Source organism: Bos indicus x Bos taurus, chromosome 15, assembly GCF_003369695.1.
Source record: "Bos indicus x Bos taurus breed Angus x Brahman F1 hybrid chromosome 15, Bos_hybrid_MaternalHap_v2.0, whole genome shotgun sequence".
Taxonomy (NCBI): domain Eukaryota; kingdom Metazoa; phylum Chordata; class Mammalia; order Artiodactyla; family Bovidae; genus Bos; species Bos indicus x Bos taurus.
Genome location: NC_040090.1, coordinates 44,138,858 through 44,715,573, shown reverse-complemented (window position 1 = coordinate 44,715,573; position 576,716 = coordinate 44,138,858). Strand labels below are relative to the sequence as shown.

The 576,716-nt window shown below is 43.0% G+C and overlaps 2 protein-coding genes across 13 annotated transcripts; both read right to left on the bottom strand.

Moving 5' to 3' along the window:
• Positions 1-94,841: 94,841 nt before the first annotated feature.
• RASSF10 (Ras association domain family member 10) lies at positions 94,842-98,992 on the bottom strand. The gene has a single exon (XM_027563319.1). It carries the CDS (start codon positions 97,287-97,289, stop codon positions 95,754-95,756), a length of 1,536 nt encoding a protein of 511 aa, XP_027419120.1. The 5' UTR covers positions 97,290-98,992; the 3' UTR covers positions 94,842-95,753.
• A 57,519-nt stretch (positions 98,993-156,511) lies between these two features.
• TEAD1 (TEA domain transcription factor 1) lies at positions 156,512-430,902 on the bottom strand. Of its 12 annotated transcripts, XM_027563316.1 has the most exons (16): positions 429,608-429,690; positions 371,617-371,721; positions 352,183-352,262; positions 342,873-343,128; positions 235,976-236,040; positions 233,551-233,613; positions 233,399-233,461; positions 220,530-220,541; positions 219,619-219,753; positions 218,596-218,642; positions 217,643-217,704; positions 216,533-216,657; positions 198,294-198,467; positions 178,250-178,390; positions 170,379-170,531; positions 156,512-164,549 (listed from the first exon to the last, which is right to left on the bottom strand). In XM_027563316.1, exons 4-16 carry the CDS (start codon positions 343,027-343,029, stop codon positions 164,436-164,438), a joined length of 1,311 nt encoding a protein of 436 aa, XP_027419117.1. In that variant the 5' UTR covers positions 343,030-343,128; positions 352,183-352,262; positions 371,617-371,721; positions 429,608-429,690; the 3' UTR covers positions 156,512-164,435. The 12 variants fall into 12 exon arrangements, with proteins under 12 accessions (XP_027419117.1, XP_027419115.1, XP_027419118.1 ...); XM_027563314.1 differs by lacking the exons at positions 352,183-352,262; positions 371,617-371,721 and adding an exon at positions 430,351-430,437 and having other exon boundaries at positions 429,608-429,751; XM_027563317.1 differs by lacking the exons at positions 352,183-352,262; positions 429,608-429,690 and adding an exon at positions 430,351-430,425.
• Between the last annotated feature and the right edge of the window lie 145,814 nt (positions 430,903-576,716).

Below are 576,716 nucleotides of genomic sequence, written 5' to 3'. Positions count from 1 at the left end.
CTGGGGGTTGCAGGGGGCATGTAAGAAAGCCCAAATCAGGGGTGGCCTTTCCTGGGGCTCAGAACTTGATGTGCAAATCCAGCAGGCCCTGGGAATCCCTGAGGCAGCGGGAACTCTCTCCACCCATCCTTCCCAAGAGGGAGTGGGGTTGAGCCCCAAGGCCAGAAGCACACTCCCTCGCCCCAACTCTTCAGTCATTTCACTCTGACAAACCTCCCTTGCCCTAATTCCCTCCCCACCCTCTCCCACTCTGTCATCCTAGCACATTTCCACTCTGACCTACACATTCAATTACCCTCCTTTGAAGAGCTCTCACAACACTTGTAAATAATTGTAACCTAAAGTGGTCTATTTTTCCATAGGGACACATGCAAAGTGCTATCCTAGCAGTCTGGGGAGGAAGGGAGTTAGAGGGGGAGGTGCTGTGTGCAAGGAATCCCAGGGGCTCTTGATGGTGGGGGTGGGGTGGGGGGGTATTGCACAGCTGTAGTAGTGGGAGGGATTCTAGAGGAGCATGAGCTGTCCACAAACATCCACTCTCCTTCCAGGCACATGGCACAGCTGCATGTCTCTGCTGTTGCTTTAGAACCAGGCAGGGAGAGAGAGAAAGTTGGACGGTGGCAGGGACAGTGGGGTGGGGAGGACATGTGAGAAGAAGGAAATATTTAGAAGTTTTTTTCTCAATCTTCTTTACAGGTTGTGAAGGAAGAAAATGTGAGGAGTATGGTTCTGGTGATGTGAGTTGGTAGCCTAAGGTGTGTGTATTTATATGTATATTTGTGTGTGAGAGAGAGACACACACAAAGGAGCCAGAGAGTCTTTAAAAGTGGGTCAAGCCAGAACCAGGCTGAATAGCCAGCAGCCATGAGTCTCTTTGTGCTGATCTACGTCAGGCATCTGTCTTACCCAGATCACTGAGGGCACCAGGGCAAGGCCTGGATCCGGGCATTGTGACTCAAACTGCATATGTTCTTTAACTACATCTACTTGATGAAAGGGCTTCCCCAGTGGCTCAGTGGTAAAGAATCCACCTGCCAACACAGGAGCCTCAGGAGACGTGGGTTTGATCCCTGGGTCAGAAAGATCCCTTGGAGGAGGAAATGGCAACCCACTCCAGTATTCTTGCTGAGATAATCCCATGGACAGAGGAGCCTGGTGGTCTACAGTCCATGGAGTCTCAAAGAGTCAGACAGGACTGAGCATGCATGCACACACTTGATGAAAAGTCTAAGCCAAAATAGGAAGGATTTACAAGATCCCCACTCTCCCACAATAGAGGCCTTTTGCTAAGATTAGGGCTTATTGAGTTTTGAAGTGAATGCAGTTAAGACTCCCAAAATTCATAGAATATATTATGCCTTCCTCTAAGCACTTTGGATCCCATCAATTCCACTGAACATCTCTGAGGTTAGAAAGTGACTCTCAGAAAGAAGAAGAGATAACCTCCTCCCCACCCCCACCCCCCCAAAAAAAACTATGCTATAATCAGTGCCCAATAAAAATCCTAAGAAATAACCCTAGGAACAGATCTGGTATCAAGAACAGATCTCAAGTAGAGCCACTGGCCCAATACCTTGCTTACCTGCATGTGTTCTGACCTGAATAGCACCGTCTATAATTAACTATGCTGACTGTACTGGCATTAGCAAATCAGCTAATCAAGTCAGGGTGATTAGTTGTAAAACAAAACAGAACAAAAAAAATCCCGGGCTTGCAAATTCTTTAGCTCCTTGTTGTAATTTTCACTCCCACAGTTGGTTGGCCTGCATTTTACCTTGCCCAACCTAGACAGGAAAGCACGGATATCAAACCAGTCAATCCTAAAGGAAATCAACTCTGAATATTCATTGGAAGGACTGATGCTGAAGCTGAAGCTCCAATACTTTGGAGACCTGGTGCGGAGAGCTGACTCACTGGAAAAGACCCTGATGCTGGGAAAGATTGAAGGCAGGAGGAGAAGGGGATGACAGAGGATGAAATGGTTGGATGACATCACTGACTCAATGGACATGAGTTTGAGTAAACTCTGGGAGATGGTAAAGGACAGGGAAGCCTTGTGTGCTGCAGTTCATGGGGTCGCAAAGAGTGGGACATGACTTAGTGGCTGAACAACAACAAACCTAGACAGGAGCCTTGTGTGGATAATCTGGACACCAAGAGGAAGAAAAGGAAAGGGTGGGAAGAACAGATGTGATGAGATGTTATGTTTCCAAACAAATAATCCAGTGCTGCATAGGTTGCAAGGAAACCAAGATTCTGCATTTAGCATAATCAAAGAAGGGAAAGAAAGAATCTCAAAAGATCTGCCTCTGAGACACCTGGAGGGACTTGTGATTTTCTCTGATATTCTACACTGAACTTGAAGCGTTCTCAGTCCTTGACAATGGTGGGTGTGGGTGGGGAGGGAAACAGAGTAGACCCAGTGTGAGCAGAGAATGTAAGGTAAAGAGGACAACCAAAAAACCTTCCTTCTTACCTTTCCTCTGAAGCAGCCTGGAGGAAAGCAGGTGGGCAGTGCAGGCATGTCCCACATGGTGCTGTATGGAAAGTAATTTTAAAAGTTAGGAGCTGGGCTGCCAGCTCTGGGCATTGAAGGTTGTCTGGAGCCATTGGAGAAAGGGTTAGGGGCTCTGATCTGTATAGCATTAGTCAGTCATATCTGACTCTTTGTGACTCCATGGCTGTAGACTGCCAGGCTCCTCTGTCCATGAAGTTCTCCAGGCAAGAATTCTGGAATGAGTAGCCATTCCTTTCTCCAGGGAATCTTTTAGGCCCTGGTATCTAATGTGAGTCTCATACATTCCAGGCAAATTCTTTACTGTCTGAGCCACCAGGAAAGCCATCTTGAGCTCCGGCATCAAAAAGGAAATGAAAGTGAAAGTCACTCAGTTGTGTCCAACTCTTTGCGACCCCATGGACTGTACAGTCCATGGAATTCTCTAGGCCAGAATACTGGAGTGGGTAGCCTTTCCCTTATCCAGGGATCTTCCCAGCCCAGGGATTGAACATAAGTCTCCTACATTGTGGATGGATTCTTTACCAGCTGAGCCACAAGGGAAGCCCAAGAATACTGGACTGTGTACCTATCCCGTCTTCAGAGGATCTTCCTGACCCAGGAATTAAACCAGGATCTCCTGAGTTGCAGGCAGATTCTTTACCAGCTGAGCTACCAGGGAACCCAGCATGGGACAAAAACCACACTGCCTCAAAGCACTTCTCTCTCCTTTGACTGCCACATTGTAGTCATCCACAAGACTTAGCTTCACCTGGTTCCCTCCCAAAGCCCTGGATTAATTACACTGCCTGGTGCTTTGTGTGTGCATGCTCAGTCACTCAGTCTTGTCTGACTCTTTGCGAACCCATAAACTGTGGCCCCAAATCTTGGGTTCCAAAATCACTGCAGATAGTGACTGCAGTCATGAGATTAAAAGATGTTTGCTCCTTGGAAGAAAAGCTATGACAAATTTAGTGTATTAAAAAGGAGAGACATCACTTTGCCGACAAAGGTCTGTAGAGTCAAAACTATGGTTTTTCCAATAGTCATGTATGGATGTGAGAGTTGGACCTAAAGAAGGCTGAGAGCTGAAGAACTGATGCTTTCAAGCTCTGGTGTTAGAGAAAACTCTTGAGAGTCCCTTGGACAGCAAGGAGATCAAACCAATCAATCCTAAAGGAAATCAACCCTGAATATTCACTGAAAGGACTGATGCTGCAGCTCCAATACTTTGGCCACCTGATGTGAAGAGCCAACTCATTGGAAAAGACCCTGATGCTGGGAAAGACTGAAGGCAGGAGAAGTGGGTGATGAAGGATGAGATGGTTTTATGGCATCATCAATTCAACGCACATGGTAGTGGTGATTTAGTTGCTAAGTTGTGTCTGACTCTTGCGATCCCATGGACTGTAGCTTGCCAGACTCCTCTGTCCATGGGATTCTCCAGGCAAGAATACTGGAGTGGGTTGCCATTTCCTTCTCCAGAGGATCTTCCTGACCCAGGAATCAAACCCAGGTCTCCTGCATTGCAGGCAGATTCTCTATCGACTGAGCTATGAGGGAAGTCAACACACATGAGTTTGAGCAAACTCTGGGAGATAGTAAAGGACAGGGAAGCTTGGCGTGCTGTGGTCCATGGGGTTGAAACTGAGCAACAGCAACAAAACTGTGGCCCTCCAGGCTCCTCTGTCCATGGGACTCTTCAAGCAATATCTGAAGTGGGCTACCATTGCCTCCTCCAGGGCATCTTCCCAACTGAGAGATCAAATCCCATGTCTCCTGCATTGGCAGCCAGATTCTTTACCCCTGAGCCACCTGGGAAGTCTACTTGGTATTAATACGTCACCCCCACTCTAAATCCCAGACCCCACATGTACTCACCACCCTCTTTAAGGACTGGGTCCTGATATCCTATCTCCCCTAGGGTTCAGTCACTACCTGGATCCCCACTGTTCTTTATCTTCCATGTCCTGGGTGCTGACCATTCCTGGAATGCTGTATCTGAGCACAGAATCTCACCTCTAGGAAGAGAATGGATCCTTCAGGCTCAAGTTTATCCAGACCATGGTTCCTCTGCTTTGCCCATTCTAGAACCAGAAACGTGCTTCTAAAACTCAGATGGGGCGTCCCAGTTTTAGCAGTCATATTTAACAATATAGGCCTTTGAAAACAAGACTTGAAACATCACGTAGATAACATTGCGGTTTCTGAGAATGATGAGGCCTCTGTTCTCTTAGAGAATTACACCCAAGAAACACAAAGGACATAGAGTGGCCAGGGACCTCGTTTCATCCGGAGTTGATAGACATTTGAACTCTGGCCTCATCTTGGGACATCTTCCCAGTGAATTCTGATGTGATGGGGCGAGGGGGCCTCACTCCCAGGTTTTAACTCTATCTCCTTCTGGACCTGTCTGGGCCTCAGGGTCTGAATATTATATTTTGAGAGTATATTCATCCATCTATTCATTGATTCAGTCTTTCAGTATATATACGTGACTTAACTAAGTACGAGACCCTACCCTGGGCTTATAGCTTCAGGAGAATAATAACATACTGTGGTTATGAGTGTAGACTTTCGCCTTGGTTCAAGTTCTGGAATTTATACTCCTGAGTTGTATCATTTTGGCCTAATTATTAGCTTTCTGAACCTCAGTATCCTCATGAGTAAAAAGGAAAAATTATAGTATCTAATTCATGGAATTTTATTATGCTTGATATATAGCAACTACTTGATATCTGTCAGTTATTTTATTTTATGCTAATCCTACTTGGGTTACCAGCCACTTCCCACCATGAAATAAAGAAATTTCTGTCATTCTCAGGCAATAAAACAGTACGAATTAAAAATCTTTGTCTTTGCTGTGTCAACCTAGATAGCCTGGGCTGTGTTTAGGTTGTTTACCGTCTTACTTTCTAATCTGCCGGGAGCAGAGGAGCTTTATCATTTAGGTAGGAATGAGGTAGAATTTCAGAGAACCTTCTTTGGGGATCTTAGAGGGCAAAAGCCTGCTCGTTGTCTCAGGCCCACCCTCCTCAGCTTCTCAAGCTGGGCAGCCACATGCTGCCCCCAGGTCCTGAGCTTGTCCAAAGTAAAGCAGGACATTCATCAGTGGCATCAGGCCCTCCAACTTATAGGGTTTCAGAGACAGTTGCTAAGTCAGTTTTGGATCCGAGTCTGCCAAGTGGTGGCAACTCTCGTGCCCCCTGTTTCAGGTCTCCTTCTGTGTCAGGAACTTCTAGACTACAGAGCGTTCTGGGCATCTGTGTATCCTCCACACCCTAACAGAGCACACCCTCCATGCCTCTTCCTCTGTGTGGGCATACTCCCAAGCCCGAGCCTCTGCCTGCATTTCCTCGCCTTAATTCCCATGTAGGGCCACACCTCCTCCCTGGGCCAGGGGCCTTGCTCTGCATCTCAGCCTGTGGCCAAGGCCCCAGTTCCTGACCCAGACTCTGAATGCTCCTCCTCCAGGCTGAAATCTTTCTCCCATCTCCCTGCTGACTGCTCCATTTGCATCCCCCTGGCTCTTGTGGTTAGATGCGACCCAGCTCACTGCTCAGTGAGCAGTTTGGAAACCATCTGTTTGCCACCATATTGCTTCTGTTATCCTTGGGGCTGATGACATCACCTGGGCTTGAATTCCTGAGTCTTTCCATCAGGACAGCTTATCCAACACCCAGACCACTCAGTGAGGACACATGGGCTTTGGAGAATCCAGTGCCTGCGATGATAGGATCTTGGGAAAGCTGAAATTTCTATGCCCCAGTTTCCTCAAGTGTAAAATGGGAAAATAAGGCCTCTCTCATAGGCCCATTATGAGGGTTCAATGAGATAATACATATGGAGCACCTAGCACAATGGCTGACACATAGTAAGCATCACAAAAGACAACCATCCCTGAAAGCTTAAAAATGGGATAAAAAGACAGTTGCTTGGCTCAGGGTAAAGTTTTAGGTTCACATATTTCTCACTGAAGCTGAGACCCCAATACTTTGGCCACCTGATGCGAAGAGCTGACCCATTTGAAAAGACCCTGATGCTAGGAAAAAGACTGAAGGCGAGAGGAGAAGGGGACGACAGAGGATGAGATGGCTGGATGGCATCATCAACACAATGGACATGAGTTTGAGTAAACTCCGGGAGTTGGTGATGGATAGGGAGGCCTGGCGTGCTGCAGTCCATGGGGTCACAAAGAGTCAGACATGACTGAGCGACTGAACTGACTGATTTCTCATCGATGCTCTCTTCTTCACACAGTTCTTCTGCCCCCAACTAGTATTCAGGACCCATGGGAGCATCTGAAGGAGTCTGAGGTGGGTAGAATCTGTGCTCCCAGGTGCTAGGCAGAGTGGTTTGGGGGTTCAGCCACCTCTTGGTCACCAAAGGTGCAGATGCTGCCAGGACTCCAGCCTCAAAGCTCTGGGCATGAGTACAACCCAGGGAAGAGGAGGAAGATAATGGGCCAGAGTTGGGGTAGCTAGGTAATGAGGACTCAGGAAATGGGAATGGGATCACTCAGCAATGGGCCTCCTTGCAAGTAGGGCAGAAGCAAATCTAAAGGCTCTTCTGTGCTAGGACCACCTGGCCATGATAGCACCCTAAAGACAGGCTGTTCCTCCATCTTATCTGTTCCACACTTTGAAGACTCGTGGGCAACACTGGGCTGTGAAGGCACTGCTCCACATTGGTTCTATCTGCTCAGCATGCAGCTTCCAGATTCCGTTTTATCAGCCCTCCAAGGCTCACAGGCTCTAATTATGCTTCCTGCCAGAAACGCATTTTGCAGATCAGGTGGTGATAAGAGCAATTAGGCTTGGCCTGTGGGTCAAAGCTGCCTCTGATCCCAGTCTCTCAAAGCACGGCATGGCCCCTTATCCCGAGAAAGAAAAGTAGAAGGGATTTATCAAGTCATTAAGCCAAGGGCCAAGAAGGACCCACAGCAGGTTCCTAGAATTTCTTTCCTCTGTTCTCAAGGTCAACTTGACTATTGCCTTAGTGAGAGAAAGGAGAGAACCCTGCCTAGATCAGGGCTTGGCAGATTCAAGTTCAAAGGTTGGCTCAGCCTCAAACTCCTCATATGATACTAAATCAAACTAAAAATGCAGATGCTCAACACTACCATCAGCAACGACATCCCACAACTGTAGGATTATGCCATCACACGGGGCTGTTAGTACCTGCTCCACACATGTCGTCCCTATGGTGCTCTGGGTCAGTGGACCAAAGCTGTTAGAGAACATACGAAGTCTGAATACCAAGTCACGGACTCTCCACTCAGAGCCTTTGAAACCATGTCAGCCTGGACACAGAATGATTGTCAGCGTGATGTGATCAGCTATGTGAGGGTACAGTCAGCTGTGAAGGTGCTATATGAAACCAGGTGGTCTGTTAGTACTCTGATGCTGCTTCCCAATCTCACTCACTTGAGAACCAGAAAGGGACTTCCGTGGGTCTCACCGGTTTCCCAATCAGGAAAGTCCTCTCCAGTGGAATGTAAACTCCACAAGGGAAGCAGATTTGGTCTGTTGTGTTCACTGCTGTATGCACAGCACAGGGTACATAGTAGATAGTCAATTAATATCTGAAAATGAATGAATGAATGAACTTCATGTGGCCAAGCCCACCAGCATCGGCCTGGAGCCAAGCTCTCCACAGAAATTTGCCTCCGCTGTCTACAATAACTGGGCACACTCAGCCTCGGGGCACACTCGGCCTCTGCTGAATATCCTCCTCAATCTTCTAGACCTTAACTAAACACAAGAATCACCAGAGGAGCTTCTGGAATAACACTAGCGTCTAGAGCCCACCTCTAGACTTATTGGGGATAAGACCTTGGCATTGGTATATTTTTAAATTATCAATGAAAAATTAATAATTTCTCATGTGAGAACCATTGCTCTAGACAGAAGAAAGGATAGTTCCCCAAGGACAAAATGGGAATGGGGTAGGGAGACCAGACGAGGTCAGGATTCAGGGGGATCAAGTTCATCTGCATTCCTGCAGAGACAGATTCTTTGAATTTGATTAATCAAGGAGTCAGAATAAAGATATGGGCTTTTTCTTCCCCAGGAGGAACCTAAGTCAACCAAAGCTGCTGCTGAAGGCTCCCTTTGCCTTTCCTCCCATAGACACTAAAAGGACACAATTTGCCCCCACATCTACCCAGCAGCTCTTTCAGGACTGCTCTGAACATACTTTGCTCACTTGAGACCCCCAAACAGGGACTGTAACATTGACTGGGCTTACCTGGCTGAGGTCCTCCTCCTTAATGATACCTAGAGGGATTTTTTTTTACCGAGGACTAGAAATTAAAGATAGCAAAACTATTTTGTGCTAACAAATAAACCCACACTAATGAGCTATGCACAGTGTTTATAAACACACACACACACACACCACACATATATGTGTGTGCACACACCAATCATAAAGTGTAACTTTATCTTTGGTATAGATCTGGTGCTAACTTCTGTAAACCAGTTTATTGAATGGGATGAATTCAATGGTTGTACAAACAGAAAACAGGTTAGTTTTTCTCTTATCCTTTAACCACACTGCCTTCCTTTCATGGTTTTCTGGTCACTTTTGCCTTTTAAAGAGTTCAGTCTAATTTAAAACTTGAATCATTCAAAGGTTATAACTGACAAGGAGTTAATATCCAAAATATATAAGCAGCTCATACAACTCAACACCACGAACACAAACAACTCAATATAAAAAATGAGCAGAAAACCTGAATATATATTTTTCCAAAGAAGACATACAGATGATCAACAGGCAGATGAAAGATGCTCAAAATCATATCATCAGAGAAATGCAAATTAAAACCATGATGAGATATTACCTCATACCTCACACCTCAATTATCTTCCCACTTTTCTTCCCAGAATCATTCTTTCTAGAATGAAAAGTGAAAGTGAAAGTCACTCAGTCATGTCCGACTCTTTGCAACCTCTGGACTATACAGTCCATGGAATTCTCCAGGCCAGACTATGGGAGTGGGTAGCCTTTCCCTTCTCCAGGGGATTGTCCCAACCCAAGGATAGAACCCAGGTCTCCCTCATTGCTGGTGGATTCTTTATCGGTTTAGCCACAAGGGAAGCCCAAGAATACTGGATTAGGTAGCCTAATCCCTTATCCAGTGGATCTTCCCAACCCAGGAATTGAACCGGGTCTCCTGCATTACAGAGGGATGCTTTACCAATTGAGCTATCAGGGAGTCTATTATCAAAAAGACCACAAATAACAAATGTTGGCAAGGATGTGGAGAAAAGGAAACCCTTGTGCATTGTTGTCGGGAACGTAAACTGGTGTAGCCACTAGGGAAGCAGTGTGGTGGCTTCTCAAAGAAACCTAGAAGTATCATATGACCCGGAAATTCCACTCCTGGGTATGTGAAAACAAAACAATTATTTGAAAGGATTTATCCAGTGTCCACAGCAGCATTATTTACAATTGCCAAGATATGGAGGCAGCCTAAGTGTCTATCAACAAAATGAATGGATACAGAAGACGTAGTGCTATATATATATGTGTGTGTGTGTGTGAAATACTACTCAGTCGTAAAAAAGAGTGACTACTTGAAATTTGCAGCAAAATGGATGGACTTGGAGGGTATTATGCTCAGTGAAATAAGTCAGACAAAGACAAATACTGTGTGATATCACTGCTGCTGCTGCTGCTGCTGCAGCCCACCAGGCTCCCCCACCCCTGGGATTCTCCAGGCAAGAACACTGGAGTGGGTTGCCGTTTCCTTCTCCAAAGCATGAAAGTGAAAAATGAAAGTGAAGTCGCTCAGTTGTGTTTGACTCCTAGCGACTCCATGGACTGCAGCCTACCAGGCTCCTCCGTCCATGGGATTTGCCAGGCAAGAGTACTGGAGTGGATATCACTTACACGTGGAACATAAAAAATAAACTAGTAAACATCAGAGAAAAGAAACAGACTTACAGGAATAGAGAACAAGCTGGTGATTACCAGTGGGGAGAGGGTGTGGGGAGGAGCAAGATAGAGGCAGGAGGTTAAGAGGTACAAACTGCTATGTAAAAAATGAATAAGCTACAAAGATATACAGCACAGGGAATATAGGCAATTTTTCATAATAACTATAAATGGAATGCAACCTTTGAAAACTGTGAATCACTATGTTGTATATTTGAAACATATACTATTGTATGTCAACTATACCTCAATTTTTATAATTAAATAAGTTAGGGTGAATGAGATTCTTCCAGAAAATAGCAGGAATTGAGGGGTGAAGTCTTATTCTGAATAAAGAGGAAGTGAAGACTGGGAAACAAATACAATGGATAAAGAAAGAATTTAAAAGAAAAAAACCAAAATAATTAATTGGTAAAATAATAAAAAAAAAAGCTTGAAACACACCTAGTTGCAGGTGTCTCACGCCTACTGTCCTTCCTCTAAGCTCAGGTTGGACCTGTGGCTTGCAGATCGTCAGTGGGAAGTAGAGGAATGCTGTATTCCTTCCCTCGTTCTTCACTTCCTCCCCACTTCCTGATGCAGATTCCTCCGGGGCTGGGCAGGGGAAAAATGTCTATAGTCTTACCTGTCCTCAGGTGCCAGAGGACTGACACCTTCTGGCAACTGTACGTGTTGAAAGACTAGCTCCACTACAGGTTCGCCAACTAGAGAGATGCCCTCTCTGGTCAACATTTTGCAATACTCTTAGCAACTTCCCCCAACAACCCACTCGGCAGCCTTCAGTCACCTCTTAACTGCTAGATCATCCTCCCTGACAGAGTTCCAGTTGATCTCAAGCTTAATTATCTTCCCTAGTGCATGTTTCGGAAAAGGCAATGGTGCCCCACTCCAGTACTCTTGCCTGGAAAATCCCATGGATGGAGGAGCCTGGAAGGCTGCAGTCCATGGGGTCTCGAAGAGTCGGACACGACTGAGCGACTTCACTTTCACTTTTCACTTTCATGCATTGGAGGAGGAAATGGCAACTCACTCCAGTGTTCTTGCCTGGAGAATCCCAGGGACGGCGGAGCCTGATGGGCTGCCGTCTATGGAATCACAGAGTCGGACATAACTGAAGTGACTTAGCAGCAGCAGCAGCAGCAGTGCATGTTTATTGGGAGAAGGAAATGGCAACCCACTCCAGTGTTCTTGCCTGGAGAATCCCAGGGACAGAGGAGTCTGGTGGGCTGCAGCATGATTTTCTTTTGGGCTAAACATGCACTGCTGCTGCTAAGTCGCTTCAGTTGTGTCCGACTCTGTGCAACCCCTGAGACGGACACGACTGAAGCGACTTAGCAGCAGCAGCAGCAGCAGTAGCAGCAGTGCATGTTTAGCCCAAAAGAAAATCATGCTTTCTTTTCACACTAAACCTTTTTCCTGCTCACTCTTGTTATCCTGCCTTAGTTGGTGACTTCAGCCACTCCTTTGCCTTCCAAATTTAGAGGCAGGTAAAGTGGGAAAGGGTGCCATTGTCACTTTGTGAACAATGACACTTTGTGAACAAATGTCACTTTCTCCCCATGACTCTCCAGATAGACCCATAGTTTCTGCAGCTCATCAGGACTGTGAGATACCAGCCCTCTTTTTTGCAATCTCGTCAGTTTCTCTTCACTTAGTTTGGGAGAGATGGGAAAGGGAAGAGAAACATCACAGCTCTCCCAGCTTAACTGATGACTCCTTACCTCAGTGACTCTCCTAGAGAGCCCCTTGCCAAATCTCTGCTTTTCCATATAATCCCAGTTGGGTTAATGGTGGCTGGACCTACTTTTGTTAACCCTTGAGAAGTCCTGAATGGATATGTTTAGCACCTCTCTAGAGTATTGGGTACTTCTCACTGTGCCAAAATTTTGAATCGATAGTAAGAGTTCAATTTCATATCATTTTATGTTAACATCCAATTCCCAGAATCCTCAGATAAGGAAAAACTGGTGGTAGCAACAATGCTGACCCACCAAGACCCTTCTTTGTGATGATATGCTATTGATACATCAAGGACACACAGTGATCTGAGTCCCTGGAAGCCACTGCTAGTCTGAGTCACACTGGGCACTCTGAGTTGAAATGCTGTTGCCCAGACTGCTCAGCCCCAAGGGGTGTTGTGCTTTCATTACAGTAACAATTTCTATTAATCACTTATTGTCTCACCATGGATATGTTGGAGGTACATGTGTGTACTAAGTCACTAAATCGTGTCTGACTCTTTGTGACCCCATAGATTGTAGCCCACCAGGCTCCTCTGCCCATTGGGATTTCCCAGGCAAGAATACTGGAGTGGGTAGCCATTTCCTTCTCCATGGGATATTCCCAACCCAGGAACTGAACTTGCACTTCCTGCATTATAGGCAGATTCTTTACCACTGAGCCACCAGGGAAGCCCCATATTGGAGATGTCTCTCTCTTTAAAATAGATCTTTATAGATCTTCTTGGATTTAGCCAGAAAAAGAAAGATAAATGTCCTGAGCTGAATGCTGCCTAGAATCTTTTCAGGATCTACTCAGAAATCTCTCCACGTTTGTTTCTTGGGTCATATTCCCAAATGTTTATCAGCTGCGTCTCCTGTGTGACCCACTCCAGGTCTCTTGGGAGTTCTGCTGATCTGTATTTCATGTTTACTTTATTGTGGGTTACATACTTTTTGCTTTTCTCTGTCCTCCCTATTCTCTTCTTCTAGTCTCTTTTTAAACGCTTTCTTTGTTTTTCCTGCTTGTACCTCAGTTATGCCGGAGACACCCAAGATCAAAGACGTTTCTGAGTCCTGACTAAAAGTTCACAACAGTTGCATCCGTGGCTGCAGTGCAAAATGCTGTGGTCTCAGTCCTTCTAACTGGGCTGGGGACACTATGGTCAGCTTTGGGCCATTTACATGCTGTAGTCATGTTGGCAGAGGCTGTTGATGTCCCACCTATATGCCTCTACCCTTCTTTCTCTGTGCAGCCAGCTGACTTCCAACTGTGACACCTTGCCCCGGAGGCTTTCTCCAGCTGCTGAGCATACCTGGAGCAGGTCAGGTGCGAGGAATGAATACCCTACCCTCTCTTTCCCTCAGGAGCATCACCCAACCAATGACTGCAAGGGGCCAGTGACTAAAGAACTCATTTCCCTTGCTCCTCTGGCAGGATAACTGCCAAGTGCATAATCTACACTGGCTCCCAGGGTCGCTTCCCCTGAAGGGAGGGAGCTCCAGTTGCCACACTTTCATTGGCTGCCTTCCCTTCCCTGTTCAAGTTTCTTAGCTTCAGTATGCTGGCTTAGGGTATGCTTCTAAGGAAAGCCCAACTTAGAATGATCCTGAGACAGAATCAAAAATTCAGTTGAACAGATTGGCAGGACCAATGGACTCAGACTCAGGACTAAGCAGGTCTTCCCAGGGACATGCCTCATCTGCGTTGCATCTTTCAAGGTAAGTCTGCATAGAGACAGGACATCCTTAAGAGGGCACACCTAGAAGCAGACATCCAGGAAAGGATGAGGATTTTATTCCTTCCCTTCTTCCTTCCTTCTTTCACCTCCTTCTCTTCTTTCTCTACAGCCTCCCACCTTTAGAGTATGAGCCCAGGCTCTGTAATTCAGCCATTCCTCCCTCCTTTCAGAGCACCCAGCCTCAAGCTGACCTGCGTATGGGTCCCAGTCTCCCTCCTCTGTCCTGTGAGTGGCTTGGGGATCATCCAGCCTGCTACCTTCCATAAGCACGCCCAAAAGTGCCAACCATTGTCTCAGGTCTTTTGGAAGGAAGTCAGCAAAATGATTCACTGATGAAAGAATCTGGACTTATGAAATAAATTGAAAGTCAAATCGAGGCTTTTTTTTTTTCCTACTAGATGATGGGAAACATCTTATCACTCTGTCAGCTGTGTCATGAAAATGACTAACTTTATTTAGTATCAGTAAAGGTGATTTCAGGACTTCAGACAGAAGGCAGTAAAAAGACGTACTACCTGTGGGAGGTGGGAGGGAGGTTCAGAGGGAGAGGACTTCTGTCCTCTCCATAGGCATCTACGGCTGGTTCACATCAATGTATGCAGAAACCAACATGATATTGTAAAGCAACTATCTTCCAATTAAAAATAAATAAAATTTTAAAATAGTCACTCTATAGCAGTGATCAGCTGGGAGAGGGTGGCGCTCATTTCTTCCTCCGAGGGTTTGGAATCCCTTGGAGCTGCTCTTTGACTGGATACTTGAGTCCATGTGAAACCACATGTGAGTTGGAACTCACATCTTGTGAGTTCCAAGATGCCCTCTGACAGGGGTGTAAGTAGCCTGAAGGGGCTATTGAAAGCCACTGTTACTGACAGTATCCCCACAACAGCACAGCCCTGAACAAGTCCCCCTGGAGCAGGTGGTGTCTGGTACCCACCCCCAGTGTGTGTGCAGAAGGGCTCTGGCCCCATCTGTTACACACGGGTGGGTCAAGCATCATTGTCCTCATAGCACAGGAGCTGGAGGGATGCTTTACCTGCATGTTTTGCAGACACACTCAAATTTTCTGTGTCAGGCAGAGTGATTTATGTGCATGTCTTCATTGATGGCATTTAATTTTTAGCACCTTGCTAGGCATGCTGGGTGATCTCAATCATGAGATCACGAGTGCCTGTCTCACTTGGAGCAAAAGTGGGAAAACACCCTCTCTCTCCTGTGCCGTCCAGAAGTCCTCTTCTGACCCTGGCATCTTCCCACAGAGATGAGGAGCCTGTCTTTCTCGTCTTGAGAGCACTGGTTTGCCCATAAAAGTTTCATCAAGGATGATATTTTTAGAGTACCTCCTTTTTGGAGAGTTTTTCTTGTTTAGAAAGAAAGGAAAAACATTTTAGCTCTCCTACTTTTTTAAAGGAACAACAAGCAGCATAAACCTGATTCAATAAGTAAACCTAGTAATAAAAGTGTCTTAGATTTCCAGTTGTACATAGTTGAGGAAGGGGTAGAGGAAAACGAGAAGAAAGGAATGGAGCCAGGAGGACACAGGATGGGCCCTGGCAACAGAAAGGGATCCATGGGAAACTGGAGAGAGAGATGGAGACAGAGAGATGGACAGGGGGAAAAAGAGGGAGAGGCAGTGGGCAGGGAAAGAGCAGGGACAGACGATGGCATGTTGGGGGACAGGAGAGAAAGACAGCAAAGAGAGGGCAGAAAGGCAGAAACGGGCAGAGGGCATGACCTGCTCCCAAGGCTTCCTGGTTCTCCTTTCCCTCTTCACCAGTTTCTCCAACAAGGGTCTAGTCCAGACTCCCACTTTCTCATTACCCAATTGAAAACCCCCTCAGGCCTCCATTTGGGCGCCCACTCCCACTCACCCTGCTCCTGCAAGGCTTCCACAGGCCAGATTAACGCTGCTCTCCTTCAGTCAATGCCGGATTGACACTGCACCCCTCCCTGACTGCTGTACCTCTATGGCTTCCAAGACTAAGGAGGCTGGGTCTATGGCATACAAAGGTTCATACCAGTCTGTTGTTTATTTTAGTCTTTTAAATATTTATGTATGTTTTGGCCGCACCGGGTCTTAGCTGTGGCACACAGGAGCTTTTAGTTGCAGCACACGAACGCTTAGTTGCAGCGTGTGGAACCTAGCTCCCTAACTAGGGATCGGACCTGGGCCTCCTGAAGTGGGAGCACAGAGTCTTACCACTGTATCACCAAGGAAGTCTCCCCTCTCCCACCCCAGTTCTGTTGTTTATTAGCTGTTACACATAGGGCACGTCCTTGACCCACTTTGAGTTTTCACATCTGTGAACTGGCTGTAATAACAGTACTTGGCTCACTTCCACCATCGGATTCTGCAGTGTTTTTTGGATATATATGTAGGTTGTGCACATGTGTGTTTATATACGATAAGAGGTAAGGAACATAAAGACTCACTGTGATCTATAACGCAAGTAAGCGTGCTTCGGTTTTTTTCTCCTGCTGTCACTTTCGTCTCTCCTCCCTGCTTGCTCTTCTGTGTCTCATCCACTTTATCCCCTTTAAGCAGACATTCCCCAAGGCTTGTCTTTTGTTTCTTTCAGTTCCTAACCTCTCCTTTACTTCTTTTTCTGTAAACTACAGAAAGGACATCTCCAGCCCCCTGCTTTCTCTGCAGCCACTATCCAGGTTTTGCAGCCTGTGTGTCTCAGCGGCATTTTAGATCAGCATGCCCCACGTGGCATGGGTAGAATGTCTGCTTGCCCCAGGCTGCCACTTCCTTCTAGAGGAGTGGGGAAAGACAGACTGTGGACAGATAGGCTCAGTGTCAAGTCCTGGCAATGCTGTGGATGTGTTGCCTTGCAGTCATCTTCTGGGTTCAGTTTGCTCACCTCCAACATGGGAGTAATAAAACCCAGCTGAGAAGTAGGATGAGGCCTCATAGTGATGAAATATTGAGTGACAGCACAGGAGGGCAGGTCGGGGGCTAGATATTCTACAGACATTTCTCAGGCACAAGTGAGTGAGGGGCCACAGGAGGACAATGTTCCCCTGGGCAGGTGGCAGGTTTGATTCCAGCAAGTTGGCAAAATAAGGTAGAGATTAAGAGCACAGAGTTAAGAACCAAATCTTGGCTTTCCTGCTTACTAGCTGTGTTGCTTTGGGAAAGTTACTTAACTTCTCTGTGCCTCAGCTTTCTGTAAATGGGTTGTCATGAGGTTAAATCATCAAAAAAAAACATATAAATTAACGTGGGCTCCTTATAATGTGCCTGGCATGAAGAAAGCATAAGTATTTTATTTAACAGCTGTTATGTTAGCCATCAGTGGCATTATTAATCGATGGCTACATGTTTGTTTCTTCCTTGGGAGGCTTTGTGGGCCCCACGGCAGCTAGAAACCAAGGGGCCTGAGGACGAGTCCCGTATGCCTCCCGCTGAGCCTTGCTTCATCTTTCTGCAGACCACAATCCTCTATCTCTGAAGTGAAACCAGGTGGGCATTCTCACTCCCCATCCCATCCTCTGCCGTGGGGCCCTGGGACAAACTACTGCACGTGTACCCAGATCTATGACGCCATCCGGCAAGGCGGACGTGTTTGTACGGGCAAGGGGATGACGGCAGGAGGGAGGCATGGAGGAAAAATGCCTCCAGGGCCATTTCGCCTACCCTGTGACTCAGGTGTGTGGCATCACGGGTCACTCCTGGCCCTGTGGCCAGCCAGGTGGAGCCGGGGCCTGGCAAGCAAAAGAGAAGTAGGTTTGAGGAGACAAGGATGGGCCTGTGGGTGGCTCACACCCTGTGGAGGGGCTGATCAGGTCCTAAGGGCAGTGAGGAGACACATGAGCAGAGTTTTATTTCAGAAAGTTCTCTGTGGCTCCGGCTGGGAAACAGGGCTGAGCTGGGAAGTGAGGTGAGCAGGTACAGACCCTCGATCTCAGTGGTGGCAGTGGGGAAGGAGCAGAGGGAACATACAAGTTCAGCTTTAAAGGAGGAATTGGTTGGACTTGGTGACCAATAAGTGCCAAGCTGTGGGGAGAAATGTGGGGCTTCTCAGGTGGCATGAGGTCTCCAGAACAATAGATGTGAGGGCACTTTGTCGATGGTGCCAAGTTCTATACTTTTCAAGGATGTTTCACTCTGGGGAGACTCCACAAGGAAAAGGGCAGAATTGTAGTGCCTGCCACCTCCTTTACACAGAGTGGCTGCCTGCTGGGAGAGAATGCCACATCTGAACCGGGGAGGCAGCTTCTGGCAAAGAAGACCTTGTACTTTCTGGTCTCAACCATGTTTGCTCAATAAACAGGGAAAAGCTGCACTTCCCTCCTGAGCAGGTGAAGTGGAGGGACAACTTCCAGGCCAGGCCAGCCAGGACACCACCCTCTCTACCACTCACATGCTTGCCCAGAGCTCTGGGGTGGCATGAAGTCTTAAACTGCAGTTTTTCCAGTGGTCATGTATGGATGCAAGAGTCGGACCACAAAGAAAGCTGAACACCGAAGAACTGATGCTTTTGAACTGTGGTGTTGGATAAGACTCTTGAGAGTCCCCTGGACTGCAAGGAAATCAAACTAATCATTCCTAAAGGAGATCAACACTGAATATTCACTGGAAGCACTGATGCTGAAGCTGAAGCTCCAATACTTTGGCCACCGGATGCAAGAACTGACTCATTAGAAAAGACCCTGATACTGGGAAAGATTGAAGACAGGGGGAGAAGGGGGTGACAGAGGATGAGATGGTTGGATGGCATCACTGACTCAATGGACATGTGTTTGAGCAAGCTCCAGGAGATGGTGAAGGACAGGAAAATCTGGTGTGCTGCAGTCCATGGGGTTGCAAAGAGTTGGGCACAACGGAGAGACTGAACAACAATGACTATTACTATTATTACTTATTATTTATGCTTACTATCTTACACATCCCCCTCTGGCTCTTTTCTCTTTTTGTTTTTAACATTTCCAACACTTCCCAGTCCTCCTTCTCCCTCAAAGACTTGTCCGAGGTACAGTTAAATCTTCCCTGATATATCTCAGAGAACTTAGCGGAGTCAGAATCAGGAAAGAAAAAGGACCTTCTGGTCACTGAGGCCTGCTCAGCACCAGCCACATAATTACACTGCTTGGCAGAGTCCTTGCAGCCCTAAAAGGAGGTATCACTACCCTCACTTTACAAAAAGTGTAAAATGAAATAGAGACAGGTCAAGTGGCATGATTGATGATCACATAGAAATAACCAGGGAGGCCAGGATTAAATAGGGGGCTATCTGATTCCAAAATCTGGGCCCTTCTAACTAACAATCACATAAAACTTCCCATCCCTTGTGGGGAGGAGCAGCCATCCTTTTGGTGAATCACCCACAGAAGGAAAGTAAGTCATTCACTTTTGTGTGAACTTCCAGATGGAACTACCAAAGGAACAAAGAGTGTTTTCGACCTAAATAGCCCAGACTTGCTGTGTGTGGGAAACAGGGTCACTTTGTGTGCATCCCATCCCTTCCTAGAGTGGCCTGGACACAGAGACAGTTGTGAAATGGAAGGTTATAAAAAGAGCCAGGCTGAGGATGTGTGCAGGCAGACACTTATCTTCACTACACCCGGAGCCCTAGCCCAGCGTTTACCATGACCAGGCTGCCAAGGAGGAGAATTCCAAGTCATAAACCCTCGTAAGGGCACAGAGCGCCTGCTCCACCCTGACAAATGGGAAACACAAATCTCATCCGCTCACTTCCATCCCTTCTAGGTCCAGCCCCGGGAGGAAGTGTCAGCAGAAATCACAGCCAGCCCTTGAGCGTGCACTTTGTCTCTTTCCTATTCATGATCTCATTCTACCACATGTGAAGGTGGAGTCGAGTCCTGGGATCAAATTCAAGCTCTTCCATTTACTGACTGTCGGTTTTGGGTAAGTTACCTCCCTCGCTACAGCCTTCTGAGACTTTCAGTGGGTAGACGAGATATTCCTGCTTGTTTCCTATGAAGGGATCAAGTCAGTGTGACTTCTGGTGACCAGGCTGCTAGCCAGCACTCTGCATCATTATATTTCAGATGGACCTTCTGACTTGCCCCCCTTGATCTCCAGGAGAAGCTAGAGCCACACTCTGTATTACCTGCTGGCAGAGTCTGAAGAGAAGCAGTTTGCTACTTGTTCATTCATTCATTCACCCTGCTAGGCACTAGGGGTCCCACTGTAACAAGACAGATCAAGGCTCCTGCCCTCTCAGGCTTAGTGGAATGACATGAGATTTGGGTAGGTCGACCGGGGCTCTGCTCCCAGCCCCAGCATTTACTGTCTGGATGATCTCACCCATTCCTAAACTCCCTGAACTCAGTTCCCTTGGGTGTCAGGTGTGTGCAATGACGCCACCCTCACACAATTCAATGAGTGGAAGGATTTACTCAAATAAATGTGAGTGCTTTAACTATAAAGATCATATCGACTTCAGCTATTACTGTTAATAGTAACTATTGTTATTATTACTGCTATACTTTTCCATTCAGGAAGTTTTCTCTGCCTGACCTGTGCACGGTGCCAGACTCTGAGTAAAATTTTCTTTGCACAGCCGGATTGGACAACATTGATTGACTCTGTATCATGAGCCTACTATTTTTGAGAGATAAATTCACATTCTACACAATCCACCCATTTAAAGTACACAATTCAATGTTTTGGTTTGTTTTCTCTTTTTATTATTTTAACATGGTTGTAGGACCATCATTAAATCAACATTTTCCTTGCCCCTAAAAGAAACTTTATGCCCCTTAGCAGTCACTCTCATTCCCTCCTAAGGAGGGAACCAGTAGTCTTTTTGTCTCTATAGATTGGCCTGTTCTAGATCTGACACAGAAATGGAATTGTACAGTATGTGGTCCTTCTTTCACCTAGCATAATGCTCTCAGGGTTCATCCGTGTTGTAATACGTATCAGTATTTCACTTTTTTTATTGCTGAATAACATTCTATTTAATAGGTAAAACACATTTAATTGATCCTATCATTAGTAAGAGACAGTGGGTTATTTCCCCTTTTGGGCTATTATGAAAAATGCTATGAATATTCATGTATAAGTTTCCATATAGACATATGTTTTAATTTCTCTTGTGTATATATGTTAGACTTGAATTGCTGGTTGTATGGTAGCTCTAAGTTTAACATTTTGAGGAATGGCCAGACTGTTTTCCAAAGAATCTACACCATTTTACATCCCCTCCAATACTATGCTAATGTTCCAATTTCTCCACACTCTCATCAACACTTATTATTATGTCTTTTTGATTACAGTCATCCTAGTAGATGTGAAACGATATCTCATTGTGGTTTCGATTTGCATTTTTCAGAATACACAGAAGAACTGTACAAAAAAGATCTTCATGACCCAGATAATCATGATGGTGTGATCACTGACCTAGAGCCAGACATCCTGGAATGTGAAGTCAAGTGGGCCTTAGAAAGCATCACTACAAACAAAGCTAGTGGAGGTGATGGAATTCCAGTTGAGCTATTCCAAATCCTGAAAGATGATGCTGTGAAAGTGCTGCACTCAATATGCCAGCAAATTTGGAAAACTCAGCAGTGGCCACAGGACTGGAAAAGGTCAGTTTTCATTCTGATCCCAAAGAAAGGCAATGCCAAAGAATGCTCAAACTACTGCACAATTGCACTCATCTCACACACTAGTAAAGTAATGCTCAAAATTCTCCAAGGCAGGCTTAAGCAATATGTGAACCGTGAACTTCCTGATGTTCAAGCTGGTTTTAGAAAAGGCAGAGGAACCAGAGATCAAATTGCCAACATCTGCTGGATCATGGAAAAAGCAAGAGAGTTCCAGAAAAACATCTATTTCTGCTTTATTGACTATGCCAAAGCCTTTGACTGTGTGGATCACAATAAACTGTGGAAAATTCTGAAAGAGATGGGAATACCAGACCACCTGACCTGCCTCTTGAGAAACCTGTATGCAGGTCAGGAAGCAACAGTTAGAACTGGACATGGAACAACAGACTGGTTCCAAATAGGAAAAGGAGTACATCAAGGCTGTATATTGTCACCCTGCTTATTTAATTTATATGCAGAGTACATCATGAGAAACGCTGGACTGGAAGAAACACAAGCTGGAATCAAGATTGCCGGGAGAAATATCAATAACCTCAGATATGCAGATGACACCACCCTTATGGCAGAAAGTGAAGAGGAACTCAAAAGCCTCTTGATGAAAGTGGAAGAGGAGAGTGAAAAAGTTGGCTTAAAGCTCAACATTCAGAAAATGAAGATCATGGTATCCGGTCCCATCACTTCATGGGAAATAGATGGGGAAACAGTGGAAACAGTGTCAGACTTTATTTTTTTGGGCTCCAAAATCACTGCAGATGGTGACTGCAGCCATAAAATTAAAAGACGCTTACTCCTTAGAAGAAAAGTTATGACCAACCTAGACAGCATATTGAAAAGCTATCTAGAGACATTACTTGGCCAACAAAGGTCCATGTAGTCAAGGCTATGGTTTTTCCAGTGGTCATGTATGGATGTGAGAGTTGGACTGTGAAGAAGGCTGAGCACCGAAGAATTGATGCTTTTGAACTGTGGTGTTGGAGAAGACTCTTGAGAGTCCCTTGGACTGCAAGGAGATCCAACCAGTCCATTCTGAGGGAGATCAGCCCTGGGATTTCTTTGGAAGGAATGATGCTAAAGCTGAAATTCCAGTACTTTGGCCACCTCATGTAAAGAGTTGACTCATTGGAAAAGACTCTGATGCTGGGAGGGATTGGGGGCAGGAGGAGAAGGGAACGCCAGAGGATGAGATGGCTGGATGGCATCACTGACTCGATGGATGTGAGTCTGAGTGAACTCTGGGAGTTGGTGATGGACAGGGAGGCCTGGTGTGCTGCAATTCATGGGGTTGCAAAGAGTCGGACACGACTGAGCAACTGAACTGACTGAACTGAATGACTGGTGGCTTCCCTGATGGCTTAGACAATAAAAAATCTGCCTGTAATGCAGGAGATGCGGGTTCAGTCCCTGGGTTGGGAAGATCCCCTGGAGAAGGAAGTGGCATCCCACTCCAGTATTCTTGCCTGTAGAGTCCCATGGACAAGGGAGCCTGGAGGGTTACAGTCCATGGGGTGGCAAAGAGTCAGATAGGACTTAGCAACCAAACAACAACGAACAAGGACATTGTAAAGCTTTTCGTGTGCTTATGGGCCCTCCATATATCTTTTCAAAACTACTTTTATGTATTTCTTTCGGCTGTGCTGGGTCTTTGTTGCTGCACATGTTTTTATCTAGTTGCAGTGCCCAGGCTTCTCTTGGGCAGAGCGCGGGCCCCAGTGCGTGCGGGCCTCAGCAGCTGTGGCACGTGGGCTCAGCAGTTGCAGCTCCCAGGCTCTAGAGCACAGGCAGCAGTTGTGGAGCTTGGGGGTTTGTTGCTCCACAGCATGTAGGAGCTTCCTGGACCAGGAATTGAATGCATGTTTCCTGCATTGGCAGGTGGATTCTTCACCACTGAGCCACCAGGGAAGCTCCATTTGCATGTCTTATTTGGAGAAATGTCGGTTCAAATTCTTTGCTCATTTTAAATTTGTATCATCTATATTTTTATTATATAGAAATATATAGAAATAGAATATATAAATAGAAATATAATTCATATTATATTATGAATTGAAAGAGTTATTTACATATTTTGCATACAGGCCACTTATCAAATATTTACCAATAATTGTCCCCATTCTTGAGTTGCCTTTTCACTCTCTTGATGATATTATTTGCAGCACAAAAGTTTTACATTTTGATGAAGTCAATTTATTTTCCTTTTGTCTATTATGCTTTTGGTGTCATAGAAGGTCTACTTTTCAAGTGGATTCTGCCTTTTAAAACATGTGTCTATTATTTAAATAAAACTTTGATAGTAAATATCCAGCACTAATTCTAAATTAGGAAAAAGCAATAGATCATCACTATGACCTTGAAAAACTTACAGTAATTGAATAAACCTGACTAAAACCTTCTTGTTATAGAAGAAATGGGGAAAGAATGGAGTTTTCAAACTGGCAGGATGGCATATGAGGTGTGCTTACCATCGTCAATGCAAAACACTTGTGGAGGTAGGGTTGGGTGGGGCTTGCTATAAGAGAGAAAAGTATGAAAAAAATGTACCAGGACTGAGATATCAAGGAAGGAAGCAGCCTGTTACATCTCCTACATCTGCATCCGAGGGCCAAGCAAGGCCAAGACTGGATTTAAAGGCCACCTTTATCACCCTTCCCTCCCCACTTACCAACTGGGAGAGCCTGTGCGGATGATGGAGCTCTTCAGGAGGTTGGACAGGACACCAAGGTCTTTGAGCATGCCATTTCCTCTGTCTGGAATGTCCTCCACCCCTAGTCCATCCCCCAGTCAACTCCCAAACCTATTTTAATTCATATTTCATTTGTTACTTCCTAGGAAAAATCTTCCCTGACCTCCACACACCAACATTTCCAAGAAAATCAGTTACCTCTGAATAACTTTTCATAGGTACTGTCCTTTCCCTTCATGATGTTTTTCACAATTTCTGATTATATATTTAACTATTTCATAATGCCAAAGAATGCTCAAACTACCGCACAATTGCACTCATCTCACATGCTAGTAAAGTAATGCTCAAAATTCTCCAAGGCAGGCCTCAGCAATACGTGAACCGTGAACTTCCTGATGCTCAAGCTGGTTTTAGAAAAGGCAGAGGAACCAGAGATCAAATTGCCAACATCCGCTGGATCATGGAAAAAGCAAGAGAGTTCCAGAAAAGCATCTATTTCTGCTTTATTGACTATGCCAAAGCCTTTGACTGTGTGGATCACAATAAACTGTGGAAAATTCTGAAAGAGATGGGAATACCAGACCACCTGACCTGCCTCTTGAGAAACCTGTATGCAGGTCAGGAAGCAACAGTTAGAACTGGACATGGAACAACAGACTGGTTCCAAATAGGAAAAGGAGTACATCAAGGCTGTATATTGTCACCCTGCTTATTTAATTTATATGCAGAGTACATCATGAGAAACGCTGGGCTGGAGGAAGCACAAGCTGGAATCAAGATTGCCGGGAGAAATATCAATAACCTCAGATATGCAGATGACACCACCCTTATGGCAGAAAGTGAAGAGGAACTCAAAAGCCTCCTGATGAAAGTGAAAGTGGAGAGTGAAAAAGTTGGCTTAAAGCTTAACATTCAGAAAACGAAGATCATGGCATCTGGTCCCATCACTTCATGGGAAATAGATGGGGAAACAGTGGAAACAGTGTCAGACTTTATTTTTCTGGGTTCCAAAATCACTGCAGATGGTGACTGCAGCCATGAAATTAAAAGACGCTTACTCCTTGGAAGGAAAGTTATGTCCAACCTAGATAGCACATTCAAAAACAGAGACATTACTTTGCCAACAAAGGTCTGTCTAGTCAAGGCTATGGTTTTTCCAGTGGTCATGTATGGATGTGAGAGCTGGACTGTGAAGAAGGCTGAGAAAGGAACACTTGTCTGAGAAAGGAACTTTGCTTTCTGGAAATCCGCAGCCAAATCAGCCCAAATCCAATCCTGACAAACACGCCTCCTAAGACTGCAACACTTGCCTTTATCGTCTATTTAGTTACATCTTATTTTAGAAAATGTGAGTGTTTTTTTAGCTCAAACATTCCATTTACCTCCACAAACAACTTCTGCGCAGGCACTATGAGTCAGATGTGGTATTGGATACCAGAACACCTGGGTAAACATGCTGTGGTCCCTCTTTTCAAGTAGCTCACAATCTAAGAGTGAGACAAATTGTCAACACATAATTATGACGCAGATGTGAGTGCCTTGATGGAGTCTTAAAGACAGAACTGAAAAGAAAGTGATTCCTTTTGTCAGAGAAGTGGGCTGGGGAGGCCTCCTGGAAGAGGTGATTCTTGAGTCTTAAAGTAGGAATCAGAATAATCAAGGGGTCACAATGAGATCAAGAAACGGAGATGCTTCAGGTAGATCCGAGTTGTGTTGAAATGGTCAGAGCAATATTCAAGCTGGAAATATCCTAAACTCGAGATAAAATGCTCTTGAGAATGAATTCACCATTTGTTCACAACCCACATCTGACAGGGGTCTCTAGGACCTGCTGATTCCATCTCCTGAGCATGTCTTTAATTCTTCTCTCCTGCCCTATTGGCTTTGCTCCAAGCCAGCCCCTCACAAACTTCCCCAGTTCTACCACACAGTCTCCTAACTGGTCTCCCTGTCTGAAGCCTCTAACACATCCTCCATCCAGCACATCTCACATCAGGAAGAAGTGGATTCAGAGATGCTAGCAGTGGACTTGATCTCTCTCTGTCTTGACTCTGTTTCCCTTTGTGTTAGTTTCACTCTCAACCTAGCCATCTCCCTCTGTAGCCCACAGCCATAGGTCAGTAGGCTTCCTGCTTCAAAAAAGAGGATTTCCTCCTAACAGTGTCAATAACAGTCTAACAGTGTATGTTCATTTCTGAATCAATCTCTTAGAATCAAATAATGAAATACAGCCTGCCCTCCATATCTGCAGGCTCAACATTCATAGATTCAATCACGGATCAGAAATATTTGGAAAAAAAAAATTACAGAAAGTTCCAGAAAGGAAAATTTGAGTTTGCCACACACCAGCCACAGTTTAAAATAGCATTTACATTGTATTTGGGGCTTCCCTGGTGGCTCAGATGGTAAAGAATCTGCCTGCAATACGGGAGACCTGGGTTCAATCCCTGGGTTAGGGAGATCCTCTGGAGAAGGGAATGGCTACCCACTCTAGTATACTGGCCTGAATAATCCTGTGGACAGAGGAGCCTGGCAGCCTACAGTTCATGCGGTCACAAAGAGTCGGGCACAACTGAGCGACTAACGCTTTCACTTTATATTGTATTTACAACTATTTACATAGCATCTATATTGTATTAGGTGTGACAAATAATCTAGAGATGATTTAAAGTATACCGGAGGATATACTTGCAGGTTTGCAGGTTATATGCAAACACTTTGCCGTTTTAAATAAGGGACTTGAACATCTGTGGATTTTGGTATCCGCAGGGTTGGGGGACCAATGCCCCTTGGTGCTGAGGGACAATTTACACTTATCGGCCAGGCCTGAATCATAGGTCCACTCGGGGACTGGAAGGAACCGTATGAACTGGCAGTGGTGGTGGTGGGGGGGGGGGTGTTTCCTCTAAGCAAAACAGAGATATTATGACCAGCTGAAGGGCGAGTGAGGGTTGAAGGGGGAAAAGGAATAGTTGTTCACTGCAGTGATTGTCTGAAACACAAATCTGATCACCCTGCTCCACTGTCTTCAGGATATGGTGAGCAAGGCCTTCAAGATGCGGCCCCAGCCCCCATCTCGGCAGGGAGTCCTTGTCACTGCCCCCACACCCTCATGCTTCCTGCTTTCCACCAAAGCTCCCCGCTGCATGGAGCAGCATGGCCCACTCCGCCTGCCCTCCACGCGGCTGCGTCTCCTTCCTCCAGTGTAACACTGCTCTGCACCTGTTCACCTGCCCCTCCTCATCCCCACCCTGCTGCTTAGTGAATGTTTGTTAAACTGAGTAATGAATTAACCTGCCAGGCAAAGGAGGCTTTGAAGAAAGTTCCCAAGCCTGATTCCTCTGGATATAATTTTATTTATTTATTTTAAATATAAATGTATTTATTTTAATTGGAGGCTAATTACTTTACAATATTGTAGTGGTTTTGCCACACATTGACACAAATCCGCCATGGGTGTACATGTGTGGATATAATTTTAGAATAAACTGACTTAGGGTACTTGCACTGGAGAGAAAAAAAAAAAACAAGCTCTACTTAAGTTTTTCCCTGATTCACTGAAGAGCAAATACGTTTCACTTTTCTTTTCATGAGTGTTCATCCTGCACTCATGCGTCAAGACCCTGCATGATCTCAAGGACTCCCGCCTCGGCCAGCAGGCAGTGCCCAGGCCCAGCCATCCCCCGGCTCCAGGGTTCTGCTCCTGGTCTTGGATATCACTGTGAGGCTTCAAGCACGTGCAATGGGCCCTGCAGGGACGGGAGCTGCTCTCCACTGCTGCCAGGGTGGCCTGGGTGCCACCGTTTTGCCCACCCAGACTCGTCTGTAGCTCTCCCCCAGGTCTAAGGCTGCGTGCCACCAGGGACCGCCCTTTCCCCAGGGGCCCCGCCCCCTCAGGTGTGATCAGGGCAGAGGAGGTGAGGAGGCTGTGCCTCTGACCCCGTCGTTGTGCAAGTAGCTATTACTGTCTATTTTACCAAGACAGAAACTGAGTCTCAAAGTGACAAATAACTTGCCCTGTGTGCTTTTGTCTACACAGCTAGCTAGACATGTAATGTCTCATTCTCATAACTGCTCATTAACTAGATTTTAGAGAAACATAGGAGTGAGCAGTTATGTCTTGTGGGCTTGTGGATCTCTGCTTGGAGACAGTGCAGGCCACCTGCGACCACCACCCCACCCCTAGGACTCCATTGACCTTTCTGTCTCACTCTCAGTTAGCCATTCATTTACTTATGAATACCTATCTTCTAGGTACTGCTCTAAGCTCTGGGACACAGCAATAAAAAAGACAGGCATCAGACTTTACCTTCCAGTAGGTATGACAAAAAGTACATCAATACGTTATATAATTTCAGATACTTAATGAATGTTATGCAAAAAAATCAAGTGTAATTGATATTCTAGATCTTAAATTGGTTGGTGGGCTCATAAGTATTTATTACATTATCATGCTTCATAGTTTTATTCTTTTCATATTTTCTTTGTATATTCTCCAAATTCAGTATTATGAATAATAATGTTGTGCTTATGAAAGGATTAGGGTAAGGGGATGGAGAGAGATTGGGACGGGGAGTGAGGGGTGTCTCAGGGGAAGTCATCAGACGAGATTTCTCCGCAGATGAAGCTATGACAAACCTGCACAATGTATTAAAAAGCAAAGACATCACTTTGCCGACAAAGTCAAAGCCATGGTTTTTCCAGTAGTCATGTACAGATGTGAGAGTTGAACCATGAAAAAGGCTGAGCGCTGAAGAATTGATCCTTTGGAATTGTGATGCTGGAGAAGATTCTTGAGAGTCCCTTGGACTGAAAGGAGATCAAACCAGTCAATCCTAAAGGAAATCAACCCTGAATATTCACTGGAAGGACTGATGCTGAAGCTGAAGCTCCAATACTTTGGCCACCTGATGCAAACAGCTGGCTCTTCAGAAAAGACCCCCATGCTGGGAAATACTGAGGGCAGGAGAAGAAGGGGTGACAGAGAGTGTGATGGTTGGACGGCATCACCGACTCAATGGATGTGAGCTTGAGCAAACTCAGGGAGACAGTGAAGGACAGGAAAGTCTGGCATGCTGCAGTCTGTGGGGTCACAAAGAGTCAGATACAACTGAGCTATTGAACAACAATAGAAGGATGAGAGAGAGCACGCAGTGCAAAGTCTGAGCCAGGAGTGATCCCCAAGGCAGGACAGGGAGGGTGGAGGCCCCGCTGGGAATGACTCGGGGCCTCCAGAAGCAGCAGAGATTGGAATGAATGGAGCCCTGTGACTGAGAGGGAGAAAGGGAAGGAGGAGGTGGGCTGAATAGGCAGGGTGTACCCCGAGCAGAGATCTTGGGCACAAGGATCCTAGGCTCATGGCATGCGGATATTATTCCAAGTGTAATGGGAGGTGGGTTTTGTTTTTAAAAGGTTAGTCTTTCGGGAGCACCACAGGAAACAGCTGCCTCTCTCATTTCTCACCTTGCCTCCCCTCTGTCCTCACACAGTCAGGATCTATGTGGACAAGCCAGAGGCCCTTGTCCCTCTTTCCATCTTTCCAGACTCATCAACTCTGAGAATGTGGGCTTTGTTTTTATAGGGCAAGGAGGCAGAACCAGTAAAGGTTTAACTTTATGCTGCTTTTACAGGTGACAGTTAAATCCATGTTGCCAGTAAGTTTTGGGTTCAAATATGTCTGTGAAATGTTGTTCTAGTTACTTGATTTATATTGACCATTAATGTTTTCACCAAACCATATCCTCCCTTAATTACGCTAATAACTTCACTCCTGTCATCTTTGTTCAGCCCCTCAACAATCCTCCAGAGATGCCTGCCTGGACTCCAGTCTTTAAGTGAGAAAACAGAATGGGGAAGAGGGGTTAGTGAAAAGAGCCTGGTCTAGAGACCTGGCTTTAACACCCGCCATGTCTCTTTTCAGCTGAGTGACTTTGGACAAACCATTCAACTTCTCTGAATCCATCCTCTCATCTGTAAAACCAGAATAAATCCTTTCCCAGAAATAAAGTATGGAAAAAAGCACCAAGGACAGTGACTGGCATGTAAGAAGAGACCTGTAACAATGACTTCAGTCTGACTTTAATTAAATTCTTAAATAAAAATTCTAAATCTATTAAATAAATTTGACCATCGCCGGTGCTGCTTCACTGACCACTCAGCAGCTTTCTTACTATTTTTTTTAATGGCTACACATACTCCTTGTAGACTATTTGTAAAATACTAAATAAATAGTATAAAGTAGGAAATAGAAATCATAATCCCATCACTCAGAGATAATTATGCTTAAAATACCCATGTGAGTCACTTTTCATCAGTTTCCTAAGTGACTAGAATATTCTTGAAAACATGAGTAGTAAACAAGTAGACAAATCTCTGCTCTGTAGAGATGGACTGTAGGGTGAGGAGGGGAAGTGACAGGAGTAGGTCTGAGGCTGCTTCAGGGCAGCTGGGCCAGGGTGGGTGGGAGTCATGGAAAGCATCCAGGTTCAGAATGTATTGGGAAGGAAGAGGAGGCAGGGCTTGGAGATACATTCAGTGTGAGTGATCAGAGAGAGAGAGATCACAGATAATGCCTAGTGTGCAGACTGAGCAACCGGCTGAAGAGGGTTGCCGTTTACTGAGATGCAAGAACTGAAGGAGAGGCAGATCTGGGAGAGCATCCCTGGCCACAGGGACATTCTAGATTCTTGGTCTCATAGAAGACTTTCATCGGGGGATGAGAGATGGTGGGGCAGAGCTGACAAAGATAGCTGACACATGATCCCTGAGATGTTGTAGGATGTTTTCCCAACAGCACCTCATGAGCAATTAATTCAGAGGCAACCCCACGGACTCGAGTGCCAGATTTTGGTCCAGAACTAGGCCTCTCACCTTGTTAAAAAAGATTCATTTGTTTATTTTTGGCTGTGCTGGGTCTTCATCGCTGTGTGTGGTCTCTTCTCTAGTTGCGGGGAGCAGGCTTCTCACTGCGGTGCTGTCTCTAATCGCTGAACCAGGGCTCTAGTCTCACAGGCTTCAGTAGTCGCGGCATGTGGGCTCATTAGTGTCAGCTCATAGGCTCCAAGCACTGGCTTGGTAGTCATGGTGCATGGGCGTAGTTGCTCTGAAGCATGTGGAATCTTCCTGGACCAAGGATCGAACTGCATTGGCAGGTGGATTCTTAACCACTGGACCACCAGGGAAGCCCCTCCCATCTTTTTTGAAGGAGGAAATTGTAGACACAACTTTCAGCAGTTAAATGCTGACACGGTGTGCATTCCTCATTCCACAATTAATTTCTGACTGCTTTCTATATGCCCAACACTGTTCTAAATACTGGGCATACAGCATACATCCTGGGGCCCTTATGGAGCTTATATTTTAGTGGATAAGATCATAAATAGTAACAGTATGTTCAATAGTTGTAAGTACCATGGATAAAAATAGAGGAAAAGGTTGAGGGTTGTAGAGAGGTGGCTTTGCAACTTAAATTATCTTGGTGAGAAAGGCCTCTCTGGTTAGGTGACACCTGAGCACACGGGGATGAGTCTGGGAAATGGGGAATAACCAGGGAGACTTGGCCCTCTTGTGGTGACTGATCCCTCATAGCTCAGTTGGTAAAGAATCTGCCTGCAATGCAGGAGACCCGGGTTCAATTCCTGGGTTGGGAATATCCCCTGGAGAAGGAAATGGCAACCCACTCCAGTATTCTTGCCTGGAGAATCCCATGGATGGAGGAGCCTGGCAGGCTATAGTCCATGGGGTCGCAAAGAGTCGGACACGACTTAGTGACTAAATCACCACCACAGTGAAATAGGTTCTGGTGGTCTAAAGGCAGAGAACGGCAGTAAAGCTGGAATGCCAAGGGTAAACAAGGTCTATTAACTAGAGTTCTCAAGGGAAACAGAACCAATAGGAAATATATATTATGTACATTTACACCCACAAAGAGATTTACTATAAGATATTGGCTCATGCGATTATAAAGGCTAAGAGATCCCAGGATCTGCTGTCTGCAAGCAGGAAACCCAAGAAAGTTGTACTGTACTTCGAAGGCCTGAAGGACAGAGACCCAGTAGAGCGGATTCCAATCCAAGTGTGAAGGCCTGAAAAGTAGAAAGATCTCCGTTCCAGCTCATGCATTCAAGCAGAGAGCAAAGTCAACTTTCCTCTGCCTTTTTGTTCTTTTCAGACCCTCAGCATACGGAATGATGCCCACTCACATTGGGGAGGGCCATCTACTTTACTCAGTATACAGATTACAACCGTTCCAGAAACACCCTCACAACCACAGCCAGAAATAATGTTTAACCAACTATCTGGGCATCTCATGATCCAGTCCACTTGACGTATAAAATTAGCTATCACACAGAAATAGGAAGGAGCATGGGTTAGGAGCACCCAGGGCTTGTGATTGCTGTCTGGACTCCTGATGATGGAGGTAGGGAGGCTGGAGGAGGGCATCTCACAGGGAACAAGGATTGCTATAGGCCAATCCTCTGATTTCTGCTGATGGTGGCCTGTGAGGCCAGGGGAAGGCATTCTTACTTTGCAGAGGACTGTGGAGAGAACTCAAGCTGGGAATCCAGGAAAGGGGCCTAAGGTCAAGGGCAAGAAGGTCAAGGCCCTCAGGGAAACAGGCAGTGTTACTTCTCCAGCAGGCCAAAGATGATGGGGAGCTTGGGGGCAGGCAGGAGCCCTCTGCCCAGACTATAAACATTGGCCAGTTGTGCAGTTTCATACTATAGGCTATTGTACACTATACCATAAGTAGGTGGCATTGCTATGTCATCTGTGCTGTGGCCCAAGAGGCTGCCTGGACTCTCACAGTCTGAATGAAACCTCTAACCATTTGTAAAGTATAACTGAAGAGATATAAATAAAGTTTAGCCAAGTTATTTATATTCATAGTATTCTCGGAGCATAATAGAAGGTACTTATCCTTCATGTCAGAAGCGTGGCCAAGAAGAGCTACCCAACGTCTGAGGCCAAGGGCGGCGGCCTAGAGGAGCAACCCCACGTCCAAGAAGCGGTGGCTGCACGGGCACAGGAGGGCCTAGAGGAGCTACTCCACGTTCAAGGTCAGGAGGGGCTGCCATGAGGAGATACCCCTCGTCCAAGGTAAGGAGCAGCAGCTGCACTTTGCTGGAGCAGCCATGAAGAGATACCCCCACGTCCAAGGTAAGAGAAACCCAAGTAAGACAGTAGGTGTTGCCAGAGAGCATCAGAGGGCAGACACACTGAAACCATAATCACAGAAAACTAATCAATCTAATCACACTAGGACCACAGCCTTGTCTAACTCAATGAAACTAAGCCATGCCCATGGGGCCACCCAAGATGGGTGGGTCATGGTGGAGAGCTCTGACAGAATGTGGTCCACTGGAGAAGGGAATGGCAAACCACTTCTGTATTCTTGCCTTGAGAACCCCATGAACAGCATGAAAAGGCAAAATGATAGGATACTGAAAGAGGAACTCCCCGGGTCAGTAGATGCCCAATGTGCTACTGGAGATCAGTGGAGAAATAACTCCAGAAAGAAGGAAGGGATGGAGCCAAAGCAAAAACAATACCCAGCTGTGGATGTGACTGGTGATAGAAGCAAGGTCCGATGCTATAAAGAGCAATATTGCATAGGAACCTGGAATGTCAGGTCCATGAATCAAGGCAAATTGGAAGTGATCAAATAGGAGATGGCAAGAGTGAACGTTGACATTCTAGGAATCAGCGAACTGAAATGGACTGGAATGCATGAATTTAACTCAGATGACCATTATATCTACTGCGGCAGGCAGGAATCCCTTGGAAGAAATGGAGTAGCCATCATGGTCAACAAAAGAGTCCAAAATGCAGTACTTGGATGCAATCTCAGAAAAGACAGAATGATCTCTGTTCATTTCCAAGGCAAACCATTCAATATCACAGTAATCCAAGTCTATGCCCCAACCAGTAATGCTGAAGAAGCTGAAGTTGAATGGTTCTATGAAGACCTACAAGACCTTTGAGAAATAACACCCAAAAAAGATGTCCTTTTCATTATAGGGGACTGGAATGCAAAAGCAGGAAGTCAGGAAACACCTGGAGTAACAGGCAAATTTGGCCTTGGAATACGGAATGAAGCAGGGCAAAGGCTAATAGCGTTTTGCCAAGAGAATGCACTGGTCATAGCAAACACCCTCTTCCAACAACACAAGAGAAGACTCTATACATGGACATCACCAGATGGTCAACACTGAAATCAGACTGATTATATTCTTTGCAGCCAAAGATAGAGAAGCTCTATACAGTCAACAAAAACAAGACTGGGAGCTGACTGTGGCTCAGATCATGAACTCCTTATTGCCAAATTCAGACTTATTGAAGAAAGGAGGGAAAACCACTAGACCATTCAGGTATGACCTAAATCAAATCCTTTATGATTATATAGTGGAAGTGAGAAATAGATTTAAGGGACTAGATCTGATAGATAGAGTGCCTGATGAACTACGGACAGAGGTTCATGACATTGTACAGAAGACAGGGATCAAGACCATCCCCATGGAAAAGAAATGCAAAAAAGCAAAATGGCCTTCTGGGAAGGCCTTACAAATAGCTGTGAAAAGAAGAGAAGCGAAAAGCAAAGGAGAAAAGGAAAGATATAAGCATTTGAATGCAGAGTTCCAAAGCATAGCAAGCCTCTGTGGGAGAGGGAGAGGGTGGGAAGATTTGGGAGAATGACATTGAAACATGTAAAATATCATGTAAGAAACGAGTTGCCAGTCCAGGTTCGATGCACGATACTGGATGCTTGGGGCTAGTGCACTGGGACAACCCAGAGGGATGGTATGGGGAGGGAGGAGGGAGGAGGGTTCAGAATGGGGAACACATGTATACCTGTGGCAGATTCATTTTGATATTTGGCAAAACTAATACAATTATGTAAAGTTTAAAAATAAAATTAAATTAAAAAAAAAAGAAGAGATAAGAAAGCCTTCCTCAGCGATCAATGCAAAGAAATAGAAGAAAAGAACAGAATGGGAAAGACTAGAGATCTCTTCAAGGAAATTAAAGATACCAAGGGAACATCTCATGCAAAGATGGGCTCGATAAAGGACAGAAATGGTATGGACCTAACAGAAGCAGAAGATATTAAGAAGAGGTGGCAAGAATACACAGAAGAATTGTACAAAAAGATCTTCATGACCAAGATAATTACGATGGTGTGATCACTACCTAGAGCCAGACATCCTGGAATGTGAAGTCAAGTGGGCCTTAAAGCATCACTACGAACAAAGCTAGTGGAGGTGATGGTTGAGCTATTTCAAATCCTGAAAGATGATGCTGTGAAAGTGCTGCCCTCAACATACCAGCAAATTTGGAAAACTCAGCAGTGGCCACAGGACTGGAAAAGGTCAGTTTTCATTCCAATCCCAAAGAAAGGCAATGCCAAAGAATGCTCAAACTACCCCACAATTGCACTCATCTCACACGCTAGTAACTTCCCTGGTGGCTCAGATGGTAAAGCGTCTGTCTACAATGCGGGAGACCCAGGTTCAAGCCCTGGGCTGGGAAGATTCCCCGGAGAAGGAAATGGCAATCCACTCCAGTACTACTGCCTGGAAAATCCCATGGACAGAGGAGCCTGGTACGCTACAGTTTATGGGGTCGCAAAGAGTCAGACACGACGGAGCAACTTCACTTCACTTCACACTCTAGTAAAGTAATGCTCAAAATTCTCCAAGCCAGGCTTCAGCAATACGTGAACTGTGAACTTCCAGATGTTCAAGCTAGTTTTAGAAAAGGCAGAGGAACCAGAGATCAAATTGCCAACCTCCGCTGGATCATGGAAAAAGCAAGAGAGTTCCAGAAAAACATCTATTTCTGCTTTATTGAGTATGCCAAAGCCTTTGACTGTGTGGATCACAATAAACTGTGGAAAATTCTGAAAGAGAAGAGAATATCAGACCACCTGACCTGCCTCTTGAGAAACCTATATGCAGGTCAGGAAGCAACAGTTAGAACTGGACATGGGACAACAGACTGGTTCCAAATAGGAAAAGGAGTAAGTCAAGGCTGTATATTGTCAGCCTGCTTATTTAACTTATATGCAGAGTACATCATGAGAAACGCTGGGCTGGAGGAAGCACAAGCTGGAATCAAGATTGCCGGGAGAAATATCAATAACCTCAGATATGCAGATGACATCACCCCTATGGCAGAAAGTGAAGAGGAACTAAAAAGCCTCTTGATGAAAGTGGAAGAGGAGAGTGAAAAAGTTGGCTTAAAGCTCAACATTCAGAAAACGAAGATCATGGCATCTGATCCCATCACTTCATGGGAAATAGATGGGGAAACAGTGAAACAGCGTCAGACTTTATTTTTTGGGGGCTCCAAAATCACTGCAGATGGCGACTGCAGCCATGAAATTAAAAGACGCTTACTCCTTGGAAGGAAAGTCATAACCAACCTAGATAGTATATTGAAAAGCAGAGACATTATTTTGCCAACAAAGGTCTGTCTAGTCAAGGCTATGGTTTTTTCAGTGGTCATGTATGGATGTGAGAGTTGGACTGTGAAGAAAGCTGAGTGCTGAAGAATTGATGCTTTTGAACTGTGGTGTTGGAGAAGACTCTTGAGAGTCCCTTGGACTGCAAGGAGATCCAACCAGTCCATCCTAAAGGAGATCAGTCCTGGGTGTTCATTGGAAGGACTGATGCTGAAGCTGAAACTCCAATACTTTGGCCACCTCATGCAAAGAGTTGACTCATTGGAAAAGACTCTGATGCTGGGAGGGATTGGGGGCAGGAGGAGAAGGGGACAACAGAGGATGAGATGGCTGGATGGCATCACTGACTCGTTGGACGTGAGTCTGAGTTAACTCTGGGAGTTGGTGATGGACAGGGAGGCCTAGCCTGCTGTGATTCATGGGGTCGCAAAGAGTCGGACACGACTGAGCGACTGAACTGAACTGAACTGAACACTTGTTTTATCTGTGTATTTAGAGTTTTCTTAGGAATTGGATACATTCCAATTCCCTTCCTTTTTTTCTTTTGCTTCAAGAATGAGAGTCTTATGTATCAAAGGCCTCTTGAGGTTGTTCTGTGTCACTGATGCTCTTTCTTACTTTGCTTTTCCCCCTGTGTTTTATTTTGGATAGACTCAACTGCTGTGTCTTCACAGTTAACTAAACTTTTCTCCTGAGATTTCTAATCTGCTATTAATCTCAGGTAGTGCATTTTTCATCTCACTCTGTAGTTTTCATCTTTAAAAATTTTATTTGAGTCTTTTTAAAGTCTGTTTCTACTTATTTTTCAAACATATGGAATGCAGTTATAATAACTCAATTTCTTTTTCTGCTATTTTGTGTCACTTGTTGGCTTTGACTGATTACTTTTTCCTCATATTTGGGTCAAGTTCTCCTGGTTGTTTATATTCCTAGAAACTTGTATTGGATGCCAGACACTGTAAATTTATCTTGTTGAGCATAAAATTTTTTATATTCCTATAAACATATTTTTGAGCTTTGTTCTAAGAAACAGTTAACTTATTTGAAAACAGTTATCATTTCAGTCCTTGCTTTTATGATTCATTAGATAGGCTCAGAGCAAGACTCAGTCTGAAAGTGCAAGTGAAAGTCACTGAGTTGTGTCCAGCTCTTTGCCACCCTGTGGACTATACAGTCCATGAAATTCTCCAGGCCAGAATACTGGAGTGCATAGCCTTTCCCTTCTCCAGGGGATCTTCCCAACCCAGGGATCAAACCCAGGTCTCTGGCAATACAGAAAGATTCTCTACCAACTGAGCCATTAAGAAGCCCAAGAACACTGGAGTGGGTAGCCTCCAGCGTAGCCTATTCCTTCTCCAGCGGAACTTCCCAACCCAGGAATCAAACTGTGGTCTGCTGCATTGTAAGTTAATTCTTTACCAGCTGAGCTACAAGGGAAGCCCAAGACTCAGTCTAGGAATAAATATTCTCCACTACTGAGGAAAGAACTTCTAGCATGTTCCCCTCACTGCCTCATGGATTACGTGCTTTTCCTGTGTGGCTAATGGAAACATGACTGTTTCTGGCCCTATGTGTGCATATTCCTTTAATCTTTTTTTGATGATTCTTTCTCCAAACTTTGACAGTTTTCTCACATGTATGTGCTGATCATATCCAGATAAAAACTTAAGAGAGACTCTATGCAGACCTCTCTCCATGCGGCTCTCTCCTCTTTGGAACTTTTCCCTGTACTGCATATCATAGCTGCTTTAGTCTCCCTTCTCTCTTAGCTTCATCTTCTCAGTTCAAGTGCCGGGCTTTCCAGGTGGCGCTGGTGGTAAAGAACCCTTCTGCAATGCAGGAAACACAAGAGATGAGGGATCTTCCTCTGAGTCTGGAAGATCTTCTGGAGGAGGGCATGCCAACCTGCTCCAATATTTTTGCCTGGAGAATTCTATGGACAGAGGAGCCTGGTGGGCTACAGCCCATGGGTTGTAAAGAATCAGACAGGACTTAGCACACACATATACATACCCCTCCCTGAGCTATGGAAATGGTCTCAAGGTAGCAAGCTTGGGCAGTTACAGGGCTCACCAAGTTTGTTTCTCATATCATAGGGATCACTGTCTTTCATTACCTGCTATCAGTATTCTGAAACTTTTATATATTTTTGCCATTCTTAGTTGTTTCAGGAAGGAGGGTATATCCAATCCCTATTATTCCATTTTGATCAAAAGTGAAGTCAACTTTGATTTTTCTTCCTTCTTCTACAATGAGATTTGTGTAGGAAGATTCCTTAGAAATTACCCATAAGTTGTCAAAGGTATCAAGTTACTCTCCATAGACCCAACTTAACAAGCATGACAATTTTTAAAAAATAAATAATTGAATAAGAAACACCTCTTGACTCTCCTAGAAGCTTAAGGCATTTTTTAAATGTTCACCACTTGGCCACTGACCTTCAGAAATTGAATGTAATGGAGCCATGGTTATATTAATAAATTGCTCTAGCAAGACTTATAACTCTGTCATCCCAACTGTTGAAAAAATTGAAGTAGCACCTCTCTACAGCCTGCGGGCTGAGAGCAGGGTAGGGTGGGGCCTGAAAGGGGCGCACAACCCAGTGAATTCATCTGTAAATTGGAGATTTCAAAAGACAGACTGATAAATGGAGAGTCATAAATTTATGATGTTTATCTTCAGAGATTTAGAGCAGTGGCTTAAAGGCGCTAATACAGATGTAATCTTAGTTTCAAACAGTTCAAGGTAGCAGCTGCATTTGTGAATCTGAGATTAAAGTCTTCCTGGGGCCCCTGACAGAGCCATCAGTGTTCTTGCCCGCAGGCAGCTGCAGGGCTAGTGGTTCGGGTGGTTTTCTGAGCTGCAGGTGGTAACATGGAACCTGTGTGGGTGTTAGGCTTTTAGGGAAGACAGCCTTGGGGTGAAATCCTAGCACTGTCATTTACTCTATTCCATGAGCTGGGGCAAATCACTAGTTCTCTCTGAGCTCTGTTCCCCCAGGTTATATTTTTCTGTGACTATGGCAATCGCTACATCACATGTAATAGAGTAATATCAGTTCTCTCAAATGTCCCATTTTTAAAATCCCATTCAAATCCTCTACCTTCTGTTAGTAATCCTCTCTGACACTAGCTTCCAGCACTCTTATTTGCAAGAGAAGGCAAAAGCTCAGGCATCTTATCTGAATTTGTGTGTTCCCAAATCGTTGAAATCTTATATTTACAGATTTGAATTGGGTTAGTTCTAGTGATGGTTACTCTCATTTGCACAAATCTTCCTAGTTTCATTTTGGGTGATATCCTCTTTCCAAAGACTGACTGGACAGATCTTTACTATACGGCTTATTACATTACTTTTGGAATTATTTGCTATTTCTACTGACTGCCCCACAAGAAGATGAAACCCTTAAAAGCTAAGATCTTAAGTATTATTCACCTTGGTGTTACCAACACCTGCAATATCAAAGACAAACATAGCAGGCTTTTCTAGAATAATCAATAAATGGACCAACCGAAGACAAAATGTGCGTGATATCTGGGAAAGATACACCTGAAATGGACCCAAGGTTGAAGACTAGCAAGTTAAATGCCTTATTGGGAATAATAATTTAAGTGAAGCCAGTCAGAACCCAAATATTATGCGGGACATTTTTTCTGGAAACCTTTCTGAAAAAAGCAGTTTGATAGAAAGAAGTGTAGACCCCACTATCAAGTGGGCTTAATTTCAAATACCAGCTCTTCTATTTGTTCTTACCTGGAGAATCCCAGGGACGGGGGAGCCTGGTGGGCTGCCGTCTATGGGGTCGCACAGAGTCGGACACGACTGAAGCTACTCAGCAGCAGCAGAAGCAGCAGCTCTTCTATAGTTAAAATATGTGACCTGGGGTAAATTATTAAATCCATCTGAGCTTTAGTTATATTTAAAATGTAAAAAGGGAGGAAAAAAAAAATGTAGTAATCATTACTGTTTTTCATTGAATGTTTCTGGTGTTTCTTCTTTAGATGATTGATAAGGACTGTATTCTGGGCATGGTCATATAATTGACTTCATCCAGACACATGGAAGTGTTTAAGCTACTGTAAGATTTGCCACTGTTTCTTCCTCTTATCCTAAACACAGGGAATGTTCCAGAGGTGAAATCTTCACCACCTGGGTCTCCGAGTAGGTATGAAGTGCAACAGAGTCCCCACAGACCTAAAGAAATAAACTTTTGTTGTTTAAAGCAACTAAGACTTAGAGCTTGTTTGTTACTACAGTATAAATAAGGTCACTGTTACTGATACAAGTTGATAGGCTGTGTCAAACTGATAGGTTGTTGAAATAATTGAGAGGTTTTTTAAATGTCTGTGTCAGTTTTTAAGTCTCTGTGGGCCTGATGTTGCTGAGTCAGTAAAAGATGTAAAAAGTGTCAAATTATTGGGTTGGTCAAAAAGTTTGTTCACGTTTTTCATAACATCTTATGGAAAAACCCAAATGAACTTTTGGGCAATGGCACCCCATTCCAGTACTCTTGCCTGGAGAGTCCCATGGACGGAGGAGCCTGGTGGGCTGCAGTCCATGGGGTCGCTGAGGGTTGGACATGACTGAGCGACTTCACTTTCACTTTTCACTTTCATGCATTGGAGAAGGCAATGGCAACCCACTCCAGTGTTCTTGCCTGGAGAATCCCAGGGACGGGGGGAGCCTGGTGGGCTGCCGTCCATTGGGTCGCATGGAGTCGGACACTACTGAGGTGACTTGGCAGCAGCAGCAAAGACCAATAAATCAACCCAGATTTATTGGTCAAATGACTGAAAAGATGGATGATTGGGCTTTATAGAAAGACAGATCTGGATTCAAATCTCAGCTCTCTCTCTTACTATATGACCTTATACAAGTTACTTATCATGTCTGTGGTTTATTTTCTATATCATAGCATAGTTTTGTGTTCAGCTGTGTTATAAAGCTTCATGGTGGCACTCAACAAAGAGTAGAACACTTTTCTGTTGCAAAATAGCTTTCACAACGATCAGAGTTAATACTCTCCACAAAGTGGAGGCATATTCTTGGCATGAAAGGAGTTTTCTAGTATATCAATATCATAGAAAATGTGCTGATGAACATCATTATGCCTAGAGAGTCTTCCTTTTGTTGGATGTTTTCAAAGTTTGGATTCACTGAGTCAGAGAATATATCCATGGAAAAGTCATCATCTTTGAGGGGTGCTAGTTCCAGGATGCAGTCCCAGCTAGTGCAAAATGGAGCATAATTCTTACTTTTGTTAATATTTACTTATTTGGCTGTGCTGGGTCTTGGTTGCAGCATGTGGGATCTTTATTTACAGCATGTGCAATCTAGTTCCCTGACCAGGGAGAAAACCCGGGTTCCCTGCATTGGGAGCATGGAGTCTTAGCTACTAGACCACCAGGGAAGTCCCAAGATGGGAGAATAATTATAAAAGCCCAAATTCAGCTGATGAACTTAGATTGGATTAAAGAATCTGCTTGGGCTTGTGGGCTGATTCTGTTTAACTAAGTTGTTTTCTGGTGAAAACTCTTTGCTTGTTTTAAATTCATCTTCAGTCTTCCATCCCACCATTCTGTCTCATCTTCCAAACCCATCAGAATCACCTCTGGAGTTCAGTCCCCTTATTAGTGAATGATATGATCTGAGGTTGGTACAGCTGGCTGGGGTGTTGGATAATCACTTCCTGTGCAGTGTGTGGATCCATCCTCACTCCTCAGATGCCCTGAGCAACTTTTTATATCTTTCTGCACTGAAGTTTTCAATGTATTTATCATGTGAGCTGTAAATACTGATTCAACTTACAGCAAAAGAAGGTAAAATCCACAGTACTATAAGAGATGGCATTTCTAAGAATGAGATATGAACACTCAGGACTCTTCCTAGAACCAAATTGTGTGTGTGAGTGCACACACACACACACACACACACACACATGCATACACATGCATACGTATATATATATTTCTTTCTCAGGGTTTTCACGCCCCAGTGTATCCAGATCATTCAACGTTTCATGTCCAAAAGCAGACTCATGGACTTCCCTGGTGGTACAGTGGATAAGAATCCACCTAGGATCCAGAGGACATACGTTCCATCCCTGGTACAGGAAAATCCCACATGCAACAGGGCAGCTAAGTCCATGCACCAGAACTACTGAGCCTGTGCACTAGAGCACTTAAGCCACAACTACCAAGCCTGTGAGCCGCGACTTCAAAAGCCTGTCCTCCGCAACAAGAGAAGCCACCGCAATGGGAAGCCTGCGCACCGCAACGAAGAACAGCCCCCACTTACTGCAACTAGACCAAGCCCGTGCACAGCAATGAAGACCCACGACAACAAAAAATTAACTAACTAAATAAATTACAAAACTAACTCAGGATCTTCTGCTTTCTCATAGTTGGCCTTTTCCAAAGTTCTTTAACCTGGTGAATGGTACCAGCCATTCATCCAGTTGGGCAACAGCAGAAACCCAGGAACTACTCTCAATTCTTCCTTTTACCTCAACACATCCACCCCGTCCACATATGATCCTTCCAGTCCTGTAGCATTTCAACTACTACACCATCCCTGAGCCAGGCCACTTGATCTCTACTGCCCACCACACTGTTTGAAGCACCATCATCTTTCCCCTGGCAACTAGTTAACCTCTTGTGGTAGAAAAGGGAATATGCAGCGCAGATCCCCCTTCAAAGGAAGACTTACTGCCCAGCTATGGGGAGTGTAGACAGCAGATAGGCTTAAATCCTGCAGAGTCTGCTGCAGCCACCTCACCTGGGGTCATGCCCTTCCCAGGGCACCCCAGACAGGTGACAGGGAAGTACATACACTTGGTCATTTCAGTTTTATGCAGATCAACTTTGATGAACAGTACTCTGGAGCTTCCTAGCAGGCCTACTGAACCTTTGTCACTGTCTCTGTGAGTCCTTCTAGAGGACTCCACTCGCACAGTCCCCTCTCCACTCTTTCTGCTCACTGCAGTCATGGTTAACTTCTTTGAGTGTAGGTTGAGTATCACTCACACACTTACACTCCTCCATACTGCCCCACTGACTGAAGGCCAAAGCTCCAAATCCTGAACCCTGATGTTTGATCCTTCCACCCTTCCCTACTCATCTCACACTCCTCCCTTGTCCTCCCTTTGCCACACTGGCTCTATTATTAATAGTCGCCCGGGGCTGCTCTAACAAAGAACCGCAGACTGGGTGGCTTAAACAATAGAAACGCATTGTCTCACACACAGCTCTGGAGGTTGCTGCTGCTGCTGCTAAGTCGCTTCAGTCGTGTCCGACTCTGTGCGACCCCATAGATGGCAGCTCACCAGACCCCACGGTCCCTGGGATTCTCCAGGCAAGAACACTAGAGTGGGTTGCCATTTCCTTTGCTCTGGAGGTTAGAAGTCCACAACAAGATGTCATACAGCCATGCTTCCTCCGAAAGCTGGGAGGGAATCTTGCCTTCTTTCTTCCTAGCTTTTGGTGGTTTGCTGGCAATCTTTGGCATTCTTCAATCTGTAGATGCAGCCCTCCAACCCTCCATCAATGTGTGGTATTTTCATTGTGTTCTCTGTCTTCACATGACTGTCTTCTTATAAGGACACAAGTCATGTTGGATCACAGGCCTATTGTATCCCAGTTTGACCTCTTACTAACTGAACCTTCAACAAACCTATTTCTAAATAAAGTAATATTCTAGGGTACTAGGGATTGGAACTACAATATATCTTTTTCTTTTTTCTCCAAACATATCTTTTTGTTCAGCAGGACACAAGTCAACCCATACATTGGCATGTGTTCAATCCCTGAAACAAGCCACACTTATTGTGCTTCAGGTCTTTTGTATAGACTTTCCACAGCTTCATACGTTCCACAGCTTCCCACTTTCCTATCCAAGCCACTCATCCTCTCAGACTCAGTTAAAAATTCATTCTCCTGAGGCAGACATTTTTATCTCACCCTTCCCCTGAGCTATAAACAGGTCAGCTCTTTTTCACTCACAGACCTGTGTTTTCTTTCACAGCACGTACCGCCACTTGTAATTGTATATTTGTTTGAGCAAATATTTTCACAATGACTGTCTCCTCCACTGGCCCAGAAGCTCTGTGAGAGCAGATTGTGTGTCTTGCGTACTGCGTATATCTCCAGTCCTGAGCATGGTGTCTGGCAAATTAACAGGTACCTGCCTGCCTGCCAAGTCGCTTTAGTCATGACCGACTCTTTGTGACCCCATGAACTATAGCCCACCAGGCTCCTCCATCCATGGGATTCTCCAGTAAGGATACTTGAGTTGCCTTGCCCTCCTCCAGGGTATTTTCCCAACCCAGGGATCAAACCCTCTGCCTCCTGCATTGCAAGCAGATTCTTTACTGTTAAATCACTGGGGAAGCCCTCAAAAGGCACACAATACATATATATTAAATCAGTGATCTCAGAAAACTTTTATGGAGCTCTTAGGTTTTAACTTTCCTTAGAATTTTGAAGTCTTAGGTGCCCCTGTTTCCAGGAGATATGTATTACACTAGCCCAGTCAAGACTACAGCTTGCTGAACAAGTGGGGAAGAGGAAGAGAGTCAGTCCCAGATAAAGGTGCTTGAAGTTGACCCCCAGCTACTCCCATGAAAGAGAGCAGACAGAGCCCTCTTTCAGGGGCCAGTAGAAAATCACCACTCAATTAGAGACCTCTATTCTTCTGCTGAATTGTGAGCTTTCCTGAAATCAGGACCTTCTAGAAACTTAGGCTCCTCATTGGGTTTATGGGATTATGCCAGAAGGCTTGATGAATAACAAGAGGCAAGATGCAATTTCTTAAATATTCTACCTAAAAAAAAAAGAGGATGCCTCGTTCATTCAGGTGACATTCTAGAAAGCAGAGCAGTGGATACAGTCCAAATACATAAAAATAACTATTTGGAGAAGGTTGTGGTTGGGGGAGGTGGAGAGGAAAGTTCCAGTTAAGATATGATTGAAGAGGACTTCCCTGGTGGTCCAATGGTTAAGAATCTGCTTCCAGTGCAGGGGACGTGGGTTTGATCCCTGCTGGGAACTAAGATCCCACATGTCTCAGGGCAACTAAGCCCACTTGCAGCAACAAGAGAAGCCCCCCGCACCGCAACAAAGACCCCCTCCCCCTAAAAAAGATACTATTGAAATACATCTATTAAATGAAGGGTGACTGCTGGTTAGCTGGTTATTTCTTGAGTTGAGAGAAGTGAGTAGTTCTTATTTGATGAAATTTCATTTCAGTTCTTCATGTGCTGCTCTTCCTTTTTTCCCTTCAAGATGCCTTTTGGGTGAGGCACATTTCCCTCCTATTTTTTTTCACTCAGGGGCTCTTAGGTCCCTCTGTCATCAGCTATAGCCATTGCCATCCCATCCTCGGCTGGGACTGGGATTTATCAGGCTGATGGGGACAAAGTGTGTCTCAGTTGGAAGTATTCTCATTCCTCAGTGCTGTGGTGGGCCAGAGTGGAAGGACCTTTCCAGAGAAGCAAGTTAAAAGGAGTAGTTAATATTTTGGATTCTGTTCTTTTTTTTTTAACCTTCCCAAGTACGTAAACTTTATCATAGAAGGACTCAGGAAGATTAGATTCTGTGACAGAAAGAGTGTACTAAGAATTAGCAAGCTATTAATTAGCTATGGCAATCATACTTCAGGCAGCAGGGTAGTAGGTTGCCCCCAAGGCTACTATCTTGAGAGCTGCTTTTCTAAATTCTTTAGTCTCCTCTTTTGTTATCGCGGTCTAAGCCTGAAAGACCTGGCTCAGACAGTGCTTCTGTGGTGTGGGAGGTACCTAGGGTATCTAGGGTATCTAGCCAGGTACATTCCAAGTGAGCAGAAATGGAGCAAAAGACGAGCTCTCCACTTTCTAGCCCAGAAAGTAGCAGGAGACAGAAGGAGCACCCAGAGGCCAGAGAACAAAGCTGTGGGTCTTGCTGGCCACCTCCCAGCAGACCCAGGAGAGGGTGTGTTAGTTAAGTCTGGGGGAGCCAAGAAGCCTGGAGGTTCTGTTCTGCAGCCCAGTGAAGACTGGGAGGAGGCTGGTCCTCAGGCCGTCCACCCTGAACTGGGAACCAACTCCTCACCCTGGGGCTCAGCACAGTCAGGCAGAGGCAGGCCCATGGTGTAAGTTTCCTAGGTCATCTTCGGTCCAGTGGTGGAGACAGGCTTCAGAAATACCCAAGAGCCCAGAGGAATTTGCCAGAAGCATCCCCAAGGTTAGACTGAGGGATCTAAGTACCCAGGACAGTCAAAGCCAGGCAGATTCTTGGCCCAAGACCACCAAGGTCAGAGTGAATCAGCCAGAGGGAGCTAGAAGGCCCTGAACAAGCTGGGCAAGGCCAGATCACAAGTCGCCCTTCTGCAGAGACCAGAGGAAGCCAGGAGCATTGGCACAAAGACCCTGAATCCTCCCCATAGCCACAGTCGTGGGGTTGCATAAGCCACCACCACCCCTCACACACAGGTCTGGACACATCGTTGGGAACTCAAAAGAGACCAAGGAAGAATTTTATCTGTGAGACTGAGCGATTTTTTTTTCATCCAAGAGAGGTTAATTTAAAACTTTATTATTGGGTTTAATATCAAGTTAGGCTTTAATTTGAACACTTACGTTTTCCTTGCTAACCAGTTGGCTGTGGGCTTGGAGGAAGTCTGCATTAGATACTGGAAAAACAAAGTATGTTTTTCTCTGTGCATCCAAGCTACAGTATGAAGTTAATATTCTGCTTCTGACACATAAGAAAAAAGAAACCATGAAATCACTTGTCAAAAATCTCCGCAATGTTTACAAAACCAAGCATTCAGTTGCTGAAGTGTTGGATGGGCCACATTCCTGAAGCCCCCATAAACAAGGCTGACTGCAACTTTGACAACTGTAGAAAAGACAAGAGAAAGTTCAAGGGGTGAACCAGGATGGTGGACTCCTCCCACAGTTATCCTGTTCTCCACATTATCGAGAGGTGCCAACACTCAGGGCTTCCCAGGTGGCGCTAGTGGTAAAGAATCTGCCTGCCAATGCAGGAGACATAAGAGATGTGGGTTCGATCCCTGGGCCGGGAAGATCCCCTGGAGGAGAGCATGGCGACTCACTCCAGTACTCTTGCCTGGAGAATCCCAAGGACAGAGGAGCCTATCGGGCTACAGTCCACAGGGCCGCAAAGAGTCAGACACGACTGAAGTGACTGAGCAGGCACACACGCCCACGCTCCACCCCCAGTCAAACCAGTGCTCCAAGGAAAGGCTAGTCTGCCTGTGGTGGGAAGCAGGTGACTTCTGAGAACATGAAACCTGCCCTTTCACTTCCCCTCCTTGGCAATACCTGTAGGGGTTATGTCAGCAAAGCAATTTAAAATGACCAAGCCCACAATATGGGATGAACAACACATACCATACAAACGGCTGGCTTACGCATAAATATAGTTAAGTAGTGATGAAATAAAAATTCCTCCTCTAAGGCAAGTCAAGGAAAATTTAAACATAAATTTTTTTCTCTGCCCTTTGGCCTCCTCTCACCCCTCTGGCATGCATTGTCTATCTGCACTGTGCCTCGACCAAACTATTGGCTGAAATACCCTCTCAGTCGTAAGAAGCAACATTCTCCTAACATCAACAAGACAACTTAAAAGATAATATTCCCTCTTAATCCTGTAAGGGGCCATGATGACCCATGATCCACTACGTAAGTGTAGATCTGGATTGCGTAAACTGTCAATAACACATCATTTAATATACAGCCCTCTACGTCAAACACAAAACTGTGTTTTGACCTCTAATGGGCAAAATGCTCCTCGGAGCTTTCTGAGACACTGCTCCTGAAGTTATAATACTCAGTTTGGCTGGAATAAAATTTTCCATTTCTTTCTAAGATCAACTGATCAATTTTTCATTGACAGTAGCAAAAAAATAACATGATTAAAACATTTGTTCACTACCGGGTCTTCCCCACTAGGACAAGCCACAGGGACTGTGGGCGTCTCTTTCTTATTTTTTTCTAACTTTCTTTCTTCAGCTATCCTTGTGATTCTTTCACAGGTCTCCTTGTGTATGCTGTGCTGGGCCACATTCCACCTCAATCCCAGCCCATCCTTTCAGGGCTAAAATAATAATAATTGGTGAGCTCTGGGGCATTCTACCTGCAAAGTATTCATCTTCCATTTTTGTTGTTCAGTTGCTAGGTCATATCTGACTCTTTGTGACCCCATGAACTGCAGCATGCCACACTTCCCTGTCCTTCACTATCTCCTGGGGTTTGCTCAGACTCATGTCCATTGAGTTGGTGATGCCATCCAACCATCTCCTCCTCTGTTTCCCTCTTCTCCCACCTTCAATCTTTCTCAGCATCAAGGTCTTTTCCAATGAGTTGGCTCTTCGCATCAGGTAACCAACGTATCCTAGGTTCAGCTTCAGCATCAGTCCTTCCAATGAATATTCAGGGTTGATTTCCTTTAGGATTGATTGGTTTGATCTCCTTGCAGTCCAAGGAACTCTGAAAAGTCTTCTCCAGCACCACAATTTCAAAGCATCGATTCTTTAGTGTGCAGCCTTTTATATGGTTCAACTCTCTTATCTGTACATAACTCTAGCTATTCCTGTTTTTGTTTCTATTTGCATAACAAACTCACGTGTAAATCATGGTTCTCCCCCAGTGAAGGCCCACTTAGTAAAGTACGTATCACCAAAGGTCAGTGAATGTCCACTTGTCAACACTGCTGAGCACAGCTCTCTTTTTAGCTCCTGATGGGAAAGGACAACTCCCAGGCTAGGTGCCTCTGCTTCCACATCCCATTATTCATAAGTTTTTACTCTGAATACTGTCTATGCCCCACTACTGAGTGTCCTGCTGGCTGCAGCATGGGAACTCAAAATCATCCATGTACTTTTTTTCTGCTTAGTTCTGTGTCTCTGCAAAGGTAGATGGAATCCATTCTTACACCTGCACACTTATCCACGTGCTTATTGTTAGCAATTCTGAGCACTTGATACTATCATTAGAAAACTCTACAAGAGTATAATCCAATTCTATGGAAAATTCCTTAAGCACAGGGATGTTGGCTTATACAGCTGTCCACCTGTAACTGTGGGGATTGGTTTCAGGACCCCCTGAAGATGCCAAAATCCAAGGATGCTCAAGTTGGTTATATAAAATGGCTTAGTACAGTGGCCCTCTGTATATGAAGATTCCATACACATGGAGAAGGAAGACCAACTGTACTTCCTTCATTTCCCTCAGTTCAGTTCAGTTCAGTTGCTCAGTCGTGTCCGACTCTTTGCGACCCCATGAATCACAGCACGCCAGGCCTCCCTGTCCATCACCAACTCCCAGAGTTCACCCAAACCCATGTCCATCAAGTTGGTGATGCCATCCAGCCATCTCATCCTCTGTCGCCCCCTTTTCCTCCTGCCCCTAATCCCTCCCAGCATCAGAGTCTTTTCCTATTTCCTTCAGGGACAGGCAAAAAAAGTTACCATTTTGATTTCAGATCACTTCACATCCAATTAAAATTTGATATCTAACTAGTGTTTACAGTAGACCTGAGTCCTTCTTACATATTCTCTTATTTAGTCTTCACAACAATTATGGACTATTGGATGGTCTCAATTTTATGGAAGAGGAAACACTGACTCAGAAAAGTCAGTTGACTTGCCCAATCACTCAGCTAGAAGGTGGTGATCCTGGAATTAGAATACACACTCCTCCTGCTTCACAGTACCGTGCAGTGCTATTTTCTACACTGCAGCTGTTTCTCCGGTGGTAGTCCTTGCCCTGAAGAAGAAAGTCTGTCTAAGGTCAGCAGATTTGCCCCATCAGGACAAAGTCCTTGGTGTGCACAGGCAGCATCCAGCTTCATAAAGCAGGGCCTGGAGTCCCCTCCTGTGACAGGCACCAGTCTAGCAGGTTCCCAGGTCTCTGTGTTAGCAAGCTGGCCACAAAATAGCTTCTGATGCATGTAGAAGGGCAGTGTGGGCCCATCTCACTACTTCTGCCAGGAGTGGGTTACGGGAGAGAAGACTGTCTTGGCTGGGTCCTCTTATTCACAAGGCCCAGGCTAGTGGCTTCAGCATTAGCTCTCTCCACTGAGAGGACAATATGGGGGCTTCCCTGGTGACTCAATGATAAAGAATCTACTTGTCAATGTAGGAGACATGGGTTCAGTCCCTAGGCCAGGAAGATTCCACGTGCCATGGAGCAACTAAGCCCATGATGCTGTGCTCTAGAGCCCGGGAGCCACAACCGCTAAAGCCGGCGCTCCCTGAAGCCTATGCTCCACAACAAGAGAACCCCCTGTGGTGAGAAGCCCCCGCACCAGAGCTAGAGAGCAGCCCTTACTCACCACAACTAGAGAAAAGCCTGCACAGCCACAAAGACCCAGCACGGCCAAAAAGAAACACTTTCTTAAAACACTTCAACAACAAAAAGAGGGCAATATGGGAACCCAGTTCTTCCAACACAAGGAGGGGGTGACAAGCAACACTTCCACACCCTGCCTGTCCTTAACCATGGTCTTGCAGAGCCCCAGGTACCTGCCCTTGAGCAAGCAATGGGGCCATCTATGTTATCCATCCAGGCATAGCAGGAATTGCCAGAACTAGAAACAGCTGGGACCCAGGTAGGTCTATCCTCTCCCCATTGGTGTAAAAGCTCCATGAGAGCTGGGATTTCAAATGCCTGATTTCCTGCTGTCCTCGGTGTCTTGAACTGTGCCTGGCATATAGTAGGCACCCAGTAGATACTGTTGAACGAATGACTGGATGGATGAGCAAAGGTACCAAGAGGCATGCTGTGTCTTGTGTGCACAGAATCCCGTCTGCAAGGGAAACGCAGACACAGGCCTCCCCTTAGACCCTGCCAGCCCCACTCCCTTCTTCAACACACACCGTTTCCTGGAAAAAACATCTCTGAATGATCTCTAAGCATTGCCCTTATGCTGTCACCCTCTTTTTCCAAAGGCAAGAAAAACTCGTCTATCAAGTTTCCCTTAGACGGAGCAGAAACAACTGTCACCAGCTTCAGAACCGTGGTTCTCGCAGGAGCACCTGCGCCCTTTCAGCTTAACACCTCTCCCTTGAGGCAGAGGAGAGACGGAAGCCATGCCACAGTCCGAGCATGGGTCTCCCAGCCTCCAGCTGCCCGAGACAGGCCCCACCACGAGGCCAGGCCCCAGTGGTCATCTGAGAGAGGTCATAACCTCCTGTGCACTCCGGAGACTCTCATCTAGGCGGCCTCCTGGTTCTTTGTCTGAGGAAGTCTGTAATATGTGTGACCAAGAGTCTAACAGGGTATTTGACTAGAGGAAACTTTCTTGACTTTGCTAAGCCTCAGTTTTCTCATTTATAAAGTAAGAATAACAATAGTATCTGCCTCGTAAAATCATGATGCAAACTAAATAAAAGAAAATACACAAAGTGTTTGGCACATAATTAGAGCTCAATAAATGATAAGCATTATTTTTCCTGTTAGATATGGTTTGTTCCTGTGCTTTTGTTGTGAAAACAAACAAATGAACATGGTTCACAACCTGAAATAAGTAGAAAAAGTTCACTTATCATTATTAATTCATTCAACCAAGACTGCATCAGGCGCCATGCCAGGTCCTGCGCAGGATAGGGAAGGTCTTTAAGCTCTTTAAGTTCTCTGTGTGCTGTCATTCAGAGTCTGACTCTGTAACCCCATGGACTGTGGCCTGCCAAGCTCCTGTCCGTGGGATTTCCCAGGCAAGATTCCTGGAGTGGGTTGCCATTTCCTTCTCCAGGGGGTTTTCCTGACCCAAGGGTTGAACCTGGGTTTCCTGCATTACAAGCAGATTCTTTACCGTCTGAGCCACCAGGAAACCTTCACGTAGGTGGATCCCTGAAATGAATCACATATACTCTCTGTTTGCCTGTCTCTCTTTTAGTCTCCCAAACTCAGCCAAATGGAACCTCCTTTGGGAACACTTTCCTTGAATGGATACATCCCATGCTGGATTCCTTGGGAAGCAAATTCTGAGATTAGCATGTAGGAAATCCTGTGGAATGAAGGAAAAGAAAGAAGGGACATGATAAGCAGCAGTGCAATTCCAACAGGGGACCTCTGCACCCCACAGACCTGTCAGGTAGCAATGAGTGAGCCAGGCCTTCATATCCCCAAGTTGCATCAGTCACTGGATTCAGGCTGCCTCTGGAAGGTATGACCTTGGGTGAGGCTGTTTTCTTCATTTCAGACAATCCCCAGAAAGGGCTTTCAGCAGATGGGGATCTGGAAGCCCTCCCTGAAGCTGGGGAATGAGCCCTTCATTCCCGAAAGTGGATTTGAGCAGTGCAACGTAGCATCCACAATATACTCCAGCCTAGATGTTATGGGTTAAAAGAGATGTTGATTTCCAATGGCTTGATTCCTATCTCTCAACTGGTATATTACATGAATAGAAAAAAAGAAAGGATTTTACCAGGCCCTTGAATTCCCAACTGCATTAAAATCTGTGTTATCCTCAGGACTTCCCTGGTGGGCCAATGGCTAAGACTCCATGCTCCCAATGCAGGGGACCTGGGTTCTATTCCTGGTCAGGGAACCAGATTCCCACATGCGGCAACTAAGAGTTCCCATGATGCAACTAAAGAGCACACACGTCACAGTGAAGATTGAAGACCCCACATGCTAAGACACAGCACGGCCAAATAACTAAGTATTTTATTTAAATAATTATTTAAATACACACTGTGTGCGTGTGTACTCAGTTGCTCAATCATGTTCGACTCTTTGTGACCCCACAGACCGTAGCCTGCCAGGTTCCACTGTCCATGGGATTCTCCAGGCAAGAACACTGGAGTGGGTTGCCATTTCCTCCTCCAGGGGATCTTCCCAACCCAGGGATCAAACCAGTGTTTCCTGCAACTCCTGCATTGGCAGGTGGATTCTTTTACTACTAAGCCTCCTGGGAAGCCCCCTCCATTGAGGCTGCTGCTGCTGCGGCTGCTGCTAAGTTGCTTCAGTCGTGTCCGACTCTGTATGACCCCATAGACGGCAGCCCACTAGGCTCCCCCGTCCCTGGGATTCTCCAGGCAAGAACACTGGAGTGGGTTGCCATTGCCTTCTCCATTGTGTGAAAGTGAAAAGTGAAAGTGAAGTCGCTCAGTTGTGTCCGACTCTTCGTGACCCCATGGACTGCAGCCTACCAGGCTCCTCCGTCCATGGGATTTGCCAGGCAAGAGTGCTGGAGTGGGGTGCCATTGCCTTCTCCGCCACTGAGGCTAGACGTCAACAAATGTCAAGGGCTTATAATAAAAGAAGTAAATCAAGACTGGGGAGGCTGGAGGGTAGACAAGGGTTGAGTTTATCTCTGGACTGGCATCGGCATAATTTAAGACCATTTTTGATGCTTCCATGGCTTTTTTGAAGAGAGAAGAGGTCAGGCAGATTTCAGTCTCACGAGAAAGAGCATGTTTCCCTGGGCTGTCAGGTAGGTCTGCTGCCGTTATCAGTTTGGCACAGACTGTCTTAGGAAAATGTAGCCAGTGGTTCTCTGTCTGTCGGCATGCTCCGACAAGGCCTAACTCTAGACACACTGAGAATAAATGTCTATCTGAGTGAAGTCTGGGATCATGCAGCGGATTTGCAAACATGTTTTCAATTAAAGTCTGTTCTCAGGAAACTGCAGCTGCCTTTCCACCCTAGAAAGAAAATCTCCAAAAGTCCAACTCCAAACTGAGAACTGAACTTGCATTTCAGGCTTGTAACAGACTTTTATCAAGGGTTTCTGAGTGCCCAAGATATGTTTCAGATTTCTTATTATTACCCTAATTAATTATTATTACTAAAACTTTTATGAATCTTGAGAATTATGAACACATCCTAAACTCATTGTAGTAGGTTTGTTTACTGTGAGGGCACACAGGTGAAGCAATTCTGAAGCTGTTGTATATATTTTATAGGATTGAGAAGTAAAGGAATATACTAATGTTGACATCCGGGGTGTCCACTATGGAAGAAGGGACATACAAGTATGAATGGATAAACATGTGTATGCTAATTAACTAGATGGTGGGACTCCTTTCAAATTATCATAATGTGCATGTTAAACATCTTACAATTTTATCTGTCAATTATACCTCAATAAAATGAAAGAAAAAATATGGATTTGGAAAAGGCAAGAAAATATTCCATGAGGAAGGAAATGGAGGTATAAGTGTAAAATCATGATTTCTAAAACAAGTATATGTGTGTGGATACACATTTTGTGTGCACATATGTATCGGAGAAGGCAATGGCAAGCCACTCCAGTACTGTTGCCTAGAAAATCCCATGGATGGAGGAGCCTGGTAGGCTGCAGTCCATGGGGTCGCTATGAGTCGGACACGACTGAGCGACTTCACTTTCACTTTTCACTTTCACACAATGGAGAAGGCAATGGCAACCCACTCCAGTGTTCTTGCCTGGAGAATCCCAGGGACGGCAGAGCCTGGTGGGCTGCCGTCTATGGGGTCGCACAGAGTCGGACACGGCTGAAGCGACTTAGCAGCAGCAGCATGTATGAATATATATTTATATTTACATACATGTATATATTCCCTAAGCTTGCCTGCCAAAAGGGTCAAGAAGCAAACCCTCCTTTCCCCTCATAGCAAGGAGCACACCTATTTGCCCCAATCTTGTTCTCTAACACCATCCCTCACTAGTAGGAAACAGGCTTCTCAGAGAAATGACCAATTTCAGAGTTGAGGTGAGGTAGGGAGAAAATAAGGCTAGAATATCCCATTATGCCAAGAATGCTCATGAGGGAGAAAGAGAGAGAGAAACTGGGGCATGCCACAAGGGCACAGGAACCAGATTAGAGGGACTACCACTGGCCAAGTCAGTTAAGTCCACTAATGCATCATAAAGCGTGTGGAAAAAACAAGACTGTGTTTGTCCTTACCAATAATGAATAAGATAGATAGATGAATGAATGAATGCATGGAGAACTCTTGCTTACAGTAAAATGTAGAAAGCCACCTGGTGAATGTGGAGGTAGTCCTGTGGTTGGAAAATGCTCGTTTTGCAACCATCATGATCAAGATAGGATGAAATAAGAACCATAAATGAAAATAAAGCCTAGGAGGATATTTTGACTAAAGAGTAAAATATTTGAACCATCTCTCAGGTATCTCTCCCACAGACTGTTTATTAGGAAGGGGAAAAAAGTAACTAAAGAGTGGAGAAATCAAACACCTTGATTGGGTGATCAAAATTAACATCACCAAGAGGGACAGATGGACATCATGAGCCTCCAGATGTGAAACCCTGAGGACATGATATGATACTGCAGTGTTCTGGCCAAGAATGCATGACCTGAATTTAATCATGAAGAAATCAGATAAACCTAAAATGAAGACCATCCTATAACCCGAAGGGGAGAGAGGTTGAATTCTTCAAAAATGTCAATGCCATGAAAGACAAAGAACTGTTGTGAAGGAAGAAGACCAGAGACTAAAGACAGGACAGTAGCAAGTGTTAGGGAGGATGTGCAGAAACTGGAACCCTCATACACGGTTAGTGGGACAGAAACCGGTATGGCTACTTTGGAAAACAGTCTGGAAGTTCCTCAAATTTTAAACATTGAGTTACCATGTGACTTACTCAGCAATTCCATTCCTACATAGATACCCAAAAGAACTGAGAACATATATCCACAGAAAAAGACTTGTACATGAATATTCATAGCAGCATTACTCGTGATAGCCAAAAAAAAGGCAAATGAGCAGGAACCGATGAATAGATAAAGTAAATGTGATGTATTCATACAATGGGTTATTTATTATTTGGCAATGGAAAAGAATAAAGTGCTGATAGATGCTGCAACATGGATGAACCTTGCAAACATGCTGAGTGAAAGAAGCCAGATACAAAGGACCACATGTTGTTTCATTCCATTTATATGACGTGTCCAGAACAGGAAGATCTCTGTGGGCAGAAAGCAGATAAGTGATTGCCTAGATCTAGGGAAGGATGGCACAGAATGCTAATGGGTGAAGGCTTTGTTGGGGGTGACAAGAATGTCTAAACTTTGGTTATGGTGATGGCTGCACAATTCTGTGAAGAGACTGAAAACCACTGAACTGCATGCTTTAAAATGGGTGAATTTTATGGTGTGTGAATTCTTTCAATAAAGGTGGTTTTAAAAGTCTAATGTTCTTTAAAATACCTGGGTAGCAACAATATTTAGCATATGATCTATCTCTATAGACAGCAATTTAAAAAAATAAAACATGCACACACAAGGATGGTTTGGGAAGCCTGGAGGACACTGGTGACCCGGGCACTGGGCAAGAGCAACTTTAGTGAAGAGGTAAAGATAGGAAGCCAACTAGACTGGGTCAGAGGAATGGAAGGTGAGGAAGCAGACAGAGTGGGTTTATATTGCAGACAGCTCTTTCAAGAAGCCTCCATGTAAAGGTCAGTAGAGAGATGGAGGGAGAGATAGACGGGCATGTGAGGGCTGGAGGAGGCTTTACTCATATCAGAGAGCTGCAGTGTTGAATGCTGTCCAGTGGGAAAGGAGATGAAGGAGTTGAAAGAAGATAATCCACAAGGCAAAGTCCAAGAGAAGTCATGGGATCCAGAATCCACATGATACCCAGAAGCACACTTTCTCCATCAAACAGGAGGGATAAGAACAGGTGAGGGGCTGGTATAGACAGGGCTAGAATTTAGCTTCAGTAAGATGAAAAAGTTCCTGACAGTTGACTTCTACCTGTGAAAAGGGACAAAGGATTGGAGGTTTGAAATTTCACATCCCAAGTTGATTACCTACTAGCTGTGAGATCTTGGCAACTGTGAGCTTCTCTGAGCTGGTTTCTTCCAGTCCCCGGTTCAATCCCTGGGCTGGGAAGATCCCCCCTGAAGAAGGGAATGACAACCCACTCCAGTATTCTTGCCTGGAGAATCCTATGGACAGAGGAGCCTGGCAGGCTACAATCCATGGGGTCACAAAGAGTCGGACATGACTGAGTGACTAACACTTTCACTTACTTTCAAAGGGGATTATACCTTGCAATGTGCTTGTGAGGATAAAATGAGATAACACAGGTAAAATGCAAAGCAGAATGACTATCATACAACAAATGTTGGGCTCTCTAACAAATTTTTAGTTCATTTCTATAAACTTGCTCAATCTGTTATCATCCCCAAATACATGCAAAAATAAGAACTTCTTAAAGACAATAACCTGGGACTTCCCTGGAAGGCCAGTGGTTAAGAATCTGCCTGTCAATCAAGTGACAAAGGTTCTATCCCTGGTCTGGGAAGATCCCACATGCTGCGGGGCAACTAAGCCCATGCACCACAGCTACTGAGCCTGTGCTCCAGAGCCTGGGAACCCCAACTACTGAGCCCACGTGCCACAAGCACTGGAGCCCACGCACCCTAGAGCTGTGCTCCACAATAAGAGAAGCCACCACAATGAGAAGCCCATGCACTGCAACTAGAGAGCAGCCCTTGCTTGCTGCAACTAGAGAAAGCTCGTGTGCAGCCAAATAAAAGGGCTTTCCTTGTGGCTCAGCTGGTAAAGAATCCGCCTGCAATGCAGGAGACCTGGGTTCGATCCCTGGGTTGGGGAGATCCCCTGGAGAAGGGAAAGACTATCCACTCCACTATTCTGGCCTGGAGAATTCCATGAACTGTATAGTCCATGGGGTCGCAAAGAGTCAGACACAACTGAGAGAGTTAATAATAACCTTATTTGATTAATCATACTCCCATAACCTGTAACAATACTTGGCACATAATCAGTTCAGTTCAGTCGCTCAGTCATGTCTGACTCTTTGCGACCCCATGAACAGCAGCACGCCAGGTCTCCCTGTCCATCACCAACTCCTGGAGTCCACCCAAACCCATGTCCATTGAGTCAGTGATGCCATCCAACCATCTCATCCTCTGTCGTCCCCTTCTCCTCCTGCCCTCAATCGTTCCCAGCATCAGGGTCTTTTCCAATGAGTCAACTCTTCGTGTGAGGTGGCCAAAGTATTGGAGTTTCAGCTTCAGCATCAGTCCTTCCAATGAACACCCAGGACTGATCTCCTTTAGGATGGACAGGTTGGATCTCCTTGCAGTCCAAGGGACTGTCAAGAGTCTTCTCCACTACCACAGTTCAAAAGCATCAATTCTTACATAATAGATGTTTGATAAATATTTGCTTCCTAAATTCAGATTCAGTTCCTCTTCTCTGAGTAGATGTCAAGTGTCCAGCCCCATGCTAGGAATTTTCACCCATATCATCTCATCAACTCCTCCCAGCTACACTGGAAATGGGGTGCTGTCATCTTCCCTTTACCAGCAAAGGATCTGAGCCTGGGAGATGTTAAGTCAACCAGACAAAGGTGGAACTCCCAGCCAGCTCTTTATTCCAACATCAGAATCTTTCCACTGTCTCCCGGGCACCTGACTTTGTTTTCGTCTTTTGCTTTGCTTTGTTTTGTTGTTTCTCCTCTCTTAGGCTGGCTGATAGGCGTGTCTCCAAGACGTTGCCTAGAAGAACCTGTGCAAGCCTCACAAGGGCCAGAAGTTAGGCATTCTGCTCACCCATCCTAACTGCCCCCACCCCACCAAAACGGCCCTCCCTTCTTTCTCCTGCCCTTCCCTGACCTGATGAAGATGACTGAAACCACAATTAGAAGGTTTAAAGGCTTCATTTTAGTTATTTCCAGACCCAATATATAAAGAAGAGAATAAAGGGTGATCTTAACGACTAGTAAATTATCACTGAGCAAGTGAAAACCTCACCTTGTAGCTTTGACATAACAGAAAGGCTTTGGAATGCTGAAATGCCTGAACTTATTGCAGGTGTGAAAAGGAAAAAAAAAGAAAAGGAAAGAGAGGAAAACAGAATCTTTTCCAGGATATGTTCTGTCTTTCTAAAAATTTCTTAACATTTTAATGAAAAGTGTTGAACATACAATTATAGTCCTATAATTGTATAATCACCTAGTAGAGAAATTAGTATAATGAACGCATGTACCCAGCAATTAGCAAGATTTTGCTGCACTGGCTTCATCTCTCTCTCTCTTTTTTAAACTTGATTTCTGACTTCCTGTCATTTCACATTTCACTCCCTACTTCAGGATGCGTTTTTTTTTAATGGGATTTAAAAAAAAAAAAGAAAGAAAAAAATCACAGGACTATTTGTATACCTACCAAGCTGACAACGATCTAGTATCACCTGATCCCAAGTCTGCTTTCAAATTTCTCTGATTCTTTAACTTTTTTCTTTCTCTCCTTCTTTCCTTCCTCTCTCCTTCCTTCTTTCTTGCCTTCATTTGGTGCATTCGAATCACAATGCCAGACCCACTCACTGCATTTGGCTGTTCTGTCTCTTAAAACTTTTTAAGAGAGATAGTTTCTCTTTCCTAAGTCCTTTCCTTGCTTTTGATGCTAACGCATTGGGAGGAACTAGATCTATTGTTCTGAGAACAATTTCTCAGAACAATAAACAAATTTGAGAAAATAAATTCTATATTAGTTTATTTCCTTCTGATAAAATGTAACTTGCTCTCTCCCTCATAATTCCTGTACACTGGAAGCTGGCTTTTCTTGGGCCGGCTTTGGGCGTTTTGGCCCTGACTCGCTGAGGCGATGCTGCATGCTCCACACTGGGCCACACCAGGAGGCGACAGCTCTGTTTGTCCTGCTCCTGGAGATGCTGAAGTTGGTCAGCGGCTTCCGGTGGTTGTCCTGCCCTCTTCTGGGGTAGAGCAATCACGAAATGAGCTATCAAAAGTGAGAGTGACCATTAATTCATTCAGGAGTCGTTACCTGAGTTCCTACCGTGTGCCAGCCACTCCTTTAAGGAGATGGAGAAATAAATAAAAGAACACTTTTCCCGGCCTTGAGAGAACACACTGCGATAAAGGAAGCGCTGTGAACTGCCCTGGCCCCATTACTGGCTGCCTCTGCTCTAGGTTCACAGAGTTCTATACACACAAGATGCAGCCCCTGGGAAAAGGAGTACCATTTTCTCCTAAGACATCACTTGTAGCCTTCCCAGACTCCTGGCCGTCATGAGCTTTCCTGCGGGAAACTAAGGGAATAAGGATATTTTCTCTAATAACCACAAGGTGCCTAGGCTGAGTCTTCCTTGATACCTGAAAAGTTTGACTTCATAATTCAGTGAGCAATTGGTCTTTTTGCTGTTTGTGCCAAATTTTAAAAAGTAGAAACTCTCACCTCCAGAGAAATGAAGAGGTCTTGAGAGTTGCTTTGAAACATTTATGTCTTAAGGACCATGCGGCTGCTTGTGAATGGGGAGACTGAAGTCTGTACTTGGCAAAATTAGAATTTTACAGTTGTGTCAACTCAGCTTTTATGTGGTGTCCAAATGCCTTGTCCTTCAAAACCCTGGACAAGACTTCTCTGCTGGAATTCTATTTTGTATTCCACTCTTTTGTGGTGGGGGACAAACAAGGAATATTGCTCACTATACCTCAGAGGTTGTCAAGTGTATTCTGAGGTCCTGTATTCTTTAAAAGAGGCTCTGCCAAGTTACCTGGTATCAGGTACCCCTCTTGGAGGTGAAGAGAGTGGAAGCAGCTGAGGACACTCCACTCTGGGCCACTTCTTCCTCTGAGTGTTTTTATTATGGATCATACACCTTTATTATTTTTATTATGGATCATACACCTCAGCACGCTGTGGAAAATTCTGAAAGAGATGGGAATACCAGACCACCTGACCTGCCTCTTGAGAAACGTATATGCAGGTCAAGAAGCAACAGTTAGAACCAGACATGGAACAGACTGGTTCCAAATAGGAAAAGGAGTACGTCAAGGTTGTATATTGTCACCCTGCGTATTTAACTTATACGCAGAGCACATCATGAGAAATACTAGGCTGGAAGAAGCACAAGCTGGAATCAAGATTGCCGGGAGAAATATCAATAACCTCAGATATGCAGATGATACCACCCTTATGGCAGAAAGTGAAGAGGAACTAAAAAGCCTCTTGATGAGAGTGAAAGAGGAGAGTGAAAAAGTTGGCTTAAAGCTCAGCATTCAGAAAATGAAGATCATGGCATCTGGTCCCATCACTTCATGGCAAATAGATGGGGAAACAGTGTCAGACTTTGTTTTTTGGGCTCCAAAATCACTGCAGATGGTGATTGCAGCCATGAAATTAAAAGACGCTTACTCCTTGGAAGAAAAGTTATGACCAACCTAAATAGCATATTGAAAAGCAGAGATACTACTTTGCCAACAAAGGTCCATCTAGTCTAGGCTATGGTTTTTCCAGTGGTCATGTATGGATGTGAGAGTTGGACTGTGAAGAAAGCTGAGTGCCGAAGAATTGATGCTTTTGAACTGTGGTGTTGGAGAAGACTCTTGAGAGTCCCTTGGACTGCAAGGAGATCCAACCAGTCCATTCTAAAGGAGATCAGTTCTGGATGTTCTTTGGAAGTATTGATGCTAAAGCTTAAACTCCAATACTTTGGCCACCTCATGTGAAGAGTTGACTCATTGGAAAAGACCCTGATGCTGGGAGGGATTAGGGGCAGGAGGAGAAGGGGATGACAGAGGATGAGATGGCTGGATGGCATCACTGACTCGATGGATGTGAGTCTGAGTGAACTCCGGGAGTTGGTGATGGACAGGAGGCCTGGCGTACTGTGATTCATGGGGTCGCAAAGAGTCGGACACGACTGAGCAACTGAACTGAACTGAACACCTTTAAAGGGCTTCCCTGGTGGCTCATACGGTAAAGAATCTGCCTGCAATGCAGGAGACCAGAGTTCAATCCCTGGGTCAGGGAGATCTCCTGGAGAAGGGAATGGCTACCCACTCCAGTATTCTTGCCTGGAGAATTCCATGGACAGAGGAGCCTGGCAGACTACAGTCCATGGGGTCCAAAGAGTTGGACAGGACTAAGCAGCTAACACTTTCACTACACCTTAAAAAAGCAATGAAAGCAGTTTATTGCAAAAAATTCCCTCTGTTTGCATTTCTAACAGTATTTCCTAGCCAGCTCTGGAGGTGGAACAAATTCTTTCCTCCACCTGCCCCTCCTTTCCCCTCTCTCCTTCCTGAGTGCTGGGCCAAGCCTGGAGACTGAAATTACAAGTGACACATCCATGCTGCCTGTTGACAGAGGAGGCTGTGGCCTCCACCCAACGCCTCAGGAACCTCCTCCACACAGAGTTCACCCTGTCCTCAGCAGGGGTCAGAACCTTCCATCCAGGTTGGATTGATCAGAGTTCCCTTGACCCAGTTGCCTCGGCAACAGCCCTCAGTCTGAAGAGAACAAGGGTGGGAACTGCCACCCTCCTCACCCACTCTGCAGCCCAATCAGCCTCCAAGAACAGGTCGCTCCGACACCAGCTGTGTCGTCCCCAGTCACCTCGTTTCACACAATCTTCTTTCTTCTGTTTTGTTGCTAATTTTACAGAACTTGAACTCACATACCAAATAATTCCTTAGGAGACCACTGAATGTATGTTTGGGGACTTATGAGAAAACTTTGAAGAATACAATTGCCAGGGGGCAGAGTTAAGGTGCCTGAAGGGCTACAGTCCCCAGGGTCGCAAAGAGTTGGACACGAGTGAGCACACAACACAGGGCTAAGGGGAGAGAGGGGTGGTTGGGCATATGCTTGTCTATGTAAAGTCTGTCACACACAAATATGCCGTATGTACTCGCAGGGATCTTGAAGCAACAGACAGTTGCAGAGTCATAGAGGCTTTCCCTACCAGCTGGCCTCGCGTTTAATATCTTCTATAGGAAGACATTTTGATTTATTTGCAGATCCTTACATCTGGGTTATAAATTAATACTTTATTTAAACAAATTTACAAGCTCTAAGAGTCAGACATTCTTCTCCCACTGAATCATATGAGTGTCCTTTCCATTAGAAAGAGGGAATAAAAGAAGGTGGAGACCTATAAAATCTAAAGCATTATGGAAGACCTTCTATATGCTCAGTCCTTTGCTAGAAAAGCAGGACGGTCTAGCTCTTCCTCATGTGCCTGAATTCGGGTCTTAAGCTGACCACTTGTCTGTCTTCTGCAGGTGAAGCCTTGGAGACCACCTCGTCATACATAAATTAGGAAAGAACCAGCACTCATCAAGGTGTTGAGAGACCTTTTTTTTATTTCAAGCATGTGTACAATAATCGGCTCCTAGTGGCACTCATTACTGGTTAGTCCTCTTTCTTATCATGTTGAAAATATGGAAGATTTTTCAGAATTCATTAAATCCATACAACCCACTTTGGAACATGAGCTTTGAAGTCCAACTCCCTGAGTTTAAATCCTGCTTCCCTGTCTTAAAAGCCCTATGACCTTGATCATTTTCACTAACTGTGCTGTGCCCCAGTGCCCTTATCTGGTAAGTGGGGATAGTGGCAATACTTATCTCATTGGGTTGTTGTCAGACTTCCTGGCACACATAAAGGTGCTCAATAAATATTAGCTCCATTCCAGGAGCTGAGAAGTGTGAAAGTTGGAGCAAAATTACACTTTCTATTTAACTTTGTTCTACTTTGTCATTATAAAGAACTTTCTCAGTTGAAAAAAAAAAATGCTGTCACTTTTCTCTAAGAGCAAAACTTGCCCATTAAAGAGCTACTTGAATTGAAATGTATTATCAAGAGACCTTACTTTTGTGGATTGTGGAAAGTTCTGTATAGCGCACAACTTGTGAAATGAAATGGGTTATGGTTGTGTAAACTCTTCCCACTCTAAGAAGCTTAGTGCCACTAGGGGTTCTCCAGCAACAATGCACGCTTTTGTTGGGGTTTGACATTAGAAGTGTTTGATTGTTCAGTACCTCTTGTTTGAAGAGTTGCTTTACTACAACTTAATGGCAAATTCCATTCTGGATTTCCTGCCAACAAATCTATAAAGCTTTGTTTGAGACTGAAAGCATTCAGAACTTCTTCTTAAAAAAACAAAACAAAAAAAAAGCTGGGAGGTGCTGGGTGTATATTTAAAAGAAAAAAAAAAAGGAGGAGAAGAGAAATTCTGTGGGTGTAGGATGAGTGTTTGCTGTAAGAACTGGCTGGTCGGCTCCAGAGTGGAGCAATTAAGAAAGGTTTGAGAGGGCCAAGATGAAGAGTGAGGCAAGGCGAGCAAGCAGCTCCATCATCGCCCCTCCCAGAAGAAACAGCCCTGCTCCGCCCGGCGCATTCAACAGCTGGTTCCTGTTCTGAACGGAGGTGATGACAAAGTAGCGTGGGGGCATTCTAACCAGGATGTGACATTACATAACTGCTGTTCTGCACGGCCTGCTGCAGGTGTCATGGGTTAATATCCAAGACTGGCGTTCCAGTGTTAGGCTCAGGAAATAAATGCGTGGTGGTTTTCTTGCCAATGTTCACAAATGGCATCTGGTCAAAGAGCCTTTCAGGCCTATGTTCCCAAGGCTGTATCCGTGTAAACCACCCCGTATTCATGTTGGAATAATGCAGATTAAAAATACATTGAAAGTGCCCACCAAAAGAGAACTTCTTAAAATGTGGATAAATATCATACATATAATGATAAGTGAAAAGAATGGTTGCCAAAAGGTATGTAGCTGTATGAAGCAATTTATGGGACTTTCAAGATGAGGCTGAATAGCCCTCTATATCCACAGGTTCTGCATCGTTGGTTTCAAGCAACTGTGAGTAGAAAACATTCAGAAAAAAACTTCCAGAAAATCCCTGAAAGCAAAACTCGCATTTGCCCACTCTCTGGCAACTATTTACACAACATTATATTGTATTTACAATGTTTACATTGTATTTATGACTATTTACATAGCATTTATTTTGTATTAGGTATTATAAGCAATCTAGAGATGATTTAAAGTATATGGGAGGATGTGAGTAAATTATATGCACAAACCACACCATTTTATATAAATAACTTGAGCATTCATAGATTTTGGCACCCAAGATGGTCTTAGAATCAGTTCATGGATACCTAGGGATGACTGTATTATTTACAGAAGCATTTACAAAGTACAAAAGCATGACCAGAAACCCCAAATACCCACTTCAGGATAGTTGGTCAGCTCTGCAGAAGGATAAAGAGATGAAGGAAGGGAGGAGATAAAGAGGAACAAGCCCTACCTGTATTTGAAGTGTATTTCCCTCTTTAAATCCAAAATGAAGAGATCTGAGACTAATAAGTCAAAATGTTAGCATTTATTAAACCTAGGTGACAGGTGTGTGGATATCTGTTATATGTTCTCTACTTTAATGTTTTCAAATATTTCATAATTTAAATTTTTATTAGAAAAATAATTGTTGATCTATATCATGAAATAGCAACCCATGTTTGATCCCTGGGTGGGGAAGATCCCCTGGAGAAGGAAATGGCAACCCACTCCAGTACTGTTGCCTGGAAAATCCCATGGACAGAGGAGCCTGGTGGGCTATAGTCCATGGGATCACAAAGAGTCAGACACAACTGAGTGCATATATATGATGGAATACCATGCAGCATTAAAAAGAATAAGGCAAGTGTATAGGTTATCAGACAAATATCTGCAAGAAATATTTTAGATCAAAAAAGCAGGCTGCTTACATTGCCCAGGCCAGAGTAGAAGCTAGATCCAGGTGGAATGGGGGTGGTACAGACAGATAGGGGAGAGCCTCTGGGCCACATCTTTCTCCTCTTCTCTCCCTATCCTCTGGGTCACATATGCCAGCCAACTGAGGTGGGGGCTGCCACCATGCCCCTGACCTCCTGGGCCAACTTCTACACAGGGGTCAAGCTGTTTGTGACTGGGGGTGTGTAGCTGGGGCACGGGTGCAAGGCCTGTCAGGATGCCCTGTGGAGGCCCCCATCATCCCTACTTCATTTCCCATATTTCCCCTTGGGCATCCCTGACTAGGACTCTCCCACCCCAAACTCAGTCTCCTGAATTTCAGCTCCTAACCCCATAGACTTGAAGCCTACTCACGAATGTGCCAAACCTCCCCACATGTTACCAAGGAAGTAATTTCCAGCCAGAAAGAGGAGGCATCATCACAAAAGCAAGAACAAATACAAAACCAAGACAAAGTAGGTTGCTGTGTAGTATGAAACTATAATCTATTTTTGCATAATAAAATATACATATGTATACACAAACACACACACATCTAAAGTTTTCTGCTGGACTCTACTCATATTCAATGCCTAAAATCTCCATTGGATGTCATTCAAGCAACCACAAAAAACCTACTGGGTCCAAGACTTACTGGATCTTCATCTTTCTCTCCATACATTCTCATCTTCTATTATTCCCCATCTCAGCACGTGAAACCATCATCCACTCTGGTGAAAATCCCAGGAGTCAATGACAAGTTCCCCCTTTCCCTCAGGGTCTGCTGGTCCTATCTGTCTGCTCTCTAATCCATCTTCTCACTTTCCTTGTCATCCTCCCCCCTCACTCCTGCTGTAAGTCCATTATCAATCACTGGAGGCCTGCAAGGGGTTCCCAACCAGCTCTCCTGACAGCAGCTGTTGATCCCTACGACCCATTCTCCACATAGCCAGAGTGGTCCAGTAAAGACCTAGTGAAAGTAAAAGTTGCTCAGTTGTGTCTGACTCTTTTCAACCCCATGGACCATACAGTCCATGGAATTCTCCAGGCCAGAATACTGAAGTAGGTAGCCTTTCCCTTCTCCAGGGGATCTTCCCAACCCAGGGATTGAACCCAGGTCTCCCACAATGCAGGCAGATTCTTTACCAGCTGAGCCACAAGGGAAGCCCAAGAATACTGAAGTGGGTAGCCTATCCCTTCTCCAGTGGATCTTCCCAACCCAGGAATCGAACTGGGGTCTCTTGCATTGCAGGCAGATTCTTTACCAACTGAGCTATCAGGAAAGCCCTGTAAAGACCTAAGTCATTCCTTAACTAATTAATACCCATTAATACTCCCGCTGTTCTCAACTCCCTGATCATGGGTCTGGATCTGCCACTTTCCCCTGCCTCTTTAGGCACCATGTCCCCCTCTCTCCCCTGCACTCCAGGCATCCTGGAGGACTTTCATTTCCTGGGGATCATCATTCTCCCTCTAGGATCAGTGCACAGGCTGCTCCTCTTGCTTCAAATGCTTGATCCTCTTTTCCTTTGTAATCAGATGTAACCCATGTTGCTGCTGCTGCTAAGTCACTTCAGTCGTGTCCGACTCTGCTCGACCCCATAGACGGCAGCCCACCAGGCTCCCCCATCCCTGGGATTCTCCAGGCAAGAACACTGGAGTGGGTTGCTATTTCCTTCTCCAATGCATGAAAGGGAAAAGTGAAAGTGAAGTCGTTCAGTCATGTCCGACTCTTCTCGACCCCATGGACTGCAGCCTACGAGGCTCCTCCGCCCATGGGATTTTCCAGGCAAGAGTACTGGAGTGGGGTGCCATTGCCTTCTCCAGATGTAACCCATAAGTTTAGTTAAAATGCCCACACTGAGGGAAAATCGAATAAATGTATTTATTTGTTAACTCAACAGTGGCCACTAGACTGCACAAGGTCAGTTTTCATTTCAATCCCAAAGAAGGGCAATGCCAAAGAATGTTCAAACTGCCATACAGTTGCATTCATTTTACTTGATAGCAAGGTTATGCTCAAAATTCTTTAAGCTAGGCTTCAGCAGTACCTGAGCTGAGAACTTCCAGGAGTACGAGAAGGGTTTCAAAGAAGCAGAGGAACCAGAGATCAAATTGCCAACATCTGCTGGATCATAGCAAAGGCAAGGGAATTCCAAAAAATCATCTACTTCTGCTTCATTGACTATGCTAAAGTCTTTGACTGTGTGGATCACAACAAACTGTGGAAAATTCTTAAAGAGATGGGAGTACCAGGCCACCTGACCTGTCTCCTAAGAAATGTGAGTGCAGGTCAAGGAGCAACAGTTAGAACCAGATGAGGAAAACTGACTGGTTCAAAATTGGGAAAGGAGTACAACAAGGCTGTATATTGTCACTCTGCTCATTTAACTTCCGTGCAGAGTACATCATGAGAAACGCTGGGCTGGAGGAAGCACAAGCTGGAATCAAGATTGATGGAAGAAATACTGACAGCCTCAGATAGGCAAATAATATCACTCTGATGGCAGAAAGTGAAGAGGATCTAAAGGGTTCTTGATGAAGGTGAAAGAGAAGAGTGGAAAAGCTGGCTTAAAACTCAACATTCAAAAAACTAAGATCATGGCATCCGGTCCCATCACTTCATTGCAAATAGAAGGGAGAAAAGTGGAAGTAGTGACAGATCTTATGTTCTTGGGCTCTAATATCACTTCAGACAGTGACTGCAGCCATGAAATTAAAAGACGCTTGCTCCTTGGAAAGAAAGCTATAACAAATCTAGACAGCATATTTAAAAGCAGAGACATTACTTTGCAAACAAAGGTCCACACAGTCAAAGCTATGGTTTTTCCAGTAATGTATGGATGTGAGAGTTGGACCATAAAGAAGGCTGAGCGACAAAGAATTGATGCTTTTGAATTGTCTAAAACAATTGAAGAAGACGCTGAAATTGGAGAAGACTTTTCAGAATCCCTTGGACTGCAAAGAGATCAAACCAGCCAATTTTCCCAAAGGAAATCAATCCTGAATATTCACTGGAAGGGCTGTTGCTGAAGCTGAAGCTCCAATACTTTGGCCACTTGATGTGAAGAGCTGACTGATTGGAAAAGACCCTGATGCTGGGAAAGACTGAAGCAAAATGACAAGGGGGCAACAGAGGATGAGATGGTTGGATGGCATCACTGACTCAATGGACGTGAATTTCAGCAAAATCTGGGAGACAGTGAAGGACAGGAAAGCCTGGCATGCTGTGTTCCACGGGGTCACAAAGAGTCAGACACGACTGAACAACAGTTTCTTGAGTAGCTTATTTATTTAATCCAGCGAATATCTATTGAATGTCAACTGTGTCTCCAGATCAGTTCTAGATGTTATGGTTCCCTTGTTTGGCTTCCACATCTCAAGCCCAGTTGCTTTAAGGTTTACATTAGAGGTTTCATTTTGATTTCAGTCCTTTGTACAGGAACATCCAAGGCTAAGCCCAGTTCTGCTATGTGATGGCTGAGACTCAGTGGAAATGCAAACACATTTTCATTTCTCATAAGACCGAAAAACTTTTTACTATAATAAACCATCACCTTCAGGAGACAAGGCTAAACAGCCATCACTGCAATCATTTTTCTCTTACTTATAGACAATTACAAGTCCAGAAAACAAGTAATTTTCACTGTGTTCCCACTGATCACTTGTTCTGAGATTTCTGCTTCCAGCCTGTCCACTGTTCCCAATGGTGGTGGCTCAACACCAACTTTGGTAGAGAATCTGCCTGCAATGCATGATACCTGGGTTCAATCCCTGGGTCAGGAAGATCTCCTGGAGAAGGGAATGGCTACCCATTCCAGTATTCTTGCTTGGAGAATCTCATGGACAGTAGAGCTGGCAGGCTACAGTCCATGGGGTTGCAAAGAGTCAGACATGACTGAGCTACGAACACTTTCACTGAGAAATTTCAGAGTTGGACCCCAGGGTGAGCAGCTTCTGGGACATACAGACAAGTACTCTGTGCACTGTGTGCCCTGCCCATCAGTTTTCTCATCTCCTTGGGCACAGTTCAGATCTCATTTCAAAAGCCTCCAGGCAAAAGTCTGTGAGGAAAACATCTGTTCGTAAAACCAGAATTATCTAGGTTGATTATCAATATTCATTCGACCCAGTTTCTGTTTTTCCTTTTTAATCTCCCTAAAAGACCTAGCTGGGAGGGATTGGGGGCAGGAAGAAAAGGGAACGCCAGAGGATGAGATGGCTGGATGGCATCACCGACTCGATGGACGTGAGTCTGAGTGAACTCCGGGAGTTGGTGATGGACAGGGAGGCCTGGCGTGCTGCAATTCATGGGGTTGCAAAGAGTCGGACACGACTGAGCGACTGAACTGAACTGAAAAGACCTAGACATTACTTTGCCAACAAAGGTCCATCTAGTCAAGGCTATGGTTTTTCCAGTAGTCATGTATGAATGTGAGAGTTGGACTATAAAGAAAGCTGAGTGCTGAAGAATTGATGCTTTTGAACTGTGGTGTTGGAGAAGACTCTTGAGAGTCCCTTGGACAGCAAGGAGATCCAACCAGTTCATCCTAAAGGAAGTCAGTCCTGAATGTTCATTGGAAGGACTGATGCTGAAGCTGAAACTTCAATACTTTGACCACCTGATGCGAAGAACTGACTCATTTGAAAAAACCCTGATGCTGGGAAAGATTGAAGATGGGAGGAGAAGGGGATGACAGAAGATGAGATGGTTGAATGGCATCACCAACTCAATGGACATGAGTTTGAGTAAACTCCGGGAGTTGGTGATAGACAGGGAGGCCTGGTGTGCCACAGTCCATAAGGTTGCAAAGAGTCAGACATGACTGAGTGATTGAACTGAATTGAAAAGACCTGAGTATATAAGAAAATACTCAGTGAACATCTGACTAATTGTGGAGATGAGTGGAGGTAGTTAGTTTAGCATAGTGTTTAAAGCAATGGCTTCAGAGTCAGAGAAAGCTTGCTCAACATGCTCTTTCCTTCATGATCGGCCCTTTGTTTCCAGACAAACTCCTACTCATCCATCAACACCCACCTTAAATAATTCCTTCTGCAAAATTTTTCCCAGTGCAATCAATGTAAATAGATATTCCTTTTTTCCTGGGTTCCCAGAACATGTCTATTATGTTTAGTTTAGCACTTATTATGTTATCTTGAAATTATCTGTAAAATTTATATCTCTTTCCACTGAATAACTGGGCTTCCCTGATGGCTCAGCAGTAAAGAATCTGCCTAAGACCCAGGAGACTTGGGCATGATTCCTGGGTCAGGAAGATCTCTTAGAGGAGAAAATAGCAACCCACTCCAATATTCTTGCCTGGGAAATCCCACAGACAGAGGAGCCTGGCAGTCCATGGGGTTGCAAAAGAGTCAGCCAAGACATAATGGCTAAACAACAACACAACTGAAAAACTAGGTTCTACAAAGCCAGAAGCACACCTTATTCTATTTAGTATGGGGTCTGTCATATATCATAGTGATCAAATATGAGCATTAAATAATCAGTCAGACCTGGGTTCAAATCCTGACTTTACCTCTTACCAGTTATTTAACCATGAGAAGTTAGTTAATCTTCATAAACTTGTTTCCTTATCTAAAAGACATTTTCCTTTAAGAGTTGTTGAAAAATTAAATTAGAAAATTAAATTGGGTATTAAATTAGGTATTGTTGAAAAAATTAATTAAATATTTGACCTGGTAACTGGTTTGTACTGAAGGATTTTTTAAAACTCTCATTTTTATTACTAACTGCAAAACCTTGACTGTGTGGATCACAATAAACTGTGGAAAATTCTGAAAGAGATGGGAATACCAGACCACCTGACCTGCCTCTTGAGAAACCTATATGCAGGTCAGGAAGCAACAGTTAGAACTGGACATGGAACAATAGACTGGTTCCAAATAGGGAAAGGAGTACGTCAAGGCTGTATATTGTCACCCTGCTTATTTAACTTATAAGCAGAGTATATCATGAGAAACGCTTGGACTGGAGGAACCACAAGCTGGAATCAAGATTGCCAGGAGAAATCTCAATAACCTCAGATATGCAGATGACACCACCCTTATGGCAGAAAGTGAAGAGGAACTAAAAAGCCTCTTGATGAAAGTGAAAGAGGAGAGTGAAAAAGTTGGCTTAAAGCTCAACATTCAGAAAACTAAGATCATGGCATCTGGTCCCATCACTTCATGGGAAATAGATGGGGAAACAGTGGAAACAGTGTCAGACTTTATTTTGGGGGGCTCTAAAATCACTGCAGATGGTGATTGCAGCCATGAAATTAAAAGACACTTACTCCTTGGAAGAAAAGTTATGACTTTTATAATATAAATATAATATAAAGCATATTGAAAAGCTATCTAGAGACATTACTTGGCCAACGAAGGTCCGTCTAGTCAAGGCTATGGTTTTTCCAGTGGTCATGTATGGATGTGAGAGTTGGACTGTGAAGAAGGCTGAGTGCCAAAGAATTGATGCTTTTGAACTGTGGTGTTGGATAAGACTCTTCAGAGTCCCTTGGACTGCAAGGAGATCCAACCAGTCCATTCTGAGGGAGATCAGCCCTGGGATTTCTTTGGAAGGAATGATGCTAAAGCTGAAACTCCAGTACTTTGGCTACCTCATGAGAAGAGTTGACTCACTGGAAAAGACTCTGATGCTGGGAGGGATTGGGGGCAGGAAGAGAAGGGGACAACAGAGGATGAGATGGCTGGATGGCATCACTGACTCGATGGACGTGAGTCTGAGTGAACTCTGGGAGTTGGTGATGGACAGGGAGGCCTGGCATGCTGCGATTTATGGGGTCGCAAAGAGTCGGACACGACTGAGCAACTGAACTGAGCTGAACTGAACTGCACAAATGTTTGTTAGTCAAATTAATAAATGCATGGATCTAAACCTCTGATGATAACCCCTTCATGTCAGCTGAAGAAGATACTGTGAGTGAAGTATAGGAAGAAATGTCATTAATATAGTGTTTACTTTTCTCATAAAATATATGGGTGTTTTAAAAGGTCACTCATTAAGAATACCTGTTAGGAAAAAATAGCCTAATTGTTTTAAACTACTTCTTGAGTTAGGTAAAAATCAAACTCAATTTAAATGCTGAAGGTCTTATAATGTTCATTTCAATCTGCCTGTTCAGGCAAGCGATGTTCTCTGGGAGCCTGCAAGAGACAGCTTAATTAGTGGTCGTTAGCAGAGATGCAACTGATTACACACCACTTAAAAGCATTTCAGGTCAATTTTTTTTTTCACTTTGTAATCTTCTACCTTTATCCTTCCCTGGCAATTTTTCTGCTTACCCCTGATTAAAGTTTAAGAGATAGACACATTTTCATAAAATTTTGCAGCCTGTTATTTTGCCTCAGGCTCTTCATCTTTTCTTAATTATGATCATAGTAGCACGAATCCCCAGAGTGCCTACTATGTGCTAGCCAGTCAGTGTGCTGTCAGATATATCATATATCTCCTTTTCCCAGAGCTTATCACCATGTAACATACCAGATAATTTGCTTCTTCTTTATTTCATTGTTAATCATCTTTTTCCTTCCATCCCACCCTTCACTTCTAGGAAAGTAAGAGCCCAAAGTCAGGGATCTTCATTTTGTTTCCTGATATATACCAAAAGATTAGAACAATGCCTGGCACATAGTAGATACTCTATAAATATTTGTTGAATGAATGCATCTTCACAGAACCCTGAGGGAGCTAGTCTGACCATTATTTTAAGGTTGGGAAACTGAGGCCCAGAGATTTAAAATAAAAAGCCTGGCATCACAGAGCCAGTAAGCAGCAGCAGAGGCCCTTGGACTCAGACTGATCGGACTCTAAATTCTCTACTTTCTCCACAAGGGAATGCCATGTTTCAATCAAGTTCTCTTCTGGACACATACTTCCCCTGTACCCGGACTGACTTCAGACGGGATTTAAACTGGAGGATGGCAATGTCAGGGTACACATGATTGTGTTGCCAAGGCTAGAAAAGGAGACACGTCAGACTGCTGGCCGCCAGTGGGTAGCTGAGAGCCAGGTCGCCTGACCATAACACCCTCTGGCTCTGTACTCAAAGAGAACTTTCTGGTCTTCTCAAATTCTATTTTTCCTGCATGCCAGAAGTTAATATAATCACCCCCACCTCTTAAAGATCTCCCTAACTTTCTGTGAAGATTCATGGTGGTTGGGCAGAGACTTCAGGTCTTTGGAGAAAGGTGTTCTCTAAATGCCAGGTGTTACCATTAAGATCACTTACTGCTATTCATACCTTTTGATATTTGGAACTGGACACCTTGATTCCTGAACCTCTTTAGTCAAAACTCAAACCTATTTAATCCCCAGCTCCCTTCCTTTTTATACTGTGAGTTGTGAAAATGTTGGCTGAGTTCCATATTCCCATCCTGGATGTGGATTTTGGTGAGTGAGTCAAACTGAGAAATCATGACCTGTTGTGAGAGGTTTGGTACCCTCTCCTCATCACATATACTTCCTTGGTGTGCACATATGGTCAGTCATGTCTGACTCTGTGGCCCCATGGCCTGTAGCCCACCAGGTTCCTCTGTCCACGCAAGACAGAATTTCCAGGCGAGAATACTGGAGTGGGTTGCCATTTCCTCTTCCAGAGGATCTTCCCAACCCAGGGATCAAACCTGCATCTCCTGTGTCTCCTGCATTACAGGCAGATTCTTTAACACTGATCTTCTGATTCCATAGCTTCAGCTGCTGTTTACTGATTGATTTCCCAATCAGCATCACCCTCCCACTTTGCTTTCCAAACTCCAAACTCTTTTTTTTTCTTTTTTCTGGACACACCACATGGTAGAATCTTAGTTCCCCAACCAGGAGGGATCCATCCGACCAGCACCTCCTGCATTGGAAGGCAGAGTTTCAACCACTGAACCACCAGAGAAGTCCCCAAACTCATTTGTTCAGAACTGCCTTCTGTGTAGCTCCACCTGGATGTGTGAAAAGCATCTCATATCCAGCATGTGCAAAACCCAGTTTCTCATCTTATCCCCAACTCTTAAAGACCCCTCTCAATTTTTTCTCTAAATGAATGGTACCTGTCATTTTTCACTCCTCAACCCTCATTTCTTCACCACCCACATCCAGGCATTAAGCTTTTTCTGTTCCAAATGAGAAATCCCTTACATTTGTTTACTACTCTTGGTGTCTGCCCAGTTCTGACCTCAAGCAACTTCCTCACTGGTCTTTCTGGACAGTCTCTTCCTTTTACATGTGGCTACCACAGATATCTGCTGACATGACAAATCTGATGATGTTACATACTCCAACTCTAGGGTCTTCAGAACTGGCCCAAGTCCATCATGCTAACATCACATGCCCTGTCATGTGCTAATACCTTGTCTTCATCACCGTCTTCCATCTCTACCCTATCTTTAAACTCTTCACCTTCCCCTACATGCAATGGTCTTCATTTCTTCATGCCTTCACACACTCTGTTCCCTTTGTCTGGAATACCTTTCCTTTTCTTAGTCACCCAACACATTCACATACATCTTTTGGATCCCATCTTCTCTGCTTTTGCAAATCCCCCGCAGGTGGAATAACATCCTTCTCTGTGGTTCTATAGCCATTTATAAATGCCATCTTTTATTAGCCAGGGTTCTCCACAAAAATAGAACCAGTAGGATATATATGTAGGAAGTGGTTTATTATAAGGAATTGGCTCATGTAATTATGGATGCTAAGAAGTCTCCCAATCTGCTGTCTGTACCTTGGAGACTCAGAAAAGCCAATGGTTGATTCAGTCTGAATCTACAAGCCCAAGAGCCAGGAGCACTGAGGGTGGGACAAGACTGATGTCCCAGCTCAGCAAGAAGAGATGGATTCTTCTTTCCTCCAACTTTTTGTTCTATTCTGGCCTTCAACAGGTTGGATGATGCACACTGGGGAGGGAAAACTGCTTTACTGAGTCCACCAGTTCAAAGGTTAATTTCATCCAGAAACGCTTTCACAGACACATGCAGAAATAATCTTTAGCCAAATATACGGGCACCTGTGATCCAGTCAAGTTGACAAAAAAATTAAACATTACATCTCTCAAAAACAATTTTTACTAATAGCACCCTAAACACATATTTTGTGATGGGGACTTTTCTGACACTCATTTAATACCTGCAGTAACCCAGAGAGTAGTTGTAATCTTTACGTGTGTGCTAAGTCACTTCAATTGTGTCCAGCTCTTTGCAACCCTATGGACCACAGCCCGCCAGGCTCTTCTGTCCCTGGTATTCTCCAGGAAGGAATACTGGAGTGGGTTGCTATGCCCTTCTCCAGGGGATCTTCCTGACCCAGGGATCGAACCCACATATTTTGCAGCTCCTGGTTTGCAGGTAGATTCTTTACTGCTGAGCTACTGGGGAAGCCCCATATCTTCATTTTATTCTCATGAGACTAAGACCGAAGTTAAGTCACTTGCCTGAGGTCACCCAGCTGGGAAATGGAATTGCCGATTCAGCTGGAGAGAGTCTACACACAGTCCATGCACTTGAACACTACCCGTTTCGTTTCTCACTGTGAGATTTGTGTATCTGTCGAGACTGTAAGTCTGTTGGTTTCACCTTCAACTATTATGCCACCCTCCCACTTTCTCTTGACTTTGTTGATTCACTAGTTCTCTGGATCTACAAGTCTATTTCTGTTTTGTTTGTATGTTTGTTTTTAATTTGTTTTTCAGGTTCCATATATCAATTCAGTTCAGTTCAGTCGCTCAGTCGTGTCTGACTCTTTGCGACTCTATGGACGGCAGCACACCAGGCCCCCATGTCCATCACCAACTCCCGGAGATTACTCAAACTCATTTCCATTGAGTCAGTGATGCCATCCAACCATCTCATCCTCTGTTGTCCCCTTCTCCTCCCACCTTCAATCTTTTCCAGTATCAAGGTCTTTTCAAATGAGTGAGTTCTTTGCATCAGGTGGCCAAAGTATTGGAGTTTCAGCTTCAGTATCAGTCCTTCCAATGAATATTTAGGACTGATTTCCTTTAGGATGGACTCGTTGGATGTCCTTGCTGTCCAAAGGACTCTCAAGAGTCTTCTCCAACACCACAGTTCAAAAGCATCAGTTCTTCGGCACTCAGCTTTCTTTATAGCCCAACTCTCACATGCATACATGACTACTGGAAAAACCATAGTTTTGACTATACAGAGTTTGTTGGCAAAATGATGTCTCTGCTTTTTAGTATGCTGTATAGATCTGTCATAGCTTTCCTTCCAAGGAGTAAGTGTCTTTTAATTTCATGGCTATAGTCACAGTCCACAGTGATTTTGGAGCCCAAGAAAATAAATTTGTCACTGCTTCCACTTTTTTCCCATCTATTTGCCATGAAGTTATAGGACTGGATGTCATGACAGTTTTTTGAATGTTGAGTTTTAAACTAGCCTTTTCTCTCTCCTCTTTCACCTTCATCAAGAGGCTAATTAGTTCCTCTTCAATTTCTGCCATTAGAGTGGCATCATTGCATATCTGAGGTTGTTGATATTTCTCTCAGCAATCTTGATTCCATCCTGTGATTCATCCAGCTCGGCATTTCACATGATATACTCCGTGTGTAAGTTAAACAGGCAGGGTGACAATATACAGCCTTGTTGTACTCCTTTCCCAATTTTGAACCGGTCCATTGTTTCATGTCTAGTGCTAACTGTTGCTTCTTGACTTGCATACAGGTTTCTCAGAAGACAGGTAAGGTGGTCTGATATTCCTATGTCTTTAAGAATTTTCCACAGTTTCCACAGTGACTGTGATCCACACAGTCAAAGGCTTTAGCATAGTCAATGAAGCAGAAGTAGATGATTTTTTGGAATTCCCTTGCCTTTGCTATGATCCAGTGGATGTTGGCAATTTGATCTCTGGTTCCTCTGCCTTTTCTAAATCCAGCTATACATCTGGAAGTTCTAGGTTCACATACTGCTGAAGCCTAGCTTGAAGTATATTGAACATTACTTTGCCAGCATGTGAAATGAGGGCAATTGTAGGGTAGTTTAAACATTCTTTGGCATTGCCCTTCTTTGAGATTGCAATGAGAAGTCACCTTTCTCAATCCTGTGGTCACTATTGAGAGAATATCACCCCTCAAAGAAACTCTCGGTTATTTCCATTCTGCTTACTGCAAATGACTCTTGGTGAAAAACCGTGTTGTATCTAGATGCAGACAGGGCTGTGCTCACGGATGCCAAGAAATCAAGATATAAAACATGTATTGCAATAAAATCTGACCACAACTTCCAAATGAATCAGGAGCACAGCTTCACAGGCAGGCCAATGCATCTCACATATTAAGTATCCTTTGTTGTTTATAGCTATAGAAGCTGCTGAGGTTGGGAGTAAGGGGAAGAAACCTGCCCAGCCTTTCCTGTTGATGAAATTCCAGTGGAGTCTGGTTCTCAGGTTTGGTGATTATTGAGCCAAGTCTGGGAGATCTGACACTGAGCCAGGCTCTACTTTGCTGGCAGACCTGGAAAGCTTGGATGGGGTGGCTCAGAGGAGGGACCAAAAGACAGTGTGACTTGCTTAGAGCCTCCTACACAGTAGATGTTCAATATATATTGGCTCCCCAAATAGCCGAGGCATTCAAGAAAGAATTTACAGAAGTATGACATTTGAATTAAGTTATAAGGGTGCTTGCAAGAGTGGGAGGAAGGACAGACATTTGATATAGGAAGGATAGTGGTGTGCAAAAGGAGAGAGGTATGAACAGGTAACCTCAAGTTGTTCAGTGAGGCTAGGGGAGGGGGGAAGTGGGAGATGAGGCTATTAAGATGTTTAGACTTTCTTCAGTGGATAACAGGAAGCTTCTGATGAATGCAGAGCACATGAGCGACATAATCAAAGTCATGGGCTCATTCACCCCTCTCTTTCCTAGTCACTATTCCAACATAAGCTTCCCCCACAGTCAGTGTGGCTTCCACTGATATACCTCTCTGTTCCTTCACCCTCAGAAGGAACCTGAGGTTCCTTCTCTCGTCACCCTCCCTCTCTCCATCCCCATTCTTGATATCATCACAGAAACCTTCAACATCCACGTGGATGTGTCTCCCAACACCCGTGGCCTCTCAGCTCTGATGACCTTCAATGTCAGCCATTGTCTTTAGCCATCCACGCCCAGAGTCTCATCACAGACCTTCTCCCCCTTGAGGATCTCAAAGCCCAGTTGCTCTCTCCCTCTGTCATCCATTGAGCAGGCAGAAGAATCAATCATGTCATTCCCCTGCTTGAAGCTTTGCAGTGATTCTCAGGGCATTACAAATAAAACTCCAAACTCCTGCCTGTGGCCTTCTGGACCCTATATGTTCTGGCCCTTGCCAGCTTCTCCAGTCTCATCGTGGGTCACTCTCCCCCTCACCTTCCATTCTACCTTTGCTCTTCATCCTTTAACCGCTACAGTCACATCCCCACTCTCCTCACACCAGACTTCTCAAACGAATTCTCATTACTTGCTCTCCCCATCTTTCCACTTCCCACTCACTTCTCAAGCCACTAAATGTGGTTTCAGCACCCCTGGTCTTCTGACATTCCCTTCTCCAAGGCTACGGTTACAAACGGCCAAATAGAATGAGTACTGGTAGCCACCCTTGTTTTGAAACTCACTTTCCCTAAACTAGATTTCCACAATGTTGCTTTTTCTTTTGCCTGCTTCTGTTTTTTTCTTAGTCTTTGTGAATTCTTCTTCTTTTTTTTTTCTTTTTACTACTTAAACCTCCATGTTATCTAGAGCTCTAACTTCAGTATCTCATATTCCCACTCTACATTCTTTGAGCATCTGATTCCCTGTGCATGGCTTCCCTCCCCCTATCAGATGCACCCACAGGCACCTCAACACAACAGATTCCAAGCTGAGCTCACCATCTCCCACTCCCACTTCATGCCAAGAGCCAGTCCACACCATTCAAGAAAAGCACTCACCCATATCTTCCCATTTGCCCAACCTGAAAATCTGGGAATCATTCCAGGTTGCTCATTCTCCCTCATCCTCCACCAGTGATTAACCTCCACATGTGAGTGAGGCAGGGCTTCCCTGATGGCTCAGACGGTAAAGAATCTGCCTGCAGTAAGAGAGGCCTGGGTTCGATCCCTGGGTCGGGAAGATCACCTGGAGGAGGGCATGACAACCCACTCCAGTATTCTTGTCTGAAGAATCCCATGAACAGAGGAGCCTGGTGGGCTGCAGTCCATGGGGTCACAGAGTCAGACATGACTGAGCGACTAAGCACAGCACAGTGAGTGAGGCAAGTTTCTAAAGGTCTCCATCCCTGCTTAAGCCCATCCTCTAGTTCAGGCCCTCCTCATCTCTCTTCCAAACTTTTGGACCACCTGATTACTGTGTTCCCTGTCTTTGTTTTTTTATCTCTTGTCCTCATTGTGAAGTGAAGTGAAGTGAAAGTCGCTCAGTTATGTCTGACTCTTTGTGACTCCATGGACTATAGTCTATGGAATTCTCCAGGCCAGAATACTGGAGTGGGTTGCCTTTCCCTTCTCCAGGGGATCTTCCCAACCCAGGGATCAAACCAGGGTCTCCTGAGTTGCAGGCGGATTCTTTACCAGCTGAGCTATCAGAGAAGCCCATTGTCCTCATTGGATCGTGTCTTACACAATTTTGCATCCTCTGGGGCTGCCACAGTGGCTGGCATGTGGTGTGTACTTACAGTGGGTGTCAGTGACTATACAAATGAACATGTGAATACAGAACTAAAAGAAGGAATAAATGGGCCAAGGCACTTGGCATTGCCTAGTCCAAAACAATAAGTCTACAAAATTAAAATTCATGTCACTTGCACAATGACTTTGTGAGGTACTTACTCTTCTTCTTAACTTTTCTAGGTTAATAATTTAACCTAAACCGTAGAATTAGTAAGTCAGAGAATCAGCAAGTGGAAGAGCCTGGATTTTAACCTATGGCTCCAAATCTTAAACTCTTCACCATGTCTTAGAGTTTTTCTCAGCAGTTGCAGCATTATTTATTTATTTATGGCCATACTGTGTGGCTTGTGGGATTTAGTTCCCCGACCAGGGATTGAACCTGGGGCCTTGGCTGTGAGAGCACAGAGTCCCAACCACTGGACCACCAGGGAATTCCTAGCAGTTGCATTATTTTTAGGTCCCACCAACCATCTGGGATTAACCAGATTATTTTACTTTGCAGCATTGTTTCTAAACAATACAGTTTTGCCCTCAGAAGAGGAAATGTATCCATTTCCTTAAAGCACAGAGGTTTGTCTTCATTGTTGCTCCAAACAATGTGTGATCATGTGCAACTGCAGGTCGACCTTTCAGTCCTGATGTGTATGTTCAACAAATGGCCCTGGATACCAAAAATAGGAAGAATTGTATGCTACTCTGTGGCTTGAAACTTTCACTTCCTTGGTGATTTTGTCAGCCAATCATCTCCTAGAAAAGCTGACAGAGAAAGAACCTCACCCAAACAGAGTTTGATTTCCTGCACCGTCTTCTCTCAAACCACCTCCTCCTCCCATATTCCCTACCTCTGTGACTAGCCACCCGTTTCCCAGACCAGAAACCTGGTTATCATCCCTGAGTCTTCCTTTTGCACATCCAATCCAGCACCTAGCCAATCTGTTCCACCTCCTCAGTGTCCCCGGGGTCTGCTCTCTCTTCATTCCATGACTACTGCCTTCTTTCAGGCCTCCACCTGAATCTCTGTTGCGTTAGGAATCAGTCTCCTGTCACATCTCTCCATTTTCTGGTTTTGCACACACGAACTGTCATCCACATTGTAGCAAAGGTTATGACTCAAGCAGACACATCTGCTCATGGCAGATTTCTGCCTTTGAACCTCTAATGTCTTCCCTTCTGTCTCAAGATTAAGTCTACAGTCTTCATCATGGCACACAGGACCTATCACAGTCAAGCCCCTACCCAGCTCACCAGCCTCCTCTCTCCCCACTTTCCACCTCTCAACTCTGGCTTTGTGCTGTCTTCTTCTGCACTTTGCATTAACTGGTCCCTCCCTGTCCCCCTCCAACTTGGTCAACTCCAACCAGTCCTTCAAATCTCAGTCTGGGCGTCATCTGCTCCCAGTGTCTCTGACTTCCACAATCTGGGTTAGATGCCTCCTTAATTTTCCCACGGGAGCTGTATAGCATATTGTGATTGTCTACTTGTTTGTCTGTCCTTTATCCCCACACCTCTTACTTAGTGAGATCTGTGAGAGTCAGGAGTGTATCCTGTTTACCTCTTTGTCTCTAGTTTCTGAGCCCGTGGGTGCTCATGAGTTTAAGTCAATGAATCCTTATCCTCACCTCCCCTTCCTTGCCACTATAGTGGGGGAGACACCGGTAGAACAGCCAGTGTAAATGGAGCTGTGTGTAAGGCACCCCGGGAGCAAGGAGAAGGGAGCCATGGCAGCTTCAGATGTCTCAATGAACAGTATGGCAGAAATACGCCTGGGATTTAACTTTTGGAAAAACAGCAAATGGAAAGAGCACCCCAACTTACAATCCTGAAGAGCAACTTAAGAATAATTAATAAAATTAATAACTCTAGGCCAGTGGTTCCATATGAGGACGTGTTCTAATATCAAAAAGTTTAGATATATCTGAGTAATAGTAGTTGACACAGAAAATCTTAAGATTCCTCTAACTTCAGGAAGGATTTTATGTATTCATCATAATGCCATCTACAAAGATTCACAAATTAGCAGTACATGAATGTGAAAGATGGTTTATTATGCCTTCTGACTGCCTGCTGTAGGTATGGGTTGTGTGGATCCCCTGTAAAAACTCCACAGGGCCCCAAGCAAACAGGGGTTTAGACTCACTTATGCTACAGTAGCCCTTCATGCTTCTCAGCTACCCTTTCCTCCTGGATCTGGACTGACTCAGAAAATGCACTCACGTAGAAGACAGTCATGGCTGGAAAATGAGTAACTGGTTAATACCTTCATAACTAAGTAATTAATTCAGGCATTAAGAGATTAGTTCAAAACTTGAACACAGAATGATCAGATTAAATACTTTCCTTTAAGCAATTGATCAAAGCCTCATTCTACTTAAAAGCCTGCTTTGCTGCCAGTGGCATGATGAGAAGATCATCTGTCCCAGAGACAGAGGTCACTTTGTTATCCCCGAAGGTCTACAGATTGGTTGGTTCAGGGTCAGGCTGAACCTACTCCAGTGATTCAGTGCAACCTTCACTCTCACGGTTTTAGATCCTATTTTCAACAGCTATGTTTACCCAAGATATAAGAAAACAGTCTCCCACAGTACATTGCTCATACCTTAATTATGACTTTATTCTTTTTTTTAGTTATTTAAGTTATATATACTTGCTTAAAAAGTCAAATGATACACAAATTTATAAAATAAAAAATAGCAGTTTCTCATGTCACTCCCTGATCCTATTTCCCAAAGATAACCAGAGAAAATAGCATAACAAAGTTTATTATTCTGTTTTATTAAAAAGAAAAAAAAATTCATATGTATTTTCTATATTTATCTTCTGCAATTTTTTTCACTTTCTACTATTACAATCCTCAAACCAATACATAAACCCAGAGAACAGTATAATGTATCCCTGTATACCTATCACCTATCTTCAACAAAAATCATCAACTTGCCAATTTTATTTATCTCTCCTGACCATCCAACTTTTCCATGCAATATTCTCGCAAATCTCAGACATTATCTTATTTCACCATAGTATTTTATTTTGTTTTGCTAACAGGTAAAACCTTTTAAAAACAGTCATTTTGCCATTATTATATCTAAAAATAGCAATCAACCTTTAATAAATAGTCTGCTTCTATTTTTCCTGATTGTCCCTAAAATTTTTTTAACCCTTGGTTTGTTCAAGTTACTATCCCAAATAAAGTCCATAACTTGTTGGAATATCTCTTAGTATCTTTCAGTTACAATGGTTTATTTCCATTCCCTCTTTTAGGTTATTTATACATGGATTTTTGCCCTATAGAATTGCCCAGTCTAGATTTGACTATTACATGCTCAAAATATTATTCCACATATTCTTCTCTTCTCCCTGTTTCCTATAAACTCCACAATAGAACTAGACTCTTGATTAGATTCAGACTGAATTATTTGGGGTGGAATATTTAAAACATGGGGCTAAGTGCTTTCTAGTTTATCATAGTAGGAGGTACATCATGACTGGACGTCCCTCGGATGTCAGTGTTGTCAACTGATCCATCTACTATAAAGTTTCCCATTAACTTGACACCTGCTCATTTTAATATCATCAATGATCACTATCTAGATGCATTAATTTGTTATGGGTTGCATATGGGTAATTTTCTAATTTATCATTTCTTCTGGATTTGCTAGATGAAATTCTTTTGTAAAGAAAAACCTTCCCTAATCAACTGATGACTTAGAAACACAGCATGTACAAGAAAGACAGAAAAAAATGTTCTCTTTATCACTAACTTCCAGAGTAACAACTTGGTATCCTAGCCACCTCATATTAATCAAAGTTGATCAATAGGTTAACTTTTTTGTAATATCATCGTGAACTCCTAGTCTTTCATATTTTTGTTTCAATTCATGGTATGTTTCAATTTACTATAACTGTTGTTCTCACTGAAATTTGTTTTTTCCTGTCTTTAACTTTGAAGCCCCTCCAGGTTACCCCTGAGTTTATATATAGCATAAAATTCTCTACAGTTTCCTTGCTTTCTGGAATGCAGGATATAGCAAACCTATCTTATCTATTTCTCATCATGAATTTGGAATCAACCATTACTTCAAGGAGTCTTTTTAATAGAAAAAAATGGTATTTAGATATCAAATATAGGTGCTAGCGATCCTCCTGGGCAGAAACTGATTCCAGACCTTTTCTGTAGACAAAGCTAAGAAATGTCTAATTTTTAGAGTTGTGAACTAAGTTTATACTATTGCCATTTCCTTGCTTTTTTATTTGACAATATAATATACATGATTGTTTTCATGTCAGCAATGCAGATCTAATTATTTTAGTAGCTGTGTAATATCAATTTAATAATATGACTATAACATGGTTTACATAACCAGTTTTCTCTTTAGGAAAAATATTAGTTCAAAAGGCTTAATAAATTTAAAATCCCAATGCCAGTGTCTTAAAGGGCATGTTAAATTACTTAATGCTACCTATTTTACTGATTTTTGCTGTTGCAGGCTTAACCCCTAGGCCTGGTATACAGCATGAACTCAACATTTGCGTGTTGACTTGGATTGAGCAAGCCAAGGCTCAAAGAAGGTGTGAAAAAGAAGAAGTCCAGGCTAAGGCCTCTGTAACAACTCCAGAGTACCTTGGGGAAAGCGCTATGCCTCTGGTCCAAAGAGGACAGCAGACTCATCTCACAGATTAAGCCCATCTCACACCTAAGCCCAACCCACAGATTAAAGCCAAGTTCAGTGGAGCCTTGCCAGGATCAACCAACCCTCAAATGACTCACAGGTGCATAAGTGGGAACAAATGAATATTATTTTAAGCCACAGTGAATTTGGGAGTAACTTGTTATACTTTATTATTATCATATTCTTGGACAGAATGACTTAATAAAGATCAATTCTGCTCAAGAATATATATATATATTTACTGTGATCCCAATAAAATATACTGAGAAAGTTTATTAGCTACATAAGATTTTCTATAACTGAAATTATAGATGATATCAAAATGAAGAGGGTGAGAGACCAGAGAAGTGAGACTAGTATGTTAAGATTCTTATCTTGCTTGGGGGCAAACACAGCACTTACAAATTTATATAGAGGTCAGAAAAAATAAGCAGAAGTATGCTTGGAAAATAGAAGAGCAAAATTAAATGTATAACTTTGAAATCAGTCAAAGAAAAATCTATCCATCCAATGAAAGAAAAAAAAAAACAAAAACAGAGAAAAAAAAATCTTGTAAGTGACTTAAGTGGGAATGACACAGAAAGAACCTCCAAAAAGCTACTTGTCAATAAAAGCAATAAGAATACTGTCAAAAAAAAATCATCAAAAACCTAATTGTAAGAGCTAAAACTATAAAACTCTTAGAAGAAAATGGAGGGAAAGCTTCTGGACATAGGATTTGTAAGGATTTCTTGGATAGAACACCAAAAGAACATAACAAAGGAAAAAATAAGTAAGTTGGAGTCCATAAAAAAAAACAACTTTTTTTTAAACTTATGCATCAGACACATCAACAAAGGCAATAAATGGAATGGGAGAAAATATTTATAAATCATAGATCTGGGAAGGGACTGCTATTCAGAATATATGAAGAACTCCTACAACTCAACAATAAGAGTGACAACAACAAAAACAATCTAATTCAAAGTGGACAAATGACTTGAAAAGATATTTCTCCAAAGAAGATAACAGAGGTTATCAAGGGCTGAGGAGAGGAAAGAGGATGTGGCACACATATACAATGGAATATCACTCAGCCATTAAAAATGATGAAATAATGCCATTTGCAGCAACATGGATAGACCTAGAGATTATCATACTAAGAAGCCAAAGACAAATATCACAAGATATTGCTAATATGTGGGCTCTTTAGAAATGTTACAAATGAATTTATTTACAAAGCAGAAATAGACTCACAGACTTAGAAAGCAAACTTATCATTATCAGGGGGAAAGAGGAGGAATAGACTGGGGGTTTGAGATTGACGTGTACACACTGCTATATTTAAATAGATAACCAACAAGGACCTACTGTATAGAACACAGAATTCTGCTTAATAACCTAAATGATAAAAAGAATTTGAAAAATAATAGATATATGTATGTGCATAACTGAAAACTTCCAAATGTACAGGGCAAGGGAACCAGAGATTGAATTGCCAACATTCATTGGATCATAGAAAAAGCAAAGAAATTCCAGGGAAGCATCTACTTCTGCTTCATTGACTACACTAAAGCCTTCGACTGTGTGGATCACAACAAACTGTGGAAAATTCTTAAAGAGATGGGAACACCAGACCACCTTACCTGCCTCCTGAGAAACCTGCATGCAGGTCAACAAGCAACAGTTAGAAATGGACATGGAACAATGGACTGGTTCAAAATTGTGAAAGGGATACATTCAAGGCTGTATATTGTTACCCTGCTTATTTAACTTATATGCAGAGTACATCATGAGAAATGCTGGCTGGATGAATCACAAGCTGAAATCAAGATTGTCAGGAGAAATATCAACAAGCTCAGATATGCAGATGACACCACCCTAATGGCAGAAAGCAAAGAGGAACTAAAGAGCCTTTTGATGAGGGTGAAAGAAGAGAGTTTAAAAGTTGGCTTAAAATTACATTCAAAAGACTAAGATCATGGCATCTGGTCCCATCACTTCATGGCAAATAGATGGGGAAACAATGGAAACAGTGACAAATTTTATTTTCTTGGGCTCCAAAATCACTGTGAACTGTGACTACAGCCATAAAATTAAAAGATGCTTGCTCCTTGGAAGGAAAGCTATGACAACAGCATATTAAAAAGCAGACATCACTTTGCCGACAACGATCTGTATAGTCGAAGTTACAGTTTTTCCAGTAGTCATATATGGATATGAGAGTTAGACCATAAAGAAGGCTGAGCACCAAAGAATTGATGCTTTCAAACTGTGGTGCAGGAGAGGACTCTTGAGAGTCCCTTGGACAACATATTAAAAAGCAGAGACATAACTTTGCCAGCAAAGGTCCGTCTAGTCAAGGCTATGGTTTTTCCAGTAGTCATGTGTAGATGTGAGAGTTGGACTGTAAAGAAAGCTGAGTGCCAAAGAATTGATGCTTTTGAACTGTGGTGTTGGAGAAGACTCTTGAGAGTCCCTTGGACTGCAAGGAGATCCAACCAGTCCATTCTAAAGGAGATCAGTCCTGGGTGTTCACTGGAAGGACTGATGTTGAAGCTGAAACTCCAATACTTTGGCCACCTGATGTGAAGAGCAGACTCATTTGAAAAACCCTGATGCTAGGAAAGATTGAAGACAGGAAGAGAAGGGGATGACAGAAGATGAGATGGTTGGATAGCCTCACTGACTCACTGTACATGAGTTTGGGTAGACTCTGGTAGTTGGTGATGGTGTAGTTGGAAGCCTGGTGTGCTGTAGTCCATGGGGTTGCAAAGAGTCGGACATGACTGAGCAAAACTAAACAACTGGATGGCAAGGAAGTCAATCAATCCTAAAAGAAATCAACTCTGAATATTCATTGGAAGGACTGATGCTGAAGCTGAAGTTCCAATACTTTGGCCATCTGATTGGGAAGAGTCTATTGGAAAAGACCCTGATATTGGGAAAGACTGAGAGCAGGAGGAGAAGGGGATGACAGAGGATGAGGTGGTTGGATGGCATCACTGACTCAATGGACGTGAGTGTGAGCAAACTGTGAGAGACAGTGAAGGACAAGGAAGCCTGGCATGCTGCAGTCAATGGGCTCACCAAGTCGGACACAACTTAGTGACTAAACAACAACAATAACTGAATCACTTTGAAATTAACACACTGTTAACACATTGTTGATCAACTATACTTCAATATAAAGTTTAAATTTTTTTAATTAAAAAGATATAGCATTTCCCATTAAAAGGAATCAGAGCTTCTTATGGTGATGGTTGATTTCAGGTCTGAGTCAGAAAACATATAGTCTGAGCTTGGAACATCTTGACACAACGAAGAGCAAAGGAAGCTATCAAAGATTATGAAAAATGTGTGAAAAGGATTCAGAACTAACCAAAGAAGCTCCCACTCAGCCAATAATAGTACCAAAAACATAGTAGACTGAAACACATTAAGTATTTTAAGTTCAAAATTTAATAATGATTCCCAAAAGGACGAACAAAGAATAAAAATCTCATTAGCCACCTTTGGAGAATGCTAGGGGAAAATCACATTATTTTGAATACCATAAATAAAAATAAAATGTAGAAATGTTGTTTTTATCCTATATTTCAGGATAATCAACATTTAAACTGTTCTTCAGGGTGACATTTGACAAAGGGAGAATCTTTCTTTAGAAGTATTCCAGTTAATGAGTGAGACAGGAACCAGGGAGGGAGAGGATAAAAAAAGTGAGGTAAAGGAAAAGACAGAGAGAATGAAGGAGGGTGGGTGGAGAATGTGAGGCTAATATTAATAGAAGAAAATATAGTGTCATACTTTTACGCAATTTCTTAACCAAGAACTCTAAACCACAAACCATAAGGGAAAGATGGGGGTGCTAGATTTGACTATATTAAAATCAAATCATTTTTTCAACAACAAATACCAGAGATACAGCTAAAGATGAAGGACAAATTAGAGTAAGATATTTACACTTGTTCTAAGATTAATAAGAAAGTAACATTCAGAAGAAGTAAGGAACTCTTGCAAATCTGCCAGAAAGAGGACCTAAAGGAAAAATGGTTGATAACAACAGGCAATGAACAGAAGAACCCAAAGGATAATGAGCATACGAAGGCCAATTTCACCTAGAATTCAAATAGAAATGTCAAGTAAAGCAAACTTGTAAACAGTAGAAAGTTGGATAATATTAAGTGCTGGTAAGGCTATGTGGGAAATGGGAATCTTCACTGCTGATGAAAGCCTGACCTGGTGGAGCCTTTTGGAAGAGCAATCAAGCCATTTAGCACTAAAACAGCCAGGTTTTAAACCTCCAATTCTCACATATGGCCATTGATCTCTGTCTGCAACATTGCAGACATTACTGCAACATTGTTTGAGGACTTGGTTACAATGTAGATGTCTCTCACTAATGGTAGTTGCTCAGTTCTGTCCAACTTTTGGTGACCCCATGGACTACAGCTCATCAGGCTCCTCTGTCCATGGAATTCTCCAGGCCAGAATACTGGTGTGGGTTGCCATTTCCTTTTCCAGGGGATCTTCCCCACCCACAGATCGAACCCAGGTCTCCTGCATTGCAGGCAGATTCTTTACCTTCTGAGACACCAGGGAAGCCCACTAAGGAAATGTATAAATTAAAAGTAACAGTATACTATACAGGTCAGAAATAATGAACCAGATTTACAAACTGCAGTGTGGAGTGCTCACACAAACACAATATCAAGTAAAAAAGAGAGAAATGTAATGAGCTTTGTAGCTCAACAAAGGTTAGGTATATTAAACATAAGCCCACAGACTGTTTCTTTCTACTTTCCAAGGATACATAAACGCACATAAGCAAACAGATTGTGCCAGTACATTGCTCAACTTCAGGGTTACTAGTCACACAGTTTCTTATGTGAATGGTGCCCTCTGCTGCACAATTCCAGAATACAGCAGGAATGCTGCCCCCTGGAGGTGTGCAACATGACAGCCCTGAATGTGTTAAAACGGCTTTGGAAGATTATAGACTAAATATGCTAAAATAGGTGTCTATGGTGAGGAGAAAGGAAATGGAAGTAGGATTGGGGGAGGAAACATGAAGTAAAAATTACAAGAGGGACCTTGTACAAACTGAGGATGGCAGTGTGACTTTAATGAAGAAATACAATCTACTCAACTCTGTGGTCTTAAGGTGGGAAAGGATGACTCTGAAGACAGGTCTTATGTTGGCTAACCAACAACCTTATAAATTGTGCTAAGAAATGTGGGTTTTATCCTGAAAGCAAGAGGGAATCCTGGAGATGTTTGAAACAGGAAAATTTTGCATGGGACTGGATGAAAGGGGCAGAGACTGGGGCAGTAGTCCTTCACAGCAATCCACTCTAGGTGTCCACATGTGCAGTGGAGTCAGCATGGACACAGAAATGCCCTAAATCAGGTGTGCTTGCCCAACACCACAGGCACAGGGATCTTTGGAAGACCTGACTCTGCTTCCCTTCACCCTTCTCCGATCCTCATGTACCAGGGGCTCACTCGGGAACAAGGCCTGGGTAAAAGCTGGGGACAGCTCCAGCGCAGTCATGGTTGGTACCGCCTTCCAGATGTGACTGTGAACAGGGCACAGCTGTCTGCGCTGATGGCCAAGGATTCCAGGTTGCTGACTATGCACCTTGTCCTTGGGACACTCAGTCAAAGCCTCCGTGGTGACACAGAGGGTGCAGATTTTATGTGAGAATACTGGCGAAGTCTTCAACTCTCAGAGAGAGGCCCAGAAATTTACATAGGAATTTCTCCTCCTTCATCTTGTCCTAAATATCACACTTACTGGCCCTATGGTTTTGAGAAAAATCATTCCATCTCCCTGGTGGAAACACCTGGACAAAACTTGATAGTCTCTGAGTACCACTTTCTCCAGTGCCAACACTCTGTGGGCCGTGAGCAATCTTTTTTCTGAGTGTGCAGAGCTTCTCTTGGGTAAATGTACCTGGAGTGATGCAGCAAAATGGGCATAGATTTTAGTCAAGCTTAGGTTAGATTCTTGCATCTAGTACTCACCACATGGGTGGCCTTAGCTTCTTTATCTATAAAAACTGGAGGTTAAAAAGGTCTATCACAAACGACGAATGCAGGAAAAAATGCCTGGGAGCTCAGCATGAGGACCTGGCATTTGGAAAGCACTCAAGAATAGACAGTCCCTCCTCATTCCCCTTCATTTCTTTTTAGGAGAACGCATTTCACAAACACTTTCACACTGAAAGTCTCACAAATTGTCATGATCAAATTTTCCCTTTTCAAGAATTTAAGGGTGAATTCAAGTATAGTATCAAATATAGAAAGAAATGCCTAGAAAAATCTAAACTGTTAATAGAGGCTGTTAGTAAATAAGTGGGCTTATGTATTTATTTTGGTTTAATTTTTGATAGGATGGATAGGGAGAAGCATGAAATCAAGTATGTTCTATGGTATCACCTATGAGGATAATCTTTTCTACTAGACTCAAGATGGAAAAAAGACAGTGAATATTTTCTTTCTATAAATCTGATTCCATTCATTAATCCCCTTAAGTTGCTCTTATAGAGTTTTTGGCCCTCCTGCTCAGATGGGTCCCCTAGACAAGATTGCTACTAATAAGCAAGAGTTCAGGGAAATTAAGGAAGAAGGAAGAATAGAAAGCACCTTGTCCTCTTAACACTTCTGGTCGGATGACCTGCCCTTCAGGCTGTATGGATATTTTAAGTCAGTGGTTGCCAGTCCTGGATTCCAGAGGCCACAATGAATTAACTAATTAATTTTGGTTAAAATACTTTCTTAACAAAATATAATACCTAGTGAGAGTCAAGGTGTGGTGAAATATGTACTGTTATGCAAGGCAGATTGTAATTAGACCAAATCTTTTGAAAGGCAATTTGGCAACCGAGTATCAAGACTTTAAGTGTTTGTACTCTTTGACCTGAGAATTCTCTTTTTGGGAACCTATCTTATTGGTGGAGAGCAGTATCTAATTAGGAGAACAGATACGTACACAAAGAAGCTATCACAGTGCTGTTTTATAATAGAAAAGATATTGGGAACAACCTAATAACATGAGAACAATTACAGCAATGGGCTGCATCCAGTGCGGGGGTGGAGCCGTATACAGGGAGTCTGTCGAAATCTGAGCCTAAAAGCGTTCGGACAATCTCATTAAAATTATATTTAAAAAAAAAAGAAGCAAAATATGAAATCTTCACAATTCAGAAGGTCTGGAAGGAAATATACCAAATGTTGATAATGATAACTTTAGGTGATGTGGTTTTGAGTGACTTCCTTCTTATTTGTCATTTTTAGGACCACCATAAAGACTATAGAATATAAATTTTTTAATTAGCAAATCATCATCACCATTATCGTGTTTTATGAGAAAGTAAACAGATAGAGATGCCAGATAAAATCTTTTTGGTTTGGGAGATGGCTGAGAATGGGATCACTAAGATCAAAGATACAATAAATCCTATCAATTCCAAAAAAAGATGGAGTTGGTTGGTAAGGAGTCGGCTCCATTTCATCCTCTCCTCCATAAGCTTGCTGATTCCTCCCCAGGAATTCTGCTAGACTTGGAGCACAGGAGAGGAGGTGGTTTTCCCAGCACACTTAAATCCTGGTGCTGGTGCATTCACTGTCAGGCATTCATTCTCATTTCTTAGTGGCATGCTGATTGTTTTAAAAGTGAATGAAATGTTAAGACTATCTAGCATTTGCTAGGCACTTTCTAAACACAGGCACTGTTTTGGTACTTTTTATCCCCATATTTCACCTTCCTCAGACTTGCAAGAGTTCTCAGTAAAAGGAACCATTGTTTCTTTTTTCACCCTGTTCTCCTTTCTCCTACCCACACAGAAAGTGCCTTTGGGGGATGTAATAATTGATTTGGATGAAAGAAAAAATGGGCAGACTGGGTCACCCTTTGTTATGAACAAAACTTCCTTCACTGCCTGAAGAGATAGCTGGAGAAGCATCTTAGGGTGGCCAGCATGGGAAGGTTCTAGAAAGAGGGCACCAGAAAGCCCTGCAGGCCTCCTCCCTGTGATGTGGCTTATTTGCTTTATGGGCTTCAGGCATATTTGCTGACATCAGCAGCCCGTCAAAGTTTAAAATAATAATAGTGAAAAGGAAAACAGCCCCTTTCTGCCAGGCAGTCCTGCTCTGCCAACTTCTGTGTTCTCTTTTGAGTTAATAAAAGTTCAAGAACCACCTCCCCTGCCACCCTGGGGGCGGGGAAAAAAATCACAATAATTTTAAAACCACCAGGTCAGGCTATTGCCAGCATAAACCATTCAGACAAGTAGCGTTTGTCACACTCTAATGAGGATTTTACCTCTGCCTCCAAAAGAAAGCTATTATTAGGCTTTGTGTTTATGGGATCAGATGATTGTCTGGGGACAGTGGGTTTCTTTTGGTCCCTTCCTCATTTTAATCACGCTCAAGACCAAAGCCATAGGTGTTTTCTGCATCAGATGAAATGAAAAAACCATAATTATGCCAGCTAATGTCTTTGGAAAACATCAATTAAGAAAACGGCCTTTTAATTCCCATTTTGCTTGAAAATCTGAAAATATCTACACATGTTGTAATAGCATGGTGGTGGTGGAGGGTGCAGGGAAGCCTGTCTCTTAAAAAGCAGACAGCTCAAATGGTTTGAGGAGGTCAGGTGAGCAGATCGCTCTGGGCAACAAGTAGAGAATCTCTCCAAGGAAAGCAAGTTCTCTACAAAGTCAGGCCTCTTAAGTTATCTTCCCATGTAGTACTGAAACTGGAGCCAGCCCCTACACAGTGAGGCTGATGCCAGGCTGGCACCGCACACACACCCCATTGTTAATACCTCCTCAGCAGAGATTAGATCCCGCATTCCTCAGAAGCTCTGAGCTCCGGAGGGAACACCACCAGCAGGCTCCTTCCACCCCGGCAACAACTAGCTACAACTGATAAGTTTTCATTGAAATAACTGGAACAATTACACTGAGTCCCCACAGGGCTCCGTCACTAGCTATTAAGAGAGAAGCACTGCGCTTGCTTGCTGTGGTGTCTGCAAAGGTGTGAGCCAGACAAGAGCAATTCAAGTCTTTAGCTCCATTTTATATGCTTTTATCTATGGCTACGTGCCGTTGTGCACCAAATTTTTCACCTAAGATGTACTATTAGATTGTTTTACGTTATGTTTTCTTTTCAGGTCTTATCTAGTAAACTTGATATTTACACTATCTCAATTTAGGTTTGGACAAGTAACTAATTAATCTCTGACCAAAGATAGACTTGGGTTTGTTTGGTAAAATCTGTTGAGGTCATGGCTGGTTTTAATCATGTAGCTTAGTTAAAAAGTTGAACGCTAACAAAGATCTTTGCTTTCAAGGCTTACCTTTCAATCAGAGTGCTCATTAAACAGCAAATGTAGTTGTACTTGAATTCTGCAACTTCCCTTTTATTTTTTCTGGAATAACAGTGTCTGAAGGATTAAGTGGCAATAAGAATAAAAGGACAACACACATCACCTTTGCAGGAGCAAATCGTAAAAGGCCTAGATTAAATTTTAACCAGAGGTTATGTCCACCCTGATTCTATATCTCAAAGGGTTAGGTTTGGCTTTGAGAATAATAAAAGGTGAGTTTGAAAAAAAAGGACCCTATTTTAACATATACTGTATCTGCTAGGAGGAGACAGAGTTAGTCTTTGAAAGAAAATAAAAGGCAAGGAGTTTAGCAGATGGGTAATTCCCAAATATGCAGAAATGTAAACAGCCAGGATTTGGGTGCCTATGGGTTTTTATCGAAGATGTAAGGCTGAGGCCAACACCAGTGCGTCCTCTTTGGCTAGTTTTAACACGTTCACAGTCACAATTAACATTCAAGGAATTTCCTTTTCACCCAAGTGTTTCTTTAAAAAGTATTTTATACCACAAACTAAAGTTCTAGCTGCCATCAGTCCTTCCCATACAAAAAATTGATGGAATCGCCATAATACTTTTTTTTTCTTTTTTTGAAAATGGGCTCGGACCACGTCAATTTCCTGGGGCGTTTGTTATCCAATATAAGGGGGTTTTCGCCTCCTCCCTCCTTCCTTCCCCTGAGAGAGCTTGTAATGCAGACCCAGCTTCCTTGTCCAGCAACACCTCCACTTTCACTCCGCGGCCTGAGCAGCGCCGCTGCAGGCCCGGCGTCCCCCACCCTCCCCCTGCCCAGTCAGAGGGCTGCTGGCCGGCAAAAGCTCGGGGCCCACTCCCCTCCGAGTTTCAAGTCCCTGAGCCGGCCACGCCGGAGTTCTTCAAGGAAGGGAGAGCCGGCGGTCTCCCCCTCCCACCCTGCTCCTCCTACACAAGGGATTCGCACACGGGCACCGAGTCCGAGTCCTGGCTGTGCATGGAGCTCAGCCCGGTGTCCGAGTCCTCGTCGTTACCAGGACAGCTCTTGGCCAGTCCGCGGGCCTGGTCCACCCACACCTCGGCGCAGGCCTGCGGCCCGGGGTCCCGCGAGGGCCCACTGGACACCGGAGTCCCATCGGGCGCTACCGTCAGCTCCAAAGTGTGCAAAGTCTGGAGAAGGCCCTGGAGCTCGCGCTCCTTGCTGTCCCACTGCTGCTGGCTGTAATCCAAGTCCGACTTGACGGCCTCCAGGTCCGTGTTGAGCCGGAGCCCGATGTAGAGGCTGGTGCTGAGCTGCGTCCGGACCCGCTCGCGCTCCAGCAGCAGCTCACCGTCGAGGCCGCCCTCGGCGTCCGGGGGCTCCTCCCGGGTTGCGAGCTCCTCCTGGCGCCTCCTCATCCACCTCTGGTTCAGCTCCTCCTGGATTTCGGCCGAGAGGCGCTCGAGCAACTCCTCCTGCTGGGCCCGCTGCTCCTGCAACTGCAGTAGGTCGTCGCAGCGCCGGGCCAGCTCCTCCAGCGCAACCGCCTTCGCCTCGCCGTCCAGGGGCGGCGTCGTTGTCGTCGCTGCCGCCGGCTCGGGATCCGGCTCCGGCTCCGGCTCCTCTCCTGGGCCGGTACCGTCGAGTTCGATCCCGGCACCCACCAAGTAGGTGTCCTGCACGTAGTTCACTCCGTGCCGCCGCATGCGGTCCAGATGCACCTTGGCTTCGTAGCGGTCGATCTCTCGGTCCAGCTCCCGAAGCCGCTGCACCTGCTGACGGATGGTGTGGTCCTGGGAGAGCACCAAGTGCACCAGCGTCTCCATACGCTCCACCGAGGCGCTCTCGGTGGCCCGCGGCGACGACGACGAACAGGATGAGGCTGCGGACGACGAAGTGGACGAACAGGGCGACGACGGCTGCTGCTGGCGCCGCCGGTTGAGCTTGGCCAGCTTGCGGAAGGCCTTGCGCACCACCCGTCTCTGCTTCTCCTGGGTCATGGCTAGGCTGGGCCGCGCTGGGACCCCCCGCGCGGAGCAGGGGCGCTCGCGACTGAGCACGACGCGCGCCTCGGCACTGCGGGGACCCGCGTTGGGCAGCGACGCCTCGCTGCGCACTAGCACGAAGCGTACGTTCTCTTGCTCTTCGCCCCAGGCGGCCCAGAGGCGCAAGATGCGCGTCTTGTTGGGCAAGATGCGCTCAAAGCCCCGCCACTTCTCCACAATGCAATAGCACTGCGGGGGCCCGCACAGCATGCCCTGGGGCAGCGCCTCATCGTCGTCGTCCTCGTCGTCCTCGTCCAGGGGTTCCGGCAGCTCTCCTGGGCCTGGCGGGTCGCCGGCCGCCCCCCGCCGCCGGCTCCGCCGCTGCCGCCGTCGCCTCCGGCAGCCATCCTCCAAGAGTACCCGCACTACGTCCGAACAAGTGGTGCGGCGGGAAAGGCCGGACACCAGTTTCTCCTCCTGGCAGATCCACACTGATATCTTCTTCTCCGAAGGATCCATGGCGCAACCTGGACGCAGGTAGTGCGGGGTTTGGGGGGGGGGGGGGGCGGGGGGCCGAGTCCCACTAGGGTGGCAGGGGCAGCAGGCAGCCCAGCAGCTCTGGAAGGATTGGCGCTCGGGACCCTCGCTCTCTTCAGCACCGGCCCTTCTCCCCGCTGCGCACGGAAGGCAAGCTGAGGCGGTGCTCCGCCGGGACGGTGCGCTCCAAGAGCCGCTCGCCCGGGCTCGGGCTCCCGCGGCTCGGCTCTGCCCAAGGTTCCCCGGGCCTCCGGGTTTTGCTCCTCCCCACGTGGCTCCTCCCCCTCCCGCTCCCAGAGCCGGGAGCTGCTGCCCGAACTCGGGAGGCGCCGAGCCCAGGCCCGCCCCTCTCTGGCGCTGCGGGCGTGGGGACTCTGCAGCGCGTCGCTGTGAGAAGGGGGCTCCGGGACCCCTCCTCCGCAGGGCCTGGAGCCTGTGCCTAGGCGCGGATTAGTTCTGCGTCTCTCTGGGCCCACTGGCTCCTCTCCTTGAGTCTAGAGCTAGCTTGGACTGACTTTCGCATTTTTCTCGGAGCCCCAGGGGCGTTTCCTGGACTTTCAGAGCAGCGCCATCTGACAAGTGCCCCGGCGCAGAGAAACCGAGACGCTGGGCATCTCTAACGAAGATTAACCTGCCCTCTAGCTGGGATCTGTAACTGCAGCCTACAACGCGGAAGGCCTTCAGTCTTCTTAGTCTGGAGGCAGTGTGCTCCAGAAGCAAGTGTAGATTAGATTAGTAAAGTCTCGACTTGCGGGGTACTTCCTGGCATCGTCGTGTCTTTGACTCCTCACGTAGCCTCGGCGTCGCATAGCCTTCTTGGTAGGGAGACCCCTGATTCTAGAGGGAGTTCCAGGCCCAAGCTCTTTTGCAAATCACAGCTCTTTTCCCAGATCCCACCTTCATAAAGAGAAACCTGGTCGTTACCGCGACAGTTTCTGGCATTACCCGGTACCCAGATGTGGTCAAGTGGAGATAAGAGCCAACTTGCACAGCTCAAGAAATCCAAGACCAAAATGCAAATAAGCTTTTTTTTCATCCTCAAATGCTGATGAGGATGGTTCATTGTGTGCAAGTCTTGCTCCCAGCTTGTCCTTGGAGCACAGGCTTGATAAGATCACTTCTTTGCTTCACGACCTTGAATGGCTCCTCACTGCCTCTTGAATAAAATATTTTATTTATTCATTCATTCATGCACTTGATAAATATTTGAGTACCCACTGTGCTCCAGTATTCAACACAGGTGCTAAACGTGTCCAACACAGGACCTTCTGTGCTCTGATAACAGGGAGCATGAGGTGCCAGAGGAATACTAGAATAGTATCCTACTCAATCTGCAAGAGTTGAGGAAGGATTTCTGAGGAAGTATCATCTTGGCAAGACTGAACGCACCATTTGAGTCAGCCAAAGGAAAAATAAATAGATGGGACAATTCCATGTGTCGGTATTTGGACTGATCCTAAGGGCAATGAGAAGTCATGGAGTGTGGATTCTGAGGTCAGACTGCCTGCGGAAAAATCTCAGCCTGTCACTTACTACCTCTTCGACCTTAGAAAAAGTATTTCATCTCTCTGCTCTTCACCTGTGAAATGGCGATAAGACAAATACCTGCCTGATGCAAACTATTTTATATAGGATGGATAAACAACAAGGTCCTACTGTATAGCACAGGGAACTGTATTTAATATCTTGTCATAAAACATAATGGAAAAGAATGTGTATATATATATATAACTGAGTATATATGTAACTGTGTATATATGTAACTGTGTGTATATATATATATATAAAAGAACAGAATCACTTTGCTGTACAGCAGAAATTAACACAACATTGTAAATCAACTATACTTCAATTAAATGTTTAAAAAACCTACCTAATAACTCTAAAAGGACTGCTATGAGGATTAGATGCTTGGACCTGTTAAGTCTACAATAGAAATTTTATTGGAGGATTAGAACTCACATGGTGTATTAGTCTTCTATTGTTGTTAACAAATTACCACAAATTTAGTGGCTTAAATAACACCCTTTTTATTAGTTCTGCAGATCAGAAGACCAGCATGGCATGTCTGGGTCTTCTGGCTCATGGTCTCCCAAGGTTTAGAGGCAAGGTTTTTGCTGGGTTGAGCGTTCATATGGAGGTTCTGGGAAAGAATCCATTTCCAAGCTCACTCAGGTTGTTGGAAGAATTTGGTTCCTTGCAGTTGTAGAAATGAGGTCCTTGGTTCCTTGCTTGCTATTGGCTGGGGTTACTCTCAACTCCTGGAAGCCTCCCTCAGGTCTTTTCCATATCACACCCCCCTTCATCTACAAGCCATCAACAGCATGTCAAATCCTTTGATTCCTCCTTGGCTTGAAGTCTCTGTGACTCCCCCCCCCCCCCCCTTTTTTTGTGTGTGTGTGACTTCCCCTTCTGTTACATGCTGGAGAAAACTCTGCTTTTAAAGGGCTCGTTTCATTAGGCAGAGTCCCCTGGGATAATTTCTCAGTCTTAAAGGCTGATTAGTAGCCTCAACTAACTGCAAAATCCCTTTTGCTGTGTAAGATAATCGCCAGAGTAACACGAGGGGGTGGAGATCATGGGGCCACCTTAGATTTCTGCCTACGAGAGACCCTAATGTGAGCATTCTCCATTTTGAAAAATCACTCTTTGCATTGAGGATGATGGGTGGGGGTCAGGGTGAGATGCCAAGTGGCCCTTTAGAAGACTGTCATATTCATTCAAGGAGGAGATGGTGGCCTGCCCTGAGAACAGTGGCAGTGAGAGGACTGGACAAAATTGAGCTGTCAAGGGAGGCTGGAGATGCAGGACTTGGTAGTGGATTCAAAGGGCATTTTCATCTCCCTAGCATGGTATTGGGGTCTCTTATAATCTGGTCCAGCCCACTCCCTAGCTCCTCCCTCACATGCTTGGCTATCCCTGCCTCCTTCCCCTGTCCCTCATGATTGCTAGAGCTTTGTTATCAGCTGCAGTCCCTTTGTTATCAGCTGCAACCCCTCCTAGATTTTAAGCTCCACAAAGGGAGGGATCATATCTTCTTTGCTCACTTTTGAATCCTCTGCATTTAGCACATTCTAGGTTTACTAGGTATCTATTGAATTTAAAAAATGGATGAATGAATGAATCCTACATTCTTGCAAGTCAACACCTCATTCATTCAGAGAAGCATCTGCATCCTGATGCATTCATGCTTTTGTACATGCTTTCTCTGCTAATTAGGACCACTCTTAAACAACTGAAAAGTCCTACTCATTCTTCAGAAGTTCAACTCAAACAACATGAGGTGTAGGAATTCTTTCTTTCCTCCTCCAAGTTGAACGGGCTCCTTGTTTCTCTTTGCCTCTCTTGGTGCACAGGTTACTTTGCAATGTGATGCATTTTTTTTTCCTCATGTCTGTTTGTCCCTCAAGACTTAAGAGCTCTTTGAAAGGGTGAATTGACTATCTTATTTATATTTTGGTCCTTAGTGCTTGTTGCCTGGCACATGGTAGGCCCTTAATCTTACTTAATACTGTAAGGAACACTAAGATAAATAATAGCTACGATATTGTGCTGTCCTCAGTCAGTTCAGTTCAGTCACTCAGTCATGTCCGACTCTTTGCGACCGCATGGACAGCAGCATGCCAGGCTTCCCTGTCCATTACCAACTCCCGGAGCCTACTCAAACTCATGTCTATTGAGTTGGTGATGCCATCCAACCACCTCATCCTCTGTCATCCCCTTCTCCTCCTGCCTTCAATCTTTCCCAGCATCAGGTCTTTTCCAATGAGTCTATTCTTCTCATCAGGTGCCCAACGAACTGGAGTTTCAGCTTCAGCATCAGTCCTTCCAATGAACACTCAGGACTGACTTTCTTTAGAATGGACTGGTTGGATCTCCTTGCAGTCCAAGGGACTCTCAAGAGTCTTCTCCAACACCACAGTTCAAAAGCATCAATTCTTTGGCACTCAGCTTTCTTTATAGTCCAACTCTCACATCCATATTTGACTACTAGAAAAACCATAGCTTTGACCAGACGGACCTGTGTTGGCAGAGTAATGTCTATGGTCTTTAATATGCTATCCAGATTGGACATAGCTTTTCTTCCAAGGAGCAAGCATTTTTTAACTTCATGGCTGAAGTCCCCATCCAAAGTGATTTTGGAGCCCCCCAAAATAAAGTATCTCACTATTTCCATCATTTCCCCATCTATTTGCCATGAAGTGATGGGACTGGATGCCATGATCTTAGTTTTTTGAATGTGCTGTCCTCAAGGTTATTATAATTTCTTTTTCAGTTCAGTTCAGTCACTCAGTTGTGTCCAACTCTTTGCAACCCCACGAATCGCAGCACGCCAGACCTCCCTGTCCATCAATAACTCGAGGAGTTCACTCAGACTCACGTCCATCGAGTCAGTGATGCCATTCAGCCATCTCATCCTCTTGTCGTCCCCTTCTCCTCCTGCCCCCAGTCCCTCCCAGCATCAGGGTCTTTTCCAATGAGTCAACTCTTCACATGAGGTGGCCAAAGTATTGGAGTTTAAGCTTTAGCATCAGTCCTTCCAAAGAAATCCCAGGGCTGATCTCCTTCAGAATGGACTGGTTGGATCTCCTTGCAGTCCAAGGGACTCTCAGGAGTCTTCTCCAACACCACAGTTCAAAAGCATCAATTCTTCGGCGCTCAGCTTTCTTCACAGTCCAACTCTCATATCCATACATGACCACTGGAAAAACCATAGCCTTGACTAGACAGAGCTTTGTTGGCAAAGTAATGTCTCTGCTTTTCAATATGCTATCTAGGTTGGTCATAACTTTTCTTCCAAGGAGTAAGCGTCTTTTAATTTCATGGCTGCAGTCACCATCTGCAGTGATTTTGGAGCCCAAAAAAATAAAGTCTGACACTGTTTCCCCATCTATTTCCCATGAAGTGATGGGACCAGATGCCATGATCTTCATTTTCTGAATGTTGAGCTTTAAGCCAACTTTTTCACTCTCCTCTTTCACCTTCATCAAGAGGCTTTTTAGTTCCTCTTCACTTTCTGCCATAAGGGTGGTATCATCTGCATATCTGAGGTTATTGATATTTCTCCCGGCAATCTTGATTCCAGCTTGTGCTTCTTCCAGCCCAGTGTTTCTCATGATGTACTCTGCATATAAGTTAAATAAGCAGGGTGACAATATATAGCCTTGATGTACTCCTTTTCCTATTTGGAACCAGTCTGTTGTTCCATGTCCAGTTCTAACTGTTGCTTCCTGACCTGCATACAGATTTCTCAAGAGGCAGGTCAGGTGGTCTGGTATTCCAATCTCTTTCAGAATTTTCCACAGTTGATTGTGATCCACACAGTCAAAGGCTTTGGGATAGTCAATAAAGCAGAAATAGATGTTTTTCTGGAACTCTCTTGCTTTTTCCATGATCCAATGGATGTTGGCAATTTGGTCTCTGGTTCCTCTGCCTTTTCTAAAACCAGCTTGAACATCTGGAAGTTCACGGTTCACATATTGCTGAGGCCTGGCTTGGAGAATTTTGAGCATTACTTTACTAGCGTGTGAGATGAGTGCAATTGTGCGGTAGTTTGAGCATTCTTTAGCATTACCTTTCTTTGGGATTGGAATGAAAACTGACCTTTTCCAGTCCTGTGTCTTTTTAGTAACAGATAATTACATGAAATCCCTGTCATAGGAATGTTATATATGACATTCCTGCAGGAGTAATTAAAGGGTAGAGTGATCAAGGGGTCCTGGGAAGGTTGAAGAAGCAGGGCTTTAATAAGTGAAGAAAAGGAGTTGATGGGAGAAGTTACATGAATTAAAGTGTTGAGGTGGCTGTACAAATGGCTGTGTATCAGTGTTTTAGAGTACAGGTTCTGGGGTTGTCATGCCTAGATATGAATAGTAGCTATAAGCTTTATAAGCTTTAATTTCATCATCTGGGACAAAAGGAATAATAGAACCTCCTTATAGAATTGTCATGAACATGAAATTATGTACAACACATAAAAAATTTAGTATGGTATCTGGCATACAATAAATGCTCAATAAAACATAGCTAGTTTTATCCACACATTTTGAGTACCCATCCAACCTGTGTCGGGGGCTGCGTGCTAAGGGTACAGCCATGAATTAGACAAGCATTGTCCCTGCCCTTACAGAGATCACAATCAAGACTAGTTTAGTATTTTTTTGATTAGAAATATATTTGTTAGATTAGGTGAGGCTGTAGTAATAATAGAGTTAAGCATGTATAATGGCTCAAATGTAACAAAGGTTTATTTTTCTCTGACACAATAGTCAAAAGCAGATATCCTGGTTGGTAGGTCGCTTTATTCCAAACACTGATACAGGGATCCTGGTTCTTTCCATCTCTTGACTCCGAAGTCCTCTAGGCTTCATCATCTAAGTCCAGCCAGAGGAAAAGCAGAGGAGGAAGGGGCATAGCCTTTTCTTCAAGGCCTTGGCCAAGAAACAAAGCACACTGCTTCCCCTCACATCCCACTGACCAGAACCCAGCCACATGGCCACTTGCAATGGGAGGGAGGCTGGGAATGTAGTGAGTGTCTCAAAAGAAGAAGTGGGTTTTTATGAATAGCTAACTACCTGCCAGAAGATTTTTTATAAGAAATTGGAGATGATGCAGAGGGATAAGTTTGAAAGTCTGTCTGTTGCAACAGGAAGTCCACAGGCCAATTCTGGCCATCTTAGATGGAGCAAACCCTTTCCAAGTGGCCATGATCCCAACACCCTCTGTGTCTCTTATATGACCCAGTTCACCTACCTCCACAACTTGCCTGCCCACCGTAACCATTTGAGTTTGTGACTCCTGCTTCTGCACCTCCTCCTAGGATTATCTCACCAACCACCAGGGAGTTAATACTAGCAGTATACCATGGCTCCCAAATCTAGGCATCTCTTTCAGATCTCCTTGTCTCCAAATATGCACAGGCAACTGCTTGCTGGGTAGCTCCACTTAGATGGCCTCCAAACACCCTAGACATTTGTCAAAAAGATAAATTGCACTTAGCATCTTTTTTCCCAAACCCTTTCTCCCTGCTGAACCTCTATTTCAGAGAATGGCCCCACCATTTTGGGGCTTCCCAGGTGGCGCTAGTGGTAAAGAATCTGCCTGCCAAAGCAGGAGACACAAGAGATGCAGTTCGGTCCCTGTCTCGGGAAAATGCCCTGGAATACAGAAGTGGCAACCTACTCCAATATTCCTGCCTGAAAAATTCCATGGCCAAGAGGAGCATAGGCACCTACAGTCCATGGTGTTGCAAAGAGTTGGACACGACAGAGCGACTGAGCACACACACCCCACCATTTACCAGATGAGATGAAACCTGAGGCCCACCCTGCATCATCACTACCTACCTTGTTTCACACAATATAATGAGTTATCCGAGAGCAGAACTGTTTTGCTTTCTGCTTTCTCTCCAGTGCCGAGCACACAGCAGGCGTTCAGTGTTGCAGAATGAATGCATGAACAAATGAATGAATAGCTTTCAGTTCAGTTCAGTTCAGTCGCTCAGTCGTGTCTGACACTTTGCGACCCTATGAATCACAGCACGCCAGGCCTCCCTGTCCATCACCAACTCCCGAAGTTCACTCAGACTCACGTCCATTGAGTCAGTGATGCCATCCAGCCATCTCATCCTCTGTCATCCCCTTCTCCTCTTGCCCCCAATCCCTCCCAGCATCAGAGTCTTTTCCAGTGAGTCAACTCTTCGCATGAGGTGGCCAAAGTACTGGAGTTTCAGCTTTAGCATCATTCCTTCCAATGAATAGCTTTAAGCCCTTATTATTTCCTACCTGGATCCTGCACTTTGCCCTGTGCTAGTTGCCTTGTCTCTGTCTTCTTGCCTTTCTCCCATACTCCTGCTGACAAATGTTTGATGGCTCCTCATTACCTTCAGGATCCAATCTAGCCCCATGAGCAGAACCTGTATACCCTCAGGATCTGATGTCTGCTTCACTCTCAGCCTGTACACTCCAGCCACTCCCTTCTTCACTCTCTTCCTTCTGACCCCCTGGCTAATTCCTACCTACCCTCCAAGTTTCAACTTCACTGTCACCTCTTCCTAAAAGTCTTCACTCACAACAACATCTGCTCCAGGAAAAAATCTAAACAGGTCTGTGCTTTAGGAAGATTAATCGTTTTCAGTATGTAGGATCAACTGAAGTTATGATACACTTTTGTTAAGAAGTGTGAAGGGGAGGTACTTAAAAATTCAGACTGCTGTCACTTAAACCGAGAAAATGCCTCCCAGTACATCATGGCCATTTTCAGTCTTAATCCTCAGGGCTGCACTGTCTAATAAAAAGCCACTACACATATGCTCCTACTGAGCACTCGAAATATGGTTAGCTGAACTGAGCTGTGCTGTGAGTATAAAATGTACACTAGATGCCAAAGACTCAGCATACAAAAAATTTAATAACTCAGTAATATATTGATTACATGTTGAGATGATACTATTTTGGAAATACTTGAATTTATTTTACCTACTTCTTTCTTTTTCATGGATGAAACAACACATTTATTTTGATGGATTTTGTTTTTCAGGCAACATAAGAATGATATGTAAGTGATGTTTAGTTACCAAAAAAAAGTATAGGAAAACAAAATGTAGATACTTCTACCACATTTACCTGTTTCTTTTTAATTCTTTTTTATTGTGGCTACCAGCAATTTTAAAATGTCCATACAGATCATAGTATATAATATCCATTAGACTGTGCTGCCTGGGGAAAGGCCCAGAAAATTGAAGCAAATTCTTTGAATCTCTCCAAGTGTGGAGTTATCCTGAATATCCTAAACAATTGCATTTTTGCCTAGGTTACAGCATGAGAAAGCCATTGCATACCTTTTCTGGATTTGTAGTTTGAATGTTTCTTTTTGTTTCATGATGTCTCTTAGAAGTTTCTTATTACAACCTACGCTACACCCATTAGGCTGTCTAAGAAGCACATTCTCTGAGTCCAGTACTACAGCGGATCCAACTGAAAGTCAAAGTGGTTACTTCCCAGACAGGACTTCAGCATTCTTGCTTATTTACCAGCCCAGACCCTTGATGGAGATTCAGGCAGTGTCCTGGGCCAGAAAACACACAGGTTTCACAATAGGGGAAAATATACAAAATTATACTTATGACCTGGATGCAGGGAAGGCATTCATAAACAGTACATAAAAAATCAAAATTCACAAAAGAAAAGATCAATAAACACGACCACAAAAAAAAATGTAAAGGGTTGTGAAGATTAAGGATGCTATTGGCTAAGGGGGAATCTAGTTGAGTACCTGGATTAAAGAATGTGCTTCACAATGGAGTTTTGCTTTCTCTTCTCGTGCTGGCAGAGCCCTTTGCTAAAATGTCCTTATGCTGAATCTCAAGGATGGTGTGCCATTTAACACTGTGGTTTTTTAGTCCCTTACCTTTCTAACACCTAGGAGAGGGAGCACATAGCTTCCTTAGCCTTGAGAAAACTGAGGCCACGGGGAAGGGATTGACCACTTTCCCAGTTCACAGAACTCTGTGGGAATTGGCGTTTTGTCTGGAGTTTCTACCCGTCTAACCTATCAGTCACGGTTCATGGCAGCTGTGGAACACCCCAAACAGGAACTTCCGCCCTTAATTATATAGAGGCTTGCAGAAGTGTGACTGGACTTACTGCCTGAATCAGTTCCACTTAATGATTAACTGTAGAAAATAATCCGGAAAATTATGTTTACAAAAACATTTGGTTGCTCTCAAATGCACTAGAGGGAATCTGGGAACTGCCATGCTCATCCAAGGAACCCATTCCTGGTCAAACCAAACACCTGGCTGGGGACATCCTCTGGGATGTTGCTTCTTAATTTGGGTCAATGGTCCACCTGCCCAGAACTGCCTGTGGTGTTTATTAAAATGCAGATTCCTGGCTTCACTCTAGACATAGTGAACCAAAGTCTCTGGAGGTAAGCCCTCAAATTTGCATTTAAAGCAGTCTCTTCTGATTCTTACTCACACTAAAGGTTGACCCCAACTTTTCTAGAAAAAAGAACCAGAGACAAGAATGCTCTTAGCGAGAATGCTCTTTGGCCATCTTGGCCCCGTAGATGGTAATCATATATAAATGACAAATATACACAATAGAGTGCTGACAATAAATGACAAGTGAGAAAGAGATGCCCCTGAGAAGAAGGAGAGGGTAAGAGAGAGGACAGAATGCGGGGGGGGGAGCTGCTCAGTTTTTACCCTCTGGAATCTTTACTTTTTGGTGGGAGCCTAGATTACAAGATGATAACATAGAAATGTTTAGGTAAGGGAGTCTAAGGTAGCAATGAGTGTAGTCACCTGAAAGACATCCTGGAAGATATTTAGCATTCCTAGTCTTTGTTCCAATGAAACCAACCTAGTTCCTGATTCACAAATCATCCTGCAAATGTACAGCATGGACAGTCAAAGAGAAATCTCTCCAGCAAAAAGGCATCATCTAGTCAATGGTCTATGACATCACCATTGAAGACTAAGTCAAAGAGGGTTTTGTGTGATTAATTTTCATTATCTGTTGTTACCCAGTTAATGAAAGGTGATACTATTAACCAGTGTGTGAACGAGACAGTGTCTTCATTGCCACATCTGAAACATTTCCCAGCTTTTTCAGGGTAGAATAGAGCTGACCCAAAGTGTGGCCTTTCTTCAGTATAGAGAGATATAAACCCTTTCTCTCCAACTGCCCAACACCAAATTATTGTGTGTCAGCTGCTCACCACCCAGGACACAATATAAGGCCTGTACTTGAGTTACTGCTATTTTATGTGAGCAAAATGCTAGCTTTCTTTTCTCAGGAAAGTGGATTGATTTGAGAGAAGTTTCAATACCACATTTCTTGGTCTGAAAGCATGATTGTTTAATAGCTGGTTGTGAACTGCATGGAACTTGGCAACTCCCTTTAAGAAATAGTTAGAAGATGTTAAATTTGATTAAATGGAACCTTTGATACAAATAACTTTGAGACAATGAAATGTCTTCACAAGGAGATGTTCTTTTTCCCCCACTGAGGAAGAAATGGAGACATGTTTCTATTGTCAGTGCGTCCTGTCCATCTGATTATAAAGGAAGGCTGTGGGCTAGATAAGCAAAAATGGGTTACATCTGGGAAGCCAGCAGTGTCTGCCTGCTAGCTGAAGAAGTTCCCCTTTGTTTCACTCTTGAAGCACTGCGTTGTTTTCTTGGACTGTTGCTCTGAATTAAACCTGAGTTCAACTATGGATCCCTTACACTTGATTTTGTGATTGCAAGACCTACACAAATGCAAACCTAGAATATAATTGAACTCTTAAGAGCTAAAATCTCCACGAATAAGAAAGAAGCTACTTGATCCTACAAAAGATTGTCTGGTTGCTTTCTCTTTTGTATCCACTGTTAAACTAAAAAAATAAATCACTAAATTATCAGTCTGTCTTCACTACTTGGGAGTACACATTGAAGAATTTTACAAAACAAAATTGTGTCATAAAAAGTATTTCATTCATGTGATTCAGCCATCCCATTTCTCCATGTGTATATACCCAAAATAATTGAAAGTGGAGTCATGAATAGATACTTGCACACCCACGTTCAAAGCAGCATTTTTTAAATAGCCAGCCAAAGGTGGAAGTAACCCAAATGTCTATTGGTGGATAGTTGGATATATAAAATGTGGTATCAATACATACAATTCAGACTTAAAAAGGAAGAAAATTCTGACACATGCTACAACACAGATGAGTGTTGAGGACATTATGCTAAGTGAAATAAGCCAGTCATAAAAAAAATAATAATACTGTGTGATTCCACTTATAAGGTACCTAGAATAGTCAAATTCATAAATACAGAAAGTAAAATGGTGCTTACCAGGGCCTGGCGTAGCGGGGAATGGAGAGTTACTGTTTTATGGATATGAAGTTTCTGTTTTTCAAGAAGAGTTCTGGATATGGAGGTGGTAATAATAGAACAGCAGTGTGAATGAACTTAATGTCACTGAACTGTGTACTTAAAAATAGTTGCAAATTTTATGTTATGTACATTTCACCACCATTTAAAATCATAATACTTAAAAAAAATATTTTAGAATTTTTATGCCAAAACTCTTGTCAAAGGAAGCTTCAACTTTTCAAAATGGAAAATACTTTTCACATGACTTTCAAAGTAAATACAATATCTTGCTAATGCTCTGCACCTTTCAGGAAACTAATAAATTTCTGACCACTGTTCATTTGAAGGAAAAACTTATGTCTTCCTTCTGCTTTTATATCCTTTCTCCCTGGCTCCATGTATTTGTCAGCTTTGTCAGGGATCTATGCTGATTTGTGGATTTATTGCTCCAGTCTTTACGAGAAACTTAGGTAAATAGTTGCAAGCTTTGGTGAGCTTGAAAAATGATAGCTGGGTACAAGTCTTTTATGTTGAGAAAACTGTGACTACAAAGTATATTCTTAATAAAATTAATGTTCTCTAGTTCACTGAGCCATGCACAGAATAAACAGCACAATTTCTGCCCGGAGACAGTTGATATGAACACATGCTGTCCTAGGAGATATTTGCTTATTAAGCAATGGCAAAGAATAGAGCTAGAGGGACCCAAAGACATTGTTTTTGTGCCTGTTTCCTGGAGCTACAGGTTTCTAAGCAGGTCTCCTAGGAGCAACAGAAGACGGGGCTCTAAGCACCCCATTCCTATATCAGCTGGTGAAGCTTAATTTGTGTATATTTTATACACTGGGGCTCCATTCCACACAAAAGTTTGAAATTCACTGGCCATGAAAATGTGTTGCCTGACTCTACATCTTTCCTTCTCTCCTTTTCACTTCCCAATCGCCCAAATTCCATATGGGAATCAATGCAGCTATAGGGAGGCTGACTCTAATCTCAGCGATGGGAATGGACCTAGCACCACATGACCTCAATCCCACCAATCATCACATTTCATCCCGTCAGTGGTTGGTTCAGGGACAGGCACATGACCTCAGAGGGTGTGGTTAGAGTAAATCTCAGAACTTCTGCTGATAACACTGGCACAAAGATGTTTTCTTTGTGCTATTCATGAATGGGGGCATATAGAAACAGGAAACAGCTAGAAGCCCTTTTGCAACCAAATGATCTGCTGAGGTCTGCCTAAGATGAAGCCACACCAAGGAAGCAGTAACAAGAAATGGTGAGGGGAAATCTGGTTCCTGGTTGAGTTGTTTGAGCTAACCTTCAAGCTTTTCAAATCTTTTTGGGCTTTTCAATTACATAAACCAGTAAATTCCCTTTATAAGTTAAGTCAATATGAGCCAGTTTTTCTGTTACTTAGAAACAAAAATATCTGAACTGTTATACCATTGATCCCTTAATTTTACAGATAAGGACACTAGGACCCATGGATACTATGTGGATAGTTAAGAGGCATAGCCTTCCAGTTCCAGGTCATTTTCTTTTTAGTGTCCTAATCATTTAGAGCATGTTTGTGGTGTGTTCGACAACAATGAATAAAATGTTAATTCTCTTTATGACTAAGCATTCATTGGATGTGCTCTAAAGGACTAAGACCAATTTTCCTCATGTCTGACTTCTGGCAATCAATCACATTGCTTTATGGCCACTCTGTGTATTATGCACCCTGATGACTCATTAAAAAGAAGGATTAAATAGTTGGAAGAAGGTGTGGGGACCTCACAGAAGAATTTAATTGGTACCTAGTTTACCAGCAACTTAGGATGTTACTTTGTCATTTTCTGCTAAATTTGTCATTCACTTTCATTTCTTGATAATCACCCCTTATTACCAGTTCTTATCTTTCCAAAGCACAGCCCCACTGTCCTGTCTTCCTACCTTTTGAGGCTTCTTCTACAGCTAGAATTTCCAGATTCTATAGACTCTTCTATATGGGCTTCCCTGGTGGCTCAGCTGGTAAAGAATCTGCCTGCTATGTGGGAGACCTGAGTCCGATCCCTGGATTGGGAAGATACCCTGGAGAAGGGAATGGCTACCCACTCCAGTATTCTGGCCTGGAGAATCCCATGGACTGTATAGTTCATGGAGTGGCAAAGAATCAGACATGACTGAGTGACTTTCACTTTCATAGGCTCTTCCTATGAACTCTAAAAAATCCTATCATTTTTATCTACACATACCATCTCCCTCACCCAGACACTGGTTTTATTTTGGGGGAAGGACTTTGTTATCTACCCCAACCCTAAAATTACTTAATAGTCAGTGAGTCTTCAAAGAAATGTCCTAAAGTGGGGAGAAAAGAGAAAGGAATCCACGTTTTATGGGCTAGGAGGGGTACTTGATGTCTTACAGATATTCTCACAGTCACCTGACAGGAAGTAGGTAGTAGGGTCCTAGTCTAAAAAAATAAAGAAACCGGGTTGGGTGAGTTATAGGGTCGACACTCAGACGGGTGGGTGCAGTTCCAAAGACATTTCCTTCCACTGCCATGCTGGGCAGTAGACTTTTTTGCCAGCTCCAAATAATAGTGACCACCTGGATCCAGGGATGGGAAAACTGAGGCCTCATCCAGGCCTAGAGGGAAAGATAGTGGAGATGTCTGTCAAGCTTGCCAAAGGGGAGAGTAGCTGCCCACATGACACATATTTCACTTCTCTGCATCCTGATGACCCGGCCAGTTCCAGAGGTTTCCCAGGAAGAAGGTCAGGTGCGTTGAAGAGTCTAGATATAAGGCTTGTAAACTCAAATGTGTTAGCAGGGATGGTTTTGTGTAAAGGTGAGGATGCATTTGTAGTGTGCTTGTGAGAAAACTAGAAGTCAGAGGGCGAATTGCTGTCTACTGGAGGTGAGTCATGAACCAAAAGGCAGGTGAGAAGTTCAGGCCCTGGAAAGACCAGTGCACTTTTGCATGGGATGCACTGGGGCCACACAGCAGCCTCCTTTTTCAGACTCATATTGACGCACAAGTACATGAATGTTACCCTCTGGAGTGACTCACTAAGAGGAGCCAGTTCACCTGCCACCACACAGACTGACTCACAGGGTCTTTCAGTCAAAGCATACAGTGTGGCACAAGAACCCCGAGTGAGAAATGGCCAGTCTTCTTTCCCTGAAGAAATAGGGACGTCAGGAAGAGGAAGAGGATAGGAAGCTAGCAGTCAGGGAAGCCACGTCCTAGCTGCTGCTTTGAAGACATGTTCACCGTGCCTGTCCCTTAGCTGGGTGGTGGATGACCTGCAAGTGACATGCCCAGTGGTTGCGTAGATGATGGTCTTCTTGTGGGGTTATTCAAGATACACAAAAGCAAAGAGGCTGGATCTGGTCCCAGAAGACATTCCATAAAGAGTCAATGAACGAATGGGCAATGGAATGGAAACTAATGCAAATCATGGATTCAGAAGACCTGAGCCATATTCATCTTATTTCCTCATCTGAAGAATATCTATGATTTTCAGTTGTCTGGGGAGGGATCTTTGATTGCAGAAGGCAAGGAGGGAAATTTTGAGTTCAGTAAGAAGTGGGGGTATGTGGGGCTGAAAGCAGCCCGTGTCAGAATGATGGGCCAGGAGACAAAGTGTATCTGCCCAAGGGATGGACACTGCAAGTGACCTGGGAGGCTGAGCAGGTTAAATTCTTCCATTGGGATAGACTGTGGGTTTATCTGAGCAGGAGGTTAGCTGTGGGTTAACTGCAAAGGAGGCCATTCTCCAGAATGAATAACAGTGGATTTAAAGACAGACTTTGAAGTAGACAAATTAAAGACACCAGATCTTTGTGGTGAGTTTAGTATGATGTCTAGATTCCAGGGCTCTGCTTCTCAATTCTGGCTAAACCCAGAATTACCTGGGAGCTTTTCAAACTTATCAGTGCATGGACCCTTCTCCCAGAGATTCAGATTCAACTGGTCTGAAATGAGGCCATGAATCAATTATTTTTTAAAAAATGTATTGATGTATAGTTGATTTACAGTGTTGTGTTAATTTCTGCTGTATAGCAAAGTGACTCAGGTACACATACAGGTTTTTTTTTTTTTTTTCCCATTCTGGTTTATTACAGGATGTTGAATACAGTTCCCTGTGCTATATAATAGGACCTTGTTGTTTCTCCATCTTATATATAGTAGGATGCTCACTCCAAATTTCCAATCCTTCCCTCCCTTCACCTCCTCCCCCTTGGCAACACAAGTCTGTTCTCTAATCTGTGAGTCTGTTTCTGCTTCAAAGATATGTTCATTTATGTCATATTGATATTTTACATTCTTCATAAAGTGATATAATATGGTATTTGTCTTTCTCTTTCTAACTGACTTAGTCTGATAATCTCTAGGTCTATCCATGTTGCTGCAAATTATTTCATTCTTTTTAATGGCTCAGTAATATTCCATTGTGTAGATGTACCACATCTTCTTTATGCATTTATCTGTCGATGGGCATTTAGGTTCTTTCCATATTTTGACTACTGTAAATAGTGCTGCTCTGAGCGTAGGAGTGCATGTATTTTTTCAAATTATAGTTTCAGCTCAGTATATGCCCAGAAGTAGAATTGCTGGATCATATGGTAATTCTGTTTTTAGTTTTTTGAGGAATCTCCTTACTGTCTTCCATAGTGGCTGCATCAACTTATAATCCCACTAACAATGTAGGAGGGTTCCCTTTCCTCCATACCCTCTCCATCATTTCTTATCTGTAGACTTTTTAATGATACCCATTCTGACTAGTGTGAGGTGGTGCCTCATTTTAGTTTTGATTTGCATTTCTCTAATAATTAGCTATGATAAGCATCTTTTCATGTTCCTATTGGCCATCTGTATATCTTCTTTGGAGAAATGTCTATTTAGGTCTTCTGCCCATTTTGCAACTGGGGTTTTTTTTTTGTTGGTGCTGTTATTGAGTTGTGTGAGCCTGTCTGTATATTTTGGAAATTAAGCCCTTGTTGGTTGCATCATTGCAAATATTTTCTCCTAGTCCCTAGGTTATATTTTCATTCTATTTATGGGCTTCCCTGGTGGCTCAGATGGTAGAGCATCTGCCTGCAATGCGGAAGACCTGGGTTCGATCCCTGGGTTGGTCGGGAAGATCCCCTGGAGAAGGAAATGGCAACCCACTCCAGTACTCTTGCCTGGAAAATTCCATGGATGGAGGAGGCTGGTAGGCTACAGTCCATGGGGTTGCAAAGAGTCGGACACGACTGAGTAACTTCACTTTGCTATACAAAAGCTTTTAAATTTGATTAGGTCCCATTTGTTTGTTTTTGCCTTGGGTGACTGACCTAAGAAATGCATACAATTTTTGTCAGAGAATATTTTGCCTATGTTCACTTCTGGGAGTTTTATGATGTCACATCTTATACTTAAGTCTTCAAGCCATTTTGAGTTTATTTTTTGTGTATGATGTGAGGGTGTGTTCTAACTTCATTGATTTACATGTGACTGTCCGACTTTCCCAGCACCACTTTCTGAAAAGACTATCTTTTCTCCATTGTATGTTCTTGCCTCCTTCATCAAAGATTAATTGTCCATAGGTGTGTGGGTTTATTTCTGGGCTCTCTGTTTTGAGGAATATATAGATATAGATATATTTTTTTGGCTGCACAACAGTTTGTGGGATCTTAGTTCCCTGACAAGGGATCAAAGCCACAGCCTCAGTAGTGAAAATGAGAAGTCCTAACCTCTGGGCCACCAGAGAATTCCCAGGAATCAGTATTTTTAAAAAGATTCCAGGTGGCTCTTAGGTGCCACTAAGGTTAAGAATCTGCACTCTAGATATAACTCAAAGTAAGCAAGTTTTCAGGAGTCCACGCCTGAACTATGAAATTTTGAACGAACTCAAAAGAGACATTTGGGGATTATTGATCCACACAGTATATATCCTTGGTTTCTTACCAGTCCCTAGTCTCAAAATCTGGCAGATGCCAGGGTGACCTCCATCCATGAGAGAGTCCCTAGAGGGGCCAACGGGAGATACACTCATGGAACCATCCTGTAAGGTATGGTAAGTAAAGGTATGGTGTGGTAAAGTAAAATCTCAGGACTTGAGTGGCCTGACACTGTAGCAGGAAGAAAGCACACTGGAGGGTGCGGCACAGTGGAACAAGCAGGAGGCCAGGAATCAGAAGTCTTGTCTTTCACTCTCAACTCTGCAACTCCGCCATCCGGTAATCCTGGGCAAGTCAGTTCACCTCTCTGGGTCTGAGCTCTGTTACCTGTCAACTTCAGTCTTAAAGTTTCCTTCCCTATGGCTCTCTGACCATAACTCTTTTCCTAAGGCCAGGCCAATTTGAGGTCTCTAGGCCACTTGAGTTTCTGGGGAGAAAGGGTAATGGGAGGAGAAAGTGTAATAAGGAAAAAAGTAGAAAAGGTGGACAGAGGTTACTTGAGCTTTTAAGAGACACTGACAAGGTTCTACACCAAAAGACATTCTAAAATTTATTTGGTTCTAGATACAGAATTCATCACCAGTCACATCCACAACTGGGTGTTGTTTTTGCTTTGGCTCCATCTCTTCATTCTTTCTGGAATTATTTCTCCTCTGATTTCCATTAGCATATTGGGCACCTACCGACCTGGGGAGTTCATCTTTAAGTGTCCTATCTTATTGCCTTTCCAGACTGTTCATGGGGTTCTCAAGGCAAGAATACTGAAGTAGTCTGCCATTCCCTTCTCCAGTGGACCACACTGTGTCAGAACTCTCCACCATGACCATCTTGGGTGGCCCTACACAGCGTGGCTCATAGTTCACTGAGTTAGACAAGGCTGTGATCCATGTGATCAGATTGGTTAGTTTTCTGTGATTTTGGTTTTCATTCTGTCTGCCCTCTGATGGAGAAGGATAGGAGGCTTATGGAAGCTTCCTGATGGGAAAGATTGACTGAGGCGGAAACGTTCTGATGTAAAGTCCGATGCTGTAAAGAGCAATATTGCATAGGAACCTGGAATGTTAGGTCCATGAATCAAGGCAAATTGGAAGTGGTCAAACAGGAGATGGCAAGAGTGAATATTGACATTTTAGGAATCAGCAAACTAAAATGGACTGGAATGGGTGAATTTAACTCAGATGACCATTATATCTACTACTGTGGGCAAGAATCCCTTAGAAGAAATGGAGTAGCCATCTTAGTCAACAAAAGAATCTGAAATGCAGTACTTGGATGCAATCTCAAAAATGACAGAATGATCTCTGTTCGTTTCCAAGGCAAACCATTCAATATCACAGTAATCCAAGTCTATGCCCCAACTGGTAATGCTGAAGAAGCTGAAGTTGAATGGTTCTATGAAGATCTACAAGACCTTCGAGAACTAACACCCAAAAGAGATGTCCTTTACATTATAGGGGACTGGAATGCAAAAGTAGCAAGTCAAGAAATACCTGGAGTAACAGACAAATTTGGCCTTGGAGTACATAATGAAGCAGGGCAAAGACTAATAGAGTTTTGCCAAGAGAACGCAATGGTCATAGCAAACACCCTCTTACAACAACACAAGAGAAGATGCTACACATGGACATGACCAGATGGTCAACACTGAAATCAAATTGATTATATTCTTTGTAGCCAAAGATGGAAAAGCTCTATACAGTCAGCAAAAACAAGACCGGGAACTGACCGTGGCTCAGATCATGCACTCCTTATTGCCAGTTCAGACTTAAATTGAAGAAAGTAGGGAAAACCACTAGACCATTCTGGTATGATCTAAATTTGATCCCTTACGATTATACAGTGGAAGTGACGAATAAATTCAAGGGATTAGATCTGATAAACAGAGTGCCTGAAGAACTATGGACAGAGGTTTGTGACATTGTACAGGAAGCAGTGATCAAGACCATCCGCAAGAAAAAGAAATGCAAAAAGGCAAAATGGTTGTGGAAGGAGGCCTTACAAATAGCTGTGAAAAGAAGAGAAGTGAAAGGCAAAGGAGAAAAGGAAAGATATACCCATTTGAATGCAGGGTTCCAAAGAATAGCAAGGAGAGATAAGAAAGCCTTCCCCAGTGATCAGTGCAAAGAAATAGAGGAAAACAATAGAATGCGAAAGACTAGAGATCTCTTCAAGAAAATTAGACATACCAAGGGAACATTTCATGCAAAGATAGACACAATAAAGGACAGAAATGGTATGGACCTAACAGAAGCAGAAGATATTAAGAAGAGGTGGCAAGAATACACAGAAGAACTGTACAAAAAAGATCTTCATGACCCAGATAATTATGACAGGTCACCTAGAGCCAGACATCCTGGAAATTCAAGGTCAAGTGTGTCTTAGGAAGCATCACTATGAACAAAGCTAGTGGAGGTGATGGAATTCCAGTTAAGCTATTTCAAATCCTGAAAGATGATGCTGTGAAAGTGCTGCACTCAATATGCCAGCAAATTTGGAAAACTCAGCAGTGGCCACAGGACTGGAAAAGGTCAGTTTTCATTCCAATCCCAAAGAAAGGCAATGCCAAAGAATGCTCAAACTACCACACAATTGCACTCATCTCACACTCTAACAAAGTAATGCTCAAAATTCTCCAAGCCAGGCTTCAACAGTACGTGAACTGTGAACTTCCAGATACTCAAGCTGGATTTAAGAGGAATCAGAGGGCAAACTGCCAACATCCACTGGATCATTGAAAAAGTGAGAGAGTTCCAGAAAAACATCTATTTCTGCTTTATTGTTTATGCCAAAGCCTTTGACTATGTGGATCACAATAAACTGTGAAAAATTCCTAAAGAGATGGGAATACCAGACTACCTGACCTGCCTCCTGAGAAATCTGTATGCAGGTCAAGAAGCAACAGTTAGAACTAGACATGGAACAACAGACTGATTCAAAATTGGTAAAGGAGTACATCAAGGCTGTATATTGTCACCCTGCGTATTTAACTTATATGCAGACTACATCATGAGAAATGCTGGACTGGATGAAGCACAAACTGGAATCAAGATTGCCGGGAGAAATATCAATAACCTCAGATATGCAGATGACTTCACCCTTACGGCAGAAAGTGAAGAAGAACTAAAGAGCCTCTTGATGAAAGTGAAAAAGGAGAGTGAAAAAGTTGGTTTAAACTCAACATTCAGAAAACCAAGATCATGGCATCTGGTCCTACCACTTCATGGCAAATAGATGCAGAAACAATGGAAACCAGTGAGACTATTTTGGGGGGCTCCAAAATCACTGCAGATGGTGACTGCAGCCATGAAATTAAAAGAAGCTTGCTCCTTGGAAGAAAAGGTATGACCAACCTAGACAGCATATTAAAAAGCAGAGACATTACTTTGCCAACAAAGGTCTGTCTAGTCAAAGCTATCGTTTTTCCAGTGGTCATATATGGATGTGGGAGTTGGACTATAAGGAAAGCTTAGCACCAAAGAATTGATGCTTTTGAACTGTGGTGTTGGAGAAGACTCTTGAGAGTCCCTTGGACAGCAAGGAGATCAAACTAGTTAATCCTAAAGGAAATCAGTCCTGAGTGTTCATTGGAAGGACTGATTTTGAAGCTGAAACTCCAATACTTTGGCTACCTGATGAGAAGAACTGACTCATTTGAAAAGACACTGATGCTGGGAATGATTAAAGGCAGGAGGAGAAGGGGTCAACAGAAGATGAGATGGTTGGATGGCATCACTGACTCGATGGACAAGAGTTTGAGTAAGCTCCGGGAGTTTGTGATGGACAGGGAGGCCTAACGTACTACAGTCCATGGGGTCACAAAGAGTCGGAGATGACTGAGTGACAGAACTGAACTGGACTGAGATACAGAATTCACTTAAATTGAAGGAGAAAAGGTGAGACTGAATGTGCACTTCTCTGCTTGGAGAAAGACCTAACGTGATGATGGTGATAATAATAGTAATAATTGGACATTCTGTAACACTTGACAGTTTATAAAGTGCTTTCACATGTTAATAATTACAACTGTGCCTTACTTTACAGTAAAAAAAAAAAAAAAAAGCTTTTTCATGTTCTCCCACCTGTATGGGTTGGTATTGACTGGAAATGTAAATAGGTTGTTAGTGGAAGTAAGAGGGATGGAGGTTCAGCACCAGCATCTGGACAGTGAACAGCTCAAAAGATGACCTGGCACACCTGCCTCAACACCCCTGTGTTCAACCTGGTGGTCACCTAATTGTGATCACGTGCAAAACTGGAGCGGTGCAGCCCTGCTTACTTTCCTGGGAAGTATGTCTTTCCTACGTCATCACTGAATCCTTACTTTTGTTTTACTTCTCCTTCCATTTACATTCCAGTAACAAGCAGTCAGGAGAAGGCAATGGCAACCCACTCCAGTACTCTTGCCTGGAAAATCCCATGGACGGAGGAGCCTGGTGGGCTACAGTCCATGGGGTTTTGAAGAGTCGGACACGACTGATCGACTTCACTCTCACTTTTCACTTTCATTTCACTTGGAGAAGGCAATGGCAACCCACTCCAGTGTTCTTGCCTGGAGAATCCCAGGGACGGGGGAGCCTGGTGGGCTGCCGTCTCTGGGGTCGCACAGAGTCGGACACGACTGAAGCGACTTAGCAGCAGCAGCAGCAACAAGCAGTCATTTTGTCTTTTCTCTCTAGAGAGAATCCTAGCCTGCGAGACAGAAAATCTGGGTCCTGGTCCCAACTCTGCCATTTAATTATTTTGTTTCATCTGATCCTCACTTTCTTCCCCGAGAGCAGAGTTGAACCAGCTCTTTTCTACCCCACTAGGTCTACTTTGGGCTTCCCCAGTAGCTCAGACGGTAAGGAGTCTGCCTGCAATGCAGGAGACCTGGGTTCAATCCCTAGGTCAAGAAGATCCCCTGGAGAAGGAAATGGCAACCCCCTACACTATTCTTGCCTGGAGAATCCCATGGGCAGAGGAGCCTGGCGGGCTACAGTCCATGGGGTCACAAAGAGTCGGCCGTGACTGAGCGACGAACAGTTTCACTTTCAGGTGTACATCAGGCTTCCCGGGTGGTGCCTGACAATGCAGGAGATGCAACAGATGCAGGTTCGAGCCCTGGGTCAGGAAGATCCCCTGGAGGAGGGCATGGCAACCCACCCTAGTGTTCTTTGCCTGAAGAAGGCTCAAATAAAGTAATATACGTCACAACGTTTTGAAATTTTGAAAAGCACAATCCAGATAGACCTGAAAGAATGTGCACTATTGTTATCCAGGGGCTTCGCAGGACCAGGGATTTGTTCCCATTGCCTCCAGAACATGCCAGTGCTGTGCTGGCCTCCTGACATCCTACGGCCCTCCTCCCATCACACAGTCCTTGACAGGGCCCATTGACAGGGCCCCAGAGCTACGCCAACCTCCTGAGCATCCCCAGATAGCATCCCTGGTTTTTACAGTGCTCTTATGGGCTTCACTGCTCCAACCTTCCATCTCCTGCCCACATCTGCCCCAAGTCTTACCTGAGTTAGGTATTTCCTTGCTGCTGCTGCTGCTAAGTCGCCTCAGTCATGTCCGACTCTGTGCGACCCCATAGTCAGCAGCCCACCAGGCTCCTTCGTCCATGGGATTTTCCAAGCAAGAGTACTAGAGTGGGGTGCTATTGCCTTCTCCAAGGTATTTCCTTAGGGAATACTAAATATTTCTGCTGTCAGTCTGTAATCATAATCAGGAAGATAAATCAGCAGCCCCAATAAAGGAGGTTCATATGTTACAAAGCCCAATATTAAATATATTCTTGGAATGGCAACTAAGGTTAATACCTTCACTCCCCTCTTAGTCCCTCCCTTGAAAAGTCCCTCCACTTTCTCTTTTCAACCATCTTATCCTTTTAAATTTTTATTGATACCCCAAAAATGTGTTTATTTATTTTAACTCAAGAGTCCTGACATGTTAATGAGGAAATTTGTGGTTAATTGTAGCCAGGGACTAATATTTAACAACAACACATTTTATAAGTTCTTGGAAGATGAAATAGATTCTCAATTTTTTTTTAACAGTGTGTCCATAAATTAATCTACCACCAATTTCAGCCATACATGTAGAGCCTGTAACATTATGGTATTTACATAACTACATTTTTCTGAGAAAAGGAAAGTTTACTACATCAAACTCTGTTATATTCTTTTTTTTTAATTAATTTTTCAAGTGAGCATTCATGGACTAAATCTTTGTTGGTTATGATACACACACAGTGAAAGAGAGCAAGAATTGATTATTTGATTCTCTATTTTAAGTATTAAAATCTAGTTCATAAATAAAATATGTTTTTGCCTAATTTTGGTAAAAGTTAAATCCCTTTTAATAGAATTACCTTTAAAATGACCAACAGACAAATTTTATTGAAAAATTTTTTAAAGGAAATTTAGAGCTAATGATTATTGGACACTTGTTAACTGTCAAGCACAGGGCTAGGCACTTTGCCTCCATCATATAATTGAATTCATGCAATCCTGTGAAGTAGACATTTTTAAATTTGGTTGTTCAAACATCAGGATATATTTTCTAATCATAATAGAAACCATTTCTTAGAGTTTACTATGTGCTAGATACTGTGCCAGACACATATATTTGCACTTCATCTCCACTATAGCCCTGAAAAGGAGGCTTTATTTTCCCACTTTGCAGTTGAAGACCCTAGGGTTGAGACTGGTTAAGTGAGTTGCCAAGGTCATAGAACTAGTAATTAACAAATCTAAACTTCAGCTTTAGTCTTCTGATCACAACACCAGGATCCACCAAGCTCCCTTCAGGTTATCCATTCATTCATAAGTCTGGGTCCAACAGCTAAAATAATTCATTTCAATTTGCTCAGATTTTAGAGTCCTTGATCAAGGGACTATTTACAATGCAGGGTTAAGGGAACAAAAGAGGGATGGTTAAGTACCAAAAGATGACTGTATCAAGTCCAGTAGAAAAACAGAAACGAAAACCATGAGGGTGTGAACAGGAAGAATTCAGTATAATGGATTGATTAACCAGTCATGGAAGACTAAAAGGGCAAAAGAGAACATTTCTAAACACTTAGATCAAACCACTAAGGGAAGGCCTCTTTGCCTCTGGGCAGTAGCAGCTACTATAATCCTGCAATAAGAGGCTGAAAAGTTAACAGTTGGTCAGTGAGTCACTATATGGATTCCACTCCAGGTTCAGGCTTTAGTAAGCAGTCGAAGGTCAATTTAAGTTCAGGCTATGCTTTTAGACAGCCCAGTGGGTACCACAAAAACCCAGCATAGGCTATACTGCCATTTGTCCCAGCAATTCTGTTCCTGGGCATTTATCTGAAAAAACAAAACCAATAGTTTGAAAGGACCCATGCACCCCAACGTTCTTAGCAGCCTTATTTACAATTGTCAAGGTATGGGAGCAACCTAAGTATCCATCAACAGATGAATGGATAAAGAGGATGTAGTATATACATACAATGGAATACTACGCAGCCGTTAAAAAGAATAAAATTTTGCCATCTGTGACAACATGGATAGACTTGGAAGGCATTATGTTCAGTGAAATAAGTCAGGAGAGAAGACAAATCCTGTATGATATTACTTATATGTGGAATCTAAAAAATACAACAAACTAGTGAACATATAAAAGAAACAGAGAAAAAAACTTCTGGCTACCAGTAGGGAGAGGAAAGGAGGAGGGGAAGGTAGGGGTGGGGATTAAGAGGTGCAAACTATTATGTATAAAATAAGCTATAAGGATATACTGTACAACATGGGGAATATGGCAAATATTTTATAACAACTATAAATGGAATGCAGCCTTGAAAATTATGAATCACTATATTGTAAACCTGAAACTTATATAATATTGTATATCAAATATACCTCAATATAAACAAACAAACACTAAACCTGCCATCCACTAACTCCTGCCGCTTTGGTACCCACAGAAACAGGGCTACTGGAGCATGATCTTATAGAAACCAGTCAGGATCTATTCCAGTTTCCCTGACCTAGGAAGTGAGTCTCTTTCAAATGCCAGAGAGGAATGGTTCCTAGACAAGAGCAGTTTTATGAGAGAGGGGGAAAAGGCCAGCAGAGTATGCAGGGACCTCCCAGACCCAAGTCATAGAGGCACAAAACCTTTCCCCAGGGACTTGAGTCCAACAGGCCAAGCTGATAGATTCATCTGAGACTTAGAGCTCAGGACTAGGAAGAGCTTAAAAGTTTATGCCACCCTACACAGACACGGGACTATTTGGAAAGAAAGATGTATACTAACAGCAGAGAATAAACAGGTGAAGTATGGCTTAAATCTACTGAGACTCCTAGAAGCAGTGTAGCTGCCCCCCCAAAAATGTCAATGATTCATTGTTGGGGTCACCAAAAGAGGGATGCAGAGGTAATAGAGGGGAACAACACGGTAGACACAGCTGCTGAATGGGTGGCCCTAAGAGGCCAAACCCACCCAATTGTTTCCCACTCTACACAAAGGAAGACTTAGACAGCCTGAAAATGGGGCTTCAACAAAGCTCTAGGAGGCCATGTGTTTCTAGTTAGTGAACACAGGCAATACTTTCTCCAAAGTGCAGCTTGTCAAGCCACCAGGGAGGCTCATCAGGGAACTCACTACAGAAGGGAAGCTCTGTATAGTTGGTTGGTTGAGGTCATGGTAACTTCTGGCACGAAAATATAATCAGTCGGATAGTTGAGACCTGCCCCATCTGCACAATGAACAACCTCAACGTCAGGCTCCTGAGAGGCCCCCAGATAAGCCCCATCCAGGACATATCCTGAAGATAAGCTGATTGATTTCACTGTCACGCCAAGAGCATTAAACAACTTCAGGTGTCTCTTGGTATTAGAGGATACATCTTCCCGGTGGGTAGAGCATTCCCCGGAGCAGGCAATGGCACCCCACTCCAGTACTCTTGCCTGGAAAATCCCATGGACAGAGGAGCCTGGTAGGCTGCAGTCCATGGGATTGCTAAGAGTCGGACGCAACTGAGCGACTTCACTTTCACTTTTCACTTTCATGCATTGGAGAAGGCAATGGCAACCTACTCCAGTGTTCTTGCCTGGAGAATCCCAGGGACGGGGGAGCCTGGTGGGCTGCCGTCTATGGGGTCGCAGAGTCGGACACGACTGAAGTGACTTAGCAGCAGTAGCGGCAGAGCATTCCCCACTAGAACTGAAACAGCAGCCACAGTGGCTAAAGTATTACTAAGAGAAATAATCCCCAGGTTTGGGCTCCCAGGGCCCCTATAAAGTGATAATAGCCCAGCATTTGTGTCTCAAGTGACAAAAGGGATAACAAGTACCCGCTACATAAAATGAAACTTGCACACAGCCTGGACACCCCAATTGTTTGGGAAAAGGAAAGCGACCTATTTAGAACTTAAAACAACCTTAGCAAACTTGTACACTAGGAGACTCAAAAAACACTGGATTAAGTTACTCCCAATTGCCCTGCTCCACATGTAGTTAGCCTCAAGGGATAACTCAAAGTGCATTTGAACCCATGTATGGGAGACTCGGGCTTCCCAGGTGGCTCTAGTAGTAAAGAATCCACCTGCCATTGCAGTAGAGATAAGAGACACAGGTTCAATCCCTGAGTCGTGAAGATCCCCTGGAGGAAGGCATGACAACCCACTCCAGTATTCTTGCCTGGAGAATCCCATGGACAGAGGAGTCTGGTGGGCTATAGTCCATGGAGTCGTCAAGAGTCAAACACAAGCCACTTAGCATGCACACATGGTAGACTCATTCCCCAGCCCCAAAGTAGGGATACCTTAGCCCCTTGAAACAGAACAACTCAAGTATACCCTCCAGCTAGGAGAAACCGTGAGTCCTCACATACGTGGTGACCAGGTGCTGCCTGGACCATGGACCTGGCCCTCCCCCAGTTCTAGCTAGGAGATCAGATGAACCTAAACACCTGGAAAACTGGCAGCCTGCAAGGTCAGCTCACTCCTAAGAGGACCAGTCTCCACTGGGTGATCCTAACCAGCTATCCTGCCCTGAAACTGCAGGATCACTCCATGGGAACATCACAAGGAGGCCCCTGAGCCCCAACCTGGGCAATAGACTCCCTGACTCCTTGAGTGAACCTCCCTCTGACCCAAAGTGTCTCTTCAAAAAATCATGAAAAGGGTTGCCAGGGATATTTAGCCATGGCAGTGAACCTTGACATCAGGGCACAATTACGCCTACAGACAAAGACCAAGATACCTTCATTTGTAGGAAAAATGGAATGCGTGACCATTATTCTCCTGCTAACATCTGGGCCATGCATCCTAAACTGTCCGGAATCCTCCATCTCCAAGAAGTTAAAACTCCCAATGGCGGTCGCTCAGGGATTCGAACAGTTATCCTGTGACAACCAAGTACATGTAAAGGCAGCAGGGGAAGCTCTGCTCCTCCACTCAGGGTTATGTCGACGCCCCAAACCAGCTAAGCAGTTATAGAAGATGGACCTGCACCCCTAGTGCCCCTCAAGAGTGATGATCGGGAAGAAAAACCGAGGGGGGATTTGCGGGGGCAAAGTCCATTAGCAATTCCCAGCAAATTAACATAGAATATTGGTAATAAAATAAAGTCTAACCTTTTCTCCTTCGTGCTTCATCTGGTTTCACCTGCTTGTAGGGGGCTGCGTGCAGAGGCCTTGCACTGGGCATTTCAGATGTGGAGTGTGCGGACAGCTCAGCTTGGGACCGGGTGCAGAAGCGCTGCACTCGACGCTCAGTTCAAGACGGCGGTGGTGGGGGTGGGGGCGTGCGCAGAGACGCGGAGCCTGGATGGGCAATCTGGAGCCTGAGCAGCACAGCTGCGGCTGCCTCCTTGCGATCCACTTTCTTCCTTCCCCTCCCCGCTGACTTGAACCCTATAAAGCAGTCCCACTCATGGCCTGCCTGGATGAATGGGTACTCTACAGCAATAGTCCCCAACCTTTTTGGCACAGACACGGGTGGAAGACAATTTTTCCGCAGATTGGAGGGGGAGAGGGTGGTTTCAGAAAGATTCAGGTTCATTATATTTCTTGTGCATTTTATTTCTAATCTAATGCCACTACAGATCTGGCAGGAGATACAGGTCCATGGCTCGGAGGTTGGGGACCCCAGCCTCCTCCATTTTTTTTTATCAACAAACAGGTTCCTTTGCTTCTGAACTGAAGTTGGTCTGGTTCTACTGGCACGAGCAACAGAGGGCAGAAGATCCCTTGCTGGGGACCAACTTGAGAGAGGGTCGGTGACAATGCTGTGCTTAGAGCTAGGGAAACACAAGGAGGAGATGGGGATTATTCTCTAGGAAAAACTCCATAGAACTGGACTCAGATCTGTGAGGTAGATGCTACCTACCTGCTGGCCCTGTTCTTCTGGCCCCTAAAAGCTCCAGAGTTGAGAGCATGGACATCACAGAGCTAATTCCCACACCTGTGAGAAGAGGTGCCTTAGCAGGTACTGGTTAGGTGAGAGGGCACAGTGAGGCTGACGGTGGGGGTGTGAACAAAAACCTGAAACCTGGAACCAAGGGCCACTGCCGGGTGACAAACTACTGCTCAGAGCATTCTGACAGGAGCAGGAAGCCAACACTGGGAGATGTGAGACCTTTCTTCCCCTTACTGCCTCCCAGCTCCGTTCAGTGCCCCTTGTTAACTGAACCTAACAGTGAGCCACTGGCAAGCGAGTGAAGAAATGACAGGGTCCTAGCCCCAGGATGAAACTGGCGAGCCTAGAAGGATGGGTTTGGAGCAGAGAAATCAGAGCCGAATAATGAGCACAGCCTGCCATTGGCAGCTCATCATTCATGCACACTCTTCCACACATAAACTGCTATACAGCAATAGAGTTGCATGCTTCTGCCTAACAGAATGCAACTATCCTTTGTACAAATGAAGCACCCTTACTTCTCCCAGAGAAGAGAGGCACAAAATCTCAAAATTAAATGTGTCCATTTCAGGATCTTCACTGGTGGTTCAGAAGGCAGAAAGCGTCTGCTTGCAATGCAGAAGACCCGGGTTCGATCCCTGAATCGGGAAGATCCCCTGGAGAAGGAAATGGCAACCCACTCCAGTACTCTTGCCTGGAAAATTCCATGGACTGAGGAGCCTGGTGGGCTACAGTCCATGGGGTCGCAAAAAGTCAGACATGACTGAGCGACTTCACTTTCACTTTTTCATTTCAGTTCTGTATAACAGTCACAGTATCTGTCTCTGGTTGATGTGCGGAGCAGTCCTAACTGAATGCTTTGTAACCAAAGAGTAATTTTAAAATTTGCCACCATCACTAGTACTTATATAAATTACAAGGGAAAGGAAGGAAGACAAGACATAAGTGTTTATTAAATATATGTGTGTTCAGTCATGTCTGATTCTTTGTGACCCTATAGACTGTAGCTCACCAGGCTCCTCTGTCCATGAGACTCTCCATGCAAGAATACTAGCATGGGTTACCATGCCCTTCTCTAGAGGATCTTCCTGACTCAGGGATCGAACCCATGTCTCCTGAGTTTCCTGCATTGCAGGCAGATTCTTTACCCACTGAGCCACCTGGGAAGACCATTTATTAAGTATAAATGTGTTCAAACAAAGTCACTTATATGTGGAATCTAAAATTTAACACAAATGAACCTATCTATGCAGAAGGAACAGACTCAGAGACATAGAAAACAGATTTGTGGTTGCTGAGGGGGATATATTGGGAGGTTGGGGTTAGCAGATGCAAAACCAATTTATATAGAATGGATAAACAGCAAGGTCCTAATGTGTAGCACAGGGAACTATATTCAACATCCTGTGATAAACCGTAATGGAAAAGTATATTAAAAAGAATGCATACATGTATATAACTGTAATCGCTTTGCTGTACGGCAGAAATTAACACTACAATGTAAATGTATACTTCAATTTTTAAAAAGTACATCTTTGCAAACATGTAAAGAAAAAAAAACCCATGCAGAGTGGTGACAGTCCTTGTTTCTGTAGCTGATCACCGGGCAGGGTTGAAATTTATAACTTCCTTCCCCTGTTACTCATTCTGTGCTTCCTTCCTTTGCTCTCAGCCAGCACATCAGCATGTGTGTTTTCTTTACCTGCTATAATGACCTCAGCTTTCATTTCTACAGGGTCTGAATCTTCAGTGGTTCTGACCATCTTTCCATTAAGTATTACTATTGGACATGGAAGTACTAAGAGGTGCCCTAAGCATCCCCTAGGTTCCAGACATGGTCCTCTGTGTCCACATTGTGCGGCAGGCATCCAGCTTCTCCTTGGTAATCAGAACCTGCCTCCCCAACACAGAGTCAGTCGGTTCAGTCGCTCAGTTGTGTCTGACTCTTTGTGACCCCATGGACTGCAGCACACCAGGTTTTCCTGTCCATCACCAACTCCCAGAGCCTACTCAAACTCATGTCCATTGGGTTGGTGATGCCATCCAACCATTTCATCTTCTGTCCTCCCCTTCTCCTCCTGCCTTCAATCATTCCCAGCATCAGGGTCTTTTCAAATGAGTCAGTTCTTTGCATCAGGTGCTCAAAGTATTGGAATTTCAGCTTAAACATCAGACCTTCCAATGAATATTCAGGATTGATTTCCTTTAGGATGGACTGGTTGGATCTCCTTGCTGTCCAAGGGACTCTCAAGAGTTTTCTCCAACACCACAGTTCAAAAGGATCAGTTCTTTGGCACTCAGCTTTCTTTCGAGTCCAACTCTCACATCCACACGTGACTACTGGAAAAACCATAGCTTTGACTAGATGGACCTTTGTTGGCAAAGTAATGTCTCTGCTTTTTAATATGCTATCTAGTTTGGTCATAACTTTTCTTCCAAGGAGCAAGCATCTTTTAATTTCAGCGTGGAGAATAATTCTCTTTTTACCTTTTAGTTTTGTGACCCAATGAGCTCATGATGGTTCACTTCAATGGAATGTGCTGTGTCCTCTCGTGGAATCATTCTTCCCACTTGGGTACTCAGAGCCCCCAAAACATCCGAACAAAGTTCTTTGAATAAGTGCTTCCAACCCTTGATACCTGGACCTGATATTTTACCTATGTGTGAAAACAGAAATATGTATTGGTTGTTGATTCAAACAAAGTATATCCTGCATCCTGTTAAAAAAAAAAAAAAACCTCCAAACTTTCATGGTGTTATCTCCTGCTTGGTGCCACAGATAGGTCTGCAGTAGGCTATTCCACTCTACCATCTACCTGGCCTGCTGCTTCTTACGAGGTAGGAATGGTATAGACAGATCCCATGGACAAGGACCTCTTGCCTCACTTCTTTTGTGGTAAAATGTGTTCCTTGATAAGAAGAAATGCTGTGGGGGAACGATGATGGTGCATAATGTATTTTACCAGTTCATGGACTCAAAATGATTTAGTATCAGCCAAACTGTGCAACAGCTTCAAGGCAATACCACCCCTGGACCTGAAAGGGAATGGGGCAGAAATTGTACCTCTGAGCCCAGTGAGAGCTAGAGATTTGGAGGAGGCACTTCCCTCCCATCCAGCCAGAAGCAGCTGTGGCCATAGAGGGACACAGCTATCACCGGAGGCATGGCGCTGAAGCAGAGAGGAATCTGCAAAGAGGTGCTCCTGGCTCACCTCCTGCTGCCCTTTGATCTCTAGCCAATGTCTCCCTTTGTCTGAACTGCCCATGTCTTCCTTTGAATCCAAAGGGAACCAGAGACTTCCCTGGTGGTCCAGTGGTTAATGATCTGCCTGCCAGTACAGGGGACATGGGTTTGATCCTTGGTCTGGGAAGACGCCACATGCAACTCAGCCCATGCGTCGCAACTACTGGGCTCGCTCGCCCTAGAGCCCCTGTTCCACCACAAGAGAAGGCACCACAACGAGTAGCTCCGCACCGCAACTAGAGAGTAGTCCCCACTCACCACGACTAGAGAAGCCCGCACAGCAGTGAAGATCCAGTTCGGTCAAAAAGAAGAAAAGTGGGGGCGCAGAAAGCCAAAGTGCTGCTGTGATGCTTCCCATAGGGGATAGGCTCCCCCAGCCCAGAGCGGGCTTGCAGTGAGGAGGGGTGGTAGGGAGGGAGTAATCAATCCACAGAAAGAATACTTCAGGTAGAAGAAATCTGGAAGGAATCTCTTGTAACCTTGAAGTCCTAGGTGGGAAACTGAAAGGTTTAGGATCCCAATTCTCATGCTCATTGCTTCTTTGGGTCGTAGTAGATTGGCAGAGGGTGACATGAATGTAAAGTCTGGCACAAAGATAGAGCTTAAAAATTGGTGGTTATTAATAATAAAACTACAAGGAAGGAAGAGGGAGAAAGTTTATCCAAAGAAGGTAGAATAATGATGACATGAAATAATGCTGAGGTTCTAAAGGCCAGGTTCTCCCTGTCTTCTTTGTCTTGGAATCTGGGCGCCAAGCCTGGGCCTGGCAATGAACAATCACTCAAGGCTGATAAATGAATCAAAGTGACATGGAAACAATTCTAATGAAAGAGAGGCTCAGAGGTCTGGAGCAGGTGGCAACACACAAGACGGAGTTAACAAACCAGCCAAACTTGAAGTTCGTTTTTTTAAATTAATTAATTAATTTTTGGCTGTGTCAGATCTTAGTTGCAGTATGCAGGATCTTCATTTTGCTGCACGGGCTCCGTGGTGTGTGGGATCTAGGGCTCATGGGCTCAGTAGTTGCGGCTCATGTGCTTAGCTGCCCTGCAGCATGTGGAATATTAATTCACCAACCAGGGATCAAACCCACATGCCCTACATTGGAAGCAGATTCTTAACCACTGGACCACCACCAGGGAGGTCCCCAAACTTGAAGTTTTAACCTAAGGATGCACACTTTATCTCACTCACATCTTTGGAATATGGGGGGACTAGAATTACAGCTTAATAGGGTTAGAGAAGACTGAGACTGTTCAAAGCAAAACAGTGGAGGAAGGGGATGGACAGAGAAATCTAAATATACCTCTATCTGTGAGTGAGTACCCAGATGAGGAAGCCAGGCAAAAGCGTGAAAAGGCTGTGTGGGAGCACCCTTGGGGCCACTGGCTTGAGGAGGCTATGAACTGAGATCACTTTAATAATAATTAACATTTATTAAATGCTTATTGCAAGCCAGGTACTTTTTGTAAATCATCATTTTTGAGGGCCCAACATCAATCTCATAAGGTTAGTACTATCATATGTATTTTGCAGAATTGGAAATCAAGACTCAGAGAGGTTAAGTAACTTATGTATGGTAACACAGCTAACATGGGAGAGACAGGATCTGAACCTGAGTCTTATGAATTTGAATTTATGCGCTCAGTTACTTCTTGTGGTAGCCGGCTTCCAAGATGGCCCTTCACTGATCTTGGCCTGTTGGTATTCATACCCTGTGTGGGCCACTTCCCCACTGTTGGTGTGACCAGTAGAATACAGCAGAAGTGGTCCTATGGCACCTCCAAATCTAGGTTATGAAAGACATTGTCTTTCATAATGTCCGATCCTGTCCCTTGGATCATTTTCTCTGGGGAGGTTGCTGCCATGTGGTGAGAAAAGGCAGGCCCGGTTGGTGAGGAACTGAGGCTTCCAGCCAACAGCCAGCAAGGATCTAAGGCCTCCTGCTAAGCCACATGAGTGGGCTTGAATGTGGATCTTTCAGCTCAGTCAAGCTTTCAGACGACTGCAGTCCCTGCTGGCATTCTGCTTGTAACCTCATGAGATAGTGTAAGTCAAAACTATCCAGCAAAACCACTCCCAAATTCTGACCCACAGAAACTGTGAGCTAATACATGTTTTCAGCCACAATGTTTTCAGGTAATTTGTTTTGCAGAAATATATAAGCAATATAATATTGCAGCAACAACGCAAGCAAGGAATCCTAATGTCTTTCTCAAATTTGTAATGTTTCTCATCTGAGTCTTGATAAATGAGTAAGATCTCACTTGGAAAGCAGGCAAAAAACATAGCATGTGCAAAAATCAGTACAATGCAGCACTTGAGAACTTTTAAACAGTATGGTTTTGTTATGAAAAGAATATGTTTAGGAACAGAAAGAAGTGGTGGGTAGCCTGTCAGGGGTAGATTATGAGGCTGTTGTTTATATCACTGTAAGATGCTTGCATTCTATCCTGTAGGTAATAAGGAACTCCTGTAACAATAATGGACCAAGGCAGTGCGGAGGAGAGATTTTTAAAATAATGTAAGGAAAACAAATACTGAATATTTATTGGCAGGACTGATGCTGAGGTTGAAGCTCCAATACTTTGACCACCTGATGCGAAGAAGTGACTCATTTGAAAAGACCCTGATGCTGGGAAAGATTGAGGGCAGGAGGAGAAGGAGACAACAGAGGATGAGATGGTTCAATGGCATCACTGATTCAATGGACATGAGTTTGAGCAACCTCCAGGAGTTGGTGATGGACAGAGAAGCCTGGCGTGCTGCAATCCATGGGGCTGCAGAGTAGGAATGACTACTGAACTGAACTGAAGGAAAACAAATGGCCCAATTTTTAAAATAGTAAAAGATTTGAAGATACTTTACTAAAGAGAATATAGGTACGGTATGGCAAGCAAATATGCTCATTTCATGTCTGACTATTTGTAATCCCTGTAGCCTGCCAGGCTCCTCTGTCCATGGGATTCTCCATGCAAGAACACTGGAGTGGGTAGCCATTCCCTTCTCCAGGGGATCTTCTCGATCCAGGGATCAAAGTGCGTTGCAAGTGGATTCTTTACCATCTGAGCCACCAGGGAAGTCCCTATCATTCCAGTATACATCTGTATAATCAATATGGGGTTTTCTGTATATGCCCATGTAAGTTTGAATTGGAATGGTTTCTGACAGCATTCATTTATCACTGTAGGTCAACAATTATGAATGCAAAGGATTTTTTTTTATCAAATCACATCCAACAGTTTATGCATCTTCTATAGTTCTTGAATTTTGACTACTCTCAAATAGAAAAATTTCTTTATCACATACCACAAACCCCTTTCATGATGCTACATTTGAGAAAAAGTAGAAACACTTGAAACTTGATGCTCAGTCCACATTTCTCCTCCAAGTTAAAAAAAATATTGATGTGAGACCACAGGGCTGAACACGAGTCTTACTGGGCTAGTCCTAGTGGGAGATAGTGAGAGCTGAACTGGACAGAAATGTGGCTGTGGACAATACATAAAATAGAATTGGCAAAAAAAAAAAAAAAAGCCCTGTGGGTTCAGCAGAGGGTGTGTGTATGAGAGAGAGAGAGAGATGGAGACAGACAGATAGACAGACAGACAGAGACAGAGAGACAGATTGGAAGGAGAGAGAGAAATTGTCCTGGGACAAGGGACACTGATTTTTTGGTTCTTTTATTCTTAAGAAAGATACCAGACAAGACCTGGAATCAACACATAGAAAAAATGTAAAAGAAAAAACTTTAAGAAAAAAATGGGATTTTTTCCCCCCTCTATTCTGCACAGAGGAAAGTTTAAGCTCTCCTCACCGAGTTTTTTCTTCCAGGGTGTTGAGATCTGTGGGCCCAGTACAGAAAGCTCCTGGTTTAATTGAGGCTTCTGCTCCCCCAGGGCTAAGGCTCCCAGGAGGATAAGGAATTTCAGGAAAGCTCTAAATGTGAGGTAGCCTCTCTACAGAAACCATCCTCCAAAGGAGGGGTAGCAGGAGGCTCCCCTCAGGGCTCTTTGAGCAGCTCCAGTGTCTGAGGTCTATGGGTGGGCTGAGCAGTCTCTCATCAGGGACTCCGAGGAGAGTGATCCCCTGTCCATCACCTGCAGAACTTTGTTCCCGCACTTCAGAGCCTCCTCCTGTTATTTGAAGGATTTTCTGCCTTCTCAAGTTCCTTTGTCAACAGCTCCAGGAAGGAGCCCCGGATGCTGGGGCAGAAATGAATGCAAGCTCACACTCTACTTGTGACTGCTTAATCATTGCCTTGATCACCACTCCTGCACTGCCTTTGTTTGGAACAGTAACATGTGGGAAAACTTCCCTTTCTAGGTTGAAATTAACAGCAAGGCAGAGAGAGGCCATTGGTGAGCAGAACCTCAAAACTCACATGGAGAAAGAACTCTCCTCGAGCGTGTGTGAGTGAACCATAGAGGAATCAGATAAAGTGATAGCAATTATCATCCTGCGGTCAAGACACTTCTATAATATTTGACAGCTCCCTATATACCCTGCCCTCTCTTGGACTCAAGAGACAGACTACCAAGACAGGCAGCTCAAAAGAAACTGAAGCTTAAAAAAAAAAAAATACTTTGTGTTCAACAGAGGTGATAGTGCAGAGGTAAGACATGGGAGGGAGGCAGGGGTACTTTCTTTTACTTCTTCCCCTTTTGCTTTTTAAGTAGCATTTATCACTCTCTGCTTTTATCTTGTCCGTGTATTTGAATTTACTATTATCTGTCTCCTCTTCTAACTTGAAAACTCCATGGGAGCCTGGCTATTTTCAGTCTCTTTATCGTTGCATCTCCAGGCCCTTGAACAGAAAGAAGTAGGCTTTAAATAAATATTTGCTGAATAATAAATGAAGATGTCCCCAATGGTGGGCTCTCAGGAAGGTGGGCTTGTGATGGTTTTCAGCCCCAGCCTGACCACATGGCTGGAATGTATTCATGTCACTTGTCATCCCAGTTAGAGGCTCACTCGGGGAAACAAGCATCACCTAGAGGTGCAGCCATCTCTGGGGGGTAGGAGGGGAGGGGTGGTTAATGGCGGTTCTTATCTTCCCCTGTGCCCAGTGTGGGTGCTTTCCCAAGGATAGGGACCTCAGATCCCTGGCACTGAAAAGATGGGTCTGAAGGGCAGGAGGGCATTTGGGAGTAGCATAGCCTTGATGAATCCATGCAGCCCTACGTTTAGGACGGTGAGGAAAGCTCCAGAAGCTAGAGAGGGAGGAGGACAAGTGTCTGGACTGCTGTACTTACAAAGTTTCCAGATAGCTGGGCTTGTACCTCTGAAAGAAAATCAATTTTTTTCCTCCTTCATCTCCAAGAGATTCTGAAACACAGGAGGAAACGATCTCACAGGAAACAGCAGAAATAAACAAAGAAACCACCCCAGGTTCCCCAGAGCCTGGAACGTGGGTCAGACCTGGCTGCTTTATCCATTCACTTATACATTCATTTAACCAGTGTTTATTCAGCACAAATTTGAGCTAGAAATCATGCCATTGTGTCCTCAGGAGTTTCTGACCTATAGACTCCAGAAACTTTTGTGATCTATTAAGTAAAACAATGTTTTCTAAGGAAATGATGTTCTGATAGCTGAATATCATATTCAAATTACTGTATGGAATATAAGCCATTTTAATTATTTATTTTTAAATTTTTGTTTCTTTTTTAACATTTTGGTTGTACTGGGTCTGCGTTGCTGTGTGCGGGCTTTCTCTAGCTGTGGCAAGTGTGAGCTACTCTTCCCTGGGGCTGCTGGTTGCAGTGGCTTCTCTTGTTGCAAAGCAGGGGCTCTAGGGGCTCAGGCTTCAGCAGCTGCAGCACGTGGGCTCAGCAGTTGTGGCGCACAGGTTTAGTTACTCTGCAGCATGTGGAAACGTCCCGGCCCAGGGGGGATGTCCCCAAACCATTTTTAAATTGAGATTTGTCTGCATTGCCTTACACCATTCATGAATTCTTCCCAGGCTGATGGTATGCTCCTTGAAGACAGGCCTGGGTCTAACCATTGCGGTAAATATTGCTCACCTGGGCTTAATTCTGCTGCTTTGGCTGTTGCTTTGTTGTTTGCTTATTTCTACGATTTCTTGTGAGATTGTTTCCTTGTACGTTTTATAATCTTGAATTGTAGGCTAATATTTGAGGGTGTTTAACAGTGGGATTTCTGTGTAGTGTGGGTTGTAACTCTGTCTACAAAGCGGTTTTTGCATTTGCTTCTGCCAGCCTTGTCACCAGCTCAGGGTGTTTTTCATGTGAGGGACTCCTCTGCCCCTCAGCTAGTGTAAATTTGAACTTGTGAAATTTGAATAACCCCTGTGGGTAGAACCTTTTAGTTATAGTTGGCTTCTCAGAAGGGAATTTTTTTTTCTTACCCAGAGCCTTTTACTGGTGAGCAGACTTTTCCAGAAGATGCCTGTAAAAGTTATTTGCTTTAGGCAAGGGTCTCAGTTTAAGGCCTTGTTCTTGTCCCCAAATGGGCAGTAAAACTTAAGCTGGACAACTCTGCCTCCAAGGACAGCCAGAGCATCAGATATTACCTGAGACTGTTTTTCAGCTTCCACTCCATTTCTAGACCCTGAGCATTTCCTTCCTTTATCTTTTCCTTTTGCAAAAGCATATTGCAGAAACAGGTGTCTATATTGATCCTATGACTGTCCTCTAATGGTACATAATTCACAACAGACATGTTTCAAAAACCAATCAATAGATTTTTCAAAATGTGCTATTGTAAGTCTCCATGTAGGACACAACCAGGGAGAAATACTGTGAACCACTGACGCTCAGGCAATCTCACATGTGTTGTCTTATTCAAGTCTCATAACAATCTTGTGAGATCATTATGATCCCCATTTTACACATGAGGAAGCTGTGGCTCCAGATGAAGTGGCTTGCTCAAAATCACATCTCTAGTCAATAAGAGGACTGGCATTACACTCATGTCTGTCTGACTCCAAAACCTGTGTTCTCCCACTCTGCCATGCTGAGGGTCATCACAGAGCCAGAGAGAAGACATAACCAGCAAAAGGCTCAATACACTACAAAAGTAGAAAAATAAAATGATAAAAACTACACTGCAAGAGATATTACTAGGCTGCAAGGACATGAATGTGCTGGTGAATAAACCAGGGGGCTATGGCTTTAGTGAACTTTAGGGGCATAGTGAACTGGGAGGAGAGACTTGACGTGGGCCTTGATGATACTAACTCAGTGGAGAAGGAGAGAAGCACGTTCCTGACAAAGGTGGGAGCTTAAGAGTCACGACAGTGAGAAAGCATGTGCCTGCTGGGATCTCCATGAGTAGACGGGACGTGGTTATATAGAAGTATGGCTGGGAGATAAAATGGGAGAAATCTGAGGCAAGTATGGAAGAACTTGACTGCCAATGGATGAGGACTATATGGAGTAGGTAATAAAGAGCCTTTGAAGGCTTTTTTTTTTAGCTGGGAAAGATGTAGCCAGGACAGTGATTCGAGAATATGTAAATGAAAGTTATATACGAGATTGGCGGGGAGAGAATGAAGCAAAGGGGAGAAACTAGTGAGCCTGGGTTAAGGTGGGAGCAATGAAAAGGAAATGGAAAGGATAGATAGACATTTCTCCTGAAATATCCTGAGAATGTCAGGGGAAATCTCCTACTCTCCTACTTTACTTAGTATGTATTCAGTGAGCAGTAGTTTTATTATTAGTTCAATGCCTTCATTTTACAGATAAGGCATCTGAGATCCAGAAAGTGTTTGGATGGCCAAAAAGTTTGTTCAGGTTTCTCATAAGGTGCTACGGAAAAACCCAAACGAATGTTTTGGCCAACCCAATAGTTTCCCCAAGTTTGCAGTTAGTGGCGGAGCCAACAGCCTCCTGGATTCATATTCCTTAGCTCTTTCCACATAACCAAAGAAATCACCTACAATTCTCAGGTAAAGTGGTCATAGGGGTGTTCAAGCTTTGACTATAGATTGGCTGAGTTGATGAGAAACCTGGATATAAGGAATCAATAGCGGCTCTGAAATCTCCCTATAGCCTCCTGACGTGATCAACATCGGCCTTCTTGTCTAGTTTCTTGGGATGCTCAGCAAAGGCAATCCTCATTCAATGCTCCATATTTCTCTCATAGCATTTTCATATTCTACCAGAATTTCAAATTTTGGGGTACCAATCCTTGTCATTCTTTTCATACCCAAGGCACGGGACAAAGTTATGCTGTCTATTTGTTTTGCTTATTATTAGTTGTCCTATAATAGGCTTCCCAGATGGCCCAGTGGTAAAGATTCCTCCTATAAGTCCAGGTGGCTGATTCTATTAGTTAATACTCTAGGTGATAATATAGATTTCCCTCCAAAAAATAAACAAAACCAAAATATCTTTCTGAGTATATTAAGATAAAGTTTTGTAACTTTGGACCACACCCTCTCTCCCCTACTTTCAATAGATGAATAGCCTGTCCTTGTCAGGATGAATGGAGAACGTTTACCTTTGTCAACATTTATTGGTGCAGTACTATATGCTGCCGTTTCTTTAATAAGACAGTAAATCTTTAGCAGAGTTTATAGGCTGTCTTTCATCCAAAGACCTCAAAGTAACTTTGCTAACACTGTGTCATTATTAATCATCCAACTTGCCCAAGGAGGCAAGCGATGATTGTTTCAGAGGAGAAACTGAGGTTTTAAGGAGGTTCTATGACTTCTTGGGGTCATGAACAGGTTCAGAAAGAGTTGGGCACACTGCCCACATTCCTATCTTCAGGCCAGGACCCAGCCCTCCTCCAGCTCTCTCTAAACATTTCCTTTTGATAGAAAATGCAATTGGCTACCTTGATCTATTAAGCAGAAATGAACTCTAGACCCTCCTTCAACAGCTTGAGGAAACTAAAGTTTATTTTTGAAGTGACTTCAAGTCATAAAAAGTTTGATTCACTATATTAAATAGTAATATTAAATAGATAAACAGCTTTGTAGTCATAATGATAGCTTGGGCTTAAATGGTGCCTGTTCACATTGCACCATTTGAAAAGCCCTGCAATTCACAGGCTTCTGAAGACTGTCATTTTGGTTGCCCCGTCTTTTTGACTTCAAGTATCCTTTTCTTTCTCACAAGTCTTTCCTCCACCTGCCACGTTCCTTCATACACACCCTTTCCTTTTATTGAGTCATATCTTCCTATGCATCAGGCAATCTCAAGATAAGAGAATTGCCTTGCTTTAGCTAGATATGAAGAAAGACTTCAGGTTCTCTGGAATAGGCTGTGACTTCCCACTCCATGGGATTCTTCATGAGGCTTTCATAGGGATGAGTATAGATCCAATCTTGCTTGGAGATAAAGGATGGAACTTACAAAGAATGTTTAGAATCATCAAACATTCAAATTGTCCTCTAAATGTCCCAATCCCCCTTATGTTGAGATTAGGGTTTTGTAACTAGTCAGATCAATGGAAGGAAAGACAATTGAGAATGGAATTCTTCCACCTCTCAAACTGCTGAGTGACTTTGGAGGCCATGCCCTCCAGGTGGTACCCTACAAGGCAGAGGATGGCTGCCCAACGACTTCAGACTTTATGTGAGCAAGAGACAAACTTTTGTCAGGTTAAACCACTGAGATTTCAATCAGTTGTCAATTATCCTGACCAGTACCTGGAGTAGAATATCACCATAATAAAGACATTTAAGGTGTGCGGCATTAGCAGTCAAGCTGGAGGGATGGCAATCCATGATATGCGCAAGTGGCAAAAAGTTGAGTAAAGCTGGGCCAACAATAACTTGGAAAGCAGACTGTGAGCTGACTGAATTTGTAAGTCAAAGGCAGAAGTCCACAAACTTTTCTGCAAAGAGCTAGATAATAATCTTTTCCATTTTACGGACCATATAGTTTCTTTTGCAGCTACTCAGTCTACCGCTGTAGCACGAAAACCACCACCATAGACAATATGTAAATGAATGAAGCATAGTTATGCTCCAATAAAACTTGCCATGGGCTGCATTTGACAAGACACTTCAATAAAGAGATGAGTTCCAGGAAAAGGGAACCCGCCTACTCTGTTGGTGGAAATTTAAGTTGGTGCAGCCACTATGGAAAACAGTATGGAGTTTCCTCAGAAAACTAAAAATAGAATTACCGTATAATCCAGCAATCCCACTCCTGGGCATATACCCAGACAAAGCTATAATGCAAACAGATACATGCCCCCTGTGTTCACAGCAACACTATTCACAACAGCCAAGACATGGAAACAACGTGAATGTCCATCAACAGATGAATGGATACGGATGTGGTACATACACACACACGCACACACACACACACACACACACACACTGGAATACTGGCAGCATAAAAAGAACAAAAGAATGCCATTTGCACCAACATGGGTATAACTAGAGATTATCATACTAAGCGAAGTCAGAAAAAGACAAATACCAAATGACATCACTTAGATGTGGAATCTAAGATATGGCACAAATGAACATATCCACAAATAGGCTCACAGACACTGAGCTCAAGCTTGTGTTTGCAATGGGGAGGCTAGGGCGCGGGGTGGACTGGAAATTTGAGACTGGTAGATGCAAACTCTTCCGTGTAGAATGGATAAACAAAAAGGTCCTACTGTATAGCACAGAGAACTATATCCAGTCTCGTAGGATAAACTATAATAGAAAAGAATATTTAAAGAAGAATGTAATATGTGTAAACAGAGTCACTTTGCAGTACAGCAGAGATTGGTGCAACATTTAAATCAACTATACTTCAATTTTTTAAAAAGTGAGAGTGAGAAAAGTTCCAGAGCTATTGGCTGATTTGCAGACAGGAATTAAAGGGAGAAGTTAGAGATTTGGGTTCCCACTTCCATAAACTATAAGTGGGCTAAGACTGCTGTGAAACTGCCAAAGCCCGTTCAGATGTGGAGGAGGGGGATAAATGCATGAGGAGTGACCTCCTAGAGAACAGAGCAGGAATGGGGGTGGGAGGTTAACATTTGAATAAAGGCATTAACAAAGTGAAAGACAAGTCAATTAGATCATAGGAGAACAGAATTACAAGCAAGTGCAAAGGCCCTGAGGCAGGAGTATGCCTCATATTTTCAGGAAACCTCAAGCATGGCTTAGGAAATAACATTGAACTATTAAAGATAAAGGGACACCAGGCATAAAGAAGGGTATGATACATGCAAGTAACCCTCAAATGGTTCAGAAAAAAATACATACAAAGGACATATGTGTATACACATATACAGAGGTTGTGTACGTACATGAGTGCATTGGTATATATATATATATATATAGATGTATGCTGCTGCTGCTGCTAAGTCGCTTCAGTCGTGTCCGACTCTGTGCGACCCCATAGACGGCAGCCCACCAGGCTCCCCCGTCCCTGGAATTCTCCAGGCAAGAACACTGGAGTGGGTTGCCATTTCCTTCTCAAATGCATGAAAGTGAAAAGGGAAAGTCAAGTCGCTCAATCGTGTCCGACTCCTAGCGACCCCATGGACTGCAGCCCACCAGGCCCCTCTATCCATGGGATTTTCCAGGCAAGAGTATTGGAGTGGGGTGCCATTGCCTTCTCCGATATAGATGTATATGTGTGTGTATATATATGTGTGTGTGTGTGTATATATGTGTGTGTGTATATATATATGTGTGTGTGTATATATATCATATGTGTGTGTATATAATCATATACGAACAAATATGGCAAAATATTAACAATCAGTGACTCTGGATAAACAGTATACAAGGGTTATATGTATCATTCTTGAAATATCTCTGTGAAATTTGAAATTACTTCCAAAAAAAGTTTTATAAAACATTTGACATCCAAAGTCAAGTTTACTTGAAAAAGAAGGTTAAGCTAGTTAAGCTTTCAAAGGAAGAAGTGGAACTATTTCTACCCCCAAAGGATATCATAACTTTCATAGGAAAGGAAGGAGGATTCTGAGGAGGGCAGCACGTAACACTTGCCTGCGTCTGAGACTGGCGATCACGAGTCCTGGAGCAAGCACAGAGTGGTCAGCAGGTACTCCCTAAATCTTTCTACCACATAGATATCCTCCTTATCTCCTCCTCTGCTTGAGCACTTAGCTTCTTTTCCAAACAGAAGTTGATTAGCATTCTTTTCCCTTCCCACTGGGCTACAGAGTCTCAGAATCATCTCAACCACTTGATATCACTACTTCTCAAACTTGGCTGCTTGGTAGAATTGCCTGAAAAACTTGAAAAGTGACTGGTGTTTGGGTCCTATCTTCAGAGATTTTGATGCATTGGGTATTGTGCATCTGTGTGTGTGTTGAGGGGGAAGGGTGGAATGAGCATTAGGATTTTTTAAAAAAAAAACACTACATTGATTCTCCCGTGCAACCAATTTGGAGAACCCACTGATGTACACCGAGTTGCCTCTTGCTCTGAGCTGAGCTCAGAGCTCGGTGGGGTCTCAGGTATTTTCAGTGAGCTCTCTGGCCTCCTTCTTTGGCTGCAGCGAACACCTCTTCTCTGTGGATGGCTTTGCAATCCTCATCTGGGAAGCAGGACTTCAGGATGCTTGGAAGCATCCATCTTGGAGGGCCTTCTGCTGCTGCTGCTAAGTCGCTTCAGTCATGTCCAATTCTGTGTGACCTCAGAGACGGCAGCCCACCAGGCTCCGCTGCCCCTGGGATTCTCCAGGCAAGAACACTGGAGTGGGTTGCCATTTCCTTCCCCAATGCATGAAAGTGAAAAATGAAAGTGAAGTCACTCAGTCGTGTCCGACTCTTCTCGACCCCATGGACTGCAGCCTACCAGGCTCCTCCGTCCGTGGGATTTTCCAGGCAAGAGTACTGGAATGGGTTGCCATTGCCTTCTCCGTTGGAGGGCCTTGGGCATCACCAAAGACATCCGTTAGTTCCAGAGTTTTTGAGCCAAGCTCAGCATTAGCAGGGTGGATGGGGCTTTGAGGTCATTACCAGGAGAAGGCTGCCTTCTGCAAGAGTGATCAATGGGGAGAGCCCCGAGGGTGCTTTCAGAAGCTTTTCTTTCAATTCACACCCCTGTTCTACCCTGAAAGCCTCTAACAGCCCAGAAAATCCAGGGGCAGCACGTAACACTCGCCTGTGTCTGAGACTGGCGATCACAAGTCTTGGAGCAAGCACAGAGTGGTCAGCAGATGGTCCCTAAATCTTTCTACCACATGGATATCCTCCTTGTCTCCTCTCCTCTTGAAGGCACCCACCTTCTACATTCTTTTTTTTTTTTTTTAAGTCATTTTCAGGACTTCCCTAGTGGTCCAGTGGTTAAAACGTTGCCTTCCAGTTAAGGGGGGGCAGGTTCAAACCCTGGTGGGGGAGCTGAGATCCTACCTGCCTTGCAGCCAAAAACCAACCAAAGAAATGTAACAAAACTGAAGCAGAACTGTAACAAATTCAATAAAAATGGTCCACATTAAAAAAAAAAATTAAAAAAATCATTTTCAACAGCCTTGGAATGCCAGTTCCAAACAGCCTCTGGCATCGTGGTAGGCATCTCATAGGCACTTTTCATCTCTAATCACCCCTGCTCACCTATTAAAAGATACACTTTCAAAGCGATAGGAGTAAGTTACTCATTCAAATGCTGTTAACAAATAACAGGATTTAAGAGTGTAATAGGTAGTTACTCAGCTTTGAAAATTTGCCCTGAAGAGTTAAAATTTCTGCCTCATTGACAAGGGTGGGGGGCGGGAAGGTCCTCGTGGGAGGAATTTTCAGCCCCTGGAATTTTCTGTCTGATCTCTCTCCCCTGCATCTGAGCTGGAACGCGAGATCCAGCAGGAGATTGCAGGAGAGGGAGGGCTGGGGACAGTTTTGGTACCTGCAGGTGTTCATCGGCTGCACCAGCCAGGGCTACTCCCCCACCCCACGCCAACAGACACCCGCCAGGACTTGCCAGAGCCCATGTCAGGGGAGCCGGCTTGTAAATTACTCTCTGGCTCATCCTTCCAGGTTGGACAGGATCACAGGCAGGCGGAATGTAGAGGTGCTGCAGCCCAGGCTTCAGGTGGAGGGCTTCTTGGAAGAAATCCATCCAGGAAAGACTGACAGTGCAGTGAGACACGCCCCAGCCTCCCAGCCAACTCAGCAGAGCTTCCTCCTCATCACCACCACCTCCAAAGCAGCCGGGAGCCAAAAGCTGGGGTACTGCACCCCCTCCCACCTCTGTTGTAAAGATTGCTTTTTCTTTTAATAAATATTTCCTGAAGTCCTGCACGGTGAGAATGTGACACTGAGTCCTTCCCTGTGAGACATCCTGCCGTGGGGACAATGCCTCCAGGGAGACTGCAGAGTCTGGTTCCTCGAGTTAAGTGCCCGGTAAGTGCCAATTCTCTCCTGGGGTTTAAGAAAATCTTCAGGCCCCCAGGGTCATATTAAGAGGTAAAGTGTGAGGCCTAAAGTGAAGTCAATAATAATTAGGCAGCAAGAACGGTAAGGGGGTCAAGACTCCACCTTAAGGGACTTCATCTGAGTCGGTTAATCACTGAGAATTCCCAGGTTTGGCTAGTCTGTGTACAGGTTCAAGTTTAAAAGAGTACTCGTGGTACAGAAATTCAGAAAATATTTCTTGTACACATTGAAACTGAAGTGAAAGTGAAAGTCGCTCAGTCGTATCAGACTCTTTGTGACCCCATGGACTTAGTCCATGGAATTCTCTAGGCCAGAGTACTGGAGTGGGTAGCCTTTCCCTTCTCCAGGGGATCTTCCCAGCCCAGGAATCGAACCCAGGTCTTCCACGTTGCACTTTACCAGCTGAGCCACAAGGGAAGCCCCCGATGCTATATCGGGGGCTATAAGCTATTGCTGTATTTAAAAAAGAAAACCAACAAGAACTTAAAGAGTCGGACAGGACTGAGCAAATAAACCACAACACAATTTCTCTGGGTTTCCCTGGTGGCTCAGACAATAAAGAATCTGCCTGCAATGTGCGAAACCTGGGTTTGATCCCTGGGTGGGGAAGATCCCCTGGAGAAGGGAATGGCTACCCACTCCAGCATTCTAGCCTGGAGAATTCCATGGACAGAGGAGCCTGGCGGGCTACAGTCCACGGGGTCACAGGGTTGGGCATGACTGAGTGACTAAGCACAGAGCAACAAGGACTTACTGTATAGCCCAGGAAACTCGGCTCAATAGTCTAGAATAACCTAAATGTGAAAAGAATTTGAAAGAGAATAGAAATAAATACATAGAAATATTTCTCAAAGGAAGAAACAATGATTAAATTAGAGGTGGGCGAGAGGGGTGTTAAGACCAAGGCAAGAGTTCCCACTTGAGGTGGCTCCTGAGCGTGGAGGCACAGAGCTGAGAGGCCAAGGCGGGTACAAAAGCCACTCAAACCCCGTAGGAGCTTCAAAGAGGGTGGGGAGGGGAAAGAGGCTGAAGGAGAAAGAGCAGGAAGGGAAGAGTCAAAGGTCAAGTTCTCAAGTTCTCCTTTTCTGTGGTGAGAATAGCCGTCTCTCCGCAGGGGAAATTCAGTTTGCCTTCAAGTCCCCCTTCTCATCAGGGATTTGGCCTCATCCAGCTCCCCAGTCTGCCCCAGGCCACCCACCGACAGACTGGGCCTCTTAGATTATAGCTTGAGAGTACATGAATTCAGGACCCAACCCAGTACTTTAGGTATCTCACCTCAGAATCTAGAAATCCAGGCCTTAGCTCCCTGTGATCTTAACTCGCCTTTCTCTGCATAAATCACTTTTCAGAGTTCTTGTCTTGGATCTAATTGACACTGATCTACATTTTTGTGATAACAGTTTAATTACATTTGCATGTATCTATGGATTTTCACATCCAGCCAAAAAGGATTGGAGGCAGCCTCTAAAGTTTTCACTCCTTTGATGAATCTGGCTTTTCACCCCGCTTCACAAACAGCTATACGCACAGCTACAAAAGAGACGAATTTTCTAGTTTAACTGTAGAACAACATGCAAAGCACCTTTGAAATCTGGCTCCGAGGTTTAAAATATGTGCATCTACTTAGTATCCCATGACGTTGCAGACAATATAGGGCAGCCTGGTCACCGAGGACTGGTACTGTGGGTGACCTCGGTCTGCTGCCTGTCAGAGCTGTTGAAATCCTGGGCTTTCTCAAAAGTACGCCCACCTCCCGCCCCCCAGCACGAGGCTGATTCTTGTGCAGGAGTTTGGATTCAGGGTTTGGGACACCCGGGAACAGGACCTCCTTGATCTGGTTTCTTTTGTGGTTGTTGTTCCGTCGCTCAGTCACGTCCAGCTCTTTGCGACCCCATAGGCTGCAGCATGCCAGGCTTCCCTGTCCTTCACTGTCTCCTGGAGTTTGCTCAAACTCATGTTCTTTGAGTCGGTGATGCCATCCAACCATCTCATCCTCTGTTACCCACTTCTCATTTTTCCTTCAATCTTTCCCAGTATCAGGGTCTTTTCCAATGAGTCAGTTCTTTGCATCAGTGGCCAAAGTATTGTGGCTTCAGCTTTAGCATCAGTCCTTCCAATGAACATTCAGGGTGGATTTCCTTTAGGATTGACTGGCTTGACCTCCTTTCCTTGCAGTCCAAGGGACTCTCAAGAATCTTCTCCAGCATCATGCAGAGGAAAAAAACAGACAAAGTTTGTGCTGGAGAGAGGTATTTTGTCCACCCCATTGGGTACTGGAGGAGGAGGGATTCTCTTCTCTTCCAGAAGTCTCCGCAGTGCCCTGGATCTCACCAGCTCAGGACTTTCCCAGCCACACTGATGCCCTGTTTTGAAGAAGGTCCATCCATCCAAGTTGGACCTGTAATTCTTTGCTAAAAAGCCTCCTGGCTGCCACCAAGCTCATCAGGGGAGGGCCCAGCATTGTCCTTAGCAGGCTTGCTGTGCGGGGTCGCACCCTGGGGGGCTCCTATGCTGTGGGAACCCAGCAGAAACCCCTTTGCACATTTACAGAGGTTGCTGTTGGGGTAGGATGACAACAGGATTTGCTTTTCTGGGAAATTCAAGGAAGTCCCTGGGCATCTTCCCCCTGGGGTAAGAAGCACAACCTTCTCTTTATGCCAGAGACTCAGGGCCAGATCCGCTCTCCCAGCCTTAAAGAGACCAAAAGGGGGGCATTTTCCCTCATTTTTTTGTTTGTTTATAAATTTTAAATATATTCCCTCTCTTCCAAAAGCATCTGAGTGGACTTAGGGAAAGCATGACACAGAAGTTATTTAAACAGCAAATGCAGCAGCCTCTTTTGCCAGAGCAGAATCAGATCAGATCAGATCAGTGGCTCAGTCATATCCGACTCTTTGCAACCCCATGAATCGCAGCACGCCAGGCCTCCCTGTCCATCACCAACTCCCGGAGTTCACTCAGACTCACGTCCATCAAGTCAGTGATGCCATCCAGCCATCTCATCCTCTGTCGTCCCCTTCTCCTCCTGCCCCCAATCCCTCCCAGCATCAGAGTCTTTTCCAATGAGTCAGCTCTTCGCATGAGGTGGCCAAAGTACTGGAGTTTCAGCTTTAGCATCATTCCTTCCAAAGAAATCCCAGGGCTGATCTCCTTCAGAATGGACTGGTTGGATCTCCTTGTAGTCCAAGGGACTCTCAAGAGTCTTCTCCAACACCACAGTTCAAAAGCATCAATTCTTCTGCACTCAGCCTTCTTCACAGTCCAACTCTCACATCCATACATGACCACTGGAAAAACCATAGCCTTGACTAGACGAACCTTTGTTGGCAAAGTAATGTCTCTGCTTTTGAATATGCTATCTAGGTTGCAGAATACTTGCTTTCAAATAAATTTTCAAAAGATCCATCATCAGTCTGATAAATCAGTTGGAATCCCGATTCTAGCGCCCTCAGCCTAGCCGCTGCAGAGTACTCCTCTCTTACACTATTACTACCGTTATCCATTCAGTCCTGCATTATCCAGCTACCAAGGCAAAGCTAAGCTGCACACCAGCTAATGAATATCATTCCTCAGAAGGGCAAGGCAGCACAGCGATGGTTTTTTGTTTTGTTGTTTTATTGTGACTGCCCATCAATAAAGTATGCTCCGCCTCTCACATCTGTCATGCTCTTCTCATTCAGGATGGCTGTCTGCTCCTGCTGTGTATTTGAGTTCACAATCCCTGGATCAGGACATGTCCATTGATGATGACAAATTTTAGCTCTGTCTTATTTTGACACCTGTGTGTTTTGGGACTTGCCACGAGGCTGCAAAGTCCTCTTCGTACTGCTACTACTAAGTCGCTTCAGTCGTGTCTGACTCTTTGTGACCCTGTGGACTGTAGCCCGCCAGGCTCCTCTATCCATGGGATTCTCCAGGCAAGAATACTGGAGTGGGTAGCCATGCCCTCCCCCAGGGGTTCTTCCCAACCTAGGGATCAAACACACGTCTCTTATGTCTCCCGCATTGTCAGGTGGGTTCTTTACCACTAGCGTCACCTGGGAAGCCCGGTAATTTACATAAATCAGAAGCTGACCGGGAATGAGGAGTGTTCCCTAAAGCTAGTTTTCACTGGGCTGAATCAATGCTGACCTTCTCCTGAGAACAATAGGAGAGAGCAGAGTGAGCTGTTGGATTATTGCTTAAAAAAAAAGAAACAGAAAGAAATTTTGAAAGTTCTTTCTTTGCTTGATGGGAGATGCAATCCAGGTCCCAGGCCTTGGGTGGATGAGCCATTTCCTGTGTGCAGCCTTCCCCGTGCCTGGGAGAGGGCTGGGGCATAGCCTGGGGGAACTTGTTTCCATCTGACAAAGCAAAGGCAAGAAAAAAAATGCTATTTTCCTTTTTCACTTTTGTAGGGGTATAATAAACCTGTGAAAAGAGGGTGCCTTTTTGAATCCAAGTAGAACAGGGTTCAAATCCAAATTTTCTTACTTCGTAGCTGTGTGACCTGTGGAGAAATTATATCAAGTTACATTTTGAGGCTCGTTTCCTAGGAGAAAATGTAAATGACTCAGGTTGGTGCTCGGTGATGACCTAGAGGGGTGGGATAGGGTGAGGTGGGTGGGAGGAAGGTGCAAGAGGGAGGGGATCTATGTATACAAATAGCTGATTCACTTCAACGTTCAGCAGAAACCAACACTGTAAAGCAATTATACTCCAACAATAAATAAATAAATAAATGCCATGAAAATAGAGCTCTGGACAGCGTGCTCTAAGGGTTAAAGGTCATCTCTGGAAGACCCTGTGCCAGACCCCAAGGCAGGCTCATCCCAGCAGGTCTCACCATTGGCAGGAGCAGCAAGGCATAGGGCATTGCTCATCTGGCTGCTGGGCTTATACTTTCAAGGTAAAAGGAACTGCTCTCAGTACAGACAGGCTTTACGGGAGTAGCAGAACGCCAGGCGCCACCTCGCCTAAGGTGGGGCTCAAGAGTTGATGATTTTCAAAGATAAAAACAAGCAGACAGACAACCGACAGCACCCACAGCCTCGCAGCCCATAAACGTTCAGAAAAGTTGGCTTCAAACCCTAGTCCTCCTGGGTGAGAAACTGTTAAGTGGTAGTTTGCTGCCCTCTGCTGTTCCCCTCGAAAACTCCAGCATGCGTCTGGCTGTGCTGCTGGACTCTGAATCCCAAGGAGTTTGGATGGCCAGGGCTTACCTACCCTTCCGAAAAGTGTACCCCAAGAGGGAGGGCAGGTAGCATCAGGACAGGCTACAAAGTCTGAGGGGTCCAGGGTAAAATGCAAATCACTCTGTTAGAAGATGAATTTCAAGACGGGGACAACAGAGTATTAAACCAGGCAATGGGCACTTGGAGGAGGGGGCCCTGTGAACTCCATGTGTGACACACACACAGAGCTGGCATGCCTCATGATTACCTGCTCTTGATATTGAACTTCTGGATCCATGTCATAGTCTTCATAGGTCCCCAAGGAGCTGAAATTTAGTAGAACATGTTAGGGGAGAGAAGGTGGGGAAAAGGCCTCCTCTAGTAAGCCAGACTCAGGGTGGAGGGGTGGTGGTGCTAAGTTTCTTTTGGCCAGAATGTAGCTGTCGCATAAATCTAATCTGGTTACTGCTGTAGTTTGAGGCAGTGTATATTGGGTTGGTCAAAAAAATTGGTTTGAGTTTTACCATACGATGTTATGGAAAGGTCCAAATGAATTTTTTGGCCAGGTAAAGAATCTGCCCACAATGTAGGAGATCTGGGTTTGATCCCTGGGTTTGGGAGATCCCCTGGAGAAGGAAAGGGCAACCCACTCCAATATTCTTGCCTGGAAAATTCCATGGACAGAGGAGCCTGGTTGGCTGCAGTCCATATGGTTGCAGAGTTGGACATGATTAAGTGATTATCACTTTCACTTTCCATAGATCTATCTATCTATCTATATATATATACACACACACACACCACAATTGTCCTGGCCTTGGGGACCAATTCAGACTCAGGAATTAGACTGATGAAGATTCAAAATCAAACTTACAGAACAGGCTACATGGAAAGATTACCCTGGTGGCTCAGTGTTAATCTGCCTGCAATGCAAGAGACACGGGTTCGATCCTTGGGTCAGTAAGATCCCCTGGAGAAGGAAATGGCAACCCACTCCAGTATTTTTGTCTGGGAAATCTTATGGATAGAGGGGCCTGGAGGGCTACAGTCCATGGGGTCACAAAGAGTCAGACACGACTGAGAGACTGAGCACGTATATGGGAGGATAGAGCTTACCAATAACTAAAGAGTGTGCTAAAATTCACACTCCAATTCCACCAGGAGATGCGCCCAAACGGGAACGTGGACCAAACGCTGTCATCCACTAACCAGGTGATTCAGTGTATGTAACTTCCACGGGCAGAGGTCAGGGGTAGGGAGAGATGCCAGGAGTGATGAGAAGAAACTCTCTCCATGGAAACCAGAGCAGTGGGGAGAATGCGTTCCCCCACCTGTGTTCATCTGGGACTAACTAGGAAAACAGAAACCAGGCATTTACAACAAAGGGAATCTGATGCAGGAAGCTGGTGGCGGGGCTGCTGAAAAGCTAAACTCCACGATGAGCAGGAACAGAACGCCACTCTCACTTCCAGGATGAAAGCACTAGAGAGATGATAGTCCAAACCCCCAGATCACTAGTGGAAGCTGGAACACTCGGGGGTCCTCGAGCAGGAGTTGGAGCTGTGAAGAAATTGCACCTGCTGCCGGAGGTGCCACCTGAGATGGAAAAAGAGAGAGCAGTGCGCCGGCCTCTCCCTGCTTCCCCGCCTGCCTGGACCTTCCAATGGCCACACTCCACTGAGAGCAGCTGGCAGAGGAGCCTGGGGAAGACAATCAGCAGGCTGCATTTTAAAGGAGGTAAAAGGCAAGGAGTGGCTCTGAACACAGACAGGCCTAGGCGCAGAGGCTCTTTAATGGTTACAGACTCAGATGATTGGTGCCACCTATTGGATACAATGTAAATTCAGCACCAGGACAAGAAAGGTCTTTGCCAAGCTAGACCACTTCCGAACCAGGTTTCCTGCTACTCCCTTGTCTGGTCAGGCACTTACTTCCTTATTCTAGGCTTTCAGTCTTGCTTCCTCTTCCCATAACATCCTTTGCCCATACCATCCCCTTTTCACTTCTCATTGATCTGCTTCCTACTCTTCACTCCATGCTTCTCCTTTTTCTTTCCCTTCTTTCCTATTTCCTTCCTTTCTCTTCCCATCCAGGTCCCTCTCTCCATCTTTCTTTCCTATTAATGAGCAGACTGAAGTCCAGGACTTTATGTAGATTAGTTATTATTTCCTAATATCTTAAAAATCAATTCTTAAAAGATATTGTAACCACTACCCCCCTCCCATCTCCATACCTAGGGAGCCCCAGACTTAAGATTTTAACTGATTAAAATCAGCCCAAATTTTCTTTACTGAGCCACTAGATGTCATATTGATTTCATAGCAGAGTTGGGAAGCCCTCGTAGGAGCTCAAACCTGCAAAGAAAGAAGCATCTTCATACTTTACTTGCATCTAAAATATCACAGCCAGACTTCTGCTTACAGTCATGACTGAGTAAAATTTTACCGGATGGGGACTTCCCCGGTGGTCCAGTGGTTAAAACTCTGCGCTTCCAATGCAGGGGGTGTGGGTTCGATACTTTGTCGCGGAACTAAGATCCCACATGCCCCAGGGCACAGCCAAAAAAAAAAAATCGAAAAACAATTTTACTGGATGGACATACATAAAATGGAAGCACTGGAGAGTACCTAGAAGCAGGTGGATTTGGGTGGGAAGTCCATGTATAGAGACAGAAGTGATGGGAAGTGAGCGCCCATCTGCTGTTTTGGGCCCAGGGAGTGCTGTGCAGGCCAGTGGCGGTGCTGATGGAAAAGCTGCCATCTTTCTGGCCCATAAAAAACAAGATCGAGTGCAGGGCAACTACAGCTGCTGAAGGGAAGAAGGATTCCTGGAAGGGAAAGGCCAGAGGCCAGAGAGGAGACCCCCAAATTCTACCTGGTTGTTAATAGTTGTTAAGGCTACTCTATTTAGGTTTTCTACTTCCTTGTGAGCTATAGTTTTCTAAGAATTATCTTTTCTATCTACACTTACAAATTCATTGGCATAAAGTTTATAACTGTATATTTTAATTTTATTATACTTTTATTAATATCTGTAAGATCTGTGTTAATATTCCTATTTTCATTCCTGTGACTCCTTTGTGTAGTTGGTTGGTTTGGTTCTCTCTTTCTCCCTCACTTGTCAGTCTTGCTAGGGCTTATAGATTTTATTTGTATTTTTGAAAAACCAATTTTTGACTTGTTGATCTCCTCTATCGTGTTCACTTCCTACTAATATCCCATTACTTTGCCCTTTAATAGTTCCTTCATTCTATTTGTGTGTGTGCATGCTTATTTTGATCTTCTTTTAACTTCATGAACTGAATAGTTTGTTAATTTTTGGTCTTTCTTTTTATCTCATATGGACTATTCTCCACATGTTAGTCTAGTAAACACTGCTTTGGCTGCATTCCACATATTTTAGTAAGTCGTATTTCTTTAACATACAGTTTTCAATATTTAATTTCTGTGATCTTTCTCATGGGTTAATTAGAAATGTTTACTAATTCCCAAATATATGAGAGCTTTTCTAAAAATTCTTTTTAAATTGACTCTACCTTAATTACTTTGAGGTCAGAGAATATTGTGTGGTATTATAACAATACTTTGGAATATACTGACTGCTAAATTGGCAAGTACATGGTTTTCAAACCATTCCATGTGGCTGAAAAAATATGCATGACAATTTTGGGAGACAGAGTACACATATTATCAATACTTTCCTTTTTTTTAATGTATTTCCTGGAATTTGCCTGCTTGTTCCACCAACTACTTAAACAGATGCATAATTTTGCATTTTTCCTTGCAGTTCTCCACTCCCTGAGAATTAAGGAAGTTTTATTAAGAGCATGTGTGTGCACGCTCAGTTGCTCAGTCGTGTCCGACTCTGTCACCCTATGGACTGTAGCCTGCTAGGCTCCTCTGTCCTTAGATTTTCCTGACAAGAATGCTGGGCTGGATTGCCATTTCCTCCTCCAGGGGATCTTCCCAACCCAGGGATCGACCCACGTCTCCTGTGTTTTCTACATTGGCAGGCAGATTCGTTTACCACTGAGCCAGAAGGCAAGCCCTATTAACAGCATACCAATTTACAAGTATTTCATCTTCCTGGTGAATTTAGCCTTTCATCACATGAAATAACATCTTTATTAAGATTCTCAAATAAACTGTTTGCCCTCCAGTCTTTTTTTCAGGTTCTGCTTCCAGGGAAACCTAAACTAAGACAGTTGGTCCACTGAAATGATGTAACAGCAGAGTTACTGTCAGCTGGCATGGGCTTCCCTGGTGGCTCAGTCAGTAAAGAATCCACCTGCATTGTGGGAGTGGTGGTTTCATCAAGTCGTGTCCAACTCTTGCAGCCCCATGGACTGTAGCTCGCTAGACTCCTCTGTCTATGGGATTCTCCAGTCAAGAATACTGGAGTGGGTTGGCATTTCCTTCTACAGAGGATTTTCCTGACCCAGGAATCAAACCCAGGTTTCCTGCATTGCAGGCAGATTCTTTACCAACTGAGCTATGAGGGAAGCCCCCTAATACTGACTGAGGATTTCGGGAGACTTGGGTTCAATCCCTGGGTTGGGAAGGTCCCCTGGAGGAAGGCATGGCAACCCACTCCAGTCATCTTGCCTGGAGAATCCCATGAACAGAGGAGCCTGGCAAGCTACAGTCCATGGGGTCACAAAGAGTCAGACATGACTGAATGACTAAGCACCTGTCATAAACTGGCATTGGTTCCACAAGGAAGGGGATGCCCTACCTTACACCATCTCTAGCATGCTAGAGCGATGGGTGGCGTTAATTATGATTGGTTGGTGGTATTAATAGGTTGGTTGTTGCTAAGTGCAATTGGTGCAAAGAGGAAGAAAATGCCAGGCTCAACTCAGGTCATGGCATAGAAGATCTCCCTGGCAGCGTTGAAAGAGATCCTTAGGTCAGGCAGTTGAAGGACAGACGGTGCTAGAAATCAAGCCAGAAATTACAAATAAAGCTGAATTTACAGCTCTCACAAGTTTCCTGAGGCCCTAATAGATAAGGAGTGGGGCACTGAAACACGGAATGGGAACATCTGGGTGGAACCCTGAGAGTGCTGAACCTCAGATTTCTCGAAACCTTCCAGGCTAGCAGTCCAATCCCTCTGCCTGGAGACCATGGTAAGGCCTCATTTGAAACAGATGCCTCACAAGATGAAGTGTTTGCCTCCCCCCAGTCCTCTCCGTCTCATCTCATTGCTTCCAGCAATTGCTTCTTGCAGCCTGACTCTTTGCTAGTTACAACCACCTAGATAAAACTGGCATATGCGGCTTTAAATAGAAGTTCAAAGGCAACTAAAAAACTCTAAGGCTTCACAAGCTTACCCAACACTTGTGCCTTTTGAGTTGGAATCTTTATCAGTTGCTCACTGATCACTTAACAACAGCAGCTAATTTAGCCGTCAATAGGCAGTAGCCATGCTGATGAGAGTCCTCAGTCGGCTGTAAGGCAGAAGAAATGATCAGGGTTCCTAGGGACATTTCTTGACTCTCAATCTTACAAGAAGGCTTATTTAATCTCCCCCATGTGTCTTCAATCTCTCTCCTCACTGATGTTAGTTTCCCTAGCATGCCACTCTCTCCGCTGAACTCAAGTTAACTAGAACTGCAGGCAGTAACAAGGATGTTTTTGATGTGCAAAAGCATCTTGTTTTACAGAAAGTGCAGGGCCAAAGTACCACACAGCCAGCACCAGAGCCAGGACTACAAGGGAGGAGGCTTTTCCACTTCTAAATTCTTGCCACTTACTAGCTTTTATGATCTTAACAAGGATTAGCTTCTCTGGGCTCCCATTTCCTTATTGGAAAATTGGAAATGATTCTTTTACTCAAGAGGATGTGGGTTAAAGGATGTCGTGAGTGTGAAGGGAACTGGCATATAACAGGGCCTCAGCAAAACACCCCAGTTTGCTTTCCTCTGCCTTGGATAGCTCGCTGGACAACCTCCTTCTCTCGAACAGCAGCTTCCTAAACACATGCCTCTTTCAAAGAAAATGGAACCCAATATTTTTCTGTTTCCACTTGCACAGTGCCTTGGGATTTGAGGCAGGTTGCATCTCAGATTTCAAAGAAATGGGGAGAAGCAAGACCACCTGAGGTCTAGTTCAAACTGAAGGATCCCAGGGTACATTGGGTCCTGCTATCAGAAGCCCACGGTTATTGTCGTTTAAGGAAGTCCCCCAACCCCCAGATTTCTGCCCCTGAGCCTCGAGTGGCTTCCACAGAGTCTCAGTGAGTCAAAAGGCAGGGGCCAAGAGTCAAAGCCAGGGTGCTCTATTGAAGGCTTCACCACTCACCAGTCACAACCCTGGACCACCTGCCCCTTCCTGAGCAAGGCTTGGCTGGGGGTGTGTGTGTGTGTGTGTGTGTGTGTGCATGCATGTATGTGTGAGATAACATCACTGTCATCAGGACAGCTGTGAGAGTCACACGCTGTACCAGCACACTGGCCCAGTGCCCAGCATGCATTAAACTTAGTGAATCCAAGGCTTTGTTGTGTGTGTGTGTGTGTGTGTGTGTGTGTGCGTGTGTGCTGCACACACCTGAGGACGGGGCAAGGGTTACAGCTCAGCATGCACCGTGTGGGCACCCACCGCCCTTTAGTTACCTCTTTCTCACATCCACTGTTCTACCCCCGGCTCCTGGCATGCACTGAGCACGGCGGGCTAACAATTTTACTAACACACTACTAAAGAGAGTAATAACCTACAGGGGAAAAGAATATGAAAAAATACATATGTATGTATGTATAACTGAATCACTTTGCTCCACCCTTGAAACTAAAACAATGTAAATCAATTACATCAATTTAAAAAGGGAAACAAAGGAAGAAACCCTCATAGACATTAACACTCATGCTGCAGTTACTATACTGAGCTGAGTGGACACCATTAAAAGATCACTACTTTAACCTCCTTTACTCTGTCCTTCGGAGAAGGCAATGGCACCCCACTCCAGTACTCTTGCCTGGAAAATCCCATGGATGGAGGAGCCTGGTAGGCTGCAGACCATGGGGTCGAGAAGAGTCGGGCACAACTGAGCGACTTCACTTTCACTTTTCCCTTTCATGCATTGGAGAAGGAAATGGCAAGCCACTCCAGTGTTCTTGCCTGGAGAATCCCAGGGACGGGGGAGCCTGGTGGGCCGCCGTCTATGGGTTTGCACAGAGTCGGACACGACTGAAGCGACTTAGCAGCAGCAGCAGCACTCTGTCCTTCATAAATTCACACATAACACACAAAACACCTTTTCATTTTCAACAACATACATTTCTGCAGATAAAAAAGGTGACCCACACTTTCATTTTCTTTATTTTTCATTGATACCGTATGAATACAAAGTTTCTATAAAGCTACAAAATGTCTACCACTTTATCAAGAAGGCATCAAAATGTGTCACTTTGCAAAGACATGAAAACACCTGCAGGAACTGACACAAAAATAGCATTTTTAGAGTGATGAAATAATTGCACTTAACTGTCATGGATATTACAGTTATCACACATATGTACCGCGAAAGCTAGAATACATTTTTTTTTTTTTTACAAAGCACTTTATAAAAAAATTCTCTGCACACAAACCCTATAATTTTCATATAACTATCATACTAAAGATAAATTCACTTTAAAGCCAACACTTAGAACATTTTTAAACAAAAAGGTACCAGTACCTAAACACAGACATTAACAAATACAAGAATACTGTACTGCCAAGAGGTTTAACCAAATGCCTTTTGAAAGCTTCTGCAAATAGGTTAAGAAAACATATGTGAGAATTTGCACCCCCCACCCCCCATCTCTCCAATCTCTCCAAGAGGAAGCTTACTGCCCAAAGGCAGACTCCTCAGCCCGCTCCCAACAGCAGTACAATATTGAAGGAACCACTGAGCAGATGAAACGCTTACATCACAAGCCCATTTTATACACGTGACACGAAGACACAGACTGTGAGAATCCCATTAAGTCACTGAGAATGTGAACAAACACACGTGGCAAAAACCAATTTACATAAAATGTAAGCATATTCATACGAATTAAAGGCTATTCAGGTTTCTTTTTTAAATGTTACAAAACTTTTTTTTGTCATTTTTAGGCACGTAGTTTTTGTTTTTACTTGTTTTTTTCTTCCTTATCTGCAGTCATGAGCCTACTGAGAAAGGCCTACGGAAGGGACTCTTTCAAGGAGGTAACAGGGAGATTTTTTTTAAGAAGTGCAGTTCATATCTAATTTACACAGTGAAACTAATCACAGAAAAGGACTGAGGCAAAAAGGAAAAGAGAAAGAAGAAAGAAAGGGAGGGAGGGAGAGAGAAAACCAGAGACTGGTTTCCAATTGATTTATACCTAGATTCTGTCAGCCTCTCTTAAGAAAAAGGGGAATGAGAAATTTTCACAATGGAAGTCAGACGAAAGAGAGCCAGCCTGAGAGAGGTGGAATCTTTTGGAATCTGACCCCACTTAATGATGAACAGAGAGGGAAAATGAATGCCATTTCAAATATTAAAATGATGGAGTGGGGCATATGACAGACTCAATGCAAATTCACAGAGAATAAAACAAGTTAACATCTTAGGAAGTAGGACAATAAATACAAATATTTCATCTTATTTAATGGTGCATGACTTCAGTGAAACTATCCTTTGCAATGCAATACATTTTAAACACAAACCTTCATTCTTAACAATATAAGCAATGAGTTAATGAGAGAAAACTATTGCCAAAGAAAGCACAGGAACAGTTGAAGAGGGAAACAGGAAAACAAATATTTGATTAATTTCTTCCAAGTTGTGGTGTAGTCTTGACATGACAGGGAGGGGCTGAATTCAAGCAGCTAACTATAACTTATGTTGAGCAATTTTCCTTTTCATTTGACTTTTTTTTTTTCATTGTATAAACTTCTATGAGCACTCACAACTTGGTGTGGATAGAAATCACTCCTGAAGTTTCAGAGAGCCCAAAGAGGGTATTCTTAAAGACACCAGGTAGAAACAGATGGATTATACACATTCAGAGGCTAACTTTCAACGATTCTAATGTCATTGTAAAGTCTATATTGGTAAAGAACAATCTTTTTTTTTTGTCCTGGCTTTTATTTGGCTGGTGTTTTTGCCTTCTCGTCCTTTTCACTCCTCTTCCTCCCCTCTATCAGTTTTCCCAATTTACGCAAAGTTTTGATAAAAGCCAACAGGGACTCTAAAAGAGTTGCCCTTTAGAGGGCTGGAACATTCTTTGAAAATTCCGAATTGTGAGTGGTACTCTTTGGGAGTTTCTCATAGCACATTCAGACAACACTCAGAGTCAACATTTTCGCCCTAAGAAGAACACGTCAATTGTGATGACCCTAAACCATTTTTTGTTCTGCACTGTCATCTCAGTTTGAGGCTTCCAACTTTCAAAACGGTATCACTGCGTAAACCGGAGAAGTGCGCGCTGGCATCTGAGTGGAAAGGCAGGCTCTACAGACTGAGCACAAGCGTACGGAGAAGGTCACATCTGTCCACTGGCTGACAGCCTGCGGGTTGTGTGCAAGTCCCCTCGGGCGGACGCAGGGCTGGGTGATGGGTAGAGATGGCGTACTGGGTCATGGCACACAAACATACCAGTTTCTGGGGATCCTCCTGCTGCTGTGGGCTCCAGGGCTGGGAGTGGTGGGGGGGGGGTCCCCTACGGCGTATGATGCACAGCAGGCGGGGTCCATGTCGTGCTCTTGTGAACAGAGGCCTGTCGTTGGTTATTCATCCCGGTAAACCAAAGGCATTACGGTGATCTCAGAATATTTTTGGTCTCTCTACAAATTATCATGATTATGGCAGCACTTTTCTAAGCTGGAATCTCAAACCAAAGGCACTTTCATGCTAGAGTGCAGAAGGTTCACAAATAGCTAAGTTTTTGGTCGTGGATTTAAAAGGCAACATTTAAAGTATACAATTTGCTTTTCATAGTAAACTATGAAGTTGCAAGACCTTCCATTTTGGTATAGACATTGGACGGTGTGGTCAATGAACTGACTTCTGTTCATTTCGGATTTCAGACCAAGAAGTCAGTTTTCTATAGATATGGAGAAAAATGGGCTTACGAAAAACAAAATGGAAAACAACGCTTGCTTGTTCTGTTTTAAATACTGAGCCGATTAGTAAAGGGACATAGAGAACCGGTGTGAGAAAAGGCTGGCGGCACGACTAAGTATCACTAAGGCACTGCTTACTGAACGCTTTGGCAGCTCTGAATTGAAAACTTCCTACAAAAGTAACAATAGTAAGAGAAATGCTTCCAGCTTACAAAAGGGCTCACAGTTCCGAGGCAGCCTTCTGCACTGCAAACCCTACATGCAACATCGCGAAGATTTAAGGCTTTTCAGAAATGACATGTGCAGGGTTTCGCCACAGAAACATCAACAGAAGGAAAGAAGCAATGCAGACGTATCCTCTTAATGTCACAGGTGTGAACACCAACACACAAAATGGGTTCTAGCCTTCGTTAGCACAGGCGTAGTGTACCAGAGCATACACAAAAATCATACAAGTGATCGGTACCTGGTTTGAAAAGTTGACTGTCATCTTGTGTGATTTAAATAATTTATGTTTGTACAAAAACAAACTGCAAAAGCCGCTAGAGTGTTGAGACCTAAAGAGAAGACTTGGGTCTGTAACATCAAGTTCTGGGCATGGGGGCTGGTTTTTTTTTTTTTGGCTGGTCTGAGAGTGGGACTTTGCTGCTGGGATGTTTTGTGAAGAAAAATTTGATTCAGAGCCTGTGGCAGGTGAACTGTCCTCGGGGTAAGGAAAAGGCTCATCAGCTTTCCTGTCTGCTGGTGGGTGCCTCCCCAATAGGACCCTCAAGGAAGAAGCAGCATCAACCCTGGGGGATGCTCTTGCTCTGGCAGAAGAAGGGTCTTCCTCTCCCTCTCTTCCTCACTGAGCACCAAAGAGGAACAACCCCCACCAAAAGGCCAAGGATCTAGTGGCAACTAAAGCCTTCCTAGTCAGCTGTCACTGACCAGCACGTGACTCTGGGCAAGTCATGTCTCCTCCGGGTCTCAACTCTCTCATTTACAAACTGGAGGAGGTCACAGGCATACCTCGTTTTCTCACGTTTCACAAATATTGCAGTTTTTACAAATTGAGGGTTTGTATCAAATGAGTCTACTGGCATCATTTTTCCAACAGCATTTGCTCACTTTGTGTCTCTGTGTCCTGTTTTGATAATTTTCACAATATTCTAACTTTTTCCTTATTTTCATATTTTTAATGTGGTGATCTGTGATCTTTAAGTTACTATTGTAATTGTTTTGGCATTTTCCAGCAATATGTTAATTAAAGTATGTGCACTGATTTTTTTTTAGCCATAATACTATTGCACATTTAATAGACTACAATATAGTGTAAACCTAACTTTCACATGCATGGTGTGACTTGTTTCACTGTGATATTTGCTTTTTCGTGGTTCTCTGGAACCAAGCCTGTGCTGCCTCCGAGGTATGCCTGTAGACTGTGCTCTCCCATAGCTTAGTAAAGAAAAACTCTAGTAGTCCTCTTACAAAATGAATCCTTCTCTCCTCCATCCTTAAAGATGAAGTGTTCCAGAAGTCTCTATAAATTCTACAAAAAACATTGAGTCTAACGCTAAAAGTAGAAGGCCAGAAGAAATTCACTAAAATGATCAAAGGTCTGATTATGAGAACAATAACCTTATGAGAAATAATGAAAATAGGTGGCATTTTCTAACCAGATGAAATAAGGAATCAAGAGCAAATTAGAAATGCTCTTTAAGCAGTATGAGTTGATCATAGGGATGTTGGTAACCAGTTGTCCCCAATTTCCCCAGGGAGGAAGGAAAGAATACTTGTAGCTGAGAGACTCTGTTGTGAAGTAGAAGCTCTGAAACAGGAAGAAACATGGACAAAATGTCATTTGAGTAATATTCCTACCTGTCTCTTGATGGCCTGAAACAAGGCTCCCAGGAGAGAAGCTTTCTCAGGATAAAATGGAAGGAAAAAGATGTCAAATATGGCATTTGTGACCTTTGGATGTAGGGCAGTGCTTTTCAAGCAGGGGCAATTCTGTGGCCCATGGGACATTTGGCACTGTCTGGAGACACTTGGGATTGTGACAAGTGGGGAAAGAGTGTGTCTAGTGGGCAGAGGCCAGGGATGCTGCGAAACCTCCTACAAGGCACAGGACAGCCCTGCACCACAAAGAAGTATCTGGTCCAAATGTCAACAGGGTCTAGAAAGGGTTGAGAAACCCTGGTCTAGGGTAGCTTAGACATTCTGGGATTCTAGGACATGTTTTGAAAAAACCTCGACTTTACTTAGGTCTCTTGCTAAGATGGGAAATGAATGCCAAGAGACCAAAGATCAGTTCTTTAGTTTCTCCCCACTCAGGCTGTGGAAAGTGGCCTCCAAACTCTCCAGTGAAAGCACAAGATGTCCCTGAATCAATCCTGGTAGTGGAGGGTCAACCAGGAGATGGAGCACCCAGAAGACAGCCGTGAGGACAGAGTTTTGGAAAGGCTTCTTTACGGTTCAGAAAGCTTGACGAATGAATAAGACTCTGCCATGAATGGTCAAAGACCAAAAATCAGACTTGGATTAGATGTTGTCACACAAATCTAATTCCAGGGTCTAATTTAGAAGAGACAGAGAAATGGACCAGTGGTTAAGACAGGAAAACTACCTGCCCTGAAGAAACCTTTAGAACAAGACAAGAAGCAAACTTGTTTTAAGAGCAAAAAGTAACCCTCAAGGTCATCCGTGGAGACCCCAAACTCAACTACAAAGGCATTTGGAGGAAGAGGACAAGTATCAGAGGGCCCAGCCTGACTCTGTGAGGCCAGGGTATGACCTACTCTTTAGTTAACAGAACTAGTCTCTAGCTGGTGTTTCAGGGTCTCAGTCTATTTGTGCTTTGAAAAAAGTAAATCCTAAGAGCCCTCCTGGCAGCACGGAAGACTTCCATTCCTGGGAGAGAATGTGAACCAAATACCTCTCCCCCTGAAGTTCTGGGGATGGCCTGGCTTTTAGCCACATAAGATCACTTGCACCCCTAGGTCCTGAGAAGACTGGGGGTAATTTTCAGTAAGATGCAGGAGATGGGAGCAAAAGAAGCACCTGGAAGAGGGGTGACCAAGAGAAGTCATAAGTATGATGACCAAGGGAGAAGCTTAATACTTGGGCCGAAGACCAGATGGAAGGGTGGGCCGCTGGGTCAACTCTTCAAAGGTCCCCTCAGAATCAGGGAACAAACTGTAGTCTGTTTATGGAGGGAAGATGCACACCATCCTGCTGGCTTACGTAAGGGATGTGCATTCCAAAAGGGGAAAGTTCTGCACTTTTTCCTCTGGTCTTCCCAGGGACCAGGGTCATGGGTTTGGGTGCGGTCAGGCTTGGTTCAGCATTCTGTTTCCACAAGCCAGCCACACCCTCATGCTCCTGACCTCAGATACTAGCCAATACATAAGCAGGGTCACAGTTGGTTGAGGGGAAAGGGAAGAGGGTGTGTAGGTTACTTGAATGTGACAGTACAAAGTCTTTTTTTATTTTTCTGGCTTGATGTAAAAGTCTTGACATGCTTTAAAACTTGCAAGACATTTCATGTTCTGTAGTGTTAACATTCCTGACGATTATCAACAAGTCAATTTCCTCCAGGAAAGTGGGGAGTATGCCCTGTCCCCTTCCCAATGTATGGAAGTAACAAGACATGTGACCACACCAAACCATCTCTGCCTGGACAATGCTTTGGAATACATGGGTTGGAAAGTTGAATCTCTCTCGGGAAGGAAACCTCCCAAATGAACCTGTTTGGAAAGGGCAGAGATAGATAGCCGAGCCTCTTCAGCCTCAGTCAACTAAGTATTGTGACTTATTGAGAGATGTCAAGAAAATGGGTGTCCTTAGAGAATACACCAAGATCTACGGACACAGATTGAGAAATACATATATCAGCACCTAGCAAACTGAGTGACACTGAACAGATGTTCAATAAATAAGTGTTGAATAACTATATATGTATATGTGTGTATGTACACACAAACACACACACACACACATAGTTACAACAGGTTAATATGCATATTGGATCACCAGAAATAACTTATCCACAGGCTGGTGAGTATGCTTGTGATGTTCTGGGGAGCAGAAATCCTAAAACTGATGAGCCTTTGCAAGTTTGGTTTGATGAAATTTCTCCCAGCCACAGGGTTTTCCATAATTTGCAGCTCACAGTGCAGTATTCATGCCAATTTTGAATTTTTGTTATTAAATTTCAGTGGTTCAAATATTTACTCATCTTAATAAAAAAATTTGGTTGTCCATATAAAATATAACTGCACACACAAGACTATAAACATTGTAAGCTTAGATTTTCAGTATTTATCTACTTATTGCAAAAAGAGCCATCTTTTTTTTTCATTAAATAATCATCACATTAGTACAATACAATTTTATATTTTTTAAATATACTATATATGTTAAGGATAAGGGGTGAAGTTTTCTTCCTCTGTAATACCTGTTTCAAGAGTTTAATGGATTAGGAGATTAGTTTTAACCTTGAGGAAAAAAGTACAAATTTGTCTCATTAGGATATTTCTACCAAGTATTTCTTAAGGCTATATTTTAACATTTGGTTTCAAAAGGAAAGAAGAGTTTCATTTAAAAAATAATTTAGTGAATTACATTCTTTCATAACTTCCACCCTAATTAGTTACAAAGATAAGTCTAAAGATTCTTAGTTTTGTGTACTAATTTACATTTATATTTAAAGATTAATTTTACTTGTATCTTAAAACAAGAATTTTATGTTGGAAAAAAAAACACACTAAATACATTTGTATAAACGCTGTAAATGTCCAATGGCAAATGCTCTGTCTCAATTTTTTTTCCTACCACAATGAGAAACAGGTCTCTGCAGACAGAGACTTGGGTTCTTAAGGTTCACCTTTCCGAGGAATCGTGGGCTGTGGATCTGAATAACACACAGAAACAACTCAATTTCTCTTTTTACAACTGTACCAGAACTTCACAGCTACAATGAGTATGAACACATGAAAAAATGACTTCAAACAGGATTTAGAAAAATCGGGGTGACCTCAGGGCCAGGGCAGCACCCCTGCATGGTGAGGTTTACAGTCAGTCGTTCGATCATGGAGAGAGTGTGTGTGTGTGTGCACATACGTGTGTGTGTATATACAGATATCTATATATATAAATAACCACGCTTAGTCCTTTACAAGCCTGTAAATATGATGCTGTGCTCCATGTTCACTATTTGAAACTTCAAATACACAGGCCATGCACAGGAGAGTTTCTTGTGTATCCCTGTTTGTTACCACCTGTTAAAAAAAAAGTGTAAATGGAAAAGATTGTGAAAAAGAAAGTACATGTATATATGTATGTATGTATAACTGAATCACTTTGCTGTATAGCAGAAATTAACACATTATAAATCCCCTACACTTCAATAAAATTTTTACAAGTTTTATATATATACACACACACATATATATCTGTATCAAACACCACATGAATAAAAATATTCCACCTGTACCATGATGAAATGGTTTACTCGGAGACGGATACAGAGTCTAAAGTTCAAAAAGTCGGCTAATTAGAGATCTATTCAGCCTCACTCTGCCCCCTCCTGCACAAACTCAGGATACTAAGGGTCCAACTTAAATCCTATCTAAGTTTAGTTACCATATGTAAGAAAGACCTTAAAGATGCGGTCTCATTCATAATCTGAGCCTAAGAAGACACCACAAGAATTAGTGTGAGTTTTTTTTGAGCGGGGAAGGCTGTGACTTTTTTTTTTAACAACATAGAGAATTTTCTATAATTCTGTCCCATAGGACAGTCATTTATCCTGGGAACTGTTTCCTATCTTATCCCTGAACTTTACTAAATTTTGTTGCACAATAGTCAATGGGAGACATAGCTCTGTGAGTGACTTAACTCACCACTACTTTAACATGTAGTGCCTGGACTCAGTGAAGCAAGTGCTGAGTAAAAGAACAGTCATGCAGTTCAAACCTATGCAGTTCAAGGGTCTACTGTATTTGCTGAATGGATGGAAATTCACAGAATAACAGCCACCATCTGTTGACTGTTAGCTATGCATCTCCTCAGTATTGAACACTCTGCAGGAAGAATCTCATGTAATATTCCAACTCCAGCAGCAGGTATCATTTCATTCCCGTTTGACAATGGAGGATGCTTGGGGTTAATTTGTTTAAGGTTGTACTAAAGTCAACGAGGTGCTTCCCTCCTAGCTCAGCTGGTAAAGAATCTGCCTGCAATACAGAAGACTCCAGTTCGATTCCTGGGTCGGGAAGATCCGCTGGAGAAGGGATAGGCTACCCACTCCAGTATTCTTGAGCTTCCCCTGTAGCTCAGCTGGTAAAGAATCCGCCTGCAATATGAGACCTGAGTTTGATCTCTGGGTTGGGAAGATCCCCTGGAGAAGGGAAAGGCTACCCACTCCAGTATTCTGGCCTGGAGAATTCCACGGACTGTATAGTCCATGGGATAGCAAGGGTGAGACACAACTGAGTGACCTTCACTTTCACTTTCAATGTCAACAAAAAACCCACATCTTCTGACTCTGAAGACCTTTTTCTTACCTGTTATGCCATGCTGCTCTAAATAAATGAATGCATACAATGATGAATCATCTATTTTTTTCTGGGTAATAAAGTTTTTCCAATACTAACATCCACCTGCTTTTCTAGTCTCACTCCCTGCCACTTCCCTTACAGATCAAATACTCCAAGTGTGCAAGTCTTTCATGACTGAAATCTCTCTCCCTCATCCCCACATCCAAACAAATGTCATGTTCTGCTGCTTTTACCTCCTCAAGAGTTCTTAATCTATCTTTTCTTCCCCACTGCCACAACCCAAGGTACCAGCAAACCTGATCTGGACTCCCCTACCAGGAGTCACCCTTGCTGGGCACCAGTTCCATCTGCACACAGCAGCCACTGTGACCTTGAAAGAGAGAGAAATCTGACACCACCACCCTCCTGCTTAAAACCTGAATGGACTCTTTTGAAATTCAGGATGAAGAGAAAGCCTGTTCTCATCCTACAAGGATGAGCATGAGAGAGACAGGGCCCAGTCCGGCTGGTCCTACCTGCCCAGCACCCTGCTTGCAGCCCTCCTCTTTCTCCCTATGCCAGGCACACTGCTGTTTCCAGTCCTCCCAGTGCTGCATTTCCTCCTACACGCAGTATTCTCTCCCCTCTCTGCCTATTTAGCCACCTGGCAGACACCTTTCCGTTGTTTGTTGCTCAGAGAAGCCCTCCCTGACCTCTCATTACACACCTCTTGGCACCATGCACCGACCTTTATCAACCATCTGCCACAGCTGAGTCATGCATCTGGTGACTCCCTGTGCTTGACAAACGCCCACCTCTCTCACCAGACCCCACGGTGCCTGCCCCGACTGTCCAGTATGCCGCAGCTCTGCGCCTGACACGTCAGTATGCACCCGTCGAATGACCCTTTTCTTGGTAAAGCTGAAAAATGCATCTGCTTAGCCATCAAGGCAACTTAAACATCATCTTTTAACATCCCTGAGGATTCCCTACCTCACTCAAACTACAGGTGCCTGCTCAGGCAGTTCAATTACTCTTTTTCACAAGTGTACCACAGCCCTGATGGCCTTGCAAGGTCATCATCTATTTATCTGCCTCGTTCCCTCATCAGGCTCACGTTTCCTGTGTTTTATTTGCGCTGCATTGCAGCAGCTAGCAAACCTCACCACAGTTTAGCTGAACAAATGAAAACACTCTCAGTAACCAATGAAGTGGAGAGGGCAGACTTGAGCACTTTGTAAATGGAGGAAAAATGAGGTCTGGAGATTTTAAGTCACTTAACCAAGGTCATAGGTAGAACTGGGTCCTAAACCCAAGTCTTCTCATTCCATGACCACGACATACCCTGGAAAGTATCTTTTCTATCAATTCAAATCTTAATTTATGTCTATCACTGGCTCTTTGACCTCAGGGAGGCTTAACATTCCTCTATCCATAAAATGGGAATACAAATGACCTCACAGTTCCGCAGTGAGAATTTCATAACCTACAGAAGATTCAGCATTGTGCCTGGAACCTCTGTGATCTAGCTGACCTTCTTAAAAACTTTCTATGAAAGAATATATCCTATATCCTATTTATGCTTCTTGCTTGAGATGAAGGAGGAAAGAAAAAAATGTTTCTAGCAAGCTGTATGTCAAAGTACGACCTTGAAAGATGACTGGAATCCTTGGCCCACAATTCAGTTAATGTCTTCCTTGGCCTGACTGCCATTATTAGGGCCCTGAACCTACAGGGTCACCTCAATTCCAGAGTCATCCTGATGAAACCAGAGACTACCCTACAGGCCAGTAAGTGCCTGGAACTGGTCCTGGTGACATACAGGTTCTGTATTCAATGATCTAGTAAAACACGTCAACTATGTCCAGCAGCTGTCACCCTGGCCCTGTCCGTAACCCCATCCTCTCCAAGGAATCACTGAAAAGCACCATCTCTGCTGGTTATCAGTGAGATGACTTCATTACCCAGGAGTGTTGGCTTAATGTCATTTTTCTACAGAAAAATATCATTCCTAGCACATATTTATTAAGAGCTACTAATTCTTTATAACAAAGGGATTTATGTAGTTGATATGTTTTAAAATTAATTTTACCTGGTAAGTTATTTGAATGGAAGCCGTGTTTTCAAAGAGGCATTACCAATATAATAGTTAATGGGTTCCGTGGGTAATAGATACTCACAACTGTCCCAGGTCATATATTCTTTGGTTGTATTTGAGGTCGGGTTTTAGGGACTGAGGATGTATTCCTTAATGTGCTGAAATAGTTTCACTGATTTGTAAGAAACATCTAAGACTCCTTCCAGGAGAGGGAGGGTAGCCATCCATTCAGAGAGTTTTGCTTAACTTCTGAGGTTATTTAACCTCCACATAAGGATGCCACACTCACCTTCTGCTCATCTGAGCACTAAGGTGATTCGTATGTCCTTAAGTAGCAACAAAAAGCATCTACAGCCAAGTACCTGCCAGCATCCTAAACCTTGAACTGCTCAATTTTCACCAAAGATCATTAAAGCAAAGGATAATAATGAAGAGTTAGTGAAGGATATATTTTTTAAACTTTCTCCCAGATGACTAGCTTCCACGTTTCAGAGGGACATGGACACAGGAGAATCCACTGAGATTCTCTCCTTGGAATAAATGAAAACAATATACAAAACCATCTGTCTGCCTATGTCTGCCCATAATCACGTGTCTGTGAACTGAGGCCCCCTGTGGCTCACTCACCAATCCCTTAGAGCAATGCCTGGCTGCACGCCAGAACTACCTGGGGAGCAGTAAAAATAAACAAAACCCTGTTGCTCGGTTCCATCCTTCAGAATTTTTTAAAGAACATTTACTTATTTGGCTGCACTGGGGTCTTAGCTGCAGCATGTGGGATCTAGTTCCCTGACCAGGGATTGAACCTCGGCCCCCTGCATTGGGAGCCTGGAGCCTTAGACAATGGATCACCAGGGAAGTCCCCTGAATTTTTAAAAGTGTCCTGGATGAATCCAATACACAGAAGGTTTTAACACTCTTAATTTTTATTTATGTATTTATTTTTACAGTGGTATACAGGAACTGGTTCCTACTAGCTTTGAATGTAATTGTTATATATTGAGGAATTTCACGAGCTAGATGACCACTGTAGCTTCAAAGTGCCCAGGGAAGGTATATTTACATCATAAAAAATGGGCAAAAACCATAAATCAGGGTTTTGGGAGAAACTAGGGGACAGCCTATTATTTTCTTTCTTTTTTACCAGTACATTACAGGGCTTCCCTGGTGGCTCAGATGGGAAAGAATCTGTGTGCAATGCATGAGACCTGGGTTTGATCCCTGGATCGGGAAAATGCCCTGGAGAAGGGAATGGCTACCCACTTCAGTGTTCTGGCCTGGAGAATTTCATGGACAGAGGAGCCTGGCAGGCTGTGGTCGATGGAATCATAAAGAGCTGGACACAACTGAGTGACTAACATACACGCTGATTGAAAACAATGTCCCACTGGATCCAAAGTCCAGGTACAAAATTCCTGCTCTTCAAGTATTCTAATTCTAAAGTCTGGTAACAAAGAATAACAAAGCAGGCCTTCAGAGGGCTGAATATTTTACTACAATACTGTCCTGCTGCCCCTTTTAGCAAAATTGCTTCCACTGAATTTTGTTTTGGCATTTTGCCTTTGGTTTAACCAAGGAATGTTATTTTTTGAAAAACGAGCCTTATGAAATCCATTACTACATATTTTATGGGTGTATTTTGAGAAGAACATTGTACTTATTAACCTTCCTAAGTCACCAAATGAAGTCTCCACGAGAAATTGTTTTAAAGTTAAATATTTGGGGAAGAAAAAAACACACACACACAGAGCATTGCCCAAGGGAACTGGACAATTTTCCCACCATGGACCTTGAGCACTACTGGTTTTTCCTTGCTCTTTAGCTGCCTGTTAAGTTTTGACCATACTTTTCAGCCCATAAATATTCTCCCCCTCTCCTGCTCCTGGTTATGCCATTATATTCTAGTTAATATTTCTCCTGGTAAGAGAGTTTACATTTTGCTATATTAATATATGCTACTTATAATAAGGCCTTGTAAACCCTTCCTGAAATGAGTGTAGGTATGCCTTAAGTACAAACCTGCTGACTCAGCTTTTGCCTCATTTATGGTTTGTATACTATGGGGCAGCTGAGACTTCAGTTTAGCTGCTGCTGGGATAACCTGGGGAACTTTAGAAAAATATGTGCCAGTGTCCTATCCTCAGAGCTCCTAAGTTTACTGATCTAGGGTGTAGTCCTGCTATCAGGATTTTTAAGACATTCTTCAGGTTTCTCTAATCTGCAACCAGAATTGAGAATCTAGTTTCATTACCCCTATCTGCCTTCCCCAAATTCCAGTTCTGCCAAGCATAGAAAGCCCAGCCAGATGAGAGCCCTTCTCTTTCACAAACCTGAGCCAAACCAAGTTTGCCTTACGGATGCATGAATTCAGCTGCTGACTGACCACCTGGGACCCAGACCCACCCAGGCCCCTCTTCCCTGGCAGCTTCATGGCTGAGTCTGACAAAACAGGAAAGAGACAAAACAGTTACCAATAAAATTGTGAAGTTTTCCAAAACACTGTTCATCATATATTTCTCTGGTAAGTGTTTGAGCTTGTGGATGAAGTTGATCATATATTCACACATTGGGGAGCGGTTTATTCGGTAGACAAATCGGCCATTCTCAAACCTTGCGTATTCCGTCTGTGAGGGAAAAAGGGTTTATACTTTTGACTTGAACATACATGAAAAAGATGATTGTCTATAAAAGCATTTCACTTTTTCAACATGAATCAGCTGTTATATGTTGCACTACTTGTGTACTTTACTTAAAGAAAACCCTAACTCCAATTTTAACACCATACTCAGGATCCATTATTTTTCTGGAATTTTTTTTTAAATTGTAAAAATACTTTAATGAAAAGTTGTATAGATGTTTTTTCAGCAAAGGTCGGGAAAAAAAATGTAATTGCCTGCTGAGTGATTCCCTACCTAGAAATTTGTGAGAGCTAGTCACAATTCTTCAAAGAGCCCACAGAAAATCTTTCTTTACTGTGATAAGGCCTCATAGGCCAAAAACCAATGCAGCTCATTTCTCTACTTTAGGAAAAACTGCTTCACACTGATCAAAAGCCCCTGGCTGCGTTATGTCTTTAATTTTTAAAGATGTTTTATACATATATATATGAGAAGGAAATGGCAACCCACTTCAGTATTCTTGCCTGGAAAATTCCATGGACAGAGAAGCCTGGCGGGCTATAGTCCATGCGGTTGCAAAGAGTCAGACATGACTGGGTGACTGACAAAACACTTAAATACATATCTGAAGATCCCACTGAAACACTCAGAGAGAAGAAAGACACTCTTAGATACTTTGGATCAAAGAGGAATTTAAAAAGAAATTACAAGCTATCTAAAGAGTAATGAAAAAGAAAATATTTACATCAAATTTTGGGGACTCAATGAAGCTGTACTTGGAGGAAAGCAGCTTCATGTCTTCGTTATTAAAGATGAAAAGTTACAGAACTCAGTACACATCTTAAAAAATAAACCCTACAAAATAAACCAAAATCTGGGAAAATCAGGAACTAAAAATTAATAAAGATAAAAGCTCAAATGAATGCAAAGGAAATAAAGGTCAATTACTGTAGAAATAACTAAAAACTATGTAGAAATCAACCACTGAAAACAGTCCAAAGAACGAATGGTTTTACAGCTAAATTTTATGTAACCTTTAAAGAATTTTCATCTTGTGACATTTTCAGTGTTATTCAAACTATTCTATACCACAGAAAAAGGTCGGTATTCCAACTATTTTTGTAAAACTGATGTATGTTCAATACTGACATATGATGAAGAGCTTATAAAAAAAGAAAAGTACAGGCTACTATCACTTATGCAATGCAAACATGTGATGTAAAACAGCAAACAGTGCATTAAGGGAACCAAAGTAGAGCTTTCTTTGGGAATGCTGTGGTGGTTCATACACGGGATGTATGTTAACTTGTGATGTCAAAAAACTGGAGGAAATACAGAGTAAGAGTTGGTGAAAAGGCATTTGATAAAATATTGCAGCTAGTACTAATAGAACAAATTAAATAGGAAGAGAAAGAATTTAACATAAAATAAAGACCATTTATAAAAACCAATAATAAATCCAATGTTAAAACATCAAATTGGTTTCTACGACATCAGTAACCATATAAGGATACTCACCATCACTATTTCTTTTATTTCTTTTTACAACTGTGTTGGAAGTTTTAGCAAATGAAAAGAAGGTGAGAAAATAATAACAGTAATAATAATAAAAGTGGCAAGAACATTGGAAAAGAAGAGATAAAATAAAGTCTTCCTTTTTTGCTGCTAAGATAATATATCATAGGAAACCCAAGAATCTGGAGGGAAAAAACCACTAGAAATAAATGAATATGGCAAGATGGCCAAATAGAATATAGATATGCAAAAAGTAGGAGGTTTCTTCTAGTAATTAAAATCTAGAAGTTGAAAATTGTATTAACAAATTTATATAATATTTAGAGATATATTTAACAAGAAAGAGATGAATCTATATATGAAAAGCGTAAAATCTTACTAAAATAGATAAAATGAGATGAAAATGCAAATAGATTCTTGATTAGAAAGATTTAATATCAAACTGCCCCTAAATAATATCTAAATCTAATGCAATTACAATTGTTGCTGTTGTTATTGTCGTGTTAGTCATGCCTGACTCTTTGCGACCCTGTGGACTGTAGTCCTCCAGGCTCCTCTGTCCATGGGACTCTCCAGGCAAGAGTACTGGAGTGGGTTGCTATTCCCTTCTCCAGGGGATCTTTCAGACCCAGGGATCGAACCAGGGTCTCCTGCATTGCAGGCAGATTCTTTACAGTCTGGGCCACCAGGGAAGCCAGCAATTACAATTAGGTTGCTCAAATAAGACTTCTGTTTTTCTTTACATTTTTAAAATGATCTCATAACTTTGGAAGAATAAATGCTGGTAACCTGCCTAGAAAATATGTGAAAAGAAAGCGTAGGGAGACTGATTCACCCTAGTAGATATCAGAAAATGCTTCTGTTGTTTAGTCACTAAGTCATGTCCGACTTTTTGCGACCCCATGGACTGCAGCACGCCAGGCTTCCCTGTCCTTCACTATCTCCTGGAATTTGCTCAAACTCATGTCCACTGAGTTGGTGATACCATCCAACCATCTCATCCTTTGTTGCTCCCTTCTCTTCCTGCCCTCCATCTTCCCTGGTATCAGGGTCTTTTAAAATGAATTGAGTCTTTGCAACAGGTAGCCAAAGTGTTGGAGCTTCAGCTTCAGCATCAGTCCTTCTGATGAATATTCAGGATTAATTTCCTGTAGGATTGACTGGTTTGATTTCCTTGGAATCCAAGGGATTCTCAAGAGTCTTCAGCACCACAGTTTGGAAGCATCAATTCTTTGGCACTCAGCCTTCCTTGTGGTCCAACTCTCACATCCATACATGACCACTGGAAAAACCACAGCTTTGACTAGACGGACTTTTCTTAGCAAAGTCATGTTTCTGCTTTTTAACATGCTCTCTAGGTTTCTCATAGCTTTCCTTCCAAGAAGCAGGTGTCTTTTAATTTCATGGCTGCAGTTACCTTCCACAAGTGATTCTGGAGCCCAAGAAAATATAATCTGTCACTGTTTCCACTTTTTCCCCTTCTATTTGTCATGAAGTGATGGGGACTGGATGGCATGATCTTAGTTTTGTGAATGTTGAATTTTAAGCCAGCTTTTCATTCTCCTCTTTTACTCTCATCAAGAGGCTCTTTAGTACCTCTTTGCTTTCTGCCATTAGAGTGGTAACCTCTGCATATCTGAGGTTGTTACTTCTCCTGGCAATCTTGATTCCAGCTTGTGAGTTATCCTGCCCAGCATTCCTCATGATGTACTCCATATATAAGTTAAATAAGCAGGGTGACAATAAACAGCTTTGACATACTCCGTCCCAACTCTCTGAATCAGTCCTTTGTTTCATGTCTGGTTCTAATTGTTGCCTCTTGTCCTGCATACAGGTTTCTCAAGGGACAGGTAAGGTGGTCTGCTATCACCATCTCTTTAAGAATTTTCCACAGTTTGTTATGATCACACAGTCTAAGGCTTTAGCGTGGTCAATGAAGCAGAGGTAAATGTTTTTTTAGAATTACCTTGCTTTTTCTATGATTCAATGAATGCTGTCAATTTGATCTCTGGTTTCTCTGCCTTTTCTAAATCCAGCTTGTGCCTCTGGAAGTTCTCGGTTTACATACTGTTAAAGCTGAGCTTAAAGGATTTTGAGAATTACTTTGATAGCATGTGAAATTAGTGCAATTGTACATTAATTTGAACGTTCTTTGGCCTTGCCTTTCTTTGGGACTGGAATGAAAACCGACTTTTCCAGTCCTGTGGCCACTACTGAGTCTTCCAAATTTGTTGGCATATTGAGGGCAACAATTTAAAAGCATCATCTTTTAGGATTTGAAATACTTCAGCTGGAATTCCATCACTTCCACTGCTTTGTTTGTAGTAATGCTTCCTAAGGCCAACTTGACTTCACATTCCAGGATGTCTGGCTCTAGGTGAGTGACCATACCATCATGGTTGTCTGGGTCATTAAGATCTTTTTTGTATAGTTCTTCTGTGTATTTTCACCACCTCTTCTTAATCTCTTCTGATTCTGTTAGGTCCATACCATTTCTGTCTTTTATTATGCCCATCTTCACATGAAATGTTCCCTTGGTATCTCCAGTTTTCTTGAGATCTCTAGTCTTTCCCATTATATTGTTTTCCTCTATTTCTTTGCACTGTTCAGTTAAGAGGGCTTCCTTAATCTCTCCCTGCTAGTCTCTGGAACTTTGCATTCAGTTGGGTATATCTTTTCCTTTCCCCTTTGACTTTTGCTTCTCTTCTTTTCTCAGCTATTTGTAAGGCCTGATAACCACTTTGTCTTCCTGCACTTCTTTCTCTTGAGGATGGTTTTGGTCACCTCCTCCTGTTACAAACTTCCCTCCATAGTTCTCCAGTCACTCAGTCTACCAGATCTAATCCCTTGAATCTGTTAGTCACACTGTATAATCATAAGAGATCTGACGTAGGTCATACCTGAAAGGTCTAGTGGTTTCCCCTATTTTCTTCAATTTAAGCCTGAATTTTGCAATAAGAAGCTGATGATCTGCACCACAGTCAGCTCCAGGTCTTGTTTTTGTTGAACGTACAGAGCTTTTTCATCTTCAGTTGCAAAGAACATAATCAATCTGTTTGCGGTATTCAGCATCTGGTGACGTCCATGTATAGAGTCATCTCTTGTGTTATTGGAAGAGGGTGTTTGCTGTGACCAGTGTGTTCTCTTAGCAATACACTATTAGCCTTTACCCTGTTTCATTTTATATTCCAAGGCCCAACTTGTCTGTTACTCCAGGTATCTCTTGACTTCCTGCTTTTGCATTCCAACCCCCTATTATGAAAAGGACATCTTTTTTGGGTGTTAGTTCTAGAAGGTCTTGTAGGTCTTCATAGAACCAATCAACTTCAGCTTTTTTGGCATTAATGTTTGGGATTACTGTGATGCTGAATGGTTTGCCTTGGAAACAAACCAAGATCATTCTGTCGTTTTCGAGATTGCACCCAAGTACTGCATTTTGGACTCTTGTTGACTATGAGGGCTATTTCATTTCTTCTAAGGGATTCTTGCCCACAGTAGTAGGTATAATGATCATTTGAATTAAATTCACCCATTCCCATCCATTTTAGTTCACTGATTCCTAAAATGTTGATGTTCACTCTTGCCATTTCCTGCTTAACCATGTCCTATTTACCTTGATTCATGGACCTAACATTCCAGGTTCCTACGGAATATTGTTCATTATAGTATCTGACTTTACTTTCATCACCAGACACATCCACAACAGAGCGTCATTTCCACTTTGGCCTAGACTCTTTATTCTTTCTGGAGCTATATCTCTGCTCTTTCCCAGTAGTATATTGGACACTTACTGACCTGCGGGGCTCATCTTTCAGTGTCATATCTTTTTGCCTTTTCATACTGTTCATGGGATTCCCGAGGCAAGAATACTGAAGTTGTTTGCCATTCCCTTCTTCAGTGGACAACATTTTGTCAGAACATGCTACAAAGCTACTGTAATCAAATCAACACAATACTGGGACATGTAGAGATAAATAGAGGGTGGAAAAGAACAGACTCCAGGAACAGCCCCCCAGGTATATGCTTTCTCCATGAAAATTCCTGGAATTTCATCATTCAAAGGCAACCAGCAACAGGTAAGCCCTGACAACTTGGCCATTTGGTAGCAAAGCCTAACACTAACCTTCCGTGTTCCCAACCACCGACAGGTACCTTTGCTTCTTCCTTCCCGGGGGAGATAGAGGTCACGTACCTCCAGGTCTCTCAGTCATGTCTCATTACACAGCCACCTTCTCACCTACCCTCTCCTTAGGGTGAGGAGCCTAAGGCTGGCTGCTGCTCATTCTTTATTCTGTGCTCTTTCTATTTCCTCTCTGCAACTAGCTCTCCATTCCCATAGCTCTGATTATCTTTAATGCTTAGGATTCCCAAATGATATTTTCAGTCTTTACTTGTCTCCAAAATCCTAGTCTGGCATCTATAATCATCCCTATTTCCAGTTGGACATCTTACATACTTATCTCTGCTGGAGACTGCACTGTCCTTCGAAGCATAAAATGTGTTATCTTCAACTCTTCCTCCTCTTTGATCTTTAATATTCAGTCAGTTTCTAAGTTCTATTCCAAATGTCTTCTCAGATCCCCTCTGCCACTCTTTAATAACACTCATAACACCTAAGTTTATGGCAACCATCTAGTCAACTCACTCACATCTTCCTCTACCAGCATTGTTCTTGTTCAGTCCTAAGTTGCGCCCAACTCTTTGGGACCCCATAGTCAGGCTTCCCTGTCCTTCACTATCTCCCAGAGTTTGTTCAGAGTCATGTCCATTGAGTCCGTGATGCTATCTAACCATCTCATCCTCTGTCGCCCTCTTCTTTTGTCTTCAGTCTTTCCCAGTATCATGGTCTTTTCCAATGAGTCAGCACTTCACATCAGGTAGCCAAAGTACTGGAGCTTACACTTCAGCATCAGTCCTTCCAATGAATATTCAGAGTTGATTTCCTTTAGGATTGACTGGTTTGATCTCCTTGATGTCTAAGGGACTCTCAAGAGTCTTTTCTAGCACCACCGTTTGAAAGCATCAGTTCTTTGGTGCTCAGCCTTCTTTATGGTCCAACTCTCATGTCCATACATGACTACCAGCATAACCCTCCTAACACCATTCTTAGGATGCCCATCTTGTGCTCAGGAAGCTATGAGGGCCTACAGCATCCCCAATCCTCCTGTTCATCCCAAAGTCTTGAAAAACATCTCCTCGTTCCCTCTCTCCACCCAATACATCCCTTCTCTCATGTCTCATGAGAGAAAGGATTTATTTCTGTGGTACAAAAGTCAGGGTGGGCTCCTGGACCTGAGAGGTCCTAGACACCTGTGAATAAAAGCCACTGTGAGCATGGATGAATTGGGTGGTGGGTAGAAGACACTGGAAAACACAACTCTGAATGAAATATCACCTGCAAACATTATTCACAAACAGCAACCCACCCCAGTAAAATGATCATCCATGTTTAGAAAGGGAGGGAAGTGTGAACTATAAAAGCCATAAATAAGTTTTTGGTCCCAGTATGTACTGAAATAGATTTAAAACAATTATGATGAAGGGAGTGGAAATGGCAAAAGCCAAGACCAAACTCAAGGTGGCAGGGATTTATAAGTGAATGTGAAGTGGCTCAGTCATGTCAGACTCTCTGTGACCCCACGGACTGTAGCCTACCAGGCTCCTCCATCCATGGGATTTTCCAGGCAAGAGTACTGGAGGGGTTGCCATTGCCTTCTCCAAGGGATCTTCCTGACCCAGGGATTGCATCCAGGTCTCCTGCATTGCAGGCAAACGCTTTACCATCTGAGCCACCAGGGAAGCCACGTGGGTTTTAGAAGGCAGCTGCCAATTAGTTGAAGACCACCTTGGTTATTATCAAGATGCCTGGAAGTGCACTTGAACTTGGGGGTGGGAGGGTAGCATGGTAGATAGATCAATCCTGGGTAGCAGGATCTATCTCTAACAGATTCCACTCAGCCCCCCTCCCTCCTCAAGGCCTCCTGTTGGACTGACCCACTGGCAAGAGCAGGGCTGACTTCAGATGGCCAGGGAGGGTGGCATGGATTACTCCTGGCCTTCTTCCTTTCAGTTGCTTTCAAATCATTTTGCCTTCTTAAGTAATGGAGGGCGGGGAGTGGGAGAAGGCAGAGAAGGAGAAGACGCTTAGATTTAAAGGAAGGTGACAGGCCACCCCAAATGAAGGTTCCAGCACACAGAGGCCAACTTACCTCTACTTTTTCTACTACTTGCTTCCCAAAGGAGCAAACTTTGGTGGAGCAGGTGACTGTCATATTTTCAGAACTCTCATACTGACTGGTTACGCCATAAAAAGCCCCGGCATCGTCTTGAATATTGCAGTTTAAATCAGCCTGTAGGAAATGAAATGGAGGCGAGGGTTACTCTCTATCACAGGAGTCATGGCAACAAGCAGTAACTATCAGGCGAAGACTTCCACCATGCTGGATGGAGGGCAGTGGAGGGCCAGGGTGGCTCAGAAAGGTGGTGAGTTCATGCTCAGCTAGAAACAAGTTCTATGGCCCATTGATTGTGTTTTGAAGAGAATGCTCGCTTGGGTAGTCTTCCCTTGAAATAATGACAAGCTGCATGTATCGATTTCATTTTTACTTTCTTGCATTCAGTATTTAATCTATTTATTGGTTCATTTTTGTCTGCACTGGGTCTTCGTTGTGGTGGTTCTCTTGGTGTGTGATGCGTGGGCTTAGCTGCCCCGTGGCATGTGGAATCTTCATGGGCCAGGAAGGAACCATTTCTCCTGCATTGGCAGGTTGATTCCTAACCACTGGACCACCAGGGAAGTCCTCATTTAGTATAGAATACTATATATCCTTGTAATAAAAGACTCATGAGGTCTCTGAAATATGTACAGAAAGCAGTATGTGAACTGGATTCATATTCACTGATCTGTGGATATATTTAAAAGGAGAATCTGTAGCTGACTGGCCATTTGTTATATATGTAAAAAGAGAAACTTCATTACTAATTATGTACCCAGAGGGGAAATAGTTCCTATTAAAGACTGACTTAGAAAGATGTAAAACAGTTAATACAAGGCCCCACTCATTTAACATATTCTTATGACTATTTGCTATGTGAGATTCATGGTAGATATAAGACTACAAGCCAACATGAGAGAAATGTACAGAAAATAGAAAATAGCTCTAATTTAGATAAAGTCAGAGAAGGTAATAGCACCCCATTCCAGTACTCTTGCCTGGAAAATCCCATGGATGGAGGAGCCTGGTAGGCTGCAGTCCATGGGGTCGCGAAGAGTCGGACACAACTGAGCGACTTCACTTTCACTTTTCCCTTTCACGCATTGGAGAAGGAAATAGCAACCCACTCCAGTGTTCTTGCCTGGAGAATCCCAGGGATGGGGGAGCCTGGTGGGCTGCTGTCTATGGGGTCGCACAGAGTCGGACACGACTGAAGAGACTTAGCAGCAGCAGCGGCAGATAGAAAGTAAGTACCATGTCAAAGGCACTCAGCATACAGAGGCCAACTTACCTCTACTTTTTCTACTACTTGCTTCCCAAAGGAGCAAACTTTGCTCCTTTTTCGGACCATGGAAACATTATTTTCAATTAAAGGTATTTACTTTCAGGATGGTTAAGATTTGAACATGCAGGGATGGGCTAAGGGAGTATTGCACATGGAGCAGCCTGGAGTGCTTAATTTTAGCCACACTGCAAGGACGAAGGAGATGGGGAGGAAGGAGTGTGGAAATGCAGCAAGGTCCTGGGTTGGGGAGGGCTTAATGAGGGGGGTGAATTGTATGCTGTAGGAACTGGGGACCCCTTGAAAGTGTCACCACCAGGCCATGAGGTGATCAGAGATGTGCTTTAAGAAAAGGTGTCTCAGCGTGGTATAAAGTCCACTGCAGAGGGAGGCTGGGAGGCTGCTGCAGTGGCTCCACCACTAAGGGCAGACCCCCTTCCCTCGAGCATCCACTGACCCTTTCCTGCACTCTGGGCATGGGTGTGGAGCTGGGGATCAATGAGTGAGCAGGAGACAGTCCCTGTGGTCGTGCAGCTGACAATTTAGGAGGGAGGACATTGCAACAGAAATAAGCGCTCCTGGGATGGGGACAGAGACATGAGAACAAACAGTAGGGAGGGAGCCCTTGCGGGCAGGGAAGCTTCAGATGATGATGCAGCTCAGATCCAGAGAGAAGAGCTGGCGTGGGCAGGCAGAGCATGATGTGAGAGAGTGTGCAAAAGGGCAAATGGCCAGAAACAGCTGGAACACAGACAGCAAGGAGAGAACGGGCCTGGAGAGGCAGGGGTAGGAGGGGGCTGGGGTCTTACACAGGATAGGGGCAGTGATAGTTTAGGATCAGATCTGCAACCCAGAAAGTCACCCCTGATCACAACTTGGAGACACTAGAAGAGAGTGAATGCAGAGATGCAGCAGGAAGCAGGGTCAAATGAAGCACCTGGGCTGCAGAGAGAAACAGCAGTGAGTCTGACATAAAATGAGACTGTATTTTGTGAGGTCCGGCACATTTCGACTCACTGATTGTTAATACCTTCACAGGCACTAACTACCATAAAGACCTGAGTCATCCTACATGTATTTTTAATAAAGATCTGCATTTCAACTTCCTTCTTAAATTGAGTATCAGGAAAATGTCCATTTCCTCAGGCAAAACTTGGGATATTCTGGCTTCAAATAAAACGGACCATATGCTTTATATTCCCTTTTCTTAGGTGCCAAGAGATTCAAAGCTACATTAAATGCTCTACTATAGTAATTAACTTATCCTAGGTACTTCTAACAACCAGTGTCCAACTCCTGTGACTGGATTTCTGCTTTTACTTGCACTGATACTTGTCCAGTTTTATGTTATCCATACATTTATGTGCCCTCACATTTTGTTTTTTGAAATTTTGTGGGGCATAAAGTGCAAATAATTAAAAATGCCTAGGTGTGCCTTTTTTTCACATGCAAAGGTGAGAAATGGAGCTTGTGGCTCAATGAAACAGCGGTCCAGTGGGAAACCAGAGGTCTCATCCTGAGAACTGTATCTGAGCTTCCCAAAGCTGGAGAGGGCCCTGGGACTACCAGGGCTCCAGCCTTCAGGGGTGAAAGGTACCAACGTATCCCAAGAGCTCTGACACTGGGCTGTCATCCAGCCTTCCCAGGCAGGTGTTCCCTGCTGTGAACTAACAGAACTTCGAGCTGGTCCTGCCATCCCCTGAGAATACACACAGCTGGGAGAAACAGCTCAGGTGTTTTGTGGTAGTGGGATGACCAGTGATGTTCTTTGTGGGACTGGTGCTCTTACTATTATGATGTAGCTTGTACGAACAAGTTTTAGCTTAAAAAAAAAAAAAGCACACACAGCAACAATAACAAAGATAAAAATATATACGTGGCAAGTAAATTAAAAAAAAATCAAACTATAAAAAGGAGGTACATTTTATTTCTACCCTGTGCTTACCACTCTCCTTAGGTGACCAGTTATCAGTTTTTCAAGTATCCTCTTAGAGATATTTAGCATTTACATATTTAAGCATACACATTCCCTCTTTTCTGCACAAACCATAGCATTCTTCTGAGCCTGGCTTTAAATCAATTGATCAATCAATAACTACTTTTTAGAACTCATATAGTACTGATATAGGGCTTCCCTGGTAGATCAGTGGTGAAGAATCCACCTGCAATGCAGGAGACATGGGTTTGATCCCTGGGTTGGGAAGATCCCCTGAAGTAGGAAATGGCAACCCAGTCCAGTATTCTTGCCTGGAGAATTCCATGGACAGAGGAGCCTGGCAGGCTATACAGTCCCCAGAGTCCCAGAGCATGAGTGAGCACACGCATAGACATACATACACTGATACAGAGCATCAGTTTTTTAAAGAAAAGCCCTTTGGAAAATTGAACAGCCACACTTTTGGTGGCTGCATACCACTCCATCATACAGATGCAATATAATTTAACATATCCTCTATTGATGGACATTTCAGATGCTTCCCAACAACAGCGCAGTAACAGGCAGAGCAGGAAAGGTACATTAGAAATTATTTTGACTTTTTTTTCAAAATTTAATCTTTCTTCCACTTCTTACTTATTTTTGGCTGTGCTGGCCTTTGTTGCTGCATGGGCTTTTCTCAGCAAGCAGAGGCTACTCCCCAATTTTAGTTTGTGGGCTTCTCATTGTGGTGGCTTCTCTTGTTTCAGAACATAGGCTCTAGGGTGCTTGGGCTTCAGAAGTTGCAGCTCCCAAGCTCTAGACCACAGGCTCAATAGTTGTGGCACAGAGGCTCAGCTGCTCTCCAGCACGTGGGGTCTTCCCAAACCAGGGATCAAACCCGTGTCGCCTGCACTGGCAGGCAGATTCTTTACCACTGAGCCACCAGGGAAGCCCCTACTTTGACTTTTGTTTTCATTTAATTTTTAAAAATTCCCAGCTTTGAAAATGAGAAATTAATTGACCATAAATACATTGTTAAATAATATTGCAATTTAAATTCATTATTCTGATGTAATCAAGTTGTTATGAAGGACTGATTAATAATCAAAAGCAGTCTGGTGTTTGTGGCGTAATGGGTGGAGTGTGGGAAGGAGCTGGGGAAATTAGCAGTTGGCGGGGGAGTCAACAGGAGAGCGCAAGGAGCTATCAACCTCAACTTGCGTCAGTGCTTTAAGCAGGAGGGAGGTTTCTTAAGAAGGGCACCTCAACTCCCTAGGTACACTGTTTTCTTTCTTTGTTTTGTCCAGTGCTCCATTTTTCACTTTATTCACTTCAGTGGCATTATCTTTCTCTACAATTTTTAAGCGTTACTTTCCATTCAGTTGTTACAAAACCTTGGCTATATGCCCTGTGTTGTACATGCATCCCTGAGCCTAACTCACAGCCAGCAGTCTGCACCTCCATTCCTCCACCTCTACACTGCCTCTCCCCCCAACTGGCTACCACTAGTTTGTTCTGTGAGTTTTCTTCTTTTTTGTTATACTCACTAGTTTGTCCTATTTTTTAGATTTCACATATAATTGATATCATACAGTATTTATCTTTTTCTGTCCTACTTATTTCACTTGCTATAATGCAGTGGCCTTTACTTTCAACAAGCCAAAGATTTACAACATAAACAAACTAGGACTCTTAAGATCTAAAGCAAGCACAGAAATAAACATGCAAAATAATTCAACCATACAGACAATTTCAAAATGTTACCCAAGTTTAGAATGGCATTCGCCGTAAATTGATATTAGCAAAACTGCTGAAAATTTTCAGCTTTTTGGTTTCCATCTCTCCAAGTTCCCACACTTCAGTAAGGCTGGTGCTGTAGCCTCAACACACACGGCATATCTGACAACTAAGAGCGGGGGGTTTCCAAGGCCTGTTTCCTTTATTTAGCAAAATTTCACAATTATTTGAGTAATAATCAGCACTGTTCCACTGTTTTTAACTTTAAACACAAAACCTCTGTGGTAACAGAGAATGACAGAATTGAAGTAACTCTAGTTCTACTTTTTCGCCTTCATAGTTACTGCACTCATTTCCAAATCATGGAAGCAGCAGCGCTGTGTGGACTGCAGCTCCAATGGTTCCAAACTGTCAGAACTTACTCTAGAAGTGAATATAAGAGTGAGTCTGTAATAGCATGTGCTATGAAAGAATAAGTAATAAAATGCATAAGCAACCCAAGTGTGTTAGTTTGAAGCATAAATATATATAGGTGTGTGTGTATATATACATACATGAAATAAAAACTCAAGACTAATTTTACCAATTGTTTAAGACTTAAACTAACAAAGGCTTTTTTTAATTAGGAACACTTCATTGATGGCGTTTTTTAGAACCATCGGCACAGGGTGATAATGAAAATGACAGCTGTTTTTAGATGGTTCTGCCATCTAGACTTCAGTACAACAAAACTCCTTAATGCCTACATCGGGGGCAGATAATTCCCATCCTCTCACCTTTGGTTCACCACTGTACCTTAGAATTCTCAAATTTAATTTAATTAGCTTTAATTGGGAATGGATAACCTGCAGGTATAATGACAGAAAGTATCAAAAATGAAAGTATTCAAGAATCCACATTATGAAACTCTGCCGTCAGAAACAATCTCGACAAACTACGATTTTCAAGTTGCCAGGATTAACTTTTTTACATGATATTAAAGTAGAACATACATTCAGAAGTGTACCAATCACAAGTTTACAGGTTGATTAATTTTTATAAAGTGAACACACCCATGTAACCAAGCGCCCAGGTAAGGACATGGAAAAGAAGTCCCCTCATCCACCCTCCATCCCAGTGAACATCAAACACTGCTCCCTTCAGTGTACCTCAAACCCCCTGTGTCACAAGAGTAATGCTGATCCTTTAGTCTTGTCTAGTTTTTGAATGTTACATGAACGGAGTCACATGCTGTTGATTCCTCTGTGTTTAGCTTTATTTGTGCAGCATTGCAGGGTGAGTGTCATCTATGCTGTGGTGTGTGGTTCATCCATCACTAGAGTACTCTGCTAAATGGAAAATACCACCTTCTATCCCTTCTACGGATGGACGTTTACAATGCTTCCAAACTGAACCTATTATGAAGAGCGCTACTCTGAATACTTGGGGATACACTTTTCATGAACACATGCACGCACTCCTGTTAGGTGTTCCTAGGAGTAGAATCGCTGGTTATGAGACATACGTGCATTTTCAACTTTCATTTAGGTAAGAGGAACAGATGGTTTTTGAATTATCTTGTTTTTTTAAAAAACAGCTTGAGAAAACTCCACATATAATTATTAGCATATATTTAACAGGTTGCATTTTTAAAGACTTCTCAACTAACACTAAATAAGCAATCTGTTATTACCACTGCTTCTCAATTACTTTTGAACATGGAAAATAATTACACAGTCATCCAACCATATCACAGCTGTTCTTTGGGAATTTTCTAGGAGGTATTGATGGGAAAGATAATTATCTTTAGCTGATAATATTACAATTATCCCAGAAAGAAATGTGGTCACTGAACTCCTGCAGAGCAAAGGTAATATCAAAGAAAGAATGCTAGCATTAAATCAACAACGGGGGGGGGTGAACTCTGTAATGAGTCTAGGATTCGTGCTGAGTTCATTATCCACCCTCTCCACTCCTTTTTTCCAACTGAAAACTCAAGATAAACCTATTCCACATAGTTCTGAAGGCAAGAAAATGAGAGAAGAAAAAAAAAAAAAAGTGTGCTGTTTCCAGACATACAAACTATTTTTGTCAAATCAGCTCTTATCTGAAATCAGGATATTTTCTAAGAGCAAATAAATACAAAAGTCCAAGAAACAACTAAAACCAGCAAACTTACCTTCCCAGCAAATTCCAAATTCAAACCAGATCCTGTTCTTAGGAGATGAGACAGCTGTTGGGGCACAGGGCAGACTGTCCCAAAATGTGCCCCAATGGCATTTTGATTATTTTGGATTAAAGTTACTTAAGAAACAACCAATGAAGAGGGACACGTGGACCCTCCCCTCTGTCTCCCCCAAAGCAGGAAATAAGTCTCTCAGTAAAAGGTGCCCTACTTGCATCTGGAGGTGGAAGGAGACCCTTACCACCAGAGATGGATAATTTAGGGTGGAGAAGTCTGTACACACATCTTGTTACTTTAAAAATGTACTTCCCCAAGCCCAAACTCTGTTTAGATTTTCTCTAAACCTATGTTTCTTTGTCCTGTCAATTCCTCATAAATTTATCATTTATCTAAAAAGTATGACAGATGCCTGCTTTGGCCACTTCTTAGATCCGGTTTCTATGTAAACCTCAATGCCATGAATTAAAAATTTGTTTCTCTTTTCCTTCCTGTTAATTTGTCTTGCGTCGATTTTATTTTCAGTCCAGTCATAAGAAGGGTAGCAGGGGAAGTTTCCTCCTGCCTAACTGGTCATGGACCATGTTCTACAAAAAAACAAAATAAACCTTGCAAATGTGGCTGGAGCGGGCAAGTCCATGCAAACAGGCCCCTCTAAGGAATCTCTGCCCATTTTTCCCTAGAACAAAAACCCTCCATATGAACTGGGATCAGAGACCAGCTCTTTCTCCTACCACCCAATGCAGGAATCCTTCCTACAGAACCTTGATTTACACTGTCTTCTGGCTAAATACCTTTAGATATGGGAAAATCATTAGTTAATAAAATACTTACCATGTTCTGGGCAGACTTAAGTGTTAGAGAGTTGTATTAGTCTTCTATTGCTGCTTTAACAAACACTCCCAAATTTAGTGACTTAAAAACAACATCACTTTATGATTCTCTACTTCTGTAGGTGGGATATCCAACACGTCCCTCGCTCGGCTGAGATCAAGGTTTTGGAGCTGTCCCTTTCTGGTGGCTCTACTCTGGGGAAAGGTGAGTCTTTGCCTCCTTCAGTTTCCACAGTCCTTGTTTCTCAGTCTCTTCCCTCCCACTTCAGAGACCAGCAACACCAGGCTGAGTCCTCACGTGGCCAGCTGTCAGCTCTCTAGACCTTGTCTTTTGCCTCCCTCTGCTACTCTTCAGGAAACTTGTGATTTCATTGGGCCCACTCACATAACCCAAGATACTCCCCTGCCTACTCTTAGCAACGCCCACCTCGCTTTCCATGTATTGGAATATGTCCCCTAGCACCATGAGAAGAACTTGGACACAACACTGCCTACCATTCCCGTTAAGTTGCCACCGGCTTCTCAGCAGCTTCCACCTAGAGCTCCGCTCTCTGGAAGCACACAGGCCTAAGAACAGTGCTGACAGACAACCCTGCAATTCTCTTTTATTTCTCCCCTAATCTCACCTTCCACACCCACTTCTCACCCATAAAGTTGTTCAGGTTCTATCAGCTTCCTAGGATCCAAGTTCCAGGCTTATTTTTAGTAAACTCCATGTGATTTCCCTTCCACCTGGTCCAAAGACGAGAATTCTGACTCTGCATCTGTCATCTTATCGCAGACACCTGACGGGCAGTGGTCATCATTCCTTTGCATCTCATTGTTCTCATATCTAAACTCAGAGAAGACCTGCTTCCAAAGGCCACCATGGTGCTGAGAAGAGAGAACGCACACGAGACTCATGTGTATGCTGAAACATGCCACATAAACGGCCGTGCCTATCAACCCATGGACTTCAACACTGACCAGCAGAGATGAAGCAGAGCCTCAAGCCACATCTCCAGAGTGGGACCTGAAGTAGACGGTGGCTCATAATCAACAAACAAGGTAAAAGCTTTCCCCCCAGAGTTAGTCTGAGTCCCTATCCATGCTTATCAAGTGAGCAGCACAAACACAGCAATGACTTTTTTCAAACAGAAAAAGTAGTAGTTTTTTCGATTTGTGAGTTTATAACAAGCCTTAGGTTTTAGGCATAACTGCTCAAACAGGTACAAAATTACCATCTTTCCCACAAAGATATGATTAGAGATGTCATAAAATTCTGTCTGGAAGCAAAAAAACAAAACAAACAAAAAAACAAGGCAATAATTAATCAACCATCTGAGGAATGAATTGGGGATCTATTTGTGGACAAGTCCTGGAAAACAGCAATGCCAAGCAGAGAAAGCAGACTGCACTAGACAGCCAGGAAGCGAAAAAGTGAAACGTCACATTTCCCCAAATCCTTCCCTAAATAATCCTCTCTCACGCTTGTTACTTCTGCAGCCGAAACACGTAAGTTATCAGACAAGTCTGCGGCTTGGTTTCTCCTCCATTACCTCTCATTCAGCAAGCGTATCTGTTCACATCTGTGTTCCACTGTTTCATGTTTTTGAAATTGAAAAACAAAAAAAGCAATATTCTTCAAAGAATGATTCTTCCCATTTCATGGGTGAGAAAAATGAGATCTAACCCAGTTCTGCTGGATCCATACCGCAGGGAGGGCTGGACCAGGCGGTTAACTCTGCAAAACCGCAGGCCCCTGGAAAGCTAGTTTCAGATGCCTGAAGGACAGGAAGTGAGTATTAGGGTTGCAAGTGCAGAATGGAAGGGCGCAGCATTCGGCTGAGGACAACTCGTTTGTCACTAGACTCTGAAAGAAAAGGCCTGCAGGAAAAAAAAGGAAACAGATCAGCCTGAAGGCAGGGGCGCAGGTTGGGGTAGTGGGTCAGGAAAAGAGCAGGCTGCAGACGGCTCCCTTCCCACCCGTCTCTCCCTTCCCCCTGGAGGGCCTGGAAGGGCTGGGCAGAATTACTTGGTTGCAAAAAAATGAAGACATCAAGAGGACTGTCCCTGACAAGAGACAGTATAATAGGCACTGATGGATGCGAGGAGACGCTGGCATTTTCAAACCACCACTTTGAACCTCTCCTCTTCATCCTCTTCGAGCAATGATCAAAGGACCAAGATTTCAAATTGTGAAGCAATTTTTTCCAATGGCAGCATCTGGCTCCTTGGCAGGAGGCACTGGGAGCCGGGCCCTGTCGTGGGCGTCCATCCAGGCCTGCCACATGGTGAGGGCTCGGCTGCGCCGGGCACCACGTGGGCTTTGCAGCTGCTCCCCAAGGCGCCAAAGGACAATCGCTCTGCCCTTCGCCATGAGCCATCAGGCAGAAATACTCCCAAAGCAGCCTGGGCAGGGGGGTCTTGAGGTTGACGACTGCTCCCCAACCCTCTTGCCTGACTCATTTGTAAGCATCTGCTCCCTGGCCACGACCCCTGAAGCCACCCCAAGTGGCTTCGGAGCTTGGGGTGCGGGAAGCTGGGATAAACAAGGGACGACCCCCCAGCAAGACTGGACTTGAGTTTGAGGGGAGTGAGAAAGCTGCCCAAAGGGAAGGGCGTCTTTGAGAGTATTCACTTTGCCTGGTGCCCTTGCCCGAGACACAGGACGGCAGCTGTAGCTCTCCGGCCACAGCTGTTTTAAATAAGAATAATAGGCATAAACTCAGCCCCTGCTCTCCAAGTTACTTCCCACTGATTATGGCATATATTTACATTTACAAAACAGAAGATTTTAAAAGACAACTGCCAAGAGCCCCTTCATAGTGCAGATTGGCACCCCGATTCGAATTTCATCAACATTTAGTACTTCAAAGAACCTTAAAAGCTTGCTCTAATTACAATAGGTACTGTCTGAAAGACTGGCTGTTTGCATTGCAAATTCCTACGAATACTGGCATTCATTAAAAAAAAAAAAATTTAATTAACATCACCCATATAACTTCAGGTAACCACCACTGGTGACTTCACACAGTGGCTGGGATGAAAGAGCCAAGGTCTCAACCCCTAGGACAAAGCAGTGGCACAGGCCAGTTGCCTCCAATGGAGGCAGTTAATGAGTCCTGGGCGCCCAGCTGAGCTGGCCCTCCACCCAGCACATTCATCAGGTGTGCGAACACTGACCAGAGACCACCCTTTCCAGAGCACAAAACAGGGCCTTTTTCTGGTCTGGAGTTTTTGTGCATGAAAAGTCTTACACAGAACAATGACAACAAATCAATCAACTAATTAACAAGTGCAGAACTGCCAAATAAAATATAGGCTGCCTAGTTAAATCTGATTTTTAGATAAACAACATACTTTTTCATAGGGATAGGGACATATCACTATGTCCCAAAGATGACATGGGACAGACACTGAAGAAGTATACACTGTTCACTGGAAATTCAAATCGAACTGGGTGGCTGGTATTTTAACTTGCTAAATCTGGTAACTCTTCCGACAATTCACCTTTACCAAAGAGAATAAGAAAAATCGGGACTTCTGCTCAAGTTTTCATTGCTGTAAGGAGACATATCCAAAATATTTTTTGAGTGGGAAAAAAAAATGAAGCTGCTGAATAACACATGGAGCATAGCACTTTTTTTAGTAAAAAACAAATGGAGTATGTACAATGTTTGTGGATGCATGTAAGAAATTGAGAAAGACACAGGGCTTGTGGGAAGATCTCACTCTTCCTTCTAAAGTCTTTGGAACTGCTTGGAAAATTTAACAAGCTTCTCTTGCTTTTGTCATGTAGACATTAAATTAGAATGAGGGTGGATGGGAAGGTAAGGTGTACCCTGAATCTCTACTCTCACAGGGAGAGGGAGTTTCACATATCGCCAAGGGTCTATGAAGGTCCAAACGACTAAGATCCTTGAAGGGTTTATGACTATAACCAGATAATCAACTTATTCCCTGGAAAACTGGGTCTAGAAATAAGCAGACACATACCCTGAGAGTGCCACTGCGGTTCTTTTCTTCTTAGGCTTTTCCCGGGGACGGCTGTAGCAGTGAAGTCAGCTGTGCCTGCGTGAATGGGGTGGATGCCGGGCGGTGCAGGTGGACCACATGTGTGTGCTTCCCCCAGGCTTCTGGTTAGCAGCAGCTCTGCGGGGCACAGTGGCTTTGTATCTCAGCCTGTAACTGCGGCAGGGAGCAGAGTCAAACAGCCCCATGCAGCAAAGAATGGATGGATCCCTGACCTTGGCTTTGTTAGCAACCACTGAGCCAAATGGTCCAGGATGGGAAGCAGGAGAGGAAGAGCTGTCAGATGGATTCTTCCACGAGGTTAAAGGAACTCCCAATTTAGATTCCACCTAGATATCCTGAAGAGTTCCAGGTTAAAAAAAAGAAGTGTCCGTGGTGGGACTGAGGTGAAGGGCCTGCGGGAAAAGCACCGTCGGCTGCTGCTCCCACTTTACAGGCTGTCCTGGTCTGCCTTCTGTTCTCAGGGGATTCAGACTCTTTTAAATAAAGTGACTGTCAGGCAGAGTATCGTTTCCACTCTCAACCTGCACCATTGTCCTGGTTCTGTAAGGCCCGGCGGCCACTGGGACCCTCAGACAACTCTCATTAGGATTTCTGGTCTCTGCACAACCCATGCCCCGACCCAAACTCCTTCCCACTCTCCCTCCACTGATTAAATTTTCAAGAATCAGCTCAAATGCCACATTTCCTGAAGCCTTCCAAAAAGTTCTCAAGCAAAAAGAATTCCTCCTCTACCTATGTATTCACATTTCCACTACAGCCCCTACCCTACAGCGCTGTCATTTATCTGCTGTGTGTCTGCCATCCCACACCAGACCCTAAAGTCTGCCTCTTACTCATGTCTGCTCCCTCAGCTTTCTAGGAGCAAAGTAGAGATCAGTGAGTATTTGCCGAATGACTCACTGGTGATGTGTATATTCAACGCTAAAGCAAATGATTAAACTGTTTCTATAAGAACCCAAATTCCTGAGAGAGCCTGGAAAGATTTTGTGCGAATCCCTTAAGGTCCCCCTCCACCGGCTTTCAGTAAATTCCTTGAGAAAGATTAGTCAACAAACTGTCTAGGCTGACAATTAGAGCTGGCCCAGTGGCAGTTACAGGACCCCATGTACAGCAGTTCCTCTAGGGGTACGGGATGAAATCACTCATCTAACAAATTAAAGAAAATAAACTATTGAGAATCTGCTACATACATTGCACTGCTGCATAAACAAATGTTACCGGATAGGATCCCTGCTCCCTGGGGAAGGCTGACAAAGAAGTTTAGGTCATGGGGCTGGGAAAACAGGAAGGAAGCAATAAAAGACTGCAGTCAATGCAGCAAGTGCTAACAAGCTCCAGATACCGTTCTCATGAAATCAAACCAAAATGGGTTGGATGTGCAAAGTTACTAACTACCATTCCCCCTCATCCCTCTACGTGAAATATCAGAACCTGCTAGCCAGAGATGATTTTTCAAAAAAAAAAAAACCAGACCCTGGTGAAGACAATAAGAGAGTCACAGTCTACCAAAGATAATCTATTACGTATTAGTCCCAGAAGTACCTCTGAATATGGTGGTTTCTTGTTAATCTTCCTTCCACTACATCATTCCAGCATTTCCTATTGTTCATGTAATTTCAGAGTTTAACACCATTGTGAGATGAGATAGAAGTAGAACGAAATGAAAATCTTGAACTGAAAGACCCTTTTCTTACTGATAACAGTTTAAAACATGTGGGAAGCATATTATTCCATTTTGCTAACATCCTTTTCCATGAATAGCAACAGAGACATTTGGTCACAAATGATAGACTCGAGTCTACAATTCTAGCCTAAATCACGCACAATCCAATTAGAAACAGGCTGGAACTCCAGAGGGGGTCCATTTGGCCAATTTACATGTGCACCCGATTTCTTATCCCTAAATAAAGTCCAGTTGTTTTATTTATAGTGCCTGTCATTTTGTCCAGCAAATGTGATTTTGTTCCTACCAAGATAAAAGCATCTTCTAAAGGCTGCCTTTTTTCCAGATAACTCCTTTCCATTTCTGTTTTATAATATCTTCTCACATCTACTCTGGCTAGTAAAACTAGTCTTGCTTTTTCTTCCTCCAGAAAAGTAGGTTAAGAAAGTTGAATGACTATGAGTATACTGTTAATTGTTTATACCGGATGATAATTCCAAAAATTAAAAAAAATAAAACATAAATAGCCATAGAGTAACTTGGAATATATCCTGATTTCTAACATGCCACTAATTGATTTGAGAGGAAAAAAAAGAAGCATTGTAATTAAATGTATATTAAGAATTTGTTTCTTTACTAACAGGATACAGATCCATACAATCTCATTTTTCATACTATTTTCTTCTTTATTATTCCAAATAAAGTTTGAGAGTAAGTTTTCATTATTCTAATGATTCTTCTGAATAGTTTTTGACTGTAAGGTTTATAAGTAACATGTTAGTAATGTGTGGCTTTCTTAACCAATGTCACCAAGCTTGACACTTTTGAGCACTGTTAAGACAGAGTAGAACCTTGAGGCCCCTCCAAAAATATTACTTTCACTGCATTTTTTATTCCCTTAAGTAAACTACTACTACTTAAGTAAACTATTCTACTTAAGAAGGCTGAGCATTGAAGAACTGATGCTTTTGAACTGAGGTGTTGGAGAAGACTCTTGAGGGTCCCTTGGACTGCAAGGAGATTAAACCAGTTAATCCTAAAGGAAATCAATCCTGAATATTCATTGGGAGGACTGATGCTAAAGCTGAAGCTCCAATAGTTTGGCCACCTGATGTGAAAAGCTGACTCACTGGAAGAGATCCTGATGCTGGGAAAGACTGGAGGCAAGGGGAGAAGGACATGACAGAGGATGAGATGGTTGGATGGCATCACTGACTCAATGGACACAGGTTTGAGCCAACTCTGGGAGACAGTGAAGGACAGGGAGGCCTGGAGTGCTGCAGTCCATGGGGTCACAAGAGTTGGACACAACTGAGCGACTGAACAACAGCAGCAACAAAACTACTACATGGGGCTGGAATCAAACTTCTTTCGAAAGTGAGCTGAGAGTTATACTTGGGTTTCTGTCTTTTAGGATGTATGACTGAATCACACCCACCTCTTCCAGCTTTCGGGACTCTTTAATCAATTCCAAAGCAGCTGACATTTTATCTTAAATTAGCTGCATTGTCTGCCATTATCACTGGCAACCCATCTGCATGGATCTCAATTCTGAAACAAAGCACAGCTCTGTCCACTTGTGGGTGGACATCCTTTCTTAGAGCCCACAAAGCATCTGATCGTTATTTTAAAAGGAAAATAAGAAGTATGGTTTTCTGCCAGTGCAAAATGTTGGCCTCACTAACCACAAATCTGGTTCCATACTCCTCCTCAATCATAACAACAATTTCAATGCTGCATCAAACTATATTTTTTCTGAGACACTTTAATTGGGGATTCAAATTTAAGCTAAGAGTTTTTAGTTTAGTGTTAGTTGCTCAGTTGTGTCCAACTCTTTTCAATCCCATGGACTGTAGCCTGCCAGACTCATCTGTCCACGGGATTTCCCAGGCAAGAATACTGGAGTGGGTTGTTATTTCTTCTCCAGGGGATCTTAGTATAGTAGTATATACTACTAGTGCAAGTAATTCAACTAAGGTGACAAGGAGGTGGTGAGATGCTTTCTCACAAATCTGTGAGAAATTATTAATGACAACATATCCTCTTTACTGGGTGTATCATAATTTAACCTTATTAGACATCGATAATAAGCCTTTCAGTGTGTGTGTGTGTGTGTGTAGGTATATGTGAGTTTGTGTGTAAGAAACCAAGTTGCTTTTTGAAAGTAGTCAAGCAGTTAGTGAATATACCAGGCATAAGCACACACTTGGGTATTATTTAATTCCTGGGAGGTACATGTGATAATTCCCACTTTACACATAAAGAAACTGAGTCATGGATAGGCAGAGTGACTTCTATATCATGACACAGCTCATCAGTGCTGGATCTGCTGGACTCTGGAATCTGTGTCCTTTCCACTGTGTCTGTGCGTGGAAGCCAAGGGCACCTGAAGCGAAGCAGCATCATTGCTTTGTGAAGATCTGTCATTATGCGGCACTCAGGTGTCCGTTTACCTGGGCACCAACAGTCGTCTGCTGTTTCCAAGAAGTTCAGGTCGGACGCTACTGTGGCTCTGTTCATGTATATTCTGGAGCCTGAGTCCTGGGAAGACCAGTCAGTTTTCTGCTCTGAAGCCAGTGGAAGGACCACTGCACGGCAAAGAGTTGGGCCACAGCTTGGGCATCAAGTGCAGATAATCAGGTGGACTCAGTGTTTCACCCACAGCAAACTCCTGAGCTGCTCCAGCCTGACTGAGCCCAGGCTGGACATGGAGCGATTAAACATATGAACAAACTAAGTCATCCTGCTGGTGATAACCTGGAGACGCAGGTACTTTGAGAAAGAGGAAATAGGGAGAAGAAAGGAGATGTGTGGGTAGGACCTCTGTTGAGATGTACTGAATTTACATGAAAATGAAAATCGGTGAAGCAAACTGCTAATATGAAAGACATTTTAAAGGGAAGGTTAAGCCTGCTTAAGAGACACCCAATGGAAACGCTGACTAACATTCAAGCACAGAGAGTCAAAGTGTAATTCACACTTTCTAAGTCTTTAGAGGAAGCCAATGAGATTTCAAATTGCAGCAGAGTGTAGACCTAATTCAAACTGCCTTTTCTCACTTATTCTAACATAGTTAGGACTGAATTTCTTCATAAAGGTTAAGTACTGCTAACAATTATACTGAAGGAGTTATGTCTTTCATCATACTCATAGGAGAGCTCAGTTGTAATTCTAATTCTGCAAATCTTAATTTAATAAACTGATATCTAATCTCATAGAAATTGTTTCTAAATCTGCACATCTCATACCTGCCACTACACTCTAAACATTTGCAAACCTAGACCTCGTTATTTGGGAATTAGTGACTGAAGGACCCCGTCACTGAAAGCATTTATTAAAATCATCCTCTGTGTAAAATGGAAAATTTTACAAGCAAAAATAAAAACTTTCTAATATCAATAGTTTCCATTCCTCTTTACAGTCAAACAACAAGCAAGTTATAAGAAGTCTTATTAACACTAAAAACCAACATTAATTTGACAGCACTGAAAATGGTTTATTTTTATCTTATCCTATATTTTCTGATTAATTTTAATTCATTTGGGTATAACAGCCTCTTTTATATCTTTCACCATAGTGGCTCTCAAACTCATCTCAGGGACCCCTTTTCCACTCTTAAGATTTATTGAGGGTCTCAAAGAGCTCTTGTTTTTGTAGGTTATAGCTATCGATATTTTCTATATCAGAAATGTAAACTGAGAAAGCTTTAAAATATTTAATACCTGCTTTAAAAATAATATAAGGTTATTTTATATTAACACACATCTTTTTTAAATTGGACATACCTATATTTTAAAAAACAAAAATTAGTGAGAAAGGTAGTAGTGATTTGCATTTTGCAATACTTAATGTATGGCTTAATGGAAAATACCTAGATTCTCATATCTGCTTCTAAATTCAATTTGTCATGATTTGCAGTTCAACTTTTGGTTGAAATACATGAAAAAAATCCAGCCTCACATAAACACATGGCTGGGAAAGGTAAGAATATTTTAATAGGCTCTTCAGATAACTGGCCATTTTTCTTTGACATTAAATCAAAACTTCACAAGCAGTGGTTTCTAAAGGTTAGAAACCTGCAGCGTGGAGTCTGAATCCCTCAATGAACTCTTCATACTGTTACATTAAAAACCCATTAGTTTATCTTGCACAGTATGAAAAAAAAAATCACATTTTTTAATATGACTATGGATCCCATCAGAAAAGTTGTAAATGTTGGGAAGCCGTCAAGTTCACCAGAGTGAATACAAATTTTCCAAAATTCTTATTTTTATTTGAAAGTTCAAATTTTATCTTTGACAACAAATATCAGTTGTTTTCCTTGATGGAGCAGGCAGGTTCGTTGCATGCATTTTAGTGTGTACTCCGTCTAAGATGTAAAACTTTCATAAATGACACTCTTGGTTTGACTAATTCTTTTTTCTTAAACTGTGCATGCAACCCAGTCTGATCCCAGGCTTCAGCAGTTTTACTGTATAACACTGGAACCATCAGTATGAATATCAGCAGAATTCAAAAAGAAAATAACATATCAATGTCATAATAAAAGTAGTTTTGATCTTGTCGGCCCATTGATAGGCTACTGAGGAACCTCCTACGGGTCTGCAGGCCACACGTTGAAAACTGTAGTGTTACCATATAACTGGCCCCCAACCACCATTTAAGCCATTGGGTGGCAGTCACTAATTTAGGAAAAGGAAGTGACTGTTACTGCTTTTGCAGGGTGTCCATATGTATTACCAATCCTGAGAACATTAATTTACGTAGAAGGCTACTTCCACAATCCAAATTCAATACGGAAGCATGACAAATGAAATCCAGTTACCACGCAAGGATTACAAAAACAAAACAAATTAAATTAAATATGTAAATTTCCTCCCAAGGAATTTCAAACATGAATTTTTCCTTAGTCTGTTTGTTCTGACATTTGTGGAGTTTTGTTTTTTTTTTGGTGCCAGGCACTTGCTTAGCTTTGGAGATACGAAGAATGGCAGACAGACCCCGTGAGCAGGGTCCTGGGGGCACAAAGAAGCCAGTAAACAGAGCACAGGCACTTTTCAAATGGATCTGATTTCAAGCTCCAAGTCCCCACCTGTCCTTTGTAATCTCTGCATCTCTATTTTCTTAGCTGGATACGAGGCAAATTCCACTTAACCCTGGGAGGACTGGAGGAAAAGCACGTGATTCGTGAACCCAGCGCACAGCCCACAGCAGGCATTCAATCAGTGTAGCCACACAATGAGTTAAGGAGCCTGGAGTCCAGAAAGGAGTGGGACACACATCCCAGTTAATTGTGACACAGCCTGGGAACTGAGGCACTACACAACGCGATGGGACTAAAAGAAAAATTAGTAGATTATTTATGTAAGGAAGGTGTGATAATCAAGAAGCCACCATCTCAAAAGGGGGGAAAGAAGGAAAACTATACAAAGTCCATCCAGACACACGAAGGCCGGCTGAGGATGGACAGGAAGGAAACACCTGGAACCAGCTCCTGCAGGGCCTTTTAGGCCACGCTGAGAAGCGCGAACATGTGAAGCCATTTTCTTTTTATTTTCGTCGAGACTGAGGAGTTGTAAATGCTCAAGGCCAGCAAGTTCTCTGGTCTAAGTCCCCAGGACACACCCCTGACCCCACAGCAGTCCTCTGGCTCAAGCTTGACCACTGGAGAAGAGACAGCAGAGATCTCCTCGGAGCCTAGGGGACAGTCCCAGCAGTTGGAGGAACATGCCTTTGGTGTCTGAATGCACAAATGAGGCACGCAATAGGCAGAGCCATTTCATATTCTCTCCGACCCTTAAAGTCTTGCAGCGTGTCTTTATCTTCGCCCAAGTCCCTTCTCTGCCTCGGGTCCTAGGCTCCCGTGGAATTTATAGGTCGCTTTGCTTACTGGGCTTCTCTGGTGGCTCAAACAATAAAGAGGCTGGCTGTAATGCGGGAAACCCAGGTTTGATCCCCGGTTCGGGAAGATTCCCCTGGAGAAGGAAATGGCAACCACTCCAGTATTCTTGGCCAGGAAATCTCATGGATGGAGGAGCCTGGCAGACTACAGTTCACGGGGTGGCAAAGAGTTTGACACAACTGAGCGACTTCACTTTGCTTACCGGAGTGAGAACCAACGGAGAGTCTAGTGCCCTGCGTCTGCCACTGTGAGCCCAGCCATCTGCGAGGTTTCTTTCATTGCACAACTGAGTTCTCAAGCCCAAGGGGCCACCTGTCTGTCTCGGCAGGGACGGCAATGTCGCCTGGGTCCTCCTGCGGCTGTGCCATGTGGCTTGCGTGAGGACGCCCACAGAGCTAGTGTGTGATCCCCTGGCGACCGTGCAGATCAGTCAATGGGAACCCCAACCACTGCAGCTCTGCCCTTGGGTGTAGGACGCGACCATTCAGACAAAAATGACTGAAGTAACGGCAAGGTCTTACTCACCCAGAATTTTACGAGGAAGAAGGCATTTTGAGGGCCCTTTCCAAACAGTTCCTTTAAGCCACCTTTCTTTTCAGGAAATTTGTCATAAATCTGACGAATGTCCACTGATTCGAGCAATGGGTCACTGTAAGAATGGTTGGCGTGCCCGATGTGCACGAAGAGGTGTTTGTTGTACTGCAAGAAACCAACAGAAACATTCCCATTACAAACCCTTTGGTCAACCTGGGACACAACCATCTCGAGCTGCATAAGGAGTGGTGGTCTCGAAATCCTGGAGTTCCGCCTTGAACAGCCTCAGGTCTGTGCCTTTGAAAAGATGATGATATTAAGAAAAGTCATTACAGCTCAGGGTTAAAACGATCATTGTCTATTATTGACAAGGGCATATATTCTTCCCAAATGCCTAAAAAAGTGTTTTTGTAGATACAGTAGGAAATGACTTGTGACCCAATTACCAAACCTAGAAACAATTCCATTACCCAGTTTGACCTGATCAACTGAAGATGACAGTGACTGTTACTTACAGTGAAAACCCAATAAGAAGTATGGGTGGTGCAGCTGATGCCATCGCCCAGAAAGCACTCGTCACTCCAGTGACACTTAGCAACAGCAAGAATGCAGTACTCGGAGCAACAGTACCCACTTACTTCTTCCAGCAGGAATAAGAGAGCTGAGTATCTTTCTCATGCGTCCCCTTAGTGACCAATCTAGCACTTCTGTATAAGGGCTGGTCAGTATGTGCATGTCAGTGCAAAGCTACAGTCATGGGTATAGATCATGGAGAGGACTCATGGTGCAAGGCTATACGGGATCAATAAAAAAAGAACACCAGTTGCTCATCCACAAAAAGTGAAAGAAACAACTCAAAACCTCTCAGGTCATTTAACTAATAAATGAAAACCTTTTCTTCTCCTTGCTTTGGCATGCTGCTGCTACCCGTATAAGACAGGGTAAACTGGACCACAAACAACTGGCTCTCAACCAGGCTTCAGCAGAATCACCAAGGAACATTTAAAAATCATCAAAGCCAGGGTTCCACCCAGGATAAACTGGCATCTCTGAGACTGAGGCCAGGCATCATTTATTCTTAATACTCCCTTGATGAATTTCAATATGCAGCCAAGTTGGAAAACTACTGGCCTAGACCCTATACTCCAGATCCCCCATGCCTGCCTCTTCTACTGAATAGGCAGCCTAATCTGACACCAAAACATCTGGCGTGCAGAGGTTCCTGGGAGCTCAGAACATAATGGGGTTCATAAGAGAAACCCATGTCACCATTCTCCCAACAGTATGCATTCACTTTTCGAGTTTACATTGGCATTTCTCCAACTAGAGTCCTTCCGAGTACTAACCCCATCAGTTCACCAGTACAGTTCAGTCGCTCAGTTGTGTCCAACTCTTTGCAACCCCATGGTCTGCAGCATGCCAGACTTCCCTGTAAATCACCATCTTTGGGAGCTTGCTGAAGCTCAAGTCCATCGAGTCAGTGATGCCATCCAACCATCTCATCCTCTGTCATTCCCTTCTCCTTTTGCCTTCAATCTTTCCCAGCATCAGGATCTTTTCTAAAGAGTCAGTTCTTTTTTTTTTTTTTTAAAGAGTCAGTTCTTCAAATCAAGTGGCCAAAGTATTGGAGCTTCAGCATCAGTCCTTCCAATGAATATTCAGGATTCATTTGCTTTAGGATGGACTGGTTAGATCTCTTTGCAGTCCAAGGGACTCTCAAGAGTCTTCTCCAACACCACAGTTCAAAAGCATCAATTCTTCGGCACTCAGTTTTCTTTATAGTCCAACTCTCACATCCATACATGACTACTGGAAAAACCATAGCTTTGACTATACAGACCTTTTTCGGCAAAGTAATGTCTCTACTTTATAATATGCTGTCTAGGTTGGTCATAGCTTTTCTTCCAAGGAGCAAGCATCTTTTAATTTCATGGCTGCAGTCACCATCTACAGTGATTTTGGAGCCCAAGAAAATAAAGTCTGTCACTGTTTCCATTGTTTCTCCATCTATTTGCCATGAAGTGATGGAACCAGATGCCACGATCTTAGTTTTCTGAATGTTGAGTTTTAAGCCAGCCTTTTTCACTCTCCTCTTTCACTTTCATCAAGAGGCTCTTTAGTTCCTTTTCACTTTCTGCTATAAGAGTGGTGTCATCTGCGTATATGAAGTTATTGATATTTCTCCCGGCAATCTTGATTCCAGCTTGTGCTTCATCTAGCCCGGCAGTTTGCATGATGTACTCTGCATATAAGTTAAATAAGCAGGGTGACAATATACAGCCTTGACGTACTCCTTTCACGATTTGGAACCAGTTTGGTGTTCCATGTCCAGTTCTAACTGTTGCTTCTTGACCTGCATAACAGATTTCTCAGAAGGCAGGTCAGGTGGTCTGGTATTCCCATCTCTTTAAGAATTTTCCACAGTTTGTTGTGATCTACACAGTCAAAGGCTTTGGCGTAATCAATAAAGCAGAAGTAAATGTTTTTCTGGAATTCTCTTGCTTTTTTAATGATCCAACGGATGTTGGCAATTTGATCTCTGGTCCCTCTGCCTTTTCTAAATCCAGCTTGAACATCTGGAAGTTCACAGTTCATGTACTGTTGAAAGCAGCAGAAAGCAATATAGAGAAAGGAAGTTTCCCCAGCCAGGTCTTGGTTTTGTGGGAAAGGAGGATGTGGAAACCATTATTGCCTCTGTAGCCAGATACCCTCCCCGCCACCCCATCTTTCCACTGGAAGGCAGGCAACATTGTCACAGAACATGACTGTTGACTTATCCTGGGGCCATAAGGAGGTCATTTCTCTAGGAGTTTTGTGATGGGTTGGCCCACAAAATCAAAATACCCTCTTAACTCAAAATGATTACATAAATCATTCAGGTGAATGCATTCTTTTAAAATAATGAAATCATTGTAGGCTATGACTTTTCCTCTGTGAACATTTTTAGCTAAATAGATAGCAACTTTTCAATTGTGATTTTCCAAATAATTTGATGGTGTGGGTGTTGATTTTCTGTAAGGTTTACGAAAGCTGTTTCAGGGGAATTTCAAATATTTTCCAGCCGTTGAGATTTTGTTTGTTCCTATAAGATCCTAATGATGACCTTTGCCAATGTCCTTCAAAGGACAGGGCATGAACTGGTGGTATTTTTTGACCTACCAGCTTGGAAAATTTTTAGCATTACTTTGCTAGTGTGTGAGATGAGTGATGGTAGGTCAAAATATTTTGACCTACTGGCTTGGAGAATTCTTAGCATTACTTTGCTAGTGTGTGAGATGAGTACAATCGTGCGGTAGTTTGAACATTCTTTGGCATTGCCCTTCTTTGGGATTGGAATGAAAACCAACCTTTTCCAGTCCTGTGGCCACAACTGAGTTTTCCAAATTTGCTGGCACAGGGTGCAGCACTTTCACAGCATCATCTTTTAGGATTTGAAATAGCTCAACTGGAATTCCATCACCGCCACTAGCTTTGTTCGTAGTGATACTCCTTTCCTAAGGCCCACTTGACTTTGCATTCCAGGATGTCTGGCTCTAGGTGAGTGATCACACCATTGTGTTTATCTGGGTCACGAAGAGCTCTTTTGCATGGTTCTTCTGTGTATTCTTGCCATCTCTTTTTAATATCTTCTGCTTCTGTTTGGTCCATACCATTTCTGTCCTTTATTATGCCTATCTTTGCATGAAATGTTCCCTTGGTATCTCTAATTTTCTTGAAGAGATCTCTAGTCTTTCCCATTTTATTGTTTTCTTCTATTTCTTTGCAGTGATCACTGAGGAAGGCTTTCTTATTCCCATAGGGAATATTCTTATATTCTCATAGGGAATGAGAAGTCCCAAATAAAAGAAGGCTGCTCCAAGCTTCTTTTGTACAAAAGAAGTGTACACGCTGTACAAGCAGTCTGTGTGCTGGCTAAGAGACAAGTTTGGGCTCAGTCTGCTCTAGCCCAAAAGACTGTGTTATTACCAATCAGCCGTGACATTGGGTAAGTCTCCCAGCCTCTACATGGGGACAGTGATGGCGTCTCCTCCCAAGGGTGCTGCATATTAAGGCTTACTGGAGCACCTCCATTCAACAAAGAGCAGACACTCAGTAAATGTTAGCTACTATTATTTCTCATAAAATCTCTGCTTTGAGGTTCACAGTGAATGTAACAGGTTAAAAGCACTATGGTAGAGAAACACTGTTCAACTTTCTACAGCCTGAAGTTTTCCAAACTTGTTTGGTCACAAAACCCTATAAATGTATCCTGCAGAAGTGCTGGTTTATACCCATGACCTGCCACCCACACTGTGGATCCGTGGCCATAATACCGAAGAGCGGGAGGGCCAATACCCCATCTGATGCCAGCTGTCCCCAACCACTGCATGTACAGGAAGTGCGGCCAGGACCTAGCATCTTCTGATCAACATCAGAGCGTCACCTTTACCAAGGCTTCCTAACTCCTAAAAGGTGTCAGGTGACACGAGAAAGAAGAACTTAGAACTCTGACAAGGACCCCGCCTCTATCCCAGCTGGATTTCAGGATGCACTGAGTCCTGGACACAGACATGCAAGAACAGAGTACGCTTTGCTCGAGGGGAACTTTTGAAACAAAGTAGGAGCCACCGTCATGTTAGGGAGGTAAGGTAACGGGGAGAGGTGAAGTGCCTCTCTCTGATCTTTTAAAAATTTTCTCAAATGTTATCATATCATCTTTTCAATTATAAGCAAACCAAAGCCCACAGAAACATCTGGGGCACCGATGCTGAGGCACTTCCAGCCTCATTTAGAGGGTATAAGCAGAGTAAACAAGACGGCGGGGCGGGGAACACAGACACTGGTGGAAGGTCCCCAGAGATGAGCAGGGGCGGGCTCGTGTCTGCCCCTCCGCTGGTCCTCTGTTACTCACCAGCACAGGAGCAGAGGCAAAGGCATTGCTCCTCCATTATCCAAACTGGCTGGCTGGCTGGCTGTCACCCAACCCTTATTGCTCACCTCTGACTGCAGCAAGTTCTGAGCCCTGCTGGACTCTGAGAGGCACCGCTTCTGCCGCTTGTTGTGGTGTCTACAGGCACCGAGTTTACAGGAAAGAATGGAATACAGACGGAGCCTTGGGGACATCCATGAATCGAATCTGAGTCTCTGCTAAGCACACCTCACTCCCTGCTCTTCCACCTCGCCAGCCTCCATGGGCCAGGGCAGACCTGGGGTGAAGTATGACTCTTAGAACACAGGGACCACAGCCTGGACCTCCAGGGGTCAGAGATCAGGAAAGTGAATGGAAGGTAAAATTTACCATTCTTCAGTGGGCCCACTCCAGTATTCCTGCCTGGAAAATTTCATGGCAGGCTATAGTCCATGAGGTCACCAAGAGTCAGCCACGATTGAGCAACTGAGTATATTGCTCAGTATATCAAGGAAGTATATCTGAAAATCAACATGCTGAGTGCAAAAGCACTCTAGAACCAGATAAGAACCTGAAATCTCAGTTTTCTCCTGTGTACAATGGGGATCTGTGACTGTCATATTGAACAGGGTGGAAGATGAAAGGAAATGATGCACAGAGGGGGTTCTGGCATACAAGAAGCGTTCAATAAATCGTAGCTGCTAAGACTACTGTTGTGGCGGTTTATTATGTGAGATTAACTAGATCCTGGGGTAGAAGCAAAAGAACTTTCCTGCCTTAGCTATCCCTCCTGCCTAGCAAAGAAAAAAGGAAACACAAATAAGCCAAGAGCTGGGAGCCAAGTTGTGGAGCTGCATGACTGTTCAGATCCTTGATTATGGCCCACTCATGACTAGCGGCTGGAGTGCGGGCCTCTTACCTATGTCTGCAGGAAGAAAGGGAGCTGTGTCTGTTCAGTGTTTGTACAACGTGCTTTCGATAAACGTGACCTCGGATAATCCTTGCCTCACAATGGTACTGTAGGCGGGCTTTATTAAAGTCATTTTCACAGATGTGGAAATAGAAGCTCAGAGATGAACAGATTTGCCTGAGGTCACACGTCCAGGAATAGTCCTGAAGTTAAGAGAGTTAAGAAGTTAAACCTGGATCCATCCACGCCACAGTCCATGCATTTGCTGTGCCATCAACCGCACTGTCTCCAGGAGAATATATAAATGCCTAGATCCTTCTAACTCAGATCTACTTTTTCTGAAAGTTGATTTCAAAAAAAAGCAAAGAAGCTGAATAGCGTTTTCCAGATTCTGAGAAGTGAAATTACAATTTGGGACACACATAATGACTCACAGATGCATCAGATAGAGCCTTCAAAGGTTTCTGTTCTGAGGAAGTTACCTCTGTGCCCAAGTTGCTGAAATGAACTGAGAACGGGCAGGCTGTCTTTGCCAAAGGAAATCGGGCACTGCCTCTCGCAAGGCTGGTGACTTGAAACCAAACCCTGACTGCTGGCATTTGAGTGGCTTTATTCCTGCCAAGAGGTGACTTTGTTTCTAAGAATACAAAGGACTAAAGAAGGCATCCTGGAGGCCACAGCAGTGGAACAAACAGACATCTCTCTCTCCTTAATTCAACCTGGCCAGGTGAGGAATCCCTCTGCCCCCACATCTAGAAGGATGAAAAGAAGACATCTGATATGCTTGTGTTCAAATTTTAACAAAATTAAAACCCTAAAAACTATTTGGTGAGGCCTAACTTCCCATCCTGCCAGATCTCCTTCTAAGGTAAAAAGGTTAGGGTGGAACCTCACTTCTCTCCCTTCTTCCCAAATAAATCCCGTTTTCTTTCTAGCAGTGATGGTTTTCCCAAAACTAACAATGGAACACAAAACCAAAAAAGAGCAATTCTATTCTATGTGGCAGAAAACAAAATATTTATACAAACAACAACAATAACAACAACCAACAATCCCAAGTGTGTGGGGGAATGTACAAGCAGAAACAGGGCAAGTGTCAATAAGTTACATCTATTAAAGTCTAAATTTCCTTGACATCCAAAGCAGAGGTTAACACTGGCTTGTTCAATTACAAAAAAAGTCTCCCATATGCTCAGTAGACATGCTGATGATCAACATATCAATACAGCAACAGAAAAGGTACTCACTTGCATATTTCTTTCTGGATTTCACACCTAAAAGGTGTGTGACCTTAGATGTGTGACTTTCACACACCTAAGTTGAGCTATTTCAAATCCTGAAAGATGATGCTGTGAAAGTGCTGCACTCAATATGCCAGCAAATTTGGAAAACTCGGCAGTGGCCACAGGACTGGAAAAGGTCAGTTTTCATTCCAATCCCAAAGAAAGGCAATGCCAAAGAATGCTCAAACTACCGCACAATTGCACTCATCTCACACGCTAGTAAAGTAATGCTCAAAATTCTCCAAGCCAGGCTTCAGCAATATGTGAACCGTGAACTTCCTGATGTTCAAGCTGGTTTTAGAAAAGGCAGAGGAACCAGAGATCAAATTGCCAACATCTGCTGGATCATGGAAAAAGCAAGAGAGTTCCAGAAAAACATCTATTTCTGCTTTATTGACTATGCCAAAGCCTTTGACTGTGTGGATCACAATCAACTGTGGAAAATTCTGAAAGAGATGGGAATACCAGACCACCTGATCTGCCTCTTGAGAAATTTGTATGCAGGTCAGGAAGCAACAGTTAGAACTGGACATGGAACAACAGACTGGTTCCAAATAGGAAAAGGAGTACGTCAAGGTGTATATTGTCACCCTGTTTATTTAACTTCTATGCAGAGTACATCATGAGAAACGCTGGGCTGGAAGAAACACAAGCTGGAATCAAGATTGCCGGGGGAAATATCAATAACCTCAGATATGCAGATGACACCACCCTTATGGCAGAAAGTGAAGAGGAACTCAAAAGCCTCTTGATGAAAGTGAAAGTGGAGAGTGAAAAAGTTGGCTTAAAGCTCAACATTCAGAAAATGAAGATCATGGCATCCGGTCCCATCACTTCATGGGAAATAGATGGGGAAACAGTGGAAACAGTGTCAGACTTTATTTTGGGGGGCTCCAAAATCACTGCAGATGGTGACTGCAGCCATGAAATTAAAAGAAGCTTACTCCTTGGAAGGAAAGTCATGACCAACCTAGATAGCATATTGAAAAGCAGAGACATTACTTTGCCAACAAAGGTCCATCTAGTCAAGGCTATGGTTTTTCCTATGGTCATGTATGGATGTGAGAGTTGGACTGTGAAGAAGGCTGAGCGCCGAAGAATTGATGCTTTTGCACTGTGGTGTTGGAGAAGACTCTTGAGAGTCCCTTGGACTGCAAGGAGATCCAACCAGTCCATTCTGAAGGAGATCAGCCCTGGGATTTCTTTGGAAGGAATGATGCTGAAGCTGAAACTCCAATACTTTGGCCACCTCATGCGAAGGGTTGACTCATTGGAAAAGACTCTGATGCTGGGAGGGATTGGGGGCAGGAGGAGAAGGGGACGCCAGAGGATGAGATGGCTGGATGGCATCACTGACTCGATGGATGTGAGTCTGGGTGAACTCCAGGAGCTAGTGATGGACAGGGAGGCCTGGTGTGCTGCGATTCATGGGGTCGCAAAGAGTCGGACACGACTGAACGACTGAACTGAACTGAAGGTCCGTTATGTGCCAGGCACTGTGCTGGGCACAGGGAATCCATGAACTAATGGTACAAACAGCATGTCTTCTCAAAGAACCTGCATGGAGCCAGTCTCTTGCCTCTGCAGTCAGAACCATTGGGCATCCATTAAATATATGTTCTCAAAGATTTCTAGAGAGAAAACTGGGATAAGGACAGTCAACATTCCCTTTCTTGTACATCAAATGACTTTGTCAGCACTCACCTGCTCTTTTTATATGGATGTCCGTATTCTCCAGCACTAAACATATAGTGTTATTCATTAACAAGGAGAACATATATGGGATTTACCTTGAAAATGGGAACAAAGGTTCATAAGCTTAAGATGAAAACCAAGTTATCCATCCCATGTGAGAACAGAACACACTCTCAGATCTGTCAGGTTTCAGACAACTGTCCTTCCTCACAGCTATTCTCAGATAGCAACAGGAGGATGTGCTCTTATGAAATGAGGGAGTAGAACAGAAAAGAGGGATATGAAGCAGTAGCACAGAAGCGGTAACATGCTGGACCACAGCTGGGCTTCGGACCTGGACAACAGCCAGTCCAGGAGGGACAAAGACCTGGAAGCCAGAGGGCTCCTAAAGGGGCTAGAGAGGGAGTCCCTGACGTAGCTGACCATCTGGACAAGAGTTTGAGAATTCTGTTAGACACATGGGGGATGACTCTGTGTAGGTATATACAAACTGAGCAAACAAAGGCAATGACAAACCTTAGGAAAAACAAGTTTTAGAATCAAGAAGATGACTTTCACAATAAAAAAAACTAAGTGTTAAACCTAAAATTGTGAAATAACCATACTGGAGGGGTGGGGATGGAGGTGAGAGGGGTCATGTGCTAAATTCAGAGAGTTAAGTCCTGGTCTTCCACAGTAAGAAGTCAACAGATAAGGTCTCCAGTCATGGACCGAGTTAGGCAGTGTAAGTACGCTGCTTAGAAATACGGAGTGCATGTACAAAGCAAGGGCTGAAAGGCTGCAGGCAGCTGTCCTGAGGAGGACTGGGAGGAGGGGGAGTGGGAGATGGAGTGGGGCGGGCAGGGCACAGCTGCTTCTCCTTACAGGCCATGCCTGGGGTTTCACTGGGCTCACACATGAAGCACATCTATTACTTTATTAAATTAAATAAGCAGCCAATCCAAAGCTATCTCGAACCATCATGGAGTTTCGTGAGGAAAGAACTATAAAGGGAAACAAAAACACACAGAGTCGTGCTCCAGGATGTTTATTCTAGTTGGCCGCAAGTTCCCTGGACCCAAAATGAGGGTGAGATCAGAGCCTTCCTCCGGCTCAAGACGCTGAGGATGACTGAGCAGGACCTCGGACCCTTGTCTGCCTGCAGGCTTGACCTGACACCGCACCGGGGCCAGTCCCGCTGGGCAGAGACGACCCCGGCCCAGCCGCCCCCGCCACAAATCTAACACACAGATTCCTATTTCAACTTGGAGAAGCGTTCATTTTCTTTTTGGATTGCTATAATCCCTCCAGTTATTCTTCACAGCAGTTGTAAACAGTAACAAAGGTAAATGTAATCCTAAAATCTCCACAGAGTGACTTGCAAAGGGCTGTTTAGCTACCCTAGGGGATTAACAAAGGATGTTCTCCCCTCCTCTAAGGTGGTTCTAAGAGGTCACTTTCCTTCCTAGTCTCTGCCTCTCCTTCTCTCTGCTGCTTAGGGAAGTTGCCGGGGGCAGCGGGGCGGAGGGCCAAATACTGGACTCGAGCACCAGAGTCAGACGGGGTCTGGGTCTGAATCCTGGCGCCGGCCTTGTTTCCTAGCTGAGTCATCGGGGAGGGGTGCTTCCAGCCCTCTCCACATCCGTAATCCAGGGATAATAATAGTATCTACCTCGAAGGAGTGTCATGAGGCTTAAAGGAGATCACACATGGAAAATCCACAACGCTGTACCAAGCATGCAACTCTTCATTATTATTATTATTGTTGATATTTCCTCCAATAGTCATGTTGTGTCTGTACTCCGGGTGAGATTACCTGAAATTATGGCTGTTCCTCTGTATTAGGTCCTGTACTGTAAGGTGGATAGGGTGCAGGTGACCTGCACGCAAGGCCTAGAGGGATCTGGCCCCTGAATTTCTCCCAGTGAAGAATGCAAAGTCTGTCCTGGCAAGTGGGGCTGGGGCAGCCTGTGAGGTTGCCCATTACTGCAGATGAGACAAACCAGAACAAACAACTCCCAGAATGGCCACTAGGGTTTAATTTTCTTTTCTTTCCTTTTTTTTTCCCCAAAGAGCTGCTAATACATTCTAATCCAGAGCCCTCTGATGAGGCAGTTCACTTTTTTCTGCAAAAGGAAAGGGAAAGCCCTAAGGAATCTGCAGGCCCTTGGCATCTGAGAGGCTCCCATGGACACGCCCCAGCACTGCACTACACAGTCTGACCTGAAGATGGCGGTGTTTCCCTAAACTTGTTCCAAAAATTCCAAGTATTTGAAGAACGCTGTAAAACCTTAAAAAATGACTGCTGTCAAATAATACCAGGAGAAAAATTATAATCCACTTAGGAATTTAAAGAAACCAAGACAAATAACTCACGTCAAGGGATGCTAATGTACAAGTTGAAACAGGACAAGGACAAATCACCTACATTTGCTTCCTGTTGTGTTCCTGCCTGGACAGTCTGCTCAGACACCCCCCAGAGCAGCCTGGGCAAACTGCGATGGCCTCCGGGCCCTACAGGGGCAGGGAGTGGCTACAAGACCAAGCCAAGGGAAGTGACCTGCATCTTTGGCACCTGTTGGGGTAAGAGGGCTGGGGGGCTTGCTCATGGTCCCGCAGGCTCTCTCCTCAGCTACTGCTCAGAGCACCAGCCCTGCTCTGGCTACTTGGCCCCGAGGTAGCTGGTCGCTCTCTTCCCTGTGCTCTTCCCAGAAAGAAACATCACTGGAAACAAGAAACAAGGAACAAATAAGTCCTTCCTTCCTGGATCTCACCCCCACCTCCCCATTCCAGCACCATCTCCATAGAGTGGCTGCTGTTTTCTTAGAAGGGAGTCTTCTACACACAAGTGCAGCTGTGAAACCCCACAGGCTGAGTGCAGGGACTGCGACCAGGAAGGCACGCGGGTGGGGTGCTGACCTGCCAAGGAAAGCAAATGGAGCCTGGCTGGGCCTCTGTGAAAAGCCTATAAAACCCAGCTCTCCAGATGCTTCCAATTGCCTCATCCCCAAATGGTCATGAATAAAGAGGTGAGCGTCCAGAGAAGCTCAGACATGAACAGCAAACCACCCACCTTTGCTACGAGAGGGTGCGACTGGCATGGACAAGCTGATGGGAGAGTTCGCAGTCATGCAGGCCAGGGTGGGAAAGGCTACACTCACCACAGGGACCTGTCACTTTCAGCACCAGAGAACCCTCCATCACCTATGTCCTAGTGGAAGGCAACGCTTGGTAAAACGTAGGAGAAAAAGCAGGGAGAAGCATAAGCAGGGCACAGCCAACCATCAGACTCGCTGCACTCTTCCTCTGTAGGCCGGGAAGGCAGATGTGCCCTCAGACCATTTATTCAAAGCACGTGGTGCATACATTAAGAACACGGGTTGGAATCCAGGCTCTGCTATTTCTGAGCTGTGTGTGGCCTGAGGCAAGTTGCCTAACCTATCTGGGCTGGGGTAGCCTCATCTGCACACAGAGATGACACCTGGCCTGCTTATCTCATGGGTCAATGGCAAGGTCAAATGAAACAGCAAACATGACGGGTCTGTGTGAGCCTTAGGGAGCTACACAGATGCTAGTATGCAGGTTAATTATTAATGAGATCCACGCACAAATCATGAACTAGGGGAGAGAAAGAGCCTCCTTTCTGAAGGACCAGAAACCAAATCTGCCCAAAGAGCTGTTTCCCATGAACACACGACCCTGCTCTGAGAGGCAGCGACTGCCTTAGCAAGCACTGCAGGGCTTGGAAGCTCCTCCAGAGAAAACCTGCCATCTTCCACGCTACCCAGGATATAGGAGAGGATCCTCCTGGCCCCAAATCTAGAATCTAATAAGCCCTGCTTCTGATCTCACCTCTCTGGTCAAATCCCCACACAAGCCACCCAACTCTTCTTTTTGCCACTGGCCTCACTGATGTCCTATTTTCTGAGTTGCCCTGGTCACATTTCCCCAACCAAAGTCAGCATCTGTGAGATCTGATAAAGAAATTGAGTTGATCTGTGAATTTAGGCCTTTGAAAGAAGCAAGAAAAACATGAAATCATCCTTGGGCCCACATTTAACCAGCTGCCCATATGGAAAAGAATCAGGTTATCAGAAGAATGTATTTGCAGAACTTGAGGGCAAGGCTCCCCCAGAGGAGAGAACTTGGGCCCCGTCGGGCTGTGAAGACTGCTGACTCACTCCCCATGTCCAGGAAGTCTCAGGCTTTTCTGCTGTTCCATTCATTTAGCATTAAAGATTAGGAAACAGGTCACTTCAGACCACAAAACTCCTCGCCTTCTGGCTGAGGACCAGCCATTGTCCACCATTCAGGGATTCTCTCCTCCTGTCAAGTGTCCTTTCTTCTCTTTCTCCAAATGTCCTGATCACCCTCTTTCACTCGCTGTGCCAGGGTGAAGGGCCCTGCTGCATCCAGCCTGGGCTTGAGGAGCTCGAGGCTTTGAAGGGCAGCTGTTTTTGCATTTGAGTAATTTTTAATTTCTTAAAAAATACAGTGACATGGTTAAGAATACAAAGTGGAGCCAAACTTTGGCTCAGCCCCCTCCTGGTGGTGGAACTTGATAACGTACCTTAATGTTCCCGAGCATCTGTTTTGTTACTGAGAGACTGGACGTAAGAACAGTATCTGGGTCAAATGCTCGGCACGTGATGCTCACGACACAGGTCAGCAAGAGCTGGAGGTTACCCTGATAGCTGTAACTCAGGGAGGTTTTCTCTAAGTGAACTCAGGTGTGCACTCCCTGCTCAGGTCTGTTCCTGCGACCATATCACAGAACTTTGCTTCTTCCCCAAGGCAGTGCTTCTTCAAAATCTAAAGAGAGCAATCTCCTATCCCACTCTCTCCATCTCAAAGCTTGCCCTTCTCTGGCTATGTAACTCTACCTAACTGAACTCCTCGCACTTTCTCTTCTGAGATCACAGTTGACATTAAACACACTGCCTTTGCCTGGAAGATGTAGCTGAGTTGCCGGGCAGCTGGAGGAACCTGCTTGCCGCAGGGAGCGGGTAGAGGGAGCCCACTGCATTTTCCCTAGTGGCTCATATGGTGAAGAATCCTCCGGCAACACAGGAGACCCAGGTTCAATCCCTAGGTTGGGAAGATCCCCTGGAGAAGGAAATGGCAACCTAGTCCAGTATTCTTGCTTGGAGAATTCCATGGACAGAGGAGCCTGGTGGGCTACAGTCTGTGGGCTCACAAAGAGTCGGAGATGACTGAGTGACTAAAACTTCAAACTTTCAAAACTAGGGTTTGGCAGGAAAACCAGTCCTCATGCACACTTGGGATTCAGCTTACAGCCCACGAAGGCTGGGTTTTCATCTCTCTGAAACTGCAGCTGTTGAAGTTGGTCTTCTGGAACTGGGCCCTGATGACAGGTGAGGAGGCCCTTTCAAAAAAGCCCACCCTAGGTGGAAGATCTCGCACTTAACACTGAAAGTCCTTTGATAACGCAACATGGAAATCCTGTAGAAAGTGTGTCTTTAAGCATTACTAACCACTTCCAAAATAGTCTTTGTTTTTTAGATCTTCCGTTCTTCACCCTCTGCTGTTTTTCTCTCAGGTTCTAGTGGAGCCAAAGGTAACAGAGGGACTGACTTGCTGGTTCTCCACCAATATAAACAGCCACTGACTCAGGGGCAATGTCTGGTTTACAGAGGATGCAGAGCCAGCAGGGGGCGCTCATCCCCTGGATTAGTCTTACCTTGGCTTCTTGTAGAGTCTGGCTGGCTACAGGTACTCATCAGATGCAAAGGAACCCAGCAACTTTTGGTTACTGGAATCAACACATCTAGCTCTGAATCTTGGTTGAACACTGGGCAGTCTGTGTCACGGGGCTGGGTAAGACAATGCATCATGCAGGCTATCGCCAATATGACTACTGATCGGGGTGAGAGAGCTGTGAAGAATCTTTAGTGTTGGCAGTGGTGATACATGTGGTAAACAAGAGTGAATTTCCAGAATAACTGGGACTAAGAGAGACAGCTAATTGAAATGGAAGAGAATCCACAAGACTTTTTAAAGCATTCTGACAAGTCTTCTAAGCACCAGCTTCTCAAATTATATAATATGTGCTTTATTTTGCAAACATAAGGTGCTGTTGCAAATGAACATGTAAAGGCCCTTGAGGTCCAAGGTCACATTGAAAAAATGTGGAGTATGGGAATGGTTTCGTTGGTTCTCAAACTTTCAGAGCCGTCTAAAATAAATTCAGCTGGTACATTTATTTAAACAAATTATAAATATGCTATCCTTAAAATTTAACATCAAACATTAAGCAGGTTAATTTGATAAGGAAGCCAACAAAGTGATCAATAGTTATGGGTCCTAAACAAATCTGACTTTAGATCCTGCAAATCTCTGTCTGCGCACAGACACGCACACACATCTCCCCTTGCGTCTCTGTAAGAGCTCAGGCTCACTGGAATCAAAGGGCTGTGGGTAGTGCTGGCAACGACCAAACAAATAAAGTAATGAGCGTGGTACAGTGTGATTTTTTCCATCCATATCACAGCCCAAAGAGGTAGGGAATTCTAGTTCTTTCTATAGAAGAAGCTTGGAGAGGTGGCTGTCAATGGCTGCAGCCAGGTCTGAACCTTCTCTGTCCATATGGTCCCCCAGGAGGACACAGGCAGGAATGCACACCTGAGGAGCAACAAAGCCTGGAGGAGGAGAACCTCGTTTTCTGGTCCAGGGTGACACCCTTTGTCCCAGCTACTCTGGAAACGCACTCTCTAGTTAACCACATTTATCATTGTCACCACTGAAGTCATGTTCTACATGAGTTCTACAGAGTTAAGCCTTTCATTCATCAGTAAAAGGTCTACTCTAGTTGAACCAGCCAGACTCTTAATTCTGAATGTACATCAAACACACATATCTGGACACTACTCCAAGGCCTTGGTAGGTCCTGCCTTTCTAAACTATTCACTAGCTTTCACCTCTTGTTTTATCTACACCAGAGTCATCGCCTCTGGAATGCTCTTCTTCCTTACTCTTCCGGGCCCATATGGATCCTCTACCTCTTTGCATAAGGGCTGGTTCCTCCACAAAGCCTGCCCAGTTTCCTGTCCACTCACAGTACCCCTAGCCATCACACTTCCCAGTGACCCTACGGGGGATGACGGCCTCACCCACTAGACGTCAGCCTCCACCAGGGCAGCACCAGAAGGCACACATGGGTGCTCATAACTGTTTATAGGATGGACAAAAGGAACTTCTCAGCGATGCACAGCAGGGAGCCCAATTACCACTAACAACTAGAAGAAGAGGAAATGGGCATTCTGGGCCCCAGTAGGTCCATAACTGAGAAGGACAGTTACCATAAGGGTGCTCCATAAGCTTCTTAAATTAAAAATAAAAATTTGTTTTGTGATAAAACATTATATTGAGTCTTTTAACAAGGATAACAACTAACATCTTGGGACTTGTGCTTCCTAGTGTCCTGGAGTTCTATTTCTAAAAAAGAAATGTTTACAAGTAAACACGTTTGCTCACCCAAGAGTACAGACTGAATGCACAATTCAAGACCTTCACCACTGGTGGTGCTTCACAGCAGTGAAAGAGTACACTGAAACAGAAGATCTGGGCTCTGGGTCCTCCTGCTCATTGGCTAAATATTCTACATCTTTTAATGTGTCTCGGCCTCAGTTTCTTCACCTGTAAAATGGGTAAAACAAAATCCACTCCACTAGCACTTGGAGGATAAAATGGCATAACCAATGACAATGCGCTCTGTGAGCGATGAGGCGTCATACAGACATGAGCTACTCAGAGCAGAAGCATGAACTGAACCGAAGCCCAGCCTTCAGCCGAAGAAATATCTACATTTGCTTGAAGGAGGAGGAAGCAAAGAGTTGCAAAGGTCATCTCCTTGGTTGTTTACTTCAGTGCTCCCACAGACAAGGGTTTAGGCACTCACTGTCACCCTCCTGGTACAGCCACTCAGACACTTGTGAAGAGTGACCCAGGAGGCTGGTCTTTTCTTCCCTGTTCTCAATACTCTTCTTTTCCTTTGCCTGCCTCGACGGGCCCAATGACTACTCTCTTTCTTCATTTTATCCTAATTTTGGAGCCGACTCTATTTTTCTACCAGGATTCACAATTCATAGGCAGAAATGCCAGGGGGCCACATGTGGGTTCCTGAGTGTCCACTCTGGTGATGGCTGGTGGAAACCCCTCTATTCGTGGCGTCTTCCTGTCCTACCCTCAGAGCCAAAGCACAAACGCTTCAGGGAGAGGTCACCTCCTGCGGTTCACACCCAAGTTATTTACAACAGATGATGAACTCACTCGTGATGCTTTCTCCTGGTAACAGAATGGCAGCAAGGCAGCAGACAAACAGAGTGGCCCCTGTGTACTTTTGAGAGCCGCCAAGATCAGCTGGGTGGGGTGAGGTAGAGAATATGGAAAGGAGTTGGTAAAGATCCCGAAGACAAACTCATGATTCCTTCCATTTTTGCCTTGGGCTCACCCACACACAGATGCAATGCTCGTACTCACAGCCAAGGAGTGGGAGTGAAGAAAGGGTCTTGGGCTTTTCGGGTGGAGAGAAGGGAGGCTCACATGTGTAGGGGAAATGGTGGGCCCAGCTGAGGACAGGAGGAGGATGGGCACTAGATGGGGTGGGGAGACAGGAAGGAGGAAAATGACAAATCGGGTCCAGATGCTAACTTAATGGATATTTAGGGTATTAAGATGCATCGCATTCTATGTCAGACTGCTAAAGTACTACCCTGTTACTCCTCCTTCAGAAGCTAAGAATTCGTTGTCTTGAGAAAACACAGCTTTGAAAAGTATGAATAATGGCTAAATAGGCTTGAGTTTACGCTTGAGTTTTAAAGACATGAATTTGAATCTCTAGTCCATCAGATACTAACTGTGTGACTACAGAGAAGTTACTTAACCTCTCTGTTATCTCATGTTTTCCAGCACCTACCCTTATGGGGTTGTTTAAGAGTAAAATGTGATGATATCTATTAATCGCCTTACACAATACAAGCCACAGGTCAGGGCTCAAAAAATGTTGTTGTTCAGCCACTCAGTCGTATCCGACTCTTTGTCACCCCATGGACTAGAGGACGCCAGGCTTCTCTGTCCTTCACTATCTCCCTGAGTTTGCTCAAACTCATGTCTATTGAATTGGTGATGCCATCCAACCATCTTATCCTCTGTCATCCCCTCCTCTTCCTGTCCTCATTCTTTCCCAGTGTCAGGGTCTTTAAATGCAAGAGCCTGTTAAGGTCTTACTCTTCTGCTCTAGTAATTCCTGGAGTTTGCAGTCCAGAGCATCCATAACCATTTAGCTCTAAAGTTTTACATATTTGTCAACAGAAATACCTTTTTACTTCATTGGAGGGCTACTCAGCCCTCCCTACCCAGGTCTGCTTTCACGCAGGGTATCTGATCTGTCAGGCTCAAAGGCAGGGTAAGAGGAGCAAAGCCTGGGGTCAAGGCACCCAACTCTGAGCACACTCACCGAGTCTGGGTCTCGCTGCTGTTCAAGGAAAGCTGAGAATTCCACCAGGCGAAGTTTGGTTGTGCCAATGGAGCGGCCCTGCCAGGCTGGGACCGAGGGAGCTGGGGCTGACGCAGGTTCAAACCCTGAAATACAAATTGATCATTACCTTAAACCCAGCTCCTTGCCTGCCATCATCAGGTCTCAGGCCACCCCCGGGGCAGGGGCCTACAAAATGGACCACCCAGGAGCAAAGCTAACAGGTCTGTCCACCAGAGTCTAGGGGTGGAGCTAGGCCAGCAGCGGTGGGTTCTGGCAGAGGAGCCCAGAGGCATGGCCAACCGGAGAAGAGCAACGCAGGTGGTTCTTCCTAAAGCCGGTACTAGCCCAGGTTGAGGGCTGGGGGCGAGGACACCTAACCTGGGGCAAGGGGGCCTCGCTGGGGACCACGGCAAGAAAGATGAAGTGTGGAAGTGGATGCTGACAAAGCGCTCCTGTGAGACAGGGATGTGGGCACTCCCTGTGCTCTTCCAGCTCCTTTCCTGAGTAAGACTGCAGTCACCAGCACAGTGGAATGTTCTCCTGGGATGCTCTGTGGTGCTGGAGCAGAGAGCAACGTGTGAATGCATTTCAGTCTGGGAGCTTATAATGAAGAGTGTGTGCGTGTGCATGTGTGTGTGTTGGGAGGCAGGCAGCTTGGCCAGATGCATGCTTTCTACCTGGGCTTCCATGTAAGCACTCCTTTAAAGAAAGGGTACTCAGAATTGAAATACACTTCTCTAAGAAACAGCAAATAAAACCGTCTGCCCACAAGACTGAGATCGCCCAATGTGGCCTGTTTATGAGGAGGAAGGAACCAGAGCAACTTCTCCTTTCAAGGGTGACCTAAGGCCCTAAGTGAAAGTGATCAGGCTTCCTGTTGTTTTTTTTTTAAAAAAAGCCCATCAGAACAGCTCTCTAGAGATGATGGAGGCAAAGCAGGATCTGGGAGGGGACACCGGCGACCCTCCTGAGCTCTGGGCTAACCCTGCCTTAAGGAGGGTGGTGGCAAGAAAGGGGTGTCCATGGCCCTGCAGGGGAGGGAGTTTGTGCAGCTGGAGAACAAAGTGAGAGGGTTCCTCAGAGACTCACCTGGAATGGGGGCCGTGACTGCTGGCTGGATGGGGTAGGCCTGCTGCACGAAGGGCTTGACGCTGGAGACAGAGGACAGAGAGAGTCAGAAACCATGGCTGTAGCAGCAGCTACTTCCTAGGTCTGGCCGTGGCCTCCCAGGGCTAGGGACTCCTCACTCTGAGCTTCCCTATCTGCAGGTGGGAGCACAGCCCAGGCAGAGCTCTACCAAGATGGAGACCCAGCTGTGCTGTGCAAGTGAGAGGGGCCGGCTGGGTGCCGATGACCAAACCACCAAGCCTCATGCCAGTTCCACGGCACAGGTAGGGCAGAGGTCAGCTTGCCTTGCACGTGCTGTGGCATCTACCTCTGAACCTCGCTTCTGGTCCCTGCAGAGACCGAGGTCAGCAGTCATCATGGGCAGGCAAGATTTGGGACATGTTTCAGGCTCTCTTTCTCTAGACCAAGTAGCTCCATTTCCTTTGAGAATATACAGGAGGAGGTTCCTTTCTGCTTTTATTCCCAATCTGTCCTCGCCTTCCGGTTTACTGAGCTTACCTCCCATGCTCTCAAAGCATCAGTCGGATTTTCTATTAGCTTCCCCCACTATAGGGAAAGCTGGAAGAAAATGGACTATAGGATCACCTCCACTGTCCTCTCTCGGGAGGACCCCAGGCTCTGCCCCCTCAAAGCCATGAAAAGACAGAGCTCCTCCTCCTGTTGCCAGCTGCAGGACCACTGATACTGAAGGAGGGACTGAGGTCTTTACACGTCTCCCAAATCTGAGCATCTCTTTCCTGCTACTGGCGTCAGGAGATAACAGTGGGGGGTGATGCTGGTGATGTCAGGCTAAATCTCCCTCCCCCCCGCCCCCCGCAAGGCCCCAGGCAGTCTGGTGCCAGGAAACCTCAACCCGGGGTGGGCTGTGACCAGCCCCTGGTTGGTTGTCAGTGCCGGCCCCTCCTCAGACTTACTCTTGTGAAGATCCAGGCTGCCCTGTTTGTATCATTCCTGGCCAGAACTGGAAAGCAAAATGCAAAGAGCCTCAGGGTTAGGAGTTCACCTCAAAGCACTGCTCAGGATGTCTACGCACTCCAATCCCAGCTAAACAGGGGGCGCAGATCATCTGCCAGCTGCCAAGTGACACAGCCTAAATGCAGATAACACAGGTTGCTGTCCTGCAGAACATGTTAACCTCCCTGAGGGCAGGCACCAGCTCTTCAAGAGTTCACCTGACACCCAATAGGAATCCGGGTACATTACAGAGGGTTCACAAATATTCCTCTGACTGCTTCATCTATGTGCCCGCTCACCCTTCCTTTCCTCCCTTCATTCTGCAACACTTCCTACGTGACGTTCTGCCTCCACAGCTCACAGCCTGGGGGGAGAACACAGCTCAGAACCAGGACGGTGCAGACACCTCCTTTGCTGTGGGCTTTCCTAGGCCCTGGTGCCTGCCGACAGCCTCTGGGAGCGGCAGATGTCAAGGGATTTGGACAGCCTTGGCTTTGAGTCCCGACATGGCTCTCCATGTGACTATGATAGAGTTACCCAAACTCTGGTTTTGTTACTAATTAACTTCAATTTTCTGTAAAATGTAAATCTGTAAAATGGCAGTAACAGTAAGAGGCATTTAAGATTACCGTGAGGATTAAATGAGACCACAACATTAAGCTTCTCAGCCTTTGGCAGGTGCAAAATGAAAATAGTAGTAAAGAATACTTTTGTCTCTTTAGAGGCTAGTTGCCATAAAGTGACCCCGAGGACACAGGAACAGAGACTAAGGGCCAGGAATAAAATGCTCTCTCTCTCCGCCTCTCCCTAGCTCCGCTTTTCTCACCATTTTGCACCCAGCATCAGGGCACCACGAGGTGGTCCTTCCCCTCTCTTACACCCGGCACAATTAACAGGAAGTGCCAGGTACATGGGTTCATGCTCGGCCACGTCGGCTCCATGTGCTCAGGGGCCATCACTACCAGACCCAGCTGGTAACTTACCCCCGGCGCCCCCGGGAAGGTGGGGCGTGGGATCCCGGGCAGCCCCAGCTTGTTGTGAATGGCAGTGGCTGAGACGATCTGGGCTGACGACATGGCGGCCATGTGCTGCAGGGCCTTATCCTTTGCAGTCTGATCCTTGAAGGCGACAGTACACACAGACTTAATACACAACCCCCGACTACCAGGCGGCTCAGACAGGCACAGCCGCGAGCACGGGGACTAAAATACAGAGCCACAGAAAAGGCTGGAAAAGCAAACATGCGTGGATAAATAAACACAGCCAGAAGGCCCAAACGGCCTCAACCTACTGTAACTCTGGACGTTTACTGAGAACACCCAGTAGCAAGATTTAAAAAAAAAATTTCTTTTTTAATCCATTTTCCAACAGAATGGGAAGCCTCTGAGGAGAGTGGACAATGTATTTATTTTTCCAGCTTCCAAAAGGAGATGTCTCCAATTACTTAACAGACTGAAAGAAACAAGGAAAAAGAAAAAAGAAAAAAAAATGGCCCTGCTTTGAAGCACACAGATGGGAGGAGGGCGAGAGAAGAGGCATGGTTGTGGATCTGGGGTGGGACCATCCACAGTGCCGGGAGGCCCGTCTGTGTGCGGCCGGGGAGCCCTGGCAGACACCTGGTGGGGGGCTCAGAAGCAGCGGGGCGGCGGGGCCAGGATGGGGCCAAGCAGCATGCTGGCGGGGGGCATGCTTTCTCAGGTATCCCCGCCGGGGTCCAAGGCTAGGCCGGTTCATTCTGTAGCCAAGGACGCAGGGGGTTCTACCAGGGACGTGGTTTCTCCTTTTCCTAAAAGGGTCTTTTCTAGGAAAGCCAAGGCTGGTAACACACAGCTCGCCAAAAAGTCTGCCAAGCACAGCTCAAGTACAGAATACTCAATTTGGTGAAAATACTTACCATGCTTGTTACCTGGATACAACAATAAACAATTTGTTAAAATGATTGCGTACAAAGGCAGGGTTATTTTTCTTCTTAGTTAAAAAATATACACATATACAAACACACAGTACAATAAAATGTGTAGGGGTGTGGGTTTTTCCCCTCCCCCTGGCATTTTAGGAGAAATGCGTGACCCTATCTATCTAGAAAGACAATTACCAACAACCCCGGCTCCCAGCTCCTCTGAGTTGATTCTGAGGCTTCCCCAGGACAGATGGAAAAATGGTCAGGCCCCTGGTGTGTGACACGCCCTGACGGTAGGGGCAGGGATTCACACTCAGTGAACCTGCTGAGGCTCCCGGATGCTTGCAGGTCTACACACCCTACACACCGGGCCCAGACCCCATCAAAGCAGGAGCAAAATGGTGACATCAAAGTAGAAAGAGCACTCGCCAGAGCTGCCATTCAGAGTTCAGACAAGAGAGTGAAGGTCAAGGGGAGCTTCAGGCTAAGACACTGGGTACCAGCTGCGAGGTGGCTTCAGGGTTTACAGGTTTACCCAAAGGTGATGAATAAACATGCTGAGGTGCCAAAGGAAGGCCAAGAGGAGGAGGGAGAAAAATCAAAGCCTACAAGGACAAGAACTAGAGGGTTCCAAGAAGATCAACCAGGTGGTCCCAAGGCACAGACACCACTTTGCCCCATAACTACCAGGAACACCATGTGAATGTTCAAAGGAGTATATTAACCCTTAGAAAACAGGCCTAAGACTTGCATAAAATTTTATACTTTATACATTTCTCTGGCTCTGAACTGAAAAATGAGCCTTATCTAACAGCTATTGGGGAATACCCATGGTCAGGGCACTGTGGCAGCCCAATGACACGAGGGTCCTGTGGACTGAAGTGATGCCCCTTGCTGCCTCTGGTCAGATGGCATTTCTTCACATTGAAGCTCCATTTGCTAACCTGCTGAAGTTTCTAACCTAAAGCTAGATTCCTCTGGCAACTTTTTTAAGACCTGAAACATTTCAGACAATGAGATGCCAGGGCAAAAAGAGACAAATGTTGAAGTCAGTGGAATTCTATGATAAACTATGTGTGTGTAAATGCCCTACAGCCAAACTGAGCCCACGAGATCTCAGCGCTCATCAGTCTACCCACAGCTGGTCCTGCAGTTCCACCTGCCTGGCCACCCTCTCAGAGGGTACCCAAGTATAATAAATGGGAAACCTGGGTCAGACACACTTACTTCCTTCTCTGTCAAGAGCATCTTGACATCAGTACAAGCTTGTGGGTTTCTCTTTGGACGGTTACTTTGGACTCCAGCCCTCAAGTCATTTAACCCCCAATAAGGGGTTATCAATACTCTCAAGGTGATTTTTGAAACTGAATGAATGGCCCAGGTATAACCCCAGGTCCTTTCCCAATGAGCCACAAGACTTACAATCTCTCCAGGGCCCAGGCAGGCATAGCCGAGAAAACGGCAGCCCAGGTTTCTTGTCTGCCTGGCTGATGCCAACCCTGTGGAAGAACTATAAAGGTCTGTGGGCTTGGCTCTATTCCAAAACTATGTAATGGGGTGGTGGGGGGGTGGTGGTGGTACATTCAAACATGAGAGTTCTGTTTATGAAATGCTGACGACGGGGAGTTCTGCTCACCCAAACACAGAGTGTGTTTGTGCACACTTGGGTGGAGTGACCAGGAAGTATCAAGTCCAGGTCCAAATGTAGGCAAGTCCCTACATCTTCATAACCCACTCTTGTGGTGTTAGAGTTGCCTGAGATGTTTCCCTATGCTAGGCTGATGGAAAAGTTCTTCGAAATGTTCATAAAAGTTTGATACTTTTTTAACAGGGAAATCAGTCAATGAGGAAAGGAGAAAAGTCACCACCTTTACTGTTTAGGTCACAAAGCTTCAGAACATTTCAGAATACGGTCTTTTGTTAAATAAAGTCAGGTTTGACTCTCTTATTACCCAGCATTCCACCAGGTACCCAAATGAAAATAGAAGTCCAAAGCAAGAGAGCAAATCTATTGCTTTGAGCACACCAACCTGCTCTCTGTCAGTAAAAGGCATACCTGCTGGGGAGTCTGGAGACCTGGTCTCAAACCTGCCCTCCATCTGGCATTAATGGGTTGTATTACCTTGTGTAAATCACTTAACACTCTAATTTTTTTCATCTAGGAAGGAAAGAGTTGCACTTTATTTGCTAAAGGTCTTCTGGTTCTAAAAGTATTTGTAGCTATGAGTCTGACTTCTATTATAAGCAAATATGTCCTAATACATATAGCCAGAAAACCACTAGTGAAAAGACAGCAGGATGTTAAAATTTAGGCAGCTCTCAGCCGCCTGTCCTAATAGAGAGAAAGCCAAGTGCGGAGAGGAAATTTTATCTCAAGTAGAGGTTCTTTCTGCACTTGACCTACCTATTTGAGAATAGGCAATTTTCTACAAATGGACTAAAATGTCTATACCAGTGATTTCCTACTTTTTGTAGTGCCGACATTCTGAGTACTCATTTCACTTTATAACATCTCCCCTCTATCTATTATATACATTGGAAAATTAAGAAGATTAAAATTTTTTGTTTAAAATCTAAAGCAACCGTGCAGATAACAAGCACCACCAGGGATATCTGGATATCAGAACAGAGAGCCTGGCTGTAGATCTACTTATCCTGAAATGGGAGCACAGAAGGACACTGAGCTGGGAGATTTCAATAGAAGCATCTCTAAACTGTCATTTTCAGCCTAGAGATACATGCCTGGCTTTGGAGAAATTATAACTCTCAGTGTCAGACCTGAGTAAATGACTTCTCTGCGTCATTCTGGCCTAATACCTCGGACTTTTAAACACTGCACTCTATCATCACCACTTACCCCCAGAATAAAGAGGGTGGGGTTGCTAATCTACCCAAACAACAGTAGCTTAAGTAAAGTCAAAGATATATGTGACATTTGTATACCGCATTAATTTTATTCTAAGATGTTTTCACTCTAACGTTTCTGAGATGTGATGGGATTTACAAGGGATGAACACATTGTTTTATCTTGAAAAACCGTGATTAAGTCAATACTGAGTTATAATGTATGATGTCTTAGATTACAGGAAATATGGAGTGTATGCATGTGTACATATAAGCACGCATGAAAAAAAAATATGCCCTAGGAAAAAGCTTGGACAACTTCACACTGACTCCTTTTTGCTGATTTTAAGCCCCTCTGTTCCTAAGACTGTAAAGAATGAGGCCACAAAAAGCAGAAGAGGGGAAAGAAAAGGCAGATCTCCCTTCTCCAACCAAACCCTAACTCAAGCCCACAACCTGAAATGTGGGAATTATTTATGGAACAGAAAACACGGGTCTCAGTCTACTAATGGAGTGCTAAGAACAAACGGCCTATGTGACCTGAGAGCGAAGGCACAGGAGTCACTCCAAGGCGGGGTGCACGCCTCGGTCCCCACTTGACTCTCTTCCTGCCCCATGCCTGGCACTCCGCACTGTCAGCAGCCTCCCTACCTCCACCACGGGGGATCCAGCAGGCAGTGGCAGACATAAACTCCTCAGCCTGAAGCCTTTCAAACTGTTATTGTTACTAAGTAAACAGATTTTCATATTTCATGAAGCAGAGCGAGGCTGCCACTACAACTCTGAGCTCAGCTGACTGCCTCCTTCCTACGGTGGAAATGTACACAATGTTTGGAAAATGTCTTCATGTAATAACCATGATGGGAAGGCAACCTACCACAGATGCACATGGCTGGACTGGTGTGCTCTGCACACTCAAGGATATTTTATGAACCAGGCTCTGCAAAGGTGGGGACTCGTCTCCCCTCTGTTTTCTCAGCTTTGGATTTTTCTGGGGAATCAATTATCTCATAATTTTTAGGCATTAGCTATAAACTAATTTTAAAGATAATATAAAATGGCACCTGCTTGCATGTACAATATTATCGTGACTGTATATGAAGTCTGAATGAACACACTCCTGCTTAACCAGGGGCCATCATTTCAGAATTAAGGATTTCAATCTAATGTATTCATATGAAAGTCCACCAATATATCAGGAAAAACATGTACGATCAAAAAGAAAAAAGACTGGATTCAAAAACTTCTGAGAGCTATTAAATGTTTTTCTCCAAATATACTTCTCTCAGCAGTATAAAAATACAGTACATGAGAAGAAAAATAGCAATTTGCTTGAAAATCACTTTTTCAGAAGAAGACAAAATAGAACACTTTCCTAAGAAGTAATTTTGCAGATGTTGTTTCTAATCTTACACTATGTGGATTCACATGACCTCTGCAATTATTAGCAGTTGCTCCTGAGCAGATAAACACCACAAGAGTCTATGACGGTTTTGGAGAAAGGATGGAGGGCACTTGAATTTTTCTAGCCATGATCTCTAATTTGCTTATTATTAGAGAAAGCAGAAGTAAGTACAAAAGGGCCTATTCCGGTCGGGCAACAGCTAATGCTGAGGAGACAAGGCACATTCATACTTCTCCTGACTTGCCATGTAATGAGTAGCAATTAATTCATCTTATTGTATTTCCAAATGCCAAAGACTCCATTCACATCAAAGAAAAAATTTTTCAAGGCTTTTACCATTGTCCATTTTTAAATGTACTGGGCTATATTTAGTATTCTCTAATTGTCAATAGTGTCGCCTTTCATTGTGATGCGCGGCTTAGCATCATAAAGGATTGCAGATGAGGGTCTAGGTGATTTGTAGGTGTGCCTGGTGCCTCTCTACCAGGAAGCCTGGGATTTAGGTCATCTAATGCCAGGTCCGGGTTTTGGGGAGAAGGCACCTTTCTGACCTTTAGCCCATTTCCCTGGGAGGTTAACAGCAAGAAGTGAGAGGCAAATCTCCCTTGAAAAGCCAGAAGGTACCAGCTCCCACCACTCATCTTCTCTATTTAATTCAACAGGCACAGTGAAAATAGGGCTCGGTTGAGGGAGACAGTGCAAAGCAACTCGAGCCAGGGCAACGAGCCCTCATCCTTGACCAGCAAGGACCCCGTAAGGAGGCAACGTGCTATCACACGAAGAGCTTGGTCTGTGGCAACAGATAGCCCTGGGGTCAAATTCGGACTTGTGACCCTGGGTGAGTCCCTTAGCCACCACGGCAAGCCTCTGCATCCTCGTACGCAAAGTGCGGGCGACAGCCACCTTCAGGAGCTCCCTGAGAATTGCATCCGGCGCTCTGAGCACACTGTGCCACTGAGTGTGTGCCTGCTACTCTGTGGACTTGCCATCTTCAGGGCCCATGTGGCCCACCGTCCAGGCTCAAGTCTGCTCGAGACCTGAAATGCTTAGACGCCCTGGTCCGGAGTACATCATCTCTGGGCTCAATGTGATTCTAGGGCACTGTCTATATCAGAGGCCAGTTAATAACGGGATTTCTCTATGAAGGGGGAAAAAAATGTAGAACGAGGCTGTTTCTGCTGCTTTTAAAGAAAAAATCCGAGCTCGGCTGACATAGAATAGAGAAGTATGCACTTCCTCAGTTTACATTGTAAGTTCTGCATCATCACGTGGTTGATGAGAAGTTCTAACTCTAAGCACAAGAAATGAAATGTCTCCAATCTTGGTCTTAACCCAGGCAAATGGAAAACAAGGTAATGAAAATCGTGTTGAGGAGAGAGGGTATATGTCATGAATGCAGAACTCCCTGAAGACTGGGAGATGCCAGGAAAGGCGGTGTATCATTTCCCAAATCCCGCGACAAGACCAAGTGTCTCAGCTGGTGCTGAGACAAAGGACACGGTAGTTTCAGGCTTCTTTTGCTGTGTGTTCTGCTGACAGCCAACGCTTGAAGGAGCGAAGCAGCTCAGAGGGCCACAGGGAACACCGCAGGATGGAGGGAAGTGTGTCTTCCCTGCGGGCAGGCCCATTCCTGGACAGAATCAGTGGTGACTTGGTCAGGATTCAGCCATGTGGCTGCAGCAGAGCCCTAGCAAAGTTCTTGAACTTATCAAGAGGATTAAATCAACAATTTGAACTTTAAGCTCTCTGCTTATTGGAAGCAAAGGCAGATTGGAAAGAACGGCCTGCTCAGAAATCAAACGACAAAGGCCACCAGGGTGAGAATGAAGAAAATGGCCCCGGGGAGCACATGGAGCTCATAAATTAGTCACCAGCGACCGGACACAATCAGAGGAGCTCAGGCCTTTTTCTGCTCTACTGGGATGATGCAATGTCAGCAAGTGCAGGCTTTTCTTCAATACAATCCAGAGCTTGACACGAACACGTCTACTGCCTAAGATGTATTCCTGCTGAGGTCAGGACAGAAGGAAGACTTCCCTTCCTCTGAGGACTGTCCAGAGTCATGCATTCACCAAAACACACCCAGCAGAAGTGGCCTGGTCCACCTTCAGGGTAAGACAAAGGCGGTCCACAGCGTGGTGGTGGCCTGTGAGCAGGCTGCCACTCACACAAGCCTCTGACGCCAGCAAATCAAGGGCTGCCTTTTTGCTGCTATCGTGGAAGAGGCTTCTGGGCAGGGACTGGACAAGCTCTTGGGACAAACGAACATTTAGAGACTCAGAGCAGGAAACTCTAGTAGGAACTCTGAGTAGGAAAGAAGAGACTGCTTAGTGCACAGAGAGTATTTCTACAATCTTTCTTTCTCTTTTTTTTCTTTTCTTCAGTCTTTCTACATGCTGGGATGATAAATCCCTGGAGCTTTAAAAAAAAAAACAAAAAAAAACGAAGACTTTTTGATAAAATAATGGCGAGTGAAATAATTTTAAGTAGAGAATCCTTTCTGCAATTGCAGGCTGGTCCTCAGATCACACCACACTGTTTTCCAGACAGGCTGCTACCTCTCACTGCTCAAATACAGATTCCAAAGAGGGGATAAACTAGGTGGAAGGGGAGGAGACGGCAGACAATATATGAAGCCAGTGCGGGTAACACTGCTGGAGACGCAGCTGGTGACATAAGGTCCAAGAGCAATCTCTCTCAGTCGGTGTCCTTGGAATTGCTTGATGCATGCTCCAAACCTACAAGCCATCTGCATGCTGGAACTGCATGGGTCCATCTTCCCCTTTGAGGCTTCTCTGGTAGCTCAGACTGTAAAAGCGTCTGCCTGCAATGCAGGAGACCTGGGTTCAATCGCTGGGTTGGGAAGATCCCCTGGAGAAGGAAATGGCAACCCACTCCAGTACTCTTGCCTGGAAAATTCCATGGATGGAGGAGCTGGGTAGGCTACAGTCCATGGAATTGCAAAGAGTCGGACACGGCTGAGCAACTTCACTGTACTTTTTGTATCTTCTACTTTATAACTAGAACCAAGCATCAGAAGACTGATGGGTCAAAAGAATTGTGTCTGGATAGGGGTCAAACGTGTGGTCCTCTCATCACTAAGAGAACTGAGTATTTTCTAGAGCAGTAGTTATCACATTCTGACTTGTAGTTTAGACATTTTGGTCAAGAAAATTAAAAACAAAACAAAACCCCAAACTGCAAATACATACTTCATGTCCCATATCCTGGCACTCTGGCTACAAATGCCCTGCATTTCCCATCTGTCTCAGGGCTTCTGAATCTCACCTGCACTCTGCTGACCCTTTCACCCCTTCCCCTTACTGCCCCAGTCTTTCCTGGCTCTTGCTCTCCTCACATCACTCCTTGAACTCTCCAACTATTCCCTAGTTTTTCTTGCCCTTTGCATCTCTCTCTCATGGTTGCAGTCTGTGTCCAAGGCCATCCTGAATTGTTGGTCAAGTCTGTCCTGGCTCAGGCCAGGAGAAACTGTAGATGAATAGTTTCACATTGGTGCCAGTGGCTTTAGGACAAGTTCACAGTAGACAACAGGTTTAAAAAAAAAATCTAGATCAGTTCTAGGATAAAGTCAAAAGAAGAAGATATAATTTTCACTGGATATGACTTTCTCAGGGAGACAGTAAGTGGCAAGGAAAGATGATGGGTCACGGGGTGGAGAGGGGGGAGACTGAGACTAACTGAGGAAGGACAATGGGCAGAGGAAATCAGAAAAAGGAAGAATAATGTTTTGCCCTTGATTTCCTTCAGCTAAAAAAAAATAAAACTTAGAAGGAAATGTAATGAAAATAATCATTTCTAGATTGTACAAACATGAATGTTTAATATGTCATTCTCTGTACTTATTAACTATTTGTTGTTCAGCAACAAAAACATCATAGTTAATTTTGATGGACACGCTCAGTTAATGGCCATTCCTTTAAGAGAACCCAGCCTTTAATAACCTAAGTTTTAAATGCTGCTATTGCAAAGTTTCCATGTACACGTTCCAGACTTAATAAGAGTGGAACTTTTAAACATAATTTGCTGTTTAGAAACAATGAGTGAGAAAGAGGACACAGCAGTGGAGAGGACTGAAGTGGGGACCAGCCAGTGATGACAATAAGGAGGGTTAAGTGCTGAGAGTGGGGCCCCCGGGGTGCTTGGTCAGCTCCTGGTCCAGGCCCACACCTCCCTCCCTCTTACAGTAGCCCCTGAGTTAGCCTCCCTGCCGTCAGCTTTGCCTCCCTCCTAGCTGTCCTCCGAAAATGGCTGGAGGGATCCTTTCCACAGCATGGTTGTGAATGACCCCGGCATGCTCCCCAGGCTCCTCACATGAACCTCACTCCTCCTGCCTCATTCCTTGCCTCCAGCTAGATGCTGTTCTTCATGGATCCCCAGCCCCCTATTCTCTGTGGGAAGTCTCTGCCTTCCTTCAAGCCCAGTTCTAAGGGCACCTCCTCCATGGGGCTTTCTCTAATTCTCCCACACTCAGAATTAATCATTCTTTCACTGCTCGAACTTTGCACCACTCTGTTAAATATCTACTGCAGAGTCCCCTAGCTGGAGACAATCCACTGGGAATCTTGTATTTTCCCCAAATGTGGCCAAAAATAACAGAAAAGACGAATGTTCTTCGGGAACAGAGACTCTGCTTATTCAACTTTTCAGGCCCAACTAAAGGGTCTAGAACACATAGGTTCTCAATGGAACAGTTACTGGACTGCACTAAGTAATCATTTCTGTGCTTTTTAAGCTCAAATCTACATGGAAATCTTAAACTTCTACTAAAACCTTTTTTTTTTTTTTTTAAGCAGAAATTAAAGTCCACACATTTCAGGGGTGATCTGGCTCACAAACAAGCACTTTGAGAAACACTGCATTTAGCAAAAGCCTAAAGCCGATCTCTGAAACTCATACTAACAGATTTTCAGGAGTGTGACTTCTGTAGCTAGAATGACTCATCCGTGAGATTAACCACTCTCTCCCCAGCCTGTTTCCTGCAAAAGAATATGGCAGAATAGGCTATGGGACTCAGGAGATGTGGGCTTTCAGTGGGATCCCCAAGCTGTCTGGTATAAAGAAAGCCAGAGGAATGGCTGAAAGGGATGGCCCTTTCCTTTACCTTCTGTCTAAAGCAGTGGGTTTTCAAACTTTATTCAATAGAACCAGCCAAAGAGGCTGCTGCTAAGGATGAGAGAGTGAGCATTTTAATTAAAACAGCTTTTACATTTTCATATATTGAAATTTTCAAGTAAGATTTCAATTTGAAATGTGAATTTTGCTACTTTAAAAAGGCTAGAAAATCATTAGCCTAAAGAATTCTCCCGCACCCTTCTGAGGAAAGTCAAGACAGGCTCACAGGCAGGAGGGCGCCCTGGAAGTCACACCCGGCTCTGGCCCTGGCTACGAGTAAACTGCTTTTTCAAACTCCGAGGGAGGACAGAAATGAAACTTAACTCCAGTCTTCATAGGAGGGCCACAGGCCTGTCTACCCCAGAGAACAGAAATCCTTTGACTGCTGAGCATGCGGAGAAATGGGGAGGGGCCTGGCTGGGCAGGCGCAGCAAGGACAGGTCCTGAGATGGTCAGTCAACAGCCACCTCCTCCAGGAAGCCTGGTCACACCACCTCAGACAAAGCAAGGCCCCTTTTGTGGGTCTGGATATTTCCTGCCATCCCCACCCCTGCTCAGAAGCTCTCCTTTTTGCCTATTGGGATGACTTCAACTTTCAGCAGTGAGTTTATTTGGGAGGCCAAGAAGACAGAGGCTATCAGCCTGACTGCACCAGGAGTTTGGTTAGGATGTTCATCCCTGCCTCTCGTGACTATTAGACTCCAGAGCTGAACAAGGAAGTGCAGATCGCCTGGGGAGATGTACCTCTCCTACCAGGCTCATGGGGCTGAGCCCACTTCCCAGGAAGGGCTGGTTAGGAAGATGAAGGAGAGCATCTCTAGCATAAAATGCCCGTAGGAGATGAGCAGCAACAAGGAAGGCAGGTGACAGGCGGCCTTATTCTCCTCGGCCGTCCTGACTCCCTCCAAGTGGGGACGCAGGGGCTCTGCAGCTAGGAACGCACCTCGCCCCTGTCTTACTTATTATCAGCACAGCATCAATCCCAAATTAAGCCTACACTGTTTCCACCAATGGCTGAAAATTTAAAAATCATCTTATGTCTAAAATGTGGAGGCTGAGGGATTATGGGAAGCAGGGGCTGTCTGCCCAGCTCCAAGGGGCATGAGGGGTGGTGACAGGTTGTCTACCCCATATACTGGCATGAAGCCTGCTGCTTAAAAACCACTTCAGCCTCTGCCGGATGAAACCCCGTCTGAAGGAACAGTGGCTTAGAATTCAGAAAGATCTGAGTTCAAATTCTGACTTGGCCTCTTCCTACATTGGGTGGCTTTTGGTGAGTTAACTGAACCTTTGGAGACCTGGTTTCCTCAATAGTATTACTCAAAATCTGAAGAACGGAACTCACTTTGTAGGGAGCTAATGCGAGAGAACACACGAGGCTTTGCGCTGCACTAACTCCTTCTTTCATCCCCAGACTCGGCAGACACGGTCCATGCAACTCGTCCCTGGGATTCCCTGCACGTTTCCCTTTGGCTCTCTCTGCTAGCACTTACCCTACAGTGCCCTGTATTTCACATTCCCATCTCCACAGCCAGCTCTATGAATAGAGGATTGGTTGTTAGCTGCCCACCATGATGAGCGCCATGCCTGGAACACTCAACTGGTATTAGCTGATGGGAAGAACAAAGGCCTCCATTTTTCCCAGAATAATGAGGTAGGCAGGAAGGAGACGAACTGTAAGAAGATGGAGGTGGTTCTTGGAGCTGAAATGCCGAGCGCCTTGCTACCCCACTGCCTCTGTTCCTGCCTCCCCCTCGTGCCTACTCCAGAGGAAATGGCCCAGCGCTGGCTGAAAGTGGGGAGAGGTCATTTTTTTTTTTTTTTTAAAGAACAAATACAACTGTGTGTTGGTATGTATGTACAGGCATAACGAAACGGCAAAACTCTTTCCACGGAGGAAGATTTGTAAAGTCCCCAAGAGAGAAAAAGAGTGCTTGTGGAATCCCATAGTGATCCCCGCTGACCAGGAGAGCTTTATCCACCATTTACAGGGCTTTCGGTCTAGGGCTGTGTGCCCTGGTGAGCATACGGGAACCACGCAGTGCAGAATAGAGCAACTTATAACATCGCAGATCGGAAACACAAAGTTGGTGTCTGTAAACTGCTTTGCACATCATTAATCCATTAGAGAAACTAGAAACAGAGTGAGAACTTGAGCAAACACTGGGGTAGTTACATCCATATAGAAAGGACTGCACCTTTGGTTAAAAAGCAGGAGCTATAAAGTTATTTTAGTCTTCCAACTGCTCAGCCAGTGCAGCTAAAAGCCAGCCACCATCAGCCACACGTGCGAGCGAGCCAGCATGCTGCCCACTGCAGAGGGCACACCGAATGCGCCTTCCTGGTCACTAGTCCTATTCCACAGCCAGCCTTGTTTGCATTTAAAAAGTTGGAGGACTTTGGAAAGAGTCCTGGCTTTCACCATTTAGGGCTGTGAAATTACACTTTGTTCTTCAGCTTAGAACAAACATACACATTTACTTAATATACAGGGAAAAAAAATCAAAACAGAACCAAGAACAGGCATGGTAGAAAGACAACAATATGGATTATGGATTCGTTTTTATTATAAAGCTCCTCCATGCAAACTGTAATCCCTTTGCATTTCTAAAATAGGACATTAGGGGGGAAAAAAGAGTCATGTATACTTTACTGCAAACCTTGCAAAGGGAGAAAACAAGAGAACTTGCATTTTAAAATTGTCCATGCCTCTGTTTTTGCTATGAAATATATTTTAAAACACTAGGAAATGAGGCACATGAAGAAAAAAAAATTAAATTCAAGTATAAACAGAATTGCAAACATGGATTTGATCAAAAGCTTTCTCATCTCTAAGATCCATCTTTTGTTTTTTAAGGCCTCACCTCAAATTTCTGTTTTAATTAACAAAGCCACACACTTAAAAAATATTATTAAGAAATGTGGAAGAAATCTGGCAGAAAATATTCTCTGTTGGAAGAACACATAAAAAACTCCATGAAGAAGATGTATTTTTCATAAGTATTGAAAATACATCAAAAACACAAATTTAAAATAATTTCTAAATATTTCAAAAAGTAATTTCATGATGATCTCTTGGAAATGATTCATGTATAATTTCTACACCAACTTTGCATCTCTTGGACTTTTTTTCCCTCTCTTAGCTCAGTGCTTCTTGGTAGGTATTTGAAGACTGAAAAAAAAAATGTTTCTGTGCTAAAGTTATCAAGACTAGCTCTCTGCTGCATTTGCATTGTTATTAGGGGGACACACGCGCGCGCGCGCTCACACACACATGCGCGCACACACACACCACACACTCTGAGCTTAATGTGAGGCTAGTACAGAAACAGAGAGATTAGACACAAAGAAATGTAAACAGCTCTCACATGCGAGGAAACTAGGTTACCAGAATCCCAGCACCAGGCATTCACCAGTCACCATGGAAAACAGGAAGTGAGATGCATAGCAACCACAAGCCAAAAAGCAGGAAAGCGCATACCTTTAGCTTGGAATGAAAATCACGAGATTTCCTTCTGGCAAGAACCTGAATGTGACTAGACACCTGCAGGGTAGGGGAAGGGAGGAAAACAAAGGAAAAGCCTGTAACCATGGAGATGAAAAGCCCCCTACAACTGGGCAAGCCAGACGTACCTTAATGGCGGCTTGAATTTCTCGAACTTTCTTTCTTGCTAAGACCTGTATATGACTAGACACCTACATTGTTCGGGTTTATGAGGGGAAACAAAACAAAACAAAACAAAACAAAAAAAGGAAATCAAATATAAAATCGCTACTCCTTGGGAGGGTTTCAGGGTGGGGGGTGGGGGGGAGGTTATTTGCATCTCAACAAAGCTCTGCAGTTAGGAATACACAGTCCCAGCCAGACACCAAGCCCCCAGCGCTGCTCTAAGCTTTTCAGACTGGGTCATCACTGCAGTGACTGGATTCAGGATGAAAGTTGAAGCTAATATTAGTTTTCTCACTCAGGAGAAATCGCGGGCCACGGGATGAGAGGGGGAGAGTGGGGTTGTTTTCTTTATAAAATTTAAAAGGTGGGGGTAGAGGTAAACGAAAATATTTATAGCTTCTCAGTATCAGGAGGGAAAATCCCTTTTTCTCAATTTAGAAGAGACTATCCATAAATTAGCACATTCTGCAGAATCAAAAAGCTGAAGCTGTCGGTTGTATTCTGATCTCATTAAGAGCTCTGGATTCTGTAGCAAATGTTAAAATAATACTGACATGTAAATTAGATCTCAAAGAGAAATGGAAAGACCCAGTTAGCAGAGCTTTTTTTTTTTTTTGCCCTTATAAATATCTTTAATCCTTCCACTCTTTTGGGTATTGACTGGGCGCCAAGTGGATTTGCATATTATTACAAAGCGAAAAGTGTGAATACAGCCAGCCAGCCATCCTGTTAAAAATCTGGGTTGAAAAACCACACGGATTTGCTGAACAACAAATTCACATTGGAGAGGTATCACCAACTGCTGCCTAAAAACATCCCCAGGATGCCGGGGTGTGGAAACCGAGCCAAGCCAGGCTTCTGAAACACAATGATTCCACTGGGTAAACAAATTTGCATCTCTTTCAGCAGGACTTGGTTAAATTTAGAAGCCTCCCCTCACTGAAGGGGTTGGACACATGACCAGAGCTCACAGATCAGCAGACAGCCCAGGTCCAGGACTTTCAGTATGTTGGGAATTAGATTTGTCTGTTTCAGAAATTTAGAAGCTTCCATTTAGAAGTTCAGCGACTTCGACTGTGAGGCCATTACTTGATTTCAAACACTCTAGTGAACTTAAAAACAGGCTTTATGATAATAACTGATCCGCTTATCTCTAACTTTGTTTTCCAGTATCAATTATCATTTTTTTCTTTCTATTGCTTTTACATTTTTTTTTTTAAAGTACGGAGAAGCAGGAACTCCCCCATCCTCTTCACCTCTCCATCCAGCTCCTGCTTTCACCCGAATTTTGTTTTGATGTGATCCACTGGCTTGCTGTGGGCCACAGAAGGGGAGACACCCACTGAACAGACAATGCCCTGCCTCAGAGCACTGGCGGGAGGCCACCTGCCTCTGTGCTGACTCAGCAGTGGGCTCCCGGCGGGGGCACCGGGGCATTCCCAGGGAAAGCTCTCCCCGTCATAAACACTCAGAAAAACAACTCATCACCCAAGCAGAGGACTGGAATCTACTGCTCAGGGTTTCACAACTGAGCTCGCCTTTTGGTTTGATTATAAGTTTTTAAAATTCATGCCGAATCAGGCAGCATAGTCAACACTGAAACACATATTATAAATATTTCTTTTTTTTCTTGTTGAGAACTCACCCATGAGGTAGGTTTGATTTCCCTCCCCCTTTTCCATTTCTTTTTTTTCTGCTTTTCATTAAATGTTAATTTCTCATCCATTCCAGTTCTGAACTGGGTCAGAGGTTTGGGCTGCTTTACATCACAAGGAGTGAAGCGCGCCACAGCCCTGATAGGAGGGCAGAGGAAAATTCCTGACCCAGTGCTGCACAAAGGTATTTAAGTTGTAACTTCATTTCAGTCACAGCAGCTACTGACAAAAAGCCATAGCTTAAGGAGCAACAGTTCCCTGGACGCACATCATTCAGCCTCATGTTCTGGCCAATGCTCACGGCTGCTAGTGTTACTTTTGCAGTGAAATGATGACTAATATGTAATTGTTCCAGGATTTTACAATGCGCAAAATCTCAAAATTTCATGACTTGCAAAGTGTATCTGCACCTGCAGCTTTTACAATGTTTGCAGATGCACAGTTTGGGGAAGAAAATTAAAGATTTAGAGTACAGGAACAGTTCATACACTGTCCTTAGCAGTGAAACTTTTCCATATGTGTATAGAAGGAACTCCAGAGACCATGGAATAAAAGGTCACTGAAACGAGAAGCAGTAAAAACGGAGCCAATTTCAAACACCTACAACACTGACGTCCTTACAGGGAACTCCGGTTGGGGGCTCCTAGGAGCCAAAGCACAGACAGCCACTGCAGCCAAAATGCCTCCGTGGGCCATTCGCTGACATGCATAGTTTCCAGGTCGGTTATTTTACCTGTTTTCTGGTCCTCGTCTTCCCTGTCCTGAGTTTGATGTATCTGGCTATCAATTCATTCCTACCTGAAAGAAAAAAGAATTTACAATAAAGTGGGTTACTTTGGTGTGTGAGTGGGACAAGGGTGAGGTCTAAAGAGCCTCTGAATGCTAAGACTAGAATTCAGAATCAAGAATTTTTAAGTTGTATCTGTAAGTTTATTAATGTTAGAAAAATTAAAAGTATAATTTTTGCAGAAAATATTTACTAAGGGAAATTAGGAAGAAGGGAATTTAATCATGAACTACAATCAGCAATTAAAATGTGCCTTTTGTTTGTTTGCATGCTTGTCCCTAAATGGATGGTCACTTGTATAAACAAATTCAAGGCTTAGTGTGGAAGTACACAGACGGGCTTCCATTCTGGTTTTATTGTTCATAGCCATTTCTTCTCACCCAGGTTTCTACTCATCGTTAACTCCAGTTAGTGTCATTATATTGGAGAAGGAAATGGCAACCCACTCCAGTGTTCTTGCTTGGAGAATCCCAGGGACAGGGGAGACTGGTGGGCTGCCGTCTATGGGGTTGCACAGAATCGGACACGACTGAAGCGACTTAGCAGCAGCAGTGGTAGCAGTGTTATTATAGCCATGAGAGGATGAACTGCTGTGACCACAGAAACACAAGGGAAAGAAGTTACAGTATGCAGGCAGATAGCCCCCAAAGGTAGTCACTGAATCAGTAATAAACTATACACAAAACTGTCAGTGGGAAGGAAAAAAATGACTCAATCTTTTCCATCCTTCAAAACTTTGGGGGGAAAGTGCCTTAAAGTATAAACAAATGTCTCTTGTCCCTACTGCACCAAGACACGAGAAATCTCAAACAGATGACCTGAACTATAATATAAATGGGAAAATAAATCCCCAAAGCCAAGTGGGGAAATGCATTACTAATACTACATGAAATAAAAATGCACTTATACAGGACACATGGGTCCAGACTGTCACTTTAAGCCTAACAGTACAGCTAGTGGTCTGATTTATGTGTACCGTCTCACTCTCCACATACTGCACAGCTGAAGATAGCAAGAGCTTTGGTCTCGCCCCCAAGGTCTCCCCAGCACATGGCACACTGCTGGGCGCACAGAAAGAAAAAATGAGACACTAACACAGCCTCTGGTGAAAGGGAAGAACTGCATTCCTCAGAACTCCCCAGCAGAGAAAAGAACTGAAGGCTCTGGTGAGAGGGTCTTGATGAGAATCTTGCCTAATAATTCAGAAAACCTCTCCCATTGCTGCCTAGAACATTCCTGGAATGATGGCTCTGTTCTCCACCTGCCTGTGTTAGGAGTGTGCAGAACACAGTCACTGCTGGAAGGCAAAGGAATTGTGGAATCTTGGGGCTGCAAAGTACTTCTGAGCCACTCTTTCTCACCTAAAAGTCTGAGTCCTTACAGAATGAAGGAAAAAGCCCATTCTGCCTTAAAACATACAGAAAGATAAAAAGACCCTCCTTATTTGAGGTTTTGTGTAAATTTCACCCCCCAGATTCTTTTGTATCTCTTAACAAGAAGAAGGTTAGTTCCTAATGCACAGAAATTTCTGACAGCTTTAAGGTCCTCCAGCAGCGCTTTATCCAAGCTAAACCTTTCCTGTTCTTTTGTTATCTGTGGCAAACTTTGGAACACTCCCACCTCCATCCTGTGACCATCCTTTGTCATTTCCTTTCATAGCCTGGAGCCCAGAACTATAGTCACCTGCCTGGTCCTAAATACCCATCTTTGTTGATGTAGCCCAGCACCGCACTAGATTTGGGGGGATTACAATAAACTGTCAACTGAAGTCAATTAATTCCAAGGTCTTTTTCATATGAGCTACTTCTCAGATATATCCCTACCTCTGTTCCTAGTCTTTTCGTGCATAGTTGGGATTTTCAGATCCAAATACAAAACATTACATTTATTTCTACTGCAGTTCATTTTGTTAGATAAAGCCTATCGTTTCCACCTTCAAGTCGTCAATCCTGATTCTGTGACTGACTGAACTTACTCTTTAACCACAGGAAAAGGACTTCTAAATTCAGTTCTGAGGATTGCTTCTCAAAGCATTCTCTTTCAACTTTTGAGAACTACCAATATCCCCTGTAGTGTCATTGGGTCTACTTCTCCATCTCTCAGATGGTTGTACAGATTTTGCAATTTGTGTCAAAGGCTGGCTGACAGCAGAGCCCAGCTAGGAGTGCCTAATTACCAGAAGTCAGACCTAAATGACAATGTCTGCAGAGGGGCCAAGCATCCTCCAGCTTGGGGCCTCACCGTGCACCCTGTTCAGGGCTGAGTGGCTGGGATGAAATAAATCTAGGGCTCTGAATTACATGCAATTTCATCTGAACCTTGTCCAGATGGCAAAAACGCCTCCTGGCCCCAGACTTGCTCTCTGAAAGCAGACAGAATAGCTTGATCCAAGTGGCCTATAACTTATATCTCCAGTTTTTAATTTCTTATGGCATTTGGTCGAATGAATGAGATCAGCCCCCTGGAAGCCACACTTGACTGTACACCCTGTGGTTTATGCAGTGGCATAAACAATGTCAACTTATACTTTGATTAAAGTGCTTCTAAAAATCACTACTTCTACAAGAGGCCCTCAGTGAGCACCTACTACGTGCTGAGCATGACGCTACGTCGTATCGTGCAAAGTCTGTCGTGACTCTCACGTCCCCGTTCTTTACATGAGCGAGATCTCCTTTCAAATTCTATGTTCTTTCAAACCATGCTTCAAGCCAAGAAGAGTAATTAACTTGAGGTTGCTGTGTGTTTCTTCTTGCCTCATCAAAAGGAATATTGCTGATTCAAATTATAAATTCAAATTCCACTAATACCAAACATCTACCGTGAACTCAAAGCGTAACGTCAGTCACTTTATGTGTTGTTTTTTTAAAAAATGATTCTAAGGGTGGTTTTGTGCAGATAAACATTAGTCAGGTTTACTTGGCTTTAAAATGTTTATTTCATTTGTTTATTTTTTTTTTAATGCCCTAGTTTTTCTTTATGTTTTCAATTCGACTTACATATCCTATAATTTTTATAACCACTTTCAAAGGGCCACTGGTTTAATATTTGGTCCATTTTACAAACCTAGTTAAACTCCTTCAAACATTTAAACTATGTACCTAATCTATAGTTAATTTAATTTTTTTAAATATTAGAACTCTTTAACTTACAAAACCTTCCCTTAAACTCTTAGAAACCTAATAAATTCTCTTGAGTGTGCCAACATCGCTTACAAATCTAGTTAAGACTTCAACCCTTCCCCAAAATCAAGTCTAAGTCAATTACTTCATTGCACATTTTAATTTGGAAATACAGACTAACCTGTTATATGAGCCAAACTATTTTAAATACACATACTGAAGAACTCATATTCACAAATCCTTAAGATAAAAATATAAACACTATGGTATTGATTATATTAAAAATTTTATATTCTAAATCTTACCAGAATTATAATATGCTTACTCTTTAAGGGAACAAGTATGTCATTCCAAATGGTTTTGGAGTCTCTTTCCAGGTGCCTGGTTCTGAATGAATTCTTGTTAGCAACCTTCATAGGACATTCTGAGCCCTATTTGTACTTCCAGAGCATGACCCTCCAAATGGTGTGGATCCATACAGTTCAAAGCCCTAGATTTGACTCACGGTACTAAGGTACAGAAGGGATTCCCAGGTGGTGCAGTGGGGAAAAATGTGCATGCGATGCAGCAGACCCAAGAGAAACAGGTTCGAACCCTCGATCTACCTCAGTCAGGAAGATGCCCAGGAGTAGGAAATTGCACCCTGCTCCAGTATTCTTGCTTGGAAAATTCCATGAGCTGTGGCCCACGATGGGGTCCCAAAGAGCGAGACACTGAGCACACACACACGACAACAACTGAGGTGCAGAATGCTCCAACCAAGGACAGGAAACCCAGAGACACAAAACATCACTGATGTGACTGGTGGTGGGACTCTGGTCCACACAGCAGTCTTGTTTCACAGCCGGGAAGAATGCAGGATATTAGAAATGTTAACCCTCATTTTCCTCTCACTTCCAAAAAAACACTCACGTATACACACAACCATGGAGTAGGACGTGGCAACTCACTCCAGCATTCTTGCCTGGAAAATTCCACAGGAAGAGGAGCCTGGTGGGCTACAGTCCCTGGGGTCACAAAGAGCCGGACCCGACCGAACACAAGCATGTATACGCACACGGTGGTGCTGGTCCCATAAACCTTACATGACAAAACTGACTTTCAACCAAGTTAACTTGTATCATGATATTCCTAAACTCTTCCTCCAGTCATGTGGGAACCATCTCTCCTTTGTGTCTTACATGGTGCCTGTCTGATGTATCCAATATTTAAAGACAGCCTAGTCTGCTGTTCATAAGGAGTTCACTGTCCAAAACAAGATTGCTAAGATCGCGGAGATCAGCTCGACCAGTCAGCCAGCCACTGAGAGTGGCTCTTAGCAACACATGTGGGTCACCAGTCATAAACAATTCCATCAATCTAGAAAGCCTTTCCCAAAGTTCTGGAAGAGAAGCTAGCTTTTAAAGACAGATTATACTTTCTCCAGCACCCCACTGACTGTATAACCCCCCAGGCACCTCTGTCCATGGAAGTATCCAGGCAAGAATACTGGAGTGGGTAAGCCATTCCCTTCTCCAGGAGATCGTCCTGACCCAGGGATCAAACCCTGGTCTTCTGCATTACAGGCAGATTCCTTACTGTCTGAGCCACCAGGGAAGCCCTTTCCTCCAACATTTTATTATGAAAAATTTCCAACATACAGAAGTCTTCCACAGAGACAGTTTCACAGTGAACACTATATACACCCATGACTCAGACCCTACCATTCACTTTTTCTACATTTGCTTTATAACATGTCACTCCACCTGTCCATTCTTCTATCCATCCACTGAGCTAACTTGCTGTTTTCTGTTGTTGCTGTGTTTCAAAATAAACGGCAGGCATGATCACCTCCCTACATCCTTCAGTGTGCATTATCATTAACTAGAGTGATAAGCCTGATTTTGACAGGCAGAATGGAGGGGGTAGGGTGAAGATCCTTTTAGACAAAGGAAGCAGCATTAAAAAAATATACAGAGGAAACTGCAGCTTAAAAACCAGGCATGATGATCTTCAAGCCCCCCTTGACCACTGCACACTCTATCTTTCTGAGCCCAGAAATCTCTAGATTATACATTCATGGTATCCACAACTAATTTCCTTCATTCTTCTTGATGCTGTGGCTGCTTACTCACTTCAGTCATGTCCAACCCTGTACACAATGGACAGCAGCCTGCCAGGCTCCTCTGTCCACGGGATTCTCTAAGCAAGAGTACTAGGGTAGGTTGCCATGCCCTCCTTCAGGGGATCTTCCCAGCTTTCCTGCAATGCAGGCAGATTCTTTACCGGTGATTCGCCAGGGAAGCCCTTCTTCTCTGTTCAGTTCAGTTCAGCCGCTCAGTCGTGTCCAACTCTGCGACCCCGTGAATCGCAGCACGCCAGGCCTCCCTGTCCATTACCAACTCCCAGAGTTCACCCAAACTCATGTCCATCAAGTCGGTGATGCCATCCAGCCATTTCATCCTCTGTCGTCCCCTTCCCCTCTTGCCCCCAATCCCTCCCAGCATCAGGGTCTTTTCCAGTGAGTCAACTCTTCGCATGAGGTGGCCAAAGTACTAGAGTTTCAGCCTTAGCATCATCATTCCTTCCAAAGAAATCCCAGGGCTGATCTCCTTCAGAATGGACTGGTTGGATCTCCTTGCAGTCCAAGGGACTCTCAAGAGTCTTCTCCAGCACCACAGTTCAAAAGCATCAATTCTTTGGGGCTCAGCTTTCTTCACAGTCCAACTCTCACATCCATACATGACCACTGGAAAAACCATAGCCTTGACTAGATGGACCTTTCTCTGTAAACACCTGTAATAGCTTATAGAGCTGAGTGGCAATGTCACACTTCACCACTAGGTGTCACTGTACTACAGCTCCTCTGTAGCGCACAGTGCCCTTTAGAAAAATGCACACTGTATCACAGCTTTAAATCTGAGATGCTGCAGCTGCAGCCGCCCTTGCTTTTCCCACAGGCAAGAGGCAGCAGCAAAAACAAATACACCCTGACCTGTCGCTTTATACTGTGATACTCACCAGGCGCAGCGATCTAGTTTTTATTTCCTTTTTCCTTTCTCCTAAATAATATAACACAGTTGAAAGTGAGGCCATCATTGGCTTCTCCAGCCTCCCAGATTGCCGTGAAATTTTGTGCTAAAGGGGCAAGAGAGGCAGAGATGCCAGCAAAAAGGCATGGAGTTTGTGCTGTGCTCGTCTTACCCAGGGAGAAAGCTGGTTAACGTTGTTGTGGGCTTGGGTGTAATGGGATGTGGCCTCAAGGTCATGTTTGAGGCACAGCAAATGCAGGGTCTGTGGCTAGAAATTGTAGCCCAGAGACACTCGGCTTTAACAGTGTAAGAGCCACTTTGTAATTGAATGGAGTCAGGGAGCCACAAAGAAAGAAGCAATAAATGGAACCTCCTCTTTCCTGGTTGCGGCCAGTCTGAAGGCAAACACATATCCTGGTCTGGGGAAGAGTCTTGCACTAGGGTACCATATGGCCCACTCTTTGCTGGGAGGACAAGGGAGGAAACCCTACACTTTTTCCCATGTTGAAAGAATGAGAATCAGAAAGAACACTCAAGCTTCTGATTGCTATACCAAAGCTGTTTCACACAGGCACCGGTGCTATGGTTGTAGCCATCACATCTTCCACACCCCCTCATAAACCCTAACTTGGCCCAAGGGCACTGTAAGACTGCTTCTCGTTAACAGCCCGAGATGCCTGAGCTCTGTAGCTGACTACACAATTGCTTTCACAGCCTGCATCTCCTTGTCCATTACAATATGTGAGGATTCTGCCTACATCTCAAATGCCTTGTCCTTCATCAGTCTTCCAGCTGCAAGTGGCTGCCCCTTTCCCTAAACATCCACTGCCCTTGACCCCGGTCTCTTTGCTGCTGGTTCATTTGTTTCCCCCTGCCCTCTATTCAATCATTTTGGCACATGCCATGGCTCCAACCAGATCATAAAGTCACTCAGAACAAGATGAGGGAATTCCCCAGTGGCACAGTGGTTAGGACTCCCCACCCTCATGGCCAAGGGCCCAGGTTTGACGCCTGCTCAGGGAACTAAGATCCCATAAGCCGAAAGCACCAAAAACAAACAAACAAACCCACTGGCATTCATCTTTTCTTCTGCCTCCCCATCTCAGGCAGCTCAATATTTATGGAATGGATTGTCATTAGGAGCATAAGAGGCAAATGACACCAAATGATCAGCTGCTGCTGAGTCACTTCAGTCGTGTCCAACTCTGTGCGGCCGCATAGACGGCAGCCCACCAGGATGCCCTGTCCCTGGGATTCTCCAGGCAAGAACACTGGAGTGGGTTGCCATTTCCTTCTCCAATGCATGAAAGTGAAAGTGAAGTCACTCAGTCGTGTCTGACCCTCAGCGACCCCACTGACTGCAGCCTACCAGGCTCCTCCATCCATGGGGTTTTCCAGGCAGGAGTACTGGAGTGGGGTGCCATTGCCTTCTCCAGAATCATCAGCAGAAAGTAGAAAAAGATGACCTAGTGGGAAGAAGCAAAGAAAGATGCCTTCTACAAAGTGATGACACCGCAAGGCAGCAATGCCCAATGAGGCAACGATTGACAAAGGACTATCTTGGGCCAGGAGAGATAAGAAAGCCTTCCTAACTGAACAATGCAAAGAAACAGAGGAAAACAACTGAATGGGAAAGACTAGAGATCTCGTCAAGAAAATTGGAGATACCAAGGAATATTTCATGCAAAGATGGGCATAATAAAGGACAGAAGCAGTATGGACCCAATAGAAGCAAAATATATTAAGAAGAGGTGGCAAGAAAACACAGAAGAACTATATAAAAAAGATCTTAATGACTCAGATAACCATGATGGTGTGATCACTCAACTAGAGCCAGATATTTTGGAGCGCGAAGTCAAGTGGGCCTTAGGAAGCATCACTGAGAACAAAACTAGTGGAGGTGATGAAATTCCAGCTAAGCTATTTCAAATACTAAAAGATGATGCTGTGAAAGTGCTGCACTCAATATGTCAGCAAATTTGGAAAATTCAGCAATGGCCACAGGACTGGAAAACGTCAGTTTTCATTCTAGTCCCAAACAAGGGCAATGCCAAAGAATGTTCAAAATACCACACAATTGCACTCATTTCACATGTCAGCAAAGTAATGCTCAAAATTCTCTAAGCCAGGCTTCAATAGTATGTCAACTGAGAACTTCCAGATGTTCAAGCTGGATTTAGAAAGGGAGAGGAACCAGAGATCAAACTGACAATTTGATCATAGACAATTGTCTAGACAATCGTAGACAATATGTCTAGACAAAGTCATAGACAATTTCTATGACTGGATCATAGAAAAAGCAAGAGAATTCCAGAAAAACATCTACTCTGCTTCATTGACTACGCTAAAGCCTTTGATCGTGTGGATCACAATAAACTGTGGAAAATTCTTAAAGAGATGAGAATATCAGACCACCTGACCTGCCTCATAAGAAACCTGTATGCAGGTCAGGAAACAACAGTTAGAACTGTACATGGAACAACAGACTGGTTCCAAATTGGGAAAGGAGTACATCAACACTGTATATTCTCACCCTGCTTTTTAAACTTATATGCACAGTACATCATGCAAAATGCTGGACTACATGCCGTGGAGAATTCCATGTACTGTATAGTCCATGGGGTCACAAACAGTTGGACACGAATGAGTGTCTTTCACTTTCACAAAGCACAAGCTGGAATCAAGATTGCTGGGAGAAATAGCAACCTCTAGCAATACTGTTAGCAATATCTAACAACCTCAGATATGCAGAGACCACCACCCTTATGGCTGAAAGCGAGGAGGAACTAAAGAGCCTCTCGAGGAAGGTGAAAGAGGAAAGTGAAAAAACTGGCTTGAAACTCAACATTCAGGTAACTAAGATCATGGCATCCGGTCCCATCGCTTCATGGCAAATAGATGGGGAAATAATGGAAACAGTGAGAAACTTTATTTTGGGCTCCAAAAGCACTGCAGATGGTGACTGCAGCCACGAAATTAAAAGATGCTTGCTCCTTGGAAGAAAAGCTATGACAAACCTAGACAGTGTATTAAAAAGCAGAGATATTACTTGCTGACAAATGTCCGTATGGTCAAAGCTATGGTTTTTCCAGTAGTTATGTATGGATGTGAGAGTTGAACCATAAAGAAGGCTAAATGCCAAAGAATGGATGTTTTTGAACTGTGGTGTTGGAGAAGACTCTTGAGAGTCCCTTGGACTGCAAGGAGATCAAACTAGTCAATCCTAAAGGAAATCAATCCTGAAGATTCATTGGAAGGACTGGTGCTGAAGCTGAAGCTCCAATACTTTGGCCACCTGATGCAAAGAACTGACTTATTTGAAAAGACCCTGATGCTGGGAAAGATTGAGGGCAGGAGGAGAAGGGGATGACAGAGGATGAGATGGTTGGATGGCATCACCGACTCAATGGACCTGAGTTTGAGCAAGCTCCGGGAAATGGTGAAGGACAGGGAAGCCTGGCGTGTTGCCATTCATGGGGTTGCAAAGAGTTAGACATGACTGAGCAACTGAACAATAAATTCTTAGGCAAGATTCCATGAGATAGTGTTAAAATACTTTCCGGCCATGGACCCCTCTGTGTGACCTGAGGCTCATATTAAAGGAAAAAGAATCTTAGCACATTAAAGCCAACAACCAAAAAGCACAAATGTAGAGTACACTGCAGGAACCAGTGTCAGCAGTGAGGGAGAGGTCTACAGAACATGGTTAGTGACCCTATCCTGCTAAAAACCTGGGAGTCTGTATCTATGGATACTGCCAGAGGAGGCCGTAGACCGTTTTTATTCACTAACCTGTGAAGAGTTAATAATTAACATTTCCTCCACGCTGCTGCATCGTCCCATCAACATTGGGAAAGAAAGGAGGTCTACCAAAGCTGGCCAGTCACCTACTAGTCACCTACAGGGTTCAAGAACATACTAGGGTTCTGGGTGTAAAGAGATGTCGTCTCTGCCTTCAGGGAGCTTACATCTGTGAAGGACACTCATCCATGAGAACAGACTCACCTACCCCTCTCCATGCCTCTCACTCATGGCATGTTCCATTTATCTGAAAGACTGTATGATGAACACCTGTCTCCCCCATTGAAGACACGAATTTCCAAAGGAGCACAGACCCTGTGTTTTCACTCACCACTGTACCCCTAGTGCCAAAACTCAATGGGTCCTCAGAAAGCATATGGTGATGGAATGAATAAGTGAATGAGAGGGACGGAGAACCAGAGTGGGAGAGGGGTACAAGGCTGAGCTTGGGGGTGAAGGAAGGCTCATGAAAAAGAGCATTCACAATTGTCCCAGAGTGTTGCAAATGAGGAAGTTTAGACACCAGTGTCTCAGTTAATCCCTAGTATAAATCACTGACCAAACATCAGCACCAACCAACATGGAAAATCACCAGAATGAGCCAGGTACCCCATTCTGGGTTGTTAGGGGCTGGTACTGCATGTTCCTGATCTAAAGGTTTACAAAATGAACTGATGGCCTTCAGGAGGTGAACACCAGCAAGTTCCTAAAATAAAATACACCTTGTCTGCACTCACCCAGAGGCTTACAAGGGACAGCTTTAGAAGGAAGAATACACAGATGAAGGCTGTGTTAACCCTGGTTGGTCAGAGCTTATTCCCTGAATCCCTTCAAAACGTCTGTGAGTAACTCAGGTCCCATCTTCTCCAAGTTCCTATCAGTCAATGGCAGCTGATAACATTATCAGGTGATGGCCCCATAAAACACTGCGTTCTCCTTCATCTGAGCAGGAGAGCTAACAAACCACACCTCTGCATTAGACAACAAGGGTCAAAGAGAGACAGCAAGTAAAATTGACTAATGTTATGGACTGAAGGTTAACAATCCCTAACATAGGAGGGTGGAGAAGGCAATGGCACCCCACTCCAGTGCTCTTGCCTGGAAAATCCATGGATGGAGGAACCTGGTAGGCTGCAGTCCATGGGGTCGCTAAGAGTCGGACATGACTGAGCGACTTCACTTTCACTTTTTACTTTCATGCATTGGAGAAGAAAATGGCAACCCACTCCAGTATTCTTGCCTGGAGAATCCCAGGGACGGGGGAGCCTAATGGGCTGCCGTCTATGGGGTTGCACAGAGTCGGACACGACTGAAGCGACTTAGCAGCAGTAGCAGCAGCAATGTAGGAGGGAAATTCTTTTTGTTATTTATTTCTAGAAGGAAAAAATAAATATATAGATGCATACAGATTTTTTAATGGCTCATTCTTTATGAAGCAAAAAAGAGATGCTATATAATCACTTTTTTAACCCTCTAAGGAATAATTCACCAAGCCTTCATACTTTATGCCTCTGGTTGTTCTTTCTAACCAATCCTACACATGGCTACTTGAAACTCGGCTCTGGTTTAGCCCCTCCACTGCTTCAAGACTTCTGACTATAGTCTAAAGGTCAAACTCCTCAGTGTGGTCCCATCATCTGGCCCTAACTACTTTTTTATGACACACGATCATCACTCTAACTAACCCATTTTATCATCATCAAAAAGGACACCTAACTTTCAGTTCCCTGAACCAAACTGCCATTCAGAGGTTTTGCTCACGGGTACAAGATACCTTAAGAGCACCAGTCAAAAGCCTTCCAGGTCCAGCTCAAAGAGTGTCTCCTCCACGAAAGTCCATGTAAGGCCTGAAATATGCACTACGCTTGGAGTGTGTGAAGAGGAGTGAGCCAGGGAGCCAGGCACCTGGAGCTCACCTCACAGACCAGTGGTTGTGAAAGACCACAATATTATAAAGCAAACTACAAACAAAGACTCTGTGAGTTAAAAACAAACTGTCCAGTATATATGAGGAGGGCGATGGCTTGACTCTGACTGGGAAGTAGCACAGATTCCCCACATTACCTGGGTCCAAAGTGCTCGACTTCTGCATGGGTCAGGGCACTGCCCATATCCTGGCTCTACTAAGAGTTTCGTGAGTAAAAGATCATAAGCTCCTGAAAAGTACGTCCCCATCCACTAAAAGAAAGTCACACACTCCTTAGCTTGTCACCTAAGGCTAACAGCCCATTCCTGTACTGTTATAGTAGCTTCAAAGAGCACAGCTATCGCCATGCTTTTGTGCAAACATCTGTCTTGATATGTTCTTTTCTTCTTCTTTGCCTGTAAAACTCCTATTCAGCCCTGCAAACCCTAACTGAAGCATTTCCTCCTTTAAGTCTTCTGGGAGGTTTCCAAACTGAGTTACTCATTTCTCTTTCATGTACTCACGTTCTGAGCACATAGCCCTGCTGCTACTGCTGCACCGCCCTTACTTACCTAAAGGATGATCCAGTCCCCTCTTAGGACAGTGACTGCTCCATGAACAGAACCCTTCTGGTTCTGACTCCAGATCTAACACCTATTAAGTACATGATCAATAAATGTTTTCAGTTAAAAAAGAAAATGAATGGGCTTCCCAGGTGGTGCTAGTGGTAAAGAATCTGCCTGCCAATGCAGAAGACGTAAGAGATGTGGGTCTGATCCCTGAGTTAGGAAGATCTCCTGGAGAAGGAAATGGCAACCCACCCCAGTATTCTTGCCCGGAGAAACCCCATGGACTGAGGAGCCTGGTGGGCTACCGTCTATAGGGTCGCAAAGAGTTGGACACGACTGAAGTGACTTAGTATGCACATAAGTAGGTGATCAATGAATGTGTTCAATTAAAAAAAAAAGAATGAAAGAGCTCCTCTCTTCCATATGAAGATAGTTAGGAAGAAAATGATCTAGAAAAAGGGTACCTAACTTCGATAGCAGCATTGCCGATATCAGCTGAAATCTGTAGGCCCTTTAACAGCTGTGACCTTTTTAGTGAGACACGGCACAACTCTCCAGAGTCTCGCTGTGCTCTCTTGCCTTGGCACAAGAGTGACCAACACATACTCTTTTCCTCCTTACCCCTCCCTCTCCTGATGACCTCCATGTGCCACAGTAATATGGATCTGGTCCAAAAATTTAAAAAAAGGTAATCTCAACATTAACCCAGGAGAGTCATGTTAATGAAAAACTTTGGTAAGAACACTCTGTTTATTTATTAATTATTTGGCCTCAGAGATGTGTGAAATCCACACATCTGAAGTGCTAAAAACTGTAGGTCTTTAATGGAGAATCTTTAATCGCACCCATACTGTAGAATTTTTTTTTTTTTCTTTTTTTTGGACTCAGATGTATGATTGCCTAGATCTTTTCTGGGAAATTTGAACCTGTACTTACTAGCTGTGTGAGCAAGGAAAACTTGCTTCATTTCTCTGGATCTCTTTTTCATTATTTGAACTGATATAGACAGTTTCTGTCTAAGACACCTTACTACATGATGTCTCGTATAAACCTACAGTGTGTCTATTTTCAATGTTGTTGAAATTAGCATCTTTTGTAAAGAACAGACTTTTGGACTACGCTAGAGAAGGCGAGCATGAGATGATTTGAGAGACTAGCACTGAAACATGTATATTACCATATGCAAAATAGATGACCAGTGCAAGTTCAAGCAGGGCACTCAAAGCTGATGTTCTGGGACCACCCAGGGGATGGGGTGAGGAGGGAGGTGAGAGGGGGGTTCAGGAGGGGGGGACACATATGCAACCATGGCTGATACATGTTGATGTATGGCAAAAACCACCACAACACTGTAATTACCCTCCAACTAAAATAAATTAATTAATTAAAAAAAAAGAAATTAACATCTTTTCCATGCTACAGTGAAAAGGTTCTCAAAATTTTTGCATTACCTTAAATTGTCCAATAATATGGCCATAAAACTTGTTTCCAAGTAAAAGTGTTAGTCGCTCAGTCATGTCCAACTCTTTGTGACTCCATGGGCTGTAGCCCACCAGGCTCCGCTGTTCATGGAATTCTCCAGGCAAGTAAAAAAAGCCCTTAATGGTGAAAGCTGAATATTAAGAGAACATCATGTAAACTATTACACTTAATTGCTGCAATGAACTTTTAATTTAGAATAGATTCTTCCATGAATAAAACAGTAGGAATTAGGTCCTCACTGAGGGCTAAATGAGAGAAGGGATAGGCTACCCACGCCAGGATTCTTAGGCTTCCCTTGTGGCTCAGCTGGTAGAGAATCCACCCGCAATGCGGGAGATCTGGGTTCGATCCCTGGGTTGGGATGATCCCCTGGAGAAGAGAAAGGCCATCCACTCCAGTATTCTGGCCTGAAGAATTCCATGGACTGTATAGGCCATGAGGCCACAAAAAGTTGGACATGACTGAGTGACTTTCACTTTCACTTCAAGAGCTATATGTGGCCAAAATCCTTATAATTTATGGCAAATTGTAAAATTATCTCTATCAATCAGCTGCAGGCACTGTATTAAAGAGCATGTCCCAGCCATGCCATCTGTGGTCACCATGCAGAAGTAATAGAGGCCTTGTCTCCACCTAGGAGGTCAGTTTAGTTCTGTATATTCTCACAGTGGTGATGGTGGACACTCTGGTACAGGACCAAGAAGGGACTTTAGAGGAGGAGCTGACGGATATGGAAAGTGATCCTGGATTTATACAAGTCAGGAAGCAACAGTTAAAACTGGACATGGAACAACAGACTGGTTCCAAATAGGAAAAGGAGTACGTCAAGGCTGTATATTGTCACCCTACTCATTTAACTTATATGCAGAGTACATCATGAGAAATGCTAGGCTCGAGGAAGCACAAGATGGAATCAAGACTGCCAGGACAAATATCAATAACCTCAGATATGCAGATGACACCACCCTTATGGCAGAAAGTGAAGAAGAACTAAAGAGCCTCTTGATGAAAGTGAAAGAGAAGAGTGAAAAAGTTGGCTTAAAGCTCAACATTCAGAAAACGAAGATCATGGCATCCAGTCCCATCACTTCATGGAAATAGATGGGGAAACAGTGGAAACAGTGGCTGACTTTATTTTTCTGGTCTCCAAAATCACCGCAGAGGGTGATCACAGCCATGAAATTAGAAGACTCTTACTCCTTGGAAGGAAAGTTAGACAGAATATTTAAAAGCAGAGACATTACTTTGCCAACAAAGGTCTGTCTAGTCAAGGCTATGGTTTTTCCAGTGGTCATGTATGGATGTGAGAGTTGGACTATAAAGAAAGCTGAGTGCCGAAGAATTGATGCTTTTGAACTGTGGTGTTGGAGAAGACTCTTGAGAGTCCCTTGGACTGCAAGGAGATTCAACCAGTCCATTCTAAAGGAGATCAGCCCTGGGTGTTCCTTGGAAGGACTGGTGTTGAATCTGAAACTCCAATACTTTGGCCACCTGATGCGAAGAGTTGACTCATTTGAAAAGATCCTGATGCTGGGAAAGATTGAGGGTGGGGAGGAGAAGGGGATGACAGAGGATGAGATGGTTGGATGGCATCACCAACTCAGTGGACATGGGTCTGGGTGAACTTCGGGAGTTGGTGATGGACAGGGAGGCCTGGTGTGTTGCGGTTCATGGGGTCACAAAGAGTCAGACACGACTGAGCGACTAAACTGACTGAACTGACTGACCATGGGTATGGAGGAGGATCTGGATAGGGCTATTTTCAAGGCGGCCCTGGTTATGGAGGCTATTAGCCAGAATATTGGTGGAACAGACATAACGTTATTCCTTTAAAAATTTTTAGTGGGTATGCAGAGTTAGGAAGCTATTGTACATCTATAATTTAATAAAAATTATTTTAAAGGAAAAAAGAATAATAAACAGCATACACACCACTGGATTTCCAGAATTTAGTTCTCAGTGTAAAAACACAAGTATTAGTTATACAGCAATAGCTATACAAAGGTAAGTTATGCAAGCATTAAATCAAAATGACACTCACGGGGGATTACCTGCTGCTTAGAAAACATAAGAAAAAGAATTCTAAATGTCTAGGCATTTATTAATTCTTTAAAAAAATAATATGGAAACCATAATCATATATGCATATATTTAACCTTCATTCCCACCTTATTAACACTTTATAAATGCTGAGGTTTTTTTTTTTAAAACCTGAGGTTCAAAGAAGAAACTTGCCCAAGTTCCCAAACTAGTTGAGTTGTAGACTTGGGATCTGAAGCCAGCTTTGTCTTCCAAGTTCATTATGCTTAACATCAGACCTACTGCTCTGAAAATAGCCTCTATAATAAGTTAAACTTCTCACAAGATTGTCACTAAGTGCTTAACGAAGACAAAATCTTAGAAGGGGGACTAAGCCAATCGTGAAGTGGACTAAATTGTATATATACCATTTTAAAAGTCCATTCACCACCTACAATACAAGATAAAAGGCACACCACCTTCAAGGCCTTCATCATCTGCCCCCAGTGCAGCCCCTCTTCCCTGTTCAATAATATCTGTTAAACATTTTCTATACAAAAGGCATTGCACTAGGTGCTGAAGGAGATACATGCTAGAACAATATATATTCTCTGCTCCAAAGGAATTTGTATTTTGGAAGAATTTAGGCAAGAAGCCACACAACTGTAATAAAAGGCAGAATATCTAGAAGGAGAGGAAACATACTGAAGAATAGTCAGAAAAGTTCAGAGATGCTTCCTCCAGTGGAAGCGTGCTTCCTCCATGCTCTGTCATTTACCCAGGGTTTGACTGTTTTCAAAACCAGGAGTAGCCAAAGGCAACAATGCCATTAACGAGAAAGCAGTGGCCTATGAAGTGGGCTTTCATTTTAGCTGATCATCAAGCAAACCAAACAGATTAGTTCTTTTGGTTGAGCTTTAGATTCAGGAGAATTAACCCATTTTTATTCCCCTTTTAAACTTCTAATTACTCAGGTAATATGCAATATATTTTCCCTGTAAAGAAATTGCTACACGTACAAATCCACTTTTTGCCCTTTCCCTTTCCCTCTCTCCACAGAGAGGTCTTGTCCATTTGGGGCTACTCCCTTTGTGTAGAGAACTTGCCTTCGCCTTTCTGCCCTGCCCAAATCTGCTGAACACTTCTTTCTGAGTTGTTAAGACGTGGTTCCAGAGGCACTCCTCCAGCTCCCTGGCAGTTAGTTTATTCTGCCTCTTCAGCTCAGCAGCCTGCATGCAAACTCTAGCACAGCCCTTGTCATAGGCTCTTCCTATGTGAGTTTTTGCTCCCCTTTCCTTTTTTTTTTTTTTGACAAATTAGGAGCTTCTTCAAAGCACGGCCTACATCCTGCTCTGACAGTCTCCCTCGGCCTCTAACTCCTGGCATTGTCCTGAGAGCCTGCTACTTAATGATAGCACTGCTGCTGATTTCAGCCCCCTCTTGAAAGAAAAAAATATCTGAAGAGGTGACATCATGGCACACAGGAGGTGGTGACAATGTTTTCTTTGAAGAGGCAGGAAGACGGGGAGGGAGAAGGGACAGGAAGGACAGAAAAAGCACTGTGCTGCGCAACTGGGATATACAGGGACACAGCCAGAGTTCGAGGAACTCACAGTCCAGCAGAAGGCTCAGCTCATGGTACCCATGCACCTCTCCTCCTCGAAAATTCCAAGAAATGCATGAGGCACCCACTATCATATCTAGGTTCGGGGGGCAATAAAGCACGGTGTGAAAGGCTGCTTCACGCCCTAGTGGACAGAACCTGGAAAACTTAAAGGCTTTCCCTCTTCAAAATTAGCTCAAACCACTCTGTTTTTAATTCTTGTGATCTTTGACAATTTCAGATTTAGCATCTGCCTCAATTCACCACCCTCACAGAGGACACCACTAAGTATTTAACTCAGAAAAATAAATTTTCTAAGGAAACAGCTAGAAGAAGAAGAATACACTTGATAAAATGCAGACAAACCAGCTCACTCAAGGCTGTATTCTAGGTAGCCAAAATATTTTTTAAAGACAAAAATACACACAGCTGATTAGGCTTCATCTGTAAGTTCATTCACCACATACAAGTTTGAGTTTTTTTTTAAAGAAAAGACAGAGTCCAAACTACTTTTCATGACTCCAGTCCTGAAGGTTCCTTTGCAAAGATATCTCAGAGTGAAATTATCCAGCAAACCCTTGGTGGATAGAAGGTTCCACAAGTCAACAACCGCTTAAGCAGTTTAAACCAACAAGCAAGATGCCCTCTATTTAAATGCTATGAGCGAATCTATTTTAAGCCTTTAAAAATCCTTTGGGCAGGTGTTTAAGCTGTGTACAGACTGAGCCTAGGGAAGCTCTGGAGGTGGGGGAGGGCGGGCTCCACTCTCCATGCTGGCAACATTTTGTTCAGACAATCTTCCTGCAGTAGGTCATGTGACAAAGGCCAAATAAACAGCATCTGGGGATTTTCAATTACAGACCTTCGCCCAGCATGCCTGCACTGTAATCTCTACCAGATGAGGCTCAGGCCTCCCTATTTTCAATAATTCACACACTGTGTACACATAACATGACAATAAGGGCATTCATGGTGCGGCCTGATTCGCAGATCAAAGCTAGCAAAAGGCCAGCTGTAAGCACACTCGGCTGCTGGATGATTCGTGCTTTTCACAGGCTTGGAAAGACACTCTGGACAACCTGGCAAGCCGGCCTCTTTCCTGTGCGGTACGCTGAGCAAACTCTGAGCATGAACCAAGCACATCCTCCTGGGGTGGCTGAGAGGCGACCAAATCTATGTCTATCTGCAAATACGGGGCAGCTTCAAACTCCAGCCCGCTCAACAAGCTGCCTCTCAGAAGAGGCTTGCCTTGAGCTGGTGCAAGGTACGTGCAAAACCTCGCCCACTCTCAGGAGCAGGTGGTTCTTGAAAATAAACCTGTTCTAAAAAGATGTTCCCGTACTTAATAAAGCCTCAGCCAGGTGCTCGCGTTTACAAACCCACCAGCTGTGGAGTTTCCACTTAGCCATCACGCACACAGGTGACTCAGACACAAACTACACGGAGGTGTCTATTTAAGGCATGTCACAGAGCTTTGAGTCTGGGAAATGAAAGAGGGTGCTCTGTTGTTAGTGCTGAAACCCCCATATGTTAACTCAATTAACTCATGTGTATAGATGAATGCGTTTAGGTAGTGTGTGTGTGTGTGTGTGTGCGTGTGTGTGTGTGTGTGTGTGTGTGTGTGTGCGTGTACGCGTGTACGCATGCGTGCCTGAGCGCTTGACAAGCATTCAGAATTCTCAAGTCCACAACATTCCACATGCCTACTGCCCTGCAGGGAGAGTTGCAACTGGAGGAAATGAGGACACCGCTTCCTCATATAAGGATTTCATACCCATCAATCAGGGTAGGAGCTCAGAGAAAGCTGTCATGGTGACTTCCTCGGCAGCAAACACATGCTGTTCGCCAGCTGTGAGCTGGGCGTCCTTACCCCTTTTTCCCTCTCATTCAGAATGGTTTCCTCTTAATCACAATAATCCCAAAAGTGCTAAAACATATCAATCGTTGGGTAAGCCCTGCCTACAAAGGGCCAGCCGGATGGCTTTTATGGCCTTGTCCAACAGCAGCTGATACTTCATTCAGTGACAAATCCAATTTAGCAGTTACAAGAGGTTTAGCGTCCCTGAAAAAATATTGGGGTTGATCTGGCTCTCTGAAGTCAGCAAATGCGCCACAGCCATACTGTTGCAGAGATTATTCTGCTGTCATATTTGGGTGTCTACAACCAACTGTCTCGCACCTTCTCCACCCTTGCCCCTCACAAGCTGATGGCGGTAGTGGCAGCAGCAATTTAATCCCCAGATTTAAAAAATACATATGACCATACTTGGAAACTGACTAAAGAATGTAATTTTTACCACAGCCTCCCTCCCCGCTTCAACCTCCACACACCAGAGTAACTAGCTCTCCTTTTCAAAAAGAGTATTTCTATAACACATCGAAGGAAAAGCTATGGGGTGAGAGTAATTTCACTCCAACCGTTCAATTCTGTTCAATTCAACCGTTCAATTCACTCCAACCGGTCAACTTTGATGAGTAAAAGGAGACAAATGACATGAATAGATTTTATCCTTAGATTGAAATTCATGTTATTAAAAACTCTTGCATAAATAATGTGAAGACTTAAAGAATTAAATTCTTTACATTCATTTTAAACAACAAAATGTTAAAACACAAGTGTCGAGCCATGATGGAGGGAAGCAAATAAGTTGACAGAAAAATTAGCTTCTCAGTTTTTAATATACTCAAAAAATATATATTCTTAATAGATTATTATATAAATTCAAGTTAAAAGACTCTAGAAAGAAAATAACTTGGATAACTTACCTACAAAGGGGATACACAACCAACGAAATGCCATTTTTAAGCACCAGTACAAGGTAATTTACAAAGTAGAATAAAGGGGAAATGATCTACTAGGAACACAGGTTGATTATTCCCTTAATATTAGACTTTGTAGTCAACAGTTGGTTATTTATCCCAGCTCCAGTTTTAACGATACCCAAAAAGTGACCACAGAGAAATCTGGTTTTTAAAAAAAATTTTTTTACTGCCATAAATGAGACATGTGCAATTGTGGCTGGCAAGATATCAACGATGGAATATGCCATACATAAGAGTTTTTACTTCATGTGCTTTTAAAACTTAATTTTTTCCTCTGGATTTTTAAAAAGCATATACTGAAAATTAAAACAAAAAGCAAACATTCAAAGCTGGAAGACTAGAGAAGACACTTAGCTTCTGTGAATAACAATCCATTAGATTAATATTTTGTCAATGTCACTTATCACAACAAAAGCAATGGCATTTTATAATTTACCCTAAGACTGGTTTGATTAAAATTTTAAAAACCACGACAAAGCTATATTGAATTTCATTTGCCGCATCATAATTACTTACTTTGTAGCTGACTATAAACAGTATTTTATTACATCCACAAAAATGCATTTAAAAACTAACAGTAATTCAGAGACACTAGAAGAACCTAGAGAACACGTCCCATCACTTCTACTTTGAACAGAGTGTTAGTTTCTTCATTAATGTAACATCAGAAAGCAGGGACCCATGATCTCTGAGTCTGAGTCTGACTCTGCCTACACCGCCTTTCCTTAGAGCAGGGTTTGGACTCCCTGAGACCACAGCTCTGGCAGAGTCAGATCAGTGTACCTCCCTCCCAAGACCAAGAAAGACTCTCACTTGGCTCCAACTCAACAATGAGACAATAGAGGCTGCCAGGCATGATGGATGACTTAAAAGGCTTAAAACTACTATTTGCATCCTCCCAGATAAACAATTAGATGAAAAAAAATTTTTTTTTTCTGGAGGCAGCTTCCAATACTGTCAAGATACCTGGTAGAGGAGCGTTAGTTTAGTAAAATGAAGACTTACTTTAAAAACATTTGTCTGAGCCATTTTCTGAAAGTGTCTTTTTGGAGTGGGAAGAAACAAACCATTCATTTTAGATAAAAAACAAATTTGGAAATTTAAAAGTTAGAAACATATAACTCCCTTAAAGCTAGGATCAAGGTTTTCAATGCATTTGATTACTTAATTTTTCCATCCCTTTATTTTAAATGCATAATTCTTAAAGGCGGCATAATAAAAAAAATTCACTTATTGAACAAGGCAGGCAGGCATAAACACGATTTAAGCATGAAAGAGAGGAAACGGCCTTCGCGTGCGCTTGCCAGATAAAAATTGGTGGTTCTGCAATAGTTAGTACACAGGCAATTTTCTGGAGCTCACGAGGACCCAGGAGGGAATGCCTGAGAAATGACAAAGACATATCTGAAAAGTCAACCTGCATTTCTCTAGAATGAATTTACAGGACAAGGCAGGACTACCTCCGGAAGTTCACCGAGCCTCCATTAATAAATGAGGCAGCAGTGCGGTTTCCGTGGCAACAGAGACTACAACTCCGCAGCAAGCTTAGTGCCAAAGGTTTCTCCTCGAATCTCAACTTCCCGTTTCCAGGTGCTGACAAAACCAAACATACTTTTAAGCCCAGGGAAACAGTGCAAGGCTTTTCGAAAGGGATTCTCATAACACTGGTTTGGCCAAAGTGGTGTGGCAGCTTCAGACAGAACTCGTCAGCTCCATCTTGCCTGACAAGAGGCCTGGAGCTTGATTTTAAAGGGAGTTAAGAGTCCCCTGAGAATGTTCTGTGAGTTAAATACATTTGCTGTAATATTATAATGTGTTACGACAAGTTATATATCACTTGATTATATATCCCATGATTAACATTAGTCTGACTGATTTTTCTTTGCTCTGTAGAAATCATTTCAGAGGTTAGGATCAGCTTGCTCACCAGTATTCAGCACCTGAGGAAAACTGACTGCTTTTCTTAAACATATGTAACCTGGAAGCTTATACTTCATAATGTCATGATACATTTTTAAAGGAGACCTTTCAAAAATGTTCCATATGAACAGGGAAGTGTGGTGCATACTCTAGAACTCTGTTATCAACTAGCCACTGATTTTAGAAAGAGAGGGGAATACCAGTCCACCTGACCTGCCTCTTGATAAACCTGCATGCAGTCAGGAACAGTAGAACTGGACATGGAACAACAGACTGGTTCCAAATAGGAAAAGGAGTACGTCAAGGCTGTATATTATCACCCTGCTTATATAACTTATATGCAGAGGACATCATGAGAAACGCTGGGCTGGAAGAAGCACAAGCTGGAGTCAAGATTGCCGGGAAAAATGTCAATAACCTCAGATATGCAGATGACACCACCCTTATGGCAGAAAGTGAAGAAGACCTAAAGAGCCTCTTGATGAAAGTGAAAGAGGAGAGTGAAAAAGTTGGCTTAAAGCTCAACATTCAGAAAACGAAGATTATGGCATCCGGTCCCATCACTTCATGGCAAATAGATGGGGGAACAGTGCAAACAGTGGCTGACTTCATTTTTTTTGGGGGGGGGGGGGGCGGTGCTCCAATATCACTGCAGATGGTGACTACAGCCATGAAATTAAAAGACACTTACTCCTTGGAAGGAAAGTTATGACCAACCTAAACAGCATATTCAAAAGCAGAGACATTACTTTGCCAACAAAGGTCCATCTAGCCAAGGCTATGGTTTTTCCAGTGGTCATGTATGGATGTGAGAGTTGGACTATAAAGAAAGCTGAGTGCCGAAGAATTGATGCTTTTGAACTGTGGTGTTGGAGAAGACTCTTGAGAGTCCCTTGGACTGCAAGGAGATCCAACCAGTCCATCCTAAAGGAGATCAGTCCTGGGTGTTCATTGGAAGGACTGATGCTGAAGCTGAAATTTCAATACTTTGGCCACCTGATGCGAAGAGCTGACTCATTTGAAAAGACCCTGATGCTGGGAAAGATTGAGGACGGGAGGAGAAGGGGATGACAGAGGATGAGATGGTTGGGTGGCATCACCGACTCAATGGACATGAGTTTGGGTAAACTCCGGGAGTTGGTGATGGACAGAGAAGCCTGGTGTGCTGCAATTCATGGGGTCGCAAAGAGTCAGACACGACTGAGCGACTGAACTGAACTGAAGTCACTCAGTTGTGTCCAACCCACCAGGCTCCACTGTCCATGGGATTCTCCAGGCAAGAATACTGGAGCAGGCTGCCATTTCCTTCTCCAGGGGATTGTCCTGATCCTGGAATTGAACCTGGTTCTCCCACACTGCAAGCAGACTCTTTACCATCTGATCCACTGATTTCAGGCTTTACTAACCTTTTTGAGCCTCAGTTTTTCCAAAATCATGATGAGATCTCACTGCTTTACTACCAAACACAAGCAGTCAGAGAACACCAGGAAAGCACTGGTGTCCTTTGATCCTCCACCTTCCAGTTCCCTCTGAATACTGAAAGAGCTGAGTCTCCAGGGTCCAAACCAAAGAAAGACGGCATCCTCCCCAGGAAATCCAAGCAGCGAAAGAAGGACTCTTAGGAGAGCAGTAGTGGGGGAAGGGGAGGTATGGAGGGATTCTTGGAAAAGCCCAAGAGGATTCTAAACCAAACCCTCCAAGAACAAGGCAAAACCAACATTCACCACAGAGTTCCTCTTGGAGAAAAATGCTCAAGGAGAGTAAGTCCAGCTTGTGTGTCAGGTAGGGAACACACTTTCTAATCAGCATCCACTCCCGCCATCTCTAGAGCTGTGCTCAGAGTACAGAGACATTATCTAAAGTCAAAAAGGAAATGACTTGGGGGCAGACTGCTAAGAGTATCAAAGGAGGACGAAAGGCCGCACCTCTGCACCCACAGAGCTTACACTCCGTCTGCCCTGTGGCATAGAAGAGATGCAGGTAGGAAGAAAAGGCAGATCCACAGTGGTTATAAGGGTTTTCCTTTTTAATTCTTGTCTTTTTTAAAAATTTGACTGCACCACACAGCATGTAAGATCTTAGTTCCCCGACCAGAGATCGAACCTGTGCCTCCTGCAGTGGAAGCACAGAGCCCTAACCACTGAACCTCCAAGGAAGTCCCAGTTCTGTTCCCTCCCTCCCCCAACACAGGAATCATCTAGTTTGAAGTCCCTCTCTGCATCCACATAATACTGTAACTTCCCACGGGAGTACTGCCTGTAGCATGTTATCATGCTTAAAGGCTTTAGCAGACAGTAACAGATTCCTGACAGCTCCGACTGATAATTTGAGACAGAAAAGGTACTCCATTTCAATTTTCAGACAGGTCTGGCTTAGGGACAAACCAGCTGAAGGACAAAGAGGGTAAATTTCCAGTACGACTCTCCCTGTAAAAACCATAAAGTTACCATCCAGGGGGAACAATCAAATGTCTACCAGAACTCTGAAAGCCACTGCATATCCAATTCCATTCCAGTCATGAAGTCACATACAGGGAGCTGTCATGCATGTATAAACTCCCTTAATATGAAGCCTGTGTCTCACTTTTCTGTTCCTGAGGAAATGAGGTTTCTGGTGTGAATGGGGCCCTTCTCCCCTCGAGAGGAGACACGCAAAGAGCTGATGTACCTATTAATAGACCCGACACTCCCAAGTTACGCGACGGACACAAAGAGACGCTATGACATGAGCTGAACCCTAAGACCCAGGCATCAAGGGCCAACAGATGGTCATTTGTGTCATGAATATGAATGCAAGAAAAGTGGAGAAAGACCTTTACTCAGAAAGAATCATCTTCATCATATAAATTCTGACTGACCTTTCTCTACAATTTAATTACAGATCTTTCAGCGTGACTGAGCAATTGGGAGTATTTATTTAGCTTGGTTTATGAAGTGAGCAGCTAGAGGAATGGGGGAATATGAGTTAAGCTTGCTGACGGGCCAGCCATACTGAGTTTAGACTGTATACTGCAGACAATGTAAAGAGCCATCAGATGTGCTCAAGGAAAAAGGATGCTTCAACATCCTATCTGGATTTTGAATAGCTAAATCTAGCAGTGGAATGAAGACCTGAAAGCTAGCTACAGGATGAAAACTAGATTGAGGGGACTAATTGGAGGCAGGGAGATAAGCAAGCTCTATTCTAGAGCTAAAGTTGCATTGAGAAGTGATGAGGGCCTGAAGGTGGGGAGCAAACCTGAAGAGAGCAGGAGAGGAGACGCAATCAAAACGAAGACCTGCCAGGACTTCTTAACACATAATCTGGTGTGGATGGAGAGAAAGGATTTCCATGGCAGCTGAAATTCTTAGCTCCAAGATGGTAATAACAAATTAGAAACAATAAGGGAAATTCAGGAGACCGGAGCAAGGCAGGCAATAGGTTTCATTTGCAGTATTTTCATTTCATTTAGGATATTTTCATTTGAGGACATGAAAGGATGTCCATCTGGAGCCATTCAGCAAGTAGGTGATTGTGCAAGGCTGGAGATTAAGAGATACAGGCAGAGCAGGAGACACAGGTCCAGCCTGTTGCTGATAACCGAACCAAGAGCAATGGATTACATCCAGACAAGGAGTGTAAAAGGAACCGGGCACTGGGGAGAACTCATGGTAGAACAGAGGAAAGGGAATCAGCAGAGGTGGCAGAGAGAGAGAGAGAAATGTACTTGGTCCAGTAATATCATGGAAAGCCAGGAGAGATAAAGCTGAAAAAAGAGTGCTAAAAGAAGTCAACCACACAAAATACTAGAGAAAGGTCCAGTGGGGTGAGAACTATAAGGATATGTTATGGGACACATTAAATTACATCTCTTCAATGCTACAGTAAATACCCTCATGTGCAAAAGTAGCTGTGGCCCACGTATAGGTCTGGTCAGTTCAGTCTGGTTCTCAAGTGGGGTTTTAAGGATCAAGGGGCCTTTTGAGATTTTACATGACTCATATGGTCTCATATGCCGAGACTTTGGTCACCAACCTAGGAAGTAGGAGAATGAATGGAAACGTATCCAAAAGCAGCTACTGAAAGGTGTGTGGTCTGGAACAAAGTGTTGACAAAGCGGGGTGTGCATCGAGCAGACCTCTGGTGGAGAGTAAGGGAGGTGAGGACTTTCCCAGACCTATGTAAAGACTGGGGGTGTAGGGTAATGACACTCCTGGGTCAACAGCGATCACAGTTTGACTTGGATGGAAGAGATCATCAGTGAAAATATTCTATGAGGAAAATTAGTTATGTGTGACCACCAATAAAAAGCATGTATATTTTATTAGTAATTTAAAATTAATTGTGTGCTATACATGCCTTATGTTAGTAAAAACCTTAATCAATACTGTGTGTGTGTGTGTGTGTGTGTGACTGTAGTTGGTTTAAAGTATTTACCAATACACCACTGGTTACCACCTCTTAATTCCAATCACTGCTTCTAAAGTCACCACCAAAGGGGCAGCAGGTTCCTAACTCAACAAGAGATGACACACTGGAGGATCCAAAGATTACTCCTTTGCCAATGAATTTCTCAAGGGTGCTCCAACCAACTCCCACAGGTTAGAAACCCCACAATCACGTCTGGCTTCCCATTCTGGCTCCCCATCCTTATGCAATCCTTATGCAATCACTCCATTGCATAAATATCCATCTCTCAGACCTGCCCATACCTCCAACCTTCCCTGCCTTTTCTTTTGTATCTTTTGAAGTAGCTTCCTGGTTTCCTTATCATCAATCCACTCCACCCTATCTCTGCCCCTCCCACCCAACCACCACCAACGACCACCTTCTTTAAGGCTACAACCAGAATGATCTTATTTGAAATAACAAGTCTTATCACGTTTCTTTCAATGTCACCTTCCTATCCCTGGGTATTCTATCATGCAGCCCCCTACACCAAGAACGCCTATCCTTGCTGCTACCTGCAAACTTCTATTCGTTTTTCAATAAAGCCTTCCATGACCTACAATTAGTGATTCCCTGATCAGGCTCCTTATACTTCCCTGATTTCAAAACTACATTCTACCATCATTTGTTTCCACAACCACACCCCCTACTAGTCCAGGTCCTAGGTATTAGATGGTGGCGGTTTAGTCGCAATGGGATTGCAAGAGTAGCCTACCTGACTCCTCTGTCCATGGGATTTCCCAGGCAAGAATACCAGAGTGAATTGCCATTTCTTTCTCCAGGAGATCTTTCCAGCCTAGACACTGAACCCGGGTCTCCTGCATTGCAGGTAGTCTCCTGCATTGCAGGCAGATTCTTTACTGACTGAGCCACCAGGGAAGGTCAGGTGCCAGACAGCAGGAGCTTTTTTCTGTAACTCCTCTAATCCCCAGCCCCCCCAGGATACCACCTAGCATATAGCATATGATCAATAAGTGCTGACTGAATGAATGGACCAGAAATGTACAGAGAGGATAGACAGAACTTCCTTCTGAAGCTCACAATATTTAAAAAAAAAAAAAAATTAATTAGTTGGAAGAAAAATATTGTTTTGAAAAAAAATATTATTTGGGAATTTTCCTATGTCTATGAAAGGCAATGCTCAGAGGTCTTTCATGAGTCGCTTGTGTGGTGACATGTTTTTCAGGAGAAATTTATAACCTGTTTTCCACACAGATTTTCTGCTGAGAAATCCTTTCATACCATGTGTGTGCTTTCTCATCTTCCCAGGCCTCATAATGACAAAATATTATCATGAAGACCAACCAGAAAACAATGAAAATATTTGTAACCATTAGACTTAAAGGAACTCTCTTAGTTATTCTAATACTAAAGATAGTCAGAAATGTTTGGCTTCAGAAGACACTTTAAGGATAACTTCAACAATTTCAACGTTCTTTACAGCTGAGAAAATTGAAGCAAAGATAAACCCAAAAACAGTGGGCTTCTCTGTCCATGGAATTTTCCAGGCAAGAATACTGAATGGGTAGCCATTTCCTATTCCAGGGATCTTCCCGACCCAGGGATTGAACCAGCATCTATGTGTCCCCTGCACTGGCAGGCGGATTCTTTATCATTGCACCACTTGGGTACCCCCTTCAGAGCACTGTCTACATTCAATATTATCCGAGGACAATACAAGGTTCCCAAGCCCCTCAACAGTGAAACCCTGTCTGTCACACATTCCTCCTGAATGTATTCAAAGTTTCTTGAAAGAAGGTCCCATAGTCACACGAATCCAAAACTTCTCTTACTGGAATTCATAAGGCATGTTGTATATCATGAAGTGACAGGAGATTTTTCAAAATTCCATGAGCTTTGAAGAGAAAGAATAAAATATCTTCTTTTTTAACTGGATAGATAACATGACAGAGATTACAGGAAGCAAAAAGACTAAACTTGAGCAAATCCACAAACACGAAAGATGGCTTAAGCTGTCACCTGAATCCTTGCTTTTACCCCATAAAGCGTGGTCTACTGGGACAGTGATGGCTCATATCTCTTGCTCTGACCCCCAGCCCGGCCTGGCCCAGGTGGGCAACTATGATCTGCTGGAGGACAGTCTGGTGGTCCTCCATCTATAACTTCAACTTCAAACACTTTGAAGCCTCTCTCCAACTACACAGCTTCGCTGAACCGTTCAATCTCTGAACCGTTCTCTATGGATCATTCCTTCAACCACAGAATGTCTGTGCCAATTAAACCTCAGCTGTTAAGATACACAGAGTAATAAAATTTGAAATGTATTATGTAACTCTGTTCTACAAGTCCTTCTTTGTAATTCTAAACACATCTACACTGCAGCACTTAGGAAAACACTGGATAAATCCACATACACCTTTTGTGATTTTAAGCTTCCTTGATGACTCCCTTCACCTTTCTTCTTTCAGACAGAAGGAGCCTAATATCATCAGTCCACCCAAAGGCAACCCCCAGGATCATTTTCACGGTCAGCAAGTATCCTCATCTCTCAATACCCTCCTGAAGGAGCAGCCTAACACTGGGCATGGTATTCCAGAGGCCAACACAAAATTAAACTAGATACTTATATAAAAATACTGGTACCAGATCTTACATACAAGGCAGATTTGATGGTTTAGAAGGAAGGGTCCTTGGCCGGTATGTCTGGAGACTCGTTTGAATTTGTCTGAACCTCAGTTTTCTTATACATAAAAAGGGTCTAAAAGTCCCTTTGTAAAGTGTCATAAGGATCGAGAAAGAATGTTTCTGTGAAATCAGTTGGCATGGTCTCTGGCACATGTCAAACACCCTGGACAGATTAGCTGAATCCCAAATTAGCTATAAGTGAATTCATTTCTCATCACTATTACAATTTCTCATCCACATTACTGTAAATGTGATCTGAATACAATTACTCCCTCAGTCCAACAGAAGCAGGCCCCCACCCTCCTCCAGCATTCATCACTGGCAGTTAAGTGAGGGGAAAGAGAATGATCAGACCCCTGCAACTTTTTGTTCCCTTCAAAGTGTCACTGCACCTGTGAAAGAATGGTTCAAAAAAAAAAAAAACAAAAAACAAAAAACACTGACAGCTAAGTCACAAAAGAAGAAATAGAAACACTTTGATAAAATAAGAAAATACCTCCAACAGTAATATTTGCCCCTAGGAACATCAGAAAATTAGTACAGGGAAAAATGGGTATTTTATTGTTGCTTTACATTGCATTGTTCCTTCTCAGTACAGCATAACAGGGATTAAAAAATAATATTTAACAGGAAAGGTTTAATGCTGTATGTTAAGAAAGCAAGACAAAAATATGCATATAGGATGATCACAACTTTGTAAAATAGAGTCATGTGAAGGACACATTAAAACATCCCTGGCTTTAGGTGATAGGAATTATAGGTGGGTCTTTTCCCCTTCTTTACTCCCCTACTTTTTGTTTGGACAACCCATCTCACTTCTGCACCCACCTGTGGAACACATCACCTGCACAGAAGCAGCACCTGTCGGTGGTGGATGAGGCTGGATGACAAACCCAGAAAGAGCAGAACAGGCACACGGGGATAGGCTACTCTGTCCATCAGTTTCCTAACCCTGACTCTCCACAGATAAAAGGTGACTGCACTTCATCCCATCTTCACATGGAGCACTGCTCACAAATCCAAAGACAAAAAACACTGATTCTATAGAGCTGACACAATTCAAGACTACAATTCATGTGTACATAGCATTCAAATCCAAACTGAAAAAAAAAGCAAACTATTTCTAAGCCCAGTCATACTGAACTATCCACCACATCCTCTTCCACATTCTCTGGACCTTCAAATGTGTAACCTAAGTTATTTCTCTCCCCCACCACCTTCCTGACCAACTCCTACTTCTATGTCAGTCTCATCTCACACAGTCCCTGCCTCCCACTAATTCTACCCCAACTAAGGCCGGGGTCACACACAGGGACTACCACCTACCCATCTGGGTAACTACCAATATTAACATGTGTTATAGACTAAATTGTGTCCCATCAAAATTCATATGTGGGAGCCATAATCCTCAATGTGACTGTCTTTGGAGATGGAGCCTTTAAACAAGTAATCATGGCTAAATGAGGTCATAAGGATGTGGCCCTGATCCAACATGACTGGTGTTCAAGAAAAGGAAGAGACACCAGCCGGGATGCCTGTACACAGAGAGGAGATCACAGGAGAACACAGGGAGAAGGTGGACGTCTGCAAGAAGAGAGGCCTCAGGAGAAACCAAACCTGCCAGCACCTTGACCTTGGACTTCCAGCCTCCAGAACTATGAGAAAGTACATTTCTGCTGTTTAAGCCTCCCCCCCCATCTCTGGTCTTTACTTACAGCAACCTTATCAAACCAACACAATGTGTCTATAGCTTTCAAAGAGACTCAAATCACTTACGGCAGCAATCACATCTGCCCTGTCCACTACTGAGGGCCCAGGGCCAGGCTCAGGGTAAGAGTTCAGTGAAAAATGAACACATCTTGAAAAAAGGAGTACAGAGAAACTGTGCCTGATTGCAGAAATTAATAGTAATTTCAAGCATACAGCTTTAGAGTGTGACAGGAATGGCTACTTGTCATATTAACAGCTAAGTAGGTAAAGAGATACTCCAATACTTTGGCCACCTGATGCGAAGAGCCAACTCAGTGAAAAAGACCCCAATGCTGGGAAAGATTGAAGGCAGGAGGAAAAGCGGACAACAGAGGATGAGATGGTTGTTCACCAACTCAATGGACATGAGTTTGAGCAAACTCTGGGAGATGGTGAAGGACAGGGAAATCTAGCGTGCTGCAGTCTACGGGGTCACAAAGAGTCGGACACAACTTAGAGAGTGAACAACAACAAGGTAAAGAGACGAATGACAGGTAGCCCACCATGCCGGCCCCTTGGATTATAAACAGCTTCTAGGGTATGCTTGTGGTGTAAACGCCTAGACATTATAAAGAGTTAATTTCAAGAGAATTATGGATGTAGAGTAAGTTAATTAAGGTGTTTGCCTTTATGCACTAGGGTATATGCAAGTGTACCTGGCTTCAGAAAGAATCACTGTGGGATGTGCAGCGTTAATTAACTTGGGCTTAGTTGCTGAACATAAAAAAAAGCACATATTTAGGCCGAGTTAGCTGTATTTAAGGAAACTACATTTCATAATACAACACTTTTCAGAGGTGACTTTCGCCAAAGAAAAAAATAGATCTACTTTTTCTTCTTATAACAAATGGGACTTTGTTCTTCACCTTTCCTCCACTCTATCCATGATTTGGTGAAGGTTCATCAAAATAACACCTAATGTACAGAAACTAGCAGGCGGAGTACCCGGCCTGAGAATGGGTTGTCCTCCAAGGCTTGAAGTCGGGAACTGCAAAGTGGTATAAATTGCCCCTGAAAAGACAATGTGCAGTGTTCAGGTTCCAGCTCATCCACAAAATCTTGGCAAGCTTATAAATCCAAGACCAGTCTTTTGATCCAACCTGTAAGAGTAAGACTACTTACTAACAGAGAGGACTTGTATTTTTATTGTGGCACTAAACAGAAGTGGAAGTGGCCATCCACTTTCCCCTTAATCTAGTAAGAAGTAACAATTGCTTTCTATCTTCCTCCTTTCCCCCAAATCCCATTTTCTTTTTCAGATCTCAGGTACCACTTTATCCCTAAAGTCTGCTAGATTCCAAATTACTAAGCCTTTTCCCTGTTCCAAGTTAAATTCCCATTCCCTCAGCGTAATGATCCCACTTATGGGTTACGAGGAATCAACCTGATTGACCTCGTGTACACCACACTCAGTGCCCTGTATTTGTGATCACAGGAACGGTAACAATTTAAAAGAAGATGATTATGATTCTCAAATAAAGCTCCAAAGAGCAACATTAAGGCATTCATTCGTTCATTCATTCATTCATCTAGGAACAATTAACGGTATAAATTTCACCATTTAAAAGCTCACTGCTAAACAAATGTATTCTCCTGCAAACAGGAAAGTGTTCTGTAACTGTAAAATGTCAGACCTAGATTGGATAATAAATTATTGTCATTACTAGAAATCTACCCCAAATCAGTGAAAATAAAATACTACCGCAATGGTGGATCTGCTGCTTTCTAGTAAACAAACAAACAAAACCCCAAGGTTTGATCATACGTGTATTTGCCACTGCTGTATTAGCACATTAGCTTGTGCCCTCTTTCTTCTACATTCTGAGCACATGATGCTCTGAGTCCCACGGAAGTGATAATATAATCTCAGAGAGGTAATGGCAATTGCATGCAGCTAGAAAATGAGAGAGAGGCAGGGTAAAAATCCCAAACTATATAAAGCATTTCCTCTACATACACAGTTGTATTTATACTCCACCTTTCTGAACTCTGAGAAGGAAGCATCAAAACATTATTTTTAATCAGTAACAGGTATCACTTATTAAGTGCCTACTGTGTACCAGTCACTGAGCAACACATTTCCCAAATACTTCTCTTCTCCATTATCACAAAAGTTCTATTAGACAGGTACTACTATTATTCCCAGTTTCCAGATGAGGAAGCTAAACCTGAGACCAGTTAATGAGCTCACTCAAAGGACAAAATTAATGGACAGCAGTGCTGGGACTTGAGCCCAGGTCTGTCAGAGTGCACTGCCCTTAAAAGGAGGTTGCATCAGATGTTCGCAAGTCCAAAGCTTCCATGGATATCTGTTCCAGCCACTGTCCAGCCTAAGTTACAGATGACCTAAAAAGGATGAATAGTCCAAGTAAATCAAACGCGAGAAAATCTATTCTGTGTGATTCACACACCATCCTCCCCCCTCCAAATGTGAGCTGAGTAATTTATCTTTCACACCTCAAATGGCTTGTTTTACACCAAACTGTAATTATCCCCCTAACACTGGTTGCCAACCACTTGTTGACTCTGGCTATAATACATATTGCTTGACATCTAATTTTATCCAAGTCATCTTTCTTGCATTCAAACTTGGAATTCTCATCCCTTAAGATATAACTACTGCAACTCAATTCAACAAGCATTTATTAAGTCCTTACATAATTACACGTGTCAAGCGTACAGATATAGCCCTTGCCCAAGGCTAGCTTAAAGTCTAGTTGGGGAAACAAGGAACCAAGTGTGTAAGCACCAAAGAGGTGGCAGCTAATTCAGTTTGAAAAATTCAGAGGGGGTACCCAGAAAGGGTTCTTGAGGAATAAGTGAGAATCACTAAAATGGCTAAACAGTATTAGAGCTTGGACATAATAAGTAATTTGGTGTGCCTAAAAGAACAGAGTGGAATAAACAGTGGTGGTAGGTTGTGACAATTTTTATACATGAAAAACTATCCTGCAGGAACAGGTGATCCAAAGCTTTTCTCAGCAGTGTAGGAACAGGAATAAATTTAAGTTTCAGGAAGAGAAAACACTGGGGTTGGGGGTGACTTACTTTCTAAGGAAGAGGCAAGACAAATCCACATTGGTAGGCTTTATGTGCCTAGTTTGTTCGGTTACTAATGATATCAAAAAACTGTTTATATTTCTTCTTTTTTTCACTGTCTTAATTCATGCACAGTACTCTTTTGCTCTGTACATAGTAGATTCGACTTGAGCCCTGTATAATACATTTCAGCATAAGAAGGCCAGGAGGAAGGCATATCAGCAGCCTTTCAGCACCTCTCTGCAGACTGGAATGCAATGTTGTTCATAATTAAGATGATCTGAATTCCCCCCAAATCTTCCTTTCCTCAATTCATTGATAAAATCTTGATTAAAAACACAGACATTTTGTCATCCTTACTACATTTACCTCATCTCAAAACTCTCCTGACTGGGTGAAAGCTAATGCTGCTTCTTCTGTCTGGTCAATTATAGCATGGACACAAGGGACCAATTAATGCCATCCATAAAAGCCTGAATCATTCTGTCAATTAACAAGAACTAACTATGTCATCAGATATATTACTGGTGAGCAAGTCTATTTGGTTGCAATATGTCTTGAAGGAGAGCAGTATCAAATGAATCACAATTGACTTGGACAACTGCTAGCATAATTTCGGAAGATGAAAAGACAGATGTGGTAGTTATTAGTGGTCCCCTGAGGAATTACAGCCGAGCAATTGTAATGTGCTAAGACCGCGCTAGCAGGTGCCTGCAGTACAAATCAGACAGAGGGTTAAATCAATATTTTCAATTTCTTAGGATCAATCTGGTGTTTGAACGAGATGGAAACTTGTTAGCAATTGGCAGGATGTGTAAATGAAAAGTCAAACTTCTTATTATTTGTTAAAAAGGAATGAGTGTACTGCCTCATGCCCTGGGCACAAGGTAATACTTTCATGATCCAGTAGCTGGGGCATTCACTGAGAATCAAGCGGTTCTTAAATTTTAATAGAGTGCAAAAGGTTAGCTTTATAAAGGTTGAACATTCAAGATCTTTAAAAATGATTGAAGTGTCAATAGGAAAGTTTTGAGCTGTGACAACAGTATAGTTATTAATGATTAGTGCCAAGAACCAGAAGGAAACACACTCAATGGAAAAAGAGGGGGAAATAAGGTCTTACCAAGAATTTATAGATTAAACACAGCCTTGGGAACATGACTACTTTTCTCTTGTTTTACTAAAGAAACAGTCTGGCTTTGAGGACACTTTATCAAAAAGTCATCTATATTGTATTTATAACCCTTGCTCAGTATCTAGATTAACTGAATGACTATCTCTGACAAGGTTCCATCTTGGTTTTTTATTAAGCTTCTTGCTTTTAATTTAGGGATAGACAATTCTTCAAATGCCCCTAAATTATGAAGATCCAACACACATAAACACACTTGGAAATGTAAACAAAACTTGCAAACTAATGCATTTTGTGTGTACACAGTAACCAGCTTAATCATTACTGGGGAGCAGTGTGGTTCACTGGAAAAAGTCAGGTGTGAGTGTGAATCTGGACTCTATGACTCCCTTGTTATGAGCCTCAGGACACTGCTCTAAGACCAGTTAGCCCATGTGCTCTAGCGGGGAGGGATGGAGGGTGGGGTTTCTTGACTCTTATGTTTATCGGACGGAGTAAATCTCCTGCCCGGCATATATTAGAAGTGTCAATGTTTGCTTCCTATTTAGATCAAAGTGGCATAATTTCAATAAGAAATAAGTAAAGAATAAGTACAATGCAAAACTTAAATAAAGCCAATATATGTAGTTACAGACAAATTCAGACTTATAATATTTTCCTTTTGTTTAAAAAAAAGATCGTCTCCAGAATCTTTAAAAAAAAAAAATTAATGCAAACAAATATTTCTTGACTATATAAAAACCAGATTTTTCAAACACAAAGATAATGAGGCCTGGCATCCGCCCTTGAGGAGTTTGAGGGGAATACTCACCTAATTAATGGTAAACAAAGCGGATCTTAAGATCAGGGCACTGGGGGAATTCAGAGAAAGGAGAAAGCCTTATTTAGGTGGCAGAGGGGCCTGTGGAAGGGCAGGCTCTGCAGGAAAAAAAAATCCATAGAAGAAGTGATATTTGAGATGACTTCTGAAGTATAGATACATCACAGTGTGTGTCTGTGTATACGTAATATAATTATAAACAACACACATTAATTCATTTATAATTAATGTGTAAAGCAAAGGTGTATATGAACTTATGCATAGTATGCATGTGCTAACAGATTTTCTTTTTTTTTTTTTTTAAAGAAGGAACATGTAACAGTCTCGTTTATCAAATGCACATAAGCAGCAGACACCTAAGAACAAACGGGGAGGGGCTGTGCTGCTTGGGAGGCGGCATTTCCCCCAAACGATGGACGATGTGAGATCCTGAGAGCTGGGCCTTCACTCCTGCCCAGATGAGCATGAGAATCTTCAGACCTGGGGGTAACCGGGTGTGCAATGAGGGGAAGCCAATCCCCAGGCTGCTCAAATGGGTGGCTGGGTTTGAGCTGAGCTCTCCTTAGGGCCACAGACTCAGGGGCCATGGCACCAGCTCTGGAGGGCAGCAACAAACTGCCCAGGCAGCCCAGTGAACGAGGTGGGACAACCACAGGGAGGCTGTCCACTTCCTGCCAAGATAAATACAAAATATGTAAAGAAATAACAAGATGAGCAGTGCTGATTTCACTAAGGGATTCAGGAATTAATTATAATATTAACAGGATGCCCCCCTAGAAGCTTCTGTAATCTCTGCAGGACAGGTGAGGTGAGCCGACTGGGTGGACATCACACCACCAGTGTGTGGCAGATCAGAGCCAGGGCTCTGAGTCCTGAGTGGTCCCCACAGTTATTTGGCACAGCCCAGTGGGCCTGGCGATGGTTCTCTGGTTCGGGTGAGGCTTAAAGGATGCTCACACAGAATGAGAGAGAAGTTGAGTGGGTGGGCTCACTTGCTAGTTCGTTCTTTTATTTTCTGTCTTGGGTGAGGCAACAAAGAAGGCTCTGAAGATTCAAGGGTAAACACAAACTCTCTGCCACACAGAACCATATGGTCCTTTGGGGCAAAGTGCACCGGATATAAACTCCGCCTACTGTACTCAGGTCTAGGGTGTGCTAATGAGACATGGTGCCTCTACATCCACCCTCGCCAGTCACATTAATCAGGTGGAGGGGCTAAAACCATGGAGAAAGAGACGGAGGTAGCAGGCAAATTTCCTTTTCTTTCCTTCTGTTTTTGGAGGGTAATTTTTCTATACGATATTTAAAAGTCCTCACAAGCTTAAATCAGTGATTTAATTTCTGCTCCATAAACATTATCATCTGTTGAAGTAGTTTGTGGGAATATACAGAACAGAATCTAACTAATGGATACTCACTTGTTTTCAAAAGGGTTCGAGGCAGGTTCCTAAAAATACAGAGTGAAGAAAACCATGAGGACAAAAAGAAGGGAAAATGAAGCAGGAATAAGATTATACCAAAAAAATGAAAAGCAAGAAGACACAAAGACTCTATATAGCAAAGCCTGGGTTGACACTTCTGATACCAGTGAAGGAACTGTGAGTAGAGAAACCATTTGCTTGTATTTTTAGTTAGTATACACTATAAATACTACAAAATACATATTTTATAGAGAATTTTTTTTAAAAAATCACCCTCTCTGGGGTGGGCTGTGTATTGCTTAACTTTAACTTTGCAAAAAGGAAAGCTATGCCTTTAAGAAATTCAACTCACAAACGCCAGCTTTTGAAACCAAGGTTCAGCACAGAAGAGCCAATAAAAATGCTGTAACTTGAAACCAACCTACACAGCACAAAAAGAAAGGAGGGAGGTCAGCCCGGTTGCCCTCTGACACACCCTTCTAACTTGGTTCTAGAACAGCAGCGCCCAGTTTGCAAGACAAGAAGCTAATTGACTCGAATGTCTGCTGCATAAGCTATAAAATAAGTACATAAAGAACAATATGAACATACAAGACCATCAGTTCCATAAAAAGGCCTGCTGTCCAGCGCCACACTGGGCACCAAACAAGCGGGGCAATTGTTCCAGCAGGCTGCATGATGAGGAAGGAATAATTAGCGTACTTGTGAATCAAGTGTCCGCCGGGAAGAGAGCTCCAGCCCAGAGCGCCAGCAGGCAGCACCCTCGGCCCTCAAGAATCAAGCTAGGGTTTTTAAAGATATTTATTGACAATTGTGATGCAAGCAAATACATTCTTCAGCCCCATAAACTAACAACTTGCTCCACTGTGGCAATTTCTTACTCACTGAAACACACACACACTTAAGTTTCACCAACTGTTACTTTCCATTACCAGAAAATGTCATTTTCTCTCACTCATTTTTTTCATTAGCTAGGGAATACAATTTAACTCCTGCCAAAAGGGGAGAGGTGGTGACAAAAGCATCCATTTGAGCTGTCCTGACACAAAGAGGGCAAAACATGGTATCAAATCCATAAACATTTGTCCAGAAAGTGGGGGAGGGGGAGCAGGAGTAAATACCTTTGGTCCTAGGATTTTTCTCATTATCCAACCTACTGAATGGAGAGAGCGGGACAGGGGTGGGGGTGGGGTGGTTTTCTTCTACAAATCTGAAAACAAGCAAGTGGGATGTGTGGTCTGTCACTAGGACAAACTCCATCGAGCAGGTGGTATCTGATGCACACGACAGTCTGCAGCATAAGCAACATAAAGCGATAGGAAGAATGACCTTATGACCTAGAGCCAATAGATCTGAGTTCAAATCTGTGTTCTCTCTCTCAAGAGCTGAATCCTGTTTGGCAACTCATTAACTTACCTGGACCTTAATTTTTCTATCTGTAAAATACAGATAATAAGTGTTCTCACTCCCACAACCTTCCCTGAAGGGTTTTTGAGTGAATGAAATGACATTGTGCAGATAAACATCATTTGACATGAATATAATTCCTTAACTTGGTCTATTTGGAAACTCAGAAAACACCAGGCATAAACCTAGCACCTTGTGAATGCTGAATGTTTGCTCAGCACCAAGGCAGGTGCCTCAGAGATGCAGAGAATGAAAAGGTGCAGTCTTCCTGCCTGTGAAGAACTCAAAGGCTAGCTAGAGGCAGGATGTATTCGCTTAAGGCTAAAGCAGGATTAGGCATGGTTCGCTGGAGGTAATAAAGTCTAAATGCTTTCCCCTCAACTGACTTAATTCTTCTGCACTCAAGAAAATCCACTGGGTTCCATCCAGAAGGCTTACAGCCCTAAAAACAATAACAACAGAACTGATGAGTGGTATCTCGGCAGCACCCAGAGGTATGCTCAGAGACGAGAGGGATTCCCTCTTGCCCTTTAGTCACTCTATGAATTGAAACCAGAGGGAACACAGTGACCCCAAAGGACATGTTGTCTTTAGGGACAGAAAGATCCACCCCCAACCCTTCCAGTGACTTGTACTTTTAAAAGAAGAGAAGCCTACATGGACACCTGGAAGGACCTCCTTCTGGAAGCTCTAAGCCCAAGGATGGGAAATCTGAACTCTAACAATATGCATTAAGAGTGGGTTCCTGGGAGTTACCTTACGGTCCAGTGGTTAGGACTCTGCCCTTCCACTGCAGAAGGCCCAGGTTTGATCCCTGGTCGGGGAACTAAGACCTCACAAGCCATCCAGCTTGACAAAACAAAACAAGACAAACAAAAAAACTGAATGGGCTCCTATCTACCAGATAGAGTGCTAACAAACCTTTACACATTATTGCATTTGATGCTTAAAGCACCCTGAGAGAGAAGTAATTATCAGATCTCTATTTTGCAGGTGAAGTTAAGGACTTGATACGGTTAAACAACTGGCCCAGGGTTTGCATAGCTGGTAAGAACTATGATTTCAACACAAGCATGTTGATTTCAAATTCTACACTATTTCTCATCGCACTTGATTATTGCAGGTCCATCTTCTGCTATGCTGTTCAGTTTCTTGAAAACTAGTCACTCACACTATTTTCCTTGCAGAAGGGCTAAGACACTATGAATCTACCATTCGAACCAGTGTTGATAAGCAAAGTGTAACCCAAAGTACAAAGCCCCACAAACTTATGTTCTTTTCCAAGAAAATATTTCCTCCTGAAACGTCTAGTAGATTAGAAAAAGGACAGAGAGCTAGAAGGTCCACAAAGTTTTAATAATTTTGAGGGGTTAATAAGTGAAAGTGAAAGACGCTCAGTCGTGTCCGACATTGTAACCCCATGGACTGTATAGGAATTGTCCAGGCCAGAATACTGGAGTAGGTAGCCTTTCCCTTCTCCAGGGGATCATCCCAACCCAGAGATTGAACCCAGTCTCCCACATTGCAGGTGGATTATTTATCAGCCGAGCCACAAAGGAAGCTCAAGAATACTGGAGTGCGTAGCCTATCGCTTCTCCAGCAGATCTTCCTGACCCAGAAATCAAACTGGAATCTCCTGCATTGCAGGAGGATTCTTTACCAACTGAGCTATCAGGGAAGCCCGAGGGGTTAATCAGGTTTTTCAATTCAACCTTACTAGGAACAAGAGAATATAGTAAAATAATGTGTTCACTTTCATCCACTGAATGATTAAAGATTTTTTGAAAGACAATTTTTCAATGCTAGCAAACCTTCTACAAAGTAGTCTGGCATGCTGTGTTTCTAGTTTCATATCTAAGAACTCTTTGCCTAACCTAAGGTCATGAAGACTTTTTACTACGTTATATTCTAGAAGTTTTAGTATTAGCTTTTGTACTTGCCTTCTACATTTAGGCCTACAATTTATTTTGAACTAATTGCTGTGTATGGTGTGAAGAGTTTAAACTGATCTTTTTGTGTGTGTGCATAGATATCCAATTGTCCTACACCATTTGTTTAAAAGACTATTTTTTCACTATTAAATTGCTTTGGCACCTTTGTAGAAAAATCAATTGACAATAAATATAATGGTTTATCTCTAGACTCTCAACCCAGTACCACTGATCTACCCTTACACCAATTACACATTGTCTTGATTACTGTATTTTAATAAGTTTTGAGACCAAAAGTGCAATCTTCTATTTTCTTCCTTTATTTTTATTTTTTTAATAAAAAAAGTTTTTTTCTTTATTCTGAATCCTTGGCCTTTCTGTATAAAGAACAGCTTGCCAATTTCTACCAAAAAAAAAAAAAAATCATTCTGGGATTTTTATAGGGATGGCATTAAATCTATAAATCAATTTGGGAAGAATAAACAGACACTGACTCTTCCTTCCATGAACACAGAATATCGCCCCACTCATTTAGATCTTCTTTTTCTCCCCAATGTTTTACAGTTTCCTGTGTGCAGATCCTGTACTTCTGCAAAGTTTATTCCTAAGAAGTTAATTTTTGGTGCTATTTTAAACAAAACTACTTTCTTAATTTCATTTTCAGATTGTGTTTTGTTAGTATATACAACTGGTTTTTGTATATTGATCCTCTTTCCCATAAACTTGCTGACAAAGGTCCATCTAGTCAAGGCTTTGGTTTTTCCAGTAGTCATGTATGGATGTGAGAGTTGGACTATAAAGAAAGCTGGGCACCAAAGAATTAATGCTTTTGAACTGTGGTGTTGGAGAAGACTCTTGAGAGTCCCTCGGACTGCAAGGAGATCCAACCAGTATATCCTAAAGGAAATCAGTCCTGAATATTCATTGGAAGGACTGATGCTGAAGCTGAAACTCCAATTCTTTGGCCACCTGATGCGAAGAGCTGACTCATTTGAAAAGACCCTGATTCTGGGAAGGATTGAAGGCGGGAGGAGAAGGGAACAACAGAGGATGAGATGGTTGGATGGCATCACTGACTCAATGGACATGAGTTTGAGTAAACTCTGGGAGTTGGTGATGGACAGGGAGGCCTGGTGTGCTGTAGTCCATGGGGTCACAAAGAGTCGGACATGACTGAGTGACTGAACTGAACTGAACTGAACTGCCTATAAACTTAATGAACTTAGAGGTTTCTGTGGGTGTGTATGTGTATGTAGTCAAGATTTTCTATATAAACGCTCAATCCACTTGCAAATAAAGACAGTTGTGCTTCTTCCTTTACAATCTGGATATCTTTCATGTCTTAACTTGCAGTATACTTTTTAATAGAAATAATAAGAATGAACATCTCTGCCTTGCTCCCAATCTTAGGAGGAAGCCATATTCAAATCTTTCACAAAGCAGCATACACAAGCTACTATCTTTCCTGAAGACTTTATGAAACAGAGCTGGATAAATATTTTCTTATACTGATGACCCATGATCACACACAAATGAAAAACATACTTACAAACTGTGTTTTAAATTAAGAACAAAGAACCAAAAATGTCACCTAATAGATTAAAAAAAAAAAAACTATAAAGTTACTAAAAGCTAAATGTTAATACATGAAAAAGCAGCACTGTCCTATTTGATGACTGCGTCAAGTTGAGACAAGGTGACATGCAGGAGGGCAAACAGGGGCAGGCCAGTCTGGGGAAGATAACATCACTGCCAGCTGCTGAACACCCTCCAGGTCAGGAAGGCTCGTGGGCCAGGAGCCCAGCCCCACCAACTCTCTCCACCCTCTGCTCTCCCCACAGTCTAATTCTGGAAGGGTCCAGAGGGAAGGGGCTCCAGCAATCTGGCCCAAACCCTCTCCCCCATCGGCACGTGAGCCAGAGGGGAGTGAACTGTGCCAGGGTCTGGAAGAGAGCAAGCCTCCAGTGGGAGTTCTCACTCAGCAATTTTCACACAACAGTTTCTTTTTTAAAGAAAGAAGAAAAGCCAGACTTCTTAAAAAAAAAAAAAAAAAGGAAGAAGAAGAAGAAAGAAACTTGGTTCCAGAATGGAAACTATCAGGCACCATGTAGCACTGTCTGAAAGAACACACTGGTTCCAAAGACCTTGTTTGCTCTGAAAGGTGAAAGTTTAGATGCCCCAGCAAAAGCCACCGATGGGCGTTCCAAATCCAACCGCTCCACGGGACGGACGGGTCTGACACACATTCACACTCTATCCCGTACACAGCTGCCAGCCTGTGTCACCACACCTGCCTGCAACAACTGCTGTTTACACGATTAGACATGCCTGCAGACAATGGTTGAACACCCAGTGCAGGCACCATGCCCGCGGTATACACCGAGTTCTCTGTAAGGTACATATTCTATCACACATTGGAATCCATCTGCTAGGGAAGGATGAATGGACCCCGTAAACAGACTGGACATCAGGGATTTCACAGAAAGTAGGAATTTCACAGAAAATAATTTAAAAATAAAAAACCTCTTACAAGGATTCAAAAGCTAGCCAGAGATAGAGAAAACCTCTACAGGCAGAACTAGAGCTCATTTCTCTAATTTTACAGTAAGCCTCATCTTCCAGTAACTTAGGTGAAAAACCACGATCAGTTTCAAAGAGGCAAAAAGCCACAATCAATTTCTTCAAGGACAAGACTTAGTTTGGGGTGGGGCAGGTGGACACCCCCATCTGCTGAAGGGAAAGGGGCAACACACACGCGCCCTTTGCATACTTCCATTTATACACTCACATCATGTTCTGCACGTTAACTCTAGTTCTCACCCCAGCTCTCATCCTCTGTCCTCCCCAGACCCCAACAACCATCCCTCTTGCCTGTGTCGACCCTGTGCCTTGTGGCTAAGAGGTGCCACACAAATATTTCCTTCTCCTTTCCTCTGGCAATGGTCTTCTGGACAAGAAAACATGATACTGGAAATACTCCACTGTAGCTAGAGTCCTGTCACCCAGCACTGGTGCATTATGTGATGTGGCAAGTCCCTGCCTTGTAGCTTTCCCACATACAGCTTGGTCTCCATCAGAGTGGTGTGGCGAAGAAGAAATTACCCATGTCAAGGAAGTACCCACTCTCCCTGCCCTAGGTCTCATGGAAGGTCCCTACCACCTGCACCTGCGCACCAGCCTGGGCAGGCTTGGCCCCTGCCCTACCCCTGGGAAATGACGTTCAAAGGCCTTCCATGGTCAAGGCAGGGGTTGGCCCAGAAGTATTTCCTTTAAGTCTTGACACAACCTTGCAAAGCAGGCCTCAACTATAAAGTGGGAACATTTTACAAGCAAAGGTTATCAGTGTTCAGAAGCCAAGTCATGAACCCAAGATCACACAGCAGCAAATCAGCTTCCCATTTAGAAAAGACCCCCAAGATTCCACACATATGTCCTGCAAGATCTCATTAGTCATTAAACAGTTTCTAAAGCCTTCAGAGGAACAGCCTAATGAGCCAGGTGAAGGAGAACCAGGACAACGGTTCTCTCTTCCTCACTGTCATGACCAAAGAGGAGATGTGCAGGGGGATGTAAACTGTTAAACAAGTAAAATTTCACACATGCCCCCTCTCCCCGGCCACAATATATACACACAAATGCTGGACAATTACCTACTAAGAATGTTGTCTTGAAATGTAAAAACTACAAATTAAACTAGAGCTAGGTCTAAATTGCCTCTTCAGTTCACTTGTTATGTAGTCTGTACAACATGTAATCAAGACATGGTCTGAAGATTACCCCCAATAAGCTTTGAAACAAGCACGATCATTAAATAAAATCATCAGATAATTGCATGGTTCTTGGGGTTGGGTGTTACTAATACGAATGCTAATTTTATCTGTGCAACCACACTGATAATAGAAGGAGAGCACTCGTGAAACAGAAGTCCCTTCAGCAAAGCTCCACCGCACCCCATTCTACAAGGTGGCCAGGCTGAGGAACGTTCCCGGGTCTCTGCTGGGCTGGAAGCAGCAGAGTAGGGGAGCACAGTGACACTCCTCAGCCCCGGTGCCTGAAGGAAGCATGGGCCTTCTCCAGCTAGGGGCTTTCTTCATCTTCCTTCTAACAGAGACACCTCACACTCAAGGCCTCCATCACTCCGTTTTCCACTGGACTCCTGTGGAGAAGCTGAGGATGAGAAATTTGGGGTAAATTATCTGAGCTCTCACCCTGGGAGAATATGACAAGGTGGACCTATCGCCCCTCAAGCCTTCATCTGCAATGGGTATGTGCACCCTGATGTAATGGTTCCTTCAAAGTAATTATTTCAGTAATTGTTCTACACGTGTGAGAGAGGTGCTCCAGATTTCCCTGACAGAGAGCCCGTATGTGAGAAATGGGACCTCTCGCTTCCCTGAAGGGAAGGCAAAGCGGTCACGGAGAAGGGAAGGAGAAAAAGGAGGAGGAAAAGCAAAGGAAGGAAGGAAGAGGACAGAAGCAGGGGAGGGTGTGAAGGGCAGGGGCCAGGGGCGCACACCGCAACGCTTTACCAATGCCCAGCCTGCCAGCCTGGCTACAAGTTCCACCCAGGCTAATCAACAGTAAAAATACAGAAAAATAGACCTGGGCATTTTCTATAAAATCATTTTTCACTTTTTCGAGAAGCTTCCAGGTGACCTTCTATGATGTCCTTAGCACTATGAAGTCAAAACCTAGAAGCCATGACTCTCCAGGAGGGCTAGGGGCTCAGGGTTCCAGGTCATTTGCTATAATCAGAAAGAAAGGTGTGTCTGTGTATGTGCATGGGCGTTATGTGTGTGCACACACCTGTGTGTGTGTGTGTGTGTGTGTGTGTGTGTGTGCGTGCGTGTACTGGAAAAGCCAGGGGACAGAACCTATATGTTGCCTAGAAAAGGAGACAGTCTGCAAGACAAACCAGAGTGAACTGTGGTCTGTGATACCCCTGGTACACGAAGGCAAGTTCCTCAAGCCCCAGAGAACATGAGGGTCACAAAGCTGTACCTAAACAGCCGTCTCCATGAAGCTGGACACGTCACTTGGGCATTACTCACAGAACCATCGCCATCACCACACACCAAGAGATCCCACTGAACATGGAACTCTGTAACCTGGGGCTCTGGTTTCTCTTGCTGTGGCATACAAATTTTGCATGTCACCAAATGAATGCGACTCTCTCAAGTGGAGAATATCAAACCCAGAATATTTGGGTCTTACTAACTTGAAACAGACTGAATAGACAGGAGGTACTCTGGAGCCAGACTGCCTAGGTTCAAATCCCAACTTTTCCACTTACTAGCTTTGGATTTGAAATCCACCATCCTATTAAATAGCAACATAATAAGGTAGTAATGAGGAGTAAAACAAGTTACCTATATAAAATAAGTTATAAAAATGTTGTTATCATGCTAGATTTATGTATAACGTTTCCTCAACGTACATGCTACAACTAAATGCTTGTTCTCCCCTCCAATTCCTATGTCGAATCCTGACCCCCAGTGCTGGTATTTAGAGGTGGGAAGTAAAGAGGTCATGAGGGTAGAGCCTTCATGAATGAGATTAGTGACCTTAAAGGGGCCTAGGGAGATCAGAATGCAGCCCTTCTGCCATGTGAGGACATAGAGAGAAGACAGGCATCTATGAACTATGAATTCCCCGTTGGACACCAAATGTGCCAGTGCCTTGATTTTGGATTTCTAGCCTCCAGAACTGTGAAAAGTCACTGTCTGTTATAAATTCCCAGACTATGGAGTTTTCTTACAGTAGCCCAAACACACTAAGACGACACACATTTGAAAACATTACGGTTCTTGTGCCCAAAAGTATTTCCCTGTCATAGAAGTAACTGCTAACATTTTGTCTTGTCTCTTGGTCCTCCTATTTGTAACTGGGCTTCCTAGGTGGCACAGTGGTACAGAATCTGCCTGGCAATGCAGGAGATACAAGAGACGAGGGTTCGATCCCTGAGTGGGGAAGATCCCCTGGAGGAGGAAATGGCAACCCACTACACTACTCTTGACTGGAAAGTTTCCATGGATAGAGGAGCCTGGCAGGCTACAGCTTATGGGATCACAAAGAGTCAGACATGACTGAGCGACTAAGCATGCATACATTTTGTAATTATACTTACTGGATGAGAAACCTGGCCCAAAGAGGTGAGCTGACCAGGTGGACACCATAGCACCAGTGTGTGGCAGGCTGGAGCCAGGGCTCTGCGTTCTGAGCAGTGCTCCCCAGCACTGCAACTGTACTACCTCTTCATTCACATGAAACAAAGATTTCCTGTTACAACTCGGCCTTGACTAGAGATGTACAGTATCAATGCTCCCTAGCTCTTCTGCTGGGATTCCCTCATTGTTTACTCACGTCCTGTCTTCCTTACACAATTCTGACACACCACAGGAAAACGATTCAGTCATAACTACAATCCCAACCCACATGGCCAAATGGAAGCCAAAGAGATAAGCCATGAATGAAATGAGATGCAGCCTATCCACCCATTCAGAGGCCACCCTATTGTGGGACACAAATGCCTTCTAAACCCAGTACCACCTGTACACCTTAGATGCCCCACCAGACAGGGGGCAACCTACCTCCATCCCAAAGATATTCTATCTGCCCCTGGGCTGTGTAGCTGAGGTTCTAAATTTCCATTCGTGCTGAGGGGAACTCCCAGTGAAGGCCTCAGTTATGTTCCCGTTTTACTGAAGAAACTAAGCTCCGACAGACATCAACTTTCCTCCGTGTCCATGTTAAGTTATGAGGCAATTATGAATAAAGACAGCCTCTCATGAATGCATACAGCATGAATGCATACAGCTTTAACAACATCTAAATATTTTCACAAGGATCATTTCCTGTGGTCCAATTAAGTTTCTTTTTAAGATAAAGGCTCAGACTTTTGGGACGAGACCAGGGTCACAGGGCTTGGAACTGAGGCCAGAACTCACAAATCTCTACTTCATGTTTTCATGTGAGGAATGGCAAATCGCTGATCTGAAAGCACCACCTACTACAAAAGCACTGAGTCTTAGGCTCATCGCTCATCGCCTTGAAGAAAGTCATCTCACAAAGATCCTGCCTGTGGATAACAACAAACTGGAGACGATGAGCTCTGCTACGGGAAGCCCTGCACAGCAGCAAGAGTTCACTTCCTCAAGTGAAGGTCAGATGGGCTAGCGGGGAGGTCAAAGCAAAAAACAGAACCAAGCATGCAGAGAGGTGCAAAGCTCCCCAGTGGCTGCACACACTTCCCTTACCTCCAAGCCCATTCCACCATCAGCCTTAGGTAGACTAATCTTCAGTATACCTTCCTTGGTTCCCAGCTTGATTTTCAGATTTACTCTTGCCATTTTATAACTGTCACCTTTGATTTCTTTAAATTAACGTACATCAATGTCCAACAAAATCATTATGATAATGAACTTAAATGAGGAAACCAGCCCTCACAATCCCACATCCCTTACAAGCCAACAGTTTTCATCTTCTGGGTTCCCTTCTGGTCCTTGTCCCCTGAAACTGTAGCCACAGTCGTGGAATAGGAACTACTTTGTATTCCACATTTTTCATGTAATCACATTTCCACTCACAACCGAAGCATATCTAATGATCCTGGCACGTTCCTACTCCAAAGGCTTCTTTTAGGGCGCTTCAATTTCATCACCAATGTAGACAACTGATCTCAGAAGCTCTGTGACATGTCTGACTTGTAACTCCTAAGGTCTGAGATCATGGTTTGGGTGAGCAGGAGAATATGCTTTGAGGGTGGGAGGGAGAGGAAGAAAGGAAAAACAACGGTGCCTTTCTTCTCAGGAGACAAAGTGCTATTAGAGATGAAGGCTTGAAATGCCCCTGTGGGTGGGTGGGTGGGGGCAGGGGACGCCTATGGCTCCCAGGCAACACAGCCATGGTTCTGCCTTAATGGTGAAGCCATTCTCCAGTCCCCAGAATAGCAGTGTCCTGTGGGTTGCAGAAAATTTCTGTAGGGCAAGAGCCTGAACATATCTCATTCAAACTGAATCATGTCACTACTCTCTGCAACAGTCTCTCCTGTTCAGCACCTTTGCCACCTGGAGAAGTTTGCCACCTCCACAAATGGAAAAGTTTACACTCCACGGCATGGCACACGGTGCCCTCAGAGACCTGCCACCAGCCTCTCCACCTCCTCCCCTCCCCACACAAGCCCTGAGCCCCAACCCATGTCCCTGCCCACTGGGCCCACTTTGCTTACTCAGTTCCTCCACATCTAACCAAGAAGTATGTATGACCCTACCCTCAAAGAGCTCACAATCTGGCTAAGAAAATAAAGATTTTGAGTACATGTTTATCACATGAAAATCAGTAAACCATTAAGCTGTTATGTGAAACAGTAACAACATATTTTTAAACCATCATTCCAAATGATGTAAAACTGGGCCAATATAATGACAAAATAAGTTCGTCTCTTAAACAGTTTTTTTCTACGGTGAAATAAAACATACACACATAAAAGTACATAGGTGACTCAATATTGTTTAATTAAACAATCCCCTCTGAACAAGCAGTGATAATGCAATCACAAAGCCTTCGTCACCAGTAAGAGTGGGAGAAGCTGAATTGCAGATCTTTTTCTTGAATGGCTCATCATTCGCATCACTCTTAATGCCCTTTTATTTGTATTTCAGTCAGTATACATTCCACATTTCCCAGGACAATCCAAATTTCAAAATTTAGGTTCTCTGGTCTCTATAAACCACCAAAAGTACCTCAAATTCCTACAGATCTCCAGGACTTTCTGATGAACCAGAAGCATCATAAAAAACCTTGAACACACCGTGAGCCCTAATTTGGGATTCAAAATTTATTTACTCTTCCTGTAGCTTGTTTTCTGTGTCTGCTTTCTGTTTGTAGTTCTCTCAAAAAACCTAAGAGGACTCAGTTGTGTCACAGGGGTCCCAGGTCAGTCCTAAGTTAAATCACAGAGGTTTTCTCATCTCCACCACTATGCATGATAAAGGCTACAAGTTATTTCCAGTGCAGTTATGAATTGCATCTGCACACTCCAGCTTGTGAGTGCCTCAGGACAATTTCACACTACTCTGCTTCAGTGTCTCCCGGTCGCCCTCTAAGCTTGAGAAACCCATTGATATTGAATTTCCTTTGACAGCAAAGGCAATTATGAGAGTTCCGTGTGAGGCGAGGCAAGAGGGGAGGGCCAAGCCAGGCACAGAGGGGCAGTTCTAAGGAGCTGGACTTAACTGACCCTCCCAGACTCAATCGGCTTTCATCTCCCAAGGAGCCGGACGCCCTGACTCTAGGTCATTAGCACCAGCACTGATCTCCAAACCAACATGTCCCCAGAGAGGCCCCAGAGCACTGCTTCCTCAACTTTTATTTCTCAACTCAAAAAAAAAAAAAAAACACACTGTCATGTCCTTTGAAAGAGCTTAATGAGGTCTGGCCATGCGAGAACTATTTAGAACACATCCACACTTCATACGAATGTTAACCGTGGTTCCACAGATAATGCTGGTGACTCCATATTTGATGGATTCTAGTTACAGTTTGGAGCACATCAGCTGTAAAATATATGATCAAAAGTACGCACGCACTTTCATTCTCTCAATAGTTTAGGACAAAGGTTACAAATAAAAGGTGTTTAATGGTTATGAGCTACAACCGCCCACATATATGAAAAGTAATGAGAACACGTCTCCCGATTTCCTAAAGGTTGTCTGCCAAATTCCTGCCTCCTTCCTTCACAAGGAGACAGAATCTGCAGTGTTTTCTTTGCCATACAGATATATCCCGTATCACCATAAACAAACGCTGCTTTCTTTACAGCTAATAACCACATTGTGTGGGTAAGAAACCTCTCCAGTATAAATCCGTGGGGACAAGGCTGTATTGTGGGCATTAAATAATTATAACAATCTGACATGAGTCAGAGGATTGTTTTTCAATGGCCCTGTTGCACTTCAAACTTTCGAGTCAACCCCAAACTCTCTTTGCTGGCACTGCATCCGTGTGCTGGGCCATTGTGAAACAATTCTCATTCTTCAGAGTTTGGTCCCATTGCAAGGAGCTGGCAACGTGGGCACTCATGAAATATTAACATGTTACATTGATTTTTTTTTTATAAGTGTGGCCAACAGTGGATCAATTATATTAGTATGAAAAGCTTTTCATAATTCATTTGGGGAGCATCAAGATCTCATTTCCAGAAGGGACACGGATGATGAAGTCAACAGTTTGGAAGAGGCCGGCACTCACACACAGAATACAGTAACTGTAAGCGATGGAGTAGAGACACTGTACGCAAAGTAAGAAGAATGTTTCAATGGCAAAATGATTAAAACAGGGTCCAACATACTGACAAGCTGAGAATCAAGTCCAGTGCAGTCTCTATAAACAAGAACAGAAAAGCCTCAAATGCTGGCAATTTATACCCCTTGTTGTTGACCGCCATGTTTATTCCTGCCTCCTTCAAAAAATAAAATTTGCTAACTTTTACACAACAGAAGAATTATTTCAACCTATCCCCACTCTGAAGTACCCTTATTCCAAGAACATTAACAGTTGGCCTGAAAGAACAAGGGTCTCCTGGCTTGTGTGTGTCCAGGGAGAGTCTGCTGTGAGGCTCTGCTCATCTGGTAGCTGGTATCTTCTCTTCAGTGGTGCAGGGTGCATAAACTTCACGTAGGCTGCCCCATCAAAGACAAAAACACTTCATCAGCTAGGGGAAGACAATATGCAAGGCAAGCAGGCCTCCCGCCATGCTGCCCAGAGAGGACAGCTTCAACAGGGAATAAGGGAGGGGGGCGTCCTGTTCTCAATCCTCTACTTTCACACTATTAACACCGTGGTGACCTGTGTCCAGCTGTCTCTGCCACTGAACCGTGAGCATCTTGAGAGGAAGAGCCAGGTCTTATTCGTCTTGGTATCCCTCTCCCTAGCAACAGAGATTTGCACAAAAGATGTGGTAAGTGAATAGCCACAGGGTGTAAATTCCCTCCCACTCTGGAAATCCTGCATCTGGCCCACGTGTACAAACTAAACTTAGCCTCTTCCTTGCACTGATCCACAGCAGCACCAGCAGAGTGAAAGGTCACCCAAAGGGCCATCCTCCTGATCTCGGAGATTAGGGGACCCATGTGAAAATGCCCTGAATAAACCAACAAACACTTTCCATTACTTTAGGGTTTTGTAAGCCACTAGGAAAACCAGCAAAGGGTGGGACAAGTTAAACTGCTGAACCAACCCTGAAATCCCCCAGAAAATAAATATGCAGACAAAAGAGGCACCCAGGGGCTAACAACTGACAAGCAGCCTGGTTCAAGGGTCCTGAAACCTGGACCACCGCCAGAAGGCTTCTCCAAAACTCTATGGGGCTTTCTAGAGGGCCTAGTGGGCATGTGGTCCCATGGGCACTAGAATAAGAGAATGACCATAAGATAGGCAGTCTGACCCCCACCCAGCCCCAGGTGGCGACCATGTGTGCACTGGCACCAGGGTGACAGAAAACCTCCCAGGTGCTGGCCTGGTGCCCAGGAGGATGGCTCATGGCACACCCGGCACCAGCCCGATGGTGCTTCCCAACTAGGGGAGGAGACGTCAGTCCCCAGCTCGCTCAGCCGCAACAGAGGTCTGGCCTGGGGTCCTCAGAAGCCTCTATCCTCTGAAAAGTGAAAAGGATTTCAGTGAGGCCCAAATCGAAACTAAAGTGCTATAAAAAATAATCTAAAAGGACTAGGTTTAAGTTGTATTTACAGTCCCAACTGGCTGCCTTCTTTTTTTCTCCAGAACTGGTAAAATAACAGAGAAAATTCATCACCCTTTAAGGCAGGCAGCAATTGACCTGTTTTGGTGCGGCCAGCACCAGCTCTCTTATGCATCCCAGTGCTGACAACACACATTTCTCCTTTGGCTCCACCTAGGTTCTTAAGGATCAGATGGTAAAGAATCCACCTGCAATGCAGGAGACCTGGGTTCGATGCCCGCGCTGGGAAGATCCACTGGAGAAGGGCATGGCAACCCACTCCACTATCCCTGCCTGGAGAATCCTCATGGACAGAGAAGCCTGGTGGGCTATAGTCCATGGGGTTGCAAAAAGTCGGAAAAGAATAAGCGACTAAGCACGGCACAGCACACGTTTTAAAGAATGTATATACAACACGCAAGCACACGCGTTCCCCTTAATGCAAAAACGTTCATGAAAACTGTCAAATCCCTATGCTTCAGCCTAGATTACAATTTCGTCCAATCATCACCCAATCCACTGAAATTAGTTATTACTTGGTTACCTTTAGCTAAATCTTTCAGCAGGAACACCTGTCACCAGAGACATGACCTCATATCCATGCTGAGTTTTAATTAAAGAGGGCAGTCACTGCACACACAGCTGCACAGTGTATTCCACATGTTTGCAGCTTGGGTCCATTATATTTCTGGGACCTCTTTTCTGCCCCAGATTCCTCTATTTACTATCCATATTTTCTGAATTATTTAAAACGCAGTGTTTAAGAAGACATGTTCCGAAGAACAAAAACCAAATGGAAAGCGTTGGGGTGGGGACAGCACTGCTTATCCCAGAGGCAGCTGGGAGGCCTCTCTCTTCCCCAGGGACCTCCACAGCAGAGGAGGGCAGTGGCCTGGCTTGTCTGGGAAGGAAGGGAGGGAGGCTTCCTGGCCCCGGCAGGCCTGTCTTCCAGCCGCTGCAAGAAAGCCACACAGCTTCCATTTTAACCTCACCCTCTCTGAGGATTGAGGACAGGGGCTCTGGAGCCCACAGACTGAAACCTACTCTTATCTGTAAACAAAAACGGGCTTTGATGTTAGCCAGCTTGCTTGCCTTTTTCCCTTTTCAACTGTGGTTTATCAGCAGCAACATCTCCATTAAGCACTTAGTCAGCAGCCATTATGGGGCCCACTTCTGCACTGGGTGCCTGTTCCTGAGAATAATAAAAGGAAAAAAGCATGCGCCTGGCCCACAGGGAGGGAGCATCCACGGATGGGTGGGTGGGCATATATACATGCACACCCCCCCCACACACACACCTCACACACAGCTTTGGGACAGTCAGAGGACAGCCAGACTCGAGATGGGGATTCTCAGCTCTCTATGTGACATATGTGACCTTTCTAAATCTCTACGCCCTCCCTACTGTTGGGAGATGACAGTGACAACACAGGCAAGATTCTCAAGTGCTGTTATTTGATCCACTCATTTGACTTGTGAATCCCTTCTCATCTGGACTTTCCCTTCATTATAGACCCTGGCACTCTTGACAAAGACAAGCCCCTCAGACTCCCTGAAGCCAAAAGTACCCTCCCAGCCCCAGGGTACCCCTCTTCCACCCAAGGTCTCTAGCCAGACCAGCCGGGGCTCAAGGAGCGGTCAGGGATCTCAACCCCACTTCGGGGCTGGCCAGAACCTGTCTCACACATTCTTACACTGGTTTCTACCATCTTCGGAGATGCCCAGTGGCTACACACGAATCTGTTTCAAAAGGGAACAGGCTCTCTTTTCAAGAGCGGAACCGGCACTCAAACACAGGATCAGTGGCCCCGGACACCACCCTCTGAACACAGAAGCTCATACGCACTCCCAGGGTGCCCAGGCGTCCCTGCGGCCTCGGCCTCGACAGCCAGAGTGTGGTCTCTGGCCTCAGCCAGCCAGCCTTCTTGCGCAGACAGCTAACAATGGCGTGCAGTGTCCTCTCAACACGTCAGCCCCGGTGACCAGTGAGGGTGGCGGGCAGCAGGCAGGAGGCAAAGGGGAAGGAGAAACAGCCAGCAAAACAGTTTGTTTGTGTCCAGCTGTTGAGAACCTGGATGCAGTGCCAATGAGGAAAGAAACACCCTCCTTGTAGCACTTGTTTGGGGCTGCAGACTTGTGGTCAGCACCTCCCAGCTGTGTCCAAGAGAGCCGGACCCACGCCGGGCCCCACCCTCTCTCCTCCGCCATGGGCAGTGACTCAAGACACTGGCTGCAGGAGGTGGGGACACCAGCACCCCAGCTAAATCCAAATGAAATGCAAAGGTCCCAGGCGAACCTGCAGCTCAGTGCGCTGTCCTCCTGCACCACTACCCTCCCTAAAGAAGGGAAGGGTGAGGTATCATTGCATCGAGTTCTTCCACACGCTTGCATAGGAAGGGCAGACTGAGGTTCACAGAAGTTCACACAAAGTCACACAGCTCTTATCTTAGAGGGAGGCCTCTGGGCTCCTTCTGTTTCATTTCCAGTAATGAAAAGCACAGTCTTGGCTTTACTATCACACTGCCTATCAAAAGTACCACGTAAAGAATAACACACACACACTATTTTCCCAGGCCCAAACCTGGGATGCAATGTCCGTACGGGCCGCCAAAAGGGCAGAATGTGACCCACAGTGATCCTTTCAAAACAGCAGCTCTTCCCTCCCTATTTTCTAATTTGGCTCACAAGAAGCCCTCTTCAAGGGGGCTTCCTCACCAGCTGATTGAAAAATGGCATGTCTCTAATTTCATAAGGGAAAAGAAATCCCCAAAAGCTTCCTCTCACTTCTCAAGCATCCTAAGTGTTAGAAGCTGTGGCCAGGACTCCCAGGGAGACCCGGGCTCACCCTCCCTGCCTTTCCAGCTCCGACACCCTCAGCCCTGTGAATGTCCACACCAGGACTAAGCTCCTCCCTTCCAGCTCCAGGCCGCTGTTAGCTGTCTGGCTTAGTTGCTCCTCCTGACTCACATCTGCCCAGCAGAGCCCACTGACAGAGCTCTAGCAGGAGCACTCGAGCACCAGTGACTCTGCCCACCAGCACTCACCCCACTCCCACAGACCCTGTGCCTTGACTCTCTGTCCCGAACATCACGGTCATTAACCCTTTCCTTCATTCCAAGCCCTTTCTTCTCAGCCTGGCCAAGTGTCTGAATTCAAAGAGGTATCACTCTACTTAACTGTCTCATCACTGGGTATAGAGATGACCTCTCTGAAGCTCATTGGGGCGATTCTCCAGATCAGGGTCCTGAACCAGAAGACAGCTCAGGTGCCACCCTCTCCAAAGGGAGTGATTCACATGGCTGATTCCTTCTGGTCCTGAACGTAGAGGGTTCAAGCTTACCAAGTGGAACTGGAGAAAAATGGTGGGCCTGCAGCATTTCCAAGATGTGAAGTTTTCTCTCGATAAATTTCGTAAGCCTCATATTAGGTACTATTAATACATTTGAAAGAAGACTGGCTATCAGCACAACTGTTTTTAAAAAAAAATTTTTAAATATGTGCCAGTGTGAATTTCATCTATTGTCACTTATCCCACTTATTACAGATCTGATGTCCATGTAAGGCTGAGAGCTCCTTCAGATATAGACTAATATCTTTATGATTTCCATCTCCCAGGGATTGGCAGGTAAGTCTCTTAACTGGCGCCTTTACAGAATTCTAATGAGAAAACACCAGAGAGGGATTAGCCCTGTGTACTAGGATGTACTATTCCACCCTGCCTACCCAAACACCTCTCTGCAAACCCCTGAAGTCTTCTTTCACTCACATCCATCCCCAAGTGCTCAATCCAGGAAGTCATCGCTGAATAAGTGCTGGCAAGAGGGTCATTTCCCCTACCTTCCCTGTAAACCCAGGAAGCAATTTGCTCAGTCCACAACCACAAGCCCAAAGCCACAAGCTCAAAAACCCATGTGCATCATAAAGACAGTATTTCTGCGCATGGCCGTGCCCCTGTGGTTAGCTCTGGCTGGCATATAGCAGCCGTGGACAAGATGATCTATCCAACCAGAGACTGCCTCTTGGCTCTTTTCAGGACAGAGGCAAGAGTTTTACAAAACAAGCAAAATAAGCAGAGACTACTTAGGGAGAAGTTATATCTATAACACGCCCAGATTCCCTAAGTATGATAGAATTTGGACTTCCATGCCACCCTCACCCCTATCCCATCCCCACAGCCTACAATAACTGAGGGCCTATATCTCCATGCAGGGAACTTTTGTTTTTTTTACTGACTACATTTTGAGCAGTTTTAGGTTTACAGCAATATTATGCAGAAGGTATAAAGTGTCAGTTGTTCAGTTGTGGCCGACTCTTGAGACCCACCAGGCTCCTCTGTCCATGGAATTCTCCAAGCAAGAATACTGGAGTGGGCTGCCATTCCCTTCTCCAGGGAATCTTTTCAGCCCAGGGATCAAACCCATGTGTCCTGCACTGCAGGCGGTTTCTTTACCCTCTGAGCCACCAGGAAAGGCACGGAAAGAGTTCCCTGCGCCCACACAGGAAGCCTCCTCCATTACCAATATCCCCCAGTAGAATGGCACATTCACTACAACTAAGAAACCTACATTGACACATCATTGTCCTGGCCCCACTGGGCAGGAGACGGGAGCTATGCCTCTCAACCCACCGACCACAGCTGTCAGGCAGGAAGGCACTGGGCCCTATGGGTGCCAACTCAGCCAAGATAAGGACTCAGAGGAGACTTTGTTGCAAATTCTTCAACAAATTCTGACTGGAAAGAGTCTTCATGTCAGGTTACTACTTCCAAGAAACAATAAAACTGGCTTTTAAGCAAAGGATGGGGGAAGGATGCTCAGTTAAGTAAGGATGTGCAGTGCCTCATTTAAGTCTTAATCCAGCAGCTCAGAGGACATAATCACAAATCTGCCTCTCCCACTAGATGAGCGACTGGTTCCCACCAATGACTGCTGCTGCTAAGTCGCTTCAGTTGTGTCCGACTCTGTGCGACCCCATAGACGGCAGCCCACCAGGCTTCCCCATCCCTGGGATTCTCCAGGCAAGAACACTGGAGTGGGTTGCCATTTCCTTCTCCAATGCATGAAAGTGAAAAGTGAAAAGGAAGTCGCTCAGTCGTGTCCGACTCTTCACGACCCCATGGACTGCAGCCTACCAGGCTCCTCCATCCATGGGATTTTCTAGGCAAAAGTACTGAAGTGGGGTGCCATTGCCTTCTCCACACCAATGACTAGTCCTGTACATGTGTAGGTTCTTCATAGAATAAAACTGCCACCACAGTTGCAAACCTTATGTCCTGCATCACACCATCCACAGGCTGTGAGATTCTCTTTCTGAAAGCTTCTGCAGAAAAAGTATTTTTTATAAGCCCCAGGGGGTGGGGTGGCGGGGGGGAACATCGACTGCACCGGCTCTGAGTGGGTAAGCAAGCAACCACTGTGGGCATAAGTTGCTTGGCTTCCATCAAACACGCCCACCTCTGCAGTGGCCAGTGAGGGTGGCCCCAGCCCAGAGAACGAGGTGAAGGCTAGCCTGTGTGCTTTTCTTAAGGCAAAGATAATGGGTGCTGAGGTTCCCAAAATGTCCTCTACAGCTTTGGAATGTTAAAGTACCAAAGACTCCCAGTCTTACAGGCAGAGAAGTATTACTGCAGCCAGCCACCAGGTGAGGAGGTGCCAGTAGCCCCAAGGAACGCATCTCAGGACTGAGGACAAGGCAACAGCGTCACAAGAGGCGCAGAATCGCCAGAGACCTCAGTGGCCAAAAGGGACAGTAAGAGCATCACCACAACGGAACCCCCAGGGGTGACACCAGTGTGAAGGAGGGAGTGCTGGACACCCACCCACTGCTGCCGACCCCGCCAGCCCAGGATGCTGTGGCGCGGCTCCCAGTCACACCAGAAAGCACGGACCCGAATCCTGAGCTCACCCCGCCAGCCCAGGATGCTGTGGCGCGGCTCCCAGTCACACCAGAAAGCACGGACCCGAATCCTGAGCTCACAGACACTCAGCAGACGGACACGGACGCGGAGAGGGAAGAAAATACGCCTCAGCCAGAAAGGTCAAGACAAAAGCCTCCTCAGCTCTCCTGCAGGCAGGGAGCCCAGCGTTCTCCCAGCACACCCCGCGCTGGAGAAAACGGGGAAATGTCTCCGAGTTCACTCTGGCCATCTTCCCAGGCTGAAACCCTCACGGACAGAATGCTCCAGCTTCCGTATGTTTGTGTCGAAATTCCCAAGCTCCTTCACGCCTAAAAAGCCTTCACCTGTTACTAGTTACTTAGGATTAACAAGGGTTGTTTCTCTTCTTTATCCTTCCCTTTCTGTTGCTCTGAAGAAGTCTTCCTGCCTTGGGGGTATCTCCCTAAGAACACGGCTGACTTGTCAGGACAGGGCTCAGAGAACACGAGGTAAAGCCTGGTTCCTGTAGCTGCAGCTGGAGCAGAAAGTTTCTCTTAACTTCTCCTGGTACAGAAGTCTCCACAGACCTTGGCGGCTGCCCATTGGGGCCCCCAGGGGCAAAGCACCGGAAGCTGGATTTTGGCAGCCCTGCTTTAGTCCAAAGTGGCAGCATTATCAGCTTATGCCTGCTGTAAAGATGCACGGTACCCGCAGAGGTGAGCAAAGGCCATGCCCAGCCTCCTAGCTGCGTCTAAGACTGCGGAGGAAGAGGGTCTCATGACCAGATCAGGAACCGAGGTCTCTGAAGAGCTGGGGACATGCACCCAGGACATGAACCCCATCGGGGCCATTCCTCCAGTGGGGCCTCTGGAATGTCTGCTAGATAATAGGCTGGGCTCAGAAACGGGGCTGGGAGGGGTGGAACCATGCCTCCCTGTAACACTGCCTACCAGTGGGCAAGGCAGTGGGTTTGAATCTTCCAGATTCTATGTGCCTCCATGCAGAGAGGAATTTAAAGCTCTTCCACTGAGCAAGGGGAATGGTAAGGAGTTAACTATAAAGAAGAACAGGAAACTGAAGACAAATATCCTAAGGTTACACAGACCTATGAGACTAGTGGGGTTAGGATCGGATGGTGAGAGAGTCCATCACTGACAGTACACCACTCTGCCTTCTAAGCCTGTCCCCTCTCGGATTCTGAGGGTCCGTGGGTTCATTCACTCCTGCTAGCTCAGGAAGAATGTAACGCTAATCACTACAACACTCATTAAGAAAGAAAACCAGTGTTGATGCCATATTCAATACGACTCTTCTGATTTCTACTTTGGGATGGGTCTCATTCCTTTTCTTCACATGTTTAATTAGTAAGTCATGCCCAGCACTTTTGCAACCCCATGGACTACAGCCTGCCACACTCCTCTGTCCATGGGATTCTCCAGGCAAGAATACTGGAGTGGGGTGTCATAGCATGGGCTCAGAATTCAAAACTCCAGTTCAAAAAAGATCTCACAGCTCTGTTCCTCCTCTTCTAGCTACTCTGACTGCATTTATTGGCATCATACAGCCTTGCACCCGAATCATTCCATCCTCACAGCCACTTAGCGAGAGGACACCATTCTTCTCCCCACTTGACCGATGAAAAAATGGAAACTTGGGTGAGTTTTTCGAGTACCAAAAATGAGAAAGAGAACATTGCTGACAACTTTAAAGAATGTGTACGGGGATAAGTAATAGCAGTAATTTTGAAATTGGGCCTGTGTAGGAAATTCTGTGAATCACACCTGTTGCTTTCGCCTTAGTGTCTCAAACCAGAGAGGCTTGGTGAGCAGTGCAACCATCTACCTTCCCACGAACAAAAGAAGGAGTTAGCTTGCTTGCATGCTCTGGGTAGTCCCATGCTAGGTGCTTCCCCCCCACCCTACCCCCCCAGAGTCTCAGAGCACCTTGGCTAGTTGGACACCTGTCTCCCTTATAAAGTAGGAAATTGAGGCTTAAAAAACAGGAAGGAGCAGGGGTGGAACATTCACTGGGGATTCTAGAAACCCAATACTGTAGAAAGGAGCCGGGACTCCTGTCCCACGTGAGCCGTGTGGCTTTCATTGGAGAGGGCTCCGGGGCAGAGCTAGCTGAGGACACAGGAATGGCAGGAGTGTGCTGCCCCATTCCATGGCCAATCTCAAGTTCACTCGAGGCACTATTTTATGAGCCTGTTATGACCTGTAATTTCCCTGTCGATGTTTGAGGCCAGTATTTGATTATTCCCAAGGGAGACTATTTAAGCACAAATCACTAAAAATAGTGATAGCCACAAGTTACTTGGGAAGTGAGATGAATAGTCCATTTAGAAACAGAAATAATTTTCTTCCTCATCTTTTCCTATATTTTTCTGAGGCTATGTACTGTATTCACTTAGGGAAAAAAAAAAAAACTTCTAGTGTTTCCTTCATCCTCTTTTATTTTATATTCAAAGAGGAAGAACCATATTCTTCAAAACCACTTTGCAGATAAGCAATAAATCACATACATAGTGGGCTCTGACTACTAAGGATTCCTTGTAGATGGGCGAGTACTATAATCTACCATTCAGGAAGGGACACAGAAACCAGAGGAACCACTGAGCTCTCAACATCCATCCAAGTCTGATCACCGCCAGCACTTCAGAGCACCACCTACTTCATCTTAACAGGTAAATTCTAGAAGGCCAATCATCCACAATGGAATCGTCCTTACAGCCCTTTGGAGTTTTCATAAATTCTCATGGAAAGGCCCTTTTACCATAAAACGTTGCCGTTATATAAACCCTCAGACCTTCCTTGCATAGGTGAGCTAATGATGATTAATAGTTTCCATCTGTTAAACTGTTAATTAACTGTTATCACTAGTTTATTATGTGCTATGCTATATAGTTGTATTTCTTTAAAATCCTTATTGCCATTAAACAATACAAGTGCTATTATTCAATCCACTTTACAGAAGAAAAAACTGAAACCTAGAGACAGATTAAGTAATTTGCTCAAGGTCACACAGGTAGCCAGAAGTGGCAGGGCCAAGAGCATGATGACCTAGGACTGTGATTTCAGAACTCACCTAAACACCTTAAACCATCACGCTATACTCTCTTCAACCATGTGCTATACACAAAGACGTTTTAAAGTATCCTATGGGGAATTACTCTTCATAAAGACTGTGTGTGGAACTGACAGAAACAGAACTCTGCCTTGTGACAGACAAAACACTAAAAGCTGACCAACTGCACTTCCCTTAAAATACAAAATCCATAGGACAAAAAATTATCTTACTGTCATCAACTGAACTGTGCATGCAAGCATTATTGCTTCCAAATACCTCTGCAAAAAAGGAAAGCTTTCAAATTTGAGGATTTTATTCTGAAAACCAGCATAACATTTCTATCTGTGCTATTATGCTCAGAATTTTCACATCATTCTTCAACAACCTACAACGCAATTTGCTTCCCCAGAAAAGTGTATTATATTTGATTCTTATTGCAAGTCACTTATTACTAGTTATATTTTGTAATTCTTTCCAAACAATCTCAGGATTTTGCCTATGGGAGCCAACCTACCAATTCGTTTGATTGTTCAGCACAACCTACAATTCTTATAGGCAATTTCATAGCCGCAGGGATTTCATAGTGCATATCTGCACATCTACAAACTAAAACATAGGACAGAATTCAAACCTGTTCTGATCATCACTCATTTTTTTACTCAACTCTCAGACCATGATGTTTAGATAATTCACAAGGTTAAATGACAAAAGTTACTTAAGTTAACCCAACTACTCAGTTTACTATTCAATAAAAAGCTCAAAAGCCAGTTGGAAGTTGTGTGTGTGTGTGTGTGTGTGTGTGTGTGTGTGTGTGTGTGTGTGTGTGTTTTAATCCATATTCAGTACTGTCCTTAGGCCCAAGCCAAAAGGTCCAACTTGAACCCTAGGCCTCAGAAGGCCCTGCCCTGGTCCTCTTTCAGGCATACTTCTCCTCTGCTGGTGAGGAATCTTTGAAAGTCATGGGGACAGCCCATTTAGGACACTTTCAGACCATGAACCAAGGTCCTGAGGTTTCAGAACTCCCAGTTCAAAAATTCCATTCCAACTTCATGGCCTGTTCAGGCTTATTCCCTGAGTCTGCCTCAAAAGGCCACTTTTGTCCCTGGTGTGTGCACCCTTAGGTGCAAGAAGTAGCCAAGGGGCAGCTTTGGGGATGCAGGGAGTGGAGGAAGATTTGCTAGTCCCAATTTGGGTATCTATACAAACATGTTACGAGATGCAACTAGGGGTAGGAACAGATGGGGCCAGGCCCTAAATTTGAAGGTGGTTCCAGATTATGAAGGCATGTTTTGTCAAAGAGGTTAGAAAATGTTAGTTAACCATGCATTACCTCGATGTATAATATTACCTTTACTTATGATTTTCAAGTATTGATACATATAGTATTGAGCTTCCACTTACACTCGTGCTTCAGGCACCATAAACATTAAGGGCAGGTCTATCGAGATTCAACACAAAAGTGCTGCCATTTAAACAGACAGATGAGAAGTGCACAGAGTCCTTCAAAATTTATAACCAGCCAGTCAATCCAGGCATTAAAAAAATCACTCCACAAAACTCCTAGGAAAAAATAAACAGAAATTCCATAAAACTGTCTAATCAATCCAGAGACACAACAAATAGAGTTGCAAACTAACTTGATTTAAATAGATCAATTCTTCAGAATGTACAAGGTATATCAATCAATGCTTCAACAAATTTCTGTGGCTACTTATCTTTATCTAATTACTCAACACCTGAGTTTGGAGAGACAGTCTCAATTCTTCAAACTCCAAGGGTTGTTTTAAAACTAGGATACATAACTATCAAAAACAATAGGACATTTATACCATCTTTAGGATCTAGCATTTTGAAAATAAAAAGGATAAATGCCTTTGGTAGTGTTAAACTTTGGTGGTTCTGCACCACAGATAGAGTTTATAATAACTGTTAACATTTTTATAATGGCCAGGATATACATTACTACATGATCTTTACTTTTAGACTCAAAAGGGAATTAGACACCCACAATATATAATTATGCCAAAACCACTACAGTGAATTGAATCTGTGCTGTGATTCTAAAGGCAAGGACTGCCTGCAGTAAAAACTGCTCCTTTCATAAACTACAGTTACAAATGTCCTAACATTTTAAAGTTGATCATATTCAGTTATCTCCCCAAAGAGATAAATAAATAATTTAAAGGAGTCATGCTAATTGTGATACGTATCTTCCTTCACTACTAGAATTTGTCTCCTAGGCAGATGACAAGCTTGTTCTATGACCCATGCTTAAACACTTCTCACTCACATATCCCAAAACAGAGGCCTAGTCCACCTCCATAGGACTATTAGAAAATAATCTTTCTATAATTGAGCCAAAATTTGACTGCTCCCGTCATAATTAGGTCCTACAGGACCAACATGCTTCCTTTTAACCGATGAGCATCTTACACTTATTTTAAGATAATTCTCATGTCACAAAGAGTCAGACACAACTTAGCGACTGAACAAGAGCAACATGTCTTTGTGGAACCTTTTCCAAGCTGGGCCAAGCATCCCCTAGCGCCTTCAGTGATTTTGTGTAGCACATGGCTTTTTGGTCTCTAGCTTGTTCTCCTCTGAACAAGCTCCACAGTGTCTATGTTTTCTTTAAAGGGGGCCTTCTTCTGTCCACACTTGGACCCTCAACACACAGAAAGGTACCCAGCAGAGTATACAGGAGGGAGAAAGGGGAGGAAGGTAAACAGGAAGAAAACAGGACACCCTTACTACAAGCATGACCTAATATGGTCATCAACACAGCCCAAGATGACACATTTCTGCAGAAGCCTCAATTATAAACTCGCTATAATCTCACAGTCAACAGAACTCACATAGCACTGCCAACTCACATGCTATCTACTCTGAGACGTCTGGGTACCTTTATCCCTCTAAAATCTCCTCCTCCTTAGGTGGACTCCCCTCTAGCAGGGGCAGAGCTCTGGCTCACAGTGAGCATGCTCTCCTTCTTCAGATTTCATATTATTTCAACGAGAACACCACACAAACGTGGGCCTGGGCACAAGACAACACGACACCTGCCAGGAAACCATCTCTGTTTTACCACCTGCTCATCCTCAGGCATCCAACCAGCTGCAGTTCAGAACCGTAGTCCTTTCATTCAAAACACTGAATACATCTCCATTTTGGGCAAAATAAGTATGATTAAAAATTGTATCATATGGCCCCACTTATCCTTTATGTTGACTACTGTTTTCTGCTGTATGAGTCTAATGATAAACTTTTCAAAGAAAGAAAAAAGCACACCTTGTGGATCCACACTAGTCTGACTGATCACCACAAGGCCAAGACCACACTTTTCAGTCCACAGTTACAGGAGTTAAATACCCAAGGATGGTGGTCTGCTGAACTGAACTCAAAATGCCATGTGTCTCAATTTTGGGAGGCCCTTTTCCCCGTAGAGGTCCCTTAAAGGCCTGAAGAATGGAAACACATAAAGCACAGTCTTTCCAGGTTAATACTCTGAAAAGAACAATACTGATTTAAACGCTGGTGTGTGCATATGTGCATGCTAAGTTGCTTTCCTCGTGTCAGACTCTTTGTGACCTTATGGACCGTAGCCTGCCAGGGTTCTGTCCATGGGATTCTTCGGGCAAGAATACTGGAGTGGGTTGCCATGCCCTCATCCAGGGATCTTCCCAACCCAGGTTCTCATAAGAGAACCCATGTCTCTTATGTCTCCTGCATTGGCAGGTGGGTTCTTTACCACTTGCGCCACCTAGGAAACCCATAACAGCTGGGCTTTGTGATTTTCCTGAACATAACTCAGGGATCTAATGACACATGTATGCCACCAAAGTTTAACCAGGTCCCTTGGGCCAAAGTTTCCAGAGCACTGCTACACACCCCCTCATGCAATCCCCTTCACCGGGGATGGGCAAAACCCCACCACCAAATCCTGACAGGAGGTCCCACATTCATCATGCTGCCTGATGGGATTATGCCTCATACATCAACAGACCTGGTCTGCATTCTGCAGTCCTGGGCAGACTCCTTAGAACACTGACATCCAGCTCTTAAAATATGGATGATCAAGGCTAGCTTGCAGAGATGCTGGGGAGAGTCTGGGAGATCCCACTCTGTGAAAGGTCCGGCTCAGTGACTGGGTCATGGCAGGCACTCAGGCAATACAAGCTTCTCTCCTCTTCACCTCTCATCTCCCCTTTCCCTAAAGCCAAAACTCCCAGCACAAAGGCATACACAGTAGACAGTCAATCAGCGAAAGCCATGAAAATTATTATCTTTCTTGCATGGCTTACAAAAAGCCATAGTTCCCCTTCCTATTTACCAACACGGCACCTAAAGATGTCTTTCACACAAGATCAACTTAACCACCCAAGCCATGGGTAAAAGGCAGAAGCCTTCCTCATTATAATTAAAAACAAAGCCGGACTGACTAATTCTCATGCACACTTGTAATCCCTCATCCAGCGGCCTTCAGAAATGCCAAGACCCTCAGGGAAGCGAAATTTCCTCGAATGTACAGTGGCAGAGAACACCCGGGGTTTCGAGATGACTAATAATGGAAATGTACTATAAACAGGGAATATTAAAGAGCTTAGAAAGCCTCTCGGGGAAAGGGGGGAAAAATCCTCACAATTCAGAGACTGGTGGAGAGAATGGCCGTTTCTAGCCAACAAAAAAAAATATATATAGGTGAAAATGTGAGGCCCTCGAAACTTTTGTTTTCGCAGAACCCGGAGCCCAGGTTGGCCCTGTTAGGGAGAAGGCTCCCGGCTTCTCGCTACCATGGTGTTTTTTCTATCTTGACAATTCACTTCCCCGACAGGCACACCGCCAACTCAAATGAGACTGAGAGCAGTGAAAAGCCCTTCAGGTAAACAGTGTGATAAGCTAAACTGAAAAACTAGACAATGTTTTTGGACTATGAGGTAGTTGCTATGGAGACAGTTGCTAATTAACTGCTTTCAACCAGGAGAACAAAGGGCTCGGGGCAGGCAGGCCTCTGTATCTCCGCATGAGCAATGCTCCCAGGCCTGCGCCATCAGCACACGGCTCATATCTGGAATACCTGAGACCCGGCTGGGTCTGCCACATGCCTGAGGAAATGACAAGGGTGCGTTTTCTTCATCTCACCCTGGGTGCACAGCACCCGGCCACCAGTACCTCTGGGGGAATGAAGATGCACCAGCATCGACATGTGCCAGGCACTTCCATAAAAACGATCTCCCTCTCCATCCGGAGACGAAACTAAACTATTCAATGCGGGGCGGAGTGGAGAAACATATTAACTGCTTTAAAAGATATATTTTACTTAACATGCTTTATTAAAGAAAACAAAAGTAGAACATAAATTCAAAGGGGAATAGATAACATCTCCCCTTCTTTGGGATTATCTTCCTCATGGGGAAAAAGTGACTGGCTATTTCTCAAAAACAACGAAATTTGTAGTCATTCCATATTTGTAAGCTCCACACATTGTGGGTGCCCGATAAATAATAACCACAAAACCCTTAACTGCAATCTGACTTATCACTAATGGATTTCCTTCTCTGATACCATCCCAACTGACCTGGCTGCCTGGAACGTGGTCTCATCTTTGGAGGTTAAGATTGGTGCCCTGAGACGAAAACGATCCATCTAAAGGGCTGACCTTTGAGCAGCATCCAGTTAAGATCAGTGATCTATGTTCCCTTCACGAATAGTTAAACTCAAGTGTGAAATGGGAAGAGAGCTGGCATAACTACCTCTGTTTACTCCACGGCAACCTGAGAGGGCCTGCTTCAGCCCTCTGCCTAATTTCGGCTTATACAAAATATATCCACATCAAGTAAATACCAAACTCAACCAAGTTATGGTGTGATTCATTCTGCCTCCCCAGAGCAAAATCAACTTTTCAACTCGTAAGACACACTGATCAATACAGCCTGTGAGCCTCCCACCTTCATGATTTAAGACAGAATCTGGAAGTCCAGCAATCATGTAGCACTAAAATCCACTGACAAGCACAAGCACTGGAAGCAGAGGCCTATGTTAGAAACAAGGCTGTTTAACATGAACATCTAGGGGCATCTGATTGAATGTCTTCAAAATAAGGACATCTAATAACTAGCTCAGAAAGTTCTTGCAAGAATTCAGTGAAAGGTATTTAATCCAGTCTGTTGCCTATGGCAGGTACTCAAGATACTGTGGATGTTAATTAAAGCCTCCAAGCTTTACTACTTTTCTTAAAAATGGGACAAAATGGAAGGCCCTAGTTTCTACCTCCACAGCCAAATTCATCAAAAGAGAGGAGAGGATTTGTAGGCCAAGCTGGGACCCTTTCCACCCACCAAGAGACCTCTTCTCTCCACAGCATGCCATCCACATCACTCACCAGCCAGAACCGGAGAAGTTTTTACTGCAGTTAAGAACTGCAGGTACTGGTGCTAGGTTGTCAAACCCAGCCCATATCTGGGATAGACTCAGTCCTTTCTTATGAAGCTAAAGAGTTACACTCTTGCTTTGCTGATGGCAGCTTTTCATAAGGCTTTCATTCCATCTCCTTCCTGCTTGTACTAAATTGTATCAGTCACTGTCCAGTGGCATTGCACCTCTTCTCATTTTGGCCTCTCTTTCCACTGTTCGTTCCAGGCTGGGCATCTAGCAATCCCCACCCACCATCCATTCATCCATCCATCCAACATATTCAACACAATTTACCAGCCACTATCTTCGTGCCAGGCACCGTGTTGTTGTTTAGAACACAGAGGTAACTGACTCCATTGAGAGGCATTCTTAAGGCCAGTGTGGGACAGGGACATATATACAGAATTAGCACAGATTAGCCCTGTGCTAGGAGATGCATGTGGTTCTGGGGCACAGATAAAGGTAAGGGAACATCAGATGCCTGACCACAGTATCCCCAGAGAAGCAGACCATGGCTCCTGAGGCTCTTCGTCCTTCTTGCGCCATGTTCACTGTCATCATACCACTAACGTCCCCAAATTAAGCAGAGTCCTGGAGTCAAGGGGGGCTACTCCTAGGGAAATGAAGGTGGAGATGGGGAGGGGAGAGAAGGAAGGCTGCTATCTAACCAGCACACCAGGGAACAGTCCCTGATTGACATCCAGATCTACAGTGTGGATTATGTACCACCCTGCCCCCCTCGCCAAGCCCTTGGGGCCTAGATCTATCTGTTGTTCTATCTCAAGAACAACAGGACCATCACCTTGTTTCCCGGAAGTCTCCCCTGATAGTCTGATAGCTCTCTGAGAACAGAAAGCTTATCTAACTTACATTTCTATCTGCAGCACCTACCAGGGCGCCTGGCACAGAGCTGCCCCATAAAAGTTTGCCACACTCAACTGGACTGAGGTCTCTAGCGTGTGGGTGAATTAGGCAAGATCACAGAGCTAAGTGGCGGGACTGGATTGGAACCCAGAGCTCTGACTCACTCACTCTGCCCGAGGGTGACTGCAGGATCTTTCCTAGGGGGACTATTAAGCACTGGACAAACAAGAAGTAATCGTCTTCAGGCCTAGGTATTTTACTGGACGAACAAGAAGTAATTATCTTCAGGCCTAGGTGTTTTTGTAACAAATGGGTTCTCCAGCCTCAAATCTCTCCTTAAAAGCCTCTCTCACCCAAGTCTGTAGGCCTGCTCAGCTAGAAGTGAGAACATTCCCATAGTGGAAACTATATTTAATTATCAGCATTATGCACATACTCCCCTGGGGTGCCTGAATCCAAAAATATCAAGGAAAATCCTGCAAAACTTTCAATCTTTAGCTATGAAAAAAAAAGAATTCCTTGTGGCATCTGATAATCTCCCTTCTTTCAGAAAGACAGCATCCTCAATCTGCCTAGTTTCACCTTCAACCCTATAGACCTGGGATATGGATTGAAAAAATACTATTGTTGATCCAGGTTAAACAAGCAAAGCATGTCAAGAAAAACAAATAAGAGACTATAGAACTTTCCAAGTTACAAGCAGCATATTAGCATGGGAAGAGCAAAGGATTAAGAGGACTTGGGTTCAAATTCCAATGTACTAATCATGTTAAGGCCACAGGCCAGTCTCTTAACCACTCTAAGCCACTTACTTGATTTAATAAATGGAAATTAATAACTCTTCTTACCAGAGTTGCTGGACTAAGGGAGATAACATCTGAAAAAGCACTTATTAACTGTAAAGCACTGGAAGAGATTTTCTCGGTAGGTGTTAAAATGCAGATACACACACCACACATACACACCACTGTGGCCAATCTCAGAGAGAAAACAAGTACAGCTATGACCATAAAAAGGAACTAGAATGACTTAGGGAGATAAAAGATATAGAACTAGACATCCAATTGGGAATAAAAGACATTTAGTCACCTGAATAATTGTTGGAGGTCAAGAAGTATGAAATATAGTCATTGCTAAGAGTCTTGCTTAAAAATAATATCCCTGAACTAGGTGTATGAATGTTAATGGGCCACTTAAGTCACTCTGTGCCCAGATTCCTTATCTATGAAATAAGGGTAATGGGAGCATCCATGTCATGGGGTTGTTACAACATTTAAATGAATTCATATTTGCAAAACACTTTGATTGCAGCCATGAAATTAAAAGACGCTTACTCCTTGGAAGGAAAGTTATGACCAACCTAGATAGCATATTGAAAAGCAGAGATGTTTTGCCAACAAAGGTCCGTCTAGTCAAGGCTATGGTTTTTCCTGTGGTCATGTATGGATGTGAGACTTGGACTGTGAAGAAGGCTGAGCGCCCAAGAATTGATGCTTTTGAACTATGGTGTTGGAGAAGACTCTTGAGAGTCCCTTGGACTGCAAGGAGATCCAACCAGTCCATTCTGAGGGAGATCAGCCCTGGGATTTCTTTGGAGGGAATGATGCTGAAGCTGAAACTCCAGTACTTTGGCCACCTCATGCGAAGAGTTGACTCATTGGAAAAGAGTCTGATGCTGGGAGGGATTGGGGGCAGGAGGAGAAGGGGACGCCAGAGGATGAGATGGCTGGATGGCATCACTGACTCAATGGACTTGAGTCTGAGTGAACTCCGGGGGTTTGTGATGGACAGGGAGGCCTGGCGTGTTGCAATTCACGGGGTCACAAAGAGTCAGACACGACTGAGCGACTGAACTGAACTGAACTAGATTAATGCTTGGCACATTTCTAATTTGATAGCTAAGTAGGTAGGTAGGTAAATAAACAAGCAAACAGAAGATAAATGTTAATTCCTCTTTTCCATGACACTTATTTATTCAGATTTTAACTCTCCTACAAATGAAGAGGGACTTCCCTGGTGGCTCAGATGGTAAAGTAATCTGCCTGCAATGCAGGACAGCCACGTTCATTCCCTGGGTCAGAAGATTCCCCTGGAAAGGGAATGGCTACCTATTCCAGTATTCTTGCCTGGAGAATTCCACAGACAGAGGAGCCTGGCGGGCTACAGTCCATGGGGCTGCAGAGAGTCAGACACAACTGAATGACTTTCACACTCACAGAGGAAGGCGGTGTAGTGCGTGCATGCTCAGTTGCCTAGTGTGACACCTCCAACTTCACCTGAGTGGGTGGAGAGATATGAAACACGCTTATCTTTCCATTTTAATACGGTACCAGCAAGCACAATGCCAGACTTTTCTTTTTTATTGAGTGGGGAGGTGAGGGGAGGAGGAGAGAACAAGCAAACGAATTCACAGACTGAACCTACATCACCAGCACTGGGGCTTGCCTCCTCAGTGGGACAGCACCGCCTTGAGACAGCTGACATCAACCGCCACCTCCACAGATGTTCATGTTCCTTCCACAGAAACAGGGCATTCAAGGTTTTACAATATTTGTACCAAAGAAAGAGAAACCAGTGCTGATCTGGTTTGGTAAATACAGATGAGAACGTTATACTTTTGGCATACACACTGTAAGGCATTCTCGGTCTACACACTTAAATACACTCATCACAGGTTTCAATTCTCTTCGTGCATTTATCTGACCTTAAGCCACTGACTTCCTTCTATGTGCAGGCTAGTGCCTTGCAGTAGGCAAGTGAAGACAAGATACACAATCCCAGACCCTGGAGAAGACAAAACTCCCAGTAACATTTCCTTATACTGCAAGGTAATACGAAGGTTGCTCTATAAATGACAAACTCAGTGAGATAAACCATGCTGGGTTCCCCCTACAGGGCCTGCTGTGTGCTATCTCCATGGCACTGTTTATGCTCCTCCGAGCCCCCAGTCTTGATAAACAGGTTTCCACTCTACGGTGAGTACTTTGTAAGAGATAAAGCCAGAAAAGAAGTGCCCTGTGATACTCCGTGCTCAGTCTGTCCTCCCTGAAATACATTTTCCCCCACAGTTTCTGCACTTTGTGGAAATAAAAAGACAATCTTATGCGGACAGAATTCCCATCCTTAGTACTGAAAAGTCTACATACTCTTCCAGCAACGAGCCCCTCCAGGCCCCCAGTGGTTCTAGACTCTGGCACTGAATCAGAATAGCAGGTGAGCTTTTGAGAAAAACAATGCCAGCCATCTCCTCAGAGATCTGATTCAGAAGGCTCGGGGTAAGGCTGCTGTCATTCTTTTTCTTTGTTTCAGAGTTTCTCAAGTGATTTCAATACACAGTATGGAGAAGCAGTACACTAGGCAGGAGCTCCACCAACCTGCACTTCCAACCAGCTCCCAGGCGATGGGGTTGCCCCCAGTCCATGGAGCACAGTCGACAGAGCAACTCCGTAGAGCCTAGGCCTCCCGTGTTTTTTTATTAATTCTCCAAGTGATTCTGACACAACAACGGTTACTGGAAAGAGAATTAACTGGCTTTGGGGTCAGACTGACCTGGGTTACAATCCTGGCCCTAGGACTTCGTAATCGAGAACGTGGCCAAATTACTAATCCTCTATAATCCTGCACCCCTTGTATACCACATGAGTGTCATGGACTGGATTCTGTCCCACCCCCAAAAAGATATGCTCAAATTCTAACCCTCGGTGCCTCGGAAGCTGACGTTATTTGAAAACAGAATCATTTCAGATGTAACGATTAGTTATTTGATGTCATTAGTAGTTAGTAGTAGTTATTTGATGACACGCTAGAGTAGGGTCCGTCTTGAAGTCAATGTGATGGGTGTGCTTATAAGAAGGTTGTGCAAAGACACACGTGGACCAAACATTATGAGGCAACCAAACAACAGAGGCAAAGACTGGAGAGATGCAGTAAGGAAAGCCAAAGGCTGATGGCCACACCAGAAGCTTAGAGGAAGGAGTGGACCAGCCCTTCCCCTGGAGCCTCGAGAGAGAGCGTGGCCATGCCGACACCCTGATTTCATACTTCCCGCCTCTGATCTAGGAGATGTTATATTTATTTCTGTGGCTTTAAGCTGCCCAGTTTCTAGCTCTTTACTATGGCAGCCCTAGCAAACTGGTACCTTCTTTGGCAGGACTGCTGCAAGCCCGAATCTGCTATAGGGATGGGGCGGGCCCCGCTGTGCAGTGCAAGAGTTTCTTTTCCTTGTTAGATGCATTAAGTGAAAGCACCAGGGGATGAGCATCCCCTTTCAGAGGGAAAAGTAACTGCTCAGAGAAGTGTTGCAGCACCTGGCCTCTCAGAGGGTATTGGAGGTGGCAGCAAGGGCAGCAGGGCCCATTATGTGTCTGCAAACCCCCTCAGGCACTCCCGGTATGGTCTAGGAGCACCTCTGCTCTGTCATGAGTGAAAACAATTACAGGCCCGGCTGAGTCCTAGCAGCCCACTCTGGCCCCAAAGTTCTGTCAGGGAGCCCACAGGCCACACAAGGGGAAACCCAAGGTCCCAGGGCCCTCCCAGACAGGAACAATCAGTGCCTCCCATCGGCTCCCGCCCTGACCCCAAGAAGGACTGCCATGAGTCCCAAAGGGAGGGTTCCAAGTGCCAGTTTACATACGACACTCCCAAATCAGTGCACCCCGATTACCCAAAAGTCACCCACACCATGAGGAATGTGTTTTTAATACTTTTAAACGTGTATAAGAGTGACATATGTCCCACTTGGCATATAAGTCTTAGGCTTCCCAAGTGGCGCTAGTGGTATGGAACCTGCCTGCCAATGCAAGAGACATGAGAAACACAGGTTTGATTCCTGGGCGAACATCCCTGGAGATGGAAATGGCAGCCCACTCCAGTATTCTTGCCTGGAAAATTCCATGGCAGAGGAGCCTGGCAGGCTACAGTCCATGGTGCAGCAAAAATCCAGGCATCACACACACACACACACACAAGTGACGTACAGAGACTGTGTTAAAGTCAATTCTCGGTCTTTGGAACACACTTGCTCCCACATAACCTGCTGCCCTTGGCCTCATTCATTCAGCCATCACGGAATCACACAGTGACTGTTACGTGCATGAGGATACAGAGATGGATATGGTGGACATCAAGCCTGGAAAAGCTCATGGTTTGGAGGGGACGAGGAAAAATAATTGACAAGCATTTACTGGGTGCTGAGCCCTAACCAAATGAACCACATATGTTATTCACTTTACCAACACAGCAAACACAGGGAACTAAGTGGCATGATATCACCTATGCAGGTCACACACGTCAACTACTGGTTCCAAACACTTCCCACAGCTGTTTCTCAAGAGATTAGCCAAGTGAACAAAATTTAAGGTAGGTTAGGGAGGACCAACGGAGAAGGCGATGGCACCCCACTCCAGTACTCTTGCCTGGAAAATCCCATGGATGGAGGGGCCTGGTAGGCTGCAGTCCATGGGGTCGCTAAGAGTCGGGCATGACTGAGCGACTTCACTTTCACTTTTCACTTTCCTGCATTGGAGAAGGAAATGGCAACCCACTCCAATGTTCTTGCCTGGAGAATCCCAGGGACGGGGGAGCCTGGTAGGCTGCCGTCTATGGGATCGCACAGAGTCAGACACGACTGAAGTGACTTAGCAGCAGTAGCAGGGAGGACCAAAGTTCAAGGCCATTTTACTCCAGAGCTACAGAATGAAATGTCTGCTTCCATTATCCCCGAAAGTGATCCAAAACCAATTCTTTAAAGAAAAGCATTGCAGATACACATGGGACACACTCAAGGAATTCCCTGTGTCCTGACTTCGCCAGTGAGGAGCAGCATCTGATGAGCTGCAGTGAGGTCACAATGAGTACATGAGCTCCAGGTGTTAGGCCCTCAGCAGACTCCCCCCAGCCTGCTGCATCACAGACAATCCCTAGGCTTAACAGTAAGCGAGTCATCGGGATAGGTCTTTCGGGCTCACATTCCACATCCTGCATGTCCTTTTCCTAACGAAGTCTTAGGTCACCGTGTCACTGGGTATCTAAAAATGCCCTAAAAACGGAAAAAGGAGTGAAATGCTAAATTCAGTATATCTGTAACACATGTGAAAAGGGTCAACATCCTACAAATAATATGGAAGAAAATACTCTAAGGGAAAAATACTAAATAAATAATACATGAAAGAAATACAAATACATAATAAACATACACTATTATTTAAGCTCACCTGTAACCACAGAAAATACAAACTGAATTAATAGTGAGATATTTTCTATCTATCAAAATAGCAAAGACATTTTAAAAATTAAACACCCAGTACTGATCACAGACTGGAGAAATGAGCATTCATATTACTTTTTTTAGTAAGGCGGACATAGTTAATCGGCAATTTTACTACAGCTCTTAAAGAAAACAATCTACCCTTTACCATGTATTTCACTTCTTGGAATTGTGCTAAAGAAATAATCAGGCATATTACTCAAGAGCATTTACTACTTGTGGCAGGGTAAAACTACTTTAATGGCTCAAAAAAGGGCAACTGGCTCCACAATTACAATTCTATTAATAGATAATTTTTTAAAGTAACTTAATAGATTTTCCATGATATCACAAAAAATCTTAATTGTGAATCTAGTGTTCAGTTATGTAAAACAAAACTTTCTAGGCATAGAAAAAAAAACAAAAAATGAATACACAACAAAATATTAAATTAACTTCCAAATAATGGTAAGTTATTTGTTTATATTTTTCCAGTAATTTCTAATATTATAATCAGAGGGAAAACAATAAATGAATATGTACTAGATGTTATTCTCCAATTATAACTTTCATTATAATATAATGGAACATTTTAGCATTTACCCTGTTCCTGGCATTACACTAGATTCATGAATGTCTCATTTAATCCTCATAGTAATCATATGTATTACATATAAATGCCCCTCTTTAAAGAAAAAGAGAAGCTGGGGAACTTGCCCAGAGTTGCTCAAGCATAAGCTAAGCTGTGCATACCCAGGCCCATAACCAGGACATTATTCTAACACAGTGATACAGGGGAGGTCTTAAGAACAAGTTCATATTTCCATTTCAGTGACTATCACAAGGACATGAACATAAACAGGATTCCATCAAAGAAGGCCAACTAAAGAAGAAAGCAACAAGTTTTCAGATTTACCTCTATTTTGACGTCTAGGCCAAAACTTTCTTCATGGTGCTATACGGTAAACAAATACTTTCCCCCTTACTTTCCTTTTCTGATTACTCCTATAATATCCTTAGAAATACCCACCTCAAAAACATATGAGAGGTCAGACAGCTGCCTAGAGCGAAAATGCCCCAGGGCAGAGAGGTGCTATTTATTCATCACCCAAAGCTCGGTGGAAAACTCCTTCAAAAACACTCACTCGCTTCTGTCCTACTTCTGGACTCACCAAACAACTTTCTAATCAGTGAGGTGATCTCAAAGTGCCCCCATGAACATAGAGGAGTGTCCTGAGCACTTGCCCAGCGCCCATCTCCCTGAAGTCCGCTCTGCCACTGAAAGCACTCCTACTGCGCATTGTTCCTTTGGCGGAACAATGTCATCATTTTGTTATTCCTCTATCTTTACGTTTCTGTAATTATACACTATGGTTCCTGCACAAGTTTCAGTCTAACTTGCTTTGTATACAATAAACACTTCACCTATGTTGTCCAAATAATAAGGCAGTTTGCCTCATGCTTTTTGCTGTCTCCCTACAGTCATCTAGCTTTATTCTGCCTACTATTAAGAAAGCATTTCTCCCATATTCCATTATAATTTTATTTTAAAAAGAACATATCTCATAGACAAGAAAATAATTGTGTAGAAAACCAGCTTAAATTGGCCCCAAGTCTCACGGTGGAAGCCCTCTCCTGGAGGCCAACACTCACTGACTCCCAGTCTCCAAAGACGCATCTAATATGTTCCACTCCCACACCCACCCATCATTGACTGCAGCCAGGAAAAAGCCTGCTGATCGGGTATATCCGTCACTAGAAACCTCTACAAGAAGGACCTGCCCACTCTTGAAACTGACAAGGGTCTTATCAGTGCCTTCCAGAGATATCCCATTACTGCCAGAATCTTCTATCAGACCAGGAATGCATCTTCAAATGCATCTTGAGAGAAACTCACGTCATAACAAAAAGGGGTCATCCCATGCCAATGACAAGGAATGTGGGAGACCAAAGTCTGAGAGACTAGATAGCTTCAGCTGATAAAGGTTTCTACAGAAGCCCAAAAAGATACTCTGAATTTGTGTTCTTAAACACAGACCAAACTTGGGCAGTTCTCTCAAAGTCAAAAATCATGAAAGGCAAAGCTAGGCATTTCCTAGGCATGAGCCACACGATAGACCCAGAAGGAGAGCAGCCAACCCTTGGAGGTCTTTTCCGCAGGATGTCCCAACACCCAGTCTATAACAGAAACCAGGTATTCGTACATAGCCTATAAGAAGAACGCTGCTTTGAATACTGGCATACAAGTCTTTGTGTGGATATATGTTTTCCCTAAAAGTGGATTACTCTACATTTATCCTTTTGAGGAATTGTCCATCTGTTTTCCAGAGACTGAACCACTTTACATCCCCATCAGCAGTGTCAATCTGATTGAAACCACAACGAGCTACCCCTTCACACCTGCTAAGATGACTGCAATTGAAATGACTAACAAGTGTTGTTGAGGATGGGGTACCATCCTCAGACACTGCTGATGGGGATGTAAAATGGTTCAGTCTCTGGAAAACAGGTGGACAATTCCTCCTAATGGGTAATTGTGGAGAAGGCAATGGCAACCCACTCCAGTACTCTTGCCTGGAAAATCCCATGAACAGAGGAGCCTGGAAGGCTGCAGTCCATGGCATCGCTGAGGGTCAGACACGACTGAGCAACTTCACTTTCACTTTTCACTTTCCTGCATTGGAGAAGGAAATGGCAACCCACTCCAGTGTTCTTGCCTGGAGAATCCCAGGGACGGAGGAGCCTGGTGGGCTGCCATCTATGGGGTCGCACAGAGTCAGACACGACTGAAGTGACTTAGCAGCAGTAGCAATGTGTAATTGGGCTTCCCTGCAATGCAGGAGACCTGGGTTCGATCCCTGGGTTGGGAAGATCCCTTGGAGAAGGGAATGGTAACCCTTCTTGCCTGGAAAATTCCGCAGACAGAGGAGCCTGGTGGGCTACAGTCCATGGTATCGTAAAGACTCGGACACGATTGAATGACTTTCACTTCACTTCACTTCAATGGCTAATTATCTTGAGCATCTTTTCATGTGCTTTTCTAGTTATTTCTGTACCTTCTCTGAAGAGATGTGTTATGATCCATTGGCAATAAATAATTATTAATTAATCAATAAAAGTTAACTCAATCAAAACATGCAAATAGGCTTCCTTTTACATCCTGAGTGTTTGATATTCTTTGACACTAGGGATAAGGGAGGAGCAGAATCTGGGGAAATTCTCTGTTACCACAGATTACCAGAACCGCAAACCCTGTCTCTCCTCAGAACAACTGAGGGATGCAGGCAATGTCATCTCCATTCTTCAAAGTTAAGTTACTATTTGCTTAGCACCTATTACCACCAAGGGACATGGAGATAAAGATACGTGAACAGCCCTCAAAAAGTACACTAACTATGAATAGAGGGACTACACTAACTTTCCCAAGGTCACTTAACCTGACTGACTGAGTCCACGTTTTCTTGATGTACAATCCCAAGTGTCACAGTACCCCACCAGGCTGGCAGGAAACAAAACTCCAGAAAAGTCCACTGAAGGCATGGTGGAGCTGGTGGGGGGAGCATAGCAGGCAGTAGCACTGTAAGGGCAGCAGGGCCCCCACACTGGGTCCAGACTCACCAACTACCTTGGGAGGGTCAAGACTAACACAGGGGGCTGCGGTGCTAGCCTCTGTACCCAGCCACCCGACAGGACCCCCGCTGAGGCAATGTGCTGAGACCTGTAGCGTGCGCACTGCCTCTGCCTAGGCTGCAGGCACTCACCAGCAATGATGGATTTAAATAGCAGAGCAGAGGCGTGCATAGCCCTGGCCCGCAGAAGACAGCAAAGCAGCTGGGGGCCGCAGCCACCCACAGGGGCAGTGTCTGTACACCAGCTGAGACCCAGGTGGGCCCAGCTCATAGTCATGCCTCTCCCGGACCAGCTGAGCCCGGCTACACACCCCAGCCATGCTCAGGCCTCCTGCCGCCACATCCTCCTCTTGCCACATATCCCCATTGTAGAGAAGCAGCCAGGAGCCTCCCGGCTTGCATCTGTTGAAGCTAATTATCAACCTGGCTGAACAGCCATCTGGAGGGTGATGTCAAGTGTAATGGCACATTCACCAGGACCCTGGGTTTCCACCTCCCACTTATTCCTGAGCCAAACTCCCTCCTGTCTATGCTCTCTTCTCTCAAGGCATTCGGGAGACTCTAGCTGCCCACCCCAAACTTGAAGCTGGGTGGCCTTGGAAATCATTAAATAATATAAACTGTACAATCTTCATTAGGAAACAATAAAAGCAGTGCCAATAAGGATGACATGGGCCACCACGCATGAAAGTTTACTATTTGCCAATACTGTCCAAGGAACTCATGGGAGTCGCCTCATTTAATCGGCACAATGACTTCACAAGGTAGGTTTCATTAACCCCACTTTACAGAAAGGAAACTAAAACTCAGAGAAATCAAAGTCAACCAGCTAGAAGTGGTGATGCTATATCTTCCTAACTCTAAAATGAATGCAGTTCTACCTTGTAATTCTAAAGTGAGGTGGGAAAAATCTTAACTTATCCTGGTTGGGGTCTCAACTACATTAAAGTGGTTTACAGTGAATTTCTGTCCCTGCTTAAGAAAACAGCTAAAGTTACTGCTGCAACTGCTGCTAAGTCGCTTCAGTCGTGTCTGACTCTGTGAGACCCCATAGACGGCAGCCCACTAGGCTCCCTCGTCCCTGGGATTCTCCAAGCAAGAACACTGGAGTGGGATGCCATTTCCTTCTCCAATGCATGAAAGTGAAAAGAGAAAGGGAAGTCACTCAGGGAAGTCATGTCCGACTCTTCGTGACCCCATGGACTGCAGCCCACCAGGCTCCTCCGTCCATGGGATTTTCCAGGCAAGAGTACTGGAGTGGGATGCCATCGCCTTAGAAAAGGCTTAATCTAAAATGTCCACTTCTCGGGAATTCCTTGGAGGTTCAGTGGTTAGGACTCAACACTTTCACTGCTGGGACCCCAGGTTTAATCTCCTGCTAGGGAGCTAAGATCCTGCAAGACACACAACATGGCAAAAAAAAACCCCACTTCTCTAAATTCACAATGTATATACCTCTCTTTAAAACATACAACACTTCATTCCATGATTTTGTTTTGTTTTAGTGGTCACCCCAGCAATTCTGCATTCTTAATGCCCAGCATATAAACCAGCACAGGACAGTCCCTTGAAAATTTTTGCTTAAATACTGATTCAGTCTTAATACATTTTTCACAACTCTGCCAAAACACATCATTTTCACATTTAGAATGTCTGCACTATACATTTTTTAAATTGTTTCATTTTTGCATTTTCTCAAATTTTACAGAAATATGTGAAAATGTAAATATTTATTAATAACATTATTTACCAAAGCTAAACTACCAGTGTGCCATCTCTAAGACAACAGGACTGTCAAGGGTATTTGGAAAATACGTGCCACTCCTTTTAAAATTATAACTCTCAAAAAAAAAATTATAACTCTCATCATGAATTCTGGCTGACATTTAAAATAATCCTACTGACCAAAAAGGCATGCTTTCATAGCTTCAGTATTTTTCTCCAAAGAATTATTTTATAAAAGAAAATGCATATATTCCTTAGTTTTTACATTCTTTAATTGGAAATGTGAAATATGTCAGCTTAAAAAAAAATTAGACTGCTTCAGTGAGGTAAAGCAGAGAAGTTCTGTAACACATACCTTTCTTGACTTACAACTGAGTTACCTCCTAATAAGCCCATCATAAGTTGAAGATATCATTGTCAAAGATTAATTTGACACACCTAATCTACTGAACATCACAGCTTAGCCTAGCCTACCTTAAACATGCTCCGAACACTCACATTAGCCTACAATCGGGCAAAATCATCTAATACAAAGCTTCCTTCAAACAGTGTGGCACATCTCATGTAATGGGCTGAATGATACACTGAAAGTGAAAACCACACTGGTTGTATGGGTACAGAATGGTTCTAAGTGTCTCTGTTGTCCACCATCACGATGGCTGATTTGGAGCTGTGGCTGCTAATGCTGCCCGGCATCATGAGAGCGTATCATACCACCCACTGCCAGCCGGGAAAAAAATCAAAATACAAAATTTTATGTATGGTTTCTACTGAAGGCATATCGTTTTCACATTCTGGTGAAGTTCAAAAATTCTAAGTCAGACTGTGTGGCTCTTCAAGGACTAGAAACAAAGGACATGCTTTCAAGCCCTTCAGCTCTCAAACAAAAATTAATTAATTAATTAATACAAAGGAAAACAACTTCTTCCCATACCAACAAAAAACTGATATACTTTTACTGAGTTATCATTTTAGGTCTGAAAACCCCAGATATATAAGGGATATCCAGCAAGTCACTAACCTTTTCTCTCAAGTTTAACGGGTAACATGAAGGTCTTGTCTCTCAAACCAGGTACGTCACACGGTGCTTGGCAAAGACAGACAGGTAAAGACTACATATTTCTCGCCTTATTCACAAGGAACATTCCATTCAAACAGGGAAGAAAATCAACCAAAGTTAGGAAAACAGAAGTCTTAAGATCTGTGTCCAGGGAGCAACATCCATTTATTCCAAATGACAAGCATGTATCTCAAGTCCCACAGCCCACACCTGAGGAGGGGGTGGGGGTCAGGGACCCTGGTGGTTCTTGGTCAGTTCTGCACCAACAGTGACTCCCTTCAAATCTAATCAGATCACACCCCTGCCCCCAGGCACCCCAACCCATAATGAAAGCCAAAATCCTTAAAGAGACCTCCAGGGCTCTCTACAAACTCTGGGCCTGTAACCCATTGGCTTATCTCCCCATTTCCCCCTTGTTAACCACTCTAGCCACACTGGCCCTCAGGCTCCTTAAACACACTAGGCACACTAGGGCTCTGCCATGGTATATGTGTGTGTAAGGGTCAGTGTGTCTGTGCGTGCAAATGTCTGCTTGGCCTGTACCCTCAACCCTTCACCTCCTTCAGGTGTGAACCCTCCCAACCCCTTTCCTGCCTTAATTTCCTCTTTACCACTTGTACCATCTGATTGAGTAACTTACCTTCCTCATTAGCTATTAACCCCACTAAATGTAAGCTCTGTGAAGTCAGGAACTCCTGCTGGATTTTGCTCACTGCTGTAGCCCAGCACCCAGAGCAGCACATAGCTGGCACTCACTAAACATCCTCTGAATGAAGGGAGCACTATGAACAGTTGGTTACACCATGCTCGACTGGAAAGCCAAAATGTGGCCCGGCCCTACTAACCCAGGGATGCCAAGTAAAATACGACTATGGCATGGGGTATATGTATACGAAAAATAATATTTTGTTTATCTGCAACCTAATGTTTCTTTTCCCCCTAAATCTGACAGCCTGAGTCCTCACTCCAGACGGGTCAAACCCAGGTTATCCAGGTCATCCAGGCTGAGGCAGAGGTCTGAAGACATAATTAACAGCCAAGGGAGAGCTCATTTCCTCCCCTCACACCCTCTTCATTGAGGCCCCTGGTGATCCAGGTTCTGCCAGTTTGGGTAGAAAAATGGGCCCATGCAGGCTAAGCAAGCCAGCAGGCAGAGTACTCAACTCTGCCCCTCTGCTCTCCAAAAGGAACACCTTCTTTTCCTAAATCCCCATTTGGCCTGGTCTCAGAGAGGCCCAGATGCTCAGGTTCCCTCCCTGAGCATTCTCCTCTGTGACTGTGAAAACCACACAGACAGAGCATAAACAAGTCCCTAACTCCCGGCTCCCTGCACACTCCCATCAGGGCCCAGAGCCCGGGCTCCTGCTCCACCTCCGGGTCGGACCATGTAGCTGCGTTTCGGACTCTATACGGGGCCATAAGCTCCAGGAAGAGGATGTTTCTCTCCTTATCTGTTTGTTATCATCAGGCCACCTTCTGTGACATGTGAGAGGAGACTGAATATACATGAAAACAACAGTTCAGAGCTTCAAATAAAAATAAGTAACCAGGACATAGCCAAACTATCCAGACCAAGGTTCTGAATAGTAAGGGATTTTTCAGATATATGCTGCCCCTGGTTATTACCAAGTTTTTCATCTCCTGAGTCTTCCAACATGGGAGACCCCTAAGGTTTTCATTCTGTAGCCCAAATCTCAAGGACCCAAAATCTCTAAGTCCCTGGCACCTAAAGTCAGATGGGTCATGGGGGAAAGAAGGTTAGGCTTGGCACAGGTACAGAGAAGATCATATATCCTGGTATGCATAGGAAGGTCCCAGCTTATTTCTGTTTGCAGGTGTTACCTTTAACACTGCTCCATTTATTCTCCAAAGTGTCTTAATTTGGACACTAAGTTATATGGTCAAACCGAGAATGACCTTGGCATCCTGGAGCCCAGGTCTGTGTGACAGGAGGGAACAGCCATGCAGAAGCAGCTGGGCTTAAGCCAGGCCAACTCAACCCCAGGACCGGCACTGGGGAAAGGGCGTCTGTGAGCAGCAGCTTCCAATATGAACACAGAGGAGAGAGGGCTAATCTGTCTGATCCCTGCAGCTCTGAATGCTAAGAGGACAGCTGGGAGAGGTGCTTGTGCCCCGCTCCCACTGGGTCTGCACAGAGCACATGCAGGCCCACACGTTCCCCTCAGTTCCCAGGCACAGGCCACCAGGAGCCCAGCCCTGGCTCTGAAGCATCCTCACATTAGGGCTGAGTGACTGAAAAGTCAGTCTTTGATGTGACACAGAGAGAGGCCAGGCCCTGCTGCTTCTCACAGGTCACACCTACTGCCTCCGGGTTTTCTCCAGTCTTCTTGGCCCTCAGGCTGGCCCCAAGAGACCACACTGAAGCAGACAGGGGGCTGATTCCCTATGCTCCCCATACTGTGACATGTCTGTGAGGGGCTCTGGGGAGACTGTCATTGTTACTCACTGCAGACTTGTAGTGTGCGCTTCTCAGTTGCAGGAGCTACAGTTAACAGGTGGCTGATGTCTCACAAACTACCAAAGGAAATTCAGCAACACGCTCAGGGAGACTGGGAGGAAGGAAATCACACTTCGGGCTTGGATCAGAGTTGGCTTTTAAGAAAAAAGGAAGGAGTCACAGTGGATTGGGGTCCAACCCATTAACACACTAGGGAGCCACAGATTAGAACATGTCAACACATTAGGCACCCCATTAATCTCATAGGTATTTCCACCAGCATACCACCAAGGGACAAAGCTAAACACTTCAATATACTTAGTATGGTAAAAATGCAGGAACTCAGGCTCCCTTGGTCCAGCATTTGTAAGGTTTCATGTGACACACAACATGCTTCCAAAGATATTCACAGGAGTGTTGAGCTGGGACTTGAGCAATTGACTCAGTGCTTCTAATGGGTTCTCTCCCTTAGCCTTCCTTCCCTCTTCGCCTTTTCTCTGTCTCCTAGACAACCTCCAAGGTTTCTGTTCCAAACTCTGAGATGTTCCAAACCCTGGAACAATTTTCCAAAAATTGTTCTCAACCCAGAATGCTGAATTTCCAAGTGCCTGCTGGCTCCCGCTCCATGGAGAGCCCTCTAAACCTTATACATTCCATACAACTCAAGCTCATGACCCCTATTCTACCCCTTAAAACCTGTGCCTCCATGCTATATACATTCCTTGTCTCTATCAATGCACAGCTGCTCACGCAGATGAAACACCTTCATCTCTTTCCTTGCACTAAACCCTACCATGTCTTCTGATCTCTAACCTAACACCTTATCACAAATATACTGATCTGAAATACCTTTCCCACCCTGCTCCCTCCTCATCACTCCCATAGCCTCCGACCTAGTTCAAGCCCGTCTGCCAGGAGTACTGCAGGAGCCTCCTTATGGGCCATATGAGTGTTAGTCGCTCAGTTATGTCCGACTCTTTGCAACCCCATGGGCTGTAGCCTGCCAGGCTCCTCTGTCCATGGGCTTCTTCAGGCAAGAATACTGGAGTGGGTAGCCATTTCCTTCTCCAGGGGATCTTCCTGACCCAGGGATTGAACCCAGGTCTCCTGCATTGCAAGCAGAATTTAACTCTCCTTTAATACTATTTGTATATCCCAAAACAATAGTTTCTATCCCCCGGCCCACACCTCCGCTCCAGGAATGTGATACTTGTGCAGAGAAGTTGAACTCTGGTGCCCCAAAGCAATTGCCTGGTCCATTATTCTACAATCTCTCATCTTGCCCTTCCCAGTTCATAAGCCACTCTACTTCATTCATCCTTCTTAGCACCTCACACTCCAGCTCTGCCAGAACCCTACTGTTCCTGAGAACATTATGTGTTTTCACAGCTCTCTGCCTTCGATCGTTTTCCTCTTCTTACTGGTCCATTCCAAAAAGGCAGTCAAGCCTCGTAGGTAAGACTAAGAGCAAACTATCTTGGCAGTCATGCAGACCTGGGAGATTTCTGAGTCCCCACTCCACCACTCAGTACCATGGGACTTCAGATGCCAGTGTGTGGCCTTAACATCAGAAAAACAGCTCACTTGGTTTTCACCAAAACTGAAATATGGGAGATTCCTTCCACAGGTAGGTCTCTGGGGAAACAATACTGTGAAATGTGTTAGCAAATACACACAACTTAGCAGAGAACTTTCCTGTCTAGTTGACACATATTTTCCAGGCTCTAAAAGCACTAGTGACCAGCACAGGGCATCTGCAGTGCTGATGCAAAGCTTCTGCAGGACTAAGCTGCAGAGTATGCGGGCTGGGCTTTCTGCTCATCTCTAGAGAGGTTTGAACATGCTGGCCCAAAGGCAGCCTGCAAAGAGCAAAGCTGTTCACCTTGGACTGACTACGGGAAACTGAGTTTCCCCAGACACTGCCTGGGAAAAAACACAGAGCGCCAGAACTAAAACCCTGGTTTTTGTCATACTTGCTGTAACTTAAAAAGAAAACACACACACATCTGGTTTAGTGACTCCTGGACAAACCCCTGGCCTGTATCACACTAACAGTGATTATTCTTTTGTGAAGAACATCTGGTTTGGTGACATCTAGATCCGAAGTTCACCCACATTTTAAGGGTAGCCAAGTTCAATGTATGTAACAGTCTGGAATGCCTACTATGAACCAGGCAGGCACTTCTGCCACCACGTGACTGGACTTTTACATTAGTTTTTCAAACTCAGTGTTCAGCTGCTGGCCTACTGCTGTCCACAGATTCAGCCACCTTCTCTTTCACTCTGTATCTCAATTAATTGATATGTCCACCGACTTTGTCAGCATTCTCCTCTCCTTTCATCTTTACTACTAGAAAAGTGAAAGAGAGTTTTATTACAATGGTAGGTAATATTGACTGACCACTTTCAAAAAGGGCCACATATGATACTAAGTATATACATATACAAACAAACCAGCTTTACTGAGCTGTAATTCACATACAATTAACCCATTTCAAGTGCACAATGCATTGATTTTTAGTATACTCACGGAGCTGTGCATGCCTCATCACAACCAATTTAGAACATATTGATTATTTCAGAAAGAAATCCCAAACCCATTAGTAGTTACTCCACAACATTTCTCAAATCGTCCAGCTCTAAAAAACCACTCATCTACTTCCTGTCTCTAGACAGGCCTATTCTGGACATTTCACACAAATGGAATCACACAGTATGTAGTTCCACTTAGACAGTCTTGTGACTGTCTTCTTCCACTTCTTTCACATTATGCTAAGTATATATTATGCAAGTGTATTATTAGTACTTGTTATCGCCAAATAATAATCCACTGTATGGATATACCACATTTTATTTACACATCCATCAGTTGATGGACATTTGGGATGTTTGTACTTTTTGGCTGTATGAATAATGTTGCTATAAATACTGGTATACGAGTTTTTGTAGGGACACCTGTTCTCACTTCTCTTACACACAATACCTAGGAGGACAATTGCCAGGTCACATGACAATTCTATGATGAACCTTCTGAAGAATTGCCAGACAGTTTTCCAGCATGGTGGTATCTTTTATATTTCCACCAGTAATGTATAGGGGGCTTCCTTGGTGGCTCAGACAGTAAAGAATCTGCCTGCAATATGGGAGACCCAGGTTCAGTCTCTGGGTCAGGAAGATCCCCTGGATATGGCAATGGCAACCCACTCCAGTATTCCTGCCTGGAGAATCCCACGGACAGACAAGCCTGGTGGGCTACAGTCCATGGGGTCACAAAGAGTCAGACACGACTAAGCAACCAACAATCTCACTTTCTTTTCTTTCAGTAATGTATAAGCGTCCTCATATTTTTACACCTGTGCCAACACCTACTGCCAATGTTTTTGGCTATTGCCGTGCTAGTGGATAAGATGTAGTATCGCACTGTGGTTTGTAATCGGCAATTCTCTGATGTGTAATGATGTTGAGCAGTTTTGCGTGTGCTTATTGCCCATTTGTTTATCTCCACTAAAGAAATGTCTATCTAGATCATCTGCCTATTCTTTTTGGTCTTTTCATTAGAGTTGTAAGAATTCTTTATCCATTCTAGATACAAGTCCCTTATCAGATTCATAATCTGAAAAGGTTTTGTCTTATTCCCTGAGTTGTCTTTTTATTAAAGGACAAAAGTTTATAATTTTGATGAAGTATCAGTTTATCTATTTTTACTTTTATTACTTATTATTTATTACTTATGCTTTTGGTGTCATATCCAAGATGGCTAACCCAAAGTCAGAAAGACTTAGTCTCACGTTTTGTTTTGTTTTTCCTGGAGTTTTATAGTTTTAGCTCTTACATTGATGTCTATGATTGATTTTTAGTTGACTGTAGTGTATGAGAAAGGGATCCACACTTCATTCTTTGCGTGTGTATATTCAATAGTCCCAGCATCATTTGTTGAAAAGACTACTGTTTTCCACTTAGCATCATCTTGACACATTTGCTGAAAATAAACTGACCGTAAGCGTGAGGGTTTATTTCTGGACTCCTGATTCGATTCCACTGAGGTGCATCCCTAACCTGATACTTATCAGTTAGGACTAACTAATGAGACAGTCCTAATGAACTTTCCACATGGAAATTCAGGAGACCCAGAAGAGACCAAAATAATCTTGAAAAAGAAGAAAAAAATTGGAGAACTCATACTTTTTCATTTCTTAACTTATACCACACAATTGCATTCATCTCTTTACTGCATGCTAGTAAAGTAATGCTCAAAATTCTCCAAGCCAGGCTTCAGCAATATGTGAACCGTGAACTTCCTGATGTTCAAGCTGGTTTTAGAAAAGGCAGACGAACCAGAGATCAAATTGCCAACATCCGCTGGATCATGGAAAAAGCAAGAGAGTTCCAGAAAAACATCTATTTCTGCTTTATTGACTATGTCAAAGCCTTTGACTGTGTGGATCATAATAAACTGTGGAAAATTCTGAAAGAGATGGGAATACCAGACCACCTGACCTGCCTCTTGAGAAACGTGTATGCAGGTCAGGAAGCAACACTTAGAACTGGACATGGAACAACAGACTGGTTCCAAATAGGAAAAGGAGGACGTCAAGGCTGTATATTGTCACCCTGTTTATTTAACTTCTATGCAGAGTACATCATGAGAAACGCTGGGCTGGAAGAAACACAAGCTGGAATCAAGATTGCCGGGAGAAATATCAATCACCTCAGATATGCAGATGACACCACCCTTATGGCAGAAAATGAAGAGGAACTGAAGAGCCTCTTGATGAAAGTGAAAGTGGAGAGTGAAAAAGTTGGCTGAAAGCTCAACATTCAGAAAACGAAGATCATGGCATCTGGCCCCATCACTTCATGGGAAATAGATGGGGAAACGGTGGAAAAAGTGTCAGACTTTATTTTCTTGGGCTCCAAAATCACTGCAGATGGTGACTGCAGCCATGAAATTAAAAGACGCTTACTCCTTGGAAGGAAAGTTATGACCAACCTAGATAGCATATTCAAAAGCAGAGACATTACTTTGCCGACAAAGGTCCATCTAGTCAAGGCTATGGTTTTTCCAGTGGTCATATATGGATGTGAGAGTTGGACTGTGAAGAAAGCTGAGTGCCGAAGAATTGATGCTTTTGAAGTGTAGTGTTGGAGAAGACTCTTGAGAGTCCCTTGGACTGCAAGGAGATCCAACCAGTCCATTCTGAAGGAGATCAGCCCTGGGATTTCTTTGGAAGGAATGATGCTGAAGCTGAAACTCCAGGACTTTGGCCACCTCATGGGAAGAGCTGACTCATTGGAAAGGACTCTGATGCTGGGAGGGATTGGGGACAAGAAGAGAAGGGGACGACAGAGGATGAGATAGCTGGATGGCATCACTGACTCGATGGACGTGAGTCTCAGTGAACTCCGGGAGTTGGTGTTAGACAGAGAGGCCTGGCGTGCTGTGATTCATGGGGTCGCAAAGAGTTGGACACGACTGAGCGACTGATCTGATCTGATCTTATCAGTTTCTACAAAGAAATTGGCTGGGGTTTTGATAGAGATTACAGTGAATCCATAGATCAATTTGGTGATCACTGCCATCTTACTTATATTAAGTCTTCCGATCCATAAGCACAGAATGTCTTTTAAGTATGATGTTAACAGTGGATTTTTCATAAATGCCCTTTATCAGTGAGGAAGTTCTCTTCTATTTCTAGTTTGCTGAGTGTAAAGTCACAAAGAGGTGCTGGATTTTGTCAAATGCTTTTCCTGCATCTACTTAGATGATAATGTGAATTTTGTTCTTTATTGATGAGATGTATTATATTAACTCATTTCAAATTTTAAACTAACCTTGCATTCCTGGAATAGATCCCACTTAGGCACAGTGTGGAATCCTTTCTATACATTGCAGGATTCAGTTTGCAAGTATTTTGTTGAGGACATCTGCATTGATATTCATAAAAGGTTTTGGTCGATAGTTTTCTTATAAAGTCTTTGGTTTTGCTATCAAGGTTAACATTACTCTCAAAGAATAAGTTGGGCATGCAAAATGTTTTCATGCATTATCTTACTTAACCTTCCCATCAAACTTGTAAGATGGGCACTTGAATTTGCCTCATTTATCAGATGAGGAAACAGACATCCAAGAATTCTAACTTGCCCATTGTTACACTTTCACTGAAGTAGCAGAGCCAGAATCTAAACCCAGACAGACCTCACTCCTGACCCTATGCTCCTAATCACCACGAAGAACTTAACTCCTTTCAGCTAACTGACAAGCCCTCATACAAATCAGACACTAACTAGATTCAGTTCAGTTCACTTCAGTTCAGTCGCTCAGTCATGCCCGACTCTTTGAGACCCCATGAATCACAGCACGCCAGCCCTCTCTGTCCATCACCAACTCCCGGAGTTCACTCAGACTCACGTCCATCGAGTCAGTGATGCCATCCAGCCATCTCATCCTCTGTCGTCCCCTTCTCCTGCCCCAATCCCTCCCAGCATCAGAGTCCTTTCCAATGAGTCAGCTCTTCCCATGAGGTGGCCAAAGTCCTGGAGTTTCAGCTTCAGCATCATTCCTTCCAAAGAAATCCCAGGGCTGATCTCCTTCAGAATGGACTGGTTGGATCTCCTTGCAGTCCAAGGGACTCTCAAGAGTCTTCTCCAACACTACACTTCAAAAGCATCAATTCTTCGGCACTCAGCTTTCTTCACAGTCCAGCTCTCACATCCATATATGACCACTGGAAAAACCATAGCCTTGACTAGATGGACCTTTGTCGGCAAAGTAATGTCTCTGCTTTTGAATATGCTATCTAGGTTGGTCATAACTTTCCTTCCAAGGAGTAAGCGTCTTTTAATTTCATGGCTGCAGTCACCATCTGCAGTGATTTTGGAGCCCAAGAAAATAAAGTCTGACACTTTTTCCACTGTTTCCCCATCTATTTCCCATGAAGTGATGGGGCCAGATGCCATGATCTTCGTTTTCTGAATGTTGAGCTTTCAGCCAACTTTTTCACTCTCCACTTTCACTTTCATCAAGAGGCTCTTCAGTTCCTCTTCATTTTCTGCCATAAGGGTGGTGTCATCTGCATATCTGAGGTGATTGATATTTCTCCCGGCAATCTTGATTCCAGCTTGTGTTTCTTCCAGCCCAGCGTTTCTCATGATGTACTCTGCATAGAAGTTAAATAAACAGGGTGACAATATACAGCCTTGACGTCCTCCTTTTCCTATTTGGAACCAGTCTGTTGTTCCATGTCCAGTTCTAAGTGTTGCTTCCTGACCTGCATACACGTTTCTCAAGAGGCAGGTCAGGTGGTCTGGTATTCCCATCTCTTTCAGAATTTTCCATGGTTTCTTGTGATCCACACAGTCAAAGGCTTTGACATAGTCAATAAAGCAGAAATAGATGTTTTTCTGGAACTCTCTTGCTTTTTCCATGATCCAGCGGATGTTGGCAATTTGATCTCTGGTTCCTCTGCCTTTTCTAAATCCAGCTTGAACATCTGCAAGTTCATGGTTCACGTATTGCTGAAGCCTGGCTTGGAGAATTTTGAGCATTACTTTGCTAGTGTGTGAGATGAGTGCAATTGTGCGGTAGTTTGAGCATTCTTTGGCATTGGCTTTCTTTGGGATTGGAATGAAAACACCTTTTCCAGTCCTGTGGCCACTGCTGAGTTTTCCAAATTTGCTAGTATATTGAGTGCAGCACTTTCAGAGCATCATCTTTCAGGATTTGAAATAGCTCAACTGGAATTCCATCACCTCCACTAGCTTTGTTCACAGTGATGCTTTCTAAGGCCCACTTGACTTCACATTCCAGGATGTCTAACTAGATGAGAGGCAAGTTAAATCTACACTAACCAGATTTTGTCACAAAGATCTTATAACCCACCCTAACTTAACATCTTCTGAACTCCAGAGATAGTTTACTCGGTTCATTGTTCCACTGAAGTGAGTCACTGGGAATCGACAATGTCACCTTAAGACAATCAGAGGTTGCAGTCATGTTCAGACACCTAAACCTAAACCCAGAGTCAACCTGAAAAGAGCAATGGACACACATATCTCTCAGTTAGAGACATCCTGGATAAGTTTACAAACATACTGTGTCAGGTATCTACTGGGGGAAAACTGTCAAAGGCTACCTTTCTAGGGATGAACTTTCTGATTGTAAAAATCAAACTGGGATGAGAAACGGGTAGATTCTGTCACCAAGATAACCAAATCCAGCTCAGTATTCCTTTATAGCCCTGCATGTCCCAGATAAAACCATTGTGATATTGCCATAGATGTGAACTAAAACTGTTGTCGTTTGTAACACATCAGGCACAGGGTCAATATGCTTAGAACAGAAAAGAATAAACATGGGCGTGAGGTGTACACTAAGCTCTTCTTCACCAAGGGGTTCCTCAAGATAAGAAGCTCTAATGGAAAACATTATGGGCTATGTGCCTCAGCTTCTAATCTATGGAGTTATAATCCTTGCCCTCATTATTTCATTAGAATGCTGTAAGTGTGATGACAACAAGGATGTGGAAAAAACATCTCATAGAGAAAGAAGATTAAGTTATTATCGCCAGCAACTTTCACTAATTCAAACATATTCTGAAGGCCTAATGTGTGCCAGGCACTATGCTAGGGGCAGGAGATACAAATACACACATTAAAAGTGAGTCTGAAAAGTGCTTTGACGGGTGGTCAGATACTGTGGAGGGACTTCCCTGCTAGTCCAGTGGCTAAGACTCTGTGCTCCCAATGCAGGGGACCGGGTTCGATCCCTTGTTGGGGAACTATATCCCACATGCCACAACTAAGACCCAGCACAGCCAAATACACAGATAAATCTTAAAAAAAAATACTGTGGAAACACAAAGGAGGGAGCATGTATCTCTGCCTGTGGAGACTAAAGAAGACTTTGGGGGCGAGAAGGGCATTTTTGCCAGGGTCTTGAAGGGCCAGTAGGAGTTTACCAGGCAGAAAACAAGAAAACTATCCTGGGTACCAGGAAAGCCCATTCTCCCTTTTGCACTGTTTCCCTGGAACCAAAACTCTTCCACATAACAAGGCAGCAACGTAGGACGTGGACACGGTCCAGGGACCCTCAGGTTCCTGTTCTGTCACAGCTCAGAGGCAGCAGAAGATGGTGCTTAAGAGCTCAGGTAATGGAGCCAAGCTGAATGGGGTTTATGTCAGGAGTTCTAAGCCATATGATCCTGGGCAATTTACTGAACCTTTCTAGGCCTTGATTTCCTCATCCTAATGTGGGAATAATAATGGTGGCTACTGATTTGTAGTGAGGCTTAAATGAGTTGATATTAAGTATTTAGAAAAGTTTCTGGCACATTGCAAGCACTGGATAGATTATTTATTAGCAGTAATCCCTGTCACAATGCCTGCCCTGGTCAGTCCAGACTTAAGATTTGTCCATCTCAAAAGGCCCCTATCCCAATGCATGTGGTCATCCCACCTGGCAGTTCCCTTCACCTAACAACTGTTCATGACTGCTGTCTCAGGACACATGGGGACTGAGAGAATGCTTCCTAATACTCATAGCTTACGATCCAAGTAACCCAAATAGCATCTTCCATAGTCAGGATCGTATCGCCACTGCATTCGGTGTGTTGCTGTGAGACAGCAAACACAAAGGCACATTCGAGTACAGAGATTGCAGTGACAGTTGAATAAACATGCAATCCAATACCTCACATCTGGCATGTCATCAGCCCCAGCACCTTATTCACAATCAAATACGTGTAAGGCGGTGGCTACTTTATAGGTACAAATGTCTTTATCAGGACATTAACGTGCACCAAACATCTCTCAATAAAAAGCAGTCATAAACAACAATCTTTTTAAGCAGTCACAGAAGCTACCATGTTTGTAACAGATCCATTCATCTAAGAGACAGTTGCCAAAACCCATCTCAGCACAATAGCAAGCAAGTCATGGAGCATAGAGGCAGACCCAGGGAAGAGGGTAGGCACAGAGGGAGTAATTGGGACATTTGCAAATGGTTGGGGTGGGGGTGGGGGATGACTCAGCTTATTAACATATTTTCAATATTACCCTGATTCTGCAAAGCTTTGGGGAGTGATCAATTACATTTCCCCAATAGCACTTGCTTTGAAGGTAACTTAAAAAGTTGCTGTAGCCATTCCAAAAAGAACAATGTCTATAGAAATGGTCAGCTAATGACCAATTTCACTGCTGGGGGGCAGGGTGTCAAAAAAGCCACAACATTATATAAATTTTTTTTTTAATACATTAAATGTCCTGGGCAGGAAATTTCACTGTCACACCTTTCAGACTGCATTCTAAAAGGATAAAAAGGAGAGGGGTGTATTCTGATATAGCAAGAGGCTTTAAAGAAATAATATTCATATGGATTTTGAAGAACAATTTGATTCTACGATATACCTGGAATTGAAGCATTTGAGAGAAGGGAAGGTGGGCAGATGCAATAATCTGCAGTGAAGGCATAGCAGGTAAACATCAGGTAAATGAAATATACCTGTGATTAAATCAAATGATTATAATCAAAGGAGAATTTATAGCACTCTGTACAGTCTCCAGAGTGTTTTCATACTCTAAAAGCCACCCACCTCTGCCTAAAGGCAACACAAGTACAAGGTTACCTGCCAGGAATCTGTTACAAAGAATAACAGGACCATTAAAAAGACTACCGACATTCTTAAAAGACAGGCCCGCAGCCCTCCAAGAATAAAGCTTGTCCGCCCTACAGTACAAGTGAAACAATAAATACTGGCTCGGCAGAGACGTGGGGCCTGTCTATTCTTCTGTAGTAGCTTGCTGTGAGCACGTGGACACTGGATGAATGGATCTGAACATGTTCCAGTCTTTCTTCCACCACCATAGCACCATAAAACATGAATGTCAGAGTAATGCCACTTTTAGTGTGGAGAGCTGACTGACAGATTCAACTGACCCAGCACCTGTTGAACTCCCGGACCAATGTCCTGAATCGTATAGTAAGAACACCCTGTCCTGCTTCCTGGCCACGGCACCCCACTCTCTGACCACCTGTCTCTGCAGATCGGTGCCTCGGCCACTCACCCATGGAAGGGAGAGCTTGCTGGCACCAGCTCCTCCCCCAGCACCCCTCTCCTGCCCACCAGGACCTTGCAGAGCCCCTCCCACAACAAAACCCCAGGTAAACATCACTCCAGTGTCGACCTGGATGATACGATTTGCTTCTCATTCTTGGTATTTGCCACATTTTTCTTTAATGAGTCTTTCTTGCTCAGAATCAGAGGAAAAAAATAAATGATATAGTTATTTTTCCTCTAATTCCAAAAGTAACATATGTTCACTATTAGGGGGGGAAAAAAAAACACTCCATTAATACAGAAATATGTAATAGAAACGGAGTTCCCCATGAATCCATCCCCTGAAGCAACTGTTATTTACATGTTTTGAATTCCTTCAAATTTTTTCTATGACCTTAACCACAATATATTTATATATTTTCATTTACTGTGTTGAGCATTCTCTAAGATAGGCTCCTTATTACAGAGATCAGCAGAACAATATCATAACAATGCTAATCTGGAAAATGACCACTTTAAACACTCATTATCAAAGAAATGGGATATATATAAATCACAACAGTAGTAAGAAATTAAGACCCAATCCCAAGTAAAATGCTCTAGAGGGGAGAGGAACTGAAGCTCTAGATGTGGAAGTCAGTGGGGACAGAACAAAGACAGGCGTTGGAACCCAGGGCCATGCAGCTAAGAACCGGCAGGTTCTCGAGCCGTCCAAGCCCCCATCGCCTTCCATGCTACTCCGGGACCTGCCCACTCCCACTGATCCCTTCCATCATCTGTGACTCTGACCCAGACAAGTGTATCCTGACCTCCCCTCTCCAACAGCAGAAACTCTGAAAGGGGGATACCATTCAATTGCTCCCTTAACCAAACAACCCTCTACATAGGCTAGGCAGGCTTACCTGAGTGGCTGCTCCAAAATATCTGTTCTTACCTTTCTAACATGCTGGGAACAGGCTTAACCCCTGTTATAGGATTTAGTTCAAAACATCTTCTCACACATAATTGCATTTTCTCGTGTATAATGGCATTTTCTCAACATCACTGAGAGATACGGAGAAATTGATTTTCTCACCCCATTCTACAGATGATAGCAACAAGGCACAGATACATTGCAAAGAGGTAAAGTTTCAGAGCAGCCAAAGACTTTGGGAAGAGAGAGGTGGAAAATGTTAGGGTTTTCTTGTAACCCCAGTATTCCTTCTGCCTGGCTGTTCTGCTGCCTGCTCTTCACTAGCCCCATGCCATTCACAACAATATTAAATTCTCTCCATTCACATCCATGGGGTCATGTCCTCTCCAGGAAATCCCCCTAACACCTGGTTACTTTGGTAGGCTTATTTACAAATTCACAGTGCACTACAGTAGACTTCAACATCAACGTGATTAACCAACCCAATGCTGATGAGTCTCCCTATGTCTTACTTCCTCGTCTCCAGTAGCCATCGCCCACATTCGTATCAGTTGACCATATTTGCAGCCACACCTCGAAACTCATCACTTGAAATCTCTCCACCTCTAATCTCAGATGCTTCCTCTCCCGTGCGTGACCACAGCCTCCTTTCCAGCCACCTCTCCTGTGTGTACAGAGCCTCTAAGAGTACACGTCATGACTCGTCAGCAGCTCCAGCTTCACCTTGTCCCTGCCCCCACCTAGACTGGTGCAAACGTGCACTCACTAGCACTTTAGTGTCTCTGGTCCCGAGCCTTGACAATGTCAAAATTTAGATACACCAATAATCCCCTAGCAGAAAAAATACGTATGTATCACATAATAATGCCAGTGGCTTTTCCCAAAGGAAATACTCTTGCATTACACAAAAATTAATTTAAAAAAAGGTCACAGATTGAGATGTAAAACATAAAACCAGAAACCTTTTAGAACAAAACACAGAAGAAAATCTTCAGTGCCCAGGGCTAGGCAATGAGTTCTTAGACTTGACATCAAAAGTACAAACCATGAAGCAACTAAGCTTGTGCACCATAAAAGGGAAAATTAATAAATTGGATCTCATCAAAATGTAACACTTATACATGTGAAGAAGATGAGAAGATAGGCTACTGACAAGAACACAGCTGCAAACTACATATCAAAGGACTCATATCTAAAATAAAGAACTCCCCAAACTCAGCAATCAGAATATAAATAATCCAATTAAAAGGGGGACAAAAGACATGAACAGACATTTCTCCATATATTCTGTATATCTCTGTATATTCTCTGAAGAGAATATACAGATGGCAAATAAGTACATGAAAAGATGTTTCACATCATTAGTCACTGGGGAAATGCAACTTCAAATCACATGGGGTATCACCACACACCTATCAGAATAGTTAAAACAAACAATAGAGACAACACCAAATGCTGGTGAGGATGCAGAGAACCTAGACCGCAGGGGAGTGTAAAATGGCACAGCTGCTCTGAAGAACAGTTGAGTAGTTTTTTAAAAAGAGAAAGAAAGCTGAAGATACAACTACCGTTTGACCCAGCAATGAATGCATTTATCCCACGGAAATGAAAACTACATCTACCCAGAAAACTGTATATAGGGCTCCTCTGGTAGCTTAGTGGTAAATAATCCACCTGGTAACACAGGAGATACAGGTTCGATCCCTGATTTGGGAAGATCCCACATGTCCTGGAACAACTAAGCCCGTGCATCACAACTGTAGAGCCCATGCTCTAGAGCCTGGGAACCACAACTCCCGAGCCACGTGCTACAGCTGCTGAAGCCCGCGCGCCCTGGAGCCCCTGCTGCACAAGAGAAGCCTCCACAATGAGAAGCCCGTGTGCCGCAACTAGAGAGTAGCCCTCACTTACCGCAGCTAGAGAAAAGCCCGCGCCGTCAACAGAGACCTAGCACAGCCAAGTATACATGTATAAACTTTTTAGAAAATGTGTGTATAAATGGTCATAGCAGCTCTATTTGTAATAGCCGAAAGCTAGATTTAACTCGATACCCTTGAACAGGTGAATGGTTAAACACACTGGTGCATACAAGCTAGAGAACTGCTCAGCAATCAAAGGAACAAACTACTGATACACAACCAACCTGGATGAATCTCCGGGGAATTACGATGAATGGGGAAAAGCCAACCCTAAAAGGTTACATACAGTATGACTGCACTAGATAACATGCTTGAAACAACAACATTTTAGAAATAAAGAATAACTCATGGTTGCCAGGAGTCAGGGATAAGGTCGGGGGAAGCAGAACAGGGATGGGTATGGTGACAAAGGGCAACCCTGGGGATCCTTGCGGTGCTGGAACTGTTCTGCATCGTCGTGGTGTGGATACACATACCACACAGGTGGTAACACTGTACACAACTTAACATAACACACATACACAAATGAGTACCAGTAGAGTTGGGAAAATCTGAGTAAGATCAGTAGTTTATATTGACATTAATATCCCGGTTTTGATATTACCGTTTTGCAAAATGTAACCACTGGGGGGAAAGTGTACAAAGTGTACAAAGAATCTTTGTACTATTTCTTACAATTGCATGTGAATCTACAATTATCTCAATAAAAATTTCAATTAAAAGAAGAAAGGAATGTTCTCCGACTTCTCTCAGGCCCTTCCTCCACTGCTCACAATTCTTTTACTCACCCCTGTCCCCCCATATCCAGTTCCCCTACAGTATCTCTACTAAGCTTGCTCTACTTTTCAGAAGCTCATAACCCACCTCAGCCCACATGGCCTTACTTCTCATCTGAAGACAGGAATCACTATGCCTTCCCTGCACCTTCTACCTGAACCTTCTCCTGCCATTATGCATGAGAGTAAAAGAAGCCCTTCTCCTTTTAAGGTCTCTTCCTGGTTCTATTCCATCAAATAATTCCTCAATTACATACTTTTCCCGCCCTACTAACCAAGGGCTTCCTTTGTGGCTCAGCTGGTAAAGAATCCACCTGCAATGAGGGAGACCTGGGTTCAATCCCTGGGTTGGGAAGATCCCCTGGAAAAGGGAAAGGCTACCCACTCCAGTATTCTGGCCTGGAGAATTCCATGGACTGGAGAATGTCCATGGGGTCACAAAGAGCTGGACACGACGGAGTGACTTTCACTTTCACTACTAACCAAATGGCCAAGTCTCTCTCTCCTGTTCTAAAATAAGCCCTCCTTTAATTTTCTATGCCTTCCTTTAACTTTAAGATACCATCTCAAGGCTCTTCCTGTACATGCAAACCTGGGCCATGGTAATCTTTCTTCTCTATACAGAGGGAGCATTAACTGAATTATACAGTTCATTTCCTATCCGCAAACTTTCCAAGGACTCTTTCAAAGTCAGTCTCGTTCTCTGCTCATTAGTTTCTTTTACCAGCTCTAGAAATGTGGCCCTCTCCTCTTGGCCCCAGGTAATAGTTTAGCCCAGTGACTCTCAAACCTGCCTGATCACCCAAATTACCCAGAGAGCTTTTAAAAACATAAGATTCTCAGACCACACTCAGAGATTCTGATTCAATGAGTTTGAGTCAGTTATGTCTCTCTTTTTTAAGCTTTTCGAGTGCTTCTGCTGATGATGATCAGGCTTAGGAACCACTGATGGGTCTCCCTTTTTCTTAAAAAGGCAACCTCTTTACTCTCCCACAAATACAGACACCCCATTTAAAATCCTTGCTGGTCTAACCACAATACACGGGGGCCTAAGCATATCGCCCATTCTCATCTCTTCTCTGCTGATGAGGCCCCAAACTACCCCTGCAACTCCAGGCTGCCTGAGCTCCAAGCAGGAATTTCCAAACCCCACAGATCATCCTCATGTGGACGGCCCCCCAAGTACACGTCCAGAACATGACAAAATCCAACTCCCCATTTCTCCACTCTACAAGCTGCATCTCTTGTTTTCATTCCCCATCCATTTAATAGTCCCACCATTCTCCCCATCGCCCAAGCAGAAAGAACCCTGGAATCATCTTCAACCCCTCCTTCTCTTTCACAAATCGCATCCTGTCAGCCAGTCCTATAGGTTCTACCCATGAAGCTTCTCCACCAGGACTGCAGTTTAAGCTCATCCTCTGCAACAGTAATCTAACTTGTCTTCACGCCTTCAAAGCTGGCTTTGTCAAACACAGGATGAGTCACAACCATCTCTCCTGAAAACACGCAGTGGCTTCCTCTGTCCCCCGGATGAGCACCAGACACGACGGCGTGGCACTCCAGGCCTCCACGACACACTGCCAGCCCACATTTCCAGGCTCAACTACCATCCCCCTCCAGGGCACATCCTCATTTCCAAGAGCACCAGAGTGGGTCCCTTCAGGACTCTGTGCCTTTATCATGCTGCTCCCTTATGCCTGAATTCCCTGAATGCCCTTCCCCTCTCTCTCTCTCCCCACAGTAGTAAATATAAACCTAGGCTTCAGAAATCCCCTAATGTTCTATTGCAACAACTCTGTAACTGTGCACAAGCCTGAATATTTTTTGAAGATGAGATCCACAACTTTCTGTAGATTCTCAGAAAAGGGTGGAGGGCGGGGGGCGGTGGCGGGGGGGGGGGCGGTCTGCCATCCAAAAGAAGTTTAAAAACAAAAAACATTTAAAAAATTTAAAAAAGCAAAAAACACTAAGTGGCCTTTTCCCACTGAAAGTTGGCTCACCTAAATCTGCCTCTCAGACTCTGATTCTTCCACTCTCTTGTATTTTTAAATATAGATATGTGCCTTCCCCATATAAATAATCACACTTTCTGCTGCCCTACCACTGAACTGTCGATATCTCTAGTACACAGTGTACTTCCTTCCATATCAGTACTGTGGTTCGCTGTCTTAACTGGCTTCTTGTTTTAAGCTGACATTCAAATGTCAACTCCACCACTTATCCACTGTGGCCTTGAGCACGTAACTTGATTTTGGTGGGCCTCAGCTTTCCTGGATGTAAAAAGGGTTCTCTGGTGGTTCAGGCAGTAAAGAATCTGCCCGCAATGAACAAGATCTGGGTTCAATCCCTGGGTTGGGAAGTTCCCCTGGAGGAGGGCGTGGCAACCCATTACAGTATTCTTGCCTGGAGAATGCCCATGAACAGAGGAACCTGGCAGCTACAGTCCATGGGGTCTCAAAGTCAGACACGACTGAGCAGCTAAGCACACAAGCACAGCGTAACCTACATCATCAGTTTGTTCTGAGGAATAAACAAGACAACACATTCTAAAGCAACGAGAAAGTGCCTGGTACACGGTAAGTGGTCACACAGGTCAGTTCTCTTAATTATCCTACATCTGTAGGCCCCATTCACAGTCAAAGCACAGTACGGGTCCACAGCACTCATTAACTGATTTACAAATCCATGTCTTCTGAATGCCAGGGCTCACCCGCTGCCACAGAAAGTTGTTGAAAAGCTTAACTTTCCAACTTGGTAATAATTTAAGATTCTCTGTCTCTTACTTTTTTTTCCTCCCTCATGACCAATTCTCAAGCCATCCTAAGTAGCTATTTTTTATCTGAATTGCACAAGAGCTCACACCTTGTGCACAAACCTTTGTAGGCTGGACCCCCGCTATGTTAAACTTTCCCAACACAAACACTGATGACGTTGGCTCTGCTATTCTCAGAGGAACGAAACTATTTCAAAATCCCCCATTACTCATCTGTTCTGAGGATCCCAGAATTAACCCTTGCTTTACCATGGTGCCAATGTGAGTAGAAATCCTTCCTACCACTTGAACTAACATCCGGCAGCACACAGAGCAAAAACCAAAGTTTCTTCCTTCTCAGGCTAGGAAGACCATGAGATATACAAACATCTTTCTCTCTCTTTTTTTCTGTTTTCTCCCTTCCTTTCCAGCCAGCTCCTCTTGCAGCTCAGAGGCTTACTTACTCATCTTTCTTTGTCTTAAGCAATAACCCCCACATGCATACACTCAACAAACATCACTGACATCTTCTCTGTCCAGCAAGACAGCCCCTGCCTTGTGGGGCTTCTAGCCTGTTCTAAGGGCACAATGCTTTGTGCTTTACATTTTTTGCCAATTTACTGGAAATAATATCCCACATCACAAGTCAGACACAAAGATGAAATCACAGATGCCACATGATGTTCAGATGAAGAACTGGGACGAACAAGTTCAGCTCAGGCCACAAGGCTCACTCTCCCAAAGCCTGGCGATCCTCTAGGGCCTGGAGTCTGCAGCCACTTCTGCATCAGGGCTTCTGGGGCCTCCACAGATGTGGACCACCTTCCGGTCCTCACAGAAACTATGGGAAAGTTCACTGTCTAACACAGCGATGCCCCTACATTCCCTTGACCAGTTCTGATCGGGAGGAGCCGGGGGTCCTCAGATGTCAGCCTCTTTGCCTGCACTGATTAACTGGTAATATTTGTGCCTGCCTGTGTGCACGCCTTCTCAGATCCCCTTGTCAGCTCTGCCCCACCTCATTGAACCTGCCCCTCTTCCCTTCTATCTTGTACTTCTATGAAGTAAGCAAAGAGGCAAGTCCAACTCTTATGCTCTCCTGGCTGGGAAGGCTCAGGTCAGCAACAGGGGAAGACCTATTAGAGAGGCCTAATCCAGAGATGCCTTCCTCTTCATCTTCTCTATGCCTCACAACTGAGCTCTTTAGGGCTGATCAGTAGGCCTGGCATCCCAGCAAGAAAGGGGCACCCCTGGAGCTATCTGGAGCAAGAACCCTAAAGATAACTGCTCACAAAAGGAGAAAGTCATTGTTCAGCAACTGCTCTGCCCAAGCTGCCTATGGGATCCCAGGGCACCAGAATCTTCCAGACATCTTTCTGGCTGCCACCAAGGCCAGCCTTGTGATCTAGGATCCTCCCTACTACGATATTTGAGAAGCTTTCTTCCTGCCAGCATTGGGCCAGGTGCCCTGGACACTGGTGGCCAAGAACAGGCTTCAAAAGGCTAAGTGGAAGGTGACCATCTTCAAAGGCCCTCAGACTTCCCAGAAAGCTCTGGCACGCAGTCCTGACCTCAGGTCAGTGTTTCCTGCAAATAAACTTAGGATGGCTCCATAAGGGCAGGGATCATGTCTGTCTGGCTTACTGCTCTATCCCTGAAAATGCCTAGTATGGGGGCTGGAATACAGGCAGCACTTAATACTGACTTGTTGGATTTATTTACAATGACCTCCAGCAAGGAAGGAAAGAGCCCATGTTTGGGAGTCAGATAGAGTCAGTTTTGAAAGAATCCAGCTATACCATTTATATTGGTCATGCACAAGCCACTTATCCCTTTTAGCTCCCTCATCTGCAAAGTGAGACTCACAAAATTGACCTCAAAATGTTGTGAGCATGAGATGGAAGTTGCAACTTACCCAGAGCCTAATGTCTAGAAGGGGTAGAGCCAGGCTTCATAACAATTCCAAAGGCCAAGATTTAAGGTGCTACACTTGCATGTCTCTGAGGCAAGCAGCCAGTGAATGTTTAGCTCTGGTCCCTAACTTGATTATGGGAGATACTTGACCACTCTGCCTGACTACAGTTTTCAGGTACAACAGAAAGCACATCTAGACAAATCCTCTGCTTCACTGTTTTGTTTCTGTCTTGTGTTAAAAACTGTGGGCTGCTCCTATGAAATTCAGTTTCAGACAGCTTTGCTGATCAAGAAAGTCTCTATCATCTTGTCCCCCTGCTATCTCCTCCACAACTATCTACGAGGATACACAGAGGAACATCTATGTAAAAATAAGAAAAAGAAAACACGGAGAAGAGAGGGAATGAGCTTGCAAGCTCTTGGGAACAGTCAAAGAAGTCTCACCCTCCTTCTAATAATCCCTAAGAACAACTGCCGACCCACAGGGTGCTGCAGGCAGAAATAATCTGTCCACATGGAGACGAACCACACAAAGGCTTGGCCTCTCCGCAGACCCAGGTAGCATAGGGAAAATTAAGCCATCTTTTCTAATGGCCCAAACCTCATCATAAAGAGAGCTTTCCAATTTTTCCCCTCTCTAAGACTGCATTTGCCCTATTGCCAACCACAGAGGAGATTTCATTACCAAATAAATCAGTGCTGCACTTGACCTTGCCTCTCCAAAGGCTCAGAATTAGTGACATCACAATACTCAACAGATGCTCAGAAAATATCGGAATAACCCCCTCAAGTCAAAAACACTTGGTATTTCACTAAAAGGCATTAAATTATTTTGATCTCACTCCATGGAATCCTAAATGCTTTCAATGTTTTCATTTTCAAAATGCTTAAGAGAAAAAGCATGCTCTTAGGACCTTCAGAAACCCAGGCTCCCAGTCTGGTTTGTGTCCTAATTCACATATGGTAAGATGAGGAACAGGCCTGAAGCCAAGGAACAGCAGCTCGGCCCCCACATCGCTCACATGACTCTATCCCCAAGTGGCTGGAGCGTCACTGTGGAGGCTCTCAAACCAATTTTCTCTCATCCTCAGTTACAGGTGGGTTACAGGCAGCTGCTCCCAGGCACCCAAGGCAGTTTCTCTTAAGGGGTCCAGTTGCTACCTCCCATAAACATGATAACCACGTTTCCCTTCCAAAGCATCAGGATAAGCCAAGCTCCTCCACACTGGTCAGCTGCCTGGACGAGGAGGCCACTGCAGGGCTACCACAGCAAATGTGTCTCTTGCACCCCTAATCAGGACACACAATCTTGCAGTTATAATCGTTAATGCTGCTCGCTCAAAATGATTGCCCAGTTTTAAATAATGGTTGATCACCAACACTGTCAGAAAATGTAACGTGGCTTTCAGGGAAAGAAGAACACACACATCAAGAACACGCACTCTCAGGAAGCACTCGGAATCTGATTACTCTCAGTATTAACAACATGCTCCACGACCAGCGCCATGTTTGTCAACGGATTGATCACTCTTACTGAGGGACAAGTCACAAATCCAGAATCATAAAACATCCAAGCCCCAAGGATCACAGATATCATCTACTTTACCCTCTTTCTGTACAAGGGAGAAAACTCACAGACCAAGGGCAGGATCATTCAAGTTCACTATGGGTAGATGACTCAAATCCAGAGCTTCTCACAGTTCTCTTGCCTAGCCTACTGTTTTTGACCCCAAACTAACATCAAGTGTCCTTTCACAAATTATTTTCATAGAAAAATGATTTTTATGATGGAGTTACAGGCAAATTGGTTCAATCTACCATGGCTGCTGCCTAAAAAGTAAAAGCAATGGAGGAAAAAAAACTGGAGTTGAAAAAAATAACATTTGCTTTGAACTGTGTTCCTATTCCTAGTCCAGAAACCTGGTTCCTAAAGGGATAGTGCCATTCCCAGTATTCCCAGTGAGAAATGAAAGGCAGGAGTACTTCTTCCCAACTGGCATGTCCAACACTAGGCCAGTTTTTTTAGATTAAAATAATTTCTGGGTAAACAAATGGGTGTTGTACAAGGTACAGTGGCCCGAAGTCACCTTCACTACTCCTAATAAAATCTGCTTCAAAGAAGGCTCACAGATTAAAGTGCTCTTCTCTGCCTTTAAAATGGGGAAGTTGCATTTTTAGGTATGAAAACGAGACCTTGAAAGCAAACAGCCAGACTGAGAAAGGGTAGCCCAGGAAAGATACAAGCACACAGAAAACCAGAGGCCCTGAAACTTTCTACCCACAGCAGCTGAGATGTTTCACCCTGAGTCCATTTCACCAAACATGAAGAAGCTTCTTTGGCTACAAAGGATCACATGAGAACATAAAACAAATTCGGAAGGTTTGGGTTCTCTCTCTCTCCTGTGTGTGTGTGTGTGTGTGTGACACAGACTGGCCAAGGAAGAGACACTCTAATGCTGCAGAAAGCAAAATTTTCCTTGTTTCCATTACATCATCCACATTGGAGAGGGGGAGGGCAGGGTGGGGGCACAGCTGGTGGCAGCTGCACCACCATCTGCTTTCTCCTTAGCAGTGTGTGCTAGCCTGGTCTGTAGCCTCCTACGGCTCCTGATAGAGGAGCTGCAGTATTAAAGGTACAACACCCTATTATGGAAAAGCTTTCAAATTGTTTAGAAATAAATCACTCCTGTGATAAGTTAACAACCTCCAGTAGGCTGCTGAGCCAGTTCTCTTTGAGTTTAGGTTATTCGTTTGCATCTCTTTAGACTCAGCCACAGTGCAAACTCTGTCAACTCAACGTGCCCAATTAGACAAGCAGAATGTATACGTAACCACCTGCCATCTGCTTCCCAAAAGGTAAACAGCCTAAAAGTACAAGCTGAAGGTGCAGGGAAGGTCCAAACCCAGCCTGTACACCCCACACTAGTGGATAGGTGCCTGCTGCCACCTTCAGCATCCCCAGCCATCTGGTCAACCGATTTCATCCTCTTGGGCACGCTTGGGAGTTTCTAATGCACTGTGAGGGGTCCCCATGTAGAAAGGGAGACTGGAGAGAGTAGCCTGGGGGTCAGTGCCTTTTCTGGCCATTCAACTGAAGATTGGTAACAAGGCAGTAAACTGGTAGTTCAAAGGTCTGATCAAGTCTCTGAGCAGTTTTATCTGGCCTATGTAGTTAAAAAGAAAAAAAAAATGCTGGGTTTTAAAAATGTAAACATCTAGCCTGCTAGATCTGGCAGCATGTGGCTCCACTGCTATGCAGCTCCAGTCAGTTATCTGGAGCTAAGTGGCAGCACTTCCTTTAGATGGGGCATGCATTCGGAAGAATTAGTCTCCGTGTCTGGTGTCTGCATGTGCCACTGCAACTACCTAAGTTCCTAAGGAGTCCTTGAGAGCTTTTGATATAAAAAAGGAAGCCCCAGGGAATGATTTCCCAATGGTCCTTTACTGACTCTCCTCTTCAGTTGAGATTCAGTCCCTTGAATGGCCAACTAGAATTCTACAAAGATCATTCAACCCCATACAAGGAATGTGTCTCACCTAGTAGAAGGCTAGTTATGATAATCTCTTAATCACAAAAGTGGGCTGCAGCATTTCCCAGGAGCATTTGAATCACTTACCATACATCTTGCCTTCGTCTGATAAGATGATTTTCCTCCTCCCGCATGGTGGATAGATAGCCAAGGCTTCCTGAAAGCTCTGCTCAATGTCGGGGCTCCAGACCCCTTCTGCATCATTGTCAATAGGCTTATCTGCAGAGTCACTCATCCTTTCCATGTTTTCGGCAGGGCTCTCACTGCCGCTCCAGCTGCTGGGCTCAATTTTGGCGGTTGGATTTTCCAAGCCGAAGCCTGGAGCCTTTTCAAGAAAATAAACCTAAGAGAGAAACCAAAAGATAGTATGATAAGGACACGGTAGCCATCAATACACTGCTCCTGCTGGTTCTACTGCACTCTCTCCATTCGCCAGCTTTGCTTGGCGAATAACTACTAACAGAGAAGATGGAATTCTGAGATTTAAGTGGCTTTTGTTCTTTATGTATCATGTTAGGCACTCATACAGAAATGCAACAGCAGGCAGAAGCTGGATAATCTTCACAGATGACAGGAAATTTTCATCTGAGAATAGTACTCTCTGAATTGCAAGTTCACAATGAATCATGCAAAACCATTTGCTAAGTACCTACTATCTACTAGAAGCACTTTGCTCGATAATAATCAAATCTTCAGAACAAGTTGTTTAAAAGAAAATAGTGTAAAACAAAAGATGTCTGCCTCACTGTGGCAATTGGTATGATAACTCTGAAATGTCACACCATCCCAGAATTTGTCACTGGGATCACCAAGATGCAAGATGGCAGCAGAATGGTGGGCAGAAGGAGGGAGATTAACACGAATACTCATTCTACAGATAGCAATGCCAGCAGACCTGGACCTGCTATCCTACAGCATTTATCCACAGGGTTTTCTTTTACCCTGTACAGTCAGGTCACTTTACCACCTTCGACTTCTGAAACCTTCTGAAGCAGGAACCAAGGTGTCCCCGGTTCTTGCCCTCCCTTAAACGACTACCACAAGAGGCCAGTACATTTGCAAAAACATTTTATACCCACATGGACTACTTCATCTGGGAGCCTCCTTGGAATTCCTGATCACATGAAAACTGTGGGGGAGACTTCCATTTATGTGTCTGCACCACTGATGATTACAGAACCGAAAGAAATCTTTCACAAAGATTTATTCCCCTTAAATTATGCATGTAACCTATGGCCATAAAGGGATAAGCTTTCCAAACAAATGTCAAACTGGCACCAATACCAATGTGAAAATGATCTAATTCAGTACCCCCTGCTGTCTGCACACTAAAATATCAATATTCCTTTGTTGAAAAGGCATCAGATCATGCATTCAAAACAAATAAGAGGGATAAGAATTGCTCTGGGGGATTGATGGGAAGAAGGGAGGTGCAGGGCTTGAGGAGGGTGAGAGAGCTCAGCGGATGCAACCACCACTCCATCCGCTTCTGCCACCTCAAGTTCATGCAACGTTACAACAGAGGCAGCCAGAAGGGAAGCAGATGCGAGCGGCCCCACTAGGTACCAGGCTCTGCTCTGTATCCCAGGTCAGTCACCTCTGAGAGCAAGCACCCTGCCTCCTCTCCTTCGCTCTCCCAGCTGAATCCCTTTCCCCTGCCATCCCCCACTGTGGATATCAACAGATCCCAGGTGCAGACACTCCGAGGCACAGGAACATTAAACCATAAATGGTGTGACCAGTGTGTGCGTTTGGCTCCGTACCCTGACGGCTTTTTAGATTTGGCAGCACCTGGATGAAAGAAACCCTCAGGTTGTCTGCCTTTAAACGCTGCCACTGATCCGTCTTTCAAAGAACTTGTCAGCAAAATATTTACTACTTCTTACCAACACATGTACATTGACACAGGACTTTAAAAACTGCCAAATGTTAAAGGTATAAATTATGCCACAAGAAAGGGTTTGTGACTGACCCCTAGACGAACTCTACAAGGCCTGCTGTGTGGGCCTTTTGAATTCTCAAATTATTACACTTTTTTCCTGGTTTGGGTCTAAGAATCTTACAAAATTCCAATGGAGAACTCTAGGATAGTCTGTTCTAGCTCCAAAGAAGTATTATTAGAGAAATTATAAGAATATGTGTGAACTCTTTGAGCAGTGGCTAGTTGCCAGCATTTTCCTTCTCCACCTTAGCCCCTAATTCAACAAAACAAACAAAACCAGACATTTACAAAAGCACAGGCCAGTTCTTCAGCTCCAGGCAGCTTGAAGAAGTATGAATTCTCTCCAGGGAGCCATATTTTAAGATTAAACTGTGGACATGTCCGGCACTCTACTATAGTAGAAGGGTGGAATCCAGGGGACCAGGGGAACGTTATTTGACTTTAAAAAGATCATTACTATATAACTGAAATCCTCAGAGGCTCCAGACCAAAACACAGTACTCCTAATCCAACAGTTGAAGTCCCCTCTGACACATCTCATCAACTGGTTGTTGGATTTACGCTTGAACACAGTTGACGACAAGGAACCTACTGCCTTCCCAATACCAGCTCCTTTGAACTAACATATTGAAATTCTTTCATCTACTAGGACAAAATCCATCTCCTGGTTAAGTTTTACCCATTAATCCTTGAGGTCTATCCATGCAGTGGGAAGCAAATCTACCCTGAGACATCCACTTGGGTATGACAAGAGCAGCCCTCAGTCTGCTGACTGGGTTCCAGACTAGATACAATTTACATTACCCCTCTTGCCCAGCCCAGTGTGTACACAATCTTCAGTAAATGACACTCGGAGAAAGACTATGATCCATAAAACTAAGCCCCAATCCTCCATGTGCTGTTTCTAAATTCTGACTCTTGATCAATTGGTTTAGGAGCTAACACCAGGAATTTATATTTATTCTACTAAATTCCATTATTTTTAGCCTTAGTCAGTGACTCAAAACTGGAAAGATCTTTCTGAATCATAATCGCCAAGCTTAATGTCCTCAAACACCAAACAACTTCTGAAGGTGTTACATACAGGCAGGGTGTTGGACCTGTTTTGTGGAAGTCCTAAAGAAGGTTATAGCTCACTTGACATAAGGAAAAATGTCCTGTTAGTTCAACAAGTGGTAGACAGCCTTATAAGAAAGATAGCAGAGTTGCAGATACCCCTAAAGCTAAGGGTCGCAGCTCCTTTGTTGTGTGGGGAGTGCAATATTAACTAGCATCAATTAATCCATCCACTCAGGAAGCACAGGGGCTATTCTAAATGCTCCCGTGTTTTTATTCACTTACTTCAGGGAAGAATTCTACGTCCAGGCTCTCTCATTTGGTCAACTAGAGCTCAGCAGGATGGAATTACCAACTCTGGACAAGGGCCAAGACACAGCCCCAGAAGCTACCAGATACATAATCCACAGACTTTTACAGACCCCTGGTTTTACAACCCAACTGTAAGATGAGGCCCTGTATGGGCAGAGAGTTTCCGATCACCAGACTGGCCAAGAAACGCTCCCCGTACTAGCTACCAAATTCCATCCCTCAGTTCCCTTCTAGCCCAGGCTCAAAATCCACCTCATCCTAGAAACCATCCTTGTATCCAGTGGCTCTGAGAGAATCAGCCTCACATTAAGAGTACCCCAAAAATGTGTGGAATTAGTTAACTACCACCCAATCTACCTGGCTTCTGAACGTACAGTAACAAGTACCTGCTTATTATCAACAATAAGATCTAATCAGGTGAATGACAAATAGAATACCTGTGTCTGCAGAGCTGATGTCCTCTGCTCCTCATACATCCATTTAGCAAGGGAGTCAACTCTCATTCACTTCAGTAAATGAAGAAGAACACAGTATTGCGGGGTGGGATGGGTGGGTACGTTATTAAGATTCAAAGAGATCTGGGTACCAAACCTAGCTCACCTATTGGCCATGTAGCCCAGACTAAACAGGTTAATCTCTAGAAGCTCAGGTTTTAATTTATAAAATGAAAATAACAAATGCAATCCCAATGCAGAAAATCATTGAGATCATGAGACCCTACTCCATGGAGCCACCATATTTGGTGAGATAACGAGTGAAGGTGCTCTACCGTCTGAACAACCATGAACAGAAGATGTTTTCAAGTCTATCATCTCTAGACAGTGGTATGGACCTTGTGATCCTCGAACACCAACTGATAATGGGATGGTAAATAAATGAAAGGTCTCGTTGGGAAATAAATTTGAAAGATCCTCTTCTTAAGGTCTTCAGTTGCCTGAACAGAAAATTTAAATAGGTAACAAACACCTGTACTTCTAACACACACACTTCAATAGTTTTCATATTTATTTCTGGGAGGTTTGGTTTAGGGGGATAATCTTAAACCTTAATGAATGTCTAAAAAGAGACAGAGAAGGGAACTCTTCTTTACTGAAAATATAGTGTGTATCACATAGCCTCCATATGCCTCAGTCTCCATCATTAATGCTTTTCTAAAAGCTCCATTTTTTCCTGAAATTCTTCCCAGCCACACTAGAATAAGCTCCAAAGAGAAATGTTACCAGACGCTGCTCACCACCCCAATAGCAACACTCTCTAAATGAATCACTCTTTCATGATTACCCACTGACTCTTCAAGACAGGTAACATGAGCACACTGGAATGACATTATATATATTCAACCCACGTATATTTAACCAATGGGCTTTCCTCAATGACTTCCCTAGTAGAGAATTCACCTGCAATGCTGGAGATATTGGATGGAGACTTGGGTTCAATCTCTGGATCAGAAAGATCTTCTTGGGGGAGGAAATGGCAACCCACTCCAGTATTCTTGCCTGAAGAATCCCATGGCCAGAGGAGTCTGGCAGGCTACAGTCCACAGGGTTGCAAAGAGTGGAACACAACTGAAGCGACTTAGCATGCAGCACATTCAACCAATACATATTTTAATATAAAAATCTAGGGGAAGAAGGAGGTTAGTTAATCAAATGCAGGTGCTTCTGACACCAACTGTATTCAAGGGACGAATGCACAAGGGGCATGACACAGGAACTGCTGCTCCTTTCATGTTAATTCCTGCGAGTCTCTCATAATGTAAGCATCTCACTTATGGGTGATTTAAGAGCTCTTAAATAAAAGGATAAGTTATAACTAACCTTCATGATTAAGAAATGGCACTGAACATAAGGATTAAAAAAAAAAAATAGTCCATATAGCTTATTTTAGTCAATGTATTCATACTCTATGAGGCACCAAGAAAAGAAGTGGACTGGAAGTTGGGACTCTGCCTCCATCTGAGTAACCCAGGACCACACAGTACCTGCCATGTGCCTCAGTTTCCAGCACTAACACTGAAGGATACCAACTTCATCATTCATCATCTGTGTTTCCATAGACTACTTATAACAGAATTTAGTTTAAGTTGGCTTGTTATCACTTCTCCCATCTGCACCCCAGTGTCTGTGAGGGCAGGGATTACTACAATCACCACAGTATCCCCTGTGCTAGCACAGTACCTGGCATAATAAATATGCAGAGAAATAAAGGATGAACCAACAAACAAATGATGGGAACAGTCTTTGGGTAACAATGTCAATGAATTTATCACCCAAGCTTTCCATGAGAAGGGGCACAGTTTCATCTCCTTTCCCATTCCTCACCCTGACTCTGGCTAAGGTTCTAATGACTGGTTAAGAATCCAAAGGAAATCAGCAAATCAGGAAGATGTAAGAGGACAGAGTAATGCCAAGCACTGCCTGGATAACCAAGAATTGGCTGGCTGATTCAATTTCTTATTTACTAATCATGATTGCAAACAACCAAGAGCCTTCTGTGTCAAAGGGATAGATATGGTCTGGGTCTTCTGGGAGGTAAGCTTCTTCTACAACAAATAAACCTTATTTGGAGTGGCATAGTAGTTTCTGAGATGCAATATTTGACCTTATCTCCTTCCCCTTTCATTTGATCACTGGAAGAGATGAGAACCAGAACCTGACAGCTAAGTCGTGAGGATCTGAAAACAGGAAGCCAAGTGGTGGACAAAAAGAAATCCAAAGAGGTAAAAAATGGGAGCAAAGCAAGTTTAACTGCATAGGTGAATGAAAAAGGCAATATATAGGGAGTGGTACTGAGAAGAAAGGGGAAAAAAAAGACACTAAATGCTCAGGAGAATGTGGAAGGAGGCACAATTGGGAGCCATTTTAGGATTTAAAAAAAAGAAAATCAAGTAGTTGGAAGGACATCTGTAGTAGACAATGCAACCAAGTATTTGATGGCAGATCACTGTGATCTTAGTGACTGGCCAACTTTTCCTTAAAAGAGAAAAGCTGCCCTTCAATAACAAAGCTAGGAAAAAAGTGCTTCTAAATAAGTTGACCAGAGTCATGTATACTCAGCAGTGATTGCTCCAGACAGAATGCGCGTTCCATAGGAACATAAGACGCAAACTCCACCCTCACTAGACAGGGAGCTGGAGGCTGGATTCCAATGGGAGAGAACGTAGGCAGTGCTGAATTCTCAGCTCTGTCCACAACTGACACCATCAAGCACAGTCTAATTAATTCCTAATGAATAGTTATGATACTGACTCACTTCCCTGGGTACTTGGGAGGAATGTCAGGCACTAATGATGGTTAATCGCGTTTGCATATGTAAATGGAACACGCTTTTCTTTTCTTACCATTTCAGACACTAGCCAAACTTGCCCACATGTGGCCTGCAAAATACAAGTGAAGAGCAGCAGCCTGGATTTTGAAGGCAGCCTCCAGAGAGATGGAACATCTGCCGTGTAGTCAATAGCAGCCAGTGAGCCTTAGTGTCATATACTCCAATTGCCAATAGTTCCTCTAATTTCAGCAGGAAGAAGCACGTAATTACTCCCTCTTATTTTCGAAAATCACTTCTATATTAACAGGATCCATCAACAAGCCAATACCTCTTCACCGAGACCCCGGTACTGAGCACCCCATCAAAGGACCTAGCATTACCCTCCTGAGATTCCTTGATTAATTCTCTGCTCCATCAGCCCCAAGAACCTACCCAGGTGACAACTCGAGAAAGTCTCTGATTGATTTCACGCTATGTAGTTCTGTATTACCAGCCTTTAAAGGAATCGCCCTGCCCATCCGCTTCAGGAATCTGTTAGCCATTGAGGATAGAAATTCCTATTCTGTTCCTTTCCCCTTCACCACCACTGCTCTCCTTCATCAGTAGGCTTCTTCAAAAAGACAGGCAAGTGCACTCAGTCTATGGCATCTGAGCATTCCAAGTGAAGACTTGCTATCAAGACAGTACACTTGTAAGGGGAGCATGAGCTGGATGACAAGACCTGTAGCCTGAGTCATGGATCCCTGGAAGGTGGGCTCTTTAACCTTGGCAAACACATAGCAAAGTCAAAAACAGAAGCTCCTTGAATGGTCTAAGAAGAGAAAAAGGAAAACTGCCACAACCGTTGGCAGTAAGTAGCATTTCAAAAGGAAGATGCCTAAGCCCTTTCCTAAGAGTGATAATAGTCAAAGAAAACCCCCAAACTAACTCCTTCATTCCAGCAGGCCTGCAGAGTGAACATACATTTAAAATAGACTCATCAATTCTGATGCTTACTAAAAACAAAGAAAACTACTACTAGGAAAATAATACTCCTAAGTCACTAAGTTACAGATAATGTTAATTTCTTAGTTGGTAAGCTGCGCCTTCAGACTATCACAATGCCTTAGCATCTTAAATGACAATGAGTACAAATTATAAGTCACAAGTATACAGTTCATATTTTAAGAACTACCAACTCATCACATAAATAAATACACGACATTTGGTCAGACCCTAAGAAGTATTTCAAAAGGTCCATCTCAGCCCCATGCCGGAGGGAATGCCTACAAATGGGTCTCATGCCATCAAGGTGCTGGTCCTTGGGTGGCAAGTCTATAGGTCATGCCTGGGGAGTCATATTTCTTACAAAAGCTGGTGGAGACTCACTTAGTGTTACCAGCTCACTGCCAGCCAACGTAGTGGTATGTTGGCTCTGAACTGACCCGAGGCCCAGCAGCTGACCTGACCAGATGCAGCTCCTTTGGCTGCTGAGAAATCCTAGTTCAGCTGCATCAGAAGCGGCCCTCCCCACCCCACAAAGAGAAACCATCCTGGGCTGCCTTCTCCAGTTTCTATGACTTGGGAGTGCTTCTCCCATTGTGGCCATGCCACCATCTACCCTGGATTATTCTACAGCATGCTAGGGAAAAGTAGGAACAGATAAATCCACAGGTCACTTATGGTTGGGTCATAAGTCAATCAACAATGAAAACTGGAACAAGATGGCATTTCAAAGTACTGAACTGTGAGGTCCAAGCTCTGCTCTGGGTCTCTGACTAGGTACACCGGCATTCAAATGCTCTCTAAAGATCCAAGGGATGCATGTGAATATCAACAGCACCACATCAGAGAATCCAAAAGCTAGACTCCAATATGCCCAGAAGGAAAAAACTGCTCTTTCCTGCCAGCTTAGAGTAGGATTAGTCGCTCAGTCGTGTCCAACTCTTTGCAACCCCATGGACTGTAGGCCTCCAGGTTCCTCTGTCCACAGCGTTTCCCAGGCAAGAATACTGGAGTGGGTAGCCATTCACTTCTTCAGGGGAATCTTCCCAACCCAGGGATCAAACCCAGATCTCCTGCATTGCAGGCAGATTCTTTACCTTCTGAGCCATCACGGAAGCCCCAACTTAGGGTAACCAAGACCCTAATGCATGATGACAAATTTTGTTCGTTTCCATCCTCTCAACCATCACAAATCAGAATTTTACTTTTTTGTATGAGTGATAGTCTGGCCCATCTTGCTTTAAATACTCACTTCTAATACATCTGATCAGACTGATCTCATATCATTCATGAGTACTTCTGAGTCCCAACGCTTGATCATAAAATACCTTGGGAGCAGAAATAGAGCTTATGTGACCTTTAGGACCAAGGGTAGTGGTATGTGGAAGCAGGACCCTGGATACATGAGGGACAAGACAGAACAACAGGTAGAACTAACCATTTCTGTTACTATTCCATTTCATCCGTAGTGATTCCACAGTTAGTGGAGTTAGAAAAGTGTATCCCAAAAGCTCCAGATAAACTTTAACTGAATTATGCTTTTATGTGACGCCATCAGCATACTCAGAAATATTGCATGAATTAGTCACTGGATGTTCTCCAAGGAGTATGTCCTTCATCACATCACACAGAATGCTCTTTACAAAGGTCCCAAAGGAAAGTTCAGTAACCAACAAAACACCATGTGCTTTTCACCTCCTGTTCACCCAACTAGGCGTCCTCGCTGGCTGCCAAAGAAAGAGCACTGAGCCCCACTGGCAGGTTTCTCCGAGAAAGCCCAGAGGTCATGTGGTCAGCAGTTCTGGTTTCATTCCCAAGCCCACATTAGGTCCCTACCTCAGTTCTCTTCTTTTTCTTCCTTCTTTTCCGTACTTTTTATGTATGCTATTTTACTTGCAAGCTGCCTTAGATCAATCCTGAAACAAGACAGGATAGCATATCGAAGGGGAAATTATTTCCGTTTTTTTGTATTATCTGTTTCAATTCAATGTGATTAAAGATTTACTGAAACCCCCTACCCCACACCTCCCCAACTAATGTGCCAGGCACTAGAGAGATAAAATAAGCATGCTCCCCTCCTGCCCTCATGGCACACCCCTCCAGCAGGGAGACAGAGAAATACATTAATTATCCTTCAAGACTTCAATCCCCTTGCAGGGAAGCCTGACCGTCCTCCACTCTCCCACTCCCTCCGTGTTCCTACAGGAAGCACCTCTGCTCCTCAGGACAAATGGAACCCCTCACTCACTGCATAGGAATGATCCTGTCCTTGTGGCAAATCCATCTTGTTTGTAAGATCTTTAAGGCTTAGGTCTATGCCTGCAGTCTTTTTCCTTGGCGTTTCCTTGGCATATCCTTGGCATTTAATGAAGCTATGGCACACAGTCAATGTTCCCCCAAAATAATGACCTGATGGATGCCTAAAATAATGAGCCCATGGGTGAATAAACGAATGAACAAGTGCCTGAATATAACATGGCAAAAAAGGAATAAATCAAGTGCTGCTGGAGCACAGAAATAGGAGCTGATTCTGTCTCTCTGGTCAACAAGGGCCTCATGGGAGGTGGTGCTTAGGCTGGTTTTGAAGCCTAAGTAGGATTTACCCAGCCAATTATGAAAAAGCTCACAGAAGCCTACACTGAGAAGGGTATCTGTGGAAAGGATATGGTGAAGAAAGGACAAAGCATGATAACAGAAAGGTATACTGAGCCAGATCACAAGGGACCAGACACTTAGCAACAAAAAGTTTGGGCTGTTTCACCCAATCAAAAAACAAAAAAACAAAAAAATTAGCAGAAAACCTTTCTCCATTTCTCCAAAGAGGACATACAGACGGCCAACAGGCACATGAAAGATGCTCAACATCACTAATTATTACAGAAATGCAAAGCAAAACTACAGTGAGATAACACCTGATACCACTCAAAACGGCTATCATCAAAAAATCCACAAACAAATGGAGAGGGTATGGAGAAAAGACCACAGTCCCACACTGCTGGTAGGAATGTAAACTGGTATAACCACTACGGTGAACAGTTTGAAGGCTTTAAGAACAGAGCTACCATGTGACCCTGCAATTTTACTCCTGGGCATGTGCTGTGCTGAGCTTAGTCATGTCCGACTCATTGCAACCCCATGGACTGTAGCCCACCAGGCTCCTCTGTCCATTGAGATTCTCCAGGCAAAAATACTGGAGTGGGTTGCCACGCCCTCCTCCAGGGGAGCTTCCCAACCCAGGGATCAAACCCAGGTATCTCACATTGCAGGTGACTCCTGCGCATGTAACTGGAGAAAAACATGGTCTGAAAGGGTATAAGCACCCCAATGTTCAGTACAGCACTGTTTACAACAGACAAGACATGGAAGCAACCTAAATGTCCATTGACAGAGGAATGGATAAAGAAGATATAGTACACATATGCAATGGAATATTACTCAGTCATGAAAAGAACGAAATAATGTCACTTTACAGCAACATGGATGAACTTAGAGACTGTCAGACTGAGTGGAGTCAGACAGAGAAAGGGAAATATCATTTATTACTAATATAAGGAAACTAAAGATATTTAAAAGAAATGATGCAAATTATAGGAGGAATCTACAAAGAAATGATACAAAAGAACTTATTTACAAAACAGAAACAGACTCACAGACTTAAGAGAACTTATGGTTACCAGGGGAGATGAATGGGGGAAGAGATAGATAGGGACTTTAGGACTGACATGCACAGTCAGCTATATCTAAAATGGATAACCAACAAAGTTCTACTGTAGAGCACAGGGAACTCTGCTCAATGTTGTGTGCCAGCCTGGATGGGAGGGGAGTTTAGGGGAGAATGGAAACATGCATATGTATGGCTAAGTCACTTTCCTGTACACCTGAAATTACCACATTTTTAATCTGCTATGCTAATGCTAATGCTAAGTCACTTCAGTCGTGTCCGACTCTGTGTGACCCCATAGACGGCAGCCCACCAGGCTCCGCCGTCCCTGGGATTCTCCAGGCAAGAATACTGGAGTGGGTTGCCATTTCCTTCTCCAACGCATGAAAGAGAAAAGTGAAAGTGAAGTCGCTCAGTCGTGTCCGACTCTTAGCGACCCCATGGACTGCAGCCTACGAGGCTCCTCTGTCCATGGATTTTCCAGGCAAGAGTACTGGAGCGGGGTGCCATTGCCTTCTCCGTTAATCTGCTATACTCCAATATAAAAAAAAAAAGCTTGAGCTGTTTCATACAAAGGCCACAAGAAAACCCCAACAACGTCAGGAGTGTATAAGCAACTTTTAAAGGAGTCTGTATCTTAGTGTATGGTATGTGTTTGGGGGAATAAAGGATGAAGAACGGGTAGTTTTATAAATTTAGAATCCACATTTTTTAATCCAAAGCATTTTCAGTGAGGTTCAAGACCAAAAAAGTTCTCTAGACAAATTCAGGTGTTACAATGTGACACATCCCTTGAGCGTTCCAAATTTATAAAAAACTTTTAACGCACAAAAAGACAGTGACCGTTTATACAGGTGTGCTGGTTTAAGCAGTCCAGAGTCACAGGATTAACTTCGCTCTGTGCCCAGTCACTCAGCTCTTCCAATACACCCTCTCCAACTTGGTCGTGGAGCACTCCACAGCCCTCGCTGATAGCGCAGTCATCCTGAGCTCAGTGTGAGGACTAGGACGCTGTGCTCACACGGTGACACTCACGTGTGTGCACGGCCCGTGTTCAAATGCCGGCTCATGGGACTGTGAGCAAGTATATCAATGAACCAAAAATGTATGACACGGCTTGTTCACAAATGTCCACCCGTTCCCAGGGTAGCTGACACAACGGAGTCCCCACCCCTCCAGTGAGGAACCTGCCATTTCATGGATGACACAGGGATGAAGCAGGTGCAACACCGGTCTTACACTGAGAGGGATGCAAACTCAGGGGCCAGTTAAAGCCTCACCCTCACCCCCACCCCCACTCCCCAAATCGAAACCCTTGTTTTATACCCAGAGCAACCTCAACAGGAGAAAGATTCTTGGCAGGAAACCGGCTGAGGCAGAATAAGTATTATTCTTCCTTAGACAATACACCAGTCTTTCAAATTAACCCAGTATTACTTGAGCCCCGACTGGGTGCACACCAGCCCTAAGCAGTCCATAAGCACATCAGGGGAATGTAGTGGGGCCAGAAGACATCCAGGCAAAGAGAGTCCTGGACACAAAGGCTGAAGCACCCAATTCTGCTATCAGGACCTGCTTCACTTCTGCAAGGCCCCGGGAGCTCTGAAGGAGAGCTGACCCTGACCATGTCACCTGTCACCAGACTCCTCCCTCCTCACCCCGGACATTCCTCACCCTAGTGAATGAGGCAGCTGTAGCAAGCAAAACAGGCAAAGGGCCAGGGCTTGATTCGATCAATATTTCTGCACCTCCCCAGCGGCACTTCTGCAAGCTTGTGTGCGTGCATGCACGCACGCGCACACACAGACACACGGAGTTTTCAGGGGAAAAAAAAATAATAATGACAATAATAAAGGGGAGGGATGTGTAGTTCCTTCTAGGATCTCTTCCTCCTGCAGATTCTGCTAACCTTGATAGACGAAGAAGGAACTTCTCTCTCTAATCAAAATGCAACCCATTTCCAATTATATCTATGACTTGCCACTAAAGCCCTTCCAGTCTCGGACATTCACAATGTGGATGGCCCCTCAGTCCAAATTTAACGATGACTTTACTTCCAGGGCGAGACTTTAGAAGCCAAAAGGCCCAAAGGCAAAGCACAGCAAACCTCACACACACACAGACCTGGCGCACCAACACTCACACCTCCCAGGGCACTTCTGTATATTAACCATCTGTCTCTAAAAGCACCCAAGAAGATCCAAAAAGGGTGTTCCCGGCCCTGGGGGAGGGAACCCAATCCCTCAGCCCGGCTCTGAGTGATTCTTCCATTCAGAGAACCTGGCTGAATCAGCGCCCAAAGGAAGGCCAACATCTCAAGCTTCTCCCATCCCTTTCTCTGCAACTTGTCACCAAGAATGTCCGCTTGGCCCCTCATCTCTCAACTGCATCCCCTCTGCTCCTCCCCAGCCCACTAACTTTGCTCCTGTCTGACAGGCAGGACCTCATCACCGCTCTCTGAACTGGGCTGTCCCCTACATCCCCACAATGCCACCACTACCAACAAGCTGGTTCTGCCAGGTTCCCAAGCCTGGAAGAACATTAGGATGACATAAGTGGCTTCTTAAGAATATCGATCTCAGCCACAATACCAGAAGTACTGAATCAGAATCCCCAGCTCATGTATTTTTAGCCAGCTTCTCCTATGCTATTCTACAGCCAGAGAAGTTTTCCCAGAATGCAAACATGGCTTTCATCCTACATTCATTTTAAGTCTTTCAGCAGATGCCCACCCCGTCCAGAACCCAATGCATAGCAGGACACTCACAGCCCTCACCACCTGCCACTAGCCTGCTTTGCAGGCATCTGTGCAGTCAGTACCCCATAGCTAGGGCGCCCAAGGTGCCCAGGCACAGCAGGCTGCCTGCTTCACCCCCTCAGCCACCTGGGTCCCTCTGCTCAGCTGCTTGTCTCACCAGCAATTTCATCTAAAGAATGTCTACCAGTCCTTTCAAGACTAAAGTCACCAACCTCTCCTCCGGGAAACCTTGACAGCTTTCTCCACTAGGAGAAGTCACTTCCTTGTCCTCAAAGCACCTCAAGCGAACTTCTAACACCATACTTGGTACGCTTCATCAAAATTTCTCTTAGGATACTATCTCCAGCTGATCAGTAAGCTCTTTGACATTCCTATGTTTCGTACCTCTCAATACCAGATGAATTGCTGAAACTTAAAAAAAAGTTTGTTTTTTTGTTTTTTGCTAAATGCTTCCCTTTGTGGGCACTCCTACCATTCTAGAGAGGACACTGTGCATCTGGAGAGTCTATATGGCCAAACAGTTAAAAAAATATGTACGTATAAAGAATACACACGGTTTTAGAATCCTAGAGGTTTTTATTTTGAGCTCTCCACTTGTTAGCTATGTCTCAGGGTGACGTGTTTATGTGCATGCATGCAAAATGGGAATTAATGTTACCTACCTGCTGAAAGATTAAATGATCCATACAAGTACAGACGTCTCAATCCTCGGGAGTCATTACATACGTTACTCATCTGTACGCTTACAGATCAGTGGGTATTTGTGCACACACGGCTGAGAACTGTGCCTGACACATTGCAGGTCCTCAGCTAATTGTTGAACGAACGTACACAACTATAATTAATACTTAGTGCTTCTATATCTGTCATTCCTGCTACACTGCACATTTTCAGAAAACAGGGGTTCTGTCCCATTCATTTCTGTACCTCATTCCCTACCCCAGCGAGATGAAATTAGTTTAACATAAAATATTAATACAATCTTCATGACTATTAAGAAATTCATCCTTGTCTAAGGCATTACAAAGACAGCCTCAGGCATAGTCTAGATGAGACCCACAGAATGCAATAAAAAAACACAGTAGTTTCAAAACCTTCCTCCAGTCTCCAGAACCCCTGACTAGCTGGCCTCTGCTGGACTCCCAACTCAAAGTAGGGCCTATGACCTAAGAAGCCACAATCTGAGGTCTGAACTGTGACACGCACCCTTCCTGCCCAGACTGTGGCATCACGACCCGGAGCCCCCAGCCCCCAACCCTGCTGGCCCCCAGCCCTGATGCAGCAGCTGCTCCGCATGGGACACCGGGACACTGGATCATCAGATCGGGAGCCCGGCTTTTCAGCTCACAGCCAGTTCACCCCCCGGGGGCCTGGGGGATGCAGTCGCTGGCCAAAGTGTCAGGTTACCACAAAAATAACAGCAGGCCTACACCAGGAAGGCTTGCAGGCCAAGTGCAGAAGGGAAGAGGCGAGAAAGAGAAAACCAGGCGAAGAAAAGCAGACATTTGCATCTGAGTCGAAGAGGAACTGGGTTTCATAAAACGTACTTTAGATTCTTAAGTACACTCTTTTAACATCACCACTGCAGCCTCTGCAATAACTCATTTATTTAGCATCCAAGCCAGAGTAGCTTATATTTATATTATACTTAACTACTTTAAACGTGCTTTTAAAAACATTATTTTAAGGTAAGAAGGGGGTGGGTTTTTTTATTTGCTTATTTAATACTATTTAGAAAAGTCAGAGTTGGGTCAATAAAGATTTCAACAAGTATTCCCATTCAACAATTCCCAATATTACTCAGCTCTAATTTTCTCAAAACTACAGCCAAACGTGACAGAGCTAATTAGGCCTAGAGAAGGAGGGACAGACCTTCAAAAAATAAAAGGCCAATGAAAAACATGTATGCACTTTTTTTTTCCTTAAAATAAAATTACAGATAACTCTCACGCTACCCTTGTGTAGGAACACTGTTGGCTTGATGTGGTCTGACCCAGCCTGGGTACTTCAAAGTTGACTTCAATCACCGCAGGGAGTTAGCAGGTTATTGAATCTCCATCCATTGTGCTTTCATCTTGGTTTACTCCACACACTATGCCTGTTTAATTGGCTCCTCGCAACTGTTTTATAAGAGGGTGGATAGAGACCCAGCTACAAGGAAAGGAGGCCCTTCTTCCATTGGGCAGGTAAACCAGAGACCAGGCAGTGGACCAGGTGGGTGAAGTTTCCCATCGTAATCTCGTACACGTGAGAGTCGCTGTGAATGCCCTGGCAGCTAACTCTAATAGGCACCTTACCAGCCTGAAGGTGTTGAAAGAGAAGGAAGATTTTAAAAAATTAAAAAAATCCAAATGGGGGAGAAAAAAAGGATTCTCTGTTCTCTTTTTCAAAGTTAATTATGATGGAGAAAAGTTCCCCAACATCATATTATTTTGCAGTTACCAATGTTTGCTTCGTGTTAAAACATCAGGGTTACAAGTATTAAATGGTTCAGCAGTGTTCTAAACAGGACTCTATTGCAAATACTTAAAAGGGGGATGTGGGGATCTTTAAAATGATAATCCTAGTGGTAGCCAACAGCAGCTGATAGACATGCAGGTAAGAAGATTCTGGTATCTTTTATTTTTTAGCTTTGAAGAAAATAATAGCTCTTTCCCAATCCAACCAGTAAAAAAAAACTTCAGAAAAGGAGCCTACTATCAGCAGAGTTTGAGCTCTATAAATGCAGAGGAGCATCAAATCAACAGTGAAATGAGAGGCAGCTTCATTCTGCTTTAAAAACAGTCAGAGTCGAGTTCCCCATCAGAAGAGAGGACCCCATCAGGCTCACGCGGTCAGAATTCACACAACTCATGCAGGACACACCACACCGTGCAATTATCCACCAGCACTGCCCCTGCTAAAAGATCTTTAATAATCCTGATTTTTACCATAAAAGCTCTCATTATTATCCCAGCTCTCTTTTGCTTGTTCAGCGGGCCTGGTCACTTACAGGAGGATGAGAAAAACCCAGGGACTCGGCTCATCTTTCCCCAGCCGTATCTTCCAGGGAGTGTTAGTGTCCCCGCAGCCCAATGCCACGCCACCACGCTGGCCGGCACACTGGATTTAAAATTAGACGAGCCCTGGAGAGCCACGGGTAACCTTCTGACAAGGTTAGCCGGCAGAGGAGAGCACGGCTCAGTGAGGGACATTAATACGAGGCCAAGGAGGGCCTTTCAACAAGTACATTAGGGCCTCTCGGAGCCCTTGCAGTCTGGAAGCTGGGGCCCCAGCATCGGCAGGCTGACCTAGGCTTTTACTTTTTATTCCACCGAGTCAGCAGCTTCCTTTACAGACGATAAACACAGCCTTCAAAAGTATTTCTCCCTGATTAAATTCAAAATATTTGGTCGCTGATCATACAAATAACATTTTAAAACTCTAAACTGGATTTTAGAAATACAGTATTTATAGGATGCCTCTAATTATAAAGTTAATGCCCACAGGTGACTACAAGAATGGAAACAGAAGCACACGTTAACTCTACCCACTGCCCTCCACCAAATAATAGTCAGGGCTAACAATGCATTTTAATGTATTTTCATGTACTGTAACATTATTATTACTATTACCTATTGTGTGAGGTTCTTTTATTGTCCACCTAAGGTTTCACATTCAGCATTTTTCTGAGTCCTGAAATATCCTCTGTATTCATGAATTTAAGAGGCATAATAATTTCATGTCGTGGATATACTATTATTTGACTATTTTCACACGGCTCGACATTTAGATTTTGCCCAACTTTTCACTGTATGGCAGATATCCTTGTAGTGACTTCCGACAGATTCCTAGAATCCAGGGGCAGGAGAAACTTGAAGCCACTGGTACAGATTGGGAGCCTCGTAAAGACAGGGACAGTGCCTATCACGCTGTAGTGTTCTCTGATTAAAGCAATGTGTCTCAGCACTTTCCAGACAGACACCCCTAAATTCTAATGTGAAACATTCCAGGCACCTACCAAGAGATCACCAGGCCAATACCACCAAGGGCCCTCAGCACTGAGACAAAGGAAGACAGCCAAGGCACAGAGCCAACACTTCCTAACATCTGTCAAAGGTGATTCAGACGCCGCCCCTGCCAGCACCTGTTTAAGACACTGAAACACTTCCACACAGGCTGGAAAGAGACGGGGACCCAAGCCTGACGAGTGCCTGGCCCCTTAGCTCCCGCCCCTCTCCCAGGGCCCCTCACCGCCTCACTACCCAGCAAGTACAGGGTAAGTGCCTGGCACACCTGGGGGCCTCCAGTGGGTTCCACTGTGTTGATGTCCACACTGTCTGTTAAATATTTTAAACATCACCCTTCTTCACATACCACTTGTAACTCAGGATATGCTTTTTAAATTTTGTTAATCCTCCCCTCCAACCAGTTCCTCAAATACCACTGTTTAAAATCTTCATTACCATCACATCAGTGCTGTTTCTTAAATTCATTCTCTAATATTCTATCTTTAAAACTGAAATGGACAATTAATAGAAAGAACTTACCAAGATGTTGGGCGGGCGGGGGTGGGGGTGGCGAGGTGGGCAGTTCCCACTAAATTATTCTCTACAAAGCACAGTGAGTTGGTTCAGACAAAGACAAACATCACAATCCTGAGGGTCATGGACCTAGTAGAAACACCAATGACACTGGTTCCCCCAAGGGTAAAAGTTATCTGCTTAAATCACAGGAGACTTGGAGGAGCTCTCAGATCCTCAATTATAGTCTCAGCAAGCTAAAGCAAAAATACAGAAATGCTGAAGTCTAGAGATAAAAGGAGTCAGGACAGCCTAACTTATGCCCAGACCACCCTGGTACTGGATTACTCTATAATACCAATAAAAGCAGCATGTGGGGCAGGGCATTATCACTATGCACTTGGAAGCATGACCTCTACCTTAGCCCTCTCTTTACAGAGCTAACTGTTTTCTGTGGGAGAGAACAGATAACTAGTTCTGTTATCTGTGGAACAGAGTTTCATTTCCTTCAAATGTTTTTGTCCATCCTTTACTGGGGCTGCCAGGGCAGGAACACCAGCCAGGAAAGGGAAGAAGGACAAACAAGGGGTCTGTAAAATCAGGCTTTCAAAACCAAGAAGGTGTCAGCCTGGATACATTACAGCACTGTCCAGTATAGCCACTGGAAAGGTGGCTCAAGCTGCAATCAGCTCAAAGACAATGTCCATCCTCACCTCCATGGTGGAAGAATATACTCCAAACTCCAAGTCACTACGGGGGCTAAGGTTTCTTTCCAAAATCAGTAAAATTCTAATTGATGGGTATAAAAATATTTTTGATTCTTAAAATCAAACATAATAGCTAAAATGTAAGGAAACACCTTGCAGTAGTAGATGGAAATAATATTCAGAGCTAACATTTATTCCTCACTACTGTGTGTGAGGAACAGGGTTTAAGACTCTACTTTTATTATTTCTTCTAATACTCATTACAACACTATTAGGTAGAGATATATTACCTCTAATATTAGATGTATACTACCATATACATCATTCAGATAATGAAGCAAATAAGGTTTAGAAACAGGCTTTTATCCACAGATAAAACAGAAAATCCAGACCCAGACCTATCTCACCTTGAGTTCAAGGTCTGTCTTTGTGATAGAGTGAACCTCTCATCACTGGAGGTAATCAAGGAGCAGCTGAGCAATCTCTTAACAGGGATACTGTGGAGGGGACTAGAGTAGGAAGAATGTCAGAGAAGGTCCATTCCAACCCCTGATCTATGACAGATGAAAACAAATTGCCTGCTGTATGCTGGCTAGCAGGCACTGGGCATGAGGAGTAGGAAAGAGCCAATAAATGAAGTTGGCACACTTTTAGAGTCAAGGTAATGGATAGATGCTCTATTTTCACAATAAAAAGCAGCTACAAAGCAAGGTCACTGGAGAGTGTCCAGACTCTTGGCCACTGGGACCCCAGTAGAGCTGGCCTAGCAAGCAATGATGCCTCTTTCTCCCTCTTCAGAAATGCAGTGGCACAGATGAGACCCTCGCTACTGCAGGACAGGGAAACAGTTCGGACCCTTATACCTGAATTTTTTTCCCAACACAAAGCTAGTATTTATGGTAAATTAATGACTCAAATTTGTACTGGAAAATATCAAGAACATAACCAGAAAAGAAAATGAGTGAACAAGTCACACAGGAGAATAAGCATATGACAAAACATGCCTCTTCACCAGGAGGGAGAAAGGATGGCAAATTCAAGCAAATTTAAAGTGTTATTTTAAACTTCCTAATCAGCAAACCTTAAAAGAGCAATAACATCTGTAGTGAATATGACCCAGGAACTATCCTAGAGGTACTGGGGATGTGAAGATCCAAATGGCTATAGTTACTAAGAGTCTCAAAAGGCTGAAATTCTTTGACCTAATAATCCTAACACTAGAAATTTATTAAGAGAAAACCCCATGGGAGAAAAAAAAAATTAGAAGCACAAAGACCTACATTATAGAATTGTCTATACTACTATGAATGGCAGAATGATTAAGAAAACCACAGCACAAATGCAAAGGAAAACTGTGTGTTCATTTACAAGAAAAATCAAAAAGAATAGAAAAACAAAGGAAAGTTTCTCAAAGCAAAATACAAAAATACAAATTTTTTAAAAGCAAAATACAAAACTGTGTGTATATGTATTATCTACAAAGTTGTGTGTATATATGTATATGTGTGTATACGTATATAATTACAACTCTATGCTATGTCTACAGAAGTGAAAAAGAAAACTGTTACTGTTAGGAGGGTTTTTATTTTACGCTTTATAGGTTTCCAGTGGTCATGTATGGATGTGAGAGTTGAACTGTGAAGAAAGCTGAGTGCTGAAGAATTGATGCTTTTGAACTGTGGTGTTGGAGAAGACTCTTGAGAGTCCCTTGGACTGCAAGGAGATCCAACCAGTCCATTCTAAAGGAGATCAGTCCTGGGATTTCTTTGGAAGGAATGATGCTAAAGCTGAAACTCCAGTACTTTGGCTACCTCATCCAAAGAGTTGACTCATTGGAAAAGACTCTGATGCTGGGAGGGATTGGGGGCAGGAGGAGAAGGGGACGACAGAGGATGAGATGGCTGGATGGCATCACTGACCCGATGGACGTGAGTCTGAGTGAACTCCGGGAGTTGGTGATGGACAGGGAGGCCTGGTGTGCTGCGATTCATGGGGTCGCAAAGAGTCAGACACGACTGAGCGACTGAACTGAACTGATAGGTTTTTATTTTACACTTTTTATGTTTCATTGTTTTGTAATTTTTAATAAATTATCCTGACTTTCTTTAAGAAAATTTAAGTAGACTCAGATACAAGAGATATTCAAGTACCTAAATACAAGAAAGCTTGGAGGTTGGGCATCTGTGAACACTTGAACCCTGTTTTACCACTAGGATCCACCCAACCAATCTCAAACTCCATACCTAGTCTTCACAACCTCCAAATGCAGAAACAATGCACAGATTACAGCCGACTTTAGGTAGACCTAAGGACTTAAAGCTCCTCTAAACATTTCAGTAGCAATAATGGCTAAAACTTACAGACAGCATGTATTCTGTACCTGACCGGATTCTAAGCAGTTTATATGTCAATGCATTTAACCCTCATAACAACACTGTAAGAAAAGTACTCTCATTATTCCCATTTAGAGACAAGGAAACCAAGAGACAGAAAGAGAAAGCAGATTTCCCACATGGTTCATTTAACCCTCATAGCAAGACTATAAGAAAAGTACTATCATTATTCCCATTTAGAAACAAGGAAACTAAGAACAAAAGCCAGGATCTGAACAGTCTGACTGCAGAGTCTAAACTGATATTGCGTGAAGTATAGACAAGTCTCCCAGCTGCTGCTCTGCTGGGCCCCTTTTCGGAAACGTCTTTCCTCCCCTTAGCCACCTATACAGTTGCCACATACACTTTGGAGGCCAACTCAAGTGCTACCTCTTCAGCAAAGCCTTGCCTGGCTCTCAAGTCATCTGCTACGTTGCCTCTCATGTCTCATGGAACTTCAAACACACAACTACAGTTTCACTGATACTGCTTAGTAATTGCCCGAGTCCACCTTCCTCATAGACTAAAAGTTTGGGATGGGAAGCAAACAGAGGTAGTCTTTGTCTTATGGGTCACTAGCCCAATGTCTGGCAGGTAACATGTAATCAAAGAGGGAGGGGAAAAAGTGAAGAAGGATGAATGGGTAGCCAGAAAACTGCATGAGTGACTACTCATTAAAGGCAGTAGAGAATGAATTCATGTGTTGGTGGGTGACTATTTCACACATGCTTGGGGTTAAAATAAAATAGGGCCTTGAAGAATATGCATCCCCAAACAGGAAAGAAATCCACAACAAGGATAAAACTTGAGGACATTATGCTAAGTGGAATTAGGTCACAAAAGGACAAATCTACATCCACACATTCTAGTTTGTATGGGGGCTCACTGAACCAGCTCCTTCACATACCAATGGACAACAGTACTCAAAGATATTCTAACTTGAAACTGAAAAAAAGGTGGGGGAGGGGGAAGCAGGAGGAGTGGGATGGGGCAGGGAATCCAACTGCAGATGGCCAGACAGGTTCCTACTCCTCCATTAGAAAAGGGGGGACGTGTGTGTGTGTGTGTATGTGAACAGCTTATTTCCAGAATCTATACCCCTCCCCTCCAGAGGTACAGCTCCGTGCCCATCTTCTAATACCCAGACTGAGACCCAGGTGCCAGGCGCGGCACAGGGGCTTAAACACATCGCCTCTTCAAATTCTCTTGAAGTCAAGGGAATATTTTCTTCTTTGCAGGAACAAAAGTTTAAACAGCAGTTAGATCAATTCGTCAGGCACCTATCTTTCGGGCTAAAATTAGAAAACATTCTTTAAAGGCTGATAAATCTTTATCAATACTGAGGGGTCAGTCCAAAAGGCAGGGGAGGTAATTGCTGTTCTTTGCCTAGACCATTTTCCCTTCATCAAGGCAGCTGGTACCTGTACTGAATTTCCTCTGTAAGTGTTTCTGCCATATAAATTACTTCACCACCCCTAAAACTGTTCTGCTGCACATACCTCCAAGTCTGGTGCATGCCTCCCAGAGGAGAACAAACTTTTGGATTTGCTACCGAGCAAGTGTGTTTTCTTTACACTCCCCCGCCACCCTCCTAATTACTGGGCAGACTATGAAGAGCAAGGCTAATCCACTTTGGAACTCCACTATGCAAAGCATATAGGACCCAAATGAAGAGTGTAAGTGAATTCCAGCATGAAGCTGACTTTAGGGCACATGTACACATTTGAGCTACTCACAGCTCCAACCAGGTCACGCTGAAATGAAAGTAAAGACTGTCAAGGTAAGAGATACACCTGCCTGTGTGTTTCTGGAAACCCTCAATCAGTAAGCAAAGTCCTTACATGAATGTTAGGTTTTGTTCTTACTCATTCACAAAAAATCATAAGTAAAGGACATTTGAGGATCTGAAACAGAGAGGACTGACACTCAAAGGGCATTTTTAAACTGAGATCATGATTACTTTGTCTCTCTCCCTTTTTTTTATTTTTTTTGCTTAATCTTGCCTCTTTAGTCAAACTCTTTAGTCAATTTAGTCGATTAAAACACATTAATTATGGGGACAGAGATGTGTCAACACTAACTCTGAGGACTTAATTTCTGCTGGGAAAGATAAGACAGGACAATAACATAACCTTTAGCAAAAGAATTTTCCTCATCTACAAACAAGGGAGCCGAAAGAGGACTTTAAAGTAGCTGTCAAAAGTAGATTCTATTAACTTCTGGCCCAAACATGGGTGGACTGTCCAACACTTGAATCTTGTTAAAGTCTCCTAAATATTACTGACCACATCATTCATTCATATACACGTGTGTGTGTATATGTGTGTATATATATACAAACATGCATACACATACACACATATATGCACATCCTGACAGACTGCTGCTTCTGAAAGAAGCAGACTGTGACAAAATAAAAAAAAATAGTGTTTATAATTCTGTCCAACAGTTTCTAAAGGCTTTTAATATCTTTTAAGAAAATTATGGGTAAGTTTTAAAAAGAAAATACATTCTCATGTATAACAATTCATTTAAAAGAGAAGTAAAAGCTTCATTTGGCTGTCTATCTCCAAGAAATACTTCTTGCTTCCCTTTCCACCCCTGCTTTACCTATGAATTGACATGAATTGACAGGAATCAAAAACCCAGGTTCCAGCTGGAGTCCATCACATTCCGTATGTCCATCAAAATTGATAAAAATTCCCTATTTACTTAATATGTTCAAGCCCCATTCAATAAGCTTGAGGATTATACCTTCATCTGAAACTCAAAATACAGTGATTATTCAGACACTGAGATTTTTTGGGTTTAAAGAATAATCACTGATCAATTGTTATCTTCTAAAGAAGAGAGATGACCGCATCGATTCCACTTTACCACTAGTTGAATTCAACAAAGTATCTAAAATCCTAAATACAAATAATACTCCCAATTCCATGTGCCTTCTTTAAATTGAATTATTTCTATTTTAATATATATTGCTATTATGCAATCCTGTGTTTCCTGAAAAGTTTGTTCCAGAGAGGGCAGTGGCATGTGCACATCCACTCACACACAACACACACGAAGTCTAGAAAATAAAAAAAATCTCTTTGGTCTTAACAGGCAGTAAATATGTTCACACATTCCAGTTTTGAACAGAAATAGTACATGAGAGGAAGAAAAAGGATACATTCGGAATTTCAGGATATTACATATAGATTCAAAGAAATCTGAGAGGCAATTTGCCAGAGTAAACAAATATCATAATCATATTAACATTTTAAAGGAGACTGTGTTCACAGTTCACACATACTGATACAGCGCTTAAGGGGCTGCCTTATTCCCTTCTGTAGATGTGCAGATAAAGCATGGCCTACAGAGAAACATTTCCTACTTCCCTCCTCACTCCTGCTTTATGTGGGGCTGGGACACAGAAGTGTTAGGTACCTGGACTGCTCATAATTTATTTCGGTGTCATAAAACACATACAAGCATTTGTTCAATTAGCCTTAAACAGGCATGTGGCCAACTCTGGGCCGGCTTTGCGCTGGAGAGATAAAGATGAGTAATAAACACGCACTCCGCCCTCAAAGATCTCACAGCCCAGTGAGAGACAGACACATCAGCTGAAACCTGAGAATCCAAAACAGTACACAGCACAGAGTAGGTGCTTGAAAAACACAGAGCAGGTTTAGGAGTCAGGGAGGGCAGGCAAAGATCTCCTTGAGGATCTGGAGCTGGGTCGGGAGCCTGACTCGATGTGGAGGGCTGGGCTGGAATGCACACTCCACCACTTCGCTGCTGTACCAGGGCAACGTGTGTAATGTGGTCACGCCCCAGTGTCCTCATGTGCTCCCTCCCAGGGCAGTGATGAGCTAACATACAGGGAAATGCCTGGATTGGCAAACATGTTAACCCCATCTCTGCCCAAAGGCAGCCCCTGGTCTGTGGCAGGGACCAGGAATGGCAGAGAACCACTGCAGGAGGAGATTTTTTTTTTTTCCTACTTCTTTCTCTCCCTTTTCTAACCCTTCTTGCTAAACCTCCTTTCCCCAAAGTTGACTCAGAAGACTCAGAGTGAATGAACCAAAAAAGGAAGTGGGAGGAAGGGAGACGGAAAGAGAACCCTGGCTAACTATGAAGAAAAGATGGCCATCCTTTGGAGGGGAAGCCATCAGTAGTTCTAAACTAGAAAAGGGAAAACACAAAAACCAATGAAAAACTCCTGAACCAGATACCTAAAACATTTCAACTTCTGCTGGTTAAACTGCTTTTCTGGATGGCCTCGGACTCTCGCCAATTAGCTCGAGTTATTTTCTTCCCATCTCCCTGTTTGAACTTCCTTTACTAAATTAAAATAATTGCAGCACATTAACATTTAATCAACACAAAAGACTAAACCAAGCTCAAACATAATTTTAGATCTTTCATTTTCTTTTTTTAAATAAACGGCTGCTTGTGTATTTTTGTATATCTAGTGATGACTGCTCACTTATTTACATCTATATACATATGCACACATATACATGCATTATTCAAGTAGGTGTGCATCTACATACAAATATAAACCAGCCTCCTCATAGTTGAGGGGAGTGTGACAGATGCCAGCATGTACGGGAGGCAGCAGGAAAGGTAAATTGACTGTCTACCCCAGAATCCTACAACCTCACCTTGCACCAAAAACTAAGGTCCCATGCACTGAAGAAGCCATGAAATTCCCAAGAAGACCAGGGCTGGAGGTAAACAAACTCCAGGGACTAGACCCAGCCCCTAAAGACCCTCTCCCGATCCAGAGGGATGGCATGGGGAGGGAGGAGAGAGGGGGGTTCAGGATGGGGAACACATGTACACCCATGGCTGAGTCATGTCAATGTATGGCAAAACCACTACAGTATTGTAAAAGTAATTAGCTTCCAATTAAAAAGAAAAAAAAAAAAAAAAAACCCTTTCCCTCTTCCTGGAGGAAATCTTGCCTTTCAATAAACAGGGCCCTTGTCCCAACTAAGAGAGCCGAAACTGTTGGGGGCCGGGGGCGGTGTGGGGGCTGCGGAGCAGGGGCCCCAGCACTGCCTTCATGCCTGCAAAAGCCCACTGCCACATGGAGGGATCTGGAACCTTCACACTGCTGTCCCTCCATCCTCATGAGGTTAAGAAATGCTGCCAAGTTCACTGCCATCTACCTCAGCAGGCTTTACTTAGCAGCAGCTATGCCCCAAGTCCAACGCTCAGACCTCACTTCTCACGGCACCATCTCATGTATGTTTCACAAAAGCAAGGAGGCAGTATTACTCTCCTTTCAGAGGTGAGGAGTCTGAGGATCAGAAAGGCTGATCAGGGCCCAAAGGCAGAGACCACAGTGGGTAAATGGAGGAGCCCCAGGCCACTTTCACACCATCGTGACTGGCCCAGGGCGCCGAATCTGAGCTCCTGGGCTCTGGTGTCCCTCCAACTCTAATCTAAAGGGAATCAACAGGAAACAGGTCTTACCTTGGTGAACCTTAAGCTTAATGACTATAAAAGGAAAAGAGAAGCCAACTTTTGTTCGCCACCTTCCAATACAGTCAAATAAGAACCCTCTCTGTGACCATGATTCAGCTCAGTTCTCAGAAGCTGCGTGGTGTTTCCCATCATCAGCTCTCTCAGCAAACAACATGGTCCCTGTCCCCTACCATTGCTGTTCTCTCAGCTCAGGTTTTCACGGCCTCAGACATTCACCTACTGCGCCCAGAGGAATCCCTTCACCGCCTGCCTTCCTGGAAGACAGGAAGATCCTTCTCAACAATTAACTTCAGCCCAAACGAGCAATGCTTGAGCAACCTCAGAGGTCTCTACGCTTATCTTTACTATATCTGATACTCAGGTTTTATTCTCTTCAACCCCACTGTAGGCTCCTTACCCAGAAACCCAGGCTTGACTTCTCTAATATTTGTCACCACTATGACACTACCACCAAGCCTTCATCCCTGGAGAGAAAGCAAAACAAATATCCATATGTCAACATTTTTTGGGTAACTGCTAGGTCACATAAAATAAAAACTGAAGTAGGAATTAGGTTTTTTAAGAAAAATAATATGATATGGTCTTGGCCCCAAACAACTCACAACTCAGTGAGGAAGACGGAGACATAAATGACTGCTAGGATCTGCTGAATCATTTGACACTAGAATTTGCCAGTGACTGGGAGTTGGAAGGGACAGTCACTCTGAAGGATGAGAGAGTCTGCTCCTGATACCATCTCAAAGGAAATGATGACCAGCTGACTTTAACAAGGTAGAAATTTAATAAGGATAAATGTCAAGTCATGCACTTAGGTCCAAAAAAAACCCACTCACAAGTATAGGGTAGAGAAGATCACATGAGAAAGTCTTAAGGGATTGGGTTGCCCAAAAGCTCAATGACTCAGTGTGATGAGGCTCCTGTAAAAGCAAATGCAATATCAGGCTGCCCTGAGCAGAATGCTGCATTCACAGTAAGAAAAGTGAGATCTCAAATCTGGGTCCCAGCAATCATACAGGGATGAACAGTCAGAAGTGTGCACATTTCAGAGAGTTGACAGGAGGGTGACACCATGTCCTAACAGGAATGAGGATCGTGAAGCTGGAGTAAAAACAAGGTACATGGCTACAAGAGTCATCTTCTAACTAGTCTTGGACTTTACCATTCCGCTCCCAGAAATAGACAACAGAGATATAGCTGACCTAACTTATAGAGGTTGGAGAAGGAAATGGCAAGCCACTGCAGTGTTCTTGCCTGGAGAATCCCAGGGACGGGGGAGCCTGGTGGGCTGCCGTCCGTGGGGTTGCACAGAGTCGGACACGACTGAGCGACTTCACTTTCACTTCTCATTTTCCTGCACTGGAGAAGGAAATGGCAACCCACTCCAGTGTTCTTGCCTGGAGAATCCCAGGGACGGGGGAGCCTGGTGGGCTGCCGTCCGTGGGGTTGCACAGAGTCGGACACGACTGAAGCGACTTAGCAGCAGCAGCAGCAACTTATAGAGGCACTGACATTAACCCAAAAGCAGGGATTTAAAATATGAGAGGGAACAGGCAAAATATCTGATGAAACTGAATACATTACCTATCTCATCATAAAATGTTACCAACTGCAATATCATAAATAGTTACTGATAGGAAAGTAAGAAAATTCTGTCTATAAGGAAAAGAAAATTACACACTACTATACACACAGATTCATTCTGTAAAAACAGCAACATACACATACAGCAAACACCGCACTGAAAATGGAATGGAAGACAATGTGGTATGAAGCTCACAACACTGATTACCTATGAGCGGCGAGTTATTGACAGTTTCCAATTCTCTTTTTTACTTCTCTATATGTTGCTTCTCCATATATTCTCAGTGTTTCACAGTGGACATACACTGTAAATCTGGAAAGAAAAACTCTCATAAATGTTTCAAAAGAAAACGGGCTATCTAAAAGCTCTAACATATAAGAAGAGGAATTAGGTTTGTAACGCAAGCAGGAAAGCGGGGACTGGGATAAATGGGTGAAGTTTCTAGGAGACCTTATTTGACTCGCTATAAGACAATGGTCTGTGAGAGAAATAAACAGCTCCACTGCTACGGTGAGTTCTCCATCAAAAAGGCTGTGCCTCTAGAATGCTTTGAGACTATCTGGGGATGTACTGCAGGGAAAGCCTCCACGGTGTACAGGGTCAGCTTCTCCTAAATCTATACACTCCAAATCCTTTAACACTGCTCAAGTCAACTATGCTGCAGAATCCATAATACCTCTATTTCACTCTCTACGTAAGTTCACATTCTCATTCAAGCTTTTAGGATCCAGTTCTCTGTTCTCTCACCATTTCAGAGCCAACGGAGTACAGCTCAAAGAACATCCAACTGGGAATCAAAGGTTCAGATCCCAGCAGTAGCACTGGAAAGAACACAGCCGTGGACGAGTCACAATCTTCAGGAGTCTCAGTCTCCACAACGGTAAAATGGCAGTAAAATGTATACAACCTCACAATGTAAAGCTGACATTTCAAGATAAAACCTGTGACACTGCTTTTATAACCAATAAAGTGCTATACAAGCAAAAGACAATACATTCCTGTCATGAGAGCTTATGCAGGAGCTGGATGGGCAGTTACAGGGATCCTATTCCACTGGAAGCAGAAAGCTTTAATTCCGAGATCATATGATTCTACCTTGGTGTTTAAGCATCACCTCCACGAAGAGGTCCTCCACTCCTTTTAACGTTCTTCTGACTTCTGACACCACAGAGTATAACAATGATTGCTTTTTCTCAAACTTCTAAGGCTGAGTCTCGATTTTTCACCATGAAGACATTTTCTTGAAACAAGGACCAAGGTTTCCATCTTTATCCTCAACCCCTAGTGCTGCTGGTAATTCACAAATGACTATTGGTGATTCGACTGAACCTTAATAGAACCCCTAGGGCTTCTCAGGTGGCTCAGCGGCAAAGAATCCACCTGCCAATACAGGAGGACACGGGTTTGATGCCTGGGTCTAGAAGATCCCCTGGAGGAGGAAATGGCAACCTGCTCCAGTATTCTTCCCTGGAAAATCCCATGGACAGAAGAGCCTGGCGGGCTACAGTCCATGGGGTCACAAAGAATTAGACACGACTGGACGTGCACTCCAGCTCCAACACCCCAGAACCCCTACTTAAAGTACAGCCTAAGGGCCAGCACTACTGACATCAATATGGAAACATGTTGCAGTGCTGATTGCCTAGCCAAGTCCCAGCTCCACGAAATCAGAACCTGCATTTTCACAAGATCCCCAGATGATTCCTATGCTAACAAAGTGAGACTGCTGCCGCCAATGTAGAGACTACCTTCAAGAAGTAAGGGCCAGGAGTATGCTCATCCAACAAGCTCTCTCTCCAAAGCCCAGCAAAAGGACTGACTCAGCCTCTCACTCGTTTATTCAGCCATTCGCTCACTCAACAACCATATATTATGTTCCTATACGACTCCAAGCATGTTCCTAGGCACCAAGTCTGTTCGCGCAGGTGTAATTGAATGGTAAGGATCCTCTAATACCACAGAGAATGGCCCCATCCCGCTCCCTGACCACAAAATCCAGCTAAAAACAATTTAAGTGCCTCTGAATTCCAGCTCCTCCAACCCTGGCCCAGCGCTTCACATGCTTTGCAGGTGTCAGGGCTGATAACTCTTCACAAACCTCGGAGAACCCACCCACACAACAGCCACAGCTCAATGGTTTGGGCACAGCCCCTTTATATTTCTGCAGGTGTTACATTCCAAAAATACTTCTTCTTACAAAGCATGGCAGGAATTCTACACTGAGGAAAGAAAAGAGGTTCAAGAAGGGCCTGATTTTTCCCGAGGGACAGAAGAGACTAAACCTCTCACAGAGAGGTTTACATTTTAAAAATGTATTTATTTTATCAACCACATGCTCACAAGTCAAATATCCCCTCAAAGACATTTTGCAGACAGAGATATTCTGGGAACATACTGGAGGCAGCTTATTTATCTGCCGCTATTATAAGACTAGCCCGAAGGGATGAGTATCAGATGCTATCTCCCGCTGAAATGACAGTCTGCCCGCCTGCCACCTCGATGCCAGGTCACAGCTACTTCATGCCCCCAAATAGCCCCTACTTGGCTCTTAAAAGATTGTCTCTGCCCCCACCAGTCTTGCAAGAGGCTTCCAATTAGCCCAGGTCAGTCCCAATGGGGAGGGCTATCAGTTTGCTCTAAGAATTCTGCAACATCTTTGGGGTCTGTAAACTGACAACAGAAAATGTAATTAACATACAAACATGATACTAATATGGAATACTGCCACAGTGCTGGAAACCCTCAGGGGCTGGTAGGATCCCAGGCAAACTCAGTTCTTGGATTTTATTGTGCAAAAGGGAATTATAAGAAAGCATACTCCGGTCAGCTGCAACTGTCTCAAAGCTGTCTCCTTTGCTATCTTTAACCAAATTATCCTTCCGATTACAAGATTTAGCAATTAGGAAAGCTTTCCACTTCTCCTGTAGGTCCTCTCTACCTTAGACTAGTAACTGTTTCCTTCCCCACAGTGAGCACATTGGGGTGGCGGCTGGCCTTCTATTCAGTGCAGTATCTCTGGAGCCCAGAAGATAGATATTAGGTCTTCAGTAAAAAAAACTTACAGAATGATGACAATTCATTCATCAAGCATTTAATGAGTGCTGAGTTTTAGGATTAGAATACTAAATACCCAAAGATGAAAAAGAAATAAAGAAACGGTTATTAGGTCTTATTGACCTTTGGAGACTAAATAAAACAAGAAAAGAGGACTATAAAAAGCCTGGATGCAAACTCCAGTGTGAGAGATGAGGGAATTCCTGGAGCAGAGCAAGCCAAGTGCAACAGAAATGGAATTTTCTTATCCACAGCATGTCACACAGATCCACCCCCAGTCTGTAATTCACTGTGTACTGCACGCATTTCCCACACTCCAGCCTCTTACTCTCTGACTGGCCAAATTTCTCATCTGCCTTTTAAAACATCAGTATATACTGTACGGGATATCCTGTCTTCCCACTAACCTGTCTTATCATCAGGAGGATCACAGCTCATAGCACGGTGCACTTCTCAGAGGCACTCTGACTTTATTCTCAGGCCCAGCTGTAAGGCTGTTAGTGTCACATTGCACAGAAGGGCAGGGGCCTGCAGGCTTGCCACAGGCTGTACCTCTGGACCCAGCTTCCATCTCTTCTAAATCCTGTGTTCTCATCACCGACCCACTTCCTCTCCCGGGCGCCTCTCCACCCAGCACCGCTGCCCAACAGAAACACAAGGTAAGCCACACATGCCATCACACATTTCCTACTAGCCTCATTACAAAAGGAAAAAAGAAATGTGAAATTAATTTCAGTAACTTCTATTAACCCAGCACACCCAAATATTATTTCAACCTCTAATCAATATAAAAAAAAATTGCCAATGAGGTATTTCACCTTCTTTTTTAGTACCAAGTCTTCAAAGTCCAGCGGCCACTGAACACTGATGGAGCAACTCAGTTCTAGGTGCTGAACAGCACTGTGGCTGGTGGCTATGGACTGCACGGGGTGGACCTACTGTGAGCACGTCTTACACATGCTTGAGTCTCAGGGGGCCTAACTCTTGCTGTTTCTAAGTACCTAGAGGACATACATAAAGCCTTTTCAGTGGCACCAGTTTCTGCTGGATATGAATTTGGGGAGGCCCCAGATTTCAGCTGACATAGGTTCTCCATGTTTCAGTGACTTGCAGCTCCAACCTTCAAGTCTCATTGTAGCCACCACTCCTTTAAGGAAGCCTCTGTAGCTATGCCCCCAACAGAGCCCCCAAAACTTCACACCTCCAAACCTTAACCCCATACTGTGAGTGCCTGCCTGTATTACCCACTATTGGACTTCCTTGAAACAAGACTGTTTCATTCATCGCCCAAGCCTTATCTCCCAACATAGTACTGCCTCAATAAATATTTGCCAGATGCATGGATGGATGGTTGGATAAATGAATGAAATCCCTCCTAACACAAAATCTCTCTCTCTCTAGGCCATAGTTTCCTCCTCTGTAAAATCTCCATGGTTCCTTTCAGCTGTGAAAGTCGACAAGGCCATGGAGCAACTTGCGTTGCTCACGCCTGGGTCACAAATACCAAATGGGGCACTTACCCCGAGCCCACATTGCACAACCAGCTTGACCAGCCATCTGACACAGGAAAGAACACTCAGACTGCACTTGAAAGGTTATTTCTCTGGACCAGTACAAAAGGGGGCAAACCAGATTATTTTCAGGTCTTCAAAAAGTATCCTATAAACTTCCTGCTATTCCAGAGAACTACAGAAATGTCTATGTTCTCTCATGTACATCTTTCTTTTTTTGGCTGCAACTAGAAGCATTTAGGATCTTAGTTCCCCAACCAAGGATAGAACCAAGGCCCCCTGCCATGGAAGCGAAGAGTCTTAACCACTGGACTGATGGGGAAGTCCCTCTCATGTAATTCTTGAATAGCTTCCCTAGCCAATCATTTATGTTTCTTACACTGTTCTTTTTCAGTTGCTAAGTCATGTCCAACTCTTTGCAACCTCATGGACTGCAGCATATCAGGTTTTTCTGTCCTCCACTATCTCCCGGAGCTTGTGCAAATTCATGTCCATTGAGTTGGTAATGCTACCTATTTCATTCTCTGCTTCCCCTTTCGCCTCCTGCCCTCAGTCTCTCCCAGCACCAAGGTCTTTTCCAATGAGTCACCTCTTTCCATCAGTGGCCAAAGTATTGAAGCTTTAGCTTCAACAACAGTCCTTCCAATGAATATTCAGGGTTGATTCCCTTTAGGATTGACTGGTTTGATATCCTTGCTGTCTAAGGGACTCTCAAGAGTCTGCTCCAGCATCACAGTTTGAAAGCATCCATTCTTTGGCACTTATCCTTCTTTATGGTCCAGCTCTCACACCCCTACCTGACCACTGGAAAAACCATAGCTTTGACTATATATATCTTTGTTGGCAAAGTGATGTCTCTGCTTTTTAATATGCTGTCTAGGTTTGTTACAGCTTTCCTTCCAAGGGGCAAGTATCTTTTAATTTCTTAAATAGAAAATGGTTAATTTTTGCCTTTAATGAATGAATATCATCAAAAGATCACAAGGTCAGGTTTCAGACTCCAAAGTCCTGGTTTTCAGTGCCATTGCTAGCCACTTGGTCATCAATTTCCTTATCCATAAAAGAGGGGCAACAAAATAACCAGATCACAGAGTTGCTGTAATGGCCAGAATGCCTTATACACTGTAAAGGACCAAGTGAATGTAAACTATTACAGAAACTACTTCTTCCGAAGTATGTCAAAGTGAGATGACAGAGCAGTCCACAAATAATACTGCCAGTGGCCAGGCCCAGGCCTGGGGAACTCAGAGAAAAGCTAGAAGAAACCCAGTGCACTCCACTCCTGGGCAAACATCGAACAGGCCCGGAATTCATGGCTGCACAAAACCAAGCCCCAGACGTGCTGCCCAGAGATCTGAGGTAGCAAGCAGTCCAGAGGGCAGGCCCCCCAGGTAAACAGGCATCTGTCTGCCAGGCCCCACTGGGAGGTGGCCATAGGGGAGGCTGCCTACTGGAGCGCAGAGGACAGCACAAAGGAGCCAGGCATCCGAGCTAGGTAGGGAGTGTCTATCTCCGAAGTGTCTATCTCCTGCTGCACTCTGGCAGGCCAAGCCAAAGAGCTGGACAAAGAGCTTCATCTGTCCTTTCTCTCTCCTGCAATGTTTTCAGGAGGTCTGAAATTTCCCATACTAACTCTGCCCATTTCAAACAGGAACTAGGTTTGCATGTACGTGTATGTGTGTACATGCGTTTTATTATTTCAGAAGAAAGCACTTTGCAGTCTGAGAATGAGTCATCAGTAATCCTTGTCGATGTGCCAGCAGCCTGCCCCTCTTCATTACAAACAGAAAGATAAAAGCTCTTGCACTACATTAGCTGGCATACGCCTCCACAGACAGTACAAATAAATTAATTGTGCCTCATCTCAAACAGCCCGGGAGGTGTGCGGGAGGGGAAAATGCACTCCGTCTTGTTTCATTAACAAATTAAACTGCAATAGAGCCATGACCATTCTCTTACGTACAGACGTCCGGCTATTCGGCCAACTCCAGGCAGTGGCCCATTTGGGGCGGCACTACCCAAGGTCCACACGTTGAGAAACCTGTGTCTCCTGCTGAGAGGAGTACACGTCCTTTATCCCTTTCATGGTCCTTGGAGAGGGGATGGTGTGATCCCAGGGGCCACTGTAAGGACACCTGGGGGACCAGAGTCACCCATCTCGCGCTGGGCGCTGCTGCAAAAGGGAGGAGTTTCAATCACTTACCCCAGGCAAATAAACAAACCAGTTCTGCGGCCCTGGTATGTACATCACAGTGAAAGAGTCTGCCATCAAGCAAACTCTGTCACGCTAAGGATGGTGAGCATTCCAGAAAGAACAAAGTTATTCAAGACCGACTTGAAAAACAAGTCAGACTCCCCTTCACCGCAAGCTAAGATTATACCCTCAAATACACCTTCCTGCGATTCTTAGACGACTGCTTTTGCAGTGCAGTTAAAAGCAATTTGCTACAACGCTGTGATTTTCTTTATCCTGGTTCCGTACTACATAATTTAGGCAACCTGCATTTTAAAGTTGAAGAAGCAGGACTAAAAAGATGATCCTTTCATGTTTTATCTCCAAAGGGACAAAAACAGTGCTTACAGGGGAGGTGGGGGACAGGAAGTGGGGTGCTGAATGCTAAAAGGAAAGAACAAAGTGGACTCTAAGGAGAAGAGGAAGGGCCCCTCTCCTTTGCAAGGATCACCCGATTAACCAGTGACCTGCAAGGACATTAAGATCCCAAACAGTGAATCCAACTGCAAAATATGTCCGAAGTGTTTATTATACAGATGGCCTCTGGGTTTAGGTACTGGGAATTTGGTTTCTTTTTTGAACTGTAAAATCTAAGAATCTAAAAAATTCCAAGCAGAAAATCTGACCTCACAAGGCTAGGTCCTGCCCATAACAACAACAAAAAAAGAAACTAAACCTAAAGATGGAGAAGGCACTGGCACCCAACTCCGGTACTCTTGCCTGGCAAATCCCATGGATGGAGGAGCCTGGTGGGCTGCAGTCCACGGGGTTGCTAACAGTTGGACACAACTGAGCGACTTCACTTTCACTTTTCACTTTCATCCAATGGAGAAGGAAATGGCAACCCACCCCAGTGTTCTTGCCTGGAGAATCCCAGGGACAGGGGAGCCTGGTGGGCTGCCAGCTCTGGGGTCGCACAGAGCCGGATACAACTGAAGCGACTTAGCAGAAGCAGAAGCAAACCTAAAGAAGATAATGATAGGGATTTTCCTGTGATTCAGTGGTTAAGAATCCGCCTTCCAACACAGCGGGTATGGGTTCAATCCCTGGTTGGGGAACTAAGATCCAATGTGCCACAGGGCAACTAAGCCCACACACAACTAGAGAAGCCTGCGATGTACACAGAAGAACCAACACAGCCAAGAAAAAAGCATTGTAATAATAAATTCAACCAGATTCAAACCTTAGCATAATTGAAGAAATACCAAGTAAACAATGAGGTATCATTGAGCCAAGCCTTTGTAAAAGTGACTTTATCTAATGTAGGCCAAGTGGTTGAAGTTAGTACCTTACTGCTTTGCTGGTGGCATTGTAAACTGGCACAAGTCTTCTGGAAAGCAATTTAGAAATATCCATTGAGAGCCAAAAAAAAAAAATTGCGCCCTTTAACCCAGAAATCCTGCTCTTGGGAATCCACCCTAAGGAACTAATCTACAATAAGTATGAAGCCATATCTCCAAGTATTATTTATAATAGCACAAAACTGTAGGGGGAAAAAAAGTCTAAATGTCCAATAATAGATGAATGGTTAAATAAATTCAGCCTGTGGGATGATAGATTGTAAGACCATTAAAAATCATTTTGAAGACTATGTAACCATTTGGAAAACATTTGCTTAAGGTTTACTGAAAAGAGCAGAATACAAAATTGGGTCTACATATGATTACAACTATACAGAAATATGTCTGCATGCAGACAAGGGTTAAAAGGAAAAATGAAAACAGTTGTGGGAGGATAGCGAGCTTGTGGGTGAACTTTTTTCTTTTTTTCAATCTTTTTATTGTGGTTATAGCATTTTATCTTGTGAAAAAAGAAAAATCATTGGGTGCATATGCAGCTGCTCAACTCGCATTCAAAGGATGAATCAGGAATCTGGGAAACCAAGATGCTGATTTGGGACATGGAACAATTTCTAGCACTAGTCTCTATCCTAAGCTTGCCTGGGTCCCTCCTATCACATCTCTCAGCCCGTGAGGTAGGCTGATGAGCAAACAGATGCTCGGAGAAGCAGGAGGAGGTACCCAAATCTGTACTAAGCTACAAATGACAGACAGGATGAGATTTTATATCAATTCTGCTCCAAGGCCCCAGCCCGTCCTGTCAACTGCTGCTGCTGGTTTCGAGATCCCTCCTGTCTCTGGGAAATAGTTTCCTCCTTAATAAAATGAAGAGATTCACCTTTCTTCCAGCACTGTGTGGAACCATCCACGTATGGTTCATAAACAGCCTGTGTCCAACTCACCTGTAAAGCAGGTGAAATCTCAGATAAACGGTCCCCAACCAGAGCTGGTGAATTAGTGACAATTCTACTAGGCATACTGATGGTCCAACTGAAAGAGTTTTCAAATTTGCAAGGTTCAAACGTGACACACACTCAATAAAAACCATACTTCAAATTTTAACTTCTGGTCTTTTCCCTAGGTCACGATAAGTAGTACAATACTATCTCGTGATGCTGGACAGCAGTAACAAGGGGGAACTTCTTCCCCTTCCAGTCTGTTTTTCGCTTGCAGTACAGTATTGAATCAATTACACGAGACATGCAACACTTATTATAAAAGGGGCTTTATGTTAAATGATTTTCCCCAACTGTAGGCTGAGGTAAGTGTTCTGAGCACATTTAAGATAGGCCAAGCTAAGCTGTGATGTTTAGGAGGTTTTAAGTGTATCAAATGCATTTCAACTTACACTATTTTCAATTTAGGATGGGTTTTATCAGTTTGATGACATAACTCATCCTAAGGGGAGGAAGATCTGTAATACTTTCTCAATTTTACACGGCAGAAGAAGTCTGATTTTTCTTTACAACTAAAGTACGTAAAAGTTAAGGAATATCAGGATGTAACCCTGCCGAGGAAGATCTGTATCTGGGAGTGGAACACCTGAATCTGAATTTAACCAGCTGCCCAGGCAATTCTTCTGCACAGGAATACTTGAGAACCACTAGTTAAGAATCCTGGGCTTCCCTGGTAGTTCAGCTGGTAAAGAATCTGCCTGCAATACGGGAGACCCCGGTTCAATTCCTGGGTCAGGAAGATTCCCTGGAGAAGGGATAGGCTACCCACTCCAGTATTCTTGGGCTTCCCTGGTGGCTCAGATGGTAAAGAATCCACTTGCAATGCGGGAGACCTGGATTTGATCCCTGGGTTGGGAAGATCCCCTCGAGGAAGGCACGGCAACCCACTCCAGTATCCTTGTCTGGAGAATTCCCACGGACAGAAGAGCCTGGCAGGCTACAGTCCATAGGGTCTCAAAGAGTCAGACACGACTGCCAGAATAAGCACAACAGAGTACAGTTAAAAATCCTGCAAACATCTGCCAGATCCAAACACCCAACTCATATGTCCACCTCCCCACACATAAGAAAGTCCCCTGGATTGGAGAGGAGGTTAGGTTTAGAAGCTTGTACTTGTTCAAATGAGTATTCATCGTCAAAGAGTGAAAATGTTTTTCTTTTTAATGTTTAAGATGGAAAAACACAAGAGGGTAATCTGTGTTCCTCAGACACTTCTTTTTCAGGGGAAAGAAGTCCTGGGCTCCCAAGTGTTATCCAGTTTCACACGCCCGTGTTTACCATAGTGCTGGGAACATAATAGGTATTCAAACCGCCTATTGAAGAAGCAGAGACATGAATGACTGCTCGAGCTGGTGGTGAGGCAATATCTTGCATCCAACTACACTTAATGTTTGTTTTGCTTGCTTGTCTGCCCGCACCATGCAGAAAGGCCCATGATGTGGGGGTGGGGTGCAGAGCATCCCGTGTCCTACGCAGTGATGCTGTGTCCCAGATGCTAGAAGAGGGCCTGGGATGCTGTGCATTTGTCAACAGTGGTTGAGTGAATGAACAGTAGGCACCAGCAAGAGCCAGAAAAAAACGTGAGGGCTCCTGGATCTGGTCATTTCATCCATAAACAGACACAGTTCCTACAGGAGAAAGGAATGGAGAACTTGTTTACCAAGTGCACATCATGCCCACCACGTGGGCCGGGTGCTTCCACACTCACAGGTCCTCAGACACCCAGCAGACTAGATGACATCCAACAGACTAGCAAGTAGGACTAGATGGTTTACCGAAAGACTTAGGCAGTAAGGAAGAGACTCTGGGTTCAAGAGCACATTCTCTACAGTCTTCACTAAATACAAGGTAGTCAAACACGAAAAATAAGAGAATGAATAAAGTCTAAAAGAAGGTCCTAGAGAGGATCCACTGTCCAAAGGAAACACGCTGTACACACACGCTCAAAGGTGTGGAGTAAACCTGAAGAGGTTTCCCAGAGGGAGCGCCGGGGCCAACCTCACACCAAGCTGTGGACAGGAAGTGGCCCTTGCTGGAGCTGCCTCTTAGCCTGTGGATGCTGTGAGAGCCTCAGCTGCTCACCTCAGGACCCATCTCTCTCCCTGAATGCACTAATAGTAGCGCTTACGCTGACCCCAAATTCCCATCAGCTGCAAACACTTTAGACGCCAGTGACACCCAGACCACTTGCAGGGTTCTACTGGCTACAGTTATCAAGCACCCATGGGTGCACGTCCCCACGTAATCAAGAGTCAAGATCGATTATGAACTCAAACTGGCCTGGATTCAAACTCTGCCTTCACCATCTTCTGACTGCAAGGCCTTCATGTCCCAAGCCTCAGTTTCCTCATCTGTAATGGGGGATAATACTAATGCTCACCTCAGAGAGTTATTGTGAGGGTTAAGTAAAACAATGCCCTTAAAGGACTTGCCACAGGACTGGCACGCAGTCAAGTTCCAGTGGATGGCACCTATTACAACTGGAAGCACCGTAAAATCGGAACACTAGACGTTTCCCCAGTGCACAAGCACATACGCTACCTATGTGTCCTGCATTCTCCACTTTTTCCAATTCCACATAAAAAAAAATTCATCTGCTAATACAGGACATATATTTGTTATTTTTAATAGGCACAGAATAAGTATCTATTCCTCTCCCCAGGGATCAAACTTTTTAATGATTTCCACATTAGATTTAACATTAAATGCAAATTGATCCATAAAGTCACCTAATTAGAAATTAAGCATGCCATAGACATTACCCATGATTTAATTAGAACAACAACACAATATGAAGAGAAATGCCCCTCCCTTAGGAGGAGAAGCTGGGCGTGGCTCTCCAGCTGGACCAATTACAGGCTAGGATCTGAAAGGTCACCTGGCCTGCCAGGGCCCCAGAAAAACGATCGAGTTAGATTTCAAACTTCCTTCCCAAAGAAAAGAAATCTATAGTCCAAATCACTTCAGTAACTATTTATGGAGCAACCGGCTCTGGGGATTCAAGGACTCGTTCATGTTTTGAGAAGGACACAGATTAGGGAATCCATGGCCGGTTCCATTTACCAGCACACCCTGCCTTGAGGAGTGGAAGGGTTTGAACTTTTATTATGGACAATGCTACCAGGCAAATGTTCCTCCCACTCCGCCTTCCCCTCCTTTGGGAGGCCATGCCCCCAATATTCATTTCCCAAAGCAGAATTTTAAAGTCACAGAGTCTCAGGGCTCAAAGCTCCAGACTGGTAGAGCTGGTCAAGCTATCTGATGCTTAAATCATGACCTACACCTCCAACCCAGGGCTTCTCCCTGATCAGATTCTGAAAAGGCTGCCAAGACTTATCTCAGCACGGCTTGTCCTTTTCGGTGCAAAATCATCTTTGTCCCTAGCCTGGCCTTTTGACCAAAAAAGTGGAAGAGGAGGAGGGGGAGAGACAGCAGTGTACTGAGAGCCCTCTGGAATCATGCACATGGCATGGAATCTCAGGGGTTCAGCAACGCTCTGCGTGGCCAGGAACTGTGCAGGGGTCCGGCAAGGCGTGAGGCTGACTGACCAGTAGCATCTCAGGTTTCGGGGAGCCTGTGGGACAGTATCCTACCCTGGATGTGTGCGGGACCCTCTCCTTCCCTCCCTCACTGTGGGACAAGGACATCCTCCATAGCATGCTACAGCAAGCCCTTGCAGTCACTCCCCCATCCCCAGGCACCTTCTATCACCTCCTCAAACTAACTACTCTTCTTCTATTCTGTTGGGGGTGAGCAAACAGGGGCTGCTGCTCCTGTAGAGACCCTGAGGAGGGGGCTTGTGACTCAGGCCAGGGCAATGAACCCTTTCCTGATTCCTGGAAATGTCACTATAAGAGAGTCACAGAAAGTAACTACAATTCAGCAGCGGTTGCTCAAAAGACTCTTGGACGATATCCACTGCAAGAAAACGCCAGAGCAAACTTCTCCAACTCTTAAAAGTTAAAGAACTGCCCTTCATTGAATACGCTGATTACATGTAAAGCATATGTAAGTAAAATTTATACTACTCAGCCCAAAGCAGGGTAGACGAAGATACTTTAGATACCATTAGGATGCTGGTTATTGAAACTTATGGAATTTCTCCTTTAAAAGAAAAGCCTGAATCACAGTGAAATAAATATAAAGACATCTGACTTTAAACTAGCCTTGCCCTATGCTTGAGAACCCTACAGGGATAAAACAAGAACGTAATTTACGGAAAAGGATTTGGAATTGGACTCAGAAATGCCAGTACACGAAATCAAAATGTTATTATCACACAAATTCAAATTTTACTTTTGCCAATTAATTCCACCAAAAAAAAAGTGGGAGATAGCGAAATCCTTACAGAAGAACCACGTCACTCTATAAACATGATCTCAAAGCCCTTGTCCCACAAAGGCTGAGGGGGAGAGAGACCAAGGGGATGCGAGAGGGCATCTTGCCTCTGAAGAGCAACTTTGCAGCTTACAAAGCCTATTCACTTTCATTGTCTTCTTTGATGCCCCCAAGACAGTCCTGTGGGGACTGTGGAGAGGCCCACGAATCTGTCTCATGCTCTAAGAGGGGAGGAAGCTGTTGAAGGTCCCACAGCCAACAAGTGACAGCTCAAGCAGGTGAGCCACGGGTCATGTCAGGGCCAAGCATCATCCATGGACCACTACTCACAAAGAACACCCAGGATCTTTCCCAGGGATGCTCATGCATCTCTGTATGAGAAAGTGGGAGGAGGGGGTGGAGTTATGAGCCTGTTTTGACCCATTCCTACCAGAGTTGTACTTTCCAGACTTCACAGCATGAGGTCAAAGGAAAAGAAAGCCACTTCTTCATACTTTTATCTCAATAAGGATGCACGGGCCAGGCACAATCTTAAGCGCTTCACGTACATTAAGTCATTTTTACTCTTACAACAGGTCTATGAGGTAGGAACTATTAATGCCCCTATTGTACTATTCAGTAAACAGCAAGGTTAAGTAATTTGCCCAAAGGCAAAAGGCTCGAAACTGGTGGGCTGGGAGCCAGGAGCCAGGAGCCAGGCAGTCTGGGCCCAGTTGCTGTTCTTTTGACCATTAAGCTATCCTGCCTCACACGAGATGCCAGCGTTCGTGAATTCAAACCTGCCACAGGTCTGGGTGCAGGTCCCCAAGAACTCCCTGATATCACCACACGAAGCTTCCTTGACTTCCAGATGCGCCGTGTTTCAGAAACATGCAGGTCACCACATTCTATCCCTGCCCCCCTTCCACCTCCCCTTATTGAGTTACTGCAGGAGGATCGTGTATTAAGGCAAACACCACTTTGACATAACCTAATAACCACCCATCTCCTAGCACTCAGCAGGAACGAATGCTACAGGGCACACGTGCAAACTCGATTCTCAGTCCAGGAGTGATTTCTGTGGGAAGCGTAATTCCATTGTTTTCCTCACCCAGCACATCTTATATCCATAAAACACAAGACCCCCATCAGTCAGGACACTCAGGAATGAAAGGCCCTGCCTCCTAACCCGTGTTTCAGGTACAGCTAGACTCCATCTGGTGACAGAAAGTCAAACCTAACCTGATCTTCCCATTTAAAAACACAGTACCAAACACACACATCTATATGTAGAAGGCAGCATTTGAACAGAGACATATAAGTGTTTCATATCCAATTCCTCTGCTTACTTATTTATTAGCCCCAAATTACTCCTGATACTGTTGCCTATGGTCACTATAAACTACAGTTATATCTTGATATTGAGGGTTCTGTTCCAGGCTACCACAATAAAGCAAATATCACACTAAAAGCAAGGTACACAAGTTTTTTGGCTTCCCAGTGCATATATTAATAAAAGCTATCCTTATACTACTTGGACTGGAAGAGTCTGCGAGAAGACCCTGGAAATCCAACCAGTCAATCCTAAAGGAAATCAATCCTGAGTATTCCTTGGAAGGACTGATGCTGAAGCTCCAATACTCTGGCCACTTGATTCAAAGAGCCAACTCATTAGAGAAGACCTTACTGCTGGGAAAGATTGAAGGTAGGACGAGAAGCGGATGACTGAGGATGAAATAATTGGATGGCATCACCGACTCAATGGACATGAGTTTGAGCAAACTCTGGGAGATGGTGAAGGACAGGGAAGCCTGGTGTGCTGCAGTCCATGAGGTCGCAAAGAGTCAGACACAACTGAGCGACAACAATGTTTATACTATATTGTAGTTGATTAAGTGTGCAATATAGCAGTATACCTAAAAGCAACGCACATACCTTAATTTCAAAATACTTTGTTACAAAGTGCTAACCATCATCCAAGCTTTTGTCAAGTTGTAATCTTTCTTTTTCAGTTATTTATTTATTTATTTTTGTCTGTGCCCGGTTGTCATTGCTGCACAGGTTTTTCTCTAGTTGCAGTAAGCAGGGGTACTCTCTAGTTGCGGTGTGTGGGCTTCGCATTGTGGTGGCTTCTCTTCTTGCAGAGCACAGGCTCTAGGGTGCACAGGCTTCTATAGCTGGCGGCACGTGCGCTCAGCACTTGTGATGCATGGGCTTAGTTTCTCTGTGGCATGTGGGTTCTTCCCAAACCAAGAATCGAACCCCTGTCTCCTGCACTGGCAGGTGGATTCTTTACCACTGAGCCACCAGGGAAGCCCAGGTCATAATCTTTTTGCTGGTGGAGGGTCTTGCTTCACTGCTGATGGCAGCCAAGTGATCAGGGTGGTGACTGCCAAAGGTTGGGGTGGTTCTGGCAATTTCTTAAAATAAGACAAGAAAGGCTGCTACATGGATTGACTTTCCCTTTCACAAATGATTTCTCTGTAGCTGCAATGCTGTTAGCATTTTACCCACTGTAAAACTTCGTGCAAAATTGGAGTCAATTTTCTCTCAACCCTGCTTTATCAACTAAGTTTATGTAATAGTCTAAATCCTTTGTTATCATTTCAACAATCTTCACAGCACCTTCATAGGAATAGATTCCACCTCAAGAAACTACTTTGCTCATTCATAAGAAGCAACTCCTCATCTGTTAAAGTTTTATCATGAGATTGTAGCAATTCAGTCACATCTTTAGGCTTTCTTTTGGTATTTCTACAACATCTGCAGTTACTTCCCCCACTGAAGTCTTAAAGCCTTCAAAGTCACAGAGGAGAGTCAGAATCAACTTCTTTCAAACTTTCCTTAATGTTAATATTTTGACCTCTTTGCATGAATCCTGAATGTCTTTAATTGCATTTAGAATGGTAAATTCTTTCCAGAAGGTTTTCAATTTACTTTTCCCCCAGACCCATCAGAGGAGTCACTGCCTACAGCAGCTATAACCTTACAAAATGTATTTCTTATATAATAAAACTTGAAAATCAAAATTATTCCTTGACCCACAAGGCTGCAGAATGGATGCTGTATTAACAAGCATGAAAATCTCATTGTACATCTCCATCAGAGCTCTTGGGTGACCAGGTATATTGTCAATGAAAAGTCATATTTTGAAAACCATCTTTTTTTCTGAGCAATGGTTTTAAAATATTCAGCAAATCATTCTGTCACCAGGTATGCTTTATTCTTCCTTTTACATAGTAGAGGCAGGACAGATTTAGCATAATTCTTAAGGGCCCCAAGATTTCCCTAACAGTAAATGAGCACTGGCTTCAACTTCAAATCACCAGCTGCATTAACCTTGTCTTTGAAGCTAGGCATTCACTGACTTCTCCTCTCTATCTATGAAAGACTGAGCTGGCCTTCTTCCAATATTAGGGTATCTGATAATTTGTTGTTTAGCGTAGCCACCTTCATTAATGGTCTTAGCTAGATCTTCTGGGTAACTTACTGTGGCTTCTACATCAGCACTTATTTGCAGCTTGCACTTTTATGTTGTGGAGATGGTTTCTTTCCTTCAACCTCAGGAATCAAACTCTGCTAGCTTCAAATTTTCCTTCTGCAGCATCCTCACCAATAGTGGCTTTCACAGAATTGAAGAGAGTCAGGGCCATGATGTGGACTAGTCCTTAACTTAAGGAAGGTTGTGGCTAGTATGGTCTTCTGTCCAGACCGCTGATGCTTTCTCCATGAATCAGCAACAAAGCTGTTTCATTTTCTTTTAAAGTGCTACTGGAGTAGCACTTTCAATTTCCTTCAAGAACTTTTCCTTTGCCTTCATAACTTGGCTAACTGATGCAAGAAGCCTAGTTTTGGGCCTGTCTCAACTTTCAACATGACTTCCTCACTTCCTGCTTCACCATTTCTAGCTTTTGATTTTAAAGTGAGAGAGGTATGGCTCTTCCTTTCACTTGAGCAAAGGCCACTGTAGGGTTATTAACTGGCTCACTTTCAATATTTCTGTGTCTCAGGAAACAGGGAGGCCTGAGAAGAGGGAGAGAAATGAGGGAACAGACACTTGGTGGAACAGTCAGACTCATACATTTATGGATTAAGTTCACTGTTTTAAATGGGTACGGTTCATAATGTCCGAAAACAATAGTAACAGAAAAGACCACAGATCACCCCAGCAAATATAATGAAAATAACAAATAGAGCAAACAATGAAAAAGTTTCAAATATTGTGAGAATTATCAAAATGTGAGAGAGAGACACAGTGAACAAATGCTGGTGGAGAGATGGCACCTGGAAAAGCAGGGTTGCCGCAAACTTTCAATTTGTAAAACATGCAGTACCTGCAAAGCACAATAAAACAAAGCTTCATAAAATGAGGAATGCCTATATGTTCACTGTACTACTGACTCTATGCACAGACTTGACCATTAATGGCTCATTTTCAAAATAAGATTTACAAGACTTAGAAAATAAACTTATTGTGCCAGGGGGAAGGATGGGAGGAAGGGAGAATTAGGGAGTTTGGGATCGACGGGTACACACTGCTGTATTTAAAATGGATAACAAACAAGGTCCTACTGTGTAGCACAGGGAACTCTGCTCAATGTTACATGGCAACCTGCATGGTAGGGGAATTTGGGGGAGAATGGATACTTGTACATGAATACCTGTATGGCTGAGTCCCTCTGCTGTCCACCTGAAACTATCACAACATTGTTAATCAGCTATGCTGCACTTAGCCACTCAGTCGTGTCTGACTCTTTGCAACTACGCTGACTGTAGCCCACCAGGCTCCTCTGTCCGTGGGAATTCTCCAGGCAAGAATACCGGAATGGGTTGCTATGCCCTCCTCCAGGGGTTCTTCCCAACCCAGGGATCGAACCCAGGTCTCCCGCATTGCAAGCAGATTCTTCATCATGTGACCCACCAGGGAAGCCCAAGAATACTGGAGTGGGTACCCAATCCCGTTCTCCAGGATCTTCCCAACCCAGAAATCAAACCAGGGTTTCCTTCATTGCAGGTAGATTCTTCACCAACTGAGCTACCAGGGAAGCTCTAATCAGCTATACTCCAATACAAAATTTAAAAGTTTTTTTTAAAAATAACAAATAAAAGAGGTTTACAAACCCACATGGGAACCTGTTCTGTATAGCAAACTTTGGGATGTGGGTCTGTACTTACATCATAGGAAGCTGAAATGCAAACCCACTGCCTAAGATCCCAGCCCACTCAGTCACCTGGTGGCAGCAGCAGCAGCTGTAACCTCAGGGCGAGAAGCCATTCAGCTCATAAGTGGGGGACTAGAGCCAGGCTTCGGATCTGTAATGGTCTCTGCTGCTGACTTAGAACAGGGTTGGCAAATCTGGCCTGCCATCTGTTTTTGTATGGCCCACGAGTTAAGAATGGCGTTTGCATTTTTAAATAGTTGGAAAAAATCAAGAGAATAATAAATTGCATAGCATTCACATTTCTGCATCTATAAACAAAATTTTATTGGGAAACAGCCACACCCATTGGTTTGCATTTCATCTCTGGCTGCTTTCTGACTCCAATTGCATTGCTGAGTAGCACAGAGATCCCATGGCTTGCGAAGTCAAAAATATTTACTATCTAGCCTTTTACAGAAAAAGTTTGCTGACCCCTGACTTAAAATAAAAGCACTGCTAGAAAAAAGACAAAACCTAAAAGGAGCCCAGGAAAAAAACACAAACGGACCACTTGATCAATGGTTCAAGTTCAAGGATTCAGGATCAAGGACCTCTGGTACCCAATGAAAGGGGAAGAGACATCAGCAGGAAATGAGTGGCCCAAGGACAGCAGGAAAACCTGGGGCATTTCTAGCCACACTCCCCACTGCACCCCCTCAGACATCCCCTTTATCTCAGAGAGTAAGTGGGGCTGAACAGGGGCCGAGTGATTCTGCTTGTCCTGCTGCTCCAATGCAACAGAAATGAGGGCAGGGCAGAGAGAACCAGCTGGAGTTCTCACCAGAGCTGAGAACTAGCCCAAGTCACTAAGCTACAACCTCTTTGTGATGTTTCTTAGTAGAAAGGAGGCAAATTACAGTCTCAGTTTGAGGTAAACTAGGAAGTGAGCACAGTATTCCCGTGTCAAGCTTTTATTAAAAAAAAAAAACCACAGCTGATTTAGGGTTATTATCGTCCTCCTTTTCCTCATCTTCCTCGCCACCTCTGTTGAGCCAGGAACCCCTAGCGCTGGGGTTGCCAGATTTAGAAATAAAATACAGGATGCCCAGTTAAATTTGAATTTCAGATAAACACACGAATAATTTTGTATTGTAACTCTGACCCAAATATTGCTTCTCTGAAATTCAAATCATGAGACAGACTTATCACTAAAGAAGTACTGATTGTTTCTGATATTCAGATGTAACTGGACACCCTGTGTTTTATCTGGCAACCCAACACAGAATCCATATCAAGCAGAGGAGGTGACCCCCTTGACCCCAGCCCCTCCTGGTGAAGACCCTCCAGGAGCCCCACTTGCTCCCAAGGATGGGGCTGGTCTGCCGCTACTTCCAGAAACAAGCTTCCCCAGGAGCAGAACACCTGTGACCTGGGGACCCAGGTCCCACAGATGTGACCAGCACCCAGTCAAAGCAGATGCAGTTACCCTGCTTCCCCTTTTCAACCACCAACTGAACCCAACACCTGCCCTCTCCCCTAGCCTCAGTCTCCAGGCTAGATTCCATTCTCCAATCTCTCAAGAAGCCCCTCTGAACTATTACAGAAACAACATCTTCTCTCTCACACTTGTTCTGCTGGTTACACTAGGTCGCAAGGTATCGTCACACCTCTGTCTCTGGAGAAGGAACGACTCCAGGGCATGGCATTTACAGTAATAAGGAGTCTGTGGGAGAAGAAGGTGCTGAAACCACACTCAGCTATATGGTCCCAAACGGAAGCCAGAATCGGTGACTTGAGGACCACTCAATTCTCCATCCCAAGGCAAGCACCATACGGGCAGGGATCTTTAGATGTCTGTTTCACTCACAGCTATAGCCCTAGTGCCTAGGACAGGGCCTGGCACACTCTGGCACTCAGTAGATAACTGGGGTAGGAGTCACGCGTGAGCATCAACCAAAGTTGGGTGAGTGCAGAAATGTAAACAGGGCTCACAGAAGAGGGCAGGGCCAGTGATGGTTGGAAAGGCCTGAGAGGCCCTTGACATTTTCATATCTGAGGGCTAGACCAGTGATCCTCCAAGGAGGAGCTTTAATCAAGGGAGCAAGGGAGCAAGGAGAAAGGGATGAAAGGACAAATGGATGGGCAGGTGGAAGATTTTGAGGACGAGAGTGAGTCCATGAAGAAATAATTTAAGACGACGGCCCCTGTATAGGGCTTTTACAGAGAGTATCCCTCAAAAGATGTAAACTCCCCAGGGGACCTGAACACGGACATTCCACATTTAGCCGAGGGCACCTTAATTACACGCGGATGCCTAACCCTGGGCTGAGGGACCTGATGGAAAAAGATACTGGGAGGACATGGAGTGGGGAGCTGAGAAGAGAGGAAGGTTGGCACATTCAACCCTGGGGAGTGACAGATGAGTCCAGGAATCTGACCAGGAGTTGGGGACCAAGGCTCAGGGACAACAGTTTTGCAGGAGCAGAGCCTCTGAGGGACCGCAAGCCTGCCTCACTGTTACTGTTGTCCATTTGTCACCTTGCTTCTTTCATCTTTGCTACTTTACCTCTGTTACTCTGTTACCTTTGCTTCATCAGTTTCCTTTCAATGATTCTCAGTAAAACCTAGGAGAGTGAAAGGCCTGTTTGTAGTCTTTACCGACAAGGAAAAGGGGAGGCTTCCCAGGGGGTGTTAGTGGTAAAGAACCTGCCTGCCAATGCCAGAGATGTAAGTGACATGGGTCAGTCCCTGGGTCAGGAAGATCCCCTGGAGGAAGGTGTAGCAACCCACTCCAGTATTTTTGTCTGGAGAATCCCATGGACAGAGGAGCCTGGTGGGCTGCAGTCCACGGGGCTGCAAAGAGTTGGACATGTCTGAAATGACTTAGCACGCATGCTCTCATTTCATACACACACTTATGTATAAAATATGGGAAGGGAGGAGGGTTCAGGATGGGGAACACATGTATACCTGTGGCAGATTCATGTTGATATATGGCAAAACCAATACAATATTGTAAAGTTAAAAAATAAAATAAAATAGGATCACACTACACATATTGATCCATAATCTAACTTTCTCACATAAGTGCTTTGCCATCTTTCCATAACAATATATTAGTACAAGATGACCTCATCATTTTCAAAAAACTTTATAATATTCACTACATGGTTTTTCTGGAGTTTATTCAACTATTCCTTTATTAATGAATGTTTTAAAGTCCTAGTTTGAGTAGAAACAGAACTACCATATGATACAGCAATCAAGCTCCAATACTTTAGCCACCTGATGCGAAGAGCCGACTCACTGGAAAAGACCCTGATGCTAGGAAAGACTAAAGGCAAAGGAGAAGGGTAGCGGGGGAGAGGATGAGATGGCTAGATAGCATCACTGGCTGAATGGACATGAATTTGAGCAAACTCTGGAAGACAGTGAAGGGCAGGGAAGCCTGGTGTGCTGCAGTCCATGGGGTCACAAAGAGTCGGACATGACTTAGCAACTGAACAACCAACCAGCAATCCCACTTCTGGGCATATATTCAGACAAAACTCTAATCCAGAAAGATACATCCACCTCTGTGTTCATACAGCACTATTCACAGTAGCCAAGACTTGGAAACAACTTAAATGTCCACTGACAGATGAATGGATAAAGATGTGGTACACATATACAAGGGAATATTAGTCATAAAAGAATGAAACAATGCCAGTTGCAGCAACATGGATGCAACTAGGGATGATCATAAAGTGAAGTAGTTGGAAAGAGAAAGACAAATACCTTATGACATCACTTACATGTGGAATCAGGTGGTGCCAGTAGTAAAGAATCTGCCTGCTAACACAGGAGACACAAGAGACCTGGGTTTGATCCCTGGGTCGGGAAGATCCCCTCAAGTAGGAAATGGTAACCCACTCCAGTATTCTTGCCTACTAGAGAATCCCATGGACAGAGGAGCCTGGCGTACAGTCCACGAGGCTGCAGAGTCGACACAACTGAGCACACACGCATGCACAGAATTTCTCAGGGATTCCTCACACTCACGTGTGGAATCTAAAGTACAACACGAACGGACCTACCTATGAGACAGAAACACAGTCACAGACACAGAGAACAGGCCTGTGATTGCACGGGGGAGGGGGTTGGGGGCGGGAGGATGTGGAAGGTCGGGGTTAGCAGGTACAATCCTTTATGTACTGAATGGATATCCCCTTCAATTATTCTTGTTCTCTAAGGGATTCTGGGAACTGCCACAGCAGTTATGCTTCACTCACAGGCGACCTCCCCAAGATTAGTTACATCACTAAGGTGATTACTCTGCTCTGTTTGTTCTTAGAAAGTGTTAATTGTTTAGTTCCCTTCAACTCTTTGCAACCCCATGGACTGCAACCTACCAGGCTCCTCTCCAGGAGCATCCATGGAACTCTCCAGGCCAGAATACTGGAATGGGTAGCCATTCCCTTCCCCAGCGGATCTACCCAACCCCAGGGATTGAACTTGTGTCTCCTGCATTAGAGGCAGATTCTTTACTGTCTGAGTCACCAGGGAAATTTGTTCTTAATGTATTTGCAATTCTAACCTGCTTAATGTCTGCTTCCCGCAGCATACATGGCTGGAGGGGACCACTTATGGCTCTAAAGTAGAGAAGGGGCCCCTGCCAGAGGGAGAGAAGCTGACAGCTGAGACAAACACAACAGTAGGCACATTCTAAAAGTATATTACAATGGGGTTCTTCAGCCTTCATCGCCCTGTTGCTCTGAGCGGTGAACTCTCCTGTGGGTGTTCGTGATACAACTGTGATCCTTAGGAAACATGCTTCTGTCTAGTGACTTCTGTTTAAGCTGACAGCGAAGAATCACAGAAATATTCTGGGGCACAGAATATTCATTCAAGAGTCATCACTACACTGAACGTGTGCCTTAAAATGGCTTGCAGACAGCTCCAGCACATCCTTGAGGGGAGGGATTTCATCTTTGACACACAGAGGCAGGCAGCTGGTTGGCCGCCAAAGGAAAAAGCGTGAGGAGGAGTGGAAGGGTGATCCTAAGGTCTCGGGTCCAGTGTTTTCGAAAGAACACATCAACTGGTCTCCTCCACAGAAAACAAGAGGCACATCCAGGCACACAAGGACAGTACCGCAAGTAAACAAGTCTTCTGCTGGCATGTTACTGCTAAAAAAAAAAAAAAAGTGTTGTGTTGCAAATGTTGTTATTGCTTTCCCTTTCTTAAGCTTTCTGAAAAATCTCCAACTAGCCAACAATTTGGAGCTAACAGGTTTTATAAATGACAACTCTCCTCCTGGGCACAGCTAGGGAGATCTGCAAGTGTGGAATCACCTGGTGAAAAAGAGTGTTGGGGTCAGGGTCCAGGGACAACCTTGGGCCAATCTTATAGGCCCTTGCTCAGCTTAGCTTTCCCATCAGCATAAAATGGGGCTGACACCTGCTCTTCTCTGAGAAAAGAGGACTGTCCTGGGGAGTGTCAGGAGACATGGCTGTGACCACCATGATTCCACTGGGGTCAGCCAGGCTGCCCCTCCCACTGGAGCCTGGAGCGTTCAGGAACTGCAGGAGCACGTGCATGGAGAGTGTCACATCTGGTCCAGCCACCCCAGAGGATCTTGAGGGTCCTAGATGGAGCCAGGAGGAAAGGGGTTCAATGACAAGTTTCTCATTCAGCACAGCAGGCTGCTGCCCTGAAGCTCCACTGTCAGCTTTAAAAATATGGCGATGTTTTGTTTGGTTTAATTTTTAATTTATTTATTTTCGGCCGCACTGGGTCACTGTTGCTGCGTGCAGGCTTTCTTTAGTTGCAGCAAGCAGGGGCTACTCTTTGCAGCAGTACAAGAGCTTCTCATTGTGGTGGCTTCTCTCGTTGTGGAGCGTAGGCTCCAGAGCACAAATTCAGCAGTTGTAGTGCATGGACTTAGTTGCTATGTGGCAAGTTGGAATCTTCCTGGGCTAGGGATCGAACCCGTGTTCCCTGCTTTGGCAGGCAGATTCTTATCCACAGTACCACCAGGGAACTCCATCATGGTAATGGTTTTTAACAGCAGAATCACCCTCTGTCAAAGGAAAATTTACATACTCCCCCAAAATATAACATAGGCAAAAAGTGGTATTTGAATTTCTTATAGTAATTATTTATTATAAACACAGTGAGGCTGCTCTCATGATTGTAAGTTTAATTCCAAATAAAGCATCTAATATATTTCCCTTTTATTTTTCCTAGAATATAGAAAATATAAAGGAATATAAATCAGGAATACAAAATCCTGATTCAAAAATAATTCAAGTGATACCTATTTAACCTTTTCCTTACAGCTTCAGGAATCCATACAATTAAACCAGAAGCCTAAACTTAGGACAATAGGAAATTTTTATTTCAAATTGGATTACATGTCTTACTGGGAAATGTTCAGTTTGGAGGGAGCTGAAGAGTGGTTTCACTGACTAATTCAGGCTTTTATTTGTGGAGGAAAGCACTGTTAAAACGTATCCTGGAACATAATTCAACGTTCTCTGAGGTCAGCTCTGAAAATCTCCAGATGCTTGGTACCAGGCTCTGACAGATATTTATGAAAATTTCAAGAGTCAAATTTATTTCATTTCGCACACTAAGTTCAAACTAAGTTTCGATTTCATCACTGACACCCTATACCAGCCTTTGTAAATACGCACAGTGAGAACACAAACCCATATTGCCTAATGGAGCTCATTCAATTTATTGTAAAAGTTTCAGCAAGATACAGGCGAGGGTACCAAATTATATTTGAGAGATTTAGGTAATGGATTTCGTCAACAAATGTAAAAAAGTGATTTATTGCCTCATCTGAATTATCTGGAGCTCAACCTTTCCCTGAGCGGTCAACAAACTGCAGCATGAAGAAGTAAACTTCTAAGAATTATTACCCATGTCATTACAAGTAACTAATAAAAATAAAAAGACAATGTCGTAGAATAAGGTCCACACTGTATATTACATGTACAGCATCATTCTAAAATGCTATCTACTGAATAAGTAGAATTTTGTATATATTTACAACACACAACTTTTGGTAACAGCTGTATACAAACCAACCTTTGGCAATTTTTGCTACCATTGTTCTCACAATAGAAGATGAAATTTTCTTCACTTGTGTGTGTGTCAGAAGTGTGGAAAAAAACTGGTTTTTCTCATGTTTGCCTAGATAAACATATACAGATGCAGGCAAAATGTTGACAACCGCCACCATTCACACTTCCACTGGGGCGCATCCTAAGAGCAGGAGTCACCCAGCCCCGGTATTTCACTAACCAGGGGGAGCATTCGGTCCTTCTCCACATGCATCACTCCACAGTGATATCAGTCACAGTCACGGAGGACTGTGAGGTGAAGACGGGTGCTGCAGTGCATGTTCCATGTTGAGATCTGGTGGTAGGACTCTAGGACTCTGAAGAACAGGGTAAAACCTTGGGATCTAGGAACATGCGAGGTGATACTCAAGAGCTGCTGGTTCTCAAAAACAGAAATGATGAGAAAGAAGAAATGTGGGTTCTGGGGGAGTTTCTGTCAGCTCAGCTCTCGCCTCAGCCTTCAAGCTGAGCAACGTGTGCAGCTTCGAGAGCAGTGAAGATTGCAGCCCCTATCTCCCTTCCCACCCTTTCCCCATTCCCAGAGGACAGAGGCTCATTCCATTCATCCACTCACTTGTGCGTTAACTCAGTCATCGCACAGACATCCACTGGAGGTCTACTTCACAAGCCATATGCGTGGGTATGTTTTCATTAACATACACTTAATTATATTTTATTTTGGAGCATTCCTCCATACCCTTAAAAGTAACCTGAAGACACCCAAAATGAGTGACTATCAACCACCAGAACTCACCTCTGTTAACCAAACAGGTAGAGCAGTTGGCAAATGCTAACTATGACTATAACATCCAAATACTTTGATTTGTGCAAGCACGCTCTGAGCTTCTGTGTACCAGGCAGGATACACAGATAAGATTCAGTTCCTGCCCTCAAGGGACTCAGAGGGAGAGAATGGAGTAGGTCCAAGATATAGAGGGCAATGCAATCAATGCTAAGGCAAAGTAGGGGAGGCGATGGGGAACTAGAGAAGGGAAAGAAGCCTTAGTTGTATTAACCTGCAGGAGTCGAGAAGGCTTCTGTGAAACGCTGCATATTCTTCTCTTTAGAGAGAAGCACCGGCTGAACGACAGCAAGAACATATCCCAGTAGATGCAGGAGGAAGTGAAGGCATGCAGCCAGAAGAGACAGTCGAGTGTGGCTGAAACCGAGGAACAGTGGGTGGGAGTGGCTGGCCAGGAGGCTGCAAGGGAGCAGCAAGACTTTCTCATCAGCAGGATTAGTACGATTTGGGTCGTCTGGTCTCAGACACCTCAATCATCTGTGAAGTGCAAAGAGCTGCTCCTCCAGCAAATTCCACATACCAAACCAAGTGGTCACACTGCACCCTCCCTGTGCTTAGCGGGAGGCTTGGCCAATACATACATCATCTTCCTCTGGTCTAGGTACATGGAGGGGAGCTCCCCAAACAAACCAACCACAATGCCGACTCAGCCAGAATAGAAGATAAATATAATACATGTCTCTAACTTGGCAGGAGTCGAGTTCCTCTAACATAACTCTTTCCATGCACTAAAACCCATGCAGTTTTTAAAAAGCACGTCCAAGGTCACTGGACTTCCAGGATACCTGGGGTTTTAGCCAATTTGCTTATAAGATGGCTGTACAAATTTGCATTATACTGGGTTTGAAATAAAGGGGAAGGATCTTGGCTGTAAGAGGGAAGAAATTCAATAAAGAGCAGAACCCAGAGCCCATGCAATACACAGCTGCTCTTGCAGGTAAACCGCACTGGACACTGCTCACCCAGCTCTCCAAGGGATGCAGTAACTGAATCCCAGGGGCCCGAAATTCACTCACTCTGCAGATACATTCTGAATGTCTATTATATGCAAAGTACCATGGAGATCATAAGGCTGTGCAAGCCACATCCTGAACCCTGAAAACCTACAAAAGCCAGTAAAACATGCTGGATGGGCAAAGTGCGATTAAAGCATTGATGGGCCAAAGGAAGTAAAGGTTTCTTCTGGTATAGAAGGAAGAGACTTCCTGAAGGAAGTATCCACAGAGAAATGGAGGAGGTTTACAGACAAGACAGATGGAGAAGGTGCTCCTCTTTCTTTGAGCCCTACAAACCAGGGTGCCAGGTGATGCCCTCTGGACTGGGCATGGAAATCCCAGTGAGCACAATGTCACAAACAGCGTGGGTGGCAGAGGCTTCTCTGCCAAGGGAAGCTTTTCTGGTAGATGGACAGCATGACTAAAGCCTGTATGTGATATGAAAGTGAAAGTGTTAGTCGCTCAGTCCTGTCTGTCTCTTTGTAACCCCATGAACTGTAGCCCACCAGGCTCCTCTGTCCATGGAATTCCCCAGGCGAGAATATTGGAGTGAGTTGCCACTCCCTTCTCCAGGGGATCTTCCTGACCCAGGCCTCGAACCTGGGTCTCCTGCATTGCAGGCAGATTCTCTACCATCTGAGTCACCAGGGAAGCCCCTATGGGATATGAGGAAAATCCAATTTGTTGGAAGGACACACTGCAGGACACCAGGCTAGAAAGATATACTGAAATCACACGGCGGGGGCCTCATCTACCAGGCCCAGGAGAATGAGATTCTGGACTGAGTGATGAGCGACGCAGGGAAGAGGAAGCTTCTGAGCAACAAGAATCCAGGATCAGCCATAGTGGCTAAGGGCCACTGGGGCCAGCCAGCCCTGACACCTACTGGGTGTGTAACTCTGGACAAGGTTTTTAATTTCTGTGTGCCTCTACTTACTTCCTCATCTATTAGATGGGGATGACAATACTATCTAATTCAGAGAATTATGACACTAAATGAATTTACAAAGCAGTAAGAATAATGTTCCCCAATAAAAACTTCTACAGAAGTTATCACTGGATAATGACGGTGACCACATGAGACACCCAGAAGTTGGGAGATCATCTCCAAGATGACTAGAGTAATCCAGACAAGAGAGGATGGGAGCAGCTTTAAGGGGGATGGAAAGGAAGTAACCGGTCTGAGACAGAAGAGAACTCGGAGCGGGAGGAAAGGCTTGCAGCCTGGGAGAAAAGAAGTGCTGCTGGAGGGGCTGCTCAGCCATAAAAGCACTTGGCAAAGACTCAGAGGACTACACTGTGCTGGACTCTGATCCTTACATAACCTTGCACTTCTCTGAGCCTCAAATCTTCCATCTCTAAGACGGAGTCAACATTCCTTACCCTTTCTACACTCAGCATCATTATGAGGAGTAAAAACGACAGGGGACTTGGCCACCGAACTGTACAGATGGGAGTTGTGATGAGGGACCAGGCTAGGGAAGGAGCCCAAAGAAAAAGAGATACTCTGCTGAACCTTGTCCATGACGTTCCCAGAGTAAGACTGAGGATCAATTCCAACATCCTTGCCCTGCACAGCTGCAAGCTGGCACCAGTGACATCTGGAACTGCCTGCCTCCCAGACACCCTGCCCAGGGTTTGGTTCATGGGACAGGCCCCAGTGCTGACAGCAGAATTCACCATTATGGAGTGCCCTGGGGATAAAAGAAACCCATGGAAAAACCAGGTGGCTCTATCTCCTCCAGCTCTCTGATTATAAAGCCTGTAAGCAGATGGTGACTGCAGCCACAAAATTAAAAGACGCTTACTCCTTGGAAGGAAAGTTATGACCAACCTAGATAGCATGTTCAAAAGCAGAGACGTTACTTTGCCAACAAAGGTTCGTCTAGTCAAGGCTATGGTTTTTCCCATGGTCATGTATGGATGTGAGAGTTGGACTGTGAAGAAGGCTGAGCACCCAAGAATTGATGCTTTTGAACTGTGGTGTTGGAGAAGACTCTTGAGAGTCCCTTGGACTGCAAGGAGATCCAACCAGTCCATTCTGAAGGAGATCAGCCCTGGGATTTCTTTGGAAGGAATGATGCTAAAGCTGAAACTCCAGTACTTTGGCTACTTCATCCGAAGAGTTGACTCACTGGAAAAGACTCTGATGCTGGGAGGGATTGGGGGCAGGAGGAGAAGGGGATGACAGAGGATGAGATGGCTGGATGGCATCACTGACTTGATGGACGTGAGTCTGAGTGAACTCCGGGAGTTGGTGATGGACAGGGAGGCCTGGCGTGCTGCGATTCATGGGGTCGCAAAGAGTCGGACACGACCGAGCGACTGATCTGATCTGATCTGAAGCAGATCAAAAGAAGAGTTCTGGAGTCAGCCAGAGATGGGGACAAGAAGACCAGCCCCCAAGGTTGCAGCAGGCAGCCCTCCAGCAAGTTGGTCTTCCATTATAGCCAAGTGTTTGTTTATATTTCCTGCATTATCTTGTCACTTGTTGGATAGGATTTCTTACAGAAACTCATCTTTTTCATGTTAAGGGTAGTCCACATAGTCCAGGAAGCCATAGAGATCAGCAGCTCACATTCCCTATGTAAGTTCTCTTTATTGTACCTTTGGAAGGAACTCAGAAGCCCCAGCCCCATGTCTCTTCTCCAGCAGACCCCACGCCTCCCCATCACACCATTCATCACAGAAGACTGGAATAGTCCCCCTTAACACAACTCTCTCCCTCCCTCTACTCTGGAGTTCCTCAAAGTTCCTTTAACTAGTCTATGGTCCTCCTCCTTCTCTGGATACCCACCACCCAACACAGACCCTGGCATAAAGTGAATTGAAATTTCTCCCCATTTTTTGAAGCCCAAAGACAATGAGAATCCACAATCTGCTCCAATTACTCAACTGTGCCCCTAACTCAGTGAAGTGTTTTAACAGAGCAACACCACATGGATTCAAGCCTCCCTCATTCCTCAAAACCTGACTTACCAGATCAAAAAAAAGGGTCTAATTTAGGTTTATGACCTTAGCCTGTATCTTATTTTATAGTTTTGTTTTGTCTGACATGGCTTATGGGGACATAAAAGGCCTTCCCTCCAAAATACAGTTACTGAATTCATACCACTTCAGAATAAGGCCTTTTCCCTGCAACCAACTTTTCCAGCTGACTTTTAACAGTTTTAAAGTTGATAAACTAGAGGAAGCGCTTTATTTAAAGAAAGAAAAAAGATCTAAGTAAACAGCTCCCAGTGTTCTCTAAGAATTTAGACTCAGAGAACACAATCTGTCTACACAAGGATAAACGCAGTTTTATTAAAGAAAACACAACGGGCTTACACACACTCTTCAAACAGTGTACACTGTCCACATGAAGAAGCAAACACAAATTCAAAAGGGGTGGACAACAGGGTCATCATGGGGAAGCGCCATGGTTTGTTGCTCAAAAGGTGGATTATAGAGCAAAGATGTGTTAAGAGACAGACTTGCTTTTTCTCAAATCATCTCGAATGGAGCTCAAGGAGATGACCACAGAATCAACCAGTGGAGATACTGTGATTGTTTCTTCAAGAAAAATTATTTTGAAAACAATCAACTGAACTAAATAAAATCTACAAAACCAAGCCCCTTGGCAGCAAATGTGTTAAAGGCCTCCAAGAGCACTGGAGTTTCAATTTATTCCAAATATAGACCTGAAATCACAAACTAGAGAGCCAAAGCAGCAGTGTTTAAAATGACTGACCAACGCCATCCAAATATCCCACACTTCTCATTTCAGAGTGAGGGGAAAGTAAATGTGAGTCAAGAAATACAATTTCTAGAAATTCTTCCATCATAGAAGGGAAAGTTTTTTAAGATCAGTGTGGCTTTTAAGAAAGCCAGCAGAAACTAAAACATATGCAAAACTGATTCCCACTGCACTCTACACATAAAATGTCACCTTTCTAACAATTTTAAAATACATGGTAGAGTTTGGTTTTTCTCTCACTACTCGAGCTTTCATCAAGCAACTAGATGTTAAGAGTTACAAAAATGAAGGAGGATTCTAATCCTGTCCACAAGGTGCTCACAAGTTGTGTGCATGCATGCTCACTCAGTCGTAGCCCTCCAGGCTCCTCTGTCCTTGGAATTTTCCAGGCAAGAATACTGAAGTGGGTTGCCACTGCCTGCTCCAGGAGATCTTCCTGGCCCAGGGAGCAAACCCATGTCTCTTGCGTCTCCTGCTTTGGCAGGTGGATTCTTTACCGTTGGTAAGCCCACAAGTTGGGTATTTGTATCCAAAATGAAAGGGTTTAATAAACAGGTGATGTGAATTTCAGTAAGGGATTTCAGAATATAAGTCCAAAGTTCTCTGCAACAATATTTTATTTTCCCTTGTTGAAAAAAAAACTAACCAAAATGATCTAAAACGGAGACACTGCTATACCCAAACTGGTGGAATGTGACCAGAACATTATATGGGGGGAATTGCATACATTCATTCCCAGTTTGTCATTTCCTGTTACATAACTTTCCATGCAGAAATTAATTTTACATCAGATTTATCAACTTTTCCTTTACGGTTTCTAGGTTTTCCATTTGCATGCAAAAGGCTGTCTCTGAAATTACTGGGGAAATGTCTTACGCATTTAAAAAAGGAAAAAAAAAAAAAAATGGAGTCGTTTTTTTTCTAACTCCTGAGGTGACAAAGGTATTCAGCCTAGTTTGAAGTCCAGTGGACAAGATTGTGAGTCCTTTCCTTTCCTGCTCTTTCTGAGCTCTGAATACTGCAGAGACCTGTCTGAACTTGTAGTTTAAAACCACTGCTTTCCCACTCTTAGCCCCCTCAACCCCGTGCTCACATCACCTCACTGCAGCCTTATCCTCACATATTCTCCTGTTACAATAGAGGCTGACAAAGGTGAGGGAACACAGCAGGGGAGGCCCACAAGCATTAAGCGGCATCCTGGTGACGGCTCACCCAGTCACTGTTTAACCACTACTGGCTGTGTGAGTCTAGGTTAGCCTCCTGATCTCTCAGACTGCATTTCCTCACTTACACAAACCAAGTGGTTATAAGGGTTTAAGTAAGTTATGCTATTGAAAGAACTGTTTAAACTGTAAAGTATCATGTAAAATTTAGATGCTTTTTATTAGGTATGTGACATAGGGAACATACGTGTCTCGGTCTGAACCCCTCATGTCCATGTCCCAATAAATATCTACGTTGTCCCCCTTTCCCACCTCTTCTCAATTTATAGAAGAAAAAAAAAAGAAAAAACATTCTCCAGGTTTCCACTTTCTAAATATACAAACTAAACACTATGAACAAAACTTGTAGAACATGAAAACTGAAAACAGAACAACAGAACTACCATTGTTGTTCAGTCGCTAAGTCATGTCTGAGTCTTTGCAACCCCCATGAACTGCAGCACGCCAGGCTTTCCTGTTCTTCACTGTCTCCCAGAGTTTGCTCAAACTCATGTCTATTGAATCAGTAATGCCATCCAACCATCTCATCCTCTGTCACCCCAGCAATTCCACTCCTGGGCATACATCTGAAAAAAAACTAATTGAAAAAGATAAACTTACCCCAATGTTCATAGCAGCATTATTTACAATTGGCAAGATATGGAAGCAACCTAAGAGTCCAAAAGATGAATGGTTAAAGAAGATGGTGTGTGTGTGTGTGTGTGTGTGTGTGTGTGTGTGTGTGTACACACATACAATGGAATACTGTTATGGTAGTTGTTATTTACTCGCTAAGTCATGTCCAACTCTGCAACCCCATGGACAGTAGCCCGTTAGACTCCTCTGTCCATGGGATTTCCCCAGCAAGAATACTGAAGAGGGTAGCCAATTCCTTTTCCAGGGGATCTTCCTGACCCAGGGATCAAAGCTGCTGCTTCTACATTGGCAGGTGGGTTCTTTACTGCTGAGCTACAGGGAAGCCCACAATGGAATACTGCTGCTGCTGCTAAATTGCTTCTGTCGTGTCCGACTCTGTGCAACCCCATAGATGGCAGTGCACCAGGCTCCGCTGTCCCTGGGATTCTCCAGGCAAGAACACTGGAGTGGGTTGCCATTTCCTTCTCCAATGCATGAAAGTGAAAAGTGAAAGTGAAGTTGCTCAGCCGTGTCCAACTCTTCATGACCCCATGAACTGCAGCCTACCAGGCTCCTCTGTCCATGGGACTTTCCAGGTAAGAATACTGGAATGGGTAGCCAATTCCTTTTCCAGGGGATCTTCCTGACCCAGGGATCAAACCTGCTTCTCCTGCATTGGCAGGTGGGTTCTTTACCGCTGAGCTACAGGGAAGCCCACAGTGGAACACTACACAACCATAAAGAGAATAAAACTTTGCCATTTGCAACAACATGAATGGACCTGGAGTGAAGTAAGTCAGACAGAAACAGACAAATACTGTATGATCTCATTTATATGTGGAATCTAAAAAATACGACAAACTAGTAAATATAACAGAAAAGAAACAGACTCACTGATATAGACAACAAATTAGTGGTTACCGGCAGAAAGAGGCAAGGGGTAGTGGCAATATAGGAGAAGAGGATTAAGAGGAACAAACCATCAATATCATGTATAAAATAAGCTACAAGGATATATAGCACAATACAGAGAACATAGCCAATATTTTATAATAACTATAAATGACATATAACCTTTAAAAATTGTGAATCACTCTTATATACCTGTAACTTATATATTATACATCAACTACACATCAAAAAAAAAAGGAAGAAGTCTCCAAACTTTCTCAGTTAAATAAAAGAAAAAACAAAAAAGACCCACAGGTAGAACATGTCGTATCAAGCCTGAACGAAAAATGGCTTCAAATTTAAAAAAGATGCCAACAAATACTACATGTCTCCTAATCCACCTGGTAAGGGTTTTCCAAAACAAATCCTCTCCCCTTCAACAACTTCTCCTTTGTTATTTCTGAAAGTGAAGTCTCACCTGAGCCTTCTTCCTGTCCATTTACACTGCCACCCCCACAGCCCCCCAGCCTGGGGAAGAGCCGGTAAAGCAGGCCTTCTGTCTCTACACCACCCCCAGGGGCACACACACATCTTATTGGTCTTAAGAGAGGCGTGTGCTATTTGATCCATTTGCTAATAAAATCCATTGAACCTGGAAAGTTCTCTGACAGAGGGAGCTTGACACACGTGCACGATATACACACTGGATTTATCATCGCCAAGCATCTGCCAAAGGGCACCGAGCGCATGCTTTCCACATTGATCAGCAATGGGAGGGGAGGAAGGAAGGGGTGGCACCACCAGGCAGGGCACCCAGGTCTAATGACACACCTGGCCTGCCTCTTTCCAGGTGCTCAACCACCCAGAACTCCTCAGTGCCCCGGGGTATGACTGGGAAAATTCTTTACCTGCCACATTTCAATCAAGCTGCTGCATTACCTAAATCTGAGTGGCAAACCAGCCAGCAGAAAGGCCTACATAAGGCCTTGAAATGTTCCAGTCTAAAACACAGGTTCCCTGGAGGGTAACCCTTATTGTTTTGACCTAGTTAGTTCCCTCAAAACAGAATCCAAACTAGAAAACTGGGTCCAGGGCAGCAGCCCTGCCTTGCAGACCAAGCAGAAGCCATGCGCTATCACTCTTGAGGAGGGCCTCTCCAGAGCACTACACAGGACTTGTTTCCCAGCAAACTAGTCGGCCATTTGGTTTCAATTAACAGAAACCCACTCCCACTAACCTAAGGAAAAAAAAAAAAAACACATAAGAGTAGGGGAACGTGGGTTCATTATAAGGACAAGGGGTCTATCAAATGACCCCGAATCAGGAACTGCAGCCAGCCCTCATGGGAAATGGAAACCAGGAAATGGAAAACCATCCGGAAATGAGACTATTCCCAAGATCTCTCATCTCCTCCTCTGTAGAACCACTTTGTTCTTTCCTCTCTGCAGAGCAGTTTTCATTCCATGCTTCTGTATACCCATGGGTCACACAGCGACTCCTCTGTTAACTTTTCCCAGAATTGTAGGGTGAGCGTCAAAGACCAACTAGGATTGTTGTCTCAATCCCAAAATATTCAGGAGACAGAATTCAACTCAGCTTGGGTAAGACATCCCCCTTTGATCCAGACAGCAGAGAAGAGGTGGGAGAGCTGCTCTAAGGATAGAGGATATCTACCTGTCCAGCGCAATTACAAAAAACAATAGAAATGACAACGGCTTCATGAACTTTGACTTTTGTTAAAACCACAAGGTTCTCCAAAAGTACCATCTTGTCTTATCATCACTCCAAGGAAGCACAGCTGTAAAGCCAGATCCTCAAATAACAGATAAATGTCTTCTTTGTACTTTGCCTGTTGGTCGCTTGAGTCGGAGGAAAGAAAGCACTTTGTTGTTATCAAAAAGGAATTTATTTCTGGTTTCTCCTTTTCTCTTTAGAGGAGGGTTTTTGGCGGGAATCTTGCCTGGAAACGGGCCGAACCTGGCCAATACACGGAAGTGTCCTTGAATCATGACTGTAAAGGTGGGGGAGAGAAGCAGTCATGGTAGAGAAACACACACACGGAACTAAAGCCTTCTGGGGCAGGCATACTAAAAATCATTTTTCACAGGAAGAATTTGTTCACCGTAAAGGTTAAGCAAGGCTCTTTCCTTACAAAAGCCTCTGGGTTTCTCATAAAGTAGACCCAAAGAGTCCATCAGTGGGGGGTCTATTGCACCTAGGGCAACAAACACATTCCTCCCAGATCATGGGCTGCTCTGTGTGGTTGCTAATAAGATAATCTGTTACAGGAGGCTTACAAATCCATTTACATTGATTTTAATTAATGAATCAATCCCTGGCCCTGAACAACTTGGTCCAGAGACGGTAAGCAATTCAAGCTTCAGTCTGCACTCCCATCCTGAAAGCTACATTAAAAAGAAGTTAACTCTCAGATCAATGTAGGACAAATAAAAATAATTGGATTTGTATTTCTCACAACATAAGGAAAAAATCTCTTCCAAGTTTAGACAGTTACTCTTCACACATTAATAAGAGAAATATATTTCCAGTGGTTTCCTAACAGACTCACCTAGGACTAAGGGGGTTTTTTGGACAAGCCTGCAATTTGGAAAACCAAAGTCAGATATTATGACTTTCAGTCTAACCTCTGAAATCAAAACGAGTCCAACTTGCTCAAAAGCTCATCAGAACCTCTTAACTCAGACTGAAGTTGAAGAGAGAATTACCCAAACACAAAATACAAATGACAAGTAAGAACAAAGTGGCACCCACCAGCCTGGCTGTGCTCTGAATCAGCCAGGCTTCATTAAGAAGGCAGGCAAACTTTTGCATTTCCTTTTACTTTAGCCTTTATAAAGGCTGAAATAGAGTTTGACCTTTTTGAGCTATTGCCAGCTATGAATTGGAAACAAGCTCAAGTTAAAAGATGGCACCAAAAAGTGACTGCTCACGGTTTCATTTTTTTTCTCTTTCCTCATCTTTTTCATAAGATTTGTCTATCCACTCTATTTTTAGACTCCTATCAGAGCTTCCAATGATTCCATGTAAAACTGGCAGAAAAAAGTCTAGTTTCAGTCCCACTTTCTCAAATCCCCCCAGCTAGGCAACACCAATTAACATCGGGGAAGAACATTAGCGTTGATAAATGAAAATGCATAACACTCACTTTGATTTTTTTTTTTAAGACGGGAAAAGTCCATAAACTCACAAGCAAAGCATAAAAGCACAGAGAGACACCAGAGTCTGTGCCCACTTGACAAGGCAGAGGAGGGGAAGCTGCTCATAAGAGAATAAATAAACACAGAACACAGAGCACGGAGACCCATGACTTTGGGAGGCAGCATTTCACATCTCTCCCGTACTTTTTACACTACTTAATAAAAGAGTTATCAAATTGATTTTGAAGTCAGTAAGACTGGCCTGAAACACTGTAAAAGGAATTAAAAGAAAAAAAAAAAAAAAAACCCTGTACATAAGGAAGTAAACTGCAAGCAAGATCAAGAGCCGGGCTAGAGCTGGGCGGGCTGGCACTCGCGTGTTCTCCCCTCCCTTCCTCTCTGTTCTGTCTCCCGACAAGGCAAACAAAACAAAAGCAGTGGATACTCAGCTATACATATGGACTCCAGAGCTTTCTGCCCCTAACGTCTGCTTGCATGCCCTCAGGTCTGAGGACTCACTGGACCCTAACTAAAGCTCCCTGAAACATTCCCCGTGCATTTGTGGGGGCATCTTGTTGGACCAGCCAGCCGCCTTGCCTGGCCTGAGCTGTGCAGGGCAGGGTATGCCAATGCAGCCTGACATTCACAGCAAGACCACAAATAATAAACACTTTCAGTAAATTGACTCGAGTGTCTTTGTTCCTCAGACATATATCTTCCTACCGCTTTATAAAGGCAGGCAGCAGAACCTAACCACCAACTCGACTATAGCCAGGACTGGGAAAGGAAGTTATTGAAGCCTGGATTTCCTGCTTTTGCTTGTAGCCAAGAACTATGAGGCTTGTAGTGGTTTCAGGAACTGACTCATCTAATGATTCATGGATAAGATACTACTTTTAATATGTTTCTGACCCTAAGACTCAGGAACTTCAAAACCACTCTGAACCCATGCTTCACCCTTATTTACAAATGAATATATTCATAGCAAAATAAACAGGAGGACAATGGCTAATGAAACAATGAAAATATCACACCCACAGCAGGAAAAGCAGAATGTGGACTTCATATTGGAAGCTGTGATCAAAAGCCTGATCTGTAGGCTGTGACTTGGTAGCACAAGTCTTGGGAAGCCAAACTTCCCAAAAGTGAAAAACAGGTGGGATAAGGTTTATTTTTAGATGTCATTCTCCTAGATGTAAAAATAGATTTAGCATGGCAATATTTTAATTTAGGCGCATCTGGAGCGGTGACTCGAAAAAACCAAAGTCGGAAAGCAGCATGTAGTTCTAGATTTAACTGTTACAACTGCAAACCAGGGAGAGTTCAGGGTTAGCTGACCAGTGAGTAATAGGTAATAAAGGGCTCATGGTGGAACTCATTCTCTTAAATCATCCATTACAGGAAGACTGCAACTCAGTATTTCCACCCATCCTCTGACCAGACTTCTCTTTCCTCCACTAGACACACACACACACACACACACACACACACACACACACCCTGAAAAGCAAACTGCTCTCAAAGTTGTCGGGAGTTGGTACCTCTGACTGCTCCCCATGAAGTCCCTATAGATTCATTCATCATCAAGAAGTTCCCCTACAGGGACTTCCCTAGTGGTCCAGTGGCTAAGATTCCACATCCTAAAGCAGGGGGCCCGGGTATGAGCCCTGGTCAGGAAACTAGATCCCGCATGCTGCAACTAAATATTCCATAGGCCGCGACTAAGACCTGGTGCAGGCAAATAAATAATTGAAAAAAAAAAAGTCCCACTTAAGGAAAGGCTTTCAAGCCTTCCTGGCCCATCAGCCCTTGGGTTTTCCCTGCCCCGGTCCTTCCCCTAAGGGCATTAAGATCAGGATGAGTTTCAGGGGTGGCTTTCAAACAATTTCAGGTTTCAACACAAGTCCAGTTGCCCAGTCACACAGAGGGAAGAGGGGAAAAAAAAACAAAAATGGGAGAAAGGGATGAGGGGGTGGGGGGATGGAGTGCTGTGGGGGAAGGGGAGGGTGCGGGGATGGAAGAAGCAGTAAGACCAGTTGACCAAGCAAGGCCAAAGTGCAAGGGCTGCCTGGCAGGCACTACCCAGCTGGGCTCCTCCAGCAGATTTACTGACATGACGTCAGTGGCTCCAGTCCAGCTTTTTCTTTGGTAGCTTTTACCACTTGCCTCCTGAAGCCTCCACTGTGTTAGGAAGCCACAGGACCATAAAGAAAATTCCCTTTGTGAAACCAGTTTAACCTCAGGGCACGGAGGCCTGCCTGTGAATTACAAGACCCCTCGCCCTCTCTGTGTACCCCTGGAGGAAGAGGAAGGGAATAAGCCCCTACTCTACTGTACTTAATACAGATGAACCATTAAATGAAGCTTGGTGCTTTAAAAAAAGGGGAGGGCGGGGGGGGGGCAGAGAGTGGGTGGGGGGTGAAGGAGGGGGAAGGTGGGAAGGGGTTGTGGTGGGGCGAGATGTTAAATGAGTATCCAAAATTTCACAGGACAGGATGCTGGTTAATTTCCTAGGATGTCATGAATGATGATAATTTCAGTGCTAGTCACTTTGCTGTGAGGTTGTGTTGGCTGCACTGTGAATGCATTCAGCTTTGTTTTGCCACCAACAAAAAAAGTATTACTGAAGCTGAAACTCCAGGCCTAAATGGAACCTCTGAAGAGAGCACTGTAGATGTATTTAAAAATGAGATTTCTTTTTTCCCAGCCAAAGCGCATGTTCTGCGCTGCACCAGCATTGGGCATCAAACAATTTCCAAAATGCCAGAGAGAAATTACTAAATTAGTAATGGAATTACAGATAGAATTATGAAAACATAGAAATGCCAGATAGAAAGATAGAAATTACTAAAAATAAGTCTAACAGGAGACTCATGAAACAAAAAAACACTCATTTTAGACTTAAAGGTTTACTACTGTATTCCGACAATGGCAGCTATTCCAACAATAGCTGTGTTCCATCTAGGACTCCAATAAACAAATCTGCCTAAAATTACAGAGCTTTAAAATTTTTTAGCTCATAAAAATAATGTATTAGTGATAAATTCTTTAAATGAGTGAGAGATTAAATATATTCTATTTTAAACATTTCAGAAAAGTACAAAACTTAATTCAACAAGCATTTATTCAAACACAGGCATGTAAAATCGACCCCAACAATATCATCAAAATATAGCCTGCAGTCTGAATGGCTCAGAGTGGTAATAAGACAAGGAATCTCTCACCTTCTGGTTATTTAAACAAGGTGCAGAACAAACCATCAGGGAGATAGGACTGAAGGCAATGATTAAAAGTCTTCTGTGAAGCCTAAATTAATGTGAGCTCTGGCCTTCAACATGAGAGTCAAACCATGAACTGGCCTGGGGGAATTTTTCAGTTTGGTCTTTTTCTTAAGGGAGAAAAGGACAAGATGACAAGCCCAAGCACAGAAATGTAGAATGAGAGCCAAAGGAGCCAAGCATGAGATAAATGTGCAAAGAAAGATTTTACCATGAATCAAAAAGTTGACACAGTAGGTGGGATCCATTTCTGAAGGGGGTTAGGGGGTAATAGAGACCCTACCCAAGATGTAGCTCTGAAATAGCATTTCCTACCAAAAGGAATCAAAGTTCTGCAGAATTTGGTTCACTCTAAATCCAAGAATACACAAGAAGACACAGGACAGCAAGGAAGCTGCTACCTAAAACTGTAAGGGTCACATCAAAAGGACACAGGAGCCAACTAAAGATACTCCCCTGGCCCAAAGACTCTATAATGTGAACATCAGTAAGAGGAAACTGGGCTTCCCCAGTGGCTCAGCAGTAAAGAATCTGCCTGCAATGCAGGAGACATGGGTTCAATCCCTGCATCAGGAAGATCCCCTGGAGGAGGGCATGGCAACCCACCCCAGTACTCCTGCCTGGAGAATCTCATGGACAGAGGAGCCTGGTGGGCTACAGTCCAAGGGGGCTGTAAACTGACCCCAACAATATCATCATGCATGCAAGAGGAAACTACAATGGAGTCAAAGCATCCAATAATTTAAAATCTACAACTGCATAATGATAGTAAAAGAAACAAAAAAAGAAAACCACATACCTGCTTTTTCTGTGCAACCATATGCCAGGTTAACCAAACAACTGATGACAGAACGTTTCCATGAGAGAATCTTGGCTAATAAATGAAGTAGGAACAAGAGAACTGGAATATGATCAGTTTACGAAGCCGGTGTGAAACAACAGATACAGGCACAGGTCATAAATCAGTGTCTAACCTCACAAAGAAAGAGACAACTGGACATCATGTGCCTCCTGGCAGATTACTAGTTATGAAATATTCCTGTCATAAAAAAACAAACAAAAAACCCCAAAACCTTGAACCTGAAACAGATCAAGTTTCTAGGTCTAAATTCCCATTTATAGGAGAGACTGAGGACAGTGGAGCAGGATAAACACCACCAAGAGAATGCAACTGCATATTCCAGAATGAGAGAAACTCTACAAGAGAAACAAGGCTTTTCTAACAAATCACCTGTAAAGAGTGAAAAAAGAGAGACACAATCTTTAAAGAGTTTTAAGAAACAGAACAACTAAAGATAACCTTCAATTCTGTCTGGACCCTGATTTAAACAAACCAACTATAAGAAAACACTGATGAGTCGAACAGGAAATTTACAGCCTCACTAGACATTTTATATTAAGTAATCAGGATTAAAATGTTAGTGTGATGATATTGCAGTTTTGTTTTTGTTTTTCTTTTAATTTATTTGACCATGCTGGGTCTTCACTGTGGCATGTGGGATCCAGTTCCCTAAAGAGAAATCGAACCCAGGCCCACTGCATTGGGACTGTGGAGTATCAGCTACTAGAGCACCAGGAAGTGGTGTTTCTTAAACACCAACAGTTGGTCTTTCTTTAAAAGTCATAATTTTTAAAATATATACTGAAAACTTCACAAATAACATGGTCTGACATTTTGGGATTGTTTCAAAATAATATGTGGGAGAGGATGCTGGGATTTGAAAGAAACAAGAATGGCCAGGGGTTGAAAACTGTTGCTAAGTGATGATGGTCCAGGGTGGTTCACTGCCCTCTACTCAAGTTTGCACAATAAAAATTGTGAAAGTCTAAAATAATAAAAATAATAAGATACTGTTCCTGTCTTTTTCCTTCAAGTTAAGAGAAAGGAAGAGATACTTGGCACTCTTAATTCTTAGCCACCAGGTGATGGTAATCACAGCCATAACTATAATCAGCAGATAACTTTAATGGTACATTCTGCCAGGCAACATGCAAACCCTCAGCTAACTCTCACTATAACCCATGAGAAAGGCACTAGCATGTCCATTTTACAAGTGAGAAACTGGGGTTCAAAAAGAATAAAGAGGTTGCCCAGAAGCAAATAGGTAAGTGGAAGAAACGTGTGTAATTCCACAAATTCATAAACGTAGTAAGAATCAGAATGAGTTAAGCCTTTTCAAAACAGTAACTCTTAAGAGTGCCAGTAACACTCTAAGCCAAGAGATCCAATGCTCTCAATGCAAGAAGACAGCAAAATCAAGAAGTGGTGCTCTGCCGCTGACCATTTTTGGTGAAACCTAGGAAACTGAAGGGGCAGTCTCTTTTAGATTTCAAAATGATAACAGCAGAAGAGAAAGGGTGAAAAAACTGGACAGCATGTTTTGTGTCTCTGTGTGCGTGTGTGAAAATATGAAAGCAAAAGGGAAACTGTCTGAAGAGAGAAAAACAGAGCAGGAAATCCAGCTCGAAGAGAAGCTGGAAAAAAGCTTAAAACTAAACCCAGAGGAGGAAGATGGAAAAGCAAATAAATGAGCGCCTGTCAGACTGGTGTTCTGGATGGGACAAAACCCTCAGGTCTTGGACCAGGGACTGGAGGGCAGAGGAAGCAGGAAACATCAGTATGGGTTGGGACGACCCGTGGAGAAGCCCACTGTGGGCTGTTCGTCATACTCTGTCATACTTCACTTTATCTTAATATTTTCATTTTTCAGATAAAGAGACAGAGGCCCAGAGAGATTAAATCATCTTCCCTAAGACCGTATAGCCAATAAGCATAACTGGGACTGGGTCTGACTTCAAAGCCATGCTTTTAGGCTATGTTGCAAAATATATAAAGTGCTAGTGAGATCTACACCAAGTCAGGGAAACACCAAAATAGCCAAGAGCAGAAGTACCCAAAAGGCACTGGGTATACGACAGCTGTAAGAAGTGGGCAAACCAGTACAGGGAAGGAGGGGAAGACCGGAGCACAAGTCCTGGCCATCAGTGGCCCCGACCCCTTTTAGCCCAGAATTTAGTCTAATTCAGAGTCACCAGAATTAGGTGAACAAAAGTAAGACAGTATCAACCATCCCATAACCATCCCATAACCTTGGACTAAAAGCCAACCAAGATATCAAAGATGGGTAGCAACCCCACTGGCAATCCCATTTCAAAGTCCTTATTATCTATTTCAGAGACCTGATTTATTAAGGGCTTGGACTGCTTGGACTCCATGGACTGGAAGGAGATCCAAACTAGTCAATTCTAAAGGAAATCAACCCAGAATATTAACTGCAAGGACTGATGCTGAAACTGAACCTCCAATACTTTGGCCACCTGATAGGAAGAGCCGACTCATTCGAAAAAGACCCTGATGCTGGGAAAGATTGAACGCAAGAGGAGAAGGGGGACAACAGACAATGAGACGGTTGGATGGCGTCACCGACTCAATAGACATGAGTTTGAGCAAACTCTGGGAAGCAGTGAAGGACAGGGAAGCCTGGCATGCTGCAGCTCATGGGGTTGCAATGAGTCGGGCCCAACTTAGCGACTGAACAACAACAACTGAACAGAGCGGTTAACTCCCTTTGCCCTCCTGCCCCTGCCACTGTCCATCACATTCCACAGGCTAAGACATAGTTTCCAGCTGGTCACCTGGGTGGGGAGGGGAGAGATTCACCTGTATCTCCCATGTTCCCAAGCAATCCCACTATCAAGGGGTCAAGTCAAGGTCATCTACCTAGCAACTCTACCCCTAGCATGAGGGTATTTCCACATCCAGGCTTCCAGGGTGGTAGAGGGGGCTAACCATCTCTGCCTGCAGGCCAGCTTCTGCAGCTCAACTGCAGAGCACATTCCAAAGAAAAACCAGATAAACTGGCAGGTCCAGGCCCAGAGCTCCAAACCAGACCTGCTTCTCCCTCCATGTCCCCAACAAGGAAATCAACCCAGAATATTCACTGGAAGGCCTGATGCTGAAGCAGGGGTCGACAGAGGATGAAATATTTGGATGGCATCACTGATTCAATGGACACGAGTCTGAGCAAGCTCAGGGAGATGGTGAAGGACAGCCTGGTTTGCTGCAGACCATGGGACCACAAAGAGTCAGACACGACAGAGACTGAACAACAGAAGCCCAGGGAGCCAGGGGAGAGGTTCCGCCCTTCTCCCCTCATCCCACCCCCAGGCTTTGAAGACTGACACTAAAAGGGAGAAGAGAATCTTGCCCGCTCTCAACATGAGGAGCCGGGGGATCCCCGAGTAAAGGCTGGAGTGGGTCACACCCAACATTTACATGTTTGTTTTGAAAACATGGGTTAAATGGGCCATCAAGAACACAAAACAAAATAAAGCATTAAGTACTCTGCACAAATACACCAGAAGAGTGCAAGTCTACTTCTGTTTCAGTGTCACAATCTATCTTAACAAATGCCACAAGTGCTTAATATGCAGTCTTTTGTTAGCCTGAAAGCTGTGGAGTCCGTGGGATCTAGGAACTGACATCAAATTTTGGCCCTGTTCATCTGGCTGTGTTACCTTGGGCAAGTTACTAACCCTCTCTGAGATTCACTTTCTTCAACCACAAATAAAGCTCTCAGGTTTAAATAAGGTAATGTTGAAGAATGGGCTCAAGACAGAACCTGGCCTGTCAGCCTTCCTTTCTTATCCAAATTCTCCCACGGTGGCCTGGGAATTAGCATAAATCAAAGAGTGAGAACAACTGAGTTGTGGAGTGAACTCAGCACTATGGCTCCTCCTCCACAAAACCCCGATTTGGGTGGGGAGTTTGGGGATGACTCAGATAACAACCCCTCCAGGACCTTTCGGCCTAAGGCTCTAACATTTTATCTCTTTAATCTACAGCTCAGCTCAAAAGTAGGCTGCAGTATCTTCCCAGAAAGGGAAAGCAAAGAGTTTTCAAGCGACTTCCCCAAGGTCACAGGAAGAGCCAAGTGAGGGGCTATCTAACCCTTACAGCTGGAAGTGAAGGGACCAAGATCCTAGCCCTGGAGGGACTCTCAAATGCCTTCTCCCAGTGAACTGCTCCAACGAAGAAACAGTTCTCCCAGTTCTCAACGGTGAAGGCCAGAAGCCATTCTTTCAAACTCAACACCTGGCCAAGTTACTGCCTAAAGCACATGATAAAATAACTAACTGAATAGTGTTGTCAAAAGAACCATCTGGAATTGAGCAGTGTCCTTACAATTATTTTTGGTTTTGGGCAAAGTTCTAAAATTTCTTAAATTTTTAAGATTCCACTCTGTCTTCTCTCTGTATCCACAGGTTCCAAATCCGAAGATTCAACTAACCCCAAATCGAAAAAATGTGAAAAAAAATCCAGAAAGTTTACGAAAAACACACTTGAATTTGCCACAAGGTGGTAACTATTTACATTCAGTATAATATTTACACCCTACTGACAACTGCTTACGTAGTATTTACACTGTATCAGGTATTGTGCTGGGCTGTGTGTGCGCTCAGTAGTGTCCGACTCTTTTGAGACCTCGTGGACGGTGGCACACCAGGCTTCTTTGTCCATGGAATTTCTCAGGCAAGAATACTGGAGGTGGTTGCCATTTCCTACTCCAGGGGATCTTCCCAACCCAGGGATTAAACCCAAGCCTCTTGTGTCTCCTGCATTAGCAGGTAGTCTCTTTAGCACTGTGCCACCTGGGAAGTCTCTAGCAATCTAAAGAGATGATTTAAAGTATACTGGAAGATGTGTGTAGGCTAGATGCAAAAAACCTGCCATTTCCCACAGGGTTTTGGTACCTGCAAAGGTCCTGGAACCAGTTCCCTGTGGATACCCGCTCCAGTGTGTTTAGGCACATCACAGGATGTCATTACACAGTCTCCCAAGGAACAAAGATGAGCAGGTCTGAAACCTAAGAGTGTCAAGAGCTCCAAGACTAGTTTCTAAAATCTGTAATCTGAAATCCCCAAATTTCACACAGTACAAACCTGTCAGAATTCCACTGGGAAAAACTTCTGAACTTTGCAATTCCAAAAGGAAATGAAACAGAGCTGAATCATTCTTATGAATGATGAGACACTTTTTTAAATTCGTTATGAATTGATCCACAGAATAGCAGAGGGTTTGAAACAATTTGTTGAAACTAGCACAGGTTTATAACCAAAGTTGTTCTCTGAAATTCCCCTCTGTTGAAGCTCAGAAACAGCCTGGAACACTCCAAAAATAACACTGTTATGAGCTCAATACAGGGTACCACAGAAGTCTCCTGCTTGAGATTTTTCTCTCTATTCTGCTTAATTGAAGGGAGTTAGCCAGCTTCCTCATCAGCTCCTGTTAGTACGATGATCATATGGTTTATCCTCCAAACTGGAACATCCTGAGTAAACGAGGGTACTATTAAAGATTGTGCCATGACAAGCAGAACAAACCAGGACCATGCCAGGCAAGAAGTTACACAGCCACGAAGAGCAGTAGAGAACAATCCTTTGGTAATATAAATGAATAAAACCACCACAGACAGTTATTATGACACTGTGCATCTGGTCAGAGGACACAGCAACAAAAAAGCCCAAGGTAAAATTATAAAAAAAAAAAAGGGCAAAGCACAGCCTGAAACTTGAAGTATAAATTAATCTATATCCCTATCTTAAATCAACTTACAAATCAGATTCACGACTTGACTTGTGGCCTCACATGCCTTCCAGGTCTCTTTCCCTTGTGATCTCCTAGTTTACTTATCCTCTAGCATTTAGTTCACAGATGTTTAAACTGTAAGCCATACGGGTGGTTAACATGGTCAACATTTATCATTAAGAAGCGAGTCATCCCTCAACACTGAAGTTATACTTTCGTAAGTAAAAAAATTTTCCACTGTAGATAGTTCTAACTGATACCTTTAGGCTCCACACTAACACCAGTAAAGTAAAAGAGATATAAACTCTTATTAAGTCATCGCTCTGAATATCAATCTTAATTAATTGACCAGTTAAACAAATGGACTCACCACATAAGGAATTCTGGGAGCACTGTGCTTTACCTTCTTCTATGAGATATAATTCACACATCCTTTTTTTTCTTTTTTTTAATATAAATTTATTTATTTTAATTGGAGGCTAATTACTTTACAATATTGTATTGGTTTTGCCATACATCAACATGCATCCGCCACGGGTGTACACATGTTCCCCATCCTGAACCCCCCTCCCACCTCCCTCCTCATACCATTCCTCTGGGTCATCCCAGTGCACCAGCCCTGAGCATCCTGTATCATGCGTCGAACCTGGACTGGTGATTCGTTTCACATATATTATACATGTTTCAATGCCATTCTCCCAAATCATCCTACTGTCGCCCTCTCCCAGAGTCCAAAAGACTGTTCTATACATCTGTGTCTCTTTTGCTGTCTCGCATACAGGGTTATCGTTACCATCTTTCTAAATTCCACACACATCCTTTTAAAAGTTTAATTCAGTGACTTTTAATAGATTCACAGGTTGTAAACCATTGTTTTTAAATCTTTCTCCCCTGCCTCTAAAAGCCTTTATTGCCAATTTATCTTCTCTCTCCTAACAATTGTTAATTTTTAATTTAAACTAGGAAACCAGATTAACACACAGTTCTATGTACCCTGGTTGACTACAGCAGAAGACAAAACTGCACATGGTCTTCAGCCCAGGTTCACACAAGGCAGTCTTAACAGCTCAGACCTGTCACTGGGAGTGGCCCCGATCTGAAAACACGGGGACAGAGACACGCCCTGAAGTGTAGTTGGCTATCAAGTGCAACAAGACCAGCTTAGGGCCTCTGGCTTTGAAAACACAGGTTTTCAGTTTTCAAATCCACCAGTTTTCAGAAAAGATTCAGCTAATGTACCAGGAAGTACCTGGGTACTAACTCAAGTAGACAGTCATCTTGGATTAATAAACATTCTCTTAAATATGCAACTGGCAAAGGGTCAGTCTGCCATTCACACACGAGTATGAATTATTATTTGAATTACATTTAAGGCCTAAACAGAGGAATCTGATGAGAGGGGCAAAGATTTAACTCCAGAGCCTTGCATACTTTCAGGAACAAGATAATTTGATAGCAGTCATACCTGTTTCTGCTTTCCTAATGGAAATCAACCCTGAATACTCATTAGAAGGACTGATGCTGAAGTTGAAGCTCCAATACTTTGGCCACTTGATGTGAAGAGCTTACTCACTGGGAAAGACCCTGATGCTGGAAAAGACTGAGGGCAGGAGGAGAAGGGGGCAACAGAAGATGAGATGGTTCGATGGCATCACCGACTCAATGGACATGAGTTTGAGCAAGCTCCAGGAGATAGTGAAGGACAGGGAAGCCTGGTATGCTACAGTCCATGGGGTTGCAAAGAGTCGAACATAATTTAGTGACTGAACAACAAAAACACATGTAGCTCCAGCCTACTGAGATAACTCTTATGTACACCCATCACAGCCCTTCAAAATAGTTAACACCAGCCCACTTTCCAGATGAGAACTGAGGGCAAAGAGGGCAGCAAAGGTTGGGGAGGCACCTGTCTGCCTCTTGTTCTCTCATCTCACACTTAGAGCTGAAGCCTTCAGAACTCTAGCAGGGATTCCTCAAAGGCTCCACCAGCAGGTCCAGGGCCCTGAAAATAGCTACTCTACCAAAAGACAAGTTCCATACAACCACCTAGGGGAAAAACTTTTAGAACCCAGTCCCAAAGTCAGGAGAGTGGCCCCCATGCCAGAATCTAAGGAAGACATTTCCTTTTGAGTGGATGAAGGTGTACCCTGCCACCCACCTTTAGAAGTTCGCGCTACCACTTGGCAAGGAATAGCCTCAAATATTACGTATTTACTGATGGATTTCCTCTACTTTTATGAATAGAGGAAGTGTGGTTCAAAGAGATTAATAGTCTCAGACTTGATGGGATGCCTCAGCCTCTCCTGGATCTCAATCATTCGCCTGAGACTGTAAGTCTGGCTCTTCGTAGCAACTGCTTCAGCCTCGGGTGTTCTTCAAGAGTCAATGCCCAGGCTGACCTGGCAGGAAATCCAGGAAGACCTGGTATACAAGATAGCATGTGAAGTTGCTGTTTACTGAGCATTTATTAAGTGTCAGGCACACAGGAGGCATTCTATTAAAATTTACCGATGGCAACACCGAGGCTCAGACAGGAAGCAATTTGTCCAAGGACATAGGACAAGTGCGGCTGAGCCAAGACTCCAACTGAGGTGTGTCCAACTCCAAACCTGTGTTTTTAAACACAGGTACGTTATTATCTTGCCTTTTTCGAAACCAGAATCAGGAAGCTTCCAGCTCCCCACAACTAGTCCCCTCCCTCCCTTTTGCTTCTTTCATTAACTGAACATATAATGAAGTTTTAGATCCTATACCAGCTCACAACTGGCAATGAACTGTCTGTATTACTATTTGAGAGTCGAGTTCATCACTCTGGAGGCTATTTGCGGCAGGGGCAGGGTTGGGGAGGGTGTTTATTTAACAACTGGGTCCCACTCTAATCCCAAAATGGTATCTGGCAAAAAAAAAAAAAAATTTTTTTTTTTAATTTTAAAAAACCTTCCCTTCAAGGCCTAGTTCCAACATCACTTCCTCTGCAAAGCTTTCCTCATTCCCCACCACTGAGCATACACAGCTCTCTGGCTATATCATGAGTAATGAACATAACCCTCAAACAGTAATACAGAAGGTTCATTGCCAGTCATGAGCTGGTATAGATCTAAAACTTGATTACAATCAAGTTTCCCCACTGGATATTTTTTCCCTTTGGTATTACATAAACACATGTTCCTAAAAACTACAAATGTGTAAAAATGAACGCATCTCCCCATCCCAATCTACTCCCTCAAACCAACCCATCAATAATATATAATCTCCCACATCCTTTTGGATAGAGATGCAAACACATTTCATGAAAATTTCATCAACTCAAGACACCAGTGACTGTTAAAGGCAGTATGATTTTATTTCTAAGAAATATTGTTGTGAAACACCTTGCCAGAGCACCGCCTTCTGACTTAAAAATTGTATTTTATACATATTGAAACGTTATCATATGTCAGTCTTATGAAGGCATAAAAAGAAAACTATAGGCAAACTACAGTGGGTTAGATAATACTAAACTTCTCAGAGAGATCAACACCCATGCCTTTCCACACACTGCTGCCCTCTGTGCCAACAAGAGAACTGGCGACATCAAGAGCATTCTTAGGACTGCTTGGCTACTGACTTTGGAATTTTCTTCCTCTCCACTGCACTTGTTCTGCAGGCTGTGATGAGTGTACGCAACCACGTCAGGGTCATGACCACCACTTGGCCAGCCGTGATTGTAGGATGCATCCCAATTTTGGAAACATTCAAGTAAGGGGGAAAAAATTGCACCTTGGGACTCTTGAAATACGAAATACACAGCTTCCCCAGTGGACTGTGATCTCTCTAATCTCTTCACATGCCTGTTTTCGTTGCTAAATTGGAAGCTCTGCAGGGGTGTTTTACTGATAGTCATTCATTGACCACCCTTGGCTGGATCACCAGATCCCAGGCAAATGGTAGTACCTACAAAGGTTTCAATGTAACAGTTCTAGGCAAAGCTGGGACCATCTGGATTTCTAAGTGCCTAAGAATGTTAGATTTGTAAGTGCCTAAGCCATGTTCATCTCTGGGATGCTGTCACGATCAGCCTTCCTATGCCCTTATTCTGCAGTATCAAGGGGGACCATGTGAGACCCTCCATGAACATCCCCACTACTCAAACATGAAAACTACCTCTGCAAACAGTCAGGCAAGAATTAGTCCTTAAACCCCTTGCCAAGGAGCCTGACGCTCACCTCTATAATCACACCTGGAAACAACTGCTACCTTACCAGAGGGTAACAGATGCGTACTGAGCACAAAAAAAGTAGTTCTGCTCATCATCTCTCTTGCACATTTCTGTGCAGTCATATCTTTAAAACTAACAAGATCTTAGTGAATTCCATGAAGACTTAGTATACACTCTTAGGTACATCACCTCACAAATACAGGAAAAAGCCCATTTAGAGTTAGGAGGCATGGGCAAATTTAGCCTGATTCCATCTGAAAGTAAAAATTAGAATACCTAGAATACCTAATTCTCAATCAGATAATTTCCAATAATTCTCAGTATCTGAGGTCTCTTAGAAATATAAAAACACTGCACCTCTCCCACCCTCCTAAGGCCCCAGGGCTGATAACCCAGTCTGTGGAAAGCTCCACAGAGGCTGTGATGCACGTGTTCAGGTGGGAACCACTGGTGAGGCAGAGGCTCCCGGGGACAAGAATGGAAAGAGGCTGCCCTGGGTTTGAGTCAGAACCATCCTGAATTAGCCAGGTAAACAGATCTGTGTTCTGAGAACTAGAAATCCCAAAGTCAAAAGGTGAGAGGCCTGGAAGGGAGAATGAGAGTGTTGAGGAAGGCTGGGTAGGGAAAGAGACACACAGTCTTACCCTGGCCCCCCCAGTACCTGGCACACATTAGGGACACAAATATTTACTGAATGAGATTCATGCGGTTGATAAACACATAGTCATGCACATCATGTAATTTCCACTAATATACCTACTGTGTGCAGAATTCTTGAAATGGCCCCAGCAACTCAAGGCAGGAGTCCCTCTGGATTCACCAGCCGCAGAGATTCAACTTTTGGCTCAGATTCAATGGACATCTGAGTAGAGATGTTCTAGAAGCATCTCCCTCTTTAAGAATTCCTAGTCATAAAGAAAGCTGCTTTTTGCCTCCAAATCACAGATAACTCTTCCTCTGAAATCACTTTCACACTTGATTTTTTTTATTGGCATATAGTTGCTTTACAATGTTGTGATAGATTCTACTGTACAGCAAAATGACTCAGCTATACATATACATATATCTCCTCTGTTTTAGATTTCCTTCCCATGCACTCAATGATAAGGTAAAATGCAAAGATGGAAGAAAATTAAGGAGGTATTTTTAATGAACAAAAAAACTAGAAACATTTTGTCAAAATAAGCACCATGCTGGTCTTATCCTCCCAACTATTTACAACCAAAGCAAATTTTGAATTACAGGAATTTCTTGACTCTGCCAGTATGAAATGCTATTATATAGCTTGTTTTCTGTTTTTCCTTTCAATGAAAATACCTGATGAGGTCTTCTAAGTATTCCAGATTTCAAGACAGGGTTGAGGGTTCCCTCAGATGATGGAGCCCTTTCTAACTCTAACCACTATTGTCTCCAAAAAGCTTTGAAATGAAAAGGCAGTGAAGGAGAAAGGGCTGAAAGAGATTCCACCAAAGGAAGCATCAGCTCACAGACGTTTCAATGGTTTTGGAATCAGTTAGCCCCCAAGACACCCCCAGCCATGGTGATGGGTGATCTGAAAATGAAGCATATCAAAATGCTATTGATGAGCTAAATTACCAGACAGCTTATCTGAGGCCCACATCCGCCATATGGTGCCCCAACTTCTGCCGCCTGTTGCTGCCATAACAATAGGCACGCCTACCCAGAAAGCACCGTCGGACAGAAACCCAGCAGCAGCGGCATGTGGGGCGGCTACTGTGTTTACATTTTATTTTGCGCTATTAGCTATGTGCCTCTCCCTATCCCAGGAGTGACTTGAAACACACACACACACACATTCAATGTCAGAGATCCGAGTTACCTGCAGGACACATGTGTGCACACTGCATGTGTGCGCGTGTGTGGGTATATATCAGGTGAACAGAGAGAAAACCAGATGTCAACTTCAGAAACGGAGCTGCCTGATGGGGGAGGGCGAGCCAGGCCAGCTCCTAGCTAGAGCTGCAAGCAGACAATGCGCTTTTCTCCAAACACTCGGGCGGGCAGGCCTCAGGGAGTGGCTATTTAAAACACTTGGCTCCTTTTATTTCACCACCAGGGAAGTGAATCCGGCTCTTAAGTGCCAGAGCAAATGAAGTCATTTGGTTTCCGTGGGCTCCCTTTGCATTTCAGCAGCAGAAATCAGACTGGATGCAAGTCGGAAGGTCCAGCTGAAGTTGTTCTTACTTCCAATTAAAATTGATTCCACAGAGGATTTGGCACCTGGGCTTCATTAGCTTTTTTTTTGAAAAGACACTAAGGTCATGGAAAATATAAAGGACATTGGACACTGGAATGAATACTGTCAAAGATGACCCCTTTCACAAAATGCCATCAAGTATGACCACATAAGGACCTTCTAAAGGCTTGGTTGGTATAAAAGGTTAACAGTGATTTTTGTCAAACGAATTTATAAGATTTCTGCCTTTCTTTCTTTCTATTCTCTCAAAAGAAAGTTTGTCTTTCCAGAGATTATATCATTGATGTAATAAAATATCTACTTAGTTAATTTTCTATCAGAAAAAGACATTGGTTTCCAAAGAAAACTCAACAGCATATAGCATCTGGTTATGCAAAAATACCCAAGATGCAGGTTTGGATACAGTACAAAGCCAAAAAAAAGGTCTCTTTCCTAATATTCAGATCTAATTAACTATTATACAAAGCCACTCATTTCATCCCCCCAATTAACCACACCTAAGCAGACAACATTCTTGGATGAACTTTTCAAAATTTCTTAAACGTTCTCAGTTTAAAAAAAAAATCTCCTTTCAAGTTAAATTGAGATTGCACTTGAACTCCATCCAAGAGCAGAGCTGAACTGAATTATGATAATTAGAAAGCTGTGCCTATAAAAAAGCAGCACAGTTCATGCATTTTTTTTAAAAGTTCATGCCAGAGAATATAAGTTCAATATGTTCTCACATAATTAACATTTCCCACCATTAGCAGCAGTTTTTCAGTTTATATATCAGTAAAAACAACAGCACCCGCCATTGTTGTATCTGCCCCAGCAACAGTGTTTCAGTCACTTTACATACACATCTAAACCTGTCAGATGCTCCAAAGCAACCAGAATTTCCCAACGGAAACAACGGTGGTGCTTAACTTGTTCATCAATACTGACTTTTTCTTTTAATCCCCTTTTCCAATTCTGGGCCCAGCTCCTCAAACTAAAACTACTAGTGAAATCCAATGACAGAGCCTTAAAAACTTATGTGAAAAGGGCAGGAAGCATTGCATCAGGATGGTAAATACTTGGGGGGTGGGGGCCAGTAATACCACCAGGACAGAGCCTTCCTCTCTGCGCCTGCCATAAAACTAGAAAAGACGGCCTCTTAGGAACTCCCCCCACCCCTTATCCAATCAGAAGAGAGACTAGTGGTTTCACAGTTAGCCAGGCAGGACTCCCAGACTATGGAAAGTATTTTCTGTGAATCCTCCCAACCATGCAAAAAGCCAGTGGACAAAAGGAGAACTTAAGAGCTGAAAGCGACCCACCCAGTAAGAAACACTGTCCTGAAAGCCCACTCTTCAGGGCATCCCATTTGCTTTGACTAAAATAAAAATACACATTTCAAAATTCTCTTATGCTGCACCACTACAAAGCCCTAATGTATCTTAAGAAACGGTTGGATTTCCACAGAGTTCAAACTTGGGAGTGTGTCGAGGAAGCTTATGATGACAATCTTACAGACTGAAAACTCTCAACTGTCCACAGCTTTGAAACAAAGCTATGTAAAAACCTACACAAAAATACTCCAGATATTCAGATCCAAACATTCTAGCATTCCACAAACTATCCCAGAATAGGGAAGCCCCCAAACATCCTTGATTTCAGAAGTATTCAATAATTGCAATACAAGGGGGTCAAAATTGGCATTGGTATCTGTCAAAAAGGCCAACTCTGAAACATTAAGGTGCTTACTATGGATCTGAATTACTTGATTTTATCACCTTTGTGAACAAGAAACTAAAATACATCATAGATACTGTTCAAACATGATTTGCGATCTAATTTAAACACCACAGGGTAATCTGTGGCTTCTACAGATAAAATAAGAAAAAGCGCCACGCAGCTGTAAGAGATTACGCCAGTCACCGGTCAGTCCCCCAATAGCCCAGCAGCACAGCCGGAGTCTGTCAAAGGGCAGTAAGCTTACAATACACTTTGCTTGCCGAGTTCAGAAGTAGGACATTCGCACTTTGCAGTTCCAGTCACTGAACTCGAAAGAGGAAGCTGTAATGCCCGCATTTATCAACAGAAGGTGGGCTCTGATTTCGTTGCGGTTTTACAAAGAAAGCTGGACACTCCCTCTGGCCAGTATTCTTCAGTCTTTGGGGAAAAAAAAACCCAAAAGTTTTTATCACTGAACAGATCCAACCTCTAAGCACAGCTTTCACTCCGCAGTATTTTTCCTCTCCTTTCGCAATCTCTTTATTGAAAACAAGATAAAATGCCTAAAATACATGCTTAAAAGTGTTATCTACACAGTTTGTATGTGAGCACAATCATTTTCCATACATGTGATCATACAGGCAGTTATTTGCATCAACCTTTTCAATGATAAGACACCACAATTATCATTGCAGGCAGTTTAATTATGCTCATGATTAATACATGATAACACAAGAGATTAGAGAGAAGAGTAATCCCAAAGACGCACAAACTCCTGTCCCACCACCATGTACAACAGATCAATCCATTTCAGAAGCAAGAAACTTAAAATATTGTTAATGGCACAGATCATTCCTTCAAAGGCCTATCTACCATCTGGGATCTACATTTTCTAACTGTCCCCATCACACATTTTCCCACTGAAAATGTGACAACAAATATGATCTAGATCCCCATAAGTATGTATATTCCGCCAAATTTTCCCATTAAGAAATGCCCTCTTAAACTTGCTGTCCTGTATTGTCAAAACCAGCAAATTCAGAATTGTTTGTTAATGACTGAAACTAAAGCAGCAAAATACCCGAACATTTTTTTCCCTATGACTTGCTTGTCCTTTTTCTTAAAAAAAAAAAAAAAAAAAAACCTGAGGGTACCAGTGCCCAAAGTGTGTATGTGAACGTATTCTTTCTATATAAAGCAAAAGAGGGGGAGGGGCAGAGGAGAAGAAAGGAGGAAGCTGACTTTCCCCAGGCTGCCCCCTCAAGCCCACCACCAGCAGCTCTTAAGTATTAGTACGCTGCTGGGGTCTAGGTACACACTGTAACATAAAGCAAGGAAGCACCTCTCCATGAGATATTCAGTTCAGTCTGACTCAAATTAAGATATCATGTCCTCTTTCTTTAAATTAAATTTCATTAAGTATATGCCATGGTGAGTCCTGGTTTATGTTTTGGGAAAAGAAGCAAAAAAAAAAAAAAAAAATCTCCAATAATCTCTCTCAGGCATGTTCCCTGAATGGAGTCCTATTTGTTACTTCATAAAAGATCACAAGGAGGAGGAATCGACACAAAAATTCTTTCCTTTAATAGTTTTTTACTCTTAAGTGTCACACTGGTTTTATTTCAAACTTGTAAAGAGAAAGAGGGAGAAAGAAAGGAAAGGTAGTCTGATATTCTCCTAAAACTGTGAACTAAATAGTACTTAATCATTAAAGTAAAAATAAAATGGTCTACATTGGCACTTTTATACCATCGGCAAGAACCAGTAATGGATACAGCTTATCAGCTCATTATTTTACACCAACAACAAAAGAATTATAAACTTGGTCCAAAACCTGAAACCTGAAAGTCCAACACAGAGTTGCACATACAAAGAAACACTAAACAAAAATATCTGTGACCATTTATGGAAATAGTGAAATTAGAAAAAAATCAGCCTTTTCCCTAAAAAACAATCAACAATTCAAAACCTCACTGTTGACAAAGGTTCAACTAATACATTTGTCTTTTCAGAGCGACTTTGTAATTAGTTCTACTATTTCCTTCTAAAAAGGAAAGATACTTACCAAAGTTGGATCTAAGTCTGGCCCTTACAAGCATTCAGATGAGCTTGGTGCTCATAGTTTCTGCTATTTACAGAAGGGCACAAGCCCAACAGTGAAAGGATGAAGCACTGGGCAAAGCCTGACGTCTGTTCCTCAACCACCTCACAGTACCCTGGTAGAGAAGCCCCCGTGCATAAGACACCAATCAAGATTCACTGCAAAGTGCAGAGAACAGAGCCCACTCCCTGATCTGAATTTGCAGTGGGATCACATCTTCCTGAAGGGATCTGTCTATTCAGGTAACCACCTGCAGGCACCCAGCACACCCCAAGCCATCAGACCACCTAAACTTCCAGAAACAATCAAGGGAAAGGGTGGGGAGGAAGAAACATGTGGGTTGGTTGTCCTGAAGAACTAGACAAGTGTTCTACTCATTGTACTATCTGTAACATTTTTAAAATACACACACATATATATATATATATTTAAAACTCTTTTGAAAGCTGATAGGTCTTACAGACCTTTCTGTTCCAAGACCTGGGCTTCCTCCAAGGCACTGTTATTAAAACTCGGCCTTTTTACATGACCCGCTCCTGGAACATCATCTGTCTCTAACTTTTCAGGGCTTAGTGAAGTCAATTTTCATTTCTGCAAATCACAGGCAGCCACTTGTTTCTGAGAAGTTAACAAGCCTCCTGAGAAATGCTAATGGCTGGTATTTCATTGTTTCATAAATATTTTTATACAGTGACAGCATTCAATTTTAAATAAATCTTTTAAAACAATTAAAAAGCCAAGAAAATTAGGATCTGGATTTTATTTTCGTGGGAGAAAAAGAAGGGAGGTGTGAAGCCCTCCATTGTCTTCAATTCATTTAAAAAGCTGCTCCGGTTTAAAAAAAAAAATTACAAACATTAAAAGAAAAAAAAGGAAACTCATAGAAGTTGAACTTTCTTTAAAGCGGGCCTGTGGACTTTAGAACAAAACAAATGTTGCTGCTACGAACAAAGAGAAGAAATGCACTGATTTTCTCCCCTCTGGGGATCATTTCTCTTCCAATAAACAAACAAATCCCCCAGTATTTCCTACCGAAGGGAAGTTTTCCAGGGAGAGTCTCCTCCAGGATTTGGTGGTAACTGCGACTCAGTCTTTTTTGGACACAATGTTTCTGCTGACTCCTGAAAATTTTCCACTTGAATGTGCAATGAAGCGGCGGCGGCGGCAGCAACAGTCCTGGAGAAGCGGCAAAGACGACCGTGCCTCCTTTCATCTTTGAGAAGAAGGAGCGAAACCCCCGCCAGCAGCACAAGTCGGCGCAGCCCCCGGGCCGGCCTCGGGGGACCCCGGCGCCTGGGGCGGCAGGGGAGGCGCGGCGGGGGGGATCGGGCCGGCTTCGGGCTCCCAGGCGGCGCCGGCGGCTCTCCCCGCCCGCGCTCGCTCCGAACTTCTGACTTCTCCCAGAAAAACGTGGAAACTGCCCGAGGGTGTGTGCGTGTGCGCGCCGGCAGGCGGACGGGCGCAAGAGGGGGGCGCGGGGGGCGCGGCGCGGCCGGCCCGGCGCCTGCAAGGCCGCCTGTTGCCGCGCGGGCTCCGCTGCGCGCGGCCCAACTTGGCGTCCCGGCAACTCCCGCGGCGGCGCCCGGCCGCTCACCTTGAAGGAGCGCGGGGAGGCGGGCGCGGGGGCCCGGCCCCGGCCCTCCGCGTGCCCGCTCCTCTGCCCGTCCGCCGCACACAAAGCAGACTCCGGAGAGAAAGAGCGGACGGGGCCAGCCCCCGCCCCCGGCGCCCCGCGCGCCCCCCGCACCCAGCATCAGCCCCGCGCGCCAACTTACCTCGGCGAAGGGAGCCGCCGCAGCGCCTGGCGAGTCCGAGGCAAACTTCGGCGCCGCTTCCCCCGCCTTCAGCTCGGAGCCCGGCTCCCTCCCCGATTCCCGATCCCCGGGCTGGGCCACCCCACCCCTGCCTAGCACCGCTCCTGCCCCGGGGCCGGCTGGACGAACTGGGCTCCTGCCCGCGGCTCCGGGCAAAGGTGGACGGGGTGGGGGGGATTCACTGCATGGCCTGTCCCCGGACGCGGCCGCCCCGAGCCCGGGCCCCGCCGCGCGGACTGGCCCGCAGGGTGGAAGCGAGTCTGCAAAGTGCTTGATGGGCGCCCGCGGCGGGCGGCGGGGCCGCGGCGGCGGCTGCAGAGGCTCGGCTCGGCTCGGGCGGCGCGGCACGGCGCGAGCGATGCTAAGAATGTTCGGAATGAGGACAGGAATGAAATGAACGCCAGGACCGAACTCGCTCCGGAGGGGTGGGGCCTCGGTGACGTCATGCGGCCTGCCGCCCGGGGCCGGGGCGGGGCCTGCCGCCGCCGGTGACGTCATGGGGATTCGGGGCGGGCCCGGCTGGGCAGCCTAGCCGTTGGGGCGCGGGCGGGCTCCATCCCGAGGGGCGGCGGGGCGGAGTCTCGCGCCCACGGGGGAGCGGGGCGCGCGCGGGAGCCGCCCTGCCCCTTCCCGGCGCGGGCTCCGGGCTTTGTCCTGAGCTGGGCGGGGCGGACCAGGGCGGGGAGGGCGCCTCTGAGGTGGCTGCGCCGCGCGGAGAGCTCTGGAATCCTGGGTTCCCTCCTCCGGGCGGGCGCCGAGACCGGAGCTGCGCGCGCCGCGCCGGCCCTGCCTCAGTTTCCCTGTTCCCGGGCGCGGAAGCTCGCGCGGCCGCCTGGAGCACTCCTGAACTCGCGGAAGTCTGCAAGTGCGGGCAAGAGAAGTTTCTGTTCTGAAAATTCACGTCGTTGTTCTCAAGCGCGGTGGACGCCTTCTCGGGGCCGGATTCCCAGCCTGCCATGACTTCCCCTCTTTTCCACTTTACAAAAGTTCAGGGCTCTCATTCAAGTCGAAGTCAGACCTACTGTTCGGAAGGGAAACCTTTAGCATAGCAAAGAAAAGAGAACTGCGGAGTTCCTAATGATCCTGCCCTGCTAACACGGTTTCCTCCGAGTCGCTCAAGAAATCGAGTTCACTCATCCCTGCGAGTTGTACTTTTCGAAAGCAATGGGTCAGGTAAAAACTCCCAAAATTTTTAAAGGCTACCTCCGACAGTTTCACGTCACTCTTTTTTTTTTTTTTTGCGTGGGGGGAGGGGTAAACTTCATTTACACATAGAATAACTTTAACCCTACCTTTCGAAGTACTGACGCTAAAGTGACATAGCAGACGCCGTGGATAAAATCAGAAAACACCTGGATAAAGCTGAGCTACTGTGGCAGAACTGTCTAAAGTTTGGGGGTAATTGGTAACCGACAGTTTCACTAAGATCAAAGTAGCAAAGCAATCCTGCCCTGTTGATTTCTTTCCTTGGAGCACTTTGCTGTCCTTTTTAGTTGGGGCCACCAGCATACATAATACCGCCTGTTTTGTGCCCCCCAGGAGGCCCCCTAAATATGGGTAACTGAGAGAAGCTGAATGTGACTGGAGACAGCACATTTTCTACAAAGCATAGCTTCTACTAGCGCGTTTTTAATTGAAATTTTTGTTCAGAGAATTGAATGCAGTTGTAAAAAATAACAATATAGAGAAAACCTTTGTTCAATTTGCCCATTTCTCTCACCAATGGTAATGTCTTAACTGTAATATCACAATGGGGATATTGGCGTTGATACAATCCACCACATCTTATATACATTTCCCTTCTTGTATTCATTTGTGTGTGCCACAGTCGGAATATTGAGATTGATAGAATCCACCGCATCTTATACACGTTTCCCATTTTACTTGTACTCATTTTTGTGTGCCTGTATTTAGTTCAATACAATTTTCTGTGGTGGCTAGGTATCCACCACAGTCAGGTACTGATTCATTTTAATTCTATCTAGTTTGCATGCAATAACACAGTGATACAATGAGGCTCTCAGTAATGACTAGCCACCATTAACACTCTGGTTTTTGGACATTTGTTAGGAAAACATAAAATTAATTTGGCATTACAGCTGTACAGGGCATATCTGTCTCCAAATACCATCTTTTTAAACACGCCAGAGAGGGTCTAACAGCAGTTTCAGATAGTAAGGTTTCAAAATCACTATTTGTTAGCCCAGTATACCTGGGTGCCTTTCTGACACTAGCTGCCATCTCACAGTCACCTGGCATTATGAGGTCTCCCAGTCCTTAATGAATTCAGGGAAAAAATCCTTTGCCTGTGATTCAATGCTCTTCATGGTCAGTATTTTCTCCAACTTCTCCCATCTACGTGCATATTTTTTGAGATTCTCCTCAAAAGCCTTTTCTTCCAGGTAGACTACTCACATAAATATTTCCTCCCTAGTACCCTCAAAACTCCTTGCTCAGACACACTACTTGATTTATGGTGAAAGAGAAAGTCACTCAGTCATGTCTGACTCTTTGAGACTGCATGGAATAGTCCATGGAATTCTCCAGGCCAGAATATTGGAATGGGTAGCCTTTCCCATCTCCAGGAGATCTTCCCAACTCAGGGATTGAACCAGGGTCTCCTGCATTGCAGATTTTTTACCAGCTGAGCTACCAGGGAAGCTGTATTCTGTTACTTAACTACATACTGGGATGTCCCGTTTCTGAGCCATTAGAAAGAGGACTGGGTCTCATTCAGCTAACGGTACACTGCCCGGGACCTCCACATAAATTGGAATAACTTTTGTAGTCTCTCCACCATAACCTCCACACAGTCTTATTCTCCTCATCCATCCATTGGTCAGTGAAGAGGAGCTAACAATCAAAGGCCCAGGAGCTGTTCACCCCCAGCATCTGAGGACAGGAAAAGTAGCTCCCACCTGCTGAACTACTACTAGTTAGCCCGTGGCATTTTGCATTTACCATTTCCGTTCATCCTCATGGCACCTGTACAAGGTAGCAGCAGTCTTTGGCTCAGTTTATACAGGTGAGGAAGTGAGCTCTAGGGAAATAATGACTTGCCTATGGTGCCATAGTCAGAAAAGAGTAGAGCCAGGTCCTGAATTTTTTCTGACTTCAGCCTATGTTCGTAACCACTCTACTGCCCACAAAACTGAAATGGATATATGCGGCGTGCTGTAGAATTCTAGACACTGATCTAAGTACTTCCCATATATTACTTCATTTAATCCCTACAGTCACTCTATGAGGTAGATGCTTTAATGTATTCTCATTTCATCAATGAGCAAACTGAGAATCAGAGTGGTGAAACAATTTGGTCAAGATGATACTGCTAGAAAGTACAGAGTGAGGATTTAAACACAGACAGTTCAGTTCCAGATTTCATGTTCTTAACCTTCCACTAAAGGTCCCAAACTCAGTAATATACCAAACACAGAAGATTGAGGTCTGCAAGGGGTAACTCCTCTGAAATGTAACAATTATATGTAACACCTATGATAAAAGAGAGTTTGTTACCTTCATGTTTTAACAAGAAAGAACCTAATTTGTACCATGTAAGAGAAACAGTGATCCACTTAATGGTAACAAGTCATGCTGAGATAGAAGTTGAGTCTACCTGAAACTAAAAAGGAGAACCAGTGGTTAGAATTTACCATGAGGAAGCACTCAGCTCAGAAAGATACTACTTTGAAAGACAAAGATGTCTAATTATAATAATGATACAGTTTATCTTATTTCTAAGAAGATGATCCCTTTTTCTTATAGGAGTGAAAAAATTGGTACAACCAGGTTGGAAAAGTTTGGTATTAGTTAGTGGAATTGAAGCTATGCATACTTTGTGAGCCAGAAGTTCCTCTTAGAAATACAGCCAAGAGAGAGACTCAGGTATGTGTGCACCAGGACACATGTACAAGAATGTTTGTTGGGGCATTTTTGTAGTAACCCCAAGCAAGAAACAACCCAAATGTCCATTAATAATAGAATAAATGAATTTTTATATAATCATATAGTGGAATACTGTACAGGGCTGAAAATGAGTAAAGTACAGTTACATACAACAATATGGATAAAGGCTAAAAATACCATATTGAGTAAAAGAAGCATACAATTTTAAATATCCATATTGTGTTTATACAAAGTTTAAGCAAAATTTAACAGCATTGTTTAGAGATATATAATTACATTCAAAACTAGAAAGAAGGGGAGGAGAACTAGATAGAAGAACATGAAGTAATTACCAGTAAATCTGGTTTCATGATTTATTGGTAATCATGATAACCATCATTAGTGATTATCATGAATGATAGGATGTTCTGGCAAAGAGGGGAGACATGGGAGAGGTTTTATAGGTTACATGGACATTTATGATAATAATTAATTAGATTATATATTTGTTTTAAGCATTCTTTTTTACATACCTGGTATATTTCACAATTTGTTTCAAGTTTTTTTGAGAAATAATAGGCATACATCACTGTATAAGGCATACAGCATAATATTTATATATATTGTGAGATAATTACCACAATAGGTTCAACTAACATCCATCTTCTCATATAGGTACAATAAAAAGAAAGGAAATGTTTTTCTCCTTTTGATGAGAACTCAGAATTTGCTCTCTTAACAACTTTTCTTTAAATCATATGGTAGTGTTAGCTATAGTCCTCATGTTATATATTGCATGCCTAGTACTTATTTCTCTTATAACTGAAAGTTTGTACCATTTTACTATCTTGCTCCAGTTTCCTCCACCTCTGGTAACCACAAGTCTGATCTTTTTCTATGGCTTTTTGCTATTGAGTTTGTTTGTTTTGTTTAAGATTCTGCATATAAGTGAAATCCCATAGTATTTCTCTTTATCTGACTTAATTCATTTAGCATAACTCCTTTAAGATTCATCCATGCTGTCCCAAATGATAGAATTTCCACATTTTTATGGCTGAATAATATTCCTGTGTGTGTGTATCACAACTTCTTTATCTGTTCATCCACTGATGAACTCAGGTGGTTTCATATCTTGGCTGTTATAAATAATGTAGTTAGGAACATGGGAGAACATGTATCTTTTTCAGTTAGTGTTTTCATTTCCTTGGGATATACTCCCAGAAGTGAAATTACTGGATCATACCACTTCCTGATGTTCAAGCTGGTTTTAGAAAAGGCAGAGGAACCAGAGATCAAATTGCCAACATCCGCTGGATCATGGAAAAAGCAAGAGAGTTCCAGAAAAACATCTATTTCTGCTTTATTGACTATGCCAAAGCCTTTCACTGTGTGGATCACAATAAACTGTGGAAAATTCTTCAAGAGATGGGAATACCAGACCACCTGACCTGCCTCTTGAGAAATCTTTGGGCATGTCAGCAAGCAACTGTTAGAACTGGACATGGAACATTGAACTGGTTCCAAATAGGAAAAGGAGTACGTCAAGGCTATATATTGTCACCGTGTTTATTTAACTTATATGCAGAGTACATCATGAGAAACGCTGGGCTGGAGGAAGCACAAGCTAGAATCAAGATTGCCGGCAGAAATATCAATAACTTCAGATATGCAGATGACACCACCCTTATGGCAGAAAGTGAAGAAGAACTAAAGAGCCTCTTGATGAAAGTGAAAGAGGAGAGTGAAAAAGTTGGCTTAAAGCTCAACATTCAGAAAACGAAGATTATGGCATCCGGTCCCATCACTTCATGGGAAATAGATGGGGAAACAGTGGAAACAGTGTCAGACTTTATTTTTCTGGGCTCCAAAATCACTGCAGATGGTGACTGCAGCCATGGAATTAAAAGACGCTTACTCCTTGGAAGGAAAGTTATGACCCACCTAGATAGCATATTCAAAAGCAGAGACATTACTTTGCCAACAAAGGTTCGTCTAGTCAAGGCTATGGTTTTTCCTGTGGTCATGCATGGATGTGAGAGTTGAACTGTGAAGAAGGCTGAGCGCTGAAGAATGATGCCTTTGAACTGTGGTGTTGGAGAAGACTCTTGAGAGTCCCTTGGACTGCAAGGAGATCCAACCAGTCCATTCTGAAGGAGATCAGCCCTGGGATTTCTTTGGAAGGAATGATGCTGAGGCTGAAACTCCAGTACTTTGGCCACCTCCTGCGAAGAGTTGACTCGTTGGAAAAGACTCTGATGCTGGGAGGCATTGGGGGCAGGAGGAGAAGGGGACAACAGAGGATGAAATGGCTGGATGGCATCACTGACTCGATAGACGTGAGTCTGGGTGAACTCTGGGAGTTGGTGATGGACAGAGAGGGCTGGCGTGCTGTGATTCATGGGGTCGCAAAGAGTCGGACACAACTGAGCGGCTGAACTCAACTGAACTGAACTGATTGTAGTTCTATAATTTTTTGAGAGTCTTTTGTACTGTTGTCTATAGGGTTTGTACTAATTTACAATCCCACCAACAGTGCACAAAGGTTCCCTACTCTCCACATCATTGTCAGTATTTATCTTCTCTTGTATTTTCATAGTGCCCATTCTAGCAGACACAAATGATATCTCATTGTGGTTTTAATTTGCATTTCTCTAATGACTAGTGACATTGAGGATTTACCTGTTGGCCTTTCATATATCTTCCTTGGAGAAATATCTGTTCAGATCCTTTGCCAATTTTGTAATTGGGTTATTTGTTGGGTTGTTGTTGTTGTTTTGCTATTGAGTTATGTGAATTCTCATAATTTTAGATATTAACCCCTTATCAGACGTATGATTTACAAAAATTTTTTCCCAATCCCTGTGTTGTCTTCTTTGTCAATGGTTTCTTTTGTTGTGTAGAAAATTTTATTTGATGTAGTCCCACTTGTTTGTTTTTAATTTTGTGCCTTGTGCCTTAGGTGTCACATCTAAAAAGTCAATACCAGGACCGGTGTGAAGGACCTCTCTTCCTATGTTTTATTCTAGGAGTTTCATGGCTTCGTCACTTACACTTAAGATTTTAATCCATTTTGAATTAATTTTTCTGGGTGGCATAAGTTATGGGTTCAGTTTTATTCCTTTGCATGTGAATATCTGAGTATCCGAACACCATATTGAAAAGACCATCTTTTCTCCATTGAGTATTCTTGGCACGCTTATCAAATATTATTCTTGAGTTTATTTCTGGGCTCTTGGTTCTGTTCCATTGGTCTAGATGTCTGTTTTTATGGCAGTCCCATATTGTTTTGTAGTATACCTTGGAATCAGGAGAGGTGTTGCCTCCTACTTAGTTGTTTCTCAGGATTTCTTTGTCTATTTGGGGTCTCTTGTGGTTTCTGCTTTATTGACTATGCCAAAGCCTTTGACTGTGTGGATCACAATAAACTGTGGAAAATTCTGAAAGAGATGGGAATACCAGACCACCTGACCTGCCTCTTGAGAAATCTGTGTGCAAGTCAGCAAGCAAATGTTAGAACTGGACATGGAACAACAGACTGGTTCCAAATAGGATAAGGAGTACATCAAGGCTATATATTGTCACCCTGCTTATTTAACTTATATGTAGAGTACATCATGAGAAACACTGGGCTGGAGGAAGCACAAGCTGGAATCAAGATTCCCGGGAGAAATATCAATAACTTCAGATATGCAGATGACACCACCCTTATGGCAGAAAGTGAAGAAGAACTAAAAAGCCTCTTGATGAAAGTGAAAGAGGAGAGTGAAAAAGTTGGCTTAAAGCTCAACATTCCAGAAACTAAGATCATGACATCCAGTCCCATCAGTTCAGTTCAGTTGCTCAGTCGTGTCCAACTCTTTGCTACCCCATGAATCCCAGCACGCCAGGCCTCCCTGTCCATCACCAACTCCCAGAGTCTACCCAAACCTATGTCCATTGAGTTGGTGATGCCATCCAGCCATCTCATCCTCTGTCATCCCCTTCTCCTCTTGTCCACTAGACTCTAGTCCACTTGTCTTCTTCTCCATTCTGCACCCAATCCTTCCCAGCATTAGGGTCTTTTCCAGTGAGTCAACTCTGCATCAGGTGGCCAAACTATTGGAGTTTCAGCTTCAACATCAGTCCTTCCAATGAACACCCAGGACTGATCTCCTTTAGGATGGACTGGTTGGATTTTATTGCAGTCCAAGGGACTCCCAAGAGTCTTCTCCAACACCACAGTTCAAAAGCATCAATTCTTCGGTGCTCAGCTTTCTTCATCATCCGACTCTCACATCCATACATGACAACTGGAAAAATCATAGCCTTGACTAGACGGACCTTTGTTGGCAAAGTAATATCTCTGCTTTTCAATATGCTATCTAGGTTGGTCATAACTTTCCTTCCAAGGAGTAAGCATCTTAATTTCATGGCTGCAATCACCATCTGAAGTGATTTTGGAGCCCAGAAAAATAAAGTCTGACACTGTTTCCACTGTTTCCCCATCTATTTCCCATGAAGTGATGGGACCGGATGCCATAATCTTCGTTTTCTGAATGTTGAGCTTTAAGCCAACTTTTTCACTCTCCTCTTTCACTTTCATCAAGAGGCTCTTTAGTTCTTCTTCACTTTCTGCCATAAGGGTGGTGTCATCTGCATATCTGAAGTTATTGATATTTCTGCCGGCAATCTTGATTCTAGCTTGTGCTTCCTCCAGCCCAGCGTTTCTCATGATGTACTCTGCATATAAGTTAAATAAACACGGTGACAATATATAGCCTTGACGTACTCCTTTTCCTATTTGGAACCAGTTCAATGTTCCATGTCCAGTTCTAACAGTTGCTTGCTGACATGCCCAAAGATTTCTCAAGAGGCAGGTCAGGTGGTCTGGTATTCCCATCTCTTTCAGAATTTTCCACAGTTTATTGTGATCCACACAGTCAAAGTCTTTGGCATAGTCAATAAAGCAGAAATAGATGTTTTTCTGGAACTCTCTAAGTTTTTCCATGATCCAGTGGATGTTAACAATTTGATCTCTGGTTCCTCTGCCATTTATAAAACCAGCTTGAACATCAGGAAGTTCTCAATATCTTAAATGTCTAACACTCTATTTTAAATGGACAGCAACTTAGCTTCAGTAGAATTTGTAAACTTTTACACATTGTAGGTTGTTATGTTACACTTTGCATTTTTTAAAATATTGTTTAATTAATAACAGATTATTGTAGTTATGGCTATTTTTACTAAAATTTTTTTAACTAAAATTGTAAGTGAATTATGCACCACTATTGCCAAATTGTGGAATCTAATTATGATTATGTATTTACCATTACCAGTGAGTTTTACACTACATTTTTATGTTTTTATGATATTAATTAGTATTCTTTTATTTCCACTCAAAGAACTCTATAACATTTCTTGTGAGGCAGGTCTGATGGTAATGAACTTCATTACCAAACTTTTGTTTGTTTGGGCAAGTCTACATCCCTCCTTTGTTTCTGAAGGAAATCTTCACTGAGTATAAAATCCTTGTTTGACAGTTATTTTTCTTCAATGTATGAAATATGTCATCCCATTTTCTCTTGGCCTGAAAAGTTTTTGAGAACTCTACTAACAGTCTTATGGGGTTACTTGCATATCACTTTTCCTTCTTCTCTTTCTGCTCTTAAAATTCTTTCTTTGGCTTTTGACAGTTTAATTATAAAATGTCTCATTATAGCCTTATTTGAATTCAACCTATTTGGAGTCCTTTGGGCCTCATGGATCTAGATATCCATTTCTCTCCCTGGATTCAGAGAGTTTTCAGCCATTATATCTTTATCTGTCCCTTTTTATTATGGAATTCTCACAATGTAATTATTGTTTCTTCTCCTTGTGCCCCATAATTCCCATAGAATTTCTTCACTCTTTTTTCAGTCTTTTTGTCTTTTTGCCCCTTTTACTGGATGATTTCTAATGTCTTATCTTCCAAGTCACTGATTCTTTCTTCTATGTGGTTGAATGTGTTTTGAAACTCTTTTGAATTCTTCAGTTTAGTTATTGTATTTTTCAGTGCTAGGATTTCTGTTTGGTGGCTTAATTTTTGTTTTTGTTATTTGAAGGTTGCAGTTTTTTGGGGGGAACTTCTTATTTTGTTCATGCATTAGTTTTCTGATTTCATTTAGTTGTCTTTTTGTGTTTTCTTATAGTTCATTAAACTTCCTTTAAAGAATTATACTGAATTCTTTGTGTGACAGTTCATAGATATGTATTTATTTAGGGTCAGTTTTTAGAGCTTAATAAAGTTTCCATTGGTGGTGTCATAATTTACCCAATTTTCATGATCCTTGATTCTTTATGTTGGTATCTGTGCATTTGCATAATGGGGTTCCTCTTCCAGACTTTACGTATGTGACTTGACAGAAGCAGTTCATCAGTCAACCTAATTAGGTTTCTGGGTATGTCTGCAGGTAATATACTGGGGCAGGTGAGGCCAGCTATTATGGTCTATTTGGGGGCAAGGCAACTGTTCAAGCTCTGAGGACATGGATGGAAGGCATATGCCACTGGCTGAGAACAGTTGGATAGAAGTGCTAGCATAGTTTCCTACTCAAGTGAGGCTCTAGGATGGGGTCTGCAGTTGCCTGGATTCTCTGCTCAGGTTTACTAGGTGGTCAGGACTGGGTACTATATTCAATAGCAAGGGGACTATGAGTTAGCTTCTGTGCCCTAGGAGGGCAGCAGAACCAGGACCCTAGCCTGTACAGTTTGCTGTCTGGGGACCCACATCAAGCCAGAATGTGCAGTAAGTTCCCTGGTTGGGTAGGGCTACCATTTTATGCTGCAAATGAGGGAAGCCATAGGCTGTGTTCTCTGTTCAAGTGCCACTGTGTGTAGTACTGTTGAAGGGTACATGTTTCCCATGTACTGTGGTTAGATTCCCTGGTCAGACAGGTTAAAGGCTGTATTCTGCAATGAGAAGAACTACAAATTAGATTTCCTGCCCAAGGGTAATGCGAGAATTAGCCCTAAAGCTGCTGAAGTTCTATGTTAGTTGTCTTAACTCAAGCTAACCCATACCCCAAGTTCCCTGACTGAATAGGGTCACTGACTGTGTTCTGCAAACTGTCAGCTCTGTCAACCAGCCTCTCAATTCAAGTGCTCCTGGGATACAGTACTCCCAGGAATTTTGACCAGCCCTTGTGTTCAAATGAAGCTGGGAGGCACTCTCTATAGTGGGTGGGACTATGTAACAACCTCATTTCCTGCACAGGAAGGAGGAGACCTGCTCTACATAACTCTCAATTTCCCAAACAGGGTCTTATGTTTTATATATGTGTGCTTAGTCGCTCAGTCATGTCCAGCTCTTTGTGACCCCATGGATTGTAGTCTACCAGGCCCCTCTGTCCATGGGGATTCTTCAGGCAAAAATACTGGAGAGGGTTGCCATGCCCTCCTCCAGGAGATCTTCCCAATCCAGGGATTGAACCCAGGTCTCCTGCATTGCAGGTGGATTCTTTACCAGCTGAACCACCTGGGAAGCTCTTTATACATAGTAGTAGATATAATGGTCATCTGAATTAATTTCACCCATACCAGTCCATTTTAGTTCACTCATTCCTAAAATGTCGATGTTCACTCTTATCATCTCCTGTTTGACCACTTCCAATTTATTTTGATTCATGGACCTAACATTCCAAGTTCTTGTGCAATATTGTTCTTTATAGCATTGGACTTTACTCTCACCACCAGACATATCCACAACTGGGTATTGTTTCTGCTTTGGCTCAGCCTCTTCATTCCTTCTGGAGCTACCATCATGGTGTGATCATTTACCTAGAGCCAGACATCTTGGAGTACTAAGTCAAGTGGGCCTTAAGAAGCATCACTATGAACAGCAGTAGTGGAGGTAATGAAATTCCAGCTGAGCTATTTCAAATCCTAAAAGATGATGCTGTCGAAGTGCTGTACTCATTATGCCAGCAAATATGGAAAACTCAGCAGTGGCCACAGGACTGGAAAAGGTTGGTTTTCATTCCAGTTCCAAAGAAGGACAATGCCAAAGAACTACTGCACAATTGCACTCATTTCACATACTAGCAAAGTAATGCTCAAAATTCTCCAAGCCAGGCTTCAGCAGTACATGAACCGAGAACTTCCAGATGTTCAAGCTGGATTTAGAAAAGGCAGAGGAACCAGAGATTAAATTGCCAACATCCCTTGGGTCATAGAAAAAGCAAGAGAATTCCAGGAAAACTTCTTCTTCATTGACTAAGCTGAAGCCTTTGACTTTGTGGATCACAACAAACTGGAAAGTTTTTAAAGAGATGGGAATACCAGACCACCTTACCTGCCTCCTGCAAAACCTGTATGCAGGTCAAGAAGCAACAGTTAGAACCAGGCATGGAACAACGGACTGGTTCAAAATTGGGAAAGGAATACGTCGAGGCTGTATATTGTCACTCTGCTTATTTAACCTATATGCAAAGTATGTCATGTGAAATGCCGGGCTGAATGAAGCACAAGCTGGAATCAAGATTGCCAGGAGAAATATCAATAACCTCAGATGTGCAGATGACACCATCCTAATGGCAGAAAGTGAAGAGTAACTAAAGAGTCTCTTGATGAAGGTGAAAGAGGAGAGTGAAAAAGCTGGCTTAAAAGTCAACATTCAAAAAACGAAGATCATGGCATCTGGTCCCATCACTTCGTGGCAAATAGATGGGGAAGCAATGGAAACAGTGACAGGTTTTATTTTCTTGGGCTCCAAAATCACTGCAGATGGAGACTGAAGCCATGAAATTAAAAGATGCTTGCTCTTTGAAAGAAAAACTAGACAGCATATTGAAAAGCAGAGACATTACTTTGCCAACAAAGGTCTGTCTAGTCAAAGCTAAAGTTTTTCTTGTAGTCATGTATGGATGTAAGAGTTGGACCATAAAGAAGGCTGAACACCAAAGAATTGATGCTTTTTGAGCTCTGGTATTGGAGATGACCCTTGAGAATCCCTTGGACTGCAGGGAGATCAAACCAGTCAATCCTAAAGGAAATCAATCCTGAATATTCATTGGAAGGACTGATGCCGAAGCTGAAAATCCAACAATTTGGACATCTGATGAGAAGAGCCGACTCATTAGAAAAGACCCTGATGCTGGGAAAGATTGAAGGGAGCAGGAGAAGAGGATGGCAGAGGATGAGATGGTTGGATAGCATCACTGACTCAATGGACATGAGTTTGAGCAAGCTCCAGGAGATGGTTAAGAACAGGAAGCCCGACATTTTACAGTCCATGGGGTCACAAAGAGTTGGACATGACTGATCGACTGAACAACAGCGATACAATTTTATATCTATAAAATTCTCTGAGTGACAACATCATCCGGGTATCTCAAAAGTATGTCAGACAACCTGTCCAAAATTATGATTTTCCACTATGAATATGTCCTTTGTCAGATGTTTCTCATCTCTGGGAAAAGCACCAGAAATCTAGATGATGGGCTTAATACATCCCTGCTGCTGCTGCTGCTAAGTTGCTTCAGTCATGTCCGACTCTGTGCGACCCCATAGACGGCAGCCCACCAGGCTCCCCCGTCCCTGGGATTCTCCAGGCAAGAACACTGGAGTGGGTTGCCATTTCGTTCTCCAATGCATGAAAGTGAAAAGTGAAAGTGAAGTTGCTCGGTTGTGCCCGACTCTTCGCGACACCATGGACTGCAGCCCATCAGGCTCCTCCATCCATGGGGTTTTCCGGCAAGAGTACTGGAGTGGGGTGCCATCACCTTCTCCGAATACATCCCTACCTGCTAAATATCTTTCAGTAGTGTTCTACCACCTTTAGGAAAAGTCATTCTAAGACCTCGTGTGATCCAATATCTCCCTACCTTTTCAGGTATCTTGACTGTTCCATCCCAACTGTGTGTCCCTAGCACACTGGAAAACTTTTATTAGTAGTTCCTCAGGTTTATCACTTGTCCAAAGGGTCTTTTTTTGTGTTAGCACAGCTCTTTGGAGTACTTTTCCTTCCTCTTTGTCTAATTCATTCTTCTCCAACCCTGTTGTTAGCTTAAGTGTTATTTCATATAGTGGGTCTTTCAAGATCCTCCAGACTTTATCATGTGATTTCCTATTGTTATCTAATGCTAGGTAACCAATCATTCTAAAAGTTAATGTCTTCTCCATAAAAAAAAAAAGTTAATGTCTTAAAACAAGGATAATATCTTTCATAGTTTCTATGGGTCAAGTATTTGGAAATGGCTTGGCTCGGTGGTTCTGTCTTACAGTCTGTCATGAGATTATAGTCAGAGGTCAGCTGGCGATGCAGTTATCTGAAGGTTTGACTGGAATTGGAGTTTTCACTTTAAGACTCTCTGCTTATATAACTGCCATGTTGGTGTTGGCTCTTGGCAAGAGAACTCACTTTCTCTGTACATGTACTTCTCCAAGTTTCTTGGACTTCCTCACAAGATGGTGACTTTTGAGTTCAAAGGTAAGCACTGAGAAAGAGACTGAGAGAGAGGGAGGGTTGGGAGGTGCAGAGAGAGAGCTACTGCAGACAAAAAGCTGTATTCTTTTATGAGTAACCTTGGAAGCCACAGAGTATCCTTCTCCTGTGCTCTATTTGTTAGAAGTGAGTCACTATGATTGGCCCACATCCGGGGGGTGGGTGGGCAGGATCAGATTCTATTGTTTAGTGGGGGAATGTCAAAAAATCTGCAGGCATATTTTAAAAATCACTTCACCTACACCATCCCTTCCTGGCCTTGCCACAGTCTGTGTATATACTTCTGTGACTCTTTGATTAATGCCTATCTTCCCACACTAAAATAAACCAGTGGAATAAGCTAGTGGGACAGGAATCATATCTACTTTGCTTGCCATTTGATTCCTAGTACCTAGCACACTACCTGGCAATTAGTGTGGAATAAATATGAATATGTTGTTGATTACATGTAATACCTGCAAAGCCCCTTTTAAGTAGGTATCATTCTTTCCATTTTATAGATATGGAATAAAAATGGTTTGATAACTTCTTCAAGTACCAAGGTTTGAATCCAGATCCCTTTGATGCTAAGCCAGAGTTATTTTTAGGACTCCAGAATTTCTCCTTTTGAGCATAAAAGAGGTTCAGAAGTTACTCAGGTCTGAGTGGAATTGTCTCCTATGTTTCTATATTTTCTCATCAGGAAGCATTGGGATAACTAATTCAGCTTCCCAGGCGTAATGATTTAAGGACAGACTGCCCTTAAAGTACACAGAATCTAGTCATGCATTAAAAAATGATTCTCCAAAGTAATTGATCCTTTTGAGTTTGCTTATCATGAAAAAAAGAAAATGTGGAGTTTCTGAAACTACAGACCTACTCTTGGGAGGGTCACCCAGAGTAGTCACTGGAAGAACTAGTGGCTCTCAATACCAAATTCTTCTATCTGACACCATGCATTCCTCCACTCCTATGCAAGGTCTTATCCCCTTCTTTACTATGAAGAAAGGAGATACTTATTAGCTGCTCTGTCTAATAAGATGGCCATCAGTTATTTGTGGTGTTTTAAATTAATTGAAATTAAGTAAAATTTTAAATTCAGTTCCTCACTTGCACTAGCCATTACAGCTACTCAAAAGTCACACGTAGTTATTGACAACCATGTTGAAAAGTGCAAATTTTAGGACATTTGTATTATCACAAAAAGTTCTACTGAATGGTGCTGCCGGAGAACCCAGATAATCCTAGCCCAGAGAATTCCCAGGCCATGGAAGAAGAAGAAACCAAGGACTAAACGCAAGGAAAATGATCCCAAATCATGGGTCTCTCGGTATGGGTTTGCCTCTGCAGATCTGTGCTCTCTCTCCAAGTTTTCTGTCTCTTCTCCATCTATCCTCCAAGCCATCTCTCTGTAAATAATCCCCAGAACTCTCCAGACCAGATAGCTCCTCACCTGCTGCCCTGGACCCACTGAGCCTAGGCCTATCCTAGGCAGATACTCTGCCAAAACATGTCTTTACCCTTGTCCCTGCTTCAGACCATTCCATCTCTGTACTTAGGCCAGTCTCTGCTCCTTCTATCTCAGAGTATGTAGTTTCTTTCTTAGGTGGAGCTCCTCCATCCACTTCTCCATCAAGAGATGTGTTATGGATTCTCTGCTCTTCACCTTACTTGGGAACATGCTTTACTAATTATTCTCTTTCTCCTCATCATCTTCATCTTTTCCTCTCCACCAAGTATGGAGCTTACCCAGTGTTGTTAACCTTAATGGACCCTTATGCCACTGTCCCATCTTCCCCTTTTTTTACCTACCAGTTGGCCCTGGGGAGCTGTCTACACCTTCATTTCCTACCTAGAGCCTAGCTTTCATCTAACTCAGTTGCTTCCTATTTAATAAAATTTGTTCAGGATATGACATGCAGGGTTCCCCCCAGTCAATCCTTGGCCTATTTTTCTGTTTGTCACCTTTTAGGCATACTCATTTCTTCACCATCCACAGGTGTCTAAAACATTCCTGTCCTGCAGCTTTGTTAATCTCTCACCAGAAATACTAGCTCTGTATTTATCTCTTCGTCATCGGAAGCTGAGCCCAAGTCCCCCCTTCTCAATGAACTCCTTCTGATAGTAGAAGGCCGAGTGCTTCACTGACCCCACCACCGAGCACAGAACTGCCTGGTGCTACTGTGTACTGTCATATGTATATCTGTCTTCTGTCCCTAGTTGAATCTCAGTGTGCATTCTGGCAAGAAGTTAGCACTCACATCTTTGCACTCCCAAGAGTTTTGAGAGGCAGAGCCTTGTGCATAGTGGATATTCAAATATTGGTTGATTGACTCATATACTGACATATTCTATCATCACTTCAAAAGGGGCCAGTGGTAAACCACAAAGTACTATTTTAAATAAACCTCCTGAAAAGAATATTATGAAGTGGAGACTGACAACTATTAGCTGTGTAAATGCCCTGAGGATGAAGGTGGTGCGTTAAAAATAGTATGCCTCTATTGTGCGAAGTGAAATATGTTAGAGGAAGACAAATACTGTATGATATCACTTATAGATGGAATCTAAAAAATACAACAAACTAGTGAATAGAACAAAAAAGAAATAGGCTCATAGATATAGAGAATAAACTAGCAGTTACCAGTGGGGAGAGTGAAGAGGAGCAGAGCAAAATTGGAGAAGGGGGTAAGATTATTATGTATAAAATAAGCTACAAGGATATATTGTACGACACAGGAACTATAGCCAATATTTTGTAATAACTATAAATGGAGTATAAACTTTAAAATTGTATAAAAAACAAGTTAATCCATTAAAAAGTTAGGCATGAGAGAACCAAAATAAAATTTCAGATTAAAATAACAGTATATGTGAATATGTATGTTTGCACAGAAAAGGACCGGAAAGCTACATGCCAAAATATTAATACTATAGATTATAGGTGATTGTTTTCTTTTTTGGTATTTTCTGTGTTCTTCAAGTTTAAAGCACTGTGACTCTTATAAAGAAAGTCTGCCAAAAAAAGTATCTGAGTTAAAGAATTGCAGCATAACATTTCTTGATTATGTGTATTTTAAGTAGTTTGAATCATTTCTCTGCATTGAAAGATGTGTGTTTTTCTTTCAACAATCTCAATATTCAGAAAAGATGAGTGAAAGCTACCAACATGATGCCCCATCACCCCCAAATCTTCAGTGTATCTTTCTTCCAAACAAGAGCATTCCAAATACATAACCTTATACAGTCATCTAAATTAGGAAATTAACACTGACCCACATAAGCCTCAAATCACATTCAAGTTTTCTCAATTATCTAACAGTGTGCTTTATAGCAAAGGAAAATGTTTCATGTGTGTTTGATTGTCATGTCTCTTTAGGCTCCATTAACATGAGTTACTTCCCAGCATTTTCTTAACTTTCATCATTGCAATGGTTTTGAGGACTATAGGTCAGCTATTTTGTCGGTTAATGTGAGTTTGTTGGTAGTCAGACTTCAAAATGGCTCCAAAGATTCTTATCTTCTTGTATTCATGGCCTGTGGAGTCCCCTCCCACATTATATCTGGGGGTGACCTGTGTGACCAGGAGAATACTACAGAAGTGAGAGCATGTACCTAGAGGCCACGTGGTAAAAGATGTTGCAACCTTTGCCTCAGATTGCTTGAATTGCCTCTTGGATTGCTTATTCTGGGGGAAGACAGTCATTGCATCGTGAGGACACTCCAACAGTCCTGTGGAGAAGCCCACGTGGAGATCAACTGAAAGAACCAATTAGCCAGAAAAAAAGAACATTTCCATATTTGTAACTCCCTTCTCCAACAGTGAGAATACTGGCTCCTATTTTTCTTAACATATGATTTTATTAATTCCCGATTGTAACCAATTTCCCTTCACCACTTCCTGCCTTCCTTCCCCTGACAGGGATTCTCCCTTCACCCTCCTCAGGTTCCTGTACTTCACACTGGGGCCATCCTAGTCCAGGAATATGGTGAATTAGATATCCCATATGATTCTTTGTATCAGTTCTCACATTTGGAAAACTCAGCAGTAGCCACAGTACTGGAAAAGGTCAGTTTTCATTCCAGTCCCAAAAAAGGGCAATGCCAAAGAATGTTCAAACTACCACACAATAGCTCTCATTTCACATTCTAGCAAGGTACTGATCAAAATCCTTCAAGCTAGGCTTCAGCACTATGTGAATTGAGAAATTCCAGATGTACAAGCTGGGTTTAGAAAAGCCAGTGGGATCAGAGATCAAATTGCCAACATTTGTTGGATTATGGAGAAAGCACAGGAGTTCAGAAAAACATCTGCTTCATTGACTATGCTAAAACCTTTGACTGTGTGGATCACAACAAATTGTAGAAAACTAGTAAAGAGATGGGAATACCAGACCATCTTACCTGTCTCCTGAGTGACCTGTATGCAAGTCAAGAAGCAATAGATAAAACCTTACATGGAACAACTGACCGGTTCAAAATTGGGAAAAGAGTACTACAAGGCTGTATATTGTCACCCTGCTTATTTAACTTATATGCAGAGTACATTATGAGAAATGCCGAGCTGTGTGACTCACAAACTGGAATCAAGTTTTCCAGGAGAAATACCAACAACCTCAGATATGCACATGAAACCACTCTAATGGCAGAAAGTGAAGAGAAACTAAAGAGCATCTTTTAAAATATATATATATATATATATATATATATATATATATATATAAATGTATTTATTTTAATTGGAGGTTAATTACTTTACAGTATTGTATTGATTTTGCCATACATCAACATAAATCCGCCACAGGTATACACGTGTTCCCCATCCTGAAGCCCCCACCCTCCTCCCTCCCCATACCATCTTGATGAGCATCTTGATGAGGGTGAAAGAGGAGAGTGAAAAAACTGGCTTGGAACTCAACGTTAAAAAAAAAACCAAGATCATGTCAACTGGTCCCATCACTTCATGGCAAATAGAAAGGGGAAAACTGAAAGCAGTGACAGATCTTAATTTCTAGGGCACTAAAATTACTGCAGATTGTGACTGCAGTCACAAAATTAAAGTGGAGTGACTGGAGTCACTTGCTCCTTAGAAGAAAAGTTATGCCAAACCTATACAGCATATTAAAAAGCAGAGGCATTATTTTTCCAACAAAGGTCCCTCTAGTCAAAGCTATGGTTTTTCTAGTAGTCATGTATGGATGTGAGAATTGGATCATAAAGAAGGCTGAGCACCGAAGAATGGATGCTTTCAAATTGTGCTGGAATAGACTCTTGAGAGTCCCTTGAACAACAGGGAGATCAAACCAATCAATCCTAAAGGAAATCAACCCTGAATATTTATTGAAAGGTCTGATGCTGAAGCTGAAGCTCCAATACTTTGACCATCTGATGCTAAGAGCCAACTCATTGGAAAAGATCCTGATGCTGGCAAAGATTGAGGGCAGGAGGAGAAGAGAGCAACAGAGAATGAGATGGTTAGATAGCATCACCGACTAAATGGACATGAATTTGAGCAAAGTCCGGGAAATAGTGGAGGACAGAGGAGTCTGACATTCTACAGTCCACGAGGTCACAAAGAGTTGGACACAATTTAGCAACCGAACAACACTAGTTTCCTATGGATATGTAACAAACCACCCCAAAACTGAGTTGCTTGAAACAAAATAACTTATTATTTTTAATAATTCTCTGGACTGACTGGGTGGTTCTGCTTGTCTCAGCTAGGCTCACTCATGTGACTGCATTCAGATAGTGGTTTGGATGGAGAACAGCCTTTCACAGATGTCCTCATTCACATTTCTGAGGTATCAGCTGAGATGGCTCGGATGACTCAGTCTCTCCTCATGTGGTCTTTCATGTAGGACTTCATTACACGATTCTGGAAGTGTTTCAGGAAAGCAAAAGCTGAAAGGTCTGTTAAGTCATATAGCATCACTTACACTACATTATATTAGTCAAACCAAGTCACAGGACAGCCCGGACTCAAGGGATGGGGAAACAAACCCTCACTTCCTGATGGTTGGAGCTAAAGCAGCAGGTTATTAATACGTCACAGAGGAGCACAGAAAGACATAATTCATTGGTGGCCATGAATGTAACGATTTAGCATACTTTCCTAATTAAATGATTACAATGTCAGTTAAAATATTTTTTTCAAACCATTATTTTAAATGTTTCTCTGAACTGGAAAGAATATTTAACAATCCATAGAACCCAAAACAAAGTAAAAGCAGAAAAATTAGGAGACAAGCAACTCCAAGATTTGTCTCTCTCCTTGAGGTTTTCTGCCATCGCTGGAGAACTTAAGCTCTATCTTAATAGCTACATGATGCATTGGCATTACAAGACAAAGCAAAGGGTTCCAAAGGAAGAGAATCAAAACATGAGACCCTTACATAAAGTTGGACCCCATTCTCAGTCTAAGGTGAATGAGAAAAACAATCTTACTGAAAAAAAGGAAACAGGAAATCTTGCATACACTTCTTGTCCTTGGTACTGGATGTTGGGGAAAAGAATCATCTGAAAATCTGTAACCCAAAACTGACCAGCACATGGGTTTACAGAGTTTTCTGTAAAGGAAAATACAAGATGATTGTAGTATTCAAAGCGGTCCCCTGTTGTAAGACCCTTCATTGACTGAGAGATGAGAATCATCCCTGGAAAAATTCAAACTCAATCCAGGCCTCTAAGAATTCCTACAGATGAAGTTCCAATACAAATGAGAAATGCATTGTAAAACAACATCACTTATTTAGAAGCAAGGCATCAACTGTGAGAACAAGAAGAAAAAAAATAGAAGGCAGAAATAGAGCCTTTATGTATTCAGATACAAGACTAAAGGACATGGACTTAAAGTAAAACTAACTTTAATGTGTTTTATGGACTGAATCATATCCCTTTAGAATGTATGTGTGGCGGTCCTAACCCCCAGTGTGAAAGTATCTGGACTAAGGAAGTAGTTAAGGTCAAATGAGGTCCTGAGAGTGAACCCCTCATAGGATTAGTGTCTTTATAAGAAATGACATCAGAAAACTTGCTCTTTTTCTCTATCTAATGATGTGGCCAGAAAGTTCCATCTTAGGCTAGGAAGAGAGTTCTCACCAGGAACCCAACTGTGCTGGTATCCTGCTTCTGACTGTCCAGCCTCCAGCCTGTGAAAGATAAAATTCTGTTGTTTAAGCGACTTATCCTGTGGCATTTTGTTATGGCAGCCCAAGCTGATTAATATGGTGTGTGTGTTACTCACTCAGTTGGGTCCGACTCTTTTTGACCCCATGGACTGTATCCCTCCAAGCTCCTCTGTCCATGGGATTCTCCAGGCAAGAATACTGAAGTGGGTTGCATTTCCCTTCCCAACCCAGGAATTGAACTCAGGCGTCCTGCATTGCAGGCAGATTCTTTACCATCTGAGCCACCAGTACATATAATATATTTACATAAATATAAGACAGGGTTGAAACAGAGCATGGAATAACTTGACAGAATTGAGAGAAGTCCATACCAATTCTCAAAATTAAAATTTTAATAATTGAAAATAAAACACCTGTTTGAAATGTGGGTTCCACCACTGAACACAGTTTCTACCACTGAATAAAGTTGGATGAATTTGTATGTAATATAAACAGTTTGAAAATATGATACATTACAGAACTTACCTGGTGATCCAGTGGCTAACGTTCTGCACTCTTAATGCAGGGGGACCTGAGTTGGATCCTGGTTGGGGAAGTAGATCCCACATGCTGCAATTAAGAGTGCACCTGCCTCAACCAAATATCCTATGTGCCAAAACTAAAGAGTCCACATACTGCACCTAAAGACCCTGCATGCCACAGTGAAGATGGAATATCCCGAGAGCTGTAACAAAGACCCAGCACAGCCAAATAAATAAATAAATAAAAAGGAAAATGTGACAGGTGCAAGATATGGCAGCTCTATTGAGAAGATCTGCATATGTCTAGTCATATTTCCAAAAGGAGATAAATGGAATGGGAAGATTGGAACCTTCAAACATTGCTGGTGGAAATGTAAAATGGTATAGCCACTTTAGAGTATGGTTTCACAATTCTTCAAAATCTTAAATATAAACAGTGTATGATTTGAATATTCCACTAGTATTTTACAAGAGAAATGAAAACATACATCCACATAAAAACTAATTCACAGATATTCATAGCAGCATATTCACAATAGCCAAAATTAGAAACAATCCACATGATGAATGGATAAACAAATGTGATATATCCATACAACAATATCATTTGTCAAAAGTACAAATAAATACTCCAACATGAAATCATTTCAAAAACATTATGGAAAGTGAAACAAGCCACTAACAAATGGTCACATATTGTAGAATTCTATTTATATTAAGTTTTCAAAATTGGTAGATCTGTAGCAAAAGAAGCCTTCCCAGGTGGCTCAGTTGATAAAGAATCCACCTGCAATGCAGGAGATGCAGGTTCAATTCCTGGGTGGGGAAGATCGTCTGGAGAAGGGCATGGCAACTCACTCAAGTTTTCTTCCCTGGAGAATCCCATGGACAGATGAGCCTGGCGGGCTACAGTCAATGGGGGTCACAAAGGGCTGGACATGCCTGAAGCAACTGAGCACGCATAGAAAAAGAAGGCAGATTAGTGGTTTCCCAGGCCTAGGCAGGAGCTGGTGAGGTACGGATGGGCAGTGATTACTAAACGGGTATAAGAATTCTTTAGGGTTATAAAGTATTCTAAGATTAAATTATGGTCATAGTGCACAACTCTAAATATACCAAAAAATAAAGAACTGTACACTTTTAACAGGTGAACTTTATGGTATATAAGTTGTATATCAATGAAGATGTTTCTAGAGAAGGAATTGGCAACCCATTCCAGTATTCCTGCCCAGAGAATCTCATGGACAGAGGAGCCTGGCGGGCTTTAGTCCATAGGGTCACAAAGAGTCAGACATGACTGAGTGACTAGACAACAAACACAAGCTGTTTTAGAAGTGGTAATAAATAGGAAAGAGCCAATATTCAAATTCATTTGTTGTTGCTTAGTTGCTCAGTCGTGTTGACTATTTGCGACCCCATGGACTGCAGCATACCAGGATTCCCTGTCCTTCAGTATCTCCCAGAGTTTGCACAAACTCATGTCCATTGAGTTGGTAATGCCATTCAACTATCTCATCCTCTGTTACCCACTTCTCCTGCCCTCAATCTTTCCCAGCATCAGGGCCTTTTCCAAAGAGTCAGTCTTCACATCAGGTGGCCAAAATATTGGTGCTTCAGCTTCAGCATTAGTTCTTTCAATGAATATTCAGGGTTGATTTCCTTAGAATTGCCTGGTTTGATCTCCTTGCTGTCCAAGGGACTCTCAAGAGTCTTCTCCAGCAGCACAGTTAGAAGGCATCAGTTCTTCGGGGCTCAGCCTTTTTATTGTCCAGCTCTTCACATCCATACACGACTACTGGAAAAAACACAGTTTTGACCTGACAGACCTTTGTCAGCAAAGTAATATCTCTGTTTTTTAATATGCTGTCTAGGTTCGTCATTGCTTTTCTTCCAAGGAGCAAGCGTCTTTTAACTTCTTAGCTGCAGTCACCATCTACAGTGATTTTAGAGCTCAAGAAAATAAAGTCTGTCATTGTTTCCATTGTTTCTCCATCTATTTGTCATGAAGTGATGGACCAGATGCCACAATTTTCATTTTTTGTATGTTGAATTTTAAGCCAGCGTTTTCACTCTCCTCTTTCATCAACAAGAGGCTCTTTGGTTCTTCTTTGCTTTCTGTGTCACTTTTTAGACTTTTTAGAGTGGTGTCATCTGCATATCTGAGGTCATTGATATTTCTCCTGGCAGTCTTGATTCCAGCTTGTGCTTCATCCAGACTGGAATTTTGCATGATATATTCTGCATAGAAGTTAAATAAGCAGAGTGACAATATACAGCTTTGACATATTCCTTTCCCAGTTTTGAACCAGTCCATTGTTCCATGCCTGGTTCTAACTGCTTCATGCAGGTTTCATAGGAGGCAGGTAAGATGGTCTGGTATTGCCATCTCTTTAAGAATTTTCCAGTTTGTTGTGATCCACACAGTCAAAGGCTTTAGCCTAGTCAATGAAGCAGAAATAGTTTTTCTGGAATTTTCTTGCTTTTTCTATGATCCAAATGGTTGTTGGCAATTTGATCTCTGGCTCCTCTGCCTTTTCTAAATCTAGCTTGTGCATCTGGAAGTTCTCAGTTCACATACTGTTTAAGCCTAACTTGAAAGATTTTGATTATTAATTTGCTAGTATGTGAAATGAGTGGAATTGTGTAGTTGAACATGCTTTGGCATTGCCCTTTTCTGGGACTGGAATGAAAACTGACCTTTTCTAGTACTGTGGCTACTGCTGAGTTTTCCAAATTTGAGAACTGATACAAAGAGTCATATGGGATATCTAATTCACCATATTCCTGGACTAGAATGGCCCCAGTGTGAAGTACAGGAACCTGGGGAGGGTGAAGGGAGAATCCCTGTCAGGGGAAGGAAGGCAGGAAGTGGTGAATGGAAATTGGAATGAAAGCTGACCTTTTCTAGTCCTGTGACCACTGCTGAGTTTTCCATATTTGCTGGCATATTGAGTGCAACACTTTAACAGCATTATCTTTTAGTATTTAAAATAGCTCAGCTGGAATTCCATAACTTCCACTAGCTTTGCTTATAGTGATGCTTCCTAAGGCCCACTTGACTTCACACTCCAGTCTGGCTCTAGGTGAGTGATCTCACCATTGTGGTTATCTGGGTCATTAAGATCTTCTTTGTACAATTCTTCTGTGTATTTTTGCCACCTCTTCTTAATATCTTCTGCTTCTGTTAGGTCCATACTGTTTCTGTACTTTATTGTGCCTGTCTTTGCATGAAATATTCCCTTGGTATCTCTAATTTTCTTGAAGTGACCTCTAGTTTTTCCCATTCTATTGCTTTCCTCTGTTTCTTAGCATAGATCACTTAGGAGGCTTTCTTATCTCTCTTTGCTATTTTTTGGACCTCTGCACTCCAATGGGTACACCTTTCCTTTTCTCCTTTGCCTTTCACTTCTCTTCTTTTGTCAGCTATTTGTATGGCCTCCTCAGACAACCATTTTTCCTTTTTACATTTCTTTTTCTTGGGGATGATTTTGGTCATGGTCTCCTGTACAATGTTACGAACTTCCATCCATAGTTCTTCAGGCACTCTATCAGGTCTAATCCTTTGAATCTATTTGTTACTTCCACTGTATAATTGTAAGGGATTTGATTTAGGTCATACCTGAGTGTCCTAGTGGTTTTCCCTACTTTCTTCAATTTAAGTATGGATTTTGCAATAAGGAGTTCATGATCAGAGCCGCAGTTAGCTCCTGGTCTTGTTTTTGCTGACTGTATAGAGCTTCTCCATCTTCTGCTACAAAGAATATAATCAATCTGATTTCAGTGTTGGCCATCTGCTGATGTCCATGTGTAGAATCATCTCTTATGTTTTTGGACTAGGGTGTTTGCTATGACCAGTGTGTTTTCTTGGCAAAGCTTGTTAACCTTTGTCCAGCTTCATTTTGTGCTCTCAGGCCAAACTTGCCTGTTATTCCGGGTATCTTTTGACTTCCTACTTTTGCATTCCAGTCCCCTGTGATGAAAAGAACATCTATTTTTGGTGTATTTCTAGAATGTCTTGTAGGTCTTCATAGAACCATTCAATTTCAGCTTCTTTGCCATTAATGGTTGGGGCATAGACTTGGATTACTGTGATATTGAATGGTTTGCCTTGGAAACGAACAGAGATCATTCTGTCGTTTTTGAGATTGCACCTGAGTACTGCATTTCAGACTCTTTTGTTGACTATGAGGGCTACTCCATTTCTTCTAAAGGATTCTTGCCCACAGTAGTAGATATAATGGTCACTTGAGTTAAATTCACCCATTCCAGTCCATTTTAGTTAGCTGGTTCCTAAAATGTCAATGTTCACTCTTGCCATCTCCTGTTTGACCACTTCCAATTTACCTCGATCCATGGACCTAACACTCCAGGTTCCTATGCAATACTGTTCTTTACAGCATTGGACTTTCACCACCAGGCATATCCACAAGTGTGTATTGTTTCCACTTTGGCTCAGCCTCTTCATTCCTTTTGGAGCTATTGCTGCACTCTTGTCCAGTAGCATATTGGACAACTAATGACTTTGCAGGTTCATCTTTCAGCATCATATCATTTTGCCTTTTCACACTGTTCATGGGATTCTCAAGGCAAGAATGCTTAAGTTTTTTGTCATCCTTTTCTCTAGTGGACCATGTTTTGTCAGAACTCTCTATTATGACCTGTTCATCTTGGGTGGCCCTACACGACGTGGCTCATAGAACAAAAACCACAATCACAGAAGACTAACCAGACTGACCACGTGATCACTTGCCTAACTCAAATTCATAATAACTGATAATTTTCTGGAAGAGTTGAAAAACACACATCTTTAGATGTAGGAAATCCAATGAATCCCAAGCAGAATGAATAAAAACAAAACATGTATCTAGAGACATCAGGTAAATAAAGAACACCAAAGGCGGGAGGAAAATATTTTAAAAGCATCCAGAGACAAAAGACGCATTACCTACAGAGGAGCAGTATTGATTGCTGTCAACAGCAGAAGATCTGATCGAAGCTGGCAGACCATAGAATCGCATCTTCATTGTTCCAAGAGATAATAAACTACAATTCTAAATTGTGCACAAACTATATATAACATACATATTTTGTATGTCAAGATGGGTTAGAAATGAAAAGAACTTCAGACAGATACAAATGTGAGAGATTATGTCATCCACAGATCTTCACTGAAAGAAATTTTAAAGGCTGTACTTAAGCCAAAAAGAAAATGAATGCATATGGAAATCTGAGGAGCATGAAGGAAAGATGGTATATTTATAAACATGTCAGTAACTCTAAGCAACAGGCTTCCCAGAAGTCTTAGTGATAAAGAATATGCCTGCCAATGCAAGAGATGCAGGTAATGCAGGTTCAGTCACTTGGTAGGGAAGATCCCCTGGAGGAGGAAACGGCAACCTATTCCAGTATTCTTGCCTGGAGAATCCCATGGACAGAGGAGCCTGTGGGCTATGGTGCATGGGGTCTCAAAGAGTCAGATACGACTGAGCGACTGAGCATGAGTACAAACTCTAAACAAATATTTTATAAAAAAATTTGTTTAGTGTCCTGTTTGTAGAGGAATAAAAGAATTAAAATAATAGACAATGGTATCATATAAAGTAGGGGATAAGTTCATGTGTCTTAAGATTCTTGATTGGTCTCCCAACAGGCGACTGATGGCTTCCACTGCACACTCCTATTAGATTGTGCTGCATTAAGCCCTTTGATCCATTCTAACTTTCTCCCTTTAACTGTTACATTCTGACCCCTGTCCTAGTTGCTACTGTGCATGCCTCTGAATGACTGACTAGGCCTGTTGGAGCAGTCTTTTCTTTAAATATTAAAAAGCTAAAACTGGCCCATGCAAACACTGGTTCTAAAAGTTGTCTTCATTTGAAACTATTCTTTTAAATTTTAGAATGCCTTTTTTAATTCAAAAATTAGACATGTTAATTTTGTCAACATGGGCATCCAGTCCCATCACTTCATGGCAAATAGAAGGGGAAAAAGTGGAACAGTGACAGGCTTTATTTTGTTGGGCTCCAAAATCACTGCAGATGGGAACTGCAGCCATGAAATTAAGACACTTGCTCCTTGGAAGAAAAGCGCTGACAAACCTAGACAACATATTAAAAAGCAGAGACATCACTTTGTCAACAAAGGTCCATATAGTCAAAGCTATTGTTCTTCCAGAAGTCATGTACAGATATGAGAGTTGAACCATAAAGAAGGTAGAGCACTGAAGAACTGATGCTTTCAAACTGTGGGGCTGAAGAATACTCTTGAGAGTCCTTTGGACAGCAAAGAGATCAAACCAGTCAATCTTAAAGGACAGGAACCCTGAATATTCATTGGAAGGACTGATGCTGAAGCTCCAATACTTTGGCCACTTGATTCGAAGAGTCAACTCATTGGAAAAGACCCTGATGTCAGGTAAGAGTGAGGGCAGGAGGAGAAGGGGGCGACAGAGGATGAGATGGTTAGATAACATCACCGACTCGATGGACATGAGTTTGAGCAAACACCAGGTCATAGTGAAGGACAGGGAAGCCTGGTGTGCTGCAGTCCATGGGGTCACATAGAGTTGTACTTAGTGACTGAACAAAAAGAATGATTATAAAATTTAGAAAATTGAGAAAAATATAAATAAGGGAAATAGTATCAAGACGCTTACTCCTTGGAATGAAAGTTATGACCAACCTAGATAGCGTATTAAAAAGCAGAGACATTACTTTGCCAACAAAGGTCCATCTAGTTAAGGCTATGGTTTTTCCAGTGGTCATGTATGGATGTGAGAGTTGGACTGTGAAGAAAGCTGAGCACCAAAGAATCGATGCTTTTGAACTGTGGTGTTGGAGAAGACTCTTGAGAGTCCCTTGGACTGCAAGGAGATCCAACCAGTCCATCCTACAGATCAGTCCTGGGTGTTCATTGGAAGGAATGATGATAAAGCAGAAACTCCAATATTTTGGCCACCTCATGCGAAGAGCTGACTCATTGGAAAAAACCCTGACGCTGGGAGGGACTGGGGGCAAGAGGAGAAGTGGACGACAGAGGATGAGATGGCTGGATGGCATCACCGACTCAATGCAGATGAGTTTGGGTGAACTCCAGGAGTTAGTGATGGACAGGGAGGCCTGGTGTGCTGTGATTCATGGAGTTGTAAAAGAATCGGACATGACTAAGCAACTGAACCGATTGTATCATATCATAAAACTAAAAAAAATTTTAAATTTTAAACTGTAAAGTCCAACAAATAGGTTAATGTAGCAGTGTCACATAATGTTAGTGTTTCTTCCATTCAGAATTGAAAATTGCTAACCATTTGTCATATTACTTGTAGACAGTTCCTTACATTTTTAAAGTGTGGGGTAGAGTACAAATGGAGACCCACACTTTTTCTGTCTAAATACTTAAGATCCAAATCGAGACAACAGACTGTTAAAGTATATCTTACCCTCTTACACTGGCAGTTTTCATGACAAAAAAATGTATAAAGCTATCTTTAAGACTTGGGCTTCCCTTGAGGCCCAGCTGGAAAAGAATCCGAGCAATCTGGGAGACCTGGGTTCAATCCCTGGGTTGGGAAGATCCCCTGGAGAAGGGAAAGGCAACTCACTCCAGAATTCTGGCCTGGAGAATTCCATGGACTGTATACCCCATGGGGTCACAAAGAGTCAGACACTACTGAGTGACTTTCACTTAAGACTTAAAAGTTAGTAAGTAATAAATATGATTTAATTTCACTTATTACTGTGCAGCTGTGGGAGTTTGCTGATGGGCTCTTGATGTTTAGATGATTACTAAATTAAGATATATATAATCTATGATTAATTATATATTTTCCACAAAACTATTTTTCTTACCTTCATTTCAGCAGGTCACTAATAATATTGTTATAGTCAAGATTTTCATGTACTTTGTCTTCTATTGATCATAATACCAGATTTTAATAACTTTTCTTCAGTCATTGAGGTTTTTAGATAATTTTTTTTTGTTAATTTCAGTTCAGGCAACTTCTTTCATCTAACACAGTATCAACTGGAATTATCATTAAAATTATTTAAAAGTATTAAGTATTTGGGATGACCCAGAGGGATGGTACGGGGAGGGAGGTGGGAGGGGGGTTCAGGATGGGGAACAGGTGTACACCCGTGGCGGATTCATGTTGATATATGGCAAAACCAATACAATATTGTGAAGTAATTAGCCTTCAATTAAAATAAATAAATTTAAATTTTAAAAAAGTATTAAGTATTTGCAACTCCTGTTACAAAGGATTAATTGACCGAAAATATAATAAAATCCTACAAATTAACTAGAATATAAACCCAACAACCTGATAGAACAATAGGCAAAGTATATGTTTCATAGCCAATTGTACTTTTTTTTTAAATTATTCGAATTCTTTGCATAGATGACCAGTTTGTTGTCCCAATTACATATACCTGCTGATACGTAACTGTCACTTTGTAATGTGAATTCTTTTACATGTGGATCTGTTTCTGAGTTCTTTATCATAGAATACTGGTCCATTTATGTAGCAATAAATTTCTAAAAATTTCTGTAGATTTGTGTGTGAGAGGTTTTTTTAAATCAAATTATAACTTACATACCATAAAATAACAAACCTTAGTTTTACAGCTAAAATGGAGTTTAACCTGTATAAAACCTGTTTAAATTTTGAACTGTGGTGTTTGAGAAGACTCTGGAGAGTCCTTGGACTGCAAGGAGATCCAATCAGTCCATCCTAAAGGAAATCAGTCCTGAATATTCATTGGAAGGACTGATGCTGAAGCTAAAACTCCCATACTTTGGCCACCTGATGGGAAAAACTGACTGATTGGAAGAGACCATGATGCTGGGAAAGACAAGCAGGAAGAGAAAGGGATGATAGAGGATGAGATGGTTGGATGGCATCACCGACTCGATGGACATGAATTTGAGCGAGCTCCAGGTGTTGGTGTTGGCCAGGGAAGCCCAGCATGCTGCAGTGCATGGGCTCACAAAGAGTTGGATACGACTAAGCAACTGAACAACAAGTATCTTACGCTCCTTCACTGTCAATACCTTTGAAATCTAACCATTATACTGATGCCAATCATTATTTTTGCCTGTTCTTGAGTTTCACTTATATGGATATCATACAGAATTTTCTCTTTTGTGTCTCTATTTGTTTGCTCAGTATTATGTCTCAAAGATTTACCCATTTCATTGTATTTAGTACTTTCTCATTGCTATGTAGATTGCTGTTTTATGAAAAAAACAAAATGTATTGATCTGTTTTACTGTTGGTATATATTAGCATGCTTTCCAGTTTGGGTATATTGTGAATAGTCTTATTTTGAATATTCTTGCATGTGTTTTTGATTGATATAAGCAATTATTTACATTGGGAACATACTCAGGGATTGAATTTCTCGGTCATAGAGTATAAGTTTATTCAGGTTTAAGAGACACTTTGAAACATAGTGTCTATACCAATTTAAACTTCCTAAAAATTGGATGAGCATTCCACTTGCTTCACATTAGCATCAACACTTGATATTCTCTTTTAGGATAAGGGTGTAGTAGTGTTGATGATGGTTTTAATTTGTGTCTTCCAGATTGTTGATAATACTGTACAGCTTTTCATCCATTTATTAGTGATTTGCCCATCCTCTTTTGTGATGTGCTTGTTTAAATTTTAGCTCAGTTTTTGTGAAAATCACCTTTTATTTAGTGAATTGCTGGAACATATTATATATTCTGTATAAGATTCCTTTGACAGAGATGTACACTGCAAATATCTGTCCCATGCCCTGAGCTTGCATTCTTGCTTACTCAATGTTGTGTTTCAATAGGGAATATTTAAGCTTCAATTTATTATATTTTCCTTCTGAGTGATTGTAATTGGTACTCTGTTTTAAATTTCATTTTCCACTTCTTCCTTTCTAGCATCTAGAAATACAGTTGATTTCTGTGTGTTGTTCTTGTTCCCTGTGTCCTTGATGCTGGGTTCACTTATTAATTTAGGAGGTTGTTTTTATGTTACTGTTTTAGATTCCTTGGGATTTTCTATGTAGGTAATTATGTCATCTAGAGATAGGGACAGTGTTATTTCCTCCTTTCCAAATTATGTACCTTTTATTTTCTTTTATTGCCATATTGTGCTGGCTAGGCCTTTTAGCACTATGTTGGACAAGAGTGGTAGGAATGAGCATCCCTGGGAGTGGTTAAAACCGTAGGAGGCACAGATTTGATCCCTGGTCACAGAATTAAGATCCTGCATGCTGGGGCGCAAAGCAAGGAGTGAGTATCCTTGTCTTGTTCTTCAATTTAGGGAGAAAGTATTCAGTCTTTCAACATTAAATATGATATTATTGGACAGTTTTTTATATAGATGCTCTTTATTCGAGATGAGAAATGTCCCCTTTATTCCTAGTTTGCTTGGTGTTTTTATCACAAATAGGAATAGATTTTGTCAAATGCTTGTTTGCATCAGTTGATATCATTGTCTGTTTTTTCTTCTTTGGCCTCTTGATATGGTGGCTATATTGATAGGTTTTTGAATATTGAATCAATTTACATATGTTTTAAATTCTTTTCAGCAGTGTTATCATTGTCAATGTAGAGATCTTAAATATCTTTTATTTTATTTCTTTATATTTGGTGTTTTTGTTTGAAAATGGTGTTCTTTAATTTTTTAATGTTTATTATTGGTATGTAAAAATTTTTTTTAACATTTTTTATTTCATATCCAGCAACTTGCTAAATTTGCTTAATAATTCCAATAGTTTTTCCTATAGATTCTTTTTTATTTCCTATGTACTCAATCATATTTCCATGAATAAGGCCAATTTTAGCTTTTTCTTCTTGATTTCTACTGTTTACTTTTATTTGTTTTACTTGATTTATTATAGTAGTTAGGCTCTCCAGTATAAAACTGAATAAAAGTGATAATGGACATACTTGCTTTAGTTCTGAGATCAATGAGAAAACATTTAATATTTCACCTTCAGTAGTATTTCAATCATAGATTTTTCTGGGGTTTTCTTCCTCCCATGTTCAAAATTCATAACCATTTAAAAAAAATATCCTTTAGTCCCATATGAATTATTATGACATGCTACATAAATGCAGAAGCCAATTTTTAGAAATGACCAATAAAGAATAAATAAAATAGTTTACTTTTAATTAAGATTGCTGCTGCTAAGTCACTTTATGTCTGACTCTGTGGGACCCCATAGCTCACAAGGCTCCCCCGTTCCTGGGATTCTCCAGGCAAGAACACTGGAGTGGGTTGCCATTTCCTTCTCCAATGCATGAAAGTGAAAAGTGAAAGTGAAGTTGCTCAGCCGTGTCCGACTCTTAGCGACCCCACAGCTCACGAGGCTCCCCGGTTCCTGGGATTCTCCAGGCAAGAACACTGGAGTGGGTTGCCATTTCCTTCTCCAATGAAGGAAAGTGAAAAGTGAAAGTGAAGTTGCTCAGTCGTGTCCGACTCTTAGCGACCCCATGGACTACAGCCCACCAGGCCCTCCATTCATGGGATTTTCCAGGCAAGAGTACTGGAGTGGGGTGCCATTGCCTTCTCCAAATTAAGACTGAGAATGCAGTAAATATTTAAAGATTTTTAAAGTATTTTAATTCAAAGTAAAATTTACATAGAAAAAAAATGCACATGTATATAATTAGATGAATTTTAATATATTCATATATTTAGTACCATAATCAAGCCTTAAATATTTTTATATCCACATTCCAAATTTTGTCTTGCCTTCCTTCAGTCACTACATACAGCATATCGGCAACCATTGTTCTGATTTCTGTCATGGTTTTACTTTTTTCTGTTCTAAAATTTCACTTATATGGAATTGTAGAGCATGTATTCTTTTGTGTTTGGCATATTTTCTCAGAAAAATATTTTCACTCTACCATAAATACCATAAATTTTAGTTTATTTGTCTATTTGATGAACATTTAAGCTGTTTCTATTTGAAAATATTATAAATACAGCTACTATAAACATTTCCATACGAGTCCTTTTGTGAACCCAAACTTTAGTTTCTGGTCGGATAATACCTAGGACAGGAACTGTTGGGTTATGGATTAAGTCTATGTTTAACTTTAAAAGAAACTTCAAAACAGTGTATGATACTGGTAGTGCTGTTTTCCATTACCACTAGTAATGTATGAGTTCCAAATGTTCTGTATCCTCAACAACATTTGGTGTTAGTCTTTTTTAAATTTAGTTTTTCTTTCTCCTTCCTTTGTTTTTTTTTGTAATACCCTTGTTATCAAATTACAGAGATTCTTTTCTATTCCTAACCTGCTCTGGGATTCTATTATTTATAGGTGTTAAATTTTATCAAATCCTTTTTAGTATTTATTGAGAAACTTATATAATTCTGCTGGAGAAGCTGAAGTTGGAAGAGTTTTATGAAGACCTACAAGAGCTTCTAGAACTAACACTAAAAAAAAAAAAATGTCCTTTTCATCAAGGGGATTGGAATGCAAAAGTAGGAAGTCAAGAGATACCTGGAGTAACAGGTAAGTTTGGCCTTGGAATACAAAATGAAACAGGGTGAAGGCTAACATAGGCTAACTAAGAACTTCCAGATGTATAAGCTGGATTTAGAAAAGGGAGAGGAACCAGAGATTGAATTGCCAACATCTGTTGGATAATGGAAAAAGCAAGGGAATTCCAAAAAGCAACTACTTCTACTTCATTGACTAGGCTAAAGCCTAATGTGTGGATCACAACAAACTGTGGAAAATTCATAAAGAGATGGGAATAGCAGATTACCTTACCTGTCTCCTGAAAAACCTGTATGCAGGTCAAGAAGCAATAGTTAGAACCAGACATGGACAACGCGTTGGTTCAAAATTGGGAAAAGAATACATCAAGGATGTATATTGTCACCCTGCTTATTCAACTTAAATGCAGAGTATATCATGCAAAATGCTGGCCTGGATGACTCACAAGCTGGAATCAAGATTGTCAGGAGAAATACCAGCAACCTCAAATATACAGATGATACCATTCTAATGGCAGAAAGTGAATAGTAACTAAAGAACCTCTTGATGAGGGTGAAAGAGGAGAGTGAAAAGGCTGGCTTAAAACTTAACACTCAAAAAACTAAGATGGCATCCATTCCCATCACATCATGGTAAATAGATGGAGAAAAAGTAGAAGCAGGGATAGATTTTATTTTCTTGGGCTCCAAAATCACTGTGATGGTGACTGCAGCCACAAAATTAAAAGACATTTGGCTCCTTGGAAGAAAAGCTATGACAAACCTAGACAGCATATTAAAAAGCAGAGACATCACTTTGCTGCAAAGGTCTGTATAGTCAAAGCCATGGTTTTTTCAGTAGTCATATATGGATGTGAGAGTTGGACCATAAAGAAGACAGACTGCCAAAGAATTGATGCTTTTGAACTGTGGTGTTGGAGAAGACTCTTGAGAGTCCCTTGGACTGCAAGGAGATCAAACCAGTCAATCCTAAAGGAAATCAACCCTGAATATTCATTGGAAGAACTGATGCTGAAGCTGAAGCTCCAATTCTTTGGCCACCTGATGCGAAGATTCAACTCATTTGAAAAGACCCTGATGCTGTGAAAGATTGAGGGCAGGAGAAGAATTGGGCAACAGAGGATAAGATGATTGGATAGCATCACTGACTCAATGGACATGAGTTGAGAAAACTCCAGGAGATGGTGAAGGCGGGGAAGGCTGGCATGTTGCAGTCCATGGAGTTACAAAAAGTCGTACATTCTTAGGGACTGACCTACAACTAACAACAGTTTTATTAATGTGGTGAATTATATTGGTTGATGTTTTAACAAATAAGTGTGATTTACATATCTTAAAATCATAAATTTTAAATGCATAGCTTGATGAGTTTTAGGAAATATACACTGTTGTGCCACCACTGTAACAAACTATTGCCCCAAATGTTTCCTTCTCCCCCCTTGCAGTTCATTGGAGTTCTTATTCCAGACTCTAAGCAACCTCTGAAATGCTTTCTGTCTGGGTAATTTTGTTATTTCTAGAAATTCTATATAAGTGAAATCATAAAATATGCTGCTTTTTGTGTCCTTTCCCACATGGCAAGGAACAGAGGCCTCCTGCCAACAACCATGTAAGTAAGCCATCTTCAGAGCAGATTATCTGGTCTCCATCAAACCGTTAAATGACTATAACCTCTCTTGATATCTTGACTTCAACTTCATGAGAGATCCTGAGAGCCAGTTCAGCAACTCTCAAACTCCTGATCCATACTAACTTGAGACAGTAGGTATTTTTTTGTTTCAACTCTTAAATACTGAGGTAATTATGCAGCAACAGATAACTAATACACTTGCATTCCTGAAACAAGCCCAGTTGGTCACAGTATCCCTTTTAAGTATCCCTGTATTCAACCCACTCCAGTATTCTTGCCTGGAGAATCCCATGGACAGAGGAGCCTAGGGAGTTACAGTCCATGGGGTTGCAAAGTCAGTCATGACTGAAGCGACTTAGCATGCATGCACATATTCAGTTTGCTATTATTTTACATAGAATTATTATTTAGTTTCATGAAAGACAGTGATCTATAATGTTCCTATCTTATAATGTCCTATTCAAGTTTTATTATAATTTTGCTGATTCATAAAATGAATTGGGAAATTCCCTTGAATTTGTGATTTGATATGTATCTTTAAGTTTGGAAATTTGGAGTTTAGTGTATCTTCAAATATTCATCTGTTGATATTTCATCTCATTTCCTTCTGGAATTCCGGTTATATATGTGTTAAATTTTCACACTGTATCCTATACTTCTCTTACAGTGTTTTATTTTTTACCACTCTGATTTTCAACCTGTATTTTTCACCTCCAGTTTATTAATCCTCTTTTTTGCTCTGTTGTAAACTGCTCCTAAGCCTGTCTCTTGAATTCTTAAATTTGGTTATAATTTATTTTTCATTTCTAGAAGTTCCATTTGACTTTTTTTTTAAGATTTATTTATTTATCTGGTTCTCTGTTGCTGTGCAGTTTTTCTCTAGTTTCGGTGATTAGGGGCTACTCTTTTCTGTGGGCTGGGCTTCTCATTGAGCTGGCTTCTCCTGGTGTGGAGAACGGGCTCTAGGGTGCATGGGCTTCTGTAGTTGTGGCTTGTGGGCTCTAGAGCGCTGGCTAGTAATGGTAGCACACAGGTTTAGTTGCTCTGCAATATGTGGAATCTTGCTGGGCCAGGGATTGAACCTGTGTCCTCTGTGTTGGCAAGCCCATTCTTAACCACTACATTACCAGGGAAGGCCTCCATTTGACTTTTTAAAAATATTTGCTGATTATCTGTTGAAATTTTTTTTAAATGTTAGTTACAGTTAATTAAAATGCTTGTTTAATAACTAATTTACTTTCAATTTTCTTCTGTTGTCTGTAGTAGCTTCCAGATAGGAGACCCCACCGTCTACACCACTGATATTGCCTAACTGATACCACATTTTAAAAGTATTATTTAATATGACACCAAAGTGCAGGTACAAAAGTTAAAGTAGTTAAATGGACTACATAAAAACTGAAAATTGTGCATCAAAGGATACAATGAACAGTGAAAAAGAAACCTAATTGGAAAAACATTTGCAAACCGTGTATCTGATAGCAGGTTAATATCTAGAATATTTAAAGACCTCTTAAAACTCAACAATAACACAAAACAACCTGATTGAAAATGGACAAAAGGCTTGAGTAGACATTTCTCCAATGACTTTTTGATGACTAACAAACACATGAAGATATGCTCAACATGACTAATCAGTAGGAAATGCAGTTAAAAACCACAGTGAGATACTATCTCATAGTCATTAGGTTGGCTCCAGTTAAAGAAGCAGAAAGTAAGAAGTGTTGAAGATGTAGAGAAATTGGAACACCTGTGCTCTGTTGATAGGAAAGTAGAATTATATAGCCAATAAGGGAAACACTATGGTGGTTAGTTTAGTAATTGAACACAGAATTACCATATCATCCAGCAATTTCACTTATACACTCAAAAGAATTAAGAGCAAGGTCTCAAAGAGACATTAGTACACACAGATTCATAGCTGTGTTATTTGTAGTAGCCAAAAAGTTGAAGCAACCCAAGTGTCCATCAACAGATAAATGGAAAAGCAAAATGTGTTATGTGGATACAATGGAATATTTAGTTCAGTTCAGTCGCTCAGTCGTGTCCAACTCTTTGCGACCCCATGAATCACAGCACGCCAGGCCTCCCTGTCCATCACCAACTCCCAGAGTTCACTGAAACTCATGTCCATCGAGTCGGTGATGCCATCCAGCCATCTCATCCTCTGTCGTCCCCTTCTCCTCCTGCCCCCAATCCCTCCCAGCATCAGGGTCTTTTCCAATGCATCAGCTCTTCGCATGAGGTGGCCAAAGTATTGGAGTTTCAGCTTCAGCATCAGTCCTTCCAATGAACACCCAGGACTCATCTCCTTTAGGATGGACTGGTTGGATCTCCTTGTAGTCCAAGGGACTCTCAAGAGTCTTCTCCAACACCACAGTTCAAAAGCATCAATTCTTCGGTGCTCAGCTTTCTTCACAGTCCAATTCTCACATCCATACATGATCACAGGAAAAACCATAGCCTTGACTAGATGGACCTTTATTGGCAAAGTAATATCTCTGCTTTTCAATATGCTATCTAGGTTGGTCATAACTTTCCTTCCAAGGAGTAAGCGTGTTTTAATTTCATGGCTGCAATCACCATCTGCAGTAATTTTGGAGCCCCCCAAAATAAAGTCTGACACTGTTTCCCCATCTATTTCCCATGAAGTGATGGCACCAGATGCCATGATCTTCGTTTTCTGACTGTTTAGCTTTAAGCCAACTTTTCCACTCTCCTCTTTCACTTTCATCAAGAGGCTTTTGAGTTCCTCTTCACTTTCTGCCATAAGGGTGGTGTCATCTGCATATCTGAGGTTATTGATATTTCTCCCAGCAATCTTGATTCCAGCTTGTGCTTCTTCCGATTACTCAGCTTTAAAAAGGAAGGAAATTCTGGTATGTGTACAACATAGATAAACCTCAATGATGTTATGCTAAGTGAAATACACCAATCACAAAAAGGCAAATACTTATGATTTCACTTGTGTGACGTCCTTAGAGTAGTCAAATTCATAGAGACAGAAGGGGGAATGGTGGTTGCAGGGGCTGGGGGAGGAAGGAGTGTGGAGTGGAGATGTTGTTTAATGGATATAGATTTTCTGTTTTTTAAAAAATTATTTAATTGATTTATTTGCTTATGGCCGTGCTGGGTCTTGGCTGCTGCGTTGGCTTTTGCTCTAGCTGTGGAGAGTGGTGGTTCCTTTCTAGTTGTGGTGCCAAGGCTTCTCATTGCAGTCGCCTCCTTGTTGTGGAGCGCAGACTCTAGGGAACGTGGGATTCACTAGTCAAGCATATAAGCTGGTAATTTCTGCTCACCAGCTCTAGAGCACAGGCTTAATTGTTTGCGGTATATGGGATCTTCCCGGACCGGGGATTAAACCGTGTCTCCTGAGTTGGCAGGCAGATTCCTTTACCACTGAACCACCAGGTGAGGCCTGATTTTCAGTTTTGTGAGATGAAAAAGATTCTGGAAGTAGATTGCACAAGAATATAAACGTGTTTTACACTATAGGACTGTACACTTTAAAAATGGTTAAGATGGTAAATTTTATGTTGAGTGTATAATTAAAATAATAAAAATTTATAAATATTTAAAAAGTATTGTTTAATATATTTGTTACAACGAAGTTGAGATTTTCTTAGTAGAGTTTTTTAGCACAAATTAAACTGGAAGCTAATAACATGGCTTATAAAATCTATTAATGCTGTAAATTAATTGATTGATATTTTAATGTGAAATCATGCATTCTTGAATAAATCCAAATTAAGAAACTTATTTTTTAATAAACATCTATATTCAATTTGCCAATGATTTTTAGGATTCTTGATTCTAGATTTCTTGAAGAGATGTGTCCATAATTTTCTTTTCCTATATCATCCTTGTCTAGTTTCAGTGTCTTATTAGAATCATAAAAGAAATTGAATGTCTTATCATCTTTTTCTCTTCTTTTGAAAGTTTATATAAAAGAAGATTATCTTCCTTTTCAAAAGTTTGTTTAACTTCACTCATAACACATGGTGCTTTGGAAGAGATATTTGACTATTAATTCAATTTCTTAAATAAACTTCAGTCTATTTAGGTTTTCTATTTCTTTTTATTTTATTTTATTTTATTTTTAAACTTTACAATATTGTATTAGTTTTGCCAAATATCGAAATGAATCCGCCACAGGTATACCTGTGTTCCCCATCCTGAACCCTCCTCCCTCCTCCCTCCTCATACCCTCCCTCTGGGTCGTCCCAGTGCACCAGCCCCAAGCATCCAGTATCGTGCATCAAACCTGGACTGGCAACTCGTTTCATACATGATATTATACATGTTTCAATGCCATTCTCCCAAATCTCCCCAGCCCCTCCCTCTCCCACAGAGTCCATAAGACTGATCTATACATCAGTGTCAAGAATACATTTGAATCAGTTCTAATGAGATGGATGAAACTGGAACCTATTATACAGAGTGAAGTAAGCCAGAAAGAAAAACACCAATACAGTATACTAACGCATATATGTGGAATTTAGAAAGATGGTAACAATAACCCTGTAGGTTTTCTATTTCTTTTGGACTTAATCTTGGGAATATAGTTTGCTATATATTAAATTTCATTTAAATTTTATTAGCATAAAGTTGTTCACTATACTTTCCTATGTTTTAAAGGACATGTCTACTGAAACAAGCACTCTTCTGGTTATTCTAAGTATCCAGTCAGGTTTCAGAATTCCGAAATAGTTTTTGTTGTTGTTGAAAATTTGACATTTTAAATGTTATATTGTGGCAACTTGAATACTTATTACCTCATTCCCACGAAGTTTTTGTTGTTTTTTTCTTTGCTTGATTGGTTGCTTATTCCTTTAACAGCTTGGATGAACTTATTGTCCAAAGTCTATTTCTCCTGTGTTATGAAGTCTCTAATGTACCTATTCAGGTTTTCTCCCTTTGTTTTTATCCTTTAGCCTGGATACCTAAGAGTCACTCCATGGTCAGCATAAGTCACTAATTGGTCAAAGGTTGTGCTTAAGCCCCCTTAGCCAGTTAGATCTGCTACCTTTTACTGTTGTGTTTTGCCATCTGCTATCACAACTCAAGATAGTTACATGTTTGCACCACATTCAGCCAGCGACTGGTAACTGGAGGTTCCTTCTCTAATCGTTCCTGAGACGCTGCAGGCTTGTGCGTCACACGTTCTTCCAGATTGCCAGTGATGAGTGTGATTTGATTTTTAAGATTGGCTTCTTAGGCATTGTCTCTGGGACAGAGTAGCTTATTGTTCACTTAGTGTTTGGTCATATGAGTATAGGCAGACCTCTGTTTTATTGCACTTTGCAAATATTGCATTTTTTTAAAAAACAAATTGAAGGTTTGTGGCAACCCTGCGTTGTCAGACAATGGTTAACATTTTCTAACAATAAAGTGTTTTTCAATTAAGATGTGTACATTGTTTTTTAGACATAAGGCTGTTGCACCCAATAGATTACAGTAATAGTGTAAGCATAACTTTTATATGCGCTGGGAAACAGATGTGAGACTTGCTAAGAAAGCTGAGTGCTAAAGAACTGATGCTTTCAAACTGTGGTGTTGGAGAAGTCTCTTCAGAGTCCCTTGGACTGCAAGCAGATCAAACCAGTCAATCCTAAAGGAAATCAGTCCTGACTATTCATTGGAAGGACTGATGCTAAAGCTTTGACCACCTGATGCTAAGAGCCAACTCACTGGAAAAGACCCTGATGCTGGGAAAGACTAGAGACAGGAGGAGAAGGGTATGACAGAGGATGAGATGGTTCGATGGCATCACTGACTCTGTGGACATAAGTTTGAGCAAACTCTGGGAGACAGTGAAGGACAGAGAAGCCTGGTGTGCTGCAGTCCATGCGGTCACAAAGAACTGGACACTACTTAGTGACTGAACAACAACACAAACCCATCCCCTCAAAACGTTTGCTTCTTAGAGCCACATAGATGATTTTACTTATGATGAAAGAGGTCAGGAAGTTCCCAGAAAGAAAAAAAGATGGAGATGAATATTTTGAGAACTTTTACCTTATATCCTATTTGTAAGTGATCTTCCCCTATGTAAAAACTACTTGTTTAATAATTCCCTACCTTTAAGAGAATTTCTGAAGTAGTACAATGAGAGATAGCTCTGCTTTATTAGATGTCTTGATTGGGTTTGTTTGGACCATGAAGTCACTACACGTATGGGAAGCGGAAGGGACTGACGCATGGCCACTTTCTCAGGAAAGCAGAGCCTTTGCTAAGGGTCTCTGGTGTGCCTTGGCCCAAAGTGCCCAAACTAACCTGAGGTGTGGGAAGCAGGCAGATAGTTTCCTACTTCTGTTAATATCACAAGGTCCTGGGGAAGGCCTGCGATCCGTTGGTTCCAAGTGAGAAAAGCAGGCAGGGAAACTGGATGCTGTCACAGGCTGAAAGCAGGGCCAGCAAGCCAGGGGCTGGCGGTAAGCCTGGGAGAATGTTCAGGGCAGGATCGGGCAGACATGTCAGAGAAGAAAGCAGGATCCGGAGTACTCAGTGGGACAGACTGGGATTGGACAGGAAGGGATGCCTGCAGCCTAAGTAATACCACCTGGACTCTTGGTATGAGGCTTCCTCAAAGAGCCTCCTCTGCCCTGGAGGATTCTAAACCTCCATAAACAGGAAATTCACTGCCCTGGGCGCCTTTCAGGAGCTTTTTGCCCCTTAGCTAGCTTGAGGGGCAAGCTGAGGCCCTGGGCTCTAAACACCCTCCATTCATGGGGGTGTTCTGATTGTCCTAAATGGCTTGCCCTGCTGTTTCAAGGCTTGGGGAGTGGGAACCAAGAAGATGCATGTGTAAGGAGATTTGTGTCCACATTTTCCACACCCCATCTGAGCACACAAAGTCTGACAAGCATGTGTGGGATTGTGGGATTATGACCAGAATATGTGTAATCAGAGGTGCCCCAGAAATCTGGCATCTGCTGTGGCCAAAGCTTTGAGCAGTAGGATCCCAGCTTCTGTGGTCCTGACGACCCTAACAGCTGCCTTTGTTTGTGCTATTGTCCAACGTAAGATCATAGCAGGTGACATTCAGGTCCCAGTGGGAATCTGGGACGATGCCAGAGGCTCTGAGACACCCTTACTTGTGTAATCATATCTTGATGCAACCCCAGTTTCAGTTAGAGTTCTTGATGAGGATGCTTTTCAAAAGCAGTGTTGGTAGCACAAGGTCATTTTTGTCATTTAGATTAGCAACACGTTTTTTTAAATGATAATACTAGCTATAGTGAAAGATGAGGGTGAGATGGGCAGGAGTATACATTAACAAAATTTATGAAAAGGAGTTTGCTGGTTTGTATAAGGACCCTTAACAAGTTAGACAGATTTCGAGACAGCTCTTTATATACATATCTGTCTCACACTGCATTAATTTCTTTATAACAACCTCCTTTCAGGAAATAATCAGCTATACGAACACAGATTTTTGATGTTTATTCCAGTATTGTTAATACCAAAATAATGGAAATTTACTTCAGTGTCTAATAATAAATGAATGATTAAATTAGACACATTAAACTTATAGAGTGGAATATTATGCCACCATGAAAATATTACAGTCAGTCCTCCATATCTGTAGATTCCGTACCTGTATAAAGAACCAATCACAGATGGAAAATATTTGAAAAAAGAATTCCAGGAAATTCTAATAAATGAAACTTGACTTTGCTCTGAACCAGTAACTATTTATATAGCATTTATGTTGTATTTATAACTATTTACATAGCATTTACTTTGTATTGCGTGTGTGCTAAGTCGCTTCAGTTGTGTCCCACTCTGTGTGACTCTATGGACTGTAGCCCTCCAGGTTCCTCTGTCCATGGGGATTTCCCAGGTAAGAATACTGGAGTGGGTTGCCATGCCCTCCTCCAGGGGATCTTCCGGACCCAGGGATTGAACCTGCATCTCTTAGTTCTACCTGCATTGGCAGGTGGATTCTTTCCCTCTGAGTTACCTGGGAAACGCTTACATTGTATTAGCTATTATAAATTATTTAGAGATGATTTAAAGTATACAGGAGGATATGTGTAGGTTATATGAAAGTACTGTACCATTTTATATAAAAGACTGGAGCATCTGCAGATTTTTGTATCTGTGGAGATGCAGCAACCAATCCTCTGTGGATATAGATGGTCTGCTGTATTTATAAAAAATACATAGCTCACAGAAAAGGAGATATCAGATCAGATCAGATCAGATCAGTTGCTCAGTCGTGTCCGACTCTTTGCAACCCCATGAATCGCAGCACACCAGGCCTCCCTGTCCATCACCAACTCCCGGAGTTCACTCAGACTTACGTCCATCAAGTCAGTGATGCCATCCAGCCATCTCATCCTCTGTCATCCCCTTCTCCTCCTGCCCCCAATCCCTCCCAGCATCAGAGTCTTTTCCAGTGAGTCAACTCTTCGCATGAGGTGGCCAAAGTCCTGGAGTTTCAGCTTTAGCATCATTCCTTCCAAAGAAATCCCAGGGCTGATCTCCTTCAGAACGGACTGGTTGGATCTCCTTGCAGTCCAAAGGACTCTCAAGAGTCTTCTCCAACACCACAGTTCAAAAGCATCAGTTCTTCAGCGCTCAGCCTTCTTCACAGTCCAACTCTCACATCCATACATGACCACAGGAAAAACCATAGCCTTGACTAGACGGACCTTTGTTGGCAAAGTAATGTCTCTGCTTTTCAATATGCTATCTAGGTTGGTCATAACTTTCCTTCCAAGGAGGAAGTGTCTTTTAATTTCATGGCTGCAGTCACCATCTGCAGTGATTTTGGAGCCCAGAAAAATAAAGTCTGACACTGTTTCCACTGTTTCCCCATCTATTTCCCATGAAGTGATGGGACCGGATGCCATGATCTTCATTTCCTGAATGTTGAGCTTTAAGCCCACTTTTTCACTCTCCTCTTTCACTTTCATCAAGAGGCTTTTGTTCCTCTTCACTTGCTGCCATAAGGGTCGTGTCATCTGCGTATCTGAGGTTATTGATATTTCTCCCGGCAATCCTGATTCCAGCTTGTGTTTCCTCCAGCCCAGCGTTTCTCATGATGTACTCTGCATATAAGTTAAATAAGCAGGGTGACAATATACAGCCTTGACGTCCTCCTTTTCCTATCTGGAACCAGTCTGTTGTTCCATGTCCAGTTCTAACTATTGCTTCCTGACCTGCATACATGTTTCTCAAGAGGCAGGTCAGGTGGTCTGGTATTCCCATCTCTTTCAGAATTTTCCACAGTTTATTGTGATCCACACAGTCAAAGGCTTTGGCATAGTCAATAAAGCAGAAATAGATGCTTTTCTGGAACTCTCTTGCTTTTTCCATGATCCAGCAGATGTTGGCAATTTGATCTCTGGTTCCTCTGCCTTTTCTAAAGCCAGCCTGAACATCAGGAAGTTCACGGTTCACATATTGCTGAAGCCTGGCTTGGAGAATTTTGAGCATTACTTTACTAGCGTGTGAGATGAGTGCAGTTGTGCGGTAGTTTGAGCATTCTTTGGCATTGCCTTTCTTTGGGATTGGAATGAAAACTGACATTTTCCAGTCCTGTCGCCACTGCTGAGTTTTCCAAATGTGCTGGCATATTGAGTGCAGCACTTTCACAGCATCATCTTTCAGGATTTGAAATAGCTCAACTGGAATTCCATCACCTCCACTAGCTTTGTTCGTAGTGATGCTTTCTAAGGCCCACTTGACTTCACGTTCCAGGATGGCTGGCTCTAGGTCAGTGATCACACCATCGTGATTATCTGGGTCATGAAGATATTTTTTGTACAGTTCTTCTGTGTATTCTTGCCATCTCTTCTTAATATCTTCTGCTTCTGTTAGGTCCATATCATTTCTGTCCTTTATCGAGCCCATCTTTGCATGAAATGTTCCTTTGGTATCTCTGATTTTCTTGAAGAGATCTCTAGTCTTTCCCATTCTGTTGTTTTCCTCTATTTCTTTGCATTGATCGCTGAAGAAGGCTTTCTTATCTCTTCTTGCTATTCTTTGGAACTCTGCATTCAGATGTTTATATCTTTCCTTTTCTCCTTTGCTTTTCGCTTCTCTTCTTTTCACAGCTATTTGTAAGGCCTCCCCAGACAACCATTTTGCTTGTTTGCATTTCTTTTCCATGGGGATGGTCTAAATGCTCTTAAATACAGGAAAATCTATGATTTAATGTAGGAGGAGAACACTTAAGAACATAAATAACAGATAAGGATTATAAGGGCCATCTAGGAGGCTCATATGGAGAAGGAAATGGCAACTCACTCCAGTGTTCTTGCGTGGAGAATCCCAGGGACCGGGGAGCCTGGTGGGTTGCCGTCTGTGGGGTTGTACAGAGTCGGACATGACTGAAGCGACTTAGCAGCAGCAGCAGCAGGAGGCTCATATACTCTGCAAGTGGGAAGATAAATTCCACAGTCTTCTTGAAAGATAATTAACAGTTTATTTTTTTTAATTGAAATATAATTGATTTACAGTGTTATGTTAATTTCAGGTGTACAGTGCAGTGATCCAGTTATAAATATATAATACATATAATACATATATACCTACATACACACTACAGTATAGTATATATACTATATATGTGTGTATGTGTGTATATATGTATATACACTATATATGTGCATTCAGTTATTTATATATATATACATATTCTTTTTCAAATTCTTTTCCCTTTTGGGTTATTACAAAATATCGAGTGTAGTTCCTTGTGCCATATAGTAGGTCCTTGTTAGTTATCTGGGTTTTTTTTTTTTTTTATTATTTATTTGTCTGCACCAGGTCTTAGTTGCAGCATGTGATATCTAGTTTCCTGACTAGGGATTGAACCCGGGCCCCCTGCATTGGGAACACAGAGACTTAGCCACTGGAAATCTAGAGAAGTCCCAGCAATCTATTTGATATATTGTTACTCTTGCCTGGAAAATCCCATGGACGGAGGAGCCTGGTGGGCTGCAGTCCATGTGGTCACGAAGAGTCGGACACTTACTGAGTGACTTCACTTTCACTTTTCACTTGCATGCACTGGAGAAGGAAATGGCAACCCACTCCAGTGTTCTTGCCTGGAGAATCCCAGGGATGGGGGAGCCTGGTGGGCTGCTGTCTATGGGGTCGCACAGAATCGGACACTACTGAAGCGATTTAGCAGCAGCAGCAGCAGCAGCAGCAGTGTGTATATGCTAATCTAAAACTCCTAATTTATCCCTCTGCACTGCCCTTTCCCCTTTGGTAACCATAAATTTGTTTTCTGTGCTGTGAGTCTATTTCTGTTTTGTAAATAAGTTCATTTGTATCTTCTGTTTTTTTAGATTCTACATATAAGCGATATATGATATTTGTCTTTCTCTCTCGGTTCATCCACTTTGCTGTAAATGGCGTTATTTCATTCTTTTTTATGGCTGAGTAATATTTCATTGTATGTATTTAACACATAACACATCTTCTTTCTCCATTCATCTGTTAATAGACATTTAGTTTGCTTCCATGTCTTGACTATTGTAAATAGTGCTGCAATGAACAACAGTTTATATCAAATTTTAAAATACACAAACTTTTGGACTTAGGACTTCTACTTTTAGAATTTATCCTGCAGATTTATTTGCATTTATGTCTTATGATATATATACAAGGAGAGTTATTACAGTATTGGTTTAGTGGCAAAAGCTGAAAACGATTAAGTGTCTACCAATAGAGCATTGGGTGAATGTAAGATGGCACAACTTTAAAAGCAGAATACTAGAGAGTTCCCTGGTTGTCCAGTGGTTAAGGCTCCATGCTTCCAATGCAGGGAGCATGAGTTCACATGGGGAAGTAAGATCCCGATGTCCGATGGCATGGCCAAAAAACCCCCCAAAAGTAGCATACTATTAGCTGTTAAAAAGAAAGAGGTAGTTCAGTTCAGTCGCTCAGTCCTGCTTGACTCTTTGTGACCCCATGGACTGCAGCATGCCAGGCGTCCCCATCCATCACCAACTCCTGGAGCTTGCTCAAACTCATGTCCATCGAGTCAGTGATGCCATCCAACTATCTCATCCTCCGTCATCCCCCTCTCCTCCCACCTTCAATCTTTCCCAGCATCATTGGTCTTTTCCAGTGAGTCAGTTCTTCATATCAGGTGGCCAAAGGATTGGAGTTTCAGCTTTAGCATCAGTCCTTCCAATGAATCAGTCCTTCAGGACTGATTTCCTTTAGGATTGACTGGTTGGATCTCCTTGTAGTCCAAGGGGCTCTCAAGAGTCTTCTCCAACACCACAGTTCAAAAGCATAATTCTTTGGCACTCAGCTTTCTTTAATGGTCCAAATCTCACATCCTTACATGAGTACTAGAAAAACCATAGCTCTGACTAGGCGGCAAAGTCATGTCTGACTTTGTTGGCAAAGTAATGTCTCTGCTTTTTAATATGCTGTCTAGGTTTGTCATAGCTCTTCTTCCAAGGAGCAAGAGTCTTTCAATTTCATGGCTGCAGTCACCATCTGCGGTGATTTTGGAGCCCCCCTAAATAGTCTCAGTTTGGCATTTATTTGCCATCTATTTGCCATGAAGTGATGGGACCAGATGCCATGATCTTAATTTTTTTAATGTTGAGTTTTAAGCCAGCTTTTTCATTCTCCTCTTTCACTTTCATCAAGAGACTCTTTAGTTCTTCGCTTTCTGTCATAAGGGTGGTGTCATCTGCATATCTGAAGTTATTGATATTTCTCCCAGCAATCTTGATTCCAGCTTGTGCTTCATTCAGCACAAGCTGGTGTTTCACATGATGTGCTCTGTATAGAAGTTAAATAAGCAGAGTGACAATATACAGCCTTGACGTACTCCTTTCCCAACTTGACATACTCCTTTCCCTGTTGTTCCGTGTCCAGTTCTAACTATTGCTTCTTGACCTGCATACAGATTTCTCAGGAGGCAGGTAAGGTGCTCTGGTGTTCCCATCTCTTTAAGAATTTTCCACAGTTTGTTGTCAGGTAGTTCATTACCTACAAAACAGAGACTGACAGACTTGGAGAAGGAGCTTATGGTTGCCAGGGGGAAGGGATAGCTATGGAGTCTGGGATGGACATGTACACGCTGCTGTATTCAAGATGGATAACCAACAAAGACCTGCTGTATAGCACAGGAAATTCTACTCAATGTTATGTGGCAGCCTGGATGGAAGAGGAGTTTGGGGGAGAATGATATATGTGTATGTGCGGGTGAGTCCTTTTGTTGTCCACGTGAAACTATCACAACATTGTTAATCAGCTATGTTGTTGTTCAGTTGCCAAGTTGTGTCTGACTCTTTGTCACCCTGTGGACTGCAGCATACCAGGCTTCTCTGTCCTTCACTATCTCCTGAAATTTGCCCAAATTTATGTCTATCCAACTATCTCATCCTCTGTCACCCCCCACTTCTCCTCCTGCCTTCAATCTTTCCCAGCATCAGGGATTTTTTCCACTGAGTAGGCTCTTCACATCAGGTGGCCAAAGCATATAGCATCAGTCCTACTAATGAATATTCAGGGTTGATTTTCTTTAGGATTGACTGCTTGATCTCCTTGCTGTCCAAGGGACTCTCAAGAGCCTTCTCCAGCACCACAATTCAAAAGCATCAATTCCTTGGCACTCAGCTTTTTTTGTGGTCCAACTCTCACAACTGTACATGACTACTGGAAAAATCATACCTTTGACTATATAGACCTTTGTCGGCAAAGTGATATCTCTGCTTTTTAATATGCTGTCTACGTTTGTCATAGCTTTCTTTCTAAGGAGAAAGCATCTTTTAATTTCATGTCTGCAGTCACCATCTGCAGTGATTTTGGAGCCCAGGAAAATACAATCTACCACTGTTTCCATTTTTTCCCCATCTAATTTGCCATGAAGTGATGGGACCAGATGCCATGACCTTAGTGTTTTGAATGTTGAGTTTTAAGCCACCTTTTTTCACCTTCATCAAGAGGCTCTTTAGTTCCTCTTTACTTTCTGTCATTAGAGTGGTATCATCTGCATATTGGAGGTTGTTGGTATTTCTACTGGCAATCTTGATTCCAGCTTGTGATTCATCCAGCCTGGCATTTCACATGATATACTCTGCATATAAGTTAAATAAGCAGGGTGACAATATACAGCTTGATGTACTCCTTTCTGAATTTTGAACCAGTCCATCATTCCATGTCTGGTTCTAACTATTGCTTCTTGACCTGCACACAGGTTTCTCAGGAGGCAGGTAAGATAGTCAGGTATTCCCATCTCTTGAAGAATTTTCCACAGTTTATTGTAATCCACACAGTCAAAGGCTTTAGCATAGTCAATGAAGCAGAAGTTGATATTTTCTGGAATTCCCTTGCTTTTTCTATGATCCAACGGATATTGCCAATTTAATCTCTGGTTTCTCTGCCTTTTCCAAATTGGCTATCAGTTCAGTCACTCAGTCATGTCCGACTCTTTGTGACCCTATGAATCGCAACACGCCAGGCTTCCCTGTCCATCACCAACTCCTGGAGTCTATCCAAACCCATATCCATCGAGTTGGTGATGCCATCCAACCATCTCATCCTCTGTCGTCCCCTTCTCCTCCTGCCCCAAATCCTTCCCAGCATTAGGATCTTTTCCAATGAGTCAACTCTTCTCATGAGGTGGCCAAAGTTTTGGAGTTTCAGTCTTAGCATCAGTCCTTCCAATGAACACCCAGGACTGGTCTCCTTTAGGATGGACTGGTTGGATCTCCTTGTAGTCCAAGGGACTCTCAAGAGTCTTCTCCAACACCATAGTTCAAAAGCATCAATTCTTCGGCGCTCAGCCTTCTTCACAGTCCAACTCTCACATCCATACATGACCACTGGAAAAACCATAGCCTTGACTAGACGGACCTTTGTTGGCAAAGTAATGTCTCTGCTTTTGAATATGCTATCTAGGTTGGTCATAACTTTCCTTCCAAGGAATAAGCATCTTTTAATTTCATGGCTGCAATCACCATCTGCAGTGATTCTGGAGCCCAAATACAAAACAAAGAGTTAAAAGAAAAAAAGAGTGAGATATTTTATTTAGCTGATGACTTCTGTGAAATTATATATTAAATAAAAGTGTATGAAATCAAAACAGTGTGGCATAAAAACTAATATACCACTAATGTGTGTATCAGTGTGTGTGTGTGTGTGTGTGTGTGTGTGTAAATTTATAGACTATCTCAAGAAGGCTATAAAAAGCTGTTAATGTTAATGGCTCCTTTGGGGAGTAAGATGAAGGGAAAACATCCCATTCATTCTATGTTCTTTCTTATTTTTCAAATTTTGTACAATGTAGATATATATAACCCATTCCAAAATGGAATATATATATCAGTTCATAAAAAAAATAAGAGTAAAATTTAAGAATAAAAAAAATAGAAGCAAACTTAAAAATTACTAGGAAAAATGCTCATAGAGTGAATATAAATGGAAAAAACCCACAGTAAACTATATATATGGTATAATCTCATTTGTTTTTAAAGTGATGTGCACAGAAAGAAGACAAAGAACAAATTAATATGACACTGAATGATGCACAAATAAAGTTTTTTCCTTAATTGTTTATTTTTCAGATTTTTCTATAATGACTATATATATTATTTATATGACTAGAACAAAAAAATAGACAAAAAAATATTTCTGGTTAACTAGAGTAAGGGAAGCTTACCTTATTCTTTATTCTTTTTGTTATTTTTCCATAATAGTTTTTTGTTTGTTTGGCCATGCCACATGGCTTGTAGGATCTCCGTTCCCTGACCAGGAATTGAACCTGGGCCATGGCAGTGAAAGCTCACAGTCCTAACCACTTGGCCACCAGGGAACTCCCTGTTTTGTATTGTTTCAAATATGGGGGAATAAAAAGATTTTAAAGCTCTAAACTGAACTCTCGATCCAAATGTCCATAATTGTGCTTGGGGCTCCTGAGCAGTGCCGTACAGAGTGAGAGGCTTCTGTTCCAGGACACTCTCTGACCAGGCTAGGCTCCACCCCACAGTGACCACTGCTTGTCCAGGAGAGCGGGGGAGAGAGCACTCCCTTTCTCAGTGTTTCCCAACCAATGACCTCTCTGGTTTTTTTACTTTAATATTTATTTTTATTTATTTTATATATTTGGCTGTGCTGGGTCTTAACTGCATCACATAAGATCTTCAGTCTTCCTTGCAGCATGCAGGATCTTTGGCATGTGAAGTCTTTAGTTGTGGTATGACAACTCTTCATTGCCGCATAGGATCTAGTTCCAGGGATCGAACCCAGGCCCCCTACATTGGGAGGGTGGAGTCTTAGCCACTGGGCCACCAGGGAATTCCCATTTCTCTGTTCAAGCAGCCACAGTTGGTGCTGCAGAGGGGCTCTGGGAGTGAGGAAAAGGGGAACGAGGAGAGTGCAAAAGAGCCAGAAAGTCAGAGGCCAAAGAATAAAGCCAGGTACAGAACAGCTTCCAGGCTGCAAACGTCTGGGGAGCAGTGTCCTGGGCTCCCTTGTTCTCCAGGTTTGTTGAGGTTTCTGGAGTATCTCTTAAGCTGGAAGTCTCTGCCTCCTCCATTTCCCTGGGCTCCGCTTGTCGTTCCAAATAAACCGTGAGGATCTACAGCCTGAAGTTCCTGGCACAGAACCCAGCCTGCTGAAATAGCTGTTTTGCTAACTAATAGCAGACATATAAATGTAGGATGTTAAATTCAATAGTGTGAAAACAAAGAGTAGAAGGACAATTCCTGGGTGCTGAGATGAGACGGCTGCCATGTACTGTTGTCTGCATGGCTACTCCCACATTTTCCATTCTAAAAGTTGTTGTTGTTGTTGTTGTTGTTAAGTGGCTTCAGTCGTGTCCGACTCTGTGCTACCCCATAGACGGCAGCCCACCAGGCTCCCCCGTCCCTGGGATTCTCCAGGCAAGAACACTGGAGTGAGCTGCCATTTCCTTCTAAAAGTAGATATTATTAATATTCATATTTATTACAGCAGTTTTTTTTTTTTTCCCTGAAAGGTGACTGTAAATTGTTTAACAAAGTACATGATGACAATTTTCAGATGTAAGAAGAAAAGTGTCTTGAGAAAAAGGTGCCCTTGTTGGTTGTATGGATCAGTGCCAGATCTGCTAGCAAATGCCAAATTTTAATTTACGGGCCACTTCTTGCTCTCATTCACAAACCAGTCCAATCTGCTGTGGAACTCCCAAAGATGAGTGTGGGTGACTGGACAGTACTAAAAGGATAGTCTCAGATACTCATTTACAGATGTGAGAAGGAGTCAGAACTGTGGGCCTTTTCAGCATCTTAAACGTGCATAGGAGAGATTGTTCTGCCCTCCCATTTGGATTTCTGGCTTCCCCAGTATGAGAATTGCATGTTGATGTGTAGATTTCAAAGCAATTATTGAGACCTAAGGGCTCTATTAAGCAGAAATTGCTATCTGACTCAGCAAGCTTCAGTGACTTGGTCGCTGTGGTGTTTAATCCTAACTCACGGACCCACACGCTCTCTCCCAGATTGCAGAGCATAGATTCTGTGATTGACCACATCTGAGTGCTCACATCCTTGTACCTTGTGTGTGTGTGTGTATGTGTGTGTAAGCATGCCTGGAAGTTCACTCATATGTATAATGAATGCACACTGGCTTCCCTCCAAAATTCTTGTTGAAAGTGATACAAATCATTTTGGGCCACATTCAATTTTAAGATGAGAAAACCAATTTGCTCTGCTGAAACAAATAGAGCAGAAATATGTCAGCAATCTTGGGCTGCCATGTTTGGGGAGGTGTTTTGGTAATGAGAAGCCCTAAGTCTGGGCATGGCCCTGTGGTCTACTACACAAGGCCTCTCTCTTGTTCTTCCCTGTTTGCTCTTCACCTCCTCAACTGCTTAGAAAGAGCTTTGGGTAGAAAAGCCAGGAAGTCACTGAAATCCCCTGGATCCCTTGGTACTATTATGTCTCCTGTAAGGAGACACCTGAGAGTCCTTTTCTTGCAAAGCTTTTCCAGGGGCCACTCCCTGATGTCCTATCTGAGCAACCCAGACCCACTTGCTAAATTCTGTATATTTTGCTGGTTCCCAAACAGTAAGAGGAAAAGATATATCAAACTCAATATTTTTTTAAATGAACATATTAGTCACTTTCCCTACTTACTGCTACTTCTTCTCCCATATTCCCTACCTTGATGCAGAGGCTCCGAGAAGGCACCTACCAGAACTTGAACTACAGAGAGTGTAATTGACCATGGACCCCTTGTGCTCTGAACTGCATCACTGTGTTTGTGCTGAGACCATGTTTCCCATGGGATGCTGCCAGTAATGATTAAGCATGGAAAGGGTACTGAGGCAGATCTACATGGGATAACTCTGAAGTCTAACAGTGGACTTCAGCTCAAGGATTCCCCAATAACCTTAAAAAATCATCCATGACAGTCTAGGATGCTTTTACCCAAACTTTCTTTTCTTACTCCAACACTTGGGTCTCCTGTATTTGTGGTCTGATGGTTCTCTGAGGTTTTTGCAGCTCCGTTTCCATTTTCTTAAATGAAAATCGGTGCATAGTTAATTTCATCATGGCATGTTCTTCTCAAGGACTTAGATAACAAAAGTAGTACTGAGGGTGGGGTAATATTATTATTGGCTTCTTTCCATTCCAGGGGGCTTCCTTGGTGGCTCAGACAGTAATGAATCTGCCTGCAGTGCGAGAGACTAGGGTTTGATCCTTGGGTCAGGAAGGTCCCCTGGAGAAGGGAATGGCAACTCTCTCCAGTATTCTTGCCTGGAGAATTCCATGGACAGAGGAGTCTGGGGGGCTACAGTCCATGGGGTCACCAAGAGTCGGACATGACTGAATGACTAACACTTTAACTTTCACTTTTTTTCATTCTGAGAGGGCTTGTATTTCATCCTCACAGGGGTAGATACTCATTGTGAGTATGGGTTTGCCTTTTGTGCCTCTGAATGATGATCAGAAGCTCATGTTTGCCAGGGCACAAAGCAAAAATCCTATTGAACTACAGGGCATTAATACTAAAACTCTCTTTCATCAAAAGACACAATTAGAGATTGAAAACATCAATCCTTCACAATGGGAAAAGATGTTTGCAGTATATGTGTCTGTTATAACTTGTGTACAGATTATATGAATTCTTACAACTCAGTAAGGAAAAAAGCAGGTAACCTAATAGAAAAGTGGGCAAAGGACTTGAACAATACTTCACAAAAGAGAGTATCTAAATGGTAATTAACATCTGAAAATATATTAAATTCTACTAGTTATTTGGGAAATGTCTATTAAAGTCTCAAGGTGGTGCTACTAGAAATGGTCAAAATGAAAACACCAGACAGTGTCAAGTGTTGACATGTAACTGGAGTCAAGTGCCCGGAACTTTCACACCCTGCTAGTGGAAGTGTGTTTTGGAACAATTGTATGGGAAAACTGTTTGACAGTATCTACTGAACTGTACATACACATTTCTTCAGATCAGCAATTTCATACAAACATGAATTCACCAAAAGATGGGACAAGAATGTTCCCAGCAGCATATCTATGGGACCAAAAGAAAGTAATAGTATAAATGTACCCTGAGAGAAGAATAGGTAGATAAATTGGGTTTATATGTTCATATAATAGAATACAGGGTTGAGCGTGAATGAACGACTATTACATACAACAACATGGGCACTCACCGACAATGTCAATGAAAGAAGACAGACTTTACAAAGCATAGGGGATGATTCCCATTTGTAAAGTGCTTAAAATCAAACTAAATCAGTCTAGACTGTTAGAAATCAAAATAGTGGTTATCCATGTGGGGTGAGTAATGACTTGGGTGCTGGTGAAAGATATGTTTCAGAACTGGTGCTAATTATAAAGATGTGTTACTTTATCAACATTCATCAAGCTGTACTAGAATTTGTGAGCTTTTTGATGTCTGTGTTTTGCTTTACCCCTAAAGTTAATTTTTTTCCTCAATATTTTCATTGTAAAACATCTAGAAAATACAAAAATATTGCAAGGGAATACCCACCTTAAGAATTTTACTCATTATCCTTTTGGCCTTTTCTCTTTACACTCATATGTCCTCTTCAGTCCTTCCTTCAGTACCATGTTCTCAATTCTGTTTTGTAACTGCATTTTGCAACTTCCAGAATATATACAGTCAGCCCCTTTCCATGTCATTAGAATTCTCTTACCACATTTAAAAGCTTGCTAGTTATCCACTGAATTGGAGTTCCGTATTCTACGTAAGAAGTCATTTTTTCATGTTTAGGTTGTTTCTAATTTTTCAGCATCATAAACTATACTATGCGATGATCAGGACTTCCCAGGCAGTCCAGTGGTTGGGATTCCATGCTTCCACTTCAGGGGGTGCAGTTTCCATCCCTGGTCAGGGAACTAAGATACACATGCCATGCGGCATGACCGAAAAAAGAAATGCGATGATCATTCTCACAGCTAAATCTTTGCCCTGAATCCATGATCATTTCTTTAGACTCAAGTTCTAGAGGTTGGGTATCTGTATATAAAAGGTTTTATAATCATGAGGTTTAGACATCTCCTAGTTAATTTTTTTAACAGCAGGGTAACAGTTTGCACTGAGAGCATGCTTTGAAGTGTTCCTATCAAATGATTCTTGGAATCCTGAGAGCGACAACAGTGACAGGAATGATAATGTCTATAACCACCATGGTGCCTATTATATCACCTCATTTACTTCCTACCAAAAACTGGCTAGGTGGGGACTAACAGCTGCATTTTACAAATGAGGATACAGGTTCAAGAGAAGGACTGTATTCAAGTTCTCTTAGAATTGAAAGCTGGATTCAAAGTCAGACCTGTCCAACCCTAAACCAATCCCTCTGTCACTCCATGGTGTCGTTTAGGGAATGGCAAGTCCTTTTGTTGAGCTACCAGGGAGTCCAGCTGAAGTCCAACTGGACCAGTGATTACTGTAAGCTACAATAATAACACTTAATAATGATCGTAGTGAGAGCTAATGCTCCACTGATACTAATAGGCTGATTGGGAAAGCGAATGGGATTGAGACAGAATAAGAGAATGAATCTGAAATGGTGGTGAATGCAGGGAGGAATTCTGAGTTATATGGAAGTTACCAGAAGATAAAAAATTGAAATCCGTGTCAACTCACTTGGTGACATGTCATAAGCTTGTACAAGCCTCCTCAGCCACCAGGGCACCAGGCTGTTGGCCTCATTCCCCTGGAGTAAAATTGATAAGCACATTCCACAGAGACCAGATGTAGCTGTGGGAGGCCAGAAGCCAGTTTACTAGAAGACACAGGGTAAGTGGAGAGGCTTGTGCAAGCTTTTAGATTGTGTCTTAGAATTTTTGAGAAAGGCTAAAGAAGTGAGACTTCCTGTAGATGTTCCAGTGAAATTCTGATTCAAGCTACATTCATTTTTCCAGGAAGCTATTAGGGCTGGCTATTCAGAAAAAGTAAGAAAACACCGTGTATGAGAAAGAGAGAAAGAAGGAAGGAGAGGGAGAGGGAGAGAGGGCAACCATCAGACCACCTATGAAAGAAGCACTGTGATTGACAAATGACAAGTTTGTGGGAAACTGGATGTGTATGCCTACGGATAATTTGTTCTTAGTCTTTCTCCCTGCTGACTCACATTTCAACACCCACTCTGCTTGTCAACTGATAGGGTGAGTAGCTTGGAAGGTACAGAGAAGAGAAGAGGCAACATGGGGAAGTGGGAGAGAAGGCTTTGGAATGCCACACATAGAGCTTCTATTCCAAATTTAGCCACCAGCCAGGTCCATGTAGGAAAACAATGGCTAGCTTGTATTTCAGGATCTGTGCTGTGTGCTACTTCTGCAACACTTAATTTTCAAAGCCAATCCACAACAAAGGTTCTTCCATCGTCCTTGTTTTATAGATGAGGAAACTGAAGATCAGGAGGCTTAGAATGTTTATGGGAGGCATAAAATTTGTTGAGAGGCACAGTTGAACTGAAGCCTGTCTAAATCCAACATGCTACTCTTCTTAATGGTGTGACTTAAAGAGGATTTTGTAAGCCAGGCTTGAGCTTCTATTCTTTAAACTAGAAATAAATACAACTGACCTATACCACTGCTGGAGGCCTGAATTATGGTATTTTATTGTATTTTTATTTATAAATATGTTTATAAATAAATGGTATTTATTGTATTTATGGTGTTGATCAGTGATCAATGCAAAGAAATAGAGGAAAACAATAGAATGGGAAAGACCAGAGATCTCTTCAAGAAAATCAGAGATACCAAGGGAGCATTTCATACAAAGATAGGCACAATAAAGGACAGAAATGGTATGGACCTAACAAAAGCAGAAGATGTTAAGAAGAGGTGGCAAGAATACACAGAACTATACAAAAAAGATCTTCATGATCCAAATAAACACAATGGTGTGATCACTCACCTAGAGCCAGACATCCTGGAATGCAAAGTTAAGTGGATCTTAGGAAGCATCACTGCAAACAAAGCTAGTGGAGGTGATGAAATTCCAGTTGAGTTATTTCAAATCCTAAAAGATGATGCTGTGAAAGTGTTGCACTCAATATGCCAGCAAATTAGGAAAACTCAGCAGTGCCACAGGACTGGAAAAGATCAGTTTTCATTCCAAATCCCAAAGAAAGGCAATGCCAAAGAATGTTCAAACTACCGCACAATTGCACTCGTCTCACACGCTAGCAAAGTAATGCTCAAAATTCTCCAATCCAGGCTTCAACAGTACATGAACTGTGAACTTCCAGATGTTCAAGCTGGCTTTAGAAAAGGCAGAGGAACCAGAGATCAAATTGCCAACATCTGCTGGATCATAAAAAAAGTAAGAGAGTTCCAGAAAAACATCTACTTTTGCTTTATTGACTACACCAAAGATTTTGACTGTGTGGATGACAACAAACTGTGGAAAATTCTTCAAGAGATGGGAATACCAGATGACCTTATCTGTCTCCTGAGAAATCTGTATGCAAGTCAAGAAGCAACAGTTAGAACTGGACATGGAACAACAGACTGGTTCCAAATTGGGAAAGGAGTACGTCAAGGCTGTATGTTGTCACCCTGCTTATTTAACTTATATGCAGAAAACATCATGAGAAATGTCAGGTGGAATGAAACATAAGCTGGAATCAAGATTTCCAGGAGAAATATCAATAACCTCAGATATGCAGATGACACCACCCTTATGGTAGAAAACGAAGAAGAACTAAAGAGCCTCTTGATGAAAGTGAAAGAGGAGAGTGAAAAGGTTGGCTTAAAGCTCAACATTCAGAAACTAAGATCATGGCATCTGGTTCCATCACTTTATGGCAAATAGATGGGAAAACAGTGGAAACAGTGACAGACTTTATTTCTTTGGGCTCCAAGATCACTGCAGATGGTGACTGCAGCCATGAAATTAAAAGGTGCTTGCTCCTTGGAAGAGCTACCACCAACCTAGACAGCATATTAAAAAGTAGAGACATTACTTTTCCAACAAAGGTATGTCTAGTCAGAGCTATGGTTTTTCCAGTAGTTATGTATGGATATGAGAGTTGGACTATAAAGAAAGCTGAGCACTATGAAATTGATGCTTTTGAACTGTGGTGTTGGAGAAGACTCTTGAGAGTCCTTTGGATTGCAAGGAGATACAACCAGTCAATCCTAAAGGAAATCAGTCCTGAATATTCATTGGAAGGACTGAGGTTGAAGTTGAAACTCCAGTACTTTGGCCACCTGATGTGAAGAACTGACTCATTGGAAAAGACCCTGATGCTAGGAAAGATTGAAGGCGAGAGGAGAAGGGGACGACAGAGGATGAGATGGTTGGATGGTATCACCAACTCGATGGACATGAGTTTGAGTAAGCTCTGGGAGTTGGTGATGGACAGCGAAGTCTGGTGTGCTGCAGTCCATGGGGCCGCAAAGAGTTGGACCCGAGTGAACTGAACACCAGAGTCTGGCACACAATAGGTCCTCAGTGATTGTTACTTTCTCTAAGGAGAGGACTTCCAGAATTTTCAGGAAGCTAGAGGGCATTAAAAAACCAAACCAAAGAAACTGAAAACATCTAGTGGGTTAGATAAGGCTAGGTTGGACAGATGGCAATACTATCAAAATACAAGGATTCAGATTCAACCAAGAGTACTAACAGGTTGAGGAGCCCTGGGCTCAGAACTGCATGTATACTGACTTCTGCTGTTGTTCAGTTGCTAAGTTGTGTCTGACTCTTTTGAGACCCTATGGACTGTAGCCCGCCAGGCTCCTCTGTCCATGGGATTTCCCAGCCAAGAATACTGGAATGGGCTGCCATTTCCTTCTCCAGGGGATCTTCCCCACCCAGGGATTGTATATACGTCTCCTGCATTGGCAGGCACATTCTTTACCACTGAGCCCCCAGGGAAGGTCATGGGGTAGATATACAATCACACTGAGTTAGCCACAAACTTGTGAAGATGATGGTATTTATCTAGTTGGCAAATGAAGAAATGATGTCCTAAAAGACTAAGTACCTTGCCCCAATTCTTATTGCTGGAGCTCTCTTCAAGGAATAACGTCTTCTATGCTATATATATATATATATTTTTAAGAATGTTCATACTGTGAAATTTACCTCTAGATAGTGGTTCTTACTATTCACCAAAAAGGGCAACTATATAACTAATTATCCACTATATAACTATCTAATTCCAGAGTATTTTCATTGCCCTAAAGAGAATCTCTGTACTCATTAACAGTCATTCCCCATTCCTCCCTCCCTTGGACCCTGGCTACTAGTGTTTTGCTTTGTATTTCTATGGATTTGCCTTTTCTGGACATTTTATATAAGTAAAATCAAACAGGATGTGACCTTCTGTGTCTGGCTTCTTTCATTTAGCATAATGTGTCAAGGTTCATTCATGTTGTAGCATAAATCAGTATTGCATTTCTTTGTTTGACTGAGTAATACCCCATTGTATGGATAGATGACATTTTGTTTATTCATTCATTGGTTGATGGAAGTTTTGATGGTTTTCATTTTTTGTTTTGAGTAAAATTGTGGTGAACATCTGTGTACGAATTTTTGTGTAGATATATGCTTTCAATTCTCTTGGGTATATACCTAGGAATAAAATTGCTGAGTCACGTGATAAATTTACAGTTAACTTTTTGAGGAATTGTCAAACTGTTTTTCCAAAGTGGTCGCATCATTTTACATCCCCAACAGCAATGTATGAGAACTCCATTTTCTCTACATACTTGTCAACACTTGTTATTATCTGTCTTTGGATCATAGTCATCCTAGTGGATGTGAAGCGATATCTCACTGTGGATTTGATTTGTGTTTTCTTAAGGACGAGACTTCCCTGGTGGCTCAGACGGTAAAGCATCTGTCTATAATGCGGGAGACCTGGGTTCGATCCCTGGGTCGGGAAGATTTCCTGGAGAAGGAAACGGCAACCCACTCCAGTACTCTTGCCTAGAAAATCCCATGGACAGAGGAGCTTGGTGCAGGCTACTGTCCGTGGGGTTACAAAGAGTCAGGGCACGACTGAATGACTTCACTTTCACTTTCTTTTTCTTTCAAGGACAAATGATGTCAAACATCCGTTCATGTGATTATTGAGATAGATATATATGCATATATAGTCACATTTTAAAGCTCTATTAAGGTAGAATTTGCATATCATGAAATTCACCAATTTTAAATTTACAACTCAAATGGCTTTAAGACCTTAATTTTTTTCCTGATATGGGTGTTTAAAACTATCCCTTTAATCCCCGCTTTAGCTACATCCCATAAATTTTGATATTAGGTTTTTATTTTTTATAGAGTTCAAATTATTTTCCAACTTTTCATGTTTTTTTATTGAACTATTGTTGATTTACTATTAGTACATTATGTCAGTTTCAAGTGTGCAGTAAAGTGATTCAGTTATTCACATCTATGCATATACGTATTTAAAGTTCAGATTGTTCTCTTTTGCAGTTTATTACAAGATATTGGATACAGTTCTTTGTGCTATACAGTAAATTCTTATTTCTTATATGTTTTATGTATATTAGTTTGTATCTGTTAGACCCATCAGATCAGATCCGATCAGTCGCTCAGTCGTGTCTGACTCTTTGCGACCCCATGAATCGCAGCATGCCAGGCCTCCCTGTCCATCACCAACTCCCTGAGTTCACCCAAACTCACGTCCATCGGGTCAGTGATGCCATCCAGCCATCTCATCCTCTGTCGTCCCCTTCTCCTCTTGCCCCCAATCCCTCCCTGCATCAGAGTCTTTTCCAATGAGTCAACTCTTCGCATGAGGTGGCCAAAGTACTGGAGTTTCAGCCTCAGCATCATTCCTTCCAAAGAAATCCCAGGGCTGATCTCCTTCAGAATGGACTGGTTGGATCTCCTTGCAGTCCAAGGGACTCTCAAGAGTCTTCTCCAACACCACAGTTCAAAAGCATCAATTCTTCAGCGCTCAGCCTGCTTCACAGTCCAACTCTCACATCCATACATGACCACTGGAAAAACCATAGCCTTGACTAGACGGACCTTTGTTGGCAAAGTAATGTCTCTGCTTTTGAATATGCTATCTAGGTTGGTCATAACTTTCCTTCCAAGGAGTAAGCGTCTTTTAATTTCATGGCTGCAGTCACCATCTGCAGTGATTTTGGAGCCCCCAAAAATAAAGTCTGACACTGTTTCCACTGTTTCCCCATCTATTTCCCATGAAGTGATGGCACCAGATGCCATGATCTTTGTTTTCTGAATGTTGAGCTTGAAGCCAACTTTTTCACTCTCCACTTTCACTTTCATCAAGAGGCTTTTTAGTTCCTCTTCACTTTCTGCCATAAGGGTGGTATCATCTGCATATCTGAGGTTATTGATATTTCTCCCGGCAATCTTGATTCCAGCTTGTGTTTCTTCCAGTCCAGTGTTTCTCATGATGTACTCTGCATATAAGTTAAATAAACAATATACAGCCTTGAAGTACTCCTTCCCGCCCCTGTATCTTCTCCCTTTGGTAACCAGAAAATTGTTTCCTATGTCTGTGAATCTGTTTCTGATTTGTATATAGATTCATTTGTATTACTTTCTGATTCCACAATAAGTGATATCATATGGTATTTGTCTTTCTCTATCTGACTGCACTTATTTTTATATTCTCTAGGTCCATCCATATTGCTTCAAATGGCAACATTTATTCTTTTTCATGGCCAAGTGATGTTCCATTATCTATGTTTATATCTCTATCTCTCTCTATATATGTGTATATCACCTCTCATTAAACCAATCATCTGTTGATGAGCACTTGGGTTGCTTCTGTATCTTGGCTATTGTAAATAGTACTGCTATGAACATTGGAACGCATGTATCCTTTCATATTAGAGTTTTCATCTTTTCCAGATAAATGTCAGGAGTGGAATTGTTGGATCATATGATGGCCTATTTTTAGTTTTTTAAGGAAACTCTTTAAGTTTTCCATTGTGGCTGTACCAACTTACATTCCCACCAATAGTTTTGAAAGGTTCCCTTTTATCCACATCCTACCCCACATTTATTATTGATATTTGCAGACTTTTATATGGTAACTATTCTGACTGATTTGAGGTGACACCTGTTGTAGTTTTGATTTGCATTTCTCTAATAATTAGCAGTGTTGAACATCTCTTCATGTGCCTTTTGGTCATCTGTATGTTTTTCTTAGAGAAATGTCAATTGAGTTCTTCTGCCCATTTTTTGATTGAGTTGTTTGCTTTTGTGATTGGATTGTTTTGGTTTTTGATACTAAGTTTTTTGAGTTGCTTGTAAATTTTGAATACTAACCTCCTATCAGTTGTGTCATTTGCAAGTATTTTTTCCTATTTCATAGATTTTTTTTGTTTATTTGTGGTTTTCTTCGCTGTGTGAAATGTAAAAGATTTCAAGTTTGATTAAGTCCCATTTGCTTATTTTTTGCTTTTATTTCTTTTAGGAGACTGGCCTAAGAAAATAGTGCTATAATTTATGTCCAGGTATATTTTACCTATGTTCTCTTTTAGGAGCTTTATGGTGTCATGTATTTTATTTAGGTCTCTGAACAACTTTCAGTTTATTTTTGTACATTAGAGAATGTTCTGATTTCACTGATTTACACGTAGCTATCCAGCTTTCCCGGGCTTCCCTGGTGGCTCAGCTGGTAAGACTCTGCCTACAATGTGGGAGACCTGGGTTCGATCCCTCGGTTGGGAACATCCCTTGGACAAGGGAATGACTACGCACTCCAGTATTCTGGCCTGGAGAATTCCGTGGACAGAGAAGCCTGGCAGGCTACAGACCCTGGGGTTGCAAAGAGTCGGACATGACTGAGCGACTTTCACTTTCATCCAGCTCTCCCAACACACTTACCAAAGAGATTGCCTTCGCTTCATTGTATATTTTGCCTCCTTTATTGTGCATGAATTGACCACAGGTCTGTGGGTTCACTTCTGGGCTCCCTGTTTTACTGCTCTATGTGTCTGTTTTTTGTGCCAGTGCCTTGCTGCTTTTGACTACTGTAGTTCTGTAGTGTTATCTGAGGTCTGGAAGAAAGGGTTGTATCTCCAGCTTCATTCTTTTTCCTCAGAATTGCTTTGCAATCCTGGGTCTTCTGTGTGTATATATGTTTTTGAGAAGTGTCTTCAGCTGCTTTTTAATTGGATTATGTATTTTTTTGAGATATAAGAGTTCTTTATATATTATAAACACTAAATACTTATCAGATATATGATTTACAAATATTTTCTCTCATTCTGTGGTTTGTCTTTTGACTTTCTTGATAGTGTCCTCTTATGCTTAAAAGCTTTTACTTTTAATGAAGTAGAATATATCTAGTTTTCTTTTGTTACTTGTGTTTTTGGTGTCACATCTAAACTTCTACTGATTAAGTTCAAGATCATGAAGCTTTACCCTTATGTTTTCTTCAAAGAGTGTCACAGTTTTAGCTCTGATATTTGATCTTTAATCCATTTTGAGTTAATAAGGACCTAACTTTATTGCTTTGTATGTTAAATTGTCCCACACTATTTGTTGAAGAAATTATTCATTCCCCATTAAATAGTTGTGGCATCCTTGTCAGAAATCAATTGGTCATAGACATATTTCTGGACTTTAAATTCGATTCTATTGGTCTGCATGTCTATTCTGGTGTCAGTACCACACTGCTTTGATTACTGTAACGTTTTAGTAAATTTGGAAAGAAGTTATATTTTTCTTACTGTATTCTACTTTTTAAAGATTCTTTGCATTTTCATAAGCATTGTAGGATTAGCTTCTGAAACTATATCAACTGGAATTTTGGAAGAGATTGTACTGAATATGTAGATCAATTTAGGGAAGTATTGCCACCATGCCTTTCTTGGTGGCTCAGATGGTAAAGAATCTGCCTGAAATGCAGGAGAGATGGATTTGATCCCTGGTTTGGGAAGATCTCCTGAAGAAGGGAATGGCTACCCACTTTAGTATTTTTGCCTGGAGCATTCCATGGACAGAGGAGCCTGGTGGGCTACAGTCCCTGGGGCTGCAGAATTGGACATGACTGAGTAACTAACTTTCACTTTATTTTCATTGTCATTTAATAATATTAAATAAACTTTTTAAACTTATTTTTGTTATTGTTGAGATATTTTGACATATTATATTAGTTTCATGTATAGAACATGATTCAATATTTGTGTACACTGTAAAATGATCACCACAAGGTCTAGTTAATATCCATCCCCATGCATAGTTAGAAATAAATTTTTTCTTGTCGTAAGAGATTTTAAGATTTACTCTCTAAGCAAATTTCAAATTTGTAATACAGTATTATTAACTATAACCATTACAATGCACATTGTATACCCATAATTCATTTATTTCTTAACTGGAATGTTGTGCCTTTTGCCTCCCTTCTCCCATTTATCTCCTCTCCTATCCCTCACCTTTGGCAACCACCAATCTGATTTCTGTATCTTTGAGCTTTTTTTCTTGTTGTTGTTTTAGACTCCACCTGTAAGTATGATCATACAGTATTTGTCTTTCTCTGTCTGATTTATTTAACTTAGCATAATGCCCTTAAGGTCCATCCATGTTGTACCAAATGGCAGGATTTCATTCTTTTTTATGGTAGTATAATATTCCTGTGTGTGTGTGTGTGTGTGTGTGTGTATCACATTTTCTTTATCTATTCATCCATCAATGGATACTTGGGTTGTTTTCATATGTTGACTATTGTAAATAGTGCTTCAATGAACATGGAGTACAGTATCTTTTCAAGTTAGTGTTTTCCTTTTCTTCTTTTTTTAAAATCTATTTTTTAATTGGAGTATAATTGCTTTATACTATGGTGTCAGTTTCTGCTATACAAGTGAATCAGCCTTAAGTATACATATAATCCCTTCTCCTTGCATGTGTTTTCCTTTTCTTCAGATAAATGCTCAGCAGTGAAAGTTTGGCTCATATAGTAGTTCTACTTTTAATTTTTTGAAGCACCTTTATATTATTTTCCATAGTGACTGTACCAATTTACATTCTCACCAACAGTGCACAAATATTCCCTTTTCTCCACATCCCTGCCAACTCTTACTATTATTTCTTGTCTTATCTTTCTTTCTTTTTGGCTGCACTGGGTCTTTGTCGCCACGTGCAGGCTTTCTCTAGTTGCAGCGAGCAGGGGTTACACTTCATTGCAGTGCATGGGCTTCTCATTGTGGTGGCTTCTCTTGTTGCAGAGCATGGGCTCTAGTTGCATAGGCCTCAGTGGTTGTGGAGAAGGCAATGGCACCCCACTCCAGTACTCTTGCCTGGAGAATCCCATGGACAGAGGAGCCTGGTAGACTGCAGTCCATGGGGTCGCTAAGAGTCGGACACAACTGAGCGACTTCACTTTCACTTTTCACTTTCATGCATTGGAGAAGGAAATGGCAACCCACTCCAGTGTTCTTGCCTGGAGAATCCCAGGGACGGGGGAGCCTGGTGGGCTGCTGTCTATGAGGTCGCACAGAGTCGGACACGACGGAAGCGACTTAGCAGCAGCAGCAGTGGTTACAGCAGGTGGGCTCTGTAGTTGTGGAACACGGGCTTAGTTGTGTCACGGCTGAATACATAGCCACGTGTATGTAGTCAATGCATGTTCAGCCTGGTTAAACATGAAAACCTACGTTATAAGTGAATCTCAATATACAACCTCTTCTTGTTTGTAGACTAACTTTGAAATTTCCAACTAGAGCTGCATCTCTCTTCTCATTTGATCCTCATGGATTCTCCTGACTAAGGTCTGCAAAGTCTCTTTTCCCATTTCTCCCTCAAGGAACAAATACATATATTTCCTGTTTGTGACTGTTTCCAGTCTAATTTTGCCTTTGTTCAAGCAATGCATATCAAAATAGCTCAAGGAACTCGTCTTCTAGTTATCTCTTGCCCTACAAACATCCTCTTTCAGGAAACTTTTCAAGAAAGTCCAAGCCTAAAATGTTGATGGAAGGACCACACAGCTTAATGTGTATTGAGTAAAGAGAGAAGTATTGTGTGGGTTAGATCACCCCGTGAGGTCTTCATGAACCAGGCACAGAGCTGAGCTGAGACTTGAAGTATAGGAAAGACTTGGAGTGATGTGGAGATGAGAAGGATCATTCCAGCTTCAGAAAACAATGTGAGATGTTCCCAGCTCTCAGTGGTAATATTGCTACATATCTGTGTGGCAATAAAGAGGTAACCTGATTGGATCTGTGTATGGGAAAACTTGGTAAGGTAACAAACCAATGAGAGCATTTTTAGAACTTTGAATAGCATTAGAATTCTATTTCACCATTCTCCAATATACACTTCTTAGTACACTAGTATCCCTCTTAAGCAGAGAAGGCAATGGCACCCCACTCCAATACTCTTGCCTGGAAAATCCCATAGACGGAGGAGCCTGGTGGGCTACAGTCTATGGGGTCACTTAGAGTCTGACACGACTGAGCGACTTCACTTTCACTTTTCCCTTTCATGCATTGGAGAAGGAAATGGCAACCCACTCCAGTGTTCTTGCCTGGAGAATCCCAAGGACGGGGGAACCTGGTGGGCTGCTGTCTATGGGGTCACAGAGAGTTGGACACGACTGAAGCGACTTAGCAGCAGCAGCAGCAGCCCTCTTAAGTATTGTGTTAACTGAGATATAATTGACATAGAACATTACATTAGCTTCAAGCATACAATGTAAAGATTTAGTATTTGTATAATTTGAATAATCACCACAATAAGTTTTTAATATCTATCACCACACATAGTTACAAAATTATTTTCTTGTGATGAGAACTTTTAAGATCTACTCTCTTAGCAACTTTCAAATATACAATACAGTATCATTAACTATAGTTACCTCTAATTATTAATGAATTTCTCCCAATGGAAAAAATATTAAGAGGTTCTGCGGTCAACTCCATGTAATGATTATTGTTAAAGTCCTTACAAAAAGTTGTCTCAAAGCCTTCAATCAGTGAGGACTTAGGTATCTCTAATGAGGGAGTAGTATCCAAAAATTTCCTACTTTATTTGGCCATCATGTCCTGTTTCAAAGAAGATGCAAGCAATATATTCAAGATAGGAAATTAAATATTGATTTTAATGTTGATCCAGTCCAACCCCTAACCTTTCAAATGTAGCCTTGAGGAAAGTGCTTCTCTAAGGTTACCCATTAAGCCAGAGCCTGTGCTAGGGCTAGAATCCAGGTCTCTGACTCTGGACCGTGACAAATTGTGGTGGGTCTTGGTTGTCATGTGTGTGAGTTAGGGGAACACTAGATGTTCTAACAATCAAAGTCAAAATTCCAGTGCCTTGACTCAACAGAAGTTTATTTTTATTCATGCGGTGGTCTAGTGTGGGAGTTCATGGTTAGCAGGCACCTTGCTTCCCTGTTGCTAATCAGAAAACCAGGACCCTGAATCGTGTGACTCTGCCATCCCCTGAGGCCACTGAGTAGCTAGGGAACCCCGATTTGCTTTTTAAAGGCCCTGGCCCAAGAAAAAGCATAATGCAATGGTTAAGAGTAAGGACTCTGGAGTTAGATGTCTTAGGTTGGAATTTCATCTCTGAGACTTATGTTCAACTAATTATTCAGTAAAAATTCAGTAACTGTTCAACTACAATTTTGTCTGTGAAATGGAGACAATAATAGAACTTAGCTTATAGGATTGTTATGTGAATTAAATTAGTTAATGTTTGTCTAACACTTATCTATATCTGATACATATTATGCACTTTATAAAGGGAAAGTGTTAGTCACTCAATTGTGTCTGACTCTTTGTGATCCCATGGACTGTAGCCTGCCAGGCTCCTCTGTCTGTGGAATTCTCCAGGCAAGGATACTAGAGTAGGTAGCCATTCCCTTCTCCAGGGGATCTTCCCAACCCAGGGACTGAACCCAGGTCTCGTTGCGTTACAACCTGATTCTTTACCGTCTGAGCCACCAGGGAAGTCCATGCACTTTGTAAGTGTTTTATATGTAATAGTAATAATCATGATACTCATGCCTTTTGCCCGTATCCCACTAGCTATGTCTGGTTGTAAGGAGAGCTAGGCAGTTATTTCCCAGTGACTCTTAACAGAGGAAGGAATTTGTTAATTTTTTGTAGCTTTTGCTAACCATCTTTGCAAAAGCTAAACATCAGAAGTTTTTGAAAATAAAGTTTTATTGGAATGTAGCCATGTTCATTTCGTAGTTTTTTTTTCCTTTCTTTTTTTAGTGATTAAACACCAAGTGGATACCTTGATCTAAACATCCAGCCTCCAGAACTGTGAGAAATAGATTTCTGCTCTTTATACGTCTGTGGTATTTTGTTACAGGAGCCTGAATGAACTAAGACAAGCATGTGAAGTCTGTGCGTGTGTGCTCAGTTGTTCAGGCGCGTCTGACTCTGCGACCCTGTGGACTGTAGCCCGCCAGGCCTCTGTGCCCATGGGATTCTCTAGGCAAGAATACTGGAGTGACACATGGGCTTAGTTGCTCTGCAGCCTGTGGGATCTTCCCGGATCAGAGATCAAACCCGTGTCTCCTGCATTGGCTGGCAGATTCTTTACCACTGTGACAAGGGCCTAAACTAGCTTATTATAGTGGGAACAAAGGACAATAAAGCATTAAATAAAATAATAAAACAATAAAGTAAAAGCATTATTCACACTGTGTTCTTGAACATTGTGCCCTCTTCTAGGCCTCTGTCAGTCTTAGATAGGGGAGTGACTTGTAAATGCACTTGGCAATCGTAACAGCTTCCTAGGGAATGGCTTGACTTTGCCTCTGAATAGTTTTTAAAAACCTAAGGCTAATTATATTTAATGTACTGGTGCAGCTTGGTTATTGGCTTATTGGCTATTATCTTAATGACAGGATTTTTTCTTATCTTGTGAACTGAAATCTCTTTAACGTGATAATTATTACTGAACAATGCAGGATTCAATTTATTCTGAATATAATCATTCTGTAATATCAGGCATTGCTCTTTGCAATCAATGGGGATTGTTCTTTTTCATTATAACAGAAAGAAACACTAATTTTAGGAGCCACAATAGAAAGATAAGGTCCATTGGAGCCATTATTGGTATAGGCAACTGATTTCAGGTCATAGCTAGTATTGTTTGCTGAATCACAATAGACTGAGATCCCAGGGCCACTTGTGTATATAAAAGTACTGATGTAAAATACACACCTAACCTGAGGGAATTATTGAGTGCTTCCTAGATATTAGCCAAGTACAGAACTGTTCCCATCATCTTGGTCTGTAGCTCATTGTTTTGGGAAAAAGCCTTCCTAGAAAACTGCCTCACCAATATCCAATATTCAAGTTTAGTATAAGATCACTTATCATTTCTCCAAACCACTAATGGACATGTATGGGAAGATATTAGTCCTTTTTTTGATATGATATTTATTATTTAAAAAGTTGCCAGGAGAACTGGGTTATGAAAGTCAATTCAGCAAATATTTACTGAGCAGCTACTTCTACTTATTCTAAACAAAAGCCCTCATTGCAATGAATGTTGTTACTCTGGAAAGCGGGATCAGTGAGTGGAAGATATAATTTAAGTGATATGCCTATGTGGTTGCCCTGTACATGTTAGAGTTTTCAAAATGCTGCTTTAGAGTTCAATTGTCATGTATCTTCTTTATATTTTAACTTTTTATTGGTATCTAGTAGTTCAAGTCCTTCAATGTTGCTCTTTTTTCAAGTTGGTCTCGGCTCTTCTCAGCTTTTGCATTTTCGTGTAAATTTTAGAAACAGCTTATCAATTTCTCCCAATAAAACATTGCTGACTTTTTGATCAGGAGTACACACAATTTATAGAATCGATTTGTGGAGTTGGTATCTTTAAAATACTGTCATCAGTTTGTGAAAATGGTATATTCTTCCACTTATGCAGATTTATTTTTATTTCTCTCAATTACATTATGTGGTTTTCAGTGTAGAGGTCTTGCATATCTTTTATTACATTTATTACTATAGGTGCATGTGTGCCAGATAGCTTCAGTCATGTCCAGCTCTTTGTGACCCTGTGGATTGTGCCCCACCAGGCTCCTCTGTCCATGGGATTATCCAGGCAAGAATACTGGAATGGGTTGTCATGCCTTCCTCCGTGGGATCTTCCCGACCCAGGGTTTGAACATCTTAAACCTGCATTGCAGGCAGATTCTTTACCCCTGAGCCACTGGGGAAACTCATTACTATAGGAACTTGATGTTTTTTGATGCTACTTTTAGAATGCTGAAAAATGGACCCCTACCAATATTGGGTCCTAATCCCTGAAACCTGTAAATGTGACCTTATTTGGAAATGAGGTTTACAAATGTGATTAGGTTAAGGGTTTTGAAGTGAGAAGATTGTCCTGGATTATCTGGATAAGCCCAAAATGCCACCACAGGTCATGTTTGAAAGAGAAACAAGGGAAGGTTTGACATAGGCACACAGGGGAGAATGTCATGTGAAAATGGAGAAGAAAGAGATTTGAAGATGCTAGTTTTGAAGATCAAGTGATGTTGCCACTAGTCCCAGAATGCCAAGAGCCTCCAGAAGGCAGAAGAGGCAGGAATAGATTCTCTTCTAGAGCCTCCAGAGGAATGTGGCCCTGCTGACATCTTCATTTTGTCCCAGTGAAACTGATTTTGAACTTCTGTCCAGAAGAATAAGAGAATAAATGTCTCAAGACACTGAAAGAAAATAAACTCTTGGTAGACTTCCCTTGTGGCTCACCTGGTAAAGAATCTGCCTGCAATGGGGGAGACCTGGGTACGATCCCTGGGTTGGGAAGATCCCCTGGAGAAGGGAAAGGATACCCACTCCAGTGTTCTTGTCCGGAGAAGTCCATGGACTATATAGTCCATGGGGTCGCAAAGAGTCGGGCACAACTAAGCGACTTCACTTCACTTCTGGAGTTGGTAAATGTCTCTAGTTAAAGGAACTCCAAATTCCTGATACCACCATACTTCTGCTTTCTCCCACATCTTGGCCCAGCAAATTTTAACTGTTTTTCCTCAGTGATTCTGAACAGATTTAAAAATTTTTGTAAAGTTCAGCAGAAGACTGGTTATCTAATTTCACATTACTCAATAATCTCATCTGATTTTTCTTGAGTATATTATAATTTTTGAAATGTTTATTAATTTCTTGTATTGTTTATAATTTTTCTACACTACTCTCTTTCTCTCTTTCTTCTTTTCTTTCTCCTGTCTCTTCATTTCATGTTAATCTGTTATGTTAAAACATAAACTTTCTCTAGATGTCTAGGGAATCTTGTTTTTTAAAAACATACATTTGAGAAAAGAAGAGACTAAATGTTTGGAGATACATGTGTGTCTGTGTGTGTGAGAGAGAGAGAGAGAGAAGAAGGAGGTGGGAGGAGGTTGTTAGCAGACTTCACTGATTAGGGCTAACCTGGCCATTTCCTTGAGGGGACATTAAAACGTTGGTATATGTAAGTCCTTTCTCTTGAGCAGGGGTACACTCCTGACTTTGAAAGTCCTAGGGAGCCTCTAATCAGTTTGATGATTTTTCACTTCTTTCTTCAGTATTCAAGCCAGTGCTTCCCCACTGCCTTGATGTGTTCCCTGAGTTTAGAGCGCCTCTGCCATGGGTCTGACCAGCTTCATTTCTGGCCCAGTCAACTGCCATCAGGCACCTGGTCACATAGCGTATAGAGCTCCCACTTTTGTACTGAGGCGAGGCTATTTTTCCAAGAGGATATCAAATGGAAGGACATTATGCGCCAACTCTTTATAAGGCACATGTCTACATCTTGACTCGCTTTCTTGGAGCACTTTTGAAAGTTCTGGAATCTGTTTCCAGAGAAACTACTCCTTTTGGTTTGGGTGAGTGGGAAATAATCAAGCTCTCTTGAGGAATTATCTTCTTATCTTTGCACTTAAAAGTTTTCATAAGCCCAGCCTGGGATACATTTCAGATGATGGGGTATCCATCTACTCATGATGGCTCCTACCTGGGCCCTCTCATAGCAGTGTCAGTTATGGGACCTGCAGGGACAATTAGAGTAGAAACTTCTTTCATTGTTTAGGTGAGTTCTGTTAGTTTCAAATTTGGATGAAGAGACTTGGGGAACCTGCTCATATTCTCTTGATGTAGTTGAATAAGAGAGAATAAACTTCAGTAAAGAGACTTTCATTGGAGCCAGAGCCACTCTAGCTGTGTGACCTCCGGCATGTTATTCAGACTTGCAGCTTCCCTTTTCTTTAAAATGGGAATAATATTGAATCCTTGTTCTGCTCTTAGTCTGTGAAAAGAGTAAACATGTTAAGCATAAGGCAGTTTTTCCTTACACTCTTTCATAATTCCAGTGACTTGAAGGCATCTTGCAAAGTTTTCAACCCAGAGAGCCAGGGTCAGTTTGATTCCCCATCCTGTTCTAAAGAGGACCTTCCTGTATCTGAGGAACCTGAGTCAGTGGCAGTTTGGGGCATCATTCACACTAGAGCTGAAATGGATGGTCTGAGGGAATGACTAGAGAGAGAGAGCATCTTGTAGAAAAGACAAATGAAAAGCTAGTCTATTTGTCGATTCAGAGGAGCTGACTCACAAGTGAGAAGCTCAAATTGGACTAAAACTCGAAAAATCAATCATGAGTGAAACTTTGAAGTAGGCTTGGGGAACAGTCTGATGTAATCCCCTAAACTACTAGGCACGGCTCCTCTGCTCCAGGCGGGGCATGGCCTGAGGGCTCAAAGATCAGGCCCTGAAATCCACTAGCCTTATGATTTTTATGTTTTCTATTGATTTTGGTAAAAATTCCAGCATCTACATAAGTATGGGAAAGTAAAAGCTCACCTCTCTCTTCCCCCTTTAAATCCTTTTTTGGTGCATTTACATATATATAAAAATATTTTATAACATAAATGAGATCAATCTGTACATAGCATTATTTTAAATTTAAAAATATATTTTGGCAGTTCAATCTCTCAACAAAAATTTTGATTGTCCACCATTTTAGGTGATAGAAATGGAGTGGTAAGTGAGACAGAAATCCCTATACTAAGGATCTTTTCATATAGAGACAGGCCACTTATTTTTTACAGTGACAAAATTATTTTACAGCTTAGGGGGCATCTATTGTTTTCTCTTAGTCTGAATTTTGCCTTTTCATTTCCAATGGTGTCTTTAAAACGACAGCCTTTCACTTTGCTTAAGTCCAATTTATGATTTTTTTCTGCTTTCATGATTAGTTCTTTTTTGATGTTTAAGAAAATATTCGCCTATTCCAAGGCTATTATCATGTTTCCTTCTAGAAATTTCATGTTATATCTATCCCTTTATGTAATATCTATCCCTTGATTAAACACTTGGCCTGGTCTGAATCACAAAATTGGTCCAGAAATGGTCAGCCACAGCTCCAACTAGTGCATGAGATACTCTTTACCTTTTGGGGTAGTGAATCTTGTGGCATAAAAGTCTGAGCTGCTGTTGGCTGTCTTTGCTTCCTGAGCATGAAGTATATAGAGAAGAAGAAAGCATAGATGAGAGATGAAAAGAAGCAGCTTCCTGAATGCATTGTTTGGATACCTGGTTCCCACTGGACCTGAAGCCATATATCCTTAAGCCATTCGAGTCCCTACTTTGTCCTCTGGGACTTTGAGTTGTGTTTATTTTAACTGCACTTAAAATTTAGATGCCTCACAAACAATGTTAAGGAGGTAGCACAGGCTTTCCAGATAGCACTAGTGGTAAAGAACCTGCCTGCCAATGCAGGAGACATAAGAGACTTAGGTTCGATCCCTGGGTCAGGAAAATCCCCATGGAGGAGGGCATGGCAACCCATTCCAGTATTCTTGCCTGGAGAATCCCATGAACAGAGGAGCCTGCTGGGCAACAGTCCAAGGGATCTCAAAGAGTCGGACACGCACACACGAAAGGATGTAGCATAATGTGTTTAATTCGCTCTCTATGGAGGGACATGCAAGTTGCTCCAGGTTTTACCTATTATGAGCCGTGCTGCCCTGGTGGCTGAACAGAGGAGTAGAATGGAGGAAGACTTTGCCAAAGTTTATCTATCTGTCTGGCTGCACCAGTTCTGTACACAAGGTCTTCTATCTTTGTTGCAACATTCTGGATCTTTTTAGTTGCAGAAGGTGGGATCTTTGGTTGAAGCATATGGGACCTTTAGTGGTGGCTTGCAGAATCTCTAGTTGCAGCATTCGAACTCTTAGTTGTGGCATGTGGGATCTAGTTCCCAGACCAGGGAGAGAACCCAGGCCCCCTGCTTTGGGAGCGTGGAGTCTTAGTCATTGGACTGCCAGAGAAGTCCCAGGAAGATTTTAGATAAATGGCAGGGCTGTATTTTGAGGGAGATGCTGTAAATTTCAGAAGAAGAATAAAGCCAGCCTGCAGCCAGCCTGCATAACTGCACCAAGGAAAGGGGACTGTATCATCAAACTCTCCATGAGAGGACTGGAGAGCCCTGCCCAAGGGCAAAGGAGTGGCCAGGAAGCATGTCCCTCATGTCTCAGCACCTGTGCCAGGAAAAGGGAGAAGGCAGGAGAAGCAGGCTGACATTATGTGTGTTCCTGAAGCGGGCTCTAAGAAGGCCCTTGCCATGCTCATGATCATGGTCTTGGCTTCAGCCCTGTACACAGATCTCTTCCTACTCACCTCTGTGTAGGTGACTCATCCTGAAACACAGGGTCTTTCTGTGACCTTGGCCATAATCTTGAATACAATCATTTGAGTAAATTTAAAGTTTGCAAGACAAAATATGTGATAAAGACAATATCATCATCATCATCATTATTATTATTACTAAGTAAGGTACATTGAAAAGTCAGAGAGCATACTGGAGATAAAAGTGCTTCAGCATAAACTTCGGAGTCAGAAAGATCTCAGCAACTTTTACTGGCCTAAACCTTTGGGCGAGTGACTTCTTTGTTGTTGCTGTTAGTCTCTAAGTCATGTCCAACTCTTTGCAACCCATGGACTGTAGGCCACCAGGCTCCTCTGTCCATGGAATTGTCCAGGCAAGAATACTGGAGTGTGTTGCCATGCCCTCCTCCAGGGGATTTTCCTGAACCTAAGTCTCTTATGTCTCCTGCATTGGAAGCGTTTTCTGCATTGGCAGATGAATTGTTTACCACTGAGCCACAAGGGAAACCCCAAGTGATTTCTTAGGCCTCCATTTCTTAGTCTATAAAATGGGGATAACAAACACTTCCTTCATATAATTGTTGTGAGTAGAAAATGAGGTAATTTTTAGCAGCACGACCCAGGGAACAGAGCCAACAAATGGCTCAGATGGTAAACAATCTGCCTGCAATCAGGAGACCTGGGTTCAATCCCTGGGTTGGGAAGATCCCCTGGAGAAGGGAATGGCAACCCACTCTGGTATTCTTGTCTGGAGAATCCCGTGGACAGAGGCTACAGTCCACAGGGTCACAAAGAATTGGACATGACTGAGCAACTAACACTTTCAGATATTATTAATAAGAAACAGTTCAGAAAAGTAGAGACAGGTCCAAATTCTCATCACCAGGGAGAGTCCAAAACAGTCTTCAGTCCATGAGTTCCGACCCTTGTTCTTACTAATACACTACACAGCTTCTGAAGTGACTTTTGAAAAGGATGCATGGGAAAAAGACTAGCCTCATAACTGGTGAAGAGAGATTTTTTGTTCAGCGTTAGACAGTTTTCCTTTCTCAAATATTCTGCGAATAATGGTTTGTTTACTTATTTATTTATTATTGGAGTATAGTTGCTTTTACTGGTCTATTTAGAGCGAGGTCCTTGCAGGCACAGACCTAGGGCCACCACAAAATTTCCTGCCGCAAGGAAGACTTCGAGTGGTCCAACTTCCCAGCCCTCCCAGCCCAGGCGCCCCCTAGCGGCAGCTGTGGGACACTCTTATGCCAACTGGGACAGGAGGCCTTGGGCCCTCAGAGGAGAGGGGTCACTTACCAAGAGCAGGCAGGGCAAACACTTGACAGAACGTACCCAGTTGTGATGCAATGCTTCCCCACGGGAAGGACACACATTCTGCTCTGCAATTCTAGGGCCAGAGATCAACAGTAGTAGGGAGCAGAGTTGAGGTCCTCCCGGAGGAATGTGGGTGAGGACCAGGGTGAGGACAGATCCTTTCATGACCCACCAAGATCTTAAGTAGCTCACTCTTGACCCCGGGGCTGGGGTGCTGGGCCAACTGGCTGAAGGAACATTCTCATCCAATCTGGACTTGCCTCCAGAAGCTCTGTGCCTCATCCTTTGTCCTGCATTCACAGTAACTCCTGTCTTTGAGAACTCTGTCTCTAATAGATTGCAGTGGAAGTCTGCACTATTTAATGCCCAGGACACCCTTGGAGCAAGATTCTTTTATTATCCTTGTCTTATAAATGAGGAGACTGTGATTCGGAGATCCAACCTTATCTGCCAAGGATCACACACTCACGGAATGGAAAAGTTGGCACTCAAGCTCAAGGCTGAGAACTTCAAAGGCTGTTTTCTTTCCACCAGGCTACCCTGCACTGGACACGGTAATTATTTGTTACCTGCAGACACCATCAATCATAGAACTGAAGAAAAACTTGGAATCACAGCAGAGAGGGAAAACCTTGTTTTCCACAGCTGAGCTTATATCTCCTTTCCCTGCTTCTTACCCATCTTTCTCCCTCCAGATGGTCTGTCCTACAAGCCTTCCTTTTATCTAAGAACCATTGCCAAGCCACAATTTCCTGTCTTTTGTCCCATTATCCAGGGTAGAAACCAGCGTCTGCCAGCCTGATCTGTGACTCGGGGCCATAATTACTTCTGGACTGTTTGGGTCCAAAGGGCTGGCTAAACATTTCTAAGAAATACCACAGCCTTCCGGTTCTTTTGTCTCCTTGGTAGAAGTTAAATACAAGAGAATTAATATTAGAACACTGTTAGTATTGTCTATTGAATTAATATATATATAAATACATATATGTATACTTACTCCTCTGTGTATATATTTACTCCTTACTACAACTATTTGATATAGGTATCAGTACTCTCACCATATAGATGAGGAAACTGAAAATCTGAGAGGGAAAACAATCTGTCCAAAGTCACATCATCTCTGGGATTCAAGGGCTGGGATTTGAACCCAATTGGTCTGAATACCAGTCTGTAATCTATTTCCTGCATCACACTTCCTTGTTCTTTAGTCTTTTTTTTCAAAAAATAAATTATCTATTTATTTATTTGGCTGTTCCAGGTCATTGTTGCAGTACTCAGGGCTCTTCATTGCTGTGTCCCAGCTCTCAGTTGCAGCAACTGAGATCTAGTTCCCTGACCAGGGACCGAACTCAGGCGACCTGTATTGGGAACACAGAGTCTTTTTTTTTTTTTCTCTTAACTACCTTTCTTTTTTTTTTTTTTTAATTTTATTTTATTTTTAAACTTTACATAATTGTATTAGTTTTGCCAAATATCAAAATGAATCCACCACAGGTATACATGTGTTCCCCATCCTGAACCCTCCTCCCTCCTTCCTCCCATTACCATCCCTCTGGGTCGTCCCAGTGCACTAGCCCCAAGCATCCAGTATCGTGCATCAAACCTGGACTGGCAACTCGTTTCTTACATGATATTTTACATGTTTCAATGTCATTCTCCCAAATCTTCCCACCCTCTCCCTCTCCCACAGAGTCCATAAGACTGTTCTATACATCAGTGTCTCTTTTGCTGTCTCGTACACCGGGTTATTGTTACCATCTTTCTAAATTCCATATATATGCGTTAGTATACTGTATTTATGTTTTTCCTTCTGGCTTACTTCACTCTGTATAATAGGCTCCAGTTTCATCCACCTCATTAGAACTGATTCAAATGTATTCTTTTTAATGGCTGAGTAATACTCCATTGTGTATATGTACCACAGCTTTCTTATCCATTCATCTGCTGATGGGCATCTAGGTTGCTTCCATGTCCTGGCTATTATAAACAGTGCTGTGATGAACATTGGGGTACATGTGTCTCTTTCCCTTCTGGTTTCCTCAGTGTGTATGCCCAGCAGTGGGATTGCTGGATCATAAGGCAGTTCTATTTCCAGTTTTTTAAGGAATCTCCACACTGTTCTCCATAGTGGCTGTACTAGTTTGCATTCCCACCAACAGTGTAAGAGGGTTCCCTTTTCTCCACACCCTCTCCAGCATTTATTATTTGTAGACTTTTGGATCGCAGCCATTCTGACTGGCGTGAAATGGTGCCTCATAGTGGTTTTGATTTGCATTTCTCTGATAATGAGTGATGTTGAGCATCTTTTCATGTGCTTGTTAGCCATCTGTATGTCTTCTTTGGAGAAATGTCTATTTAGTTCTTTGGCCCATTTTTTGACTGGGTCGTTTATTTTTCTGGAGTTGAGCTGTAGGAGTTGCTTGTATATATTTGAGATTAGTTGGTTGTCAGTTGCTTCATTTGCTATTATTTTCTCCCATTCTGAAGGCTGTCTTTTCACCTTGCTAATAGTTTCCTTTGATGTACAGAAGCTTTTAAGGTTAATTAGGTCCCATTTGTTTATTTTTGCTTTTATTTCCAATATTCTGGGAGGTGGGTCATAGAGGATCCTGCTGTGATGTATGTCAGAGAGTGTTTTGTCGAACACAGAGTCTTAACCGCTGTACCACCAGGGAAGTACCCAGCTGTTTTTTCTTTTTAAGTCAACTCTAGTTAGATATAATTAACTTACAACTAACTGCCCTCATTTTGAATAGTTTGATGAATTTTGACAAATGTATATACACTTGATAACTACCACCACAATTAAAATAAAAAAATGTTTCCCTTGTGCTCAAAAATTCCCTTGTGCCCTTTTGGGATCAGTTCCATCACAGAATAACCCAACCCCGGTAACTGCTAATCTTTCTCTCACTATAGATTAGCTTTGGCTTCTCTAGAACTTCATACAGATAGATTCATATAATATGAACACTTAGGGGTTTGTGCTCTCTTGCTTAACATTTATCCATGTTATTGCACATATCAGTTGCTTGTTTCTTTTTATTGCTGAATAGTACTCCATTGGGTCAATGTACAATTTGTTCATTTATTCACCATTTTTCCTAATTGACATTGTGTGGTTTCCAGTTTTGAACTATTAATATAAAAATTGCTGCTGTGAACATTTGTGTACACTTTTTTGTTTGACATACGTTTTTAGTCTTCTTGAGTAAATCCCTATGAATGGAATTTCTGGGTTGCATGCAAGGTGTTTAACTTTTTAAGAAACTGTTTTTCAAAGTGGCACCAGTTTACACTCCCACTAGCAGGGTGTGAGTTTCAGTTGTTTTATGTCCTCACCAACATTTTGTCCCCACATGGCAGAAAACTCTGATCTCTTTAGCCTCTTATAAGGGCACCGCATTCGGAGGTCTTCATCCTTATGAGATAATCATCCTCTAAAGACCCCACCTCCTCTAGGATCATCTTGGGATTAGGCTTTAATATATGAATTTCAGGAAGACACAAATATTCAGGCCATAACAGTATTCAGGTATAAATTCCATTTCTTTAATAAAATATGGATGTATACATATTTTCTATTTCTTCTTGAGTCAATTTTAGTAAGTTGTATACTTTTAAGGAATTTATCCATTTCATCAAAGTTGTCATATTTGCTGTTCATAATATTGTCCTTTTTGAATCTGCTGTATCTATAGTTATGTACCTTCTCTCATTTCTAAAGTGGCGCTTTGTATCTATTCTCTTTTATTTTTGAGAAATCTAGCTAGTTTTTTTCAATTCTATTGATCATTCCAGAAACTATGTCCCTCCTATGAATTGATATTTTGGATTTAATTTACTCTTCTTCTAGCTTCTTAAGGTGGATGCTTAAGTCATTGACCCCATTCTCTGCCTCTGTTGATTCAGAGTTTATATTTTGTCTCTTTGATCTTTCATAGCATGTTACGCAAATATTTCCCCCATTATTGCTCATTCTTTTATTATTTTGGAACATGTCTTGTTTCTCTATTCTAATATGATCCATTTGATAGAGTAGGTAGATAGAATGATACTTTATTCTTTGCATTTTTCACAAATATTAACATAGTGTTTTGCATGTACTAGGTGCTTACTAAATAATTATTAAAATAACAAATAGCATTTTAGTGTGTTTCTAAGCACCAGATATATATGCAAAGTGGGGCGAAGTGCACATTATAGGGATTGGGCAGCTTAAAATTCCAGTTTGATCATCAAAAACCAGCTCAGACATCATTTATTCTTGAAAAAAGCCTCCTTGGTGGAGACCACCATGTTCTTATCCAATTTTCTTTATCATGTGTGTGCTCCTGTTGCCCTTATGTTGTGCTTGCTCAGTTGCTTCAGTCGTGGCTGACTCTTTGGGACTCCATAGACTGTAGTCTGCCAGGCTCCCCTGTCCATGGGATTTCCCAAGCAAGAATACTGGAGTGGGTGGCCATTTCCTTCTCCAGGGGATCTTCCCGACCCATGTTTCCTGTGTCTCCTGCATTGAAGGCAGATTCTTTTACCTCTGAGTCACTAGGGAAGCCCAGCACTTATGTTGTATCATAATATTTAAAATTAGTTTATATCTCCCCTACTGTAGTTTTGAGGCTTCCCAGCTGGCGCTAGTGGTAAAGAATCTGCCTGCTAATGCAGGAGATGTAAGGAATGTGGGTTCACTCCCTGGGTTGGGGAGATCCCCTGGAGGAAGGCATGACAGTCCACTCCAGTGTTCTTGCCTGGAGAATCCCATGAACAGAGGAGCCTGGTGGACTATAGTCCATGGGGTTGCAATGAGTCTGAAGTGATTTAACACCCTGCAGTTTTAGTTTTTTGGGTTTTTTTGACAACAGGGTCCTGTTATGTTCCTCAGTGCCTGGCACAATGCCTAACATACAGAAGTCTTTCAATAAATGTTTGTTGGGTGAAGAAGAGAACAGAAAATGCCTTTCTCTGCCTTTGAAGTCTGGTGAAACATTCAGAACATATGTAATAATCTGTGCGTTCTGTTGTGCTATACTTCAGAGAATAAACATGCGGGCCTATTGTGTTTTTGAAATGCATTTTTAATGGAAAAACATTCAGCATGTGTTGTAAGTTACTGCTCTCACTCGAAGGAGAGTCCAGAATCAACGTCTAAGACCCAACAGCAAGTGGACACCACCACCACTCCTCCCTGACCTTTTTATTTGTCTTGAAGAAAAGAACTGGTTTAAACCAAACTAACCTCTCCTGTCTTTGTTCCTGGAAATGAGGACTGTTTCACAAAGAAAAGAGGGTCTGCATCTCCACTGCTTCAGAAACACTGCCTTCAGAACAATTACCTAATAGGAAATGTCCCTAAACTCCAGCCAGATCAATTTGTTCCCCTCCCCGGGGCTATTATCACAGTGCCCTTGCCAAAGCTCTCAACAAGTCTTCATAATCTCTCACATGCTTAGTTCTCTGTGGAGTTTTCCAAGCACTTTCCCACCCATTATCTATTCTAATCATCACAACAGCTGCTATATGTTCCAGAGGACACTGAAGAAAGGGAAAGAGATCCAGTTCTGGAACCAGACAGCACTGATTTCATTTATGCTCTGCCACTTACTGGTGGGTGGCAGCAGGCGAATCTCCTTGTCTCGCTGAGCCTCAGTTTCCTCATTTGTGAAATGGAAATAACAATACTTACTTGTGATGCTTAGAGCTAATATGTGTAGACTGTGCGTCACGGTGTTTCAGTTCAGTCGCTCAGTCATGTCTGACTCTTTGCGACCCCACGGACCACAGCACTCCAGGCCTCCCTGTCCATCACCAACTCTCGGAATTTACCCAAACTCATATCCATCAAGTCGGTGATGCCATCCAACCATCTCATCCTCTGTCGTCCCCTTCTCCTCCCACCCTCAATCTTTCCCAGCATCAGGGTCTTTTCCAATGAGTCAGCTCTTCACATCAGGTGGCCAAAGTATTTGAATTTCAGCTTCAATCAGTCCTTCCAATGAAGACCCAGGACTGATCTCATTTAGGATGGACTGGTTGGATCTCCTTGCAGTCCAAGGGACTCTCAAGAGTCTTTTCCAACACTACAGTTCAAAAGCATCAATTCCTCGGCGCACAGCTTTCTTTATAATCCAACTCTCACATCCGTACACGACTACTGGATGTCATGGTGTTTGGCCTATGATAAGTGCTTGATAAGTAGTAGTTATTATTTTTGTGTTCTGTGAATGTTGCAGTTATTTTGACTTCTTGTAGTAATTCTGGGTGAAATTAAATTGGGTTCAGTAAAACAATGCTGGATCAAAATTGGGAAAGGAGTTCACCAAGGCTGTATATTGTCATCCTGCTTATTTAACTTATATGCAGAGTACATCATGCAAAATACTGGGTTGGATGAAGCACAAGCTGGAATCAAGATTGCTGGGAGAAACATCAACAACCTCAGATATGCAGATGATACCACTTTAATGGCAGAAAGTAAAGAGAAACCAAAGAGCATCTTGATGAGGGTGAAAGAGGAGAGTGAAAAGCTGGCTTAAAACTCAACATTCAAAAAACTCAGAACATGACATCTGGTCCTATCACTTCAAGGCAAATAGATGAGGAAAAAGTGGAAACAGTGACAGATTTATTTTCTTGGGCTCCAAAATCACTGTGGACAGTGACTGCAGCCATGAGATTAAAAGACACTTGCTCCTTGGAAGCAAACCTATAGCAAACTTAGCATATTTAAAAGCAGAGACATCACTTTGCTGACAATGGTCTGTCTAGACAAAGCTATGGATTTTCCAGTAGTCATGTATGGATCTAAGAGTTGGACCATAAAGAAGGCTGAAGAACTGTTTCTTTCAAATTGTGGTGCTGGAAAAGACTTTTTAGAGTCCCTTGGACAGCAAGGAGATCAAGCCGGTTAATCCTAATGGAAATCAGCCTTGAATACTCATTGGAAGGACTGATGGTGAAGCTGAAGCTCCAATACTTTGGCCACTTGATGCAAAGAGCTGATCCACTGGAAAAGATTCTGATTCTGGGAAAGATTGAGGGCAGGAGTAGAAGGGGGAAACAGAGGGTGAGATGGTTGGATGGCATCACCGACTCAATGGACATAAATCTGGGCAAACTCCAGGAGATAGTGAAGGACAGGAAAGCCTGGCATGCTGCAGTCCCTAACATCTCAAAGAGTTGGACATAAGTTAGCAACTGAACATCACCAAGAACAAAACAATGCTAACAGACATCATATATGCTGCCAGCTTACTGCCTCCCAGCACAACAACTTCTAAAGGCAAGCATAGAAGGAACTTGAAAAAAACAAACAAAAACACACCCTCCCTCAATACTAAATGGAACCAAGGAAGTCTTGTAACTTAAATAAAGCAGAACTGAATCCATTCTAGAATCTGTGTAGACTTTGTGCTTAAAGTGGTTGCTTCGGAGAATTTAGTATTTGTCAGTCTATGTCTTTGAGTATCATTCAGCAGAAACCACGTTGGCAGCTACTCTGTGCTAGATGCTAAGGTTAGAGAGATAAATGAAATAATCCAGTAACTGAATGAATCTTTGCTGTCCAACAGAAGGTTGTAGAAATAACACAGAGAATGGACCCACTAACTGTGTCTGGGAGAATTGGGAAAGGCTCCACAGAAGATTCTTGAAAGATAGGTGGGGTTTTCCTCAGATGGTGCTATCACTCAGTCTTAAAGGTGTAATGAGATTTTATGATGTTCAGCCATGGGGAGCAGGGAAGTTACAGGGGTCAGCCTGGCCTGCCGGTCAGGTGTTTGCTCTAGAGTGCACCCACTGTGTAAGAATCCATGCTCTGTCATTGATGAGCTGTGGAACCTTGGATAAGTTGGCTCAGTGCTTGTGTTTACATGACAAACTGAAGATACTAATAATTCCCACTTTGAGGATTTTAAGGGATCAACAAATGCTTTCCCATCTTCCCAATACTTCAATAATTGAAAGGGCAGAAGTTAGATGGATGGATATCCAGTGTTGCTGTACTACTAATAAGGCTGTTTGGAAAACTTGGATGTTTTAGAAATGATGTACTTCTTAATCCTATACCACAACACTGAAAACATCGCTAGGTACAGGAAGAAATGGAAATACAGGCCTGTCCCCTGGGGCAGATTTGCTCCACTCAGCTCACCATGAGACTCGGCAACAGAACAAAATGCGTCCTTTCTTTAGGCAGGGAGATACAAGAGTGGTCCTGAATGTGGCCGAGCCAGACTTGTCTAGTTCCTCTTCCCAACCAACCAATGAGGTGAGTGACTCCCTCCAGGGAGACTGAAGTAGTGCGCAAGAGACCAAGAGTTTTACTCTAATGGAGATCCTTCCACATGGAAACATGAAGCCAGAGAAAGGGAGATTGCCTCCAACACCTACAATAAAGTATTATTGTGAGGATGAAATATGAGGCAGTATACACAAAATAAACAGCACACTGCTGGCACGTAGTCAGCATCCACCAATGTTAGTTAGCCTTTGTTGTTATGGCAGCAGATTACCAGGTTCCAGTATATTGTCTGATATCTTTGTTGATGATTTGCAAAAAGACAAATGTTTGAAGCTAAGGAGAAGACCATGTGCCACAGTCTGAGGGAGAATTCCTTCCAGCTGTACTGTTGAGAAAGACACGCATCCTAGACTACACTCTCCTTTAGAAAGCATGGATCCCCCTTTGGAGGAGGAGTCTAAAGTGACCCCAAATATCAGCAAACCCTATGTTGCTACAACCCTCCTGCATCTAGGGTTTATCTTTTGAACTTGATAGAACTGATCCTATCCTCTCAATTCCGTAAGTTCTACTCCATATATAGGCAGAAGCCAAAATTTTCAGGACATGTGGTATCTTGCAACTGGAAATGAGTAACTATTTAAGGGGAAACACTCTAGTAGAAATGGTAGGGTTCTAGGAACAGTGTAGTAGGTAAAGATGGGGTGGTAATGGAGGCAGAGGCAGGAAAAAGAATATGGTCTTTTGTGCTCTGACCAAAGAACTAATGAATGCATCTGCCCCAAAAGTCAGTGGGAGAGAACGCACCTTAGTCCTGCCTAGTCAAGTGAGACAATTACCTACCCAGCCCAGGACTAGGGACCATGTGCCAGGCAATGTGCTTAGTATTTTGTATATACTGCCTCATATTTCATCCTCACAATAATTCTTTATTGTAGGTGTTGGAAGCAACCTCCCTTTCTCTGGCTTCATGTTTCCATGTGGAAGGATCTCCATTAGAGTAAAACTCTTGATCTCTTGCTCACTACTTCAGTCTCCCTGGAGGGAGTCACTCACCTCATTGGTTAGTTGGGAAGAAGGAACTAGACACGTCTGGCTCGGCCACATTCAGGACCACTCTTGTATCTCCCTACCTAAAGAAAGGACGCATTTTGTTCTGTTGCCGAGTCTCACGGTGAGCTGAGGGGAGCAGATCTGCCCAGGGGAGAGTACATCCACACCTTTTCCATGTGTAGATCTTAAAGAAGAATACTGCAGTGCCCAAGTGCACAGGGGGAGAAAGGATGGAGATCTCATGGCCTCACCTCTTGGGAAAGGTTGAATCATTTTTTTTAAAATAAGTCCAAACTTTAAAAGAACAGAGCAAGATCAGTGGAGAAATAACTCCAGAAAGAATGAAGGGATGGAGCCAAAGCAAAAAGAATACCTAGCTGTGGATGTGGCTGGTGATAGAAGCAAGGTCTGATGCTGTAAAGAGCAATATTGCATAGGAACACGGGATGTTAGGTCCAGCAATCAAGGCAAATTGGAAGTGGTCAAACAAGAGATGGCAAGAGTGAATGTCAACATTCTAGGAATCAGCAAACTGAAATGGACTGGAATGGGTGAATTTAACTCAGATGACCATTATATCTACTACTGCGGGCAGGAATCCCTCAGAAGAAATGGTGTGGCCATCCTGGTCAACAAAAGAGTCCGAAATGCAGTACTTGGATACAATCTCAAAAACGACAGAATGATCTCTGTTCGTTTCCAAGGCAAACCATTCAATATCACAGTAATACAAGTCTATGCCCCAACCAGTAACGCTGAAGAAGCTGAAGTTGAACGGTTCTATGAAGACTTACAAGACCTTTTAGAACTAACACCCAAAAAAGATGTCCTTTTCATTATAGGGGACTGGAATGCAAGAGTAGGAAGTCAAGAAACACCTGGAGTAACAGGCAAATTTGGCCTTGGAATACGGAATGAAGCAGGGCAAAGACTAATAGAGTTTTGCCAAGAAAATGCACTGGTCATAGCAAACACCCTCTTCCAACAACACAAGAGAAGACTCTATACATGGACATCACCAGATGGTCAACACCGAAATCAGATTGATTATATTCTTTGCAGCCAAAGATGGAGAAGCTCTATACAGACAGCAAAAACAAGACCAGGAGCTGACTGTGGCTCAGACCATGAATTCCTTATTGCCAAATTCAGACTTAAATTGAAGAAAGTAGGGAAAACCACTGGACCATTCAGGTATGACCTAAATCAAATCCCTTATGATTATACAGTGGAAGTGAGAAATAGATTTAAGGGCCTAGATCTGATAGAGTGCCTGATGAACTATGGAATGAGGTTCGTGACATTGTACAGGAGACAGGGATCAAGACCATCCCCATGGAAAAGAAATGCAAAAAAGCAAAATGGCTGTCTGGGGAGGCCTTACAAATAGCTGTGAAAAGAAGAGAAGCGAAAAGCAAAGGAGAAAAGGAAAGATATAAACATCTGAATGCAGAGTTCCAAAGAATAGCAAGAAGAGATAAGAAAGCCTTCTTCAGCGATCAATGCAAAGAAATAGAGGAAAACAACAGAATGGGAAAGACTAGAGATCTCTTCAAGAAAATCAGAGATACCAAAGGAACATTTCATGCAAAGATGGGCTCGATAAAGGACAGAAATGATATGGACCTAACAGAAGCAGAAGATATTAAGAAGAGATGGCAAGAATACACAGAACTGTACAAAAGAGATCTTCATGACCCAGATAATCACGATGGTGTGATCACTGACCTAGAGCCAGACATCCTGGAATGTAAAGTCCAGTGGGCCTTAGAAAGCATCACTATGAACAAAGCTAGTGGAGGTGATGGAATTCCAGTTGAGCTATTCCAAATCCTGAAAGATGATGCTGTGAAAGTGCTGCACTCAATATGCCAGCACATTTGGAAAACTCAGCAGTGGCCACAGGACTGGAAAAGGTCAGTTTTCATTCCAATCCCAAAGAAAGGCAATGCCAAAGAATGCTCAAACTACTGCACAGTTGCACTCATCTCACACGCTAGTAAAGTAATACTCAAAATTCTCCAAGCCAGGCTTCAGCAATATGTGAACCATGAACTTCCTGATGTTCAGGCTGGTTTTAGAAAAGGCAGAGGAACCAGAGATCAAATTGCCAACATCTGCTGGATCATCGAAAAAGCAAGAGAGTTCCAGAAAAACATCTATTTCTGCTTTATTGACTATGCCAAAGCCTTTGACTGTGTGGATCACAATAAACTGTGGAAAATTCTGAAAGAGATGGGAATACCAGACCATCTGATCTGCCTCTTGAGAAATTTGTATGCAGGTCAGGAAGCAACAGTTAGAACTGGACATGGAACAACAGACTGGTTCCAAATAGGAAAAGGAGTACATCAAGGCTTATATTGTCACCCTGTTTATTTAACTTATATGCAGAGTACATCATGAGAAACGCTGGACTGGAAGAAACACAAGCTGGAATCAAGATTGCCGAGAGGAATATCAATCACCTCAGATATGCAGATGACACCACCTTTATGGCAGAAAGTGAAGAAGAACTAAAGAGTCTCTTGATGAGAGTGAAAGAGGAGAGTGAAAAAGTTGGCTTAAAGCTCAACATTCAGAAAACGAAGATCATGGCATACGGTCCCATCACTTCATGGGAAATAGATGGGGAAACAGTGGAAACAGTGTCAGACTTTATTTTTGGGGGCTCCAAAATCACTGCAGATGGTGACTGCAGCCATGAAATTAAAAGACGCTTACTCCTTGGAAGGAAAGTTATGACCAACCTAGATAGCATATTGAAAAGCAGAGACATCACTTTGCCAACAAAGGTCCGTCTAGTCAAGGCTATGGTTTTTCCTGTGGTCATGTATGGATGTGAGAGTTGGACTGTGAAGAAAGCTGAGCACCGAAGAATTGATGCTTTTGAACTGTGGTGTTGGAGAAGACTCTTGAGAGTCCCTTGGACTGCAAGGAGATCCAACCAGTCCATTCTGAAGGAGATCAGTCCTGGGATTTCTTTGGAAGGAATGATGCTAAAGCTAAAACTCCAGTACTTTGGCCACCTCATGCGAAGAGTTGACTTATTGGAAAAGACTCTGATGCTGGGAGGGATTGGTGGCAGGAGGAGAAGGGGACGACAGAGAATATGGCTGGATGGCATCACTGACTCGATGGACGTGAGTCTGAGTGAACTCAGGGAGTTGGTGATGGACAGGGAGGCCTGGCGTGCTGCGATTCATGGGGTTGCAAAGAGTCGGACACGACTGAGCGACTGATCTGATCTGATATGTTACTGTGGAGAAGGCAATGGTAACCCACTCCAGTACTCTTGCCTGGAGAATCCCATGGAGGGAGGAGCCTGGTAGGCTACAGTCCATGGGGTCGCAAAGAGTCAGCCATGACTGAGCGACTTCATTTTCATGCTAAGAGTTGGACATGACTGAGCAACTTCACTTTCATTTTCACTTTCATGCACTGGAGAAGGAAATGGCAACCCACTCCAGCGTTTTTGCCTGGAGAATCCCAGGGACGGAGGAGCCTGGTGGGCTGCTGTCTATGGGGTGGCACAGAGTCGGACACGACTGATATGACTTAGTAGCAGCAGCAGCATTTGTTACTTAGGGGATAATCTTCCTGAAGACGCAAATAGGTCATTACTTCTCAAACTGTAATGTGTTCAAATCACCTGTTTAAAATGCAGATTCAATAGGTTTGAGGTGGAGCCTGAGATTCTGTGTTTTTAAGAACTTCCTGGATCAAGTCAGTGCTGCTGGTCTTGAGCCACTTTTCAAATAGAAAGGAAATAGGGGAAGTTGAGTCAACTGAGGATTAGCAATAAGAGGAAGTTACAGTTGTCCTCTGAGTTGAAGGAACACTGAGAAGAGACGTGTTACCAAGGTCTAGAACTTGGTACCTTGGTAGTAGCTAGCAACATGGCCATAACTTCCTTATGGAAGCTGGGACCAAGGGTTGTCTGGCAGGATCTGAAGTTACCAGCAAAGATGCAGCTGCTGCTAGAGACCCAGCTGCAGGCAGAGAGATAGGGAGTCCACCCCTCAGCTTCTGCCCTCCTTCTAGTCTCTGGTCTTCTGTGAGCTTTTCCAACTTACTAGCTGAAACTCTCTTCTCCAGTATGGTATGCCACCTCCCTGTGTCTCAGCTTCTCCCTGTGGCTCACTCTTAAATTTCTCATTCTGTTAATCTGCTGAGTAATTAAGCTTGATCTCAACTAGGTTCCAATTTCTACCTCCAAATTGGTGCAGTCAAACATATCACAAGGGGACCTTAGGTATAATATTCACCCCCTTAGAAAGAGGAGAGGTGGAGAAAGTGGAGAGGTGGGAGTGGGGAGTAAGTGACTGGGAAATAACAAATATAGTTAATATTAACAACAAACATAGCCTTTCTTTATGCTTATTACACAATGTAGCTCCTCTCTTTCAGTGCCTTGACCACGCCAAGCTTTCTCCTACTTCAAGGTCTCAGCAAAGGCTGATCCCTTACCATTTCCCCCTAGTCTGTAACTAGTTAATTCATACTTATTTATTTATTTAAAACAGATATCTTTTTTAAAAATTATATGTTTATTTATTTGGCTGCACTGGGTCTTGGTTGCGGCACATGGAATCTTCCCTCTTTGTAGAGGCACGTGGCAGGAGGGGTTTTTAGTTGCAGCACGTGAACTCTCAGTTGTGGCACGTGGGATCTAGTTCCCTGGCCAGGGATTGAACTCTGCCCCCTGCATTGGGAATGCAGAGTGATAGCCACTGGACCACCAGGGAAGTCCCTTTACTGATCATTTAGATCTTAGCTTAAATGTCTCTTATGAACAGATAGCTCCCCTAAACACTCCAGATTATAATTTCTCATAACATCTTTTCCTTGCTCTTCAATCTCAGTGTGAAATTATGTATTTATGTGATTATGTTCATGTTCTTATCCCCAACAAGCCTTTAAGTTCCATGAGGGCAAAGAATGTATCAACCTTGTTAAATGATGTATTTCCCATGCCTGGAAAACTAGACTAATAAATCAATAAGCCTCTCTACCGCAATGGTATGAAAAAGCAGGTTGGGTGTTTTGGTGGCTGGACACATTCCTGATTTTAATATTTGAATGTGAATATGGAAATAATGTGATTTTTGGAAAGCATTTTGCTTTGGTAATGAGCTGGTAAACGAGACGTTGATATTATTCTAAACTTTCATAAGTTGCGTCATATGTGTATCTGCATAACATTGGCCTTTAAAAGATAATGTCAACAGTTACCGTGTGTTGTGGCGCTAGTGGTAAAGAACCCGTCTGCCAATGCAGGAGACATAAGAAACTCGGGTTCAATCCCTGGGTCGAGAAAAGCCTCTGGAGGAGGGCATGGCAACCCTTGCCTGGAAAATTCCATGGACAGAGGAGCCTGGCGGGCTACAGTCCATGGGGCTGCTAAGAGTTGGACACTGAAGTGACTCAGCACACACCATGTGTTGAGCACTTACTCAGTCCCAGACACTGTGCCTTTTTGTAGACATCATTTCATCTTCACAACCACCCATGAAGTTGTTATAATTCCTTTTACTGATGAGGATACTGAAACTCAGGGAGATCGAACAATGGCCAACAGCTTACATGCAGTATGGTAAGAATTAAGACCCATGTCTGTTTTTATCAACAATATAACTACATTTTGTAACTTCTCAATAACTCATTTTAAGAATAATTTAGTAGGCATTTTGCCCCCTTTTCTAACTCAAGATAAAGGAAGGGAAATGACCTAAGCTGTAAATAGCAAAAAATAGCAAAAAAATAGCAAAAAGTCTTCAGAGAACTTTCCTGCCTTGGCAAAACATAAGTAAAGCAGATACCTGTCTGTGCAGAAGTGTGAGAAGTGTGAGAAGAAGAAGTCCAGTGTGGAGAAGATATATCTCCTAGCCATCAAGAGCCATGAAAGGTCTCTGTGGGAAGTTAAGTTCAGATTGGCAGGTTGAATCCAGTGGTGTGCCAGCTCACAAAAGCTGATTGTTCAATTTTTAGGAATTTTGTGAGCTGGTTATTGGATGTAGCCATTATTAAAAATAAAATTTATAAATATATAATTTGAAATTATACTAAAAACAAAGATACTACAAAGTCAAAACTAATCACTTCTTAATTACTTTGCTACATTTTACTTTTATCTATGCTCTTGAGTTGTTTCCATCTATTGACACTAAATGGTGGAAATATTAATACTATTTAGTGATTAGCCACTGTGCATCTCTTTTTTACTCTGTGTTCAGTGATGTCACATAGGTAGCTTGAAGAGGTCCATCATGGAGCATTTATATCATTTGTTGTTTTTCAGTCACTAAGTCATGTCTGATTCTTTGTGACCCCATGGACTGCAGCACACCAGGTCTCCCTGTCTATCACCAACTCCCGGTGCCTGCTCAAACTCATGTCCATAGAGTTGGTGATGCCATCCAACCATCTCATCCTCTGTTATCCCCTTCTCCTCCTGCCTTCAATCTGCCCCAGCATCAGGGTCTTTTCAAATGAGTCACTTCTTCACATCAGGTGGCCAAAGTATTTGAATTTCAGCTTCAGCATCAGTCCTTACAATTAATATTCCGGACTGATTTCCTTTAGTATTGGCTAATTTGATCTCCTTGCAGTCCAAGGGACTCTCAAGAGTCTTCTCCAATACCACAGTTTGAAAGCATCAATTCTTTAGCACTCAGCTTTCTTTGTGGTCCAACTTTCACATCTGTACACGACTACTGGAAAAACCATAGCTTTGACTATACAGACCTTTGTCGGCAAAGTGACGTCTCTGCTTTTTAATACATTGTGTAGGTTTGTCATGGGCTTCCCTGGTAGCTCAGCTGGTAAAGAATCTGCCTGCAGTGCAGGAGACCCTAGTTTGATTCCTGGGTTGGAAAGATTCCTTGGAGAAGAGATAGATTAACCACTGCAGTATTCTGACCTGGAGAATTCCATGGACAGAGGAGCCTGGCAGACTACAGTCCAGGGGTTACAAAGAGTCAGACATGACTGAGTGACTTTCACTTTCTAGGTTTGTCATGGATTTTCTTCCAAGAAGCAAGTGTCTTTTAATTTCATGGCTGCAGGCGATGTCTGCAGTGCTTTTGGAGCCCAAGAAAATAAAATCTGTCTCTATTTCCACTTTTCCCCCATCTATTTGCCTTGAAGTGATGCGACCAGATGCCATGATCTTAGTTTTTTGAATGTTGAGTTTTAAGTCAGCTTTTTCTCCTCCTCTTTCACTCTCATCAAGATGCTCTTTGGTTTCTCTTCACTTTCTGCCATTAGAGTAGTATCATCTGCATATCTGAGGCTGTTGATGTTTCTCCCAGCAATCTTGATTCCAGCTTGTGATTCATCTAGCCCAACATTTGCATGATATGCTCTGCATAGAAGTTAAATAAGCAGGGTGGCAATATACAGCCTCAATGTACTCCTTTCCAAATTTTGAACCAGTCTGTTGTTCCATGTCCCATTCTAACTGTTTCTTCTTGACCTGCATACAGGAGGCAGGTAACATGGTCTGATATTCCCATCTCTTTAAGAATTTTCCAGTTTGTTGTTATCCACACAGTCAAAAGTTTTAGCCTAGTCAACGAAGCAGAAGTAGATTTTTTTTTTATTCTCTTGCTTTTTCTATGATCCAACAGATGTTGGCAGTTTGATCTCTGGTTTCTCTGCCTTTTCTACATTCAGCTTGTACATCAAGAGGTTCTTGGTTCATGTACTATTGAGGCCTAGGTTGAAGGATTTTGAGCATTACCTTGCTAGCATGTGAAATGACTGCAATTGCACGGTAGTTTACACATAGAAATCAGCAAACGCTACAAATCAGCCTCCACTCTCCCCAAAGATTGTTGCTAAACATTTATTAGGACACCACTGATTTATTCCCTGGGAAAGGGGAAATGTTCAGAGCCAATGTCAAAAGCGAAAAACAGTAGTGAGTAAAACTACTGTTGCCTGTGGTTGCTCTCCTCAGTATCTGGGGAAACTAACACTCAGGGGTACTAAGGAATGGGGCTTGGTGTCTTACAAATAAAAATGTTTGGTATGGGTGTTCTTTAGTTAAAAAGGAAAGAAAAACACTGATGAGAATGGAGTTATGAAGGAGAAATTAGACACTGTTAATATAAACTCAATTTGAAAAAAATTTTAGGGGCTAGAGAGTCTCCTTAAATAACTATGAATGGGATTCTTTTTTATTTTAGACCTGATTAAACTTGGAGGTGATGCATGAGGTTTAATATACATGTGCACGTTTAGTCATGTCCTACTCTTTGCCACCCATGGACTGTATGTAGCCCCTCCAGACTCTTCTGTCTGTGGAGTTTTTCAGGCAAGAATACTGGAGAGGGTGGCCATTTCCTCCTTCAGGGGATCTTCCCAACCCAGGGATCGAACCCAAGACTCTTGCATCTTCAGCATTGCCAGGCAGGTTCTTTACCACTAGCGCCACCTGGGAAGTCCAGGTGGTTTAATATGTTTACAAATTTTAATCTTGCCACATTCTGCCACTGTCCTGCTACTGCCCTTCTGTCCACGTCTTTAGAAAGCAACGAGATGTTTGTGTAAATTTTGGCATGCTTTGCCTCTTGTTATATTTGGAAAAGGCTCTGGAACATGTCTGAAGAAGCCGAGTATTATTTATAGCAGATAAAGCTAACGGTGCTACCTTGTGGTGGTGGGACTACGGTTAGAGCTATTGTCAGCACCAGAACTTTGGCTGGGCTTATATAAAAGGGTTTTATAGGGGTTTTATTTGACCTTTGTTTTTTTTTTTTTTTTTTTATTCTTCCAATTTTATTTTATTTTTAAACTTTACATAATTGTATTAGTTTTGCCAAATATCAAAATGAATCCACCACAGGTATACATGTGTTCCCCATCCCGAACCCTCCTCCCTCCTCCCTCCCCATACCATCCCTCTGGGCCGTCCCAGTGCACCAGCCCCAAGCATCCAGCATCGTGCATCGAACCTGGACTGGCAACTCGTTTCCTACATGATATTTTACATGTTTCATTGCCATTCTCCCAAATCTTCCCACCCTCTCCCTCTCCCACAGAGTCCATAAGACTGTTCTATACATCAGTGTCTCTTTTGCTGTCTCGTACACCGGGTTATTGTTACCATCTTTCTAAATTCCATATATATGCGTTAGTATACTGTATTTATGTTTTTCCTTCTGGCTTACTTCACTCTGTATAATAGGCTCCAGTTTCATCCACCTCATTAGAACTGATTCAAATGTATTCTTTTTAATGGCTGAGTAATACTCCATTGTGTATATGTACCACAGCTTTCTTATCCATTCATCTGCTGATGGACATCTAGGTTGCTTCCATGTCTTGGCTATTATAAACAGTGCTGCGATGAACATTGGGGTACACGTGTCTCTTTCCCTTCTGGTTTCCTCAGTGTGTATGCCCAGCAGTGGGGTTGCTGGATCATAAGGCAGTTCTATTTCCAGTTTTTTAAGGAATCTCCACACTGTTCTCCATAGTGGCTGTACTAGTTTGCATTCCCACCAACAGTGTAAGAGGGTTCCCTTTTCTCCACACCCTCTCCAGCATTTATTGCTTGTAGACTTTTGGATCGCAGCCATTCTGACTGGTGTGAAATGGTACCTCATAGTGGTTTTGATTTGCATTTCTCTGATAATGAGTGATGTTGAGCATCTTTTCATGTGTTTGTTAGCCATCTGTATGTCTTTTTTGGAGAAATGTCTATTTAGTTCTTTGGCCCATTTTTTGATTGGGTCGTTTATTTTTCTGGAGTTGAGCTGTAGGAGTTGCTTGTATATTTTTGAGATTAGTTGTTTGTCGGTTGCTTCATTTGCTATTATTTTCTCCCATTCTGAAGGCTGTCTTTTCACCTTGCTAATAGTTTCCTTTGATGTGCAGAAGCTTTTAAGGTTAATTAGGTCCCATTTGTTTATTTTTGCTTTTATTTCCAATATTCTGGGAGATGGATCATAGAGGATCCTGCTGTGATGTATGTCGGAGAGTGTTTTGCCTATGTTCTCCTCTAGGAGTTTTATGGTTTCTGGTCTTACGTTTAGATCTTTAATCCATTTTGAGTTTATTTTTGTGTATGGTGTTAGAAAGTGGTCCAGTTTCATTCTTTTACAAGTGGTTGACCAGATTTCCCAGCACCACTTGTTAAAGAGATTGTCTTTAATCCATTGTATATTCTTGCCTCCTTTGTCGAAGATAAGGTGTCCATATGTGCGTGGATTTATCTCTGGGCTTTCTATTTTATTCCATTGATCAATATTTCTGTCTTTGTGCCAGTACCATACTGTCTTGATAACTGTGGCTTTGTAGTAGAGCCTGAAGTCAGGTAGGTTGATTCCTCCAGTTCCATTCTTCTTTCTCAAGGTCGCTTTGGCTATTCGAGGTTTTTTGTATTTCCATACAAATTGTGAAATTATTTGTTCTAGCTCTGTGAAGAATACTGTTGGTAGCTTGATAGGGATTGCGTTGAATCTATAAATTGCTTTGGGTAGTATACTCATTTTCACTATATTGATTCTTCCAATCCATGAACATGGTATATTTCTCCATCTATTAGTGTCCTCTTTGATTTCTTTCACCAGTGTTTTATAGTTTTCTATATATAGGTCTTTAGTTTCTTTAGGTAGATATATTCCTAAGTATTTTATTCTTTCCGTTGCAATGGTGAATGGAATTGTTTCCTTAATTTCTCTTTCTGTTTTCTCATTATTAGTGTATAGGAATGCAAGGGATTTCTGTGTGTTGATTTTATATCCTGCAACTTTACTGTAGTCATTGATTATTTCTAGTAATTTTCTGGTGGACTCTTTAGGGTTTTCTATGTAGAGGATCATGTCATCTGCAAATAGTGAGAGTTTTACTTCTTCTTTTCCAATTTGGATTCCTTTTATTTCTTTTTCTGCTCTGATTGCTGTGGCCAAAACTTCCAAAACTATGTTGAATAGTAATGGTGAAAGTGGGCACCCTTGTCTTGTTCCTGACTTTAGAGGAAATGCTTTCAATTTTTCACCATTGAGGATAATGTTTGCAGTGGGTTTGTCATATATAGCTTTTATTATGTTGAGGTATGTTCCTTCTATTCCTGCTTTCTGGAGAGTTTTTATCATAAATGGGTGTTGAATTTTGTCAAAGGCTTTCTCTGCATCTATTGAGATAATCATATGGTTTTTATTTTTCAATTTGTTAATGTGGTGTATTACATTGATTGATTTGCGGATATTGAAGAATCCTTGCATCCCTGGGATAAAGCCCACTTGATCGTGATGTATGATCTTTTTAATGTGTTGTTGGATTCTGATTGCTAGAATTTTGTTAAGGATTTTTGCATCTATGTTCATCAGTGATATTGGCCTGTAGTTTTCTTTTTTTGTGGGATCTTTGTCAGGTTTTGGTATTAGGGTGATGGTGGCCTCATAGAATGAGTTTGGAAGTTTACCTTCCTCTGCAATTTTCTGGAAGAGTTTGAGCAGGATAGGTGTTAGCTCTTCTCTAAATTTTTGGTAGAATTCAGCTGTGAAGCCGTCTGGACCGGGGCTTTTGTTTGCTGGAAGATTTTTGATTACAGTTTCAATTTCCATGCTTGTGATGGGTCTGTTAAGATTTTCTATTTCTTCCTGGTCCAGTTTTGGAAAGTTGTACTTTTCTAAGAATTTGTCCATTTCTTCCACGTTGTCCATTTTATTGGCATATAATTGTTGATAGTAGTCTCTTATGATCCTTTGTAGTTCTGTGTTGTCTGTTGTGATCTCTCCATTTTCGTTTCTAATTTTGTTGATTTGATTTTTCTCCCTTTGTTTCTTGATGAGTCTGGCTAATGGTTTGTCAATTTTATTTATCCTTTCAAAGAACCAGCTTTTGGTTTTGTTGATTTTTGCTATGGTCTCTTTTGTTTCTTTTGCATTTATTTCTGCTCTAATTTTTAAGATTTCTTTCCTTCTACTAACCCTGGGGTTCTTCATTTCTTCCTTTTCTAGTTGCTTTAGGTGTAGAGTTAGGTTATTTATTTGACTTTTTTCTTGTTTCTTGAGGTGTGCCTGTATTGCTATGAACTTTCCCCTTAGGACTGCTTTTACCGTGTCCCACAGGTTTTGGGTTGTTGTGTTTTCATTTTCATTCGTTTCTATGCAAATTTTGATTTCGTTTTTGATTTCTTCTGTGATTTGTTGGTTATTCAGCAGCGTGTTGTTCAGCCTCCATATGTTGGAATTTTTAATAGTTTTTCTCCTGTAATTGAGATCTAATCTTACTGCATTGTGGTCAGAAAAAATGCTTGGAATGATTTCTATTTTTTTGAATTTACCAAGGCTAGCTTTATGGCCCAGGATGTGATCTATCCTGGAGAAGGTTCCATGTGCGCTTGAGAAAAAGGTGAAATTCATTGTTTTGGGGTGAAATGACCTATAGATATCAATTAGGTCTAACTGGTCTATTGTATCGTTTAAAGTTTGTGTTTCCTTGTTAATTTTCTGTTTAGTTGATCTATCCATAGGTGTGAGTGGGGTATTAAAGTCTCCCACTATTATTGTGTTATTGTTAATTTCTCCTTTCATACTTGTTAGCATTTGTCTCACGTACTGTGGTGCTCCCGTGTTGGGTGCATATATATTTATAATTGTTATATCTTCTTCTTGGATTGATCCTTTGATCATTATGTAGTGACCTTCTTTGTCTCTTTTCACAGCCTTTGTTTTAAAGTCTATTTTATCTGATATGAGTATTGCTACTCCTGCTTTCTTTTGGTCCCTATTTGCATGGAAAATCTTTTTCCAGCCCTTCACTTTCAGTCTGTATGTGTCCCCTGTTTTGAGGTGGGTCTCTTGTAGACAACATATGTAGGGGTCTTGTTTTTGTATCCATTCAGCCAGTCTTTGTCTTTTGGTTGGGGCATTCAACCCATTTACATTTAAGGTAATTACTGATAAGTATGTTCCCGTTGCCATTTACTTTATTGTTTTGGGTTCGAGTTTATACACCGTTTTTGTGTTTCCTGTCTAGAGAATATCCTTTAGTATTTGTTGGAGAGCTGGTTTGGTGGTGCAGAATTCTCTCAGCTTTTGCTTGTCTGAAAAGCTTTTGATTTCTCCTTCATACTTGAATGAGATCCTTGCTGGGTACAATAATCTGGGCTGTAGGTTATTTTCTTTCATCATTTTAAGTATGTCTTGCCATTCCCTCCTGGCTTGAAGAGTTTCTATTGAAAGATCAGCTGTTATCCTTATGGGAATTCCCTTGTGTGTTATTTGTTGTTTTTCCCTTGCTGCTTTTAATATTTGTTCTTTGTGTTTGATCTTTGTTAATTTGATTAGTATGTGTCTTGGGGTGTTTCTCCTTGGGTTTATCCTGTTTGGTACTCTCTGGGTTTCTTGGACTTGGGTGATTATTTCCTTCCCCATTTTAGGGAAGTTTTCCACTATTATCTCCTCAAGTATTTTCTCATGGTCTTTCTTTTTGTCTTCTTCTTCTGGAACCCCTATGATTCGAATGTTGTAGCGTTTAATATTGTCCTGGAGGTCTCTGAGATTGTCCTCATTTCTTTTAATTCGTTTTTCTTTTATCCTCTCTGATTCATTTATTTCTACCATTCTATCTTCTAATTCACTAATCCTGTCTTCTGCCTCTGTTATTCTACTATTTGTTGCCTCCAGAGTGTTTTTAATTTCACTTATTGCATTATTCATTATATATTGACTCTTTTTTATTTCTTCTAGGTCCTTGTTAAACCTTTCCTGCATCTTCTCAATCCTTGTCTCCAGGCTATTTATCTGTGATTCCATTTTAGTTTCAAGATTTTGGATCAATTTCACTATCATTATTCGGAATTCTTTATCAGGTAGATTCCCTATCTCTTCCTCTTTTGTTTGGTTTGGTGGGCATTTATCCTGTTCCTTTATCTGCTGGGTATTCCTCTGTCTCTTCATCTTGTTTAAATTGCTGAGTTTGGGGTGTCCTTTCTGTATTCTGGCAGTTTGTGGAGTTCTCTTTATCTGGCGTTTCCTCACTGTGTGTGGGTTTGTACAGGTGGCTTGTCAAGGTTTCCTGGTTAGGGAAGCTTGTATCGGTGTTCTGGTGGGTGGAGCTGTATTTCTTCTCTCTGGAGTGCAATGAAATGTCCAGTAATGAGTTATGAGATGTCTATAGTTTTGGGGTGACTTTGGGCAGCCTGTATCTTGAAGCTCAGGGCTGTGTTCCTTTGTTGCTGGAGAATATGCTTGGTATGTCTTGCTCTGGAACTTATTGGCCCTTGTGTGGTGCTTGGTTTCAGTGTCGGTATGGAGGCATTTGATGAGCTCCTGTCAATGAATGTTCCTTGGAGTCAGGAGTTCCCTGGAGTCAGGGTTTGGACTTAAGTCTCCTGCTTCCGATTATCGGTCTTATTTTTACAGTAGTTTCAAAACTTCTCCTTCAATACAGCACCATTGATAAAACATCTACATTAAAGATGATAAGTTTCTCTACAGTGAGGGTCACTCAGAGAAGTTCACAGGGTTACATGGAGAAGAGAAGAGGGAGGAGGGAGTTAGAGGTGACCCAAATGAGGTGAGGTGAATCAATAGTGGAGAGAGTGGGCTAGCCAGTAGTCACTTCCTTATGTGCACTCCACAACTGGACCACTCAGAGATGTTCACGGGGTTATACAGAGAAGAGAAGAAGGAGGAAGGTAACAGAGGTGGCCAGAAGGATAAAAGGGGGGAATGAAAAGGAGGGAGACAGATCCAGCCAGTAATCAGTTCCCTAAGTGTTCTCCACCGTCTGGAACACACAGAAATTCACAGAGTTGGGTAGAGTAGAGAGGGGTTAGGGAGGAGACACAGGCGACCTGGTGGAGAAAAAGGAGGGTCCAAAGGGAGAGAGAGCAGTCAAGCCAGTAATCTCACTCCCTAGTGAAAAATGGGTCCTGAAGATTGGGTCCTTAAAGGTACAAAATTGGTAACAAATACATAAAAGCAAAAATTAAAAATCTAGAGTAGAGTTTGGGATTTCAAAAATACGATGTTAAAGAAAAGAAGAAGGAAAAGAAAGAGAGAAAGAACGAACAAACAAAAACAAACAAGGTCGCGAAAATTATAAAGAAAGTACAGGTACAAAATTGATAACTAACACCAGAAAGCGAAAATTAAAAATCTAGAGTAGAGTTTGGAATTTCAAAAATACGATGTTAAAGAAAAGAAGAAGGAAAAGAAAGAGAGAAAACAAACAAACAAATACGAACAATGTCACAAAAATTATAAAGAAAATACAGGTACAAAATTGATATCAAATACCAAAAAGCATAAATTAAAAATCTAGAGTAAAGTTTGGAATTTCAGATATACAATGTTATATAAAAGAAGAAGAGAAAGAAACAGAGAAGAAGAAAAAAAAAGGAAAAAAAAAAAAAAGTCACAGAAATTATATAAAAAAAAACTATAGGTACAAAATTGATAACATATACCAAAAAGCGAAAATTAAAAATCTAGAGTAGAGTTTGGAATTTCAAAAATACAATGTTAAAGAAAAGAAGGAAAAAACAAAAACAAGAACAACAACAAAAAAAAAACAAGGTCAAAAAATTATAGAATATATATATATGAAGTTTGCTGAAGAAGAAAAAAATAGGGTCTTTTTTTTTTTTTGCAAAGTAATAGGTTATAAAAGTGAAAATTAAAGGAACAATAGAGGACTTAAAATTTTTTTTTTTAATTAAAAAAAAAAGAAAGAATGATCGTAAAAATAATAAAAATATATCTAGGGCTTTTTTTTTTTTTTTTTTTTGGGTGTTGTGGGTTCAGTTCATTTTTGGCTAGTTCCTTGGTCAGATTTATATTTCTCAAGATCTATAGGCCCCTTCCTATGTAGTCCGTAGTAACCACAGGGTTTTGATCTATTGCCTGTAGCTTCCAAGGCGTTTCCCTCTGTTATATCTTCTTCTGTTTGTTAGTCTCTTCAGTATCTGGTTTCCGCCCTGACTCAAAGGGCACGGTGGAGGACACTTTTTTTTTTTTTTTTTTTAGGCTTACTTGTTCAGTCGCGCTGTGGGGAGGGATGCTGCAAACAAATAACACTGGCGTGGGCTCGCAGTGCCTCAGCCACCCTGGGTCTGCCCCCACTCACGGCGCGTGTAGCCTCCCTGTCCACACTGCTCGGACTCTAGGTTGTTCCGCCGGGAACAATCCGAGGCTGGCCCTGGGCTGCATGCACCTCCCAGGTCCAAGCCGCTCAGGTTCAGGCACTCGGGTAGTCCTCAGAGGCGCAGACTCAGTTGGGCCTGCGTTTTCTGCTCTTCCCAGGTCCGAGCGCCAATTTGCTCTTCCCAGGCGAGCGCCAATGCTGCGACTTATCGCCTCCCCGCCACTCGGTTATCTGGATGTAAAACCGGCGCACCTTCTCAGGCAGATGTTGACCGTCCAGACCCCCAAGAAGTTTTAGTTAGCAAAGAAGCCTGCTTACAATTTTATAGATAATGTCTCTCTGGGGCTGCGATTGCCCCCTTCCGGCTCTGGCTGCCTGTCACCGGAGGGGGAAGGTCTGCAGCCGGCTATCTCTGTTCAGTCCTTTGTTCTGTGCGCGGGCCTGGCGGTCTTAGGTTAGGGCTGGCTTTTCGCGTGGTAGGTATCCCACAGTCTGGTTTGCTAGCCCAAATTATTTCGCTCAGATAGCGCTCAGGGTATTCAGGCCAGATTCTTACTCTCAGCTATGCAGCCCACACCGCGCCTCCCTGCCCAGCCCCGGTTTGCTAATGGCGGATGCAGGCGTCTGCGCTGCTTCTCTGCTGGGGGAGTTACCGTAGGGCTCGCAATCTGCGAGTTTTAAATTGTTTATTTATTTTTTCTCCCTGTTATATTGCCCTCTGTGCTTCCAAAGCTCGGCGCAGATTCGGCTGTGAGAAGGTTTCCTGATGTTTGGAAACTTCTCTCTTTTTAAGATTCCCTTCCCGGGACGGAACTCCGTCCCTCCCTCTTTTGTCTCATTTTTTTTGTTTTTAATATTTTTTCCTACCTCCTTTCGAAGAGTTGGGTTGCTTTTCTGGGTGCCTGATGTCCTCTGCCGGCATTCAAAAGTTGTTTTGTGGAATTTACTCGACGTTTAACTGCTCTTTTGATGAATTTGTGGGGGAGAAAGTGTTCTCCCCGTCCTACTCCTCCGCCATCTTGGCTCCTCCCCCTTTATTTGACCTTTGAAATCTAATTCTTAGCAACCCAGGCAATATGATAAAGAACATGAAAAATTATGGAAACCTTCAATTTAAATTATTTGAGTGAAAATTGGCTAGCCTCAATACCTGGGACATTTTTTTCTAGCATGATTTTCCTGCTTGTTTAAAAGTTTTACATGCAAATTAATTAATTACAAAGCAATATGTGCTTATTGTAGAAATTCCAATGATACACACCATGAATATGTTAGAAACTTACAACCCAGGACTCAGAGGTCAGACCCCATAAGTTAAGTAGTTTCAGAAGTATTCCAAAATTTTTCTATTTATTAGTATTTAACACACATGAGAATGAAAGTTCAATGAGATCATACTACTCTGCAAACTGCTTTTTTGTTTTTCTTTTTAAAATATTGTGATATATTACCATACAGATGATTATATAAATGGATATGTACATTTTAATGAATTATAATTAAATGTACACAAATGCAGCCTCTACTCATGTTAAAAAATACAAAATTTTCTGCACCTTAGATGCTGTGTCCCTTCATGATCACAAGGACTTCTCAGTCTTCCATAGGAAACTATAACCTTGATTTTTGTGACAATCATTGCCTTGCTTTTCTTCATACCTGCATCACATATCTGTGTATCCTGAAATAATATTTTGTTTAATTTTGACTCTTTTGAACTTTTTATGAAAGAAATCATACTGAATGCATTTTTTATGACTCCTTTCTTTCATTCAATAATGTGAATGAGATACCTTCATGTTGTTCATGTAGCTATAGTTCATTTATTTTCATTGATGTATAATATTTCATCACCTGGATGTGAGTCAGTTTGTGCATTGACCTGTTGATGGACATTTGTGTTTTTAATATTATAAACAATGCTAAGTAATTTATTTACATCTCTTGGTGTAACTGTATAAAAGCTTTCCTATGATATGTCCCTGGGAGAGGGATTGTTCAATCATAGGATTTGCACTTGTTTGTTTCTACTAGAAAACCTAAGTTGTTTTCCAAAATAGTTTTACCAGTTACTCTCTGACCAGCAATAGATGAGAGGTCCTATTTCTTAATATCTTTGTCAACACTTGGTACTGTCAGATTTAAAACCTTTTGCCTATACGTGGAATTAATTTGCCATTACCTGATTCATAATAATGCTTTTTTCCACATAATTAATGACAATTTTGATTGTCTCTTTCTAAAGTATCTATCCAAGTCATTTGTTCATTTTTCTTTTGAGTTGTTTGTATTTTATTTAATGATTGTTAAGTATTCTTTGTGGACTTCCTGGTGGCTCAGATGGTAAAGCATCTACTTTACCATGTAACACTTTAATGTATTTAATACATTAATACTTTACATGTAAAGTATTCTTTACATGTAGTTTTTAGTCAAACCTAAGATGCCATTGATTAAAAATGCACTGCTATTTTTTTACATTAAAAAAAGAGAACATTATCAATTAAATTATAACCTACCACTGACTGTGATATGCACCTAATTTCTGTGGTGGCAAAATACGGAAAGTGTTTTAAAAACAAAAATATGGTATTCCAAGTACAAGATAGTTGGTAGACACGTGTGCTGCAGACAGCTTCTCCCAATTATGGGGTTGGATTTTCCCTTTCTTTATAATTCCTTTGACTAACTTAAGTTGTAAGTTTTAATGAAGTCAAACATCTACTTTTAAAAAATTATCATTTTATTCAAAATAGGACATTTATACAGAAATGTGCATAAAGCCCTATATGCATTTTATTTTATTTTTTCTAAGTATAACATGTATAGTTCTTATTCTGTAACATAAAGGTTTCAAATATTCAAAACTAAAATTACACCAGTAATGATGTAGATACAACTCTAAAATTGAGTATATACAGAAACAATTTAATCTTATTGTATTTCAAATAAACATCACAACTTCAGAGAAAAATAAATGAATCCAGGTAATCTGGGGCACAGTACTTTATCCTCAATCCTCTATCTATTCTGAATATTCATTGGAAGGACTGATGCTGAAGCTGAAGCTCCAATACTTTGGCCACCTCATGTGAAGAGCTGACTCATTAGAAAAGACACTGATGCTGGGAAAGATTGAAGGCAGGAGGAGAAGGGGACGACAGAAGATGAGATAATTGGATGGCATCACCGACTCAGAGGACTTGAGTTTGAGCAAGCTCCGGGAGATGCTGAAGGACAGGGAGGCCTAGAGGGCTGCAGTCCACGGGGCCGCAAAGAGTCAGACACGACTGAGTGACTGAACAACTTTACCCTCAGAATAAAAATAAAAAAGAAATGCCAACAGATCTTAAATTCTATAACTGGTTGGAAATGTCAGGACTTTTTTTTCTTTTTCTTTTTTTTCTAGTTTTTTACTTTAATAAACACATACCTTTAAAAAAACCAGGGGATTAAGATATATTTCACAGCCATACAACTTATCCCTTTAATGCATAAAATTCAGTGGTGTTTAGTGTAGTCACAGAGTTGTACAAGTGTACATTTTAACAAATAGAAAGAAATACTCATGTAACCACCAATCAAAGTTAGGAGTAAAACGCTGGGGAAGCCCTCTGGAACTCTCTTTTTTTTTCTTTTTTATTGAAGCATAGCTGATTTACAGTGTTGTGTTAATCTCTGATGTATGGCAAAGTGACTAGTTACACATATATGTACATTCTTTTCTATATTCTTTTCCATTATGGCTTGTCTCAGGATATTGAATATAGTTTCCTGTGCTGTGCGGTAGGACCTTATTGTTTATCCATCCTATATATAGCCATTTGCACCTGCTAATCCCAACTCTCAACACTTGCCTGCCCCACCCCCCCACCCCCACCTCGGCAGCCACAGGTCTGTTCTCTGTTTCTGTTTCATAGAGTCATCTGTGTCATGTTTTGGAAGACGTACTTTTTTCTCTATATTTTTTTCCTTTTTGCATCTTGTTTAAGAAAACCTGTGAAAGAATGAAAGTATTTTCTGAAAGTGATACAGTTTTACTTTTTTCATTTCATCCTTTATCTAGAGTTCATTTTAGGTATAGTATGAAGTAAGGGTCCAGCAGTGTACTATTGATTGTGGCCTATTTTCTTATGAGTGACTTTGATTTGGGGTTCTATACTTTCCCATTGGGCTTCCCTCATAGCTCAGTTGGTAAAGAATCTGCCTGCAGTGCAGGAGACCCAGATTCAATTCCTGGGTTAGGAAGATCCCCTGGAGAAGGAAATGGCAATCCACTCCAGTATTCTTGCCTGGAGAATCCCATGGACAGAGGAGCCTGGCAGTCCATGGGGTCACAAGAGTCTGACATGACTTGGCAACTAAATTACAACTACTTTCCCAGTATTTGTCAACTTCTGTGTCAATACTTATCAAATCTCCTGTAGCTTAGCCTTGGTTAGAACAAGTCCCTCTTCACTGTTTTTCTTCAAGGGTATTTTGATTATTCTTGATCCTTTGCACTCATTTATCGCGCACACAAAAATTACCTCCCAAACAAAAAATTGCTAAAACTTTATCACATCGAATCTATGAATGAAGTTGAAAAGAAATGACATCATTATAATATCGAGTCTTACAGTTCATTGTCGTGATATGTATCTCCATTTTGGGGTCATCCTTACTAATTTCTCTTGATAGTGTTTTATGATTTTGAGGATGTCTTCCACATTTTTTATAAGACTTTCTCCTGGATATTTTTTATGATATTAATATTTAAAGCAATATTTGTATTTTTTGTGTTTTGTAGTTGATACATAAAAATATAATTCAGTATTTGTATTGCCCTTGTATTCAGTAATATTGGATTAATTCAGGTTTATTAATTCTAGTTATTTATGCTAAAAATTTGTTCTATGTATGCAATCATAACATTTGTGAATAATATTAACACTTTTTCTCTTGATTTCTTGCTTGCCATAATGGATAGCTAGGATTTCCAGTGTAATGCTGAATAGATTTAGCAATATGTAGAATAAGACAGTTTTGTCTTATTCCCAGTCCCCAAAATAGTTTTCTACAGTAAGAATGGTGCTTGCTATTGTTTTGAGGCTTGGGTTTTTTGGGGGTTTTTTGAGTTGTATTCTGTAAGATTAATGAATTTCCTTGGGTTCAAAGCCAAGTTTTATGAATAACTAGTTGGGTGATCTTTGGCAAGTAATTTCACCTCTCTGTGTTTTCTCATGAGAAAAAGATAGATGTCCTACTCTAGATTCTTAGATATATAGAGACTGGGACAAGGATTAAGTGCAAATGCTTTATTAAGAAAGTGTAATCCCAGGGTAGCAAGAATGTGTGAAAAGGAAAGTGAGGCCAGGTAGCATGAGAAGCAACACAAGGTAATTACCTGTGGTCACTACCCTGCCCACTGTCTCATGACAAGCTACAAAGACATAAGCAGTGGCTTAGCTGGGGAGTCTTTCAGCCGTGCAAGATGCCTTCAGATAGGCTGAGGGACAGCCTGGGTCTCAGAACAGTCAGCAGGTAGGAGGAAGGAGAGGGATTCTATCCTCCAGTTCCCTGTTTTTCCCTGCAGTAGGGATGTCAACATTTGCCCCACTGGAAATTAAGTTTCCCTCCTTCTCTGTTGCATCATCAGGCTTTTTGGCAGCTGTGGACAACCAGATCTGATACTTTGTGGAATGGCATTTCCTCTGAGCCTGGAAGTTGTAGGGGAGTGGAGCTGTAGGCTCCAGGTAAGTGTTTGGCCAGCCTTGGGCATCGAGACCACAGGGGCCTTAGAAAGTCCTGCTGAGGCAAGTAAAGCAGAGCAAATGGCTGAGAGTCCAGAAGATGTGAGGCTAAGAGACTACGAGGACATGCACAAGAGAGGTTTATTTATAGGGCTAGTACTAGTACCTACATCATAGGGTTGTTACATGGATTAAATACATTACTAGTTTCTAGGTGCTTAGAAAAGTGCCTGCTACAGTAAGAGCTCTCAAATACTATTAGCTAAAATGCAGCCTAATGTATCAACCTTTTCTATATAGACAATAATCCTTGTGAAATGCTTAGAGAAGTCTTCTTTACTCAGCTATTATAGAAATAGCATCCATCTGGATTTTATTCTAGAATATGAAATGAGGTCAAAATCGCTTCGTATTTTTCCAAATGACTTGACACCAGTCAAAACACCATGTATTAAATATTCCATATTTTGTCCTTTGCTTTGAACTTTGATTTATAATACATTAAATATGCATATTTATTTACTGATTTACTAATTTTTATTTCATTTCATTGATATATCTATAAATTGTACTATTTAAGAATTATCATCTTATGATAATAATGTTGTATGACATGTTACCATTTCTTGTTCTTTTAAGGATTTTCCTGGTTATTCTCACATGTTTATAATTTTAGGTAAATTTAAGAATCATTTTTTCAGACTCATTCTAAAAATATCAAGATGGGATTTTGACTGAAAAATCACTGAATTTGTAGTTTAAGTTAGGAAAAATTTATGATGGTGAAATTTCCTTTTAAAAAACAAGATATCTCTTTCCATTTATTTGAGATTTAATGTTCTTATAGAATTTTGAATTTTATAATTTCCAACAAGTTCCAAACATTTCTTGTTACATAATTCCTAGATAATTTATGATTTTCTATGGTTGTGAATGGAATGTTTTCTTATATATTTTATTGATTATTGTTTGTGTATCAGAAATCTCTTGCTTTATTTTTAATTTTTTAGTAGCTTTATTAAGGTAAATTTTACAGTATGGTAGAATTCACTCATTACCAGTGTGCATTTTGATGAATTTTAGTAATGTTGCTGAGTGGTGGAACAATCACCATAAATTAATTTTAATACATTTTCTTTCCTCCTCTGAGATCTTTCAGGCCTACATACAACTAATCCCTCATCCCCAGCCTCAGGTGAACACTAATCTACTTTCTGCCTCTGTAAATTTTCTGAACAATTCATATAAGTAAACCATATAAATAAGCATTCTCAAGTGTCTGTCTTTCATTTAGCGTGTCAATTCTTTTTGAGATTTATCTGTAATTTAGCCTAATGGCACCCCACTCCAGTACTCTTGCCTGGAAAATCCCATGGACGGAGAAGCCTGGTAGGCTGCAGTCCATGGGGTTGCAAAGAGTCGGACACGACTGAACGACTTCACTTTCACTTTTCACTTTCATGCATTGGAGAACGAAATGGCAACCCACTCCAGTGTTCTTGCCTGGAGAATCCCAGGGACGGGGGAGCCTGGTGGGCTGCTGTCTATGGGGTTGCATGGAGTCGGACATGACTGAAGCGACTTAGCAGTAGCAGCAGTAGTTTGTTTCTTGTGGGGTGTGTGTTTAGTTACTCAGTCGAGTCCAACACTTGGCAACCCCATGGACTGCAGCCTGCCAGGCTCCTCTATCCATGGGAATTCTCCAGGCAAGAATACTGGAGTGGATTGCCATGTCCTTCTCCACGGGATCTTCCCAATCCAGGGATGGAACACAGGTCTCCCACAGTACAGGCAGATTCTTTACTGTCTGAGCCACTAGGGAAGCACAAGAATACTGGAATGGGTAGCCTATCCCTTCTCCAGGGGATCCTCCGAGCTCAAGAATCAAACCAGGATCTCCTGCATTGCAGGCAGATTCTTTATCAACTGAGCTACCAGGGAATCCCAGTTTGTTTCTTGTTACTTCCAAATAATATTCTACTATATGTTTGTATCAGTTCAGTTCAGTTACTCAGTCATGTCCGACTCTTTGCAACCCCATGAACCGCAGCATGCCAGGCCTCCCTGTCCATCATCAACTGCTGGAGTCTACCCAAACCCATGTCCATCAAGCCAGTGATGCCATCCAACCATCTCATCCTCTGTCGTCCCCTTCTCCTCCTGCCCTCAATCTTTCCCAGCATCAGGGACTTTTCAAATGAGTCAGCTCTTCGCATCAGGTGGCCAAAGTATTGGAGTTTCAGCTTCAACATCAGTCTTTCCAATGAACACCCAGGACTGATCTGCTTCAGAATGGACTGGTTGGATAGCCTTGCAATCCAAGGGACTCTCAAGAGTCTTCTCCAACACCACAGTTCAAAAGCATCAGTTCTTCGGCACTCAGCCTTCGTCACAGTCCAACTCTCACATCCATACATGACCACTGGAAAAACCATAGCCTTAACTAGACAGACCTTTGTAGACAAAGTAATGTCTCTGCTTTTTAATACGCTATCTAGGTTGGTCATAACTTTCCTTCTAAGGAGTAAGCGTCTTTTAATTTCATGTCTTCAATCACCATCTGCAGTGATTTTGGAGCCCATAAAAATAAAATCAGCCACTGTTTCCACTGTTTCCCCGTCTATTTGCCATGAAATGATGGGACTGGATGCCATGATCTTAATTTTCTAAATGTTGAGCTTTAAGCCAACTTTTTCACTCTCCTTTCACTTTCATCAAGAGGCTCTTTAGTTCTTCTTCACTTTCTGCCATAAAGGTGGTGTCATCTGCATATCTGAGGTTATTGATATTTCTCCCAGCAATCTTAATTCCAGCTTGTACTTCCTCCAGCCCAGCATTTCTCGTGATGTACTCTGCATATAAGTTAAATAAGCAGGGTGACAATATACAGCCTTGACGTACTCCTTTTCCTATTTGGAACCAGTCTGTTGTTCCATGTCCAGTTCTAACTGTTGCTTCCTGACCTGTGTACAGGTTTCTCAAGAGGCAGGTCAGGTGGTCTGATATTTCCATCTCTTGAAGAATTTTCCACAGTTTATTGTGATCCACACAGTCAAAGGCTTTGGCATAGTCAATAAAGCAGAAATAGATGTTTTTCTGGAATTCTCTGGCTTTTTTGATGATCCAGCGGATGTTGGCAATTGGATCTCCGGTTCCTCTGCCTCTTCTAAAACCAGCTTGAAGATTTGGAAGTTCACGGTTCACGTATTGCTGAAGCCTGGCTTGGAGAATTTTGAGCATTACTTTACTAGCATGTGAGATGAGTGCAATTGTGCAGTAGTTTGAGCATGCTTTGGCATTGCCTTTCTTTGGGATTGGAATGAAAACTGACCTTTTCCAGTGCTGTGGCCACTGCTGAGTTTTCCAAATGTGCTGGCATATTGAGTGCAGCACTTTCACAGCATCATCTTTCAGGATTTGAAATAGCTCAAGTGGACAGTATGAAAAGATAATTGGGAGCTTTCTTTCTCTCATCTATGCTTCTTAATACTTATTACTCTTAAACATGTTGACAGATGTTGATGGAAGCTCAATGATGATACAGTTTTTCTCCTTTGATGTCTTTATGTAATGAATTATGTTGATCAGTTCAGTTTAGTTCAGTCAGTCATGTCTGACTCTTTGCGACCCCATGGACTGCAGCACGCCAGGCCTCCCTGTCCATCACCAACTCCCGGAGTTTACTCAAACTCATGTCCATTGAGTTGGTGACGCCATCCAACCATCTCATCTTCTGTTGTCCCCCTCTCCCACTTTCAATCTTTCCCAGCATCAGGGTCTTTTCAAATGAGTCAGTTCTTTGCATCAGGAGGCCAAAGTATTAGAGTTTCAGCTTCAGCATCAGTCCTTCCAATGAATATTCAGGACTGATTTCCTTTAGAATGGACTGGTTTGATCTCCTTGCAGTCCAAGGGACTCTCAAGAGTCCTCTCCAACACCACAGTTCAAAAACATCAGTTCTTCAGCACTAGGCTTTCTTTATAGTCCAACTCTCACATCCATACAAGACTCCTGGAAAAATCATAGCTTTGACTAGACGGACCTTTGTTGGCAAAGTAACGTCTCTGCTTTTTAATAAGCTGTCTAGGTTGGTCATACCTTTTCTTCCAAGGAGCAAGTATCGTTTAATTTCATGGCTGCAGTCATCATTTGCAGTGATTTTGGAGCCCCCCAAAATAAAGTCTGTCACTGTTTCCACTGTTTCCTCATCTATTTGCCATGAAGTGATGGGACCAGATGCCATGATCTTAGTATGTTGATCAGTCTTCTTCTATTGTACCATCTTGAATTTCTAAAATAAATCTTATTTGGTAATATGGTTTTTACTGTACATTTTATCCACTAATACTTTATTTAGAATTTTTCTTTCTAAATAAATGGATGAGCTTGATCATCTTCGTTTTGTATTACCTGTAACCAATTTGGTTGTTAAAATGTTTGCTAGTGGGAATTCCCTGGTGGTCCAGTAGTTAGGATTCTGTTCTTCCATGGCAGGGGGCTCCCTAAAGTTACAGAACTAAGATCCTGCATGCCATGAGGCACAGCCAAAAACACACACACAAACAAACAAACAAAAACTAACCACAAAGTGCTAGTAAAATGAATTGGAGAGTTTTCTATATTTTTATGTCTCTAGGAGTAATTTAAATAGACAATAATTTGTCTTATAGATTAGATATAGCTGAGTTCTAAACCCATTTGGTTTGAATGCCATTTTTTTAAAGAAAATGATTTATTTACTTGGCTATACTGGATCTTAGCTGTGGCACATGGAATCTTCAGTCTTTGTGTGGCATGTGGAGTCTTTAGCTGCAAACTCTTAGTTACAGCATGTGAACTCTTAGTTGTGGTCTATGGGATCTAGTTCCCTGACAAGGGATCGAGCAAAGGCCCCCAGCACTGGGAGCTTGGAGTCTTAGCCACTGGACCACCAGAGAAATCCCTTTAATGTCATTTTCAATGGTAGATTTTTTGGGTCATTTTTCAACATTTATATTTGGTCTATTCAGACTTTCTATTTCCTTTCAGATTAATATTGACAATTTTAATTTTGTTAGAAAATTATCAATTTTTTGTAGCTTCTCAAATTTGTGCCTATGGGTTTTGCATGAGACATTCTCTTAACTCTTTTAAACTCTATTTTGTGTTTGGTTAGAAATTGGTTATACTAATTTACAATTCCATTTAAAACCGGAAAGAGTTTCTGTCTCCTTCTGTCTTCTTCCACTCTTGATGTTATTAGATGTTAAATCGCCAAGCTGATGTGTACATATTTTATCACAGTAATTTTCATTTCTCTGGTTATAAATGAATGTGAGTATTTTTTTGTGAATTTATCAGTTTATGATTCTCTGTCATTGCCGAAAGTATGTTCCTAACCTTCACCTCTTAAAAAGTTATTTGTAACTTCCAGTGCTGGTCAAGATGGGTTAAGTCCACTACAGCCTATGTTTCCCACAGATTATAATAACTCAGAATAAAAATTTTTTAGAAACTACTTTAAGTCTAGGAAAAATTTTAAAAAAGTAATATTCAGATTGGGGAAGGAAGTCAGCTCTTGAAGAAAAGTCAATACGGGACTGAATTCCTGGTTTTGCTTCCTCTTTTCTATCCCAAGCTTTAACCCACGGGTGGCTCCAGTTATAGAACTGAAACAGGTATGGAAAGTAAATCTCAGAGAAAAACTCCTTCTGGCAAGAAGATCAAGAAAGGTAATCTCTGCTCTTTATGCTTAAAGTGAGTTTCTTATAGGCAGCATATGATTGGGCCTCACTTTTTTTTTCTAACCTGACAATTTTTGCTTTTAATTAGAGCAATTAGACCATTTACACACAATGTGATTACTGGTATTGTTCTGTTTCCTACTCCCCACCCACCCCCCACCCCGCCATTTGTCCTATTTTTCTTTGATCCTTTTACCCTCTCTTTCTACGTCTTTTAGATGAATTGAATACATTTTGTGATTCTATTTTATCACAAAAGTTATGAATAGATTATTAATTTTAGCTCTTTTTATTATTTTAGAAGCTGCTCTAGGGTTTGTAATGTAGATCGTTGACTTATCACATCCTACCTTCAAATGATATTACGCCACTTCATATGTAGTATAAGAACTCTTCAACAGTGTGCTTCCATCTCTTTCCTCATAAACTTTGTGCTACTGTTACGTTGCTGTGGTTGTTGTTCAGTTTTGAAGTCATGTCCGACTGTTTGCAACCCCATGGACCGCAACACACCAGGCTCCTCTGTCCTGCAGTATCTCCTGGACTTTGCTCAAACTCATGCCCATTGAGTCTGTGATGCCATCTAACAACCTCGTCCTCTGTTGTCCCCGTTTCCTCGTGCCCTCAATCTTTCACAGCATCAGAAACTTTTCCAATGAGTCAGCTTTTTGCATCAGGTGGACAAAGTATTGGAGCTTCAGCTTCAGCATCAGTCAATGAGTATTCAGGGTTGATTTCCTTTAGGATTGACTGGTTTGATCTCCTTGCAGTCCAAGGGACTCTCAAGAATCTTGTCCAACACCACAGTTCAAAAGCATCAGTTCTTCAGCAGTCAGCCTTCTTTATGGTCCAACTCTCACATCCATACATAACTACTGGAAAAAATATAGCTTTGACTATATGGATTTTTGTCGGCAAAGTGATGTCTTTGCCTTTTATTATGCTGTGTAGGTTGTTCATAGCTTTCCTTCCAAAGAGCAAGCATCTTTTAATTTCCTGGCTGCAGTTTACTGTCCCCAGTGATTTTGGAGTCCAAGAAAATGAAATACATCACTGAAATATATAAATACTTCCACTTTTTCCTCTTCTGTTTGCCATGAAGTGATGGGACAACTATTGTTACAAATTTTCCTTTTACATATGTTATAAAACCCACATTCAGTCCCTTTGTTTAAAGGGTATTAGCTTTATTTGAATTTATATAAAAGAAAGAAATCTTATATATTTAACTACGTAGTTACCGTTTGCAGTGTTCTTTCTTTTTGAAGATCCATTTTTGAAATCATATTTCTTTTTGTTTCTGCCTGAGGGATTTCTTTTACTATTTCTTACAGTGTGGGTCTGCTGGTGGTAATTTTTCTTTCTTTCTTTTTTTAGCTTTTGAGTATCTGAATAAATCTATTTCATCTTTTCTTTTGAAAGATCTTTATGCTGAGTATAGAATTCTAGGTTGATATTTATTTTCTTTCAGGATGTTAAAGATTTTGTCTGATGTCTTCTCATCTGCATTGCTTCTGGGAAGTTATTCTTGTTCCCCCTTATGTTATATATTGCTTTTTATGGATTTATTTAGGTATAATTGGTAAATTATAAGGTATTTATAGTGTACCTTGTGAGGATTTGCTATGCATGTACATTGTAAAGAGATTCCCACCATCTCGTTAATTAATACATCCATGATGGGACTTCCCTGGAGGTCCAGTGGCTAAGACTCTGCATTTCCACTGCAGGGGGCACAGGTTTGATCCCTGGTTGGGAAATTCCTGCATGACACAGTATGACCAAAAAAAAAAAGACAAACCTCAAAAACCACCCAATCGGAAAAAAAAACCACCCACATTTACTACCTCATATATTATCTTTTTTTTTTTTTTGCTAAGAACATTTAAATTCTACTCTTTTAGAAAATTTCAATTATAAAATTGAAGTCACCTTGTAGTCACCTTGTTTTACATTAGATCCTCAGACTTTATTCATTTTATACCTGAATATTTATATCCTTTTACCAACCTCTCCCTATTTCCCCCACCTTCAGCTCTGGCAATCACTTTTCTACTCTCTGTTTCTATCACTTTGACTTGTTTTTTAAGATAACACGTATTTAAGTGATAGCATGCAATATTTGTCTTTCTCTGACTTGTTTCACTTAGCATAATGCTCTCAAGTCCTATCCTTATTGCAAATAGCAGGATTTCCTCCTTTCTAATGGTTGAATAATATTCCATTGTGTATGTTTATGTAAGTGTGTCTGTCTATCTATCTTTCTTCTTTATTCATTCACCCTTGATGGACACTTAGGTTGTTTCTGTGTCTTGGCTATTGTGAATAATGCAACATGACCTTGGGAGTACAAATATCTCTCTGATACTGTGCTTCATTTCCTTTGGATACATACCCAGAAGTGAAATTGCTGGATCATATGGTAGTTCTATTTTTAATTTTTGAGGAAACTCTGTACTCTTTTCCATAGTGGCTACACCAGTTTACATTTCCATCAATGATGCACAAGGGTCTCCTTTCTCCTCATCCTTGTCAACACTTATCTCTATTCTTTTTGATAGTAACTATCCTAACAGGTATAAGGTGATATCATGGTTTTGATTTCATTTCCCTGATGATTAGTAATGTTGAGCACCCTTTCATGTACCTATTGGTCATCTGTATGTCTTCTTGAGAAAAAAATGTCTATTCAGTTTTTAATTGCATTGTTTTTTGCTATTGAATTTTATGAATTCTTTATATATTTTAGATATTATCCCCTTACCAGATACACGATTTGAAAATATTTTCTCTCATTCAGTAGCTTGCCTTTTCATTTTGTTGATGGTTTTATTTGCTGTGTGGAGTTTTTTAGTTTGATATAATTCCATTAATTTTTTTTTTTTTTGCCTTTGTCTTGGCGTCAAATCCAAAAAATCATTGCCAACACCAATGTCAAGGAGCTTACTCCCTATCTTTTCTTCTAGGAGTTTTATGGTTTCCTGTATTACATTCAAAACCTTAATCTGTTTAGGGTTAATTTTTGTGTATGGTATTAAACAGTGGTCCAGTTTCACTTTTTTGCAGGGGTCTGTCTACTTTTTCCCATCATTTATTAAAGAGACTATCCTTTCCTGTATAGTATTGGCTCATTTGTTGTAAATTAATTGACCACATATGCATGGGTTTATTTCTGGACTCTGCATTGTGTTCCACCAAATTATGTGTCTGTTTTTATGCCAGCCGAAGAATTGATGCTTTTGAACTGTGGTGTTGGAGAAGACTCTTGAGAGTCCCTTGATCTGCAAGGAGATCCAACCAGTCCATTCTAAAGGAGATCGGCCCTGGGATTTCTTTGGAAGGAATGATGCTAAAGCTGAAACTCCAGTACTTTGGCCACCTCATGCAAAGAGTTGATTCATTGGAAAAGAGTCTGATGCTGGGAGGGATTGGGGGCAAGAGGAGAAGGGGATGGCAGAGGATGAGATGGCTGGATGGCATCACTGACTCGATGGACATGAGTCTGAGTGAACTCTGGGAGTTGGTGATGGACAGGGAGGCCTGGAGTGCTGCGATTCATGGGGTTGCAAAGAGTCAGACACGACTGAGTGACTGATCTGATCTGATCTGATCTGACCATACTGTTTTGATGACTGTAGCTTTATACTATGGTTTGAAACCAGAAGGTGAGATGCAACATATTGCTTTGTTTTAGCTTTCTTAAAAAATATGACTGCTTTTAGGTTTTTTATCACTTGTTTTGAATGATTTATGATGGGAAGTCGTATGTTTTTCTTAATATTTCTTGTTCTTGTGGTTTGCTGAGGTTCTTGGATCTGTGGGCTTATAGATTTTACCCAATTTTTAAAATTATAATAATTATTTCTTGATATATTTTTTCTGCTCCTACATTTTCTCTCCTTCAGGGACTCTGATTATAAACATAATTAGGCCACTTGAAGTCTTCCCATAGCTTACTGATGCTATGCTCATTTAAGAAAATTTCTCTTTTCTTTCTAGTTTCTTTCTTTGGATAATTTATATCCTTCCATCTTCAGGTTAATTAACCTTTTTTTCTGCAAAATCTAATTTGCCTTTAATCCTATCCAGTATATTTATCATCTCACACATTGTAATTTTCTCCTCTAGAATTTTTTTTGTTTCTGGTTCTTTTAAAACTATCTTACATACCTCTACTTAACTATTTTTTAATGTGTGGAATATAATCATAGTAACTGTTTTAATGACTGATGTTTGCTAATTTTAATATCTGTGTCAGTTCTGATTTGGTTTTAATGTTTGTATTTATTTTATCTCATTATGGGTCATCTTTTGCCTTTTTTTCTTTTCCATCTGGAAATTTTAAAACTTGGATCACAGACATTGTGGGTTTTTCCTTGATGGATGCTGGATACTTTTGTTCTCACCCTTTGATCTGAGACACACTTAAGTTACTTAAAATCTTTCAGGATTTGTTTCTAAGATTTATTCGGCAAAGCTAAAGCAGTGCTTAGTGGAGACCTTATCTATTCCCCACTATTAACACAAGAGTCTTCTGTGTATTCTACCTCACACTCTGAGAATCATAAGCTTTCTCAGCCTGACTGGTAGGAACAGGCACCATTCCTAGCTCTGTGAGAGTGCTGGACATTGTTACTTCTAAATCTTTAGATGGTTCTTTCCTCAGCCTTGGCTCCTTTCCTCACACACCTGTGCTTATTATACTCAGTTGAATAGTCGAAGAGACCTTCTACAAACCCTGGAACACTTTTTGTGATGCTTGGTCTCCTCTTTTACTCTTGTCCTGTAAATGCTAGTAACCTCAGTCTCCTCAGGCTCTCAGCTACATCTCAAGTCAAGGATTATTTCCTTTTTGATGAATTGACCTCTTTATTATTATTAAGTGTCTTTCTGTATCCATCACTATATTCTTTGTTCTAATTCTTGGTATTACTAATGAAGTGACATCCTTCCAAGTATTCTACCCAATGCCTATGAATTAGGTTTTCCATGTTGGCTGGCAGGAAAATGAACTATTCCTGGCTTGATGCGAGCTTTGGGGATTTTCCCTCTGCTATTTTTGGTTGATTATTTCCCCATCCTTGGGTAGTTTTCTCACAAGCATGCTCTGATCTGTATTCACCTGAAGACTCAAGAAGCTCTGATGATCTCTAGAGCTGTCTCTTGGCTGATTTTTCTCTTCTCTGGTTTTCTGTCCTGGGAGCTCGCCACTTCAGCCTCCCATCTTACACTCTCTCTTTTCAACATAAGGAAACTGCAAGTCTCTGCCTCCCTTCTCTTTTCCTGTGTTGTGGCAGGAAAATTCCCTCCAAGCAGTAAGCTGAGGCAATTGTTGGGCTCACCTTTTATGTTCCCTCTCTCTTAGGTGTCACTGTCCAGACTGGCTGATGACCAATATCTGAAGACCATTGTTTCATATAGGGTGTCATTTTGGGGTTGTTTCAAATGAAAAGCATATCCTATCTCTGTTACTTCATGTTGGCCAAAAGTGGAAGTTTTCATATTTGGTAACTTCAAGCATATCTATCTTATGGATTCAGACCGTACCTAAGATTTCAGTTATTACATCGTGTTGTATATGGGGCACACAGTTTACTCATGGTACATTAGTTTTCAAATGTCTGACACTGATATCTTTTATTATAAGCTCATCCTCAGTGGGCATTTTCTGTTGAAATCCTCTGGAGCCAGCCAACACTGAAGGCATATCCTTCCAGGGTAGTTTTGTATTTCTGTCTGCCAGGTTATATTAATTTCTCGGCTGTTCAGTATTCCCACCTATTAAAAACCCAGAGAAGATAAACTGACAAAATATATAAAATAATTTGTTTCAACCACTGGACAACTTTGATGTCCTCAGATTACATGGAGAAAGTCAATTTCAAGTCCAAAGCCATGTATGTTGCAGGCTTACATTTTTGAATTGTCGAAAAAATTTTCCTATTTATCGATGTAGATCCTAAGAAAAGACTGACAAACTTTCTTATGACCCTCATGTGTTAATAGATAGTTTTTCCCCCTTAGGAGGTGCTGAGCTTTGTGTAGATACCTCATTTCGAACTCCTAGCATTACAAAAGGCTTTTCTGTCCTTACAAGGGTATGGAAATCCAAATCCCTGGGTTACTGAAACTAGCATCACTTTTCTTCCTCAAGGGCACTTCCTCACAGAGTCACTTCTCATATTTACTATTCTGATTTTCAGTTTCTTCTTCATTTCTAGGATGTGGAGATTTCTCTTTATTTCTTATGGTATTAACCATTGATATATACGCAGAAGAACTGTACAAAAAAGATCTTCACATCCCAGATAATCACGATGGTGTGATCACTCACCTAGAGCCAGACATCCTGGAATGTGAAGTCAAGTGGGCCTTAGAAAGCATCACTATGAACAAAGCTAGTGGAGGTGATGGAATTCCAGTGGAGCTATTTCAAATCCTGAAAGATGATGCTGTGAAAGTGCTGCAATCAATATGCCAGCACATTTGGAAAACTCAGCAGTGGCCACAGCACTGGAAAAGGTCAGTTTTCATTCCAATCCCAAAGAAAGGCAATGCCAAAGAATGCTCAAACTACTGCACAATTGCACTCATCTCACATGCTAGTAAAGTAATGCTCAAAATTCTCCAAGCCAGGCTTCAGCAATACGTGAACCGTGAACTTCCAGACGTTCAAGCTGGTTTTAGAAGAGGCAGAGGAACCGGAGATCCAATTGCCAACATCCGCTGGATCATCAAAAAAGCCAGAGAGTTCCAGAAAAACATCTATTTCTGCTTTATTGACTATGCCAAAGCCTTTGACTGTGTGGATCACAATAAACTGTGGAAAATTCTTCAAGAGATGGGAATACCAGACCACCTGACCTGCCTCTTGAGAAATCTGTATACAGGTCAGGAAGCAACAGTTAGAACTGGACATGGAACAACAGACTGGTTCCAAATAGGAAAAGGAGTATGTCAAGGCTGTATACTGTCACCCTGCTTATTTAACTTATATGCAGAGTACATCATGAGAAACGCTGGACTGGAAGAAACACAAGCTGGAATCAAGGTTGCCGGGAGAAATATCAATCACCTCAGATATGCAGATGACACCACCCTTATGGCAGAAAGTGAAGAGGAACTAAAAAGCCTCTTGATGAATGTGAAAATGGAGAATGAAAGAGCTGGCTTAAAGCTCAATATTCAGAAAACGAAGATCATGGCATCTGGTCCCATCACTTCATGGGAAATAGATGGGGAAACAGTGGAAACAGTGTCAGACTATGTCTTTTTGGGCTCCAAAATCACTGCAGATGGTGACTGCAGCCATGAAACTCAAAGACGCTTACTCCTTGGAAGGAAAGTTATGTCCAGCCTAGATAGCATATTCAAAAGCAGAGACATTACTCTGCCAACAAAGGTTCATCTAGTCAAGGCTATGGTTTTTCCTGTGGTCATGTGTGGATGTGAGAGTTGGACTGTGAAGAAGGCTGAGTGCAGAAGAATTGATGCTTTTGAACTGTGGTGTTGGAGAAGACTCTTGAGAGTCCCTTGGACTGCAAGGAGATCCAACCAGTCCATTCTGAAGGAGATCAGCCCTGGGATTTCTTTGGAAGGAGTGATGCTGAAGCTGAAACTCCAGTACTTTGGCCACCTCATGCGAAGAGTTGACTCATTGGAAGAGTCTGATGCTGGGAGGGATTGGGGGCAGGAGAAGAAGGAGACAACAGAGGATGAGATGGTTGGATGGCATCACTGACTCGATGGATGTGAGTCTGAGTGAACTCTGGGAGTTGGTGATGGACAGGGAGGCCTGGCGTGCTGCGATTCATTGGGTCGCAAACAGTCTTTTTGGGCTCCACGTGTTTTTGGGACACGACTGAGCAACTGAACTGAACTATATATTGGTATACTATATAGTTTTATATAGTTAATATATAACTATTAAAAGTATATGTGTGTGTTAGTCACTCAAGTTGTATCCAACTCTTTGCAACCCCATGGACTGTAGTCTGCCAGACTCTTCTGTCCACGTAATTCACCAGGCAAGAATACTGGAGTGGTTGCCATTTCCTTTTCCAGGGGAATATAATTCTTCCAGATAACTACATCACATCTTTTTGATTACTATTTAGTGGCAACTTAGTGAAGCTTCCAGCCTTCAATAATTTGCAATTAAAAAATAAGTACCTAAATACAGACAAGACAAAGGATTTTAAAAAGATATTGGCAGTAATTAAAGGAAGTGGTGGTTGAGAAATGGGACCAGGGAATGAAAAAGGCAAGAGAACAAAGAGTGGGATCCAGGCCAAAGGGGATAGGTGAGGTAAAACTAACGATCACCATTCACTCAGTGGCAATGTGTAGGTCACTTCACACGTGGTCTCACTGTTTGAGCCCAGGGAACCAAAATGTGAGAGGTCTGATTTTAACTGAATCTGTTATTTGTATTAAAATGCGCTGCCTCCTTTAAGTGTGTAGAACACACTGGATTCTTGTGAGAAAGAAGAATGAGGATAAGATTATTATTATTATTTATTTTTATTTAAAGGTTTAGATCCATTTATTGTCCATGTAGCAGAAATAGTAGGATAAGATTATTATAGCCCCTTTGAATGAAGATCTTGATCCTAATCTCACTACTTTGCAGTGAGAGCATATGCATATACAGACATATATGTATGTGTATATGTGTGTACATATACCCATGTAATTACATTTTATATATGATAATAATGATGATTTTATCTATACTTATATCTCCAAAGCAGGATTTTTTGTGGTGATTCCGGCTACATGTCTATCTGATTTTGTCAGTGGGAAGTTGCTGGATGTCAGGCCTAGACACTCTTGCACTGTGTTAGGTGAAATTTTTCTGCAGAAGGCTAGGTAGTAAATATTTTTGGCTTACAGGCTGTATGTTCTCTTCTTGCAACTACTCTGTTCTGCTTTATAGCATAGTAGTGGCTATAAACAATATGTAAATACATGAGTGTAGCCCTGTTCCAATTATATTTTATTTACAAAAACAGGCAGTGGGCCAGAATTAGTCTGTGGGTTGTAGTTTGCTGACCCCTGCTCTTGAGTCTATTCCATGATGAAATGCCATAATCACATACATTTATCCATAAACCAAGCCTTCCGCTGTACTCATGAACCCTTCAGGGGCTGAGTCAGATAGAGTCTGGATAACAACTCTTGAAATTCCAGCAAGAGTTGAGAGAAAATGAGATGTACTCTCTGGCACACAACTCTTTTCTTATCAGAGAAAAGTTAAACAATGCTGCTGATGGCCAGGGAATTTTCACAAAGATAGTTATATTATTCCATTGATACTTTGAATCATCCTTGTCTTCTCAGAACCTGATGGGGCTGGTAGAATAATCAATATGAGGTTGGGTTTTTAGATTATAACTTGTTAGAGAAATATGAGTTTTAAGGAAAGTTTTTTTTTTAATAGTTTTGTGTTAATCTTAACAGTTAGTTTAGTAATTTTATAAAAATACAAAGTGGCTGGGCCAAATAGTGACTTTCTAGTCATGACAACTTCCCTTTTGAATGCCATTGATCTTAGTTTCATCGAGGGTGTAACAGGTGGGGCTGGATTTGAATTGGTACCCACTGACCTGATTTGATTGCTCAAGACTCTGGGACCCAGCGAATGGATAGGGCCTGAATGATGTTGTCCTAAGCATCAAGGTTAAATAGATTCACTTGGCATATAGAATATCATTCCATGATTTTTTGTTTGTTTTCTGTTTGGACTAGGACTTTCTTATACAGCATTTCTGTTCTCCTCAGGGAGTTTCTTTCTCTTTTTTTCTCTGCTTTGGCCCGGCAGTGTGGCTTGTGGGATCTTAGTTCCCCAACAAGGGATCAAACCCAGGCCCTCGGCCATGAAAACACGGAATTCTTTTTTTTTTTTTTAACTTTACAATATTGTATTAGTTTTGCCAAATATCAAAATGAATCCACCACAGGTATACCTGTGTTCCCCATCCTGAACCCTCCTCCCTCCTTCCTCCCCATACCCTCCCTCTGGGTCGTCCCAGTGCACCAGCCCCAAGCATCCAGTATCGTGCATCGAACCTGGACTGGCGACTCGTTTCATACATGATATTATACATGTTTCAATGCCATTCTCCCAAATCTCCCCACCCTCTCCCTCTCCAACAGAGTCCATAAGACTGATCTATACATTAGTGTCTCTTTTGCTGTCTCGTACACAGGGTTATTGTTACCATCTTTCTAAATTCCATATATATGCGTTAGTATACTGTATTGGTGTTTTTCTTTCTGGCTTACTTCACTCTGTATAATAGGTTCCAGTTTCATCCATCTCATTAGAACTGATTCAAATGTATTCTTTTTAATGGCTGAGTAATACTCTATTGTGTATATGTACCACAGCTTTCTTATCCATTCATCTGCTGATGGACATCTAGGTTGCTTCCATGTCCTGGCTATTATAAACAGTGCTGCGATGAACACTGGGGTACATGTGTCTCTTTCCCTTCTGGTTTCCTCAGTGTGTATGCCCAGCAGTGGGATTGCTGGATCATAAGGCAGTTATCTCCACACTGTTCTCCATAGTGGCTGTACTAGTTTGCATTCCCACCAACAGTGTAAGAGAGTTCCCTTTTCTCCACACCCTCTCCAGCATTTATTGCTTGTAGACTTTTGGATCGCAGCCATTCTGACTGGCGTGAAATGGTGCCTCATAGTGGTTTTGATTTGCATTTCTCTGATAATGAGTGATGTTGAGCATCTTTTCATGTGCTTGTTAGCCATCTGTATGTCTTCTTTGGAGAAATGTCTATTTAGTTCTTTGGCCCATTTTTTGATTGGGTCGTTTATTTTTCTGGAGTTGAGCTGTAGGAGTTGCTTGTATATATTTGAGATTAGTTGGTTGTCAGTTGCTTCATTTGCTATTATTTTCTCCCATTCTGAAGGCTGCCTTTTCACCTTGCTAATAGTTTCCTTTGTTGTGCAGAAGCTTTTAAGGTTAATTAGGTCCCATTTGTTTATTTTTGCTTTTATTTCCAATATTCTGGGAGGTGGGTCATAGAGAATCCTGCTGTGATGTATGTCGGAGAGTGTTTTACCTATGTTCTCCTCTAGGAGTTTTATGGTTTCTGGTCTTACGTTGAGATCTTTAATCCATTTTGAGTTTATTTTTGTGTATGGTGTTAGAAAGTGTTCTAGTTTCATTCTTTTACAAGTGGTTGACCAGATTTCCCAGCACCACTTGTTAAGGGGATTGTCTTTAATCCATTGTATATTCTTGCCTCCTTTGTCAAAGATAAGGTGTCCATATGCGCGTGGATTTATCTCTGGGCTTTCTATTTTGTTCCATTGATCAATATTTCTGTCTTTGTGCCAGTACCATACTGTCTTGATAACTGTGGCTTTGTAATAGAGCCTGAAGTCAGGTAGGTTGATTCCTCCAGTTCCATTCTTCTTTCTCAAGATAGCTTTGGCTATTCGAGGTTTTTTGTATTTCCATACAAATTGTGAAATTATTTGTTCTAGCTCTGTGAAGAACACTGTTGGTAGCTTGATAGGGATTGCATTGAATCTATAAATTGCTTTGAGTAGTATACTCATTTTCACTATATTGATTCTTCCAATGCATGAACATGGTATATTTCTCCATCTATTAGTGTCCTCTTTGATTTCTTTCACCAGGAAAGCACGGAGTTCTAACCACTAGACTGCCAGGGAATTCCTCTTGGAGTTTCTAATTGCCTTTCTGTTCTTGTGTTGATAAAAGGGTAATGTGCCTTCATCTTATAATCCAATCTATGCAGTTTCCATTTTAAAATAAAAATTTCTATTTAATTTTTGGCATATAAATAAAATTTTAAATAGAACATTTAATTTTTGGAGTATGGTATACATTTCCAACGGTCAGCTATCAGTAATTCTAAAATAGTCTCCTTCTGACTTTATTCCTATATTTGCTCAATTCCTATAGTACTACTTATTGTTATTAGCTTATTAATAATCTTTTCATTGAATTTTTATGCACATGCAAGCCAGTGCACATAATATTTTTTCTTCTCTCCTTTTTACACAAGGGATCATATAAATATTTTTCTGTATCTTGCTTTTCACTTAGCAATATATCTCCATGATCTTTTTGTGTAGAGAACTTTTTCATGTGTTTTTACAGCTGCAGTTTTCCATTGTTTAAATAACCATAGTGTATTCAATCCTTATTTTATTGACATTCTAATCTTTGGCTAATGACAACAATGTTGCAATGAATAACTCTGTCCATTGGTCATTTCGCATGTGTCTAAGTATAGAAAAAATTCCTAAGAGTGAATTTTTGGGTCAAAGGTTATATGCATTTGAATTCTGATAATTATTGGCAGGGGCTTCCCCAGTGGCTCAGTAGTAAAGAATCTGCCTGCCATGCAGGAGCCCCAGAACAATGGGTTAGATCCCTGGGTTGGGATGATTCCCTGAAGAGGGCATGACAACCCACTCCAGTATTCTTGCCTGGAGAATCCCATGGACAGAGGAGCCTGGCAGGCTACAGTCCATGGGGTCATGAAGAGTCTAACATGACTGAAGTGACTTAGCATGATCAAATGCAATTATTGGCAATTTGTCCTCAATACAGGCTGTACCATTAAAAACCCTAATGGAAATGTATAAAAATAAACGTTTCTTCAAAGTGATGTCATCACATCAGTCTAAAATCTTTTGGATTTTTGCTAGACTGATGAGAAATAATATCTAAACATAGCTTTCATTTACAGTCCTTTTATTATGAATAAAGTTGAATATTCTATATGCTTTATGAATTGTATATATTTTTTCCCTGAATTTTTCATATCCTTTTAAATTTTTTTTTATTTTTTTATTTTTTATTTTTTTTTTAGTTTACCAGTAAAGAATCTATTGGACACTTTATTTTAATAGGACTTCATAATCTTCTCTAGAGGTCTGAAAACAGAAATTTGTACCTATCCCAAGCATTATCCTGGAACTTTTTTTTTTTTTTTGATGTAATTGCATCTTTTTTTTTTTTTTTCTCCCAAATCTTCCCACCCTCTCCCTCTCCCACAGAGTCCATAAGCCTGTTCTATACATCAGTGTCTCTTTTGCTGTCTCGTATACAGGGTTATCGTTACCATCTTTCTAAATTCCATATATATGCGTTAGTATACTGTATTGGTGTTTTTCCTTCTGGCTTACTTCACTCTGTATAATAGGCTCCAGTTTCATCCACCTCATTAGAACTGATTCAAATGTATTCTTTTTAATGGCTGAGTAATACTCCATTGTGTATATGTACCACAGCTTTCTTATCCATTCATCTGCTGATGGACATCTAGGTTGCTTCCATGTCCTGGCTATTATAAACAGTGCTGCGATGAACATTGGGGTACATGTGTCTCTTTCCCTTCTGGTTTCCTCAGTGTGTATGCCCAGCAGTGGGATTGCTGGATCATAAGGCAGTTCTATTTCCAGTTTTTTAAGGAATCTCCACACTGTTCTCCATAGTGGCTGTACTAGTTTGTTTGTAAATTGTAGTTTAGTTTTTTTTTTCGTCTCTGTCTAGGACATTTTATATTGTGAGGAGATTAGCCTTTTGTTCTGAAAAGAATTGCAAATATTTTCCCAATTTGTCATTTACCTTTTGCTATGTTGGTTGTTTAGGAACTAAGCTTGACTTATGTTAGTGTAGTTCTTTTTTTGCCTTCAAGTTGTTTTTGTTTTTTACAGGAGTCAAAATTAAACAATTTTATTTGTGGCTTTTTGATTTTGTGTTTTGATTAGAAAATTCTCCACTCCAAGGTTATAAAGAAAATTGTCTACTATTTTTCTAATACTTTATGATTATCATTTAACATTTCAAGATTTGATGCTTTAGAATTTATTCTAGTATGCAGTGTGAGATATGGTTCTAACTACATCTGTCCTCATTATTCACAGATTCTGTGCTTACAAATTCACCTACTTGCTAAAATACGTTCGTTACTCCAAAATCAGCACTCACAATGCTTTTGCTGTCATTTGTGGACACACAAGGAGTGGCGAATATTAGAATTTCCTGTCACATGCGTGCTCTCAGCTGAGGTTCACCACGATGATGCTCTGCCTTCTTGTTTCAGCTCTGGTACTGGAAACGAGTCTTCTTTTTGTGGTCTATTTAGCACCACATTTTGCATTTCTGTACTGTTTCTTGGGAATCTTGCTATTTAAAATGGCCCCCAAGTGTAGCACTGAAGTGCCGTCTAGTGTTCTCAGGCACAAGGTTACAATTATAGTACTGTACAGAGAAAATATGGGTGTTAGATAAGCTTTGTTCAGGCATGAGTTACAGTGCTGTTGGCCATGAGTTACATATTAATGAGTCAACAATCTACATTAATAAGGGGTCTTTAAACAGAAAGGCCCATAAAACAAGGTATTTGTTGATCAGTTGAGGAGATGTTGTGACCAGAGGCTGGCAGAACCCTAATCCTGTATTTCTCCTAGCAAAAATGGTTCAGTATTCACTAATTCAGTGTCTGCAGCTTTTTTATAGAATATAACTACTGCTGGTAATTCCCTAGTGGTCCAGTGGTTAGGGCTCTGTGCTTTTACTGCTGAAGGCCCAGGTTCAATCTCTGGTTGGGGAACTAAGGTCCTGCAAACCCACCCTTCACCCCAGCATGACACTACACACACACACACACACACACATATTTAAAACTACTGCTGATGAGAATTGAATGTCTATGGGTTTTCACAATGGCTACTAACTGCCCAACACCATCAACACCATCTCTCTCCACTGATTTGAGATGCCTCCCTTATGGTACACTACAGTCTCATTTCTTATTCTTTCTGTTCATCAGTCTGTGAATTCATGTACCAAGAGCACACGAAGCTTTATAAAAAAAACTTAAAATCTGCTCAGCATAGTTCCCTTCTCATTTCTTTTTTTAGAATTTCCAGGATATGTTTGTTTTTGTCTTTCATATAATTTTTAGAATCACCTTATCTAGTTCTGAAAAACTTACTCATATCATAAAACTGATTTATGAATTAACTCAGGAATAATTGACATCTTTATGACATTGAGTCTTACTACTCACTTAGGCAAATCTTTTATTTTCTTCAGGAGAGTTTAGAAGTTTTCTTCATGTAAACCTTGCAAACTTCATTATTATTATTGTTGTTATTCTTACTACTATTATTTCTATGAGATAATCTGTCTCAGAAATCCGCAGGGCATCTATGGAGGATGGGAAAAAGCACATATGTTCCAAACCTAGTTGGTATATCTAAAGAATATTTTCACATGAATATTTAAGGAGAGAGAAATCTAAATAAACCAAATCTTATTTGGAGTAGAAGAGATTAATAAAAATGTAAGAAAGCCTTTATGGTTCATTTAACTTACTTTAGCAAATACTTCCAGGGCTTTACTGTGAATCAGACACTGTTCTAAGTACTTTATAATTACTAATTTATTTAGCCTCACAACAACTCTTTCAGATGGGTTTATTACCATCATGACCCTCATTTTACAAATTAGGAAGCTGAGGTAGACAGAGGCTTGAGGTCACACAGCTTGTTGAGGGGGCAGCTGGGATCAAACAGAGCTGACTGGCTTCTGGGGCCTTGCTTTTAACCAGATGTTATTCTGCATTATATGGAGGAGCAGTTGGAATAGAGACTAGATTATTATGGCCCAAATCGTAAAGCTTCAATGTGTGGAAAATAGGTAACTTGCAAAAAAAATATGAGATTTTTATTCATGACTTGAGAGAGATCTCACAGTGTCATTAACACTGTGGAGGCTAGAGGTGGACTGGAATATAGTGGCAGAAGAGTCACCTTCATTCACAGAGCTAGCCCCACGAGAGGGGCAGGGGTAGAACCTGGGTCCCTTGAGTGAGAATCAATGAATCTGGGGGTGGTGAGGATACCTGTGGGATTCTCTGCAGGCCACATGGCCATGGGGAATCATCCAGTGATCCCAAAAACTTAAAAAGAAAATTTGGCCACACCTCATGGCGTATGGAATTTTAGGTCCCCAACTATGCCAAACCCTTTGACTGTGTGGATCACAATAAACTGTGGAAAATTCTGAAAGAGATGGGAATACCAGACCACCTGACCTGCCTTTTGAGAAATCTGTATGCAGGTCAGGAAGCAACAGTTAGAACTGGACATGGAACAACAGACTGGTTCCAAATACAAAAAGGAGTACGTCAAGGCTGTATACTGTCACCCTGCTTATTTAACTTATATGCAGAGTACATCATGAGAAACACTGCACTGGAAGAAGCACAAGCTGGAATCAAGACTGCCGGGAGAAATATCAATCACCTCAGATATGCAGATGACACCACCCTTATGGCAGAAAGTGAAGAGGAACTCAAAAGCCTCTTGATGAAAGTGAAAGTGGAGAGTGAAAAAGTTGGCTTAAAGCTCAACATTCAGAAAACGAAGATCATGGCATCCGGTCCCATCACTTCATGGGAAATAGACGGGGAAACAGTGGAAACAGTGTCAGACTTTATTTTGGGGGGCTCCAAAATCACTGCAGATGGTGACTGCAGCCATGAAATTAAAAGACGCTTACTCCTTGGAAGGAAAGTTATGACCAACCTAGATAGCATATTCAAAAGCAGAGACATTACTTTGCCAACAAAGGTCCGTCTAGTCAAGGCTATGGTTTTTCCAGTGGTCATGTATGGATGTGAGAGTTGGACTGTGAAGAAGGCTGAGTGCCGAAGAATTGATGCCTTTGAACTATGGTGTTGGAGAAGACTCTTGAGAGTCCCTTGGACTGCAAGGAGATCCAACCAGTTCATTCTAAAGGAGATCAGCCCTGGGATTTCTTTGGAAGGAATGATGCTAAAGCTGAAACTCCAGTACTTTGGCCACCTCCTGTGAAGAGTTGACTCATTGGAAAAGACTCTGATGCTGGGAGGGATTGGGGGCAAGAGGAGAAGGGGACGACAGAGGATGAGATGGCTGGATGGCATCACTGACTCGATGGACGTGAGTTTGGGTGAACTCAGGGAGTTGGTGATGGACAGGGAGGCCTGGCATGCTGCGATTCATGGGGTCGCAAAGAGTCGGACACGACTGAGCGACTGAACTGAACTAGGGATTGAACCTGTGCCTCCTGGATTGGAAGCACAGAGTCCCAACCTCTGGACCACCAAGAAAGTCCTGAAATTCAACTGTTTTTTATTCTGATTAATAAGGAGAGAGCGGCTGTTTAATGGGACTGGGAGGAATCTATGCTATTTATAGCTATTTTGTTGTTTTTCGGTTGCTAAGTCATGTCTGACTCTGTGTCCCCATGGACTACCAGAGGGACCCCAAGGAGCATGCCAGGCCTCCCTGTCCCTTACTGTCTCCTGGAGTTTGCCCAAGTTCATGTCCATAGAGTCAGTGATGCTATCTATCTCATCCTCTGCTGCCCCATTCTCCTTTTGCCTTCAGTCTTTCTCAACATCAGAGTCTTTTCCAGTGAGTCAGCTCTTCCCATCAGGTGGCCAGAGTACTGGAGCTTCAGTTTCAGCATCAGTCCTTCCAATGAGTATTCAGGGTTGATTTCCTTTAGGATTGACTTCTTTGATCTCCTTACTGTCCAAGGTAATTTCAAGAGTCTTCTTCAGCACCACAATTTGAAAGCATCAATTTTTCGGCACTCAACCTTCCTTATGGTCTAATTCTCACATTCGCACGCGACTACTGGAAAGTTCCCCTTTGCTTTCTGTCATTAGGGTGGTGTCATCTGCATATCTGAGGTTTTTTTATATTTCTTATGGCAATCTTGATTCCAGCTTGTAACTCAGCCAGCCTGGCATTTTGCATGATGTGTTCTGTATATAAGCTAAATAAACAGAGTGACAATATACAGCCCTGTCATATTCCTTTCTCAATTTTGAACCAGTCAGTTGTGTCATGTAAGGTTCTAACTGTGGTTCTTGACCTGCATACAGGTTTATCAGGAGACAGGTAAGATGGTCTGGTATTCCCATCTCTTGAAGAAGTTTCCACAGTTTGTTGTGATCCATACAGTCAAAGGCTTTAGCGTAGTCAATGAAGCAGAAGTAGATGTTTTTCTGGAATTCTCTGCCTTTCTCTATGATCCAACAAATTTTGGCAATTTGATCTCTGGTTCTTCTGCCTTTTCTAAATCCAGCTTGTACGTCTGGAAGTTGTCAATTCAAGTACAGCTGAAGGCTAGATTGAAGGATTTTGAGCATAACCTTACTAGCATGGCAAATAAGTGCAATTGTCCAGTAGTTTGAACATTCTTTAGCACTGCCCTTCTTTGGGATTGGGATGAAAACTAACTTTTCCAGTCCTGTGGCCACTGCTGAGTTTGCCAAATTTGCTGACATATTGAGTGTAGCACTTTAACAGCATCATCTTTAGGATTTGAAATAGCTCAGCTGGAATTCCATCACCTCTTCTAGGTTTTTTTTTTTGTGTGTGTGTGTAGTAATGCTTCCTAAGGCCCACTTGAGTTCCTAGGGCCCACCTCAAGACATCGGGTTCTAGGTGAGTGACCACACTATTGAGGTTATCCCAATCATTAATCATTAATACATTACTCATGTATTCTTGCCACTTCTTAATCTCTTCTACTGCTGTTATGTCCTTACCATTTCTGTCCTTTATCAAGCCCATCTGTGAATGAAATGTTCCTTTGATATCTTCAATTTTCTTGAGGAGATCTCTAGTCTTTCCTATTCTATCATTTTCCTCTATTTCTTTGCATTGTTCATTGAAGAAGGCCTTCTTATCTCCCCTTGCTATTCTCTGGAACTCTGCATTCAGCTGGGGATGTCTTTCCCTTTCTCCCTTGCTTTTTGCTTCTCTTCTTTCCTCAGCTATTTGTAAAGCCTCCTCAGACAACCACTTTGCCTTGTTGCATTTCTTTTTCTTTGGGATGGTTTTGGTCACTGCCTCCTGTACAATGTTATGAACCTCCATCCATAGTTCTTCAGGCACTCTGTCTACCAGATCTAATCCCTTGAATCTATTCGTCACCTCCACTGTATAATCATAAGGGATTTGATTTAGATCATACCTGAATGGCCTAGTGGTTTTCCCTACTTTCTTCAATTTAAGTCTGAATTTGGCAATAAGGAGTTCATGATCTGAGTCATAGTCTGCTCCCGGTCTTGTTTTTGCTGACTGTGTAGAGGTTCTCCATCTTTGACTGCAAAGAATATAATCAGTCTGATTTCAGTATTGACGATCTTGTGATGTCTGTGTGTAGAGTTATCTCTTGTGTTGTTGGAAGAAGGTGTTTGCTATGACTAGTGCATTCTCTTGACAAAACTCTGTTAGCCTTTGCCTTACTTCATTTTGTACTCCAAGGCCAAACTTGCCTGTTACTCCAGGCATCTCTTCCTACTTTTGCATTCCAATGTCCTATGATGAAAAGAACATCTTTTTTTTTTGGTGTTAGTTCTAGAAGATCTTGTAGGTTTTAAGAGAACCATTCAACTTCAGCTTCTTCAGCATCAGTGCTTGGGGCATAGACTTGGCTTACTAAGATGTTGGATGATTTGCCTTGGAAAGGCACTGAGATCATTCTTTCCTTTTGAGATTGCACCCACGTACTGCATTTCAGACTCTCTTGTTGATTATGAGGGTTACTCTTCTATGGGACTCTTGCCCACAGTAGTAAATATAATGGTCATCTGAATTGAATTCCCCCTTTCCCATCCACTTTAGTTCACTGATTCCTAAGACGTCGACGTTTACTCTTGCCATCTCCTGTTTGACCATGTCCAGTTTACCTTGATTCATGGACTTAAGATTCCAGGTTCCTGTGGAGTATTGTTCTTTACAGCATCAGATTTTACTTTCACCACCAGACACATCCACACTGAGGATCGTTTCTGCTTTGGCCCAGCCACTTCATTCTTTCTGGAGCTATTAGTAATTACCCTTCATTCATCTCCAGTAGCATATTGGACACCTTCCAACCTGGGGGGCTCATCTTTTGGTGTCATATCTTTTTGCCATTTTATACTGTTCATGGGATACTCATGACAAAAATATTGGAGTGATTTGCCATTTCGTCTTCCAGTGGACCACATTTTGTCAGAACTCTCCACTAGGACCCATCCATCTTGGGTGGCCCTGCACAGCATGGCTCATAGCTTCATTTAGTTACGCGAGCCGCTTCACCGCAACAAGGCAGTGATCCACAAAGGGGATTTACAACTATAATGCTATGTAGAAAAGGTCTGGTTAAGTGACTACATTATCTCAGTTCAGATTAGAGATGAGGGTGGTCAGACCTATACCCTAAAACTCAGGGTGAAAGATTCTATTAATAAATAGATAAGAAAAATTAAAGAGACATGGATTTATAGATTGGAACTGTGGAAAGAGAAAGTGTATAGGAAGGCTAACAAGAGATGAAGGAGATAATTGACATTAATTATGCACTGCCTGTGCCTCTGTTCTTTACAGACATGTTGTAGCTCAGGAATAAACCATTAAGACAATGAAACAGAAGATCTAGAAACAGATCTTTGCATTCATGGAAATTTAATGTATGATAAACATAGCACATCAAAGAAGGGGGATAGGAACACTGGGTCTCCACTTAAAAAGAGAGAGCTCAAGTTCTATCCCCAAATAGGTTCCAGATGGAATATAGAGTTAAACCTAAAAATAAAAAGTTAGAAGAAGGAAATATACTCCTTTATCATCGTGAGTGGGAAAGGACACAAAAGTCAGAAGCCATATGTAGAAAGAAACGTCTGAACCTGACTACATCAGATTTTAAAAACTTTTGTGTGACAGACTGTATTATATCAAAGAAATAGCCTAGGTGAAACTTTTTGCCACAGTTGTAATAATATTCAGAGTTCCTAAAATCAACAACCAAAGACAAAGAACCCAATACAAAAAGTGGGCAAAGACGATGAGTAGGCAGTTCATAGGAAAAATATAACTTGCCAACAATCAATGGAAATCAAGCTTAATGTCACAGTACACCTAGAAAGAAAGTGTTCGTCACTCAGTTGTGTCTGACTTTTTAATGAATGATGAAATACTATTTTTTACCTATATTTTTCAGTGGTTTAAAAATTGATGGCATCCATTATTGGCAAGGGTGTTAGGAAGCAGGTAGTCTTAAACAATGAGGGAGAGAATTAAACTGATACAGCATTTTTAGATTCAAATGTTCATCTCCTCAGACATAACAATTCAATTTCAAGATCTCCATCCAAACAAAGGAGCACAGTGATAGGCCTTTGGTGCAAGGTTGACTAGGGTCCAAATCCTGGCCGGATAACTTATTCCCTGCTGACTTTCGGGGCAAGTCATTTAACCTCTTTTTTCCCTCAGTTTTGTCATCTGAAAAATGGAAATGATGATAATAACACCAACCTCAGATGGCTTTTGTGAATATTAAATAAGTTAATACATGTAAAGTACTTATAATAGCATGATGATAATTACTATTTCTGTTCTACAAAAACAATAGCCAGGATATTCAGTATTACTTGTAAAGGTTAAAAAAAAAATGGAAAGAAACCATCTATTTCAATAAAGTAACCATTCTTGTTACTTGAATGGGGAAAGGTTCAATAAATACTATTGAAGACCGTGTAGACATTAGAAGAACAAAAGAGGCTGGTCAATCATTAGTTGAACCTTTCTTTCTTTCTTGGGGCTCCCAGTTGGAGCAATGGTTAAGAATCTGTCAGCCAATGCAAGAGACACAAGAGATATGGGTTCACTCCCTGGGTCAGGAAGATCCCCTGGAGGGGGAAATGGCTTCCTCCCATATTCCAGGGACTGTTCTAGCACTGGAGATACAGTTGTGGAGGGAACAAAATCTTTAACTGAAAAAGAAGGTGCACCAAGAAATGTTCAGAAGGCAGTTGCAGAACAATGTGTTTGGAATAAATAAATTAATGATAAAAACTAATAATTATATAAAAATCTATGGATATGTGGAGTGTTAAGAAAAATATGTGGAAAGATACCTAGCATCTTTTTTCATCTTTTAATATCTTTGAAGTGGGCATGCATCTGACAATCGATGGCATTTCAGATTACATGAAATCTGGTATGAGCAAAGGTAATCTCAGAGGTAGGATCTATGATTGGGTAAGTGATGAAAGACTTCTGTATTGTTCTATATACTTTAATATTGTTTGAAACTTTACTAAGAGGCTTACTTGTATAAGATAACAACAACAAATGGAAGATGTTAGAAAAACTTGAACGAACTTTTTGGCCAACACAATACTTGTTTATCTTTTAGCCTTTGGAGATGAAATGGAAAGATGTCTTCTTGCAAACACTGGAGATAAGATGAAACAGAAAAATAAACTCCAGAGCTCCCAGTGTCTCCATTCTTTCTGTATCCTAGCCTAATGGTGCTAAAATAAAAAAATCTTAACAGCCCTTACTTAACAGTTCTTACTACAGAGAACTGTTCTCAAAGGTCTACCACTCCCTGGTACCAATGCTACCATAGTGGGAAGGAGAATCAGAGCATAGGGCTTCCAGCAGAGAGCATTTCTCAGTATGACCAGCACAAGAGATGTTTAGGGGACATGAATAAGTCTCTGAATGCATAGGCTCAACCTTCCTTTCTAGTGTGGCAGTAAGATATGTTCTTTTTTTTTTTTTAATTGAAGGATAATTGCTTTACGATATTGTGTTGATTTCTACCATATATCAACATGAATCAGCCAAAGGTATACATATGTCCCCTCCCTCTGGAACCTCCTTCCCACCTCTCACCCCATCCCACCCCTCTAGGTTGTCACAGAACACCAGTTTGAGCTCTCTGAGTCATATAGCAAATTCCCACTGGCTATCTATTTAGTAAGACATTTTCTGATGAGCTGCTCTTTGGGGGAGAACGTGAATATCATGGTATCTAATTTAAAACAGAAAATCCCACTTCTACCATTGTCCTCCATCAGATGTAGCCTTTCTTAAAAGCTGGAAGGGGTTGTAATGTGAGAATTCTGGTGAACTCACTTGGTCTCTGGAGTACGTTTTAAATGAGACAATGAAGCCCTTCAGGAAAATGAAAATGCACTGGGTTTGAATCCCTCTCTTGCGGAAGGACAGAGAAAGCTGTGGGGATGAGCAAGGTAGGGAAGAGGGGGTTGGGCACATTCCCCTAAAGTCATTTTCTTGAGGATGAGAGAAAGAGGAACGAGTATAAAGATCAGCTGAAGAAGTGGGACTCTGATGAAATTCTTTTAATGAGCTCCCGTCCGCAGCCGTGCGGGAAGTGGTCTGTGCCATTCCACTCCTGGGCAGCTGTAAGAAAGAACTGAGCAGCGTGGTTTCTGTCGTGTCATGGACGTGAGCCAGGGTGGAGACATAGCCGGTCCTCTGCAAAGCATCCTTGGGCCAGTGGCGCTCTGTGCATTTTTCTGAGACTTTGGATCATTCGCAGTTTGCCCCATAACTCCCACACATTTGCCTCTTAGTGTCCCAAAGCTCTCCCTGCTTCAACGTTCCCATAGGAATGTGGATGCCTGCCAAGCGACCTCATGAACATTCCATTCATCTCCTTGGCTGGGAGGCAGCAAGGAAGCCAAATTGGCTGATATTTAACTGTTTGGGTCCCAAATTCACCCTGCAATGAATGCCAAGCTTGTTGGAATTTTCCAACAATCATGAAGAAAAACAGAAGATAAAACAAAAGAGAAATACTTACTTCTTCATGTGATCCCATCTCAAAGACAGTTATTTTTAAAGGTAGCCTAATGAAAACCACATTCTCTGGTTCTCCTTGTGAAATGGTCTTCCAGCAGACAGGCGTTTTGAAGTAATGAGGCTTTGTGAGGTGTGACTAAAATCAACGTGACTATTTTTTTTTTTCTTCTCCTCAGCAAACACAGCAGAATATAGCCATTCAAATGAAGATTGCTGTCTTCCAAGTAACCTCAGAGGGATATTATTCTGCAATTCTAAGATGCTCAAACGTGTGCAACGTTCCTTTTAGGGGAATTTCTCTCTGAGTCTTGTGCTCACTGTTTTGCTTTCTGTTTATCATTCACCCAGCATGGTCTTAGACACCTCCTGTGTGCCAAGCCCCCTGCCAGGCCCACGGGGACAGAGTGAGGAGGGAGACGCAGTCTCACTGAATAATGGTAGGAGGTCCCCAAGGGCCCGTGGAAAACATCAGCCCAACCAAGGTTTGAATCCCAGTTTGCTTTGTGTGGGTTGTGTAACCTTAGGCAACTTTTAAAAGCTCTTTGAGTCACAATGTCCTCATTCCGAAAATAAAGATGGTAAAACCTACTTCATAGGATTGCTTTGAAGGGAAAATCAGATAAAATGTGTAGTAAGTAGCTTTAATATAGAGGCTAATACAGGTTAAGTGCTCAGCAGATGAGAAAGCTGGTATTATAATTGAATTATATAGCCAGTTCAATCATCTTATTTGGACAAGACTCTAAATGTACCTTTGGAAAAATCAATTATTTTATTATTATTTATATGGGTAATACAAGATACAAAGTGCAAAGCAAACAAAAATTAAATGATGAAACAAAACCTCTTCCTTTCCTTTGCCTCTCTGGCACTAGTTTGCCTCCCTAGGGGTAGCTAGTATGACTAGGATCTAATTCTTGGATATAGGTCTCTAACAACATTTGTTCATTCTTGCTACATCATTCTGTTTCTAATGATTATTTGGCATTCCATCGACGGCATGTATCATACTTAATTTAGCCAGTCCCTTTTCGATGAATATTTGTTTCTGATCTTTGGCCATGACAATGCAGCAAAGACCATTCTTGAGCTTGGCTTTGAGTAAGAATGATGAACCAAAGACATACATACGGTGGACACCTAAGACACGTTGGACAATGTCTTTGGAATAAGGTGACTAGTTGGAAGCAGATAATGTTGATCTGAATGTATTCCTTCTGGACTGTTGTCTCAAAAAATACTTCACTTTTCTATTCCTAGAATGTTCATACCACTCCCCGAATCTGCCTATTTGAAAAGTATAGAGTCTACATAATAATACTATAAAAACTGAGGTATTTTCATCCAGACATGACTGCCATAAAACCCCTCCAAGATACATAATAAATGGACTAGTCTTTCTTTGGTTGGCAAAAATGAGTCAAGGATGCAGAAATTACAGACAGCTACTCTAGAAGCAGCTGTTAAGCAGATTCACACTCTAATTTTCTGCCACAGCTTGAAACAGCAAAATGTATTAAAATGCACCACATCGGTTAACATGCGTTCGATTAGATGAAGCCTGCCAGTTTGGAAGGAGGGCAGATATTCCTTGGTGGCCATCTTTGCTGTTGCCCAGACCTGTGTGTGACTGTGTGGGCTGTGTGTGGAACCAAATCAGAGAAAACCTATATGTGAGGTTCTGGACCTGGGGATTAGCCTTCCTGGATGAATCATTATTTCGGAGTCAGGAGAAAGGCCCACGTGGAAGGGAGGCAGGGGAATGGAAGTCTTTCTAAGAAGTCTCTGCTGTCAGAGGCACGGAGGCTCAAATGAGCTCCATGCAAATGAAAACTGGTCCCAACACTGTCTTGAGCCAAAGAAAATTCTTGGTTGGGGTTGAAAAAATGTCAGATAAATAGTTTCTCCTTGCTTCTCAGCAGGCCCCGGCTATCACTGCAGTCCAGATCTGGCCTCTGAGCAGTTCTGGCAGGTTTATCTTGGACCAGCCGCTGTGATGAAATCGCAGTAATTCCAGGTTTCCCTCAAATCTAGACTGAGCCAAAGGCAATCTGGGCTTCTAGCATCCGGCTTACTTCACTGCCCTCCCTCCAGTCCCTCCTCAACTTTCAAGCTTCTGATTTTTTTTAAAAACTGAGATGGGGATGATGGACAAAACCTTTCCAGGGCAGCCCAGAAATCTGAAAAATGTCTGTTTCAGGTTAGTTCAAGACATGTATATGGAGCACAAGTGAATCTGTTTAGGTGGGCTAGGTGGTGTGATGCTGACGGACATGGGTTGTGTATCTGATGATTTGCCAGTCTGTTTACCAGACTCCCTACACAAAAGCTCTCATTTAATTCACCAACAACACCACGAGCTGGGAACTGTTGTCTCTATTTTACAAAAGAGGAAACTGGGTCTCAGGAAAGTTACCTTAGAACTCAGCGGCAAGGAGAAGTATCTGGATTTGAATCTGGCTGAGGCCTCTGCTTGTTCTCACCATGTTACAACACTGGCCATAAACCAGAAGACCTTATTTAGCATCCAGGAAAATTGGCTGGGATAGAAAAACTAAGGTGAGCAACGGAGGGGAAACCAAATCTCAGATGGGAGAAGGTAGAGATGGGTGTGCAGGGAACAGGAGAAAAATGACAGAGGCAGGCCCGCATTCACCCCGAGCCCGACCTCTGAAAACCCGGTGAGCCCTGGGAGCCCAGGGGAGGGCTATTGACCAAACTTCCCCAGAAAGCACTTATTTAAGGAGAAGAACTTTGAGCGACTGGCACAGAGCCTGAGGTGCTCTGAGAAGCTGTCCGTTGTTCTTTGCTGCAGAGGGAGAGGAAAAAGATGCCTGGTACACCCAACATAGAAATACGCCTGTACTCTAAAGGGCTCTGATTCCAGACACGCTGGCCCAGGCTGCTGAGAGACCTGCAGTGGGACTCATGGGGTTTAGGGAGCGATGTTTATGGAATTTCTTATAATTCCTTTCAAACAGACTTCCTGGGCCAGATGGGTGGCTCACTGCCTACTCCTCCAATTCCAGGCTCCCAAGAGGATGGCTGCAGATCTGTTTTAAGCACAAAGCATCCTCAATCTAGGGACTCTGAGCAGAGTACACCCCACCAACATCCAGCAGGGTGTGCCGGCACAGAGGAGCATGACTCACAGGGGAACCTGTGGGATCCTGAACCTCCTGACACGTCTGGAAGGATGCTTGTGAGCAAAGCGGCCCGCAAATGTCTTTCGTCTTCTCCTGCGGCATCTTAGAGCATGTTCCTTGGATCATCCTGAGGCAGCTCTAGAAGGCCCAGAGGTACCAGGAGGCTGGTGGTAAAGTGAGGAACTCTGAATTCAGATTCTGACCTGAGGAAAACCTGTTGTCTAAAAAGCAAAGAGGGAAGAAGCATCTCAGGTCCCTGATGACAGGTTCTCCGTGGAGTGAGCCTCCAGCTGAGGGAGGGGAGACTTTGAATCTCTGAATTATTTTGTTGGAAACTATGTGAGGCATTATGAGCCACAGGAACGTGGTAAAACTGCTCAACTCTGCATCTCTTGGAAGGGGGAGGGCAACGCCTACTGAGTAGAACAGAAGAGACAAGGAAAGATAAGCAAAAACTGACCTTATGACTATATGACTATAACTTTTGAGACCCACATATCCACATGCTAGTTTAACTTTACACATTTTTTTTCATTGGTAAACTAGAACATTCAATTGGGCAAGGGGCACAGAGAATGTGACTGACAGAAAGACAGTGGGCTCTGAGTTAGATACAGCTGAATTTATCCTTGGGTCTGACACCCTGGAACTCTGAGACTTTGGGCAAGTTACTTCCTGTCTCATGATGTCACTTAATCATTTGCCAATAGGAACCAAAAAATACCCTGACAATCTTTAAATGTTTTTTTTTTTAATTGGAAGATAATTGCTTTACAATGTTGTATTGATTTCTGCTGTAAAACAATGTGAATCAGCCATAAGTACATATGGATATTTATACCCCCTTCCTTTTGAGCCTCCCTCCCACCCCACTCCCATCCCACTCCTCTGGGTTGTCACAGAACACCAGGCTGGGCTTCCTCTGTGATCCAGCAGCTCCCTATTAGCTATTGTTTTACGCGTGATAGAGTATAGACATCAGTGCTCCGCTCTCAGTTCGTCCCAGCCTCTCCTTGTGTCCACAAGTCTGTTCTTTACATCTGTGCCTCTATTCCTGCCCTGCAGATAGCTTCATCAGTACCATCCTTCTAGATTCCATATACATGCATCAATATGCAATATTTGTTTTTCTCTTTCTGACTTAACTTCATTCTGTGTAACAGGCTCTAGGTTCATCCACCTCACTACAACTGACTCACATTCATTCCTTTTTAAGTCTGAGTAATAATCCATTGTATGTATTGTACCACAACTTCTTTATCCATTCCTCTGCTAATGGACATCTAGATTGCTTCTATGATCTGGCTCTTGTAAACACTGTTGCAATGAACATTGAGGTACATGTGTCTTTTTGAATTATGAATACCCTGAATCTTGACATGAATGTTATATATTTTCAAAATTTGTAGCACATTATGTGTACTTAAGTAAATGCTAGTTAATAATAACAGCAAATGTTATTGGGTAAGCTCAAGGGTAGACCCTTTGCCATGTTCATTTCTATACTCCCAGCACCTTACAAAGTGCTTGGCACACAGTAGGCAACCTCTAAATGTCTATTGCAGCAAAGTGAGCTGCTTTGTTGGGTGCCACCTCTCTATAAAGCATTGTTCTGGATACACTTGGGGTCACAGAAGTGAGTGAAAGGCTGGGTAAAATCCAACAGACACGGATTCAAGTCTCTGAGTTCTTCTCAATGTTATTGTTTCACTTAAAGCTAGAGAAAATAGCATCTAGCAGGATCAGAGATAGTTCGTTAGCTCCGCTCAAACCATTCTCCCCGTTTTCCTTGCTAGCAGAATCCTGATTGTATTCAGGGCTCCATGCTTCCTCTCCGTGACTCAGGGAGGCATAATAAATATTCATGGTTTCAGGGCAGTCATCCTGGTGATCTCATTCCCTTAGGTTGAGCTTGTTTTAAGGGTGGCCATGAGGCTCAGTCCTGGCCAAGGAGACATGCGAGACATCTCTAATGGATACCAGGAAAGGCGTCTTTGCTTTAAAAAAAGAGGAAGAAAACACATAGAGGGAAAAATTCCTGTCCCTTTTCTATTGGCTGCTGTTGAGGCTGTCTGTGAGGCCTGTTTTGGAGGCAGCGGTCTCAGGCCCATATAGAGAAACACTGCCCCTGAGGACGGCAGCACTGAACTCCAGAAAGAACCTGAGTCCTTGATGACATCACCGAGCCACTGAATTAACCAGTTGAGAACTCTTGTTATGTAGATGAAGTTTCCTTTTGGTTTAGGCTGATCAAGTTAGAACTTGCACTCTCTAAGTGAAGGCAGCCTCAGTGATACAGTCCTTTGCGGGTTTGTTCACGTTGGTTCTCCTTCCTTTCCCTTCCCAGAAACAGGACGCCCATCCGCCAGGAACACTGCAGGAGGGGTTCCTGCCTTGTGCGGGAAATGAGGCAGGTCCTTTCAAACTCCGAATTCTCTGCTCCTGTGCTCTTCAGACAGGAACTCTGAAAAGCTATTGGATAGAGTCCCTTAGGGAAATAAGAGGCAATGTGGAGCACCGGAAAGAGTGCAGGACTTGGAGGAAGAAATCCTGACCTTGATCATGGCCAGCCCTGCAGTTCTGGCTGAGTCACATACGCTTGCTGAAGCTCAGTTTTCTTACCTGCAAAATGGGGATAAAATGAGCCACCCTACCTCAGGATAAGGATTAGTGAGAAAATGTCAAAATGTTTTACAATGTGAATGCCTCTTTATAGACGATGTTAAAAAAGACTCAAAGAGCAGAGAAGAAAGGCTTTCATTTTCCTTACTAGAAATATATAGAAAAATAGAGAAGGTGAAATATATGGGTATTTGTTGGGAAACAAAAAGTTGGGAGAAAGTGGTGGTCTTCTCTAGGAAGGATTTCATGTCCTCTTCCCAACCAGCTTCCCTAAATAATATGATTCTTTCTAAGTGGTTTAAACAGCAGAGCAGCTGAAAGCATGGGGTAAAAAGAAGTCCCTTGGACAGTGGCCTGCGGCCCTGCTACCATGAACTATTAATAGCCTGTAAACTCTTGGAGCAGAGCCCCAGCCTCTCCCACCCGGGGACTGTCGAGGGGTCAGAGCACTGCCTGATATGGTCTCAGAATACTGGTGATCCCGGGAATTCTCCCAGTTAGGGAACTTTTTTCCTGCTGGGTTGGGCCTGACTGGACTTCCTCCTGCTGAGCTCCCAGCCTGAGTTGCTAGTCAGGTTTATGTTCAGCAAGCAATAGTGGACCTCTTTCCGGGGGCTCCGGCCACACACGAGCTGCCTTGACACACATGATCTCATCGCACCCCCCAGCAATGAGCAAGGTCATGTCCTGTTCAAGGTCTTTCATAAAGGAAATTCGGTTCTAGAACCCACTTGCTTGTCTCTAAACCAGTGCTCTAACGTTTATATCACTGCGGAGCCTGGAGGCTTCCGGGCCTCCAACAGGACCATCCACATCTTTTGACCATGCCAGCAAGAGATGTAAGGAGCAAGAGAGCAGCAGGGCCGAAGCTACCTGGCACCCAGGCTCTGTGGGCCCAGGGAGCTGACATACCCTTCAGCATGGCCCTGGTGGCCAGGCTATGAGCCTACGGAGCAGGCTCTCTTTCCCTCTCCTTGCACATTACAACTTGATCTTTTCACTTCTGTGCTTAGAGAAACTTAGAGACCCTCTGGTTCCCAAACACGGGACAAAGACAGTCCCTTAGCTTGACATTCAAGGTCCTTCACAACCCAACCCCTGTCCTTCTTTCAACCCTTATCCCTACTCCATGCCTTCTGTTCCCACTCAGACCTGTTTATAAGTCCCAGTATAGCCATTTCAAGGGCAAAGATGTGTCTTTTGCCTTTCTGAACCCCCAGAGCCCATCCTAGCATCTGGAGGAGCTGTGATGCTCTGGAACTGCAGGAAACACTGTCTCCCTTTTAAACTGGGTCCAGATTGCTGGGGATCCTGGGTCTGGGATGCTTGGCCTTTTTTCCTTTAGGATGTGCTGGGGTCTGGGGTCTTGGTGCTTTCTGGGATTTTGGGTGCAGTTTGCTTCCAGAAGTCCTTTTCCAATGGGTTTGGCACAAACATTAGAGTATGAGTGTTGTTTTTTGGGGTCTGGATGGCAGTACTTCCTATAAGGGAATGAAAGCATGAACATCCCCTTAGTGCTACTGAGGGGCCAGGAATTGCGGTGGGAGCTGGTGCCCCAGGAATCATGTCCAGACAGGGGCCAGTCTACAGAAGATATAGTTTTTCCCACAAAGACTGGGAAGTGGAGAGCTTCTTTGATTGGCCTATTCTGAGAACTAGGATCACTAAGCTTGTACATCGAGTCTGCCGAGCTTGTGTTCCCTCACCACCAATACCTGGAGCTCTGGAGAGTATTGTTATACTTCAACTTCTATTGAAGGATTTGCTGGGAATGACTGATCCCACTCTCTGCAGTGAGAACCTGACCCAGTCTGTACTGCACTCTAGTGCACCATGGGTGGGGGCAGGTCTGAGAATTACAGGGTGAGTTGTCTCTGCCCTGACTCAGGCAGGATTGCCCTCTTTCCAGTTTCTGTATTTCCCACCCGGGAGCTCACTGCCAAGTTTTACTGGGTGCCCCTTCCTTGGACCTTCAGGGAATTATCAGCATCTGCAGTGGTTCAGTTGGCTGTGAGCGCAGTCATGGGGAATTAGCGACCATCGAGGTTACTTCTGTCTGGTTGGTCTGCCCTGCAACCCAAATCCCCAAATGACTTCTCACCTGTGACCTTGGTTGCTCAGAGTTCAGGGGCCTGCATGTCTTTGTTCTCCATCCCAATCAGCACTAGCTCCCTCCTGCCCTGGGGCAGAGAAGAGCTAGCCCTCCTCTGCCTTTGATGGGGGAGGCATTTCTCCCCTGGGCACAGGCGCCTCGGGGGGAGCAGTGAAGTCGGGGCTCTGCCGCTTGATCTTGCCGCAGCCTCGGGTGCGTACTTTCCCACGTTCCATGCGCTCTTTTGGTGTCCTCATGGAAAGTCTGTGAAGTGGAGATTACCATCACTCCTGTTTTGCAGAAGAGAAAAGATTCAAAGAGAAGCCGCCACTAGTGGCCAAATGGGAACTGCATCCAGGGCTGCTCCCTCAGTACCCGACTCATGTCCTTCATTCAACCAGTCAGAAGCTGGCCCTTCAGCACAGGCTCAAGGGTTTATCCTCCCTGCCTTTCCCAACCACCAGGGCATCTGGAAGTGC

Excerpts from the sequence above, each read along its gene's own strand:
- RASSF10 (XM_027563319.1), bottom strand. The coding sequence starts at position 97,289 with ATGGATCCTTCGGAGAAGAAGATATCAGTGTGGATCTGCCAGGAGGAG.
- TEAD1 (XM_027563306.1), bottom strand. The coding sequence starts at position 430,887 with ATGACGTCACCGGCGGCGGCAGGCCCCGCCCCGGCCCCGGGCGGCAGG. Across the intron at positions 236,041-342,872 it reads AGACGAAGGCAAGATGTATG|GTAGGAATGAATTGATAGCC; the intron begins GTAAGTGATTCA and ends TTTTTCTTTCAG. Across the intron at positions 198,468-216,532 it reads AGCAGCGAGACCCAGACTCG|TACAACAAACACCTCTTCGT; the intron begins GTGAGTGTGCTC and ends GGTTTCTTGCAG.